Here is a 451704-nt window from a genome sequence, read left to right on the forward strand (position 1 = left end):
TAGTTTTTTCGTTATGATTTTTTAAATGAATCTTTCTTTTTTTTGAACTCTACTCCCCTGGGCCGGTCCGGTCCCGACTGTCCGTATCACAGCCAAACGGTCTTTGATGAACTTCATGGTGAGAATTTCTGTATACATACTAATTTGTGAACATTAAAAAATACAAAAACATAACAAATGTAGTGGAAGCACCTTAACTACTATTGGTCAATGATGTTCAATGTTCTTGGAAAGAGAATATTGCTAATATAAGCTTAGAAAATTGCTTATACAGTTTAGCACTAGCTAAATCATTAATAAACAAAATCAGTAATTCAGTGACATATTTTATTTTAGTTTTTGTTTTATTGATTCAGTTTTGCTATAGAGTTTGATTTGCTACATTCACTACAAAATTGAATGAAGTCTACAATTCATAGAACTATGTATTAGAACTCAATTTTTACTTGAATGAAAACTAAATGCTTGAAAAAAACATGAAAGTTCAGTACATAAATATGAGCTTTGGGTGTTTGTTTCGTATCTTTGAGAGTTGACATTTTTCTACAAACCCAATTTGCTCATCTTTTCTTTCTTCTTTCCTGGATAAATATCAAAGGGACCTTTCTACGATTGTTGACTAGCCTACGGATATAATTTTGTCTACAGATTGTGTTACACACCCAATAGCAGTCTGATCTATCAATCCTTTCTAAGTACATATACATACATACACTCATAACCACTCCAGAACCACTGTAAGGTATTACTTCAGAAGATGAATAAGGATATGTATGAATGAAATGTAGAGTCTCAGGTTGACCATTCCTGAAATGTGTGGTTAATTTAAACCCAACCACCAAAGAACACCAGTATTCACGATCTAGTATTCAAATTTGTATAAAAGTAACTGCCTTTACTAGGATTTGAACCTTAGAACTCTCGACTTCAAAATCAGCTCATTTGTGATGACGAGTTCACCACTAGATCAACCCGGTCGGTCAAGCCAGTAACTTTTTTTCTTTATTTTTTTTTTACCTCCGGGACCACCGTTAGATATTACTTCAGAGGATGAGATGAATGACAATTTTTTTGGCGTATGAAAATGCCATGCCTGACCAGAATTCGAACCCGGGGCCTCTGGATGAAAGAATGAGACACTACCACTAGCGCCACAGAGGCTGACAATAACCTAGTTACCTAAGTTAACTGGATATTAAAAATTTATTGGATATCAGGATTCTCCAGTACAAAGTTTTTCGTGGTAAAACCCCAACTTGCTATCTGAAATTAAGTAGCAGTTGTGTAGTAGCTAAAAATTTAGGTAAAAAGAGATAATTTCTACTTAATAATAATTTTGTAATTATTTTAGAATCAAGATTATATACAATAATAATAAACTTATGGGTAGATATCTAGTAAAAGCAATGGAGGATAATGAGTAGCATTATAAATAGAAAAACATTTTTTTTCTTTTTAATACATTTTAATACATGCATACATACACGTACAGACATACATAATATAATTTTAGTAATGCCCATAAACACAATAATGAACTTTAATTTGCAGTAGAGTATGTTTAAATCACTTCAGTGAATAAAAAAATATTTCCCTCATTGAGAATAAAATTATTACTTAATAGAAGAGTAATCTGAAAATTAATTAAACTCTAGAGATTAGTTGATTAGATTAGATTAGATTAGAGATTAGCCACAGTTAAAACATAGGTCCAGCCTGTCTGGGCCCTTACAGTCTTGTCGACGGTGCCTAGAGCTCCAGCATCTGTAGCACCTTTCGTCATCTTCCCTAATAAAGGCTCTGCAGTTCACCCAGCCGATACGTAAGCGCTGCTCCACCATCCTACAGGCTGCCTTATAGGATGTTTTTGAACTTGAACACATCAAGAAGTGTTAATTACTGAACAGTTATGGAGGAATTTGACTGTCGGAAACATTCCATGGTAGCTGCCAAAAATACTGATCATCAAAAGAAAAACTGCAGCACAAGTCATATTGCTTACTTGAGTCGTATGAGGAACAAACCGGAAACTTTTCAGATTATACTGACAAAATACAAAATGAGAGTTTGAGACCACAGACATTAGAATAATGTCTCCTCATACTTCAATATAAAAAAAATCAAACAGTCGATATCAATATAAAAAACCATGGGACTGTATTTGGGATAGATGGCACAGCTTTTTATTGACTTTCTGGCTCAAAGAATCATAAATGGTGATGGTACCCTCCTAAATCTCTTTATTGATGAGATTTTGAGAAAAGTGGATAAATGTTACAAACAACAAAGAATGTTGATATGGGAATCAATATATTGTATGATGATTCAAATAAAAGAAGTTGCAAACTTTCATGTGGGAAGTTTTAGCCCACTTTTTCACAGAAAAGACCTCTAACAAAGTAAATTTTACTTATTTATGAAACTGACAGAACATTTGATGGGAAAGACTTCATGATGATGATGATGATAAATTTCAAGGCATAATTATGATTTTGTAAGAGAATGAATCGTGCTTAAATTATGCTTGCCTTACAAAATGCATTGAGGTTCATGCTGAGTTTGTTGAAAAATAAATAAAGACATTAGATAAAGGTATTATAATTTAATCTGACAATAAATTGTTTAAATACATTTTCTTGCCTTTCTATCTTAATTTCTTCAATTTTCTCTTATGTAATAGTGGAATAAATTTAAAAATTCAATCAAATTTATTATTCACGTTGGATTTTTAGAAAAGAAAGGAGTTCATTTAATAAAATCAGTGGATATGATCACACAATATTTTTAATTTATACAAATAAGTGTAAAAAATTCTTTGATATCAATAGATGTCAAAGATCATTAAAAAGTTAGAGATAGTGTGAGTGTGTGTGTGTTTTGTTACACATGCATGTGGTAGTGAAAAAACGCACTTTTACACATATCCAAAATTAAATAGTTTTTACAAAAAACGCTTTTATTATAACTAAAAAATAGTAAAAAGAAAAAAGTATAATACATAAAAATGATATAATCTAAATTTAAAAAAAAAAATTATCACCTTACAAATAACAATCAATCAAGAAATATTAATTTAATGTTTACTTAATATAAGCAAACAGTCTTGGCTTATTGAAATAACTCTTGAAAATGCAGCCAACCTTGATTATTTAGGGATAAATTTATTGATTCAAAGGTAAGAACTGTGATCAGACCTTCAACTTATTAGGATAGTAAAAAAGTGTATTTTTTTATTTTTCTTATGGAAACAATACAACTCAAGGTAAATAATTGATAACAGTATCCTGAATATGTGACTACATATTTTAACAGTAATTCTGTTAGTTTAAGATCCAGCAGCTGGTTTATGCAGGTATCTGTTTTATTAATGAAACTTCATTTAAATGAATGATTAATGATAATTTAATATATTACTGCCGGGTTATCTAGCAGAAATTAGCCACAGTTACCTTTAATTAAATATATTGTAATTAAATTATTTTAACAATCCAACTATATTTTTTTAAGTGAATTAAACATCATTTGAAAGAAAATGATGTGAAGACTGTAAAAAACAAATGGTTGCCAGCTGCAACCTCCAAGTTTCTAGGTGTAAAAAAACCTGTTTACACCTGGAAACGCTCATGTGTTTTTAAAAAAAATTATATACTAAATTGAAGTTTAATTTTTTCTGTACATAATAGTCACACTGCATTCTTGTTTACAACATGAAGTGCGTGCATTCCTTCTCTCTCGTTCACTCATCCAGACTGAAAGTAATTAGTTCAAATTATGGCAACCACTACTTGCAGCCACCTTTTTACAGGCAACCATGAGTTATCATGTACAGAAGAAATTAAACTTCAATTTAGAATACAATTTTTTTTAAAAACATGATGTGTTTTTCAAAAAAACAGATTGTGTTGTTTATCCAAATCTCAAGAATTAATGGCCAGAATTCTACCTTAGTAGATGGATATATTTTAATTATTTTTTCTTTTCCCTTAGCTTGAAATTCATATTTGGGATGTTCTATATGTTTTCTCCAGATTTCCAATGAATCCATATTAAGGATACGACCTGATATTAAGTTACTTTATTCTTATTATTTGTACATTTTGTGGGAGTGGCTCTGCCTGTAAATGATCTTGAAATTCTGTTTCCTCATTATATGTTAAACATCATAACTGTAAAGATTGTAGGCAATCTTACAAAAGTCACTTGTGAAAATAATATAACCATTTTAAAGAATAGCAAGAATTAAATGCGAGGTTTCACTAAGTGAGGAGTGAGGTGTTTCTCATCTTCATTCTTCATTGAGCTGATTATTTAGTTGAAAGTAGGTCAAGCCTGTTGAAATGCAGGTGATAATCATCAACTGAAGTGATATATTCACAACAAATACTAGATGTTTAGTGAGCATCATTGTTCTAAGAAAAAGCAAGTCTTGATTGGTTTCTCTTGTATTTCAGGTATTTTACATTTGTGACACCTTAAGAAGGACTCAACAGATATTGTAAAGCAAAAATTAATGTAGCCCTTTCTATTGTGAAACAATGCATTATAAAACAATGATTCAACTCGGCAGCCAGATCTCATAATTGCCGCCTTTATATCATGTGTTTATGCACATCACATGATTTAGGAATATTAACATATGTTCTCTATTTACAAGTAGTAGATCTATCACTTTAAATGTTCTGTAATTGTGATCTGTTTCTATGGGAATGTAAGTAAAGTCTATTTTATTGTGAAACAGTTTTGTGTGTACCTAGTATCTTTGTTTGATACAAAGACACTTTTTTACCTTATTCAGAATACATGTCTCTCAGTTACAAAAAACAATATATCAGTAATAACAGCTGTAACCACAATGGAACAATAACACAGTCATCAATGTTAAAGTAAGTAATAAAAAAATCCAGTGATATATAACCTGTAAAATCAGCATAACAATGAAAATACTTGTTCATTTGTTATTTTCATAATTTTGTTCAGGAAAATGAGACTTCTGAAATCTGAAATTTAATACTTGAATTGCAGTAATAGCCTTAGTAATATTTTCAAAAATTATTTACTGATTAGACCTTTTAGAAATAGCATAAAAGTAAACAAAATTACAGCAAATGTTTTTTATGTTGTCAAATAAAAAAGTATAACATGTAGTTTATATCACAGGCTTAGTGAATATTGATTTGTCTATTTTCCATTACTAGAACTTATAAAATGCTTATGATATAAATTAAATTTGTAACATTAAAAAAAGATTCACACAATATATATTAAAAGAAGTACTACTTACAACATTTTTTTTCCATTTTATTTAATTGTAAATTTATGCTGGTTAAAAAAGAGAAAAAATACTGTATCTTTTTAATAAATATTAATTTTTAATTTTAAAAATAACATTATGAATCTTAGATTAAAAAAAACAAACCTTTTAAGATTTAAAAAACTTTTAAGTGATCAAATTCAAATGTTTTCAAATTTTTTCCCTCTGTTTATGGATTGCTGGAAAATTTTACGCTCTTCTCCTTATACATCATTAACCTTATTGATCAAAACTATTACGATCTGGGAAACTAATAATTTTCTTATGTAATCTAGTCTACTATACCATTATCAGAATTTGTTCCCTCATTTTTAAATCAAGAGTTGGCTGCAATACAATAAACAATTATTAACACCATTTTTCATTAGTATTTACTTTATTTCGTAGTGTAGCAGCTGTATGAAGTGCAGCAGTTGGTGAAGGCCAATTTAATGCTGATTGATGAGGAACTGGAGGTGCTTCACCTTTATGATTACGTTTCATCGGTTTCTTTTCATTATTACTTTCAACAGATTGGAGACTAGCGGCACGGTGTAAAGAAAGTCGTAAAGGTTTCTTAGGAGGTATTGGTCTAGCCATTCTTGGTTCAGAATGTTTTATATAATGTCTTAATGATGATTCAGAATTATAATCCAATGATTGATTCGATAGGGACTGATGTGAGTGATGACTGTTGGATTTATTATTACTATTAGTATTAGTACTGCTACTATTATTATTGTTATTGTTAGTATTATTATTGTAACTTGATTCTGAATCAAAATCTAATGACTTACTACTACGTTTATCTCTTTCAATATAATCGAATAAAGATGATCTTGCTTCTCTAATGTGCCTTTGTCTTTGTTCTAAGTGAAGTCTATGGTTTTCAGAATGATGTCGATTATGAGGTTTCCTATCAATTAATGAACTTTCTGAACTATAATCTAATGTTTTGCCACCTTTATCTAATTCAGAAATATTGAACGAATGATTATTGTTTTGATGGTGGTGATGATGGTGGTGGAAGTGATGATGTTTTTTGACATTTTTAATTTCAACATCTAGAGAGTTTGTACTTTGGGCATTTTGTAAGTTTATTTCTGGTTTATGATGACGATTTCTTTGAATTTTATGACTATTATTTTCAGATAAACATAAATCAAGAGATTTTACACTTCTTGTATCAGGAATTGAACATGATTCTGATGATTTTTGTTTAGGTTTCATGGTGGGTAACACAGCGACCGACTCTGACTGAGATTTGCTTCCTACTTCAAGTCCAGGTAAATTTGCTACTAATGCTGTAACTTGAGGACCTTTCTGAAATACCTGTACTTCTGGTTTTGGACTAGCCGGTGCTGTATGGTTAGATTTAACGCTTGAAGCTGACGACATTACTGGACTTTTTGGTTCTTCATCTCTTACTCTATCGAGTAATTCAGCGACCTGTTCCTCTAAATATGAAATTCGATGTGTTAGCCGTACATTATCGCTACGAAAACTGTCTCTAGTACGCTCAGCTTCACTAGCTTTTTCACGTACAACACATAATTCAGCTTGAAGGCTAGACATTAGCTGATCGAGGTGGGATGGTTGTTTTCTCATAACAACTAATTGAGCTGGATCAGGTGATACAGACAACAAACGTAACATATCTTCTTTATTTTTTACTAAAACAATTTTTCCATTAACTTCCAGTATTCTGAAACAAACAATTAAAACATAAAGTTAGAAACCAAATAGGAACACAAAAACAAACAAATTTTTTGATTTCAACATCACAAAAAAGAATCAGAAGAAAATACTTAGAATACATGCAGATGTGGCACTCAATCTTATGCTACATTTCTACAAAAAATTAACTATAAATAAAAGTAAAAAACAAAGATAAACATTTCTGAAAAGAGGTAGCCAAAATTGATGCTTGAAAAAACAAACAATGAATCACACATCAGTCAATATTGGCAACAACCTTGACACAATGCAATAAATACAAAAAAGGAACAGAAAATAATGAAATAAACTAAAACATACGATAACATTCAAAAATATTTACAAAATTTTCACTATTTAAGTAATCACTTAATAAACTGAAAATTTTAACAATGAAATGGCCATCTAGCTGTAAATTTTGTAAAAATCTAAAGCTTCTGTAAACTGATTTTCACATTATCTTGATTTCCAATTTTTTTTTCTATAACTGTTTAGCATTGTTATGAAATACATTTTTTGTTATGAAATACATTTACAGTATGTCTGATTAAAAAAAAATATCAATGTAACAACAGCTGACAATGTGAGAACAGCAGCACCAGTTACTGAAGATTATAACAAAGGTGACTGAAAATTAAAAGATTAACAGAAACTTTGGGGCAGGAGTCAGTTCTGACAGTTGAAAATTTGTTAGATGAGGTAATAGAGATTAAAACATTTAAGCTGGGTAAAGCCTCAGGAAAGTGGTATTGTTGAAGCACAGGGGTGAATGTGCTGCAAAGCTGGTATGTGCAATGATACTGAAAGTGTGGAGGGAGGAGAAAATGCCAGAAGATTGGAGAAAATGCCAGAAGATTGGAGAAAATGCCAGAAGATTGGGAGTTGGCTACTATGTACCCAATCCATAAGAAACGGGATAAAACTGAATGTAGCAATTATAGAGGTATTTCCCTTCTTGTTACAACAAAGTACTATCAAAAGTACTTTTAAATAGTACCCCATATGTTGAGGATAGGATTAGAGAGTACCAAGGCTGGTTTTAGGAAGAAGTCACCATGGATCAGATTTTTACAACATGGCAGATACTGAGCAAATATTGGGACTATGGTGTTGACATGCTTTGCATGTTTGTGGATTTCAGTAGGGCTAATGAGTCTGGATAGACAAGAAATTTGGAAGATTATGGAAGGAGCGTACATACCTAGCAAGTTTAGTGAGAGTGAGTGTAGAGAATTCAGAGTGTGAAGTCAATAAAAATAGGAAGACTGATAAATTTAAAGTAACTACTGGAGTGAGGCAAGGAAGCATTATATTACCCACTATCTTCAATCTGGTACTTGACTAGATAGTTAGGAAAATACTAATCATGGACACTGATATCAAAGTCGGAGCTAAAAGATTCAATATTTTTGCATATTTGGACAACATAGTTTTGTTTGGAGGCACAAGAAGTGAAATGAGTGAAATAATGAGGGTACTTATACAGGAAGCAAAGGTGGTGTGGGTCGTGAGACAGAGCTGTTGAATTTCATAAAAGGGGAAGATAATAATTTTGAGCAAGTTGAAAGTTTTAAATACCCTGGATCTATCATGAACAGCAGTAATGATAGGAAGGAAGAAATCACGGCTAGGATAAAGATAGCCAATCAGTGCATGCATAGATTGGATAGAGTGCTAAAGTCAAAATTGCTTCCTTCTAGCACAAAGCTGCAGTTGTATCAAATTATAATTAAACCTGTTTTACTGTATGGGTCTGAAACATTGACCTTGACAAGAAAGATGGAAGCAAAGTTTATGGCTTTTGAAAGGAAGGTGCTCTGGACGATAGTTGGCCTGGTTAGGGAAAGAGGACTGGAAAATTAGGGAGAATCAAGAGATGGATTGCTGTTTGTTAGGCCAGACGTCACACAGATTAAAAGTCGATGTTTGGGATGGTTTGGACATGTAATGAGAAGGAAAGATGAAGAGGATATTAAGGGTGATGTCAGGTGGAGCTGATGTGACCAGACCATTGGGAAGACTCAAGAAAAGATGGTGCAATGTTGTTGGGGAAGACCTAGACCACTTGGGTGGGGTATGGGGAATAGCTGGCAGAGGATAGGACAGGATGGAGGTAGTTGACGCATGAGGCTATGAATCAACTACGATTTGTGTGGTCGACTAAGTAAGTAGTAGTAATATATTAATAATTTATCTTTTAATAATGAGATCTATAAAATGTATTATTATATACCTATTAGAGCAAAACATTCATTTATTTTATTTCATAGCTAAAAAAATAAATCACACTAATAAATTAAATAAATAAATATTGATTTTCATGAATAAGTTATTAAACAATAATTGTTGGTTTTACAATAACCTACAGTTACATAAGATACATTTATCCTACCCTACAACTTAAAACAACAAATTTACTATTTTGATAAATGTGTTGACATGTTCTGGTAAAGATGAATTGCTGTGTTCAATAATCGTAATAGACTTATAAATTTTTAAAATCTGCTTGTTAGGAAAACTTCATTAAAGATATTCTAAACTTTTTTTTTGTTGACATCATTTTAACTGCATTAATTCTATATTTTTGATTCTGCCAAGAATTAAAGTTCTAAAATTAATTTATGGCAGTACAAATAATTATATACAAAGTCTAACTTGTTAGATTCAAAATAAAGTTTCATGTAGAACTTCAAAAAATACCTCAAAGTAGAATTCACTAATAAAACATGCTATAAAACTCTCTAAAAATATATTGTGTAGTTATTCATAATAGTGTACAAAACAATGGATGTAATTTAGAATCACAAAGAAGACAGAACTTATAATCTTAAGGGCTGATTCCAGTATGGTGTAGACTGTCCAGGTCAACCTTTTTGGCCCTGAGTATGTTGCCGACGAATCGGGCTACGCTTTCCCAGCTGCCCAGGTCACGGAGCATCATCGCAACCACGTTGTGGGGACTCAGTGCTCCGTGATCCACCTCTAATGTCCCTCGATCTGCCGCCCACCGAGCACATTTGAAAAAGGTGTGCTCAGCGTCGTCCCGTACACCGGGACAATACAGGCAGTCGGGGGACTGCGCTTTCCCTATGACATGGAGGTAAGCGCGGAAGTACCCGTGACCCGTTAAAAATTGGGTCATGTAGTACTCCACTTCTCCATGCCGTCGCTCCGTCCACGGTCTGACCAGAGGAATAAGCTTTGCGGTCCATCGTCCTCTGGTCTCGTGGTCCCAGGTCTCTTGCCATGCGAGGAATGTGCGAGTGCGTTCCTCGTTGGCAATGGTCACCCGGTCTCCGCCTGCCCGCCGCCTCCCGTAGATCGCCTGGCGCTCCCTTGCTAAAGTAGCAATGGGTATGACGCCGGCGACCACAAGAACTCCAGGCTCGGAGACCGTCCGATACGCGGAAGCGACTCGCAAGGCTGCGGTGCGTTGCACCTGCGCGAGCCGCTTCCGGTTTCTCGCAACTCTTAATGCCTGGGCCCACACTTCCGACCCGTATAGCAGGATGGAATGTACCGTGGACATCAGCAATCGCCGTCTGCTGGCCTTCGGTCCGCCGACATTCGCCATAAGCCGGCTGAGAGCAGTTACGGCTCTCGCAGCTTTGTCGGCGGCTGTACGAAGCTGCTCAGCAAAGCTGAGTTTCCGTTCAATCATCATACCAAGGTACTTTGCGGCCGGCTTGGTCTCGACAACCTCTACCCCGACCCGCAGGGAAAGAAGGGTGTCGATACGTTTCTTCGTGAGAACTACGATCTCCGTTTTACTGAGAACTAGAGACAATAATAATAATAATAATAATAATAATAATAATAATAATAATAATAATAATAATAATAATAATAATAATGTTTATTTTATATTTTTAATTATATTTATTTGTATGTTTTTTTTTATCAATTATTCTTGTTATTTTCTTAATTCATTCACTTTGCAAAAATGTATAATTCATTGTATAATGAATTATACATTATTAATTAATTATACATTATTATTAATTTGAGACTAACTTTTATAACGATACAGTGGAACAAATTGTATAATAAAATATTTTTGATAATCTTATTTCAAAATATTTTAGGCATTCTTTGCAATAAACCTTAGCAAGTGGTGCTACTGTTTCCACTGAAGTACTTCCTATTTTAGACTGTTCTGACTAGTAAGCTTCTATTTTCATTCATTTAATTCATTCATTCATCCTATTCATCCATTTAATTTTCTCCATCCCCTCCCCACATTTTGAATGTCTTTAACCTTTCTTTGTCCTTTTCCTGTAATATTCATATTTCACATTAATGGAAAAATATATATTCTAAATAAAATAGTTTACAAAATGTTTCTTTTCTACTTTATTATATTAAAACTGTCCCTTTCTATTGAATATTTTTTTAAGCATCACTATTCTGGTTTTTATTTCATTTTCACTTCTGTAATATTTTGTTAAAATTCTTTCTTTGTATCTAAACTACTCATTTAATTCTTCTTTCTTTTGTGTATACCTTCATTAGCTTGTCTTCTATCGTTACTACTTTTTTAAACATTTATTTTCATATAGTACTCTTTTATAATGTCATCAAATTTTGAAATCATCTGTTGAGTATGCTGTACTTTACCATCTAAAATCATCATACCATCATTAAACCATAAGCATTTTACACATATATATTATTATTATTATATATATTATTAAACAAAGCTGAAGATACATCTATGCCTTACTTCTCTTCCTAGATCAAAGTCTCTTCATTGTTGTTATAAGAAGATCTTCTGCTCACTCTCATAAGTTTTGTAGGTTATGGAGGTATGATTTAAACAATAATGTCATGGCCATGAGGCTTGGTGTTGAGGTCACAAAAGATGGCCAAGAACAGTAAATCTCTTGCATGCAGTACAGCAAGTGTAATAAATTAATTAATAAAACAAAGAACAAAACATCTCAGTAACTAAGCAAACTATAACAAAAGTCCTATAAACAAATTCAGGATAATGTATCCAAATCATAGGTTTGATGTGAAAAATGGTAAGATTATTAAACTATTTTAATTATTTTACCAAATAATAAGAAACACTCTTGATAAAATTATGATAACATTAATTAGGATTTGCTTAGTTTAAAAATAAAAAAATTATACCTGTCTCCTTTTAATAATCCAGAATCTTCCGTTGCCCATTCCACAAATAAACCCGCTGAATCTTCTTTTGGTCCTGCACCAAACCTTGGACTTTTAGGATCATAGCCTAATTCTACAGCATGTAGAGTGACTGCTGAACTGTCCTTCATGTAGCTATTTAAAAAAGAGAGCATTTATTATAATTCAGAAGTAATGCATTAAGCATGACTTTTGTTTGGGATTATCACTTATTTGACTTTCAATTTCTTTCTGATTGGTACTAACCTTCTAAATTCATTATATTTACTATATTGTAAATTCATAAAACCTTTTTTTACAAATTATAATTTTTGTCTTCCTATACACTTTTAACCCAAAACACACTGTTTTGTAAAAACATCTCTTTACAAAATTAAGTAAACCCGACTCTCAGAGAAGGAAAATTTGTTCAAGAGATCAGTGAATGGAGGTTGGTTGCACAAAAATGATGAAATGCAAGATCTATTTTTTTTTTTTTTTTTTTTTTGTTTGTGGGTGAAAAACACCTGGGCGTTATCACCCGGTAGTTATTAGTAAAAGGGTAAAATAACTCCGAAATAATAAACTATACAAGGTGTAAACGTAATATTAATCATATAATAAAAATTTATTAAAACAAGCCAAGAAAGCAAAATGAAACTCAAAACTTTGCATCCGTAAAGTATTTCCGGTTGGATAACTGAGTTATAATGTCTTATTTTTGTGTTTATGGATATGCATTTTTTGTTATAGATGTTCTGTGTTTTTATTGTGGCTATGATGAGTTTACTTATTCCAGTTTGGATTTTCTTGGAGGTTGTGTGTGATGTTATCCCCAAATATTTAAAGTTTTCTACTAGTTCTATGTCAAAATTGTTTATTTTTACTTTGCTTATGCGTAGTGGGTCTCTCGCTATAATTTTGGTTTTTTCGTATGAAATTTTTAGACCAATTTTTCCTGCAATCTCTTCCAGTGTTGGCAGTAGGTATCTGGCCTCTTCTATATTTTGGGCTAAATCGTCCGCAAACCCTAGGCAATTTACTGAGATATCAACAACGTTTTCTATATCTTTTCCTATTTCTTTTTTTATTATCATTGAATTATTACGTATTGTAATTTTTTTTTAGAATCACGGGTTAATAATTATTAAATCAATATATTTAAATTAAAAAAAAGTTAAAAGGAGATGAAATCGGATTCAAACCGATGTGTCTTCCCTTTAAGATCAAAATATTTTATTAATTAAAATTTATTTTTACGTCACGCCGAAACTAGTCAAAATGGATTCAGGAATGGTCAAAATTAATATTTCCGTTGAAATCTGGAAACCGAAACGTATCGCAATCACAATCAAAATAACAAAATAAGTAAAATTAATTTAATATTAGACAACGTATAATGTTTTTTTTTTTTTTTTTTTTTTTTTTGTTTGTGGGCGCGAAAAACGCCTGGGCGTTATCATTTTCCGGTAGTTATTAGTAAAAGGGTAAAACAACTCCGAAATAATAAACTATACAAGGTGTAAACGTAATATTAATCATATAATAAAAATTTACTAAAACAAGCCAAGAAGACAAAATAAAACTCAAAACTAACACCACAGACTAAGTTGATAAAATATAAAAGTTAAAATAATAGATTAAAGAAAGTCTATAAAACTTACCTAACTCCGATGGGTTGTGCAAAAATACCCTCCCCAGATAGTAAAATTAAATACATAGAAGCAAAAATTCAAATTGAAAATAAAGGTTAAAATTATTAAAAAAACTCTCCTTACAGAAAAACATATATGAGCATATTAAATCCTTTGCAGTAACCCGGTACTATGCAGAAAGAGAAACATCCGTTCCAAAATCCCGCTACATTGCACAAGATGTCACGGATGTTTCTGGGTATATTAAACTGACGACGCAACGCCGCATAACATGTGCAGTCCACGAGAATGTGGTGCACAGTCATGCGGCAGTTGCATCGAGTGCACAGGGGTGGGTCTTCTACTGACATTAGGTATTCGTGTGTGACCCTCGTATGTCCCAACCGTAACTGGCAGAGGAACACTTCCTCACGACGAGAGTTTCTGCAGGAGGAGCCCCATGGCAACACTGAATCCTTAATCCGTCGGAGTTTATTACCGACGGTAGTCGTCCAGTCACTTTGCCACCTTGCTCGCAGTGATTGTTTTATATGATTGATAAAATCAAAGGTAGTAACTCGGGTGGTGAAAGGAGGCTGAATTACACGCTTCCTTGGCAGCAGAATCTGCCCTTTCGTTACCGATAGGGCTCGATCTAAACGTACCTGTGGCAAGTTGAAGAAAAGCATGATGCACACCGTCCAGCATTTTAAGTACGGTTTGATGAGCTGAAGAATAGGCAACATAACCATAATCCAAACGGGAACGAACAAGGGAGTAGTAAAAACGTAACATACATGACCGATCGGCCCCCCAGTTGGTGTTACTAAGGTCCCGCATGATATCTAAAAGTTTGAAACATTTTGTCCTCAATTCCTTTATATGTTTGATCCAGGTAAGACGGCTATCAAAAAGTAAACCCAGAAACCTGACGTTAGTAGAGACAGCAATAAGCGCTCTGTTCAGAAAAACCCGCGGATTAGAAGGGTTCCGTAGCCGAGGAAAGACTACACATTTCGTCTTTTCAGGTGAAAATGTGAAACCAGTAGTTCCTGACCAAGCCTCAAGGCGAAATATAGTGTTCTGTAGTCGCTCCGCAGTGGGTGTAGAGCGGCTCGCAACGTAAATAACAAAATCATCAACGAAAAGAGAATAAGAGACAGGAGCCCGTACACAATTGGTAATGCTGTTTATGGCCACAGAAAACAAGGTGGCACTTAACATACTACCTTGAGGTACCCCATTTTCCGAGACGATACTGTCTGAAAGTGAATTGTCTACACGAATACAAACGTCTGGTGATTCAAGAATCCCTGGATAAAAGCTCTAATGCAGGATGAAAATATTGTAATGTATAAGAAAGACAAATGATTAAACATCTAGGCATGTAGCAAGAATTGAGTCAAGAAAGTAGAAAAAGATGTCAAAGGAAAAACTTTAACAAAGAAGGAGACAAGATCAACAAAAAGAGAGATGAATGGTCAAGATTCAAAGGCATTTGGTGGTAGAATGGAAGTTTTTAGTTAAAAACAGGTCTTGGAGGCAGACAGTGTAAGAGGTGAAAGCCATCAAGGATTATAACACTTATTAAGAAGATGAAAAATACAGCATACAAAATTGGAAGAAAAATTTATTTTGAACTTTAGAAATGTGGATTTTTATAGCCATTTCTAGAGTATATATTCCGTCATCACAAATCATATGGTTTCTTGCTTTTTTTTATAAAAAAAATAATTTATTTACACTTTTAATAAAAGTGTGAATATAATTTAGAAAACCCACTGTAATGTGGGTTTCTTCTATTAATTTTTTTAATATTATACTTATTTATTATTTCATTTAATCTGTAATTTCATTAATGCAGGAAACAGTACAGATCAAAGAACATAATCTGAGAACTACTGTTCTCAAATTTTAATCTAGAAAATTTTATTGCAACTGATATTCTAACAATAATTAACAAATAAAGAAAATAAAATGAATACTAATTTTTGAAACCTTTTTGTTTGATTAATTACTGCGGTGCGGTAATAATAATAATGCGGTAATAATTGTTATTTATTAATTACTTAATAAATTAAATGTAAACTAATTAATTACCTGAAAAGAGTTGCAGATTCTTTTGTGTGAGCAGCATCTTCTAAACAAGCCTGAAGATTTCTACTTTCTTCTAAAATACTCAATAAATTTAGTTCTTCTCTACCCAATTGATATTCCAATTCAGCCTGCTGAATTCTGACATCTATATTGCTAAAAAAAAAGAAAAGAAAACTGTTATTGCACTAAACATAAAGCAGACACTACAGTTCTTAAGCAGACTTGACAGACAGAAGTGCATGCTTATTTAATATTATTTGAGATATAAACCACCAAAACACAGTAATTAGTTACTTATCTAATTACTGTGTTTTTTCACCTAAAATTACTATATTAATTTCCAATAACTAGTTTATTCCTCTGTTATTTTTATTATTGTTATCTTTTAAATATTTTATAATGTGATTATTTGGTTATATGGTTTTATATATTTATTTTTATTATATACGTTAACATATTTTTCTATTATTCTGTTTGTGTAATTATATTTTAGGTGTAAACTATAATTAATCTTTTGCTATTTTTTTGTCGTATTTTGGTACAGTTATCTTTGTATTTTTTATTCTGTTTTTTTATAATTTTTTTCTATAATTTCACCATCAAAACCACTAAGTATTGCTATTTGATTTATTTCATACATTTATTTTTTGAGTTCATTTTTATTGTTTTTTTTTTATGATTATTTTCTCTAAATATCCTGTTTTTATATCTATTAATTTTTTGTAACCATGGGTGATTAGAATTTAAATATATTGTAATATTATTTGTTGTAAGTTTTCTATAAACTGATGTTTCTATTATAATGTTTATGTTATTTTGATTTCAATGTCTAAAAATGTCTTTGTGTTATTTTTTATTTTGTATGTAAATTTTAACTTCTTATTAATTGTTAAGTTTATTTAAAATAATCAAATGTTCGTTATTTATAGTTGGTTTATATATGTGACAATAGGTAAGTAAACAATATACTTAAGTATCATCTACATATATTATCCGAAATAATATTTGGTGTGTATTTAATATGCCATGAACTATCAAAATTTCAAAATATAAAACATAATTTCAAATAAAATGACAAAAAATTAAAAGAATATGTTTTTATGTAAGAGTTACGGAATTTAATATGAACTGGATGAACTAGTATGCTAAGTTGAACTTATACAATTATTGTATTTTGGTGGTTTATATTTCATATAATATTAGATTTTATTAACACAGTGGTCAATATGATAATGAATTATTTGAATTTTCAAAAAATTATAAATCTGTACCTATAAAGTAACTTGTCCTGACTGACTAACTGACTGATTCTTCAACGCCCAGCATAAACTAATGAAGATAAATTGATGAAAATTAGTATATACATCTTCTTACAGTGTTTTACAAATAATTACAACTTGATTTTCGATGCGTGTAGTTTTCAAATAAATATCTAAAAAAAAATTTAATCTTGAAAGGGATAAAGAAAAGTAAAAAAAATTGAAAAATGATCGCGAATTTGGGGTTTTTTAAGGGTTCTGACAGGGTCAGCATGGCAGTTCAACCAGCACAGCCACCGTTACTGTATATGTGACACAACTGGTTGCACCTGCCTCCAGTTGGTTAACTAAAAACAAAATAAGAATAATTGACAAATTTAAAAAAAAAAAAGAGAAATAAAGTACGCTCACCTCCTAATGGTGTTTGTCAGGTATCACTAAGAACCAGGCAAAATACATTTTTCCCATATGAAGTACAGGTAAACATTTATAACTAATATTTTTAAGATGGAGGCTGATTGTTTTGAAACCCACATTCTTAATTACAATACACTGATATTTTTCTATAAAATTGATCAGACTTTAATTTTATTTAACATTATTATTCTCATAAGCACGAGTTTAATGAACACAGCAGGATCCAAGGGGCAGAGCTCTCTGTTTAGACAGGAAGGGCAAATGAAGCGAGCCATTACAAGCTAAATATTGATCATGATGGGAAACACAAGTAACCATATACTGTGGACAAAGCCACAACAGAGATGATTGTGTGTGTGTGTGTGTGTGTGCGTGTGTGTGTGTGTGTGTGCGCGCGCGCGCGCGTGTGTGTGTGTGTGTGCGTGCGTGCGCGCGCGCGCGTGTGTGTGTGTGTGTGTACATATATATATATATATATATATATATATATATATATATATATATATATATATATATATATATATATATATAACATAATTACTCCGGAGTTCACGGGAGGTGTATATAGGTAATATAGCAATAATTTTTAATAAATATTAATTGAACAACATTTTAGTAAAAGAAGGATTCAGAAATTTAATGTTTAATTAATATTTCATAATAATTAATTGTCCGAGTAATTTTATCATTACAACAGGAAATATTTAATTTTAATTTTGAGTGTATATGGGTTTGACTTTTTTTTTTAAGAAAGGCTCGGAAATTTATATTAAATTACGTGAGCCTTATTAGGCTCGACGTAATAAGGCCGTTTTATTAAACAGAAATTTTAAGAAGTTTTTATATTTTCACGTGAAAACGTATAGGCCATTTGTCCAATATATATATATATATATATATATAGTCGTCTATCTGTATTTTTAAAATATTCCCATTGTTGTTAATTCTTTATAGCATTTACGGTATATTGAAAAATTCATACATAGCCTACAGTTTGAGTTTAATTAAATCTAACAATTTAAAAAAAGTAACATTAGGCACACAGAATAAATAAAAATTAACATTTCGCTCATACGCTTGATTGTTATCATACAGTCACTTCAAATTTTATCACACTGTCCTCACATTTATTGGATGCTGTTCCAATGTTACATTATTAATATACTGATTATTAAAAAATAAACGAGGTTTTTTTAGGTTGTCATTCTGTCACTCCCACATGCCAGTGCAATTATTGCTTTAAGTGTATTAACGTATTGTAAACTATCACTTATCTAGTGCCATGGCATACCGATTATATGCAATTAAAAATTTTGTGAGCTTTGTTATTAATCTTTAAGAATGATAACATCATTTGTAATGCTTCCCACCATTATTCAGTTGAAAGAAAGTATTTCAATCTAAGTTATGTTACTCTGTATGGTACGATTCAGTTTTATAGTTCATTTTTATAACAGTTTTATTCAATGTTACATTTATTAATTTTAATTTACCCTGTGTTTTTGTGCCAATTGGGTTTTAACACAATGAGTGATTCTGCATGAAACATAAACCCAGAAAACCCTTAAGTAACTTAAAAAAAGCAGCAACATGTATATAACCATAAAACAAGATAACCCTGAAACTGCAGTCAGAGACATTGCTCAGAAAGCAAGTAGTTGCAACAGGTATTAGTGAAAGAAAAATCTTTAATATAATAAACACAAAATTGATGGTAAACATATTAGCTCTAAAAAAACTCAAAAGCGTGTGAAAACGATTGAAAGGTTGGACAATTTTACTAAAACTGCTATCAGACAAATAGTTCATTTGTTTTATTTCAATAACGAGTTTCTTAACTTGAACAAAATATTAAATGCTACGAATACTGATTCTGAACTGCCAAATATTTCTAGAAATACATTACATTGTTTTTAAAAATCAATGAATTTTTGTTTCATGTCCAGAAAACATAATTCTTCATTGATTAAACGTAAAGATATTGTCTCATGGTGTAACAGCCACCTGTAGTGGCTGTTATAATTTATTGTCTAGATAAAATTTTGGTTAATACAGGAAAATTTATGGGCGGATAAAGAAATAAAGAGTGCAAAAGACACTTTTATGAAAGGTTTGTCAATTGGGGTTAAACACTGGCTGCAAAAGATACACAATTAGTAATTCATGTAGGAAGTGAAAATGGGGTTAATTGTGGTTAATGAGAATTTGAATTCAGATCTGAAGAATATTAAAATGAAATGAATGGTAACAATTTTTTGCAGAGGTTTAAAAAAATTGTTGAATTTGTTGCTGAAAAATCCATCATAGTAATGGATAATGCGGTGTACCATTGCCTGACAACTGAAAAATTCCAAATGCTTGGACCTAAAAATCAGAAATTGCCAAATGGTTAAAATCTAAGAAAATTGTGTAAACCAAAAATATGTTAAAAGTAGAACTTTTAAAAGTAATAAAATCAGTTAAGTAAAAATACATTAATTATCAAGCAGATGAAATCACAAAAATCCAAATTTTGTTATTATGTTGCATCTTCCTTCATACCATTGCAAATTTAACCTGAAAGAATTGATATAGGCTCAATTAAAAGCTACAATGGGATTATTAACACAACTTATTAGTTAACTGATGTAAAAAATTCATTGATAGGAGGTATTATAGAGTAGATACAAATGCTTGACCCACCAGATTGGTCTAGTGGTGAATGTGTCTTCCCAAATCAGCTGATTTGGAAGTCAAGAGTTCCAGCGTTCAAGTCCTAGTAAAGTCAGTTATTTTTACATGGATTTGAATACTAGATCGTGGATACCAGTGTTCTTTGGTGGTTGGGTTTCAATTAACCACACATCTCAGGAATGGTCGAACTAAGACTGTACAAGACTACACTTCTTCATTTACACTAATACATATCATCCTCATTCATCCTCTGAAGTATTATCGGAGGTAATTACTGGAGGTTAAACAGGAAAAAGAAAAGAAAGAAAGATATAAATGCTTGGAAACATTGTATTTAACATGTAATTAAACATTGAAAAAAAAGCATGGGAAACACAGAGTTAGTGTGAAAATATTATTGAAAATATTCTGATAAATTTGGGAAATGATGACAATAGTTCAACAGACAGTAACTCATCAGGTACTGAAAAAATACATTGAGGTAACAAATATTTTTTTTCTGTTTTACTTGATGAATTATTAATATAGTGGTAATATAGCAGCAGTTACAAGTAAAGAGAAGTGATTTTTCTCAGATGGATTAAGCTAAATTAAATTAAGTTAGAATCATCATACTGTTATATTTTGATTTGCTGCACGGTTTCATGAGACGAGGTTTAGTATTGGCATTTTTACACACTACAAAAATTATCATTAATCTCATCCTCTGAAGCAATACCTAACGGTCGTCCCAGAGGTTAAAAAAAAAGTATAAGTGTAAAGTTTATTCTAAAGCTAATTTCAAACTGATTGGTTAAAAAAGAAAAACACAGAAAAAAAATTATTATAACACATGTTAGCTGTATATCTATACCTCCATTATTTTTTCATACAATTTCCACTCATACTCAAGCACTTACATTACAATACCAGCTTTAACAGATTTCATCAAACAACTCCACACCAAGTTACCCAGCCAGTCATTAACACAATCTATAAACTCCCCTTGGTTTAAATGGGCCAAGGACCTTTATTTTTGTGAAAAGATGATAGTGACTATTTGGTGCCAAGTTAGGCTGTAAAGAAAATAGCAAAATTTTCATTTAAACTTTATTTTACTTTTTACTGGTTAATGCGTAATTCACCAAATAAACTCAAAGCCTGTGTGTGGGAATTTGGGGTTGAAATTTTGTATATGTGAAAAGAAACCATAAATAAACAGGTTTCAAACCCAGGAACTTATAGATGAATGCTGAAATGCTACCACTCCACCGTACAGATTAGCAGAGTAGCAATAATTATAATTAAAATTATTTTCTCTGGAAATAGCCTAAACTACTGCAATTCAAATCTAGTAAAGTTAAAAATAATAAAGGATTACTGTTCATATGACATGATAATGAATATGACCTCACCCAAGGCAAAGAATCAGATAAGATAAACTGTCTGATGTAATTTTGATAGAATAGATCAGGTAGAATTTTGGTAGAATGCATCAGGTAGAATTAGATGCAGATTTATCCACAGATACATTCTTCTTCTTGTTATTTTTTTATTTAGCCTCCGAAACCACCATAAAGTATTACTTCAGAGGATGAATGAGGATGACATATGTATGTATGTAAAGTGTAGTTTTGTACAGTCTCAGGTCGACCATTCCTGAGATGTGTGGTTAATTGAAACCCAACCACCAAAGAACACCAGTATCCACGTTCTAGTATTCAAATTCGTATAAAAGTAACTGCCTTTACTAGGATTTCAACCTTAGAACTCTCTACTTCAAAATTAGCTGATTTGCGATGACGAGTTCATCACTAGACCAACCCGGTGGGGTGGGTTATATACAGATACAAGGAATACAAACAGGAATTACATACATTAAAATCAAAATCAACCTTTTGCAAATCACATCATAGAAACATGGCATACATAAGTTAACCACAATATGAAAATTTATAAAAAACTGAAACACTGTGAAATTTACAAATACTCTAAATTTAACAAAAACTAAATAAAATACAACACTGAGAAAATACATTGTTTGATTTTTATACTTAAGGAGTTTCCTTTCTTTTTTAAGTTTTTGTTATCAACAACACGGATTCTGGATACACTACTAAATCAGGAACTAACTATTAATCCCATAAGATCTTAGAAAAAACAGTTTCATTAATTTAAGAGCAAGTCATTAAAATTTTATAATAATTTTAAAAAGATAGAATGTACAAATAGCAATCCTTTATTACCCAGACTGACAAAAAAGGCAGGGGTTTGTTAACCTACTTCCCTGTTTTGTGACCGACTCAATTGAAGATTCAGATTGGCTGACATTATAATAAATTACATGAACCTGCTCAGACAATGTCCAATAATGTAGTGTACTCAAGTAGTTGGAAAAATGAAATGATTGTTTGAAGTTTGTAATGCTAATGAAATTTGGAAGTTATAACATCACAAAAAACAACATTAATTCAGAATTATACTAATAATGATAGAATACCATATTTCAAAATATGATGGAGAAAATAATCACTTTTCAAACATGGAGAGTTTAAAAGAGAAATTAAAAAAAAAGAGAATGTACTTTACTTACTCAGTAATGTCTAGACGTTCAAGAGCTAATTTAATATTTTTAATAGCTAATCGTTTGGCATCTAAATCAGTTCTTAATTTGTTAAGTCTTTCTTCAGCTGCCTTTTTCTCTTTCTCAGTGAGTGGTTGTACCTTATGATTCTGTCGTTGTAAGTATGTAGCAGAGAGTCTGCTTATGTTGAGTGATGTACACAGCTGTCCTTTTAAACTAAAAAGCAAAATTCAGCATTATAAAGTATAACAATATTACAATAAAAAGTTTAATGCAGTATATGAATGTAAAAGCAAAAGAGCTAAAAGTTTCAGTCTAATACATTTTGAAGCCATACTAATTATCTGTTTCATATATGGATAAAAATAGATGTTTTAATTCTATATTCACACCTTTTCTTTATCATTGATAAAGATTCCTATTTCTTGAACAAATACTCTAGGAATCTCTTTTAATTATAGGATTGTACATGAACAAAATTTTTTATTTGGAACTTTAATAAGTATATCATGGTGAATAGCCTTATTGCTGATATAGTATCACTAAATATTGGTTTATTTAATGGACTGCTACAAGAGTCAATCAAGGTAAGTCTGAAAAATTCTCAATTTCTGTAACACCATAAATATAAATTCATTTTGGAATGATAACAAACCTTCTTGGTAAGTAATTTCAATTTTTTATTCTTATTTTTCTTCACAATTTTGGCAATTAGTATAAATTGTCACTACAGAGAAAAGAGATTCTTAAAAAATAATAATAACCATTTCTCCTGAACTGGACAACAGAACTATTTTTGGGTAAATCAACACAATACTTCGGCTTACAAGAAGCTTCTGTTACTTTAAGAAAGAAAACGATAATTTTTTGTATTTTGTTCAATGTGTAAAAATAAAAGTTCAGATAATTCACATTAACCCCTGATTTGTTATTTATTTTGTATTTATGAAATTATTTTGTTGTATTTACTATCATATTATTTCAGGTGTTTATATTTTAAATAATTAATATGGATTTTAATCATATCTATTTTTGATTTTATGATTAATTGTGGGTTTTATTATGTTCCTGTTATCCAGGTTAAATATTCAGGTTTTATCCAGACAAATAGTGGGGCAATTAATTTTTTATCAGTGGAGTAGTATATCTATCTATTCCTGACATGATCTTTATAATGTAACATTATATATCAATTACATCCTGTGACAAAAAGATTTTTATTTAGTTCCATCCAGACAAACAAATAATTCACTATGAACCCATTTCATACATTCAGATACATTACTCATTTTGGGAGTCTGGTATCTTCCTTTCTTCAAATATTCTATTGTAGAGCATATTGAATGTTCTAGAGTGGAACAGAGCATTTTACACATTTATAAAAAACGAAAATAGACAATCTTTACCAAATCCCATTCATTTTAGGGCAAGAGAAAGTGTATAATAATTGAGTATAGAATAAAACATTTAAAAATAAAAATAAAATTATTAAACAAAGGAAATTTACAATATATATACAAGAACAAGTGGCAGTTACAAGAGTATAGAATAAGAAAAATCTAAATCAGAAAGGAGCAAGAAAAAGTTGCAGTCTGTTCTACAATGATACAAGCTTATACATGTTAGCTTATACAACATGTATTTTCTTTGAGAATGGAACAGCCAAGCTAGGGATAAACATTATGTTACCAAAGAGTGGAAGAAACGAGACAACTTAACTCCAAATGGGAAATATATTATACATGAGCCCTTAGTTGAACCCAAAAAAAATACTGTTACCCCTTTTCTCACCATATAAAGCTAGAACTAATGAAAAATTTTGTAAAAGCAATGAAGAAGGATAGTCCCGGATTTTTGTACATCAGGCAGAAATTTCCGAATGTAAGCAAAGGAAAAATTAAAGAAGGAATATTTGTTGGTCCTCAAATAAGAGAGTTGGTCAAAGGATGTATTTAACTCAATATAAATAATGTAGAAATTGCAGCTTGAGCTTCATTTAAAGATGTTTGCAAAAATTTCTTGGCAAACAAAAATCCGACAATTACCACAATATTGTTAACAACTTCTTACTTCATACAGAGCTATGGGATGTAATATGTCTTTGAAATTACATTTCCTCTACTCACATCTGGATTTTTTCAACCTCAGAAACATAAGTAATGAACACGGTAAACATTTCCACCAAGATATTTCGGTGATGGAAAGCCACTATAAAGGGAAATGGAATACTAACATGCTATCCAATTACTGTTGGGCATTAATTTGGGATGTGCCTGAGGCTATTTATAAAAGAAAAGCATCAGTGAAATCATTCTAACAAAGGTATGGCCATACAATTATAAATTTTACAGATTTTAATTATATTTTCTCTTAATTTTTTTGAAGCGTAATTTATTTAAAACTAAGAGTGATAGAAAAATTGTATTTACAGATCTGTAATATACACAAAAAAGCAATTCAAGAAATGGTATCACGTGTAGAGAAATATTAAAAAATGTTTTTTTCTTTATCAGTGTTACTTTTCAACCTATAAACAAAAGAAACAGCTCAGGAGCTGAAAGTAGAGTTAACATTAACAGAGAGATACAAGAAATATGTTAAAATTACTTACGACTTCTTTTGCAGAAAGTGAAAATGAGTCAGAAGAAATACCAAATTGTATGGATTAGTTGCTAAGAAATTTAATTTGAAAATAAATAAAACTAAAAGAAAGGAAGTAAAAAGTAACAAAAAAGAAGATAATAAAGAACTAATTATTGAAGATATTCTATTTGTTGTTTACGCAATTACTTATTTTGCTTATTTATCTTGTTTACTTATTTTAAGATAGAGTAAACAACATAACAGGAGACACAGAATTCTGTTACTTATATAGTAATATTAGACAGTATTAATGAGGTAAGGCAAATCTCTCAAAAGCTGCATGGCATAAGCAAAAGGTTTCTTGTGTAATGGAGGCCATGCGCAAAGAAAATCTTTAAAAATATTTTTGTGGAATGCAATGCTTTGTGGTGAAACATGGAAAGTAAAAAAAAGCAAAGAGGAAAAAGTAGAGGCTTTTAAAATATGATTTAACAAAAGGATGTTGAAAATTAGAATTTGTTTAATCAATAAAATTTGAAATAAAGAAGCCATAAGATAAATATATGAGGAGAGAACTTTGTGGCAGATAAAGAAATAAACTGGGTGAGTTGGCCATATATATTAAGATATCCAATCAAAACAGACAGAAGTGAATGATGACCCCAAAAAAAATCTTATCACAATAAAATATGACTGCAGTAAAATATGAATAAATACAACTAAGAAATGTAAATAGATTATAAAAGGAAAAAGAGGAATAGCTGTTCCTGATAATTTTAGCTTTATCTGAGAAGCACTTTTGAACATTCCTGCACACAGGAAACAGAATTTTAAATAAGCCTACAGAGTCACCATCCCACCAGGCTTCATCAAGGATACACTTTCTTGGCGAAAAAGACATGGATTTGAGCACAAAGAGACTACAAGCTCCTCAAGAAATTAGGCTAGTTTATTATTCTGTCCAAGCCTTCTTTGTATTATATAAAGTAATTTTTGCAATACCTGTGAATAACATTTTCTTTATCCCTTAAAGTATTTCGTAGCATTTCAAGTTCTTTGGCGATATCTTTAGAAGTCCTATAAATGTTTGTTGTTGAATTGTTGGCTGTTGTACAAGGAGTATTAACGGCAGTAGGAGTAGGTGTATTTGCACCACTGCCTGCTTTTTTACGTCGTGGTGTGGTAGATAATGAAACTTCAATACTAGCCATCTGTAACAAATAAGCAGTTACAATGAATTTAAAAGTAAATCTTGATTTTTAGAAATAATAAACATTGTTAACCTTCATCTTAACTCACCTACTACTGTTCACTTGAGGTATATTTCCTGCTTTACTGTAGCACAATTGTGAAAATATTCATATAAAAACTGTTGTTATTCCTTCAATGTTTTTTTTACAAGCAGATATTGTTGAGAAAATTAATTGATCTCAAACAATTGAATAAAATTTTCCATCCATAATACTGAACTAGGTTGAATAATTTTCAACCAGTAATGAACATATAAATTTGCTATATTTTGTCAACCACAAAAATATTAATTAAAAAATTTCAACTTCTGTAATGACAAACAGAACCAAATTGCATAATGAAATAATTATTTTAAAAGACTTATTTCAAAATGTTTTCAAGTCACTTTATAATTGATATTATTGACCATACCAATATTATCGTAATAATAATGTACAATAATACAGTTTATCAAAAAATAAATAAAAGTAATGGATTTTAATTGAAATATAGCTTTAAAAGCCAATTTTTTAAATTACTTTAAGTAGAATGGTTAACAAAATAAAACTATAAAATGCCCCAATATTGGCACCCAAAGAAGAGTAGTATGATATTAATCACATTTTGAGTACAAATTTTGAAAAAATCTTTCAACAGCTATAGTTGAAAACAAGACACTTTAAACTTCTGTTTGCATTAAATTTTTTCCTTTAATTGATCTATAGAATGTGTATTTTAAGTATTTTCATTTCCTCATGGGATTCTCTTCAGACTAATACAAAGGTTACTATTTTATATATATATATATATATATATATATATATATATAAAATGTAATCAATTTACCTTGGCTTCTAAAGTTTCCAACTGTGCCATTCTTGGTTCAAGAGGTGCTGTACCTGAATGAAGTGCACTCTAAAATAAAAAAAATAAAGGGATTTATTACATAAATTTAAATTACTTATTTCAAATACAATAAAAAAAAATTAATGCTATATACAAAATAATACTACATGAGAAACAAGTTATATACCTGACTTTATACGATTACAAAAAGGCTAAACAAGTTTTTAAAAATAAAACTGTTTTATATCATCTAGTAATTTTGTAATCATTTGCACTTAAACAAATGTATACTGGAGTACAGTAATGTAAATGTATACTGTAATTATGTAAATGGAATACTGTAATTTACCTTGCATAAATATTACATTTTTGTATAGTTCACATATAAAATATTAATAGTTTAATAAATAATATTAAATTAATATTTTACTCATATCGCAGCATAATATTATGTTTATAGATCACAACAGGAATGAATAGGTGTGCTACTCCAGAAATAAAAAAACTGACAACAAAGTTGTTATACTTTCCTAGCATTGGTTATTTATTTTTATATAGTGGAAAAATAAAAGTACATGAAAAAAGTTTAATATTTTTAAACTTTGATCAACTCCCCCACCCACTACATTGCCACCAAAGTATTTTTTTTGGTAAATTGCATTTCTACTATGCTTGGGAAGACATAGAATAAGGTTTGGTTAAAAAAATAAGCAACAAAAAAATAGATTTTAGATTTTTTGGGAAGTGGAGAATTTGAGGGCAGAATTTATTTTTAAATGGTAAGATAAGTACACATGTACTGAGCTTAATATAAAGTGGAGGTTATGTTGGTAAAATTTGAGAAAACTGACCTCAACGAAAGTATCCACCTCTGGAAGAAAGTATCACCTGAAGATATTGACTTCAAACTTTTACCAACAAATTGCCCCATATACATGAATATCTGTGCCAGATTTCATCAAAATCCATGACCCAATCAAAAGTTATTAAGCTTCAAACACACCAATGCACATACATTCATAGGTAAGAAATCAGCCCTCTACAACTTTTTTTTTTTTTTTTGGTCCCTGGATCATGAAATGTCACAAAATGATAAAAGATCCCATATCCCAAATACTGTCAGATTACATTACTTTCATTCTTGCAGTATAGCTCTAGAGCTATGATTCCTGTAAAGTAAAAAATTATTTCTCCTAAAAGGATAAAGAAAATCCATAATAATTTTTGTGATGCAAGAAGACATTTATCTGGTACTATAAGAAGGTATGAAACTGCAGCCAACAATATAACTTTAGTGATCAACAGGAAAGGCAATTTATTAGCTTCAGTAGTTGGGGGTTTTTATTTTTACTTCAATTTTTCAAAAATAACTTCCTGGATAATAGTGGAAGTGAATTAAAAATAAAGTATTATCAGCCAAAACCAGTTCCTGTAGATCAGCAAAGTCAAATGATGATAACCGGCAGTAAATAGTAAATACCAATAGCACTGAATCCTGTTGCCATTTATTATTAAATACTGATCATAGAAATTGATATCATTTAATAAAAAGGTATGCTGAATTTGTGAACGTATCTTAGCAAAGTTTTAACTGACCTTTTAAACTTTCTACCAGACTTTTTTTTTATTTATTAAATAAAATTACAAGTACGTAATTTTAAAAAAACTGCTCCTCTGAGTAGGAGTAATGGAGTGTAATCCATACATAATATATTATTCTTTGCTAGAAGAGATAAGCTTTACTCTGTCTGTCCCTGTATTTCTTATTGCTGTAACACATGTAAAAAATATTAGTCATCGTTGCTTTATCTGAGAGTAATGATATCCACTTTCAGCTTGTCATGATCACTGTGAAATGTGTTACTTGCATAACTGAATACCACCTGCATCTCTGTATCTTGGTGGTCTTGCATGCTGATACAATACAAGCTTGGTGAAAAAAGCAACAGGAAATTATTTCTCTCCTCACTTTTTTTTTTAGCAAAGTTGGTATGGGATCTAGTTTATCTTAGAACTGACTATTTCATATTTGAAAGTGTCTGGTATTTTATGACAGGTTGTCTACAAGCTATTTGATTATATCACCCAAAATATATCAATTTAAAAAAAAATAAAAATAATAAAATGTAAATTACTCTTTTACAGTAACATCACGGTCTCTTTCAGAAAAAAACAACCTTAGAGGCAATCTGTTTTGAAATCATAAACAATAATATGTAGTCTTATATTTAAAAATTGTATTAGATGAAAAAGATGCAAACAATAAAACTATATACACGAAAATTAAAAAAATCTATCATCAGTTTAAAGGACAGAAATAAAATCTGGGAAAATAATTTTTGATTATCTAAAATAGCAATAAATAAATAATAATTTATTTTCATCAAAGTAAAATATTATAAGGATGTAAAATATTTATGCAAATTATAAAGTAACAACTGTAAATTACTGTATCATAAGATTATTTATATAAAACCATCATGTAGGTATGTGAATTAAATATTAGGTTCTTTTAGTGTAACGGTATAAAAAAAGTTAATTTGTATTGGTCAAGTAAACACTGTTATTAGTTTTAACACAATATAAATGTATGCAGACTCTATGTGGGTATATATATATATATGTGTGTGTGTGTGTGTGCGTGTGTGTGCGTGTAAGAGGAGAGAGAGAGAGAGAGAGAGAGAGAGAGAGAGAGAGAGAGAGAGAGAGAGAGAGAGAGAGAGAGAGAGAGAGAGAGAGAGAGAGAGAGCGAGAGAGACTAGTATATGTATTAGATAGATGAGAACTAAAGCGAGAATGCAAACAAGTTTAGCGAGAAAAACAACTATAACTAAGAAAGGCAGGTAGGCTATAACAAACAACAAATAAGATGGGGCACACAAAATAATATCTACAGGTAGTAAGTATTATTTTAGTAATTTATCATGCACAACCTTTATTACAGACCTGTGAGTAAATATAGCACACCAGCTTACTACCAATTCATTTCTTGATAACTAATGTATGCTTATAATATAGCAACATATAAGCTTATATTCCAAATACGGTAAAACAACTACTGTATATGTTTAACAGCAGTAATTTTTGAAAATTATTGCTGCAAAAAATGGATACAGTAAGTAGACTAAAGCTTGCACCTTCTGTCTGTATAAATTATAATTTAAGTTATTAATTTTATAACTACTCTTAATAAAAAATTGTAAGTTGAAATATTAAAAAAAAGTTTTGTTCTTTTCCTTGCTGTAATATATCTGTGATGCTGTGCTTGTTCTGACATGTTTAGATTTAAGAATCATACTTAAAAGTTTCCTGGTCCACTGGTCAGCATGATATTATGATGTCTGAGCAAGAAGCACCAAGCATTATAGTAAAACAAATCATATAAACTTTCTATCAAATTAAAGGAAACTTTTAATTAAGATAGTTTTTTGAATCTTTATCCTGAGTATGAGACTATGATTGGAAAATCATTTCTTTAAAGAAGAGTGGAAAATAAATCTAACTCTCCATGACAAAGAAAATCTTGGACAAAATATTAGAACTTTATCACACTGTTTGGATTATTTGGTGAATACCCGAAACAGATGTTAGAAATTAATATCAAAATTGTTAAATAAATACCAACTGTAAAATTATAAAAAAGTGTCTACAAAGAACAAGTGTCTACAAAGTGTCTCAACTCATCAAAACAGATTACAGCAAAAAACATTAGGTAGCTATGACAGAATTCCTTCAATGTTTTGGAAAGCAAAAAAAAGACATTCTTTAACCCTAATGTAAGACTAAAGTTCACCGATTTACAGTCGGAATATGGTGTGAAAATGTAATGATTTTCCTTCACTAAAGGAAAAATAATTTATTTTGACGCTAAGACCACACAATTGATTCTAGAATTAAAATGATTTTTTTTACAAAAAAAAAATCCTTACCACTAAAAAAATCAGTGCAAAATATTAATTAATATTGCTAAATAAAAATGTGAAGCTACATACAGATCAAGAGCAAGATAATTCGGCTTCATTCCTTTAAAAAAATGCTTATTTTTAAAATGTTGTTTTAAAAATAACAATAACTCATAAACTCAAACGGTATCCATCACATACATCATAAAGTTCTGACTTGCAAATTATCACTTATTAGGACAATGACAAAGTCATTGAAGCTGCACGTTTTGAAGAAAAAACTGAAATAATTCATACAGACTGCATTGTCAGTTTCCACATCTGATAGAACAGATACATTGCAGCACAGACCAACTATATTGAAAAATAATAAATAATAAATTTTGATTATGTTGTAAACAACCATTGAAAGAGAAAAAATTCTTGCTTATATTTCAATCATCATAATCAATTTTTCCCAAATTTTATAAATAAAAATTCTTGAGTAATATTCACCAACATTTGTAGCATGGTGGTAGGATCTCTGCCTTTCATCCAGAAGGTTTAGGGTTTGAATCCCAAACAGGCTTAGTATATGTTTCATATGCTATTAGACTGATTAAATACCAAAAAACTCTAATCGGTTATCATTCTCTTGCTTCTGGAGTGAAAAAATAAAATAGAATATATTTATGTAATTGTTTTTATCATCGGTCTTTCTACTCTGTGTTAGGCTTCAACATAAGTATTACATTCTCAAACAACATAAGTACATTCTCAGTTATCTATTTTATATATTTCAATCTTTGTCTTCTACAGTTTTTACCCTCTATACACTCTTCTTATCACCAGATTAACTAAGCCTGAAAATGTTAATACACTATCGACTAATGTAGTTGTTGACAACTACACTACTTTTACTTACATTTACATTTACTTTCACTTTTACTTACAATTTTAGTGTAGGAAACACTTATTGTTGGGAATTGAATCTTTATATTTAGTAATATCATCTAATTACCTTATTATTAATTTGCATGTTTATATCAAAATAATAATTATGGATTTTAATCACATCTATCTTTTACTTTATAATTAATTCTGTTATTTGTGATTCTGCTGTAGGGAAATTAAACTTTGCATTAAAGAAGAGATTAATGAAAGGTTTTACTTGGAGTGTGATGCTCTATGGAGCTGAAACATGAACGAAGAGAAAGGCAGACAGAAAATGAATTGAGGCTTTTGAGATGCGGGTGTGATGCAGAATGATAAATGTCAGCTGGCAAGACTATGTAATAAATTAAGTATTAAGGAGAATTGGAGAGGACAAGAAAATGCTAAATATGATTGAATATAGGGAAAGAAACTGGCTACGACCAGGCTAGGATAAGGTGTTTATTAGTGGATGTGATAGAAGGCTTGGTGAATGGAAGGAAAGGAAGAGAAGATTTCAAATGATGAATATAAAGATGTTGGCAAATGTTAGAACAAAGAGCAGCAGCCATGACAGGACCTGGTCTAATGGCAGAATAATATGAATGAATGAATTGTGATCTTGCTCTAAGTTTTTATCGTGGTTTCCCTTGATCAGTCCAGGGAAATGTTGGGGCAACTCCTCTTTATTTTCCTGGCATCATAGCTCTAGAGCTATGCTATTTTTTTAGAAAAAAAATTTGGAGGGTAATGTTCATACGTACATATGCATGTGTGTTGGCGTATCTGAAGCTTAATAACTTTTGACTGGATAAACAGACTTTGATGAAATTTTGTACAAACTCGTGTATATGGGGCAGTTTGTTGGTAAAATTTTGGGGTCAATTTTCTAAAAATTTTGAAATCATAACCCTAATTCATATTAAGCTCAATGCATGTGTGCATGTAAATCTTTCCATTTTAAAAAAACATTTTGCCCCAACATTTCCCCTTCCAAAAAATAAAAAAAAGCTATCTTTTTATTTATAGCACATTTATTTATAGCAGAATAAGTAACCAATGCCAAGAAAGTATTATAACTTTGTTGTCAGCTCTTTTAAACTTTGGAGTAGCATATCTATCCTTTCCTATCATGATCTATACAATATGTTATTGTGTAAAATCAGAATAAAACATATTCTAGATGGAAGATAATGCATTATTCAATCTTATATACACATATTAATATAAAATAAATAAAATCATAATAGTTTTCTCCAATTCCATTTTAAAATCGTATAATTTATCAACTATATCCTATAAATAATTTTTACATTTAGAGCACAATAATGGAAATGTTTAAACTTAGTATTGAATTTCAGAATGACACCTAGCTAATTATTATTACTGTACTAATAATAATTACCAAACAGCACTTAAAAATCTAATAACTGGACTGTGCAACTTTTTGTTTTAAATAAATATTCCATTTAATTTATCTGGAAAAAATTTTAAATAGTATCATGAGAATTACTTCATTTACCAAATCAAAGTAGAAAGAACATAAAAGGTAAAAAAGTAAAATTTGATCATATATAAAAAAAACATACAATTTGAATATAGAAGCTTCTCATTTTTTTGAAGACAAAGAAGTCAGTACAACTCAGGTAATATTATTAATTTAAAACAAATATTTAGTGTCCTTCTGAAAGGGAGATTAAATTATTTTTGAATAGATTATCATAATAAATGCCTTAAATGAAATAATTATTGACCTACATTGAAATCTCAAAGATTTATAAGCATATACAATTATCAGGAATTATGAAATATCTTTTCAACAGTTAAATATAAAAAAATGAATTTTGCAAATGCTCCTCGAAATGATTTTTCCACTATGAAAACATCACACCCTAAACACCCAGGAAACGTAACCTAATGGAGGGCAACTCAAAAATGTAAAATAGAAAAGCTATTAAAATGGTTAAAAAAAACCGTTGGACCTATGAGACAACCCTAATGAAAATGATGGATATTTAATATTTTTCACAGCTAATTTTAAAAATGGTCTGTACTACTTCTCTTAAATAACTTCTCAACAAGGAAACACTATTAAAAAAAATAAAATTTATCAAATGGTCCTAAGTAAAAACCATCTATTTTTCTATATGAGACCACTTTTTTAGGCGGGTGTACTGTAGGTCACTTTCGAAACTAGGTGTTGAAAAATATTAAACAGTTGCCATTTTGGTTATAGTTGTCATAGCCCGATGTTTTTTGCATAAAAATTTTGTTTTCCAACGCCGTTCAAATTGATTTATCGTAATTCTATCCTTTCTGTCTACAATTTTTGAATTCCCTATTGGAAAGTACCGAAAAATAACCGTTTTTTGTGGTAGGAATATTTGGTAAACTTAATTTTTCTATGTTTAAATGTTGAAAAGTTATTTAAGGATTGTCATATATTTTCATAAATCATAAATACAGTATACTTAATTTTCGCAGAAATGACAAGTCAGCAATTAGTCTATACTTAGATAATTATAAATTGCTTCCTGTCATAAAAAATATATATTATTTTATTAAACAATTCGATTCCACCAGGTGAGTTTTACATCCCCAACTGTTACGCATGGTCAACCGACCAGTTCAAAAACTGGCTTAAAATGTTCAAATTATTCGTAATTGGACAAATTTCACAGTTTAATAATAACGCAAATAACAATCCGTTTAAGAAAAAATTGCACACTAAATACTAAAAGTTTTAATTTTTCTACAGATAAACAATAACTGGTAAAATTTAGAATCAAATTAATCGATTTAAAGAGTACAAATCTGATATTTTTAGTGACTTTTCGTAACAGTGTAATTAGTAACCAAACCGATGAAGAAAATGAAAATCTTTAAATTCCCTCCACCACAAAAAATGACAAACTTACTAAGCTAAAAAATCACTAAAATTATTTTCTACGAAAGAACGGGCATTTTATGGTCACTAGCCTGGTGAAAATTGGTAGCATATGAAAAAAAATCCACGCCTGACCGGAATTCGAACCCGGGACCTTCGCACGAAATGCCGAGACGATATCTACTCAGTCACGGAGATCGGTAACTAAAATTATATTTATTCGTATTCTCGAGAGATTTAAATTTTGTTCGTGAGAATACATTTTATTAATGATAGAAATAGCCAAAAATAAGCTTTAGTTTTTAATTGTACACGAGGGTACAATGACAATAAACTAAAATTAGTCTTCAACATAATCCCCGACTAAATTTAAGCATTCTTCTCATCTTTCTGAGAGCTTTTTTATTCCAAATAAAGAACTGTTCACCTTGGTGTCTGAGCCACTCTTGACTCGCTCATTGTTCCCGAATTTGGTCCCGCATAAAACCTCTTTGAGAGGACCATACAAAAAATGTTTAAAGGTAAGAGATCAGAACTAATGTGGATGCGGCAAGATCTCTCGACCCAACTTTTGAATAGCTCCGTATCTGTTGAGCGATTTGGGAGCCACGTTTTGAGAGAGAACCGGTACTATTATCATTTTTTTTGGATTTCACTTTATTTTCTGGTCACTAACAATAGTAGTACTATTGAACTTTGTCCTTCCAAGGAATCGCAAGATACTGGGCCTTTATAGTCACAAAACAACACTATTAGCATCACTTTATCGGCTGACGAGTGGGTTTTGAATATTTTCCTGAGCGGTGAACTCGGACGTTTCCATATTTAATAAATGGGAATGGATCAATTTTCAAAATGATGAACACGAGTTTTATCACAACTTATTATGCGACCTAAAAAATCATTACCTTCCACTAAAAACCGTCGTTTAAGTTTCGTACAAATATAAATTCGATATTAGTTTTGATTCAACCATCTCGGAGCCAGTTCGAACACGTTTTACGGTAATTCAACTTTGATGGATAATGGGACGGACACGTTTCAGCGATTTTAAAGATTTCTATGAGCCTGTCCTTGCGCACGTAAGATCATTAATTCGATTTTCCAAAGCGTCAGTCGAAATTTCCACCGGTCTTCCGCTTATATGAAAATCGATGACATTTGAGTTCTGCTCGATTTAAACTGTTCGATCAGCTTACGAGTATAAAAATTTGCACGGTTAATATACTTTTACCGCACCGCTTTAACATCTGCCAGTGAATTTAAACATGTTTAAAATCTTTAGAAAATAAACATGTTATCACAGCACGCTGTTCTTCATCCACAGTATACGTTTCAGCCGGACCCGACATTTGAAATAAACAAAAGAGGTTGTAATAATGGAAATTTTTTTCAAACTACTAATACTTTGTCAAACCACATGTTAGAGGTGCCGAACTGAACATCAGACAATTACAATTTATCCTATTAAACAGTTTTTATGCTGTCGCTATTTCACAACGATCCTCATATTAGTTAATGACTTACCTGGTTCAATTTGCTTACAAAATAAGTAAAAGGAACGATTAATTGCATCAACCCCATTTACGGGCGAAGTGTCGGGATCGTTACAGGTTCCGCAAAATGTTATTAAGACTGCGTATGTATGCCTGCGCCCTACCGACTAAACTTCCTATCAAACTTCCTGCTGCGGGGCTGGACCCGCAATTAAGCATAACTCAGTCGCGGAGGGTGTATTCAAGCTCGGGAATCCAGAGTCCTCGTGTGTCATCACTATCGCCCATCCACGCGAGCGCAGACGCACGACGGCTCTGCAGGAGGCTGTCCAGAACCCCTCACTCGCCGGTCTTTGTCTTCCGTGTTTTATAATACCTGTAAGGTTGAAGATGTAGAGTGCTTCACGTTTTTGCAAGTCATCCTTGCGATGGGCCATACAAGTCTTGTCCGTATCATTCGATTTATCAGTATATATGGGTCAACCCCTAACCCTCTCTAATGGGGGTATTCCAAAGTGGCGCTCCACCGGTTCTGGATCTTTTCATTTAAACATCGTATACCTAAACTCCCTTGGAATCCCCACCTGTTCATTGGAACCGACACACCTCAGCATGCCAGCTCTCGCGGCTGGGGCTGTCCACCCGTCCCTACACTAATATCCCCTGCTTCTACCCTCCATGTCCTTGCTGAATAACATCTCGGTTGAAAACTCATCCACCGCCCTCCAGTGATCGGGTGAGGCAAGCATGTAAGCAAACAGGTTATCAGGTGCCAAACCCACGATGTCAGCAGGAGTTCGATACTCAGCCCACTCCGGACAGTGGAACAAGGTATGTTCCACTCTATCCTCCGCGTGGCAAAACATAAATCTGGGGGAGTCTCGCCTTCCTATCCTAAATAGGTACACTTCAAAGTTCCCGTGGCCCGTAAACATCTGAGTTGTATAGAAATTTACTTCTCTGTGATTTCTGATAACCACGCTTCTAGATAGGTGATTAACCGTTTTGTCCATTGCAACTTGTCACCTGTCCTCCATCTGTCCAGCCAGATATTCAGGGTAGCTATCCTCGCCTTGGACTTACTCGTGCCTTCATGTCTATCCGTCCTCTCCCTTATCTGCAATTCCACTGGTGGAACGGATCTTTACAAAGAAGTTTTACTTAATTACAAACGATATTTTAAAGCGATAAATTGGCATTTATGGATGTTAATCCCTTATTTGTATTTACTTCACATATTGTAATTATATTTATTAGGTATGATAATCATCTAATATAAAAATAATCTGCAATTAGTTTCTTTTAAATTTTCCTCTCACTCTATAAACTCTATATAAAAAAACCGAATTATTTATTTTACAAAATTTAAAATACATAGCAAATGTAATATTATAAAATAAATATGCTCATCAAAGGGTGATTCATACAAAATTCATACAAAAAACCACGGATAAAAATAAAAGTAAAAACACTCGAATGAATTTAATTATCATGATAATGCATGTAAGAATAAGTTATTGTTGGAATCTTATAAGCAGGGAGGTCGATATTTCTTCACCTGTCGTACGTAGCAATTATATTAAAGGAGAGAAAAAAAGAAGTGAGAAGAAGCACAAGAAAGAGAAGAAGAAGAAAAGGTTTAACCCAGACATTGTACATTATCCAGTAATTAAAGTACAGATAACAACAACGGCCAAGTGAAACAGAGTGGCCTTAGGGTGAAGTGGGAGGTAGAAGGGAACGAAAAGGGTCAACGTCCCTTTAAACCCGACTTCGACTCCCACAGTACAAGTACACATGATAGAGTAGAAGAATACAGTGTATAAAACATCTTTTCAGGAAAGTGAACTCTTGTAGTCATTGTGAATACGTTAAGTAAATAGCCTATTATTATAGGACTATTGTGCTACTTTTAAAATAATTTTATTTTTTAATTGATTTTCTTGTCAGTGATTTTATTTTACAGCAAGTGTAGATTAAGAAGTGTAAATTAAGTTTAATTTTAATTTTTAAATTTTTCTTCCTTATTTTCCTCAATGGAAGGAAAAATAAGGCCTCCTCCACCCCGTTCTCCAACCACGGAACTGTCCGACGGTGGAGAGGAAAGCGGGTCTGGCGCTAGGAAGCGCCAGAAACGCCGGGACTCCGCGCCTCCTATGGAGGCGGAGCCCGTAGCGGGCTGTAGCAAGGCTGCAGCAGCCGCCAACTCGCAGGCTGATGATGGGGCCCCATCACAGCCTGCTACCGTCAGGCGGGAGAAAATCCCGCCGATAATGCTGGACTGCCCGAAAGAGTGGCCAGCATTGGCGAGGGACATAAAGTCGAGGATTGAGGGGCGCCTGGTGGCTAAAAGCACCGGGCTCTCGATAAGGCTGCAGCTGGGCAGCGAGGCGGATTACCGGGCTGTGCAGAGTTTTCTGCACTCGAAGGGAATCGCCTTTCACTCCTTTCAGCTCCCGAAGGACAGGGAGCTGAAGGTGGTTATACGGGGGATCCCCTATGGGGCTGCCCCGGAGGAAGTAAGGGAGGAACTGACCTCCCTTGGCTATGAGGTGGTTTCGGTTAAGAAGCTCCTCACAAGGGACGGTCGGGAAACCCCGACCTGCCTAGTGGCCCTTAAGAGGACCCCTTTGGCCCGGGCCATTTATGACCTTGGCAGTATTTTTTACTGCAAGGTCGCAGTGACTGCATTTGTGTCACGAGGGGGGCCACCCCAGTGCCACAGATGCCAGAAATTTGGACACTCGTCCAATTACTGCCAGAGGGCCCAGCAATGCGTAAAGTGTGGTGGAAACCACGACACTTCTGCCTGCGTCAAGCCGCGTGAGGAACCAGCCTCATGCGTCAACTGTAAGGGGCCACATCCGGCCAATTACAGGGGCTGCCCCTATTATAAGGAGCAGACAAACAAAGTCAAGGGACTTAAAAAGCCCGCGACTTTGGACGGCCGCAGCTGGGCCCGTGTTGCCGGTGGGGGAAAAACAGTCCCCAAACCGGAGGTGCCGGCACCCGTGGCCAAAGCGGTCGTGAAAAAAGGGGAGGTAACCTCCCCAACACCCGCCAAGCCAAAACCGGCGGCAACCACCAAGAAGGTGGTAAAACAAAAGGCGGCGACAAAGCCGGCCCCGGCGAAGAAGGCCAAGCCTTCCTCGACGGGAAAGGCAAAGCCTGCTCCGGCTGGGAAGGCCAAGCAGGCTGTTAAAAACACCGCGGCCCCTGTGGCCCCGCGCCCCACCAAAAGGGCGGCCGCGCCAAAAGGCACCCCCAGCGGCAATCCGAAACCGGCTACCCCGTTGGAGACCACTGGCATGGACTTCCTGTCGCAGATGACAGTGAAGGATATCCTGCCAGATATCATGATGGTTTTGCCACGCCTGCTCCAGGCAAAATCTCTCAAGGACTGTATTCAGTCCTTAATAGAGTGCCTCATGGCTGTACTGTCAAGGTATGGTTAGGCCCACCCTCAGACTCTTGCAGTGGAACGCCAACTCAGTAGTAGGCCGGACGGAGGAACTATGCCGTCTGGCCGAGGATCTACTGATAGACGTGATACTGTTGTCTGAGACGTGCTTGAACCCAAACAAGCAACTGACCCTTCGGAACTATTTTACATATAGGACGGATAGGCCAGTTCGACCCGGATCTCGCACCTCTGGTGGAACTGCGGTTTTAGTCCACAGACGCCACATGCATACGCGCGTTGTTCTTCATACAAACGTGATGGAGCAAACGTGTGTGCATGTGGAGCATCTGGGCACGGTGTATCGGCTGGTTTCGGCTTATAGCAAGCCGAACGACGCGGTAACCGGCGCAGATCTGGATGCCGTGCTGGAAAATTGGGATGGGCCCGTGATACTCATGGGCGACCTCAATGCCAAACACGTGTCATGGAACAGCATTCTGACAAATCCGAATGGCAGATTGCTGTACGAAAGGGCGAGAGCCCGCCGCTTGGTCGTCGTAGGCCCTGAGGTGCCCACGTTCGTGCATCGCTCAGGCAGATCTAGGCCTGACGTGCTGGATATCGCAGTCATGAAGGGGGGTACCCTCCCATTCATGATTGAAACGATAGAAGACCTCAGCTCGGACCATTCCCCTGTCCTGTTGGAACTAGGTCAGGCAGGGGGTGGCCGAGATCCCCCGCCTATACCCCGAAGGTCAGTCAACTGGAAAAGGTTCTACGAGACCCTCCAGCGGGAGTACAGGCCGGTAAATCCTGAGCTCCTGAACACCCCGGAGGAAATCGACGACACTGTCGGGCGCGTCACGTCGTCAATGACCGAGGCCCTGGCAGGCAGCTCATCGGCCAAAACTCGAGCAGTTGTTCGAAACGACCTCCCTCCTCATATCTCCGAAGCCATAACGGAGAAACGACGACTGAGGAGGAGATATCGAATCACCCTGTCCCCCGCTGATAAGCGGGCCTTTTATAATCAAACGGACAGGGTAAAACAACTGCTGACAAGCCATCGAGAGGATTCGTGGAACGAATACCTCGCCTCGGTCTCTGACGACATCTCCTCGGTGTTCAGGTTGAACAGGAGACTGCGAGAAGGGAAGAAGCCTCGCCATCCGGTTGTGGGGCAGCGAGGTTTTCTTGCATACTCGGAGGCGGAGAGGGCCGAGGTATTCGCCGATACCTTGCAGGAACAGTTCACTCCAAACCCCCCTCCCTCCCCGAACGACGAGCACACAACCGAGGTGGAATCCTTTCTTGTAGATTATTTCTCACAGGTGGAGGACGCCCCTCTAGAGATTGACCAAGTCACTGAAGCGGAAGTTTCCGCAGCCATTAAGGCCACAAGCCCCGACAAGGCCACAAGCCCCGACAAGGCCCCGGGTGTCGACGGGATCAGCGTCCGTGCATTCCGGAACATACCGGCCTCCGTGATTACAGAAATTTCGGTGATATTCACGTCCATTTTGTACGTTGGATATTTCCCGAATTGTTGGAAAACGGCCAAAGTCGTATGTTTACCCAAACCGGGGAAAAGTTTACTTTTCCCACGGAATTATAGGCCAATCTCCCTGTTACCGGTATTGTCTAAGTTGTTCGAGAGGATTTTTCTCGAAAAACTGAGGCGATACATGGAGGGAGAAGTGCGGCCCGAGCAATTTGGGTTCAGGGAGGGTCACTCAACCACCCTCCAACTGGTAAAAATAATAGACGACCTTGTCGGAGGCCTGAACAGGAAACGGGTGACTGCAGCCGTTTTTCTGGATGTGGCCAAGGCCTTTGACAAAGTTTGGCATAGCGGGCTGCTTTATAAGCTAGCGCGATCGGCGATCCCGTACCGCTATGTCAGACTGATGCGGTCATATCTGCTAGACCGACATTTTGTCGTGCGCGTAGGGGAAACGATTTCCTCTACCAGAGAAATAGCCGCTGGGGTTCCCCAAGGAGCAGTACTTTCCCCGTTCTTGTACACTTTGTACGTGAACGATATGCCGCTGTCGGAAGGGGTCAAAACGGCCCTTTACGCAGACGACACGGCATATTTCTACGAATCCGCAAATGTGGATTACGCGGTCCGGAGGCTCCAAAGGCAGCTGGACTTAGTGGAACCGTGGCTCGACATGTGGAGAATCAGGGTCAACGGTGAAAAATCGGTGACCGTGATGTTCACATGCAAGACACGTAAACCGACCAGAGAGCTGGAAATCTCAGGGGAGAAAATCCCTTTTGAGAAAACAGTTAAGTACCTGGGGGTGGTGTTGGACAGGCGGCTTACCTTCGGCGAACATGTAAATTATGCGACCCGGAGGGCTAAGGCCGCCAGAGCCTCGCTATACCCAGTGCTGAACAGTGCCAGCCCGTACCCACTGGCAACTAAGCTCCTCATTTTTCGGCTGTACGTACTGCCGATTCTAACATATGCTTACCCGGCATGGGGGGCAGTGTTGAGCTCCTCGCTTCAAAAGAAGATCGAGGCCGTCCAAAACATCGCGTTGCGGACGATCTTTGGAGCTCCGTGGTTCGTCAGGAACGCCACTCTCCGATCTGATGCGAGATTTCAATCCGTGTCCGAGGTGGGGGTGGCGCAGGCGCGCAGACTGTTCGGGAGAGCGGCTGTGTCCGAACACAGTCATCTTCGGGACATCTGCCGAGAGGACCCAACTCCGACAGTTGTAAGGAAGCGGCCTCACGCCGTACTGGACGAACCACCGTGATGGTGCGGTGCGGTAGCCGAAAATCGACAAACCAGGCTTAGGGGCCTCCATATCGCATGAGCCATAAACGGAATAGTGCGTCAGACGCGTTTCCGGGGTCGCGAGTGAAAAGTTTTCGCGAGTTATATAGTTTGAAGACGTCAAACACGGTAAGTCGCGCATAAAACAAAAACGCGGTCTAAATTTAAAAAAAAAAAAACTTACAGTAAGACAAAATATCCCAGCAATTGCGACTCCTCCGGAAAACACCGAAAGGACTTCAGTGGACGGTCTGAAGGGGAATTACGTCGGGAGGACAGGCTTTATAAGCCTAGCCTTCCGCGGTCGGCCCATGAAATGGGTTCGATAACGCTGGTTTAACAACGGATTGGAATGCAATTAAATCCGTCTTAAATTCACTAAAATAATAATAGACAAAACTTGAAAAATTAGATCCGAGATTAAAAAAATAACCCTTTTAAAAACAAGCCCGATTAGAATGATCCAGCAGCAAGGGACTCTGTCCAGGTTCTGCGATAAAGTAGGGAGTAATAGACTCCTGCCAACTTTGCATTCCATTCCATTCCATCTTTTCAGTTTCAACTACTTTAAGTGTATTTGCGTATTCTTCTCGTAAAGTTGTTATTTTAAACGATAACAAATCCATTATTACGACGTTAAATCCTTTTCATAATCCAACAAAAAGTTAAAACGGAAAAGTAGAATGTTTAATTTTTAAATTTTAGTATACCGGAACATTTTTTTTTCATTCCGTTCACGTTAACTTATATATTTTATTTTAAGAGCACTTCCGCCGCCAAACATTTTGAGATTTTTAATTTTTTACATTTTAAACAGTTACGAAATGGTTTTTGTTTCAAATTTTTATTTACAACCTGCTAAATTTTTACAGGAAGCCTAAGTAAATTATATCACATATAAACAAATTAAAAAGGAATCCCCGTTGAAATTCCTCAAAAATTATAAACTAATACTATATCGAACTTCTGAGGGAAGATCGTGGTGCGTACACAAGGTAGTTTTGAACAACTGTTGTACGAGTAGTATTGTAGAAAACAACAACAAGAATCACAAACATAGCACATTAATGAAACATTTAGAAAAGAAAAAAGAAAAAAAGAAAAAAATGGAAAATGAAAATAAAAACAAAGAGGAAGGGAATGTAAGAATGATTAACGCACAACACACAGCGAGTGTAATTATTACACTATAGAGTTACCAAGGTCCAGAACGTATAGCCGCTTAAGTCTTGTAACATCCTCACCATTGTCTAGGAGATTTACGGCCAAGTGGTTAACGTGATCATTTAGCCGAAGTTCATATTTTAAACTGAAACGTTGTATTTCTTCCTTGACGTACTGTCGACCCAAATATTCGTGTATTTAACTGTTTTTAGCAAACCACAGCGCCTTAGCTATACACCTCGCCAGTCTGTTCAGAAACCGCTGTACGATTTCAACATCTGACTTTCTTTCCGTACCCCATAGTTGGGACGGCATGTCCATATTGGTTACAAAATAGTTGAGTATAAAAGTAACTTATTAGCCAACGACAACTCAGACCTCCGCCCAGCAACCAGTACATTTCACTGAACTTCATGTTAAGGACTCATATACAAAATAAAATTAGAAAGTGAAAAATTTTTTACTTTTAATGTATGCTTAACTGGGAAAACCAAAGTATTGAACAAATTGGGAATGTCAATGGAGCATTAAAATATTACAAGACTCTAAAAAAATGATAGTATGCGATAAAGAAACCCGAAAAAGCAAAATTACTTTTTATAAAGGAAAATAAAATAAAGAGAAAATAGCCGAGAGGATTGAAGAATAAAAAAAAGATATTGTAAGAGGATTTTAAATACAAATCAAAATGATGCTTCTAAATTTAAATGTAGTTTTTCGAATATTTTTTTTTTATCATCGAGTTCGTTTTAATAAAAAATTATTAAAGATGCAGGACTCACACATTAAATGAGATTCCTTTTTTCACTGAACTAGAATTATAAACATGCACGACACAAAACCATTTAAAAAAATGATTATTGTTGAAATGTTGGTTTTCAAGAAATACAGAAATAAATTAAAAATATTTCGGATGTTCGTTGAAACATATTTAAAATGTTACTTCAGTATGTACAGGATAGATTATGAAAAATATTGATAAACATTTTCTTAATGTAAGTTCAGTCTTGAAAAGTATTTATTTTAAATCTATTTTAAAAGTATATATTGAAAGTAAAGCAAATTACTTTTGGCATAACCGTTAGCCTTAAATTAAGTGTTGAAAGTAATATTAAACAATATAGACGAATTTTATGTATTCAAGCGAGCTTTTGCCGTTTAATGCATTTGTTTTATTAATTTGGTAATACATTTTTATAAAGATTACATGAAATTTCCTTGCCTAGATTCAATTTTTGTTAAATGTTTGAACAGACTGGTATAATATTTTTATTGTATCCTACTTTATGTTTCGGACGCATATACACTTACACCGGAAAGCTTAAATTATATAAACGTAAAACCATAATAATTAGTATACGAGAGGTATTGATCGTGTATAACCACCAGTTTGTACGAATAAAAAAAAAATGATAATACTAAAAATCACTATTTTAAAACTCGTGCAGATTTAATTGAAAGCTTTATAACACTGAATAATTGTGCGTAAACATATTGGAATATGACGACTCAACCACGAAACCGACTACACTAATCAATGAGTACATTCATCCAAATGTATTACAGATTCCAATAAAATTTCACCGACAAAAACACAGAAACCTCCGAATAATTTAATAGATTCGTTGAGTGAAATCAGTAAACCGTTTCAACCGATTAGAAATCTGCACCTTCTTAACCAATCACAAATATTAACATTTTGACCTATCTGAAAACAGAACATTTACACCGATCACAGTACGGAAAGGATCTGACGAATAGGAACACACAATTTTTCAACCGATCACAGAACGGAAATGAACCGACCAATTGAAATGCACCAAACTTTGACCGATCGCATTATGTTAACTTCTTTGAACAATCGCGAACTTCAATACCGTTAACACCATATCCTAACCGACCACAAACCATGATTTTATCAGTCATAAGAAATTGCACTTGAAACAACACTGAGAAGTGGAAGTTTTGAGTAACTACAATATGAAATTAACTTTGTTACCTCATTAAAAGTTCTAAAAAGTAAGTAAAAAATTTAATACGCTTACAACTCAAAAAATTTAATACGCTTACAACTCAAAAAATTTAATACGCTTACAACTCACCAGTTCAAAACTCATTATAATTTCTTAAATCTAGAACGACTTTAATACATGAAGGATTGGATTGAAGATTGAACACTTGTTTTGTTGGTATGAGGATAGTATTTCTGGTGTTTAAAAGACTCATTCAAGTAATGGTCTGAGTGCAAAGTCTAACTGAAGTTAGATATAGGAAGAGCTTTGTGTGCCAACCTTCGGTGTTACAGGAAGGCTCGGGGATCGCGCTTCAGCGAATCGGTTAATTTGATACTCGAGGGTTGTAAATTATGGTAGGTGTTCGTGGTTGGAAGAAGCAAAGGCGATAGTAAGTTGTGTAAATACACTGACGGGAATGTCTGCCGAGGCATTTGATTCGGTGACTTCTGACAGAGGCCAGACTGATGACTGTGATGTGTTATCAGGTTTAGAGGGTCTAAGACGAGCTCCGGTAAAGTCCATCAGGGCTAGGAAGGCGGTGGTGTGGCAACCGGGACTGCCACAAGGCGGGTGTCAGGTACTTATTTTTTATGTATGTTGGTTTTACTTCACAAAAAAGGGATTGGGAATTCAGAGATTCAGATATAACTGCAAAAACGAAAAACTTTTTTAAAACTTTTTAAAAAAAAGTTTTTAAAACTACTTCTAAACGGTCTTAGATTGTCACTACAAACAAGAAAACAACGAAAGGAAATAATTCCATTTCGACTTGTACCATTCCTCTACTTATAATCCAAATTTCCCTTTCTTCAGCTCCGTTTGTAACTGAAAAATGAAGTTTTGTTTTTCCCCTCTCTTGGCTGCCTAGTCCCAAAATGAATCCCAGTTCACGCCAGCAATCAAGTTTTTGGTTTCTGTTCTTGAAATGCACGTTTCTTCTGCCTCAGAGAATTGTCTTTTCTTTCTCTGAATATTTCGATGAACTGCTCAATCTGACCTGTGCTTCGCTCTAAGAGAAAATATTAAAATAAAGACGGAACAATAAATTAAACCCACGCGTTAACAGCTGTTGTAACAATTCTCTAGTTGAGAAAACAACCCAATATATAAATACCGCCAGACTTGGCTATCAAAATAATTTTAACTGATGTGAATCAATTTACAAGTTGTGTAACCATGCTTTAAATCTACTCTCTGATCTTTACCTACTCCTCGTGGATAAAATGAAGTTTGTTGTAAAAAAACTAAAATCCTGTTGTACAATAAAAGTTTCACAAATTTTTTTTTTCCATCTCTCCAACAAACAAGCTTCTAAAATATATTTTAATGTATAGTGTAGACACGGGTTTATCAATGCGAATCATATTGCGAAGACATGGTGGTGTCATTGAAAATGTTTACACTTAAGAGTTGGAAGTAGCGATTTAGACAAATCTTTCTCCTCCTACAGTGTAAACTCTAATTATCCTCCCTACTTCGCACCTCTTACCACCTGGATATCAACATTGTTAAAGGCATCAGAAAATGTATTTTGCGCAGACGATATTTACGCTAATTTGGCAACTTTGACAAACATTACTTATTCATGTCAAAACAAGACAAGTAACCTTTTAAAATTAATTAAATTACTATCATTAAATAAAATTTTTGACCTTTACAGAGAGGTGTAAGACCTGGGCTTATAAGAGTTTTTTATCTTGTTGATAACAAAACGATATGCAGGAATATTCTGTAAATCTTGTTAATATACAGGAAAGTGTGATAAAGTTTCATACATACGACCGCTTTTAAGGTAATTATAATAGCTGTCATAAATTTTGATAGAAAAATCAGTATTTTTTAAGCTGGTCACAACAAGCTTAAGCTCGAGTAGAAGATAAAAAAATTGGTAAGAGATGGTGCTAAACTTTTATCTAATTCATGTTTAAGATTAACGAATGTGATCATTTAGAAAAAAGAATGGGTTTTGTATTCTCACAAAAACTCTAAATATCGACTAGCATAATAAAATTCACATCAACAATTTTCGCTAACACGTGGAGTTTATAGAAAGACAGCCATAATTCCTTTGATTTATTTATGTCATTACTTTTTATATGTATCTTTACTTTAGCATACCCAAAATTTAAAATCGCAAAGATTTAGATTAGATATTTTTTTTCGGCGATTGGGGATGTGTGATTTTTTTTCATTACAACTAAACGTAAAATAAAAGGCTAATGAAACTTTCAAAAGGATGGAAATAGTGTCCATTGATCCCAAAGAGGCCATATCCCACTTCTTTTTTCAACATTTATAAAACCCATTAAATACTGACCACATTGTAACAATTAAAAAGAAGCTTTTTAATTTCCATTACTCTCTCCCTCAACCGGACTCAAAAGAGGTAAAGCGCTTCGTCCGATTCCTACACGTTCTTTATGTGATTAAAATACCCAAAAATTTAAAACCCTAAATAATCAGATCAACCTTTTATAAATTTGAAGGAGAGTGAGTTTTAATTTTTTTTACATGTAGCAAACCCAAGAGAACAGTCACGGGGTAAATGGGAACTTTAACCCGCATGTCCTAATTTCATAAAAATCTAATACATACAACAAACAAATTTTGTTATTAGATGTTCACCCGTTTCAGAAATTTCTATTATAATATACGCCCACTCGCACATTCATTTTTGTGAGGATTATTATTGGTGTATGTGTATGTCACAAAACAGAAAAATGTACCGTAGAATAACCCTTTTTTTCGGCGTGAGACCACCCCACTGCAAGCCAAAACCTTTAAATCCAAAACCTTTAAATGGAATGGGTAGGGTTATGACATATCCTTTTAAAGGACACTGAAAAACAAACGGTACTAAGTAAAAAAAATAGGCTACGACTATTCTAACCGTATTAGCAACTATGAAAAATCATTTAAGGGTTCCTATATTTTGTTAACATTCTGGGTATACCGGGGGATTCAAGAAGGACTTCACAACTTTAAAAACATATAAAAATCGATCTAGATAACTTACAGATTCGGGTGAGATCTCATTTCATAAAAGTACACATTAAGTTTGTCACCAACACTCACTTTGGTTCGATATGGCTTTCACTTGTAATGCGACATACATACCACCTAAAGTCGATTTCATTCCAGACTGTAGCCAGCAAGTAGGGTGTTACATATGCAGCTGCGACGTTAATTCGAAGTCAGGTCAACAAGATCGGCAGGCAAAGGTGGTACATAAACCCGATCTGTAATGAAACCCCATAAGAAAAAATCTAATGCGGTTAAATTTGGGAAGCAAGGTGGACATGCAATTGAGTCTTCACGACCGATCCACCGACCTGGGAATCGAGACACATGAAAATCTCGGAATTTTAGGCGGTATTGAGATGATGTCACGTCTTGCCGATAGTAATGGTGTCCATCTTGGTCATCATCGTCTAATTGAGGGATTACAAAATTCTGAAGCATGTCCAGATAAACGATACCGTTTACGGTTGCTTCCTAGAAGAAGAATGGGCCACACAGTCTTTTTTTGCTTAGAACACAGAACACATTAACCCCAGGGCTTCATAAACGTGCTGCAAAGTTCCACGAAGGTTTAGCCACCCCATATTCAGCAGTTATGGGAGTTCGCCTTGCCGTTGATATGAAACGTTGACTCGTCACTAAAAATTACATTATCTAACAATGTATCGTTGTCTGCAATTCTATCCATAATTTCCACACAAAACTCTAGCCAAGCAACTTTGTCAACTGAAATTTTTTGAACCACTTATTTTGTGCAGCTTCAATTGCAATCGTTTACGTAATACGCGCCAAACAGTCGTTTGTGGAATTCCACTCGCATGTGAAACACGAGTTATATTTTTTAATGTAAATTGTTTAATTTTTTTTTACATTTTTCTATTTTCTACTTTTTAGTCTTCATAAGTTTATACTTTGCAGCTGCGCTAGCGCACAAGTTTGAGCGTATTTAGCGAAAGATCGGATCGGTACGTTTTACGGTGGGTCAGTGCGATCAAAACATAGGGCTAAACGATCTAATTTCCGGATAACCGAGATCCACTGCCCGATGCGTTAACAGTTAGTGCTTAGCCTGTTGATACACACGTCGTTTAAATCGTGAAAATCGGACGAGGGGTTGCCGAGATATTACGGTGGCACACCCCCTGACCAATTTCCGAACGGCGCCCCTGAGGCACTTGCAAATATTACCGTCTATTATCATACGACTGGTACCGCTGGGAGCGGATGGTGTATCATCGACAGGGGTTAAAAAACGTTTTCAGAGCGCTGGGACCAACCGTTTTCGAGATATTTGCGATTTTCGTCCGAAAATTCGGGTCCGGTTGAGCAGAACTAAATTTTCTCTAAACTTCGATCGCATATATATCGATATATAATAATATAACAAGGATACACCTGACCACCACGAGACATCTACTTACGAATCGGGATTTTCCGCTAATGATCGGTACATTCCGGTGCTAAGCTAAGGGGGAACGCGCGCGCGCGCGCGCACACACACACACACACACACACGCACAACACGTTTGTATAAATTATTAAGTATTTTTAATTTTTGAAATGCGACAATTTTTTAAGTTTTAATTTTAATGTGTAATATTTTTAAAAAAATTGATTAACTGACGATGAAAGAAACCCTCGAAAGCGATTTTAATGTAAAAATTGGAGAAACAATAAGATAAGGTAAGAAACATCGTTAGATTCTGTACTGCTGGTGGAAAGCTAGGTCTTACTTTTGTCTTTGATATAATTAGTGCAAAGGAAGGATATGGACAAATACAATAAAAAAAGAATTAAATTATTAAATTAATGTATGTATATATATATATATATATATATATATATATATATATATATATGGACGAGCGTGTATGTATGTATGTGTATAAGTGAAGACATATTTATTTCCTTAATGCATAATTACTTCCTAGTTTTTTTTTATTCATGGAAATTCAAAAGGTTAAAAATCAAAAGACCTACGTGATGAATAGCATCTCAGCTTTTTATCTGAGGTTTGAATATCGGTTAAGCTTAGCAATTTTCACAAACAACCAATATTACTTTATACTACAATGCACACACAAGTTTCGAACTTATGTAGTGAATTTATAATTTTAATAAACCTAATATTGGAAATTCTGACTCATTTAATCGTCGGAAAACTAAAAAGAAAATATTAAGCTGGAAAAAAACACCGTAACATACCATACATAGTTTTTTCCACCAACCACATTATATCTTAAGCTTAGACAATAAATAATGATTAGATTGTAATCATATCCCCTTCAACCAACATTTAAATTATTAAAAAAAAACTAAAATCATCAGGAAATTTTTCTTATAAATTATACGAACATGTACAGCAAGTAGTTTAGCTTATAATAATGTCTTAAGAAGTTTATTCATTCTACTGATGTATAGCGTGCAAAATGATGAGCTTAAAAAAATTTCGATAGGCCTACATTATATATATATATATGAAGCGAGTAAGATTATTACCGCGTATTTGTGAGAGAAAGAAAAAAGATAAAACACGTACTTACAAGGAAGGAAGAAAGAAAGAGTAAAAAAAAGAAAAAACTCTCCTAGAAGGAGAATTTAATGAATGGTTGCATTTGCCATAATATAACCTACAAGTAGTATTATTAGACTCGAGTATGATTAGCATGACTTTATCACAAGAACGTCCATCCGTCTAACCGGATAAATGTAGGTTACCTTCTGTAGAATGCGTTGTTGTGGTTTTAATCCTTAATAATACTAATTTTAAAATAGTTTAAAATAACGCTACGTATATATTCAAAGAAGACGGTGATAAAAATACATATTTAATTAATTTAAAAAAAAGAAATGCTAGTAGAAATTCAAGTTGAAAATAAACCGTGTAAATTAAATGTATGAAAGATATGAACTTAATATAATCATTCACGTTTTATATACAAGGGGATTATTTTTATTTCAAATAATTTAGAATCTATAGAACAGTAAAAACTAGATATAAATAATACTAAATTTTCTTGGTATTTCCGTATATTTTATCGTATACATACATGTATCACCCACAACATTTTGATCGGAATGAAGTTGCAAAAATAGTTTGTGTATCGCACATGGATACAGCGTTAAGAACATATTTAACCTTAAAATAACTTCTGAACTTTTATTTTCGGCAAGATAATCCTCCAAGGGGGGTACAATTTAAAGTGTTAAATGGAGAGTATAAGGGAATCGATATATCATATATCAAATGAACAAATTTTTATCTAAAAAGCTATGGTCTACCACAACCCTACTTTCTACTCCAAGTAGTGGTCTCATACTGAAAAATGATTGTTTTACTATAGAAGCATTTGGTTTTTTTATTTATTTTGTTTTTTCATGATTGTTTTTTTTTTCATATTTAACGATTGAAAAGTAATTTTAAGAGGCACTTTTGAAGTTTAATATGAATAGTCGCCGCAGCCCGATGTATTTTACTTCAGAATTCGTTTTTCAGTGTCGTTGAAAATAATGTATTACAACCCTACTTTTAATTTAGAATGTTGCTCTCCTATACACCCAACCGCACATCTCTTGAGGGTGTGTGTTGATCTCATGCCAAAAAAAATAGTTCGTTTCGGGTGAGGATTATTTTCTCAATTTAATTTTTTTATATTTAATTGTTGAATAGTTATTTAATGATACTTATACTTTATTAATACTGAATATTAAAAAATATGTACAATTAAAACAAATTAGTAACTAAAAATAGAAATAACAAACAATAAAAGATGAAAAATGAACAGTATAATTACCAGAAACTAGGGAACAAATTTTTATCTTCTACTTATAACAAAAATTCCCAAATCTATGAAAATTGTACTTTTTCTTTATAAGTTAATAGATATTTCTTTCTTTTAGTTTTGCTTTTATTCATTGAAACAATTTTTTTCCATTTTCACCCCTTTACTAATTGAATTAATAATAATTCCCATTATTAGTAATATTAAAACAGGCAAAATATCGAAGATCCCGTAATTTTTTTCGATTCACTTTTTCCGGATTGGAACAAACGAGTGATTTTTATGCATTAAAAGACTTTATTTTACTTAATAAATCATAATTCGATAAATTTATGAAGCTATTACTTTTCAAAACAATTAAATGGCCGCCATATTTGGAATTCCAAATAGATTCCAAGATTTCAGTCTTGTTTTTAAGATAAAATGTTTATTTGAAAAGCAAAAACTTGTGACAAAGAGAAAATGAAACGATGTAGAGTTCACATAATTTTTTTATTTATTTTGATATTTTAAATCAGCCCCTAAAGAGTTCAGCCAACACCTCTACGGGACATTCTGCATTAAGTACAATGTTTGTTAGCTTTTTTGTTACAGAATTTTCATTGTTTGGTCTGTAATAAAATATTACAAAGGACTGAAATTAATTTTTATCGAATAGAATTTAAAAATAGTCTTCGGTTTTAAAATAACAAATTCAAAGCGTAGATGTATTCACACGCACCCACAACCACGTACACACACACACACACACACACACACACACACACACACACACACACACACACACACACACACACACACACACACACACACAAACGAATAAAATCATTATCTGAACTAGAATTACTTCTAAAATTAGTTTAAAACTGGTTTTGAAATCAACAAGAGGGAATTTATAACAAAATGGTCTCATAGTTTAAATTAAATTTTTCATTTTAGATTTTTTTTAATACGCACAAACTTAAAAACAAAACAACTTTTTAACATACAATATTTCCGATAATCAAAATTATAAGATACATAAAAAACAATAAAAAAAATACTGTTAACTTAAATTTTATTTTTATCACTTAATAAGAACAGTCCTAAAATAAAAACAATATTAACAATTTTATTCATTTAATTGCCAGTTTATTTACGTTAATATTAAAAAAAAGCTGACAACACAATTGTAGAACTTTTCCGTCACGTGGCTGCAGCCGCGTTCCGGGGAAAAAAAAAGTTGTTTGTTTCTAATGCATGGCTTACACATACATACACATACACAACATAATTTAAAATATTTATCATTTTATTTAAACATAATATTTTTTCGTTTATTTAATTCAATGATTTTAACTAATGCGCGCGCATACCGTATTTAATTCGCGCGGGTGTGGCGGTACAAGCGGCGACGGTCGGCACTAATTAAACTAATGTAATTTCACGACTTACATAGAACAATTCGCTTGTATGACTGGCAGACTGGTGTAGCCGCGAGGCTTAACGCACCAGGAACTGAGTCAACCGGGCGATCGAGTTGGAGACCCAGCCAGACCGAATTACTTTTTTACATTTTAAACATTCATTTATTTAATTTTAACGTTCATCTGTGACGTCACAACATTGCAGTAGTTTAGAGCATTTTTTGGGGTGGGGTTACGATTTTCCAAGTTGACCTTGCCCTACAGCCTCACCCCCTTGACCTTTTAAAAATTTAATAATCCCCTCGACCTTTTTTGAAAATTTAATAGCATCAATGCCCAAAACGTAATGCGACCATGTTTGGTTAAATCAGTCCAATAGTTCTGGATATATACGGTATTTAGAGGCTAATACCGAACACACATACACGTACATACTAACATTAACATCCGGAAAATTTCAATCCGGTTTTTTTGGGTTTCTTAGGTGTCAACGTCAAGATTCGGCGAAAACCGCATATGCCCAAATTGGACCGACTACAATACTTTCCCTTCTAGAGCTATAGCGCTACCTAGACGGGAAAGTAAAAATCAATTAATTGTAAATATGTCTTATTATAATTAAATTAAGTACATATTAATTTATTATCTGTACTTTTACGACACAAATTGAGATTTTACTACATAAGGTTAACCTGAAACACGTACGTATATCGTCAAATATTTTAAAAAAATTATCTAATCCATATATATATATATATATATTATTATTCTGTCCTTCTGTAATAAATATATTATTATACACACATTACCCATAGAATTGTGTTAATAATAATAATATTAAAAACAGTAATCTGATATTTTCATACATGCACTATTACAAGAAAAGTAAAAAAAAAGTAACGCGAAAGGGAAACTAGAAAATAAAACAGTCGTTTTTGTTAAGGCAAGTGCAAAAGGCGTGACGTAATTAAATGACCTTGAAATGTCAAAATCACTGAAGGGTGAAGGCGCCACCTCTCTCCCACTTAAAAGACAAGAGGGACAAACGCCCTACGAACAATATTAATAGTAACAACAGACTAACGTCCGTTCAAAATTAAAAACCATTCAACTGAGTTAATACATTACCTTATAGATACAAGTTATATAAAAACAAAATAATTCTGTTAAACAATAATGTAATCAAAAAGGATAGACTATGAAATAAGAAACAATTTATAATATAAATAAGAATAAAGGAGAAAAAACAAACGATCAATAAATATTTAAATAAAATGAATCCGTAATTATTCATTTGTATACATATATAAATATATGCCTATAACAGGACCTCCTATCCTTAACCGCAAGGTCAATGCAAATTCCAACATAATCAAGGTTTAAAAAAAACAACAGATCTTCTCACTAAGATGTACTGAAATACATTACTTTGTTTAGGAGATAATAAATAAATCGTATAGAATAGTTATTTTTTACCATTTTATATTAAAAAGGAAGATTATTAAAGTAAAAAAATGTTCATACACCATTTTAAAATTGCTAATTTTAATTTATTTAAATAACTATAAATTACGTACGCAGTATAATATTAACTTTTGTATAGAGAATAAGATTTTTAATTATAAACAAACTGATTTTTTTTTATAACAAGAAACATTTGCAATCAAAAATCCTTATCCAAAAACGCGGAATTAAAGCACTTTAAAACTGTGGTTTTACCAGAAGCGTTATATAACGGTGAAGGCTTATAGAATTTCTCAGGAAAAAAATTAGTAAAAGGTGAAATTTTTTTTTAAATCCACGGTTCCTTATAATAATTTATAAATTAAAATCAAAAGAAAATCAAAAGAAATTTACTAAAATTTCGAAAAAAATAGACCAAACAATGAAAAAAGAACTCAAATTTTACGTCTTTTATATAGAATGGATAAAGGTAGATTAACAAAAGAAATGTAAAAATTTTTCGAAAAAAGGAAAACCAAGCTGATTCAAAGAATTTGAGAAATTGAACTGATAATTTCTAAAGTTATTAAATATTTCCAAAGATATAATTTTCAACAGAAAATCTTTCAGAGAATTAGTGGATGAATCTAAATTTCCAGAGAGAAAAATAAAGAAATATAGTGGATGGACTGAAAAAAGGAAAGAATTTAAAAAAAAAGAACTCAGGGATAATGCATGCGTAATTCTTACGAGTTTCGATCGCTAAAAGAAAAATAAACTATGTATCTAGTGAAAACTAATTTTTTCCCCCTAAATACATCTTAAGTAAACCAGAATCTATTACATAAACAAATGGTCTTCCTTTTATATATATATATAATACATATACATGACGAATCACTTACCGTTACCGGTGATATCTGAGCTCATTCTACTAGGGAAAATAAGGAAAAACGTTTACCTTGGTTTGGAAATCCTCCGTTAGCGAGTTATGGCTAGCAAAAGATTTCGATCCGATTCCTGGGCAAAGAGTGAAATAAAACCGTACTGAAATTTTAGAATCCAAATTACGGAAAATTGGGCCACTTTACGTCAATTTTCTCAGTGTTAAATTCTTTACAAGTTTTTCTAATAAATTTTACGCATTTATTAGTCATTTATCAAAGATTTTGTGTTACAAACGTAAAAAAAACTGGTTTTAGACAACACATCTTTCTGTTTTACGTCAGATATTATGAAAACTACTGAAGATATGGTTCTGGAATCTATTTTATTCAATTTTTCAGGTCAAAACCCATAAAACATCAAGTTTAATCCTTAATTTCGGTTACTAGAATTTCAGTATAGTCTTATTTCACTCTTTGCCCAGAAATCAGGGCGAAATATTTTGCTAGCTGTAACTCACTAACGAAGCGTTTCCGGACCCATGTTTATAATAAGAGCTTTTTTAATTATTTTCGTTTGAAAAATGAGCTTAGAAAGCGCCGGTATCGCTGCATAAATCACCCTGTTTATGAACAAAAGGACGTTTTTTTTTACGTTTAATATAACGTTTGTTACAATATCTCTTCTTGGATGAGGTGTACAGTATTGATTTAAGGCTAGAATCAAAGAGCAAAAAGGATCTTATGACGATAGATAGATTCCTATTTTTCCGCTAGATAGCGCCGCTAGCAAAGATGGCAAGAATCCTGAACGAAAGCCTTCATGTTTTGCAGTTTGCTAATGTGAATCTACGGACCGTGCATTCCGTAGAAAGTTCCAATACATTTGTTGTCATAGTCGATTTGAAACGACCAGATGTCTGTGTTTTGGGAAGAGTACGGAGTAATCAAGGGCGTCTGAAGAAAATGTTGAATGTTTCAAGAAGTCTTTCCTATGTAATCCTAAAAGCTTTTATTAGGAAGGCCGGTCGCGAACTAGCAATGCCGGTGATGACAGTGTGGAATGTTTTAAGAAAGCTTAAGTATTCATTCTACCATACTTTTATTGGCTTTGAAGCCTACCAAATGCGCTGTGAGTGTCAAATATCAATTGAATCAATCGAAATGTTGCAACACAAGGAATACGTCGTTATTGATAGTTAAAATTTCATCTTAGAGGAAAATTTAACAAATAATGACTGCATCTGGGGGGGGGGGGGGAGGTCCAGAATATCCCCGTTAACTCCTGCAATGCGAAAGAAGAATCTTTCGCATTAAAAATCGAAATTAAATGTTTTCTATGCGATATCCAGACGGCAAGTTAATGGCCCGTTCTTTTTTCGCTGAGGTAAGCGTAACTAGAATCGCTTATTCGGATAAGCTGTGTACTCAGATCTCTCTTCAATCAAAAGATAAACAAGAGAATTTTATTAGACAACCAGAGAGTGCGCCTCTCAACGGCATAACTCTATACGAGATCAGTCGATTGACGTTTTCCCCGACTGTTGGATTCGTCAGCACAGTCCCAGTGACAAAAATTGTTTTTGGTGGCCTCTTAAGTTAAAATTAAGAGATACTAAATAGCTCTGAAACCCCGATATTATTCTTTTCCTTTTTTTACACACACACACATATATATATATATTGTAGCGCTATAAAAAAATCCCACCACCACCCGATCCGACTTGGCTTTCCCAACCAGAATTCGTCGGCAAACCCGGTTGGCCTCTTCAGAAAGCATATATATGTATGCTGTATATGTATGTGTGTGTGTATGTATGTGTGTGTGTGTGTGTGTGTGTGTGTGTGTGTGTGTGTGTGTGTGTGTGTGTGTGTGTGTGTGTGTGTGTGTGTATGTGTGTGTGTGTGTGTGTGTGTGTATGTGTGTGTGTGTGTATGTGTGTGTGTGTGTGTGTGTGTATGTGTGTGTGTGTGTGTGTGTGTGTGTGTGTGTGTGTGTGTGTGTGTGTGTGTGTGTGTGTGTGTGTGTGTGTGTGTGTGTGTGTGTGTGTGTGTGTGTGTGTGTGTGTGTGTGTATTAGCCAGTCAGGGCTCATTTCGCTACCTAAATATCTAGCCAGGAGGTTCCGCCCCCTGGACCCCGGACACGTTCGTAATCCTAATGGTTGTGAGAAACTTTCGCATGTATAAAGTCGTTCAATTTCCGGGCGCTGACCTCGTTCCCGTTGATGATTGCCTTAGATTCACCTCTTCTTAAGGATATAAAAAAAACTGAAAAACTATAAGAAAGGAAGAAGGAAAATGAATAATGAAAGGAGACGTTATGTACAAAAAAAAAGAGGGAACGACAAAGAAGTACACAGACTTTACAAATACTTTTAAAAAAATCTAAATTACAAAAGAATAATAGTAATAACTATTACTAATTATTGCAGTATGATTATTAAATATTTTTAAAATATTAATTAAAGAAAAATGAATTAGTTATTTTACTTCATTATATTTCTATTTCCATGGTAACAGAAGTATTTAAAATATAAAAATAAAAACATATAACACCGGATATCGTACAGTGTTATAATCACGTTTAGACAACCTCCGTTATCACGAAATAATTTTTAGTCCCGAATAAATATCCATATGATTAACATAATTTAATGTTCACGTATAAGTGTTACTTAAAAGTACAAATCTCCTTTTCTTCTGTACTTTTCCATTAAATGAAATAATTCATTACCGTATTATATAATTTCATATCTCACTCTATTTTAAATTTTATAGTGCTAAACATGTTTACAGATCTTAACGAGTTAAGATCGGTAAACACGTTTGGCATGGTTACACTGTGAATAACAAAGAAGAAATATCTACACCCGCACTTAAACCATCGACGTGGGTAGTGATATATTCTTAAAAAAAAGAAAAATTATATCTCATTAAAAAAAACTTTCTCATATTTCTGTGAAAAAAAAATTCGATCAACGAATCTGAATGTGTTAAAAATATGTACACATGAACTATGTGTTAAAAATATGTACACATGGATTTATGTTAATAAATTTACTACTATTTGCAAACCGTTTTAAAGTGGCAGGCATAAGATTTAACGGGGAGAAATAATATTGAAGAATAACACCTCTAAAAGAAAATTGGAAGAGATCTGAAAATGAAACGATTGAATGAAAAAAACTGCATAAGTGAAATGAAAATTTTGAAATAATTGCTCTAGAAAATATTAATTGCTTTTAATGAATGGAAAAATATAACAGCGGCAATAACAAATTAAATCCGCTGCCGATGAATTTAACGAGATTAAACTCAATTTAAAATTTGAAACACGTTCAAGAAAAGGTTAATGGTGATTTATTAAACGCGGAATATTGGCAAAAGATTACACTATACGAGTATTAAACATCGGAGAAAAGTTTCATATAATCTGAATCATTAAAAAAAAAAATACTCATGAAGTTTTAAAATATAGAAAAGCTTATTTAAAAGTTTTACCACGCTTAAAAATCATTTATCCCGAAAAAAATCTGCAATAAAAAAAACAATCTTTAATTTCCCAGCTATAGAATTATTATCTATAGCTAACAGTATAATATACAAGGGAAGTATGGTCAAATTTTGCATTTCAGAGTCTTTTATCTTCACGTTTCATGACTCTCTTTTACTGAAATGCACAATTTCAGTACTGAAAAGAAGAATGAATATATACACATCTTTCCGGAATTTTTCAGCGGTTGTGTTGACCTGTTTTATTCTTGAAACCTCCGGCCTGGTTAGATCGATTTGGATGAAATATAGCAGGATGAATTCTACATACGTATAAGTGATGCCGTTTAATTTTAATCACAATCGGTCAGGTGGGTAAGGAGATACGAACCTCATAGTTTCCGCATAAAAGGTGTGAACAAAAAACACTTTCTTCTTGTCGTTTCTGAACTCAAAAATTAAATTCTTGAATTATTGATTTCAGTACATTAGTATGTCAGTTTGGTTACCTATTTGGGAAGTCTCACCCAGGAGTGGGAGATCATTATCTGCCTCGCGGTAAGTCTCTTACGCCACTGCTATCGCGATCCATTTCTATCCCAAATCTTCTTCTTCGTTCCCTTGTAGTTTCCAATTTTCACCTCATCTATTAACTTCATCCTTTTTCTTCCTCATTTCCTTTCACCTTCTATTGACCCTTCCGATGCGATTATCGAGATTCAACTTCCTCTAACCGCATGTACTATTCAATTTCCTTTTTTTTTGTACTTCCCTCATAAATGCTCTTTCTTCTTTAATCGTGTTTCCTCCGTAGTCCTCACTTTATCCATCCATCCTTCTTCATACCCAGATTTCAAAAAGTGGAAAATAACAGACCAATCTTTTCCTTTTGTTTATCAATTATCGTTTACTTGATATCTTTCGACTGGATTAACCGATTTCCTTTCTAAGTAGTAGCCTATTGAGGGCGAAGCCCTTAATAGCAAATTACATCTTTTTGTCGGATTTTTAAAAAATTATTCCATAAATTTCAACTTTTTGAATTCACCGCTAAATTAGAATAAATCTCTAACAACTTACTAGGTAATTTTCACCGTAATTTAGTGCTAACTTCAAAAAATCTATATTTAAATAAATTTTTTTAAGAGCGGTTTTGAATACAAGAAATATACAAGAAGAAAAGACCACCGAGCGTAATTCTAATACCTACTCGGTATTCTGATACCAGGGTAAACTAAGGCTTATAATGGTGTGTGTATATATATATATATATATATATATATATATATATATATATATATATATATTATTCAATGATTTTTCGAATAATTTTTTTTAAATATTATAAAGACAATCAAGGAAGGTTCCCTCCCACTTAAACAGAAATTCATCTATAATTAAATAAAAATTGCTTTCACAATTTAGTACCACATAAAACCGACGACATAAGTATGAAAAATATCTTCAATTAGTATATGTAGATAATTTAATTAATTTTTTTTAAAAATCTTCCAAGTAACCTTAGTTGGAAAACAGCCTAACAGAAAGTCTTCCGCAATAAAATAACAGAAGAATCATCAAAATTGATCAGTTAGTGACAAGTAAGGCTTGAACATAAATAATTAAAAAAAAATCATAAACGTTGATCTGGAAATAAATCTCCACTTTTTGGGAAGTTGGTTAAAAATAAATTGTTTTTAAATAATTTAATTTAAAAAAAAAAGTTTCGTATAGAGTAATTTAAAATCAGAATAAATAATGTGCTGTTTTTGTGGGAGGTAGATGTGTTTAGAGAGTGCTACTAAAATTTTTTTGAATTCTGTATAATAATTTATGGTGCTGATTTAAGATCTGGTATTTTACTGCAGAAAATATTGTTTTCTGCAGTAATTATAATATTATAATATTTATAATATATAATATTTAATTATAATAAGACATTATTTTATTATATTTTATTACAATAAGACACTACTGTGTCTTATTATAATTAAATATAATTTATTTAATTGGTGTTAACTAGTTTAATTAATTTATTGTTTACGTAATAGTAAACTTTACTTCCAAGACCACCGTTATTGCTTCAGAGGATGAGACGAATGATTTGTAGCGTGTGTGAAAATACCATGCCTAACCGGGATTCGAACCCGGGACCTCCGATTGAAAGGCTGAGACGCTACCACTCGCGCCACGGAGGCCGGCAATAGTAAACGTTTACGTATAGTTTGCATAACCTATTGTTCGGCGCGTTGTTATAGATCAGCTGTCGTACTGCTGTTTCTAATAGCAACAACGATATGATATATGTAAACACTAATCTACAGGTAACAGAAAGTTAGGATCTCTAATATATTCAAGCAGAGATCCTAGAAAAACAACACGACATTAATTATTTAGAGATAATATTATCGAGAATAAAAATGACGTCTCTGAGAGTGGGTGAAGCTGACATTATAGATTCAATACAGACAGTTTACATACATACATACATACATACAGACAGTTTACCATGGCAAACCAAACCGGTGTTGCTGTACCGAGGGTGTCGTAAACTAATCTTAGGAATTATTTTCCATTATCCAATCAGTACAACACCTACCGATGGAAGAAACTAGCGAGCATATCAGACAAAAAGAAGATATTTAGCATTTGGCAGTGCTATTTGGCATTACTGACATAACAAAACTTTATAAGTTGTTAGAAACAGTTATGACTAAAACCTCCTGTAGTACACGAATAATCAATAATAAACAGCTACGAATAACTTTGATGCTTACAAAAGAATTATTCAAGTGATCAGGGAGCACATCATTGTAGGACACACTTTTATAAGGCCAGATGAAAGAGGATTTTGGGTAATGCTAAAAACTTTACACTACTCAACACTAATCGACGTGATCAAGGAAGACATTGAAAATCAAGGGCACAAGGTTCCCAACACTGTTAACGCTTGCCATTGAGTAAGAAAAAAACCGTTACCTCCGTTTTTTGTAAACTTAAAACCGCAGGAAAAACAACAAAGATATATACGGTTTGAAATACATTGCCAACTTGGGCGTCTGAAACGCCCAAGAGATCTCCAGGGATGGTGGAATGCATGGGTTGCATTCCACCATGTAATGCAAGAAGCATTACAGCTACTTGTGCGTTATACCATTTGGACCACCCCGCTAACTACAAAGGGGATATGGTAAATAAATAATTCTACACAGAAAGAAGAAAGAGAGAATGAATTATGTGCGAAAATTAACCCTTCTAGAGAGTCTCAAGGTACGTAAGACAGGTTCTTTGATCTGGGTCATATTAATTTCCCATCACTGGGTCAGAGAATGCCTAGGAATTTGTATGATCATTCCCATAATATTTGAATATTCGCTAATCACCTCGGTCGTTTGCTGAGGTAGTATGCTAACAACCACAGTGATTCTATTACTGAAGATTCAGAACCTGACGTCTAATACTGAATTGTTAATGCAACAGATCAGGAATCTAATAGGTCTGTACGCGAAAACGATTTCTAAAATATGTTAATGAGAAAGTACTTGAAGATTGTGACGTGTAACATCAATTGTATTATGAACCAAACAGAACAGGAGATGTTGATCTTTACCGAATTACTGGATGTGTTATCCTTGTCTTCGATACTCATTTTACTGACCATAACTATTTGAATATTCGTGGTTATTCAGTTTAAACGACTAACCATCCAAACGGTAGGGCTGATGGAAGTATTGCGGTTCTGGTATAAAAAAAGGATTAAGGCAAAATCAGCATCCATCGTACAGCACCGTCCACATTCAAGCAACCACACTTGAGATATTGAACTGGCTTGGACTTCTATGGCTATCATCAATCAATCTACTGTCCCCCTTATCATACGGTCACAGATAGCACGTTCTATGAGTACTTTGACACATTGGGTTGACAACCAAGTGCGTCAAAGAACTCTTGTGTCAAAGAACACTTCACTGCGGGATGTTATTGGAATGCAAAACATGTACGTGGTTCTCAATTAATAACTGCTCGTGGAAGGGCCTTAAAAGAATGTATCGATAAGATGCGGCTCAACGTTATCGCTGGACTACAACAAACTTATTGATCATCGGATCCAACAAAGTTTCTGAGTTGGACTTTTATTTTAGCTTGGGAGTTTCCTCCTTTTACAATGACATGAGGAATATCTATGATTCCACGTCCTACCACTTATATGTACTCCTGTTTCCCGGAGCACAATGGTGATAAGTAAGGATTTCTCAATCCTCCATAATAATATGACTGGCTGGGAGTTCTATCGAAGCTGGGTAGAAGACGAGTTACTGTGGATGTACCATTAAAGTGCGCAGTTGGTATCGATGATGCAACAACGTTTGACTTCAATCATATAGGAGACGGCATGACAAAATACTGACACTACGAGGGAGACGTGAGGAGAGAAGGCAGAGATTACCTAACGGAGGTGATGGACGTTATTACCAATAAAAGAAGAATTAGGAGGAGACGACAATGCTACATGAAACCTGAGGATACAACAGCTCTGAACACGACTGCTTGCAAGCTGAAGAGACTGGTAAAGTCAATAAAAAACGATTCGTTTAAGGGATTACGTTGAAAATCTTTCCCCTCTTAGCAGAGACGATTATATTCCTTGTGAAAGGTCACGAAGAAACTTAAACAACCTCCACTATCACTTCAATTTTTAAGAACATCAAATGGATGAGCTTATAGCGACCACCAAAAACCGAGTTGTTTGCTGTGCACCTCAGCAAGGTCTTTCCAACCACATGAGATAAGGGAAGTGATGAGGAAGAAATTACTGATTTCTTGGGTATCCCAGATTCCCGTATGTCTCCCTACACCGCCCTTCTCATCTGTAGAGATATCACAAGAATTTAGGAGAATAGATAACTTAAAAAAGGCTCCCGGATTTGACTCAAATACTCACAAAATGTTATATATGCTGCCATATTGTAAATAACTCTTAATGCGATCTTTGGAACAACGTATTTCCTATCTGAATGTAAAGTGACACAAACAACAATCGTCTTGAAACCAGGAAAACTTGTGCAGGATGTACTTTTTACACACACATATACGCTTATTGCCTACTCTTTCTAAGATCTTTGAGAAACTCTTCCTTCGAATACTATAGAAAAGAAAAGGTGTTATATCCGACCAACAGTTTGGCTTCAGATATGGTCATCCACTGTCAAACAAAGACAGAATAATTAGCGTTATCAACAGGTGTCTGGAAAGGAAGGCATATTGTTCAGCGACATTTCTGGGCATGCAGGAGGCCTTTAAAAACGTTTGGTTGCCTGGTATTCTTTATAATTTGAAGTCGATCCTATCCCAACTATTCTATTTAATTCTAGGTGGCTACCTGGATAGTCGCTTTTCCGCGAGTTAGATATAGTCAGGAGATGTCTAACGTTTTTGGTACTAAAACATGAGTTCCACAGGGTTCAGTTTTGGGACCGATTTTATATCCGATCTTCACTGTAGACCTTCTACTCCGGACTATGTTACAGTTACATAATTTGCTGATGACACGGCAATTTTGATAGTTGACGATGACCTGACTTTAGCCTCGGGTAAACTGCAATCAGCGTTGGATCATATCAGCGTGTGGCTACAAAAATGGAAGATAAACGTTAATTTGGCAAAGTTCAATCCCGTAATGTTTACAATATGTTGAGAAGACTGCCAACAAGTCCACCTAGATAATATCGATATTCCACATACCAACAGTGTACGGTACCTAGGTTTGCACCTGGATCGTCGTATGACATGATGACATGGGTAGGACACGTACGATAAAAAAAAAAAGCAACTAAACATTGACTTTAAGCGGATGTACTGGGTTGCTCAGCTGTCTCTGTCAAAAACGTATTCTTATATAAGGTATTCATAAAACTGATATGGACCTACGGCATTTAAGTACGGGATACATGTAAGAGCAACGTCGAGTCATCCAGCGGTTATAGAACAAAATACTCTGGAACATAACAAAACCGTTGTGGTTCGTGAGTAATTTACAGCAACCATCTTGCTGTAAATTTATTAGCCAATAGCGAGGATATTAGACGACTGAAAAGGTTCATGTACTATATCCGGGTGATGCAACCTGATGCCTAAGATGATAAATCTCTCAACTGGGATATCATGATAACTACGATGACTGCGTTTAATTCAGTTATTACCTAATTTATTTATTATTTTACAGTTTTTTATAGTGTTGTTTATTGTTTTATAGTATTATTGTTTAATTACCTTATTATATTTTCCAATTATTTTATTGTAATCTATTTATTTATTGTTTAATTGTCTTAGTGTATTTTCCAGACATGTAATGCATATTATTAGTTATTTGCATTCTTCGACGAAAAAAAAAATATCATTGGACGCTCCTTTTTCATGTAATTTTTTAAAATACGATTCACTTATGGTTTCACATAGGAGGTACAGATTGTAAATAAAACATTGCGGTAAAAATAAGAAATAAATAATGCCGTGTATTTTAAAACAATGACAGTTAAATTATATGAATACGGTTCATTAAATAAGAGATAACCATTAATAAACTGCTTCATCATCTTAGGGACATCGTTTACACTTCAAATTTACTTACGACAGAACAAATTTCCTTACTTTTCGTTCAATAACTACGCTTTCGCCAAAAGACATCCTACATATGTAATGGAAGAAACACTATAACCTTTATTATACTACTGAATTTCGAGTTTTTATTAGAGGAAAATTAAATTTGCCTTACAATGCTATACAGCGAAATATCTGAACAGCTATAGTACATCTATTTCTCGCTTAGGTTAAGCGACTCCACTCATTTCTAATAATCAGCAAAAGTTCCCTTCCGTTTTAATAGAAATTCATCTTTGATTAAATAAATAAATTTTTTATTCTGATATATAAATAATAATAAATTTAATAAATCATTCTAAAGATACATAAAGATACTACACCACGGATAAAAAAGAAACTGATCCAGCATTTGCCCTAATGGATCAAGGAAAATCGTGATAAACCTCGATCATAGCAGTATCACAAAAGGCACAATTAATTAAAAAGTAAAAAATAAATTTTATTAATCTTCAATTTCCATATTAATTATTTAAAATATAAGTACATAAAATAATATTACGGTATGTACATGAAGATAATAATGACAAAAAATAATAGATGATGTTGATGAAAATTATTTACGTATTCAACGAGATGAAACAATTCAAGATTCAACTTTTTTTTTTAAATTAGTTTTTTTTATTGTTTAATAGAAAATCTTTTAATTTTATTATTAATAAATTAGTGGAAAGATTTTTTTTTTAAATGATTCAATAATTTATTAAAATGGGATAAGGAAAGCATAGAAGAAAACAATCCTTTTGTCTGGTTTAGTAAATACTGATATATATTTTTTAAATAATAACTATTTTTTTTTAAATTTCACTTCTAAACACAAAGAATAAGTTAACATTTCTAATTTTCTAAATATCGTTTCTACATAATTCATACTTTTATGTTCCAAAAAATGATTCGATATCCAATTTTTGTCTTGAAAACGTTTTCTGAATTTTTGAGGGAACCCCAAGCAGTAACACAATACCTATAATATGTATAATAATAATACATATGTATACAATAATACATATTATATATATATATATAAGCATAATTAATATTTAATAGTAATTACAAGCTTAGCGCTTTATTAAGACACTCCATAACCGTTTTCTATTCCGTTATTAATGAAATTATGTATCACCACATTAATCTTATTAAACAAAGTTCAACGAAAAAAATAATGTCAATCATTACAGAAAACCAAACAGCAATTTATGTTAAAATAGCCGCAGTAATAAAACCGATTACAAAACTGTTTTTGTTTACTTTTTAAAAGAAATTTTTTTGATATACTTAAAAAAATAACTGTTTATACAGTCTTTTAACAAAGTTATGGAACATTGTAATTGCATTACTATAAAAGAAAAAAAAAAATCACGGTACTTTTTAATGTGTAATTTACCGTAATTTCTACATGTTTTCTTTATATAAAATGAAACTTTTCAAAAATAAAATAGAAAAAAAAGAACATATTTTAATTTGGTTTAAATTCAATTTCTTTCTATCAAATAATTCTTACAATAAATATATAATTCTTGTAAGACAAGCCTTTTCTTTTAAGACGACTAGTATAATTTTAAAATATCGCTAAAAAAAATACAAAAATTCAGAAACAGCTTGATTCTTTTATAATGACATTATCATGTAATGAAAATGTCAAATTGCACGCAACCTTGTATGATGCACATTATTACAACTCTCCCGGTAGAATGACACTTTTTCCTGAGAATGTATTGCTAAGGGAATTATACTGTATAATCTATTATACATTAAAAATATAACTTTCAACCTAATTTATTTTATATATATATATATATAAAATAAAAATAAATATATAAAAATTAAAATAAAAAGGTTATATATAATACAAACAGGATGTTAACAAAGTATAACATTCCTTAAATAACGATATTCTTTGGTGGTTGGGTTTCAATTAACCACACATCTCAAGAACGATCGACCTGATACTGTAAAAGACTACACTTCATTTACATTCATACATATCATCCTCATTCACCCTCTGAAGTAATTCCTTACGGTGGTTTCGAGGCTAAACAGAAAAAAAGGCCTCTACACCCTAAGAATTCGGGAGCTATCACTTGGAGGAGGGCAACTCAAACATTTTAAATGGAAAGAGCAAGATTGTGACACACCATTTTAAAAAGTATTAAAACAACATCGGGCTATGACAACCCTTAGCAAAATAGGGACCATTTAATATTTTTACCAGCTAGATTCAGAACTAGCCTTCTGAAAAACACTTCAATTAGTTGTCTAACCGAAAAATATATAGCTTTGATGTGAGACCATTTACTAATGTATTATTGATGACAATGTATGAAAAACATTAAATCAACATTTTGGCGAGGGTTGTTCCAGCCTTAATAAACTTTTGATGTAAACAACTACGTCAAAAGTTTTTTTTTCAGTGTACTTTAAAATGACTTTCGTTTTCCCAATATATGACATTTTAATATATGAATTAGACTAGAAACGTATAAATGTCAATCGGTATTAAAATATTAGTTTACTTTTTTGCAGTGACTGATAGGAAATTATAATGTATCTTTGGTAAGTAAATTGTCGACATTTTAGTAAATAAAGATTTAATATTTACATTTTTTTAACAGTAAAAATTTAATGCTAAATATCAATTTCTATGATTATCGAATTTAATAGTCTTGTTTATTTCGTTTGGAATAACTCTGTTTTTTAATCCGAGAATATCATGCTGTAATATAACAATCATTCTCTGTTTATGTTCTACTCCATCCGAATTAGACCAGAAATCTGAACAATTTAATAGCTAAACGTATAAGAAATATTATAGCGGTGATTTTATGGAAAGAATTAGTCACATGGCCAAAGATTTAGGTCAACATCACAGAAAATAAAATTTCTTTGCTTGTCTTTAAGATCATACAATCGTAAAGACAAGCACAGAAATTTTATTTTCATTTATATATTAATACGGACTAATATTATTGTTTTTTTTATTTATTACACATGGACATCTTTGTAAATACACAATTACTAACTCATAAATTACGATTTAAAAACGAATCATCCAGCAAATGTATGGTTTTTATATTCAAAACAAACGTGATAACGAATTGGACGATATATTGGAAGTCAAAATCTGAAAGAAGTGGCGTAATATTTTAATAAAATTTCCACAAATTAATGAAATTCCAAAGTAAAAATTCAACCCTTTTAAATCTTCCAAACAGGTAACGTTTCACGATAAGTTATATCGGTTATCTTTTCAAAAGCAAGCATATGTTAAGGGGTAATCGTAAAAATACATGCGTATAAAATTAATAATTTTTGTATGAGATTTTATAATAGCAGTGTTTAATGAAAGAATATGTAAGAGATTTAGATACCGGCATACACTGGCTTCTAATAATGGTACTTATACGGTGAAAACTTATTTTACTATTGCCCCTTCATAACAATCACCTTACGTGCGTAAAAAGATTGAAATATGACCCAAACACGATTCTAATCCTCCCAAAGCAAAACCGACAAAAATAAAGCAATGACAATACACATTCATCCTATCATATCGCAGATAACACTTTCCGTAACCAATCACCAATACGAATACAATTAACCAATCAGTCACCACTTCACACCAATCGCATTTGTAATAGGAATTGACCAATTATTAGGCAATAAATTCCAACCAATCATAGGTGTGAATAAAAGAAAAAAAAGATATGCGCAAACCTTAAACTGTTTCTTGGCGATAAATTAACGCATTAAAGTTTAATTCTTATGTTCTCTTAAAAGCGACAGCGATATCTTTAACACTCGAGATAATAGGAGATTAATTTTCTAGGAATTGAAAATTAATTTATAATGCGTTTGAAAAATTTGTTTTACTGTTGAAATACCTAAACGGCATGTAGTGTTATTTAATTGGTATTGTTCACCAGAAAGGGAAGTTGCTCGATGCACGAGGTTAACGTCACAAGAAAGTAACTGTTGCAGATTTTACACAATAATACGACGGAGTTTTATATGTTAACTCGGGCCAACATATCGCGAATACATTGAGACTGTACACATATGTTTACAATTCGTCGAACAAATTATAGTATAATTTTCCTTTATGGGTACAACGGAAAAATAAACCATTATTTTATATTAATTTTCTTAGAACACGTATATGTATGACGTGCCGGCAAATCTCTCTTCCACTTGCTTTATCTTCTTGTGACTCTCTCACTCCCTTCCACACTCTTTTTAGATATTCCACTTGCTCACAGAAACTTATATACTGCGCTCTATATTGCCTTGTGCTTGCAACCGCACACTAACAGACTCATACGTACTAGCAGCATGGTAGGACTTAGTTAATTTCAGAAAATCTAAGCAGATTTTATTAAACGAAACAAACTATATGATTTTTACTTTTTTTTATCTCTATAAGAGAAGCGTACAAAATGTTTCCTTAAATGTGAGGAAAATTATTAACATCTGTTGTGATTTTCAGAAAATAATCAAAACTATATAGAATCTTAAGATTATATAATTACACGTGTAACATGGAAACATATAACAGGATTAATATAAATTACAAAAATCTTTAAAATACACGCTCGTATTCCTTTGGAAATCAATAAACATTGATTTGGTCTTTACTAAAAAATCGAAAAAGGTACGAGAACTGGACCATGAAAATTTTGCTTTCAGGCCGCAAACACAGTCCACTTAAGAGGTCACTAGTCTCGGTACAAGTCTCAGCGCGACAACTATCTTTCGTCCGAAACGTCACGTGGAGTACGTTCCACACGATTTTTGAGGTTTCCATTGTGAAACTTTTTCCGGCCGGAACGATCAACGCGTTATTATCGGTCGAAGCCCGAATCAGAGTATTGTAGTATCGTATTCTGAGTTTGTATATAGTTTATTGTGCCCGAGTTTGTAGTATCTGAAGAATCCTAAGAGCAACCGCAGCGGAAGAAAACGCTAAACTTTCCGGCGTCTTCGCCGACATATTCCCTTCCGGTTAGCGACGTCGTCTAGACCCGTTGTTCTACAATCCGTCGTGTAGATTTCGTATTTTTATCTGAAATCCTAAGCGAGGCCGCATTTTTTCATCGTATAAGTAACGCCCGAGTTTCTCATCTTGTTCACTTACTGAACCGCTACCTTTAACCGAATTTCATCAAAAAGTAAAGCGCTGAAGTTATTTTTGCACAGCTTTTAACTCGTATCTGCATTTCCCTTGCCGTAATCGGATATAACCTGGACATATAGGTAGGTGCCAGTAGTATGAAAACCTTACATTCAATAGCCATGTTGACCTTTAACCCCTGAAAAAAGTTTGGCTATTGAACCTCAGTTCATGTATTCTAAGATTTACACGCTGAAAGAGTGGATTTACTGCAAAATACATAGCGAAACACGGGTTTGAGATGCCTCCAAAATTACAACAAAGAACCAACAATGAAATTGGCTATTGAACCTCAGGGTCTCTTTTTACGGTTTTATTCGAACACATTAAAGAACGGCTACTTTCAATGATGAGTGTGTGTTCACGTAAAATTTACATACTGAAACAATTGATTTACTGAAAAATTCATAGTAAAACATATGTTTTAACTGCAGACAGCATGATAATTTTTAATTTATTATGAAGATGTAGGTCATCATTACTTTCAGAGAAGGCGGGTGTTGTGGATTTTTTAAATTTTTTATAGTTGTGATAGCTTCCTTGTAAGCAAATATTAATGCATTTCCTTTTTGCATCTGGAATTCCATTCCTTATTTATTTATACTTTTATATTAAATAGATTATAATTAGAGTAATATGTAGATACATATATATAATGCCCCGGAAGGTGTTGGCGAAACTTAACGGACTGATTCAGGAAATCAAAATAAACAAAAAATTTTTCATGTAGATTAGTGCCCATCTCCTTCAGGACAGTAATTATTTGGCTTCCCTCTGTCCACCATTTTGTATTTTCCAATAAAGATTCATATCTTAAAAACGGATTGAGATATTTTATAGAACTTTAATGTAAATGTGCCCGACAACATATTCTACAAAATAAATAAATTTTTAAATTTTATCTTTTAAAATTCCAAAACGGCGACCACCGAAATTGTTTAATCATTAATAGCTCCATAAATATTGGTTTTATCGCTATATGTTTTACTAGATAGAGTATTTGTCCACACGAATTTTTTTGTTTATTTTATGTCCTCAAATTCTCAACCTTTTAAGGCTACCTTTTAGCATTAATATATACTCGTATGTAAGTATATATATATATATATATATATATATATATATATATATATTAATTTATATATATATATTGAGGCTAAAATATATCAGCCATAATATTATCATACACGCGTATAATATATATATATATATATATATATATATATATACACACAGGAACTATAGATGGCTGGTGAAACCTACGATTTAAGGATGAATCTTAAAATGAGCCAGGTCATGTTCAACAAGTTTGCCAAGGAAAGAAAGATTTTTGTTTCTGGAGAAGAACTCGAACAGGTAGATCATTACATATATCTTGACCAACGGATGTCAACTGAGGGTGACACAGTAAAAGAAGTTTAACGAGTGAAGCTTGGGTGGCAGGCATTCGGGAGACTTAACAGCGTTATCAAGAACAAACTCCACTTTTGCATATGCATAAAAAGAAAGTTTTCGATCAATGCATCCTGTCAGTTCTTAACTATGGAAGTGAAACAACATTAACCGTTTAATCATTACAGAACCTGGGTAGCACAAAGAAATATAGAACATACGTGCTTAGTGTTACCAGGCGGGATAGGAAGATCTGCAAATGGATCAGAGAGCAGACGAAAGTGCATAATATCATCATGAAACTTAATGAGTTAAAATGGCGGTGAGGCAGGCCATGTAGCAAGAAGAACTGATGGCAGATGATGGGACTAAATTAGCACTTGAGTTGATATCACTAGAAGTTAAACGCCCACAAAATAGAGCAAAGGCTCGTTGGATTGATGATACTATCAAGTACGTTGGACCGAAATAGCAGATCACACAAGATCATATTAGTTGGAAACATGCTGAAGAGGCTATCATCCTAGTGGATCGATAATGGCTGAAATGATGTACATATAATACATATATAAAATTTTTAAATTTGTTAAAATAATTAAGTTAGTAAAATAATTAACATACTAGTATTGTTATTTTTTCTGTTGTTAATTCCACTTAGCGCTTTCGCAGATATTTTAAAAATAAAATCAATATTATTATGAAAAAAATTAAACATTAAAAAATATAAAGATAGATGTTAGCTATTTCAACCGCTGAATTAAAACAAGATTAAACGAAATTACATGTAGATTATGAGTGACTTATATTATTAAGAAAATGCTCTACTGATAGGATCCAATTTGCTGAGCTACTTATTAACATTTATGTAAATATTTGTGAAGTGAATGGAATAAGCTGTGGTTAAATCGTCTGTACAGGAAGATAAAAAAAAGATTACAAAAAATAATTGATAATTAATGATGGAAGATAATTTTATAAGCAGTGAGTGAGAGAGAATAACAGGCAGTTCCATCAAGGCCATTTCTGAGGACAATTTACTCATGAAATCATGATTAGATTCATTGTTAATGTTTCTGGTGAATAAAAACTACGAATTCTTTTTTTATTCTCTAAATAATGGTGATTCAACTTCCGGAGACTGATGGAAGGAATTGTCTCTAATTTGCTAGAAATATCATAATTGATATTTGGTCTTGATTTAAGGCCTAGGTATTGATTAGAACTTGGCCTTAATAAAGATAAATAATTTACTTACTTGTTTATTCTATTTATTTTAAATGGATCACTGGCCTCAAGCGATGATCTTCATCATCGAACAGTAACATAATCGAAGTTATGTAAAAACGAATATGACAGATAAACCGGTCAGTTACCTTTTATTACCGTAACTTAGTTAGCGTGCTTTAGTTTATTTGGATTAGGGAAAGGAGCCGACTGTAAAAACCTGAAAAATCTCAGAAAACCTTAGGGAAACTTTGTAAAAAAGATAAATGAAGTTTATATAAAAAAAAAAATTAAACAGATATTTTTTAAAAATAATATAATTTTTTTATTGGTATATTTAGGTATATCAGATAAATTAAACCTTCTTTAATTATTTTTTAAATGTATTTTCTGTATCCGGGCAATGAAACCAACAAATGGTATTCTTTTCGACTGTACGGTCGTTACATCGAAGCTAATTCACCAATAACGTATGCATCACGAGAAACCCTTACTTTTGAAGAATTATTTCTAGTAAGCCACTTGATAGAAGAAATGAATACGTTGTTCTTTTTTGCGTTACTTTTGAAATTTTTAGTTTATTTAAAGGAACCCACCGGGTTGGTCTAATGGTGAACGCGTCTTCCCAAATTAGCTGATTTGGAAGTCGAGAGTTCTAGCGTTCAAGTCCTATTGAAGGCAGTTACTTTTATACGGATTTGAATACTAGATCGTGGATACCGGTGTTCTTTGGTGGTTGGGTTTCAATTAACCACACATCTCAGGAATGGTCGAATTGAGACTGCACAAGACTACATTTCATTCCTAATTCATCCTCTGAAGTAATACCTGAACGGTAATTCTCCGAGGCTAAACAGGAAAAAGAAAGTTTATTTAAAGGAAATCTGCAGTAATTAAGGTAAATGACGAATAAAAACTGTATATTTTCATTGAAAATATGTAGCTTGTGTTGTCAAGTGTTCACAGACAAACAAATTTCCAGTCGATCGATTTCAATATATTAGTCATTTAAAAAGATTTGCTATATAGTTCTTAAAGGAGTATATAGAGACCGAAAAAAATGTTGTGTATCGATATTTTACAAATTCCTTGTTTTAAGATCTCCTTAAAACAAAAAACATAAAAAAAAGTTATACAAATTTCCGGAAGATGTGTTGTATTCCTGTATTTTAATTAATATTTTCGGTAAGTTTCAACATAAATTCTATGAAAATGGCTCAAAGATATTTTGTATAACAGCATTAATGACATTAAATTTTGGATGAAAATAAAAAAAGGGCAGTTTTCATAATTTTTCACTTATTGTATAATGGTCGTAAAAAAGGAGCTTTAGTACGATAAAAGTGTGCTTAATAGGTTTTTTACAAATGCAAAGTTTGTCGTTCGGATTTAAGTATGGAGAGTATTAAAAGATAGTTCTTAACATTTTTGTATCATATTTTGAAAATCGGTTGACCAGAAAAGTTGAAATCTGGCACAAATATTTATTTAATTTATCCCAGCTACACATATTTTTCGATCCCATGGGAGAAGAAGGCATCACAGAACCTATGTTTCTTTTTTAGTAAACCACAATTTTTTAGCCTTGTTTTTTGCTATTGTAACATATAGGGTCAACTAATTGAAGTAAATCATTACTACAATAAATAAATTTTAATTACTCCAATATATCCATTTTTAGGTCTCGAGAAACAACGAGGTTCAATGGGACCCGTACTTAAAACATTATAATTAAAGTTTTTAATTAAAGTTTTTTTTAAACTTTAATTTTCAAGATTGGACATCCAGTCGTATCTAGTATTTACTTATCTAGTATTTACCGGAGTGAACCGGTTATCAACTTTTTTATTAATAATTTTAATTGTTTTCTCAGTTGTACTTTTAATAATGCTAAATCACTAAAGTAAAAACGTCATTGGTTCAGGGAAGTCAAGTCGGACCAAAATCTTTTACTGAATAATTTGTTATTTTTTACACGACTGCCCAAAAAGAAGTGTAATGTATTTAGTTAGGATATATAAATGTATGTAATGTTTGTTCCATCGTAACAGCTCAACGGCTGAACCGATTTAGAGGTATGAACCTAGGTTGTATTCCTTACGTTACCGGAAGTGTCGTAAATATATATATATATATGTTAAAATAATTTAAAAAAGTTATGCTATATGTAAAATTGTCACCAACATGCCCTTTAATTATCCTAAATTAGTAATTATCTTACATTAGCGCAATGTATTTTTTTTTTTTGGAAGTCGTGTTTTTTCATTTTTAATACTTATCTCTTGTTGCAGTTGTGCTTCCTGTACCCGGTTAACCAAAAAAATAATTATTCTATTTTCACTAATAATAATAATTAATTCAATACATTAATTTTATTTTATTTAATAAAATTATTATTAACTTCATTTTGCCAATAAAAAATGTTTTATTTTTGCATTCGTAAAAACCGAACAGTAATAACAATAATCATTTTTACAATTTCTTTTTCTCGAACTGGCCCGCAGAGGATCACGAAAAATCAATTTAATTCCTTCTGTTCTGATTTTTCTCTTACAAAATTCTTTCATTCTTTCATAATGCTGTGCCTTTCTTTCTTCTGTCCAGCAGATGCGCTTTTTTTTCTTTTTTTCATTCACAAGAACCTTTGTTCTGCGGATTTTTTTCTCTAAATTTTTTCCTACCTTGACAATTTTTTATTTCTATATTTGCTTTATTTAAGTCTTTCACTGCTCTGCCGTTAACCATAGCTGCTCCGCTTTCTGTTGGCACCAAAGAAGAGCAACGTTCAGTAATCTTGTAGTCGGAAGGTGTATCAGGGGCCGAAATTCATCGAAGACTTTCGGTACAGTACGGGAACAGTGTGTTGCCGTAACGGAGTGTCTACGAATGGATTGAAAAATTCAAAAACGGTCGCACAAGTGTTACGCACGACGAAGGAGCCGGACGACCGTTTACCTACAAACATACATACGCTACAAATAAGGAAAACATTTAAGCGTGCACGTGACATGGTTTTCTAAGACAAACGAGTAAACTTCCAGCTGAACGGTTAAGGCGATATCACTCCGCCAATGATATCGGCGGAGTGGTAGTGAAAAATATAATATTTTCTCCCATATATTTCGGTTATTTAAAAAACACAGATGATCGCTATTTTTAAAGTACGGGTTAAAATTACAGTTATTTTCAGGTCTCATCCCATTTAGCCAATTTAAGGTGAGCCCTAAAAGTAAAATAAAATAACTTTCATACCACTATTGAAATGCTTTATCAAATTCGTAATGTGTTTAAAAAATGTAATTTTTGTCCAAATCGAAAATAAAAAGTAATTAAAACCACTCTCTGAAAATCAAGTACAATAAAGGAAATTCCATACGTAATAGATTCAAAACAGATTTATAAAAAAGCACCAAGATAAAAAGGTCTAGAAATGTAATAATCAAAATATAATTTAAATCGGTCACAATAATGGAAAATGTAATCTTTCAAAATGTCAAAACGTAGTTTTAAATCCCATAACAAAAAATAATAAATACAAAATAGGAAAGGTTTCCAAGTGATTTGTGTTTCTTATATTTTTCGAAATCCCAGTGGTGGCTACATTGAGTTAATCACTTCGTATATTATATTCAAAATAAAGACTTTAAAACGAATCGGAGTAAAAAGATGCGCGTATTAAATCCTTACTACAATATAGTTGTACTATAAAAATGTTACTACAAAAATGTTGAAATTAAAAGATTAAAAGGTATAAAAGCAGAAAAATAGATTTAAAAAAGTGTGTGACATTAACCAAATTTTGAATTCAAAGAGAATTGTGTCGACTTTTTAAAATAAAAGTATTCGTTTTTTTCTTAAATAAGACATAAATTACTAAACGTCATTTTCTAACTAATTTATAAATAAAACAAAAATGTATCGGCTAATTATATTAGCTAATTATATTAAGGAAAATAATATATAAATAAATATGACTATTTTTACTTCAGCATTAATTATAACAGAACACGAGTGTTGAATTACACAGCACGGTACTACTAATATAATATCATTCTGAAGTGGGGACGTAAGACGGTTCCGTGGTGTAGTGGTTATCACGTCTGCTTTACACGCAGAAGGTCGCCGGTTCGATCCCGGCCGGAACCACTAAATTTTTTCCTTTCAATAACCACATTGAAGTAGCAATTATAAAATACGCAATTTAATAAATAAAATTATCATTTGTAATGGTTTTTAAATATTATTAATTAGTAAAATATAAATAAATACTGAAACTTACCAAAGATATTGATCGCTGATTAGCTAAACCGTTGTTAGACTCGTCTTTTTCATCGTCATAATAATCAGAATACATTACACTACTCTTCTTAGAAGACCTAAAAATAAATTTATTCGTTTATTAGGCTTTGATTTAATTAATTTAAAAAAATAACAAATATCTTGGATGAAGTTAATTCGTATTATAATCAGTTAAAACTAAAATTGAACTTCCCATGTTAAAAACTAAATAAGAGCAATTTTTATACTTACATTTGACCTGTTTTGTACATATATATATTATTTAACCTGTATACATAATAAATAATGTATACATGTTTAATACATCATATATATACACGAGGTCTGTAAATAAAGTAATGAGACTGGTGCAGAAAAACGTTTTATTTGCAATCCAATTAAAACATGGACACTATCACCTTCGAAATAGTTCCCTTGGGAAGCCACGAAACGCTTCAAACGGTTTTCGCACTCTTCATAGCAGTGTTGGAACTCAGAAACCGGAATATCCTTCAAATGGTCGGTTACATTTTTTTTTTTGTTCTCTACTGTTCCAAAATGGTGTCCTCTGAGGTGTTTGTTTAAAGTCAGGAATAGGAAAACGTCGCAGGGCCTCAAGTCAGGTGAATAAGGTGGTTGAGGAACTACAGGAATGTTTTTCTTTGCCAAACACTCATTAATTGAGAATACAATGTGACAAGGTGCATTGTCATGATGCACATGGGTAACACATTTACCCATGGGTAAATGTGTCTCACATGGGTAACTCTTTTTCTCAGTCTTTCAAGAATTTCTCGGTAAACATATTGATTTACCAGTCTGTCCTGTAGGCAAAAACTCCTTATGGACAATACCATTACTATCGAAGAAACAAATTAGCATTTGATTCTGATTTGTTCATTTCTGCTTGTTTGGGACGTGGTGAGTTTGAAGTGTGCCACTCCTTGCTCTGGCGTTTTGTTTTTGAGTCGTACTCAAATATCCAAGATTCGTCACCAGTAATAACATTTTTTTAGACAATCAGGATCAGCTTAAATTCGCCCTAGAAGATCGCGGCACACTTCCACCCTGTTGTTTTTCTGGTCAAGAGTGAAATTTCTTGGGACCAATTTTGCACGAATCTTTTCATGTCCAATTCGTTTTTCAAAATTTGATGGACTGTGGTACGGTTCAAATTTAATTGTTCTGCAATCATTCTGACAGTTAATCGTCGGTTGTACCGTATCAAGTCTGATTCGCTCAACATTGTCGTCAGTTTTTGATGTTAACGGTCTTCCAGAGCGTGATCGTCCGTAACTGATTCCCGGTCATCTGAAAATGCTTTACACCAGCTAAAAACTTGGGCTCATTACAGAACGTCATCTCTATACGCCCTTTTTAATATTGAAAAAGTTTCAACAGCGTTCTCACAGAGTTTAACACAAAACTTGATTGCACAACGTTACTCATAATTAGAATCACTCGCTTTTGTAACGCACTACAAACAATTGTTTCACGAAAAGTTTTGTTACGTCTTACGTAGCAACAATAGAAAAATATTTAGACCTCGTGTGTGTGCGCGCGCGCGCGTTTGTAATTAATTTTTTTAAATTTTTTTATTCTTTTGGTAGATGATTAATTCACCACATAAGCATTAAATAATGGAAATTTTTTTGTAAAATACAACAAAGAAAAATTAATAAAATTACCCAAAAACTCAAACTGAATCGGTGAAAATTTGATACATGAATGAACTTACCGGGACACAGAAAATATTTCCATCAGATGCAAACAAAATCAGATGTTCAGATCAAGACTAGTTTATTGGTCAAATAATTTTTTTTTAATATTAATTCTATTTAATTTTTTTTTTACACTAATAATTTTTTTAATTCGAGTATCTCTACTGATGAGTAGCAAACAATCGAAATAATCTAGTTTTATAAGATAATTAAATTATATTTGTAAACGATTTTGAAGTTTTCTATTTTCGAATTTAAAAAATAATAATATCAACAAAATATAATTGGAAATAATATCTTAGAAAATGTTTTTCAAAGAATTTCATAAAACGAATTATGTCTTCTACTATTAAAAACAATATAAATTATTTTTTTCATGTTTTGACTTTTAGTTTACCGATATTAATAATAATTAATTATTATTAATCTCTAAATAAAATTAAATGAGAAAAAGAATAATTTCCAACCGCTCTCAGATGGTACAAGTAATACAATTCCCTTAAAAAGAAATGGAGTTCTTTCATTTTTTAGATGACCTAATCGATGATAAAAAAAGGACGGCAAAAATTTGCATAACTTTCTCGGGTTTGCCCCTGACAAGAGTTTTATTTCATATACGTTTTTGGAATTTTTAACTATTCATGACTTAATTATGTAATACTCGTATTTACGAATCTACAATTGCATTGTACAATTTAAGTACCTACAATTACGAAAAAGATCAAAAGAGTAAAAATATTTGACTCCACTTTGACCCCAAAAAAAATTAGCCCCTTATTCAACAGCTACCCTATACAACATTTTCAATAACAACTTGAAAACCGATAAAGGGTCAAAAATTAAAAAAAAAAAATTAATAATTTTAACTGGGATTCCACTTTGTTTACATTAATGCAAGGTACAGCTGGAATTACAATCTTGAAAATTAAAGTTTAAAAAAGTGATATTTTAAGTACGGGTCTCATTCAGAGCCTCCTTGCTTTTAAGGGTTAATCATTTTTTTAATTTTTTTTATTTACCTAATGTGTACATTGCAATCTATTCAACTAGTGATTAATAAGCAACCCCTTCTCGGGACAATGAGATAAGGATGATATGTATGACATGTAAATGATGTGTAGCCTTATACAGACTCAGGCCGGCGTTCCTAAGACGAGTGATTAATTTAATCCCAATCACCAAAGTATATCATTATCCACTGTTTAATATTCAAATCCGTATAAAAGCACTAACTTTTACTAGGATTCGAACCTCAAAACCTTCGACTTCGAAAATCAGCTGTTAAATGATTTGCGACAACGAGTTAACCACTAGACCAGCCCGGTTGGTTAATTATTTGAGTAATTATTTACTTATATTATTAATTATTAACTCGGCCCGATATGGTGCATGTTATTTAACAAGGCTAAAACAAATATAGTTTATTGATGACTCTGTCCGTTGAGATCCAAGATCAGGCAACTCTGGGATGTATTTAATCAACTATTTGTCCAATTTTTACTTTTTTGGTCAACAAGATTCAACGTACGAGGCAAAAACTGTTAAGAAATAATTTTGAATACTCCCTCATCACAAAATCCGACTGAATTAAAACTTTTGAATTTTAAGTAACTTACTAAGTACTTTCATCGTAAAAAAGCTCAAGGTTTTACGACTACTATACGAAAAGCAAAAATTAAAAATGGGGAAAATTACTCCTCAGTCTTTTAAAACGCTTTCCAAAATTTAATGAAATCAATCACATACATAACAATTAGATTACATAACAATTTTTTGAGCCATTTTACAAATGAAAGATTTAAAAAAATGAAAATTTTTTTCGAATTCTTGAGCCAGTCCGGAAATATTAATCAAAATGCAAACTAACACATGTGTACGTACATACATTTTGCGGAAAATTTTATGATTAATGTTTTTTTTTTGTTTTTTACCGACTTTTCGAAGAAAAGTAAAATATTACTTTCGCACGAGGGGAACTGGGAGGATGAAATTGAATTTTCTTTATGTTTTGAGATTTAAGTACAAAAATACTATTCAATTAAAATTAAATTTCCATATATATATATATATATATGAAATTTCATATAAATAGGCCTCTATATATATCTAACTATCTTTCTTTCTTTTTTCTGTTTCGCCTCCGGTAACTACCGTTTAGATAATTCTTTAGAGGATGAATGAGGATGATATGCATGAGTGTAAATGAAGTGTAGTCTTGTATATTCTCAGTTCGACTATTCCTGAGATGTGTGGTTAATTGAAACCCAACCACCAAAGAACATCGGTATCCACGATCTAGTATTCAAATCCGTGTAAAAATAACTGGCTTTACTAGGACTTGAACGCTGTAACTCTCGACTTCCAAATCAGCTGATTTGGGAAGACGCGTTAACCACTAGACCAACCCGGTGGGTTTCTAGGGCCTCGGTCTACGGTTTAAAACCTTTCCTGGGATAACACGAATATCCTGAAAATTTTAAAGCATTCAGTAGATTGGTTCTAGTAGGTTAGTCGTGATGCGACTTTCTAAATAACCGAGAGATCTGGTAGATCGATATATATATATATATATATATATATATATATATATATATATATATATATACAGGGTCATTCACGGGAACCGGATGTTTTTAAAATAATCATAAAAAATTAAATATTTACTTTAAAAACGTTTTATTGGTACTAAAACACTTGTTAAATCAAAGCATTTGTTACTTACTCATGAAGGAAAAATTATGTCCGGCAAGTGATGTCCATTTTGGGCAATACATTGTTGTAGCCTTTCACGGTAACTGGCCTCAATTCTTTGCAGCATGTCTACATGAATCTGGGTGACGTGATGACGAATTGCGATCTTTAGGTCCTCCAATGTACGCGGTTTATTGCCGTACACACGCGATTTCAGAAACTCCCACAGAAAAAAATCACAACTACTTAAGTCGGGGGACCGAGGGGGCCAAGGAATGTCGCCGAATCTGGAAACGATCCGTCCCGGAAACAAGTTACGGAGAACAGCCATCGTTGCCCTCGCTGTGTGCGCTGTAGCTTCATCCTGCTGGAATAACTCATTTTGAAAATCGATTCCCCGGTTTCGTAACTCAGGGATGAAAAACGTATTCAACATCGCGATGTAACGATCAGCTGTTACAGTTACGGCAGCGTCATTTTCTTCAAAAAAATATGGTCCAATAACACCGACCTTTCTTATTGCACACCAGACAGTCACCTTTGGGCTATGAAGTGGTCTCTCGTGAAGCTGATGTGGGTTTCTTTCTGCCCAATACCGGCAATTCTGTTTGTTGACGAAGCCATTCAAATGAAAATGGGCTTCGTCACTCATTAACAATAACAAATTTTCATTTTCTTCAAAAACGGTAAGCATTTGTCGACAAAATTGTAATCGCTGCGTGAAATCTTCCTCGTTTAACTGCTGTACGACGGCTATCTTGTAAGGATGGAAATGCAGGTCTGTATGTAGAATTTGTCTTACCGTACTTGTGCTCATTTGAAGCGCTGCTGAATGCCTCTGAATAGAGCGGCGTGAGCTTCTGACAATGGCTTCCCTTACTCGTTCGATGTTCTTCGGAGTGCTAGCAGGTCGTCGGGGACCCGGTGGTTTTTTCTTCAATATTGAACCGCTTGTTCGAAGGTTGTTTACCCATCGCAATATTGTGTTACGAGAAGGGACACTTGCATTACGATGGATATTAAACTGACGGCGGAAATCTCGCTGAACAGCAGTTACGGATTCGTCATTTCGCACAAAACTGTCATACGCGTACAGGCGTTGGTCTAGCGTCCACGGCTCCATCTCAACGACTAAAATGTAAATGCTATGAACAAAGGAAACGTCAGACACCAGCCACGTGCCCCTCCCACCGCGAACGCCCGAGTACAACCCACTTCAAAAACATCCGGTTCCCGTGAATGACCATGTATATTCGCATCACGCTAGAACCAACCGACCGATTGCAAATTTGCAGGATATTCATGTTGTCCCAGAAAAGGTTTTAAGCCATAGACCGAGGCCCTAGCATCACCCTTGGGGGTAAAGATACTCAGTAAAGAAAAAAAATTAATCCGTTTACTTCATTATTTACTATACCAATTACCACAGTTACTACTACTACTTGTATTCTGTCTTTTATAATTAAGTTTCTTTTTCAGGTTTCTGTGTTGGCTCCGGGGTTCGCCTGGGCCCCAGACCGGCTAATATATTATTACACTTTATTATTGTGGAACTAGTTTTCAACTTTTAACACTGAGATAGAATCGAAATCCATTAATTTTGTTAGATTTTTGTTTTTTTGTTCTTTTACAGAAACTGAAAAATTTCAGTTTGTAAAAGATTTTACTGTTAAAAAATTATTATAGAATTTATTTTATTATTATATCTATTTTGGAGTGTAATCTGGTGAAGGGTTAAATATGCTCTATGCAAATATTAGAAAAATTTAGTTACATCACTGACCGATTTTATTTTTTTTAACAATTATAAAGAAAACAATAATTATCATAAAAATTGTAAGTCTGAATAGATGTTATCTAACTTTATTATCATTATTATTTTTATTCTTGTTTTACCTGATGCCCTTGCTGAAACGCCTTGCTGTAGTATCACCCAGCTGCGCAGCGGAGCCCATCCTCGTCATTTCTGACCTCTAAAATGACAACCCACCTGTAATAATAAATGCATTAATTATAAATTATTAATATAATTTATTAACGTTTATAAAGAACTAGAAATAATTAAATATATTTAAAAAATGTGTGTTTATAAATTACCGACAAATGATTGTTTCTAGTTATTCATTATTTACTATTGTTATTTTTTTCATTTTTTATTAAAAAAATTAAAAATAATTACAAGCAAAAAAAAATCATAATTTTTGTTTATAATTCTCCAATTAAATTTTAAAAACAATTAAATAATTAGTTTTTGGATGAAATTTAATCATTACGGATTTACAACACATCCAATAGACTTGAAAGTAGCGTAATTTCTCAGATTATAATATACGTTATCATAAATTAAAATTAATTTAATATGAGTATTAATATCAAAAGGAAACAGTTTTCTGAATACTTTATACAAATTTTATGCTTCCATAATCAATAAGCGCTTAAAAGCTATCACGAATTATCTTATCGGGGAGAAGCAAGTAAGTTTCAGAGAAAATGGCGTTGTAGTGACGCGATTCGTTCTAAAGCAGTTAATAGACTGAAGAGAAATTAATCAAAAAACTCATCCTGCTTTCATAGACATCGAAAAACCTTGATAACGGTTGATAGAGAAGAGTTATGGGAAATAATAATTCAAAAAGGGTTTTCTTATCCCTTAATATCAGTTGTGAAGATTATGTAAGATGACTCCATGGTTTTCGTTCAATTAGGTAACCGGTTGACAGCAGGAATCTTAACAAATAAGGTCGTTAGGCAGTATTATATTAAAAAGTATTGGAGTATTTGGAGTGCTAAAATACTGACTAACGACCTTATTTGTTAAGATACCTGCTGTCAGCCGGTTACCTAACTGAACGAAAATATCTACATTTACAAAGATAGGATTCTGAAAGAGTGGAAAAAAGTTAATACAAGAGTACAGGTTGAATTCCTTTTTAATATGTACAGGACAAAGTAGTAATTGAGGAAAACGAAGGTGATCGGCAGAGGGTTTTTTTACCTCACAAAAGGACTGCTGTAAGTATAAGATGTAAATAGCTTTGAAATCGAATACGTTGGCCTTTACAGACAAATATTCGATTAGGACAGAATCGTCATAAACCAACCTAATATTGTAACAAGTTTCACATATTAATCACCTTGAATGTGACCTGTCGTTTTTCAAAGATGAGGATGTTTCAAACAATCTCAAGACGTTTAGAACCATATGTTGAACTATTCATAGAACTATAAAGAACAAAACAAGGATGAAATTCTACAAAATATTTGCCACGTCTCTACTGTTACATGTTAGTGAGAAGAAGAGATTTCTTTAATACAGTTGGCAGATATGAGATTCTTGAGAGTATAAGCTTGATATACTAAGCTGTACAGAAAGAGGAATGAAAACATAAACTGAATGAAAAAACTAAAGGAGGTATAATTCTTTTTTTAAATTAATATTAAAATAAATTTTCTGTTTACAAGAAAATTAAATTATTATAAACGAAATTTTATGAAATAATTAAAAATAACTATTACAGCCTACACACAAGCATCAAGTTTAAACTCACTACCAGGGAAACTCACTGCATAAGCTCGTATGAAAAATACGCAAAGTCAACATAACCTCAAATTGAGGTCAGAAGAAACAGATCTTGTAGTGACGCGATTTGTTCTAAAGCAGTTAATTGGCAGAAGAGAAATTAATCAAAAAACTCATCTTGCTTTCATAGAAATCTAAAACGACTTTGATAACGGTTGATAGAGAACGTAGCCTCAAATTGAGGTTATACTGACTGTTTTCGACCTTAAATTGAGCGTAACTGAAGAACAACTCGACCAATCTTCATCAAATTTTCAAAAGCACTACTACAGCATATTTGAATTTCAATTAAATTGATCTAGTAGTTTTGGACATTTTCGAGCAACATAGGTTTATATTTGAATGCTCTATTTTAGAGATTTTCTAGTCACAAAACTTTAAACATGCATGGTACTTTCGTAATCCTCATACCACAAAACGTAAAGAAAATTCATTTTCACCCTCAATCCCACTACATGTCCGAAAAAAATACCTGAAACTGTTTTTTTTTTCATCCGGAGGTCCCGGGTTCGAATCACAGTCAGGCACGGAATTTTTCACAGACGCTACAAGACTGCGTCGTTGTCACTGGGCATATTGAGGTAGGCAACGTACTGAGTAAAATGCTCTCTAGCGCCTGTAACTTTAAGGCGGTTTCGAGATTCGTGACGAAGGTGCTCAAAATAAAGGACGAGGAAACGAGGAAGTGAAGGGCAGCCTCCTGTTGAGCTCCCGTCCGTCAGCGCATGCACGGATTGGTGCTGGCGATGAAGCACGAAGACTCCGGATCCCCCGAGCTAACAAGGCTGAGTTCCAGCGCAGGTCCCCCATGCTGAAGGAGCCAGAAAACACTGAGTCCCGGCTATTGGGGCAGTATAACAGCGTAAAGTCCTCTGAGAGACAGCAGAGCATGACGGGATGGCGGGGAGGTGAAGACAGCTCCCTGTGGAGCCGTCGTTCATCCACTCTCGCGAGGATGGTCGACGGTAATGGGAGACTCCGTATCCCTCTCGCCTTAAATTGAGCATAATTCAGGAACGACACGACCAATTTTAACTTTCACAACTTCAGATACACTACTACAGCAAATTTAAATTTCAATGAATCTGATCCAGTAGTATTGGAGATCTTCGAACCACAAATTTTATACATAGGCCTATATATATAAAACAATTACTTTAAGTGAATGCCATTTTTATACTCCTCATACCTCAAAACGTAATGAAAATTTATTTTCACCCCCTCCTCCACAGTGACAATACATATTTTTATTTTTTTTAGCTATATCTTGCTTCAGAAAATTATTTAATGGCAGTTTTTTGCATCTATATTTTCTACATCAATAGGCCTTCAAAATTTCAACTTTGTTTATTAAGAGTAATGGCTGTATCTTTGTATTTTTCAAACAATTAATCTTTCTTTTTTAATTTATTAACACCACTTAGGGATTATTTTCTTAAAAATTAATTTTACCCGAATGCTTCCTACTGAGTATGAACCTCCAAAATGAAAAAAAAAAATAATTTAATTTTTTTTTAAATAGTGCTGACTGGTTTAAAGTGAACTTGTATTGTGGATCGGCCTGAAAATACAGATAGATATTTATTACTCAAAGAATATAATTATTTATTTTTCTATTGTTTTATCTTTATCAATTTGCCGGTTACATTTTTTTTACAAATCGGTTTTTTGTCAGATGACCTTGAAATAATTGACGGCAGTTTTTTTTTTTTTTAATATTTTTACTTCCTTGTTCGAAGTAAAGGAAGATATTGTGATCCTGAAAAAAATTTATTTCTAGATTTCAACGGAAATATCCATTTTGACTATCCCTGAATCCATTTTGACTAGTTTCGGCGTGAAGTCTGTACGTACGTATGTATGCATCTCGCATAACTTAAAACGATTAGCAGTAGGATGTAGAAATTTTGGATTTAGGATTGTGTATCATCTAGTTGTGCACTTCCCCTTTTGATTGCAATCCACTGAATCAAAAGTGTCCAAAAAATCCCAAAATCAAACAAAATATGGATTTTGGACGTTTTCTTAACTGCAGTAATAAGCCTATCTTGCTAACTTTTTTTAAATTTAAATATATTGATTTATTAATAATTATCAACCTCTCATTGTAAAAACGTTTAAATGATGAATAATAATTCAATAATAACAAATATATATATATTTGTTATTATTTGTTATATTTGTTATATATATATCAGAAGTTTTTAATGAAATAAAATTTTATGTACTATTCATTTTTTTTTAAATGTGCCAATGTAATTTAATAGCCGTAGAAGAAGTCATATGTTGTCCACATCAGATTTTTTTCTAAATAATCTTGGTTAATTGTATTATATATTTAGGCTACTATAAATATTATAATTGTATAAATAAATATAATATTATTATTGTTAATTACAAAGACTTGATTGAAATAAAATCATTAAGTGCTCAATTACTTTTCCGGCTACAGCGATATATGCTGCTACAGCTATAACGGAAAAGTAAGAGTATACAGATCTGTCAAAAAAAAAAAAATAAATAAAAAAAGTATTTTTTTAAGTTTTGTGCCTTAAGAAGACATTTAACAAAAAAAAAAAGACTTAAATTGTAAATAATCTGCGAGAAATACTTTTATTCCAGTACTTCAAAGTCCAAAAAATCTAATCTCAACGTATTTGGTCTTATAACTCTGGACCCCCGTTGACAAATTTTCTTCAAACCTGGTATACAAGTACTATTTTTGGCGGAGAAGCGGAAAGTATTAAATTTTGGCAAAAACTGGTAAAGGGGTGGTGGTGTTTTGGTCTAAATAAAATTTTTAATCTTTACTGGGGCACTTTAGCAAAACATTTTTCTAGTTTTTATTTTTATTATTTTTATTAAGATCACAAATTACCAAAAAATGTTATTTATTGTTCACTCTCCCCAAAACGTTTTACACACACACACACACACACACACACACACACACACACACACACACACACACACACACACACACACACACACACACACACACACACACACACACACACACACACACACACACACACACACACACACACACACACACATATATATACACACACACACACACACACACACACACACCAACACACACACACACACACACACACACACACACATCTTCGTACTACGGTCTAAAGGGAAGGAACATCGGTCCGACAAATTCGTTAGTCCGTAAACACTGACATTGACATTAAGGTTAGGTTACGTTAGGCATGGCTAATAACTACAATTACATTACGAAAGACAGAGAAATATATATGCACAATACTGTACTTTTAATCAAGCACACTATAAATATCTTTTTTACTTTTCCTCCAGACACCATGGTTATGGAAAATTATGATAATAACTCAAACTCTGTATTTAAAAAAACGTTTTTCTTTTTTTTAAAAAAAAAAAAAACCAAGTGACTAGCAACACGTGTTGTTACACTGGTGTAAACAAAGTGACAGCCGGACTCCGTGGCACGAGAGGTAGCGTCTCGGCCTTTCATCCGGAGGTCTCGGGTTCGAATCCCCCCGATCAGGCATGACACTTTCACACGCTACAAAACTTGTCATTCATCTCAGCCTCTGAAGCAATACCTAACGGTGGTCCTGGAGGTTATAAAAAAATAAAATGACAAAGTGGGAATTTGGTTTTCGGCCCTCCAATAACAGAGCGTATAGAATTATACACGACGATGCAGAGGCGTAATTCGCTTCCATTGATAGAGAGGGTTTGAAGCACAGCGTTTTTTTTTGTTTTTTTTTTAATACATCGATGAAGAAATAACTGAAATGGTTTAATGAAAATTTTTGGTTAATATTTTGTAACACATTTGTACGTTTTAAATATAATTCACAATTCTGGTTACTGTTTTTCAATAAAAACGAATTATTTTATCATAAAGTTGCATACAGAGCTAAAAATGATTGAATTTCCTGGTTTTAGCCAATTTTTTTTTTTCAAAGATGAACTGCCGGCTTTTGTTTGTTCAAAACAAGTACAACAAATTAATAACGTAAACCTATAAAAGAATACCTTAGTAATGTTAAACCTTTGTTTAATTATTTTATTTTTCAAAATGAGCCGTATTAGTTTAATTTATTTTTGCTAATACATAAATAAAAAAATATTTTAACGTCATTTTCGGTGCCACACATAAGAATTCTAAAGATAAACCTAGGATATTATTCATCATTTATAATAAAAATTTGGCATCATTTAAATAAAATGTAACGGCCCTTTACACCCTTACATATGACGATCCTGATGGAGATAATAATTTCTTTTAAAGAATGTGACGAGGGCTAATGACCTTAGCAGTCGATGCCCGTAAAAATTCAGGTAAAAAAAAAAAAAAAAATTTGGCATCAGAGTATTGAATACAGAGCAGGTTAATCGTACTACATTCCGTTTTGACATATCACGAACAGATGGATGTTACGAATAGATAAAAAAATAATCAAAATTATATATTATATTTATAAAGCAAAACTATTATTTCATTATTTTGTTTTCATCGTTTCTTAATATACAAAAAATAAATAAATAAACAGCGATATCCAGTTTTAGTGTGTGGGGGTAATCAATAAATAAGGGATTTGAACTACCTGATGTATTTCTCCGGTACCATTTATTATCTATTTCGCAAGTGAGAACGCCCCGTTAAAATTTAGAAAAAAATAATTCAAATTATTCTCATATATGATTTAATTTTTATCTCGCTGACATCTTTTACTGAAGTATACCACTGATTAGTAAATCAGAAAAAACTAATTCTGCAAAGCGAAAACTACCGTTTGAGATATAAAATTTTATGTACATCTTTACTTTACCGGCTGTAGCTAGCATTATTTCTGGTTGAATAGCTTAGCTATAAACGAAAAATATAAAGATCAATAAAAAAAAACATAAAAGTTATAGAAATTCCCAAAATATTTACTAAGTACTTGCGTGTGTTGGCAATTACTTTGATTAATATCTACAGATTGGCTCAACATAGTCTTCAAAAACGGCTCAAAAATTTTCATATAAAAGGCAGTAATGTCATAAAAGTTTGGACAAAATTATACTTTAAAAGAAGGAAAATAAAATTAAAAAATAAACTGAATTTTGTAATAAAACTTGTAGAATAAAACTATAGAAAATTGAGCTTTAGTACGATGAAGGTAACATATTCGAACTCCGATGAAGGTATAACTTACTAAGTTATATAACACTCAAATTTTTTAAATCGTTTGAATTTAGAGGTAGGAGATATTCAACATAATTTCTAAGCAGTTTTTGGTTCATATCTCGGAAGCCCAATGACCAAAAAAAGTTGAAAAGTGAATAAAATCCCAGCTTTGGTCTTATTTTCTACCACATCGGAGAAGGGACATTTTTGGTACACATATCTTTTTAGTAAACAATAATTTGAAGTAGCTTTGTTAAATAATATTGCACCAAATCGAGCCAATTTATGAAGTAAATAACTACTCCAATAATAAAATGTTAATCCCCAAAAAAGCACTGAACTGATTTGTACTTCAAATATACGTTTTTCAACTTTTAACTTTCAAGATTGAAAATTTAAATATATCTACTATTAATGTGGATAAAATGGGAACGTTTTAAAAATTGTGGTCCCATGAAACCCGATTTAAGAATTAATCAATTTTTTTTTTTTTAATTTTATAATTTCTTATACTTCATCTGTTTTTAAAGTTGTGGCTGTTGTTAAAATGTTATACTCGTATGAGGTAGTTAAGCTAGAGAGTCAAATGGAAAATAAATGATTTTTAATAATTATAGAAACGGCACTCAATCAAAGGGATCAACTGCGAAAATATATTTTACTAAGAATTCGATTTTTATCTAAATTATACTTTTAATTCTGCATAACTTTTAGGGTAAAACACTACTTGACCAAGGGTATCAAATCAGACCCAAAATCATTTATTGGACATTTTGATCTTTTTCGCAATTGTACTCTAAATATTGCATCGTTAATATTTAAAAATTGTACAGCTTACTTGAAATAAAAATCAGTCTAGAGAAAAGCCGGAAAAGTAATGCAACCTTTTGCCTGTTTTTAAAAAAGAAATTAATCAGGGAACTGTATTTTCATACAGTTTGTAATTTTTCACCGAAGTATATTCTAAAGTAGAAAATAATAAATTTAAATAAAGCTTTGCCAAAAAAGGTGCCGTTCCACGATTGAAATGAAAAATAAAAATTTCAAGGGAAATTGTTTACTATTTTATTTTCTTTATTATTTTTACAGCCATATTTTAATACATATTCTAAGCGTACAATATTAAAAAAAAAGTTTTACCAAAATAGAATTGGGTTTAGTTTTTCATCGAACAGTTTTTTCAACAAATTTATCGCGAAAAATGAATGAGGTAGTCTCATTTTTAAATATTTAAAGCAGCTTTTATTAAAGAAGCCTTACCTGAGTTTTAAGTACTTTGCTATGTCTAGTTAAAAAGTTTGCAAGTTTGAATTGTTTCAACTCAAAAATCTGCAAACAGAAGTTCAGAAATTGATTTTTGGTTTAATTTTATGAAACGTAAAGATAACGTAAGAATAAAGAGCATTGTAAGGAATTTAAAAATCGAAACGTAAGTATATTCGTGTATTAATTTATGTATAAAATTAATTTTTTGCCTTAATTGCGTTTTCATGTTTAGTACTTTCGCAAGCTTTATCAGAACTTTTTATTGTGAAATTTAATTAAAAGCATAATTTTATATATAACTCATAAAGAAAGTTATGCTTACTACCTCGGTTGGAACATTTACAAGTTTATAAATATAATAAAAATAAATTTAATTACGCTAATCACCAATCCGGAAAATAAACACACATTATCATAGATAGAAAATATGAAAATATTAGAAATTAATAATAATAAATTTAAATCTGCTTTTCAGAAAATAAAGAAAAAATACCATTAATGATTAAGTAAAATTTGATCATGATGACTGGATTAGATAGAGAAATAATATACTGAATTCAAATTTTTCGACTTATACTTAAAATATCTATTCAAATTATGGTACCAAAAAACACCAGTAGTTTTATTATATATCTTGAAACAGCAAAAGAATAGTTCATCTTGTATCACTAATTGAGGCATTAAACATAAATCTCTATAATTTCAAATTATGCATTTAAACATATCCCTGATCCTTGTTAATTTACTCAACATGGAGATAAAATAGAACATTAAAGGTAGAAAAAAAATCCATTTTATAAATAATTACATTCTTACATGCTAGGATTAAATGTAGCAAATTACTTTTAAATAAATATACAGAGTGTTAATAAAGTGTACGAATACTTAAATAACTTTGCAATTGTTAAATATAAAAAACTAAGCAACCCTCGTCATGGTTTCACCCGCTTATATGTTTATAGAACTTCAAACGCTGGAAATAGTTTTTTTTAATAATTACGGATGAGCTGCTGCTCTAGATCTATCAGTACTCTAAACGTTTTTTTTTTTAACTAAAATTTCGTTATTTTAGTACAGTACAAGGTTATTTTAGTTTTCTTGGTTATCGGGAACAAACGAAAAAAACTTGTTTTTCTTTATATTGTAAATACTTTTATTTTGAAGAGATCTATTTTTCGGGTTATACCTACAGGAATCCGTGACGGGCAACTCAAAACTTTAGAAAAGGATTGGTTTAGAGCTCGTTGGAAAAAGACGTTTTACGTACAAACCTTTGGTCTGCGACAAACGTAAGCAAAATAGCGGCCATTTAATATTTTTCACGGTTAGTTTCAAAAGTAGCCTACAATACATCCCAAGTCTTATAAAACAAAAAAAAAATAATCGTTTGGAGATAGGAGTATTAGCTAGATTTTCTCGGGATCTACTCCAGTATTTAAAAGGGAATTTTTGGAACTATGAAAAATATCAAATGGCCGCCATTTTGGTTGCAGTTGTTGCAACCTGATTTTTTAAGTCTAACTTATATTTTTCAACGCCCTTTTAAGTGATTTATGACAACCCTTCCCTTTTTATTTAAAATGTTTTATTTGTTCATCAATGAGGTCCCTGGGAGCTTGGGATGCAGTGATTTCATACTGAAAAATAGCAGGATAACTGGTATCCTTATATATATATATATATATATATATATATATATATATATATATATATATAATATAGACGGTACTTGCTTCAAAAAATAAATTACGTCATTAACCTACCTACGAGAAAAATAAAACAGTAAATTTTTATTTTAAATCACAAAAATAGTTTATGGCTCTTGTAAATGAAATATCAAAAAAGGTTGGTTATTTTATAAATTTCAATCGATAAAGACTTAAAATACTATTTTTTTAAAATTATGTTGTAAAATACAACACGGAATCGGTTTAAAATACTAATTATCCAATTATAGAGTTATCTAGTTAAAATTTATACATGGTTACAACTTTTCTAAAAGTTCAGTAGTTAATAGTGAAGAAGGCTAAAAATTTAACAATGTTTTAATTTTAAGCGAACCTTGGTGTAAACAAATAAATAAACAAAAGTATTCTACTAAAAATTTCAGAAAAAAGATTACAAAAGTAAAGAAAGAATCAATGCCCATTTTACATTTCAAATAATTTAGGTTAATTGGTATAATAGAAAGTAATAAAAACTGCAATACTACAAACAATAATTTCAAAAACAATGAATAAAATTATTATTTTTATTATAATAAATACTGTAGGCCTAAATGAGAACACAGAACATTACACAACAGTAAATTATGTAACGTATAGATATGCTATTAAAACTATAGAATAGCCCACGTAAAATATAATCTAGTGGCTATAAAAAATAATAATAATGGAAAGTAGCAATTGAAAATATACACTGAATATAATTTTTAATATCTTATTATTATGTTTAAATAGCCATTTATTTTATTAAGCGTCATATGTTTATGGCACGTTATAAAAAAACTCCACAATATTTATTGATTAAAACAAACCTCTGCACAATAAAATAATGTTGAAAATAAGGTAAAATAGTACGTATGTTTTTAATATTTAATATTCCTTTTATATATTAAAGCTATTTTTTTTTCACATATTTGATTTAAGTATTGCAGGTAAAAAAAACTTTTTTATATTGCATTTAAATATTAAATAGCCTAGAACATTTATACACCGTCTTAAATATATTCTATTCTTTCCTAATTAAAAAAAAAAAAAAAAAAAAAATAGAATTTCTGCAATAACAAATACGAAATTAAGAATAGCTGTATGAGTGTGCCGTCATTGGAAAATAAGAAAAGCTTCTACAACTTTAAAAAAGAGAAAGTTTCCTCGATTTCTGTACATTAAAAATATCTTATTGGAATGTTTTATCTTCGTTATTTTCCAAAATAGCATTCAACTTAATTACTTCTTTGTATGAAGTAAAGGAAGTATTGTGATAGCGAAAATTTCGGTTTTACGATTTCAACGGAAATATCTATTTTGATCATCCTCTGAATCTATTCTGACTAGTTTCGGCGTGACATCTGTACGTACGTACGTATGTACCATGCATAACTCAAAAACGATTAGCCGTAGGATGTTGAAATTTCAGATTTATAACTCTTGTAACATCTAGTTGTGCACCTACCCTTTTGATTGCAATCCACTGGATCAAAGTGTCCAAAAAAGCCCAAAATCCAAAAAATTGGATATTATTAAAAAAAATTGGATATTATCCAATAATAAATAAATAAATTTGGATATTATTATTTTGTAACAAAATATTCGGATTCAATAATAACAATAAAAAAAAATATGAAAAATTATCAGAAGTTATTAATGAGTTAAATTTTTATGTACTTTCCATTTAAAAAAAAATGTGTATATGTAATTTAATAGGCGGCAAGGAAGTCATGTGGTGTTCAGATCAGATTTTTTTTTTATAAATGGAAATCCCCAATTTTTGTATAATATTTAATTATTTAATTTCATTAAATTAATAATTTATTTTCATAAATTGAAGTAAAGTAAAATGACTTTCGTCAATGCTGAATTCTTATTTGCGTTTATTTACTATAATAACAAGATTAGTACAGAATTTGGGTCATTAATTTAAAATATTGTAAAAATGTTGTAAGATAAAAAAGTGTTTTTTAAATGTTAACCAAAATAATGAAATATTACAAAAATACAACTCCATTGGACCAATAACAAATTAGGAAAATTATAATATACGGTGAATTTAGGTTCTGCTTATAACATACATATTGTCATACAGTAAAACTGGAGATGAGATGTAGCTCCTGAACGACTGCGATTATGGGAAATATCCAAGAATAAAAATGTCTTAGAACAATGATTGGGGCTTTCCAAAAAAAAAAAATGAAGTCGTCATGTTAAGAAAATGGAGCAGATTTCAATAAGAGTAATACTAATGCACTTTAAATCGAGGAAAACGTTTCTACTTAAAGTTTTATCGTAGCTTTTCTAGTTTACAAGTTCAAAATATTGGTATAATTAAAAAGACCACATACATTTATTTATATAACAAAACCTAAGTTAGAAAATATAAGCCTCAAGGTAGAAAGATAATTTTGTATGGTACTTTACTGATACGAAACCACTAACTATATCAAACACGTTTTATATTTTCTGATGGTTTTGGAAGCATAATACCGGTTAATGCTTTCAAACACGTTAAAAAATAATGGTAGAAGCTCTTCGGTGGTTTTCTTTAATTTCCTTTCAAATTCTCTTTATCCTATTTTATTTCATTATAAAATCTGTTTTCAAATAAAAGAAAAAAAAATTTCTACTATTTTATTACCCATCAAAAAAAAATCCGCAAAAAAAGAATTCTAAAAAATATACCCCATTAATTAGCCATTCACATTTTCAAACAATGGCCGATAAATGGCCAACACGAATGTTTTTTTTTTTTTTTATAAATTTAAAAGACTTGATAAAATTAAAAAAATATACATATATAAAATTAAAAATAACCTTTTTTAGTAAGGATGAAAAGAGATTTCAAGAAATCCTTTTAAAATAAGCACTACATTAACAGATTTGAAAAGTACTCTAACGATCGTGTAATAATATTAAATACAAACTGCTGCTGTGCAATGCTGGTTACAACAGAATGTACAGAATAATAAATTTCTTACGAAATCTGTAAAACAACAGCGCTGATAAATAACATTTAATCATATTTTTGGTTAAAAGTATAAACATGGAAATGGTGAGATTTTACTATTAAACACGGAGAATTAATATGGGAACCTTAAATAACTTTTCAAATATTAAATGCAGCAAAATTAAATTTAACAAATGGTCATACTTGGAAACGGTATATTTTTCGGTAAAAGATAGATCACAATAATTTTAAACCCTCATGAGGGAAATTAAAAATTTTAAATAGGAAGGGTAGATAGGGTATAAAATACCACTTAAAATGGCCTTGAAAAAAAAGGTTTTGACAAAATGCTCAGGCTGCGACTAACCAATCCACAAAGGCGGTCATGTCATATTTTTTAACAGGTAATTTTAAAAGTGGTCTACAATTCCTCTTAAATAAATTATCAACAAAGAAACACTTAATATACAAAAATAACATTTAAAAAATGCTCCCTTTTCAAAATGACTTTTTTCGATTTGAGACCACTAACTGAGGTATATTATATGCTTCTTTTTTGAAACTAGCCATGAAAAGTATTAAATGGTCAATATTTTTGAAATAGTTATCGTAGCCAGATGTTTTTTTTATGACAAAAGTTGTTGTTGTTTTACTGCTCTTTAAGGAGATCTGCAACAGTTCTACACTTTCCGTTTAAATTTTATTAAATTACCTTTCATGGAGATTTAGTGGTGTGATATGATCTCATATCGGAAAATAGATCGTTTCGAGAAAGGATCAGTTTAGTAAATTTAATTTTTTTTAATGTTTAACGATTAAAAAGTAATTTAAGGGTCCCAATATTTTGGCAACAACCTGAAAGAATATATATATATATATATATATATATATATATACGTATCTTTAAATGTATATACAAAAAAAGTTAACAAAAAAAACTATTATCATACCGTTATACTGCATCATTTTCAAATCTCTCGGATGTGAGTTGTGTCATCTGCGAAGAGGTTAACGATAAATAGTTTTGAAATTTAAGGAAAGATCATTCATAAATATTAAGCAGAGAAACCGAAACTAGGACACTTCCCTATTGCATACCAAGTTGGAACGAGAATCTACATTTTACATGGGTGTGTTCTTATCAAAAGATGAAATTTCATCCGATCTCTTTACGGTCGATAAGGTATGATATTTTAATTTACAGTAAACTATACTTATGACACCAAAATAACTGTAAATTATGTCCTAAAATTACGTCGTCTTTCTTTACTTCCTATTAACATAAGAAAATGTTTGAACCGATTTTTTTATGTTGCGCAGGAATGAAAATAATTTTTTTTAAAAATATCTAACTTTCAAAGAATATTTCTATCGTAATCAAATGAGTTATAGATCTCAAAGTCGACTTAAGTGTAAAAAACAATAAAAATTGAATACTTTTTCTTTATTATTAGCTGAAAAAAAGGGCTTATAAATTATAATATGGCAATACGCACTAACACAAGAAAATGATTTAAAACCTTACGTTAATGAAATTTTTATGAATTCTCAGACTGATTTTATCATAGACTATACAATATCAGTTAACGTGATATATATTTTTGGTTACTTCAGTGAGTGTAGCATTAATAAATCTTTATTCTAATCTGTACATTATAATACGTTATATAAATCACGTCAGAAATGGGTAGATATTAGCAGGGGGTCGCAACTACCATTATCTAACAAGCAATTGCTGTACTAAGTGGTGCTGGAACCGATCTGGAGCTATGGAATCCAGCTGTGTGACTACAAGCTAGAATAACATCGAAGCGATTCCAGACTTAAACTATTAAGAAATATAATAGAAACGCCGTGGTTTGCAAAAAACATGAAATTCACGTATCCGGGATTGCCAACCGATCAAGATGAGATACGGCGATTTAGTGCAAGATACAAAATGAGAACAAACATATGAACTGGCTCGAGAGGTTAACCTCCTGAATAACAGCGAGAACGTTAGGTGCCTAAAATGATTGCATATAATACATCTGCAACTTCTCCAAGAAATGAAGTGAAACAGCTACGCTAGGGTGTTGTGCATCGTCAAAATTCTTCATTTCGTTTCGCCGCTTATTGCTGTTGCTTTTTTTATTTGTTTCACTGTTTGTGTGATTAATGAGACTATTTTATGGTAGTTTCTTTGCTTTTTACCTTCTGAACTTTGAACGCGTCTTTGTATACACTTATTTATGTTTCTTATATATTTATGTAATATAATACGTGTATACGTAGGCATACATATGCATACACAACCGTTCTTTGAGGAATGTCAGTGGAAACCCCTCTTTGCAGGTCATTTTATTTTTTTGTTATTCAACTTTACTTATGGTTCCGGTAAATTGGAACCGATTGTAAATTAAACACTGCGGCGAAAAAAAGAAGTTACCATTCTTTTTAGCAAATGTTTCATATTCATAAATACAAACACAAGGATAATTTAACATTTTTTTTAAATTTAAAAATATGAGTCTACTAAATTCATATAAGGGCACCAAGAATTAGCTGACAGCCTATTTTTGTAGCTTCAAAACGTTTCGTTCTAACTTTTTTTTTGGAAACCCCAAATGATATTATACCTCAAACGGTAATATACGTAAGAATCATAAATATATAATAAAGATTAAAAACTTCTTTCTTTTTCTGTTCAGCCTCCGGAACCACCGTAAGGTATTACTTCAGAGGATGAATGAGGATGCTGTATGAATGTAAATGCAGTGAATAGAAGTCTTGTACAGTCTCACCATTCTCGACCATTCCTGAGATGTGTGGTTAATTGAAACCCAACCACCAAAGAACATCGGTATCCACGATCAGTATTTAAATCTGTACAAAAGTAACTGCCTTTACTAGGAGTTGAACCTTAGAACTAACTCTCAATTTGAAATCAGCTGATTTGCGACGGAGTTCACCGCCAGACCAACCCGGTGGGTTAAGACAACAAGTTTGTTTTATTAAGTCACTTAAAAGCAAAAATGACGACGTACATCAGAATATTTAATTAACTATAGAATGGGAAATCACTTAAATACCCGGTATACTTGGAATAAGTTGCTTAAATTATTAAAGTTTAATAAGTTACTTAAATGATTATAACGATTATTTTTTTAAGATTTGGATTCTATTTCAAATAACTTAAAACTCTTATGTCTAAAAATTATAGATCCCAATTATTAAATTATTTTCAATTTTCAAAACAATATGTTTTTATATCTAAATTAATTTATTCACTTTGTTTAACAATTTTTTTCGGAATACTATGATGAACGAAAAACTTTAGGAAAATACATAATAATACTAAATTTTTTTTACTTTTACTTAAATTTATTCTTATATAATTTTTTATACAAACTTCATTCTTATACAAATAAGCAAGTTAATTCTTATTTAAATTATCTGCTAAAGAAAGAAGATAATATTTAAATAAAAATATAGATTTTATTCATACCTCCAAACCTCTGCAGTTTTATCTGATAGCTATCAACAGGAATACAAGAAAAATATTTCTTCTATTTAAAAAATACTGCATTGCATTAATAAATTTTGGTATAAGAAACAAACAGACGACAATGGGGAAAAAATCCTATAATTTAAAACGGCAGATTATACATCACTCCTAACGAAAATATTAATGGTTTGATCCACATCAACACAAACTGCAACAGTTATACAAAGCCTACACAGTAATGATGTGGTTTAAAAAACCAAAAATCTAAGGAAAAGGAAAATTTCTCTCTCTCTCTCTCTCTCATTCTCTCTCTCTCACTCTCTCTCTCAAGCATAATAAACAGATTAAAACTGGTATAGTAGCAATATTACAATATTTTTAAGATAAAATTATAAATAAGCCAGTTGTACAATCCATTGACAAGACTAATTCGTTGAATTATATCTAGATATACCATCCGTTAAGTGGTATTTTAGCAATTATGTATATCTAATTACTAATACATCTCCGTGGAGGAGTGGTAGCGTCTCGGACTTTCATCCAGAGGTCCCGGATTCGAATCCCGGTCAGGCATGGAATTTTTCACACGCCATAAAATTCCATTTCTATATTCCACTCACGAGCTTCAATCATATGTGGCGATATCATAAACCTTACAACAACAAAAAATATCACATAGTGATTGAGAAAAAACCGGCACGAAATTATTTTGTAATTTTGAGCAAAGACAAACATTTTCTTAAAGACCATGTTTCTGCACCATAAAGCACAACACATCAAATAAAACACCTTGCTAATTTCTTCTTCAAATCTAAATTTAATTTCTCACGTAGCAAACTCCTTTTCCTATTAAAGGTTTCCTTACCAGTTACTATCCTCCTCCTGATTTCTGTGGTGCTGTTATTATCTTCCGTTATGAGGCTACTCCAGTACTTAAATTTATATATTCAATAGAATGAATATAAAAATTTAAGGAAAAAGCTAACACAGTATCATTATTTTTCATCAGTATCGATATCAAGCTATGTCTATGGGACCTGCTCTAGTAGGTCAGTCCCAATTCTTACATTAATATTTTCATCTTTGCCATCTAATACCACCTAATATTTTATAGAAACGGATATTACAATAACTGGAATGTCTCGTACGTATGCCGATGTTGCGGTTTTTAGTTCGTCAATCTTGTGTGGTTTGTTGCGATACACTTCAGGCCACAAACCCCTCGAAATTATTCGTTCACCGAAAAATTTCGTAAAAAAATCATTCACATGTGCACTTTGGGGCCATCTTGTTGGGAACAACCGTGGTTGTTTTCCAATTCTGTTAACTGACTAATGATGTTTGTTAAATCAGCACATTAACGACCACTATTAACTGTATTTTCAAAAGAGATTGGACCCACAATACGCGTTCTACTCACACCGACCCAGACACCAATTTTCTTTTCGTGTAATTCATGGGGATTAGTTGTTGCCACAGTCGTGTCTTTTGTGAATAATAAACTCTCCCAGATGAAACTGCGCTTCTAGTGTAAAAATCGTAACGTCGAGGATACCAACGAAATTTCGGTCAATAAATCTTTAAACCATTGACAATAATTTAGTCTTTTGGCATGATCTGCAGATTTCAGTACTTGTACAAACATTACTTTGTACGGAAGAAGTTTCAGTTCTTTTCTTACAGCTTTATGTGCAGTAACAAGTCCGATATCTTGTTTTTATGCTAACGCACGCATTGATTTTTATGGACTTTCGGCCATAACGTTCGAAATGTCAAGCAGCTTCTGTTTGTTTAGTTTAGGTGGTCTTCCACATCGATCAGCGGCTTCAACAGAGCCTGTTGCCCGAAATGTTTTGATAAGAGTTCGAACTACATTGCGATGAGGAACAGCAGTATTACGAAACTTTTCAAAAAACTTATGCTTCAATAATTCCGTATACTTGTCACGTTCACGAAAGACGTGTTCAACGAGAAAAATGCGTTCCTCTACCGAAAGAACCATTACGTTTCTCGCAACTATTCATTCCGAAAAACGAAGCGAAACACAGCACATTCAATCACAATTCAGTAACTGACATCTTACTTCATTACTGATCAACATCCAACAAACTCTCACGGCAACCAACCTAACGCCGAAAACACACAATTCTAAAGCATACTACACAGCAATTTTCCGAACGCATTGTACACTGAATGTATTTTACATTACAACAATTTTACATAACTAATGTGAAAAACTTGACTTATCAAAAAATTTAACCAATATATCAATGAGATAATCTGCGAAGCTGCAGTGATTAAACAAAATGCAACACTAAGTTATGATTGTCAAAAATAATTTCAATTCTCTCAGACTAATCCATTAGAATAGTTACAAAAGTAGCGTTATATATTTCAATCATGAACAGTGCGTAGGAAAAAAATAAACCTTTCTAGCTCGAGGTAGACTGTCGCTGTGCAGGGCCTTATATTACTCTTCTCTCGTAGCATTAGGCTCATTCAATTCTGCAATACAGAGTGTTTAACTATTTTCATAAATAGCAAAATTTATTTCGACATTTATTATCTTTTTAGCGTACTTATAAATATTTCCTACTGTATACAATACAAAAACAAATAGTTTTATTCTTGTGTTAATAAATTATAATTAGTCATGATTATCACTATTATTCAGTTTTCAAATCGAACAGCTGTTCAACAATACATCATCTTTTTTTAATCAGTTTTTCCAACTATTTTGTAATGAATAAAAAATGTGGTTTATCTGAAATTGATATTTTTATTTGAAAGCCGCTATTTTGTTTCTATAAATCCTAGAAGGTTGAAATTTTCACAGAAAATTTTTGGAACCTCAGTTAAAAGGTCTGTAAAGTTTAAATAGAATCGGTGGGATGAAATAAGCGAGCGTATACCTCTTCGTGGGACACGCTGTACATATATACGCACACATACAATTATATGGTGATGGTGTCATGATTAACGACAAGTCGAGCAAAGTGTCATAACTAAAGGTCTAGTCTGTATTTAAGGAATGGCCTGGAGTATTAAATAAAAACGGCTTCCCTTAGAAGGAAATTTCGGATTAAGGAATGGAGCCGTAAAGCTATTTATGTTGGACAAAATCACGAGATTGCCGACTGAAAAGAAACCCAATTAATCAGGAAAAATGATGAAAGAGATAAAAAGGTGAAAGAGATTGGTAGGGGCGGGAGATTGGTAAGGGCGGCAGATTGATTTACGTTGTGGAAATAACAACAAACAAGGTATCTAGTTTCTAAGATATCTCTCGTACAATAGAATTGAATAGAACCAGCGATCGTCCGATGTCTTTTATAAGTGACACTGTATATACAAGGATGTACATTGTTAACCTCTACGACGCGGAGACGTATAATGCTAATCGGAGTTAGATCTTAATGAGTGGTGAAGCAAGTAAAACACGGATATGACTGCCACGCGGTGGTCATGTATTCAGTATTTGAAACAAGAACTGTTTCCTAGACTACACATGCACAGCACACTTACTTACCATCCGTACCCTGTTTATTAAAAACATTTCCCTCGATAGCGTACAAAAGTTGAATATAAAAGATCCATATGGATTGACCATTGATTAATGCGAAGACACGAAAATTTTATTAGAGATACTGAAGTTATTTATAACGACCAAATTATTAAAACTCAGAATTATCTATAAAAAGTTAAGAAATACTTTAATTATATGTTAGATTCCAATGATTTATCATCACTGTTACAAATAAAAAAATTAGGGGACACTTCCAGGAAGGCGACTGCCGGTAGGAAGATGTAAGGAGTTTTTGGTTATATTTAACGTAGTCTTAGGATCTAGAATGTTTGATTTCCAGATAAATTAAGGAAGAGGCATGCCGGATAAACTCTAAAGGAAGAAGCTTCAAATAAAGAAAAGAAGAAACGATAAAAAAAGTTGTTTTTCAACATTTTAATATAAAATTAAAACGACTAAATCTTAAAGTTATAAGTATATAAAGTGAAATAAGTAAAACACCGGTTTTATTTTTATGATAAGAGTAGGTCATTTTAAAAAGTAATATTTTCTAAACACAGAATATCGCCATAAGGAAAGAGTAACCTTTTGATTTGACTTATACAGTACGATGTTATTTATTATAAAAAGGTTATGCATTATTTTGTTATATAAATATTCCTAGAAAAGATATATCTATAGACATCGATAATCGCATTTTCTTTCTTACGTAAATAAAATAAAATATATTTTTTTAAATTACTATTTAAATGTTATATAAAATATTACTCGTCGTATAAGTCAAATTAGAGCTATTTGGAAAATTGAACCGGCAGTATACTTTAAACCTCATATATATATTTAGGGCTGTGGTGAAACAGGAAAAACGTCAACTCACTAATGCAAACAAATATTTCTGGTAACTTTCGAGCTGAACCGTTCAGATTTGTTCTTGTATACAACATACAATTCAGGGAATGTGCAATGATTTTTTTTTTGAGGATATATGTATCTCGCCTCAAAGTGGCTATTTAATATCTGCAAAAATATACTCAAGTCTTAAGAAGAAACGGAAAGAATTTCAGGAAATTGAAAATAAAAAAAAGATTTATCTAAACAAGGATCCGGAAACGCTTCGTTTTCCAGTTATAGCTTGTAAAATGGCACAAATAAATAATTTTTGTACAAATTGTATTATCTATTTTATAATTCCATAATATCTCACCGTCCTAATTAGTTCTTAATTTTGGTTAATAATTTCACAATAAAATCAGAATTACTGTTTGTGATATATTATTTACTTTTCTAGAAATAATAAGGTACTAAAAAATATATAAAATATTTATTTACAAAAATTTTAACGTTTGTAATCTCTTAGTATCCTTCCTCGCCTTCCTTTCTAACTGGAAATATATCTGCAAAATTGTTTGAGTTTTAACACAAATACTTAACTAGATTATTCATTCTAAAAGTGAACGAAGAAAATTATGGAAATTTTAACATACAAGGAAAATAATAATAGGAATGTTAACGCATCTCGGAACCTCGTGCAAGTTACATTATGCATAATACTTCCGATTAAAATCAATTTTTAATAGATGAATTTATTATATAACTTTAAAAAACAATCTATCTACTTCTGTTCTTATATTTAAAACATTCAGCAATTTTTTCTCGGATAAAATGATGATTTAACCGGCTCTTTTAATGTGATTTTATATACGTTATTTTTAATAGTTTACAAAAAAAAAAATTTATATGTTGAATATATGTCTGCTCCGTTTTGCGGTCGTCTTTGCGGTTATCTTTTTGATTGTCTGCCTGGCAAAACTCTAGTAATATTAGTAGACAACCTATATGTTGATGTAAAACGTGTAACAAAAAATGGCTTTAATATTCAGTCGTGCGTAAAATGTTATGTTATGTTAGACGTCGGATTTGAAATGTGCTTCTTATATTATAAGAATAAATTAAAGAATTATATAACCTTAATTAATACTTAAAGATAAATAAAAAAAAATATTTAATGAAATTTTAGGGTTGTAATTTACTTTCAACGAGTTAACAGGTAATATTAATTCTTTTAAAATTGAGATTTTCTCAATATGTTTAGCGGGACGTGAATAATAAAATTTAGTTTTACGCTTCATAAACAAATAAGTTACTAAAAGCTAACAAGATACATTTTATAGCCCAGATAGCAAAGTTTTGATAAAATCTTGTAAAAATTCTGAACTCTATGAATTTAATCAGATAGTTCTATTCAAATGTTTTGCGTAAATATTAAAAAAAAATCTATATTAAAAAGCTTTCATGATCTCCGATCGTGCATTTAAAATTTCAGGGCTAAATTTATAAAATTTTTTCTATGCAAATATTTTTTCAAAATAAAGTAAATATATAGAAACTATCAAAAAAAGTAGAAAAAGTTTTAAAAATTAAAGGTTTTCCATATTGTTTCTGTAAAAGCAATAGAGAGACGTTTTTTATAAATAATGAATACAGCAGGTGAACGAAATATTCATTTTTTTTAGTTCTTTTAAGTTTCAATATAATTTAACGACCTTAAATATTGGGCTACAGAATTAAGAGATACCTTTTAAAGAGGAAAAGTTTGGATTTCGGCCCCTTAGACTTTTGTTTTACTTCAATAACAATTTTTTTTTGCTTACCCTGTTATACCTCTTTATAAATACAGTCATAAAAAATATCTTAAATAAAATCGTTTTCGGACATAATGATTACAACTCATTATAGTTAAATAATACAAGAAATAATAGTGTATAAACCCTTAAATGACACTTCTATAAATAAATATATACAGATTGCATTTAGCAAACCTCCCTCGAGATATATATTTTTTTATATGAGACTTATACCTCAAACACCCAGGAGGCCCCCGTTAGAATCAAATCAAAACTAAGCTTATTTTTTAAATAAATTAAAAAAAAATTAAATTCAGCAATACTCCAAATTCAAAACGACTTATTTTCCGATATCTGATATACTGCTTGGGGTATACTGAAGATAACTTATTTATTCTGCAGTTTTTTAATCGGTCTTAATTTTAATGGCAGAATGTTTTTATAACTAATTTTCACGATTCTAAATAAATTGAATAATTCCCTTAAACGTCTAGATTTCATGCTATAAACATGAAATTTCAATACTTGTAAACATACTTTTTTCTTTTTCTGTTTAGCTTCCGAATCCACTTCGGAGGATGATATGTATGAATGTAAATGAAGTGTAGTCTTGTGCAGTCTCAGATCGTCCGTTCCTGAGATATGTGGTTAGTTGAAACCCAACCACCAAAAAACACCGGTATACACGATCTAGTATTCAAATCCGTATAAAAGTAACTACCTTAGAACTCTCGACTTCCAAATCAGCTGATTTGCAATGATGAGTTCACCACTAGACCAACCAGATGGGTCAGTTGTAAACGTACAGATCGTCTGTCAACATTACGTGATGACAGGTTTCAGCATATTAATCGGTCGCTTTTACGTTCTACACGAAGGTCAGTCAAGAAACTTTCTCGATAGCTTTGGGGTTTCGGTTGGAGTTATTTTCACAAGACTACAAAAAAAAAAAGAATAGTTACGCCAGTATCGAATTCAAGTCTCGCAATAACTAATAGAACCTAATTTTGACCGACGACGACTTCAGTAGTGCAAGTGGTTCAAGATATTCATTTAAGCAGATCTACGTGTTTCGGACGTTCTTTCATTCAGGTTAAACTCGGTTTCATCTTTCTAAATAAATTAATAGCCAAAACTATATGGAGTACTGAGAATTCTCACATTTATCATAAAAGCCCATTGCGTTCTCAAAAAGTCAGTGTTTGGTGACGATTTCGCCTTGAAAAAGAAGCATTTTACTTTATTTTCACGATATCACTAATTGCAGAATAGAGATTACAAATTTCATCGTCTTGCATGAAAAACTGAAGAGCGAAACTGCTGATTGCAGCGAGATATCACACTGCTACTTGATTACGTACTTGTTACGCGAACTTTTCGATGGCAGTAGTATAGAATGTTTACATTCAAGAGCCATTTTCTTTGTTGGTTCTTTATTTGATTTTTTTAAGGCTGTTGAACGATTTCAGTGATGAATATGTGCTTGTATAATAATTTCATATAAAGCAGCAAAATACAGTAAACTTATCGATCAAACAGCTTCTACATCACAATTCATAATTTATTATAAATGTATTTTATTATGACATACTATAGATTGCCTATGACGTCAGGGAATTCCCCATAGCAGCTGTCAATCATTCATAATTACTTTTTTTATATACTGGTTTAAACAGATACAATTGCATTGATCTGTGATTTCTACTTAATGTAAATTACAATCTTTCTACATATGCACAGTAGCATATTAATCGATGTAAGTTATGAACAGATAAAAGATAACTATTCATATGGAATTACCACCGATTTTAAGCTAATTATCAACACAAATACGGGTTTTTATAACACTACAAAATTATGTCAAAATGGTAGGAAAGCATAGTATTGTAATAAAGAATCAAAAGAATTAACTGAATTTTACAATAATAAAACCGAAGTTGGAATCCCAGCCACGGCTTTTTATGAGGTCAAAGTTGATAATAAAGATGAAACAACTATAATTATTACCGGTATGTGTGTAAGAAATTATTACTTATCTGTATTTCCCTCCTCTATGAATCATGAGACCTTGCCGTTGGTGAGGGGGCTTGAGTGCTCAGGGATACAGAGTAGCTGGACCGAAGGTGCAACCATATCGGAGAGGTATCTGTTGAGAGCCAGACTAAGGAATGATTCCTGAAAGAGGGCAGCAGCTCTTTCAGTAGTTGTTAGGGGCGTGAGTCAGGACGACTTAAACGGCCGTATCAACATCACTCAGTCCTCTGAGTACTGCGCAGCTGAAAGCAATGGAAAACTACAGCTGCTTTTTTTCCAAGAAAATGTGGCTCTCTGCATTTTCACATAGCAATAATGGAGGCGCCTTCCTTGGTAAAATATTCCGGAGGTAAAATAGTCCCCCGTTCGGATCTCCGGGTGGGGACTACTAAGGAACCAGAAAATTAAAAAATAACATTCTATGAGTCGGAGCGTGGAATGTTAGAAGCTTAAAAAAGGTTGGTAGGCTAGAAAATTTAAAAAGGGAAATGGGTAGGACAAATGTGGATATAGTAGGAATTAGTGAGGTTTGGTGGGAAGAGGAAGGCGACTTTTGGTCAGGTGATTTTAGAGTAATTAACTCAGCGTCAAATAATGGGCAGGCAGGAGTAGGTTTCGTGATGAACAAGAAGATAGAGAGGAGAGTGGAGTATTTCAAAACGCATAGCAATAGAATCATTGTAATAAGGATAAAATCAAAACCTAAACCGACAACGATTGTTAATATGCCTACAAGCGCCCATGATGATGATAAGGTAGAGTGTGTATACGAAGAGATTGATGAAGCAATTAAACACGTAAAATGAGATGAAAATTTAATAATAGTTGGAGATTGGAATGCAAGCATTGGAAAAGGCAAGGAAGGAAATATAGTGGGTGAATACGGGCTGGGCAAAAGGAATGAAAGAGGGGACCGACTTATACAATTTTGCACGAAGTATAATTTAGTAATTGCCAACACCCAATTTAAAAATCATAATAGAAGAATATACACTTGGAAAAAGCCAGGCGATACTGGAAGGTATCAGATAGATTATATCATGGTTAAGCAAAGATTTTGAAATCAACTCGTTGACTGCAAAACTTACCCTGGAGCAGACATTGATAGCGACCATAATTTGGTGATAATGAAATGTAGATTGGGGTTTAAAAACCTGAAGAAAAGGTGTCAGATGAATCGGTGGAATTTAGAGAAGCTTGAGGAAGAGGAGGTAAAGAAGATTTTTGAGGAGGACATCGCAAGAGGTCTGAGTAAAAAAGATAAGGTAGAAAATGTAGAAGAAGAATGGGAGAATGTTAAAAAGGAAATTCTTAAATCAGCAGAAGCAAACTTAGGCGGAATAAAGAGAACTGGTAGAAAACCTTGGGTTTCAGACGATATATTGCAGCTGATGGATGAACGTAGAAAATATAAGAATGCTAGTGATGAAGAAAGTAAAAGGAACTATCGGCAATTAAGAAATGCTATAAACAGGAAGTGCAAACTGGTGAAAGAAGAGTGGATTAAAGAAAAGTGTTCAGAAGTGGAAAGAGAAATGAACATTGGTAAAATAGACGGAGCATACAGGAAAGTTAAGGAAAATTTTGGGGTACATAAATTAAAATCTAATAATGTGTTAAACAAAGATGGTACACCAATATATAATACGAAAGGTAAAGTCGATAGATGGGTGGAATATATTGAAGAGTTATACGGTGGAAATGAATTAGAAAATGGTGTTATAGAGGAAGAAGTTGAGGAGGATGAAATGGGAGAAACAATACTAAGATCTGAATTTAAGAGAGCATTAAAAGATTTAAATGGCAGAAAGGCTCCTGGAATAGACGGAATACCTGTAGATATACTGCGCAGTGCAGGTGAGGAAACGATTGATAGATTATACAAACTGGTGTGTAATATTTATGAAAATGGGGAATTTCTATCAGACTTCAAAAAAAGTGTTATAGTTATGATACCAAAGAAAGCAGGGGCAGATAAATGTGAAGAATACAGAACAATTAGTTTAACTAGTCATGCATCAAAAATCTTAACTAGAATTTTATACAGAAGAATTGAGAGGAGAGTGGAAGAAGTGTTAGGAGAAGACCAATTTGGTTTCAGGAAAAGTATAGGGACAAGGGAAGCAATTTTAGGCCTCAGATTAATAGTAGAAGGAAGATTAAAGAAAAACAAACCAACATACTTGGCGTTTATAGACCTAGAAAAGGCTTTCGATAACGTAGACTGGAATAAAATGTTCAGCATTTTAAAAAAATTAGGGTTCAAATACAGAGATAGAAGAACAATTGCTAACATGTACAGGAACCAAACAGCAACAGTAGCAATTGAAGAACATAAGAAAGAAGCCATAATAAGAAAGGGAGTCCGACAAGGATGTTCCCTATCTCCGTTACTTTTTAATATTTACATGGAACTAGCAGTTAATGATGTTAAATAACAGTTTAGATCTGGAGTAACAGTGCAAGGTGAAAGATGCAAGATGCTATGATTTGCTGATGATATAGTAATTCTAGCTGATAATAAAAAAGATTTAGAAGAAAAATGAATGGCATGGATTAAGTCATACTCAAGAATTACCTCATGAAAATAAACAAGAACAAAACGAAAGTAATGAAATGTAATAGAAATAATGTAGATGGACCGTTGAATATAAAAATCGGAAGAGAAAAGATTATGGAGGTAGAAGAATTGATATTTGGGTAGTAGAATTACTAGATGGATGATGCAGCAGGAATGATATAAAATGCCGAATATCACAGGCAAAATGAGCATTCAGTAAGAAATATAATTTGTTTACATCAAAATTTAATTTAAATGTCAGGAAAAGATTTTTGAAAGTGTATGTTTGGAGTGTCGCTTTATATGGAAGTGAAACTTGGACAATCGGAGTATCTGAGAAGAAAAGATTAGAAGCTTTTGAAATGTGGTGCTATAGGAGAATGTTAAAAATCAGATGGGTGGATAAAGTGACAAATGAAGAGGTATTGCGGCAAATAGATGAAGAAAGAAGCATTTGGAAAAATATAGTTAAAAGAAGAGACAGACTTATAGGCCACATACTAAGGCATCCTGGAATAGTCGCTTTAATATTGGAAGGACAGGTAGAAGGGAAAAATTGTGTAGGCAGGCCACGTTTGGAGTATGTAAAACAAATTGTTGGGGATGTAGGATGTAGAGGGTATACTGAAATGAAACGACTAGCACTAGATAGGGAATCTTGGAGAGCTGCATCAAACCAGTCAAATGACTGAAGACAAAAAAAAAAAAAATCTGTATTTCGTGTACATTTGCGGTTGATTGTCACCTTAATTCGTTCGGCTCTACCAGCTACATGATATGCAGAATGAAAATTGTATTACAAACTATGAATTGTGATGTAGAAGCTGTTTGATCGATAAATTTACTGTATTTTGGTGCTTTATATGAAATTATTTTAGTTTCGCAACTCTGAAGGAACAAATACAATAAAAGAATCATTAACTTGAAAATGATGTTTACACCACGTTTTCGCTGAAAACAATGATGACAAAAAAAGGATAAATGGTGAGGTAGTGTATTCAAAATTAAAAAAAGAAACTATTTTAATTATAAAACAGGTAGATAAACAGGAAGGTAGGATTTTTTGCTTACCTTCCTATGTCTCAGTCTTAATAGTCTATTACATGCTGATGTTAAAATGTATGCAGCAGCCAAATCTTAATACAATTAACTACAAGACCTTATAATCTATGAAAACAATTCTAATTAACACTTAGTTCATTATTTCTTTATAGAAGCTTCTAACAAAATTATTTCAACCTGAATAGAGACAGTCATGAAATATTCAAGAATGTTAGAATAATATCTTACTTCAAGAAAAAATGACCCAAGTAATTGTTATCAATTAGATTTTTTTTTAATACTAATTCAATAGATTTTTTGCTTACCTTAATTAAAGTTATATAATAATAAAATTTTCCAAAACATACCTAAACAAAATTAAAAACAAAATATGAATTCAGAAAAATGTTTATTATGGTATGAAAAATAATTAAAAAAGATCAATATTTGAAAATAATCACTTTAAACGACATTTTTGATACATTATCACAAAAATATATAACAAAAAATTTGTTTAAGTTAAATATCACACACAAACACAAAATTTGAAACAAATACCAATTTATTCATTGTCATCATAAACAACCTCACAACCTCTCCTACATCTACGTCTTTTAGAGCTATGTCTGCATTTACACCTAGATCTGTCACCTCGTCTTCTCGATCGTCTTCTGCACCTTGATCTACATCGACATAGTGACCTCCTACGTCGTGACCTAGATCTACAATTTCTTGGACAGCCTCTATTTCTACCACAACCTCTTGCTCTTGCAACCATAGTTAGATTATCATCATCAGTTAAATCAACTATAAAATGCCCATTTTCAACTCGTAATAATCCGTACTGTACACCTCTCCTTAATGCAGTATTTACTGATCTTTTCAACTGATCACTACTGCAACTGTACTCTTCATTTATGTAGTCCATAATCTGTTTACGAGTCGAGCCTTTAGTCTCTTTTAAGCGACTTATCACCATTAATACTAACTCTGATGGTTTTTTAAATGGTTGTGGTCTTGTGTGCCCATTAAATGGAACTGGACGTTCCAAATTTATTCCATCACTATCCATAACTGTTCTTTTCCCAATATAAAAATTTTGGTATTTTAAAATATTAATAATTTATGAATATTGATAATTTATGAATATTGATAATTTGGAATAGGTTATGGAAATTTACAAGCCAATGGTTACTGTCAAAATGATGTAATTAATTTTTTAACTAAAAAGAAGCAAACAATTTTGGTTGCTAGGATGTTCCTAGCAACATAATTGTTCCTAGCAACCGAAATTGTTTGTTTAAAAAATATGTAATTACTTTAATGATGGTACAAGGTGAAACAAACTTAAAAAATTTACAAAACTTTATAAAGGTATACACCTAAAAAAAAGCTTGTAAAGAGTATCTAATGATAAAAGCATTGTCTGTAAATTACGATGTAAACAACTACCACTCATGATGCAAATAAAATTTAACAGTTAAAAAAACTTAAAATTTAAAGAAGAAACATCTAAAATTCAAATGCACTTGCTGTGCCTACTATATACACCCTGCAAGTAATTATGTAATTATGCACTTGATGGACTGCATCAACCATATTTATATGGTACACTCTTCCATTAGATGCTTGACTGTAAATGTTTTATTACAAACACCGCACATTGGTCTTTCTTTGCCTGTTAACAAATATGAATTTGTTATTCGTGTGTGACCGATTCTAAGTCTGGTCACCACCACTTGTTCTCGGCTTGTCAGCTTCACGTCGCTCTTCCATTTATATGAAGAAGTTTTAACTGCGTTTAGTTTGGTATTAAATCTTCTCCAATCGTTACTCCAACTGTTTCATATTGCATTGGTTAGACAATTTTTAACATCTGCCACTTGTACAGGAATTATATATTGATTATCACAAACTGTCGCATTTCTAGCAGCTTCGTCTGTACTTTCATTCCCTGCAATACCAGCATGACCTGGATTCCATACACATACACAACGCTGTCCTCGTTAATTTAAAATGTACAAAATGGACAATATGTTTGTAATAAGGACGACCTTAATGCTCGTTCCGAATTGCAATAAGTGCACTTAGAGTCGGAACATATTAGCACTCTCTTTTCGCAGTAGTGTTCTGAGTAGCGAAGAGTTTGCTGTGTGGCAGTAAGTTGTGCCGTGTAAACATTTGCGACATCTGGCAGCTTCCAAAAATGGGCTTCTGGATTTACATATATGGAGCCCCCCAACACCGTGTTCAGTTTCAGAACAGTCAGTATAAATATTAATGTATTCATCTTAACTACTGACGGTTGATTGTAGCTGGGAACAAGACAATCAAGTTCATTATTTAGAGACCAAAGAACAGATCATATCACACAGCCATAATCATTTACCTAAAAAGCAAAAAAAAAAAAAAAAAAAAAAAACTAAATAAGCAGATTATATTTATGCCAAAAATAACAACTAAGTGCTTTGGGACAGAAAGAGAATTGTTTCAACAGAATTCATGGAGGCTGGGTCAACAAAATCAAAAGTATATTTGCAAAATATTGGAGAAGCTTTGAAGATCATTTCTAAAAAGATGACAAAGGATGTTCACTTAGGGCATTCTTCCTGTAAGTGACAGTATACCTCACTTTACTGAGCAATATAAATGAGTGAAAGCTCAGGGCTAATAACCGGTTGACTGTCTAGGCTTTTCTCTTTGATTGAACCTTTGATAGTATAAATCCAGTATTACGATAAGTGCCTAAATGTGGATGGCAAGCAAAAATTCAGCTGTTTGATCGATAAATTTACTGTATTTTGGTGCTTTATATGAAATTATTTTAGTTTCGCAACTCTGAAGAAACATATACAATAAAAGAATCATTAACTTGAAAATTATGTTTACACCACTTTTTCGCTGAAAACAATGATGACCGATTGACACAGAACCTCATCATAGTTTTTATTGAATTTACAAGATCAAGGAGTAGATATATTGAAAAATTCATAGTGTAAAGTGGGTTTGAGGTGAATTGACATATGCGAATTTCGCTCGCGCTAGTATCTCGAGAACGGTGGCTACTAGACGCATGGGACTAGGACCTATCGTTTCGGGTGATCGCACAGTACCTTTCTGAGTAAGCCTTTCAAAATCGCGTCTAAAATGGCCTAGGACGCACCGCTTTCGAGATACGCCTTTTTTTATTTAATGAAAGATATGTATGAGAAATCCCGTTTCTTATATATAATATAAGTAAAATAACATCAGCTGTCAATCATTAGCTATCACTGTAAAATATTAAATTTCACATCACCCGCTTTCGCTGAAAGTAATGATGACTGATTGATTCAGAACATCATTATTAATTTACAGCATTAACTGATTAGCTGTTAAATTATAAAAGCCAACAATGATTTTGAGATTTGAACCGTAAATAGTGATCATCGTATACATTAAATAATTATGAATGATATAACATCCGTTCGCTGAAAGTAATGATAACATACATCTTCATCATAAATTTAAGATTAATCATGCTGTTTGCAGTTAAAACATATGTTTTACTATGAATTTCTCAGTAAATCAACTGTTTCAACACGTAAATTTAACGTGAACACACATTCATCATTGAAAGCAGGTGTTCTTTAATGTATTCGAATAAACCCGTCAGAAGAGACGTGCTGGTTCAAGCGCTAATTTCTTTGTTTGTTCTTTCTTGTAATTTTGGGTGCATCTCAAACCCGTATTTTGCAGTAAATCCACACTTTCAGCGTGAAGATTTAACTACAAACAGGGGTAATCTTGGAAAACATACCCTCAGATTCAACCGACGGTTAGTTCATTATTGTATTTTTTTGCTCAAACGCATGTTTTACTATGAATTTTTCAGTAACTCCACTTTTTCACCGTGTACATTCATCCACAGGCACACATTCATCACTGAAATCGTTCAACAGCCTTAAAAAAATAAAATAAAGAATCAACAAAGAAAATGGAGCTTGAATGTAAACATTCTATACTACTGATGGCCGTCCCGCGGACTACGGTTTCCACGTTATATTTCTGATCGCAACATTTTTATTGATGGGGTAATCTGAAAAGAATTGTTTTCAAAAACAAGCCGCTGATTTTGAATGAACTTAAAGAAAATTTCAAAGATAGAATTTTTAATATCCGTGTAGCAAATCTAAGGAAAGTTCAATGAAGAGACAAGATGCTGCCTGTACAGATAGATGCTCAAGATTGACATTTTGATCATTTACTGTTTCATGTAAATGGAGAAAAATTAAATATAGTCTTCTTAATGTCCTGTGTCACATAATTAAGTTACTCTTGTCGTTAAATAAATATATTTTGTATTACACGTTAGCCGAGTGACTTCAAAACAGACGAAATTTTAACTGATATAACGATCAGAAACTATAAAAAATTTATCATTTAAAAACTAATACATAGTAACCTATTCTTTTTATTGTAATTATAACAGAATTGTAGATTTAAGAATTGTAGTTAAAAGAATAATTATAAGTTGATAAATATAGGATAAAGGAAATGCTGAATAAATATAAATAACAACAAAAAATCAATATTACCAAAACATTTCGTTTTTACTCTTTCCTCAATTGATTGAATATAAAATTAATAATTATTTAGCAAATTCTACTGAAGGTCAGAATAAAAACACATTTTATATTCATTACAATAAAAATACACGAAAGAAAAAAAGAAAAAGATACATTCACATCCTTTGAATAATAAATAATAGCAGAACAATTTTCAAATTTACATAAACATTAAATTAAATTAAATTAAATTATTTTTATATTTAAATATTCTTAAAAACAAACTACACGCAGAAACATTTACTAAGAAAAAATAAAAAAACAAACAAAAAGCCAAATGAGCTATGACAATTGTGTGGGGTTGTAGGAAGGACATCACCCATTTAATTATGTATAAAATAAACAGTAAAACAGCTTAGTGATAAATATTGTTACAAAACGATGAGAAGTTGTAGGGGTAAAAAAAGAGGGAGGAATAGAGTTTATGTGGGCGTATCAATTGAATGAAGAAAGAAAAAAGAACACCATGCATTTTATGCATATGGTTGCCGTCTTGTTTTCTTATTGTATAGAACTTTTATTGTCCAGTCATTCCACTCTTGTTTTGTAATTTTTTTTTATAATACCTAAACATTCCGGAAATAATATTTAGTATATAAACTACAATCTCTTCATTATTATTATTTTTTTATAAAACGATAAACTATAACAACGTAACCAATTTATAATCATTTTTATTTGTCATTCAAGAAAACTTATTTTATACCGATAATTTTTATAAGTACAGAATAACACTTCCGTATTTAAGAAAAAAAAAAAACATGTACATAGTATTTATAGTAAGTAAAAAAAAATTTATATTTAGAAAATTTGTTAGATTACAAAATATATTCGATTAAAAGAACAATACTACTGTAATCTAATTCACAAAATGTCTATAATCTAAGTACTGATTTTAATTTTTTATTAGAAAATATATTTAAATTTTAAAAAGTTATGATAACAATACTTTTATTATAAGATATCTACAATAGAAAGAACCTCTCAAAAAGGGCCAAAATCAGACGTTAAACCACAATGGTTAGACCAGTGGTACTAAACGGAACTGAAAAGTTGCATATTACCATCGACCAGGAACCGTTAAAGGGAGAAGAAAACTTGAACAATTATAGACAGTAAGAAAACAACAGAAGGATACAAACTAAAATATAACCAAGAATTGTATGAAGAAACAGAGGATATCGAAATATTGTATGAAAGAAACAGAGGATTGTATGAAATAACAAGAAGAAGACTGGATACCTGGGCCATGTGTACAGAGACTAAATAAATACATATTCATTAAACTCTGGGAACAAAAGAACTATGGGTAACTACAATAAATGAATGAAGAACTGCAGAACATAGGGATCTAAGAACTGGAAAATAAAGTTAAAAAGCTATTCAGACAAAAATACAGAAACTTAAGTATGTAACGGTGAGAAAGGAAAAGAATCGCATCAAAATGAAATGGTAAAAAAGAAAAATAAACCAGAAATGTGGTGCATAGTTGGCCTAACCGCAAAAAGAAGCTGATAACTATGGGTTGTTTCTGATGCACGGTTTACATACACAACTCAATTTAAAATATTTATCATTTTATTTAAATATAATATTTTTTCGTTTATTTAATTCAATGATTCTAAATAAAGCGCGCGCTCGCATACCGTTTTTAATTCGCGCTGGTGACTTGCGGCGACGGTCGGCACTAACTAAACTAATGTAATTTCAACTTACATAGAACAGATTTCGCGTACACAGTATGCACACTGGTGTACCCGCGAGGCTTAACGCACCAGATACCGAGTTAACCGGGCGATCTAATTCGAGACCCAGCCAAACCGAGTTACCTTTATTTAAAATGCACTTTAGATATTATTCATTAATTTAATTCTTCCCCTCACCTATGACGTCACAACATTGCAGTCGACTACAACAGTATTTTTTTGGGGTGAGGGTGCGATTTTGCAAAAAATAGTTTTTTTTTTAAATTGTTATTTTTTTATTTTTAACAAATATACGTAAGAAAAATATGACCTTAATTAGGCGAAATCTTGTTACACTGATGGTGACCTTGCTCTTCAGCCTCATCCCCTAAATCTTTCAAGCTGAAAATTTAATGGCATCAATGTCCTATGTATTGAAGTAATATGTCAAGTATGGTCAAAATCGGTACAGCAGTTCTGCAGATATAAAGTGATTTAGAAGGCATCACAAGTACATACGAACCTTCCAACATCCACAAATTTTTCATCCGGTTTCTAAGTTCCTTAGGTGTCAAAACGTCATGATCCGGTGAAAACCGCATATGCCCGATTTGCTGCAATTACAATACTTTCCCTTCTAGAGCTATAGCGCTATCTAGACGGGAAAGTAATAATAAGAAGCAAACGGGCAGGATAAAAATCCTAATACCTCTACTTCACTGCGTGGTTGAACGGCATGAGAGCCTTGCAAACAGCATTTCTCTTGCATCTAAATAATGGAATGTGGCTGAATAGCTATTAAAAATATTTTTAAAAAAACTATAAACCATGTAGTTTCTGCATAATTATTACGAAATAATAATTAATAGAAATGAAACTATATAAACAAAAAATTAAGAAAATAAATTGCGCAACATTATTGGTGCTGCCACAGCCACAATTATAAAATAAAAATCATATTTTTCAAAAACTTCTTCCATTGTGCGCTCATTAGACAAATTAATTTGGACTATGCTTCGAAAACGACAATCTCTACTTGCAGATTACATTATTTCTGGATGGAAATTTTTTAAAACGTTAATTTAACCTAACTAATTAGGGAGAACGTAACCTAACTAATTTCAAATAATTAGGTAAACCATAGGATTTCCAAGAAACAGAGTTCAATAGGTACAACTGAACTCTGTTGAAATATTAATAACTTACAGAACCTCAAAGGAATAACCAAAAGTTATTCCTTTGCAGTTCTGTAAGTTATTTAAAAATATTATATAATATTTTAGCTTGACTCAATACATTAAAAATACGATCATCAAAAAAACTGTTGGTTAAACAATTTAAATAAATATAAATTTCTAATGACTTCTTTCATGATATTTAGTTAGATGTATGTAGATTAAATTAATTAATTGCAAACAAGATAACACTCCAAAAACCACCTAGAAAAATATTTACTCATAACTTTACTCTTAACTTGAATATTTCTTTTGTTAAGCAACCTCATCAGTAGACAGTTTTGAAAAGGTACAGAGTGGGCGACGAAAAAGTAGCCCCCCCAAAAAACGGCGTATTGAATAGAACATTAACACCATATTTTTGAAGAGCGTGCGTCATAGGAAGCTAGAATTACCGTATCATCAGCAAACCTTTGATTCTTATTTTTCGTCCTCCAAAATTTATTGGTTCTTCTCTTTCTTCTAATATATTACTTAACATATCTTCAGTATAAATGTTGAATTGTAGGTGAGAGACAGCATCTATTGAAACACAGCTAGCTCCTGACGATTCTCTCAGCTCCGTACGGCTCACACGCTTCTGGCGGCTCATTCGGCTCCATCTATGCTATAAAAGCTGGCTCCGCACTAGAATAAGACGGTCTCTGCCCGTCCTCCGAAGAATCATTTGTGTTTGTTACAATGTATGATTAATTTAATGATATATATATATATATATATATATATATATATATATATATATATGAATTATAAAATCAAGATTATCATTTATATGATAATTGAAGTAAGGCTTTTTATTAATGTAAATGAACCAGCGAATAATTACATACTGAAAATAATTAAACCTAATCGAGGTACTTCACCAAGGTGGCAATTATTCGACAGCATCGTTGCCTTACACCTGGACCTAGATCCAAAATATTAATTTTTTTAAGTAACCTTCTGATTTTCCATTCTAATTTTTTTCTTCAAAAATCTCAATCACTTTCTCCTTTTGATTCTATCTTCTCTAAATCTATGAAACACAAATTGATTTTTTCTGCCGCTCTCTAAATATGACTCTCCAACCATCCTTAGTAGCCACGGGTTTTTTCTTTCTTGAATCCAAACTGTTTAGGATTCTTAACAATATTTTAGTGGTATGGGTTATTAAAATTACTGTTCTGTGTTCTCTCCATTTTCTATTATCAGTTTCTTCAGAAATCTGCTACTTGTGTTTTGTAACAGTATTTTATTTATTTTTAAAATTACGGTGAACAAGGTTACTTCAAATTTTGACCGGCCAACTTTTTCTATAAGTTCAATTTATCAAATTCCAGTTCACATCATTTTTTTCCATTAAATAGGCTTTAAAAAATTAACAATGCCAGTTAAAACTTTACACTTTAAATTTTTGAGCCCTCCCCTTTCAAACCTTCCAAAAATCGGCAAGACTTGATAAAGTGTACAAAAATATATATTAAAAGCCCCTAGTATCGGCTACTAAAAATAAAAATTTTCATCATCAAATGTTAAAAGATTAAAAGTGGACAAACAGGTTGAACATACTATATATTTGTACTTACAATAATCTAATAATAAACAGTAATAATAGCACAGATATAACAACTTTCTTTACATCTTCTATAAAGAAGGTATTTGAATCATCTGGAAAGAATTAACAACGGGACCACCGAGGAACTTCTGCAAAAAAAAAATCCCTAAAATATATTCATTAGGTAAAGAGTGAAGGTGAACACAAAAACAAACACGGTTAAATGTGAGAACCTTCTACATGTTTTGAAATTTTAATAATGTCAGACTAACTGGGAATCAAAGGAGAGTTCACTGATCTTCCTTTCTTTTTCCTGTTTAGCCTCCGGGAATTACCGTTCAGGTATTACTTCAGAAGATGAATGAGGATGATATGTATGAGTGTAAACGAAGTGTAGTCTTGTACAGTCTCAGTCTGACCATTCCTGAGATGTGTAGTTAATTGAAACCCAACCACTAAAAACACCGGTATCCACGATCTAGTACTCAAATCCATATAAAAGCAACTGTCTTTACTGGAACTTGAACGCTGGAACTGTCGACTTCAAAATCAGCTGATCTGGGAAGACGCGTTAACCCCTAGACCAATCCGGTGGGTTAGAGTTCACTGATCTTAGAATCTTTCAGTCTAACCATTACACTGATTTACATTTTAATCAGATACGATGACAAAATTTATTAAAAATCAAATGTAATGTCGGATTTTTTTGTAATTGCGGATTTTTCTACTTTTAACATCATACTGGAGCTCATTATTAAGAATTTTTTTTCTTCAAAAAGATCGTCTTTAAAAATTGTTTTTGAAAATTAAGAAAACTCCTTTCGGCATGCCAGAAGGCGGAGGTAGATTTCAGCGGGGTAAAATACGGGTAGGCGAACTCGGATTGTACGAGCTCGTATCAAACAATACTTTAAATGTTTTACGGACACTACGTTTTCTCATTAGACTACAAGCAGTTGCTAAATTTATCGAGACTGCCTTATGATTTTTCCTAAACTGCTTGAGAACACACCTATTTGAGAATTAGTGGGAAAAAAAGACGCTTTTGTTGAGATAACTTTTCACACTCACGTGGAATAGCGCGCTTTGTCCGTGTCCTAAGGTATTTCTGCTGGTTTTCCTTGACCTGCTGAACACGAGACACTCTCTGACGACTGGGGCTGGAATTGTCTTTACCTACGTCCTCACGTTCCCTCGCTTTTTTCGACCACTCTTCAACAACACGGCAACCGATCGGTCCTCGCCGTAAAGCAAAACTCGGTCGCCTCGGAGTGTGTGGCAGCAGTCTGCCCTCCCTAACTTGTCTCTTCCGAGGTTCTCCCATCGGGGTCCTCCTAGTGTCATCAGGCTATGAACAGCTCCCAATCTGGGTGGCCGGCATTTTCTTCCACTAGGTGGCTGCCCTCCCCGGCCCTAGCCTACCAGTTCTAGGCATGCGTTTCACATACCCTTCACTGCCCGCGACCCTCTCACACCTCGAAGATCCCTTATACCACCATCGGGGAGTCCCGACTTTTTCACATTTGCATGTGGCTGATCCAAGGCACCCTAGGCATAAAGGCTGCCTCCCTGTCCCTACACATTGCCACGCTTTGAACGGTTTTTTCCCCCATAATCTCTTCTTGTGTGTCCTTACTGTTAGTTACAGCAGCTAGTTCCCCTAGCCATTGATCGCGTTTTTCTTCCTTCTCTTTTTCCTCTTCCCTTGTCTCTTTCCCTTTTTTCCTCCCCTTTTGAAATAAGGAAAATTTAATCTACCTCCCCTATCTCGGGATTACACCATATACCAGGTTTACAAAATCATATTAATTTACAATTGAATATAGTTGAACATGACATATGTTCTAATACTATGTATAAATACTAATCTAATACTAAGTAATCTAATAATCTAAGTAATCTAATACTAATCTAATACTAAGTACTAATACTATGTGAACACATTTCTTCAGTTCATCATTATTGTTCAGTGTGTTCAAATCACAGACATATTCATGGGATTTTTTAATAGTAAAACATATAAAATATTTTTTTTACTATTAAAAATGACGTTTTGTTCACCCAAAAAAATAAGAAAAGACAATGTACTATTTCTGTGTTGGACTATTTTTATTTAATTTTTTTTTGTTGGCTTTTTAGAGCAAAAAACACTGTCATGTTATCATCACCCATACATGATATGTTTGTTGTACAAAATAAATGTTAAAAAACTGGTCAATTAAAATGGTCAATTAAAAATTAATTAAACACTAAGAACTTTGGAACACAAAAAATGTCTTCAAGTAATGCATGCTAAAAGCTGAACAACACAAAGATATATCACATTATATATAAAAAAAAATAAAATTCCTATCTGCATTTCAGCAAATGGCATGAATATTTGGAGCACACTACAGTGATTTATATATTTGTACAAACAAAAAATCATAAAAACAGAAGAAATCTAATAAATCCCTAATAAATCGTAAAACAGAAGATAACACCTCACTACTATCCCCTAGAATAGTTGGCATGTTAGCCCCTACTTTAAACTTGTGACACAATGCTGCATAACAGATACAATCCACAAGGATGTGGTGTACTGTTAATTGGCAAGTCACAACAAACACAAACCGGTGCATCTGAGTCATCAGATATCCATGAGAACCTAGTGTCCCCTATTCACAAACAACAGATAATAACCTCCTCCTGATGGTTATTTCTGCAAGATGAGTTCCACAGCAAAATACTGTTCTTAATTTGGTGAAGTTTATTGTTCATGATAGCATCCCATTCACTTTGCCATGCATCATGAACTAACCTAATCAGTTAACAGACAAGATCATTAGAAGCATGCAACTAGTGCACTCATTGCCTGAAATTCCTGTATTGCTGGGGATCTGACAGAAGCTCACTATTGTATTACGTCTAGTCATTTGTGAAATGACAAAAAATCTCACAGACAACAGGGAGTCTAAAGTACACATCATTATAATAACCTGCAGGGCACTCGTGGAATCTGAGCAAACAAGAAAATGTTAATATTTTGGGCTAATTATATGTAAGGCCTTATTAATAGCATACAGTATTGCAATGAAATGATCTGCAACAATAGCCTCTCGCACTTTCGCTATGTTTTCCAGTGTTGCGCTTGTTGATGGTCTTCCTGAACACTCATCGTCATCGGCAGTCGTTCATCCACCTTTGAATCATTTGTATCACAAAAAAGTTTTACTTTTACATATAGCATTGTCACCAAATGCTTCCACAAGCATGCGATGGGTTTCTACACCAGTATTTTTAAGCATGAAGCAAAATTTGATGCAGGTTCTTCGCTCTGCCATTTAGAACTCCGGTGAAGCAGTAAAACACAACATTACACAACCGCACGAAAGTCAACAATGCAGTCTCTCACCGTCACAGCTGTTGGAACACTGATTCATAAAGAGTACTGTTAGCCACATCTAGCGGCAGCAGGTCGTACCAGCAATGGTTCTCACACGAAATTCAAATTCCCCAAACGTTTGGGTAGCATCTAGTAAGTGGCGACAACTACTTTTATCTGCTTCCAAAAGAATGGTAATACAGTTATTATTTCAAGACACAAGGATAGCAGTTCAAGAAATATTTGATATCCCTTGATTTGATGATGCAAAATTGCCTTTAAGATCCACTGTCATATGGCAAATTTTTTTAAAAGAATGTTCTGTTTGAATGACTAATTTGATTACCACATTAGAAATGCAACAAAAGTAAAGAACAGCTTTGTTCAACAAAGTTACAGGATAAATGGTGAGGTAGTGTATTCAAAATTAAAAAAAGAAACTATTTTAATTATAAAACAGGTAGATAAACAGGAAGGTAGGATTTTTTGCTTACCTTCCTATGTCTCAGTCTTAATAGTCTATTACATGCTGATGTTAAAATGTATGCAGCAGCCAAATCTTAATACAATTAACTACAAGACCTTATAATCTATGAAAACAATTCTAATTAACACTTAGTTCATTATTTCTTTATAGAAGCTTCTAACAAAATTATTTCAACCTGAATAGAGACAGTCATGAAATATTCAAGAATGTTAGAATAATCTCTTGCTTCAAGAAAAAATGAACCAAGTAATTGTTCTCAATTAGAATTTTTTTTAATACTAATTCAATAGATTTTTTGCTTACCTTAATTAAAGTTATATAATAATAAAATTTTCCAAAACATACCTAAACAAAATTAAAAACAAAATATGAATTCAGAAAAATGTTTATTATGGTATGAAAAATAATTTAAAAAGATCAATATTTGAAAATAATCACTTTAAACGACATTTTTGATACATTATCACAAAAATATATAACAAAAAATTTTTTTAAGTTAAATATCACACACAAACACAAAATTTGAAACAAATACCAATTTATTCATTGTCATCATAAACAACCTCACAACCTCTCCTACATCTACGTCTTTTAGAGCTATGTCTGCATTTACACCTAGATCTGTCACCTCGTCTTCTCGATCGTCTTCTGCACCTTGATCTACATCGACATAGTGACCTCCTTCGTCGTGACCTAGATTTACAATTTCTTGGACAGCCTCTATTTCTACCACAACCTCTTGCTCTTGCAACCATAGTTAGATTATCATCATCAGTTAAATCAACTATAAAATGCCCATTTTCAACTCGTAATAATCCGTACTGTACACCTCTCCTTAATGCAGTATTTACAGATCTTTTCAACTGATCACCACTGCAACTGTACTCTTCATTTATGTAGTCCATAATCTGTTTACGAGTCGAGCCTTTAGTCTCTTTTAAGCGACTTATCACCATTAATACTAACTCTGATGGTTTTTTAAATGGTTGTGGTCTTGTGTGCCCATTAAATGGAACTGGACGTTCCAAATTTATTCCATCACTATCCATAACTGTTCTTTTCCCAATATAAAAATTTTGGTATTTTAAAATATTAATAATTTATGAATATTGATAATTTATGAATATTGATAATTTGGAATAGGTTATGGATATTTACAAGCCAATGGTTACTGTCAAAATGATGTAATTAATTTTTTAACTAAAAAGAAGCAAACAATTTTGGTTGCTAGGATGTTCCTAGCAACCAAAATTGTTTGCTTCTTTTTAGTTGCTAGGATGTTCCTAGCAACCGAAATTGTTTGTTTAAAAAATATGTAATTACTTTAATGATGGTACAAGGTGAAACAAACTTAAAAAATTTACAAAACTTTATAAAGGTACACACCTAAAAAAAAGCTTGTAAAGAGTATCTAATGATAAAAGCATTGTCTGTAAATTAGGATGTAAACAACTACCACTCATGATGCAAATAAAATTTAACAGTTAAAAAAAACTTAAAATTTAAAGAAGAAACATCTAAAATTCAAATGCACTTGCTGTGCCTACTATATACACCCTGCAAGTAATTATGTAATTATGCACTTGATGGACTGCATCAACCATATTTATATGGTACACTCTTCCATTAGATGCTTGACTGTAAATGTTTTATTACAAACACCGCACATTGGTCTTTCTTCGCCTGTTAACAAATATGAATTTGTTATTCGTGTGTGACCGATTCTAAGTCTGGTCACCACCACTTGTTCTCGGCTAGTCAGCTTCACGTCGCTCTTCCATTTATATGAAGAAGTTTTAACTGCGTTTAGTTTGGTATTAAATCTTCTCCAATCGTTACTCCAACTGTTTCATATTGCATTGGTTAGACAATTTTTAACATCTGCCACTTGTACAGGAATTATATATTGATTATCACAAACTGTCGCATTTCTAGCAGCTTCGTCTGTACTTTCATTCCCTGCAATACCAGCATGACCTGGATTCCATACAAATACACAACGCTGTCCTCGTTAATTTAAAATGTACAAAATGGACAATATGTTTGTAATAAGGACGACCTTAATGCTCGTTCCGAATTGCAATAAGTGCACTTAGATTCGGAACATATTAGCACTCTCTTTTCGCAGTAGTGTTCTGAGTAGCGAAGAGCTTGCTGTGTGGCAGTAAGTTGTGCCGTGTAAACATTTGCGACATCTGGCAGCTTCCAAAAATGGGCTTCTGGATTTACATATATGGAGCCCCCCAACACCGTGTTCAGTTTCAGAACAGTCAGTATAAATATAAATGTATTCATCTTAACTACTGACGGTTGATGAAAATTCAACAGTTGATTGTAGTTGGGAACAAGACATTAATCAAGTTCATTATTTAGAGACCAAAGAACAGATCATAATCACACAGCCATAATCATTTACCTAAAAAGCAAAAAAAAAAAAAAAAAAAAACTAAATAAGCAGATTACTGGATACACTCAGATAATCAGGATTACCTGAATGGGGGGAACAGAGTTGTTCACATTTTTTTACATTTATTCTAAAACTCAGCTAAAAACACTCATTTTAGTGTTTTATAAGTGGTTTATTTACTACTTAATATTTTTTATTATTATTTGCACTTTTTCATTTATTTGTTTACTCAATTTTTTTCATCTGAATTATCTATGGATTGCATAAAAAACATCTTTACTTTCCATTTTGTTTCCTTTTCTGCCAGTACTCTCATTCTTTTACTATTTCCATCTTTCCCTTTTTAGGAAAATATTTCTCCTCTTTTCCCTCTTAGTTTCTCATTTATTTAAGTATATATATATTTTTTGTAACATATACTGACGATAGCGTTTCAAAAATAAAAATGGCCACCGCGGTTAAGCTTATCAGTAAAATTTTTGAACATTTCTTGCAATTTATGTAAGTATATATAACTTTAGTCTACAATAAATTATTTTGTCATCGTTTTGTTTTTTTATTAGTCAGTTGAAAGCCAACTTTGAAATAGCTCTCGTATATAACTACTCATTTACAGTATGTATCAGAATTATTCACAAAATTTTATAGTGCTCATTACTATGTTAATCTAAGTATTAAAATGTATTATTGCTAATAACAAGTTTTACTTTAAAGAAAAGGAATTTTCCATTCTCACTACGAACTGATGACTTCATATATTTATTATACAATCAGTTCACTATTTTTCTTACTTAATTTTAAAAACACAGCAACTTAACAGTTGTTGTGTAGACACAACAAATGTTGCATCTACACAACAGTTGTTACCAACACTTACATTATTACAAAACCTTATTTAAAAATTAATTAAATCTTATTCAAAAGAATCTACCCTAATTACAGTAGGTTCTCAATAATCCGACACATATCGGGGAGCCCTGATGTCGGATTACTGAAATTACCCAATTTCACTGGAATAAGAGAAAATGTTATGTACTTTCATATGGATTTATTAATTTGAATAACTGATGTAATTTGATTAAGAAAATAACAATAATACATACAACTAACTACTTACTTAACAGAAAAATATGGTCAATAGTCTTTTGTTTTTTTGCTTTAATGGACAGTTTAAAATTATTTTCTCATAAACGTTAAAATATCGGCAGCTGCCACTTCATTTATTTCAGCCCACTTGATACACATGTTAAACGCATTCAAAGCACTTTTGTGACCTTCATTACTAATCGATGGCGAAGGTGTCGCATTTTCACTGTCATCATAGTCTTCGTCCTGAACCAGCACATTAATTATCTCCCGGTCAGTTATCAATTGATAATTTTCATCTTCAACACTGGTCAGCCATTTATTTACGTCCTCTTGTGTCAGTCCTTATGAGTGGTCCTGACTGCATAGTTGGGCTAGCGACTACCTAATGCCCTTTATTTCAGTATAAGGACTGAAATCATTACTTTCGGATGTCGTTGGTATTTGTTCATTTTCCATTGTTTTTTTTGAGTTTTTCATATAAATATAGTAGAGGATGAGTTAGCCACAAATTTTTACAAAAGCACAATACTGTTTCGGCAGAGATTTTTTCCCATACTTGTGCGAGATAAAAACGACATCTTTAAGATTTATTTCTTTTAAACATTTTAAAATATTCGTAGTTTCCGATTTACTCATTACACTATACAATAAACTCTTTTTGTAACTGGTTTTAACAGTTTGGATTACATTTTAATTCATCGGCTGAATGACAGCCGTAACATTTGACAGAAGAAATAAGACGCGGATAAACCTATCTTTACTTTTCAAGTCTTCTTCATCTGGATGCCTTATACAGTTGTATAAAGTAACAATGCTTTTTCTGGTAGTTTTCTTCGTTTAAGAAATTTTTTTACTAATGACACGAACTGTTCATTAAACGTTCAAAAAATACTTTCCTTGCCATCCACGCTCGGCTTGGATTTTTGTATTTTACAGGAAGTCTTACGTTTTTAAAAGCCCTAGGATTTTTGGACTTGCCTATAACAAGCGATTCAAGTTTACGAGTACCACTCACGTTTGAACAATACATAAACATAATTCTGTTTTTCAATATTTTGCGATCTGGAGCGCTCCATGGACGAATGTTTTTTTTTTTCGGTAGCAGCCTCCAAAATAACCTACTCTTATCGACATTATAAACCTGGTTAGGACCAAGATCTAACTCTTGGACTGTCTTTATATATTTTTCTTTATATGGCTTGATGACAGTAAAATCACAAGGAAGTTTCTTACCTGTAGCGGTTAATAAACGGATTCCATAGCGATTCTTGAATTTGTCGGACCACCCGTCAATTGCGCGGAATTCTTAATTGTTCATCATTTTTTTATAGAAAAGCTTAGCTTTTTCTTTGATGATTTCGCCAGAAAGAGGAGTATGTTTGGAACGTTCCTAGACAAACCAAGCACAAAGTGCATCTTCCATTAACGGGAACGTGCCAGATTTTAATGTTTTCAGATCAGTTTTACCCCTGACATCATCTTTTATAAATTTTTCTATTTTAACCCGATTTTTTTGCAAGTCGTAAATCGTTGCGCGTCCAGTTCCGTGCAGTGAAGCTACGTCATCACGCCTTTGTTAATTCTTTTAAGAATTTCTGCTTTTTGAAATAAACTTAGCGTGATATGCTTACGTTTTTACGGTCTCGATATCTTCAAAACTAAAAATAACGAAGTTCGGATACTATTTAAGATACGGAAAACCGGACACTTAAAGTTAAGGAAAACTTGATATGTTAAAACGAATATAACAACTAAACACGGCACATGATCATGCGATACCGAGACTTGTAGTAAGACATTGTATGAAGTTTAATGCCGTTTCTGTAGACCCCACAGTACGTACAAGTCGCCAGCCCGCGGCGCCACGATCTCAACTGCAGATACAGCTGATGACGTTGTCGGCAACGATCAGAACTGCTATACTGTGATTTATTAGAATATTCCACGTAACCACGGACTACTCACTTAAAACTCATATTCACCACTCGGCCGTGGATTCTCTCTGTTTTTTCAGTTGTGACGACGTACATAAAAGTCTGAAGTAAAACAAAAAAAAAATAATAATAATGGCATTACACAATTGCCTCAGCAGTTAGACGAAAAGTGTCGGATTACTGAAGGAATCGGACTAAATAATGTCGGATTATCGAGAACCGACTACAATATCAAATTTTAAACTATTATTATGAAAAACATAAGTATCAAAGTCTGCTCACCATCAATAAGATTCAATGTATTCCTAAATTGAGCATTTATACAAGTAGCCTACAACTAAAATGTAAGTTTAAAATAAATTTATTCATGATAGGATTAGATTTATATAAGTTGGTTTCAGGTCTAAAAATAAAGTTTCAAAATTTATTTTATATAACTGAATTGTTATATAAAAATAATCTATAAATAATATTAAATCACAAAAAATTGCTTATAACTGCTGTTGTTTGTGAAGCACTGCTTATGTGTCATAATTTAGTGCAGTAACAAACAATGGAAAGAGAGAAGCTGTTCCTGGTCATGCAATGTCTCCATGCAACTATTTCACAAGTACACAGCTTACACCATGTTCAAGTTTGCCATTAATCCAGACAAAGTTAGAAAGACAGTTGTTTTATAACTTAAATTGTTTAATTTTAGAAGTTATAAATCACTTTAAAAAGAAAAGTACATATATTTTTGTTCTAATTTTTCAGGAAGATGATATTTTACGAGAACATTTAGCTTCAGCAATTGCAAATTGTTGTTGGAGCAATAATTGCCATGAATTTGGACGGCTTGGTGCTGTTACACCATTAGTTGGTTATATGTCATCAAAAGAGAAAAGAGTACATCGCACAACTGCTCTGGCTTTGTGTCAATTATCACAGGATCCTGCCAACTGTATTACACTCCATCAGAGTGGTGTTGTTCCTGTTAGTATTTTTATTATAAAATTTTTATGTAAGCCTGTCTTCAATGATCAGCTTAATAAAATATAGTTTGAAAATTAAAACAACAAAGTATTGAAACTCAGTATGCTTTTTAAATAACTGAAAATATGCTTTATATTTCCACGGAAGATTTTTTATAGATTAGCAAGCTTCATTTAATAAGAAGCTGTCATCTCTTAATCTTTATTATTATATTAAAAAGTAATTTGATAAGCTGATTTACAAATTCTAAAAAATACTTGACTAGTTTAAGTGATTTATAAATAATTTTAAAAATATTGCATCAGGATGGTGGGGGAAAATAACAGGCAATATTGCGATTTTCATAATGGATACAGAATGAATTAATTCTAATTTTTAATGAATCATGTTTGGGTTACCAAATACACAAATCGGTAAATCAAAAGCTTTGATTCTGATGACGTTAATTATACGAGTATATTTGAATTGTTTTAAAAAATCTATCACTGGCTGTAGTGAAAGTGTATTTGTTTCAACACCAGAAACAACTGGAAGTATAATTTAAAATTTGACTCGGAAATTTATATCTCTGATACAGTTGATCCAATTTAAATAAAAAAATTAATGATTCATGCCAGAAAAGATATTTTAAACCCAAATCTTCCTCGATTAAACATTCACCAACCTAATAGATTTTCAAATTCAGAGGCAATAAAAAAAGCAGCCAAAGTACTACATTACTTTCCTGGCTATGCCAATCAGTTTTCATATTTTATTTTACAAACTGTAAAAAAGTATTATTGCAAAATTTTAAAAAATTTGTAAAGAAAAAATTCTACACATTTAAAAAAAAAAAGTAGTAAAATAAAATTGTAAAAAAATTCTGAAAATGTAAAGTAAAATAATCTTAAAAAGTCATTACACATTCTCTTACAATTTTGCCGTATTAAAAATAACTAGTAATATTCACCAAAATTAGGCTTATAAATAAATGTTAAGGTCAAAAAAACTAAAAAAAAAATTACCAAAAACCTTTTTAAAATTTTATAGCCCAAGAATCAAGCAGGCTTTCTTGGTGTTTATGATAATAATCAAAATAAGATTTAAGTATCAAAAATCACAAATTTTGAATAAAGAAATATTTGATTTTAGGGACTTCGTTACTCTATGGCGAAAATTTAGGAAAAATTTATTTATTTATAAAAAAGTGATCCCTAACAAAAAAATTAAGAAAAGGTTTTATAAAAATATCCATAAATAGGTTATGTTTAATAAACTGGCTTCAGTAAAGTTTTCTCTAAATTTAATTCACTAAAGATTAAAATAAAAAGGACATTTTCAAACAAATTTTTTTCTGCATTTCAGTTCCAAGGTCTATAATTTAAAAAAAATGTAGTCATTTCTTGAGAGGTCTGTATGTGAAGTTAAACATGGAAACGCCAATATCTAGGGTGGAATGATAGCATCTTGGCCTTTCTTCTGGAGGTACTGAATTCAAATCATGGTCAGGCATGAAATTTTTCATATTCTACAAAATTCTATCTCCTTATTTTATGAACTTCAAATTCACTCAATACGACGATGGTTTCATACGTAAAGAAGATTCACAGGTTTAGCATATGGGAAGCCTCTTCTTACAATTCCAACAATATTTTGGTTACACCATAAGGGTTGGTCATATCAAAAATCGTTTAAGGCAAAATTTTTAGGTAATTTTTATAGGAATAATGACCACTTTAAATGGATTCGATCCTCTGTTTATTAAGGAAGCTATGATTTTTTTTGTCCTTGAAACCCCATTTTTTCCACCCCTTGGCCCTTATCCAAAGAATAGTAGGAACTTTACACAAATTCGACATCTGACTTAATAAGAAAGTTATAGCGATATTTTGTTTTTACTGTTTTTATTTTTGTTTGTTTTGGTCATCCCTTGCCGTAAGGGAAGGTCGTATCAAATATAAAAAATGTATTAATTCTCTAAAATTATTTATTTTATTTTATTAATTTTCAGACAAAATGTTTACAGAACTATCGACCACTTTAAACCGATTCGATACTGTGCCTATTAAGGGAGGTATGATGTTTTATTTGTCTTGGAAACCCCATTTTTTCCACCTCCTAGGCCAATGGTTGGCGATATCAAAAAAATTTACCAATATAAGTTTTAGGCCCTTATCCGAAGAACAGTAAGAACTTTAAACGAATTCGATATTTTACTTAATAAGAAAGTTATAGCAATATCTTGTTTTTTTCGAAAAAGCCCCCCATTTCCACGCCCATGGTCCGATTTTGCCCATTAACAAACTACACCGAGATTTTGGAACATTATATTTTATGTATCAATTTGAAAGTTATTGGCGCAAAATTACGGCAGTTATCGTGTCCCCAAGTAAGCGAATGTATATATTTAAATACATATATAAATGTATATATAAACTTTTGGACTGACGGTGGTTTTGGTATCTAGGGAATGTAAAACAAGAAGATATTTCGAAATTTTCCGGAAGTCTCTTATGGCACCCATTACAATAGGTAGATTTCTTATGAAATCTACCTAATAAGTAGTCTACACAAATTCATTCGTGTGTTTGTTTTATGTATGCGGGTGCGCACGCGGAAGTGCATAACAAGTTTTGAATCCGTATTCTGTACATCATCCAATTCACTGAATCCAATTATACGGTACATCAATTAAACTGGATAAAAATTCTCGTATTATTTTAAAGTTATTAATAATTTATGAATCCAAATTTTACAGAAAATAACTGTGAATTAGTGTTTTTCTTAAACGTTCAGTTACCGCTTGGTTAATTCTTTATTATAACCAAAGAAAAAAAAAACAACATTATTTAACTTGCGGCATTATTTTGGATTCTATAAAACGCGCGCGTGCGTGCGTGTGTATGTGTATGTATATAAATCATCTGGTGTAAAAATTTATACGTCGATGAATTTCATTTGTAAATCGGTCTAACTTTATTCCTTAAAAATTAATGCCTACTTTTATACGTAAAGGAAATATTAATTACATACTTAAATTGAAACAATTACTCAATTTTAATATTAAACACCTCAATACATGAAATAAATAAATGACATCGATTAATGTTGCACGCGCATATATTTATGTATAAATAGACTGAAGAATTCTACTAACTGTTAAATTTAAGTTAGATGATCATACCTGATTACTTATTTATGCCTAAGGCGCTTTCAAAACCTAAAGTTCATCATTAGTTATTAAAATATTCAGAAAAATGAATTCTTTGTCAAATACAAAACCTCCTACTAATTGACAAGGTAAAAGTGGAAATCAAATTTTGGCATAAAAAGTTTCATATATAACAAAGGATTTTTTTAATATATTAAAAACTGAAGATGAACTTTAGGGTTTGAAAGTGATTTACGCATAATGTCTCTCGTGAAGAAATGGGAATAATCTCAGAATATGTTCTCATATTGAAGAGGAGAAAAAATACATATAAATATATGTTCGGAAAAATTGTATTTTTTGAGTTAGGAATAGGAAAAAAATTCCGCACTGATTTCTACTCCACCATTAAAATGAGATTATACAAAAATTCCCTAACTTTTTTAAGTTATGTAAAGTAAAAAAAAAAACGTATCGTAGATTTATATTGTTAAATTTACAATTACGAAATAAAATTTAAAAAAAATTTAATTTTGAAAAAATAATATAAAAAGATAACTGAAAAACTAAATAAAAAGTTTCAACTTTTGTTTAAACGAAACAATCCAAAAAACCGGAAAAATATTCGAATTTAAACCAGTTATCAATGAAAAGTTAATTAGTCTAGTAGTCAATGTAAATTTTTTTTTTCTGTAGAGCCTCCGGGAATCACCGTCTGCTATTACATCACAGGACGGTATGTATAAATTTAAATGAAGTGTAGTCTTGTACAGTCACAGACCATTCCTGAGATGTGTGGTTAATTGAAACCCAACCACCAAAGAACACCGGTATCTGCGATCTAGTATTCAAATCCGTATAAAAGTAACTGCCTTTAGTAAAATTTGAACGTTGGAAGTCTCGACTTCGAAATCAGCTGATTTACGAAAACGCGTTCACCACTAGACCAACCCGATGGGTCAAAGTAAAGTCTAGAACCAACACTCTTATTGTTATTATTTTTTTATTATTTTTTTTTTTTAACTGAATTTTTACGGGCATCGACTGCTAAGGTCATTAGCCCTCGTCACATTCTTTAAAAGAAATTATTATCTCCATCAGGATCGTCATATGTAAGGGTGTAAAGGGCCCTTACAGTTTATTTAAAAACACAAACTTCACAATAAACATTAAAACATAAAACACAAGGACAATCACAAACACTTACGGGGTGTAAAGGGCCCCAATATTAAAATTTGAGATAGGTTCTCAAAAGACCATGAAATTAAAATTAAAATTAATCTTATCAATACCATATCTTTCTTTCTTTCTTCTACGAAGTCTCATTTATAGTTTGTTTAAGCACCCTCGGGGCGACCAGAACCGCCGTTGAGCAGTATATCAGTCGTGCCAGGGTGCCGTGGCAGTTGAATCCTTCTTATATCAGACCATAGGCATGCACGGCGTACACCCATAGCCTCGCGCCCTCAATCCACCCTTGAGGGTCCCCCATGCCATCATCGGAAACACCCCGACTCACTGCTCTTGAATGCAGGTGAGCCAAAATGGCCTAGGCAAGAGGGCTACTCCCGTCACTATACGTGCCACGCTTCGAGACTCCCTTATATGTATATATAAAACTACCGCTTAGAGTATCTTTTACCACAGCTTTAAACTTCCATTTTATAGACTTTTAAGAAGTCCACTGGCGTGTAAAAATTCAACTATATTTTCTTCATTTCCATTATCCAGATCAGCACTAATATTATTTGTAAGACGGAACCTCTTTCTGAGGTCCTCATATATGGTACACTCTTCTATTAGATGCTTGATTGTCAGTGTTTTATTACAAACACCGCACATTGGTCTCACTTCGCCGGTTAACAAATATAAATTTGTTAATCGCGTGTGACCGATTCTAAGTCTGGTCACCGCTACTTGTTCACGGCGAGTCAACTTAAAGTCGCTTTTCCATTTATAAGGAGAAGTTTTAACTGAGTTTAATTTTGTATTTAAACTCCTCCATTCAGCGTTCCACTTGTTTTTTACTATGTTTGTTAGACGGTTTTTAACATCTGCCACTCTTACAGGAAATGCATCCAAATCATCGCAGACTGTTGCCTTTCTGGCAGCTTCGTCTGCGATTTCATTACCTGTAATACCAGCATGCCCCGGAGTCCATACAAAAACGCATCGCTGTCCTCGTTGTTTTAGTACGTATAAAATGGACAGGATGTTTGCAATTAGGACATCCTTAATGTTCTTGTTCCGAATTGCAACGAGTGCACTTAATGAATCGGAACATATTAGCACTCTCTCTTCGCAATAGTGTTCAGTGTAGCGAAGAGCTTGCTGAATTGCAGTGAGTTCTGCCGTGTAGACACTGGCCACATCTGGCAGTCTCCAAAAGTGGGCTTCTTCATTTACATATATCGAGCATCCAACACCATGTTCGGTTTTAGAACCGTCAGTATAAATTCTAATATGTTCTTCGTAATTACTGACGGTTGCCAAAAATTCCTGCTGGATGATCACTGCTGGTTTCTTTTTTATTTCTCCTTGAGAGAGATCCAAACTTGTATTTACCGCTGGCAAGAGCCATGGCGGTATTTCTCTAGTAGAAATTGCTAGAGTCTCTGGTATAGCAATTTCATATTTTCTTCTTAATTCGTGGTACCTAATTCCGGCTGGTTTGGAATAGGTAGCACGACGTTCGTATAATGCAGCCATGGGATGAATCGTAAACAATTTATTATTTATATGAGCAGGGAAAGCCCATACATTTGCTGCATATCTTAACAAGAGGATCTCTCTTCTATAATGTAGTGGCATTATTCCGGCTTCAGACATCAGACTAGCCGCCGGACTTGTGCGGAAAGCACCTGTTGCATATCTTATTCCGCTATTATGAACTACGTCTAACTTTCTTAAGTGCGACTATCTAGCGGATGAATATACGATACATCCGTAGTCTAGTTTAGATTGAACCAATGCTTTATACAGTCTCAATAATGTCTCTTTTTCTGAGCCCCAATTTAAGTTCGATAAACATTTTATAATGTTTAGGGCTCTTTTGCATCTATCACTCAAGTCCTGTATATGTAATCCCCATGAAAGGGATTTATCCAATACTAGTCCTAAATACTTTACGCTGTCTTTATATTGTATTGGATTATCATCAATTGTCAACGCCGGACTTTGATGAGGAATTCTCTTCCTACAAAAGTGTACACAGCACGTTTTTTCTGGTGAGAATTGGAATCCGTTATTCCTTGCAACTTCATTTAGAGCATTGATCGCTCGTTGCAATTTGTAACTCACCATAGCAGTCTTGTTGCTGGCATATACGATTGCCAGATCATCAACATAGACGCTTTTGCTGATTTCTACTGGAATGGCTAATATCAATTTATTAATGGCAATGGTAAACAAGGTACCGCTCAACGGCGAACCTTGCGGTATGCCATTTTCCAATATTCTTTCACATGAATATTCATTTTTGACGCGTACTTGGAAGGTACGGTCATTCATCTAGTTGCTGAGCAGTATAGGCAGATTGCCACGAATGCCCCATTCATGTAACTGGAGCATTATACCATGACGCCAGGTCATATCGAAAGCCTTCTGAAGATCAAAGAAGACTCCCACACAATGTTTCCTTGTAATAAAGCTGTTATATATAATGTCCTCTAAGCTGATCATTTGATCAGTGGTAGAATGGTATTGTCGAAAACCTGCTTGATACGGTGATATAAGGTTTGCTTTTTCCAAAACCCAGACGAGTCGATTATTAATCATTTTTTCCAATATTTTCCCCATAGCACACGTCAAAGAAATAGGATGGTAGCTATTGGGGTCTGTTAAATTTTTATTTTTCTTTGGTACTGGAACAACATGAGCTTTTTTCCACTGCTGCGGGTACGTTCCATCCCGCCATATTTTATTATAAAGTTCTAATAATCTACACTTTGCAGTGGTATTCAGCTGCCTGATCATATTATAGTGGATTTCATCCGGACCAGCAGCTGTGTTACCTGCTTTTTCCAACGCTTTCGCGAATTCTTCCATTTTAAATGGTACATTATATGAGTAATTATACTCAGTTCTAAAATTTAGTAGACCTTCGAGTTCTTCTTTTTTGGTTCGAAAACCTTCCTCGTAGTTGGCCGTTTTGCTGGCCTTTTCGAAATGATTGGATAACAGCTCTGCAATTTCATATGGAGTATCTTTTATTTCATCTTCATCTTGAAGGCTAGTTATGGGAGCAAAATCATTACGCCCACAAATCGCCTTCACTTTCCTCCAAACATCTGATGCAGTAGTAGTTTTGTCGATGGATGACACGTATTGCTGCCAGGATCGTTTTTTCGAATCTATCATAAGACGTTTTGCATACGCCCTGTATTTCTTAAAGGCAACAAGATTTTCTATACTAGGACGCTTCTTAAAGGCGTTATACGCCCTTTTCTTTCTTTTTATAGCTTCACTTATTTCATCGTTCCACCATGGAACGGGTTTCTTTGTAAGTTTCCCAGATGTTTTGGGAATATATCTCGATGCCGACTCAATTATTGCATTTGTTATGGCGTCAACATCGTCTCCGATAACTCCAGTTGTTTCCGGGAGTATCGTTCTAGCTGTGAAGCTCGTCCAGTCTGCCTTTTCAAATAACCATCTTTTAGGGATGGGATATATTGTTCTTGTAACATCAGTTACAATTTGCACCGGGAAATGATCGCTTCCATGCAGATCGTCTATAACATGGAAGCTGTACCTCGGTGCTATCGATCCGCTTATAAGTGCAAGATCTATACAGGACGTCGATCCATCTCTGGCATTGAAAAAGGTTCCTGATCCGTCGTTTAAAATAATAAGTTCTGAATTCATCAGGAACCCTTCCAGTTCTCTTCCACGGGGATCTACTCGATCCGATCCCCAAAGAGAATTATGAGCGTTAAAGTCACCCACCAGTAAAACAGGTGGGGGAAGCTCGGAAATTAGTCTTTCTATGTCATCCTTATTCCAATCGTAATTCGGTAAGTATATGCTGCAGACAGTGACCTGGAGCGGACGCTTCATTCTAACGGCGACCGGTTGTAGGTTTGTGTTTAGAACAACCGCTTCGGTGGTAGCTCTAGTCGATGTTAATATAACTACTCCACCTCTAACTCTTATATTTGGCGGTTGATCTCGCCGAAATATATTGAATCCTTTTAATTAAAAATTTTCATTTCGGCGGAAATGTGTCTCTTGCAGACATATACAGATCGGGTCTACATCATGTACCAAGCGTTGGAGCTCATGGATGTTTGAAAAACATCCATTGATGTTCCACTGTACTATCGACTCACTGATTTTTAATTAAATTATTGTCTGGGTTTTCCTTTCGGCCATCCTTTTTTTCGTTTCTTCTCCATGTTGCGAACAGCAGCATGCTCGCGGAGAAGGTTGTCGCCTGTAAGGCTTCCGGTCTCCGTGTCGGAGACCACCGAAGCCGCCAACGACGACGGACATGGATCGGCGCCGGTTTCAGGCGCCGATTGAGAGGCGGCAACCTGGCCACTCCCCGACACGGGGATAGCACCGGTCACCGCCTGGGGGAGGGGGGACACTCGCCCCCCCCTGTGTGATTTTTTGTGGCCTCTGAGACTTAGAGGCCACTTCAGTTGCAGGAGGCTTGGGAGCCTCCATAACAGTCTCTGTAGGTATTATCGTTTTCTTGCCATCAAGAATCTCACTAAGACGGACTTGGCATTCTGCTTTGGCGTCCGTTTTCTTCAGCGCGAGAGCAGCTTTCGCTGTTTTATCTTCGGGAGGAGGCTGTACTAATATCTTTGGCTTTATTGGATCTTTAATATTGAAAGATTTCATTTTATTGTCAATAATTCTTTCAATCATGTTAGCCAAGTTCGGAGCAAGTTTACTGATGAGCTGACTTTCATCTACAGCAATTGGAGCAGGAGCAGGAACAGTAGCCGCAGCTTGAGCATAAGATGTTGTTGCTCTGGGTTTGCGGGCGTTAACAATCTTTTTGGCTTCGATGTAGCTGACTTTCTGCAGAGTTTTAACTTCCTGCACAGCCACTTCTTCTTTGTAGACAGAACAATTCCTGGATCTACATGAATGCTGTCCCTTGCAATTGATGCATGTAGGGGGCTCTTTACACGGCTCTCCCTCATGAACCTCTTCGCCGCACACGCATATTTGCGTTCTCTCACATTTGATGGCGGTGTGGCCAAAACGTTGGCACTTGAAGCATCGCATTGGTTGCGGGATAAATGCCCGCACATCCAATCGATGTATCCCCGCTCTAATCTTCTCCGGCAAGGTAGGCCGGTTAAATGTGAGAACATGAGAGGCTGAAGGTAGGACCTCGCCATTCCTCCTCATGTTCAATCGGTGACACTCTATGACTCCCTGCGTTGACAACTCCTCAACAATTTCTTGTTCCGTACAATTTAGAAGGTCCCGACAGACGACCACACCTCTTGAGGTGTTGAGCGTACCGTGGGGATCAACATGCACAGCCAGTTCTCCAATCTTTTTAAGCCCTAAAATCTTTTGAGACTGGACATCATTTACAGTCTCAACATGAAGTCCCATGAAGGTCTTCCTTATTTCTTTTACAGGGCCACCAGCGCATTTGGTTATCTCCCGAGCGATGAGAAAAGGACTCACCCTCGAAAAATTTCCATCCTCCTTGGTAATAACCAAATATTTAGGTTTCGGTGTATTATTGCTCTTGAAAAAAGCTTTTTGTAAGCTTTTTCTAGTCTCAATCTCTATCCTTTTAGTTTCCGCACTTTTTCTCCGTTTTGCCTCAGGCGAAACGGCTGGTTCCAAACGAGGGTGTTTACGTGCACCCTCTGCCACGTTGGTTTGTTCAGGAAAATTCATGAACATTGATCCCTTCTGTAGCAAGGCTAGCCGCCGGGGTACACCCCCACTTCAGGGCTACTAACCTTGGAGGTCCGATCCGGTACTCCGGTGGAACCGGCATATGTCCTGGCAGAGAGCGGATGCGCAGTCTCTGCACTGACTTCAGGCTCCTACTCACCGAAGCTTTCAGAGCTCCCATGCACCGACATACATGGGCACCATTGCTACATGCTTGCCATCGCAGGGGGCATGTGGACAACGGAAGGGTCTCCGTTACACCTGCAATAACACTGACCCTGGCCGCCACATCGCCAGCTCTAAGAGTGGTATAAATCCATTTCCAAAATCGTTTGTTATTCCATTTCCTGCAGGTAGCCAAAAATCCAGTCCGTTTAGTGACCTGAAGTTGGAACCAGGTCAAACTTAACAAGGCATAACCGAGGAATTTACTCGGAACCCCGTTAGCCAGCTATATGTGATGTACAAAGATACAGCTGTTGCCGCCCTGGACGTGGAACATAGATGTTGTGTTCCGGATGTGGGGATTATCTACCTCAGGGCATTGTTATTATTATTATTATTATTATTATTATTAATGTTCTCTCAAATATTAATTCGCTTTAAACTTCTACTTAACTCATATTATTTCATATTACGTCTGTGTATAATATATTTGAGTATTATTGTTTGATTTAATGCAATCGCTATTTATAGATTTTATATGTATGCATATATATATATACATATATATATCTGGGTATTATTGTATAATTGGTAACGTGAACCATTATTTTGGTCGCCGATCAAATCAGTATCACATATTATGTTAATCATAATTTATAATCTTAAATGACGATGGTTACTTTTCTGTATTAGTTACAATTAAAAAGCTACACATTTTTCTAATTTTAAATTTTAAGAACTCTGCAGGTAGCACAAATGAATCTCTTATGGTTTTAATAAATCTCTATTGGGGTCCTACATGCTAAGTTAATATAATTTATTTATCTCGTCTTTTGACGGTTTTATGGCATTTTTTCAATTATTAAAAAGTTAGTTTTTCCGACATTTTAAGGTCTTACACTTGATTTACAAAATTAACATTTATATACATTAACAAACCTTACATTAGTGCGTTTGAACCAACTTAATAGCTTACACCGTTATTGCGTAATGACTATTACAAAATTTTAATTTTGGCGGCCATTTTGAGGTGAACCCGACCGCCGATCGCAGCCATTCATGTACTTCTGTAATCCTCTAACGATGCTTAATCCGAATCCGAGATCAAAATCAAAATCTGAGACAAAAAGCGTTCACACACATACATATACACATACATACTGGATCCAATAATGAACGTTTGTTGAAAAACAAACTCATTCTGAAATGCAAAAATTATAGAAACAGAATTCAAAACACGAAATAAATTTAAATTTTAATTAAAAAAATAAAAATATTTTAAAATGAAATTATTCAAAATGTTCCACATCACTTCGTACAGTCTGATCGCTCTAAAAAAAATTCGTCTATACTACAGTAGAAGTTTGGTTTGAAAACCAGACCAAGCCACATCTTTGATTGTTCTGTATATATTTATAAAATTAAATTGATTAGTTTTTCTTTTCTACTATGATTGTAGTTCACTTAGATCTCTGTTTTAACAGAACTTTTTATTAAGGAATTTAATTAAAAAACATAAATAAATATTACAGGAAGACGTGTTTATATCTCTCTCAAATAAAAATACTAATGAAACTATTTTATACATCAGTGAATTGAGACGGCAAACATACCTCTCTATAATTTCAATATGTTATTTTTAATTAAACTTCCTGATAAAATATTCTGATAAACCAGAGATCTAAGCAATATTATTAACATAGTAGAAAAAGCAAATCATTAAATCAAAAAATTAATTTTATAAATAATTATATTCTGCTAAAAGTATATAATTTGAAAAACTGTATATATGCATCTGGATAACTGTAAAACATTAATTGTTTTTAACCTCCAGTGAGGAAAAGGAATTATAGTTGAATTTGACAGTTCGGTTAATTTCATTTGCCACAAAATTCCTGAGATGGACAAAAGACTTAACTGAGAAAGCCTAACCCTACTTTAAGGTAGACTTTTCTGTTTATGAAGGAAAAGCAGTTTATAACAAAAAATCGCTGATTTTTTATTTTCTCACAATGAATAAAAATGCCCCGATCATTCGTAAGGTTTCTTTGTGTTGGGGGGATGCTCAAAAATAAAATTACAAAAAAAAATAAAAATTTCGCTTTTATGGAAAATTGTACAAAATGTGTTAATTAACACCACACATGAGTGAGAAATTATTTTACAACATTAAAATAAAATGTGTTAGTTTAGAATTGATTTATTTTCAACAAGGTAATTCAAGTATGATTTTATAGGTTGATATTCATATATAAGACCGTTTCGTAACATTTTCAAGCAAAATAATACACATATTATAGGCTACATTGCTTCCAATCTTTGAATTGCAGTAATGTACCGTCTCATAACCGAAAGCGGTACATTAGTTTGTTTACATCATTTATCCAGTCCATTCTTTTGGCTCTGGAGCACTAAAAGTACCAAACGTATAAGAGACGTTAATATGAAATGCTTTCTCTGAGGGTGCCGATGTTCACTGCACGGTCAGTCCCTTTGGTGAACAGAGTCAAAGTTTAAAATATCATCTGAATTTCAACCGGTTTCGTACGCTGATGTGCAACATATAATTCGGTCACTGAAAATGACAACGGGAATCACTTTACGTCACTCAACAATAGGAAATCACATTAATCCTAGAATGTGATCTTGTTATTCTTGAGAATAGTTACTCCATTTCTGGTAATAAATTAAGTATAACGTAAGGTCGCCTAGTACGGATTGGTTATAGCAACTAGAATACAATTATATAGCAATTTAAATGAGCTATCTCCTTCACTAATGAGAATTTATAGCAGAAGTAGTTTGATTATTTTTTGTAAAAGTGTACGCATAAATTTATTTTACTTAAACATTTATAAAAAAAAATTTGTTACATACATTTTTAAATTCGAGGAAAAACTACATGAATGTTTTGTAAGAGGAAATATCACAAGAAAATAATATTAAAGAAAAATAATTTTATACGGTAAAAACGATGTAAAAGAAGAAATAATATTAAAAAACAAACACATAAGTAACGTATTAGGATCAATTATCACGCCCGAGCACGCAGACCACAGATCACACGTAAACAAGACTCGTTTAGAATGCTTAACTACATTTTTTTTTCTAATCGTATTGTTCGATTCAGTGTATTCCCTTTAATACATTTGTTCTTTCATAGAATATTAATAATTTTTAAAGATCTTTGTAGTACAATTTAATAAATAAGTATTTTATTTCGATTGATATTTAATAATATAGAACGTCGGAACGTCGTTGTGCAGCATGCTTTAGAATTATGCGTTGCTACTGTTCTTTCAGCGTTAGGTTGGTTGCTTGTGAGTTCGTTGGGCGTTGCTCAGTAATAAACCAAGACGTCAGTTGTTGAGTAGTGATTAAACGTGCTTCGTTTCGTATTTTTTTTCGTTTATCGGAAGCAGTATTAGCGAGAAACGAAATGGTTCTTTCGGTGCAGGAACGCATTTCTCTCGTTGAACATGTCTTTCGTGAAGGTGACAAGTATACTGATTTAGTGAAACACAACTTTTCTGAAAAGTTTCCAAATACACATGTTCCTCACCGCAATGCAGTTCAAAAAAAATCGGGCTTTCGTCCGAAATCTTTCGGGCGAAAGCTTTGTTGAAGACGCTGACCGAAATGGAAGACTACCAAAACTAAACGAACAAAAGCTGCTTGATATTTCGGATGCTACGACCGGAAGTCCATCAAAGTCGATGCCTAAGTAACTACAGCAATAAGATATCGGACTTGCTACCGCACGTAAAGCTTTTTATTTTTTCTGTTTAGCCTCCGGTAACTCCTGTTCAGATAATACTTCAGAGGGTGAATGAGGATGATATGTATGAGTGTAAATGAAGTGTAGTCTTGTACATTCTCAGTTCGACCATTCCTGAGATGTGTGGTTAATTGAAACCCAACCACCAAAGAACACCGGTATCCACGATCTAGTATTCAAATCCGTGTAAAAATATCTGGCATTACTAAGACGTGAACGTTGCAACTCTCGACTTCCAAATCAGCTGATTTGGGAACACCCGCACGTAAAGCTGTAAAAAATAACTGAAACTTTTCCCGTACAAAATAATGTGTTCAATAACTGAAACCTAGAGATCATGCCAATTGACTAAATTATTGTGAATCGTTTAAAATTTTTACCGACACCCCAGATTACGTTCTAGGGGAAGGGGGAGCAGCGAAAAACGCGGTGTATGCAACAAACCACGCACGATTAACGAACTAAAAACCGCAATAACGGCAAAGGCACGAAAAATTCCAGTACATCAGGTGGTTAAAGTGTCTTGAAAAAAACTGAAATCATGTACAGTGTTGTATTGATGTTGGAGGAGGTAATTTTCAACACCTTTTATAAACTATTAATCCGTTTCAATAAAATAATGAAATAAAAATAAAAGGTAATAATTAGAAAGTTACGACACTACACTTCCATAATTCCATAATATTGCACAGCAACTTTCTGAACGCTCTGTATATCATTTAAATTACGTCATGATCGAGTAAATATGCTACTATACTGATAAAACAATGACTTCGCCTTTTAGTATCTGCCTGAATGGATCAAGGGAAATGGTGATGCAAACTTGATCAGCAAAATTCACAATCTATATATATAAACAATATAACAATATATAAACAATCGTTTGTCTACGGCTTCAAAAACTCAAAATGTTCTGCACCGATTGAGCTCAAATTTTAGAAAAATATATAATCCGCATCAAAGATTGTTTTCATCTATTTTTAATAAATCTATCTATCTATTTTTAATTTGGAAATTAAACAAAGAAAAACACAACAACCAAATTTCTTTGAATTATATTTAACAGCTAAAACATCTGTATTTTATTAAAAAAAAAAAAAAGTTAAAAAACTTTTAGCACGACATATAACCCGCATCAAAGATTGTTTTCATCTATTTTTAATAAATCTATCTATCTATTTTTAATTTGTACAGTTTTTTAATAAATAAGAGACTAATAAATCAGATGGAAATGTAAACAAAGGAAAACCAATCAGATCAATGCCAGATGGCCGCTGTCAAACACAACGACCAATCACAAAGAGCCCGTATGGCCGTTGCCAATGTAAACAAAATCACAACTGATTAAGTAACAAATTTCTTTGAATTATATTTAACAGCTAAAACATCTGTATTTTATTAAAAAAAAAAGAAAAGCCACCAAGAAGGATGACTTACAGTAAATAAATTAAAACATTCAACTTTCTTATAGCCCAGATAGACTTAAGATTATGCAAACAAAAAAAGTCGAAATAACCAAATACACAGAAAATAATATCCCTATATAATGACCAAAAAATCCTTTGTTAGGTTATTTTTTGAACGTTAAATGACCAAACAGTCGTTGTTTGGTCATTTAGCGTTCTTTGCTATGTAAAAGCAAAGAACAAAATTCACAAATAATAACACTGAAACTACACAACTAAGTATTCGTTTTTTGTTTGTTTTTTCTAACCTCCGAAACCACCGTTATGCATTGCTTCAGATGATGATATGAATGATTTATAGCGTATGAAAATGCCATGCCTGACCGGGATTCCAACTCGGAACCACCGGATTAAAGTGCGAGACGTTACCACTCGCGCCACGGAGGCCGGCAAACATATTCGTTAGGAGCCGAGTAAAAACACGACTTACCAATATGGCGTTGTGTGTCAAACCAATTTTATACGGACTATAATTACTTTTAATACGCGAAACCCTTTGCAATGATTGAACATTGACTTAAGCCTCTTCAAAAATTATTCATTTTGAACTAAGCCACATTTTGATATCATTGTTTTTCTATAACACGGCTGGAATTCTTTTCGTTTAATGATAAGAAGTGTTGTCGAAGACAATAACTGAATTCTCTTCCAAAGGACATAATACACCGCTAAACTATTTCTAAATAATTCAAATTCGTGTAATTTTTTTACGAATCGCGTTTTTATCAAAATCTCACCTTTTTCTCAATTGACCTGCGGGGTTTTGTTTTCTTTGGAGACCGTAATTCATTAGAAGATTCATACTCGAGAATCACGTTGTACACTGAAGCAGCACAACTTCTACTTACGTTAGCAGTTTATTAACATCTGAAATCAACGCCGTTTGATTATTCTGTAATTTGTAAGCATTACTCTGCTTTTGTAAGCATTTAAAATGATGTGTTTTTTCGCACGACTTAAGGGCTTTTTTTTCGCAGCCCACAAATCTTTATATATAAAAATGTTAAGTTCGTTTGTGTACGCTTCAAAAACTCAAAATGTTCTGCACCGATTGAACTGAAATTTTAGCACGATATATAACCCGCATCAAAGATTATTTTTATCTATTTTTCGCATCAGTCAGATACCCGCGACCGCGAGAAAACAGTTTTATTAACGGTCAGGTGTGTACCAGTGACTGCGCCTTCTGCCGGAAGCGAGGGGAACACTCGCCATACTAGCTAACGACAACCGCAGTCACATGTGAAACAATACCTGTTCCCAATTACATTGTTTATTAACAAAAAAAAAAAAACGTATCCACTTGCATCTGATTCAGATTATTATACAATCTGAATTAAATATTCACTTTAATCGATGTACTTTTGTGTGATCGTATCGTGATTGAGCTGTGCCTTTCACCAAGCTCTGAATTTATTAGAAAACTACCAACAGTGTGCTATATGTATTAATGACGCGTGCAACACTGCACATCCAAACCAAATTCGGCCATTATTCGCAATTATATTGACCGCTTGCTTCCCTTCATCTCCCACAGAGTTATGGGAAAGATATCGATCGCATATGGCTGAGGATATTTTGCATAGAGTACGCCTAGAAAATACCAATATGACCGTGGAATTTACAGAAGGCATTTACAACGAAGCATTGATAAATATTGAAGACAAGGGCTTAGCTATTGTAAATAAAGTTCTTAGTCAATTGGGAATGCCAGCACCCACCCGAGCTGCGATTGCTTCATTTGATGTGGATTTACGCCGTGAACAGAGTTACAACATTGGTGATCTTCAGTCATATGTCCAATCAAACATTCCCAAATTAACGCGTGAACAGAAAGGCATTTATGATCGCATAATGCAAATGATAAATGACGGAGTTGGGGGACCTTCTTCTTGGATGCGCCAGGAAGAACTGGGAAAACATTCCTCATTAGATTGAGTTCTAGCAACGGTTCGATCAAAAAATGACAATTATCCTGTTGCGAAATATTAATCAGCCAAAAGTCTGCAACGGCACGCGACTTGCAGTTAAGAAATTGATGAATTACGTAGTGGAAGCAACGATTTTTACGGGGCCTTTCAAATGTGAAGATGTCCTCATTCCTCGAATACCCATAATCCCGACCGATACACCATTTTAATTTAAAAGATTGCAATTCCCAATTCGATTGGCATTTGCAATCACAATCGATAAAGCTCAAGGTCAATCTCTAGAATTGTGTGGTTTAGATTTAGATGCGGATTGCTTCTCACATGGGCAACTGTATGTTGCGTGTTCCCGAGTCGTCAAACCAGATAGCCTTTATATCTACGCAGACAGTGGAAAAACAAAAAAATATTGTATATCCACAAGTAATGCAAAATTAAACTTCTATGAAACGTATATTTTGTTTCTCATTTCTCATCCATGCAACCACAATATGCCACAGCGAAGCGTGACGGTAGAGCTAGTTAATTATAAAATAAAACAGCAATATAAAAAATTAAAAATATATATATATATAAACGAGGTCAAGTTACTAAATAAATAAAATATCAATACATAAGGAAGATAGAGAAAATTAATTTATTTTGTCAGTATTATTTAAAAATTCATCGGTAAAATAATAATGAAAATTTTTGTTTTGCTTGAAATAAGTGGGTCGGAAAATCTTTTAAATGAAAAAATATTAAATCTTTTAAATGAAAATCTATTAAAAATATTAAAGGAAGCATAACAACGCTCGTTTTCGTAGGCCGAAGTATTGTATCGAGTTACACGAAAAAAGTTCTATTGTCCGGTTTGAAAGAGGGGGATATCGTTATTATTAATAACAAATCACCATTTTTATTTATTTCTTTTTTTTTGAGCAAAAATTGCACATTCATAAATTTAAACTCAAAGATAAGCTAACATTTTTAATTCTCTAAATATCGGTCGATATAATACATATTTATGAAGAAAAACAACAATTTGACAACAAAGTATTTTTTCTATCTTGAATACTCGTACTGTCTTTTTGAGAAAGCCCCGATTTGATGATATTATATTTCGGTCAGGAATTTACATAAGCGTAATAAATATTTAACAACAATTAGCGTTTTATTAAGACGCTTAATAATAATTAGAATAAATTAATAAACTACTACAGTACAACTAACTTTGTTATTTCAATTAATAAAGTAACCGATCGTGTCCAGTTATGAAGTTTCTTTATTTTAAACTATAACTAGCTACTTTATATAACAACGCGTTATTTTATATTTATATAATATCAGTGAGTTCCAGCGTTATATTATAATCAGCGTTCCAGCGTATATTCATAATCAGTCAGTGAGTTCCAGCGTTCAAGTCCTAGTAAAGCCAGTTATTTTTACACGGATTTGAATACTAGATCGTGGTGTTCTTTGGTGGTTGGGTTTCAATTAACCACACGTCTCAGGAATGGTCGAACTGAGAATGTACAAGACTACACTTCATTTACACTCATACATATCATCCTCATTCATCCTCTGAAGAATTATCTAAACGGTAGTTACCGGAGGCTAAACAGGAAAAAAGAAAGAAAGAATATAACAGTCAGTAGACCGTTAAAATCAAATGTTATGCAGTACTTATAATTTTTTTTATTTTTATAAATAACACATAACACAAATAAATTCACTTTACAATTATATTAGATACTTTATAGCTCTAGTATATTTTCAGTTATTATTAACACGTAAACTCTCTTCACAAAAAGTAGGCTCAGAAAAGTATAGTGCAAGGCAAAACAAAATTACTGATTTTTCATTGGCCGCTCTTTTTAAACTTCCGGTTCTGCATTTTGTATTACACGATCGCGTGGAAATCTAATAATCTAGCACCGATAGTCACAAGTAATTAGTAACAGCTCAATCAGAGGAAAAAATATTACATATCACGACCAACTAAGTGAACATAACCTTATATTTTGAACCTTAGTCCAAAAAACAAGTCGTAGAAAAGGCTTACGAAACAAATATTTCAAAAATGCCTTATAAAATTTTATATACGGAACATTGATAGCATTAAATTTTTGACAGGATGAAAAAAGGAGGGATAATTTTTTCCAATTAAAATTTTTGTATAATGGTCGGAAAAATTTGAGCTTTAGTATGAAGAAAGTACTTAAGTTAATCAAAATTCGAAAGTTTTAAGGCGATCACATTTAGGGGTGAGTAGTATTCAACACTAGTTTCTAAATAGTTTTTGCCTCCATTCTCGAAAACCCGTTGACCAAAAAGCTGAAATTTGACACAAATATTTAGCTTTACATATTCCTATGTACGCCTGATTTTCGACCCAATCAAAAAACGAGGCCAATAAATCAACATTTAAATACCAATAAACACAAGAGATAAATATTAAAAATTAAATAATAGGACTCCCAAAAAAAAAATTGCTCTTTAATATAGGATAATTAAAGAGCGTAAGAGTGACAATTTTGTATACAATATAATTCAGTTTTAGATTTATTTAAACATATATACGAGTACATAAAGTGTTCCAAAAGTCGTTTGACCGAGAAATACAATATTTGTATTTTATGTCGTATGACTAGTTTAAAACATGTGTCGTATTTGTTAGATTGATAACACTACTTACATTATTTTCATTTTTTTCCCGGTGATTGAGTAGTTCATGTTTATCGGAGTTGAGCTGTCAATTAACCGTGAACCGTATATTAACAACCGAACGTTGTTCGATTGTTTTTCTCTTACAATGGTTGTGGAAGACCAACAAAAATAGTGATGAAGTCGTTCAGCAATTTGAAGAAAAATTTCCTCAAACTCCAGCCATCCAGACAAGCAATCTACAACCTGAATAAACGAATTGAGACAACCGGAAGCGTACATAATTTGCCAAGGAGTGGGAGACCTAAAACTGCTGCAAGTGAAGGTAACAACCACTGCCGAATCAGTTTTTCAGAGACCAAAGAAATCTATTCGTTATAGATCTGCCGAGTTGGATATTGCTCACAGGAATGTGTATCATACTTTAAAAGAATTTAAACTAAAAGCTTATCGTCCACTCCACAACTGCATCAAAGTTTAATAGAAAATAACTTCAACAGGCGTCTTGAGTTCTGTGAACGGTTTGTAATACTCTGTGAAGCACAGTCAGTCTTAACTTTCAAAATCACATTTTGTGGACGGACGAAGCTTCCTTTATAAGCTGTTGTATCGATCGTTATAACTATGTGTACTGGAGTGACACAAATCCGCACGAAGAACTTGAGCAAGAACTAAATGTTCCAGGCATCAATGTGTGGGGTGATGTATGGAACGGTAGTATTGTCGGTCCATCCTTTTTCAGTGGCACTTTAACTGGTGATTCTTACCTTTAAATGTTACAAGAAGTAGTTTTATGTGAGCTAAAAAATAATTCTTTGTTTGAAAATATTAATTTAATTTGGCAATATGATGGTGCTCCATCGCATTACAGTTTATCGGTAAGAGAATGTATTGGCAGCAACGTTGACGAGTGGATCGGAAGACGTGGTACAACTGACTGGCCACCAAGATCACGTGATCTTACACCATCAGACTTTTCAGTTTGGGTAATTTTGAAAAATAATATTTTCTCTCATAAGCGAGATTTGCAACAGTTGAGACAAATAATGGAAGGTGAATTTTAAGCGTTAAACGCAAATAAAGATTTGCGTAGAAAATTGGTTACAAGCGTAAAAAACCTCTGTGAAAAATGTATTGAAGTACATGGGCAGCATTTTGAGCAACTCTTGTGAGGTTCTAAAAAATGTATAATAAATTTTACTATGAAAAAAAATATGTTGATTTAATAGCACAAGTATTGTTTTCAGTTCTTGAAGTATTGTATTTCTCGGTCAAGTGACTTTTGGTACACCCGATATAAATATTTATGCCTATGACACTCCCGGTAATCTAAGGATTCCAACGCGGGATCTAAAATCTAAATTGGTTCAGCTGTTGAGTTGCTACGGTGCAACAAACACATAAGCATATATACATACACCCAAAATACATTACACTTCTTTTTGGGCAGTCATGTAATAAAAAAAAAAACAAAAAAAAAACAGGGAAGCTGAATGGACCCGTACTTAAAATATAAATCTTTTTAAACATTAATTTTCAAGATTGAAATTCCTACTGTATTTAGTGTTAATCTAAACAACATAGGAAATTAAAAAAAAGAGGGTTCTAAGGGATCCGACTTAAGGATTAAACCTTTTCGTGAATTTAAAAAAATTTCTGATACTTTATTTGTTTTTTAAGTTGACTATTACTAAAAATATTATATGAGTTAGCTGTTGAGCAAGGATATCAAATAACCCATTTGGGTTAGAACTCAAAGTTTCTTACTAAACATTTTGATTCCTTTTTTTAGCAAATTTACTTTAAATACAGTAAAATTTAGATGATAAAGTGTCAATCGGTCTAGGGAATCAACAAGAACCCATTTTTTTATTAAGAATTTTATTTTTATTTCTAAATTAATTTTTAATACTGCCAAATTTTTAAGATAAAAAATTATTATTTGATTAGGGAAGTCAATCGTACGCAAGTTTTTTTTCTAAACTTTTGATTTCTTTTGTAATTGTATTCTAAATATACATATCTGTAAGTCATTAATATTTAAAGATCCTATGACGTATTTAAAATAAAAATCTATCAAGGATAAAGCCAGGAAAGTTATGCAGTCCTTACCCGGCTATTTTAAACAAAAATTTATTGATTAATTAAAGTATTTTCATGGATTATTAAATATTTGATTATACCCAACATAGTAAGGAAGAAAAATTCGTATTTTACTATTGGAAACAGGATGTGTGAGTGTGTACTAGAAAGAGAGAATAGCAGTTCCACGCGCCCTTTTTTAAATTTATATAACAGCTTCAAATCTATGTCCTTCACGAATATCAATATTTTTATTTCGATTTCTATTTTCGAATTCATGTAACATCTGTCGGATCTCCGATGCGCTTCTTTACAAAAAAAAAAGTTCATGAACGTTTTAAAATTCGTTTAATCGATCTCACGTACTCGACAAAGTGATAAATAAAGATTAGGTTAGCAATATTATAGAATATCATATTTTTATTACCGTCATTATTTTTTTATTATTATTTTTTTTTTTGTAACTGTCTAATCTTTACGTTTCCGAAATTTTTTGAAAACTCTGGCTTTTTTTCAATTTTTATTCTAATAACGTAATTGATGTTTTATACGTTTAAGGCCCCATAAAAAAAATCATGATTATGACAGACAGTTTAATTTAATTTTTGTTAGGTTTTTGACGATACAGCCATCATGGCAAAGTCACCCATCTAATTATACAGCGTTTAGTATAATAATAAAATAAAAGTATGTACAAAACAAAATAGCAATTCGCCTACAAGGTGAGAAAAAGTAATGGTGTTATTATACAATTCACGATTTTAAATTAAATATGACCGAGTTAATAAAATTTAATTGTATAGGTCTATTTGATAAAAAATTACGATTACGTATATATATCTTGTTTATTGTGCCTAAAAATCTAGTAATAAAATCTTTGAGTTCAGGACCTTCGTGACTAGCAGAATAAAAGAAATCGATTTATTACGGCAATAAATTTACATATACATGTAATGTAAAGTTATGTACATTCAAAGAAAAAACAAACATTAAAAGTATAAATTGTTATTTTATTATCATTAAAACTAATATTTATAAAATTAACTAAAATTATAGCCTTTAATATTTTCGTTGGGGATTTTTAATGAAATTAGGAGTAAAAAATTAAATAGTAAAGTCGACCATATAAAGTATTCAAATTGGATACGAAAATTTCCGATTACGTATCGTTAAATAAAAAAAAAACATGATTGCCAAAAAAAATTAAAAAAATATATAAAAATTGAACTAAATTAAAAGAAAACAAGATATGGAAATAAGGGACTAAACATGGTTACCCTGCCGATCTCCGTGGCGCGATTGGTAGCGTATCGGCCTTTCACCCGGATGTCCCGGTCAGCAATGGCATTTTCACACACGCTGCAAATCATTCATCTCATTCTCTGAAGCAATATCTAACGGTGGTCCCAGAGGTTAAAGGAAAAAAAAGAGAAAAGGCTATACAGCATTTGATTAAATAAAATAATGGGTGACCAATCAACTTTCAGACAGTTTTAAATTTGTTTAAATATATTTTTCAAGCTGTAAAAACAGCAGGCAGTTGTCTAATGATTAAGTTGTCACCAGGTCTTAACTTCGATAAGAAAATTTTATCCTTTAACACAGTCAGAGGGCTCTGAGTAGTAATTATTCTATATTAAAGAGCCCGTAAACAAATTAAAAGAGTCTGAAAGTTGATTGGTCCCCCATTATTTTATTTAATTAAATACTTCGTATCGATTTTTAGTCCTTTATTTCCATACTTTGTTTTCTTTTATTTAGTTCAATTTATTGACGTTTTTTTAGTTCAGTTTATTCATTTTTTGGCAGTCGTATTTTTTAATTTTTATAATCGATTTTATTACTTAATACTTTTTAGTAATCATTGAGAAAAATTCACCTTTAAAAAACTTATGGATATAACGTACTGAGCCTAATGAGGAAGCTGTAAACATTTAATTTATTTATTTAATCGGTTTATACCGATCTAAACTTACAGATTTCTCAAGCGATTAAGTTCCTCGAGAGACTTTTTACCATGCGGATCATACAGAAATTTTCTAAGATCGAAACAACTAATGGTTAAATTCTCTAATTGTCTCACATGACTCTGCTACGTAGATGTGGCCCTTGGCAAAGACGAGTGCTCAGATCTACGACAGCTCTATCTAGGGTAGTCCCTTGTAGTTAAGGCACCGTCTGAGCCCAGCGTAATAATAGTAACAGCATACGCCGTTCCACTTTCTCCTGTCCCTTAAAGTATCAAATTCGACAATAGTGGGCTCGATCCTCAGTCCGATTCCGACAGCATTACCTCTAATCGTACTGTCATCAAACTTTACAAAGACCGTTTTGTGGCCGGCGTAGCGCAGGCCACTGGATTTTTCTGAGTATATCAATTAATTTTTGTTTCGGTTTGGTTCTATCGTGATTCTATATTATACTAGCAAATACCCCGTTTGAATTTTGAAAATCGGACGATGTTTTGTAGATATTGTAAGTGCACCCCATTTCACTCCCAAAACAGCGCCTCAGGGGCACCCTGTTTGTTATCAGTTGATGGTGATGATTGGTCTAGCTTCACACGCGACGTGCTCGCATCACCTCACCACTCTAGCCTCACATTCAGTCCCCACTGGAAGCCCATTATTATTAAACAGAGTTTTTTTTTTGTCTACTTAATATTATATTATTTTATTTAACCTAAATTTAATACTATTATTTTTGGAGTATTATTCATTCGATTGATTTGAATTATTCGGTTCAAACCCAGCTAACACATGATACGAGACTCAAAGTTCAGTAAGTTCACAGTTCATTAATTCAATTCATTAAAGTTTGCGCTTCAACCGACAAATCAAATAAATATATACATATTTATGTAGCCTATGACACTCCCGGTAATGTAAGAATTCCAACGCGGTGTCATACATCTAAATCGGTTCGGCCGTTGAGTTGCTACGGTGGAACAAACATAAATACATACATACATATACCCTTAATACATTACACTCCTTTTTCGGCAGTCATGTACAAACGGATATCAGCATATCAATTCGGTTTACGCTGATCATCTACGAACTTTGAACATTTTTCTCTAGGACAAATAAAAAAAATAGATTAAGTAAATTTCAGTAAAATCTATACGGGCAAAAACATTTTTTTTACGGTCGTTTCATTCTCTTCGAAATTAAAGTAATGCATTTCTTTCAGCATATCCAATTTCATAAAATCAACTACTTAATTCATAACCAATATATAGTACACATATAGAAAACGTATACAAGGTGAGAAATTCAATAAACCTTTTTGTAGAAGCATAGCTTGAGTTGAACTTTACGATCAATTACAGTTTTACAGTATCGGTTTTTTTTTTACTTTCTTGATTATATATCTGTTGGTTTTGCAACATAGCCTAGTTATAAAAGTAAAATACAGCTAACATTTTATTATCGTTTCAAGGCCCTCTCCTTAGTAAAAAAAGTTATAGAAATTTTCGGAAGATTTATGTATGTACATACATGTAATGGCCTGTATTTTGATTAATATCTCTGGATTAGCTCAAAAAAACTTCTTCGATTCAAACGATTCAAAAAATCTTTATATAATATGATATATTAACGGCGTAAAAATCTTAACAAAACCAAAGAAAGGGGAGCGGTAGTTTTTGCCACTTTAAATTTTTGAATGTTTGTATAATGATCGTAGAAAATTGAATTTTAGTAAGAAACTTATTATGTTTTCGTCGTATTTAAAATTCCAAAAATTTAAGTCAATCAAATTTTTAGGGGATATTCAACATTATTTCTAAACAGTTTTTGCTTCATATCTCAAAAAACCGTAGGGACAAAATAGTTGAAATTTGGATAAATATTTGGCTGTATATTACAGCTGTGACCTGATTTTCGATTCCATCGGACTTAGTTGTAATAAGGGTATCCACATTTTTTTAGTGGATCATAATTTATTAAAGCTTAACGATTCAGAATCTGTCTTCAAAAAAAAGAAGATGTTCATAAATACACATGGATAGCTACTAAAGTCAGTAATTGACTACAGCATAACAAATAAGAGATTAGCTGGACAAATAGTTGATGTAAGTGTACATTGAACTTCTGATATTAATTCAGATAACTACTTCTTAATCAGCAAGAATCAGCGATATGGAAGTCGAGGTCTAACATAAACGTCCCGAAGGACGTAGAGTGTAGGTCGACCGATGAGGAAATGGTTCCCGGAACAGGAGGCATTGTTACCTAACCTATGAAGTAGAGAAGAAGAAGAAATTATAACTTTTTAACGTTGTTGAATAATATAGCACCAAATCGAGCTGCCTTATTGAAATAAATAATTCCTCCAACAAATAAACGTTATAGCCGTTTATATAAATAAACACTGAATGGGACCCGATATCAATAATATTTCATTTTCAAGATTGAAAATCCAACTGTATTACGAGTAATTTAGACGACATGGGATCTTTCTAAAGAAAAGGGCGTGACATGGGAATCAACTTAGGAATTTTAGAAATATATCTGTAATACTTTACGTTTTTCAAGTTGTGGCAGTTATTAAAAATGTTATATGAGGTAGTGGTCGAGGAAGGGGATCACAATTGGGACTCAAGTTCTTTTACTAAATTTTTTTATCTTTTTTTTTTTAGTTATACTTTTTAGTTATACTCTAAATATAGTATAATTTTGATAAAAAAAAGAAGACATGACAATGATATTTTATTCAAGCAAGTTACACAATAAATATTAATTATTAGGTTGGCTAACTGATTCAATTTATACTGCATAACAGTTGTAAACATCTTACTGATTAAACGTTTTTCTTTTAACGTTGACTTATTTTAATCATTGACATTCAACTGTTACGTACATAATAATTTTAATTTTTTTTTTCATTTTAATTCTCATTTATAAAAATTTATTTGCACAATATAAAATTCATAATTAATCAGTAATCCCAGATGATGGAGGAATAATACAAAAGACCTGAGGGTAGATAATAATAATTTATGCCTTGTGGTAGATAATCCCCACGTCCGGAACAAAACATCTATGTTCCACGTCCAGGGGACTGGGTCTCGCGGCCACCTGCAGGTACGACTTTATTAACGATTAAGGACATGGATTGATACCACCATTAGAGCTGGCGATGTGGCGGCCACGGTCGAAGTTATTTGCAGGTATAACGGAGGCCTTTCGTTGTCCACATGCCCCCCGCGATGGCAAGCATGTAGTTAAGGTGCCCATGTTTTTCGGGGTATGGGAGCCCTTAAAACCGCGGTGTGTAGGGGCCTGGAGTCAGTGCAGAGACTGCGCATCCGCTCTCTGCCAAGACATATGCCGGTTCCACCGAGTACCGGAACGGACGGGTTGGTAGCCCTGGAGTGGGGGTGTACCCCTGCGGCTAGCCTTACTACAGAAGGGATCAAACGTTCATGCAAGCTGAACAATCAAACGTGGCAGAGGGTTCACGAAAACACCCTCGTTTAGAACCAGCCGTTTCGCCTGAGGCAAAACGGAGAAAGAGTGTGGAGTTTAAGAAAATTGAAGGTGAAGCTAGAAAAAGCTTACAAAAAGCTTTTTTCAAGAATAGTAATGTTCCAAAGCCTAAGTATCCATGAAAGCGTTGGAGAATGCACGCAACACAGCTGCTGGTCCGGATGAAATCCATTATAATATGATCAGGCAGCTGAATACCACTGCAAAACGCGGACTATTAGAACTGTATAATCAAATATGGCGGGATGGAATGTACCCGCAGCAGTGGAAAAAAGCTCATGTTGTTCCAGTACCAAAGAAAACTAAAAATTTAACAGATCCCAATAGCTATCGTCCTATCTCCTTGACGTGCGCTATGGGAAATTATACTCGAAAAAATGATTAATAATCGACTCGTCTGCGTTTTAGTAAAGAAAACCTGATATCACCATATCAAGCAGGTTTTCGACAATACCACTCTACCACCGATCAAATGATCAACTTAGAGAATATTATATATAACAGCTTTATTACAAGAAAACATTGTGTCGGAGTCTGCTTTGATCTTCAGAAGGCTTTCGATATGACCTGGCGACATGGAGTAATGCTCCAGATACATGAATGGGGCATTCGTGGCAATCTGCCAGTATTGCTCAGCAACTATATGAATGACCGTACCTTTCAAGTACGTGTCAACAATGAATATTCATCTGAAAGAATGTTGGAAAATGGCATACCACAAGGTTCGCCGTTGAGCGGTACCTTGTTTACCATCGCCATTAATAAATTGATATTAGCCATTCCAGTAGAAATCAGCAAAAGCATCTATGTTGATGATTTGGCAATTGTGTATGCCAGCAACAAGACTGCTATGGTGAAGTACAAATTGGAACGGGCGATCAACGCTCTAAATGAAGTTGCGAGGAATAATGAATTCCAATTTTCACCAGAAAAAACGTGTTGTGTACACTTCTGTAGGAAGAGAATTCCTCATCAAAGTCCTATGTTGAGAATTGGAAATGATCCAATACAATATAAAGACAACGTGAGATTTTTAGGACTAGTATTGGATAAATCCCTTACGTGGGGACTACACATACAGGACTTGAGTGTTAGATGCAAAAAAAACCCTAAACATTACTAAATGTTTATCGAGCATTAATTGGGGCTCTGATAAAGAGATATTATTGAGATTGTATAAGGCATTGGTTCAATCGAAACTCGACTACGGATGTATTGTATATTCATCCGCTAGGAAGTCGCATTTAAGAAAGTTAGACGTTATTCACACTAGCGGAATAAGATATGCAACAGGCGCTTTCCGCACAAGTCCGGCGACTAGTCTAATGTCTGAAGCCGGAATACTGCCACTACATTATAGAAGAGAGATCCTTTTGCTAAGATACGCAGCTTATATATGGGCTTTTCCTGCACATATAAATAACAAAATTCTTAATAATCATCCTATGGCTGCATTATACGAACATCGTGCTACCTATTCCAGACCAGCCGGAATTAGGTACCACGAATTAAGAAGAAAATACGAAATTGCTATTCCGGAGACTCTAGCAATTTCTATAAGAGAAATACCGCCATGGCTCTTGCCAGCGGTAAATACAAGGTTGGATCTCTCTCAGGGAGATATAAAAAAGAAACCAGCAGTGATCATCCAACAGGAATTTTTGGCAACCGTCAGTAGTTATGAAGAATATATTAGAATTTATACTGACGGTTCTATAACCGAACATGGTGTTGGATGCTCCATATATGTAAATGGAGAAGCCCATTCTTGGAAACTGCTAGATATGGCCAGTGTTTATACGGCAGAACTTACTGCCATTCAGCAAACTCTTCGCTACACAGAACACTATTGCGAAGAGAGAGTGCTAATATTGTTCCGATTCTCTAAGTGCACTTATTGAAATTCGGAACAAAAACATTAAGGATGTCCTAATTTCAAACATTCTGTCCATTTTGTATGTTATAAACCAACGAGGACAGCGATGCGTATTTGTATGGACTCCAGGGCATGCTGGTATTACAGGTAATGAAAGCGCAGACGAAGCTGCCAGAAAGGCAACAGTCTGCGATGATTTGGATGCATTTCCTGTAAGAGTGGCAGATGTTAAAAACTGTCTAACGAACATAGTAAGAAACAAATAGAATACTGATTGGAGGAGTTTAAATACAAAATTAAACTCAGTGAAAACTTCTCCATATAAATGGAAAAGCGACTTTAAGTTGACTCGCCTTGAACAAGTAGCTGTGACCAGACTTAGAATCGGTCACACGCGATTGACAAATTCATATTTGTTAACCGGCGAAGAGAGACCAATGTGCGGTGTTTGCAATAAAACACTTACAAAGCATCTAATAGAAGAGTGTACAATATATGAGTACCTCAGAAAGAGGTTCCGTCTAAGAAGTGACATTACTGCTGATCTGGATAATGGAAATATAGAAAAGATAGTTGCATTTTTACACGCCAGTGGACCTCTTAGAAGTCTGTAAAAGTTGAAAAATGTTTAAAGCTGTGTTAAAGAATCTCTAAGTGGAATTCTTTATGTATATGGGAGTCTCGAAGGTTGGCACGTGTAGTGACGGGAGGTAGCCCTCTTGCCTAGGCCATCCTGGCTTGTCTGCATTCAAGAGCAGTGAGTTGGGATGTGTCCAATGATGGCATGGGGGACCCTCAAGGGTAAACTGAGGGCGCGAGGCTATGGGTAAGCGCAATGGATGCCTGTAGCCTGTTTATAAGGAGTCAATTGCCACGGCATCCTGGCGCGACTAATATATTGCTTCACGGCGGTTCTTGTCGCCCCGACGGTGCTTAAACAAACTATAAACGAGACAGGTAGAAGAATGAAATGGTATTGATAAGTTGCATTTTTCAATTTCATGGTCTTTTGAGAACCTTATCTCAAATTTTAATATCGGGGCCCTTTACACCCCGTAAGTGTTGTGTTTGTCTTGTTGTTGTTGTGTCTTAATGTTTTTTATGTTGGTTGTGCTTTTAAATAAAATGTAAGGACCCTTTACACCCTTACATATGACGATCCTGATGGTGATACTAATTTCGTTTAAAGAATGTGACGAGGGCTAATGGCCCTAGCAGTCGATACCCGTAAAAATTAAAAAAAAAAAAAAAAAAAAAAAAAAAAATACGAAAGCGCTTGGATAGTCAATATTCAAAATTATTAGTTAGTGGATACTTTATTTTTATATAAATTGTATAATACCAACGGTTCCAGATGTTAAGAAAATTGAACCTACAAAAAGAAGACATTTAGTCAAATTGTTCAATGATTCCTAAAATTTTTTATTAAGAATTAAAATTTTTTCTCAATTTTACTTTCAATAATGCATTATTTCAATGGTAAAAACGTAATTTAGTCATAGAGATCTTACCGTATTCAATTTTTTTTATAAAAAAGTTTTAGAAATAAGTTCTTTATGTAACCTAATTACGCAATTAAAAACCAGAAACAAAAAAATATAAGTTGAATTCAAATCTACAGAAATTTCTCAATGAAATAAAAAAAAAAAAAAGTTGTAACTCTAGCTTCAGTTTTACATCATTCATTCATTAATTAAACGGAAATGTAAAAATAAATAAACATAGTATTTAAAAATACATAGCATACATATAACGTTTTTATGTTCAGAAATTTTACGAATAACCAATTCAAGATGTTCCTTTTTTAAAAAAAATTCTAAAACTTAAAATTAATTCAACATTTCAAAAACATACCTATAATATTATGAATATTTTTTTACGTAAATAATTTTTTTTAAATAACTAATTTATATGAAATTCAAGCTATGCAAATATAAATTTTTACGGGTTACCTAATGTCATGCCATATTTAAGAAGCAAAAATATCTAATACAACCAAAAAAAAAAAGAAGAAATCTATAAATTTAAAAATAAAGTTTCATAATATTTGAACTGTTTAAATTATGAAATAAAAGAATTTATTTGCGTTTTAAACTTCCTTAAATAAAAATTAATATTCAAAAATTAAAAAGTAGTAAATACGTGTGGCTGGATTCTGAATAAATTAAACATTTATCAGTACATATTTAAAATATGGAAGTAATATGTAAAACCTTTCTCGATTATTATACTCTAAAACAGAGATAAAGTATTACTTCGAGTCAAAAAATTACAAATATGAATTCTATATAAAACACTTTTACAAATTTTCCAAAAACTGGCACTTTATTTTATACAAAACTATATAGTCATTTCAGTTCCAACAGAACCATCTTCAGTAGTAACAATCTGTATTACTGAAATACGAGTAGCTTCATCACAGAAGCTACATGTTCTCTTTTCAGCTTCGTCGCAGAAACTACATGTTCTCCTTTCCGTATTTCAATAATACTGATTTTTACTGCTGAAGATGGTTCTGATTACACAGTTTTATATAAAATAAAGTCCCAGTTTTTGGAAAATTTATAAAAGTGCTTTCATTTGTCGTAATAATTGGCAAATTAAACTCAAGAAGTTTAACAAATTTTATAAATTCTATATGTCTAACCCTATTTTTATTTTTTAAATTATATTTGAAGGACAGTTTACTTTACAAACAAGAAAATTACTGAATAATGATTTAACTATTTTATTAGGGGAATTGTCTTGTGTAATATGAAGGTAGCGTCATCCTCAGGCCACCTTTAACTTCATGTCACGGTAAAATTGTAGTAAACATCATTCGTTAAATGCGGGAATAATTTTGAAAAATTAATTAAATTTAAAAAAAAAGAATAAATCAGAAACATTTTTCTGATTATTTGGTAAAATTTTAGCAAGCTACAAGAAAGGTTTCTATAAGTAATAGAAAGCTATATTATAAATTAAATTAATTTTCCGATGGTTATTTAATGTTTAATAACTTTTTTTTTTTAAATCGTTACGTATTAACCAGGAGTAATTTTATATACTACTCGTCAAAATTTAGAAAGCTCAGTGGACACGAAGGGTGGGGATGGATTGCTGGACCGGTGACTGTCCTGTAGTGGTACACTATTCTCTCAACTGTATTACTAGCATTGATAACACTACTTGAGACGCTCCTAAGAAGAATTATTACGCATCTATATGTTCACGCTTTTTATACTTTGACAAGTAATACGTAAGACAGGAACTTTAAATAAAAACCTTGTAGGCGATCGAGCATAAAATTCCAGTCGTACCCAAAAATGGGATGGCTGTTTCTTAAAAATAACATGATTCATACACGGCTTTTTTAAGTGGTTTTCTATCGCTCGTTTCATTAAACCAAACGTACTACTAATGCTGAGACCAGTAGACTTGACTCACCTGGTATTTAATTTATAAAACTGAACTCTATAATTAAATTGAATAAAGAAAGTTTTAAAAAAGGTACCGAGGAATCTTTTTTGGTGATTAAAATTTAAAATAGTTTTTACATATCAAAATTTTTAAAATATTTTACTTGACCGTAATTAAGGTGTCCGACGTACAACTTTTAAGGGAATGAGAGAGAGTATAACAGGTTTATGAAAGGTGAGCGCTGGTAGGATTGTTAATATCTACACCCGAACACGTTACGGCGTGGTGGTTGAAACTAGAAACAACGCTATCTAATAGGTTGCGGTGTAAGTATTGACAGTTAACCCAAGGTCGGATCAGTAGTACACAGAAAATTAAATTTCAAGCTAAGCATTGATGTCTTTTTAACAAAAACTTCCCTCCATCGTCCTGTAAGTAAGATAACAGCTATAGACAATGAAGCTTTTAAATACAAATTTAACCTTTAGAATTAAATTCCCTAAAAAAAGGTGATACATGTGCATAGTTTCCAATTTCTGTGATTATTCATTTTCCATAAAAAAAAGAAAGGCAACCTACTACAGAAACCGATAATGACAAACCTTCAGTTCATTACAATAACTGGCTGTAAAATGGTTATTATTACACTCAAGAGTAAAAGGTTTTTGCTGAAAACTGAGCAGAATTTAAAATGAATCTGAATGTTTTATAGACTGAATAGATCCTGACAAAAAAAAAAAAAAAATTTTAAAATGTATTTAGAGAAATTAACTTAATTATAGATATTTAATACTGATGAAATTTAACAATAGTAAATATATATAAAGAATTATGCTCTTTAATATATTAATTAAAAAAATAATTAGGAAATGTGGAACAAATGGATAGAAATTTTAAAGTTAGAAAATGTGGAAACTGGAAGTAAAGGTAAGAATTTCAAAATCAATTTTTTACATTTGAAGGTGATTAGGCAATTTATACCCGGATATTAAAACTGCAGAAATTCAAGTTAATCTTTTAAAAATGTTGGATAAAAAAATATAGGTGTACAAAATTCTTTTTAAAAACTGAATTTATGATAAATATTAAAAATGCTCAAAAGACTTTAAAACCAGATATGGGAAAATTAAAAATTTAAAAATCTAAGTGAATTAATTAAACCCAATACTTTAAATAAACAATCAAATAAAGTTAGAGTTAGTAAAATGGATCTTGCTTATCAGTTAACAAAGTGATCATTTTTTTTATTATAAAAATATAATAAAAAATCAATTTCCAGAAAAAAAATTAGGCATTATAATAAAGTTATTAAACCTGAAATTTTGTACGCCTCGAAGTGTTTATGTATGAATAAGATAGGTGAAATTAAAGAGCTAGAGAAGAAAGAGACGAAAATATTAGGGATAGTTAAAAATGACAAGAAGAAGTGGAAAATTAGAAAAAATGAAGAATGAAGAAATTTGTAAGTATAATGAGAGACTTTCAGATATTGTAAGGAAAAGAAGACTGATGATGTTTGGATATTTTTTTCAGAATGGGAGAAAAACTCACTAAAGCAATCTTTAACTTTGTATATAATCAAAACACTAAAAACATAACCGGTTTATTGAAGGTTTAAAGGATATGAGAGAAATATTCTCCCATATTGGGAAGAAAGGAAGAAAACACCTGGTTTAATGAAGTTTTAAGGATACGTGAGAAATATTTTCTCAGGTTGGGAAGAAAGGAAGTCAAAGGAGAAAAAATTATCAAGATATTTATTGTTGTTCTAAGGTGGCTGATTCAAGAAGACAGAACTACGCTATACTGTTACTATAATGAATTGGAAAATAAGATTACGTTCGTTTACAAACATTTTTTACTTAAAATGTAAATGTAAAAAATCATTTCGATTGTTAAACAACCATCATCAGTAGATGTAGCTGAAAAAATGTAAATAAAAAATACATAACAGAATAGTAAAAATGATAGATAAGCAAGATATAAGAAAAGGATAAATAATGATAAACAATTTTGATGAAAAATTTTAATTGACTAACAGTATTTACGGAACTTTATCAAACTTAAAAATACGTAAATCATTTATACTACCACCACGACCTAATGTAAGCCTCTTATATAGGTTGAATAACTTAACTCAAGAATGACAAAGACACAATGAACTTTAAACCAACTAAGGGATGTTTCCTTGATGAATAAAAGACAAATAAAATTGCGTATTATCTAACGTACAGCAAACAAATAAAAAATATTTTTAAAAATTACAAATTTTAACAAGGCTACGCTACGTCTAGGAAGTTGTTCTTTTCCTTTTGAAACGCTAAAGACATGTCGAAATAGCGGTCATTTAAAAATTGATTTTTAAAGACAAAATTATTATATGTAGGGCAAACTAAAAAAAAAAGAAAGTGAAACTGAAATAAAGAAGGATTTGGCTTGCTACAAAAACGGTAAACCAGAGAAATCACTATAGCATAGAGTTACTTGAAAAGTGTTTAAAAAAATGTGCTTAATAAACAGGAATTAATCAGTTGGGAAACTTACTTATTAATCATTTATAGTGGAGAAACTTCGTAGTTTAATAACTATAGGGAAACTAATGGCTTTGATTTTTAAATTAAATAAATATTCTTTTGTGATATTTTTCAACTGTGACATCAAACATGTTACATTCACCCTTCATTTTTTGTTCACAAGAGGAGGGGTTAGATCTATGAATGGTTTAAGTTTTATGCTGTCATTAACTTTTTTGAGATAAGTTTTATCTACGATATGTAATCAGGAGGCGTGCGTTAAGTCGCGATGGGGAGTCTGAATTGAGGGTTTAGATTCTTTTAAAAATGTTAATTTATATTTGTTTTCTCAGTTATTTACTCGCATATTAGTAACTATTGCTACACTATTTAATTATTGCTTATTTATTACTCTTTCCCAGGATGTAAAGGATTACCAAGATCTACTGATGATTTTGACAATCGAAACGATCATCAAAGTTCAGATTTTAAGTAAAAAAAACCGTATTAGTAAACAGGTTTTGTTAAAGTAATCTTGTTTTCCAATTCATAAAATATAGTAATACATTATTTTTCTTAACCATTTGTTATCAAAAACGGGACCTAAAAAAAAAAAAAATTCAGTAGTTATTTAAATTTTAATCTGCTTTATTCTTTTTTAAAATGTTTTTCGTAAATTCATTTTCAAAGATTAAATCTGGATAATAAAATATTACAATATTGATATGTTTTGCTAAAATGCATTTCCAGCGTTAGAAAAAAAACATAATATATATATATACTATACTATACCGCTTTTTAACTTTTAAAATAATAATAAATATTCTACTAAAAAAAATCATTACAATAAGTAATAAAATATATTAAAGGATTTAGAATCAAGTTATTAATAATAATTTAAGTGGAACGACACGTAATGTCAGAGATGTATGTATGCAGGTGTATCTAAAGGAAAGATTAAAGTATGGTATATGTTAAAATAAAAAAAATAAAAAAATAACCAACTCGACTTACAGGAAACAGATTAGTTGTGGTATAGAAAATACCGTATGGAATTATATATAATATATATATACACACACACACACACACATATATATATATATATATATATATATATATATATATATATATATATATATATATATATATGCATATACATATACACAGACATTTATAAATACAAGTATATTGCGTGTATTTATATAGGTGCAAATGTTGGTGCTTTCATAGCTATGTTTATATATAATGATATGTGGAGAAAAAAGGAAGCAAGAGAGCAATAAACATACGACTGAGAAAGAATACGAAGTAATTTAGACGGAAAATTAATCGTTGCTTGACACTAAGTCGTGACCGGTACATATAGACTGCGATGAGTACAAAACCGGTTTATGTATAAATAAATAAGTAAATAAAATCAGTTATCAACAAACCGTAAGACGTTAACTGATTTAGATCAAATTACAGTCGAGCGATTATCTAAACATCAGTTATTTGAAATATGGATTAATCAAATAATTTTATTTAATTTTACCATTTTTAAAGACTTTTAAATCTGTATTTCTGAACGTATCACAAGTCCAAAAGTTTTACTTAAAATAACGAAGTATAAAACCAGTAGCGACCGAGAGAATTGAATTTTTAACTTGTAACTGTAAACCTATTTTTATGGAGTATACCCCAAACGAATCGTCTCAATTAGGTGATTGACAAAGGGTACACGCTGATTTAAATATAATAAAAAGAACGGACTGTAGACGCCATTCTCCCAAACCGAAGAAATAAACAAAATTATTTAAGACTCACCAACACATACCTGTCTGTGCGCGCGCGCGAACTCACACACACACACACTTATATATATATATATATATATATATATATATGAGATTGATTCAGGACATTAAAATAAACAAAAAAGTTCACGTGGACAAATGGCCTATACGTTTTCACGTGAAAATATAAAAACTTCTTAAAATTTCTGTTTAATAAAACGGCCTTATTACGTCGAGCCTAATAAGGCTCACGTAATTTAATATAAATTTCCGAGCCTTTTTTAAAAAAAAAAGTCAAACCCATATACACTCAAAATTAAAATGAAATATTTCCTGTTGTAATGATAAAATTACTCGGACAATTAATTATTATGAAATATTAATTAATAATGATTAAACATGAAATTTCTGAATCCTTCTTTTACTAAAATGTTGTTCAATTAATATTTATTAAAAATTATTGCTATATTACGTAGTAATTTTAGTTATTTTTCATATTCAAATATTACATTAATATTATTCCTCGTAACCTTTTTTTGTGTTATCGTGATGTACATCTACTTCGTTTTGCTTGATTTATTTGAAAATTTTGTAATGTTGCTCTGATAAAAGTTTTCCTATCTTTTTTCCTAGACAAATATTTGTGCAATCCATTTTTTTACCTGTTATTCCATTATAGATTAATAATTATTGTATTATATTAAATAGGTCATAATTTGAGTTTGAGACTATAATTTGAGTCCAATCAGGTGCGGGAGTCCAGGTAACTTCGTCCCGTGGACCCCCACACTGTTACCCTCATGGTTGTGAGAATAACAATCATTAAAGTATTCAGATTTTACAGAAACCTGAAAAAGAAACTAAATTACGAAAGACAGAACAGGAGTAACTATGGTGACTAAAGTACATAGACCTTTGATGACGAAAAATTCATAACTTATTTCTGTTGCCATGGTGACAGAAATATAATAATGAAGTAAAAGAATTATTATTTTTTTCTTTTAATGAATATCACTATACACAACTTCACCTTAAAGAGGCTATGGCTTAAAATCTTCCATGGAATAGCACGAATTTATCCTGCAAATATGAAAGCAATCGGTCATTGTTCTCGAGTGGTTGGAAAACAAAAAAAAAGATAAACTTTCGGCTTTATATGTAAGATATACATAATAGTTAAATTATATAGGTATCCAGGGAGGATTTAACCAAAATTAAGGGACTGATACAGGACATCAAAATAAACAAAAATCTACATACAAATATATATATATAACATAATTACTCCGGAGTTCACGGGAGGTGTTGGCCAAAAAGGATTGATGTAAGATATCAGTAAAAACATAAAGGTCCCTATCTCGGGTAAAATACCCTATCTCGATGCATTTTCTCCTCTGTCTGCCATGTGTGTTTTTTCTTTTTTTTAATAAAAATCTGTACCTTAACAGATTGGGATACATTAGATGAAACCATTTAATTTTTCTTAACAGCTCCATAAATACTACTATTATCAAATTATGTTATTACACAAAATATTAAGTTTTTATTGTTAACAAAAACAACATATTTATTTATTCAAATCGTTTATTAAATAGGCTGAAATTGTTAAAATGTGTCGCAAAAATGATCCACATGACAATTATTTATTAATAAATGCTTCTTTACAGTTATAAATTATTTTTAATTCGATTAATGAAGGAAGTTAGAGAATTAGGGAAAATGAAGCGAGGTAGGAAATTTGCTCAAATTTCTTTTTGTTTATTTTTTATTTCCTTCAGGACATAAAAATAAAAATTTACTAACATCTTCCTGGAGAAACACCTGTATAATCTAATGATAAAATATACTATAAACTACTCTATTAATTAACGATTATAAAGCAAAAATATGAACGAAAAAATATCATTAGAAAAATATAATCCTCAAAACATTATAACAAAATACACAAGTATATTTTTTATGTGAAAAAAATTGTTTAAAACTCAGTCGTCAGAAATACTTTCGGGTAATATTTCAAGATAAATACTGAAAAAAATGCCAAGTAAATAAAATAGATAAAAACATATTTATTCAATAATGATTTTTTTTTTTTGTCTTCAATCATTTGACTGGTTTGATGCAGCTCTCCAAGATTCCCTATCTAGTGCCAGTCGTTTCATTTACCCCCTACATCCCTAACAATTACATATTCCAAACGTTACCTGTCTACACAATTTTTCCCACCTACCTATCCCTCCCATATCAAAGTCCAGCATGCCTTAATATGTGGCCTATAAGTCTGTCTTTTCTTTTAGCTATATTTTTCCAAATGCTTCTTTCTTTATCAATTTGCCGCAAGACCTCCTCATTTATCACTTTATCCATCTAAATGATTTTTAACATTCTCCTACAGCACCGCATTTCAAATGTTTCTAATTTTCTTCTCAGGTGTTTCGATCGTCCCGTTTTACTTCCATATAAAGCTACGCTCCAAACATATACTTTCAAAAATGCTTTGCTGATGTTTAAATTAATTTTTAATGTAAAGCAAACTATATTTCTGACTGAAAGCTCGTTTCGCCTGCACTAATCGGCATTTTATATCGCTCCTGTTTCGTCCATCTTTAGTAACTCTACTTCCCAGATAACAAAATTCTTCTACCGCCATAATCTTTTCTCCTCCTATTTTTATATTCAGTGATACTTTATTTCTATTATATTTCATTACTTTCGTTTTGTTCTTGTTTATTTTCATGCGGTAGTTCTTGAGTATGACTTCATCCATGCCATTCATTTTTCTTCTAAATCTTTTATACTATCGGCTAGAATTACTATATCAGCAAATCGTAGTATCTTTATCTTTTCACCTTGCGCTGTTACTCCGGATCTAAATTTTCTTTAACCTTATTAATTACTAGTTCTTTGTAAAGACTAAAAAGTAACAGGGATAGAGAACATCTTTGTCTTACTTCTTTTTTTGCTACTGCTTCTTTCTTATGCTCTTCGATTATTACTGTTGCTGTTTGGTCTCTGTAAATGTTAGCAATTGTTCTTCTGTCTCTATACTTGAACCCTAATTTTTTTAAAATGCTGAATATTTTATTCCAGTCTACGTTATAAACTGCCTTTTAAGTCTACAAATATTAAATATGTTGGTTTGTTTATCTTTAATCCCTTCTACTATTAGTCTTAGCGCTGAAATTGCTTCCCTTGTCCCTATACTTTTCCTGAAAACAAACTGGTCTTCTCCTAACACTTTTTCCCCTCTCCTCTCAATTCCTCTGTATATAATTCTAGTTAAAAGTTTTGATGCCGGTGTTAGTGTACTTTACACAAAATTTCGATTTTGTTAGTAAATTGATATGACGCGTTTTATTTTCATGTTATGTTTGCACAAAGTGAAACAAAAGAGCTTTTGTTAGTGCAATTTTTTTTTAACCTGATAACATACGAACGGCAAAATAAATTTAATGAAACTTGATAAATAACTTATTTTAAATTTAGAGACTTATTTTCTCCATTTACAGAACTGAATTCTTTACACCTTTTATATCCTCAACCCGAAATATTTATCGATAGGTTGCTCTCCTTGATAATTTTCTTTTATCCTAATGTAGCCTTAACATTATATACCACACCTTAAAATTATTTCATGTGTGAAATAATAATTAAATAGATTTGAATTACATCTAATTTTATTTTATAATTAATTGTTTATTTTGTGATCGAGGTTTTGTCACGGTTTCCTTTGATCCAATCAGATAAATGTCGGAGCAATTCCTTTTTTTATCTGCGATGTAGCATGCCTCTCTATTCCTGGACAAGATCGATATAATGTACTCGTATTATTATATACCAATCAAAATAAAGAATTTATGCAGTTACTCTAGCTGGATATATTAAAAAAAAAAAAATTAAACCCGCCCTTCTTTTGGTAAAAAGATCTCAATGCATTTTTGGAAAAAAATTCAAAAACGAAAATGAAATTTTAACACAACTTTTGCAGTAAGTTTTCTTTTTATTTTGAACTGGGGAAGTCGCTATCCTATTGGTTTGTTTTTACTAATTTTCTTTCCTAATAATATTTTTAACAAAGTCCCTTTTCAAATCTTACAGGAACAGGTAAATATATAAAATTAGAAAACAATTTTCCTACGTGATATTTATTAGAAATTTTTATTGACGATTCCGGTTCGAGTAATAAATAAGAACTTTGACCAGAGAAATATCAAGTAAATAACTTAAGTAGTATAATATACTTAAAGAATTAAAAAAAAAAAAATTGAGTATATTTTAAACGGTAAAACACTTTTTTAAATTATTAGAATTAATGTATTTAGAGGATTAAATTACTCTGAATATCAGTTTTATATAGTTCAAAAACTCTAATATAGAATTTGAAAACAGTTCCTACTCTATTACAGTTCCTACCTCTCAAAAAAGAAACATAATAATAAACATTTTCAAGACGTAGAATAAAAACTTTGAGACATTCTATTTTTAAAGAAAGAGGCGTGTACAATTTTACGTTAATATTAAATACAAGCTGTCACACAGAATAACATAACAATGTTTAGCAGTTTCTAGGACATATAAAAAATATATGAAGATATGCGAATGTACAGAATTTTGCAAAGGTGAGTTAATTATTTTTGTCATAGAAAGCCATAAAACAACCAGATTAACCGGCGAAATTTATTTTTTTCCGATGACAATCACGTTGCTCTGTTATATTAAAATAATCCGAAACGTAAAATATGCAATCACGGTACCGCTGCACTGCTATACCACTAGAATAAAACTAATATCAAGCAATAAACCAAAACTTAATATTCAACAAGTTAAAATAAAAACAAAAACTCGTGATGAAAATCGCTTATGACTTGCAAAAATATAAATATTATTCAGCGTAACTATCTTTTAATCTATCTACCTATCCCTGGGAAAATAAAAATAAAAACCTTATTGTTCTAACCAAACTAAACTAGAAGAAACTGAGCAATTTATAGCAGCGTCCTTGCTGGTCATAGCAAAAAAATAACAACATCCTTTGCTCCTCAAACTCCCTTCCCAAACGCATTCCATGCCGTTATTAATAATAACAATAATAGTAGTAATAGATAGCCGACCGGCTGTATTCCCTTTAGGCGTATTACATAAAAAAACACACCCTAACCGATCAACCAGCGTAGCATACCTCATACCTTTTTTTAACAGAAATATTATGCTTTAAACTTAAAGAGATAAAGCTTTTAATATTGTAACTATACAGTACTTTTTATTTACAAAAAAAATGTATAAAATCTACAATTTTTATTTTAAATAAATACCGTTTTTAAAATTTCAATATTCACTACCATTATAAACATCCTTTATATTCTGTTACAGCTAAATACAAATAATGCACGAAGAATCAAAATTATTTTCTAATTTTTTCAGAAAATGTTATGAATAATTTGTTTGGCCCCATAAATTACCAACAATAAGCGACTTGCTGTAACACAAAAGTCACTCGTAAGGTAAATACGGCATAGTCATTGTAAGCAATAATAATAAGCTTCTAATGCCAAGTTTATTATAGAATCTTTGGAGAGAAATGATTTCCCTTTGTTTTAATCACTGAAATGGATATGCCGTTACATATTTACACGCCAGACACGTTAAAATGTAGGTAATTTCAGCTGTATAGAGATTTTCAGTCTGTTCACCATGGGAACTGTATAGTGAAACATTACACTCGTATCCCTTTTTACCACGGTTGTTTTACACGCATCAGGTAATAATAATTACAATTACCGTAATTTATTTATTTCAATTTTACAACTTGTCGCTCTTCCATACTGGAATCAGACGGCAGGATAATTTTAATAATTACAACTCAAATAAGAATGAAAAACAGAACAAAAGGTTACATAACAAAAAACAAAAAAAAAAAAACGAAGGGAAGTCGTGAATTAATCGATTTCTAATTAATGAAATATCTGCCTTTTTTTGGAATTAGGTGCTTATTGAATAAGAGCATAGTTGAAGTATAATAAACACTCCCACGCGTGCGCAAACATATAAACGTATACACACACCCGTACACCGATTCTTTGCACCTTAACTGTTTCGAAATATGAAAAATTATTATTTATTTAAATTATTATTATTTATTTATTTGTTATTTAAAAAAATGTTCAATGAGCCAAATTCTTAAATCATAATTAAATATTCGTTTGTAGTGAAAAGAAAGTAGACAACTGTCCATTTCATCAAATAAGTGTATTAAATTACTTGTTAATCGAATGCCGTAGTTATTAGATTTAGTAGTGATGAGCATCATTTTGCAAGTTCCATATGAATGGGAATATACATGTACTTCGGATCGTTAAAATAATAGTACTGTGTGTTTCAAAATGAATATCGGGGTTTTAAAGCTACGTAATATTTCTTAAGTATCACGAACATTGATGAATTATACTGAAATGAAAGAGCAACTCAAACAGTTTTAGCTGTGCTAAAATTCATAACTGTTTCCAATACTTTCCGCTTGAAAGCACTAGTAGCAAATATGGCGACCCCCCCCCCTCAGCATATAGAAAATGTTCTGTGTTTTGCACACTGATCTCTATATAACTGAATAGAGGATCCTTATTGCGTAAAATACAATTAAGTGTTCTATATTGAAGCACACTCCAGCGCCGCAGAATGAGATGCTGGGAACTAAATAAAACCATTGTACGCTTGCACGACTATAATCGTGATGCACTGTCCTACTCTTACACTAACCTCTGCGCATGCGCCGTTTCATTTTATTTAGTTCTACCGGTTCTACCAGTGATTTGGTGGCGCTAGTATATGCTTCAAATTTTACCAATTCCAATACACGGGATCCTCTATCCAGTTATGTAGAGATCAGTGGTTTTGTAGTTTGCAAAGTGTAAATCTGTAATTACCGTTCAACCTGCGTCCGTTGTGATCCCCCGAATGACAATAACATTCTTAGATGGTATAAACAATTTGAAACCGCCGACTGTATTTGTAAACGAAACTGAATGGTTTTTTTTTTTGTGCCGTATCCTGACGGAAAGTTTACGGGCCATTCTTTCTCGCGGAAACAAGCGTGTCTGGAATGAACTATCTTGATGTGCTACAACTATGGCTTTTTCCTCAACTGCAATACGAACCACAGAACTTGGCAAAAAGATGGTGCGCTCCCTCACTGGCATAACGCTGTACGTGATCGATTGAATGAAATTCTCCCCGTCCGCTGGATCGGTCGCCGGGGACCAGATGGCAGGGCTGGTTTGCCGTGGCCTCTACGTTCGAACGATCTGACCCCGTGAGATTTTTTCTTTGCGGGTTTATAAAAGGTGAAGTGTATGCTCCAACGTTACCAGCTGATCTACCCGGCTTGAGACACAGGACTGAAGCAGCTGTCGCAACAGTTACTCCAAACTTGCTGATTAAAGTACGGGATGATCTCTCCTATCGACTAGATGTGTGCCATGTGATGAATGATGCTCACATTGAACACTTATAGGAAAACCTGTTTGTTGCTCTTTCATTTCATATATAATTTATCAGTGTAAGTAAAAGTTAAGAAATATTACATAACTTTAAAACCCAGATGTTCATTTTGAAATTCCGAACAAATATTTAACCGGTAATAAGTTATTAGAACGAAATAAAGTGATATCTCCATATAAGGGATTTTCAATTAGTTCCCTACGTCTTAATAGTTTTATAGCTTCCCTCTGTATTAACTATATACTATCAAAGCAGTTGTTAGAGGCATGCTCTCAGATAACACGATTAGTGTAGTGGGCTTTTCCACCACTAATATCTAAGGGTTGACAAATATAAACATATTTGTTTACCCCATAACCCGTACAAATATATGGATTAACAAATATAAAGACCCAGATGAGGGATGAGTTAACCCATTTGATTATGCTCATCTCATCTGAACTTCTGATCAACAAAGATGCTAAGGCATTTATGGGCTTACTTCAATAATGAGATCACATTTTCAAATAGGAGTTCCTGGAATAAAACTGTCATAAGTGTGATAATGGAGTTTGATCTCACGCGGCGGGCTGTACAAGTTCATATATGAACTAGTTTTCTTTGTTTAGTGTTAATAATACGTTTTTGTCATGTGCTCGTGTAAAAAATTATTAAAATCGTTCTGTAATAATCTTACAACTTCTATTCTTTGATGGGAAGTTAATAATTAATTAGTGTCGGCAGCTTGTTTTAAAATTTGATTGTGTTTTATCGTCCCGTACATAAAGACTGGAAAGGTAGTGTAAATAATACTAATTTACTCAGTTTTGTCGTAAAACAATATGCATTATATTAATCACCGCATAGTAGCTGAAAAGATAAAAAAGATTTCAATATAATTATCATTATATTACAATAAAAACAGAATTATAAGCTCTGAAATTACGTAAAACATTCTCTCTTAAATTTTATAATACCTTTTAGCTGAAAAAGATCCATTACAATGGAAGTGAAAATTAAAATTCAAGGAGCTAATTATTTTATTAAAATTGTATACAATGACTATACAGGTTATTGTACCGTCTTAATGGTGCAAAAAATATGAAAATACTCAGAAGAGTGTACGTTAAATGCCATAATATTAATTGTTATAGGCGATCTGACACGAGCCGCAAATCACATCAGAAAATAATAAAGCTATTCTCAAAAATACCATGCCAGCCTTATAAAATAAAATGAAGAGCGTTACATACATCCGATATGCCAATCCCGATGAAAATCCTACGATATTTAATTCTACAAGTGAAACCTTATCTCTCTGTTCATCAGAGGGGCTCTCTTTTAGTAAACATCAATATTCTGAAGTGTTTTACATGTGTTACAGCCACAACAAAGATTAAGACAAAAACTGTAAAGCAACAAGTTTATGTACCTCTTTTACTGTTATGAGACGATAAAATGTTGTCCAAATTAACTTAAACATAGCGCTATAAAGGGAAATTTTAATTTTGGTCACATTGCTCTTTGCAAGGCCAATTTTGATGATAATTTATCAACAGCTGTGGTCATAATTATCGTTTGCTTTTTGTAATCTAGTATTAAGAAAGAAAGAAAGAAAGTATTAAGTTACATAGGTACTGTTTTATAAATTTATTAAATTTTTTAATTTTTATAGTTTGTACTTTTGATTTTTTACACATCTATCTCGTCTAGATAGCGCTACAGCAGAACTGTAGCTCTAGAAGGGAAAGGATTGTAATCGTTCCAATCTGGGCATAGGCGGTTTTCACCGGATCTTGACGTTTTGAATCTTACGGAATCCAAAAAATTAAATAAAAAGTATGGAAATTTTCCGGATGTTAATGTTTGTATGTACGTGTGTTGGGTGCTGGCCTCTAAATCGCCTTATATCTCCAGAACTACTGGACCGATTTTGACCAAACCTGGTCAGATTATTTCTACATATCGAGCACTGATGCCTGTAAATCTTCAACTTAAAAGGTCAAAATACTGTCAAGATCGAGGTACCTCAGAATCTCGATATTTCGTCTAATTAAGGTCATATTTTTCTTAGGCACATTTGTTAAAAATTCAAAAAAACAATATCTGCAAAAAAAATATTTTGCAAAATCATACCCCCACCCAAATATACGTCACAAGTAAGCAGTAGAATTGAATAAATGCATATTTAAATTGTAAAAAAGTAACTCGGTCTCGGGCTGGGTCTCGAACTCGATCGCCAGTTTGACTCGGTCCCAGGTGCGTTAAGCCTCGCAGCTATACCAGTCTGCTGACCGTTCAAGCGAAATTTGTTCTATGTAAGTTGTGAAATTACATTAGTTTAGTCAGTGCCCACCGTCGCACCTAGTACCGCCCCATCCGCGCGAATTAAATATAGTATGCGCGCGCGCGCTTTAGTTAGAATCATTGAATTAAATAAACGAAAAAATATTACATTTAAATAAAATCATAAACATTTTTAATTAATTTGTGTATGTGTGGGTAATCCGTGCATCAGGAACAACCCACAACTGTAGGACTTTCCCGAAACGCGGCTTTAGCCGGTGATGGCAAAGTGCTAGAACTGTGTTGTCAGCTTTTTTTATTATGTTCATCGATTTAATGAAATTTAGTTCGTTCGAATGTCAGATTTCCACGATTTATTTGGAAGATTTTCCTAATAAAATTACTCAGTCGGTAAAACAACCGGTTTCAGGGATGTTTTTCTATTGAAAAACCTTCCTATCAAAGAAATTATGAATAAAAAGAAAAATTTAGTAATTCTGAAAAAAAGATTTTTAGCACTTAAGGAAATAAAAAAATTGGGTGTTCCAGTAAATCCTCGCTTCATGTCATTTTTCAAAATTGTTAAAAAAAATTAATAAATGTCAATAATATCAGTTTTTTTTTTTTTATACTGGCCGGGTAATTCTCTCGATCTCATCCGTATTACGAAATTATATGCTTTATGCAAGAGGAAAATGACGATACCTAAAAAGGAAAATATGATTCACAGTGCAATCCGGATGTGTTTTTTGACAAACATTTACAGAACAACTTATGATATTAAGTCAACCTATTAAAAAAAAAAAATGAAAAAGGTGATAAAATACATTTAAAGGTGGACATATTCCATACTAACAAAGTTGTAGTGTAAATTCGTAGTAATAAAAAATAAAATTGAATATAATTAAAATTTGAAAATGTTTCTATCCTTCAATTTATCAGTTGAGAGAAATTACAACATTTAATATGTTAAATTGTATCTGAAGTTTGTCACAGACTTATTAACATAGCATGAATAATATTTTTGTAGAGAGTTGCTATGGAAACCGGTCAAGGAAAAAGTTCGGGCACAATCTAACTCCATCGAGACAAGATCTCTTCCTTTTATTAATAATTTAGAACTACTCCAACAAACGACGAGACGCTTATATTAAATTGTAAAACAAAATCGATTAACAAAATGAACAATAAATAAATAAATTTATATTGTAGATCAAAATCAATTCAGTTAAGAAGAATAAAAATTAATATTTTAAAAGAACAAGCCTATTCGTAGATCCTCTAACAATAAAACGCAAAAAAACAAATAAAAAACACCATCCAACATAACTGAATTTATTTGTATTTGAATACAATGAAGAAAAAAACCTTTGCGGTATTTCAATACCGGTTGTTGCGTAGAATATTCAATGAGATGTAAATTTAATTTTAACCGTAACAATCACGAAATATGGTTTATTTTATAAAAATATTTACGACATCGACTTTAGAAGAAAGGGAAACAATAACGTACGATATCTAAAAGGATTGAGACCAGATTTAAAATCGATCGGTACATCTTTATTCAGTTACAAAGGAAGAAATAAGGTCGTACAAGATCGATCTGGAATCAAATAGCGAAACTCTAATAAAAGGTTGTTATACTAGTATCTATGTATGGATCTTGGTTATTTTAATTCTAGAAGCTTAAAATGAAAACCCGAAACATAAATTTTCCATATATGGATCGAGAAAAAGGTTCTTCGATATAGTTTGAGAACGATATATAAAGTTTTATTACCTTATACATTTAATGTTCGACCGGATCAGTAAAGATTCCAGAACAAATTCGAACTGGTCCCTTACACCGATCATGTGAGGTTCATCGAGCATAAAAATCAAAATGGTTATTTTTTACTTTTGTAAATGAAAGCATTTTGTTCCCAACAACTGTAGTTTTAATGATAATTTACATAAAATACAATAAATCTGAGCGTATAAATTGATGAACGTTGGGCGTTTTCGATGGAAATTTTTTTATAATTAAAAGACGAGACCTCCTGTATGAGACCAATTTTAGTTATTATACTAATTGTGCTAGAAAATATACTGATCGCTTAAGTCATTATATAACCATCAGTCTAAATGAACAGTTTATGGTTTAGTTGGATATTTCTACATACCACAGACTCCAGGAAAAGAGCTAGATTTTTCCTTTAGGAAGGAACCAAATAACTATTTTCAGGCGAGTTAAATTTTATGAGGAAAACTATCTTTTGCAACATATTTGGTTGCCGAAGAACAAAAGAAGTATTTGAATAGTAATACGATTTTTCCATCGGAATTAAAATTCCCTTATGTACAGAGGGACAATGAGTAGGATGTACACCCGTTATCTTGAATTTTCCTCAGGACTGGATAATTAATCTCTAACTGGAATTCCTCCGTGAGTGAAACGTCCTTTTTCATTTTTTCTTATTTTTGATTCCTTATTCCCATTTTGGGTTATATAGGTGCAGGTTTGACCCTAATGCGTCTACGGTGAGAATACCGGTATTTCCTTGCAACCTTTCTTGAAATCTGGACGGTGGGAATTGAAAGTGGATCGACTACGGGATCGTTTCTCTGTTCATTAGTTGATTAATAATCCTAGTGGATGAAAAGCCTATCAGGTTAAGTTGCACCTTCTAACTCCTTCTAAGTAACTAATACAATATTTTAGGATATGGCTTCAGTAGCAATAGCTATTGACCTTCACTATTCAAACAATTATACCGGGTGTCCAAGAACAACTTTTATTTCTAATTAGAAAAAAGCAATAGTCCTATTAATGAACGGTTGGGCTCTCTTTAACAGGTAACACATAAAGTTTCCCTCAGAAAATATTAGATAGCGCTGTGATTGCATACGTAACCGTGTACGTCAGTCGCTGTGAATCCACAGAAAGCACAATGCGTAGAGTAGTTCAGTGAAACAAAATCAGACACACAAGTTCGACGGCATGCGTTAAGTATTCGTTCACGGTATGCTAAATTTAAAGAAACTGAAAGTGTTGAACGTAAGAAGGCTGCAGGCAGACCTAGAACATCAGATGAAAAAATAGAGATAATTCGTCAGTCTTTTGTTCTCAACCCTGGGAAGTCGACTAGGAGTGCAGCGCGCGAGTTAAATCTTCCGTGATCTACCAGTCACGATGTTTTGAAGGAACGATTAAAACTGTGTCCTTATAAATATTGCAGAACATTATATCAAATGTCCGCACTGCTAGAAAGGAAGTTACTTCGAAAATTATTGAAAGAATTGAAAATGATGATTGTTACCTTAAAAAAGTTATGTTCTCAGACGAGGCTACATTTCACATGTCTGCAACAGTGAACACTCAAAACTTTCGAATATTTGTAATCGGAGAACCTAATGTTACACTTGACCGTATTAGAGATAGTTCAAAAACATCAAACAGAGATAGTCCAAATGAAAACATAAAACTTAAATCTACTGATAAATCAAACATAAAACATCAAAATGTATAATTTGTACGCGTAACTTTCGAGACAGTCTATTACAACGCCACACGTTTTGTTTACAACAGTATAACTCTTAAAGTGAATCGGGTATAGTGCAATTTTCTGCCAGAAATACGCACCAAATAAATTGGGGGGAGGTGAATAACGGAGGAGAGCCGATACAGAACGAGTGGTATTTTCTTAATGATAAAGTACTAAAAAAAATATTTATAACAATAAATAAAAACGGTCATAACAATTTAAAAACCGTTGACGATCCATGAAATTATTTTTATATAATAATAAATACAATAAAAAAAAAATAATTACAAAGAAAAATATTAAAATGAAGTTGTCAGAGTAAAAGTATAAATAAAAGTAATACTTTTTACAGTTTACTTGTATACCGTCTGAAGTAATAAAACAAGATTATATGGACAGTAATAAAGTAATAAAGAAATCTTAAAACATGTTTTTAACTTGGCGAAGTAATAAACAAACATCTTTTTCTTCTAACTTAAAAACAGTAAACTGAACAAGAGAATTTCGCTATGACACAGGCAGTACCAGTTAGTCATAACTTAAAAAATATTGTATTCTGCATTTTTTATTACAGAATTATTCAAATTACATTAATTACGTAATTCAGGATAATTTAACAATGTTTTACGACTTAAAAAAGAAATGAAATTACTAGATAATGATATATATTCTATAATTTCTTGTATATCCTTTAAAACATTATCGTAATAAATAAGTAAATGAAAATAAAAATAATCCGATTACTATGCAAAGATTACATTTATTCTACAATGAACAATACTTGCAATAAATTCCAGAATAACATCTGGCAGTAAAAATAATACGACTATACGATTTTTTTAAATTGAATAAAATTAAACCGTACAGTTAAACCTAAAGGATAAAATTATACGAGATGATCTAAAAACCATAAACTTGTAGAAAAATAGTTTTAACGAGTTTAAAAACACTACCTTTAAAGAAAGTACTGAATGTATTTTTTATTATTATTATTTTTTTAAATTAATGATAACTTCTTTCAATAACAATTCTTTGAAATGTGAAACAAACAATCAGGCTTTCGCATAAAAAAAGATTGCGGGGTACTATATAAAATAAGTCATTGCAAGATCATATTGAAACGAGACGTGAGGGGCTTTAGCACATAGCCCCCATATATGCTATACAGCATTAATAAATAACTAAATATTTTATTCTGAATGGTACATAATAATACTCGTATATTATTTAGATCAGGTCAAGAATGGATAATTATGTAACTTCACGTACAAAAAATAATACGATAAAATTAAGTTGTTAAAATTTAATTAATTTTAAATAAAAATTAAAATAAAAATAATAAAAATAAGAGAGGAAGAAAAAAGTAAGCGGACCGAATAGTATAACCCTAGTTCAACATGCGAGTAAACGTTTAACCCCGCGCCAACTGCCGAGTCTAGTACATTAGCCATTATTACACTGTACTAGTCTATTGTGTTTGCATTTTATACAGAAATATGCCATGTTTTTAGTAATCGATCATGTCATCTGGTTGGAGAGTACAACAAACCTCGATCCCCCGTCCAACCTAAGCCAGCCGACAGTTCGATTGACAAAGACAGGGGCAAACTTTCAGCGCTCACTTAGTATATATCTCTACTGCACTACGTGGTTGAATCTACGAAAACTAAGCAAAAAGCGGTTCTGACCCGTAATAATTATTATTATTCGGCTTTTACAAATAAAATAATCAAACGATACAAGGTTTCCCGAAAAACCACCGGAGTCAAAAACGAATATAGTTTTTATTTTTCAGCGTTCAATAGTGTTTTATAAATAATCCTGAAGCAACAGTAATTTAAGTTTTAGTTTATACGTTATCCTTCAGATAGCAGCTCAAATGTTGCTGAACTGTTGCAGCCAAGCCGTTATGATTCCGAGTCCAATAGCACGACATCGGCCACCAAGTTATCAATAAAAGAAGAAAAAAATTAAATGAAAAAATCAACAATACCAAGTTTGCCTTTTGGTAAAACGTATTTTAATTTTCAAGCACGGATGCATTTTAGCAAAAAATTTCAACGAACGAATATAATTTCAAACAATTTAGCTTGAAGATTTCCATTTTGAAACGGTGAACGGAGTTCTATTGTACTATTGGAAAGAAAAGGTTTGTATAATTTACATATCCCTGCATTTGATAAAGCATTTTTACTTTCCAGTCTATATATCGGGTATTCGAAAAAGAACACGGGTTTCAGAAAGAATATAGTTTTTATTTGCAGAACTCTAGTATTTTACGCGTAATCTTGAAGCAACAACAATTAAGTTTTAGTTTACACATTCTCCTTCAGATAGCAGCTGCGATAGACTGTTGCACAGGGCAAGCTGATATGAATCCGAGTTGAACACCATGACGTCGCCACAAGAGAAAGCACAGTTCTCCAAGTGACAAACAAATATGTAAGTGGTGTGAACAGTTCTTGGAAACCGGAAGCGTTTTGAATGGACAGTCCGGATAGACCTACAAGTCTCAAAAACGCAGACAGAATTCGACTGACTTTCCAACGAAGTCCAACACAAAGTTAAAATTAGTTAACAAAGTCCAATTTAGTTAAACTATTCCTAAGAGTAATATCCACGATATTCGGAAGAGATTGCTTCCGAACTTCGTTATTATAAATTGCAGCTACTCCATGGAATTAAACCATGAAATAAATTTTCTGCTGAAGCAACATTTCATGTTTACGGAATCGTGAGTCACGATAATTATCGCGTATGGGGCTCAGAAAAAGATATCTATGGAATTCGATGGAAACTGTCCGAAAGTGAATGTCTGGTGTGGTATCTTGGATATTCAATTTTGGGCCATTTTTTCCACGAGCAGACTATTAGGTCATAATGTACTGGGACATGGTAGAGAACGTTGTTTTCCGCAGACTGATAATACGGAGGGCTCAATTCTCCAACAGCATGGAGCCCATCCTCATCGTGCGTTGTGCGCCCGAATAGACAGAGAAGCTTCCGTTGCTTGGCCGCCGCAAATTCTAGATTTGATGCCGACGGATTTTTTTTTCTTTTTCGGCTACGTAAAAGACACTTTATTATCAAGAAAAAGTCCAGTTGCTCGACCACCTGCGCCAAAGAATATCAGCGGCGGTGGAGTGATTCCTGCAGGTATGCTCGCCAGAATGTGAATTGAGATGAATTTTCGGTTAGACGTCTGTAGGGCTGTAAACGGTGCTCTTATTGAGTTAGATTAACAGGTAAAAAAAAAACATTTCGATTTTGTACTTTCATGTAACAAAACGCAAACATTTGTAATTCTAAATGTAAGAAAGTAAATTTAATTTAAAACTTCGAAGTTCATTTTCGGACAGCCGGTACTTAATTCCTGAGTTAATAATCTTAGTAAGAAAATTAAAATAAAATAATTTTTTTTATTGTATATCGCTTTATTTACAATCTTCCTGAACAATGATACTACAAGTAAACTGTACAGAGTAATTATGACGTGAAAGGGAGATCCAGTGATACCTCCCAAGACAATATAAAGGTTTAAACCCAGTACAGTATAACGGATAAAAAATATAATTAAGCGTAACAAAGCACAACTATTTGACAATTAACTGTTACGAACAAAAAAAAAGATTAAATGGTAACCTAACTTAACATAGATATAGACAATAATAAAATTAAATCGTTAAAAAAACAGAACAATATAAAACAAGTATAAAAAAATATTATAGTATAGAGTATAAAAAAAAATATAAAACTCATATATGAGAAAAAAAAAGAAGATAAAACAAATAACACTGGTCACATATAAGAAACAAAATCAAAACCACGAAACTTAAAGAATTCATATTGCTAAATTAAAATAATTCATAAATAGTGACAAAAAAATTCCAACAAAAAAGGACGATATTCAACACTCAACAGCCTCTAAATCCAATATGTGCAGCCTCTTCAGTCGTCTTACATCTTCATTATTATCCAGAAGATTAACAGCCAGATGGTTTTCGTGCGCGTTAAGTTTAAGTACATATTTTGAACTTCAAGAATAGATTACATCCCTAGATAATCGTGGATCTTGTTCCTCGCAAACCATGGCGCCTCCGAATAAAATAAATGAAAATAAAAATTGTGAATATTATTAATAAAAAAATTATAATCGTTATTGTTATTAATAATAGTGAAAATGTTTTTATTGATTTGGCTGATCGAGTAAAGGAAGTAGAGTTGATCTACTGCGGAAAAGAACAAATATTCAGTAAAGAAATTTGGCCCCGATTTGAGTCCCTTGATCAAATGACTTTTTTATTTTAAAAAGTAAGTTCTAAAAGTATGATTAAGAAAGAGAATTTAAATGGTTAGTAAAAACATCTGCGCCGTGGTTGACCACCTCACTAAAAAAAATTGAACTGTTTCGTAATAAAATTTGCGTCCCATTTGATCACCTTGCTTGACAGCTACCTTTTATATAATGCTTCTAATAACAATCTTAACTTGAAAAAACAGGAAAAGTGTAAGAAATTATAAAAAAAAAAATTGAAATTATTTTTAAATTCTTAAGTCTGGTCCCCTGAAGACCACATTTTTAAAAAAAAGTTCCCATATCGTCTACGTTAATATTAAACACAGTTAGATTTTCAATATTGAGATTTAATGTTTTAAAAAAAAATGATATTGTAGTTACCGATCTCATTCATCCCCCTTGTTTTTTTGACCTTAAAGATTTATTTATTGGAGTAACTATTTACTTTATTAAATCGACCCGTTTTGATGGATGTTATTCAACAACGGTAAAAACAATTACTTACTAATATAGTTTACTAAATAAAAATAAAACAAATAAATAGTTTACTAAAAATAAACAACATGGGTATCGTGATGCTACCTTTCCGGTGGAGACGAAAATCAGGCCAAAGCTCGGATGATGTAGCCAAATATGTTTTGCCAAATTTCAACAATTTTTGTCAACTGGAATTGTTCAGAAATAATATTGAATATCCCCCATCTATAAATCCGATCGACTTTAAAGGTTGGATGGTTAACCTTATTGAGCACTGTAGCTCAATTTTCTACGATCAGTATACAAAAATCAAAAATTCAGAATGCTGTAAAGTAACACTCTCCCTTTCTCATTTTTTTCCAAAAATCAGTGCCTCATATACATAGTTTCCTCTAAGCTGCGCGGGTGCGTGGCCGAGCAATGATTTTAGAGGTATTGAAATAAATTCCACAGAGAAATTTATTTCTTGCGCATCTACAATCAATACAATATGTATACAATACAATATACAATATGTATACAATACAATATACAATATGTATACAATACAATATACAATATGTTTACAATACAACATACAATATGTATATTGGCTATTATAAATATGCAAGGTATATTTAATGACTCGATTAGTTGAGACTACGGAATAGCATACAAGGTAACTTTCTTAGGGAAGATTTAGGATTAGATAATGCATGGAAAAATGTATCTATTATGCAGGATAAAAAAAAAAAATTATTAGAACTGTGTACACAATGTTTCACCGATCTGGCATAAAAAAAATTTTTTAAAGAATTAGTTCTTGTCAGAGCGTGATTTCAACCATTTCATTTGAACCATTTAAACCATTAAATGGAGCATCATTTAAACCATTAAATGAGGTTAGATGATTATCCAGGTATTTAGAAGATAGTGCTTCAGTAAAAAATTACGATACAGTAATTTGAGTAACACAAAAATCAGGTAGCAGAATAGAATGATCCCAATTGTAAATATTGTAAAAAAATTCTGACTAATTCACAATATTTCCTCTGAAAGATGTATTGGACGAGTTTACTTCCTTTGCAAATATCTACAAAAATTTATTTAGCAATATTACTGATGGTCATCAATATAGAAAAATTAAAATTAACACAATAAAACCCAAATATTTGGGTACGAAACTTTTTGGAGTGATACAATAATAGAAATATTATCGGAACGTCAAAATTATATTGAACAATTATTATTACTATTTCATTGAAAATTATTATTCGATTTATCGAACGTGTATGTTTGCACTTAAAGAACAGATTTCCAGATGAAGACTTAAAAGACTGGCAAGCATTTGATAATGAAATTATTATAAATTGAGGAAACAGTTTTGAATTCGGAAAGCAAAATATAATACCGCTTTCAAAAAAATATTCAAATTTATGGCAAATAAAAACGTTAATATAGCTAAAATATGAAACGAATATTCATAATTGAAATTTACAATTCTACAGAAAACTAAACTAGGATTGTTCAATATACTATCGATATATTAACCTTTGTCTAAACTAATCCTGAATTTTCTAACCTTTCCTTTCTATATAACATTATGAGAAATTCTTGAACAATCAGCGCAGACTGCGAACGTGGATTTTCTGTTATGAATTCAATAAAAACAAAATTTGGAAACAGACCCGAAAATGAACAGTCGGGTGACCTTAAGAAAATTAAATTAGATTTACCCAAAGGTCAAGAAATAAATACAAATGAAGTTTACAAAGAATGATTTCTATGATATACAGAAAACAAAAATTTAAGAAAAATGTTAATCTAAAATAAATTGTTTTCGTTTAAATATGTATACATACATGAATTTGTTGTATAATTGAAACATATGTGTATAATAACAATAAAATATTTTGCGCAAATTGACTTCTGAATAATTTTTTGGGCATAATTGATTTTTGAGGGCGCAACTCTGAAAGAAATTATGGGGAACTTTGCTCATATATAGAACTTTAGTGAGCCATTTTCGAAGAATTTATATTGAAGTAAGAAGTTCTTGAAACGTTTAAATTTTCAAAAATAAACCCGATATTCACATTTTTGGCCGATCGCTATAATTTTCCTTTTTAGTTATTCTCTTGCAGTAATAGAGCTATAGCAGGAAAGTAAAAAATTATTCTAAATAAAAATAAATCGTAAAAAACATCGTCCAGAATATCGATCAGAATAGAGGCATGTAGGTTCAGTTAGTAGATAAAGTGAAATTGATTTTGTAAAAATCGAAAGCCACGATACGATTAATAAATAATGTCATAATTAATTGAGTGCGATTAATTTACATATAATGTAATATAATACAATAATATGCATGAATTACTCTTATAACGCCAATTATTTTAATTTTAAACATTAAAACAGGTTCAAATACAGACGTGTCGAGTAGCAAGAACATATAAATAACACGGTAATAAACAACCATAAAAATAAAAATTTATGTATATATAGCATGCGGTAAACGACTCAATTATATCTTATTTAATGCCAAAGGGTTTTATTTCATATTTAATTTCTCGAATATAAATACATACAAATAAAAAAATAATAAACATTATGTAAATCAATCGATTAATTTATTTATTCAAATTATTTGTTAATAATTTAAATAAATAAATTAAAATTAATTTATCAAGTTCTTTATTATGTTTTATTATTGTTCGTTCGCTATTTTTTATCGTTATAATTTTGTAGACGGCCGGTTTACATTTACGATTATAACTTTACACATGTAATCCTGTGCAAGATACTAGTACAATTTCCTTTACGCATAAAATTTCTTGACATGAGATTTTTTTATTTCTGATCATGATAAAATTAACAAAATCGTTTTTAAAACTAATTTTAATAAAGCTTACTACTAATTTGGTAATTAAAAATAGTCTGAACTTTATATGTAAGATCATAAAAACAACACGCACTGAGAACAGGTTGTATATATAATGTATTATTTCTCCATAAAAACGAGTACAATAATTTATTTTATAATTATATATATTTTATATTATAGTGGTAGCGTCTCGGCCTTTCATCCAGAGGTGCCGGGTTTGAATTCCGGTCATTTATTGCATTTTTCGCACGCTAAAAAATTCATTATTCATCCATCGGTAACTATCAGTGGGCTTAAGCCTGTTATTACTGTATAAATTATCAATCCCGTTATTTCTGAGGATATGAAATACACAGACTGTATCATGAAGTTTTCCCGGGACTTTCACAATCTATTCTACTCGTGACAATAATTGAAAAAGTTCATAAAATGCTTCGTTTGCAAGTTACAGCTTGTGAAAGATTTCGCTCAAATTTCAAGTACCACGGTGAAATGGAGTTGTACTGAAAATTTTGGGACGTTAATTAATTAAGGGCAGAATTAGCGACTTCTTATGGTTTTTTACTTGGAAAATCGAATAAAATAGGTCCCACAACTGTATCTCCAGCAGTTTTTGAAAAATCTGGGATGAAAACCAATAAATTGGGATAAAAACCCTGCTTTTTATGATTGACGTACAATAATATTGTTAAATGGCTAATAAACACATAAAACTTTCTAACAAAACTTGGAGAGAATTTAATTCTGAACAAAATGGTATAGAAAAAGTTAGAAAAACTCGAATTTTATTTAGAAACAGTACAAGACATCCGAGTACATTATACGTACCTGTTTATAATAAACGTTCAAAAATGAACCCGCCATTTTCAACACATTTGTTGGCACGCTTTTGTACCGCTTATGTTACCTTTTTAGTTCTTCAGGGCTGTTCTTAAGTTGCTCAGCCCCAGATGCGGCTGGAACAAATGCCATATCATCTATTCCAGCAGAACAGCCGCTGTACTGCTGAGGAACAGCACTTTTTTGTTGTTTTTTTTTTTTGGGGGGGGGGGGGGCGAGAGTAATAATATTCTGTACAAACAGTTCCTGTGGTGAACCTACAGAAAATATTATTTTTAAACAACTGAATTTTAATAAGGCTAGTATGCTGATAACTCACCGGGTTGGTCTAATGATTAAACTCGTCATCGCAAATCAGCTGATTTCGAAGTCGAGAGTTCTAAGGTTCAAATCCTGGTAAAGGCAGTTACTTTTATATGGATTTAAATACTAGATGGATACCGATGTTTTTTTGTGGTTGGGTTTCAATTAACCACACATCTCAGGAATGGTCGACCTGTGAGTGTACAAGACTACACTTTATTTACATTCATTCATATCATCCTCTGAAGTAATACCTTAGGCTGATTCTGGAGGCTAAACAGAAAAAAGAGTATGCTGATAATTGGCGTGCTGAATAAATCAACGTGAAACCAAGTCATTTATTTTATACTTAAAATAAATAAATATATTATTAAAATCAGAGTATAATTATGTATATTATATTAAGTTATAGTCACATAGTAATGATATGTTATTTTCGGGAGTGACTTGTCATTTACGTCAGCTCGTTTACAAACTGGTTATAAAACAACTTTTCCACTTTATCTTTATGGCAACATGTCATAGAAAATTGTAAAATGTTAAAAACCACGTAAAGTTTCTCATCGCTCATATATTTTCTCTTTACAAGGTAAATTTAAATGAGAAAATTGGTTCACGGTTAAAAGAAATGTATAGCTATAAATTACAACTACGTGGAAAAATAAATGTATGTTTTTATAGAAAATAAAAATTTACTTTTATACAGTATTTGTTTCATTTGATTATCCCTTTCATTTTTGAGTTATGATAAACGACTGCGGATTATATTTTAAGTCACCTCTTGTATTTCTGTTGATATTTTTCTTCCATTTAAAAAGGATGTGTCGTCATTCACCTTTAAATTCTGAGAAATATCAATATAGCATTCTTATTGCTCAGTCGCTGTATATTATCTATAAGTTAATAATTACATAAATAGATAACACTGACTAATTCCATTGCGTTATCGCGGAAAAGACCAAGTTAAATGACAGAATTATTACTATACAACGTTGGCTAAACCTATTGCTTTATCGCGGAAAAAGACAAGATAAAATGACAGTCATTATTATGCTTAAAAACAAGTATAGATTACTTTTTTATTTTAATGTTTAACAAGTAATTTTAAAAAAAAAATGTATTTTATAACATGACTAAAACTTATAACAGGTTTACCAACGGAGTTTTTCGTGCTTGGTCTACCGTGTAAAAACATAAGATATAAATGTTATCCTGTCTATTTCCATTTCTAACAATATAAACCGATTACCGCTATCTACAACACTGTAATTTAATTACAGCGATAACATCCGGTGACATATTTTTCTACACATGAACACAAATAAAATGACAATTAATTTTTTTTAGTCGTAGAAAGACAGAAGATACCGGTTCTCCGTACCAGATAATTTAAAAAAAATTGTTTTATTAAAATTATGAAGTTTTTTTACATGAAAAATCCAGACACATGAAGATAAAAATGATGGTAATAAAAAATATAATCTATTTAACAGTTCACGTCAATCAATAAAATGAAGTAAATTTAACATTTTTTTACTACATATATAAGTGAATACGATTAAAATAAAAGCTTGCTTGTACGAGGCGGGCAGTCTCTCTGCAGGGCATTACACAGCGAGTTTGGAAAGTTGCTTTGCACTGAATTTATGGAAGTGCAATTACAACTTTCTTAATTGTTACTTTGTATTTTTATTTAATTTTATAGAAACTGATATTACAATAACTAAAATAGTTTATAAACGGTATTGAAATTGACCTCCTCCAATATTAATACAACACCGCACACATTTCAATTTGTTTTTCAAACACTTTAACTAGCTGATGTATTGGAATGTCTCGTACGTATAACGTTATTAACGGTTTTGGTTCGTCAATCGTCACTGGTCTGTTGTGATACTCTGCTTGTTTCGCTGCCCCCCACAGAAAGGAATCTAAGGGGATCAGATCGGGCAGTCATTTCGTAAAATGTTATCATCAGTCATAACATTTCGTAAAAAGGTTATTGATCTGTTAGCTGTGTGCGCTGTGACGCCATCTTGTTGGAACCAGCCGCGATTGATGTCCACTTCTGTTAACTGACTAATGAAGTTTGTTAAAACAGCACAATAACGATCAGTATTAACTAACTGTATTTTCGAAAAAATTGGACCCACAATGCGCATTCTATTAACACAGACCTAAACTCAAATTTTTGCTCGGGGTAAAGATTGTTCGTATAATTCATGAGGGTTAGTTGTCGAACACAGACGTGTATTTTGTGAATTAACATACCCTCCCCGGGCGGTGATAACGTGAAAACGTTTTTCGCCCACCCAAAAAACAAAAAAAAAATTCCTCCCAGATTTAATCACGCTTCATCTATAAAAACATAATGTCGAGGATACCTACAGAATTTTGATCAATAAAACGTTTATACTATTGACAATAATTTAGTCTTTTGGCATGATCTGTAGGTTCCAGTTCTTGAACACACATTACTTTGTAGGGGAAAAATTTCAGTTGTTTCCTTACAGCTTTATGTGCGGTAGCAAGTCCAATATCTTACTACTGTGCTAACTTATACATTGACATAGTTGGACTTTAGGCCATTGCATCCGAAATATCAATCAGCTTCTGTTTGTTTAGTTTAGGTGGTCTTCCACTTCGATCAGCATCTTCAACAGCGCCCGTTGCCTGAAATTGTTTTATGAGTTCGAACTGCATTGCGATGAGGAACAGGAGTATATGGAAACTTTTCAGAAACTTGTGCTTTACTAAATCAGTGTACTTGACACTTTCACGAAATACTTGTTGAACGAAAAAAATACGTTCCTCTACCGAAAGAACCATTACCTTTTCCGCAACTATTGATTTCACAGTTGTGCTCATTCAGCACAAAAAAAAAAGGATAAAAAAACGTTGAAAATCCGTTATAAGATTAGACAATTTCGATCAAAGCGTTGTAAGGCGAACAGCTAACGAGTTTCACGCAAAAAAAATAATGAACTACCTACATTAAATGAATTACGTGAAGAACTTCAAAAGAGTATTCAATTTAAAGGTTCTAGAAATATTTATGATTGAGAATGAAGACATCCGGTGGAACAAATTAGAATATTTAAGAAAAACGATTGTTTATTTGAATGAACTGTATATTTTAATGACCCAATCGACGACAAAATCGTGGTTCGGATGATAGTAGTCCCGGAGTAAAAGTGCTGATTGGTTAATCATAATCCACGCTGGAGGAGAAATGGAGTTCATTCCGAACGTGATGTTAATGTGGAAAATGAGTTCAAAAAACAGTGACTATCATGTCAGCATCAACAACAAAAATTTCATGAAGTGAGCTTCTGAAAAATTAATTCCTAATCTTCCCTCCCAATCAGTGGTTTTTATCGATAATGCGCCATACCACAATTCACTTCTAGAAAAGCCTTTGAATTCAAATGATAGGAAAAGTGGCGTAACTAATCGGGTAGAAATGAACAACATCCGTTTGATAATGCAATTTTAAAACAACAACTGATGACATAATTAAATCGCAAAGAAATTAAAAAATAAACTGATGAACTATTAAAAAACACGGGCAGCAGGTTCAGAGACTTCCACCTTACTAACCCGATTTAAATCCGATCGAGATGGTATGATCGGTTCTGAAAAGATATGTTGGAAGTAATAACACAACATTTTTAATATTAGATATTAAAAAATTAGCTGAGGAAAAATGAATGAAATGAAAAGGAAAACTGGAAACCATATTGCGAACATTTAAAAAATCTGAAACTGAATATAAGAAGATGGAACATGTAATTGACGAATGACGGATAAATTTAACATACATCGAGACAGTGGTAGTGAAAGTGACTGTTCCGATGAACACAGAGTAGATGGTGAACTTGCATAGGAACTGGATATTTAATGCAAATTTCAAGTTAGCGTTAACATTAAAAATAGTACAATCAACAATGAAAACAATCGTACAAAAAAATAACTTGAAAAATCTGAATATTGTACAAAAAAACGACTGTACAATAATAATTGTACATCTAATTTAGTGTAATTATGGTTCAATCAATCAAGCACTAGTTAAGTTTTTTTAGTTTAAAAATACACCGAAATTAAAATTCTTGTTTTTGCAACATTTATTTAATTATTAATACTAATTACGTAATATTGAATTATAACTAAAAAGCATAAAAACAGTAATAAATTAAAGGCGCATAAATAAAAATACGATTATTATTGTTGTCCTATTGGATGGGTGTAAAAGTTTTCACGTTCGACGGTAATGCAGTCTCGACCTTCTCCAACACAAGCTTTTATTTTCATCGGAGGAACTATACTTCCGTTTATGTTTTTTTTATTTCAAAAGAAGTTGTATTAAATAAAAGAACTGGATGAATAATACTGTAATTTGAACATTAATTATAAATGATTCATATAATCACCAGCTCGATGGCTTCACTTAACAATGAGGTGTAATTATTACATTCATTAATACGTGTACCAAACAAGTCGTTTCACTTCAATAGTGTGCCCTATCGAGAAGCCTATTCCCATTTCTTCCCTAATCCTGTGGTTACTTACACGATTAATCCGAATCCCCTGGCAAATTCTCTTCCAAAACAACATATCCGTCGTTGCGATTCTGTTTTTTAGATGTCTGTTCAATGTACAAACCTCTGCTCTGTACGTAACCACTCTCTATAAATGAAACAAACACTCTCTTTTTTTACGTTTTACTAGAATGCTAGAGTTGAACAGATTACAATTTTTATTTTATTTAAAATATCTATCTCATCTCTTCCGTCTGATGTTAGCTTGACCCTCAAATACTTAAATTCAATTACATATTGAATCATATCCTTTTCCATTTACAGGTTTTCGTTTTTATTTTTCAGCTTCTTAACAAATACGTTGTTATCCTCATCTTCTGCTAATCTCCTTGATCGTCAGCGAATAACAACCTAGACGTCTCTCCATTATCCAAATCTCTCTCGTTTTCCTGTTTAGCCTCCGAGAATTGCCGTTCATGTATTACTTCATAGGATAAATGAGGATAATATGTATGAGTGTAAAAGAATTGTAGTCTTGCACAGTCTCAGTTCGACCGTTCCTAAGATGTGTGGTTAATAGAAAACCCAACCACCAAAAAACACCGGTGTCCGCAATCTAGTATTCAAATCCTTATAAAAGTAACTGCCTTTACTAGGACTTGAACGCTGGAACTCTCGACTTCCAAATCAGCTGATTTAGGAAGACGCGTTCACCACTAGACCAACCCGATGGCCTTCCATTATCCAAATATAAACCTATTGGCTTACATGTCCACTTCCAATCATTTAAAACTCTTTTATATAAATCTTAAAAAGAACTGGGGATAAGCAACATCCCTGTTCACACCTTTTAAGTACTATCTGTTATATATAAATTTACTGTTAAAGTGTTTACTGTTTATTTATCTGTTATATATAAATTTAATAAAAACAGCTAAAGAAAGAAAATACTAAATGATTAAAGAAAAACATTCTATACGGAAATAGTAGTATCAAGCTTTGATGGTAAATGTATCGGCAAATATGTTAGCACAGCCACTGAAAGCCTATGTATTAGCATTTTGCATGCATTGGCCTTTGTTGCAAGCAAACTAAAAACATTGTCATTTGTTATGTCTTTTGTAGAATGGTAATATAAAAAAAAAAAAACGCGTTTCATAACCTTGTTGTATGTGTGTATAATTGTTGAGTTTTATTCTAATTTGTCTATTGATGTGATCTAGGCCTACATCCTGTTGTATAGTAACTAATAATAGTAGAATCTTTCATGAATCATACACGACTAATGTGCTATTAATAAATTATATTAACACAACACGCAATTCTATGAATCACATTTACTTATTTTTAATCTACTCTTATCACTGCGCTGTGAAGAATCATATGTCACACATCGTTTGTAATTGTGGTCTAAAAGTGGTTATTATAGAAATATTTATTGCGGTGAATATTTTACTTAATGACGAGAATAGCTTAGTGTTTTATTTTTACTATTTGTTGTATTGTTTTCATTTACGCTTTGTCATAAATTCATTCATTTAAATTTTTCATATTTTAATACTGTTATTTTCTTTTAAAATTCCCAAGTTAGGAGGAAAATGTACAGTAGTTCACAGTCATACGAAGGAAATCGTATACACTGTTTACAATTTCTTTTTACACAACAATGGTTGAACCGGAATAGTGAGGAAAACTGAAGTAATGAATAAGATTGTTCAAGTGACAAAAGTATCTAAACGAACGGTCCAAAGAATTATAGCAAAAGGGAAATCAAATGAAACTGAGAAGTATCCGTATTCGTTTCGCCGAGAAAACGTGTAAATTGCCCCATGACTGCGCAATTTGGATTAGTTTGACACAGATGCTTTGAGGCGTTTAATAAATAAATTTTATGTAATCGAAAAATGCGTTCCTACTGTGAAGAGAATTATGCAAAAAGCCCGCGAAAGTGAAATTAATTTGAATGGGAATGAAAGATCTTTAAGGAGAATATTACGAAAAATGGATTTAGATTGAAAGAACAGAAAACAACCGGAAAATACTGATAGAACGGCATGATATTAAAATGCAAAGAATGAAATTTCTACGACAAATTTCCCTGTTTCGCGAAGATAGAAGACCAATTATATACACAGATGAAATCTACAGTCACAGTAGTCATGTAGTCATGCGACACCAAAATCGTGGGTAGACAACAAACCTTCATGAGGGACTGAAAACACCAGTATCCAAGGGTCACTATTAATAATTTTTCATGCCGGCTGTAATAAACGATTCATTAACAGTGCTTTACTTATGTACGAGCCCAATAAGAAAGGAGATTATCACAAATCGATGGATTCCGAAAAGTACACGAAACGGTTACGGGAGAGGTGTATTCCCAACGTGCCACCTCGGTCGGTCATTGTACTAGGTAACGCATCGTATCACAACGTTCTGCTACAGAAGCAGACAAATTCTAAACTCTCTAAAAAACGATATGATAAAATGGTTAGCCAAATAACGAATTAACCGTTCTCCTGCTATGACGAAGACTGAATTATACGATATAATAAAATTACACAAAGAAATTTCTAATAGATGACATTTTCGAGAATTATGGTCACGCAGTTCTACGGTTGCCACCTTATCACCCTGAATTAAATACCATTGAAATGATTTGGAGTCAAGTAGCTAAAAGAAATACAACTTTTAACATGTCGGACGTTCTTAAATTATCTGAAGAGGAATTTCATAAAGTGTCTGAAGCTGAGTGGAGCAATGTCTGCGAGCATGTTGTCAACGTTGAAAAAATACATTGAAGATGAACATGATGTGCATATCGACAATTCTGTGATAAATGTGAATCCAAAATCGGACATGAGCTCTTTAGAATCTACCGACGACAGCGACTTCGGAATTTGCGAGCTACAGCAATTAAGTGGGTAGAAAAAACAATTATTTAGATTACTTTAAAATAATAATATTAAATGGGATACTAGACTAGTTTTAATTAAATAGCATCGTATGTATTTTTCGTTATAAATATCGTCTATATTAAACCACAATGTTTTGAGTCGGCCAAGTACCGTGCCAAATGTTTGCTGAGTGCTAGTAGTTTTTTGTGCCAACTTACATGCCGAAGTTCTAGCAAAATTAACAAAAGTTTTGATAAGTAAATATTAAACAACGGCCAAAAGTATTTTTTTTATCGATATACGGGATTGGGGCCTGTCTTTTTTTTTAATTATTTTCAGCTGTTCACTTCTAATTTTTCTTTTTTTTGGCTATTTTCTGTTTTGTTTTTAAAGGCTTTATCACTTTTCGTGTTTTGATTTATGATAACTGAAAAGTGTGAAGAGATGCTGTTTTATAAAACGATTTTCTGACTTTTCAGAATAAACTTTTGAAAATTTGGATGTGCGGCCTAAGACATTAGAGGTAGCATAACGTTGTATGCGATTCTGTTAGGTTTTTCGTTGCACATAAGCAATTTAGTAAATAAAGTTAACCCACCGGGTTGGTCTAGTGGTGAACGCGTCTTCCCAAATCAGCTGATTTGGAAGTCGAGAGTTCCAGCGTTCAAGTCCTAGTAAAGCCAGTTATTTTTACACGGATTTGAATACTAGATCGTGGATACCGGTGCTCTTTGGTGGTTGGGTTTTTCAATTAACCACACATCTCAGGAATGGTCGAACTGAGAATGTACAAGACTACACTCATACATATCATCCTCATTCATCCTCTGAAGAATTATCTAAACGGTAGTTACCGCAGAGGCTAAACAGGAAAAAGAAAGGAAAGTAAATAAAGTTAAAATAATATTTTTGGAAAAAAAACAAGAGATAGCAGCCGTGAAAGTGGTAGTTCTAAAGAAAGGAACATATTATTTACAAAATTTTAACCGAATAGAAACCAAGAGATGAAAATTAAATCTTGAATTTCTGTGAATAACATTTTGGCTGAAATAACAACTTCCAGCGAAAGTTCATAAAACAGGTCAACTATAAAAAAAAACACTCCTCCCAATACTAAATTTGTATAATGAAAAGTGAGGAGCTGAAAAGTACTTTTAAAAAAATAGGAACTACATCGGCACATCAACTCAGTAATACAATATTTCGTCTTAACCAGTGGCGGCTCGTAGCTAAAATTAGTGGGGGTGCTGCTCCACAAAAAATATTTTTTTCTGGGCCTTTTCAAGGCGATAGTTAAAGTTTTCTGTAAAATAAAACCGAAAAAAATGAATGAAATAGAATAGCTGGAAGCAGGATAATAATCTTACACTTTCTCGCATTCAAGAATATGACTTAAAAATCGTATTCGGTTTAACCGAATAAATAATAAAATGTCAGTACAGATAATTTTTTTTTAATATTATTAGATAATAACTTAATAAAATGTCCGCTTAAAAACACTACAGTCCAATGGTGCTTAATTTAAATTTCTATAAACACAGAAACAAATACATTATTCGCTTTTATTAATTATCTTCTTTTTCTCCCTTCCGTGTTTTTGGACAGATTTAGCAATCAAAGAGCCCTTGCTTTCCGCCGTCTTCTGTTCACTACTGAAACAACTAAACCACTTTCATATTCCTTCCACCGACTAAACTAGAAAAGAGAACGCACAAAGATCATTACATACACACGTGGAGTAAAAAAGAAACTACCTTCCACCAGCACACCAGGGTCGTCACTGCGGGAGCGACTTGCGAATCTCCGGGAGCGACTGCGAAGGGGCCTCTTCGCAGCCTCGCGTGCAGGTTTCTATGTGCACATGCGCACAACAGGTAAACACCACGCCGATGGAACTGTGAAGCGCACAGTTCCATACAAAGATTTTTGTATCTCTTTCATAAACTGGGGGATGGCTACTGACATTGAGCTTAAGGATTATATATACTACAAGTATAAAGAAAAAAGGACTCGTTATATTAAATTTTATCAATAATATCAAGTGAAAATAGGAATGCTGCAGTTCCACAGTACCTATACACGAGCTGCCACTGTCTTAACCCTTACAAAACAAATGAAAAACATTATTATATTCAAATTAAATCATTTTAAATAAAATAATATATTTTTTAATACAGTTAAGCGCAACAAAATTCATTTAAAACTTTATCAATAATGATATGGATTAGTTTTTAATAAAGTATTTTAATTTAAATATCAATTTAGGGCTATTACAGACAAGCATCATGACACAATGTTACCAGCCAGCAGTTTGGATATACGTAAAATATGATAATCCTGTTACCCAAGCGGGTGTCAGCACGACGTTGAGTAGCATGACTGGTGTTGAATACTTCCTTTGCGGGAACTGCTACAACGACGTGTTGTCACTTCAATGAGACTAATGTGTCATTATCATTATTAAATATTTATTTTGCTTAAATACATTCTCGTATAAAATATAATGTTATCTCTTGGGCTCCCTTAAAATGATAGAACGAGTTTTTAAAAAAAATTAAAAATTGAAAAACACGATTGCCAAAAAAAAAATTGCTCTTTAATATAGGATAATTACTAATATATAATTACAGAGCATGTGGGTGGCAATTTTTTGTATGTACTATAATTCTTTTAATTTATTTAAACACACATACATACATACATATATATATATATATATGCATATTTATATAGCCTTTGAAACTCCTGGTAATGTGAGGATTCCAACACAGGGTCATACGTACAGACAAAATGCAAGCTGATGTTTTTCATTTGGATAATCATGTGCACAGTGTTTTGGAAGAAAAAAGGAGTTTTTTTCAGCTTCTTGGCTTGAGGGTGCAAAAACAACATTAATATCCAGTGTGAAAAACTGAAAAAACTGCATCATGCAATCCAATCCAATTTCTTCAATAAAATGGCATAATGTGACATCTCCTCACGATCTTCAGCTGGAAAGAATTAGATCATCATTACACCTGTTCCTCATGTTTTAAAACCTTCCTTGCTGGCTAACATTTTCACGACAACTATGAGATCAAACAAGTCATTAATACATTGCTGCATTGCAAGGGACAATGCAGCATATTTCTTCTTTAACGAAGGATTAAACTTCTGGTCTCCAGTGATTATAAAAGTTCCTCAACATGGAGGGAACTTTTTAGAAAAACAGAGTAAGATTTGTACTTCAAAAAGTACAATAATTTTACTTAAGAAATGTTCAGTGAAGTATTTTTAGTTCTTTGCTAAAAGTATTTAATAATAATTTTACTTGAAAGTGTTCTTGATCTTTTTTAATTGAACTTTAGATCTTACTTTCTGGATAACCTCTCATATACTAGTCTACATAATAACTTCACACACTAGAAGAAATTTAGTAGTAATACAGCTCATTATTGTGGGTGAAAGTTTAATCAAAAACTATCCACCTTTAACTGTTATTGAATTCAAAAGTTTTATGATTAAATAGCTAACATGTTAACCATAACAAGCAGGCTAATAATTTTAAAGATTGTTTTTAAATTTTCTTACGATTTTTTACTCTATAACGAGTAAGTTTCAATCTGTTCAACTTGTGAACAATAAGCAATCCAGTGGCCCAATGAGATGATGATATCTACCACTTGCAAATGAGGTGTAGTCTTATACAGATTCAGGTTGACCATTCCTGAGATGTGTAGTTAACTGAATTCCATTCATCAAAGTAAAACCATAAAAATTAAAAATATGAGATTATTTAAATTTTGAAATTAAATTATTTAGTAAAATTGTACAAACATATTTTTATTTTTTTATTTTATTTTTTTATTAAATCTGTTGTTATCAAACGACAATAAATAAAATTAAAAAGGACAAAAACAATTAAACCATAATAATAATAACTTTTAGGAACTGATAGGTACTGACAAGGTGAAAAGTGACTGTAGCATTGACAACATTGTGTTAACTGGTATTTGTTTTCATTCAAAATATGTGAAAAAGGTTTTAAATAAAAATTAAGACAAAAATATAAAATAATTCCAGATATCTGATGAAATATAAATTATAACCACATTTTTACATATTTCTGTGTGTGAGTGTACTCATAAAATCTACCTACTTAAAAACCCATGCTAGTCAGTTATATAGTGTTAAAAACAAATAAAAACCTTTAGAGCAGCACAAGATATAGCCAGAGATGAAAGGTGAAATTCAAGGAAGTTTCCAAGTGATAAGCCCACTGCTATGCAAATTCATCATCCCTGTAACTTCCATATATATATAGATTCATTTAAAAACAATCATGACAAACCTTAATTAAGACTATTTATTAATTCTTTAATTTATTCTTTCCTCTTTATAAATATATAATTAACTAAGAATAATGAAATTTTTTTCCTGAACAAAAAAATATTCTTAAATCATTCATTTTAAATTAGAAACTGTTTGTAATTTATTTTACGATAAAACTATAGGAACTTGGAAATTTAAAACCCTTTTGACCAAATTTAATAAAAGGTGGTTTTTCATTTAACAATTTTTTTTTTTTTCGATTTGACCACTATGGAATGAATTACAAGTTTTTTATTTCCCTTATAGTGTTTTCTTTTTTTTCCCAGTATTCCTTTATCATTTCACTGTACCATTTCTTCTTTCTTCCAACCATTAGAATTTAATTTAAGGTTTTCTGATTCTCGTTTGGAGATTTTCCAAATGGATTTTGTCCCCTAAAAATTTCCCTATCACTCAGGAGGTCATTTTTAAATTCTCAGAGCAGAGTTAATTTAGTTTTTCTGTTTTTTTTTGTCTTCAGTCATTTGAGTGGTTTAATGCAGCTCTCCAAGATTCCCTATTTAGTCCCAATCATTTCATTTCGCTATACCCCTACATCCTACATCCCTTACAATTAATTTTACATATTCCAAATGTTGCCTGTCTGCACCATTTCTTCCATCTACTTGTCCCTCCAATATCAAAGTGACTGTTCCAGGATGCCTTAATAAGTGGCCTATAAATCTGTCTCTTCTTTTACCTATATCTTTCCAAATGCTTCTTTTTTCATCAATTTGCCGCAACACCTCTTCATTTGTCACTTCATCCACCCATCTTATTTTTAACATTTTCCTACAGCGTCACATTTCAAAAACCTCTAATCTTTTCTTCTCAGGTGGTCTGATTGCCAAGTTTCATTTCCTTATGGAGTTACGCTCCAAATATATACTCTCAAAAATATTTTCCTGACATTTAAATTAATTTTTGATGTAAGCATATTATATTTCTTACTGAATGCTCATTTTGCCTGTGATATTCGGCATTTTATATCATTCCTGCATCATCCATCTAGTAATTCTACTACCCAAATATCAATTCTTCTACCTCCATAATCTTTTCTCTTCCGATTTTTATATTCAACGGTCCATCTACATTATTTCTATTACATTTCATTACTTTCGTTTTGTTCTTGTTTATTTTCATGAGGTAATTCTTGAGTATGACTTAATCCATGCCATTCATTTTTCTTCTAAATCTTTTTTATTATCAGCTAGAATTACTATATCATCAGCAAATCATAGCATCTTGCATCTTTCACCTTGCACTGTTACTCCAGATCTAAACTGTTATTTAACATCATTAACTGCTGGTTCTATGTAAAGATTAAAAAGTAACGGGGATAGGGAACATCCTTGTCAGACTCCCTTTTTTATTACTACTTCTTTCTTATGTGCTTCAATTGTTACTGTTGCAGTTTGGTTCCTGTAAATGTTAACAACTGTTCTTCTATCTCAAAATTTTTAAAAATGCTAAACATTTTATTCCAGTGCATCAAATGTTATCAAATGCCTTTTATGTCATTAAATGTCATGTATGATAGTTTGTTTATCTTTAATCTTTCTTCTACAACTATTAATCTGAGCACTAAAATTGATTCCCTTGTCCCTATACTTTTCCTGAAACCAAATTGGTCTTCTCCTAACACTCCTTCCATTCTCCTCTCAATTGTTCTGTACAGAATTCTAGTTAAGATTTTTGATGCATGAGTAGTTAAGCGAATTGTTCTGTATTCTTCCATTTATCTGCTCCTGCTTTATTTGGTATTATGATAACACTCTTTTTGAAGTCTGACAGAACTTCCCCTTTTTCATAAATATCACACACCAGTTTGTACAATCTATCTATTGCTTCATCATCTGCACTGTGCAGTAATTCTGCAGGTATCCCGACTATACCAGGAGCCTTTCTGCCATTCAAATATTTTAATGCTCTTTTAAATTCAGATCTCAGTATTGTATCTCCCTTTTCATCCTCTTCGACTTCCTCTTCTTCCTCTATAACACCAGTTTCTAATTCATTTCCTCCATGTAACTCTTCAATATAATCAGCCTACCGATTGACCTTTTCTTTTGTATTATGAATTGGCGTACCATCTTTATTTAACAAATTATTAGATTTTAATTTATGTACAAAAATTCTTCTTAACCTTCCTGTATATTTTACCAATGTCTATTTTACCAATGTTGGTTTCTTTTTCCACTTCTGAACACTTTTATTTAATCCCCCCCTTCTTTCGCTAATTTACACTTCCTGTTTATAGTATTTCTTAACTGTCAATACTTCCTTTTACCTTCTTCATCAGTTGCATTCTTATGCTTTCTATGCTCATCAATCAGCTGCAATATATCCTCTGATATCCAAAGTTTCCTACCAGTTATCTTTGTTCCACCTAAGTTTGCTTCCGTTGATTTAATAATTTCATTTTTAACATTCTCCCATTATTCTTCTATATTCTCTACCTTTTGTTTTTCTTCAGACCTTTTGTGATGTCCTCCTCAAAATTCTTCTTTACCTTTTCTTTATCAAGCTTCTCTAAATTCTACCAATTCATCTGGCACCTTTTGTTCAGGTTTTTAAACCCCAATCTACATTTCATTATCACTAAATTATGGTCACTGTCAATGTCTGCCCTGGATATGCTTTGCAATGTATGAATTTACTTCTAAATCTTTGTTTAACCATGATAACCTATCTGATACCTTGCAGTATCACCAGGCTCTTTCCATGTGTATATTCTTCTATTATGATTTTTAATCTGGGTGTTGGGAATTACTAAATTATACTTCATACAAAACTCAATAAGTTGGTCCCCCTTACATTTCTTTTGCCTAGCCCACTTTTCCCCCACAATATTTCCTTCCTTGCCTTTCCCGATGCTTGCATTCCAATCTCCAACTGGGTCAATTCATTTTAAGTGACCCAACGGTGATTGCTTGACCAATTCAAAAAAAAAATCGAAACCTACCCACTTGTTTCCTACATGTCTCAGGACCTTAAAACTATTTTTTTATAATTTTTTATTTAAATAGTTTACCTGTGGCGGCCATTTTCGTTATGGTGTGCAAACCTATTTTTGTGATAGTAAGTGTTTACAGAAAAAATCATAACTAAAAAACTATTGGTCCTGGAAGAATGAAACAAGGATGAAGCAATCTACTCATATTTTCTCAAGGTAAAAAAATGATCCAGCGGTTTATTTACCTATCTCTCTTCTTTCTATGAGATAATTACCTTATAAATTTGAACATTAAAAACGGTGAAATTTCACTTTTGATAATTTTTTTCAAGAAGCAGGGATGGTACATACAGTTTGAATTATTTTCTTATATGATATGTGTTAATAGTTTTACCATACATACATAATATTAATGGTGATATACCTACTCCTAAAGTTTTATGAATTTTTGAAAACTAATTTTTTTTAATAAAGTCAAATTCTGGCTTCAAATAACTCTGATAGGGCTGGTGATAAAAATCTCAAATTTGCACAACTCACAGTGTTTTTGTAGATGTTTCTGGCAAATAAAAAGGTTTCTTGTGTATTGTACTAATAAAAGTTATAACCACTCAAAAATCATGAAAAACCTGTTAAAAGCGATACCATTTTGACTCACTAAATACTCTCATCATCATGGGCACTTGTAGGCACATAGACATTAACAATCATTGGTTTAGGTTTTGATTTTTTCCTTATTACAATGAATCTACAGCTAAGGTTTTTGAAATACTCTACTCTCTTTCCTATCTTGTTGTTCATTATGAAACCTACTCCTACCTGCAAGGTTTTTGAAATACTCTACTCTCTTTCCTATCTTCTTGTTCATTATGAAACCTACTCCTACCTGCTCCTTATTTGACGCTGGGTTAATTATCCTAAATCACCTAACCAAAAGTCATTTTCTTCTTTCCATCTAACCTTGCTAATTCCTACTACATCTACATTTAACCTATCCATTTCAGTCTTTAAATTTTCTAACCTACCAACCTTTCTTAGACTTCTAACATTCCACACTACAACTCGAAGAATGTTATTTTTTAATTTTCTAGTCACCCCTTACTTAGTAATACCCACCCAGAGATCCGAATGGGGGACTAGCTTATCTCCGGAATATTTTACCAAGGAAGTGCCACCATCTTTGTTACATGAAAATGCAGGGAGCTACATTTTCTTGGAAAAAAAAACAGCCGTAGTTTTCCATTGCTTTCAGCTGCACAGTATTCAAAAGATTGAGCGATGTTGATATGACTATTTAAGTCCCCCTGACCTACACCCTTAACAACTACTGAAAGAGCTGCTGCCTTCTTTCAGGAAACATTCCTTAGTCTGACTCTCAACAGACACTCTCCAATATGGTTGCAGCATGTTCGGTCCAGCTACTCTGTATTACTAAGCACTCAAACCCCGTCACCATCGGCAAGTCTCATGATTCATAGAGGGTGTTTCTGTTTTTAAAGAATTTGAATAGTTTTTATTTGTCAATCTATTTTTGTGCACTTCTCAAAGACGCCCATTAAAACATTTCCATCATTCTTTGTAACTGTATCTGAAAATTTTTGTCTCATATTTTATCCATAGTTTGTATTTTTTATTTACATTAATATAAAAAATTCAGCCAGAAGTTAAATTTATTTTCTTGACACAAAAATATTACTGATATATTACAGGTGTGTAATCTTTACCAATACAGAGAACAAAACAAGAACTTAAAAAAAATAATTATTTCTAAAAACAAAATAACAATAACTAAAACCAAAAAAATAACTAAAACAGAAAAAACTTAATGACATTATGAAAATAAAGGTTGCCACAATACAAGATATGATTTCAATAAATCTTTGAGCTATGTCTCTTTGTTTGAGATCAACAGGCAATAAGATTTAAACTGTTTACTTTATAAGTAAACTGAACATAAAAATTCCTACTGCCAAGCAAATAAGAATTCAACCTGTCATTTAGAATTATATCTAAAAACAAATGTTAACAGTAAGACCGACCAACAGTAGGGACGGTTAATGCAAAATTGGAAATGAATATTACAAAGTCATGAGGAGATATCCCTTTTCACTGGACAAAGCTTCCAGTCTAAGATAATTCTGGGCTCTCTCAAAGGGAAGTCAAAGCAATATAGGCCCTTGAAATGTTTACTGTACAAAGCTCTCTCATAACTATCTTTTATAGTTGATTCAAGTTATAATTGTCTATAACATTATAAACACATTACTTTATAACTGAACTTCAGAATTTTAGCCATTAGACTTACTGTGCAATCATTATACAAAACTTAGTCCTCAGTTCAATCACAGACAATAGATTTAACTATTGATACATTACCTCAACAAGATCTAGCAACCTAGCTTTTTGGTCAAATGATAGTTAATAGGCAGTTTTTTCGATTTTTGCAGGAGAGAATTTGGGAACAATTTTTTTAAAAATAAGATAAACATGTATGCATGTACTGTGCTAAATATAAGCTCAAACATAAGTAAAATATATTTGTGAAAATTGACCCAAAAGAAACTATCCCATCCACAGGAGATATTGTCCCCAAACTTTCACCAACAAATTTCCCCATATACACAAATCTCTGGGCTAAATTTCATAAAAATCAGTTTTTCCAGTCAAAAGTATTACGCTTCAAAAACATCAACACACATACATAAATACAATCAAACATTGCGCCTCACTTTTTTGTTTTGGGGGTGCCTGGGTAATGAAACTTAAAGAAATGCAAAAAAAACCGAAATCCCATTTTTTTAATGATTACTGTACCTTCCTTATTGTACAATAGATCTAGAGCTATTATCCCAGGAAAGTAAAAGGAAGCAAGTATAATCTAATAAGTTGAAATCCAACAAATTTAGATCTGAATATGGTCCAGACATAAAAAAATAACGTTAAGATATCACATAAGAAACGTTTTTGACCTGTCAAGTTCAATGGGTATGGTACAATTTTATTGAAACTATGCATTATTAATTTATCTCTCTTTTTTACATGTTGATCAGTGAAATCTATTAAAAATTTATGGAAAAACAATCACTAATGTCTATAAAGAATATAAGGATCTAGAGAATGACCAAAATGAAATCCAATTCATAACTAATTTTGATCCTGTAGGACTCTTACATATAAATCTTAAGAAATTTTAGATGACACAGTAATCTTTTTTTGGTAATTAATATATTATTTAAATGAATCAAAGCTTCCTCTGTAAGTAATGTTTCAACATTTATAAAGAAATAAAGACAATAAATTTATCTTTTAATTTATTGTCTTTGATTCTTTAAATGTTTATTTACAAGTCTGATTTATAAGTCTGATTTTTTCTCTACATTTTAAAACCTTTCTTTTGAACGGATAAAAAGTCTTTTCTTAAGTGTTGCTAATTAACAGCCTTATTTGATTAGTTTTGTTTCTGTGTAAATGTTTTATACATAATTATGGAGTAAATTATTCACTTAAAGGTGATACTTAAAAATGGAGCACAAGGACATTCCAATCACTTGTAATATAAAATAACTCAAACATTATTTATGCATTTAAAAATAATATTAAATAAAAATAGAAAAAAAGTTAATGGGATTTTGTGAAATTAGTTTTAAGAATGTTCAGGCTGTTCAAGATTAATATTTTTTTAGAAAAATAAGAAGAAGAATTTATCATTGCAAAATGTTGACTTCTTTTTAAAAGTTTGAATAAAAAAATAACTGTAAAATATTTTCAATACAAATATTGTAACCATTTCAAACAAATGTTTCAATTTCATTAGTTACTTTCTTTAAAAAATATTTAATTAAGATCTTGAATTTTTGGCATGGGCCCCTCCACCCAATGTTGTTTAATCCCAACCCGCCGCTATCATTATGGTTCTACCATTTCTGTTCTGTCTTGTGTACCACAACTGCAAACTTGAAGCTTTTTTCTTATATTACAGAAGCATCACCTGTTTTAGTTGTGTATCTGTACTTTTTCTCCTTTGGCTTTTAGTCTCTTCTTTTTAGACTGTTGCCTTTTATTTGTGAAATATTTTACTTAAAGTTTGTTTCTTAGTTCTCATTTTATAAAGTCATTTTGGTTCTTTAAATGTTTATACAATTTGTAAATAAATTTCTAAAAATAAAAAAAAAAAAATTTTCAGGATGGGGGCCCTCCACCCCACCTCACTTATCCGTCTCCTTCGCTAGCATTATGGTTCTATCATTTCTGTTTTTACTTATATTACATTAGTTTTCATTTAGTTTATAAATACTTTTTCCTTATATTATAGCAGTGTCAACTGTTTTCAGTTTTCTTTTTTCCTTTGGTTTTTAGTTTCTTCTTTACGCTTTTTTACACTGCTGCCTTTCTTTTTTTTATTTATGAAATAATTTAAGGTTATTTCTTAATTCTTTTTTTGTAAAGTATCATTGGGTATTTTAAATGTTTAAGTTTGATTTATTGTTTCCCTTAGCTTTAAAACCTTGTTTTGAACAGTTAAGAAGTCTTTTCTTTTTCTTAAGTGTTGTTAATTGACCGATTAAACCTTTTTTGACAAGTTTTGTTTTTTTTTTCCTGTAAATTAGACTTTGATATTTAAACTGTCTACATAGCTCTTTTCCTTTTACGCGGATTTTGTTTTCTTTATTTAATTACAAAAGCTCTTTTCTTCTTTTTATGTAACTTGCAAACTTGTAGGCTTTCTTAGGCTGAACTTGTATAAATTTCTAGTTATTAAGCAAATTTTAATTGATAAACTCCTATCAGACATTCAAACAGAAGTGAATTTTAAAATAACATGACGTTATTATGTTACATTAAACATTGTTAAAAAAAATTTCTAATTTTGTTGCTTTGTTAAATTTTTTATGTAATTAAAAAATGTTTATTTATTTAAATTTTTTAATTAAAAATAAGGTACTATAATGCAATATGTGAGCACATCAATATTTCCTACTAAGTTGAAGCATTGTATATAATCCATTGTTTCAAAATAGAAAGGGACACATTCATATGTAGAGTTACACTGTATGTCCCAGATTCTTTTAACAACCAATGTATGTAAAGATAACAAGGTGCTAGAGATACCAGTTAGAGTAGCTTTTTCTGAAAGCAGTGATGTTTACTATACAGTCAGCCCTTTGTATTGAACTTAGTGGAAAGCCCATTGTCATCTAAATAGTAGCTGATTTTTTTCAATGGACTTGGCATGATGATATGCTTGACTCAGTGAAGATGGCAACAGGAATCATTTCAGTCCTCATTTTTCTTAGTAAATCCTGTATGGAATGCTCGTTATTCTTGATGATGGCTCTGCCATTTTTAGAAGTAATTTGTGACTCACGTCAGGTCATTTACATATCTTATACCTTTATGGAACATCAAACATAATAATTCATAATCATATTTACTGTAAAATATTACCGATATAACAATGTGTGTATGTATATATATATATATATATTTATATGTATATTTGTAACAGTTAGAATTTCAAATCACACGAACGAGGTACCTATTCTATTGTTCCTCTGGTGACTTAAACATTCATAAAACATTTGATTGAGGTAATGCCTAATATGATCCCTATATTATTCAAAACACAGGGATGACCTCAATTACAGGGTTGTTTAATAACTCAAAAATAAAAATAATAGCATCTTGCATGATTACATAATCTTTACTGCCTGTTACAATATTGTTTTTACTGTGACAATATTTTTTAAATTCCACAATGTTACCTTTAAATACATTAATAAACTTGTGATGTATGGTCTCCTCATCCTAAATTGTATAGCCTGATTTCAGTTTCTCTTCTTTTTTTAAAATAAGTCAACATAATACATATTTATCTACAGCAGTAAACCTGTTAATGTGAATGTATAAGAAGATTCCTTTTTTCTTCTGCAAAAATACTTTCATTTAGCTCAAGATTTCTACATTTATTGTATAGTTTTTTTTTCTTAACCTGTTGTCATTAATATATTCTAGCTGAAACTTCCCAAATTTATTATTTAAATGTTTATATAATATAAGCATAATAAACTATTATATAATGCGCAAATAATATGAATTAAATTTGAAAAAATTGTTGCCATTTATTTTAAGCAGATTCTTTGTCATTAACCGATTCTTTGGAAAATAGAATATTACTCAGTACTAACTGTTTTAACAAATTGCTCATCAAGATTATCTCTTAGAGATATCCAGTATTCTTGAAGACTAAAAAATAAAAATCGTTTGAACTGGGATAGAGATTGTCATATATTTCACACAATAAAATCAGTATAAAAATTTAGCATACATATTTCAAATAAATAAACAAAAGTAAAAGTAAATGAAACATTTTATTAAGTTTTAATCTAAAAAATAAATGCGGAACCTTTAACAGGAATTTCTTTAAAGTCGAAATAAAATGATAAAAATCAAAACAAAAAAATATTTCAAAAACTATTTCGTATATCGATTTGAAGCGATAACTATTCTAAGTCTCCCGTTTACATCCAGGACGTTCCAGTTTTTTGCCAACGCTTTTTCAATTTGGCCTCGACTTCAAAAATGTTTATGTATATTTTCCACATTGTCTTTCAACATAATTATTTTAAGAAGGGTTTACACGATAAACTATTGTAGGTTAATTGAGAAGTATTAATGAGCAAAATAAGACCATTTTTATTATTGTTAATATGAAAATCATAAAATTATCTGTTTAACTTTACTTTAATAACTATAGTATCGAGCTGTTTTTACTTCCTTGTACGAAGTAAAGGAAGTATTGTGATTGCGAAAAATTTCGGTTTTCAGATTTCAACGGAAATATGCATTTTGACTATTTTCGGCGTGACGTCTGTAGCTACGTACGTATCTTGCGTAACCCAAAAAAAACGATTACCCGTAGGATGCTGAAATTTTAAATTTTGGATTTAGGACTGTTGTAACATCTAGTTGTGCAACTCCTCTTTTAATTGCAATCGACTGTACCAAAAGTGTCCAAAAAAGCCCAAAATCAAAAAATCTGGATTTTGGACTTTTTCTTAACTGCAGTAGTAAGCCCTCATTGAGAGCTTTTCAACGATATTATAAGTGGTACTTATTTGCATTGGTTCCAGAGTTATAGCCAAATAAAATTTTAAGTATTGAAATATTACACGGGGAGAGCACATTGGTTCAAATTCGACTTATCTCCTTTTTTTAACTGTATTTTTTTTTTTTAAATATATTGATTTATTAATAATTATTAACTGCTTATATTGTCAGCATCCAAATTTTTGTCTACAATAAATTGTCTATATTGTTCCCACTTCCAGCAGTCAAACACCGTGTGATTCAAAATTCCTCTGATTGTACAAACATTTTACAATAAATAATAATTCAATTACAAAAAAAAAAATATTAGATGTTATTTATGAAAAGAATTTTATGTACTTTTCATTTAAAAAAAAAAAAGTGTATATGTAATTGAATAGGCGTACAAGGAAGTCATGTGGTGTTCACATCAGATTTTTTAATCTAAGCTTTACAAAATAAAGGAAATTATTATTTTAATTAATATATTAATTATTTATATAACCTATAACACTCCCGGTAACGTAAGGATTCCAACGCGGGGTCATACATGTAAATCGGTTCAGCCGTTGAGCTGCTACGGTGAAACATAAATATATACATACATACACCCTAAATACGTTACACTACTTTTTGGGAAATCTTGTTGGACTGTCAGATCGTTTTCAGGCGCCCGTAATTATGAATCGTGTAGACCTACATTTAGAAAATTAAAAATGTTAACCAATTCTTGAGTTTATGAAGCAATCTTTGCTAAAAAGAATAGTCATTTATTCTTAAAAAAATAATAATAATATCCACCTTTACCAAACCATAAACGGAACTGTTCTCGTTTAACTCAACACAATTCTTCGCTCTATGAAAAAGGGCCTTCTTATGGTTTCGTCGGCATTTTTTATAAATTACCGAACCATTTAAAAACTTCCCACAAATTTATTTAAAGTAGAACTAATCGATCTTCTTTTAAAAAATCGATATTACTCTATTATGATTTTTAGAATACTGTAAGACTAATTTATTTTTTTTTTATCCAGGACTACTTCCAGTTCAATGTGTATGTAAATATGTGCTTAATTTTCATTAATGCCTTCTGAACTGTGATTTATTTTGTAGTTATTTTTTTCATATTTAACAATTTTATGTATTTAACTTAATATTACTTAACGTATTTATATTTTAAATAATTAATATTGACTTTAATTACACCAATATTTAATTTTATAATTAATCGTGAATTCTGTGATGCCTTTGATTCAACAAGATAAATACCGGAGCAGTTTCTTGTTTATAGATCAGGATATTTACCTATTCCTGAAATGATAATTTATTATTATGGTCCAATCAAATAAAAGATTTATTTATTTAAAACATTTAAAAGGTGAAGTAAAGGAAAATAAAAACGGTAATAAAATACCGCTTTGAAACAAAACGTTATGATATGTAATGAATAAAATCTGTGTATTTAAAAAAAATGTATATATATATATATATATATATAACGATTCTGTGATGTACGTAAGAATACAAAAAAAAAAAAAAACGATGAGAGGAAACAAAACTTATAATGAAGTATTGGAAACAACTATAGGTGTTGGCCATTATGAAAGACAATAACAATAACATTATGAATAATAAGTTAAAAACGATGAAGCTGAATAGAAAGGGAAAGAGAACGGAATAAAGCGACTAAAAAATAAATAAATAATATAATAAAGACTAGTAAGCGATTACTTAATTATCCGCTAAGTGTTAAAAATTTGTTAAGTAATTTATTACTCGTCTCATTCACGGTCACTGAAACAAAGCGTGTAATATATTTAAAATGTAATTTAGTCTTTAAAAATTTCAATTTTAACAACATTAATCAATCTAAATTTGGAAAAAAACAATATAAAATTATTGTTTATTCTGTATTATTGTATACTATATTAAAAAATAAGTAGGTGGAGTAAGTACATAAAAATGCCTTTCGTTATTACTTTTTCTTTCCTTAAAAAAAAAACTTTTGTACATTCATTTCCAATTTGCAGCCTGTATAATATATTGAATCTAATACAGAATAAATAAATTCATTTGTGACCATTTCTTTAACAAACTATGAGTATATTGTATACATTTTTTCTTGAATATTTAAAATTTTATATTAGGTTTTTATTTAAAAAAAATAAAACTTTCACATTTCAAGCGATCCATAATAGCATATAATTTTGACGTAACACGTAATATGAATAATTTTTTTATATTTTTATCACAAATAAAACTTTTCAGTATTCATCTCGATATTAAAAAAAGAAAAAAATAATTAAATGAAGTATTTCTCACGATGTAAAGAGAGAAATTTTAATTTAATGAAAAAAGAGTATATGATGTTTAATATTTTCTCTTATGTAAAGATTCTGGGCCAATACAACAAATAAGAGCAGTTGCATAATAACAATATAGTGTAGAAAACTTTTAAAAAAACACAATAACATGTCTATTACAAACAAAGCCAAACTAAGTACTTTTATTTTTTGCGGGGACCAGGAATATTATCTCCCCCCAAAAAACGGAGAACAAAGTGAAATATATATATTTTGAAAGAGAATAATTTTTTCAATATTTACATTTTGAAAGAAAAAAAATTAATAAAATGAAGTACTTCTGACGATAAAGAGAGAAACTTTAATTTAATAAAAACAGAGTATATGATTGATATTTAATATTTTCTTTTATGTAAAATTTCTCGGCCAATACAACAAATAAGAGCAGTTACATAATAATAAAAATATTGTGTTGAAAAAGTTTCAACAAAAAAAAAACCACAATTACAAGAAAGCCAAATTAAGATATTTATATTTTTTGTGGGGACCAGGAATATTATTTCCCCAAAAAAACGGAGAACAAAGTGAAATATATATAATAATATAAAGTGAAAAAGTAAAATATAAAGTATACAGATGTATTATTTATATTTATTTTGTAGTTACATTTTATATTTAACAATGTATTTAACTTAATATTTATATTTTAAATAATTAATATTGACTTTAATCGCATCAATATTTAATTTTACAATTAATTGTGCATTTTGTGATGCTGCTCTGATCCAAAGGTAAGGCCTTTGATCAAACAAGGTAAATGCTGGAGGAGCATTTTCCTTTTTATTTTATGGATTAGGATATATTATATTTTTTGAACTATATATATATATATATATATAGCTCAAAATCGGTACTGAAAAAAAAACACGTATAATTGTAAATATGAAAAAAAAAATATTTACAGAGTGAGTCAAAAGTACGGAAACCCCTCAACAATTTTAAAACCATTTCAGATAGAATACTGTAACTTTCAGGATAAGATATCAGTCCTCGAAATCAGTATTCGAAATGTCCTCCTTCTGTTGCTGTAAAATGATTAAACTGCACTATTTATTGATTTTCTAGATATTTTGTGCTGCTTCTCGAATTTTATTTTGTAAATCATCGATATCTTGGGGTTTATTATCATAAAGAATACTTTTTAAGTGGCCCTTTAGAAAGTAATCCGACGGTGGCAAATCGGGTGAACTCGCTGGCCATCCTATTTGTCCCCTTCGGTCAATTCATCTTCCAGGTAAAAATGCATTTAAAATTTCACTTTGAACTTCAATTTTGAAGACCGAAATGACGTGCGGCACTATCTTGTTGAAACCAAACCTATTGGAAGTTGGGGCCAACAACTTTTTGAATGTTTGGAATGATATGGTCGAGAAGCAAAACCTCGTATTTCATTGCGTTTAAATTTCCATCAATAAGTATAGGCCCTATCAATCGTCCACCAACAATACCCGCCCGTACATTTACTTTGACTGGATACCGTGTATGTGCCTCACGATACCAGTGTGGAGTAATTATCTGCCCAGTATCGACAATTACGGCGATTTACATTCCCGTTTTAAAAAAATGTGGCCTCATCACTAAAAATTACGTTGTTTAATAAATTAGGATCTGCACAAATATTGTTCATCATAACTTCGCAAAACTCAAGTCCTTTGATCGTAGTCATCTTCATTAAGTTCTTGCACCAAACGAATTTTGAAGGTTATGAAATTTTCACTTTTTAATGTTCGAATCGCTAAATTTTGGCTAATGTTATGTTCTCGTATTGCTATTCGAGTCGAGGAATGAGGATTCTCAATAAAGTCTTGGATAATCTTTAACGATTTGTGATTATTTGTTGCAGATTTAGGCCTCCCTGGTTTTCCCCTCAATTAATGCTCCCTGTTTCATCAAATAATTTGATGGTTTTTGATATTGTACGTTTGTAAATAGAGTTACGGTTATAAAATGTTGCACTGAACAATTAACATTATACGACCCAACTCTATCACTAAAGCTTCTCATCATTGAAAGCGTGACTCTTTCTTGTTCATTAAATGACATGTTTATAGGAATGTTAGCAGGTACCACAGAAAAAATTAATTCAGTAAAAAAAAAAATTATAAAAAAAACTGTAAAAAATTATATAAATAACAAAAAAGACTTACAAATGCGGCAAAGTAAATCAATTAGCCAACCGATCACAATAAATTCTCATAAGAATAAAGCGTAATAATGAAACGCTCTAAATGGAATATTACACAATGAAATAAGATTCTCATTTTTGCAACAATGGTATGAGACCATCAATGATCAGCAAGAAAGGTGACAATATTTTTATTTATTTACTCATTAAAATGAAACAAAAGCAGTTTTTTGTGTTAAAAAACAAAAACTGTTCAATTTTTTAAAAAATTTAATTTAAATTTTAAAATAGAATTTAATTAAATTGGATTAAATTTTATTTTAATTCAGTTTAATTTCTTTTTATTTAATTTTATTATTTGAACTTACTAAATTGAGTAATCTTCAAAATCCAAATTTTATCCCGCCGCCATTTTAGGCATAAAGGTCATACTAACGTTTTATTTATACCATTTTTCATTTCTTAGAGACCTTTAGAAAGGGTGTTACCATTTAAAATATTTGAGTTACAACCCCTGGGCCCTCCCCCCAAGAATTGGAGGAAATTCTGTTTTTCGTCAAAAGGTAAAATAGTTGGCCAATACCTTATCCTGAAAGTTACAGTATTCTATCTGGAACGGTTTTAAAGTTGTTGAGGAGTTCTCGTCGTCGCCAATCTAACTATCGTCGTCCCTCATCTAACTATTCACCTAAACAAAAACGTCTGGTTGATCTAGAGGTAAACTCGTCGTCGTAAATCAGCTGGTGAAGTCAGAAGTTCTCAGGTTTAAATCTTAATAAAGGTAGTTGCTTTTAATCGGATTTGAATACTAGATCGTGGATACCAGCGTTCTTTGGTGGTTTTTACTGGTTTTTTATATGAAAGCAAATTAGCTTGACAGACGGGACTCTGCCCATTTGACACCCGGTAGTAGATTTCAATTAACACACGTCTAAGGAACGGTCAGACTGAGTTTGTTTTAAACTACATATTTACCGGTACAGTTACAATACACTTATAATGACTATAAACGTTGATGCAATTATAGATAAAATTATTAAAAACCAGCGTCTAAATCCCAATCAATAAAATGCAATTTAAAGCTTATTTTTGTATAATGTTAGCAGTGAAACTAACAGATGATTGTTCACAGTTGAATTCTGTGTTTCATTTTTGACAATACTACAATTCCGACGAATATTACTAAAATATTTATATTAAAGGAAAAGTATGGGGATTGTGTCAAAAACTCCATTTTTAACACGAGTCAAAATATATTACCGGTCAATTATATATCGGAAGTATTGCTAATACTTCTATGTAAAAAGTCTTTACATTTTAGGCCAACTAATTCATCTAGACCAAATGTACGAGCGCACGTATGTGCGTAACTACGTCGCATTGCTTTTGGGGTTATATTTCAGAATTGACCAAACCGATTTTCCTCAAACATTTCTATATATGGGGCATTGATTATATTATTTTTTTTTTTAAATTAGTTCAGGGGATGGGGGATACCTCGAAAAAATCAATTTAGATTTTCTTCTCAAGGATTATAGACAAACCAGTATTATAAGAAATTTGTTACCTACAATGGATATATAAACAATTAAAAAACTTTTTTTCAACAGTTCAACGTTAGGAGAGAGCACGTGTTGAAGGCTTGGCGACGGAAATTTTTTCCACCTCATCTCTGAAACTTTTTGTTAAAATCTTTACGCATACCTCATTCCAAGTAATAGCATATCACGTACTTCATAAATATCGTAAACTGGGTTTAGTTTAATTACGTCAAAAATACACACATGAAATGGCAAAAAGTCTCTTATCTTGTTTCGTTTGATCCATTAAAAACTCGTTTCTCCATTTTTTACCCGGAAATCTTTAATTAAGAATATTAAAGAGCTTTTAGATTATCATAAAATATATGTAAAAAAAAAAAAAATTATTTATATATTACCAAAAAAAAATTACGTTCGTCTAGGATTTCAACCGTGACTTTAAGCTCAAGAAATATAAACAATACTAATATTTCTCTGACACACGATATGAGTAAAAAACTTTCTTTACATGTCATTCCACTTCAGTTGATGTAACTGATACGGGCAATATTATCGTTTGCAATAACAAGATTATTCAAATACAAATGTAGACTCACCTTTAAAAGAAGTAAAATCTTGTACACTTTCCATTAATTCTAAAGTAAGGTCATGTAATAACCGTACCTGCAAAAAAAAGTGAACAAATATAAAAAATAATGTTAATAAAAATTTTATTCTTACCGGATGGTTTTAACTTCATAAACAACCTACAGTGACTCGTAAATTAAGAACTTTTTCATCATATATTGTATTTTATTTTTCAGTTCAAGTAATAATTTTGAATTAGTTACACATATACAAACCCATGAATTTCTGTGAAATTGACTGCAAGTCATCGTTCGGATAAACATCATTGTTGATCAGCTGTCGCGACAGCTGTCCCTTATACTACAGGAGGCCGATTAAAATCCAAAACAAACGTTTCATGTTCGCCTAATACACAATCCTTTTGAAGGCCAATTGTAACTTAAATTAAAAAATCCAAGGCTACTAAAACAGAATCAGCGTGCGTTTGAGTTATTAACAATATCAGTGGTAATTATTTAAGATTTAATAACAAAAATTACTGTTGACTATAAAACATTACAAAAATAAATCCTAGTTATTGAAGTTATACATTTATTAACACATTTCTTATTTTATTTATGTAAAATTTATTTTATTAAATAATCAGTTCTTAAAATTAAGAGTACATCATAATATATACAGCGTCCCGGGAGGATTCTGCTAAACTTGATAGGCGTATTTCTCTCATTAAAATAATGAAAAAAAAATTCATATAAACATGGATCCGAAAACGCTTCGTTAACGTGTTACAGGTAGTGAAGATTTCGCCCCGATTTTTGCTCCTTCACTGAAATGAAGCCCTACTGAAATTCTGGGAAAGTATATGAAGGGGCTAATTTAGCGGTTTCTTATGGTTTTTGACCTGAAAAACCTTTCAAAACGAGTTCCAGAACTGTACCATCATTAATTTCTAAGAAATAGGGTGTAATAAACAAAAAAATGAGTTTAAAAACATAATTTTTTAGCTTTGGAGTAAAATAATTTTGCTAAATTATTAGTAAACAAATAAAACTTATTGGTTAAATTGATAGAAAATTTAATTCTGAGAAAATTGATGTAAATTACTTACCAACAACAACAATTTAGTTGTACATTTATGTGAAACAATGATTGAAAAATTACTATAATAAGTGTTTGTCTGCGTACACTAATATGTTATTTCTTAATTATTAATGTATTAATTTCCCACTAGGGGCGCTGTAATGCTGTACTGTATGTGTTTAGCAATTTAACAAAGTTATTCTCCGCCAAAGCTGAAAAACTGGGATTTTCAACTAAATTTTTGAGATTTTTATAACTAAAAAGCGATAAAGAATATGTAAGCTTTAATTTCTATACAAGAAAATTTTAATCTTCAAGCTTTTTAAGAATTTTTAAAATTCATAAAAATATAAAATTCATGAAAAGTTTATAGTGACCAAAAATTATTTTAAACAATATAATCTGTTCCAGAAATGTTTTTTGTAAACGATGCAAATGAGAAAATGACAGCTATTAAAATTATTATAATTTAGAAGAAAGGTGAGGAAGCGATCTGAGTTGAAAAAAATTGAAAATAGCACGCATTTTAAGTTTTTGCTTTGATTGAACGCAAAGTTCAGGAAATTTAGCAGAAAAGTATTCTTTAATAACAAGAATATCATCCCACAAAACATTTTTGAAATGGTTTAGTCTCTGAACAATAATCAAGTTTTCCAGTTGGATCAGTGGTTTTTAAATAATAGAGTACCAACAGTCATACAGACAAATACTTTTCAAACGATATAAGCCGTTTAAATATAAGATCGTTAAAGAAAATCTTTAAATTTATATATATATATATATAAAATTGAACAGTTTTTTTTTAATGTAGGACAACTAAATAAAACATTAAGTTTATACGGAATCCATCTTCCGGATAACTTCCTTATTATAAACACAGTACTTTTTTCTTCACCTTTCACCAAAACAATAATTCCCTTAGGGAATTAATGAAGTTACAAAAAGAAAAAAAAATTATGTCATTAGAAATCATGGATTAAGAATAAAAGAAGAAATGAATTACTTCCATTTTCAATTACTTCCAACGAAAACGAATTATTTTTTATTTTTTTATAAATAAATCTCCTTTTAAATTACGTAAAATTAAAATGTATTTGAAAACAAATTTATCAACTCAACTATGTTTTTTATGAAATAACGTTAATAATAACCAAAAAATATGATGTGGACACCACATGACTTCTTTGTACACATATTAAATTATATATATTTTTTTTTAAATGAAAAGTACATAAAACTTTATTTCATTAATAACTTCTGATATTTTTTTCATATTTTTTTTTATTGTTATTACTGAGGTTAATAATTATTAATAAATCAATATAGTTAAATTAAAAAAAGTTAAGAATAAAATGGAGATCAAATTTGATTCGAACCGATGTGCCTTCCTCTTATAAGATCCAAATATTTCATTAATTAAAATTTTATTTGGTTATAACTCTGGAACCAATGAAAGTAAGTACCACTTATATCGTTGAAAAGCTCTCAATGAGGGCTTATTGCTACTGCAGTTAAGAAAAAGTCCAAACACCAATTTTTTTTGATTTGGTCTTTTTGGACACTTTTGGTTCAGTCGATTTCAATCAAAAGGAGAGTTGCACAACTAGGTGTTACAACAATCCTAAATCCAAAATGTCAACTTCCTACGGCTAATCGTTTTTGAGTTACGCGAGATATATACGTACTCTGTACGTAAAGATGTCACTCCGAAACTAGTCAAAATAGATTCAGGGATGGTCAAAATAGATATTTCCGTTGAAATCTGAAAACCGAAATTTTTCGTGATCACAATACTTCCTTTACTTTGTACAAGGGAGTAAAAACTTATCGCACTAAAAGGAAATATCGGACACTAACTTCAAGCAGAGGTCAGTTCCTTTCCCAATAAGTAAAATAATAAATTTATTTAAAATAACACGATGAAATATTGGATCATTTCATTTTTGTTTATTTTTATTTACTGATTGAAATATTTAAAAATTGTTTAATAATTTTTGTTCAATAATAAAAAATAAAAAATCAATTTTTATAACTTGAATCTTTTTTTCATTTCAACATACATATATGATACATATACATGGTATGTATGTGTGTATGCGCGTGTATGTGTGTGTTGTGTGTGTCAATTTAATAAGAATATTAAACAACGTTTTCTTGATGGCACAATTCATTGTTTTATATTATTCCAAAAAAAAATGTAACTATATTGCGTAATTATTTACATTTAACAAATAATTACTTAATTATGCAGTAAGATAATTGCTTGTACCGTATATATTAATATTGCATGTGTGGGACTACAACCGTGACCTAGCGGAAGGTCTGACAGTTGTTAGAATTTTTTCTTTATATATATATATATATATATATATAATTCTCTAAGACGAAAACAAAAACCTGACCTCTGAATGAATGAATACTTTAGGCTGTGCCCCTTATTCAATGAACTTGCAGATATAAAAACACAATACAATTAATATGGTGTGACCTAAAATATATTATCCCACCAATATAGAGGTACGCGCATGCCCAATAGCAAACAAGCACATATAAGGAAACGGTGAAGCGGCTAGGTTTAGTTTTTTAATTATTATAATTATTCTATCATTCTTAAAATATTTTAAGTTATTTTCATTGCTATATTATTAAAATACAATTATTTTTAATATCACTTTTTTATTCTAAATGATTCAATTGAACATTTTAAATCTCTAGAAATTTATGTTAACAATTAATAATTTTTTCTTAATAATGTGTATTATTTTAATCCATCAATAAAATGAGCTTCATTTTGAAATAATTAATAAGTCATCTTTTAGATATATTTTCCCAACAATAAATATAATAAAATTTAATTTTTATATTTTAATTATTAGATTAATATTTCATAATAATAATAATAACAATAATAATAATAACAATAATAATAATAATAATTTATTATTAATATTATTATTATTACACATGAAATCGATTATAAAAAAATCAGTGAATAAAATATAATCAAGTAATCTTAAAAAAAAGAAAAGAAAGTATTTAACGCTCCAATAAATACTTAATAACTTTTTACTTAAGTTCGTGACATTAAGGAAAAATTAAAACTTTTCCAATTTTTCAACTTTCAGTAAGTAGTATTTACTGTAAATTATCAACAAAAACCTTTCCTCGATTGTAAATATTGAAAATGAGCTGAATAAAAGCTTGTTTTTATTTTGAGATAATAATGAATAATTTTTAAGCTATTTCAAACCAACCTAAAGGAAACGTTCTAGTGAAATCATGGTTGTTTACAAGAAAATAGTTAATTTGATTGTAAAACTTGTCGAGCTAGTCACGTGGATTATATCTATACAATGACCATATTTCCTCAGTAAAAATTGGGGACAGGTCTTAAGAGGACTTCTCTTAAATTTTTTTTTTGTTTAATGAAACAAAAACTTATTTTTTTATAAATATGAATTTTTTTGTTCGTTCAGGTAATTTCTGGACCACGTTTACATAATTTGGTTTTTTCTTTTTTCAAACCCTTTTCTTTTTCTTTTTTCTTCTCACCACTTGAGGTTTCTTTTAGGCTTTATTTTTTATAAAAGATTCATCAACCTTAATTCCTTAATTTAACTAAAATTTTTGTTTATCTTTAATTCCTCGAGGTCTTTTTCGATCCGTTTGTACAGATTTGTTTTTTATTTTTTTTTCATTAAGAAAATTAAAAATGTTATTGATCATTCTGTATAAATTCCCGTAGAATCTTATCCTTTTTTTCCTCTCTGTTTCAAAATTTTCCATTTCTTGTTATTCTCTCTGTAACTCTTCCGCTTTCCTTAGTCAGTACATTCCACCCTTATATTTCGGACCATACATATTTTTTCTGAGGAATCCTTTTTCAATTATACTTATATTTTTTCTACATAATGCTTGCAGCGTTTCTGAACCACATAAGGCTTCTGGAACGATTACTGTTTTATAGATACTTATGCCTGTTCTTGATATGGATTTTTTATTCTACAAGTTTCCAGTTAAATGATACACTATTCCATTCTACAATATAAATTTCATTCCTTCTTTTTCTAGTTCTCGGTTTGTTTACGTCTCCTAAATATTTAAACTGGTTTACCCTTTTGATTGTTTTATTTTCTGATAATTCAATTTCTTTGCTTTTAATTTGAGGTTCAAATATGAGTTTATTTCATATTAAAAAAAATTCTAAATGTTATATTACTTTTAAACATTCCACATAAGTACAGTATTAATATTGATAGTGGCTACAAAAATATTGATATAAGTTCAAATAAAAATAACATTTAAAAAACAACATTCAAGATTTCCACAGATTTACTAAACTCCAAGCTAGACAAGTTAAAAAATATCAGTTCGTCATCCAACAATTAATTATAGTTAATTAACATCCGTTTATATACAGTACAAATACGAATTGATCTCGAAGGAGATCACATCATGTATATGATATCCATTGTTCGTTTCTTTTATAGGTAGAATTTATTCCCGTAACATTTTACAAGTGGGGAATTCAGACGTAAAAATGTATCTTCTGGTTTGATAAAAACAGCCATGAACGATGTTTGTTCTACGTTAATACGTAGTTTTAGAAGAATTAAAAGTTTGTTCGGAAAGATATTTCTTAAAGAGATAAATAAATAAAGTTAGAATTATCTTAGAAAAACTCGCATACGAGAAGGTATCCGTAAAATTAACTACATTTTATATTCATTACAGTTTCAGGGTTAATGATGCAAATGCGATCGCCCAAGATCGTAGAATTACAAGAATTATTTTTTAATCAATAGAAATTATTATCGTTAAATATAAAAACGGTGTGAAAACATTCCGTTGAATTATTACATCAATAGAACAAATTAAGTTCAAAGTTCTTGGAAGGAAATAAAATCGTTAATTTTTTACACTAATACTGATAATGAAAAAAGATAAAAACTGAAGAAGAAAATTAGAAAGCGTATTAAGAAAGACATAAACGTGGATAAACGTAGTAGAAAATTTAGCGCCTGCAGAGAAAACAACAAAAACGTTTACGTCGGAATCGTTTACATTCGAACGTAGCATCGTGACCCATACATCCAGCTAATTGCCATCTTTAGTACTGTTTTACGAGGATAGTCGGTGAATGGAATTTGTTGCGTTATAAATGAGACAGGTAGAGAGACGTTGAATGCTGGTTACTCGAACGGGTAATGTTTGCGATATACGGCGGTAGGAAGACGTTTCCCGTGCGGTAGACGTCGGCAATTAATAGAAAAAATATATATCGCAAGTCGACTCGGTACGTTTGTGGAAGTATCATTTGTACAGGTGAAGAGGATCTTCGCGTGAAAGACGAAGGACGAATTGTAGAAACGATTGAAAAAACAATAAACGAAACACGATACACGATACACGCTATAAACGACCCAAAAAGAATGTAAATTTACTAACCTGAAAAAAAAAATCTTTTTCAATTCATGTAAACTCCTAAATAATTCACGCAGTAAAGAGTTAATATTTGAACTAATATTTGAGTTAATATAATGAACTGACGTTCATTTTTACAGTAAAATAAACGTAGGTTTAATATTTACTTGAAAATTAGACATAAAATTAAACTTTCTTGTTTAAATATCCGAGATATGATATATCTTAGATACTCTCCATATTGTATTATAATACAATATGGAAAAATGTAACAGTTAAATAATGCATTAATAAATATTGGAATTATATTGTAAAAATCTATTATTAATAAAATTATTATTAATAAAAAATAGTCGTACATAAAGTTACATATATAAAAAAATGATTTATTATTCAAAAAGATTAAGAAAATGAAAAATTACATTTTTAACGGAAACTTTTACACAAATAAAATTACATATTAACTTGTCTAAATATGGCTTATTACAATGGATCGGAAAAATTATGCAATCTGACAAGTATCTGTTTTCACGTATAATTTTTGCTATCCACTTTAAAAATTTAGCAATAACTCAACTGTTTATAAACAGATTTTAATAAATGTGATTATTTGTTTACGATATATGGCTTAACATTTTACTGAATAAAACATAGTTCGATAAAACTAACATTTAAGGAGCAGTTAACGATTAAGTAATTTTAAAGACCTCAATTTTGGAATTTTCAAACTTATTTATTTAATAGAAAACTTTGTTGGATACATGTATACGAAATTTCATTAAAATAGCTCAATTTGATGATTAGATATAACTTTTCATTAAAAGAACAAAATGGCGGACAGAGGATAAAATGAAGCTAGATAAAGAATTTGTCCACATATATATCTTTCACTTTGATGTCTTGAATAAGTCCCGTATGATTGGCCATTACTTCCCGGGTCATTACATATAGTATAAACATCGTGAAATAAATTTTATGGTTTGAGGCATAATTACCTTTAAAAACTACGAAATATATTTTCTTCTGTGTTTATATTTAACGGAATCCATATAACCTAGTTATAGTAAACCAAATCAATCTGTCCATGGTGTCATGGCTTTTTGTATTTTTTTCCACAATTTGAATTTTAAAATTTTTTCGTATTCATTTATTTTCATAGGTATCACTTGTTCTTTAATTTATCTTTCCTTAAGATTTCAAAATTCTTCAACAGTACACGCCTTTTTTTTCATAGTTTCTGAGGTTCATACAGTGCATTCTCTGTGCAAGCACAAGCTTGCACAGCAAGTGGCTGTACAGTATGCTTTAGAATTATATGGTGCATTCTGTTCTTTCGGCGTTAGGTTGATTGTTCTGTGGGTTCATTGGGTGCTGCTCAGTAATAAACCAAGACATCAGTTTTTGAGTTGTGACTGAACGTGCGTTTTGTTTCGTATTGTCTCGTTTATCGGAATCAATAGTTGCAAGCAACAAATGGTTTTTTTCGGTAGAGGAACGCATTTTTCTCGTTGAACACGTCTTTCGTAAACGTGACAAGTACACTGATTTAGTAAAGCACAACTTTTCTGAAAAGTTTTCAAATATATCTGTTCCTTACCGCAATGCAGTTCGAAATCTTATCGAAAAATTTCGGACAACAGGCTTTTTGTTGAAGACGCTGGCCTTAAGTAGACGAACTGAAGCTACTTAATATTATTTCGGAAGCTGTGTCTAAAATTCCATAAAAATCAATGCGTAAGTTAGCACAGCAGCAAGATATCGGTCTTGTTACCGCACATACAGCTGTAAGAGAAGAACTGAAACTTTCCCCCGGCAAAGTAATGTGTTCAAGAACTGAAACCTACAGATCATGCCGAAATCTAAATTATTTTCAATGGTTTAAACGTTTTATTGACCAAAATTCCGTAGGTACCAAAGATATTACGTTTTTTTTACAGATTAAGCGTGGTTTCATCTGGGAGGGTATATTAATCCACAAAATATATGACTGTGGTTGGCAACTAACCACCATGAATTACACGAACAATCTTTACACGAAGCAAAAATTGGAGTCTAGGTTGGTATGTGTATAACGCGCGTTATGGTCCAACCTTTTTTAAAAACACAGTTAATAGTGATCGATGCTGTTTTAACAAACTTCATTAATCAGTTAACAGAAGTGGAAATTAACTACGGTTGATTCCAACAAGATGGCGCCTCAACGCACACAGCTAAGAGATCAGTGACGTGTTTAAGAAAAATGTCTTTGGTGAACAAATCATTTTGAATGGTTTGTGGCCTGTACTATCGCCCGATCTGATTTCCTCAGATTACTTTCTATTGGGGGATAGGCAGTGAAACAAGCAGTGTATCGCAACAGACCACGCACGATTGACGAACTAAAAACAGCAATAATGGCGTACATACGAGAAATTCAAGTTAAAGTGTTTGAAAGCAAATTGAAACGTGTGTAGTGCTGTACTGATGGAGGAGGTCATTTTTAACACCTTTTATGAACTATTTCTGTTATTGTAATATCCGTTTTTATAAAATAATGAAATGAAAACAAAGTAATAATTAAGAAAGTTTCGTCATTACTTTTCCATAATTCCGGTGCACAGACACTTTCCGAACGTACTGTAATTTCACCTATTTTTAATAAGGTATTTTTTCAGTTCCATAGTAGTATTTATTTTCAACTGATTTCTTTTTGGAAAAAAATATCTGTAAAATTCTTTCTTAGTTTAACACTTATTAATTTCTTCTCTTATAATCAAGTTTAAATCTGTTTCTTATTCCTCTACTTTTCTTATTTTAATAATAATTTAAAAAAAAATAGTTTGCTTTATATTTTATTTGTATAAAAATGTATGTTAACGTAAAAATGTAATTTTTTAAATCTTTTTGAATAACCGACTATATATTTAAATATGTAACTTTATTTACGACTTTTTTAATTAATAATAATTTCGATGTTACTGTATGATACATTAATATATTATTTAACACTTCAAATTTTTATTTTGTTCACTTTATAGTCGGTGTGGAAAGAAAGTACGGATGCTATACATCCATTTTTAAATTAGTATGTATTCCATGTCGAAAAGAGGAGAACAGAATTACTAACATCAGTAAACGATGAAGTCAGACTAGGTCAGTTTGTCGCATGCGAATACAGCGTGTGTCATATTATGTACTGTTTATAAAACTTGTTTTCTATATATGTAATATGATAAAAAAGTAATTAAAAATTTTTTACCATCTTATCAGCAAAAAATATATATATTTTCAAGATCTTTCGGTTTTTTCAAACCATCATCAGAAGATTAAAAATATAATAAGTCAAAAATTAAAAGGAGTACAGGCAATTTGTCATCAAAATAGGCTGTATTTGAAAATCCTTACCTACCGATTGATCTTTTGTCCATGCGTTAGGGGGGATGAGGGAAGCTTAACTCCAGATTTTTAACATCCCCCCTCCCATAGATTGTTGAAAAACTTGAAATACTTAAAAAAACGTTGTAAACGAGTAGACCGGTTTCGAACACGAAACCATTTTCACACTTGATAACATTTTCACACTTTCACAAGTAAATAAAAGTTGTTTGTTTTTTTTGAGATTAACAACTTTTCCAAATGAAATACACACGAAAAACAATTTTTCCGGTGAAAAAACCGAAAAACACGTTTTTTACAACTTCAGCGCCACCTAGTATTTCAATTTCAAATTATATGGCATAACTTCAAATACATTAATTGTAGAGGAGAATGTCCTCTACATTTTTGTTTGAAAAACTTTTCTCTAAAATGCATAGATTCAGAGAAAAACGCATTTCAAAAACTTTTTGAGTTTTTCAAAAATGTATGGGAGGGGATGTTAAAAATCTGGAGTTAAGCTTCCCTCATCACCCCTAACATATGGAAAAAAACATCAATCGGTAGGTAAGGATTTTCAAATAAAAAATACAAATTGACTGTACTATGTTTGAATGTCAACAGCATAACAATACTGTTATGCTGTTGACATACAACTTATGTTAAATGAACAAAAAATAAATCTACCTAATTCTGACCTTATATGATCTATTTTCGGTATCACCACATTCCAAGCTTCCATAATGGACAACTAAAACTTTTTTTTTTTTAAATGTAAGGTTCTGGCACTTAAAGGGCGATTAAAAACAAAAGTTTTGACGAAATTAGTTTTATTAACGAAGTCTTAGTTGTGCGATAGTTCCTTTCTCAAAATAGATTGTTTCGAGGCAGGAGTATTTACTAAATTTAATTTTTCTAAGTTTAACGGTTGAAAAGTTATTTAAAGGCTTCCATACTTTATTAAAACTCTGTATGTATATTTTACAATGTTACCGTATTTTTACCTTTACTATGAATTAAATACATATATTTGAATGCATGCAATTAAAAATTATACGAATATTGTAAATCTGTTTTATACTTTTTCTTATCGTACATCCTCGTGTAAACTTAAACGTGGGTACAAAACAATGTCCATTTTTACGTCTTGAATAATCGTTAATGTTTTTAAGGGAGATCTACGGGATGATATACTTCAGACAAGAACATAAGTAAGCGTAACAGGTATTTTATGATGACAAGCTTAGCATTTGATTAAGGCGCTTCAAAACAAAACAGTAAAGCTCGATTTTTGTCACAAAATAAATTAATTTTTCATTATCTCAAGAGAATTTATCATCTAATAAAACACACAGTAATTTCGCATTATGAAAAACCAAGGAAATTTTACTCACGGGATTAGCACCACTAAGGATCGATAACAGGAATTTTTAGTTGTAAATGTTCGTAAGATAAAAGACGATTTCCAATTTTTGTATCCTGCTTTGCAAGCCATTTTTTTTTTCAATTACATTTGGTGTAACGATTTTTCCTAAATATTTAAATTTTTGGACTCTTATTTATGTCTTTGTTTTCGGAAATTTTAATAGTTTGAATTATATTCTCTTTGTCATTGGAAAACCATTCTGTTCTTTCATAAAAAGATTTTAGACCAGTTTTACTTGCACATTCGTTTAGTTTATTTATTTATTTTTTTTATTTTGAGTTTCGCTTCGTCTATCTTTTGAAAAGATTGTAAAATATCGTCTACTGAGACTAATAGATTTGTATTTATGAATATAAGCTTTTTGCCTATTTTTATGTTTTCAAGAATGTTCAATTTTTTATGGCCTTTGACCTATTCTCTTATAAATTTTTCTAAGGCGCAATTAAAAAGGCTCGGTAAAAAGTGACTCCTTGTTTGACTCGTTTTAATTTCAGTTGCTTCTGAAGTTCTCTCAAAAATTTTACTTTTTATTTTTCGTTTATTTAATGTTTTTTTTTTTAATAATGTTTATCGTTTTGGGGTCAATTTTAAATTCTTAAAGGGTTTTAAACGTTTAAACTATGGATTTGCAACGGTTTTATTGTTAAACTAAGATATTTTTTTCATTTCTACGTTTATAAATTTTAAACTTCTACAATAATACATATAATACTAAAGACTATGCTTTCTCTTGAAATCTGAAGAAAAAGGACAAAATGCAGAAAGCTATGATAATTTGTTTCTTGTACATAGTATTCTATAAAATAAAGTATAAAATAAATTAACCAAAGTTTAAGTGAAAGTGTAATGGTATATTATTATAGCAATTTGTGGTCGTGTAAATTGGTGAAAAACTCATTGGATGGTTGTTGTGGGTCTATATAACAAAAAACCATGCTTAATGAGCATAATCGACATTATTTTTTATAGATATCCGTTTTAAGCTATTAGTTTTCACCTTTTTATTTGTTAATCCTGTTTTAATTACTTATAAGAAAACTAAATCTATATAATCCGTTTTATTTGTTTAATATATTATTCAAATTTTAGGCCTTCTGGCATTTTCAATTCTATTTTATCTCATTACTTATTCTAACAATCGTGTTATACAGAAAGGAAAATAAATGACCGTAACACTTTTTACTATTTTCAAGAATATATAAAGAAATTATTTAGGTCGGTTAAAGAATTAATTTTTATAAATTTCGTGATATTACTTAAAATCCATGAAAGATATATATATATAATTTTTTTTTTGAATTAGTTCTGGTATTATTAATCTAAATGAAGAATTATTTGAGTACAAGGACATAATTGAGTTAATAATTTTAAATTTAGCGAAACAAATGTCATTCTCATGAATTGTTGAGAGCAAATTGTGCAAGGACAAGTAATTATGGGGCTATTCATTCTGCTTATTTTTACTTTCCTGTCTATTAAAGAATACAACAGAGGAAAGAATTGCTTTCAATCAAAATATTGTACCCAGCCCTACTAATTTTGTATTTCTCGAAATTTTGATAAAATATTAGTTACAAAGTTTATCTTTGCATCTCATCACTGTTTTAATCTATAATCGTGATGAAATTTGGTGTGGTAGCTTGTATAATGTAAAATATTTGGTACTTGTGTATTAACCGGCACGCACATTATTTTACATAATTTTCTTATTATGTATATTTTATTTATCTAACGCTAATCTTAAAAGTATTTTACGTAATTTAAAAAAAACTTTTAAAGATTTTTTTTAATTAAAAAAAATTATAAAATAATTATTTCGCACTGTATCATTCACGTGGGGTCCGGAAAATAAATATTCCTTTCAGCATTTCTCCAAACAGTGCATTTTTTGGAAATTTTTGCATAAACATGAATTCAGCCAGGTAGATTCCAAGCGGTGTCGAGCAGCACCCCTCTGTCTTTTGTTCCTCACTTAACTGATTGCCACATTCTTTCGATAGGCTGAGTATGTGATCCCATCTCCGATTCCATGAAATTGTAACGATGGTTAACTTGTAGATGTGTAAAACCAGCCGCTTCCAATTCATCACGTTGATAACCACGCCAACATTCTGATACGACGAACGATCCCGCTTCAACTTTTTCTTTAATAATTCCCAGCAGCGTTTTTGATGAACGACCAGGAACTTCGACGATGAACATTTGGTTTAATTCTTTGCAAATTCCCTCAATTTTGCAATTCACTGTTATGAAGAATCATCCCAGCATTATTTTTGCGTCTTGTAAACAGACTTTCATTGATCTCCACGACTGCACCGTTACCACTTATTTTGCCCTCGGAAACTGATGAAAAATAAAAACACATATTTCTCTTATGTACACATTCCAGTCGACCGCAGTGCGTCGATTTATGTTCAATTGTCGATCGCAGAAATCTACTGAAATCGGTTCCTCTCACCGACAACAAATGAATCGTATATCGGAAGCATACTACCCTTCAGCCGATTTCCAACGTGAAATCGCTTAGTTCGTTACAAATTCTTCTGTTACATTTCCGCTTCACACCGTCACTGAAATAAAATTTCATGTCGTGATCCAGTCTCCATTCTCGGGAACACTACTCCATACTCCTGTAACGACAATACCAGTTCAGTATTTGGTAGCTGCCACGAATTCATTACTGTTACTTCTTGTTACAACGGAAGGAAACTGAATGACAAAAACACGACAGCTAAATAAACTACATAAATGAACAAAATTATTGCGATAACAAACAGCGCGCAAAACAAAATAATGCGTAATAATAACAATATATAACAGCTATATATGTAAAATAATAGTTTTATATGTATGTATATAATAGCTGTATATATATATAAAAAATATGCATGCCGGTTAATGCACAAGTACCAAATATTTATACTGAACTTTAAAAAACTCAAGAGGAGGTTAGCTGTATCTTAAAGCCGGTTTGAGTTGAAGTTTACTAGTAAACTGTAACATTTTTTGCTCGTGTAATATCCGATTTTATAGATTTTATCTAACTTTATATGAATTTAACTTACGAAATTGTTAATACTTTACTACTGTTACTTAAACAAATGTTTTTTAAAATTATTAGTAGATCGTATAAGGCGGTATAGATAGCATTAAGCTAACGGATGTTTGAATGAAGGTAAAATTAAATTTATGACAATATTGGAGGTAATTATTTTTAAATCGTATTTTTAAACGTTAAAAGAATTTTTTTTAATTAGTAGTGACAGATTGATCTATCAAATTATTATTAAATTTTTTTTCTGGAGAAGCAGGACCGATTAGTCTTCCCTTCTTTCTTCTTTATTTTATTTTCTCTTCTAAATACCTCTTCATTCTTTCCGCATGTTGCTCTTTACGTTCTTCCAACCAATTAATTTTCGGATTTTTTTCTTCGTGTTTTATTCTTAAAAAACCTCTAATATCATAGCTTCAGTTTTATAGGTATCTTTTTCAGTTATATTTTTACATTTTAAGTCTTTTTTAACTTCTTTAATAAGCCTTTTTTTCTGTTTTCCTATTTTAAAAGAAATCAAAGATCTGCTCGATTAATCTGTTTTTACACATTCTGTCAAGGTGATCAAATAAATTAATTTTCACTTTTTCATTGAGTGTTATTTTTTTCTATATTTTGATATATCTCGTTGTTGCTTCTATGTTTAATTAGTTTATATCCTTTACTCGTCCTTTAAGGTACCTAATATTTCTCTGATTACTAGCCTTTCTTTCTTTTCTATATTTTCCATTTTTAAATCTATTTCGACAAGCACTCACACGCATATAAACTCTCTATTACTGTATCACATTTAATGTAATGTAATTTTATTATTGTACTACATTTTCTGATTTTCAAGTTTTTATGTAAAAATGTTTAATTGTATATATCTTGAATTACTTCCGACAGTTTTTTCTATTTTTCACATTGTTTCGTATTGCTGATATTTAACCAACTTTTCTACATAAGTTTGCCTAAATGTATGAACTCTTCGACTATTTCTACTTTTACTATTCCTTTTTGTATGTACGAATATTTTTGTGTTTTTTTAATGTTTCTCATTACTTTTGTTTTCTCAATGGAAATTCTGTTTTACTTTATTTATAGGCTTTTCCCTATTAATCTCCACCCAAAACTCAATAAAAAAAAAAAAAAAAAATTAAATTTAAAAACATTTTTGACGTAAGACGTTTTACAAATTAAATAAATATATGTGCCACGAAATGTATACGTTTTTGATTTAGTATCACTCGCCCATTCCCCCAGCGATTACATTAAAACTTTACAGATTTTTTTAACAAAGGATCTAAAACTTTTCTTTGAAGATTTCAACCTTCTAGGATTTATAGAAATAAATTGGTGGCTTTCAAATAAAAAAAATCAATGTCAGATAAACCACTTTTTTTCATTACAAAAAAGCTGGTAAAAATCATTAAAACCAGATGATGTGTTGTTTAACAGCTGTTCAAATTGAATAAAATGAGATAATTATTAGATATAACATTGCTTCACTTTCCTGTGTAAACATTTAACAGTTAAAATGGGATTTACAACTGAACAAAAAGTTAAATCTTGTGCATGGACATTGCACAAGATTTAATTGCACAAGAACTAAATTTCCTGATGATCCACCAAAAAAAAATGTCAATTTCTAAGTGGAAGTGTTTGCTGTTGGAAACTAGCAGTGTAGCTAAAAAATACAGCCGATCTACTGATAAAGGAAAATAGGAAATGGTGTGCGCTTCATTACTGCGATCTCCAGGTAAACCTAATTCAGCGAGAAAAGTTTCTTTAGATACTGGTGCACCAAAATTGACTGTCCAAAGAATAGCAAAAACGAATAAAGTAATCTTTTTTAAAAGCCACCTGATTCATAATCTTTTGGAAGATGACCTAGATAGGGGAGCTGAGTTTTGTTCGCGTATTATTGCGCATCATGAACTTGATCAGACTTACATGAACGTGTTGTATTGTTAGATGAATCTACTTGCTACCTTAACGGTATGATAAGCACGCATAACTGTAATTACTACAACACCGAAAAACCTCATATCCTTAAGCAGAAGCAGCTTAAATCAAAAGGCATTACTGTCTGAGCAGCTTTTACTCTCAATGGTGTATTATCCTACAATATATCACACAACACAATGGCTGCAAACAGATACCTAGAAGTATTAAATCAACACATGCCTCCTTTTACTGTTCCAGAAATTAGATATTCTTTTTTTCAGCAAAAAGTTGCCGCACCTTATTTGGAAACACAGTTAAATTCCTACTAAATAGTTACATTCAGGGTCGTTGGATTGGTCGTGGAAGTGAATTTTTGAACTGGTCACGGAGGTCACCAGACCTTACTGTCTGTGACCTTTTTCTTGGGGTTATTTAAAGGAACGTGTGTACTCCAATAGCCTTAACAGTAATGAAGAGTTGAAAAGGTTCATTGAACTTCTTCAATGAACCTTTTCATGTCTTGGAATTCGTATAATTTCTTCAAATTATACGAATTCCAAGACATTTCTTTACGAATATATACACAGGATTTATTAAACTAGTGTTTATTTATCACCAGTGTCTCGCTGTTAATGGATTTCAGTTTGAGTAAAGTATTTTCGTTATTAATTCATACTAAAATTTTCGTAATTTTAGAAGGTGTTTTCATTTTGTAATTCTTCTGTTTTTAATGATCTTTACCGGGTATTTTGTATTTAATAAAATATATAGTTTATCTGAAATTGATATTTTTATTTAAAAGCCGCCATTTTGTTTCTATAAATCTTAGAAATTTGAAATTTTCACAGAAACTTGTTAGAACCTTTGTTAAATGGTCTGTATAGTTTCAACAGAATCGGTGGGGAATGGGCGAGTGATACTAAATCCAAAGCGTGTGCCTCTTCGTGGAACACATTTTATATATAAGTTATAAACTTAAAAATTTAACTATAAATTTAATGCAAAATTTTTATAATTAAATATCGTAAAAATAAAGTCCATTAAAAAGTCTTTTTATCTGTAATAGATATATATTTATGTATGTATGTATTTCTAATAATTTACATTCAGTGGTATTTAAGAATAAGCTAATAATTTTTGACATCTCCAAACGTTATTTTTTTCTTTTAACGATCTACTTTAAAAAGAGTTTTTTTTATTACTGTAAGTTTCATTTTGAATTTTTGCTTATATTCGAATTTTACAGACTATTTACGTAAAATATATTTTTATCTCTTTAAAATATTACTGCTTCGCTTATTGAACTACATAAACAAGAAAACTATACAATTGGGTGAAAATATTCGACATCGAATTGTAATTATTACTATTATAATATGTTCTTTTTTATATAAAATTAGATAAGCTTTAAAAAATTATTCATTTTAGTGATGAAGACCGTGACGAAATGTACTTTTTTTATATATAAAAATAAAATTCCATTCACCATTTATCTTCAATAACCCTGTTTATTGTTGAATAAGCAAATCAGATTTCTAAACAATGTGTATCGGTTACAATAGATAGATACAAGAAAAAAAGGAAATAAAAAATGATTATTCATTCTTTACGCTTTACTTGTTCGAATTGTGTTCATAGAAAATATTTGTTAGTTTTTGTCATGATTGTTATTTTGAATTATTTTATTTATAAGGGTGGCAATAAACTGTATTCCTTTTCTATTTTTTTTTTTTTTTCATTAAATTAGTTTAACGTTATTTAACAACAGCGGCTACCGCTTCACACGTGTACTTGGCTTGAAGCTTGAGCCCTTTGACGCTCGTGTTATCTTCAATCTCGGTGGCTCTGGATGCTGCTCAAAGTTCAACTTACGGGATTTTTTGTTGTCAGTATGTTTCTCTAAAATAATAAAAAAATAAAAAAAATAAAAAAAGATTCATTGAAATCTGTGGAGAAGTACTTGCTGAATGAAGACGTTTACACCTTTCATAACATAAAAAGTCTTCTCAAAACTGCATAATTTATTCATAATTCCAAAAATTAACGTATGATATCGGATTTTTTGTAGCCTACATATTTTTTTTAAAAAAAAGGAAATAAAATAAAAAAGGTTCATTGAAATCAGTACAGTAGGTTTGTGTGATTAATACGTCACCGGCTGTTAGAAATAGTCAAAGAATCAGATATCTAGGTGAACTTATAATGAATAATGGATTAGAAAAATCAGCGATACAATATAGAATTTAAAAGATTGAAAAAGTTTGCTGAATAATCAAATATAAATACAAAAAAAAAATGACAACACAGTTGTAGGACTATTCCGGGAAAGTTCTACAACTGTAGGTTATTTCAGATGCACGGCTTACACGCACATAGACACACAATTTAATTAAAAATATTTATCATTTTATTTAGATATAATATTTTTTCGTTTATTTAATTCAATCATTCTAAATAAAGCGCGCGCGCACACCGTATTTAATTCGCACGGGTGTGGCGGTACTAGGGGCGACGATTGGCACTAACTAACCTAATGTAATTTTACGACTTACATAGAACAAATATTACTTTAACGGTTGGCACACTGATGTAGCCGTGAGGCTTAACGCACCAGCTACCGAGTCGACCGGGCGATGGAGTTCGAGACCCAGCCAAACCGAGTTACTTTTTTACACTTTAAATATTATTTATTTATTTAATTCTATCGCGGGTAGAATTTTACGGGAAAGTAAAAAATGTTTACTAAAATACCTGAAAATGAGACAATACAATATAGTAATAAAACCACGGTGAGTGTTTGAACATGAATACAAATATAGAAAAGAAGAAAAGGGAAATAAGGATATAAACATATATAAATTTAGAAGGAACAATGAAATATATCAAAATATAGAAAAAATAAGACACTATAAATAAGCAAAGATTAATGTTCTTTGTTCAACATGTAGAATGAGCAAAAGCAGGTTAACTAAGAAATCTTTTATTTATTCTATAATAAAAAAAACAGAAATAAATTGGATTAAAAATTTAAAAAAGATGTCTTAAAAGTATAACTGAAAAAGATATTAAAAAAGAAATGAGGGTTTCCAAGAATAAAAGGCCAGGATACAAAACCTGGTCGAAATCCAATTTCGAAAACTGATATGCTTGGAAGAACACAGAACATCCGGAGAGAATGAAGTACTGGGAAGAAGGAAAACAGCAAAGAACAAAGAAGTGAAAGAGATCGGAAAGTGGACCTGAAGTTGCCAAAATCGAAAAGAAAACTAGAAGACAAATAACGGATACATTATGCAACGATCGTATGATAGCCATTAATGCACGAGTTCGAAGTAAGTTACACCAAACTTGGTGAGTATTGTAAACTTAGCAGGAGTACATTAATGTCGACTATAGAGAGGACTATAGAGATGAGAGTTGTATGCTGTATTTTTTCTACGGCTAAGAAAATATTGGAATTATTGATTAAATCAGTGATAGAATACATTGTTTACGGATTATATTTTTTTTTAGTTTTTCAAAAAATATATTAAACAATGCATTTATGTGGCAACAGGTTATTAGTGATAAGTTCTGCTTTTTCTTTAATATCGATCGGTGTTAAAAATATTTCTTACTCAGAATCCGTTATAATTAACAAAAGGATAAAAAGTGTACTAAGAAAGATAATTACCTATCGGTGTACTTTTAAATTAACCTATGCTTGCTTACTTCTCTTTCTTTTTCTGTTTATCCTCCGCAACCACCGTAAAGTATTACTTCAAAGTATGAATGAGGATGATATATGTATGAATCTAAAGAAGTGTAAAGTCTCAGGTCGACTATTCCTGAGATGTGGTTAATTGAACCCCAACCACCAAAGAACATCGGTATCCACGATCTAGTTTGCTGAGTAGTATGAAATTTAGTAATCTTATTAGTTTGCTTGCTTACTACTAAATCACGTTAAAATCAAGGTAAAAATAGATGATACATTAAATAATATCCGCTTCTGATCGGTCAGCGGTCGAAAAGAGTAGGATTTTGATCAGTTGAACACCTGTATGGATTTTGATCAGTTGAACACCTGTATCGTAATGAAAATTTGTCTCATAATGATCCTCATAATGGTACAGGTTCCTGCCGTGTAATTCAAAAGTTATAATACGACCGTAGAAAATATAAACTGAATTTTTAGGATTAAAATTTAACTGTTTATTAGGATTAAAGTATTAGCAACAAATAAAAAAATAATAAACTTTAAAATAAAATCGCAGTTAATAAAAACTTACTGAAATTAATAAAATAATACGATTCAATTCTTCATAGAATTTTGCTATTTTGAAATCAACTTCAAAAAAAAATTACTAATCAAAAAGGTTTAACAACTATCTTAAAAATTTAAATAGCATTATTATTTATTGTAGTGACCATTTTCTTCAGTTAGTTTAAAAGTGATTTGCAGTACATCATAAATAACGGCTCAACAATGAAATGTTAAAAAAATAAAATTTAGCAAATGTCCAAACCTCAGACCGATCTAATAGTCTAAAAAGTACTCTCAGTACTTTTTAGAACGAGATAGCGTTAGCGTATTTTGGCAAAAGTCGAGGAAGACCGACATGTAAGCAGTCATGACATCGCCAATGACCTAAACATCCATCAACAAAGTGTTAAACCATTTGGAGAAAGCTGGCTACAAAAAAACTCGACGTTTGGGTGCCACATGATCCGACACGGAAAAATTTACTCGATCAAATTTCTACTGAAACGTAACGAAAGCAAGCCATTTCTGAAATGTTTCATCACGAGTGATGAAAAATGGATAACCTACGATAACAATGTGCAAAAATGATGGTCAAAGCCAGAAGCTCCACAGTTTGTGACAAAGCCCACTCTGACGCCTAGGAAGGTTGTGCTGTGCGTTTGGTGGAATTGGAAGAACATCGTGCATCACGAGCTACTGCCGCCAGGCAGAACGATAGACTCAGACCTGTACTGTCGACAATTAGTGAGATTGCACCCAGCAATTCAAAAGAAACAGCCTGAATTGATCAAAAGAAAGAGTTTCATATACCACGCTGACCACCCCAGACCGCATAACGACCCGTCAGAAATTGAAAGAACTGGTCTGGGAGGTTTTAATGTATCCATCGTATAGCACGGACCTGGCACCGTCAGACTATCATTTGTTTCGTTCTTGCAAAAATCCCTGATTGGTGTTAAGTTAGTTTCAGAAGAGGCCTGTGTAAACCACGTGTCAAACATTTTTGACCAGAACCACAGAAGTTCTACAGCGACGGGATTACGGTGTTCCCGGAAAAATAGCAGAAGGTCATGGAACAAATGGTGCATATGTGGTCTCATAATGTTATTTTCCAATAAAAATAATGTATTCTCAATTTTGGCTTCCAGAGGCACAATATTTTTTAGACGAACTAAATATTTTCTGATATGAGACCACTATTTGGCACAGTACACCTACTGTGACACTTTTAAAACCAGCTTGAAAAATATTTGTGGCCACCAGTTTGTTTAGGGTTGTCATAGCTTGAAGTTTTTACGTCAAGATTTTTGGTTTTCCATGCCCTTTAAATGATTTTTCACAATCTTAAGCTTTCCTTTAAAAATCTTTGAGTTACCCTCCTTGGAATTGATAGTGAAGTGGTCCCATACCGAAAAATAGATCCTTTTGGAGATAGGAACATTTGGTAAATTCCATTTTTCTATTATTTTAGTGTTGAAAAACTATTTAAGGCAGTGATTTCCCAAACTGTGCGCAGCGGCGCCCCGGGGAGCCGCGGCCTCTTCACAGGGGCGCCGCACAATATTGTAAAAGCTTCATAATTAATTAAACCAAGACATTTATAATTATTAATTTAATGTTAATAAAGTAAAAAAATAATGAAGATAAACGAGTTTTATTTGTTTTCAACTCTTACTTACGAGTAGTCATATTTTTACTTAGGGTAGGGCGCCATGGAAAAATTTTAATTGAAAAAGGGCGCCGCGATTCGGAAAAGTTTGGGAACCACTTATTTAAGCAAGTGTTTGGAATACACCGACATATTTAAGGAATAGTATGGGAACTATTTAAGTAAGTTCCTATAATTTATGAACTTTTTGTACATCATTAATAATTTGACTAAAACAATCCAATATTATGTAAATGATCGACTTCAATGATATTCAGAAATCTTAAAATATCTTGTCCAGTTTTCTAAATTCGGAGTCCGAAGGCAGCAGCGTCCTAAGGTTCGTATTAAAAATATCTGTAGCTTGTTACACTCCGTATATTACCAGGATAGAATGCATAGTTAATTAGAATTCAATAACAGAATTATGGCTGACAACAACACATATCCAGGAACTGGTAGTGTAAAAATATTGCAGGTTCTGCCAGGCTTTGGACTACCATTCCAGACGGGAAGGGTTGCGCTAATAATCAGGCTGTACCGATTTATAATTAATTATAATAATAATGATGATACGTAATCGGCTACGTGGTCATTTAATTTTAGATTAAAAAAAAATCTTCAGTCGATTTCGTCTGAAATAAACTTAGGATATCCAAAGCTTCCTCTAAAAAATAAAAAGGAATAAACGAAATCGGTTCATTTTATAAAAACGTATAACTTCAGTGTCACCAAATTTGTATTTTTTGAAATAATTAATAAATAATTGAATCAGACAGTAAAATATTTGTTGACCAAAAATATATATCTCTTAATATTTCGATGTTATATTTTAGTAAAAATTATGGTACAACATTACTCAAGAGTACGTGTGTAAAATGCAAGTAAAATAACATACGTGATTCTAATAAAGTTAACCGATGACCCCGGAAATGTTTTTATACCGAGATATTATAAAATTCCAGCATGCAACAATACTTCTATCAAGAACCATATTACCATATTCTAGAATAGTAATATTAATTTCAATGTTGGAATTGTAGTAATTACTTTCCAGATAATAACTATGACAACAAATTTGGAATCTTAAGAACATATAAAATTCCATAACGAAATCAAAAAATCTGAAGATAGACCGAAGTAGATTAAATAATAAACAAATTTCTTAAGATTTTCTTCCGTGATTAAAAGAAATTAATGTAAAAACAAACTGCAACAACCATTGTATTTTAATCTAAAAAAAAAATACACAAAACGAAACTGAATTTCTCACCCGACTATTATTATTATTTTTACAATCACTGGTCAATTTTATCAGAATATAAAAAAAAGAAATAAAATCTGAATTAAAGTTTTTCACACGCAAACCATTTCCTGCATTTGTATCATCCTCTTCGTTTATTTAATGTATTCCCTCCTTCTTTTAATTTGTTCCAGAAAGAACAGCTATTTTCATAGATTGCTTTTCTATAAGAATAGCTGGGAAATAATTTTACTGTTATTAACCGAATGCATTTAACCGATTTAGAAAGTAAGAAATTAATAATTAAGGGATAAAAATGCTACAATGACTATGAATTCATCATAGCATAATAGACAATAAAATAATTAATACAATTATATAATATTTAATTATCGTTTACGTAATATTAAATCACAATCACCGAAAAAATATTTTCATTACGAAAATGTTAGTAAATCTCGTTATTCACCTCCTAAAATAACCCTTTTTTTATTTGAAAAGGCCTAAAAATAATATTTTGTCCTGAATACGAACAAAAAAAAATTACGTAGAAAAAATTATGAATAATACAAACCCCCGATAAACACTTACAGTGTGAAGGTTTTCTTAAAAAAAAAAAAAAAAAAAAAAAACAGTTACCTCGAATCCAAAAAAAATGATATACAAAGAAACTGAATACTACTGCTGCTCTCACACCCTTCTAAAACATAATCCTTTGCTTCAAAAAATATTTCAACTAAGTCATGCAATAATTTGAAAAAAAATTCAGTAGCCATACGACTTTGATATTTATTATTCTGTAATTGAAATAGCCTCGTGACGAGTGAAGTTTTATAACTTTTTTTGTATTCAGGACAAACAATTGTTTTTTAGGCCTCTTTTCAACTAAAAATGTATTTTTTTTTGTGGGATGAAAAGGAAACTTACTAATACTTTTAAAATGAAATTGTTATTTTGGTGGTTACGGTATAAATTATTTTTGTTATATCATCATGTATATTATAATATGATATATTATTATATGATAAAGGTAAGTTTGAAATAAAAAATAAATATGAATCAAATCTTATATGTATCTGGTGCATGGGCATTTTAAGATATACTTTTAAACGATAAAGTGGACAAAAAAACGACTACTACAGGTAAGATATAATTTGAAAGATCACTTTATAGAAGATCCAAAAACTACTAATACGTTTTTAGCTGCTTTCAATGAAACTAATGCAAGATTGAGATTGTACGATATGTTAGATGCTTGGTGAGAATATAGTATTATGTTGATTCAGATTCACTTACATATATATTGATGATGGCGAAAATAGGTCCTTATATTACACAACTTTAAAAGGCAACTGTGTGTCTACGATAAAAGGGTTTACTTTGAAGTATACAAATTCAAAAGTGTTGCATATGAATGTTACGCGCAAAATGGTTGAAAGAGAAACCCAATCTGTTGCTGAAACTTATAATCAAATAACAAACAAGAGAAGTAGACTAAACATCTTGTAAACAAGAGATAAATATTAAAAATTAAAATACACGACTGCCGAAAAAACATTGCTGACAATGTTATTTTTTTTTTGTTTTGGTTTGGTTACACCGTGATTTTTTATTATCCTACCAAATACTCCGTTTGAATTTTGAAGATTAAAAGATTGGTTGCGAAGATATAACATTTCTGAAACCGTGATCGAGAATGTACTTGATGCATGCAAAAGTTAGCTTTCAACCAACTAACAAATACCCCGTTTAAATTTTGAAAATCAGACGATTGTTTGCAAAGATATTATAGGAGCACCCCATTGCACCTCCCAAAACAGCTCCCCAGGGGCACCCCGTTCGTTACCAGTTGATGGTGATGATTGATCTAACCTCCACGAGATGCTCGCATCACCTCACCATTCTAACCTCAAACGCAGTCCCCACGGGAAGCCCATTATTATTAAACAGAACTATTTTTTTAATTTATTTAGTATAATTTAATTTTATTATTTCTGTAATAGCATTTAGTTCGAACACAGCTAACATAATTTTAGAGGCTCACCAGTTCACAGTTCATTAATTAAATCAATTCATTAAAGTTTGTTCTTCAACCGGAATATCTCCACTACTATATATATATATATATATATATATAAAATATGACATTCGTAATGTAAGGATTCCAACGCGGCATCATACATCTAAATCGGTTCAGCCGTTGAGCTGCTACGGTGGAAGAAACATGCATACAAACACCCTTATAAATACATTATACTCCTTTTTGGGCAGCCGTGTAATAAAAAGATCAAAAGTAAGTTTCAGTTTGATTATGGTAAAAGAATGATACTAGAAGAGAAAGATGGAATAATTTATACCCAACTTAAATTGATATTAAAATTGAATATGTATGTTAAATGATAATAAATGGTTAGTAGTAATCTCTGTTATTAGGTCAGTTGGTGTGATCGAATTGTTTTTGATGTTGAACAGCGGACTGAATTTTATAAACTAATTGATACTATTAACACAGAATATTATAGACGGTTTAAATATCAATATAGTGATGTTTAAGGTTTTAATGGGTTCATTAAAACCAAAGTGGAAATTATTTTAAGACAGTTAAGTGAGAATTATCTCAAGAGAATATGGTACAGTCAAAATTATTTTTCACTTTATCTTCTCTTTTTTCTCCAAATCATCAGACTTACTGCGTGCGCGCGCGCGCGCGCACACACACACACACACACACACGATAAATATTTTCTTTTAATTATCATTTATATTAATTTTTTTTAAATTTTATTATAATATCTCTTTTTTAAATTTATATATTTAATTTTATTATTTAACGATTTCTTTGCGGCTTATTTAGAACAAATTTTGCATCCACGACTTGGCAGACGTTGTGGCCATGAGGCTTAACGGTTTCAATTTTTGAAAAGAGTAAATTATGCGATTGTGAGCCAGCGCCATCTGAAGAAATATTGACGAAACGTACGTTTATGAGCGAGAAGAATAAAAATGGCAGTTTCATTGTGCGGTATGATAAAATAGTAAAAACGTGTCAATTAATGAATATTTAATAGTGAAAATAGATTCTATATAAAGAAAAATGCATAACAAAGCGGTATTAGCGTATGTTTTTTAGTTAACGAAAAGCCGCGTTCATAAAAAGCTATAACAAGTTCATAACAAATTACTATAAATAACTCCCGTTTGTCATTCTCTGGATTTTTTCACAGCTTTGGGCGAAAATTCACTAGACTTCCAAATGGGGAGTCTTGATTAATTACTCATTATTATTAAAAAGAAATATTATTTCAATAAAATAATCCTTCATAACTTACCACATATTTAGCAGTTACCTTATTACAAAGAATTCAGGCTACTTGTAAATCGAAAAAAAAATTAATTTCTGGGTATACATTTTATCTTGTCTAAGACAAGCGGGTAAAATTAAGAATCAATTAAAAAAGTAGATTATTAATTTTGTTAATCTATTATTCACCAAAAAACGCTAAATATAATAAATCATCACGATATATATTAAATATAATAAAATTTTTACTTTACGATGCAGGCAGATACTAGATTACATACAACGAAGCATTACATTTGTACCACTATTATTAGTATTTGACCTGAAGTGACACAGACAATTCGATGCGGGGAGCCGTGTCAGCGTGTAACAAACTATGCCTGCCTGCGTTCATGTACCGATTGTTAAAACCAGCAGTAATGCGATTCAAAGGTCGGACATTGGATTAAATTAATAAAACGCTATTATCTTATTTTTCAGAATTTTCAAATTAAAAAATATTTTCTATATTTACTGATGCTGTTAAAAAAAGGATACTGTCTTTCTCTTCCATACAAATTAAATGCAAAATTATAACATAAATAGACATTTTAAACAGAACAAAATATAAAACTAAACAGTGTAAAATAATAAAAAAACTTTTTTAAAAGAAATTTTTTCAAAAAATTGTGCTAAAAATTAAAAAATATTTGTTAAATCCTCTTTTTCTACTTTTGGCTAATAATTGGAGAGTAATTTACGGTTATCGAATTCCTAGCAATTTATAAAACACATCTTATTTGGAGTTATGAACCGTGGAATATTTTTTAATATCTCATCAAAATCATTTAAATCATGATTATTTAGCTATGAAAGAGCAGATAAATTCACATAAATAAGTGTCAAACATTCACCGATGAATGCCGTACTTTTTATTTTTTTCATTTTCATCGAACGCTACAACCGTTCCACATTCTTAGTAAGCGTGCTTGCGTTTCCGAATCGATAGACTTTAGCTTAAGGTTACCGATGAAGTGTTCGTTTCATCTCCATCGACAGACGCCTTCCAAAAATGTGAAATAACAGTGGAATCCGGTCTAATATACTGTTCTCACAACAGAGAACAGCCGCTTTCATTTTTTTCTTTCTACTAAGAAGACTTTTATCAGTTTTCACTGTTTGATTACGGATTGTGTAACAACGACCTGGCGAAAACTTCCCAAAAGGTAACAGTTCTATATCAATTGTAGTACCGGTGAGCCGGCCTCCGTGGCGCGATTGGTAGCACCTCTGACCTTGATATGACCAATAATAAGTATTTGAAACGTTATTTAAAGTTTCTCATACGTTTTACTAACACTGTATATGAACAAAAAAACCACTTAACGTATAAAAGTCATTCATAAGAAATACAAAAGGGGGAAACCTCCATTTTTTTTTTTTTTGTAAAAATAAGGAAAGAAATGACGTAAAAGACACTAGAGTGAGTAAAATGAGGAAATTATATTTTTATTTGTTTTGCACCAAGTTATCTTGGCATATACTGATAATCATGTCATATATGTAGTTGAAAAAAGGGTTCTCTCTCTTTTTTAATTTATGTTATAGTTTTGTAAAGATTAATTTGAAGTTAAAAACTAACGGTTAAAGATAATTATTCATATTTCTTTTGATAGTATATTTATTTTATTGTTACTTATTTAATATATGTATATTTTACGTTTCACTGCGTTGGCATCAATTGCAAACGCATCATATTTTTTTAAAAATAAAGCACATATTTTAATTATTCAACAGATTTTCTTGAAATTATGGCAGGTGTATACTTTTAATATTAAAATTATATCTCGTTATACACAAAGTGATACCAAATTACATGGAAGTCTCTCGGGAGATGATTCTATAGCCAAAGCTAAGAAAAAAATTCATATAAACAAAGATCAGAAAAAGATTGGTCAGCGAGTTTCAGTTTGCGAACATTTAGCCCTGCTTTCTGCTTCTTCTATAAAATTAAACCGTACTAAAATTCTTAAGGTACAAATAAAGGGGTAAGTTTGTGCTTCCTTATGGTTTTTGATCTAAGAAATTGAATAAAAGAGGTCCCCCAGACCTCTGTTTCAGTTAGGTTTTAAGAAAAATGGGGTAAAACACGAAAACACACTTTTTTAGGTTTGGAATAAAATAACTTTGTTTATTTACCAATAAACAAAAGAAAATTCTAGTTAACTAAAGAATTTAATTCGGAGAAAATTGATGTAAATAAAATTAAACACAAGTTTATTAAAATTAAACATAAGTTTGAGAAGTTCAACTGTTATTAGAAACAAAACACACAAACTGGATCGGAAAAGTGATACGATTTTAAAGAACAATTTACTTACAAATGGTAAAAATTATAAAAATAAATTTAAAAGACATCCTTCTAAAATATATTACAAGATTTTATTTTTTCTTAGGTTGGCAATAAAAGTTGATCAACGATTAAGTCTATTGTCTAGCGTATGAATATTCATTCGAGCGGTGTTTGTGCTGTAATTGTTCGATCAATTATTGGATGATACCACAAATTTGTTTCAATTGGAAAGTTGACGGACATGTTAATTTATGGTAAAAATTGATTGGCTGCTGTGCGTGAATTCTGGGAAAATTATCCAGATCGAAGAGTACCGGTTCGAGAAATAGGTTTGCTTAATGCTTAAACTACAATTGGATACTGGTAGTGAACGTTTACACGACAAAATTTGTCAAATAATGCTGAAAAAATAAAAATAAATTATCTTCAAATAGTCTATACAGTCAATTTATTTATTCGTTTAAAATGTCCTACAAAAAAAATTGTTAAAATTTTATTTTTACAACGAAACTTCTTTTATAAAATAAAACAGAATCGTTGAAATCTGTTCGCTTGGTGAAAATGAAAATTTAGGGTTGAACATACATTAAAATAAAAGGTAATGCAACAAACGTATCGAACTGACAACCTATCTGTCCCGAAATCGTTTAAAAAGAGAATTTTTACACGACTACATATTAAAAACTAACAAAAAATTTGTTTTATTAAAAGTAAAAATACACTATACATAAATTCGCCAAAACAAATATTAGGGAAAACTAAGATCTATTTTTGTTGTTAAAAGATTGGGATTAATGTTATTTTTTATAATATATTGAAAGCCGACAGATATTCCAAATAATGTACGTTTTAATCAGAGGTAGAGTTGTATCTTTAATACTGTCTAATTGAATTATTTTTAATTATTATTATTATTATTACTACAATTTTTTTTTGTCCTAATTTATTATAAATTGTTGTATGAGCATTACTTCACATTAATTTTTTAATTATTTTTATTAAATACTGCATTCTATAATCAAATTAATTAACATGGAATCATTAATATGATCCTCAAACCGAGTTTTAATTCTTTGTAAAAAGATCTCACAAAAAGAATTTTTCCCATCAGTTTGACAAAACTGCTCTCCGCTTTTTACTATCAGCCTATGTAACTACAACAATCATCAATAAAACCATAAATAAAAGATTTAATTCTTTTATTTTAATATCGTTTTTTTTTTTGGCACGGAACAATAAATTTATTCTAGTCTTCTTTGTTTTTTAACCTCCGGGACCACCGTTAAGTATTGCTTCAGAGGGTGAGATGACTGATTTATAGCGTGTAAGAAAATGCCATGCCTGACCGGGATTCGAACACGGGACCTCCGGATGTAAGGCCGAGACGCTTCCACTCGCGCCACGGAGGTCGGCTCAACCAAAATTAACATTAATTTGCCGATTATTATGCAGCGTAAAAGAAGTAAAATATTGCTAACATGTCAAACATTATTAATCAAATTTTACGTGCAGATCTCCGTGGCGGAGTGGTAGCGTCTCGCCCTTTCATTCGGCGGTCGCGGGTTCGAACCCCAGTCAGGCATGATATTTTTTATAGGCTATAAAATTTCCTTTTCATACTCCCAGGTAAAATGAAGCTAAGCTTATATAATAAACTGGAAGCTTTTTTTTGTCTCACCTCCGAGACCACCGTTAGGTATTGCTTCAGAGGATAAGATGAATGATTTGTAGCGTGTGTGAAAATGCCTTGCCTGAAAGATTCGAGCCCGGGACCTCTCGATGAAAGACCGAGAAAATGTAAACTGGAAGCTTTCATGGAGAATAAATCACCCTCCAAAAAAAAAATATATATATATATAGCAGTTAAACTCGCATCGCAAAATCAGCTGATTTTCGAAGTCAAGAGTTCAAGATTCGAGTATTCGTAAAGGAAATTGATTTTGTATGGATTTGAATACTGCAGATGCCCATGTTCTCTGGTGGTTGGGTTTCAATTACCCCACGTTTCTGGAGTGGTCGGCCTGACTCTGTTCCAGACTAGATGTTTACCGGTACATTTTACACATACATTTCGGCTATGTCAGGCTTGGCAAGCCGGTATCAGTAATTGCATTTACCTATACACACACAACACCCAGAACCGGCAATATCTGAAAAACTCATTGGGAGGAAACAAATAAATAAATAATATATATATATATATATATATATATATATATATATATATATATACAGAGGTTTAATAAAGTATGGAATCCCTTAAATAACTTTTCAACCGTTAATCATAAAAAAATGAAATTTAAAAAATACTACAAATTCAAAACGATTTATTTTTCGGTACGAGACATCCATGCTCCAAGTATCCATGGAACAGCCAAGGGGGACGCTCAAAAATTTTAAATGTATCGAAAAGGATTATGACAGGATCATTTTAAAAAGCTCTAAATAAAAATTTGACATAAAAAACTTTGGGCTAACAACAATCCTAATCAAAATTTTGGCCATTTAATACTTTTTTCAGCTATTTTCAAAAATGGCCTACAGTCTCATATCGAAAATAATAAATTGTTGTAGAATGAAGACCTGATAAATTTCATAAAGTTTCTCATACTTTATTAACACTCCTTTTTTATATTAGTGGGCCTGAAACGTCAAAACCGAAAAAAAGGCCTTACAAAAATTGTGTGGTAAGTGTGTGTGTGTAAACATTTATTTATACATACACTTATTTTCCTCTTACATTTTAATTTCCCTTTTGATATTATTAATATTTAAAAAAAAGAATTTTTCATAAACCACTCCTTCCTTCAAATATACGAATGCGTTAACATAAATAAGGAAATTGAATTTGGTAGGGTAGTTCTATAAAGGAAACTTCTACTATTAAATTTTTGAAAATTTAGTTGGTAGATAGATAAGAAAGTTGAAATATTGTACCTTGATAAAGAACAAAATTTTTCTCTACTTATTTATTGTTTTTAATATTTTCAAATCCGCCGTATAATTCAGATACAGAACTTCTCTACTAGTATAGTAATTTAATAATAATTAATTATCGGCGTAAAAATATGATTTATAAAGTTCAAGTTTTAATTCGATGGATTTTTCGAAGAAAAATTGGCGTAACGGCTTTCACTTCTGCTCATATTTCTAAATTTTATTAACATAAAATTTATTAACGCGACTTCTATCAATGAGATATTGGCGCCAGTAAATTTTTTATTTAAAAATAATATTTTGATGGGATGGGGAGATTTATCCGTAAAGTCAGTAAACTATGTTAAGGTAGAAAAGTTATGTGAATTCGTTGCCGTTTCTTCTTTTTGTGCTAGAAGGTTTATTTTTAACATGAAAGCTCTACTTTCTTTAAATTTCTAATTTTAGCTAATCCAGTTTATCTTCCTTATTTAATTCATCGTTTTTTCTTAGTTTTTTTTTTAGGGTTTTCTGTAAACACAATCCTTCTGTGTTTTAGAATATTATTTCTATCATAATATTTAAATTTTCAATATTATTTATTTTTAATATAATTTCTGTTTAAAAAATAAGCATTTATTACGATCATTATCTTATAGTTAGATGCTAGCGTTTGATGCTAGATATGGAAAGGGATTTGGAAATGTCTTTCATCCCTTACCTTCAACACATCAAACATTCCCTTTATAAATCTCCTAGTTATAAAAAATAACTGCTAAATAAATTTGCACATGTTAACATAAAACTTTAGATGCAAATTATTTTTAAAACTACTATTTTATCGATTGTGGGACAAATAGAAAATGCATACAGTAGAATCCAAGAGGAAAATAAATATATTTATTTCAAAAATTTATCGAACGAAATGATATTTTTCCTCTTGATTCTTTTTAGTTTTTAAACGATAATAAAAAACCCAAAAATAATGTTTATCAAATTTACTAGAAATCCTACATACATAAATAAACAAACAATGTTTCTTTCGATCGTCTCACCATAAAATAATCGATTTACTTTTTTCTAAAAATCCAGTTTCTATAAGCCTTGAATTTAAAATAAAACCGGAACCACAGTCTGCTTGTCATATACAATGACACTACACGTTATTATATATGATTGAAGACAGGAGAACTGTAATAATAACAATAAAAAATAGTAAATAGACACGAGGAATGACAATTCGAAAAGACTGCAATTAAAAAGAAAAAAAATTAAAATTTCATTCTCAATTTCTCAAAAGAAAAATAGAATATTAGATTTCATATTAACGGTCACATATACAAACCGCTGCAGGGTAGATAATACAATAATAATGTAATAATATTAACTGTAACGGTGTTATCATTCTTTTAAGTACGGATCTGAATAAATAAATAATAACGGTTACTATCATGGGTGAAGGAGGTAATTTTTCATACATATGCATAACTCAGCAGGCTCTCTACACAACACATAATCTTATACTACTGAACACTGTACATTTGTTTGCTTGCTGAGATTTTTTTACAAGAAAATTTTAAAAATAAGTAAGTAAAACAAAAACCGATTTCAAACAAAGGATTAAACATTTTAAAAATAATTTTTCCAATTTTACTTTAAAATTTTGATTTTTAGAAGTCGGCTGCAAATTAAAAAAATATTTTTGTTTCCAACGCACTCACTATTTCGTAGTCAGAAATGCACTGATTTTCAGAGTACAATACACTACATATGTTCGATTAAAGAGAAGACCCTAGATAAAGGTATCAAGTTTCAACTCGCTCACCACTGTGACTCGCTGCATAAGAGCGTATGAAAAATACACCATTACACAGACAACATTACTTCAGATTGAAGTTATATTGTCTGTTATCGACATTAAATTGAGCGTAACTCAAGAACGACTAAGCTAACCTTCATCAAATTTTCACATGCACAACTTCAGATACACTACCACAGCATATATAAAATTAAATGTAGTTTTGGAGAATAGTAGTGTATATATAAATAAATATATATATATATATATATATATATATATATATATATATATATATATATAAAGAGATTGAGAATAATAGTACATATATATTCGTATATATTTGGTACCGACTTCAAAAGGAAAATAGAAAAAAGTGTCGAAAAAATATATGTATATTAAGAAAGTGCTATAATAATTTTTATTTTCTCGTCTTTACAGTATATTATGTAAAAGAAACCATACTAATCGGGTCAAGTTTTGCAAACCGGGTTTTTTCAGATCTTTGCATTTCAAGAGCTTCTACAATAAAAAAAATATATATATATAGATAGGCAATGATGTTTACTCTTCAGCTGTTTTTGGTACATCATTTAAGAGCGTTTCAACGGTGAAATTTTTCTACCCATAATGTGTGTAATAACTTCTTACAAAAGGCAGATATTAATTAATATTTAAGCTTACTATTTAGGTTACCAAATCGTACATCAAATATGCTCTATACCTCAAAACTAAACTTTGGTTAGGGATGGCATACAATTATAATAGTTGGTTAGATGAAACTATTTTCAGGTTAGAAAGGAAGCGATAGCAGTTAATGAATGTATTAATAAAAAAAGAGAGTGCACAGTGGAGAGAGTTTAAAGGACTGCACGTACATACGTACGTTGGTCTAATTTTTGCTTGATGTCTTCATAAAGGATGGGCCCATTTATATGAAATTTAGCAAGATCATTTCTGTATATAAGACATTGATACCGTTTAATTTTGGTCACAACTGTTCACAAATATTATGGAGTAGGAGCATTAGATTCAAAACATGAATACAGAGGAAAAGTTTTCCTGTCGATCAGACCAGGTGAAAAAGTCCTACGCATGCCTCAATTAACATGCTAAACGTCGAGAGCCTCACTAACATTCCGATATTTGTTTATAAACAAAATAAAATTTAAGAACCATGTTTTTTTTCCCTTTTTGGCAGTAGGTTATTGAATATTAATTTTATAGAAAAAATCATTCTTGTAAAAAATGAACAGCGAAAAATTCTACAAAAAAAAGTATGGACACATTCCGATTAGATCAAAATTAAACGATCTAGCACAATTAACAGTAGCGCTCTATATACTTCCTATGCGGAGAAATTCTTTTAAAAATCTCTCACTTGAATTATCCGGATATATTTCACAAATGGAATCTAGAGACTTCCATTAAAAAATTAAAAAATGAATCATCAAAATCGGTTCATTTTTTTTAAGAGTAAAGCTTGAGTTTATAAAAATAAATAAATTTCTAAGCGATCACAGAAGCAATAAATCAATGAGAAATTATCTGCGCACAGCCGAAAATAATTTGACCGCAGTAAAAGTTTTATATAAATCCATTTTAGTTTTAAAAACAATAATTTAATGCAAAAATAACATATACATACTTTTTTTAATCAAGCTACAGTGATATTTTTTACATTATTTAATTTCATTTGTTAACAACTGGGACAGATAAAAGAACGTATTTCATTCATTCCAAACGTTAAAGATGATGCATATCAAAATGTCTGGCATAGATACAAACGAGAAATCTTTTATACAATACTAGTTAGTTATAATGTTAGATTAATTAACAGGTGGCCAACTGACAGCACGCGGTTGGCCACCTGTCATCATGCCAGCAACAATAAAAGAAATATTGTAATATTACGTGATACCACATATTCTTATTATAGAAATAAAATGAAATACTCTTGTAACAAAAAGTAAATCTATGTAATCTACCTTATTTCTTTTTGATTCAAAATAATTTTTATTAATTTTCTGTAGTGTTCTATATATATATTCCGGGTGGCTGAAAAGCAAAATTGCAACCCCCTCTAACGTTTTTTATAATTAAGATAACTAGTATTTTCCTTGTACCGAGGGGGACTACAATGAATGTATAATTAACTCTTTTTGATTTTTTGAGCTGCGGATGGCAGGGGACGACTCAAAAATTTCAATTGCGGCCAATGATTATTTAATATAACATTTTAAAGAATTAAACGAGACGAGAAAAGTTATACAATTGTATCTAAATTCTGATCGCACAATCCGAGATCGCGGCCAACAATGTTCTTGTTTCAGATAGCTAGAACTACGGTTGTATGATCCCTTTAACTTTTTTGTTATTTGGGGTATCCCTATTCTCTCTGAAAATTTTCTCTTATAAAAGTGGCTAACGTTAATTAAAACTTATTTTAATTAATTGAAAGTGTCTTCAAAGACTTTAAAAAGAAGTAACTTCAAAAACGACAAATTAAAAGAAGTATCTTCAAATACTTTTTTTAATTAAACTTATAGTCTTGAATTTAAAAATAATTAAAAACTTAGAAAACCCTCGCTCACCTTCAGTGAATAATGTGACATTTTGAAAATTTCCACAGTACTTCAGATACTCTTTGAATGGCGATTACAATTCCCTTCGGCTTCAATATTATTTTTATAAAACAAATTTTTAAATTGTTATGACTAAATTTTGACACTAATTTGATACAGAAAAATGGATACAAAATACAAATAAATCTTTTATTCTGATCAATAGATCACATCACTTCAAGAATGAATAAAATTAATTACAAGATAAAAATAATTAAAATCCATGTTATTTAAAATATCAACACATGAAATAATTTTAAGGTAAAACATCAAACATAAAAAAATAACTTATAATACAGAAAGCGTTAATGAAAATTATTTGAATACATATTTATGTACAAAGTAAAACCTGAAGTAAAAAATTCAGGGATTTTATTTTTATTTGTTAATTAGTTTATCAAAAAATTCAACGATAGTAATAAAGATTCAACGATAGATTCAGTAAAAATAAAATATATTTATTTCATTTCAAATAAACTAGTGGGAAGATTTTTTTTAAGTGGTTCATAATTTATTAAAAACTACCGGACCCGGCAATGCTTCGCTATTGCTAAATTTGAATGTACGATTAATTAAACTTTGTACTACATTTCACAAGTTATATTACGAAAATAATAAAAGGTGCAATATCAAGTCAATATTAACTGTATTTCAATTAAATCAAAATCATTTCAATGCTCAAGTATAAAAGATAATTTTGGTGATTCCATCTGAGGCATATATAAACAAATCGCTAGGTTTTCCTACACGAGAGTATAATCGACTACGAGGAAAACATGGATTTTCCAAATTCAATCCCCATACTTGTAACAATTAACCTTGTGATTTGCTTATCGTTATTGCAAAAGCTAATTTAATTGGAAATTGCTCTGTACTGTTTCTTCCTCTGTTTCGTTTCTCCTATAATCTCATTCTCTTAACTTGAATTATGTGTCGACCAATATTTTTTTCATTTTGGACGCATTGTTAATTTTAAATTATAAAAGTTTTATGTTCCAAATATTATTATTTACGTTTTTTTTTTTTACATTTTTGTAACCTGTAACGAAAACAATGAAACGGACCATAATACGAAAACAATAAATTGTGAAATATTAATCTTCTTTCTTTCTTCTTATGACCCCCGGAATGTTTACCACACATCAAACCTCACCAATCTCACTATTTTATAAATCGTAAAAAAAACGTATAAATAAATAACCTAAAACTACTTTTACTAAATTTAATATCGTTGTATATATCGAGATATCATCTATACTGTTTGTCACTGTCTATTTCTATCGTTGTCTATATCAATATCGACTTCCTCAGAAAGTTATAATGCGATTATAATATTTTTAAATATTATGGAACTAATAACATGTAAACACTCCTGGGAAAAATAATAATAAACTGTAAAATTTTCAGTGAAATCGGTTAAACATTTTTTGAGTTACTAGGGCACACACAAAACTAAGATCGTTTTTTATTTATGTAGATAGCAATTAATAAATTGCTAATTTTAATTAATAACAACGGAAGAATATAGTAAGGCTCACAAGCTGAATGAGTGTGTTTAATTATACGAAAACAGTTCTTTATCTGGTTTAGAGGTAGATAAAGTTTTTTTTTTAGAATTAATGACTATTCTTTTTTCCAAAGCTTCCATACTCATAAATATAAACACAAGGATAAGTTAACATATTAAACATCGGTCTACACGATTCATTCTTTCGGATGCAACCAACGCCTGGCCTCCCATTTATCTTCAAAACTTTATCAGACCTTTTGAGAAACCCCAAGAGATGAAACCCCTTAAGAGACCCAAGAAACGATATTGCAGAGCGAGACAGTGATGCCTGGCGATTTTTCTAGGCAGTTTGCGGAGAAAAACAAGCTTCACGTGGTTTCCAATGGGCATAAGGCCACCTATAGTCAGTGCAAAACTTCAATACTGGTGAGTGTTTTTATTTCTAGATCCGGTGTCGCTGGAATGTGTAGGCTGGTCAGCAATTCGTCAAACTGCTCGTAGAGGAAAACCGGCAGTGATTTCAGCTTTATCTTTATCGCTACAGAGCTTCCATCCGCTCTTCTTTGGTCCACTGCCAGCACTGCTGATCGACTAAGTATCGGCCTTTGGAGAGAGCTTAAAGAATATATTGGATCCAACAGCCGTATTCCAAATCCTAACTGCAGGGCGTCCAGGGAGCTTTGATCAGAATCAGTTACAAACCAAATAGGCGAATGCTGAGGTGGCAGCCTGTACGGCGTTTGATTGTACTGGCCCGAGAAATAAAGAAGAAACTATTTCGAAGAGTAAACTATTTTCCACGGGAATACACGTAAGCATAACACATATTTAACATTAATGGCAAGTTTAGCGTTCTATTAAGGCGCTACCCGCTGTAACTTGTTACTCTTTTCGACATTTTTACACATAACGTAGTGTATTTCGGCCATTTATCCTGAAATACTCAATTCTTTGTTATTTTTCATTAAAAAAATTAATTCTTACCGTAGTTTGATGTAAACGTAGAAATGTTTTTGAAAAATTGATTTTAGAGTCTGAACAAAGTGCATTGAGGAAGAGACAGCATAAAGGGTCAAGGAAAGAAATACAGTACACCACTACAATTTTAATTCATATTAATTAACTCGCATATTGTGTACAGTATTTTAAAAGAAGCTAAAAGTTTGATATTTCTTTTTTTTTGTAACCCAAAATCCTCGAGAAAATTAATAATTTGGTGTCCGTCCTTCAAATATTTGATTAATTTATTTAAGTTCGCAGTTTATAGACTTACGCTCAGTCACAATTCTTTTTTCTTTGGATGAGAAATGAATTTCCTAATACATGAATAAATGTAACGCCTGATCTGGATTCGAACCCAAAACTTTACACTAGAGACATTAATAAATGTAAGATAATTAATAACGATTATATTTTCGTTTAGTAAAAACTTATTCGAAAAACTCTGAATGTAAGTTAAATATATTTAATAATTTTTGTCAATCCTCAGTCATCAAAATACAATCGCACTAAAAATTTATGTTCAACGATGAAATTTATTATTTTTATAATAAGCACAATCGTTAATTTGAGGAAAAATCATCAACCATTATTTTTAAAAATCCAAAGGGAGTCCATTGATTAATTTGTATTTTGGAAGTAATTATAAGGCCTGGATTTACCCGATAGAAACACTATTAGATTTATACCAGATCGGTCCACAAGCAGACCTCCTGTCACCTGATCCACATGAAAGTTGTACTGACTTTACAGATCCTGACATTCTAAGCAAGGGTCTAGCGTATATTTACATTCAAGTAATCAAAGAGTTGTGAAGAACTATGGACCAGGGGTAGACTAAATAGGAGCAACCAGTAGTAGAGTAGGGACAAAGGATAAGAAAAATGAAAAGAAGATGGACGATAGGTGACTAAAAACCAGTAGTTTAATCGTTAATGATTTTAATCTATCATTCAGGAAATTAGATCCGTTCTTAATTAAGAAGATACAAGCTTAATAATTTACAAATAAAATCCAGAACGGTGTATTAACTTTCTGTTTTATATTTATGTAACAACGAAAAGAAAAGTTAAAGCGGGAATATTAGATAATTAAAATGAAATTTTGTTGTTAAAAAAGAATTGTATATATCTCTTAAATTGTCGCACGCATTTCAAGTGCGTGAATAAAATGAAAGAAAAATAATAGAAAGTGTAACTAACTCCTAATACGTCGATCGTTTATCATTCAACGTATTCTTTATTTTAACATTATTCTTTCTTAACGACAAAGGAAGGAAGATCCGAGAAAAAAATGCCAGGAAGTTTATTCACGCATGAGATGTTGTGAGAACAAAAAAAAAAAATCACTTGCCGGAACTCTTTTTATATACACACAACATTTGATGTCAAATTTGATCGGATAAAATAAAACACGCTAAATAATTTTATCAAATTTATTTATTGTTTTAGAAATTCAAAACAAGATTTTTTTCATCGTTTAATAAATATTATGAAATACTAAGAAAGTTCTTCGGTGAAATTTTTTTTTAATAACAATTTAATCGTCAGATTAATCACTTCAGTAAATTATTTCAATGAAATATCACAAATCGTTTGCGATACGTGAGAAGTGAAAACGTTATATAAATTATGTATAAATAAAATGAATCGTAATTACATTGAGATTATAATATTTTAAAATATCAATCACGCAAAGAAATTGATGACTACGTGATATAATTTACAACATTAAAGTACAACTCAAGATATTACATCCTATGAATTGAGGGCGATGATACAAATTATTATTAATAAAATATGATTTCTTCTATAAATTCCCAGTGAAAATAGGACAAATATATTTAAGGAAGTATTATAAACAATTTCAGCTGATCAAACAGTGGTGCATACCAGAAGAAAACTGAACAAATAAAAATATATAGATATCTCGGGACAGTACTAACTGAAGAATGGAGGAATAAAGAAAAAATTAAGACGAGATTTGCAATGGCAAAGGAAGTTTTTTTTAGAAAGAAAAACCTACTCTGTAATAACATGGATCTGAACCTGAGGATGAAATTGGTAAAATGCTATGTTTGAGGTATACTTTTGTACGGCAGTGAAACATGGATACTGGGGAAAAAGGAAAAAAATAAGATCAAGGCTTTTGAGATGCGAGTATGGAGGAGGATGGACAAGATAGAATGGATGGACAGAGTATGTAACGTAGTAGTATTAAGAAGAATAAATGATAATAGAATAATATTGGCGATTATCAGAAAAGGGAAGAGAAACTGGATAGGGCATATAATTAGGGGAAAAGCCACAACAAATACAGTTCTTCAAGGCTTTGTTGAAGGTGAAAAAAGAAGAGGAAGGAAGAGACTAACGTTAATAAATGACATAAAGAGTAGTAAAGGTTATAATGAGATGAGAAGAAAAGCATGGGACAGAAACAGATGGAGACAACAGTGATGCCAGGGACGTATCACCAGAGACCCCAAACTGCCTATACCATAACGAAATTGACCCGGTAGATGGGACGAGATTAGGCACTCATTTGGGATATGTCAATTGCATCCGGAAAACACTCTGCAGTGCATGATAAAGGAAAACATGAATGGGATAACGTAGCCTCTATGGTAACCAGAATAATACGCAGTTTGCTGAGGTGAGCCGCTCTCGATGAGTGACCAGGGACCCCTTGAGTTTGGGAAAATGGAAATAACGGAGACTCGGCTAGATCCCCTCCTTGGAGGGGAACTGGTTTAAGGAATGGCACAAAGAAAAGACCGAGTCCCGGCCTACTGGATGAGCGACCCCCGGCACGACATCGCCGGATCCTGTGGGGTCCCGGGAGGTTAGAGGCCAGACAACTACTGAGGATGCGCAATGAGTAACTGCTGGACCATCCTCAGTTGTCTTTGGAAAAAGAAAGCGTCCTATCAACAGGCAGAACACCACATGATGATGATAACAAAGGGGAAAAACTATTTAAAATGCTCTTATTTGCAAGAGATGAAATGTTTTAAAGAGTTAATAATTTGCGAAATAATCATCGTTGGAGGGTTTCGAAAATTCACGTAATATAGTACAAAATAGTATTCAAAACATATTTTACGTTAATATTTGGTGTGATATTATTTATAGTGTACTTAAACTTTCTAAGAAAATAATTGTCCACCTCATTTAAAAGACGTTCATTTAAAGCAAGAAATATTTTTTAACGCCTCCTCTCATTTATATTAAGAAATCAGAAGTTACAAGATTTACAAAGAGCCTAATTGGATGGAGTGAGATGGAGCAACTAAATGATCTAGATTATTTGATCAAATGTCAGTGGATCTTGGGGTCGTATGAAAATCATTACTATAAAGGAAATAAAAAAGAAAGATCTATGACAAAAATGTTCAACACAGTTTAATTTATACGAAACAACCCTGATATGCTAAGAAGGAATTTTAAATCGAGCGGAATATTGTGTGAAACAATGAAGGAGGAAAATTATTGTAATATGTTTCTATTTATTTTTAATAATTGATTTTGTTATTAGATATTTTCCGATATTGAAACGATCCTTATTTCGGTCTAAAATTATATTGCAGTATTTTTCCGCCACTTTTCTATCTGTTTGTTTTTAATAAAAGTTGATTTCTTAAATTTTTCTTTATGTCCAATTGACTACACTTACATAAACTATTACTTTCCCGTATAGATAGCGCTACAGCTCAAGAACGGAAAGTATTATAATCGGTCCAATTTGGGCATATGCGGTTTTCACCGAATCTTGACGTTTTGCCGCCTAAGGAACCAAAAAAACCGGATGAAAATTTTACAATGTTAATGTTCGTATGTACCAACGCACACGCGTGTGTTCGCTGTCAGCCTCTTAATCACCAGAACTACTGCACCGATTTTGGCCAAAATTGATCAGATTACTTCTACATATGGACACTGATGTCATTTATTCTTCAACTTACAAGGTCAAGGAGGTGAGTCTGTAGAGCAAAGTCACTCTCAGTATCTCGAAATTTCGCCTAATTAAGGTCATATTTTTCTTAGGGTCATTTGTTAACAATTAAATTACAACAATATCTTTAAAAAAATGTTGCAGATCACACCGTCACCCCAAAAAATGTTTTCTTCCACTTCTATTATGCGACGTCACAGGTGAACGGTAGAATTAAATAAATGAATAATATTTAAAGTGTAAAACAGTAACTCGGTCTGGCTGGGTCTCGAACTCAATCGTACGGTTGACTCGGTACCTGGTGCGTCAAGCCTCCCAGCTACACCAGTTGCCTACCATACAAGCGAAATTTTTTTCTATGCAAGTTGTGAAATTACGTTAGCTTAGTTAGTGCCGACCATCGCCGCTAGTAACGCCACAAGCGTGAATTAAATACGGTATCCGGGTGCGCTTTAGTTAGAATCATTGAATTAAATAAACGAAAAACTATTATATTCAAATAAAATTATTAATATTTTTAATTAAGTTGTGTGTATAAGCCATGAATCAGAAACAACCCACAGTTGTAGGACTTTCCCGGAATGCGACTTTAGCTGCGTGACGGGAAAGTCCTTCAACAGTAGCTAGCTTTTTCAGAATTAAATTCTCTATTGATTTCGTCGCAAAACCTTTATTTATTTACAAGTTTTTATACGTGAACCCTAAAAAAATCTGTTTTCAGATAATATCTGGTTTAACAGTAATTTTCTCAAAATTTACAAAAGATACGGTTTTGGAATATGTTTTGTTCAATTTTCCAGTTCAAAAACCATCTGAAATCATTAAATTTACTCCTTAATTTAGATTTCAAAAATTTCAGTTTGGCTTTTTAATTTTATCCTTTTTTTTTTCCCCCTACTCTTCCCGACCGGATATCCATTTAAGTATACTCAGTCGGGGAGAGTGTCCTTTTACTCTAAGGGAGCGTCCCCCGCCCACCGGTTGTACACCCGGCACGGCAGGTTAGCTCCCCCGGTCTCGGATCTTTAATTTTATTTTATTCGCCTGCCTCTAATCCCCTGCCTCGGAGACGGGGTATGGCTACGCCACCTCCCATCCCCTCAGCAGGGAACCGGGTCTCGGTCATTATGCCTTTGCCTCTAATCAGCGGTACCGCCCCCACTAAGCGCCGAGGCACCCGCAGGAGCGGCACCGCCAACCGGGACTCGGTCTTTTATTTGTCCCACACTCCCCAGGAGTTCCCCCCCTTCTCAGGAACCCGCACACCACGGCGTACGGGCCCTCCCCGGAGGGACTGTCCTCCCTATCCTAATTTCACAAACCCCTTCTTCTGTCCTCTTCTTCCTTGGTGCGTAAGATTTCCCCGGCAAACCTACGGAACCAATCCCAGTTATCGTCACTATAGACCATCCAATTTAAGAGGTTTTCAGGTGTAAGTCCGTTGTCCGAAATTTCTCTTCTATTTGGAGCCCATCTTGGGCATACAAACACAGTGTGTTCCGCATCATCAGTCTCTGGGCAGTACACACATTGTGGGGTAGGTCATTTCCAATTCTAAACAGATAATGGCCGAACGAGCCATGCCCCGTCAACAGTTGTGTCGTATAAAAATCTGCATTACCTATTCTATTACTAGTCCACATATTTATGTTGGGGATTAGTCGCCTGGTCCAATCCCCAACTCTAGAGTGTGTCCATGTATCCTGCCACTCTTGATCAATTAGCCGTTCAACCTCATCTTTGGACATACCCCTATATGTAAATGTTCTTCCTTTAATTTATAAATCAATGGGTAGAACCTTCGTTAATATACACAACGCGTCGTATGACACTGTTATGTATCCCGCGGCTACACGCAGTAAAGCAAGCCTGTGTACTCTTTTTAATTTTGTTTTGTTTCTCTGAATATTCATTGTATCTCCCCATATCGGGGCCGCATATAAAATTGCTGACGTGGTAGCCGCAGTTATCAGTCTCCTTATTACTATTTTCGGTGTACCATGGTTCTGGAAAAGAGTCCTCAATGCCTTAATCAAAGGAGTGACCTTCTTACAAATCATCTCTACGTGTTTGCTAAATCTTAGGCTTTTATCCAAAAGAACCCCTAAATACTTTGCTTCTTTGACCTCCTTAATTCTCTCTCCTCTAACGTTTATATTGAGGTTTCTAATAGGTCTTCTACCTGAAAACACCAAACAACAGGATTTGTTAGGGGATATCTGTAGCATGCTTCCTACCAGCCATTCATCAATTATTCGTAACGCCTGATTTGCTTTATCCTCTAGGTTATTAACTTCTCTGTCTTCTACTAGGATAGCAATGTCATCAGCATATCCAACAACAAAAACCCCCTCGGGCTAATCCAATCTAAAAATTTTGTCATAAAAAATATTCCACAGTATAGGCCCAAGGACTGATCCTTGTGGAACTCCTCCAAATATCTCAAATGTGGATTTTCCTTCTAACGTTTTAACCTCAATGGATCTATGGTAAAGGTATTGATTAATCTGCTTGACTAGATAATCACTTATATTCATGGCTTTTAATGCTGCGATAATGGCTTTCCAAGGAACAGATCCAAAAGCATTTTTTATATCCAACATTATAATAAGTGGGATTTTCCTAGTTCTCCACGTGCCGTTTCTACTATTTAATGCCCAGGTCTTAACTTTGTCGATCGCGTTTATCGTAGACCGGCCTTTTCTAAAACCATATTGCTCCTCATGTAAACAATCTTTTTCCTCGATTTCTTCTCTGAGTCGGGTTTCTAGTAATCTTTCGACTACCTTACCCATGTTATTTATTAGTGTGATTGGTCTGTATCCTACTTGTTCTTGATTTGGTCCTATTTTAGGAATGAAAACAGTTCTGGCTTCTTTCCAACTATTGGGGAGGTTACGGTTTTGTAAGCCATAACTTGCAACATCCACTAATTCCCAGGGTATGATCCTGGCAAGGTCTTTAATGATGGCGGCAGGTATGCCATCCGGTCCTAGACTTTTTTTAATTTTATTTTAATTTCATGATGGCTTCCAAAACCTCCTTTTGGGTGAACCTGCCAGCCTGACACTCAATTACCTCTCTATTGAGATCTTCTATTCTGGGAAATAGCAATTTAACCTGTCGTGCCGACATTTCAGCACTCAATGTCGGCACGTATCTTCCCAGGCGTTTGGTCACTATCCTAAATGCCTTTCCCCAGGGATCTACGTTAAGCTCTTCACACAACTCCAGCCATTTCTTTTTTTTAGCTTGTTTGATAAGGAAGTTGAGTATTTTCCTAGCTTGTCTGTATTGCTCTATCGCAAGACGACCTTCTTCTTCCGTTCTATTTCTAGCGCGTAATCTCTGAGCTGCTCTTTTGTATCGTTGCATGATTCTTCTCTGCTCTTCTATCTCTGCAGACCACCAATAAACCGGGTGATATTTATTGTTACTCGGCGGTATTTTAGCTATCTCCTCTTTAATTATATCCTGGAACGCCTCAGGAGTTATTTGTGGACAATTTTTGATTCTGTTTGCTGCGTTGTTGGTAACGCGGTGAATCTGTTGTTCTGTCATTCTACTGAAGATGTTTAACTGTCTTCTTCCTGGTGGGTACTCTCTAAGGGTGACTAAAATGGCCCTATGGTCACTAGCAGTTTCTTCGTTAAGGACCTCAAAGTCGATTGAGTCAGTACGGATCCTCCTGTCGATTATAACCAAATCAATTATCGAATTATGTCCTCTTGCGCTATAAGTGGCGGTCCCGTCGTTAACACAATTCGCGCCATTAGCCTCAAGCAGTTCCTCTAGTATTCTTCCTCTAACATTCGTGTAGGCCGCACCAGCTAGCGCCGTCTTACAATTTAAATCGCCTAGGACAAGCGTTCTCTTACAGGAGCGCGTCATGACTTGCTGTAAGTCAAAAAGTCTATTTTTAAAGGCTTCCGTAGTACAATTACGACTAATGTAAATTCCCATTATTATTATATTGCTTAACTCTACGGCTACCATACCATCACCCCTATGATACAGGTTGTAGTCCACATTGCCAGCAATCCTCCTGATGGCCACATCCCCATTCCTGTCAGTCACCCATTGTCCCCTGGCCGCCAAGTACACATTGGTTCCGTGGCCACCAAGAAGTCGGCATCGTACCTTGTTGCAATCTCCTCAGACAGATCACAAGACAAGCGAGACTTCTATTATTATTAATTAGGATCACTCTATTCATGACTTTTATCACAACTCGTACTGCCAGTCCTGTGCAACGTACTATTACATTCCAGGCATCGTGTTGCCTCCTTACAGTCTCTGATTTCATGGCCAGGTTTCCCACAGTTAAAGCATAGGTCCGAGCGGTCTGGACCTCGACATTCTCTTCTACTATGCCCGGTACCCCAGCAGCGGTAAACCTCTCGATTTCTGTCCGGATGTATGTCCGGCAACACACCCATCCTACTCTTAGCCTTGATGCAATAAGTTTTACTGCATTCTTTTGTGTGGTAACCACCTTGGCGTTCATTGTGTTTCCATACGCTTCCCTGAGGGATGTAATCTGAAAACTTTCCCCCGTACCCAATACTTTTTCTACTGCCTCCTTGACCTCACATTCCTTGGTGTCGCACAGCATATCCTTTACATGAACCACCGTTCTGCGGTCCCCCTTTGTTCTAATATTAACTTGTAGGTCCTCTGCTCTATTTTGTAGTAGGGAGGAAAATTCCCCCGCTTTCTGCGATCCATTTATTCTGACTTCAAGCTGCTGATCTCTACCCTTCTTGATAGACAATATTTCACCAGCTTCCTCCGCCTTGACCTTCTCTTTCATTGTCTTCAGGAGGTCAGCATAAGATTTTCCCGGAGCCTTAACTATCACGGTTTTACTTTCTATAACCGGTGGGGTTCCCCTTCTCGCTGAAGCAGACCTGGACCTCACTCTTCCGTGATCTCCCAGAATAGGGAGTATCATTCTAGGTAGTGTCTTACTTTTCCTCATAAGGTATATAACAATTTTTCTAACCAGAATACCCGACGGGCCAGTGGGCACGACGAAAACCGCTGACTCAGGCCTTCCCACCACTCTTCGAAGAGCTTTTATGATGTGAGAGGCCATAGCCTTCTCACCCTCGCTGGAGTCGTAAATCACCACATATTTTGCAGCATTAGTAGTAATTTTCTCTTCCTCAAGGATCGTCGATTCTTGTAACACCATTGCTCCCAGTGTAGTCCCAGCATACTGGCTGTTCGGCCTCAGTCCATTCAAGTCTACGAAGATGCAGTTATCATCTCCCGGTTTCAAAGTATTTTCTTGGGTGAGTCGATTCATCACCCAAGTTGACCATCGAGTGGGCAGTCTTTCTATTAACTTTTCGTCTGATAAATCAACGTCCAATGTATCCGACATCTCATTCCTATGATAGCCCTCAGTTTGTGTACCCTGGGAATTCGTGTCAGGTGCTTCCTCACTTATCCTTTGTAGTTCCTTGTAAATCTTTGTAAATTCTCTCTCATGGGCCTTTATGGCTGTGGCACTTGCCTTGCCGGTCAAATGTCTTAGTTGCAACAGTGCATTTCCCAATCTATAGGTGACGTCTTTTAGATTAGGAGGGGCCTCCCTTTTTCGGACGAACCCGCTCTTGCTCTCTTGGCACCTCTACCCTCTATTGTCTTCCATTTGGTCTTCTCTTGGCTGAGTGTTGTGGTCTCCATGTCTTCTGTACCCTCAGTAACGCTTTCCCTCCTTCCAGAACTTCCCCGCGAGTGCCCAGCCACTTGGGAGGCTGTATCTTCCACGGGAAGTGAGCTACGTCTCCTCATTGTATGGATTCTGAATCAGGGGACGATTCCGAATCCAACGATACCCCACACGGGCAGGTGCCCCCCAAAATAATTTTTTTTTGGGGTATAGTAAAATGTATCTGTCGAAATCTGAGGTCCAAAAATTTGGGGGGAGGGTCAAAGGGTAGGAAATCTTTGGGTTCGGAAAGAAGTTAAGGAATTTTTTTTCTATTGTATAAACTGTAGGAGATATAGAGGAAAAGGAATTGCCCATATAAAGTGCTTCCAAACACTTAGAAAAATTCTGACAGTATACTATAAAGTTTGTGAAAATTCTCCATGTCCTTGTTTACTAGCTTGCCAATGACGTAACGAGCAAGACAAAGCTTGTCGTTCGACTTATAAAATTTTCACTCTATATAAGCTAATATATGTAGACTTAAAACACTAAAAAAACTTATTTAGAATGTTTTTTAACTCACTCTACAAGTATGAATTGACTTGTTATTACTCTTACCAGCAATTCCACTACACTACGGTCCTTCGCTGTTATCCAAAAATTCTACAGCACTGTAAAATCACTTCACTATTCTCAAAACTTTGTTTTTTAAGAAAAAAGTCTAATAACTTAATTAATTCGTGACCAAAAATCAAAATATTTCACACATATGTCCGTTAACCATACCACTAAAGATTCCAATGTCCAAATCCAATAAAATATCCAAAAATACCAGTCAAAAAGCATAAAAACGCAGACCTAAGAACACACGTCTGTACTCAGTGCCGTCCAGAACTCGACTCTTCTTAATTTTATCCTATGACTAGAAATCAGAACGAAAATTTTCGCAAGCTATAATTCGAAAGGAAAACGTTTCCGGATCCATGTTTATACGATTTTTTATCTATTATTTCCACATCTATAACATATTCTGTTTCTATATGAGACACCCTAAACAAATGTATTTAAGATAATAAAAAATAAAAATTTTATGTACTTCAATAATTTTGGTGCACTATGGTGTACCAAAACGTAACCATTAATATAAAACCTAATCTATATTAATAGGAATAAAAGTCTGTCTGTCTTTGTTAAAAGCATCAAATCTGAACCGCCCAACCTAATTTAACGAAACATGCAACATGACTTTGACCCATTCCAGGCCATTCAAAACTTTGAAAATGCGGCCAGGAGCGCCGAAGATGGAAGAAATTCAATATTTTACATTTATTGGACCGATTGAATCTTATTTTTAGAATATATATTAAGTAAGATCTAAATTGTAGATTCCTACATTTCGAACTTATCAAAGTCTCTGGGCTATAATTTGGACCAGGGTGTTTCAAAATTCAAACAGTACCGCGACTGGTTGTTTCAGTATCATTCATAAATATATTTCGCTTATTAAATTTATAGTAATTATAATTAGAAATATTTCTTTATTCAAGGACAGCAGCAATACTTTATATTTTCCAGGCTTAAATTGTACGTAATAGAAAAGTTATAACGAAGTTTGTACTTAACATATTTAAACCCCTTGCGATGTTACCATGTTGCGATTACACGTATGCACATGTATGCTTTTCATTAATTAACATAGTTCATAAAATGGTACTTTCAAATATACCTTAAATCAAGGATAGTAGTAGGTACGTATTAGAACCGAATGCGATTCTCATGCCATCTATATTATGTTAATAAAAGAAATGATGTTTGTTCATTTGCAAAATCATAATTTTTAGGTATGCAAACTTACACAATTCAATTTTTTAAGAAAGAGATGTGAGCTGTTATTTGACTTTTTTTTATTTAAATTTTCTATTCTAATGTTACTGGCTATTTCTTCGTTTTATTATTCGTATTATTATGGTAACCATCAAATTCGCACCAATCCAACAAAAAAAATTTAATGAATTCATAGCAATGGTAGAGAAGTGAGGTAAAGCTGGGTAAGCAAGTTAATTCAATATATGTAGGATGTAGGACTGTTCTACACTTTATAAGTATATCTCTGTTTATTACAACTTAAACAGAACCAATGCTGTTCTCTTGTACAGAAAAGCCTGTTATCTTTATTAATTAATACTTATCTACAACGTGTAGAAAGAACTTCCACCGATTCCGCACTCTTTCCCGGACTTGTTATGGCATTCTGAACGTTTTAACTGCGAGACAGATTTTTCAATGCAGCAATTGACGATAATCCTGCTTGTATTATAATCTATAAGTTAAAAAAGTTGATGAAATTATACATACATTTCTAATAATATTATCTGTAAATAAACAAGGATTAAAACTGTACAATCTTTGTAAAAAAAAGAAATTATTTCTTTTAACAGATAAATCTTTTATTCTAATCATTATATAATAATAGGTTGAGCAGGTCAAGTCAGGAATGAATAGAAATGCTATTCCACGGATAAGTAAAGGATAAACTATTGCCAGGATAGATTAAAGTAAACCATGGTCGAAATCTTGATCAGAGCATCAGAAAATACACAATTAATTATAAAGTAAGAAATAGATGCGGTTCAATTATTTAAAATATAACCAAATGAAATAATAACGGTAAATGCACAGATACTAAAAATTTTAAAAAATATAATTGCAAAATAATTCACAACTCAGAAGGCGTTAATGAAAATTGTTTGATAACATATTTCTGTATTAAAGTACACACATACGTGTATATTTATGTACACGTTTAACGGATTCAGAAAATTCAGGGTTTAATTTTAATATTTTTAATTAGTATTATTTATAATTCATTCATTGACAGTAAAATATTTTCTGTGAAAAAATTAATTATTTTAAATAAATTTGTGGGAAACTTTTTTAAATAGTTCGGGAATTTATTAAAAAACCCAACGACTATTTCTCTTAAGCCGAAGTGCTGCGTTGAATTACACGAAAACTGTTCTGTTGTCTAGTTTGGAAGGAGTGGGTTAGTAATGTTATTTTTAGGAATAAATGAATATTCTTTTTAGCAAGAGTTGCACATTTATAAACATAAATACAAACATAATTCAAATATTTATTTTTTAAATATCGGTCTGTACGATTCGTACCTACGGACATTAAGTAATGATCTGTCAACTCTTTTTTGTATTTTGAACATTTTTACTGACTTTTTGAGGGAGCCCTAAGCAATGATATTGTACTTCGAATTGGAATATACGTAACCATAATCAAATTAAATGATGATGACAAGCTTAGCGTTTTGTTAAGACGCTTCAGAACAAAATAATACGGTTTGATTTTTTCACAAGTTAAATTAACTTGTTCATCCAAAGATAAATATTATTATGGAGTTCTACGAGTGTACAGACGTATAATGCTTTTATGTTACAACTTAACGCCCTTTGATTAATAAATATTCCAGATCATTTAAACGTGAACGATACCGACCGTATTTACAACCTCTGTACCATTAATAACCAAAGAAAAAAGATACATAGATACAAATATGAATGTACGTTTGATTGTGATATCAAAAAGGTGTTCGATTAATTTATGAATAAAATATTATTTTTAAAAGCGTTTAATTTTTAAAATTATTTAAGTTATAAATAAGTCTCTATTAAAAGGTTTTCAGCCTGAAAATGCATAAAAATATATTATCACCTCCAGAATGAGCAATATTTTGTTCACGTTCAACACTATTAAATAAAACCGGTTGATTTGGTTAAAGATTTTTTTTTTACGTAGGCAGACAACGTATTTTAATTTCCCTGTCATATTATAATAATAAAATAAGCACAATTCGTTAATAACTGATACAGAATGATATAAAACAAGCAACCAGTTTTTAATTGTTTTTATTAATTTCCAGAATTTAATGCGATTTTATTAGTAATGTTTTTATTTATAAATAGAAGCATGAGTTGTTTGTACCTAGTTTATATTTTTTAAATCATATAAAACCATTCAATTGGAATAATTTAGTATTGCTGAGTTGATTGACTCTTTATTATTATTATTTTCTGCGATCGACTATATGAGACTTCATGCAGAAAGACTTTGAATATTTCACGTTTTCGGTCATCCCCAGTGAATGAGTTGAATGATCGTGATTTGGAACAACGTGTGTATGAATTTAAAATGCTGCTCGTATAATTACAACATGCAAGTGATCAAAAAAACCTTATGTTCTCTGACGAATGTACGATTTATCGCAGCTAACGAAATCGTGACGTCTTTTTTTGGGCAAAAGACAATCCGCACTTTTATGAGAAAATCGAATGCAATCCGCCGCATGTTATGATTTGGGCAGGGATAACGGCAGATTATCTGCTTGGACAGTATTTCTTTGATGGTTCTGTGAAGCAGCGCAGCTATCTTCACATGATTAAAATGCGGTTGCTTCCAGAATTAACGGCAAGAAGAATAGCTGACATCGTTACACTTCAACAAAACGGTGCTCCACCACATTTCGCTGTGAGTGTCTGCACACGGCTAAATGAACTGTTTCCAAACCAATAAGTGAACCTTGAACCTCTGTAACAATGTTATTCACAATAAACGTTAATTTTGAAATATACTGTATTTTGTATTCATAAAAATGTTTATCTACATATCTAACTGTACTATGCTATGAACATATAAAGGGACTTTTCGCCCACACTAGTTTTTTTAAGAACTACTAAATTAAAAAATCGTTTATATGATCGGTAATAATTCGATAGCATAAAATTATTACAAAATAAAACTAATGAAGTTAAAAATATTAAAATTGTTTTTATTTTAATTACGTTAAACTAGCTTTCATTAGTTCTTGGATTTGTGATACTACGTGAGGCAAATGCTGGAGCATCTTTGAATCCCGTACTTAAATTTGATTCAAAAATTCATTACTTTTCAACTGCACTCACCCGACTAGTACTAGTGTTAAGTGTTCTTATACGTCTATACATTTCAAATTAAAATACTAAATTATATTTCTATTTAAATTGCATGAAAGAAAGTTTCTTATTAGAAAAAAGTCTTTCAACAAACGTAAAAAATGTTACATATACATATTAAAAATATTTTAATTTTGCAATTTAAAGACCGTTATAATATTTCTACGTAACGGAAGAAGTTTTTCCTTAAAAAGAGGTCTTTTAGTTAATGTAGACAATCTTATATATTAAAATATATTAATTTTTAAAATTAATTTATATAGATAAGTTAATATTTTTACTAAATTTTACTAAACATCAGTGTACATAATTCGTAATTATGGCCGTAAAACTATGTACCTAGCAGCCCATTTTTGTATGTTGATAATTGCATACATATACGTTCTTTTGTTTTTTTTTTTTTTTTTTATGTAAATAATCAATTTAATTAGCAAATTCATTTTGTAACTCAAACACTCATCGTTAAAAGCAAGGTGACCTAAAAATCTCGCAACTGATATTATTATCAACTTATATCTTTAATTTCAGTTGAAGAATTTATCAGTGTACAATCAATAGTAAAGTTAAAATTCGCTAAGCATGTATAACTTTTAAACACTATTTAAAAACAGATTTTAAAATCGAAAATTGCATAAACATTAACACAAACATGCCTACATCATTAGGAAAGTAATACGTGTATTATTTGTAATATGCTTAACTGATATGCAAAATAACATTTCTATAATAGTATTAAGTTATTTTTTTCTACACGACTACTGAAACGTTATTGATAAAAATTCAATTAAAAAAAAGGTTATTCAGTTACAGTATCTAAAATTAAAATACAATTTTTAATTCAAATATGAATATTTAAAAGGCTTCAATCCGTCTAAGTCGTGAGTCTAATTAAGATCGAAACCCTATCATTATAAACTAATTATTGTAACCAGAGTATCCGAATCCACCATAAATCCAAATATATGAGGAGAGATTGTCACGCATCATTTAAAATTTCATTTAATTGTAAAATCACGAACTAAAGATGTTTTAGTTACTACAATTTTACTAGTAGAACTTTACTACAGTAAAATAAGATTTCTTTTAATTCATAAGCCTGATTTGCTACAATCAATCAACTAGCATGATAATTAAAATACTATAGCAGCATAAATTCAAATCATGCCATTTATTTAAGCAAAATTCAATGTAAAAAAAATAATAAAATCAATTTAAATTTCTAAAATTTGTTGAATATTGTACATTTTAGCTAGTTACCTCACCAAACCATTTACTTAATGTAGGTACATAACTGTCCTGAGCGAGATTTTAAACCGTTTTTAACCTTTTGGCAAATATATATGAGTATGTAGAGGAAAATAAATAAAAATATGTTTTAGCATATATACACCATATGTTGTAGTACGTACATTCAGAATGTTCCAGCAGTTGTTACCCGGCTTAAGGAATTGAATCAAAGCAAGAAAATATAAAAAAACGTTCCTGTGAGACAAATTCATAATCTTGACAATCTTGCTTTAGTTTCCATTTACCAACCATCCACCTTACATTCGAAAGGAGAAACAATGTTTGGTTGTGTTACCCAGATACAGAAAATCTATTTTAAAAATATATATAGAAGGTTTAATTCATCTCAGACACATATCAGTAAAAACCAACCAATTTTTTCTTATTCTAAAAAGTATATCGGTTTAAAGTCCTATTACACAAACTTCATTTTTGTAATTTTACAAAACTTCTCCTAAGGTTTTCTACAAATTTTAAGATTTTTACAGTCGGATCCTTTTCCTGATCCTAATAAACTACATAATTTAACAAATTTTGTAAGTAAATGGTAAATTTACCCGTTAAACAAACATAAACGATTTTACTAAACTTCGATAATGATGCTGTTCGATTTGAATTGAAATTTGAAAGATTTTTTCATATTTCATATTTTAAAATCTTTTCCTTCAATGGAATTTCAACGATCAAATCAATAGAAAGACGCCTTCAATCCTTACAAATGTTTTAAAATAAGCTCATCTGGAAAGTTTTGTTAAAACAGGTTAAGATATTCATTCCGTGATACCGGACAAACAGGCAATTAGGCGTACACAAATCAAAATAATCGGATGGTTCCCTTCATTTTTATATGAAATGCATCCACGTAAACATCGCACACGTGCGCGCGCACGTGTGTGTGAGTGAGATATCATTCTACATAAAACGGCCTTATTGTATTTCTTTTCCTGCTTTAAGATACATTTTCTAGCCATTAAAACAGTCAAATACACATATATTAAAAATTAAATTTAAATATTTTCCGTTGCCAGGATAAAATTACTCAAGTCGATTAGTTATTAGGAAACATTAATTAATTATGGATAAACATGAAATTTCTGAAACCTTCTTTTATTAAAATATTTTTCAATTAATACTTATCAAAGGGTTTTGCTATATTTTGCAACAATTTTATTTATTTTTTACATTCAAATATTTACAGTAATATTATTTATCGTAACCTTTTTTTGTGCTATTGTGATTTATGTCTACTTCGTTTTACTTGTCGATTTAAATTTTAAATTCATCTTTTATTAATAACTGTAATTAGGAGTTTACCTGTGGTAGCTAAAAATAAATAAATATAATTCAGTACGATTAATTTTGGGATGTGCCAGGTAAATAATTTTGAGTAAACTCAAGGTTGCAGCACATCAGTAGCCAACCAGAGTTGTTTGTTTATATAAGTTCCAAAAATACATGAAATGGAATTCAGTTCATTCTGAGTGCGTTGACAACGGGGTACAGCCTCCTTTTTCCCCGCGTAGATACATTTCTACATATTGATAAATTACTTAACAGTTTGCTGTTTACCAAGAAAATACGAAAAATAATTTGGTGTTGATGTGTCAGTACATTTAGTATCGCCGTAATAATCTGAAACGACTTGAAACTTTACAAGAATAAAGAAAAAGAATTCATATTTAACAAAACTTTGAGTGCACATCTTACAGAATAGTAAGATGTGCCCCTCATGTTCAACAAATTTTTTTAAATGGAAATAATACAATAAAATTAAGTTATTAAGAAAAGATTCATTTAATTTTAAATAAAAACTGTTTTTACGATTATTCAGCTTTTTCGAAACAAAACTCAAACTATGTTTGTAACATGAAATAAACAACTTTCTTAAATAAAATAAATGAAAATTAAGCAGTTGTACTTGAGAATAGAATCAAAAAAATTCTTAGCAATGCATCTTGGGACCTGGTTGACTCTCTTAACCGAATTACGTTTTTATCATCAAAATGATACAGTATTTATAGTATAGTTGCTTAACGTCAAAATAAATAAAGTCAAAATTTTTAATAAAGAAATGTAAGACCCACTTGACCCCTTTGCTGTGCATCTACCTCATAAAACATTTTTAATAACAATTTGAAAAACATATAAAATATTAGATATTATGAAACATAAAAAAAATATTTATTCTTAAGTTGGTCCCATGGGAACCCTCCTTTGTAAAACGTTTCCATGTTGTCTAATTAATTCTAGATAGAGTTGAACTTTCTGTTTTGAAAATTAAAGTTAAAAAAAATGATATTTTGAATACGCATCCCAATCATCAGCCCCTTTGTTTTGTGAGGCTTAAAAATAGATTTATCAGAGTAATTAATTACATCAAAAAGTTGGCCCGATTTGGTGCAGATTCAACAAAACGAAATAAAATTCTAGTTACTAAAAAGTAAAATACGAGTGCAGTAATGCCCCTAGTTCGATGAGGTCAAAAATCAGTCCTAATGTCGGGTTGCCAAATATGTGTGTAAATTTTAATATTTTTTTATTAACTAATTTTAGAGATACGAGGCCAAAATTGTGTAGACATAATGTTGAACATCCCCCACCCCTAAATCTAATCAATCTAAATCTTTGTTATTTTAAATAACTTAATACCTATTTTCATCTTACTAAAGTTCATTATTCTAGACCACTGAAAAAAATTAAATATCGAAAATATCCTTTCCTTCCTGAAAAAAGAAAAACAGATTTTTTGATTTTTTTATTATTTTGTCCTAAATTTAATGGTATCAGTCCCCCATATACAGAAATTGTTCGAGATATTTTCGAGGAATTTAAATTGAGCCAGTCTGGAGATATTGACCAAAACAGAGGCCAACACATACGTACATTTCCCGGAAATTTCTATTTTTCTTATATATTTTTTTGCGTATTTGAACTAAGGGGTCTGAAACCAATATATATATATATAAAAAACACGATATCCAGAATTCTGCCCGATCGCTTTACTTTCCCTTTACAACTACGATACTGGCAAAATTCAAAAAATTACAAAATTATAGGTTAAGATTTGAGATATAAAAAAAGATAGGCACCAACATATAAATGGAATTTTGCAATTAAGATTTTAATATTTCAGATGTAGTGACAAAAACGTCAACAAATACTGATTTTCAGAAAGGAATAATTTTTTATCGATAAAATACTATTAACATTCTCAAAATTTAATCGGGCAAATATTCTACACAAAGGTCTTCATTATAAAAGTTGTGTATATACAAACATTTGCCAGAATTCAATGAAAAATTGCACGACCATTTTAAAGAACTAGCTTTCGATTGCATGAATCATTTTTCATATTCGCATAATTATTTTGAAATACCGAAAAAATCTTCCAGGCAAGCAATATATACAGTTAAATGTATTTCACGCCACAGAAACGTATTTTAGTTCGTTGCTTTTAACAATTTATTAACCTTTTTTCCAGCTTTGACTATTGTAAAGCAATTTTTGTACTAGATGAAAAAGTAAAGAGACGTTTTCTCTGTGAGTATTGTGATTTCTCTCTTTTGTGGTCAACCATTATTGTAATTAATATTTTGGAATCCACTGCTAATGCTGAATATCAATAGTATTTTGACTGAATTTGGCATGCCGATCTACAAATGGTATATTCGGTTCGGTAAAACAAGTAACAGGAAACTGCTACACCCTTCCGTAAGGATAGTATTATGCGCTATTATTCTTAAAATGTCAATGTATTCTTCGAGAGAAGCATATGTCCTACAGTAGGATGTCCAGAACCTAACAGTAACAGCTTTAACCAAAATTATTTTTTGATTTTACAAATTTACGAGAATATTTGCAATAAATCTTTTTTAAGGACAATTTAACACGCCTATGAGAAAAACATCAATTTGTATAATTTTTTTTACTAATTTCTTCTGTATATTTAGGAACGCGAAAAAGATATGAGTGATTAATCATTTAGACTTTGCAGATGACGTAGTTATAAATATAGAAGAAGCAAAATTAAAAGTACATCTATTGATAGAAAACAGCAAAAAAAATAGGTTTAGACGTATCCTATGAAAAAACAGAATTTATAACCGATAATAACAGTGTAGAAGAAATAATCTTTGAAAGGAGACAAAAAAGTACACAAAGAAGATAAATTTAAGTATCTTGGAGAGAAAATAACATCAACTGTACTCAAAAAAGAAGAAGAAAACTTAAAATGGAAACAGCTTATAGACTGATAGTGGATTTTCACAGTAAGACATTCTTAAATTATAAACCTAAAGTGCGACACTACAAAATAGTAATTTGACCAGAAGCCTTATATGCAAACAATTTTTTAGGAAAGTTTATTGTAAGAAATATTTTAAAAGAAGAAAGGGGAATCTTAAGGATGATTTTTTACCCCCCCAAAAAAAAAACCAGAGGAAGGTTATAGCTAAAACCTAAAAAAAGATATTTACTAAGAAATAAAAGATTTAAAAACGGAGATACAGAAAAGAAAAATGAGGTTTTTTAGCCATATTTATAGATTAAATGACAATAGATTTACAAAACGATTAATTAACGTTTACAAAAATAGGGAAGTAAACCAAGAACTAGAAAACCTAATAAAACTTGTAAAAAAATGATAACAGATAGAATGGAGTTTCGAAAAACAACTGAGGATTTCAAACTAGATGAAAACGAAAAACCATAGAACAGCTCCAGAAAATTTACGGATGAGCAAGAACAAGCACTCTCGGAAAGAGAGATAACGGAAAGAAGAGGAAAAGAAGAAAGAGAATGCAACGAGATCTAAAAAGGTCTAATCGAAAGAAGAATTTCTTCTTATGAGAAAGAAATTCCTAATTCCTTAAACATTACTTAAAAATCCAGAAAACTGAATTTTATTACAAACCAACAGACTACCCTACCGGGTTGGTCTAGTGGTGAACGCGTCTTCCCAAATCAGCTGATTTGTAAGTCGAGAGTTCCAGCGTTCAAGTCCTAGTAAAGCCAGCTGTTTTTACACGGACTTGAATACTAGATCGTGGATACCGGTGTTCTTTGGTGGTTGGGTTTCAATTAACCACACATCTCAGGTGTGGTCGAACTGAGAATGTACAAGACTACACTTCATTCACACTCATACATATCATCCTCATTCATCCTCTGAAGTATTATCTAAACGGTAGTTACCGGAAGCTAGACAGGTAAAATAAAGAAAACCAACAGACTACAATAAATAAATAATACTTTATTCTGATCGGTAATTGACTATCATACTGAATAATACGTTATACAGATAAATTCGAAATGAGACAAAATATAAGGAACTACCCCGACAATATTCTGGATGGATCAAGAGAAACCCGTAATAAAATCTTGATCAGAACAGTGATTTAAAATATGCAAATAATTATAAAATAAGATGGTTAAGGTCCATATTAATATTGTAAAATATAAATACATGAAATAATATTAAAATGAAAAACGATTCAGAAGATGATATTGAAAATTATTTTCAGCACATATGTATAATTTATGTACACGATAAATAGGTAGCAGAAAATTCAGGGCTTTTGTTTCTTAATCAGTATTACTTAAAACCTCGTCTACAAATCGATATTGTTCTAAAATATATAATGTTTTATTTTTATTTTTAATAAATTGGTGGATTATTTTTTAAACGGTTCGGTAATTTGTTAAAAATGTCAAGGAAGCATAAATGAGGACATGCGTCCTTCTCGCATGTCGAGTTAAACAAAAACAGTTCTGTTGTCTGGTTTGATAAAGGCGGATATTGTTGTTTTTTTTAAGAATAAGTGACTATTGTTTTTTGGCAAAAGGTTACACATTAATAAATATAAACAGAGGAATAAATATATCGGCTACATTATTCATATTTGTTGTTGGTTCCAAACAATGATCATGTTCTCTTTTCTTTTATTTGTATATTGAAAACTCGTTCCGACTTTTTGAGGAAGCCCTCAGAGATGATGTTATATTTAGATGATAATATATCTAGACATAATAAATATTTAACAATACGATTTCAGCCTGTACGATATCAATTTGATTGTTCCACGAACGTTTTGCATTTAAATAAGCGTCTAAAAATTTCAAAACTTTTTTCAAAATGGTAAAAAAGGTCACAAATCAAAACAATATCAAATTAATTTTATATATTCTATTTATCAAGGCAAAAATAAAGAATATGATGAGAAGTTTAAGATTAAAAATTCTACATCATATATTAAAAGTTTTTTTTTTTTACATTAACATAATAAAGAAATTAAGGTTTAAAAACTCGATGAGTATAATAATTAAAAAACAAGTACATAAAATGCAAACATCCGGCTTAAAAATGTGTACAATTGTTTTTCTGGTTTAAGTAACATACAAAAATTAAAGAAACGAAAAAATTTTCCTTTCTAAAAGAAAGGGGGCAAAACTATTTATTTATATTAATATTGCTTAAAGTAGTAATATTATTGATATAAAATCGCTAGCGGCATGTATATCAGAATATCCGTATACGTTAAAATTCAGAAACCACAATTTCAACCTCAATCATTTTTATTTCATTATATTTGTTGAATTTAAGAGAAGTATTAAGATAATTCTACATTGGGTGAAATAAATATAGCATAACTTACATTTTAGAGCGTTATTTTTGTAATCGATAATGTTTTCCAGCGTTTATTAAACAAAGGTCATGGGTTACTGCAGATGAAATTTAGAAAAGACTAATTTTCAGAATCATGCAATAAGTGTCGTAAATATCAGAAATAAAAGATTTATTTGCTAAATTTGTTTATAGGTAAACGAATGATTTTTTTTTTAGAGGACGAAAATCGCTTTCGCGTTATCACCGCCCGGAAAAAAAATAATACAATATTTCATAAGAAAACACATTTAAATAATTATTAAATAATCGAATACAAATGTAGGGCCTTAAGAAACAAAATATTCGATAGCATCATCGTATTGTTTCTAGAATATCTTGGATGTTAGCACCTAACTTAAATTTACGTCGCAATGCCACATAACACACACGATCCACAAGGATTTTATGTATAGTTAGTTGCCGGTCGCAGAGTACACAAACGGGTGCATCAGTTTGATTCATTAGGTGTCCGTGGTAAGATTATTATGGCCTATTCGTAAACGGCAAATAATAACAACCTCCTCTCTACGATTATTCCGGATTGAAGAGCTCCATGGCCGCACAGCATCCTTGATGTATAGGAGTTTATTATCTACCGTAATAGTCCAATCATCTTGCCACCTTCCTCGAAGAGTGTGTTTAATTGAATTAATAAAGTCGGTAGAAGTAACACTAGTGGTGAAAGACGGTCGGCTGTATGCGTCATCAGCAGCGAAATCCGCACGTTCATTACCCGGAATTCCCACATGGCTAGGGATCTAGCAGAAACTCACCTGTGTGTTGAGACGATTCAACTCGGCGATTTCATTAGCAATTTCGGTGACGATAGGATGTTAACAAATCTTCTAAAGCGTGGTGTGCACTACACTTATCGCTACAAATGTAGATGTGATGGTATTCTGTGTTAATGGTATTCAAAGCCTTATTGATGGCGTACAGTTTAGTATTGTTGACACTTGTAATACCAGGAAGATCGAACATATACGTTCTGTCATTTACAACAAAAGCGCATCCAACGCTATCATTGTGTTTCGACCCATCTGTGCATACTACTGCGTTTGGGTTTGTCTAGGATAGATATTGCTAAAACATAGGCGTTTTTTATTTTTCATAATATATTGTGAGGTCATGATAAAAATTTATGGGGTCGAGTCTCCACGGAAGATATAAACACGGCTGGGAAAACAGAAGGTGTGTGGAAATTTAAAAGGTACAGTAAACGCCGAGCACGAACACCCATTGGTACTACACAATATAGATGGTTTTCGTATCGTTGTAAATGAGAAATTGCGAGGACCGCTTTAAAAACCGGGTGATTTGGTTGTCCTTTAAGACGGGCATAATAAGATGGTCCGTCTATCCCAAAGAAATGGCTCACCGCACTCAACAAGAATGCTTGCAACAGGGATCTAAAGGCAAGCGCAATCTAAACAAAATAATCGGAATCGGCTAAGGTTGGCATGATTTTCCTGGCTTCCCCTTGACAGATATTTACTTCAAATATACCAGCACGTTTTTAAATATTCGGAGTTATGTTTACTTAAAGTCAATCAAATAAATTACGATGTACAAAAGGAAATAATTTTGTAGATCAAGCTTAGATAAAAAAATTAGAAAACAATTTTAGAAATCGGTTTCTACAGAGCGTTCCTACGGGTTCTAGTGGTATTACATTGGGCAGTACCGAATGTAGCAGTATTGTTCAAATCAAGAAAATTAATAACTATATATATTTCTTATGTTTCCTTTATAAGGAAACATTTGATTTAAATTACATCTTGTGCCTCAATATAAAATCTGTTTAATGATATTAGAAGAAAACTAATCAATTTGAAATCGGGTACTACATTACCGGTTTGTCTGTAGGGATGAAACTGAAAAATTCTCAAAAAACAGGCTTAAAAAATGCCTGTTTTCATACAATATTAACGTGTTCACTTTAACAATCTCAGCTATATCGCAGCTGTTTATCAATCGATTTGAATAAATAAGATATTTTATATTTTGTTTTTATAATAAAAGGCTTAACAATTTATCTAATAGCAACATTATTCTACAAAACTAATATTTACGGAGCTGATAATGGTTAAACAAATTTAAATACCTACCATTTTGTAATTTTCAAACTTATATTAGTTTTTTTTTTTAACATTTTGTGAGATACATCAAATTTCATTAAAATATCTCAATCCGTTCTTAATATATAAATTTTCATTGAAAAAATGCAAAATTACGAACAAAGAAAAAATGAAGCTAGATAAGCATTTATTTACATAAAATTTTTTGTACATCTTGATGCATTCTCAGTCGCTTAAGTATGACAGACAACTCCCGAGACAGACTGTATACCTCATCTGTGAGCATCCCACACGCGTACCACTTGCGGCACGGTTAGCGGCACGCGAAGGATATAGAAATAAAAACTTTTTTGGAATGTTAACTTTAGAAAAAAAAAATTTGCTATAATTTGAAAACAAAATCAAAACAATAATTAATATTCTATCTCTACTCTACAATAATAACTTTGTTTTCAATATAATACACGATTATTTAGACTACACTTAACGTAAACATTCTTTAGTTGCGACTGATTTGTAAAGTTAACTCTTACGAGTCGCCAGTATCTATAATTTTTATTTCCTTTAGATTGTTATATTTGCGTTGCTTTACAGTGACGCCAGGCATGTCTAGTAGAACCACCGGGTTGGTTTAGTGGTGAACGCATCTTTCCAAATCAGCTGATTTGGAAGTCGAGAGTTCCAGCGTTCAAATCCTAGTAAAGTCAGTTATTTTTATACGGATTTAAATACTAGATCGTGGATACCGGTGTTCTTTGGTGATTGGGTTTCAATTAACCACACATCTCAGGAACAGTCGAACTGAGATTGTACTAGACTACACTTCATTTACACTCATACATATCATCCTCATTCATCCTCTGAACAATTATCTGAACGGTAATTACCGGAGACTAAATAGGAAAAAGAAAAAAGACATCTCTGGTAGACGACTCCAGTAATATGGGTACCCGATAGCTTCGACAACTCGTCTTGGGTAACCTATATACAAATCGTATAAAGTCGAATTTGAATCAGATTTACGCGAATTTTACTTTTAACTTCGAGCTTGTCATTTAAATTTTTCTCTATTATGTTTAAGTAAACTTCTACTTCAAAATGAAAATATGAAGAAGATATTGCTCTTCGTGAATTCAACAATGCGTGGGAGGAATCTTTTTGTTTACGAATCAAAATACATCGGAACCAGTTTTTTTGATTTGTGGTGCACTTTAGCAGTGCCCAAAAAATTTAACTTGGAGCGACATTTCAAGCAAGACCATGGGAATTTTAATGAAACGTATCCTCTCGGTTCATATTTGAGGACGGAATTCATTAACAAATAAACATCCTTCATAGCCAATAAATAATTTTTCAAAAAAAAAATTGAAGAATTAACGTCAATGGTTTAAAGCTTCTTACGAAATTTATTTACCACTAGCGCGAAAAAAGAAACCTTACTCTAATGAAGAAATTATCAAAGCTAGTCTGCAAATCTTGCTAATAACGCTTCCTACGTAAATATTAAAAAAATAAAAAATTGTGGAACAAATTGCCCTTTCGCGAAAAACGGTGTTGCGTCGTGTAGATGACCTGGCTGTGAACGTTAATTCGAAAATTGTGTCTACATTTGTCCCACGTAAATATTTTTCTTTAGTTGTTGATGAGAGCAATGATAATAACGACACCAGGGCCGGACGAACATTCCGTTAGTCCGTGCCCCGGTACGGAGAAAAAAAATCGAGGGGTACAAAGCGTTATTTAATACCTTCCACAACGAAACCAATTTCAAATCTGTATTATAATTAAATGCATGTCGGTAATTAATTAAAATAGGGTCACTTTTTCGGACGAAACGCTATTTTCCCATGAAGTCATTTTGTAAGTCGCGGTAAAAACTTTACTATCTGTCACACAAAAAATATTTTTTTTCAGAGAGTACCCTCAAGAGCTGGTTTTCAAATGAAAAGAAAATTATCCAAATCGGACGAGAAGTTCGTTTAAAAGAAATTTTTTCCGAAGCCATAAGTTTTAAAAATTACCAGCGTTAAGCACGTTCCAAATGCTCCTAGGACAACATCTTTCTCCCTTTCTCTATTCGTCGTAAGTGTCTGATGCGTGTCACATGGTTAGAGGGGAAGGGAAAACGAAGGCATGTGTGCGTTGCGAGGGGAGAAAGAATTACTGAATTCTATTTGGCGCTTTTGAGGGGAGAGAAAATGCTGTTATTTAAAAGAGATATGATGTATTTTCGAAATTTTTTAATGAATGATTATTTCATTCGGAGCGTGCGAGTGGTTTCTTAATTTGTTTAAACCTTTGACAATAGTGAGCAAACCACATTATTTTGCTAGGCCTTGACCTAAGCAACAGGCAAAATATATAATATATAGAAAAATAATATATATTAAATAATTGTAATTTTTATTAAGTTTATCTTTATACAAATTGCAAATTCAAATTCAAATTCTTTTATTTCTTTCACTTTTACAAAATTAATAATTAATGGAGTAATTCTAATACTAATCATAATTGTACTCTAAGGTTATCTATTCATTCTAGAACATTGTTTCATTCTATTAACATTGTTTTATAATACAATTTAATATTCATTACTTAACTTAACTTAATACTTATTTTATATGATTTATAATCGGAAGTGGGTTTTGTAAAAGATGAAAGATTAGGTGTCCACAAGGGTCTTGCCCGTTTTGTGGCACCATCCCTTTTATATTAATCTTTTTAGTTAGGGTAAGGGGACAAAAAGTAAACAGTTTTATCTTATATAGGAGAATTAGTTGCTCTCCTGAAGGAAGTTTGCCCAGATTTAAGACTTTTATCCGTTTTTGTTTACTATTGTTTAATTGTTCTCACCGTTGGAATTGCCGATTTAGAACAATTTTGGTAACGATTATAGCGAGATGGGATTATAAAATATTTCACCGTCAAACATGCATTATTGTGTTCTATTAATTTTTTATCCGTGGATATATAAATATAACTACGTATTAAAAATAAAAAGAGGCTTTTAAATAAACGTTTACAAATATAGTTATTATAGAAACAATGGATTAATATAAAAAAAAATATTTGGATAATACGGAATAATCCTGTGCACAAGATATGATTATAAAATATTTTACCGTCAAACATGCATTATTTCGACACTTTGTATAAAAGTATTTTCTCTGTGATGAACATCTGCATCGGAAAATTTATGGAATAAGATGGCCAAGAGATTCGATATTAAGTTCATTTTGCATTTATTTATTTAACATTTACTTATTATTTACTTGTTTATATATATATTTTGATTTTGGTATTTTGCTTTTGTTTATTTTGTGACATATTTCCCAGGAGATTCCGTTTGAAAGTATTTTTTCTGTGATGAACATCTGTAATATTCACCAGGTAAATTAAACTCGTTCATTTGTATTGGAGTTCAAAGACAGATTATTTATAAAGATTTGCGATTATTTACTTTCTAACCGTGCTGTTAATAACGTTCAATATTTAATTTTTTTTTTTTTTTTTTTGATTGTGTTATTTTGCATTTTTTGTGAGCTCGAAAACGGATTGATTGATTCAGTCAGTCTTTTTAGATATTGAAATTTTGTTTCATATAGATTTTCACCTAACAAACTTTTTTAGTGTTTTTAACAAAAGCTAAAATGTTTGCATTTACAAGATAAAATACAAACATATTTACTTTGATATTTACTATCAAAGTAAATATGAAAAATTGTTAATTAAAAATAGATTTTCTCTTTAAAATTCTATCTCAGTGATTATTTATTTCTATTGTTTCTTTACTTACAGTATGTCGGACGTAAAATAAATTACCTGATAGCCAGTTCAGGAAACAAGACTAAAGACGGAAGCAGCCTTAAAAAAACAAGCTGTGACTTTGGGAAAGTTTTTCATAGAAACTTCTAGGTCACGTGACAAAAATTAAGATGATTTGGACTGGGTTGAAGTTGAGGACGTTGTTGTTCCAACAGAGCAATCTTCATTAATTTCTGCGTGGTCTTCTAGCACGCAGGTACCCGATCGTGTTGAGCAACAAGACGAAGAGGAAGAAGCGAAAGAGGTAGGAAATGCGTCGCACTTGCAGATTGAGACAGATAAAGAGTCCTGTCGTTTTGGTTTTGAGTTCTGATCGAGGACTATGACCTGAATGTACTTCTGATGCAGAAAGGATTTGTCTTTCGAAAGCAGGTCCAGCTTATCCCCATTGTACTACTTTTATTTCCCTACTGATATCAGCGGACGTAGATTTACCTCAAACAACTATCTAAGATATCTCAGCAACGGAGAGAAAATTCACAGAAATTGGGATCAGTGTATTCTGTAGCCAAAGACTCAGTTTTCTGAGTCTGAGTCGAAGATTTATCCGTTGCTGAAATTTTGCAACGGATAAATCTTTTTATTTAGCAAAAGATGCTACAGATTGACGAAATATATTGCAAACCCGGAAAACTCATGAAACTACATAAAAAACATTTTGAAGTCCAAAAGTCCTGGCTTGAATTGCGTATTCGTTTAAAAATTTTCAAACAATAAATGCTACTTCTCAAAGATTTTGTAATGCAGAAACCCAGGATTGGAACGCCGTTTTTCAACGTGTAGTTTCAATTGTCAAACGTTTAGGAGAAAGTTGCTTGGCTTTTAGAGGTAGAAACCAAAATTTGTATGAACATGATAATGGATCTTTTTAAAGCTATTCAGACTATTAGCTGAATTTGATCCTGTCATGGAGGAGTATGTAAGGAGGATTTTGAACAAATAACATAAAATAACCACATACTTGAGTAAAACCATTCAAAATGAGGTCATTTACCTAATTACACATATCAAATGTCACATATTAGACGAAGTGAAAAAATCAAATTATTACTCAATTATATTTGATTGCACACCAGACTTGAATAAAACAGAACAAATGACTGTCGTTATAAGATATGTGTCGATTGAACAAGAAGATATCAACATTCATGAATATTTTTCAGGTTCAAAAGCTAAATCTGACCCTGACTGACACTGCTCAATTAAGTATTTTTCTGCACTGTATCTATGAAAACTTTGATGTTATTGAAAAACTTTTAGATTTGTGGCAATTACTCGTAATAACAACAAAAGGAGAAGACATCTTTAATGAAATAAAATCAGTCGTTAATAACAATAATTTACAATTGGATAAATTAAGTAGCGCATGTACGGATGGAGCCCAAGTTATGATCAGTAAAAATAGAGGTTATTTATCACTACTCGAAAATTACTTGAAAAGAGACATGTTAAGTATCACTTCATACTGCACAGGAAGATACTTTGTGTTAAAGATACGAATTAATCTATTGTTCTTGATCTGGTAGTTCGTATATAAAAAAAATTTGATCACGCGGGCTTAATCGCTGAGAATTTAGTTGCTTGTTTCCCGAAAAGGTGGAAGAAGATAGTAAATTAATCCTGTATTGTAACGTAGGCTGGCTTTCAACACTTGACAGATTTTGGAATCTTCGCGAGAGCATCTTATCTTTTTCGGAAGAGAAAGGTTGAGAAACAATCACTGCTTGCTTCTAAAAAAAATTAAGACTGACTCTGGGATCTGGTGTTTCTTACAGTTATTATGGAATATGCATAATGAATATTATGTTTCTTTCTATTAATATTACATTAGCATCATAAATATGTGCAGTACCTAATTAAATTAAAAAATATCTAATATGAAATATGTTACCTGTGTATCCGTAACCGTCTGAATAAAAGTTATTTTGAACGGGAAACGTTTTCGTTTAATTTTTTAACTTTTGTTGCTGCCTGATGTGATATTTATGTAATATTTAAAAAATAAGTCTGTTAAGAAAAGGATCACGTACCTTATTGAAAAAGGTTGGCCACAGATGGTATAGCTATTGCTGGAGGAAAAAATATTAAAAATGGCGGACAGAGTGAAGCGATTAGGGGATTTGTTCGCATGGACCTTTTTTGTTTAATTTGATGTCCTGGATGAATCCCTTTAGTTAGACCAGCGCCTCTCGGGATCTCCTGTGTGAAGGGAAAAATAAAATATTATCGCCAAAAAAACTCTATAGAAACCGATTTCTAAAACTGTTTACTAAATTTCTTATCTAAAATCATTCCTATTTAAATTTCAAAATTTATTTGATCGATTTTAAGCAAAAATAATAAAGTATTAATATTTATAAACTAAGTGTAATTGAACAAAGGTTTGTCAAGGGCAAAGCCGGAGATGTTATCCAATCATTTGCCGGGTTTTTTTTAATTTGGAACGGGGCTTGTAATTTTTTTTCCTCCAGCAATAGCTATACCATCCGTGGCCAACTTTTTCAATAAAGAGCCGCTTTTTGAGCGTTGAATCTTAAGAGTGCCACTTTCATGAACAAGTTTTTTCCGCCATCCACTTTTCCTTTATCTTTAAGTTTATGACTGCTTACGTCTTACGTGATCATTTTCTTAACAGAATTTATTTTTAAATATTACATAAATATAACATCAGGCAGGAACAAAAATGAAAAAAATAGCGGGAAACGGTGGTTTCCCCTCGGAAACCAAAAAAGATAAATTGGGGTTTGTTTAAAAAACATTTTTAACAGTTTTTTCCAGAACAATTTTTATTTATTGGGAATGAACTTTTTTTTTTCCTACATCCCTGGGGTGGACATCCACTCAAGTATACACGGCCCAGGGATGTGTCCTTAAGACTCTAAGGGGGCCTCCCCACCCACCGGCTGTACGTCCGGCACGGCAGATCAGCCCCCCCGGTTCCGGATCTTTTCTTATTGCTGCCCGCCTCTAATCCTCCGCACGCAAGAGAAGGTCCAGCTACGCCGTCCCCCCCCCCCCAATAGTTATGCCTGCCTGAAACCGGCGGCGCCAACCCCAGCAAGCACCGAAGCTCCCTCAGGAACCGACACCGCCGGCCGAGACTCGATATTTTCTTTATTCCTTTCAAGCAACCCCAGGAGTTCCCACCCCATCACCGGAACCCGCATACCTAAGCATACGGGCCCTCCGGGTTTGGGACTGTTCTCCGTGCCCTATTTTCGCGCCTATCGTCTGTGATGCCTCTCCTCTTCCTCTTTAGATTTGAGGTCGGTGCTCGCAAAATTGGAAAACCAATCCCAGTAGTTATTGGATTGCATTAGCCAGCTAACCAGGTTGTCAGGTGTCAGGTTATTATGCCTTATTTCACGTCTGAGACCCTCCCATCTATAGCAGTTGAATACGGTGTGTTCCGCGTCGTCTTCTTCTTGACAGTACGGAGACCTTGACGTCTGCCTTTTCCCGATTCTATTAAAGTATTTCCCGAACGACCCATCTCCTGTCATCAACTGAGTGGTGTGGAAATTCAGTCCGCCTTTCTCCCTACCCAACCACTCTTTCAGATTGGGAATAAGTCTCCTTGTCCACTCTCCTGCTTGAGCGGATGGGAATGAACTTAATTAAAATATTTCGTCGGACCAGAAATAAATTTTCAGAAAACTTTTGTACGTAGGATTACCTTCCAGGTAATAATGAACAACTACGCTAATGAAACTCGGATAATTCAATCGATAATAAATAAAGGATAATTTATAGATTTATACAAAATTTATCTTTCCAAACGTTTTATTTAACCTTTTTTTAACGTTTTCAATAATATTTTTTTTTTTTAAATTATAAATCTTTTAAAGTAAAATTATTCTCTTTTTAATAAAAGCAATACACAATTCTGAAGGAAAAAATTGACATTTGTTTTATAAAAAAATTAATCCAAAAATGTTACATAGTAACAAGGAACGAAAAAAATAAATATTATAAAACAAGATCTGCTTTGCACAATGCGTAGTTGGGTAATAACAATAAAATTAACAAAAATTTATGTCCTTATAAAACAAATTTTAAGTTATGTCACAAGTATTACGTCACATTTTTCACAGTTTCCAAATTGCTTACTCTGATTTATGAATAATTGAAATATTTATAAAACGTTTAATAAATTTAAACAAAATAAAAAAAAACTTGATCAATACGACCACATATTTTTCGTTCAAAAAAAATTTTAAATGTAAACAATAAGATAAAACTGAACTTGTTTTAATAAAATATAAAGTTTTCGTTATTTCTTTTACGTGTCGTATAATTGTCTTACAGAAAAAGAAGAAATTATAAAAAAGTATATACAGTATAATAATTTATGATCAAATAAAGACTGAAAGTTAGCAACTGACAATCGGTATATAAAAAAAGTAAAAAATTAAACATATAGTTAGTGGGCGGACGGCTTATAGTTTCCACAGTTTAACGTTATGTGTATATATATATATATATATATATATATATATATATATATATATATATATATATATATTTGATACAGATATGTATGATCTAAAAACAGTAAATTTATTACAAAGTAATTTGACATTTTATTATATATAATATATTATATAACTGGAATTTTTATTTTAATAGCTGAAACTAGAATAAATACTTTTAGTCTAAACATAAGTTAAATAATAATAGTAGTATAAATACGATAATGGAAATATCTTGCAAAGTGAGATAGGTAGATGTTATTCATAAAAAGGAAAACCAGATTATTTCAATTTAACTATTTCATATTTAAAATTTTTACTGCTCAATAAATTTATCCTATATTATGTATAAAAGCTTATTATTATTATAATCTCTACGTACTTATACTATTACTACTACGTCATCATTCTTGTTTTACGGTATACAACTTACTATATATATATGTCTATGTGTATATATAAAATACTTTTTCATTTATCCGTTACTTTCGTGAATACAAAAATAAACACGCAATTACTGTGTAAGTAAACATAAAAAATGTATAAAAATAATGTGTAGTAAAAATGCATTACCTTTACATTCATGTACATAAAATCTTTATTTTAAAATGCAAGTTTATATGAATAAAGATTCATATAATAGTAGAAGATTTTATATAATTGAAAAATCGAATTTAAAAAGAAATTTTTAAATTTTATTTGAAATTTATTAACGTATTTATTTATTAAGTAGTACTTGGTTTCACCACGTCATGGCGATCATCATAAAAAAAACTTATTTTAGATTCTTATTAAAAGGAAGAACTACTAAATAAATAAAAATCGTCTTTCTAAGGCAAGCAGGATCAGTTAAATATTTATAACAAGTTTAAACCAATTTTATTTGCTTTTTAACCGTTTTATATAAATTCAAACTCAATGATTAAATTTTTTTTAAAAATTGCTAAAACCGTTAAATTATTACGGTGGGGATGAACCTCCGTAATTTTAACTTTACCGAGCAATAGCTGTATAGCTGTTACAACAGCATAGCTACATTTATTTATTTAAAAATTCGTTTTAACAGATACAATAAATAATTTCTAATAGAAATCAAGCCTGCTCTCAAAAGTAAATACTTGAGCCGAAAACAAGAGTAGTGATAAACATATAGTAATCAAACAAAAATCTTATTAAAAACATAATTTACTTGTAAAATAATACTACTTAAATACCACTCAAAACAGAAAGGAGGAGATTTATAGGAAACCAAAATATACTATAAATTAAAGGGAAAGTTTTTAGAGATCGACAAAATTTTGGATATCAGGATTTTTTTTAAATGTCAGCGTTTCAAGCCCATTTGCCCCCTCCCAAAAATAGTCAGAAATTTCCGGAAGATGTATGTGTGCACATATTTATATTGGCCTGTATTTTGATTAATATCTCTCCTTTGGATCAACATAAATTCTTCGAAAAACCTCAAAAAATATTATTTGTTGAAGGGATTAAATTTTGGACAAAACTAAAAATGATGAAGAAGTTTTTCGTCATTTGTATAGTGATCGAATAAATTGAATTTTAATATGATGAAGTACTATTTAAGGTATTTAAAATTCCAAACTTTTAAGTCCATCGGATTTAGGGTGTACAGATATTCAACAGTATTTTAAACAACTTTTGCCTCACATCTCGGAAACTCATAAACCAAAAAAGTTGAAATTTAGTAAAAATTTCTGGATATTTACATCCCAGTATTAGCCTAATTTTCGACGAGGGGTAATTATAATAATCATGCTATTTTTGTTTTAAGTAAACTATATATTTTTATCCTTGTTGAATAAAACTAAACCAAATCGATCCAACACATTAAAGTAAATAATTACTCCGATAAATAAACTTTTAAGCCCCAAAGAACAATGGGGCTGGAATGGAATTCGTACTTAATATAGACTTTTTGTAAACTTTAATTTTCAAGACAAAAAATCCAACTGTGCCAAAATTTAACGTAGACAATATGGGAACCTTTTTTAAAATGACCGTTAAAAAATTTTCGTATTTCCTTTACTGGGACTCCAGCTCAATTAATTACTTTACGAGCTAAGAAAAGGTCTTAACCTCGCGAAATTACCATCTTTCTACGTGATCACAAGGTACTTAAGTCTGGGTGAACTGTTCTTGAACGCAATTCTCTGCAGACTTCTCGCATCATGTCGAATTTTTCTCGATTCATAACTCTTCTTTCGTTTTGCTTCCGGCAACACGGCTGGTTCTGATAGAGAGGGTTTACGTGAACTCTTTGCCACGATAGACTGTGCAACTTGCACGATCAGTTAATCCCTATTGTAGCAAGACTAGCCGGCGGAATACAATCTGATGCTGGAGCTCCCAACCTTGAAGATATCAAACGCGAACTTAAAAGATCGGGAGAGCTTTAACGTAAAAGAGGAATTAGTTGGTAGAAAACAATGTTTTACCGATTACAAAGAATTTCAAAAAAAAATTGTATGATGTGGAAGTAAATTGCTTTATGGAAGCAAACTTAACACGGTAGTATGGAAAACAACGAAGACATTATTAATTGAAATTCATCAACAACTCTTTTCAATAACGCCTTCTGACCAATTATCTATTTGTATTACTTACCATTTTTATTCCACATCTTTACGTATTTAACTTACTATTTATTTACAGTTTTTAATTACTAATATGGACTTTGAGTAGTTCTATTTTTTTACTATATATTTAACAACGCATTATGTATCACTATTTCAACTGTTTAGTAAATGACGATTATTCTTTGGGGCTCATAAACATGAATAGATCGTCATTACTAAATTAAAAATGTTAACTTATCCATGTATTTATATTTCTGAATGGGTAATCTTATTTAAAAAGAATAATATTCATTTATTCTTTAAAAAAATATAACAATGATTCATTTGTAATAACCTAGACAACAAAATTATTGTAACTCAATAAAATATTCGGCTTACATTACCATTTTTAATAAATTACCGAACCATTTAAACAACTGTCCCAGCTACTTATTTAAAATTTTCATTTTCAAACGGCGAACGGAGCTCTTTTGTACTATTAAAAAAAAATCATATATTTTACATATACGTGCATTCTAGAATGCATTTTTACTTTTCCGGTTATATTGTTATACAGTAATCTGTACATCTATATAACATCAGTACAGTACCGGAGTTTTCGCTGTTTTAATGTTTCATAACCTCCTCTAATCAAAAAACACAACTTAAGCATTAAAAAATTCCGGAAAAATATATGTACGAGGAGCGGCTGAAATTTAACGCACTGGTAACGGGAGAAAAATATGACGCACAAAGCACCTCGTGTTGCCATCTGTAATTTGATTCCCTTACTATCAAGGTTGAAAACTCGTTGATCCATCACCCTTTAATTTTCTGTCAGTCATTAATATTATGGAGTCGAGTACGACTGCTATATCAAAGCGTCTAAAACAACGTGAAGCGATTGAAACTCGTCGTTTTTTACGGTGTGAAACTGTTGCTAGAAGTACTAATGGAAACGAAGTAGTTTTCAGTAAAATTTCTTCTTAGTAAAGCCAATATTAAGGATGATTCTGACAGTAGTCGATAGTTTTCTGTGACTGATAAGAAGCACCAGAAGGAGTGGATTAACAGATTCAAAATAACGGTCGCACCACAGAATAACGCATCGCCTCCGAGATCGGCATATCGAAAGATGAAAAATTATTCCACGACTGGATAACCGTAAAGTCTGTTCGCGAAAAACGAGAGATATGTTGCGACCAGCTTCTGAAACAATCTACGGAGTCTCAAATATTACAACACAATAATTCTCGGCCACATACACATCACGTGCAACCATTAAGGCTCTCGTGAAGTTGAAATCTGAATCATTTCACGCCCTCCATACAAAAAATTTGGCACCTTGTGATTTTCACTTGTTTTCCCAATTAAAGAAGATTACTTAAAGTATTCGTTTCAACACGGATGATAAAGTGAAGAACGCAGTGAAGTCGTGAATCAAGGAAAAACTGCCAGCATTCTTCATTGACGGAATAAGGAAACTGGTTCACCGTTGGTAGAAACGAGTAGTTGTAAATAGTAGTAACTATTACTACTATTATTAGTACGGAATAATAAATATTAGTTATTTTGTAACACATAAAATTTATTTTTACGGCATATTTGTTTTATTTGACTGTTTTCATTTGCATGTTATGAGCGACTGTTGCATTACATTTCAGTCACACTCGTGTGTACGTTTACCTGTTTTTTTCTCTGGTACCTCCAGAATGGATGGACTGACTTTTATGAAATTTTGTAAGATGATTTCCGATTACGGTTCATTTATACCACTCAATTTTGATTACAATTGCTGAAAGGAGTGGGGAGTGTTACAAGGAGTCCATTAATTTTACGCAATAGAATTTTTAAAGAGTAGAATATTTTTTAATATAATCCAATATATCTTAGAGGATTATTCGCTAATAATTAATGTTGTATCCCGCTGAAGTTTTAATTAATAAGCTGAGTGGCAAAACATTTTTTTCCTTTTCTTTATTTATCGTAAAAATGTTCTCACCGTCCAAAGTAGCGGTCTACCGACGGCGAAGGACTTGTAGTCAAGAGTTTTTTTTTATTTTACTTTGCTAAAGAAGAGAAGAATGAAATACCAGGGTAAAATAATAGATGTAATAACAAAGAATGTGAAAATAAATAACAGTTTTAAATAATGTAACAGGTCAATAACATCTCAATAGTGAGACGATATTTATTTAATTTTTAAAAATGTAATTACAAAAACGTAATCGTTATGTAATTACGAAACCATTAAGTTTTTGAGGAAACTTTAAAATACATTCAACTCCTTACAATCTTAGAATAAAAAAAAAATCATAATTTTATGTACGAGTATAATACATAATAATTTATATTAAGTCAACGGATTTAACAAAGAATAAAAAAATATTAATGATTAATGTAACTGTTTACAAATTTTTTTATACTTCAATAAATGAAACAAGTATACAGTGACATAAAAGGTGGGTATGAAATGCTGCAATAATCTATTCATGTAAACTACAACAATAATAACGAATAAACACAAGTGTAAAATCACTATAATGTTCGTTGCCTATTCAGGAAAACACTTAACTATAAAAGCTAAATGTGAAGAGTAGATTTTGTATTTTTTTTCATAAATTACTACCATTAATTTAACCGTTATCATTTAGTTTTATTGCCTAAAGGTTTTTTTACTTTATCTATAATATTTGATATATATATATATATATATAAGAAAACGCCAAAAACCAAACCTATAAACGAACATCTTTAATAATTACTGATACAAATTTAATATTTTCCGTAAGATGTCTGAGCTAAGCAGTAATAATACGAATAAAGAAGTAATCAAAATATTTGTGACGAAAAAATTGTAAAAAGGGAACAATTTTAAAAGTTCCCCATCAGATTGCACGCCCACCATTTCTCAGCAAAACTGTAATGCAGACAATTCTAGTAAATATTTTAACTTTATTTAGCAGCCTATGAAATGTATATGGGTAATACAGTGCGTTCAAAATTAACTATGCATCCATATAAACACGATTATATATTCAGGTATGCATTCCGTGCAATGCGAGTAATGTTTTCTACTAAATTCGGTAATCCTGTGTTTTGTGCTCGCTTCCGCGAGCCAGTTAGCTTGATGATCTTGAGATCTTGAGATCTCAAGATGAGAATGTGTGTCTGGTTTTTTGTTGTTCAGTGTGTATTTGTCGCTTCTGAACAACTGAGACCTTGTCTTTCCGTTTGCACTCAAAATGCTGTTAACTTTAGAATATTTCTCGTTGAATATATCTCACATGAGAATGGCAAGTACACACAGACAATGAAATACCAGTTTTCCCTTATATTTCTAGGTATACCGGTTTCTAATTGATGGAGTGTAAAAGCGCTAATCGAGAAATTTAGGGAGACAGGATAGGTAAAGGATTACGAGCAAAATGATAGGCAATCGATACTCGATAAAGAGAGAAAAATAGTCGACTCAATATTCTTCGCAAAAACAATAAATTCAGCTTGTTATTCTGAAATCACTTACCGGTTAATGAAAGTGGTATCTAAGGACTAAATTAATAATGCTATGAAACACAAATATTATGAAATTCTACTCAGGCGATTTTCAATTTTAGGACTATCTTAGAAGCAAAATGCAACGATTTTATCCGTGTTTAAAGTTTGAAAGTTAAAATTAATCGAATGAATAGTTTTTGAAAGGCTCACGTAGCATTTTCAAGTTCTTTTACATAATTTATCTTCAGATATAGTTATATTTCTGTGATCTGCGAAGAGGATAACAATCAATGGTACAAGATTTTAAGGAAGACCATTAATAAAAAAAAACTAAAAAGCAAGTGACCGAGAACACCCTGTGGTACTCCGCGTTCCACATTTTGAGTTTAGGGTCACATCTATAATCTGTCAAAAAAAACTGCCCTTTCATTTAACATTTTTGTGTTCCCCTCACGAAAGCCTCCTGGATCCTTGAGATATGGTAGTCTCAGAAAAAATAGATCGTTTTGAGGTACGAGCATTTGCTAAATTCCACTTTTCTATCTTCAACTGTTAGTGAAGGCTTTTTTCTTTTTCTGTTCAGCCTCCGGAACCAACGTTAGGATTACTTCAGAGGATGAATGAGGATGATATATATGAATGTAAATGAAGTGTAGTCTTGTACAGTCTCAAGTCGAGTATTTCTGAGATGTGTAGTTAATTGAAACCCATCCACCAAAGAACACCGGTATCCACGATCTAGTATTCAAATCCGAATAGAAGTTTCTGCCTTTACTAGGATTTGAACGTTGGAACTCTCACTTCGAAATCAGCTGATTAGCGAAGACCCGTTCACCACTAGACCAACCCGGTGGGTTGTTATTGAAGGTTTGCAACACTTCAACTACACACTCTCACTCCCTCTCACTCTGTCACTCTGCCTGTCTGTCTGACTCTCTCTATCTCTCTCGCTCTCTCTCTCTCTCTCTCTCTCTCTCTCTCTCTCTCTCTCTCTCTCTCTCTCTGTCTGTGTGTGTGTGTGTGTACACTTTTTTTAATTATTAATTTTTATAGCTATTCTTCAGAAAATAATTAGTATTGGATAAATAATTATCTATAATTAGACAGACTTATTCGTAAGGAAATATTACACATTATAAAATTAAATGATAAATGCTTTGTTATAACAGGTTTTTGTCTGAAACAAAATCTATATTAGATTAATAGGTGAACCTCCTCTCCTACAGCCAAAACACAAATCTTTATTGAATTATATGCATTTGAACAATAAAGTAATTTTTCGTTTATTACCCGATAATTTATAGGTTTTTTAAATGTATCTCTTACACCTATAAAAGCCTTATTAAAAACAAATCAACTAGTTAAATTCCCACGAAGAAACTTCAGAATCGTAAAACGTAAAATAAAACTATGCATTATTGTTCATACTGCAGATCTATTTAGAAAGTTAAATTATAATAACAAAATTTTTAAAAGGAATATTTTAATAAAGATTACATAAAAAAGGCCGCAAAATAAAAATCAACACAAATAACTTCTACAAGATAAAAAATACTATCTGAAAAATAAAACTATCAAAAATAAATAATTGCCAAATTCAAAAATACATATAAAAGAACTATTAAAATTCCAGTGAAACGTTTCTTAATAATTTTTAATAATAACACGTATAAATGTATTAGAAAAGAAAGAATTTCAATTTTATAAATAATTTCGATAATTATTTATTACATATGTGGTAAATACATTCCCCTATATTTTTATATTATTTCATAATAATTATAATGTTACTTCAGTAGGTAAAAACAAAAAATCTTTTTTTTCGAATATGTTTAAGAAGGGATGTACAGTATAATAAAAAAAATTTAAGGTAACAGGCGGTCATTAATTTCCGATTTTTATTCGTAAAATAATACACAAAACATTTTTATCACGTACATATAAAAAATTTATCATCATTTAACTTAACAAACTTAACAAAAAAATAATAGATAAAACAATTTGAACTTAATGACATTACATTGAAACAGATCGATAATTCATTCTCTATAATACAATAAACTATACAAAAGCTATTTCCAACAAAACAGATATGAAAGATTAGCAGTACTTAGATAAAATTTCAAGCCGATATGAAAATTATTACAATATGTTTTAAAAAACTTATTTTTGTCTGACTATAATTTTTGAAACATCCTTACACACAAGATGCTGTATTTTTTTCTCATTGTTAATATAAATCACGTTCACTAATGTTGATAATATTTGCCAACCATCTCACAGACAAAAATTAGAATTTGAAAATAACCTCTATATTCTGGTTAATAAACAAATAAACATATAATACGGTTGAAAATTATAAATTATAAAAAATATAGTAACAATATATTAGATTAGGAGACATATATCAATTTCAACATACTTTTCGACTACTTTTTTTAACTAAGAAATTGCGGATAGAAAGAAAACCAAAGGGGAAATCACCACTTTTTAATAAACATATTTTTTTTAATTTGATACGTAGAATCCGAAAATAAAAAGCAAGATGCACTTTTTTGTGATTGGATTGGAGAAAAAGGTTTTTCGTATTTCAATGAAAAAATAAAACAATGTTTGTTTTTTTAGTTTTAAATGACGTTTTATAAACAAATATATGCGGTTTTGATCAACCATCTATTGCCATTTTTGAGGAAAAATCATAACCACGTCACTGTAGAACTGCGTTTTCTGGACAAAAAAAAATTGTGATAAATGATTTTTACAGACATCTTTTAAAACTAATTTTAAGCCGTCAAGAAAGTTCTGTAGAGACAGAAACAAATAGTATGCTGACCCGAACTAAGATCAGAACTATACAGTAGATGCTTCTCTATACTTCGCTGCCAAGCTCCCACAAAGCCAGATAAAGTCTGGCTTTGTCCAGAAAAGTGACAATGTGAAAAAAGTGACAACTGAAAAGAAAAGAAATGAAAAGTGAGAACTGAAAAAATTACGCCAAGCAATCGAGGTAAAGCGATCAGAATTAATCGACAGGAGAGATGTCCTCTTCCATCAGGACAAAGGCAAACGAAAATTAAACGATAGGAAAGATGTCGTGATTGAAGACATCTTTTCTATGGATTAATTGTGATCGCTTTACCTCGACTGTTTGGCGTAATTTTTTCAGTTGTTGGAATCAATCGTTTGACCGAGCGGCAGCAGCTCATAATGAATAACTCCTTTCCTATCCCAGCACACACATAGTTTCACTTTTCTTGGCGTCAATCCTGATTTGGCCACCATTTGCAGAGCTTCACTTTGCTTCAATTACTATATTTTCTCTACATTACTGTCGTACGCGATCCATTTTTAAACGCCCGTGATGAGCCGTTTAAAAGATGGTTCGATTTCGATCCGCAGCAGATTTAATTTAGCAGAAGGAAATTCGATGCATTAAATTTTTAATTATTAAGTCATATAGCACCTGAACTACGAGTTTTTTTTGTATCCAGCCTTTTTCAAACGGTTTGTGGACGACTTTTAGTTCATTACTGATATTACGTCTGCTAATGCACGTCTTCCTAAATTCATTTTCACGATTTTATAGACTTTTTCAGTTTTTAACCGAACAGAGCGAAGTGCATCAATGACAATAAGATTTCCACATTTAAACCAGTTTTGCCCCACACTAATTGATACCGCATCATGTACATAAATATAAAAAAAAAATTTACCAGCCCGAGTCGATTTTTCGTTTTTGTAATAAAATTTTAAAATTTATCGAATTATTATTTTCACTAATTTTTAAGACGCAATAACTTTTAAATTAATGAACTAATGTAATCATAACCTTTCTAAAAATACTCAGTGATATGTTACCTTTCAAAAGCCCCCAAATGTCGTCAGATTTTGTTATTACCAGGGTTATGCGATTCTAAAGCCATCTACCGGGAGAATATGAAGAAACTTATTCCCCAACCCCAATGTACATATAAATATAAAAATAGTATTTTTTTAAAATTCAATATGAAGTCTAAAGATTTTGAAATTATGTTGTCTCATTTATTATAATTATTCTCTCTTAACTGTATAAGTAATAGAAACTAATCGGTAAAATAAACGTAAAAAAAGTAAAGAAAATATGTATATGTCTATACAATAAGAAAATTGTGTAATTAATAGTATTCATAAAATATATAACAAAAATAGTACACAAAATAACATTACCTTTAGTGGAGAGTTTTTCTCGACAGATAGGTGGTTAATTATATATAATTTACAAGGTTATAGGCACCGCCCACAGTCGTGCGTGTTTGTTGCATCTAGGCTTATTAATGCCGATTGCTGTTTCTATCGAGTCTTCTTTTGCACAGATAGTCTGTTAAGAAAAACAAAATAGAAAAAAATAACTGTTTATAACTGTGTATAAAAACATACTTTACATTAGAATGTTAATAGAAAAAACCGGTGATTCATCACCGTAACAATCCAGTTATAATTTTTTTCATATTTAAAATATATTTAATTTACATGACGAGTAAAATGATTGATTATAATTAAGTCAGAAATGATATTTTAATTGCAGAACCGAGTATAAAATACCTACAAACAGATAAGAATAAATTTCAATTTATACAAGTAGGCTTCGACCTTTAGATCACTCACAATGAATGCAGCCTTGCTTTTTCGCAACACACCCCCTACATATATAACGTCCTGTAGATATTTAATTCATCAGCCCACGTTTATGAATGTTAGATAGGATTATGCGAAATATTAAAATTACCTAACACAAAAAACAAATAAAATTTTTAGATTAAAATTTTCAAAAAGAGAATAAAAAAATAAAAATACGGGTAAAAAAAAAACATAAGCAGAAAAAAATCTTCAAGAAAGATGGGCAAAGATGATTTTTCAGAAAGCTCCGATTGAACCTAACTAAAAAAAAAAAAAAGTTTATAGTTCAGTTGAATACCTTCACATGCCAAACTGTGTGGCTTGGCTTAAGGAAAACTCTCAATCGTACCAGGTGTTCCTGGTACGAACGAGCGTTTTCCTTAAGGAGGACTCCTGTTTAGATGGCCTTTTTAAAACTACAGGAAAATTCAAATCTTTGTTACATATACCTAGTCTTTTCCACATCATACCTTATTTCTTCTTTACCTAAGATGCTGTACGGTTCTAAACCAAGAAATGATAAGGAAAACAGAAATTTCCTCATAAGGATGTATGTACATACTTGTGTTCGTGTGCTGAACTGAGTTTTGATTAATATGTTCGGACTGGCTCAACATAAATTCATGGAAAATGGCCAAAAAACTTTCTTTACAGAGGGGAGTGGTGGCATTAAATTTTGGACAAAATTTGAAAGGGGAAAAAATAATTTTCACCATTGTTTACGTCTTGTAAAATCATAGTTGAAAATGAAGCTTTGGTATGATGAAAATATTTTCTAAGTTTTTCAAAATACCAAAATTTTAAGTCCATCGAATTTTGAGGCCAGGAATATTCAACAATAATTCGAAATATTTTTTCTCATATCTTGAAAACCTGTTGACCATAAAAGTTGAAATTTTGAAAAAATGTTTGTCTATATTACAACTTCAGCCTTAATTTCCACCCCAACCGACAAGGAAGGGAAAAAATATAATAGAATTTTTATAATAGCAACGGATCTTGTAACAGTTTAGTTGTTTGTCACCTAATTTACGTATCTTGTAATGTAAAACCTTGCGAGAATAATTTTAGTGCATTAACTTAACTTTAGTTCGAACCAATCATTTATTTACCAAATCTTTGAACAAACAATTACTATTTTCCTTAAACAAAAAAACATTATATATACAATAAAATTTGTGTTTCTAGCTAATTATAGTTAAGATTTAAATAGAATATCCAAGTAAATATATAAATTAAGATTTTATCAGATTTTTTATGTTTCCATTGTTCTTTTTTACAATGAATTTCAGTTAAATTAATTAACCATACCGTAATAATAAATAAAATTTTTACTAATGTAAGCGAGTAAATTATAAAACTTATCTTTTAACATTTTTTTAATTCATGTTACAATAAACATAATAACAAAAAATATTATAAAAACACAAGGAAAAATAAAAAAAATAGTCTATTTAATTTGATAATGGACAATTTTTCAGATGGTGGGATAATCTAGAAATAATTTAAAAATAAAAAATAAAATAAATTCTCAAGAAAAAATTTACATTTCATGTTTGTATGATTGTCTATCGATAACTTGTGAATAATAAAGCAAATAAAAGTGAAAATTTTTTAAAATTATCCTTCAAAAGTTTACATTGAAGAAAAATCGGATCAGAATTATACTGCAGTACCAAAAAATTACGGTTAACGACTGACTTTAATTTTTTTTCTTTGTTTTTTTATAGAATATAATCCGGACTGGCTAGCGTGACAATAACTAAAACTGCAATCATAACAAACAGGAAAACGGCGCGTTTTTACAGAGAATATTTACATATCAGACATCTTTTATTTAGAAAGGTAAGTCGATTAGATTTAACGATTAGAAAACACTTTCTTTTTTCATTTCCCATTCGTTTTATTTTCATTTTGGGTTGTTGCAGATGTCACAAGATATGTTCGAAAACAATGATGAGCAATCGGTCACCGTCAAAAAAGTAAGTAATCCCTCCACCGATCGGGAGCAATCTGTCCGACCCGGAAGGAAGTAAAGGTCGGCCATCATTGAATACGTTACCAAGTCCGCTCATCAGAAGACGGTCTTAAATCGGATGGACGCCGGGCAGCAACGTCCATTCGCAGTCGATGGTCGACTGCAACATCTTTTCCTCGGAATACAATCGTAACTTGATTCGACATAGGACGATTTACTGTTCTAGGGTAAATAAAACTTTCATTAGAGTTTATATTTTTTCGAATAAAATAGACCATTCCCGTCGATTGTTTTTTTTGAGTGGAAGCGATTCCCGCACATTCAGCACCATCGCCAGAGCACTGGACACGAAATACAATTTATATTTTTATAGGGTCTCTAAAATTCAACCTGTTGTTAGGCTGCACATACGTTTAAGATACCATTGGTGAATAGTGTGATTTCATCTTCAAGAGCAAGAATGTAACTCTTCAACTGTCATGATATTGCAGTCATGACGGAAGAATCTAAACGATTAAGCTGCTGCAGAAGGAAGGAAAGTTTGAAGGTAAAGGTAGCAGTTGGATCTTGTACTGCTTAGACAGATCCTTGTGAGGATCAACAGTTACGCTTCGTTAAGAGAATTATCGTTCATCCCCTCACCAACATCTATTTCGTTTAGAAAAGCAGTCACGAACCTGCAGAACGAGGACTAGTTTTGTTTCAAATAGAAAATTTTATGTGAGCCGTTAAAGGACGAAACAGACATCGAGTTGATAACCGATACTACGACCTTTCCAGTAACTTCGATTTTAGCATGTACGATTTTCCTACTCTCATTAGTTAGATAGAAAGATTTGCGAAAGCTAACGGTATATCTGCGAACGATCATTGAAAAAGGGATAATACAACTCCTAGTAGTGGATGATGAGAAAATAGAAGGGCAATGAAGGATGGGGGGGGAGGCGGGGCCAGCGTCACGTGACCACAATATTTTAATCTTATTGGTTCGCGGTGGAGGGTGAAACTTACCTCTTTGACGTCACGAGATCAAACGTCACGGTTGTTCTTGAATGCCCCTTTCTATAATACTCCAATAATGCTACTGAAGTTTGGTTATAATATGTCAACGGAGCAGGGAGATACAGACCTTACAGGTCCCGTATCTATCCCAAAATTTTACTCAAAGGATAGGTAAATTTTTTCACGTACTTTAATGATCCTTAGGTAGCTAAGATACTTTCTGATTGTATTCAATCTAATTCAAATCTTTATAAAGGGATGGAAACAAAAAAGAAACTTTTTTCTATCTTACCGATGCTGAACTCTAAGACACTTTCTTGCACTAATTAGACGATTCCATTAAATTTGTACCTCAGTTCGGTTATATGTATTCGGGCGATTTAATTAAGGGCTGGGAGATGATACGCTTAATTTTTGGTTTTTTCGGCAGTCATTGGTTTGCCTGATATCTTTAAACTCGATGATTAAAACTGAATTTTTTTAATATTCACACGATGACTTCTGAATACGAATCACTGATGCTACTCGGCTCCTATCTGTCAAGAGGATGAGAAAATAAGGTCATTATGGACCCTATTTCTCAAAAATTTACTCAAAGAGAATAATTTTATTATATAATTCTTTACTTACATACTTTAATATAACATGAAATTTTAATCTCGCGTAGTATTCTGTCGAAAGCGAAGCCCTCGTTGGTATAACTTCCCCGCTTTAGCTGGGAAAGTTATGGAACTTTTTGCCGACCTTTTGAATTTTGGAAACAAAATGTTAATAGAGTTCATAAAAATCTTTCTGAACTTTTTAAATGTAATTTACGGGCGTGGGGAAAATAAAATTTGAAATTATTTTCATACGAAATATATTTTAGAAATTCGATTGGAGTTTCCGTAAAGGTAAAAATAAAATCTGATACCAGTATAAAAAATAGTAGTTCAATTTATAAGTACATAGAACTAAGATATATGAATCTGAACATTTAGAAAAACTACAACATTTGTTTTTAGGTTGAAATGCGAGTGACTTAAATCAATTTAAAAAATTTATCTATAATTGTCTTTATTTATAATATTTAAATAAAGAAGTATGAATTCAATTAAAGGTAAAATGGAGTTACTTTATTAAACCGTCAAACAATAAAGAATACTTTCATTATTTCTAAATTATTTACAAATAAAATTATTATTATTATTTTTGCAGATGATAATTTATATGAATGTAATAATTCGCTTACTTTCATTTAACATTACAGAGTCATTTATGATTACGTTAGATAAATTATGAATAAAAATGATGTTTACTTTACTCTTACTCAAGCAAGCAGGAGTTTAATTTTTTTTAACAAGTTAACATTTACAATGTTATATTTAAAACATTATGTAAGAAGTTACAATTATTATTCTATAATGTTACAATAAATACGATTTATAATGCAATAACAGATAATTAACCTCATGATATAAATATATAACTGCCATCATTCTATTTAAAGCTCATGAATTATAATTTATTAAAATAAGCAATCACAAAGTTAATTCCGTATCACTTTTTTCTTTTATATTAAAGATACTTATTACACATCTTAAGTTACACAAAAAGGAGAAATTGCAACTGCAAAATAATTTTTTTTAATTTTATCTCCAAGTTAATTTTAATAGGAGCAATATAATTGATGTTGGGTCAATCCATGTCAAGTGATCCATTTATGAAAACTGTCCCCAGCTGACCACCTCCAAATATCATCAAATTTTTGGAGGAGGTTCCCCATGGTCTGAAATGCCATTTAATCAAATTGCAGCTCATTATCTGCAGTGGCTGATTTTTTATGGCTTCTTGAAAACGAGCTGCTTACAGTTTGTGGACACATGTAAAAACTGTTATCTTTGACTAACGATTTTGACGGAAATAATAAAAATACAAATTCGAATTTTGGTACTGTTGGTTAACTTTTATCCGAATATGTTAATCAAAAGTTTCTTTGAGAACCTGTTTTTGAGATATAGCAGTTGAAATTCAGCGAAAAATTTGTCACAATATTTAGGAAGTCAAGTTTGATCTTATATATTTCTTTACCTAATTCTTTAATCGGAATGAGACTTTGTAATTTGAAATAATTATGTGTAGGATACTGCAGTTTCAAAGCAATTGGAATCTTATGTCAGGAGAAATCCATCAATCACCAAATTTGGTCAAACGTTTTTTATCAGGCCTATCTTCGAAGGCTTATATCTCAAGTATACCTTCTCATATTTTGTTAGTTTTATAATAGGAGGAAAGGGCAGCTTTTAAACAACATAATCCATGAATTTTATTTTTTGACCCGTTTATAAAAGTAGGTAAGAAAGCTTTTCAAACATAATTAATCTTTTGCATGTGACAGATTTTTAACCTGTGATCATTTTTAATTAATTAAAACAGCTGAAGGTAGAAAAACAATCAGTGCTTCAGAATATTTTAGATTCTTTAAAGAATATTCTAAACTTTACATATCTTGAAAAAGATTTAATTTTCCAGAAGATTTTGGACTATTGTAAAACTTTCTAGGCTGATCTGAAAAAATCAATTTTCTAAATGTTATAGAAATTTCTAGAATGTTCTGAAAAACTCCATTTTACAAAATATTATAGAAAGTTATGGAATATTCTGTAAAATCCCATTTTTTGTAGAACATTCTAGAATGTTCTTTACTTTGAGGAAAGTGTATATAAGCACAAACTTTTTGTGAATTAGCGTAGTTACTCGTGAATAACTTCTACAATCAGTTGTAACACTTATTGTTATCTCAAACTACGTTTTAAATTGTTTTAAAATGATTGAAGTTCTTGGCCCCTGCCATTTTGGCAAGCGTGATATCGCTGAATGCTACACATCTTTAACGTTTAATTATGGAAAAGCTTTTTTGTTGGCTGTGAAAGAACTATCAGCAATGGACAAAGAACCTTTACAGCGGCGATCTGGAATTACCTTTAAAGAAGATGGTGACATACATTCCTATCATAAAGCTGTTTTGCTGAAGAAGTTTGAATTCCTACAGGACTGCTGTGATCCATTTGGAAAAGAGTAACACAAAGCCGGAAACGGATTGTTGCCTATTGATATTGATTCTGCTGACCGATTAAAAACTTTAATAAATTATGACTTCAAGCCAGGTCAAGAGTTATGCCCACGACGTAAGAAAGAATTGGCTCATAGAGAGATTCAGCCATAGGATAATCAACCAAAATCAGAATCTAGTGATGTGGTTTGTGATGGTTTAGTGATGTGTAGTGAAGTGCTAGAGGCTTCTGGAAGAATGGATGCCTCACTTTCACACTTGGAATCTCTCCTTTGAAGCTTAAATATGTCAGCAAATGGGATTCAAAAGGCTACCTGAAGCAGATGGTAAGAAGAGCACAAGATGTTATTGCTACTACAGCAACAGCAACTGCTGGTTTGAGTGTTACTGATGTAATGCAAACATTAAAGAATAAGCAATGTCAAGAATGTGATCTGATTGAAGAGCTCAAAGCCAAACGTTTGATCTCAGCTCGCCCACAACAAGTTCAGATTTTGACATTGGCATCAAGTAGCTGGGTATTGAGAAAACAGCTGATGAATTCCAGGTTTCAATGTGAATGGTGAAGCAGGCCAGAAAGCTCAAATCTAAAGTTGGTATATTGGCGACACCAGAAAAAAAGGAGAAAAAATTGAAGGATGATATTAGACAAAGGGTCCTCAAATTGTATGAAGATGATGAATGTTTACCGAACCTGTCCAGGTAAGAAAGATTATGTTTTAGTTAGGATCAATGGTAAAAAAGTCCACATGCAGAAACGCCTACTTCTATGCAATATAAAAGGGATATTTATAACTTACTGTACACTTTATGGCCGTGAAATTAGCTTCTCAAAATTCTGTGAACTTAGGCAAAATGGTGCATTACAGTTGGTGCTGCTGGCACACATTCAGTTTGTTTTTGTACCATTCATTAAAATTGTAAGCTCATGATACCTGCAATATCCAACGTATCGATACGTTATATCGTGCGATACAACGAATCGATTGAGAAAACTGTCTACAGCTTAGAATCTAAGGACTGAATGCTACAACATTGAGAACAGTGCCCTGGAAAAACTGAATTGGAGTCCTATTTATTAGATGAGCTTAAAGACTATAACTTGGAGGAACTAATAGAACAAGCAGTGGATTCATACAGACAGAGACACATTGGTGATGCAACAGGCGACTATGGAAATTTTTACGGAAGAGATTTCCTTAAAGGTTTTTTGCCTGACTAGCCACCATTTTGTTCCAAATCATAAAAGTTCATATTTAAAACAACTGAAGGAAATTTAAATGATAATCATACCATTATCCTGATGGATTCTACTGAGAACTATTCACGTGAGCAAGATGTTGTACAGGGATTCCATTGGGAAAACAACCAAGATACACTGCATCCATTCATGGTTTATTACAATACAAACGAGCTTCAGAATCTTAGCATTTATATGGTCAGTGATTGTCTGCGCCATGATATCATTGCTGTTCATATATTATTGACTGAACTGATCAAATACTTGAAGACAGTGACTGAAATAAAGCATATACACTACTTCAGTCATGGTTCAGCTGCTCAATACAATTATTTCAAGAATTTTATCAATTTGTACCACCATGAAGAAGACTTTGGGATAATAGCTGAATAGAACTTCTTTAGTACTAGCCACAGAAAATCACCTTGAGATGAAATTGGAGGTACTACAAAACGATTATCAGCACGTGCCAGTCTTCAGCAACCTATAGAAAGCCAGATATTGACACAAACACTTATTTGAATTTTATACTACATAATAATTTCACAATATACTACACTTTTGTAGATATAGGAATAAACAAAACTTCCAGTATCAGGCGACAAACAACTGTAAAGAAATATACCATATAAAATTGGCTATCATTGAAAATTTTAGGCTTAAATTGAAATAATACGGCAAAACTATAAACTAAAATACCAAATTTTACAAATCAATATAGACTAAGATCACTGGTTTAAATGGCGATTAAGTAAACAGATGACTGCTAATTTGTTTCCTTACTTGTTAAAAATTATTCATACCGAAAGAAATTGTTAATTTTTTAATTAATGTTCTGCTTTAATGGCACATCTGAGTACGAATAAAATATTATTTTTGTTGTAATCCTTTGTTTTAAGTAGCGAACCGACCTGAACGGACGAGAACATTACAACTGATCTTTGGATACGATACACTCTGAATTACAAGACCGAGTTTAAACAGTGTAAATAATATATTGTTTCACTACAGAAAGGGATATACATATTTTGCCGCTTTACAATGTCTTTCTCAGCTTTTTAATAACTGTGATGCACGTAAAGCATTTGTGGTATATGAAGCATCAGTCAGAGTTTATTCTCCGAGATTAATGATGTTCTTTACACATCGATTCCTTTGGCGAGTGAGGTATTATTTGTAGCGCAGAGTATCGCTGAAATTTCTGTGGGTTTGACATTATGATGTAAGGCAGTGTGTACGAATCGGTGATGAAAGGAACGTGGAACTACTTTATTGCTCACTTTCCTTAGTAACCCTTTTACGGAATGTTTTTCTTATTCTAGAGAGAACAGCCACACCATTTTCAGGGTAAATTTTTCACGTCGGTTCAACTACAACCATTATAGTAATGACACGTAACATTTATTTATGCACAGAAACAATAGCTGTTACAGAAAATCCGTTTACCAGGGGCCTGTTTTTTGGAGGTATTTTTAAGCTTTTCACTTTTTTTGGTTAACTATTTTTTTTTTTAAGTAAGGGTTTAAAAAAAGATAAGCGAGAAATTTGCTTTATAAAATCGTTTATTTTTCACGTTTTTATTTACAAAAAAATAAAGAGAAAATAGTGTTCTTCATAAAATAGATCAAATATGTAAAACACATTTAAAAAAACAAAAACACTCTTCACTTTACAAATTCTCTAAGATGAAAAGTAAAATGTGAAAAGTAATTTAAATACGAGTCCCAACTCACCAATTTATGGTGAGGTTTCTAAAGTAAGGTCTGCTAAACGTCTATTTGGTTTACATGATTTCAACACCTTTTATTGTAGGGGGTTAAGTTAATTGAGTATAGAAAAATTACATAATTTTTTTCATACCATTAAAGGGAAATAATAGAAAATAGAGCATTGATAATTTCATTGGATGATTTGTATTTACAAAAGAAAAGCTGACAACACAGTTGCTTCTGATGTATGGCTTACACACAACTTTATTTAAAATATTTATAATTTTATTTAAATATAATATTTTTTCCTTTATTTAATTCAATGACTCTAACTAAAGCGCGCGTGCATACCGTATTTAATTCACGCGAGAGTGGCGGTACTAGCGGCGACGGTCGGCACTAACTAAACTAATGTAATTTCACAACTGACGTAAAGCAAATTTCCCTTGTACGGTTAGCAGACTGGTGAAGCCGCACCAGGTACCGAGTCGACTGGCCGATCGAGTTTGAGATCTAGCCAGATCGAGTTACTTTTTTACACTTTAAATACTATTCATTTCATCTATTTAATTCTACCGCTGACCTATGACGTCACAAGATAGCAGACGACTACAAAAGTATTTTTGGGAGAGGATTGCGATTTGGCAAAAATGTTTTTTGTGAGAATATTGCTATTTTTTAAACGTTAACAAATGTGACTAAGAAAAGTATGACCTTAATTAGGCGAAATCTCGAGATACTGAGAATGACCTTGCTCTACAGCCTCACAACCTTCACCTTTTAAGTTGAAAATATAATGGCATCAATGCCCAAACTATAGAAGTAATTTGACCTAGTTTCATCAAAATCGATCCAGTAGTTCTGGAGATATACGGTGATTTAGAGACCAACACCGAACACACACGTACATACGAACATTAAAGATCGGGAAAATTTTCATCCGGTTTTTTGGGTCCCTTAGGGGTCAAAACGTCAAGATCCGATGATAACCGCATATGTTCAAATTGGACAGATTATCATACTTTCCCTTCTAGAGCTATCTAGACGGAAAAGCAAAAAACTATAATCGATAACACATTTAAAATTAATATTAGATTTGATGAATATTTTTATAAAAAATATAAAATAGTAAAATTATGGTAAGTTATTCCCGGGAAAATTAAATTTCAACTAAAACATTTTCTACATAAAAAAAGACTTTCTTCGTAAAAAAATAATTAAATAATTAAAAACAAAATTACTTAGTATTATTTTTAATTTAAAACAAATATCTCAAAGAAATTATTAGTTAATTACAATAAGCAATTAACTAAATACAATTATAAAACAGAATTGTAAGAAGAAAAATCTTTACTTGTGGATAATTATAATGAATATTCGCTCATCGTTGGAAGAATTTTTTTTATGACTGAAAAAAATGTAATATGCCTACATTAAAACCACATACGAAGAAGTATCTTAATTAGATAAACAGTTACAAGGAAAAGGTTTTTCTTATGTAAAAATAAAAGATATAGAATACGAACTATTGATGCAATGTTGTTGACCTTTCATTAAAGAAGCTTAGAATTAGAATGAGAATTAATCAATGAAAACAACGAGAAAAGTAATATTTACGCTTAAACATGTAAAAAAAAAGTTTTAAAGTCGTTAGATAAACCTTTTGAAACAGCTGAGGAAATCATTTCAACCGAAAACCCGAAACATGATCGTGAAAAATCTTTAGAAGTAAAACGGCCGATTTTTTTTTGGAACCATTTAAAGGTGAAGAAAAGTTTTTTTTACAAAACAAGTTTAAAAAAACAAAAATCAGTTATTTGTAAAATAATATGTAACTTTTCATACGTCTCTTTTGAGTTTTTCATCGAGTATAGACAATCACACTGCAATTTTAAAAAACGTTATTTCAGGTACTTCCTATTTCGAGTTGAAGAACACAAATAAAATATTCGTGTAATATATTACCGGGACAATTTTCAGTAAAGATATAACGGAAAAACCTTCATATACGGCTAATTTCTTAATTAACGCAAAGTTTTATCGGTGTATAAACCCCACGTAAATTAAAAGAATTGTATATATAATTTTTAAGTGGGTAGACTTAATGGACTAATTTACAAATCAAAGCGAATAAGTGAAAAACAAAACTAAGCCAAAAGGAAAAAACAACAAAAATCTTTCAAGCTGTTTATAACGTAAAAAAATAATAAAAATAGAATAAAAAATTAAATATTTTGTAGTAATTAATTCAAGTTAATAAGAAATATGTAGTTATTAATTTATATAATGATATAAATATAAAAACGGAATTAAAAATAATAAACAAAAAAATAACCGTTAATTATAAAATTATAGACACTAATAATCAGGAATTTCATGGAATCCAAATGAAAAAAAGAAGAAAAACACGTTGCGACAGGTTATTTTAAACTTAATTAATATTTAAAAAAATAGGAAAAAAACGTGTACAACTTTAGTCTTACACGGTTTTTTTTAGTCAACTTTTTTGAGAATCATTTTTACACATGATTACTGCCTTAATTTACTGTAAAATTTTATCTATTTTATTTATGTTTTATTATAAAAAATTGATTTTCACAATTCTTAATTTACAATTAATAATCACAAAAAAAGCTGGTTAGGATATTGCTGAACATTCTTGATATTTATATAAAGTTTAAAATTTAATTTCTCCCATAAAAGATAAAGATATGTTACTCGTAATGTTCTTACTATTTATTTATTTTTAGGAAAAAAATGTAACAATAATTTTTGAAACCGGTTAGGAAATTAATATCATCTTAAGTAATGTGTAATTTCTTTTTAACGTTCCAAAAAATTATTAAAAAGAACTCAAAGGATATTACTCGTCGGATATCAATCGTTGAGATACATAGTCTTGGACTAATCCCTACCATGAGCTGTCGACTGAGGTAATGACGGAGCCACTGGAATAGAGCTGGTGATGCTTCTCAACTATGACTGATTCAGCGACCTGGAAATAGGAAATTGCGCACTTGAACAGCAAAATCAGTTAAAGTTTCGTCTTACAGTATCTTCATACTTTCCACGATACCCTTCTTTTGAAGTCGAAGCATTTAACGATAAGTTATTCACAACTGAATGAATTTTACCGAACCTGTCCAGGTAAGAAAGATTTTGTTTTAGTTAGGATCAATGATGAAAAAATCCACATGCAGAAACGCCTACTTCTATGCAATATGAAAGAGATATTTATAAGTTACTGTACACTTTATGGCCGTGAAATTATCTTCTCAAAATTCTGTGAACTTAGGCAAAATGGTGCATTACAGTTGGTGCTGCTGGCACACATTCAGTTTGTGTTTGTACCATTCATTAAAATTGTAAGCTCATGATACCTGCAATATCCAACGTATCGTTACAAACCATCTTTCCAACAGTTGCAAATAAGAATCAACATTCATAAAATATTCAAAAAAAAAAATTGTCCGAAGTATCGCGATATCATATAATATAGAGAGTGTCCCACGAATAAACTGAGAAACCTTTAGGCCATGTTCGACTAATGAAAATAATGAAAAAGGGTTCATATAAACATAGGTGTGGAAGCACTTTGTTTTCGAGTTAAGGCTAGCGAAAGATTTCGCCCGGATTTCAGCTCTTCTAATAAAAAAGCATTGGTGAATTTTTGGGATTCAATTTAAGGAGTAATGTTGGTGGTTTCTTATGTAATTTGAGCTGGGATAAAATAGGTCCACGAATTTTAACTCCAGTAGTTTTTAAGATATCCGACGTAAAACACAAAATTCGATGTCGAAAGGTTTTTTGTACAATAGTTTTGCTAAATGACTAATAAATTCCAAATATTTAGTAACAAACTTGCAGGAAATTTAATTCTGAGAAAATTAATGTAAATAAAGCGAATAGAAAGTAAATAAGAACTTATAAAAATCGGTTTTTCATGGAAGCAAAACAGACGAAAAATAGACAGAAAACTGTATTATTCTTTCTGTACTTAATAAAAATTCTTCTGTTTATTAACATTTACGAACGAAAGGGTCATTTCCAAAGTGTTCGTTTCCTCTTGAACGCCAAGTAAATCTCCGTGTTAATGATGAACATCGTGCGATTCAACATATTCAGCGTAGCCCTGGCATTAGTACAAGACGAATTTCATGTCCCACTGATTTGTCAAAAAACAAGGTGTGGTGCATTGTACGGAAGAAAATTTTTATCCTTTCCGTCTGCAGAAGGTTCAAAATTTGCGGCCAACAGATTACCCCCAGCGGTTAAACTTGTCATTGGCTTCTAGACAACTCTAATAAAGTAAATTCAATTTTATTTACCGATGAAGCCACTTTTACGAGAAACGGAAACTTCAATTCTAAAAATAGTCATTTATTGAGCGAAGACAATCCACATTGTACTGTGGGAACAATTTTCAAACATATATTTCACATTAATGTTTGGTGTGACATTATTTATGACAAAATTCTGGGCCCGTTTGTTTTCAATGAAAACCTTACGGGTGATGAATACGTTCAATTCTTGAAAAAAAAAATTACCGACTGTTTTGGAGTGTGTACCTTTACAAACCAGATTTCAAATGATTTTCCAGCACGACGGTGCAACGTCTCATTTCTCTTTAGCTGCTAGAGACCACTTGAATGCTAATTTCTTAAACTGGATTGGACGTGATGGACCAGTCGGCTGGTCAGCACGATCATCTGAACGCCACTAGATTACTTCATTTGGGCCATATGAAAACAACAGTATACCGACAAAAGGTTAATACTAAAGAAGAGTTATTCATTAAAATACGAAGTGCTATTGAATTTAAACGAAACAATTCAGAGATGACACGGAAAGCCACCATAAATATTATACGTAAGCAGAGTGCTGTGTACAACGTGATGGAAGGAATTTCGAACAGTTACTGTAACTGAAGTTTTTTATTCTGATACCACTTACCATTTCACGCATTTTATTTTTTTGTTTTGCTATATTAAGAATAGTATTTGTTACGTACAGAAAGAATAATACGATTTTCTGTCTATTTTTCGACTGTTTTGCTTAAATAAAAAGCTGATTTTTAAATGTTTTATCGAATGTAATAACATTAATTTTCTCAGAATTAAATTCTCTACTAGTTTTGTTGCTAAATAGTTTGAATGTATTAGTCATTTAACCAAGCAATTGTAATACAAACTTAAAAAAAAACTTGTTTTCGGCATTGAATTTTATGTTTTTCGTCGGATATCTTAAAACCTTCGGAGTTGCAGTTCTGGGACCTGTTTTATCCTTTTTCCCAGTTAAAATTACATACGAAAATAGCTTTTCTCCTTAACTTGGATCCCAATAGGGCTTCTTTTTATTAGAAGAGCTGAAATCCGGGTGAAATCTTTCGCTAACCGTAACTCGAAAACAAAGCGTTTCTACCCCTTGTTTATACCTTTTTTCATTATTTTCACCAGTAGAACATGTCCTGAAAGTTTCTCAGTTTCTTCGTGGGAAATCCTGTATATTGGATGCACGCATACAATGAGAAATATCCTCATGCCAGTAAACCACGTTCTTGGCTATTGAACTTCGATGAATTGTACATTCATAAAAAAATAACACTTTTTCGAAACAGCGCATTTGGAAATAGTGTTAATAAAGTTTTGAAACACGCTGTTCTATATCTCCATCCAATAATTCGTTTATAAAAAGTTTTTAAAATGTGCTCATATTCAAATCGTTTTTAATATGTTCATGAATTAATGACCGCGGTATATTAAATTCGGCCGCTCGTTTACGAATAGAATTAGCCGAACACTTCTTAATCGGATCGACGATTTCCATCTTCCTTCATCCATTATGACTAGTTTTTAACACTGCCGGAAGCAAATACACATTTTTCCCGATCTAGTATTGTTGCTTTACGAAGCGGGTCCTTTTTAAAGCATTCACGAAATACATTTACTATTTGTGATATTGTTTGCTCCATGCGTCGTCGTTCGAGCGCCCATACACATCAGCAACTGCTCCTTAACATTTAACTGTGAATGCTTGTAACCGAAAGAAGAGATCGAGTGCTTGTCCTGTGTAACCTTGAAAGCAGGAATATCAGTCGCGGCAACGAAATTATTTCTTAGGAACCGAATACCGCGCGACATTCAAAACAGTAGAACATGTTTTTTTTTTTTTTTTTTTTTTTTTGGGGGGGGCGAAAAACGCTTGCGCGTTATCATCGCCCGGAATCTTTTTTTTTTTTATATAAAAAATAAAAGGATTTAAAACTATTCTAAAACATGAATAAAACTTACAACTAATATCACAGGTAAAAACTAATATAAAACCAAGAGTAAATAGAATTTTACAAAGTCCAAGATGGGTGTAAAGGGCCCATTCTTGGATAACTAAAAACCATAAAGGGTCTAATATAAAACTTAAAACTAGGTTAAAAACTAAAATAACAAAATTAAGTAAAACTTAAAACTAACACTAATTATATAATTAAAACTAGGTTAAAAATAAAAATTAAAAAGGAGAAATAAAGCATAAAACTAACATTACTATAATCTTACAACCAATATCACAGAGAATCTTTAAAATATAAAAAAATAACTATATAAAATTTAACAAATTCCGATAAGGAGTGTAAAAGGCTCCTAATCGGATAAAAAATCAAAAACTCAGAAAAAAAGAAACTTATTAAAAACTCTTCGAGCATTAAAAAATATACGCAACGATATTAAATTTTTTGCATTAACCCAGCACTACAAAGAAATAAAAACAACCGGGTTAAAATTTCATTATCATTGCACAAGACACCACGGATGTTTCTGGGTAGATTAAATTTACGACGCAACGCCGCATAACATATGCAATCCACGAGAGTAGAACATGTTAATAGTAGGGAGGGATACGGGGACTTTTTGGACGTACCGTATAATTAAGAAGAATTTGGCTCAAAAATACAGAAGATTAGAAAAATTGACGACGTAGCCCAGCTTTGCCTGTAAACTTGTCACAAAATTAGTTCATTAGAGACGACTGTTTTGTTTTAAAAAACGTTCGTACTAAACAGGAATTGTATAATTGAGAGACTTACTTTCAATTATGAAGCATTGTTAAACAAAGTAAGAGCTAATTCCCATCAGCGTTTTTGAATTTAAAATTTAAAAAAGAAAGTATTTTTGAAAGTTTTCAATCACAAGAATGGTTACCCTGCCCTGAAAATTTTGTTTATGCCTGGGAACATCTCTTTAATTAAAATACAAGCTGTCTTTATCTTTATTGATAAAATTGTTATCTTCCAATATACGAGTATAAAAGAGGCGTGTACTAATCGTAGTAGGTATTCTGGTAGTCACGCTGTTACCAGTTACCAACTAAAGATGTTTCGTAAGAAGTGTGTAACTGCAGCTTGCTACAAACCAGGATTCCCAGTATAGGATACATTGTTAATTAAAAGCCAACAACAGACTGGCATTTAGGAGACAGAATAAACGAACTGTTAATATTAAAATATTATTAAACATTATTAACTATTAAATTTGACTTGACTTGAATTTGACCTTGATGGCAAGAGCTAGTGCAATGAAATATCTCTTTTTTTTAAAGCTTAGAATATGCTTTTATAATTTTCAGTTAACCTATTTTTTGGAGTGTAAAGCATTAGATTTTTATGAAACGCCGAAATTTTATGCACATTGTCGCGCAAATGTAAAGAAAAAACAAATTAAAGAGATGTTATAAAGTTAAATTTTATTTTTTATAAATTTTGTTAGTGATATCAGTACTTTCAAAGATAATAGAGAGACAGTTATAGTTAATTTAGATAGATAATTACTCGTAATTTCATAAATTTGATACTTTTGAAAAAAGTACTTATTTTCATATAAAAAACAAAAAATTCAGTTTTTATTTAGCATTCTAAACTTAAGTAAAGGATTATTAATATTTTTCTGTAATTCTTAATGCTAAATAAGTACACTTAATATACTTTTTATCTGTTATATTATGAATTGATTTTTTCAAATAAAATAAATTATCATATATTATTGTGCTGTAAATTTTTAATTATAAACTTAAGAACGGAGCACATTAAACATTTATTAAAAAAATAATAAACAAATAAATAAAAACTTATAAAAAATGTCAGTAAAACACAAAAACCCGAGTTATTCTGGATCAGTGGTATTCAATGGTCAGTTTTTTTGCATATTTTTTTTCACACCGCGGTCAATTATAATGGTAAAGAAACGTTTGATTAATGATATTTTTTTAATTAGATCCTTACTGTTTACGTCAATCTGAAAAAAATAGCATAAAAAACATTCACACTTCCTCCGCAACGGGAAAAAGTTAAAAAAAATTATATATAGAGTATATATACTTATAAAATATATTTTATAAAATAAAAACGTAAGTTTATAAAAATAACACAAAAATTTTAATACATCCTTCATAAGTTTATTATTTATGAACAGAAAAACACATTATAGAAAATTTTAGGTTTGAAAAAAGGGTTTATACCATCTGTTGTTAAGATTAGTAGTTTTTCCGATGTTTCAAAAATAAATTTTTCATCCTTTCAACTGTTCAATAAAATTTCTAAAATCTTAATAAGCGGGCAAAATAATGCATGTCAAAAAAAAAACACAACTATAACTTAATAATAATAACTTTTCATCGATTAAATAACTTTAAGATTTACTTTTCAAAATATTTTTCCATATGAGACCACCAACCACATCCCCAAGTCACCCTTGGGGGGAGAGTCATAAAAGGAAAGAGGATGTGGCGTCATTTTTAAGAAAATAAAAAAGAAATAAAACTTTTGACGTAAAAACACAACACAACCTTAACTGAAATGCGGCATTTAATGAGTTTTTTATTGCTAATTTCAAAAATGGTATAAAATAACTTCGTAAGAGTGAAACACTAAAAAAATAAAATAAAATAAAATCCTGAAAATGCTTCAACCTCAAAGCAATAAATTTTTCTATGGAAGTACTGTTAAGTCTCTTTTGAAATTTTTTATGAAAAACATTAAATGACCGTTATTTTGGTTAGGGTTGGATTAGCTAGAAGTATTTTACGTCAAAAAACATTTTTTAATGACCTTTAAAATGACTTGTACCCTACTCTTTACATTTACCGTTTGAGAGCTGTCCTAACCATAGGTGTGCTTGGGGGTGTGTAGCCATAAAGAAAATTAAATAACTTCAAGGTAAGACCATTTACTAAAAAGTCTATTTTTATCTCGTAATTTTCAACGATTGAAAGTCATTTAAGAGTTCCCATAGTTTTTTAAGATACTTTATACTTTAATTCCAGGGCACATTCTTATTTCAGTAAGTTCTCGCTGGATACAGTGTATCAAAATTAAATCGGGTACTCATTCTGAATTTCCCCCCAAAACGTATTCTATTATTTTTAACGATATAAGACGAATCGTACGTATATCAAGATAACCTATGCTCGCTTCGCTCTCTAATCTCGTCTAATTAACGTTAAATATACAAATTATATACGACAATGATGCAATCTTTAATGATGGCTGATAGAGTTTCTTGGGTTCTTATTTATGTGAATTTCTATGTCGTTCATATGAGGAAGATTTCTTCAGTTTGATACTTCAACATATTAATGAGTTTCATCCTGTAGTGTAATTATCGTTTAGTAAAATAAGTACTGTATCGCATTTATAAACGTAGTTGTAATATTATGATTTATAATAAAGTTTATATTTAAAATACATTATATGAATTTTTAATTATACTCTCAGTTTTCCAAAATAATTTTATCTAATCATTACATGCATTTATAATGAATTATTATACTGCACAATATTACAAGTATATATCGTTAAAAAAATTAGTAATTTTTTTTTGGTGAGTAAATTCCGAATGAGTACCTTAAATTGTACCCAATCAGTATTTAAAGATGACGGCCGATAATGTAAAGTACTTAAACTGAAAAATGTTTTTTTTTTATTAATCTATTTTTCTAAAAGTAAAATATTTTATTATTTTCTGTACAAAAATTTAGTATCTAAAGCAATAAAAATATATGAAAATATTTTCAAATCTCGAATGAACAGTTTTTTAAAGTATGATGCAATTAATAAAAAAAAAAATTAAAATATTTTCCAGCGGTATTTTTTGAAAATTTCTCGGAAAGTTTTAAAGATATGGAAAATATAATGTTAAACTTACTAATATTTTATCAAAACTATACGGACCTTTTTTCCCAACTTTTCGAAGAAAAGTACGGTATTTTACTTTCGGTCGCATAGTGGGAGGGGGGGGATGAAAATGAATTTTCTTTACGTTTTGAGGTATGAGTAATACGAAAATACCATTCACTTAAAATGCAATTTCCTTATATATATAAGCTTATGTATAAAATTGTGTGGTTCAAAAATATCCAAAACTACTAGATTAATTACGTTGAAATTTTTATATGATGTAGTAATGTACCTGAAGTTGTGCGTATGAAAATCTGATGAAGATAGTTTGAATGATGGAAGGTTGGTTCTTGAATTGCGCACCATTTAAGGTCGAAAAAACTTTAGCGGGACAAGTTAGAAGCTTGGTTGATTATGATGCTGCAAGTTGGAAGGTGGAAACAAAATAAAATAACGAAAAGTATGTATTTACTGAATAGCATAAGAAAAAAGACTTTTTTAATTTTTTTATTCAATTCAGTAAATTTATAAGAATATCTTGGTTAATACTTTTAAAAATCGGTTAAGTTTTTAAACAATCTCTTTCTTTTTTTTTAACTAGAAACTTATTCAAATACAATAAGATGGTAAAAGCACAACTCCGCAAACCGATCAAGATCTGGAAATCAAAATTGTATTATTTTTATTTCATCTTAGAAATAAGTTATTTATGAAGTAAAAATGTAAAAAACAATTACCAATTATTATTCCGTAACAGTACTTATACGCGTATTTTATCACAAACAAGTTTACATTTAAGCACTCATATTATTAAAATAAGTAGGTAATTATAATAATAATAACAACAATAATAAGCATTATCTGGATCACAAAGTACGCCTACTTATATAATAATTTAAAACAAACCAGTAACGTAATCATGAAGAATAATTTACGATTTTAATTTGAATTCAATTATACGACTATTAATTTTTTCTTATTGTTCTGTTTTACTTAAATCATACTAAAGTCATTACGTATATACTTATATAGCCTGTACCATAAAATTAATAAATGTATATTTAGATCAATAGGTAGTAAACAATAAATGTATAACGGCATAATTATACTCGAATAACAATACTTGTATATCTTCACGTAAAGGATAATAGTAATTTAATGAAGAACAAAGATTTACGAGTAATAATTTAGTTATATCGAAATACTTTTTGTAGCTATTTTATGTTTTTTATTCAAACGTAAAAAAATGTTCGTTATCAACTTCTCTGAATAATAATATCCATCCCCTAAAATTTAATAAAATTTCATAAATAAAAAAAATTTGTACGCATAGCTTAAAAAAAGAAAAGAATTAACGGTCTATACCCAAAAACGAGGAACGATTTGATAGGAGAAAAAAATCTAAGAGTTTTGATGCTATGAGGAAACGTATTTAAATTAGATTAGAAGCAAATCGCATCAAATTTACTGTTAATTTATGTTCTATTTCATTTTTTGTTGTTACATCCACTTTCATTACGAGTAATCTTTTTTCAAAATTACAAAAATTGTAGGAAATCAGTTTCTTGTTCGACAATAATCAAAAAAATTCTATGCTTAGTTAACAAAACGGGAAAAAGAGTACAGTTTCTTCCAACACTATGAAACAACTTGTTGGTGCATCCTGACTCCCGTAGGGAAAGACATCCGCCTTGTGACGATCCCGGTCGCCACATCACCGACTCCGTTCCTAGCCCTGATGGGCTTTACCGGAGGTCGTCTTTTAGACCCTCTAAATTTAATAACACAACACAGTCACTGGTTTGGCCTCTGTGAGGATGCCACCGATGCAAATGTCTCGGGAGCAGACATTTCCATCAGTGTACAAAACCTATTATCCCCTTTGTATGACCTCTACGAATCACGACCACTTACTATAACTCACATCCCTCAACTATCGAATCAAACGATTTGCGGAAGCGCGATCCCCGCGCCATCCTCTAACACCGAAGGTTTCACACAAAAACTCTTCCTACGTCCAACTTCAGTTAGACTATGTACTCAGATCATTACTTGACGAGTCTTTAAAACTTCAAAAATGCTATCATCACATCAACAAAACAAAGTGTTGATCCCAACAACGACAATTTTGTCCCACGTTTCAGTTTACTCAAAGTCCTCGATTTACTTAAAAATCATGAAACATTTACAAATTTAATAAGCCTTAATGACAATATACCCTACTTCTCTCTATCTTGATAGGTTTTTTGTAGCGAAGTCATGCCTACACCCTCCCACACCGGAACTCCATCGCAGAGTTCTCCAAACATTCATTCTCATCCTAACAGGGAATATCCCAACTAACCTGGGCTCGATGGCAAAACACCTATCTTGGCGAAGTAATCACCTAGGCGGGTTCCTAGCCACCCGGGTTGCTATTTTATCTATACATCTATAACAGCATCAGATCCCCTCAGCCATTCTCCACAAGGCTAAGAATCTAAGGAAGGCAGCAGCATTGTTCTATTCCCTTTCGGTTTTCCGATTAACTTGCAGATCAACATGTCAATATATCAAAAACTATTATTGGAGCATCAAACAATTCACAACGCTTTCATGCGGCCTTTTCACAAAAACGAATTGTCAACGGGGTCTCCGTGTTCCCTAATTTTTTTCAAAACTTCGGAACGAACATCAGAAACAAAAAGTATGCCGAAAACTTTTTTAAATCTGAAAAAAATGTCCGATTGTTTCGTACGGGGTTATTGGAAGGTTACAGTTTATATGAATCAAATCCACACACTGTCGATAAAATGAAGGCGAACAATCAATAAGAGGCATTGACAACAAAGTTTAGCATCAGGTGACTCAATATGACCACTCTAGCTTAAAAGTGCATCGCTGCGTAGGACGGTCGCTCAGTTCATATTTACTATAATGTTTTGTAAAAATATAGTAATTATGTAAACTTTTGTTAATGTAAATATATTCTTTAATTTACGTTTTCATTGTTTTAATTTCATTGATAAAATATTACACTTCGTAATTGTGTTAAGTCTGTAGATATTCAGTTTTAACATACCACTTGATACAAAAATTGAAGTTTTATACCATATTAAACCCTGTTCCCTTCTGCGTTATTCTTGGGTTTTAATTATTTAAAGAAAACCTCTGAGAATTATAGCAAATTATGCATTAATTTTTTTTGATAGTGTAATTCCAACATAGTTTCTTAAACAGAACAAATTAATCATCAAGAACAAAATATTCTTTATAGTTTAAGCTTTATTTTAATTTCAGTGACTGAAAGTTTCATCGCGACCATTTTGACCAAAAAAAACTGCTAATTTTCTGTAAAGACAGGTAAAAGACAGGCTTTCTGTAAAGCCTCTCTGAGGCTTCCAGTCCGTACTTTTCCAGTGAATTGTATATGTGTGGCTAGCTTTAGATTTCTTTTTTTCCTGGATGGGGTTGAAGTAATCGAGATGTAACAAGTAGAGTTCAAATCCCGGGTCACGTATGCTACAGGCTACAAAATTTCCATTTCATATTCCCACGGCACAAGCTTTTACATTTTCTTTGGTTCATCTAAAAAACCAGATCACTTGCGAACCTTACACAATTTATTCTCCTTCCTCCTACATTGATTTCGTCGTCATATTCTTCTTCTTCTACAGTATTTTTACTTCCTTGTACGAAGTAATCCATTTTGGCTAGTTCCCGCGTGATGTCTGTATCTCGCATAACTCAAAAACGATTAACCGTAGGATGTTGAAATTTTGGATTTAGGATTGTTGTAACATCTAGCTGTGCACCTCCCCTTTTAATTGCAATCGACTGAACCAAAAGTGTCCAAAAAAAAGCCCAAAATCCAAAACAAATTTGGATTTTTGACTTTTTGTTAACTGCACTAATAATCCCTCATTGAGAGATTTCGGCGATATATGATAAGTGTTAGAGTTACAGCCAAATAAAATTTTAATTAAGGAAATATTTAGATCTTATAAGGGTAAGGCACATCGGTTCGAATCAGATTTTATTTCCTTTTTTTTAATTTAAATATATTGATTTATTTATAATTATTAACTTCTGATTGTAAAAAAAAATTACAGAAAAATAATAATGCAATAATAACAATAAAAAAAATATATATGAAAAAATATCAGAAGTTATTAATGAAATAAAATTTTATGTACTTTACATTTAAAAAAAAAATGTGGATATGTAATTTAATAGGCGTGCAAGGAAGTAATATGGTGTCCACATCAGATTTTTATAAAATGTAAAAGATATCAAGGATAAATATTTAAATATTTTATATAAAGTAAAGTAATAACATTGTGAACAAGTTTTTTTGGAGTGTTGTGGTTTCGTAACCCTTTTTCTGTTTGGTTTTGTGATTTATAATTAGAGCATATATTTTACCATGAAGATTCAAAGGATAAAATGAAGCAAAATGAAACGTCTGTAAAATTTTTTTAAATTGATTTTAATCTTCTTTTTGTCAAAAGTTTCCTTATCACTTGGAATACCGTTAAAAAATTAAAACAAAACAGTTGTAGGAAATATTTAAAAAAATTTTTTTTTTTCGAAATTTTGTAGATGATCAACATCTTGGTAAGATTGAAAAATAGTAAACTTATGAACCTCGATTAATTTAAAATTATTCTTTTTTATTTTATCATATTTAAGCTTTTTTTATGAATGCGATGTTTTCTAATATCAAAAAAGGGAATTTTATAGTCAGGGCATTTTCCTAAAATTTTTATATATACGACTCGATAATTTATCGCTTTTCATAATTCACAATAAAGCTTAAAAAAATTTACATTTCATATAATGAGATACGGCCTGGCAAAACGGGGAAAAAATCATATCTATAAAAATGGGATAATGTTATTAATGAAACGGAATTTTTGTTCCAGCTCAATATAAAGTTTCGGAGGAGGATGGATATTAATTGTTATACAAATTTTTAATGAACTGGAAATAAAAAAAAAGAATATTAAATGGTATTCCGCTTGATTTGTAGTTAAATAATGAGTAGTGAGTGATTGATGTTTCTTTTTTTCAATAATTGATTAAAATTGTAGTTCATTAAAATGTTCTTGACAGCTTGTTCAATCAGATAGAATCGTAGGATACAAAACATTGTCAGATTATATCTCTTAACGATTTAGATTTGAAACAAAGATAATGTATTCTAACAGAAAATTTTAATTACAATTTGTTTAATAAGAGAGAAAGATACCGTTTGTGCAATTTGTTTTACGTTCAATAAAAATCACTATCGATAACTTCTAAATGATTTTAGAAATCATTATATTAAGATAACGTTTTTATCCGCTTCTATTTTAATATATACGTGGGAACATTAAATTCCATTATACGTCATATTAAAAATTAGACACGTGTGAAAAAAGATGTATACAGTGAAGTAGGTGGCGTAGTTCGTTGATTGTACCTTTTGCAATAACATCAGATAAGTCACATTTTTAATAAAACTGCTTCAGGCTTTGTTAACGAATTAACACATTACATTAGTGCACACAAAAATATATTAAATATCATTAAACGTAGAATTTTTAATTGCGAATATTCATATTTGCTGACATTTATAAATGTGTAAAAAAAGTAATTTATATAATTATTTAGCAGTCAATGATAATTGAGTGTTATTTATTAGCTACGTAAAGTAATTAGACGTATTGTTATTAATATTAGTTCGAAATTTAACAAGTGTCGAGCAGAATTAAAAACAAAACAGTTCGGTTATATTGACAACGGGTTTTGTTCGTTATATTACATTTTTTGTTTACTTGTAATCAACATAGGAAGAGGAGAAAAGCAACCATGCTATCTGTCAACTTACATTATTTATATATACGCGTAAAAAGGCGCGAATTTGTTAATATAGTTTGTTTCATTGCACATGATTTTGTTAAATGTTTTTGTCAACTGCAACTAAATAACGTTCATGAATTTAGCGTAATAATAACGTTTACAACGAAAAGCTTTAAAATTCTGAATATAATATTTTTAACTGCTTTTTGAGTTGTGATTTTTTAACACAGCTGTAACCCCAATGTTTTCCTTTTTTATCACCAAAACACATATGTAATTTTAGATAAATCGTTCGTATAAAGAAATATAAATCATTCGTGCGCTGCGCACAGTTGTCCGGCACACCACGTGTCCACTCTGCACCAATAGCAGCTAAAATAAAAATGTGAGCACATACATCAAACAAACCCATTGAAAGATTTTGAAGATTCGATTACAAAAAATCTGATGTGGACACCACATGACTTCCTTGTACGGTTGTTATTAAATTACATATACACTTTTTTTTTTTAATGAAACGTACATAAAATTTTATTTCATTAATAACTTCTGATATTTTTTTTTTTTTTTGTTGTTATTATTGAATATTATTTATTGTAAAAATGTTTTTTAAAATCAGAAGTTAATAATTGTTAATAAATCAATATATTTAAATTTAAAAAAAGGAAATAAAATCTGATTCGAACCGATGTGCCTTACCCTTATAAGATCTAAATATTTCCTTAATTAAAATTTTATTTGGCTGTAACTCTAACACTTATCATATATCGCCGAAATCTCTCAATGAGGGATTATTAGTGCAGTTAACAAAAAGTCAAAAATCCAAATTTGTTTTGGATTTTGGGCTTTTTTTTGGACACTTTTGGTTCAGTCGATTGCAATTAAAAGGGGAGGTGCACAGCTAGATGTTACAACAATCCTAAATCCAAAATTTCAACATCCTACGGTTAATCGTTTTTGAGTTATGCGAGATACAGACATCACGCGGGAACTAGCCAAAATGGATTACTTCGTACAAGGAAGTAAAAATACTGTAGAAGAAGAAGAATATGACGACGAAATCAATGTAGGAGGAAGGAGAATAAATTGTGTAAGGTTCGCAAGTGATCTGGTTTTTTAGATGAACCAAAGAAAATGTAAAAGCTTGTGCCGTGGGAATATGAAATGGAAATTTTGTAGCCTGTAGCATACGTGACCCGGGATTTGAACTCTACTTGTTACATCTCGATTACTTCAACCCCATCCAGGAAAAAAAGAACTCTAAAGCTAGCCACACATATACAATTCACTGGAAAAGTACGGACTGGAAGCCTCAGAGAGGCTTTACAGAAAGCCTGTCTTTTACCTGTCTTTACAGAAAATTAGCAGTTTTTTTTGGTCAAAATGGTCGCGATGAAACTTTCAGTCACTGAAATTAAAATAAAGCTTAAACTATAAAGAATATTTTGTTCTTGATGATTAATTTGTTCTGTTTAAGAAACTATGTTGGAATTACACTATCAAAAAAAATTAATGCATAATACCTTCCCCTTGTAAGATCTAAATATTTCCTTAATTAAAAGTTTATTTGGATATAACTCTAGAACTAATGAAAATAAGTACCACTTATGATATATCGTTGAAAAGCTCTCAATGAATGCTTATAATAACAGTTAAGAAAAAGTCCAAAATCCAAATTTTTTTTGAATTTTGGGCTTTTTTGGACACTTCTGGTTCAGTCGATTGCAATCAAAAAGAGGATGTGCACAACTAGATGTTACAACAGTCCTAAATTTAAAATTTCAATATCGTACGGCTAATCGTTTTCGAGTTATGCGAGATACATACATATCTCGCATGTCTCGTGACGTCTGTACGTACGTACGTACGTACAGACGTCACGCCGAAACTAGTCAAATGGGTTCAGAGATGATCAAAATGGATATTTCCGTTGAAATCTGAAAATCGATATTTATCGCGATCACAATACTTCCTTTACTTCGTACAAGGAAGTAAAAATATTAATACATTGCAAGCAAGTTTCAAGAGATTTTTTTTTATATGTTTATTAAACAGTTACTGCACATAAATTAACTGGTTTTTTTTTTGTACTATACGTATGTTTAAAAAAAAAAATCAAACGATTCAATTTTTTGAATAAGTGAAGGACAGTTTTTCGTAAATTTATTCTAGCTAGTCATATTGAGAAACTAGTTTTCTTCAACAAGGGGAACCATATGTAACCAAGGATTTCAAAAAAAATCTTTTTTGTTTCACAACTAGTAAACCTGGCCCAGCTAATATACGAGCTTGTGACGTCACGAGCAAACTGCGTATTATACACGGCCTGAAAGCATCAACTCCGCGTATCAAATAGAAGTATTACTTATTATCATATTGTACGCGGTAATAACTATCATATTCATAATTATTAATTATAAACAATACGTAATTAATTCTTTTATAACCTTTACTTGTAGGAAATTATTAATTTTTAATAATAAACAAAAGCTACTTGAATTTTGTTCATGCATCTAATTCAAACTTCTAGCAAGTTCACCATCCTCGCTAAACAAATCACTATCATTGTCACCTTCACCATCAGAGTCTACACGTACAGAACGTTCTGTCATTTCATCTATCAGTGGTTCCAGATTTCCATACTCTTTTTCAATATTTTTTAGTTTTTCTTCACAACAGGGTTCTAGTCATCTTCATTCATGGAATTAATTCTCTCCGTAGTTAATTTTTCAACATTTGCGAAAGAAAATGTTACTTTATGACTCGCCATATATATTTTTTTTTTTCGGCTGAGACCATACCATCTCGATCGGATTCAAATCAGGATGGTACGGTGGGATTCTAAGAACAAGATGCCCATGTTTTTTTTCAAAAGTTCATCCAAGTGATATTTTTGTAATTTAGTTTTAAGTAACTTTACTAACTCATATAACTGTGGTTTTAGCATTTTTGAACTATACGGTAAATGGGTTTTCTCCAACCAATCGGTCATATCTTTTCTTCTGCAGTTAGAATTTGGCGCTTTATCAGTACCTTTATTGTGATATGGGGCGTTATCAACTACTACTGTCATTGGGGGAAGATTTGGAATCAATTTTTCACGCGCCCATTTCGTGTAATTGTCTGTATTCATGTTGTCATGGTAGTCGCCACTTTTCAATCTGACTTTCCAAGTTAGTAATGCGTTCGGAATAAAAGCGATTTCTCCTCCAGCAGGAATTACTATTAAACGGTCATTTTTATTAATCGGTACATGAAGTCCCTCAACAATACCATCAGACCACGACTTTGTCGAACAATGCGAACTTAAAACGTACGTTTCATCCAAATAAACAATTGTAGCATTGCTTTGTCTGTACTTGGCCGTTGCCTGCAAATATTCAATTCTCTTCCACCTGATATCGGATTTTCTGAATTAAAAATTTTCTGTTAGTTCAGTTTTACGACATTTGAAACCTAACTCTTTCAAAATAACAATTAAAGTTGATTCACTGCCTTTAAAATCAATAGATGACCGATATTCTTGCCTTATTTTTTTTTTAAAGCAGGTAATTAATTTTTCTTTGAATGAAATTTATTAACTGTTCTTTTAACTAGACCTAAATCAAAACTTTCCAATCCACTGACAAATTTCTAACGTCTTATACTTTTTCAGCGTGCTGAAAGAACACGATTGAGACGATTGAAGAATCATGTACTTTTTTCTCTTCTGAGATCTTGAACCTGTATTCTTGATATCCGACAAGCAGCAGCAGCAGTTCTTTCTTCGCATTTTTTAATGCCAATTATATTATGTTTGTCGACAGTTAATTTACCTACTTTTAGAGCTTCTTTTTTCATAAAATCATAAACATTATTGATAATTACACGTGCTCCTAAGTTTTTTTTTCTTAACTACGGATTTAAATTTTGCTATAACATATCGCACTAGTAACACACGAATAAAAATAAAACAAAAAATAATATATTACAAAATATTTGCGAAAACAATGAGCAATTATAAAATATGACCGCACAACAACGCTATCCGAATACCTTCACTGAATACAATATAAACTGGACTAAAGTTTATTTCTTTATACACACACTGCCTAATACGAATGACGGATCTAAATACAGGGTCATTCACGGGAACCGGATGTTTTTAAAATAATCATAAAAAATTGAATATTTACTTTAAAAAAGTTTTATTGGTATTGAAACCAAATTGGTATTGTTAAATCAAAGTATTTGTTACTTACTCATGAAGGAAAAATTATGTCGGCAAGTGATGTCCATTTTGGGCAATACATTGTTGTAGCCTTTCACGGTAACTGGCCTCAATTCTTTGCAGCATGTCTACAACAATCTGGGTGACGTGATGACGAATTGCGATCTTTAGGTCCTCCAATGTACGCGGTTTATTGCCGTACATACGCGATTTCAGAAACCCCCACAGAAAAAAATCACAACTACGCAAGTCGGGGGACCGAGGGGGCCAAGGAATGTCGCCAAATCTGGAAACGATCCGTCCCGGAAACAAGTTACGGAGAACAGCCATCCTTGCCCTCGCTGTGTGCGCTGTAGCTCCATCCTGCTGGAATAACACATTTTGAAAATCGATTCCCCGGTTTCGTAACTAAGGGATGAAAAATGGTTTTTTCTTCAATATTGAACCGCTTGTTCGAAGGTTGTTTACCCATCGCAATATTGTGTTACGAGAAGGGACACTTGCATTACGATGGATATTAAACTGACGGCGGAAATCTCGCTGAACAGCAGTTACGGATTCGTCATTTCGCACAAAACTGTCATACGCGTACAGGCTAGGGTCTAGGGTCCACGGCTCCATCTCAACGACTAAACTGTAAATGCTATGAACAAAGGAAACGTCAGACACCAGCCAGGTGCCCCTCTCACCACGAACGCCCGAATACAACCCACTTCAAAAACATCCGGTTCCCGTGAATGATCCTGTATAATCGCGACGAAAGACATCATTTTTAACAGCATGTATAAATTTTTATAGGCCTGTACATAATGCCAATCAAACATTAGTCAATGGTTAAACATTTTTTATTGTTTACAAGATTGAGTATTAAGCATTTTTATACATGTAATCAACTAAAGTGGAAATCAATCAATACACAACATAAATGTATTGTTTGGGCGCCCGTATTGTTTGTAAACAGAAAAATGAAAAATAAAAAAAAATTAAAAATGTAAAAATAACGTTTTGGAAAACAATATAATGAAATGTCATCACGTGACGTGACAAGCTCGTAGATTCGCTGGGACAGCTATATATTTGTAATCGGATCCTTTAATGAAACCATATAAAATCGTTTGATAATAAGCACATGATACGGAGTTCTAAAGGAACTCCCATAATAAGTCAATCCATAATAAAAGTTATCAGTAAGCAATGTTCTTAAAATGTTTAGTAAAAGAATATATCTGCCTTTACTTCACAGTTAAATAAAAACAAATAAAGAAATAAATAAAAACAAACAAATAATTAAGCGATAGCGAGTTGATGATAGAAATAAAACAATGTAGAAATTGACAAGAACAGAATAACGTAGCTATAAACAAAAACGTAAAGTAAAAAAACATCACTAGATTTGACGGTAACTCCAAACTGTCATTCAATAGCCCCTAACTAAACCTTATGAAAGCATTTTAATCTTCGGATGTCCCGCTGTTATCAAGCAGATCGATCGCTAAGTGGTTGACGTGATTTTCTAGACGTTGTTGGTATTTATCACTGTACTGTCTCAAAACCTAACGAACCGTCGGAAGCCAGATATTCGTGAATCTCATCGTTCTGTATGAACAATAGCGCCTCTGCATTGTCCTCGTTACCCTGTTTTGGAAGCGTTGTATGACATCTACGTTACTATTACTTGTTGTCTCCCCACAACTCTACACCCTAAGTCTAAAAATCAGAATTTAATTGCGCAATTAAAGGTGTGAATTTCTTCGCAGCAGCCGATGCAGTTCCTTATACTTCGCGTTCACTGTTATCTTTTCACCCTCACGTAATACTTCCAGGTCAAACGCCGATCTAGGTGCAGTCCTAGATACCTCACCACTCTCGATTTAAAAAATTGTTAAGAAAAAATTAATCTGCCACATTAAAGATATTTAACTTATTAAAGATATTCATGTAAAATTAATTAACGACGCTTACAAATCGAGATAACGGTCAAAATTTTGTTATTTTATAAAATATACAATCTTTTACAACGATGTCGATCTTTTCACAATGTTTTATACAATATTCACGAAATGATAATTTTTTGAGAAATGTATATAGAAGTGGTAAGTAATATTTTATAAGTACGCAGTTGTAATATTATGACCTTTTTGATCCATTTAAAGATCTCAAGGTTACCGTACTATATGCCATTCACGTACTTTCATTTTCCCTAAGTTGACATTTTTACATTAATTACATAGTTAATAAAAAGAAAAGTAAACAAAAAAACTTTATAAGAAAACGACATTAAAGTATAAACGGATTTATTTATAATTACAAGTTTGGTAAGCTTGCAAGTGACCTTGAAAATGCTTATATCGGTTTTCAGAAATAATAAAAAAGTATGTTTCAGAGAAATGATTAATAAATACGGTACAATTTTTCAGGAAAGCAGACCTTGTGTATAAAGTATTATATTTAATAGATTCACTTAATTAAAATTTCAAACCAATCTTACAGGAGGACAAAATAGCTTACAACAGTTAGATTTTTCAAAAACGTTTATAACAAAAGACAATACAGTTACTGTATATTTATTCTAAGGTAGAAAAATGAATTTTAGCAAATGCTGTTACCTCTAAACAATCTGTTTAGAGGTATGAGACCAGTTATGCTTGTATGCTCTTTTTTGGGATTAATTATGAAAAATACTAAAAGGCGGCCATTTTTGTAAAGGTTGTCGTAGTCTGAAATGTTTATGTCAAATTTTTTTTATGTTTTAACAATTAAAAAGTTATTTAAGAGTTCCCGTACTTCATTAACGTTCTGTATATATTTAAATGATAGCACACTTTTTAGGAGTTGATCCCCGTGAGAGCAATCACATTTCGGTCTATTTTGTTTTTAAATTAAGTCAAATTTCTTAAACGCTTCATGTTTAACTGACTTTCCTTACATAGATTTTCTCTTTATTACAATCTTGCAACAAATTTTGTTGCAAACATTTTTTTTACTGGCAATTTACCGTTTGTCAAACCTAAAGGATTGTGTTTTTTGACTATTTTTTGGGGTGTTAAAATAATTTTCTCAACAATTAATAAAGATACAATTGCGGGACCTGTTTTATTGAGCGCGCGCGAGCGCACGCGAGCGCGCGCGCGCGCGTGTGTGTGTGCTTTTTCAGCAGAATTTGAACGATTTTTGTTCTATTGGATACTTCCACAGGCCACTGATTACTAGGAACGAGTTAGTTATCCTTAAGGAAATCCAACTATGTTCTCAGGTGCTTTTTCTTTTTATCTAAAGAAAAAATAATTTTTCTAGAATATATACCCTTCATAAATAATATACTCTTTCCTCTCTGGATAAATATATTCCCATCTCCTGAAGAGACTGTAAAGCGAAAACATGGCCGTAGTCGGAAGTCCTGAAGGACCCTTCTGGTACTTCAGGGGTTATGGTCCTCTTATGGATAAATGGTTCCTTTTATATGGGGCTTTCCTAAGTTTTGATAAACATTCATGATAATGATGCGGTAATCATAAGGATTATTGCGGTTGTTAGTATTTACGTGAGTTCGTAGCTGCGAGTCCGCGTGTAAATAAAATTTCATATTCGATCGCTGTTCAAAAAGTCCCACTTTACTGAGAGTCTTTTCGGATGATAGGGGAAAAACCGGTAAAATCTTATCATAATTATATTAATTAATTATTTCTTAGCGGTTTATCTTTTAAATTTTGTATAATATTTTTCGTGAATGTCACAGACAGGCTATTTTTTTCGTAACAGGCTTAGGCTTTTTTTTTACAAAGAACAAGAACCTGGTTAAATATGTACTAAATCAAAAACTTGAGGTTCCCGGTCGACATTGGATCGTATTTTTAAAATGATCAACTGCCAATCAATTGGTTATTGTAAAATTTAAAACGTAAAAACAACATATGCTATATTTTATATGTACTTATAGTCGATGTAACACAGATTACATTATTTTAGGAAAGAAAAGACAGCAACAAAATAAAAGTGATAAGTAAATAAATTTATAGCCGATCAAAAATGTATTTCTCAAAAAGTATGAATAATAAATTTAACAGTTTTGAAATTTATTACGATTCATATACACGTCTCTATATATTAAAAACAACTTAGTAAGGATATCGCCTAGTACTGTACATTTTATAACTATATAGCAACAGTATAAAGTTTCAGTAGGCGGATTAACGACTGATAGTACAATGCCGTAATTCATACAACTTAAAAACATTCAGAAGGCGTGAAATATTCAATTCATGAGTTATGTCTATAACAAAACGTATAAATTCTTGCCTCATTCTTTTCTATTTTTCTCTTTTTTATAACTACAACTATATAATAAAGATGTAATGTGCCTGTCTTTATAGATATTACTGTATTTTATATACTTTACGACTTTAACTTGCACTTTTTTTTTGTGAATTTTTGTTAGTATATTTAAAATTTAAATCAATAGCTAAATCAATACAAAAAAAATCTATATATTAATCAGAATGATTCTTTAAAATTAATCCCGATTTGACTCCGGGTTTTACCGTATAAAAGGTTTTACTTTTGTGCTACACCTTATATAAAAAGTTTTTTTTAATCATTTTTTCGATTAAGCTGCTATATATATATATATATATATATATATATATATATGAGACTTCACTACAATAAAACAAATCCTATAGAAGGAATCATACATTATCCTGAGCAGATCGGCAACTAAATTCAAGGTTGCCAACTTAAAGATATTCAACTATACCGGCGGGAATAAAGTTGAAAATAAAATTTTATAATAACTTTTTTGTCGCACAAAACACTACACATTTTAAAGCTCAACACTACAATAACATAACAAAGAGTGAGATATTAAATTTATACTATAATACTAGAAGACAGCTGTCGTTATCAGTAGACCTCAGTCAGTAACCGCAAGCTGCATAAAGAAGGGAGGATTTTGCATAGGCCACCAGAAACAAATTCCAGCAGAATTTCATCGGAGGTCACTACAATCAGGCCGCACCTATACTAAAACTTTCTTTTCCTGTTTAGCCTCCGGTAACTACCGTTTAGATAATTCTTCAGAGGATGATATGTATGAGTGTAAATGAAGTGTAGTCTTGTACATTCTCAGTTCAACCATTCCTGAGATGTGTGGTTAATTGAAACCCAACCACCAAAGAACGCCGGTATCCACGATCTAGTACTCAAATCCGTGTAAAAACAACTGGCTTTACTAGGACTTGAACGCTGTAACTCTCGACTTCCAAATCAGTTGATTTGGGAAGACGCGTTAACCACTAGACCAACCCGGTGGGTTACCTATACTAAGACTAAAAACAGAGCACAACACTCTTAGTATGTGTCCATGGGGTGACGGAAAAACCAAGACAACATGATCGCGAACAGAAGAAGATATAATGCTCGAGAGCTTTGTACAGTTGCAGTAATAAAAGGAAAAGCTAGGCAAACAAGTGTGTGGATATTCCGAAGCTAGAACTATTAATATTAAAAAAAAATAATCGACTTATATCCCATAAAATTAAATTAAATCATTCATCACATTAATCAACTATAAGTTTATTTTTAAAATATTCGGAAAAATTATGAAAAATGGACATTTAATATTTCTCATAAAGAATAACGTATCGATAAACTCTCAACATGGACTGCTGTTTAAAAATACGTCTAGGGTCGTACCCATTCGCCAGTTTTTAAAAAGTATTTTAAATATAATAGATAACAATTTTTTTTTTCAATTTTCTGCGATCTTAATAAAATATTCGGTTTAGTATCCAATTCTTAACTAATTAAGGTAAAACTTGTTATATCAGAGGAGCTAGATATAAACTTAAAATTGGTTAAGTCAAACGTGGAGTACCACTGGGAGGTGTCCTCGGTCCCTCGTTTTTCTTATTGTTTATTAAAGATCTGCCTCAAAATCTTAAATTATTCATTGTTACCCTTTTCTTAAATGACACAACCGTGTCCTTAGCAGAAGATAATTATTTAAAAAGATTTTAAAATAATACGTTTAACACTTTAAAAAATTATTCACTGGATGTATTGTAACCATCCAAAATAAACCGTTTCATTGTATTTCTCCGACAGACTTAATACCATTAACAGCCTAAACGGAATTCCCATTGATGATAAGTGATTTCACTTTGCCCACAAAGTGAAATTTTTGGTAGTTTTTTTAATGACAAATTCTACTGATATGAACAAACTGATTTTTTCTCATCGAAGTCAAATCATACTGTTTTGCTTTGCAACATCTTAATGAACGGTTAAGTTTGCAATCATTATTAAATATTTGTTACCTCTATGTAACATCCCCTCTGAAAAAATAATTTCACCTCTGGAGTTGTCTGAAAAAATCAAAACGAGTTTTCAAGATATAAAAATGGACTATTAGATAATTATTTGGCGCCAATAAATATAAATTATGTAAACCGAGATGTAGAAATTTAAATGTGTTAACTTATTCTTCCAAGTTTATGTTTATGAATGTGTACAACCTTTGCTAAAAAGAAGTGTCCCTTATTCTTAAAAACAGTATCACGTCTACCAAACGAAATAACAAAGCTGTTTTTGTGTAAATCAACGCATTATTTAGAATTACGAGAAAGGGCCTTAATTTTGTTTCCGTTGAAATATTTAATAGATGATCGAACCCGAATAGCAATTAAAAAAAAAATATATTCTCAGTAATTAATTTAAATAAAATTAAAGTACTTTATTTAGAGAAATAGTATTACTCCGTGGATGAATTCAAAATAAATAATATTAATTAAAAAAAGTTTTTAAAAACTCAGAATTCATTCCGTTGAACGTGTACACAAATACGTGTTCAAATAATTTTCATTTTTACCTTTTGAATTGTGACTTATTTTCTATTTATTTCTGGATCTATACAGCGACAAAGATTTAAATCAATCGTAAACCAATGTAACCTTTATAAAATTCATAAGAAAAAGGTGAGTGAGTGAGTGAGTGAGTGTGTGAGTGTGTGTGTGTGTGTGTGTGTGTGTGTGTGTGTGTGTGTGTGTGTGTGTGTGTGTGTGTGTGTGTGTGTGTTACCGTGAAAGACTGAAATTAAAAAAGTCAATATTCTCCGGTGAATGTCGACACATAACAAATACATCAGTGAAAGACCGAAATATTTGCTTATATTACTATACTTTCGGCCTCTCCAACATTGGAGGCGATCAATCAAATTCATCGTATTCAGCATGGTTGAATAAAAATATTTTTATAAAATATTGATGAACAAAGAGATATGAACAAAGAGCAAACCATCTGACCTTTATTTGTATTCCAATCGTTCATCCATGTAGTTAATATATTCTATATATCCAGATTGGCCCTTTCAATTTATAAAATTGTGAAAATTTGATTATTTTTTTTATAAATGCGATGACTTTGATTAATCGCCTCAAATATTGGACAATAGCATGTATAATTTGTACAGTTAACGTTAATTAGGCGAGGTTAGCGAGCGTAGGTTATATTTGGCTTAAATTTAATCTTCCTTTTTTTATGAGAGGTTTTCGCAATCTATTTACCATACAGATTGATATTGGGCGATTTTTTTAAATTTTAATTTCTAGTTATCGTTTTGACCCCAACACAGAGTTTATCTGTGTTTGTCGACATACACCGGCGAAGGTCCGAATGTATAATAATATAAGCAAATATTTCGGTCTTTCACCGACGTATTTGGTATGTGTTGACATCACTGAAGAATACTGACATTTACCTGATATCGGTCTTTCACGGTAACATAAACATACAAATCAGAGATTTCTAAATCGTGATATAGACTATAAAATTAGTTTGTTTTAATGAAGCATATTTAAGTTTTTATTCCGATTAAAAAATTTACAATTTTATTCTAAAATCGTCATTTGTTACTAAAAAAAGAAAAATCAGCCTTTTCTTAAAATAATTTTTTTCATGTTATTTCTGAGAGATATTAAGAAAGACGGTAAAAAAATCTGTTAATTCACTATACAGCCATAGAACTAAGAACATTAAAACATTTTCTATTAAAACATAATTCAAATTACATCAAAATTATCTAATTAAATAATAAATTTAATCAGGAGGGGAAACGTAGAAGAGGAAGACCTAGACGGAGATTATGTGATGGTATCAAGGAGGATTTTAGTGATGACTGGATGGAGGCGGCAAAAGAAAGGGAGACGTAAAGGAGACAAGTCACGGTCATGGTTCCGCAAGATATTGTAACGTAACGACCAGGATATTGTAATGTAATGTTTGTAAATAATAAATCTACTTAAAAACTTCACTGAACCAAAAATAATATTCGAAATTAGTTGAGTTTGATAAGTTTGCTAAAAATGGTAAGTAGAGCCATATTTTTCTCACCTCTTCGGGAGGTAATCTTGTCGTAAACACATATTTTCTAACAAGGGAGAAGTGTTATTTCTTTAGATTATATTTTACTCGCAGTATGTTAATATCATAATAAATTTGTTATTACTAAACTATATGTATTCATCTATAAATTAAATGAAACTTACTGGACTTATTGATTGAAACCCGGATGTTATACAAAGGTCAATTTACAAAGTTATTCTTATTTTTAAAAAAAAGAAACTAATTAATTAATTAAATTTTGTCATTTAAAAAGGAAGCAGGAATCATTAAAATATTACAAGGACACACAAACATGTATCATAAAATATCTGTAAATAATAAGTTATGAAATAATTAAAATATTAATATAAACAAATTACAAATAAAGAAATTTGTAAGAAATTTAATTTAATTTATAAACAAATCAACTTAAAATTTGTCTAACAGTGTGATGTAACAGTACGGCATAATCAAGAATGAAAATAGACCTTGTTATATATACGGTCTATTTACCAAAGACCAGAACCACCACCCTTCTTAATAGTAGAAGGGATAGTCAGTTTTAAAAAAGGAATGATATCCGGTCGTTATGTCATTACGTTTCGGAAGTGAGGCTATGCCGTCTCAACCAACCTATTCCATTTAAAGCAGACTATTAACACAAACGAAAGAGAGAATACAAAAGCACAAACACCAACTTTTATGACAAAATAATCAGTACTAGACAACTAAATTATACTCATAAATAATTTCTGCACGACAATTACAAAAATAAAATTACCTAGCAACTCCCATTTAACATCCGTGCGTCAGTTTCAAATAAAACTTAAAATAAGAAAACCAAAGCTCCTATCTGACTTTTAAATAATGAATGTTTTTCTTTTTCAGCAGCTATAATTAGAAAAAGATATATTCTCAGCTGTTATGGAAGGAAATTATTGTTATCGGTCAAATAACAATTTCACTTCAAAACGTTTTGTAACTCTAACAAAAATAATTACAACTAAATTATAATTATAATCGTATAAACTGCCCCGAAAATTATGAAAATTGATGTTATAATCAAGTTTTAAAAAACAACCCACCGAACTGGTTTAATGGTAAACTCGTCGTAAATCAGTTGATCTCGAAATCGAGGTTTCTCGGATCCCTACTAAAGGTAGTTAGTTGCTTTTATATTGATTTGAAAGGTAGACTGTGGTTACCGGTGTTCTTTGGTGGTTAGATTTTAATCAATGTCTCAGGAATGGTCCGCCTGAGTTTGTTTAAGACAATGTTTACCGGTACAGTTACATTACACTGATAAATCGCTAATGATTTTAATTGTTGATGCGACTACAAATAAAAATATTAAACGATTAAAAAAAAATCAGATTAGATATTGAGAAGTGTTGCTTTGAAACTGAATTCGATCTAACCTAACATCTAGAAACTTTTTAATTATTTGTTTCTAAATGAGGTTTTATCAGGGTAGGAAGAATTTTATGGCATTTCATAAAGGTAGAAATAAATTTAAGATTTTTATTTACAGATAAATTTTTTGCACTCAAATATCACAAAATATTATCACTTAAGTTATTTTTAAGTTTGTTAGATTATATCACAAACTCTTGGAAATGAATTATTATATGTGAATCACCTATATACTGTATATATATATATATATATATAGGTGATTCACAAAGAATATAAAATCTTTCACGACATGCTTCACTGGTGAAAATAAAGAAGAAAATTATTATAAACATAAGTTCGGAAACGCTTTGTTAGCGAATTTCGGCTGGCAAAAAATTTCACCCTGATTTCCACGTCTTCGGAAAAATTAAGGTACATTATATGTGGCTTAATAATAGTTTTATACGAAATCTTACCTGAAAAATTAAAAAAAAATTGGTCCCAGAACAGTATTTTTTGACAAATCTGGGATAAAAGACAAAAGATAAACATAATTTTATGTTTGGTGTAAAATAACTTCGTTAAAGGGGTAAATAAAAAAGTAACATAAAAATTTTAAAAAAGATTTAGGGAATTTGATGCAGATTAAAGTGGTAAATGAATAAAGACCACAGAAAAAAAATACAAAAGTAGGAATTTCGAAGTTATTAAAAATAAAACATCAAAATTTGGCTCATTAATCCACTAAAAATACAGTTCTGGGATCTATTTATTTATATTTTCATTTCAGTTTCATATAAAATCACTAAATTTACCCCTTAATTTGGGTCCTAAGAATTACAATCTGGCTTATTTTTACAGAAGGGGAAGAAGTTAAGGCGAAATGTTTCGCCAACGAACACTCTCGCTAACGAAGTGTTTTGAATCTATGTTTATATGAACTTTCTTCTTTATTTTCACCAGTAGAACGTGTCCTGAAAGTTTGTTACATTCTTTGTGAATCATTCTCTATATATACATTTTTTATCCACTGTGTAAACAGATTATATCAAAAATTGTAAAATTGATTTAAGGACAAGATTATATTGCTTAAATAGACGATTGAAGATGCATTTTATTAGTTTCTACCTGGAGTCTCTAAAATAATGTTGACGTTGCCTACGTCATGAAGGAAGTAGTTACCGTGGCAGAACGCCAAGGGTACAACGAAGTCAATCTCCGATAAGCAATTTATCCCCACCCTGCGCGTTAATTGGTCTTTCTAAACTTTGACGAGTAATATTGGTTTATTACAGTGCAATAATAAATGAAAAATTTTGAAATGTGTGTTCCCAGCCCTGGACGCGTGTCAGAAGTGAGTAATTTATAGAAGCCAGCTCACGCCATCTTGCCACTTAGTTATCATGGATACTTGGGGACGCGCAACGTGCTTTTGCCATCATAGTTTTTTGTAGAAATAACGAAAGTGTGTAGTCTGCGCGTAGAGACTTTCACCGCCAGTTTAATTTAGGACCCCAAGATCATGTACAGTCAGCAAATGCAACTAACACATGGACACATAATTTTGAGAAACGGGTTCAGCAGTGAAAAAGAAACTTCCAGGCGGTATGCGGACCGTTTGTGTGCCAGACAATATCGAGATTGTTCGAGCTGCTGTTACAAGAAGCCTACACCACTCAATTCGTCATCGTGCAGTATCTTTACAGTCACACAGTCCAAGCGTTTGAAGAATACTGTTGCAGGACTTACTTTATCATCTGTAAAAGTTACAGATCGTCCAGAAACTGAAACCAAACGATCACATAATGCACAACAATTCTGTGAACGAATAATTTAAAGGTAAATGAGAACAACGACTTTGTTAACAAACTGTGGATGTCGGACGAAGCCTAATTCCATCGTTCCGAATTTGTTAATAAACAAAATTTTCGTTTTTGGATAGAACAGTATCCACCACAACTACACCAGCGCCCGCTACACAGCAACAAGATTACCGTGTGGTGTGCTGTGTCATCATATGACGTATCATTGTTTTTTTTTTTGAAAATAAGGAGGTCTCACGACTACAGTCACATCAGATCGATACGTCCCAATCATGAAAAACGTTGTTATACAAAAACTACAGACATTTCTACAAATCATCGACAACGGTTTGTTTCAACAAATATGGATAGACATCTCAAACAGCATCAATCGAACGCCAATTGATGACAACCGTATAATTTCGGAAACGGTGAGACTCCACGGCCTCCCAGGTCTCCTGTTTTGTCGGTGTGCGATTACTACTTGTGGGATCTCCTTAAAAGTAAAATGTATAGTAATCGACGTGCTACGACAGAACTAAAAGCCAAGATTCGAATAGCGACTGCCGAAATTCCTCTTGAAGTGTTGCGTTGAACTGCGCAGAGTTACACTATGAGACTGCAGGAATGTCTAAGTAGAAACGGAGCTAATGTACAATATTTGATCTTCAAAAAATAAATTTTGTGTATGTATTTATAAATAGGATGCTTTTTCTCATTTAAATGCTATAAATTTATTTAATATAATTTTTTCATTTCTTCAATTCTTCTGTACAGAAGAATTGAGAGGAGAGTGGAAGAAGCGTTAGGAGAACACCAATTTGGTTTCAGAAAAAGTATATGGACAAGGGAAGCAATTTTAGGCCTCAGATTAATAGTAGAAGGAAAATTAAAGAAAAACAAACCAACATACTTGGCGTTTATAGACCTAGAAAAGGCATTCGATAACGTAGACTGGAATAAAATGTTCAGCATTTTAAAAAAATTAGGGTTCAAATTCAGAGATAGAAGAACAATTGCTAACATGTACAGGAACCAAACAGCAACAGTAATAATTGAAGAACATAAGAAAGAAGCCGTAATAAGAAACGAAGTTCGACAAGGATGTTCCCTATCTCCGTTAGTTTTTAATCTTTACATGGAACTAGCAGTTAATAATGTTAAAGAACAATTTAGATTCAGAGTAACAGTACAAGGTGAAGATGCTACGATTTGCTGATGATATAGTAATTCTAGCCGAGCGTAAAAAGGAATTGGAAGAAACAATGAACGGCATAGATGAAGTCCTACACAAGAACTATCGCATGAAAATAAACAAGAACAAAACAAAAGTAATGAAATGTAGTAGAAATAACAAAGATGGACCACTGAATGTGAAAATAGGAGGAGAAAGATTATGGAGGTAGAAGAATTTTGTTATCTGGGAAGTAGAATTACTAAAGATGGACGAAGCAGGAGCGATATAAAATGCCGAATAGCACAAGCGAAACGAGCCTTCAGTAAGAAATATAATTTGTTTACATCAAAAATAAATTTAAATGTCAGGAAAAGATTTTTGAAAGTATATGTTTGGAGTGTCGCTTTATATGGAAGTGAAACTTGGACGATCGGAGTATCTGAGAAGAAAAGATTAGAAGCTTTTGAAATGCGGTGCTATAGGAGAATGTTAAAAATCAGACGGGTGGATAAAGTGACAAATGAAGAGGTATTGCGGCAAATAGATGAAGAAAGAAGCATTTGGAAAAATATAGTTAAAAGAAGAGACAGACTTATAGGCCACATACTAAGGCATCCTGGAATAGTCGCTTTAATATTGGAAGGACAGGTAGAAGGAAAAAATTGTGTAGGCAGGCCACGTTTGGAATATGTAAAACAAATTGTTAGGGATGTAGGATGTAGAGGGTATACTGAAATGAAACGACTAGCACTAGATAGGGAATCTTGGAGAGCTGCATCAAACCAGTCAAATGACTGAAGACAAAAAAAAAAAAATCATTAAAACGTTTTGACATACTTTCATTTGTTTCTTTCATTCCTACAGCATGTGCTACGGATATAGAAAAAACTTTAATCTATAAACAAACTCCAATCATGAATAAAATATTTAATGCAGTTCAGACATTGAATATTTTATTAACATCATGCCATAAACAAATTAAACCATCTCTTCTAAAGTATTTCAGTAAATTTTTGTTTCAATTTCTATATACAGAAATTTTAGTATCCTTGTTTAATAAATTCCATTCCTTAAGATGTGAACGTAGGAGTTATGCATGTTATTTTACCAAATACAAGTCACGAATTAGGTCACACAGTTCTTCTTGTGTGATGAAGTGAGGTTCAGTATTTGATTCTTTTGGAATATAATTTATATCTGTTGAAGTTGAGGATTCATTGGTGAAGACTTCTGGAGAATCAAAATTTCTTCCCAAGAAGTTGAAGCAATCAGAATCGGTAAATCAACACTATTAAGTACTGGTCTCATAGCTGTACAAATATTTTTTTATGCGATACTACTTTTATTGTTTGGATTGAAACCAGTAACATTTGTTAAGTAACATTGTTGGCATGCCAGATCATATGTACGTCAAAAGATAAATGCTCTTTTTTCTTTTTAACTACTGGGTTAGTTTAACGTAGCACTTGATGCATGCTACATGTGGAGCCTAGGATTTATCTTGGTCTCCCAAGGAACACTCAAAATAATGTCTATAAGAAGTTTTCAGCAGATTTGGTACTGGTTTTCGTTGACAATTCAAGGTTAATTCTCTGCAAACATAACAAAAAATATTTGGAGAAATTTTACTAGCCCGTTTTTTATTCATTGTAAAATTCAAAATGTTTTAATGAATGAAAGTATATTTTATTCAAACTACATTAATTTTATTTATAACTGAAATATTAAAATTATGAAGAATATTAATTTTTAATTTATAAATACTGAATTACTTAAAATACTTCATAAAATTGTTTCATCATGGAGTGCAATAAAACACACTTTGAAAAATGCGTGCGCGCGCAATAACCGCACACACACACACACACACACAGAACAATTTAACAAATCTTGATGGTCAATAAAATAATACCAAACGTTTCACTAAAATTAAAATAAAATGTTTCACTTAATTTATGGCATCACTCATGAAACGATTTTTATAAATATGAGTATGATAAAACCACTACCACAACTAAAGAACACAGCAAGTTATATCAAGAGCTAAACCATCCTGAAGAAAATTTCATCATCATGAATTATTCATTACTTGAATTACTGACATATCTATACATGTCTTGGCTTGGCTTGACATGAAATGATAGCATTCGACTGTTATGTATCAAATATAGGTCTACAGCATGCATCGCAATATAAATCAAATGTGAATAAGCAAACATGCAGACGTACTAATTTATTTGTATTGTTTGTTACACGAATGATGGAACAAATAAATTTAAAGGGTTGTAAAACGTAAGAATGTTATGTGATGGGTTGTTTCGGAATACATATTCAGATTCAGCATATAAAATACTATATAGAACACCTATTCGCTTTTCAGTTCCAAATTTTATGTTGACCAGTGATATTTTCAAAAAAGTAAAATTAAAATAAAATTTCTTTAAACATGTAACAGAGTATTGAAAAATTCTAGAACTTTGGGTGCACAGAACATCTTCAGGACTTGGAGTAAATGGTTACTTTGGTTTTAGGTATGTCACTTAATGGAGAAACAAAAGATGGCTATCACTATTTATCAACTGTAAGGAAATTTATTCTAAAAAAAAAATGGTGATGGTTAATGACGAGCGGTACGAAAAACTTCATACCACTCTACTGGTACTTCAGCTCTTTTCTGATTCACTAAATCTATGTTCTTGTCACCCTCTAAATAAGAGTGTTCTCTTATAGGAAATATCATCTTCACCACTTTGAATCTTTTTTCAGTATGAACAAGATGGTGACACATTCTGATTACGGACACATTTTTATTTTGTTATCCACACGAGTAAGAAAATAATTCTAATACCTCGATGGATGGTGCAAGTATATTATTAATGAAATGATGAATGAATGAATATACTTCATCGCTTCCTTTCTTTCCTGTCATTTCATGGTACATGTAAAAATAGCTTGAACTATCAGACAAGAAATGAATATTAAAAATAAAAAGCAAAAGCTGTTGTCTGTAATATACTACATTAGTAGCAGTATTAGTACAAGGAAAGTTTTTGCTGAAATCCATACTAATAGCTTCTTTATTTCTCCTTTTGCTTTTCCTGACAAAATTTTTTGACTGCATTTTTCTTTCATAGAATGCCTTTTGTAGACTATTTTCTTTAGTTTTGTAAGCATCACAGTAGTTTGACATATCAGTATGTGGATATCAAAAACAAATATTGAAATCACTGTTATTGAAGTCCTGTTAAATAGAGTTCTATATGTTTGATACGACACTTTTTTCCCCCCGAAGTGCAGTTTTTTGAACCTAACATGCAATTTGATTATATTGAGTTCTTGAAGATAAACCTTTGATGATTTCTTCAAGTTGTAATGACTACTACAGGTTTTAAATTATTTTATGTGCAGATGTACTTTAAAAAGAGTTTCTTCATCAATTTTATGACTGTGATTTTCATGATGCCTTCTCATATCCCGGGAGGAATGACAATTTTCTTAAGTTCCTGCAGGTGGTAATTTAACTTCTCAAAACCGAATGAATGAAGTGATAAAAATACAATTTTACGCTTGTCTACTTCTTTATTTTAATATGTACACGAAAATAATTTGTCACACTTTTAAAAGAACTCTCTGCCTGAGGCTGTGTAGCCCTGCTGCAATGTGTGGGACCATTTGAGATTAGGCCACTTAAATAGATATTTCATGATGAGATTTCATGTTGTTCATATTATTAATTATATGTTTTCTATTATCCTCATCCACTTTATCAATAAAAGGTTTTTAGGTATTTACAATACTTCTCAATCTCATGGGACTGTAGCTTCATTTTTTGCTGGCATCAGTTAACCTCCTGAGTTTTGCTCTATTTTTTGCCTGTTTATGGAATGAATTGCCCAGATTGCTATTACCACTTTTTTCCATTGAAAAGCACAATAAACTAAACTATTAGTAATGATAATAATAAATGGCTGATTAGGACCATTAAATCAATAAATATTATTAGAAACCAACCGAAAACTAAACATTAACCACAAAATCAACACTTATTTACATACAGCTGACATGAAATAGATGACACTCAGGTTGACAACAAATATAGTCATTTTTATATTGTAAAGCAAGAAACAAAGAAGATAAAAGTACCCAGTAATATAATAAAACCAGCACCCACTGATTTACTTGCTGGTTTTATTGTATTATTTATTATTTATGAACTTGAAATGATCTTTCCCTGTTCAGAATGGACATATGAGATTTTTCTAATTACTTTATCTTTAAAACACTGTATATCTTGTGACTTATTAATTTTTATCCCTTTACAGTATTACCATTCGATGGCATTGAATTCCATTAAAAAAATGAAAGAAAAAAACTGAAAGAAAGAATTTATATTATGCGTAGCCTCCCCTTACTTTAATGTTTAATACAGTTAAAGAGTTTATAATTATTAAAATTGAAATATTATTATTTACTAATAAGAAGCCAAGAGTCATTATATTGTGTATTACAACAAATTTTCAACCAAATTTGGAAGAAAGTATGCTCATTGATAGAACGCAAACCAAATACGTAGTATGTTCAGTCAAATGTTGTCAGCTGTTTTTTTTTTTTTTTAATCAAACATAAATTAAAAAGTACACATTTTCGTTTCGGTTTTATTTATTAGTTCTTATCGATTATTTTTATAAAGCCTCTCTCAATTCAGTTTATATTTTTTACAAACCTAAATTTTCTTTTAAATTTTTGATGCGCAGAATTTTTTTTAATTTTATAAAAATATTATATTTTGATAGCATTTTTTCTGCAACTAATTATTTATCAATAATGCTTATTGTGTTTTTATTCATCTGTAAAAATTTAATAGTTAATATATAATTTTTTTCATCTAGCAAGAATCTGAGCAAACATAAAGAAAAATCATCTCCATAACAACCGACCAAGAAGAATGTCATAGCAACGAGTAAACTGATGTAACGAAAGGTTTATTTAATTTCTCCTTCATTACTGACCTTCGATCTTTTTGTTAATGTATTACATTACTTTTAAAAATTATATTCACAACAGCGTTTTAATAACAAATTAATTTGTTGTAAAACGAAATAATTACACAATTTAAGTCATCGCAGTTACGGACCTTATTAATTTCAATTTATAAAATGAATATGTAAAATTTGTAATTATAGTTCTGTAATTACATGATTTACTTGTCACTGACCTAATATCAGTGAGCGTACGAGAATGTTAGCATTCGAACAAAAAGTAACTAGAAAAAAATTATGACAATTCTTTTGTGGAATTTAAAACGTTGCAATGATCGATTATTGCTATAATTTTTTTACACCGCCAATATGCCAATATTTAAAATTCCGAACATTCTTTTAGGAGTTTAGAATTTAAAATATTGTCGTTATCGAAATAATGCTGATGCATTAAGATCTCCCCAACGAATTTTAATACGAGCGGGAATTTTAATCACGAAGTTCTTCCGGGACATTCATACCCTATTTTACTTAGGAAAATAAATTAATAAGTTCAAATAAACATATGTCCTAATGTACTTCGTTTGCGAGTTACGGTTAGTGAAATATTTCGCACGGATTTCAGCTAATGAGGACTTACTGATATTTTTAGAACGTTAATTAGGGGGCAGAATTAGCGATTTCTCATGGGTTTTGACTTGAAATATTGAATAAAATAAGTCAAAGAACCGTATTTGCAGTAGTTTTTGAGAAGTAAATCCTCGTGGAACGGCGGAAGGCATTTTTCAACACCGATGTAGCGTCAATGTATAGTGAGGTCTTCAACACAATCAGCTGTTTGGACCGTTTATATTACCCAGTCGCTTAAATGCTGAGGTCTATTTTCGGCCACGGCGGTGTTGGTCGACGATTAATTGCCTTCACTCTCGTGGTGCACGATCATTTATTTGAGCCTGAATGTGGTGGGTCTGCAGCGCCGCTATGGTGGGAGAACTGCGCGGTGCGCGGTGATTGTAAAGGTTGTAAATACAATCTTTTCTGGAAGCTTATTGGCTTCCAGATTGTTTTCGAGTTATAGCTTGCGAAATATTTGTCTCTGGTTCCTGCTCAAAGGCTAAAATGAAGTCGTACTGAAGTTTTTTCAACTTAAATCATGCCGTAAATCTTTTTCTACTGTTTCATATATTTTTTGAACTGAAAAAATAATAAAACAGTCCCAGAACTGTTTCCCTAGTAATTAAAGAATAAAAAAACATCATTTTTATAACAAAAAAATTGTTGTCGCAGAATGTAATATTTTAGGCGTGATGTACAATGGTTTTGTTAAATTGCCAGCACACAACCAAAGTAACTTTTAACTGAGCATGAAGAAGAATTTAATAAATGTAACTACAAAAAAAAAGATTGTGATGTGCACACCACATGACTTCCTTGTACGCCTATTAAGTTACATGTACACATTTTTTGCTGCACTTCATTTACACTTATTTCATTTGAAAGTGAGGTACGATCCTTCAATTCTTTAATAAAAATTCTTTTGTTGTTATTGAATTTATTATAAAATTTTTCATTTACATTCACAGGTTTTGAATTATTAATAAATCAATATATTTAAATTAATATAAAAAAAAAATGAAGTCGGATTCCAACCGATGTGCCTTCCCCTTGTAAGATCCAAATATTTCAATAATTAAAATTTTGTTTGGCTATAACTCTGGAACCGATGAAAGTATCACTTATGATATATCGTTGAAAAGATCTCAATGAAGGCTTATTACTACAGTTAAGAAAATGTCCAAAATCTACATGTTTTTGGATTTTAGGTTTTTTGGACAGTTTTGGTCCAGTCGATTCCAATCACAAGGGGAGGTGCACAATTAGATGTTACAACAGTGCCAAGCTCAAAGATTCAATATTCTACGGCTAGTAGTTTTTGAGGTATGCCAGATACAAACGTACGTACGTACAGACGTCACGCTGAAACTAGTAGAAATGGATTCAGGGATGGTCAAAATGGGTATTTCCTTTGAAATATGAAAACCACAATTTTTGCAACGTAATTTCGAACAAATAATGAAAGATAAGTATATAAAACAAAAAATAGTTAAAAAAACTTCTAATTTTAGTTTGTAACAGTACACTAGACCAAAGTAAATGCTACTCGTAATAAATGTTCAAAAATGAGCCCGCCATTTTCAACAAATTTCTTACACGCATCTGCACTTCTTTGGTTGCTCTTTTTTTTGTTCAGGGCAGTCAAGTTAACTGCTATTAACTAATATTTTTTCTGCTGAATCTTAAAATGAAATCAGTTTTCCTTTAACACCCTCACATTTTTAGTTATGGCCCTTTAAAATATTGGAATCTTCATAAATAATACAATAATAATAATAATAATTACAATTAAAATTCCTACCTTTTATTTTGCAGACATTTATGTCTATCATAAATTCTTTTTTCTTATTTTCCTTCTGTGTTCAGTGAAGTTTTCTCTTTTTATCATCCAGCAGTAGTCATTGATCATAGATTCATCCCATCTGCCGTGACAATGTTGTTCCATCTGCAATATATCTTTGTGGGACCTTTCTCCTTGTTCGTTGCTGATGTCACCCAAGTTTAAGGGGAAAAAGTCCAAATGAGAATGTAAAAAATAAATTTTCAATGACATTCTGCAGGGTGAATTTTTGTGGTTCACTAAAAGTTCATTTTTAAGCTGATCATGGTTTTTCCAAGAAAACCAGTAACAACATCTCTGAATGACTTCCATGTTGCTAGTTCTTTAGGATTCAGCGGTTTTTTGTCAAATATATTTTCATGAATTAATTTTCTAATTTATGGCCTGATTAATATCCCTCTTTTAATTTGGCTTCAATTTATCTAATCCGTCACTTTATCTTTAAGCCGTCTTCATCTTTATCTAATGCTTTTAAAAAAATCCTTCATCAGGCCTAGTTTTATGTGTAGAAGTGAGAAATTAATATGATCTGCTTCAACAAGGGGAATATTGACAACATTTTCCTTTCCTGCCTACAACGACAACATTTTCCTTTCCTGAAATCGGGGTAAACCGATTTCTTTTTGGCCAGTCTTTAACTGCGTACTTTTTATGTGTAGCCCGACTATCCCACAAGCATAAGAAACACATATACTTTGTAAGGTCACTCTGGATACCGAGAAGAAACCCTATTGCTTTTAGGTCAACAATGATTCACCAAGAGTGTTCATTATACTTAATATCTTTAAAATTTGTTATTTGGGAAGTAGAATTACTAAAGATGGACGAAGCAGGAGCGATATAAAATGCCGAATAGCACAAGCGAAACGAGCCTTCAGTAAGAAATATAATTTGTTTACATCAAAAATAAATTTAAATGTCAGGAAAAGATTTTTGAAAGTATATGTTTGGAGTGTCGCTTTATATGGAAGTGAAACTTGGACGATCGGAGTATCTGAGAAGAAAAGATTAGAAGCTTTTGAAATGCGGTGCTATAGGAGAATGTTAAAAATCAGACGGGTGGATAAAGTGACAAATGAAGAGGTATTGCGGCAAATAGATGAAGAAAGAAGCATTTGGAAAAATATAGTTAAAAGAAGAGACAGACTTATAGGCCACATACTAAGGCATCCTGGAATAGTCGCTTTAATATTGGAATGACAGGTAGAAGGAAAAAATTGTGTAGGCAGGCCACGTTTGGAATATGTAAAACAAATTGTTAGGGATGTAGGATGTAGAGGGTATACTGAAATGAAACGACTAGCACTAGATAGGGAATCTTGGAGAGCTGCATCAAACCAGTCAAATGACTGAAGACAAAAAAACAATTTTTTCATTAGAACATTTAATTTTCAAAATTTCCCGTTTCCCTGAATCACTCTGTATACTTAGAATTTTAATCACAATTATAAATTTCATGCAGATTATTTTACGTACGCTATTGGTAATTTCGTCGAAGAAAACATAATGAATCCCTTAAGCAGTGTCCAAATCGAAAATAAAAATGCAGAATATCGAGATAAATCTCGAATCGCTATATTTTCCAACCGGACGTATTTAGAAAATTAAAATTTTTAACTTCTTCCTTTTGTTATATTTATGAATACTCGTTGTTTACTAAATGCTAAAAATTCATTTAAAAAAAAAAAACCGGTATTCACCCACATTAAACCGACAACATATCTATTTTCGTGTAACTCAACAGAATAGTTCAACTTACGAGAAAGAGACGTTGTGATTTCCTCACCATTTTTAATAAAATATTAAACCACTTAAAAAGCAAACTTTTCCACTACTTTATTTAAAATATACTCAAATAAATTATTTTTCAGAAACAATATTACTGCATCAATGAATTTTGAAATAATTTTTTTTAAACCGTGAATTTTTTCATACTTCAAAACTGTATACAAAAAATGGTCAAATAATTTTCATTAACGTCTTCTAATTTTTCACTTATTTTATTTATATTTGGTATCTTCATGTGTTTACCTTAAAAATATTGCATATTTTATACTTTAAATAATTAACTAGCAAGAATTTTTAATAATATTTATCTTTATTTTATAATTAACCGAACAACAATCTACGGCAAATAGATGTTTATACCAAAGAGCTGCATCATTTATTAAGTATCATGTATACAGAGCATCCTCTCTGTATACTATATTAAAAAATAATAAAATACAAAACTAAATAGTTACGAAGATTAATAACCATTAACTCTTTAACAGTATCGAAATAACAAAAGTATGTACGAATATTAAACTTTACTTATAAATTAGAATATAGCAAGATAATTTTTTTAAATTTTATTTGATACATTTCACTAAAATAACATTTTTGATAAAAAATTATAAATATATATATTTATATATCATGTAATTGAGGTATGAAAAAATTGTTGTCGGATCAGTAAAATCATATAATTAAGATGATATTTAATTTATAAACGGATGGATTTTGAAGATTTACGAACAAATATTCACCCGGAGAAATGCGTGCTGTCTTACATCATTATTTCAGTATTAAGGTTCATTTAAAATTTGATTTCACAAGGAAGCGTTGAAAGAGCAGTGATTAGGTAATCACTGATTACGTAAATATAATTTAACTGATATTAGTTTAAAAACTCTTCAGATCAATAATCAGGCGAAATATCTTACTGGAAAGGAGGGTTGGATATAATTAAAAATGTCGGGAAATAATGAAACCCTTAATAGTTCCTTCCCTATTTGTATTGTTGCAGTTATGATGGAGAATCATATTAACACTCTTTCTGGATCCATTCAAATTCTTCCTATTTTGTACCGATGAATTTCAGGAATCTATCCGGTTACCGGTCGAGGGGTCTATTTATAACCGGTTTACATGAATTAGCATTACAAGGAAACAAAAATTTACTCGGGAAGAAAGGCGAGTAGTTGTGGTAATAGACTAGATAGGACAGGGCTGATCGGGGTAAAGGAGTTGTTTCCTACGGCGGGCGTCTCCTCCTTCCCGATTACAAACAGAGGTGGATAATGGTGACCCAAAAATTAACAAGACACTATGATTAATCAATAGTAATCAAATTTAAAAAAAAGACATGCAATATCAGCGCGAACAACTTTACTGGCATTTTTTCGAGTATAATTCGATTCTCACCACCAAAGCTTGCCACCGTTGATATAGCCGTTAATCGTAAATGTACATAAGAGGAAAACGTTTATATGTCAATTGTAGAGCTGTAATAAGGCCAAATACTAATAAAAGGGAATTCATTCATAAACTTCTGCAAGCGAACGCCCTCTCGAAATAACTTTGCTTCTTTCTTATACAATTTATTAATTAAAAATGGCATAATTATTTCCAAGAATAATAAGAATCTAATGCTAAGCTTCAGGCTTATTAAAAAAAACTGATCTAGTGGTTTCTGATTAACTTCTTCACCCGGCTGAATATACTATAATGTACCAGCATATTCAAATCTATTTATAATAACATCATTATGATAATAATAAGCATCACTATCTCAGAGAACGTAACCAACCGGTGATACTTACTTCAGGTGCTTTCATGTTCATTTCATTCGAAAGAAAAACTATAAAAAATTTCGTAAAGCAAACAACCCATTTTCTTTCGGAAAAAATACTTCATGTAAATCATCTGTAGAGACGGGGAAAATAATTACAAGATGCGTAATACTCTAGCTTATAAATATAATAAGGTAAATATAATTAGCGAGTAAGGAAATATATCAGACCCCTACTGGTAATCGAACCCAATACCGGCTGAATACTACACTACTGCCAACATTGGTGCTTAAAACTAAACCAAATTTGTATATATTTTTTTACTATATGAACCCAATCTAAATTTACGCGGTAAAAAATACGTAGTTAAATATAAATTTAACAGATAATTAAGAAACTCCAATGAGATACAAATTTAATACTTTAAAGTTATTATCGAAAATTAAATATTAAGTGATATTAACGAGCGGCATTCTTTACCATATTACACGCCAATTATAATTAAAAAAGAAATAGGAAAAAATAAAACAATTCCGACCACAGTTTCAATTAACTTACAGAGTTGCTAACAGTTGAAATAAAAACCAGATGAAATTAACATAACAATAACAGTAAAATAGAATAATATGAACAGCTGGCACACGTTGAAAAAGAAACAGAGAGGGAAATACGAACAGAAAGAGAGCTTTTTACACACATACATACACATGATGATGGCAAGCACTGTTTCTCATACGAAGTATATACATAAATAATATCGTTTATCTTGTAACATAAAATTTATTATTTTTTTCACAATGTAAAAATAAACCCTTTCATAAACTTCGTAAAAAATATCTAATGGCTAACTACTTGTATACAACCTTAAGAAAAAGAACACCAGATTGTAATACGATTTAGAATGTTCGAATGGAGCTACAGTAAAATTGATATTAATTATCAAAATAGCACTATTTTCCAAATGAAAATGGGATCACAGGTAAAGCTAGAATATTAAAAAAAAAAAATTTATATAAAAAGCTGGAAAAATTGAATTGACTAACACTAAAAGTACTATTGAGAAAAAAAATTAAAACTCTTACTAAAAAATGATGAGTCACAATCGACCCACATGACTAAATGACGTTTTTATCATCTAAATATATAATTGTAAAAAAAAATAAGAATGTTGTATCTCATTTGAATGTTGACCTCATTTGGGTCTCCCTTGCTCGGCAGCTACCTCGAATAAAATTTTCATTTAACAGCCACAGCTTGAAAAATAGATAAATTATCAGGAATTATAAAAAAGCTTTTGGGCTTCATAGAATTCCCTTTTTTAAACTTGCCTATGTTGTTAACATTAATACTAGATAGTTGAATTTTCAATCTTGAAAATTAAAATTAAAAAAAAAAAAAAAAATATTTTGTGTACTGGTCCAGTTGAGACCTTGTTTTTATTTATTTTCTTTGTATGCTCAAACTGTATTTACTGAAGAAATGATTTACTTCAATAAGTCCACCCGAATCGGTGCAATGGTTTTTACAGGTTAAAAGAAGGGCTAAAGAAATTAAGTTGATCCCAGTCCGAATACATCAATCAAAGTACAGACTAACACACACGTACAATGCGTACGATGAAATTAAAGCATGCTAACACGAGGCAGACAGTCGCTGTGCAGGGCATTTTATTTAATCTCAGACAATAATTTCTTTAAAAATACTAGTATTTAGCGTACTTAACTTTTGTTCTGTAGTACAAAAACGAACAGTTTATTAATAGATTATTATTATTATTATACTCCCTCCATCAAGTGAGTCACAAAATGAATCACCACTTTACACGAATAAAGATTACTAAAATATTTCATTTGAGTTATATTTATATGCATTTGTTGTAATCGATATTAGTACTGTTGATGATGTTTATAGTAATAGAAAATCATTAAATAATAGGTCTCTACTCTACAAGTTATAATAATTTATTAATAGTTAGTCATTTTATACGTATTCATAGAATAGCTAAGTAATTTTTGTATCGCATTGTTGACTAATATTCAATACTAATGTTTACCTTTAATTTTCAAGAAATATATTTAATTCAATTCTTGGCGTGTCCCGGTATGAATTGTGTAGTTGTTTCCTTCTGTAATGTGCGGCGTAAGTTAATGTTTTGTGCATTAATGATTTCCTATGTTTTTGGTTAGTGATTTTTTTTTTTTGCAATGGCAGAATTTAAATCTACCTAAATTTTATTTTATTATATAAGGATCTTCGGTCTTAGGTTCTACTTGTTGAAGTACCTTTGTTTTGCAATTTTTTTCTTGATTTGGGTGGGTGGAGGGAGGGTGGAAGCCATGAACAAATTTAAGATAATATTTATTGTATGCGTTGTTTATGAAGAGAATAAAAAAACTCCGTAGTCAAGCTCGTGAAATAGTTAATAATGTATACAATTTTATAAAGAAAGAAGCTATAAAGTTACGAAAATTAGAAGATGACAAAAAACTAATACGCATGCAAAAATGTAAAGAAAGAACCACTGCAGCTGTAGCTTTGGGGGGAGGGGAGTATTTCAAGATCAGAAGTTCAAAAACTTCAAAAAGAAAAGTAGAATACTGCGGTGGCACAGGCTTCAAGAAATAATGTTGTCATACCAGAAAAATTAAATAGTGAACCGAATCTCATTTCACACGTGGAACTTAACGATTTGGTTCGCGAGTAGTATTTATCAAAACAGTAAGCAGAACTTTTAGCTTCACTCTTCTTAAAGGATCACTCTTATTCATTTTATTGTATACGGATACAAAAATTCATATTATAGAAACATGAATAAAGATTGATGAAATATTTCACTAAGAAAGATCTACTAAGTTTCAGCTGCGATATAGAAAGTTTTATGTCTGCTCTGAGTACTGTTTACAATACTGACGGACGATTCGCGGTTATTCATCGATTCGTCAACAAGTTTAAAAGCAGTGCTACTGCATAATTCAAAAAATAATCCTTCGGTACCTGTAACGCATGCTATTGGAATGAAAGAGACGTACAAAAGTACGTCATTCATTTTGAAAGCAGTCAACTACGATGCCCACTTGCGGAATATCTGTGGCGACCTCAGAGTTACTGGTCTTCTTCTCGGTGTGCAAGGTGGCTTTACAAAAAAACTGCTGTTTCTTATGTTTGTGGGACGATCATAAAACAAGTGAACATTAAGTGATTATAAAGGTGGCCAAAAAAGACACTTTCACTTCTGGACAAAACAATATTACTCGTAAATATGTTCCTTTAGTCAACCTCAGCATGTTTTTTTGGCACCTTTACTTATAAAATTAGGGTTGACGAATAATTTTGTCAAAGTACTGAATAAAACGGAGAAGGATTTAAGACAATCGTTTACTAAGTTAAGTGATGGGCAAATTAAAAGAAGGAATATTCGTTGAACCTGAAATCAGAAAATTATTCAATGATGATAATTGTGAGAAAAAGTTGAAAAACATAGAGCTAGTGACATGCAAGTCATTTAAGGATGTCGTTTATGGGTTGGTTTCATTTAGTGTAAACATCTAATCTTTCAGTACAAAACTAAAACATTTTAGTTGAACTATACAAATTTAGGGTGCCAAATGTCAATAAAAATTCATTTTTTGCATTCTGATCTTGACTTTTTCCCACCAAATTTGGGCGCTGAGACTGATTAGCAGGGAGAACGTTTTCACCAAGGTACATTGCAAATATACGTTACCAAGACAGATAGGACGAATCAATGATGAGCGACTATTGTTGGTTTCTACAAAGAGAGGACCACACTGCACGCAAAAGGAAGAAGTATTTATATTAGCTCACCACCTCCCGTTTTAGGTATCTTTTATCTGTTGACTATATTCTAGAGGGGTCTTTTTATTTAAAAAGCATAACAAAATATGAGTATTGAAATTAAATATCATAAATTAAAAAAATTATTATACATATAAACTTGGTCACTTTCAAAATGGAATATTATTTCTGAAGGGTGAATAACAACCAAATGAGGGGTGTTGGAGAAAAACTGACGTGATTTTCAGAATCAGCGCACAAAATAGATTAAAATTCATTTATTGGTGTTTCTGTTCCGAAAACCTTTTTTTTAATTTGTAGACCAGCATTGTTATTGCCATCCTATTATAGGGGGTGTAACTGCTTTCAGGTTCGGTAGTAATGCAGTCTCGATCTTCTCCAACACAAGCTTTTATTTTCATTGTACCCACCATATTTAGCGGAGGTGGATTTGATGACTGAACAATTCGGCCAGCCCATCAAGACTGGCTGCGATAGGGTCCTACGGTGGCCTCGGCCAATGGACGGCAGTGGTGCAGTGATCGGCTCTAGGCGGGAGGTAAGCCTGCTGAGACGCAGGTGAACTCCGGGTCCGAAGGTTTAGGGCGGATCGAGTAGATGCGGTCGGAGTGGACCAAAGTCTCCTCAAAAAAGGAGTCGAGAATGTCTTTGGAGATTCGGCAGCTTGTCGACACCTAATTGAGTCAATGTGCATTGTTGGTGTCGGGTCTGGCATTAAAATGTGAGGGAATCCAAGGTGCCAACCTTGCCTTGGACTCGGTTGTTTCACGACTGGCCGGCAAGGTTGACCAGGTTGTGAAGGGAGTTAGGGGCTTCAAGCCGGTGACGGGTGAACTCCACAAGTCTATAAAACGGGTGGAGGAGAAGGTTAAAAAGCCTGTCTCCTTCGTCGCAGTGTCCGCCGCACCTGTGCCTATGCGGATTAGTTCTCTAATCCGGCTGCCAGTTCAGGCGCCGGCAGTTAAAATTAAGCGGGCTACCGTTAAGGTGATTCCGCTAAACCCTGGTCCGGGGGCTTCGTCGTTAGCGACGGAGCTAATCCTGAAGCAGGTCCTCGACCCGTGTAGAGAAAAGGAGTCTCCCAGATCACTAAAACAAGGGACGACGGTGTCATCTTGACACCGTGGTCCGTGACACCGTAGGACATATCCTACATTGGATATGTCCGTCGAGGATTTCCTTTGCGAAACCAAGATGGTAAGGCAGCGGGAAGGAAGGAAGCCCCAAAGTCACTGGGTGTTGCAGACCTCGCCAAAAATCCTGCAGGTCTTGGTGGCCGGTGTTCGTTTGTTTTTCGGGTGAACCTCATGTAGGGTAGTCGACCATATAGAGATCGCCCGGTGTCAGGGCTTTGGTCACACCTCTCTCCGCTGCAGAGCGCAGTCGGTGATGTGTGGTCACAGTGCTCCTCCAGGGCACAGGGCAGCCAATTGCCCTGCCAAGTCTGCGCCTGTCAAATGCACCGCCTTTACCTTGATGAAAGGCAGCGTTGCTGGACACTGGGTCGGGGGTAGGCAGTGCAGGGCGTATGATATTGGTCGGGCGAGAGCTGTAAAAAAAACACAGCTTATGGCGACGCCTGAACTGGGGGAAGCCTTATTTGGGGGGGGGGGAGAGGACAGACTCCACCATATTGTATGCTTGCGCCTGGGGCAGTTGATTCTGCATCATGCCCGAACGGTGCAGTGAAGCCACGAGACTCCTTGAGGAATACAACCTTGAGGTACTCTTGATCTAGCAGCCGCAGCGGTCGGGGGTAACATCCACGGGGTGGATATCATTCATTCTCGTGGGGGATGTCCGCTCTCCGCGGTCGTAGTTGCTCAGATTCATTGGGTGCCCCAAAGGTCGGATGAGCAATTCACGGTCGTGCGAGTCATGAAGGGTACGATCGATATCGCACTAGCGTCGGGATACTTCCAGCTAGGATGGAGTATTGATGAATTGCTGGCGAAGTTGGTCAGGATTTTGGACGGTCTCCCGGGCACCAGAGTGCTGGTTGCTCTGGACGCTAATGCAAAGTTTCCCGCCTGGGGTTCACCACTCACTGACCCCAGAGGCGCTGGTCTTGAACAGTTCGCGGAAGCTAGAAACCTCTACTTGATTAATGATGCAGAACAACCGCCAACTTTCTCTTGCGAACTGGGGGAAAGTTACATCGACGTCACTTTGATAACGGGCGACTTGCTGCGAAGTACAAGTAGTTGGACTGTCTGGTCCGAGGCCAGTGTGAGCGATCATAGGCTTATAACCCATGAGATCGTTTACGGAGGCGGTCTAAGAGCTCCAGATTCGGGACGCTATAACCTACGGGGTATGGATCAGCACACGCTGTGGCACGAGTGCGCGGCTGCCTTACAGGGGTTGGAATGGCGCATTGAAGCACACAGAGGAGGTGGAATTGATGGCTGAACAATTCGGCCGGGCCATCCATACTGGCTGTGATAGGGTCCTACGGCGGCCTCGGCCAATGGACGCACCCTTAGGTAGTGCCCAGTCCGCTGATCAGGGAGTGCCTGGAGCCCTCATGACCGCTGTTTCCGGGAGCCGTCTGTTAAACGCAGGCGGAGACCCAGAAAAAAGTGGTGGTCCTCTGACCTTAGCGTGCTGCGCGCAAGAGTTAGATCCGCTAGGAGAAGATACCAGCGTCGCCCCCTAACGGAGATTATCGTAATTGACGTGCGCGCTGAGCTTCTGCGGATCTACCGGCGCGCCCGTAATGAGTATGTTCATGCCATCAAGGAAGCCAGGCTCAAGTTATGGCAAGACTCCATGCGCGAGTTGCAATGCAGCCCCTGGCAGATCCCAAAATCATGTTCGATGCGGGTTTGGTGGTCGTAACCACACTTTAACATCTGTAGCTGAGGCCACGCCCTTCCCTGGCGTACGGGCTGTGGATCCCGTAGATACAGACCGAGTGGTTTCTCGAATGGCACTGAAAAAGGCACCGGAGATTGACCAACTTGACCCGGATATATTCTACCATTTGCTGCCTGTCATAAGACAGACGCTTGGCAGGCTGTTCACGGGGTGCCTTAGCTGGGGCTGCTTCCCGACTTGCTTGAAAGTGACTTTGGTGAGGATGCTCTTAAAACCACGAAAGGATCCTAGTGAGGTGGGCAGTTATCGGCCCATCAGCCTCTTTCCAGTAATCGGCAAGTTGCTTGAAAGGCTGGTTGTGGAACAGCTCTGGGAAAGCATTGAGGTGAACAGTTTCTAAATCGAGGCCAGTATGGCTTCACGGAAGGGGTTGGCACCGAGATTGCATCGTAAATGCTCTTGCCGAGGTGGAAAGCGCCGACTGTAAATATGTTTTGGCAATTTTTACAGACACAGAGGCAGCATTTCCCTGCTTGTATTGGAGTTCTGTCCTCTATGAGTTGGAACGCCGTAATGTTCCCGTAGCCCTGCAGGCCGTAGTACGTGATTATTTGCTTAATCGTACGGCTCTGTTAAAAGATGCGCAACTAGCTGTGGAAAAATCCATCACCAGGGGAAGCCCGCAAGGTTCCGTTCTCGTACCCCTGCTGTGGAACCTGGTATTTGACGGGTTTCTGGGGCTGACATTCCCAGAAGGGGTCACGGTCCAGGCTTTCGTCGATGACTGTCTCCTTTTAGTTCGTGGTAATTCACGACCACAGCGGGAAGATCGAGCGTAAGCGGCCTTGTCTACCGCGGAGGGTTGGATGGACATTCAAAATTTAAGAATTTCTGTGCCCAAGACGAAGTTTATGCTTCTCAAAGTGCAGAAAAATTATCGTACGATCGAAACCCCCACATTAAGAAAAAAGGCTGTGTAATCAGCCGAGTGAGAATTCATATGTATCTAGGTGTTTTGTTTGATGAGAAGTTGCTCTTTAGCGAACACATTAGCCAAGTAGCGGTAGACGCCGTCGCAGTGATGCACAAACTTAGGAAAATTGCTCGGAAGGACTATGCGATTTCGGGCTGGGCCAGAACCGGAACTGAACGGTGATCACAATGCACCGGATCTAAATTTCGTTCAGTTGCCCATCTCCCGCCTGCGGAAGAGGCTGTCGAGCCTCGAGATGGAAGCATGGCAGCTGGAATGGAACACCACGACTAAGGGAAGATCCCTGTACACGTTTATACGGGATCTGGCGGGATGGTATGCCTCGAGTTTTTAAGGGCAACGGGTGCCCAGGTACTCACCATGTTAATTTGAACCAATATCTGTTTCGGTTCCGCCTGGCAGCTGATGAGCTGTGCGTCTATGGGGAGGTCCAGTCAAATAACACCTGATGTTTGACTGCCCTGCTCTTCGGGGGGCAAAGACCGGGCCACTCTGGAACTTAAAGGTCAAGGGGAAAATTGGCCACTCACAAGTGGCGAGTCAATGTGGCGAGAGCCGCATTGTCGGACCGTGTGGGAGTTTCTTGATGCGGTTGCTATGTTCAACCGACATTAGTAGTTTACTTAAGGGAAACACTCATAATGCACTGCTGTGGGAAGCTAACCTTGAGATATATGGCTGACCACCAGACAATTAGAGCTCCAAGCGCTTTAATATGGTGGATTGGTACTTGCTGGCATTCAGCGACCTAGGTGTGGCAGCGAATTGTCTTGACAAAGTAAAGCGGCATTTTAATATTTTTCATAGCTTGTTTAAAAATTTGATTTTAGTATCTCTTAATTAATTCATCAAGGTGAAACACAAAAAAAAAAATTTAGAAAATGATTCCATTTCAAAACAATCTTTTTCTGTACGACACCACTACTTGGGAGTACTGAAGCCGCTTTTGAAATAATATGTGAAAGATATTAATGGTTTTGGTATTTTTGTTAGGATTGACGTTGTACGAAGCTTTTTACATCAAAATCTCTGGTTTGTAATGGACCTTTAAAATGATATGTCATAACCCTACCTATTCCCTGTAAGATTTTTTAGTAGCAATAATCTTGCTCCATGGAATATGGTGGTTTTATATCGAAAAATAAATCGTTTGGAGGTAGAAGCATTTGCTAAATTTCATTTTCTTTGTTTAACTGTTGAAAAACTATTTAAGAGTTCCCATACTACATCAAAACTTGTGTAGTATAAAACTTGTATCTCTCTCTCTCTCTCTCTTTAGGTAGACTACTTCTAAGCAATATAAATAGGTACTTAGCAATCAATATAAACACTTTTTTGGGTCTGCACTAAATCACATATCTTAATCGGCTATATAGTCGTATGAAATTTATAACCTACATTACAGACTAAAGCAGCGTAGTTCGTTTAGCAATCCATTATGCATGTGTGTAGATGTGAATGTGATATCTTACCAAGTTTAGAGAGTCTAAAAGGCGACCTCCAGTAAAGCCCATCAAGCTACGAACGGAGGGAGTGATTTGACGACCGGGATCATCACAAGGCAGGTATCTTCCTCTACGGGGATCATGATGTAGGTCTAATATAGTGGTAATCGTTTAAACGCAAAACAAATCATCAAAAGAATGAATAATAATAAAAATTTATTTTCTTTTTTGAAAATTGAAAAATATTTTACTGAATTCGTGACAACATTATATCCATTACCGGTTAACTGAATCCTACTGTCACAATCAAATGACTTTTTTCCCGTTATTTCATAAAAAATATTTATTTGCTTTTTCAAGAAAACTATATATAACGACAAAAGTGTTTCAGAAGAACAAAAAAATAAATATTTATAATTTATCGATTAAATTTAGTCGTTTAAATTTCTATTAAAAATGTTATTATTATTTTTTTTTATTGAAAATACATAATTCCAGATGGATTTCAAAAACCTTATCTAATCAAAGAGGAGGCGTTTTTGAAATGCTTCAAAATAAGTTTAAATCAAGACCAAGTCCAAATCAAATCGACCTGCAAATTATTCATTTATTATAACATAAATATATTCCTGGGACTATGTACATAACTTATTATTAACCATTAATCAAAGCTAAAATATGTTGACAGTATAATAAGTATAGTTGTTACCACCTTCTCTAACTTAAGCATCCACTTGGCAGCGCATACTAATACTTGCAGGATTGATTAACTATGAAACTAGACTTACTACATTTAACAGTGACGGTAACGTATAAATAAACAAGAAATGTATACAATAAATTTTCTGAAAACATGAAAATAGAAAAAAAAAAACATGAAAAACAAAATAAACATGACCTTTACCAGAAAAAACAACTAGTGCGTATGTGTATGGGTGTGCGCGCGCTTCCTTGTGTGACCGCGCTGTGAATTTTATTTCTTTTTTTTTTTGTAAGTTAATATTAGGTTATCTAAAAAGTATTGAGCCTTTGGAATCAAAAAATTTAGAATACATTTACATAGAATAGATAGAGAATAGAGAATACATAGAAATTCGATCGAGTAAATTTTTCTGTCAGATCATGTGGTACCCAAACTTTGAGCTTCTTTTTGTAGTCAGCTTTCTCCAAATGGTTTAAAGTGTATAAGGTATAAAGTATAAAATGTGCTGCAGTTTTGCGGAAAGTTCACTCATCTTTACGGCGTAATACCTTACGTCTGAGTTTAAGAATTTCAATCTTTGCAGACTACTTTTTAGACTACCTATTATATTTGTAAGAGTACAATAATGTAAAATATAGATATAATTAATAAAGTATATATTTTTTGGATACTTATATTAAAAAAGGTTAATTTGTTAGCTTATCAACCAAGCAAAACATATTTTTTAAAAACTGAAATTGTATGAAAAATTAAACAAAAAATAAAACTTAAACAGAACTTACACAACGTTTGTCCGATTACCAATTCTTATTTATTGTCTGGAACGGACCCCTAGTCAAAGTTTCTTACAAAAAAAAAAGCATTAAATTGTTTTTCCTCATATATTTTGCTTCGAGTGTTGTCCTGCATTGCTTTTTTCGAAGAGTTCGTGCTGAGCATGTAAATCAAAAATTTATTTTTCGTTACGAGAAGTCAATTCAATAGTAAATATTACAAGTGAAAAATTAACAGTGAATGCTAAGATTTCAACGGTAAATAGGTGTGTCTAGTTTTACTTATCTATCAGAAAGTTTCGTTAAAACATGTAATTTTATTCATAAGTTCGAAAATCCAAATAATAGGCACAAACTGAAATACATAAATAAATTAATCTTTAAAATTGATAGGTACATAATAATAAAATAAAAAATTATCTCAAAACGGCTAAATATGCTACTAAAGGGATGAAAAAAAAGGAACTACTCAGAATTTCCCTGGAGCGATCTAGGAAAACCATGGTAAAACTTCATCCAAAAGTAGATGTGATTGCAGTCCATATTTTTTTTTTTTTTTTTTAACCCGCATAACCCAATCCGCTTTATCCTTGATAAATGTTTATTTCGAATACGCTGTTAGGGTTTTTAAATGCTAATGACTTAATTTTGCAGTATAACGTACAATTGTGGAAAATATCTCTCGTTAAAGCCCATCAGGGCTATAAACAGGGGGGAAGTGACGACCGGAATCGTCACAAGGTGGGTGTCTTCCCCTACGGGGGTTGGGATGCGGAAAAGATCAGAATGACCGGTAAAATATTTGGATCCGATTTGAAATCTTGATAAAACGTTTTTGCCTTAAAATTAATAAGAGTATAAAAACATAACTGAGAAAAAAAACAAAATTGTTAATAAAAAATAATGGTTCAAAGTCAAGATCGCTTTTCCAAAAGACGATTTTATTAATGAATTTGTTATATTTAGAGTTATAAAAAAAAACTAAATTTTTAATAATAAGCTTTTAACCTCATTTAACCTCTTGCTCGACAGTATATACTCATATAAAATTTTTAATAATACCTGCAATTTGAAAAACAGAAAACGAATAAAATTTTTTTAAAAATTCAACAATTTTAAAATTCTTAAATCTGGTCCCATGGAACTTCTTTTCTTAAAAAAGTTTCCATGTTGTTTATATTAATACTAGATACACTTTAATTTTCAATATTAAAATTAAAATTTATAAACATTTTAAATATTAAAGTTTTTAAATTAAAGATGTTAAAGTATTTTCAATATTGAAAATGAATGGTTAAAGAAAATTTATACTTTAAGTATGGTTCCCGTTCAGCCCAATATTTTTTACGGCTTAAAACTGTACATACAGGAATAATTTGCCAGCTATTTACTTCCATCGTCCCAATTCGGTGTGAACGTTATTAAAAAGGCTAAAAAAGATCGGTGATGCCTCCTTTCTGAGGAACCGAAAATTAGGCCAAATATTTTTGCCAAATTTTAACGTTTTTCGTCAACGAATTTTCGAGATATGAAGCAAAAACTGTTTAAAAGTAACCCCTCGACTGCTAAATCCTTTAGAATTTTAAATAACTTACTGTTATTTCATCGCACTAAAGATCAATTTTCTACAAGCAGTATGACTACTAATACTAAGTATTAAGTTTTTGTTTTTAAACTAAGGGATGATCTTAAAGTGTCGAGATCTGCCAAACCCCGATACCAATAATTTTAGATAGGTATACTTTCCCTTTGTAGAGCTATGCCCGTGTAGCAACAATACACCAGTATCCAGGAAAGTAAAAATAACAAAATAAATAATAGCTCAGAAGGGGTGAATGAAAATTACTTCAGTATATTTTATGTACAGGTCGAACGAACATGCGAGTTTTAAAAATGTATATACGTGTTTTTGATTAAATAAATATCAAAAAACACCTACGCTACGAAAAACTGTCAGTCGACTACGTACAGAAATCGCGGTAAAATAAATTCTCGGCGTCTCTAAAACAGTTAATCCAGTCTTTAAAATACATGAAATACCAAACTTAAATTCAAGCTATCCTCTAAATTTCACTACTTAGGGTAAGATAATCGACAATATCCTTTACAGAATGTGATTTAAATAAAAGAGTTAAAATTATAATATAAAAAATGAAAAAATTATAAAGTACAAGTTCTTTGTTCAAACTTTACTGCTCATATCAGTAACTGAGTTATTTAGATAAATATACGCCTAAAATAACCCTGAAATTTCAATAAAAATATTGATAAATGAATTACTCATGTCGGAACAGCATTTCTTGAGTTATAAGCGAAGATATAGAATCATGCGTTTGATTTATTCGTAACAATATATACTACTTTTTTTATGAATTAGTTGTATTGTTTTTCTTAAACGTCCTTTACAAAAATATAGAATTTTTTCTCTAATTATATTAAATAATTTCATAATGTTATCCGTAAATTTGCATCGACAGGGTACTGGTAACATGTCTTAATTTTTTTTAACAGAAAATCCAATAAAATAAGATAATACACCTCGTAATATATATAATTAAATTTATTAAAAAAAAAATTATATAGCATAATCTACATTGGTATACTATCACCACAAATCATATATAGGTACTGAAGTATTTATTGCAACTACAAACAAGTATGAAGGATTCTCATATACTGAACGTAATATAATAATTCGATTAAAATTGGCTACTTCAAATAATAGAACGTTCCGCAATTATCTTTATAAAAAACACACGTTCACTTTATAATTCTGTGCAAACTATCTTTATATACAGTATTACTGAACGCTTAAATTCATAGCATTTTTTATTTTTAAACGATGGCCGATTGGAATTAGATTTCCGATTATTTTTGTTTATACAATTTAAATAAGAAACTCACACTCTCTCTCTGACAGTAAGGAAACTAGAGAGTATTTATAAAGTGTCACGATAATTAAATAACTTTTCAAATTTATCAAGTGCTCTTACATCAATTGATATATTTTTTCGTATGAGACCACCCAGTCTCATACGACCCAGCAAGAACCCAGGAGACCATTACGGGAGGCAACAAATAGATTTTAGATAGAAAGAGTAGGTTTGTGATAAATCATTTTAAAGGGTATGAAAAAACAAAAATTTTGAAGTAAAATTCTTCAAACTACGATTACCCAAACCAATATTGCGACAACCAATTAATGATTTTCACAGTTTGTTTGTTTGTTGCAGTTCCTCTTAAAGAACTCTATCACAGTGAATACTTTTAAAAAAAGAAAAGAAATTAAAGGGTCGGATAACTTTCCTAGCTTCGTTCTCGACAGTTTTATTTGAAATACACCGTAGGGTTTTTATATATTGTCACTTAATTATGCAACATTAGAATAAAATTTCAAAAAAGATAAAAATGTTTTGTATAAAATTTTTGGTTCGAATCGACTCCCTTGATCAAATGATGTTTTTATGATCAGAATTGTACTGTATGTAGAATATAACTGATAAAAAATTTGGGTCCCATTTAAGACCCTTCATCAACAGTTACCTCATATAATATTTTTAATAACAACCAAAACTTGAAAAACAGATAAATTATCAGAAATTGTAAAAAAAAACAGTCAAAACATTTGTAAAATTCTTAAGTCGGGCCCCATGGGGTTCAAAATCTTTAAATGTTTCTATTTCGTCTACATTAATATTAAATACAGCTGGATTTTCGATCGTGAAAAAAAATTATATTTTAAAAAATAATTATGATAGTTTAAGAAAATTTTACATCTCGATTCAACGAGGCTAAAAGAAATTTATAATTTTCTAAGGAAATAAAGTATATATATATATATATATATATATATATATATATATATCAATTGTTTAGAAATAATGTTGAATAACATTATTAAAATTAACATTATTATATTAAAATGTAAACTAATGACAACACACGTTTACCTATCAATATCAAAGATTACACTTAACGTTGCCCGCGCTCAATGATTACTAAATACAATCAGAATAGGAAAGTCGATAAAACCACCTTCCAATCTGATCGACTTAAAATTTTGAAGTTTTACATAACTTAACTCTATCATACAAAGATCAAATTTTTCTCGACCATTATACAAAAAGTAAAAGATTGAAAATGGTGAAAATTACCCTTCTTAGCTTTATTAATCTTTTTCAGAATTTAATGCAATCAATACTCCATGTACAGAAATCATTTGGAGTCATTTTCAAAGAAATTATGTTAAAATAATTCGGATATATTAGTCAAAATACAGTCCGACACGTCTAAGTACGTACATCTTCCGAAAACGTTTGACTTTTATGTTTTTGGGCTAAGGAGTTACTGAAAATCGACATTTGTAAAAGCCGCGATAGCCAAAATTTTAACCGATCGCTATATTTTCCTTTATAGCTATACTAGTGCATCAGAAGTAGAACTACACCCGATAAAGTAACAAAATTTAAAAAATGTCTACCTAAAAACGATTTCTATTTTTGATACGAGACAATCACACTTCCATGCCCCCAGATGGAGGGAAATAACTAAAAAAAAGTTTAAACGGAAAGAGTAGGGTTGTGACATATCAATTTAAAGGGCAGTGAAAGAAATTCGTAAAAAAAACATCTGAATATCATTACCCTAACCAAAATGGCAACCGCTTTGTATTTTTTCCACCTAGTTTCAAAAGTGACATTCGTTTTAAAATTAATAAACCCAAAATAATTGGTCTCACAGAGAATGGATCGTTATGAGGTAAAAAAAGTTGTTAAATGCAATTTTTTTGTGCGTTTCACTGTCGAGCAGTTAATTACTCTCATTCTGGTAAGGATTGTAATTTGGTTTTTAAAATGATTTATGCGCAATCCAATCCTTTCCGATTAACCGTTTTTGAATTGACACCCTGTGAGGACTTGGAGTGTGGTGGTCTCATACCGAAAAGATCGTTTTGAAATAGAAGAGCTAATCTATTAAAAACAGGTTTCTTTCAAATAGAAAATCTTTCAAACTTCCTATAAATTTATTTAAAAAAAACTCGTATCAAAATTAATCAATATAAAAATTAACATTTAATTATAAGTAAAGATATAGTACACATTTTTTTGTTAGACGCCGGTTAAATAAATCTATTAAACTCTAAGCACCCGTACTTTATTCTTTATTCAGCAAGGAGTAAAATTAAAATTAGGTTTTGATAATATACGTTACTTTTAAATATAATCCATCGTTAATATATTTATATTTAAATAACCGTCACAGGTTTTTTTTTTTTTGTTTTTTTTTTAATTAAGACCTTAAATAATGTAATTTATAATATGGGGAATTTCAATTGTTTTAATTATTATTAATCGGTTAAATTAAACTAGATCGTTATAAAATTGAACATAAAAGATAGTATATATAATAATTTTCATTAAACTAGTTTAATTCGCTATAAAAATAATACTGTAATAAGATACTCTAAAAATATAATCCTGATTTAACGATAGTGCATTTATTATAAACTAACCACAAAATGCGGCCTCAGGTAATCCACAAGAATAGTTTAGTGGAACCGATGTTATACGACTACGTAGAGATGTAGGGATATATATCCAAGAAACGAAAAAGTAATAAAAACAACACACAACTAAAGATCACACTCGCGTATGTACGCGCATTCACAAACCGATACCAGTTTTCATCGCTACAACGAAACACTTTTAATACATCCAGCGCGGCAGTCAACGGACGACTGAGTATATATTCCTCTACTACAACGCGAGCGCAACTAAACCGAACTAGCTCCTCGTACTAGGTTCCAACAACGGGCGACGACGAACACACAACACGAACAACAGACTGCTATAGCGATGTGCAAACCACACAGATATAAAGTCAAGCGCACCTCTTCCCCGACAACTACAACAACAACCGAAGCGAACGCTATATCATTGAATCACTGACATCGGGCGGTCAAAGATGGTACAGTATTATATACCCTGTCCCATCCATTTCAGATGCTCTTCTCTCGACTAACTCGCAACCGACCTTACAAGAAAAAAACTATACGTATATATCTGAAGAAAAAAACGAGGGTCATTTCTTTAAGGCATATCTAATTATATATCATTAACTATTACTTCATAACGGAATTTTTAGCCACCCCGTGATTAATCTTTAACTAAAAATAATTCGTATAATATAAACATAAAATAACATAACAGTGTTGACAGTTAGTAATCATTAGAAGTATTATCGTTTCTAATTATATAAATATACTACAATTAATTTTTGGGTATTTTATTTTTCTTTAGTGAAAAGTTAATAATTCGCTTTAATCCCGCGCTGTCAGTTATTTTTTTTTAGTAATGTCCATTGAAAAAGGAGCGAAAAATCACAAAATATTTACAGTAACATTTTCCCTTCGTCTTGATAACGGTTACCATCATCGTCGATTAAAACGGGTTCACTGTCAAATGATAATATCTTGTGTTTGCCAATATTAAAAATGAGATAAATATGTCTCTCAACTGATTATTCCAAATTTATTAACGAGAGATGAATCTGTCTGTCATTGTAGACTTTTGTTTAGGCTTTGAGAGGTAATTCTGTTTCTCATTGTTGTTAGCATTCTACCCACACCATTTGAAAGAACAAAATCTGTAGTTTCTGGTAGCTTTTTTGTAGCTTGTCTTTTACAAAAGTTATAACCCGTATATATTTTTTATATTTTCTAGCTAAAAAATGTTTTAAAACTTGTAATAATACAATAATCATATTATATAAGTAACATAATTTTAGCTTGCAAAGTTGGCCGTATGTTTTTCTATTATTTTTTCAGAAAAACTTTAGCTTCATATTTCAAAACTGAGGAATATTAGGAGGTAGAAACAAGTACTGATCTACATAGTTAAAATTACTACTTTACAGTATTTGAAATTTTTGTACGCCATCTAGGATCCGTTATACTGAATCAAACGTTTTTTAAACATGAAAGTGAATACATGATGCATGATTTTAGTATAAAGTTTTACTAAAAAAACGATGTTGGAAACCATTTCTCAATAAATGCCTTCGTTTGCGAGTTATAGATAATCAAAGTTGCAAAACAGGGAAAAATCGCCGTTGTAATAAAACGAGATAAAATACTTCGTAGTAACGTCTTTATTTCGTAACCTTCAGAATTACATCCGATTAAAAATTTGCCAGTTAATATTGGAATTAATGGCTCAAACATGAATAGTAAATAACCTTAATCGATGGTTAACAAGCTATTAGCAGTAATCGTGGCCTGCACATTTTTTAACCATTTTTTCCATATCGTGAAGTAAATATGCTTTCTTTGGTCGAGACCACATGAATCATCGTAACACATATTTTCCTTTCATTCCCCAAACGCTAGATAAACCAACATTTGATTGGGTTATTTTTTTTTATTTATTTATACAACTATGCAACAATTAAAAATCATCCGTCATATTTGTAGACTGAGAAATATGATAATAAATAAATCTACGTATAATTACACAGAGGCTACCAAATCCCATAATTTAATACGGCGTTGGCCGTTAAATGAAAAAACGCAAGGCAAACGTGCCGTGCTATATGTAATTTTTCATTTCATTTCAGTTTTCGTGTCATATGTAGAAATCACATCAACCGAAATTACAGCGAGCATTTATACTTAATTTGTAACCAAATGGAAATCATTCAGTTTTGCATCAATTTTTGTATTATATTTCGCAACCACATAGAAGCAAAGACTTCAACTCGCGACGTCAGGTCGCGAGTTGAAGTCTTTTATTAAAATCACCTTTTTAAAAAATCGTTTCGCCCAAAATATTCTTTTCTTTGCTATAAAGGAAAATTATCATTTCCATTTCGACTACTCAATTTTTTGAAGAGTTATCTACTTCATGGTCGTCGTAGTTGCAAACCAGAAGAAACTAACACCACCTAGTAGTATTAGTACTCGATGTATTATAACTATTTTCCATGAGTTTCTTCCGAAATGCCAATCCGACTTCCCATTGTACGGCCAAACATTATCATAAGACGATGTGCATATTATTTTATCATTTCCTTAACCCACTATAAACTCAGGTCATTATTGGCTAAAAGAAATATGATTTCCACCAATCAAAATATAACACCGTAACTATTTAGCCAATAGTAATATCAATTTGGATTTTAGTACCCAAATATATTGCATTCGATTTAAAAATTGTACTTTATAGTAAATCAACTATTTTTTTTATATTTTTTTATACTTTTATTTGTAATGTTATAAGTAAATACTAGAAAAATAACAATTAAGTCTTCTATTAATGAACATCAATGTCGATCTCGAAAACTGTCCGTTAAAAAAGTAACAATATTTTTAATAAAAAAAAAACGTAAAACTGAAATAAAATTAAAAACTTACCTTTCATTAATAGTGAAAACAGTTTTCATTAACAATTCATTTTATTTCTTATCTTTTTAACCAAAATTAAAAAAAGGAACTGATTTTCAATTCGACCTGAATATATACATATGTATATTTTAAATACAAATTCTACTCTTCAGTTAATAGATTCGTTTTTTTTTTTGTTTTATTTTGTTGTAAAACGTCTTCTTATGGTCCTGCGATAATTTTTTTTCTGATAAAATCAGTGAGAGATATTTCAATAAAAAAAATTAAGTAGTTACGTACACGGTTGTTAGAGGCAATGATGTTTTTCGATAACCACATATGCTTGAAGTTTGTGCGTGGGACACGGAGATAAAATTTTGCAGCGTATGAAAAATGCCATGACCGGAATTCGAACCCGGGACCTCCGGACACTCCACGCACGGAAATCGTCGGATACTGAGGTGATTCCAATATCTAAAGTATTTTCCCGAAAATTTTTAAAACATTGTTTAGAAAAATTAGCTTAAAATAATAATACCAAAACTCCTATATTCCAGAAAGCCTTTTCTCATGCTCTGCAGTAGATACTTCTGCGTTTGCGAAAGCAACGCAAACTTCTGCGTTTGTGTTGCTTTCGAACGGCTTTTTTTTAAATATGAGTACCGCTTTTTGTAGGCCGGTGTACATTTTAAGTGAATTAGAAATTAAGAAAGATAAAAATGAAATCGGCTTAAAAAGCTTCACTACAAAATAAAAAATAATACTTTTTTTAGTTTTTTAATTTTCGATTTTTTTTATTGCGGTTCAAGATTTTAAAGTCGATTTTACACTTTTTAAGTTTTCGATTTTATTTTTTAAGTTACTTTATTGTTAAAATGATGTATGTAAAACACTTCACAAACTGACGTAATGTAAAAAACTCATCGATTATTACAATGAAATCTCATTCGCGCTTCCCGTATTAGCGATTTCGTTATTCGCGGTGCAATATTTTACGATGCCTTTTCTATATTTGTGGCTAAAATTTTCCGTATTCGTCCTAAATTACATTACGTGGTGACATTAAAAAATAAAAATATTAAAAAATTTAATGATGCAGTTAGAGTATGAACGTGAAGAGGTAGAAGATACGATCCATAGAAAACTGTTAAATGTCAAAACGCTTGCCGAAGACATTAAACTATCCCGTGGTCTTATCCGGTTTTTTGTAGAAGCTTATCCATCTTTGAATAGAAGCTTAATCTTTAAGCGCAGAATTGAAGATGCCATGCAAGAATACACAGAACTTAACACAGATTTAAAAACAAGAGCGAGACAAGGAAAAATTACAAATTTTTGTAAATGCAATCCAAAATACTGTAGGTTAGTTTTGTAAATTTCCTTTACAGTAATTTTAGTTTTAGTGTACGTAGTTGTGTAGTGCTGCTTTCTTGACTTTTTTAGGCGATCACCGATTACGATTTAAACATGTAATACCGTTTTCTAATACAGTACATACTGTACTTAACCCACCGGGTTGGTCTAGTGGTGGACGCGTCTTCCCAAATCAGCTGATTTGGAAGTCGAGAGTTCCAGCGTTCAAGTTCTAGTAAAGGCAATTACTTTTATACGGATTTGAATACTAGATGGTGGATACCGGTGTTCTTTGGTGGTTGGGTTTCAATTAACCACACATCTTAGGAACGGTCGAACTGAGACAGTACAAGACTACACCTCATTTACACTAATACACATCATCCTCATCATCCTCTGAAGTAATACCTTTACGGTAATTCCCGGAAGCTAAACAGGAAAAAGAGAGTACATACTGTACGTACTGTAGTGAGTTTTTTAAATCAAACAGTTCAGTAAGTGCTTACGAGTAAATTAGAAAATATACATTATTTTGTAAAATATTTTTTGTGTAGTGTACTAAACCATTGCTTATAATTAATGATGCTGTCTGTATTTTATCAATAACATCGCCCTAAGTAAGTCGTATGATTTTTTTTCATTTTAGATAGAACCTAACCATTCTTCCTTAAATGAGTGTTAGTTCCGTTCTATATTTGCGGTTTCCTGTTTTCGTTGTATTTCTACGGTCTCTAACCCTCGTGAAGAAGGAGATTTTACTGTATTTTCTTTACCCGGTGACAATAGACGTATTTTTAATTACAGTATCCTAATCATTTTTCTCTTTTTTTATAAGATATGAATTTTTTAGCTTACAAAAATGCTTAATATCTGACAGAGATTCGATCCAGAACCTTCTGGATGTAAGGCAAAGACGCTACTACTCCGCTAAGGTTCTCAATAGTAATAGTAATAACTTAAACAATATTGTTTAGTTTTAACGGCATTAAATCCTTCAACCGTCATGCGATAGATCTCAGACATAGAAAGGATAAAAAAAAAATGCTAGTTAGTTTATTTTTAAAAAACATTTCAACAATTTTTTTGAACTCAATATAAGTTATTAAAATGAATAATTGTATTTGATTGCGTTCATAACTTTTCAGACCCTTAAAATGTTAATAATTTAAGTGATTTCTTTACCGTTGTAAATCGAGCGCAATAATTTTTTTTTAATTGTTTCATATTTCATTTCATTTATTAAAAAAAAGGGACAAAATGTTATAGCACATAATTAAATACGATTAAATCAAGCTAAGCAAAAAACAGTCGAACACTAAGGCAGAGAAGCGACCGTTATTTCCGTATATTTAACAAGAATTGGTTTATAGGTGTGTTAGTTTCAATGTACTGATTCCAACCTTTCCTATCTTGGACTACAAGTCCTCTGCAGTAATTTTACCTCTATTGCGTTTTTTTAAAAATATTTCCGTTGCATACTAGGACGTTTTCTTTGAACTGCCTGCTTCAATCCCCCCAGTGTACAACACGTGAGCTGAGAGTTTGCCCCTCGCCAACTGGTGTCTAGTGTATTTTTCTACTAGTACACTATTGTAGACATTGTACTAGTCTGTTGTGTTTGCATTTTATATACAAATGTGTCACGTTATTAGTAACCGGGTCATTTGATTAAATAGTACAACAAGCCCCGCTTGCCCGTACCCCCAAGCCAGCTTACAGTTCGGTTGGGAAAGGCAGGGCCAAACCTTATCCCACTTAGTGTATTAAGTTCTATCCGTGTCCAAATACATTCCAAACGAACACATAGCCACTGGACCGTTTTATAATTGCCTTTCATTTACATCTTCATTTTTTGGTAATATTTACCTACGCGCGTTCACAACAAATAACTTTCTTGGTCAAATTTTATCAGTACATCTTAATGCAATACCGAGTAAATCGTTTGCAATATTACAGTCCGAAAGTTATTTACAACTTAATCTACGCTTAAGCTCACAAGTTACTTACTTAATAAAACTACTTTTAAAAACCCTTTCTTCTTTTCTTTCTTTTTCCTGTTTAGCCTCCGGTAACTACCGTTTAGATAATTCTTCAGAGGATGAATGAGGATGATGTGTATGAATGTAAATGAAGTGTAAGTCTTGTACATTCTCAGTTCGACCGTTCCTGAGATGTGTGGTTAATTGAAACCCAACCATCAAAGAACTCCGGTATCCACGATCTAGTATTCAAATCCGTGTAAAAACAACTGGCTTTACTAGGACTTGAACGCTGTAACTCTCGACTTCCAAATCAGCTGATTTGGGAAGACGCGTTAACCACTAGACCAACCCTGTGGGTACTTTTAAAAACCCTGAAATTCTTTAGTGTTACGACGAAAAAAATAATTAATAACATGTAGTAGCTTATAAATCAAAAATTTGTAGAGTACTACAAAATAATGTTACTCTATGTCGAAAATAAGTTAAAAATTACCCAAGAAATCTGCTCGATAATACGGAGATTTGGATTTCAGATAAATCAATATAATTTACCACATTTCTTCATCTGAAGTCGAATTCGGGTCAACCACGGCATTTTTTTACGTAACATATTCCAATGAACAAGCTACAAGCTTACGCGGTAAACCAACCTAAAAAAATTAGAAAATATAAAACTGTACTTTATCCATACTGACCGACTGTACGACTCCGGTGTCCGAACTGTAGGATTTCAGATCGTTAATACGTTTGCGATGTAATTCGCAAGCTCTGTTTTAAAAGTCAAACGTTGTCGGAACGGAATGCAAGTTTATCGGGGAAAGACGTATCCCCCTACCACAACCTGGACATTAGTCCCTTGCTGGTAGATCTTTCTTATTAAGTGGTGGGTATTTTACTTTAGATGAGAATTTATATTAGATATTTATTCTCCTATCAATATAGGATTCTAATTCTAATTCTAATTCTTTCTATCAATATTAATATGTTTATATTAATATTACCCGTAAACAAATGGACGGATTTTAATTACGTTTCGCTCCTTTTAAATCATGGATATTTATTAATATACTGGGGTAATTTTTGAAAGAATAGCAAATTTACTACGGTCTTTCTCCCAGTACAATTCGCCATTCCCCTTCAGTCCGTCCTCTGGAGGCCTTTTGGTGCTAGTACTCTTCATTGTAGGAAGAATGTGTCGATGGGGCCGTAATTTGATGAGGGAGAAAATCAATCTCAACCAAGAGAATTTCATGGAGAGGTGCTTCTCTTGCGTATGGGTTAAGTTCATAGTCTTATCGATTAATATTAATAAAAATGAAAAAAAAATCCTGTATTCTCTATATCACCGTGTAAATATGTGCTCAAATAATTTTTAATAAAGCCTTCAGAATTGTGTATTATTTTTTTTACATTTATTATCTGCATGTATTTATCTTACGATTATTTCTTGTGTTTATATTTTAAATAATAATTAATATGGACTTTAATTACATTTTACTTCATAACTAATTGTGTATTTTATGATCCTGCTACAATTAGTCTTATTACGGTTTCCTTTGATTTGTGCGACATGTGATGTTCATTTTTTTTTAAATTCGTAATCATATAGTGCTAATTATTCCTGACACAATCTAAAGAATTTATAAAAAAAATAAAATTTATTTATTTATCTATAAATAAAACAAAATTGAAATGTTCAATATCACTTCTCAGTTAGATTTAATATTAAATTTAAAAGCTTCCTATCAATATTAATATGTTTATATTAATATTAATAATTGTTAAAACATCCACATAGCTAGAACTTATTTTAAAAGAATTTAAAAGAAATAAATAAAAATCAGTGTAATATTTTCAATTTGAATTCATAAAATGAGAACTTCATTATTAATTACAGAAGTATTCATAGGTTTTTAATTTTTTTTTACAGGTAACTTTGATATATAATGACGCAAGTAATCGTAAAATATATTGATTGATAATTTATTGGATTTTCAGCGCTAAGAGGTAAAACTTAAACGGTAATCCATTTGAGGTAACGTTTCTCCATTACAGACGACATTTAGCTGAAACTTTAATAATGTATGGTTTTATAATAATGACTGATATGTACAATAGTTAGGTAATTTATATTATCACCGATATTAATTAGTGATTTATATTGTACAGTAATTATTTATGAATCGGTAACAACAGAATTTATTTATCAGTAAATTTAAATCGTTAAAAAAGATACTCAACAATTTAAAGAAAAAAAGTAATAATAATAACGTATCATTCATAGTGGTATATAAATAAGCCCGATGTTAATTCATAAATTTTAGTAAAATTTCGTTACGGAATATCCTGTATAAACCACAACACCTGTCGCAGATCGTTACCCTTCGCAACACCTGTTTAAATTTCCCCTCCGTTGAACCTTTCATTCCGTCTGCATAGACCTATGATAACTTTTAACCTCATAAAAATCATAATAAGTAACACTCGAAAGAATACTTTGTATCAAACGTATTTATATAAAACATTTTAAAATAAATGAAGTATTTAATACCTAAAAAAAATTTCATCTTTTAATTTTTTTTTCGTTACTCATTATTATAATAGTACCCGTAAACAAAAATTTTAAATCGTACAATACTTAAATAAATAATTAATTAACATAATAAACAAATTGTAATGCCACTTCAGAACTCGAGACTAGTAGACTAACCGATTACTGAAAGTATTAGATTGTTGTTGGTATCTTTTTCCAAAAAATTTAATTTATACTAAATATAACTGTAAAGTCATTTAATTTACAATAATTTACATTATTACCTATACTCAAGAAAAATACTTATATAAAGAAATAGATTTTTTAATTAATAACTTTCCCGGCTACTACTCTGTTACTCCTATAGATCCTTTTACATTTCGATGTGGTTTTTTGCGAAAGTCGACTTTTCACAACCTCCTGAGTCCAAAAAACGTAAAAAAAACCATAGAAATTTCCGGAAGATGTATATACTTACGTATGTACAAATCCAATACACGTATATAGGTGTATTTGATCTGCATTTTGATTAATAATTCTGCCTGACTCAACATAAAAACTACAAAAATTACTCAGATATATTTATTTGTGACATTGGTAGCATTAAATTTCGGAAAAAATTAAAGTAGGATAGATAGGGATAGTTTACGCCATTTTGAATATTTTACTTTTGTACTGTGGTCGTAGAAAATTGAGCTTTAGTACGATAAATTGTATATTAAGTATTTTTCTGATCGTGATGGAGTGGTAACGTCTCGGCCTTTCATCTGGAGGTCCCAGGTTGAAATCCCGGTAAGGTATGACATTTTTCATTCGCTACTAAATGAAATTTCTACGTTATATTCCCACGTACAACCTGCTATTTCTATTAATCTTCGAAAAAATGTAAAATTCCAAAATTTTAAGTCGATTAGAATTAACGGTACGAAGATATACAAAATTAAATCATAACAAGGTTTACTTCATATCTCAAAAAAGTTGAAATTTGGCAAAATATTTATTTATTTCAGTTTTGTTCTGATTTTTATCGAACAAAGTGGGATCACGGTACCCGTGCTATTTTCCTTTATCTTTTTCTCCTATAGGGTGTCCCGGATGGCATTAGTCAAAATTAAGAGATTGATTCAAAACATAAAAGTAAATAAAAAGATTTATGTAGACAAATCGCCTATCTCGCTTCATTTTCCATTTTCCTTTGTCCTGGTACATAACGACTAGATTTAAGGGGTTGATTCAGGGCAACAAAATAAATTTAAAAAAAAGGTTTATTTAGCCATCCCCCATCTCGCATTATTTTCCCTGTGTAGGCCATTTTGTATTTTTTTAATAGAAATTTATATCTCAAGAATGGTTGGATATATTTTAATGGAATTTGGTATATATATATATATATATATACAGAGTGTCCCATATAAAACGCAACCCAACCTTATATTGGTAAGTATTGAAATAATAAAAAGGCATGTGTAAATGTAAATGTAATTTTTATTATTACCATCCATTACCTTACATTTAGAGTAAATGTTGGAAGTGGCCGCCATCTTCTTGAATACAAGCTTCAATTCTTTTTACAGCGATTCTTGCAACTTTTTTCAAAGTTTATGGCTGGGTATTTAATACAGCTTGTTCAATATTGACTTTCAATTGTTCAAGTGTTCGCGGTTTGTTGCTGTAGGCTTTTTCTTTGAGGTAACCCCATAGAAAAAAATTCGCCGCAGTCAAATCTGGAGATCTTGGTGGCCACAAGCCTCGACCGATAACACGATTACCAAAGAATTCCTCGACGAAATCAGAAGTTGAACCTGCGTAGTGCGATGACGCACCGTCATGTTGTAGCCAGCAGTGTCTGTCTTCCTCTTCCAAGAGTGCGATGAACTGAAATAAAATATCCTGATATCGTTCTGCATTAATGGTGTACTCGAAAAAAATAGGACCGATTATTTTCTTCCGCGATATCGCGCACCACACGCCCAACTTCTGCGGGTGTAATTGTTCTTCGTGATAAACGTGGGGATTTTCAGCATTCCAAATTCTACTGTTTTGGCTGTTTACGTAGCCATCCAAATGAAACCGCGCTTCATCTGTGAAAAACAACGAATCCATAACATTAATTTCCTCACGCAGAAATCGACGGAACCATTGACAATATTGTAGCCGTTTTTCTTTGTCGGGCTCAAGAAGTCGATGAACCGTTTGAATGCGATAAGGTCGTAATTGTAATTGTTTGGTCGCCCGATGAACAGTTGATTTAGTTTAATTTCAGCAGACAAACGTCTGATCGATTTATTTAGCGAGGCGAGTAATCGGTCTTTGATTTCAGTGACTGTATCTGTATTCAACACTGACGCAGATCTTTTGTGTTCCTTGTTATTAACAGAACAACAGAACCGGTCTCTCTAAATTTTGCAACTAGCCTTAATACTGATGTTTTGTTAGGAGCTGGTTTATCTGGGTACTTATGGCGAAACAAATCTTGCACTGCAACCACTGATTTCGTACTGAAGTACGCTCAAAAATGAAAGCACGTTCATCTAGCGAAAACCCCATCTTGTCTCTAGCAGCACACTGAACGTTATGATTGCATTGTTGTACTATCGGTAGTGTTCTACTGCGTCGCCGCGATGTTCAGATGTTGGACTAGTCCATTTCAGTAACGATTAGGGGAGTAAGCTTGACTTTTGAAATTTCATGGATCAGTGATTGATGGGTTGCGTTTTATATGGGACACCCTGTGTGTGTGTGTATATATATATATATATATATGGTCCACAGATTAAATAATTTTGAAATTTTTACCTTTGAAAGTTCAAAAATGGCGGCCGTTTAAATATTTTAATCATTAATAGCTCCAGCCTACCTTTGGCTGGTCTAGTGGTTAACTTGTCGAAAATCAGTTGTTTTAATAACTGATTTTTGAAGTCAAAATTTTTTGAGATTCAAATCCAAATAAAAGCCAATAGCTTTTATACAGATTTGAAAACTAGACAGTGGTAAATTGATAGTTGGGGTTCAATTAACCACATGTCACAGGAATGGTCGGACTGAATATGTAAAAGAATACAATTCATTAACATATCATTTTTATCTCATTTGACCATGTGGGTTATACTATATAGTATATACCATGTGGGTATTACTTCTATAAATATTAGTTTTATCAAATAATGTTTTATTGGATAAAATGTTAAGGGTTTTATTGTTAACAAAATGAAACCTTATTGAAATCGATTAGTAAAGTTCTGTGGTATCACTGAAATTGTTAGATGCATAAAATTGCCAGAATCATAACTTCCAATCTCCATTTCTACAGATAAATGTATAAAATAGTACTCGATTTTACACTTATCACTTGTTCTTATATCATTAAAAAGATTTTATATTAACATACAAGATTTAATTTAAATGTTTTCTTATAAGATAAATATACAACGGGTTATTAATTTTTCATGACATAATACTGTTACGTTTGATACTAGCTAGTGAAATATTCCCACTAGCCACTAGGAACACTCTCCAGAAACTATTTTCTAACATTTTTTTACTAAATTTACCTAAAATTGATTTCTATTTGTATTTCATGATTTATTTGATCGATTTTAAGTAAAAATAATACATTATGTATTTGAAATAAAGGTCTATCAAAATTGAAGCCAGGAAAGTTATACAGCTCTTTCTCTATTTTTTTTTTTTTTTATTCTATTAAACTGTTATATAGATAAAATATTTGTCACAATCATTTTCATTAATGAAAATAATTTTATTTAGTAAGTTGACAATTTTAAGAATTCAAATAGAAGATTATTTTTATAAATAGAGGATTATACAAAAGAGAGAGAGAGAGAGATATGGTACAGAGGGATCATCTACTTCAGGACAGGTTATTAAGATGATGATGATAATGATAAATGGAAAACAGATTCCCTTAGTAGGTTCATAGACAAATCAATCTACAAACCAAATAAATACCAGGAATTAGAAAACTTCACAGATTCCTGCATCCTTAACAATGAAGCAGTGACTATCTAGTCAAATATCATAAAGTGTGCTAAAGAAGAGAAAATTTCAGATACTAAAAAAACTAAGAAATCCACCGATGAAAAACCGAAATGAGAAAAATACAATTTTCTAATAGTATAGTAGGATAAAACTAAATAGGAAGATAAATTTTAAAATCTATAAAACAGATAATTAATAAGTAAAATGTAGTGAATAAGATTAGCACAGAATGAAATGTATAGAGAAAAACAACAAATCGTTCTGATCACATAGAAAGATAAAATTACAATTGATAATATTGCATACTATAACTGGAAGGGCGCGTTTTACTGGTTTTTTTGTAATTTTAAGGATATAATTTACAAAAACGAAAGAACTTTTAAATGTAAGTTATTAAAGTTATATTGTAACAAATTATTTGTCAGTATTAAACAATAATTGGTTATATCTGAAAAAAAAAGAAATCATGAAAACTGTAAATTAATATTAAATACAGAAATATTATAAAAAATTTAATTCAAGTATACTGAAAAAAAAATATATAAAATTTTTAAAATAACTTCCCATGTGAAAGTATTTCTACTTAAATATATTTGATTCCCTGTTATAAACTAATTTGAAAAGATAATAAATGTAAAAATAAAACTGACAGAGAAATTCCCTGGTATAAAATAAGGGATACTTAATTTTTAATGTTATGTCATTCATTTTAGTATAAATTTCTCATTTTACAAACTTTTGCAAAATTGCAAAAAATATATGTAACAAAACTTCCAGGTATCATCATGTGGTATTCTGCCTGTTGATAGGTCTCTGGCACCACTGTTGTCTCCATCTGTTTCTGTCTGCTTTTCTTTTCATATCATCATAACCTTCACTATCCTTTATGTTATTAATTAACTTCAGCATTTTCCTACCTCTTCTTTTTTCACCTTCAATGGAGCCTTCAAGAGCTGTATCTATTATGCCTTTTCTGCTGATTATATGCACAATCCCCAGTTTCCTTTCCTCCTTCACCAGTAATGTTTTATCTTCAATTATTCTTCTTAATACTTCTTCATTACCCATTCTACCCGCCTATTTTATCTTCACCATCCTCCTCCAGATCCACATCTCAAAAGCTTCAATCTCACCCTTTCTTTTTCTCCAGTGTCCATTTTTCACTACCTTACAAACATGTACTCCAAACATAGCATTTTACCAATCTCTTCCTCAAGTTCAGATCCGTGTTGCTGGAGTGTAGATTTTTTTTTTTCTAAAAAAGGTTTCCTTTGCCTTTGCAATTATTATCTTAATCTCTTCTTTACTCCTCCAGTCTTCAGTTAGTACTGTCCCGAAATATCTGCATCATGTTACTTGTTAATTTTTTCCTTCTGCTGTTATAACATCCATATCTTCCCTCTCATTCACCTTCATAACTTTTGTCTTCCTCACATTTATTTTCATCCCGTATTCCTTCATTCCTACTTTCAATGCTTTTATCATTTCTTGTTTTGTAATGTCCGAGCATCTTTAGACACTCAGATGTTACAAGAAACACATTGAGTCAGCAGATTGACAGCAAATGTGACAATTTATATTTCTTGCACCTATGCTTCTTCCTTTTTGGCCATCCAATATTTCTTTCAACATATCCTCGACATACAGAATGAACAGTGTTGGTGATAAGTAGCAGCCTTGCCTCACTCCTCTGCCTAATTCTAACCAATTTGTTAGATTCTCATTTATTTTCACAAATGCTTTCTGCTTCATATACAATTCTGTGATCAGTCTCTTGTTTTTCAAGTCAACACTCTTTTCTTTCAGAATCTCTGATAACTTTTACTCTGTACTCTGTCAAATGACTTTTGTATATTTATAAAACACAAGCTCAATTCTCTTCCTCTTTCAAAACATCTTTCTCCAGTCATTCTGATTAGTCCTATAGCTTCTCTTGTTCCTTTTCTGAATCCAAACTGTTCTCCGTTAACATTCTCCTCCGTTTTTGTAATCAACCTTCTATTCATAACTCTCAGCATTATTTTTAGAGCATGGGATATTAAGCTGATAGTTTGATGTTCTTTACCTTTTTTGGTTCTAACCTTTCTAGGTGTTCGTATCATTATTGTTTTAGCAAAATCTTGTGGTCATACTCCAGTAACGTAAATTGTATTACATATTTAGAATATTTCATCTATTCCTTTATCTTTTAAACTTTTAAAGAGTTCTATTAGATGTTCATCTACTCCTGTTGCTTTTCCTTTTTTCATGTCTTTAACAACTTGCATAATCCCAGATCTCAAAATTGGTGGAGTTTCTCTCTTTATAGACAATTTTACTATCTTTCTTCTCAATTTCTCTCATTTTATAAGTAGGATTCTTCTATCACATGTGGCATTTTTTACCTTATTATACAATATGTCTTACTTCTTTTCCTTTTCTAATTCTTCTATGTTTTCACATTCTTCTTTTAGCCACTTTTCCATAGATTTATTTGTTTCTCTCTTTCATTCATTATTCAATCTTCTATAGATTGCTCTGTTGTATTCTCCTTCTTTATGTTTATATTTTCTTCATTCTTCCATTTTTTGAATCATTTCTTGTGTTACCTTAGATTTCTTTGCCTGGGTGCCTTCAAAGAAACCAAATTCCTTTCTCTGCAGCTTCTCTCATAGATGATTTTATCCTTGACCACATTCATCTGCTGGTTCATTTTCCCTTTTACCTTGAGTAATTGCCTTCTCCCACCAAGAAGTTTTAAAGATAAAAAAATGAGCTGTCAGACCATTGTTTCATACTCATAAGTATGAACTTTATAGAATGATATTTAGAAGATTAAAAAATGTTACCTATATGTTTGTATTTATAAATATGGAATCTTTGCTAGAGATAATAAATAATCACTTATTAATAATATCTAACTCTATGTGGTTTAATAGAGAATTGAACAGAACAGTTTTCATGTAACTCAAAACAATTACTCAAAATGAAAAAAAGTGCCATATTACTCTTCTGATGCCATTTTTAATAAATTATCAAACTATTTATAAAATCTTACCTCCAATTTCTTTTACATAAATAATATTACTGATGATGAATTTTTAAATAGTATCAGTTACAAAGAAAAACAATAAAGAAAACCTGAATTTACTGCTAAAAATTTGCAATAATGATTTATAAATTGTGAATTAGCAGTTTTCCTTGATCCACCCAGGCATATGGTTATGGAATTCCTTTTTTTCCATGAAGTAGCATATCTAATAATTTCTGATATGATTTATTTAATTTTTATTATGTACTGATTAAAAAAAAAAGATTTTTTATTTAATAATGAAGTATAAACATGTTCAAAAAATCACTTTAAATGCACGCTTAAATTGAAAACGTCCCTTGTTCGTTAAATTAATTTAATTTTTTTTCAGAAATTTTACTAACTACTGTGGTTGAACTCCTTTCTATAAAATGAATCAAATTCAGTACAATACAATGTCTTTTTAACAAATTACATTTCTTTTAATCATCTTTTTGCCATTACCAGTGACTTGTAGCTATTATAACCCTAATATCAGCTGATCTTATTACTAGAAGTCTATTAATCAAAAACAGACATAATTAGAATGCAGTTTAAAAGTGGTATGTCATAGACTATATTACTATGGATTTATATATTTAGACCGAAGTAAATGTAAAAAGTTTATATTATTAACATTGATGTGCTAGTGAGTTGTCTTAAACAATGTGACTGGCAAATTTTCATTCATGTTGTAATGTACATTATATCTCAAACATAAATTATTTCACTTTGAATTTTTAATGTAGTTAAGTGGAAATATAATATAAATAGAGAAGACCGTTTTCACTGAAATTAATTGTCTCACGGATTTTCTCAACTGTTATTAAAATTATTGTTGAAATAAATATATCAAGTATGTTATTTTATTTAATGTGTATGCCACATTCTAAAATTAAATACACCTTTTATTATTTTCAACCGTACGTAAATCCTATGAACCGGTGTAATTTTGTTTTTCAATATCTTTCCCTTTCGCTTATTTCTTTATTTTTATTGCCTGAAGCGATATTAAATACATACAAGAAGTTATAAGTAGACTAGTGTATAACGGCTGTTGCTGTCGAATGAGTACTAGTAAGTTGCAAATTACCTGTTTAACATGAGAATTACTACAACGAACGTAGTCATTTTACATACATAAATTATAATGTATGACACTTCTCATAGTCTTATATAAATTTTATAACTGAACAAGGAACACAAATTATGTATTCTCCTTAACCGTTTATTTTTCTTAACATAAATCAGTTTACAGAATAATTATACTTATTATATCCATAATTACAATAATAATTGATTAATAACCGTGAATTTTATACATTTTTACAAGATGAAATGCTGATGTCATGTAAAACATATATTTTAAACATGTATGATCTAAGTTACTGATTTTAAATTGTATTGACTGATAAGATCATTAGCTTATCCAAAGAAAGGTTGCATTCTGTGTTGTTTAACTTAAATGATATATTAGAACCGGTAAATTATATGTGAAATCAATTATTGTCACTCTATCCATATTGTTTTATTACCATCTGGTTGCAAGGATGTGGTTTATAACCTTGTTAATATTATTATTATCAGCCTATTATAAAAAATGACCATTTACTTACTACTCTTTTTTTTTATAATAACATTTTGATAGAGAAAATAAATAAGGATAATCTCTCCATTGTTCAAATTATTTTATTTAATTTAATCTAGACAATATTATTTTTAAAAGGTTTTTTGTATACATGTCATAACCCATTAAATGATGTAAACAACTTGTAGCTTCCAACAGACAAATATAATCAACACTTTTTGCTTTTTGTAATAAATAATGTATTGAGAAGATGCATTGCATTACATAGATCAACACAAGAAATATAGGTATAATAATTCATAGGTAACGAAAGGAAATATTCAATCATTTGCCTGAAAGAACCAACAAAAGCTATGTATAAATCTTGGTTCCAGAACATGTACATTCAATATTATAAACAAATAGTAAAGTAATATACAATAATAATATAATAATATACAAAGTAAAATAAGTCAAGAGTTCTAAGGTTTGATTCTGGCTGAGGCTTGACTGAAAGATGTCATTGCCGAGGTACTGAAGATGACCTCTGGAAAAGCCCATAAGGCTAGGTACGGAGCAGGTGACATGGCGACTGAAACCATCACATGGATGGTGTCTTCCCCTATGGGGCCAGTACTACCTGAGTCTGTTCCAGACTAAATGTTTACTGGTAGATTGCACTATCTCTGCAGCTACGTCAGACCTGAAAGCCAGTAGCGGTAATTGATCCACCTATATGTGTTGAACTTAAAATAACATATGCATACAAAAGTTACCGTTCAACCTACTAACAAATACCTCATTTAAATGTTGAAAACCGGATGATTGTTTGCAGAGATATTATAATATCATCCCATTGCAACTTCCAAAACAGAGCCCAGAGGCATCCCATTCATTACCAGTTGATGGTGATGATTAGTTTAGCCTCGTATGAAGTGTTCGCATCACCTCACCACTCTAGCCTTACATGCAGTCCCCACGAGAAGCCCATTATTATTAAACAGAAATTGTTTAAATTTAGTACTATTTTATTTTATTTGACGTAAATTTAATTCTATTATTTTTGTGATAGTATTCATTCAATTGATTTGAATCATGTAGTTCAAACCCTGCTCACACAGTGATATAGGCTAACAGTTCATAGTTCATAAAAGTTTGTTTCAACCTGCAAATCTCCACTACTACATGTATTTTTGTAAATATACACACATGTATAATATATATACATATTTATGTAGCCTATGACACTCCCAGAAACGTAAGGATACCAACATTGGGTCATTGATTTTCTTTTTTTTAACTTCTGGGACCACCATTAGGTATTCAGAGGCGTGAGGTTAGGTAATTCAGAGGATGAAATGAATGATTGATCTAAATCTAGGTTACTGATCTAAATCAATTTGGTCATTGAGCTGCTACGTCGTTTGTACCACAAAAAAGTTTTACTTTTACACATAGCATTGTCACCAAATGCTTCCACAAGCATGCGATGGGTTTCTGCACCAGTATTTTTAAGCATGAAGCAAAATTTGATGCAGGTTCTTTGCTCTGCCATTTAGAACTCCGGTGAAGCAGTAAAACAACATTACACAACCGTACGAAAGTCAACAATGCAGTCTCTCATCATCACAGCTGTTGGAACACTGATTCACAAAGAGTACTGTTAGCCACATCTAGCGGCAGCAGGTCGTACCAGCAATGGTTCTCACACGAAATTCAAATTCCCCAAACGTTTGGGTAGCATCTAGTAAGTGGCGACAACTACTTTTATCTGCTTCCAAAAGAATGGTAATACAGTTATTATTTCAAGACACAAGGATAGCAGTTCAAGAAATATTTGATATCCCTTGATTTGATGATGCAAAATTGCCTTTAAGATCCACTGTCATATGGCAAATTTTTTTAAAAGAATGTTCTGTTTGAATGACTAATTTGATTACCACATTAGAAATGCAACAAAAGTAAAGAACAGCTTTGTTCAACAAAGTTACAGGATAAATGGTGAGGTAGTGTATTCAAAATTAAAAAAAGAAACTATTTTAATTATAAAACAGGTAGATAAACAGGAAGGTAGGATTTTTTGCTTACCTTCCTATGTCTCAGTCTTAATAGTCTATTACATGCTGATGTTAAAATGTATGCAGCAGCCAAATCTTAATACAATTAACTACAAGACCTTATAATCTATGAAAACAATTCTAATTAACACTTAGTTCATTATTTCTTTATAGAAGCTTCTAACAAAATTATTTCAACCTGAATAGAGACAGTCATGAAATATTCAAGAATGTTAGAATAATCTCTTGCTTCAAGAAAAAATGAACCAAGTAATTGTTCTCAATTAGAATTTTTTTTAATACTAATTCAATAGATTTTTTGCTTACCTTAATTAAAGTTATATAATAATAAAATTTTCCAAAACATACCTAAACAAAATTAAAAACAAAATATGAATTCAGAAAAATGTTTATTATGGTATGAAAAATAATTTAAAAAGATCAATATTTGAAAATAATCACTTTAAACGACATTTTTGATACATTATCACAAAAATATATAACAAAAAATTTTTTTAAGTTAAATATCACACACAAACACAAAATTTGAAACAAATACCAATTTATTCATTGTCATCATAAACAACCTCACAACCTCTCCTACATCTACGTCTTTTAGAGCTATGTCTGCATTTACACCTAGATCTGTCACCTCGTCTTCTCGATCGTCTTCTGCACCTTGATCTACATCGACATAGTGACCTCCTACGTCGTGACCTAGATTTACAATTTCTTGGACAGCCTCTATTTCTACCACAACCTCTTGCTCTTGCAACCATAGTTAGATTATCATCATCAGTTAAATCAACTATAAAATGCCCATTTTCAACTCGTAATAATCCGTACTGTACACCTCTCCTTAATGCAGTATTTACAGATCTTTTCAACTGATCACCACTGCAACTGTACTCTTCATTTATGTAGTCCATAATCTGTTTACGAGTCGAGCCTTTAGTCTCTTTTAAGCGACTTATCACCATTAATACTAACTCTGATGGTTTTTTAAATGGTTGTGGTCTTGTGTGCCCATTAAATGGAACTGGACGTTCCAAATTTATTCCATCACTATCCATAACTGTTCTTTTCCCAATATAAAAATTTTGGTATTTTAAAATATTAATAATTTATGAATATTGATAATTTATGAATATTGATAATTTGGAATAGGTTATGGATATTTACAAGCCAATGGTTACTGTCAAAATGATGTAATTAATTTTTTAACTAAAAAGAAGCAAACAATTTTGGTTGCTAGGATGTTCCTAGCAACCAAAATTGTTTGCTTCTTTTTAGTTGCTAGGATGTTCCTAGCAACCGAAATTGTTTGTTTAAAAAATATGTAATTACTTTAATGATGGTACAAGGTGAAACAAACTTAAAAAATTTACAAAACTTTATAAAGGTACACACCTAAAAAAAAGCTTGTAAAGAGTATCTAATGATAAAAGCATTGTCTGTAAATTAGGATGTAAACAACTACCACTCATGATGCAAATAAAATTTAACAGTTAAAAAAAACTTAAAATTTAAAGAAGAAACATCTAAAATTCAAATGCACTTGCTGTGCCTACTATATACACCCTGCAAGTAATTATGTAATTATGCACTTGATGGACTGCATCAACCATATTTATATGGTACACTCTTCCATTAGATGCTTGACTGTAAATGTTTTATTACAAACACCGCACATTGGTCTTTCTTCGCCTGTTAACAAATATGAATTTGTTATTCGTGTGTGACCGATTCTAAGTCTGGTCACCACCACTTGTTCTCGGCTAGTCAGCTACACGTCGCTCTTCCATTTATATGAAGAAGTTTTAACTGCGTTTAGTTTGGTATTAAATCTTCTCCAATCATTACTCACCGTTTCATATTGCATTGGTTAGACAATTTTTAAAATCTGCCACTCGAAAAAATAAATCTGCCATTCCATACAAAATAAATAGTTCAAAATAGATTTTGAACATTTCTTGCAATTTAAATAAGTATATATAACTTTAGTCTACAATAAATTATTTTGTCATTGTTTTGTTTTTTTATTAGTCAGTTGAAAGCCAACTTTGAAATAGCTCTCGTATATAACTACTCATTTACAGTATGTATCAGAATTATTCACAAAATGTTATAGTGCTCATTATTATGTTAATCTAAGTATTAAAATGTATTATTGCTAATAACAAGTTTTACTTTAAAGAAAAGGAATTTTCCATTCTCACTATGAACTGATGAGTTCATATATTTATTATACAATCAGTTGACTATTTTTCTTACTTAATTTTAAAAACACAGCAACTTAACAGTTGTTGTGTAGACACAACAAATGTTGCATCTACACAACAGTTGTTACCAACACTTACATTATTACAAAACCTTATTTAAAAATTAATTGAATCTTATTCAAAAGAATCTACCCTAATTACAGTAGGTTCTCAATAATCCGACACATATCGGGGAGCCCTGATGTCGGATTACTGAAATTACCCAATTTCACTGGAATAAGAGAAAATGTTATGTACTTTCATATGGATTTATTAATTTGAATAACTGATGTAATTTGATTAAGAAAATAACAATAATACGTACAACTAACTACTTACTTAACAGAAAAATATGGTCAATAGTCTTTTGTTTGAGATGGTCCTGTAGCCACCTTTAGGAAGACTGCCTTGTGTACCCTAGTCAGAATGGATTAGGCTTTCCACTTTTCAACTACAACAGACCAGCCTGGTGCTCCATACAATGCTTTCGAGAACACCACCTGCAGCATCAACCTCCACATATATATTCAGAGATCTTTGATTTTGTCGGTCATTAAATTCAACTGATGGTAGCAGCAGTGTTTTTAGCTTTCTGAGTCACCTTGATCAATTGCCTCAAGAACACAGTATTTTTATTTATTCATATCCCTAGGTACTTCATTGCATGAAACATTCCTATGTATTGCCTCATTGCCAATGTCTGTAACCAGCCCACTCTGACTTGGCTATCACTTTGGCATGCCACCCCGCTCGACTTGCCATAACCAAGTCAAGCAAAAAATAAATTTTTTTGTCTTCAGCAAGACACACCATGTGTTTGATTATACTAAGTGAAAGGGAAATAATCCATGTAGTTTTTCATTGTGAACTCCCTTTAATCTTCAGTACTGACAATGTAAACATTTCAATTACATTTTTTTTTATACTAGGAATTTGTCAGGTTTTTTGTTAGTAGTAAAGTTTACTACAGAACAGTTGGTGACAATTTTTTTTCTTTAATTAATATTAAAGTAATTTTAATGATGGTTAATTAGAAATTCAGTTTAGCTCATTATTTTACAGATTAATATTTCATTTTTTTCAGTATTTACTGGAAACAATTGGGCCACCGGATGAAATACTTCAAGTAGCATCAGCTGGATGTCTAAGTAATATCCGAAAATTGGCACTTGAGGCTGGAAGAGAGAATTAAAAATTATATTTCATAAATAATTATTATCTCTACTACACAACTTCATAGGATAGTTACAAAGTTGTGTTAAAAGAAAAAGAAAGACAAAAATATTAGATAGTATTTCTTGCTTCAGTAATCATCTGAAAAGGGAAACCAGCACAAATTTAAATGAATAAATATGTAATAATCACATTTAAAATTAGTTATCATTTAATAAAATAATACATTAAAAAAAAACTTTTTTTTTCTGAAAAATCTGTAAGATTGTGACAACCTGATAGGACATATAAGCTCCTACCAAAACTGTCATAGCAATTATCAAAAATAGCAAGTATTATATGACAAGTATTCTTGAGAAATTATGATGACTGAAACTCTTTTCTATTCGATTCTTGACTGAATCAAATATTGTATACTGATGCACATCAAACACAGCAAACCACCAAAATGCCATTACTATTTAGCCCTACATATTTATTCTCTTAGCACAGAAATTGGTTATAAAGAAAATTAATTACTCTCCGCAAGAATAACTCTAATTAATGCTTCTTGTACCTATGGTTCTTTTTTTACTTCACAGTCAAAAAAGGATCTAAAGGATAGATAATGAAAAGTAAAAATGACTCAACCCTTTTTGTTGTTAAACAATGATTTTATTTGTCACTTCTATATACAGTGAAAGTAATATAAAAATGTATGATATTGAGATGTTCAGATTACTGACTGAATACTTCACTTTCAAATCATGTTTTGATACTAATAGAATTCAGTATATTTCAGAATAAACAGGCCTTCTGATATTTAGTTTGTTAGCATTGATATTTTAGCTTGTTTCTTACTATATATTGATATTAGCTACCATCATCAATTAACGATAGTCAAGTAATACAATGTTGATACAAGCCAGTGCTAACGTAAATGCATTATAAAGAGGTGCTTTTATAGTCATATCCACATTATATTTGACCAAAAAATTAAAAAAAAAAGAAAAAATTATAATTATGAATGGTACAAGAATTGGAATTAATAGGTTTGTGAAAATTTACAAAACATTATTTTTTCTTTGATTGATGGTATCAGCTAGACTGGCCATTAGCCAAACATACATTGCATTATGGATGTAAGGTTTGATTATATATTCTCTCAATTACAGACAAGAGTTTGAAACTAACACACAATGAAACACACACACACACATATGTATATATATATATATATATATATATATATATATATATATTACATGTTAAAACTTATGAACTAAATAAAACGTCACTGCACAAGTTGTAAATGTTTTTGAGCAGCTTAAGACAATCACATAATACATAAATTTCACTGGTAACTTATCACGGCTGCCTAATTTGACAGCACAGTCTTTAAAAAATGCCAAGGTGTAAAGGGTCTTCGGCTTTAATAACTACAATATAAAGGAAACTCATGAAAACAGTGTAATTTCTTTTTCTCATTTCCTAGAACTCACAATTTTTTCAGTAATCCTACTTTTCTTTCCCATTCTTCAAATCTAGTGCATTCAACTAAAAGATGCCTAAACATTATTCTAGTTTCCCAGTCTGCACATGTTATCTTTCTTCTACAGACAACAAATGTATAGGTGTGAGGTTGTAATCAACCTCACATCCTCATATCTTACAACTCATATCACAACCTCATATCTTACTTATCATCACATTATTTTATTTTTTAACATAGCACGATAAAACCAGAAGCATTAGATTATATAATACAACCAAAAAACGAAAAATTTGGCACAATTACACCATCACTACACCATTTGCACTTAAACACGACGCACAAAGAAGAGGAAACACAAAAAACTAGTATAATTTGCTACGCGACACGTTAGCCCACTGAAACACAAATTACAGTGGCACCCAAAGAATACAACCAATTTTTAAATATCCATAATCAAATGACAGCACGCTTAAGACAATTCCATCAATTTATGTAGAAGAGCTCCTAAGGTACACAACCAATCGTATGCAGGGGAACGAACAGGGATCACAGAACCTCTACTCACCTTTGCCTGCCTCCATACCGTGAACATTGGCCTCCACATGGCAGCTACGGCATACCACACAGCCTCTGACTTGAGCATCTTGGTGAAGATGCTTTCAGCCACCAACTCCCTCAACTCCTCGACTACTGAGCGCTGTACATCATACCAGCACCCACACCAAAAGTTCCACATGTTAGGGCATACCACATATGTGCACGTGTGCACACCACATGTTCTGGGGAGTCGACGACTGCACAATACCTACATAGAGAGAAGTTCTTTTCCCAATCCTATGCAGGTAAGCGCCAAAGCAATCGTGGCCACTCAGAAACTGAGTAAGCTTGTACGACATGTTTCAGGACTTCCTCCCTATCAGGCCTTGATTTCTTGGATGAAAGATCTTCTCCATCCACCTGTTTGCGACGCCTGATAAGCCACTGCCCGATAAGCCAATCGCGCGCGGCACTTGGGAAAGCACCCCATTATCTCATCACCCTCTCTTCCACCATGAGATTCAGGAGCAGCATCCTGGCAATGACAAAAACGGCCTCGCTGGAAACCGTCCTATAGGCACGTGCGATCCGCAAAGCCAGCACCCACTGCAAGCCGTACAGGAGATCCCTGGCCCGCCTAGTACTAAGAACTCTAGCTCAAACCGATACTCCGTACAGGCACGCCGACCAGGCCACCAAAGCAAGAAGTCCCCTTCTTCCGGTGTATGTGCCACCCCGATTCCGCATCAGCTTCACTAGGGCATCAGACGTTCTTCTAGGCTTGCTTACTGCTTCTCGGACATGTTCCTGGAACGACCTCCGATGGTCCAGCCACACTTCAAGGTATTTTACTTTACGTCAGGTCAGTACGTCAGTCGTAACGGCACGGAAGGCGATGGGATCAAGCCTACGTTTCCCAGCAATGATCACCGCCTCCGTTTTCCGCTCCGCGAGCTTCAGATCACTCGTAGCAAGCAGTCGTTCACAATTCGGATAGCCGTAGTGCCCTTCTCCGCGACTTCCAGCTCTGTTCTGCCAACAAAAACCAGTGCCAGGTCATCAGCAAAACCGACTGCGGTGCCCTCTTTCGAGTACTCGATCCTCAGCAACCATCATAAGCAGTATTCCAGAGCAAAGGACCGAGTACCGACCCCTGTTGGATACCACACACCACCTGATGTGTCTGACAGCCCCTCCATGCTGGCAACCACATACCTCTTGCTCAGGAACTGACCGAAATAGACAAAAAAATCTTCAATGTTTTATGAATATAAAATATGTTTATAAAATAAAATTATGTTTACAAAATTGTTGTAAAATAATGTTGGTTTTTACATTAAATTATATTCAAGAAAGATAATGGCCAAAAGTTGTTTGTAGTCCATAGGGGTGGGAATCCTACATATATTTTTATAAGGTTTCATAGCTCATAACTTTGAATCACAGCCACCACAAAATGAACCTGTAGGCTTCATAAAAATGGTTACTCAAATTACAATCAGAAGTGATGCTCCAAAAAAGAAACCTCTCATTGTATATAAAAAAAATTATTTTATCCAGCAGTTTTCCAATTATGCTTCGCAACATAATTAAATTATGATTTACAATGAAAAAACTTACATAATTCATTAGAAAAAGGGGTTTTGGTTTGGAAAGTAATAAACTTAAGTACATTTAAAAAATAGTTATGTAATGAATTAATTCAAAAACAACAAAAAAATGATTCAAATATGGTGCATAACTAGGGCAAATTTATAATTTCCGCATGATTAATATAACTTCATAGAGTTTTAAAATCATTATAAAAGTCTGAAACTTACATTTATAAAATTAAGGCAAGTTAACGAATAGGTAAGTAAATTGATGCAATAAATCAGTTAGGTTACTACGTTACTGCTATCTATTGGCAACTACATAAACTTATTCTACAACTTTAGTTTACTAACGTTGTTACTGCTGCTGCAGAGTGGTTATAATTATTACTAATAATTCCAAAAATGTTTGGAAAGTATTATTGTAACCACAACAATAATTTATTTCTCTCTTAAAAAATATTAAAGAAATTTTAAAATGAAATATATTTTGTGTTTAATTAGCCTGCTTCCTAATTCACGAGAATTAAAATAACAATAATAAAATTAAAATAAATTCCGAACAATTTTTTTTAAGTTTTCCATTCGGGTAAAAGAATTAAAATACAAAGGGCTAATTAAAATAAAACTTGTAGGTAATTTATTTTATTGAATTGTAAAATGCGTTTGTAGGCTGATAATTCTCACGAGGAGGGACATAGATTCCTTTTCGCGAGTTTCTAAATTTTTTTAAATTTTTTTTTTGGTTTTTTTGTAGGATTTTTGTTTTATAGGTTTTCAATTTTTTTTTTAAGTGTTCACAAATCATTCACACACGTTAAAGATATTTTGTAGGTCTACTTACAATGGTTTTTTTCTACTTTAGTTCTGTAGCAAAAATAATACTTCTATAACTAAGCAAAAATGACTGACTTTTCTTGCACTGGCTCGGCTGGAACGTGAATCTCTTGATTATTGTGAGAACGAGTAGATGCACACAATTAACGGGCATTTAATTTTTTAAACAAAACACATAAACATTGTTCATTACAAATTAGACACTTTTTAAGAAAATTTGCAACCAGCTATACGAATTTTACGTTTGGCTCAAAGGGTTTTCTAGTCGTGGAATCGATTAAATGATGTACCAATACGATATCTTCAACTGTTGTGGAATAAGTAGATTTTACTAAGAGGGTTTTCGATGAAACAACGCTTTAAAAATTACTGAAAAAAATAAATTCTTCTACCTATTAATAATAAAAATATTACTAAAAAATAAAAGGTTTTGAACAACAAAAAAATAAGAATGTGTTTACAAAAATATGTAACCTTTTACATAATAAAATACGAATTATACACAAACGGCACTTATACACAAACTCTGAATATAATAAATAATATTACGTTTACTGAACCACGATGTTAGCAACATGATATATTAAACAGATAAAAAGGTAAATAAATAAATAACCCAAGCAATCTTTGGATAATTCTAAGCTTTTACAAATGCGCACACAAAATATATACTACGTTACCTAATCATTGACCTGGACAAATAAAAAATTAACCCACGATAATTTTAGTATAAGTATGATTCCTGTTGTTATTCAGAAAATTACAAATGTAAACTTATCCTTGTGTTTATGAATGTGCAATCTTTGCTAAAACTAACAGTCGCTTACTTCTAGAAAAATACTATACTATTTCATACGATGGTATGAAAAATTACAATATGAACCTCTAACAAAGCAGACTGCAGAACTTACGTGTAACTCAACATAATATTTTGGCTTACCAGAAAGATTACTATTAAGCAGTTTTAAAAATTAAAGAACCATTTAAAAAATCTTACTTCCAGTTTATTCAAAACACAATTAAATGGTTTTGTTTTACAGAAACAATATTACTTTCTCAATGAAATTTTAGCTAATCCTACCCTATTAAAGGGTATTTGTATGTGTATGTCTGTCCCCCTCAGCTTAGCACATAAAACACCGGTAGTCCGAGTGATGTCATTCCGTACGGTAATAAGTAATAATATGCTCAGATAACAGGCACCGGAGTGTACCGATCACCAGCGGAAAATACCGATTCGTTAGTACATGTCTCGTGGTGGTCAGGTGTATACTTATTATTTATACTTGTAATATTTATTTATCTCTTTAATCGATATATATGCGAAATATATATTAATAATATTTTTTTTATTTATGTGATTGTTTTTCTACATAAAATAATGAACTATAACCAAAAATTAATTACTCAAATTAGCCACGATACAACTGGAAAACTGTTTTTTCTGACCCTCCTTCATCATTCTTTTCCGATTTCATTTAATTTTCATATTCATTATTCATCGAATATTCATTTTAATCAAAAAAAAAAAAAAAGAACTGCTTACACTTTTTTATCATTAATACTGATGTTTTAATTTACCTTATAAATTCATGTTTTCTATTATTATTTAACATTGAATTTTTATTCATTTTAAGTATATTTTTATAGTTCTATTTAGAGCCCATTACAGAGTACTCTGTATTAGATTGAATTATGTGAAGTTTTTCTTTTAAGGGGATTCTCATTCTAATATCGTTAAATATCATCTTTTCTTTAAAAAGTAACAATGTTTTTTTTCTTTTGGTTACAAAACCTTTTTACTAAGTGTATTAAATCCGAAATACTAATTATTATTATCATCTCCGAAATTAACCAGAAGAAGCAGTAGCTTGAAAAATGAACAATAACCGAAAATCGATGATACAATTGTTCACACTGGGCAAGAAGAACCAGTAAAGTGTATTTTAGTTCTTGGGATGAAGAGGTAATCAATTTTGCACACCTAATAATCCCATTCCAAGACGCCGCCCGCCAGAGCAACCCGCCCGGAAGGCCTAGCTGCGGAGGCCGTGCCGTAGGCATGCCGGGAGAAGCTAGTATTAGATAAAATAATAAATTAAACTTTGAATTTTCTGCACTCCTTCAAACGTGTATTTAAATATGTGCTCAAGTGATTTTCATTAAAGCCTTCTAAATTGTGAATTATACTGTACGTTTTTTTTTTTAATATCTGGTATTTACATGTATTTACTTTAATATTACCTCATATGTTTATATTTTAAATTATTAATGCCTTTAATCACTTCTGTTTTTTATTTTACAATAACAATGTGTACTATGTGACGTTGCTCTGATTAACGGTTTCCCTTGATTTAACCAGGCAAATTCTGAGAAAGTTATTGTTTTCCTCTATGAAATAGAGTAGTAAGTATGTATACATACACAAATTCCTGACGCGATCTATATAATCTGTTATTATTATCTATATATATAAAAGAATGTTTGTCTGTCTCTATGTCTCTTATGCCTTCCTAAACCATTCATCCGATAGCGATGAAACTTTGGGGAATGGTTGGACGCATGTCAGGGAAGGTTTCTGAATTAGTTTGGACCAGCTAGATGGCGCTGGGGTTGAGATATTTAGAAAAATTATATTTATGGACCGATTTGGTTCATATTCAGAATATGAATATTAGTTATGTGAAAAGAAATATTTTTGCAAAAACTATACCCGCTAGGTGGGGCCGGTGTCGAGATATTTACGAAACAAATAAACAAATATACAAACAGACTTTTTCATTCTATATATATATATATATATATATATATATATAAAAGCCATGTTAATATGTGTGTCCGCTAAAGACCAAAAAACTAATGGACCGATTTACGCGGGGGCAAAAAGGAAAAAGGGGAAAATGGAAAACGGGGAAAAGGGGAGAGGGGGAAAAGGAAACTGGGAGAGGGGTGAGGGAGAAGGGTGAAAGGGAGAAGTTGGAAAGGGAAAAGGAGAAGGAGAATAAATGAAAAGTAAAATTTGTGAAGTTCAGTTTTTTAATTTTTTTTATCAAATTTTCAATTGTGTTCATTTAAACTCTCTCTCTCTCTCTCTCTCTCTCTCTCTCTATATATATATATATAGCAATAGCGAAGCATTGCCGGGTCTGCTAGTGTACTGACAAAAATAAAAGATTTATTTCATTTCTTTATACACTACACTCAATATTAAGCATAGTATTGATTTTCTATTTTTTATTTTAATTAATTTATTATTTCTATTGAATTCTATTTTTTTTTTTTTTTTTTTTGATTCAGCAATCATAAAATATATATTCCAGGACCCACCGGGTTGGTCTAGTGGTGAACTCATCATCGCAAATCGAGAGATTTGCGATGACGACTTCGAAATCGCTGATTTCGAAGTCGAGAATTCTAAGGTCCAAATCCTAGTAAAGGTAAACTTTTATACGGATTTGAATACTAGATCGTGGATACCGGTGTTCTTTGGTGGTTGAGTTTCAATTAACCACACATCTCAGGAATGGTCGACCTGAGACTGTAGAAGACTCAGTTCACATATACCATCCTCATTCATTCTTTGAAGTAATACCTTACAGTGGTTCCGGAGGCTAAACAGAAAAAAAGATTTTTCAGAGTGTTTCTGCCATACTTTACAGGCGTATATTCCTCATAAAAATAATTTTAAAAAATTCATATAAATAAAGGTTTGGTAACTGTATGTTTTCGAGTTACAGCTAGCGAAAGATTTCGCTCAAATTTCAAATTCGCTCAAATAGAACCAATATGAGAGTTGCTGAAGATAGAATTTAATTCCGAAAGCGCTTGAATGCTTCGAATTCAATTGTTGGTAAGCGGTTTTTTGTGTATTAACTTAAATTATATACTTATACCAAAGGGCCATGTTTAACAAAATTATCATAATGCAACTTTATAGACACAAATTATTGAGCAAAATTAGTGATTTTTTTTTTTTGTATCTTCAATTGTTTCCAAGAAAACTGTTGTAAAATCACTAATTTTACTAAATAATATCTGTCGTAGAGTTTTAGTAAACATTTTTTTTACTATGAAAGAAGAAATTTGGGGAAAAGATTTCCCTAGCCGTCACTTGAAAACAAAGCATATTTCCACAGTTACGTTTATTTGAGTTATTTTATTATTTGGATGAGACCAATAACCCGATAAATATATCAGAAACATTCTATGTTTATATATATACAAACATAAATACAAGTTTACAACATAAATTTCACATTAATGTTTTGCATGGCATTATTAATGACAAAATTCTGGGACCGTATGTTTTCAATGAAAACCTTAAGGGAGATGCATACCTTTATTGCTTGAAAAATAATTTGCCCGCTTTTCTGGAGGATGTACTTTTAAAAACTAGATTGCAAATGATTTTTCAGCACGATGATGCAACGCCACATTTTTCTTCAGTAGCTAAAAATCACTTGAATGGAGATTTCTTAAACTGATTTGACGTGGAGGACCAATCGATTTCCGCCGCGATCACCTGACTTAACGCCACTAGATTACTTCATTTGGGGGGCCATATGAAAACGATAGTATACCGACAAAAAGTTAATACTAATAAAGTCACTTATTAAAATACAAAATGCGATTGAATTTATACGAAACGATCCTGAGATGATTCGGAAAGCCACCAGTAATGTTTTACGTCGGGCATAATGCTGTATTCATTGTGAAGGAAAGAATGTCGAACAATTACTGTAACTGAGTTTTGCTATTATGTTACCATTTACCATTTTATATATTTTCTATTTTCTTTTGGTATATTAAGAATAATTTTATTAGGCACAGAAAGAATAATACGATTTTCAGTCTATTTTTCATATTTTGCTTCAATAAAAAACCGATTTTTGAAAACTTTTATTTACCTTCTATCGGCTTTATACATGTATTCATGTTCTCAGAATTAAATTCTCTACAAGTTTTCACTAAATCTTCCACGTTTATAAGTAATTTAATAAAGCGATTGTACCACAAACCTAAAAAAACTTGTTTTTCAATACCGAATTTTGTGTTTTACGTCAGATATTTTAAAAACTAATGGGATTACAGTTCTGGGACTTTTTTTTATCCTATTTCTCATCTCAAATTACATAAGAAACCACCAACTTTACTCCTTAATCTGGTTCCCAAAAATTACAGTGGGCTTCTTTTATTAGAAGAGCCGAAATCCGGGCGAAATCTTTCGCTAACCGTAACTCGAAAACAAAGCGTTTCCAGACCTATGTTTATATTAATGTTTTTATTATTGTTACCGGTAGAACATATCCTGAAAGTTTCTTCGTTTCTTCGTGGAATATTCTGCAGGTATATATATTTTTTTCGACATTTTTCGAGATGAGATATGTCTAAAAACCTTCTCAGTTACGCCAAGAAACATTGGTAAAACTTTGATTGCGATTGATCGAGTAGTGTTTTGTTTATCCCGAACAAATAAAAATCCTCTTTCTTTATACAATAGTATAGATATACATAGATAAATATATATACTATATATGCATATATAAATATGTAAAATATATATATTAATGTTATATTTCTAATATTCAATGTTGAATTTATCTATTGTATCACTGTATTTATTTTTCAATGTATCCGATACTTCTAATTAGTGTAATGAGTTTTAATTAGTTGAAAATTTAATACTGTATATAAATTTCCTGCTTCAAGCCTTATAATTGTAAGTTGTTGGAAGTTTCTACTGTGATACATAAATAATAAAACTAACTGCAGAAAACATAATAACTGATTGCACCCACCGGCGAAAAAGGGTTGTTTTGTCCTTCTGCCGGTTGTTGCCAATTAACTATTTGTAAAACGTTTTAATAAATTAACTTCAGATCAAAGAAATGTAAGAGTGCATCTGCATTAATGAGAGGATTTTCAACGCAGCTATTTTGTCTATGAAAGTAATCACCATGGAGAGATAAATTAAAAAAACAAAAAATGTATAAGTAAATATTAATAAACGACACATATTGGAGTAACGTAATAAAATACTCATATATCGAGTTTATATTCTATGAAAAAGAAAATTACAGATTTAGCTTATGATATCACGTTCCCAAAACCGTTTCCCTCTTTCTCCTAACTAAATACGTGACGTAATTTACGGTTAAGCCCTAATTTCTTTTTATATTAAAAGTTGAAGTTAGGATATTAATGATAGATTTAATCTTAAAAAAAAAAACGAGAACAGAAATTGAGAGTAAGGGAAAAAGATAGAATTTCTGTTAAACCGGATCGTAAATACTCGTACAAAGTAAAGTAGGAACATTTTATTAATCCGGAACAAAGCGATCTTACGTGAAAGTTATAATATTTTATCATTAAAAATAGAAGCAATTATACAATGGATGCAATTAATCTCAGACAGGAAGATTATAAGATAAATATCAAAATCAATGAAGCGTACAAATGATCTCGATAGAAGTACTATATATACCGTTATATAGAGCCGATACAAAGACACAGCTTCAATTATAATGGGATAGAAACCGAACGGAACGGTTTAAAAAGCATATTTCGTACGATAAATAAATTATTAACCTTTTTCAATAAAATATTTACTGATAAACTTACGTACACATTTAAAAATGAAAATAACATTTTTAAAAGTACTAAATAAAATAACATATTGTGTTTAATCCATTTGCATTCAAATTACATGTACCTTAATGGAAATTCTATAGTACGTAATATAGATTATTCTATTAAATCTGTTATGAAAAAGGAATGAGGTATTCAATGCTGCAAATATAAATACAGTATTATTATTTGTTCAAAACATAACGTGAAATAAAACAAATATATATATAAAGTGGTAAAATATGTTGATACAGTAGAGTTCCATTAAAGGATTATTTAATGTAAAATTCATTTTCAATCTTATAATAATTTTATAAGCAAGCAAAATATAATGAATCCTTTTTTCTTTAATTCTTTCTTTATACTTATACACTATATAATCCATCCACTAGTTTATGAAAAATATACAAAAATCTTTGTATGGAACTGTGCGCTTCACAATTCCAGTGGCGTGGTGTTTGGCTGTTGTGCGCATGCGCACATAGGAACCTGCACGCAAGGATGTGAGGGAGAGAGCACTGTCGCTCCCGCAGTTCCGACCATGGCGTGCTGGAGGAAGGTAGTTTTTTTTTTACTCCGCGGGTGTATGTAACGTTCCTTGTTCGTTCCCTTTTCTAGTTTGGTCGGTGGAAGGAATATGAAAGTGGTTTAGTTGTTTTTACAGTAGCGATCAGAAGATGGCGGAGAGCAAGAGCTCTTTGATTGTCAGATCTGTCCAAAAACGCGCTGGAAGGGCGAAAGAGAAGGTAATTAGTAAAAACCAATTATGTATTTGTTTCTGTGTACATTGAAATTTAAATTAAGCATCATTGGACCACAGTGCTTTTAAGCGGGCATTTCATTAAGTTATTATCTAATAATACTAAAAAATATTATCTGTATTGACATTTTATTATCTATTCGATTAAACGTATACCATAATGTTGAATGTGATAAAGTGTAGCATTAGATTATTATCCTGCTATTTTTGGTTCATTTTTTTTTTTTGGTTCTTTTATTTTACAGAAAACTTTAACCATGGCCTTGAAAAGGCCCAGAAAAAATTTTCTGGAGCAGCACCCCCGTTAATTTTAGCTACGAGCCCCCAATGTATCGGGTGATGTTTTATTGCAGAGCCTGGACATCAGTCCCTTGCTGTTACGTCTTTCTATTTATCTGGTGGGTATTTAATTTTTAATGACGCTTACATATATTTATTTTTAGTTTGTTTTTAAGACGGACGGACTTTTTGATTGCGCCCCAATACTTTGCAGATCGTATTTACGAAAAATATTTTTTTCGGATTATTCCTTGGGAGATTAACAAGATATTTGCGTCTTTCTCCCGACGCGATTCCCCTTCAGTCCGTCAAATGAAGGCCTTTAGGTCTAGCAGGAATACTCCTGATGAAGCCTTAGTTTTGTGGAGAGTCCAATAAACTCCTTTCGCGGAGGGAGTCGAATGTGGTGGTTGTAGGGGTGTTGTCTGACTGATTATTGTGAGAAGATATAAAGATAGGGAATCTGGGTTGTACTCATAGTCAGACTCATAGTCAGCCGTTGAAGATGACTGATGGCTCTCTTTTTAAGGTGATTATCAGTCGTACACATGACTAACAGCATAGAACATATGGTTTAGCCTCTCTTTCTCAATGTAGTGAATATATTTTCAGTAAATCATTACCCACCGTTGGTAATTTACCTCTAACCTCTCTCAACAGAACTCTAACATTAACTCTAATCTCTCTCCACAGAATTCTAACTTTAATCCTAAAGTATTTCCACAGAACTCCAATCTCTCTCCACTAAACGGATTAGCATCTGAACAGATCACCATAACACACAAAACTGATTGCTAAATGGCTAGAGTAATGATAATGCCGCGCAGACTTTGACTTTTCGGAGGAGGAAGAAACCCCTCCTACTCTTGAGGAAATTACCTACAAATTAGGTAATGCACAATTGAGACACATGACTGGCAAGGGGAGTCAAACTGCAATCAAAGCCCATGAAAGAGAACTTAAAGAAATATATGAAGACTTACAAAGACTGTGTGAAGAGAAAGCGGAGACATGTAATCAGACCACTCAGACTGAAGGCCATTATAACAGCGAGATGTCGGATATTTTGGATGTTGATCTAACAGACGAGCAATTGATAGAGAGACTGCCCTCCAGATGGTCAAGGTGGGTGATGAACAGGATCACTCAGGTTAACGCAGCAAAACCTGGAGAGGGTAGTTGTCACTTTGTAGACTTGAATGGCATAAGACCAAACAGCATATATGCAGGAGCAATGCCTGGTGCAATGTTTCTTCAGGAATCAACGATACTCGAAGACAGTAAGGTCACAACTAATGGTACAAGATACACAGTCATCTATGACTCCAGTTGCGGGGATAAGGAAATGGCGTCACACGTACTTAAGGCACTAAGAAGAGTAGTGGGTAACTCTGAGTCTTCAGTTTTCATGATACCAAATGGCCCTCCAGGCATTTTGATTAGAAAAATAGTAATATATATTTTAAGGAAGGGGAAGACCTTACCAAGGATGGTCCTCCCCAATCCAAGTGACAATGCGAGACCAAGATCCAGATCGGCGTCTGTAAGGCGAGGAACCCCACCGGTCGCCGAGAGTAAAACCATTGTTGTACAAGCACAAGGGAAAACATACGCTGATCTATTAAAAACTATGAAAGAGAAAGTTAAAGTAGAGGAGGCTGGAGAAATTCTTTCTATAAGAAAGGGTAGAGATGAACAGCTAGAAGTTAGGGTAAGTGGAGTACAGAAGGCAGGGGAGTTTTCTGCAATGCTGAAGGATAGAGCAGGGGATCTTCAGGTCAATATACGTAACAAGGAAGACCGTAGAACAGTTGTACACATTAAGGACATGCTTGGAGATACTACGGAAGGTGAGCTAAAAGAGGCAATTGAAACGGTCCTAGGAACGGGTGAGAGATTTCAAATAACATCTATGAGAGACGCATACGGAAGTACCAAAAATGCTACAGTAATTACTACTCAACGCAGCGCAACAAAGTTAATAACAGCAAGACTGAGAGTAGGCTGGGTTTGCTGTAGGGCATATATCCGCATCGAAAACGAAAAATGTTACCGGTGCTGGAGCTGGGGCACGGCAGAAGAGAATGCAGGGGCCCTGACCGCACCAACTTATGTTTCAACTGTGGTAATACGGGGCATTTCATCAAAGACTGTAGGCAAGCAATGAAGTGTCTCGATTGCAGAAGTACAGAACACAGAACCGGGTGTGTGAGCTGCAATAAACATAATGATTAAAATATTATTAAGTAATAATAATAGAAGCCTACTATCAGGAGACCTGATGCTGGAAATAGCCAAAAGATACAATGTCGACTTTCTGGTGTCTACGGAGCCTAATGTGTATTCAGCTGCCAGAGGTCAATGGATACCCGACAGGAATGGGGCTGTGGTCATCAGAAGAATACTCGATAGAGTGGATTATAACTTGTACAGCAGAGAAGACGGAATAATAGCTATTGAATTAAGTGACACGATTATTGTGGGTACATACATCAGCCCCAATTGCACTATAGAGTTTTATCAAAACCAGATATTTAACCTACAGCAGATCATGACCAGATCGCGGAAAAGAGTGGTAGTGCTTGGAGATTTTAATTGTAAAACTACTGTAGCAGGTGCCAATTCTACAAATGCTAGAGGTAGAATTCTCGAGGACTTGTTGGAGGTTACGGGTGCGTGCTGTATAAATGATGGGGCTCCTACATACAGCGCAAGAGGTCACCAATCAACAATAGACCTGGTAATTGTTGATAGTAGGTTTAGAGCAGATACCGTCGAGTTTGCTGTCCTTACCGAAGAAACTGGTAGTGATCACAAGGCCGTATTGGTTAACATCAGAGATTGTCCAAGGCGGGTAAGGCAGGATAATATTATCTCTAGATTAACGGATTTCCAGATACACCGGGTGTCAAATAATGTGGAAAATAGGATTAGGAACTGTGAAAACATAGAACCGGAGAAATTTCAAAAAATAATCAAAGAGGAAATTGCTAACATACCGCAGTACGGTAATAGATATCATCCGGTGTACTGGTGGACCAGAGAAATCGAAGACCAAAGGAAAATCATGCAGCGTCACAAAAGAACTGCTCAGAGGTTGCGAGCAAGGAATAGTAACGATGAAGAAAGTCGACGTGCTGCCCAAGACTATAGACAGGCAGGAAAAAGCTTAACTTTCTCATTAAGCAATCTAAGAGGAATAAATGGCAAGAGCTCTGTAACGAACTTGACACTGACCCTTGGGGGAAAGCTTTTAAGATAATTACCAAAAGGCTAGGTAGACAGGTGCCAACGTTGAGTAAGGAGGAAGCGGAACAACAAGTTAGGATTCTTTTCCCTAGATCTGAAAATCTGAATAGGGAAACAATTGTTTGTGAAGGTGGCAGATTCACAGAACAAGAGGTAATGGAGGCCATTAAAAAGTTGAAAAACCGGAAAAGTCCAGGGCCGGATGGCATACCTGCGGCCATCATCAAGACTATAGCAGGAATAATACCCTGGGAAATTGTGGATCTGGCTAGTTATGGTCTACAAAACTGTAATTTTCCTTGCTGCTGGAAAGCAGCCAGGACGGGTTTTATACCCAAGGCGGGGGTAAATAATGGATATAGGCCGATTACTCTTATTAATAATATGGGAAAGGTGGTTGAGAGGCTGATAGAAGGCAGGCTTAGGGCAGAGCTTGAGGAAAAGGCCTGTCTACATCCACAACAATATGGATTCAGAAAAGGCCGATCTACCATAAATGCCTTAGAGAAAGTTAAAAATTGGGCTTTAAATAGCAGGAGCGGTACCTGGAGGACCAGGAAAATCCTCCTAGTGGTAATGCTGGACATTAGGAACGCGTTCGGATCAGTACCCTGGTCATCTATAATTGATGCATTGCATGAGATGCGAATAAGCGAATATCTAATAAATCAAGTTAATCACTATCTACATCAAAGGTTTCTTGAGATCAAAACTTTGGAAGGTAAGGCAGTTTTCCAGATGTTTGGTGGCGTTCCTCAAGGTTCTGTGCTGGGCCCAACCTTGTGGAACATTTTTTATGACGCAGTCTTCAGACTGAATTATCCTGAAGGAGTTACTGCAATTGGCTATGCTGATGACATAGCAATCCTCGTTGAGGATAGGGATGTAGATAACTTAGAACGCAAAGCCAATCTGGCATTAGGAATTATAGATGAATGGTTACAAAGAAGCCAACTACAGATAGCCCCAGGGAAGTCCGGTTGTATTGCCCTTTCCGGCAGAAGACCTATTAGAGGTATAAATTTGAATATCAGAGGAGAGACAATTATGCAAGTCAATGAGGCAAGATATCTGGGAGTCATACTCGATAAAAATTTGAGATTTAGCAGACACATCGATATGATATGTAGTAGGGTCACTCCAATGGTCAAAGCTCTGAGAGGACTCTTCCAGAACCATGGAACACCAAAAATAGAAACTAGGAAATTAATAACTGCTGGAACAACATCAATGATATTATACGCGGCCCCGGTTTGGGGACATACAATTAGTATTAAACGGAATAAAGGAAAATTGAGAAGCGCGCATAGACTTGCACTGTTAAGGGTGGCCGCTAGTTACAGAACGGTGTCCTATGACGCGCTTTGCGTAATAACAGAGGTTCTACCAATAGACCTGCAGATTAAAAGCAGGATGCTTAGATATGAGGGACTACCACAAGACGAGATAGCGGCTCAATTGGAGCAAGAATGGCAGTTGGAATGGTCACGCTCAAGAGTCGGGGATTGGACTAGAAGACTAATCCCTGATATAGGTAGGTGGTATGGAAGTAGACGCGGAAACGTTGACTTCTATATGACACAGTTATTATCGGGGCATGGATCTTTCGGGCAGTACCTAGCCAGAATTGGAAAAAGGGACACACCACAATGTGTTTATTGTGAGGAAACAGATAATGCGGAGCACACTATATTTGTATGTCCTAGATGGGCTGAAAACAGGAGGGTAATTATATCAAATCGATTAACACCGGATAATCTAATTAATTGGATGGTACAAAATCAAGAGAACTGGGACTGGTTCAGAAGGTTTGCTGGAGAGATCCTGAGAACTAAGGAAGAAGAGGGCGGTAGACTGTGATTAAGTTGTAGGGAAGGGTGGACAGTCTCTCCGTGGAGGGCCCGTATGCCCTGGTATGTGGGTTCCTGCGAAGGGGGAGAACTCCAGGGGAGATGGGAATAAAAGAAAAGACCGAGTCCCGGCCGGCGGTGTGTCTCCCTGCGGGCGTCTAGGCGCTTTGTGGGGTGGGTACCGTCGGTTAGAGGCATAGGCGTAAATACCGAGACCCGGTTCCCTGCGGAGGGGCTGGGGGACGGCATCGCCGGACCTTGGCCCTAACGCGGGGAATTAGAGGCAGGCAAAAAATAAAACAAAAGATCCAAGACCGGGGGGGCCAACCTGCCGTGCCGGATGTAAAGCCGGTGGGTGGGGGACGCCCCCTTTGAGTAGAAGGACACTCTCCCCGACTGAGTATACTTAAATGGATATCCGGTCGGAGAGAGTAGGGGAAAAAAAAAAAAAAAAGACTTTGACTTGGCACGAGTCACCCGCTTTCCAAACCTACTTTCCGACATTTCGACCTTGTGTTTTCCTGATCCTAAGCATATATACTACGGTATATTAAAGTATGAACAAAATTGAATTTGATGAAGTAATTGTTCAAAATTAACAATACAAGAATTGAAGAACAAACTTAAGAGATAAGTAACTGTTCAAACAGAGAGAAGTGTAAGAAAAAAATAAAAATGTTAAGCTTCATTAATGGTATGTTCTTTTGTGTTTTTTTTTTAAGAATTATAATAATAAACCATCAACAAGGTAAATATGGATTTATTGGTAGGATTAAAATACAGTTAAAAAAAAAAAGAGTAAACCAAAATTAATGATAGAAAGGACGACAGTAAAGAAAATAAAATATTAAGGTTGGATGTAATAAGTTAAAAAATGTTACTATTAGAGTAAAGTTAGAAAGGATAAACGAAGGGTAGAGATCAAACGTCAATTGCTACAAGCAAGGAGAGCTTTCATGAAAAAAAATTGAGATAAGAAGTACCAAGGTACAGCCGCACTCATTTACGTAAATACGTCTTATATGACGGATGTTCGGATACTTGGATGTTGATGAAATAAAATAAAACCGTACCTGATTTGATTTGTGAATAAAGTTCTTCCTGATATTAAGTTAAAGGCGAAATCATCAAGCAAACGTATTGGAAACTGATTTACTACATCTGCTGGCACACATACAAAATGAGGATTGAAATTCGGAATGATGTAAAACAAAAATAATTTTTACAAAGACATGTTTTTTTTATTTTTGATTATCTATTTAGAAATATAATTAATGGATACTTTTTCAGTATTACTTGTAAAAAACAACATTCCTAAAATACCACCATTTTCGTGCTCACAATACAGGCTCTTTCCAATAGCATTTTCCATGACTGTACGCAAGGTTTCAGGTCCTAAACGTCGAATTTCGGTACGAATATTCTCCTTAAGTCTTGAATTGTTCGAGGTTTATTTACGCAAAAAGAAGTTTCATGCCGTCAAATCAGTTGAGCGCGGAGGCCAAACAAACTCAGTAGTTTTTGAAATTATTCGTTCGCCGAAAATTTCTCGCAGTAGGTCCATCGTCACCCTGGCAGTGTGAGAGTAGCTTCACCCTGTTGGAACCATACCTCCTGATTATCTTTAACCGCTGTGCGTAAAATATTTTCAAGCATTGTCCTATACAGGGACCCATTGATTTTTCTGGATGACCTTCCTCATTTTCAAAGAAATAGAGGCCGATAACGATTTTAGGCATAACACCGGACCAAACAGTGTAATTTTGGGGATGCAACTGATGCTGATGTAATTCCCTGGAATTCTCAGTACTCCCAAAATGGCCCCCAAAATGAAAAGTATAAATACTTTTATACGGATTTGAATACTAGATCGTGGATACCGGCGTTCTTTAGTGGTTGGGTTCCAATTAACCACAAATCTTAGGAGTGGTCGAACTGAGATTGTACAAGACTACACTTCATTTACACTCATAAATTTCCTCATTCACCTCTGAAGTAATATCTGAACGGTAATTCCCAGAGAGTAAACAGGAAAAGGAAAGAAAAGTCTGATTGGCGAAAACGAGGAGTACAGACTCATCAACTCCTTACGATCTACCTTTGGAGAGACAAGAAATGCGACGGTAGTTACATCACATAGAGCGGCTCTTAAGCTGGTAGCCCAGCGCATCAGAATCGGGTGGGTTCTTTGCAGGGCCCACATAAGGGAAGATCCAGATAAATGTTACAGGTATTGGGAACCCGGTCACTGGGGTTCTGAGTGCCGCGGGCAGGACAGAACAGATTTATGTTTTAACTGTGGTGGCAAGGGCCACAAAATCAAGGAATGCCGGGAGGGAATGAAGTGTTTAGATTGCGGCAAAGTTGATCATCGCACCGGAGGCAGGATGTGCGGTTCTCCTCGCAATGATTAGGTTGGTTCTGTCAAATGCCAATCGCAACCTGCTCACCTACGATTTAGTGGGGGAGCTGGCAAAGTTGGAAAGAGTCGCGCCTGGTCTTCCTTCCGAAGACCAGGAAGGAGGCTGCACCAATATAGTTCTGCTCACTTTGTCTAATCAACAACATGGGGAAGGCGGTCGAGCGGATGATAGCAGCCACACTGATAGACGAGTTGACCATAGGAGCGGGTATTCACGATAGCCAGTTTGGTTTCCGGCGTGGTCGTTCGACTGTACAAGCCATTAGTAAGGCTGTTAATTGAACAGCGTTGGTCCACAGCGGCACATGGAGGACAAGATGTATCTCCGCGTTAATATTTTTCTATATGAAAAACGCGTTTGGGACCCTACCGTGGAACACAAAAATGACGGCCCTTCGTGATAAAGCATTAGTAACTATTTGCAGAGACAAATACGTGAATCCTTGAGTGATAGATGGATAACGGCCGACGCTCAGGGCAGCTAATTCGACACAGGGTTAATGTCAGATATTTAGGGGTGATGATTGACTGTGCATGCAAATTGACTGATCATGTTCAGGAATGTGTCGACAAGCCGAGGCCAATATGAAGACTCTTAGTTTGTTGATGTCATCACAATCTGCCCCTATGGTCTCCAGGAGAAGACTTATTATGTCAGCCGTCACCTCATCTATCCTGTACGCTGCTCCAGTCTGGGGCACTGCTGTTAATATACAAAGGAATTTGGCCAGGTTGAGACGGGTTCACTGACTGTCGCTGCTGGGAGTCATCTCGGCGTACAGAACCGTCTCTTACGACTCGGCATGTGTGTTGGCTGCCGTCCCTCCCATCGACTTATTAATATGGAAACGGATGAACGTCTTTGAAGGCAGTAGTAGATCCGAAGCTACATTGATATCTTTTAACGACTGGAACGATAGATGGCGAGTAGGGGTCAGCTCTACGTGGACTAGGAGATTGGTATCAGATTTAAACGCGTGGTGTAACAGACGAAACGGGGAGAATACTCATTATCTTACGCAAATATATACAGCACATGGAAACTTCGAGGCATACTTACATCGAGTAGGCCGGTTTGAATCTCCCCGTTGCATGTACTGCGATCTTGATGACACAGCTAAACACACGCTATTTTACTGTGCCGAGTGGGTTGAGCAACGGTCACTGGCTAGCATAACAGGCCTTGATCCAGAACATCTGATCGAATATATGCTTGCAACTGTAGACAACAGGAGGCTCGCTGAGGATTTCGCGGTGACAGTTTTATGCAGCAAAGAGGTTGAAGCCAGAAGAAGGGGTTATTAATTTAGGGACGAGCGAACAGCTCCAGCCGCGAGGTCCGGCGTGCTCAGATGTGCTGGTTCCAATAAACGGATGGGAACTCCGGGGGAGATTAGGAGGGGAAAAATTTAAAACCGAGACCTGGCCGTCGGGTGAGGCCGGGGACGAGATAGTGGCCCGGTTACCCCTCTCGGCGGTTTGAAGCAGGCGCTATAAAGACCGAGATCCGGGAACGACATAGTCGGGCTCAGTTACCGCCCCTGAGGATTAGGGACTGGCAAGATTAAGATTTGGCCAGAGGGCTGACCTCCCATGCCGAAAATGATGCCGGTAGGTGGGGAGGCCCCAATAGAGTAAAAAGACACTCTCCTGGGACGAGCTTTACTTAATTGTATGTCCGGCCCAGGGGAGTAGGGAATATAAAAAAAAGAAGATTTATGTAGCTATTCTATAATTTTTTTTGAGTGCACATGATTAATGCGTCCTGACAGAACCGAATTGCACAGTTTGCAAGAAATAATCTAAAAATGCATAATCTAAAAAATCTCGATAAATATTTTTCTATAGAATGCGTCATGAATCCTAAATATCAAAAAAAACTTTTTATGGTTGAATTTTTTTGATTTATAGTACAACTTTAACTTAAACAAGAAAATAAATAAATGTTATACAGCGCGTTCGGAATATCCCTGTGGAGTATACTTTACAATTATATGTCGCATTCTGTTCTTTCAGCGTTAGAGGTTGATTGCCCTGTGGGTTCGTTGGGTGTTGTTTAGTAATAAACCAAGACGTCAGTTGTTGAGTTGTGATTGCACATGCTTCGTTTTATTTATCGGAATCAATAGTGGCGAGAAACGTAATGGTTCTTTCGGTAGAGGAACGCATTTTTCTCGTTGAACACGTCTTTCGTGAAGGTGACAAGTATACTGATTTAGTGAAGTACAAGGTTTCTGAAAAGTTTCCAAATACTTCTCTTCCTCACCGCAATGCATTTCGACCTCTTTATCGAAAAATTTAGTGTAACAGGCTCTGTTGAAGACGCTGATAAAAGTGGAAGACCACCTAAACAGAACGAACAGAAGCTGCTTGATATTTCGGATGCTATGGCTTAAGACCATCAAAGTTAATGTGCGAATTAGCACAGCAGCAAGATATCGGGCTTGCTACCACACATAAGAAAAGAACTGAAACTTTTCTCCTACAAAGCAATGCGTGTCAAGGAATGAAACCTACAGATCATGTCAAAAGACTAAACTATTATCAATGGTTTAAACCTTTTATTGACCAAAATTCCATAGGTATTCTCGACATTACGTTTTTATTTTACATATAAAACGTGGTTTCATCTGGAAGTGCAATTATTCACAAAATAAATGACTGTGGTAGACAACTAATCCCTATGAATTACACGAACAATCTTTACACAAGCGAAAATTGGAATCTGGGTCGGTGTTAGTAGAACGCACATTGTGGGTCCAACAATTTTTGAGAATACAGTTAATAGTGATCGTTATTGTGTTGCTTTAACTAACTTCATTAGTCATTTAATAGAAGTAGAAATCAATCACGGTTGGCTCCAACAAGATGGCGCCACAGCGCACACAGCTAACAAACAGGTCAATGACTTTTTAACGACATGTCTTTGGTGAACGAACAATTTCGAGGGGTTTGTGGTCTGTACGATCGCCCGATCTGACTCCCCAAGATTACGATAGACGATCAGAAAGTAAGTTACATCCCTTCTAAGAAACAAACACATATTTATAAGACAATTTTTTTTATTGAACAAAAACTACATATTTTTATCTATTTTTCGACATAATCTCTAAGTTTTTTGAAACACTTTTCATACCTTGTGACAAGTTTTTAAATTCCACTCTCATAAAAATTTCATCCAATTTCCTTCAACCATTTAAGGGCCGCTTCCTGCAGTTCATCATCATTAGCGAAACGCTCCCCTCCCAGGTCTCGCTTGAGAGGACCAAACAGGTGGTAGTCGCAGGGTGCTAGGTCAGGACTGTAAGGCGGATGAGACCACACTTACCACTTGAATTTTTGCAGTAACTCCTCTGTCACAGGAGGCTGAATGAGGAATAGCGTTGTCGTGAAGAAAAACGACCCGATCACCCAATCTTCCGGGTCTTCGATTTTTATTGGTTTTAAAAAACATTTTTAAAGTCTCACAGTAAGATTCGGCATTGATTGTTGCTCTTCGGGGCATAAATTCACTGTAAACCACTCTCTCAGATTCGAAAAAGACTCTCAACATAACCTTTCGAACATGTGGGAATGTTTTTACTTTTTTGGCTGCGGCGAATTTTTATGTCTCCATCAATGTGATGCTCGTTTAGTCTCAGGACTGTAATGAAGCACCCAGCTCTCATCCCCTGTGATGATTTGTTTCAAAAACTCTGTACCAGTCCTGGAATAACGTTGAAGAAAAGAAAGAGCAGATGCAAAACGATGATGTTTGTGGTTATCGGTCAACAGATGTGGCACCCACCGTGCACACATCTTACGGTAATCAAGCTGATCGTGAATAATCGCAAACACTCTACCATAACTTATGTTAAGTTCACTTGCAATCTCTCTATTCTTAATGAGCCGGTTACTCAAGATCACTTCATTCATGCGTTCCGTGTTACCTATCGTGTTTGCAGTTGAAGGGCGCCCAGCACGCAGTTCGTCACTCACATTTGTTCTTCCGTTTCTGAACGTTTGGCACCATTTTGTGATCATCAGGCGTGACATTGCATTCTCAACGTATACCTCAACAATTTGGCGATGAATTTCACAATTGTAATTTTTTGCCCACAAAAATCGGGCTACTGAACGCACTTTTATGCTGGACGAAACCTCTAGAGGACACGCCATATTGACAACGATACTCCTCACACGTACTGAATGTCGTACAGAATTGCTGCTGGGGAAGTGTGAAGACGACGTAACCAGTGCTGACACCACAAGACATTAATATATCCCTTTCAGTTCAAAAACACGGTATGAGTGTAACTTACTTTTTGATTCACTTCTCGTACTTTCTATAGGGGACAGAAAAACAAGCAATGTATCGCTACAGACCACGCACAATTGACGAACTAAAACCCGCAGTAACCACACAAGTACAAGACATTCCAATACGTCAATTGGTTAAAGTGTTTGAAAGCAAATTGAAACGTGTGCAGTGTTGTATTGATGTTGGAGGAGGTCATATTCAACACTTTTTAAAATCTATTCCATTTATTGTAATATCCGTTTCAATAAAATAATGAAATAAAAATACAAAGTAATAATTAAGAAAGTTTCGTCATTACACTTCCATAATTCCAGTGCACAGCAACTTTCCCAACGTACTGTGTAAAAAGAAAAAAACGTGTTAAACATCATAAATAAAATTTCTATGTAATAAATTTTACAAGTCAGAAAAAAGGTGAAAGCCGTTTTTGAATACTACCCACAGTTTATTATTCTTTTATCATGATATAAAATTTAACCGTTATAAAGGTTTATTGAAAATAAAAATACTTTTATATTTTAAAATAGATTTTTATTGGTTTTTACAGACAAACGTTACTTACACTAACAAATTATTAACAATATAAAGAAAAACTATTATGTTCAATTTAATAAGAATTAAATACATTAATTAAATATGTCGGTAATTAACATTATGGTATCATTAAATAAAAGCTAGATAGTTAGAAGGTAATAATAATATTCAGTATTGTATGTACAAATGTAAAACTGAAGGTCGATCGCTTTGTTGAAATAATTAACCTTATTATACCGTTCGTCGTTCCTCCTTACCGTAATTTAAGGGTTATATGTAAAGTTTTGAAATAAATAAAACAATCGATGTTATTGCCGACCTTGAAATTAAGGAAGTGATACTTTTTTAGTTTTATTTTTAAAAAATGATAACGGTTGAAAATCAAAGATAACAGTTTGTTATGTACTACAATAACGCGATGAATGACTATGTAAAAAAAAGGTTGCGAAACGTTTCTGAGTGTTAAGGTAATACAGCGAGTCGGTCTTTCATCTGGAGGTCCCGGGTTCGAATCGCGGTCCGACATGGCATTTTCACACGGTACATTGTCATCCATCTCATCCTGTGAAGCAATACCTAACCGTGGTCCCGGAGGTAAAACAATTATTTTACTTATCCAGTAATTCATTAAATAGTTATTTAATTACGACTTTGCGAAAAACAAACACTAGGAAAAGACGCACATTATCTGACGGTTAGAGAATGGTGAAACTAATAAGGTCATTGTCCAAGAATTAGGCGTTGATCATTCGACAATATCGGTGATATGAAAGAATCTTGAAAAAGTTAGAAAAGTTTTGAAACAAATTCTATGAAATCAAAAAAATTACGGCCTAGCAACATAATAATGTAGACCAAGCGTTGTTAAAGCGGTTTAAATACCAGAGGGCTAGTGATATCCCTATTAGCGGCCCTACATTGCAAACTAAGGAGAACGATTTTTCTGAAAAATTCAGTAAACCACGTGAATAACTTCAGCTTGGATACAACGGTTCCGTCAGTGTCACGATATTGTGTCAGGGAGAATAAGCGGCGAGGCCGCAGCAGCTCAACCTGGTGTGTCAGAAAAATGGCTAGAAACCGTTTGGCCAAAATTAAAAGAGGGCTATTTAAAGGCGAAACGTGATCGGGGGAAAAATTACCAAAATAAAGACTAACAGTACTAATTGCTACAAATATGACGAACTGACAAAAAAAATTCTGTTTATAGGGAAAGTGCTAAACCCCGATATTTTAAAAATTTAGTGAAATTTTAGTGATATTGTTACGTGTTGGTTACGAAAATGGGACCGTGAATTAAAGATTGAAAATGACAAAATACTGCTGTTCATTGACAACTGTCCTGCTCATCCACACTTTAAAAATCTTTCGTGTATAAAGTTAGTGTTCATACCACCGAAAAAAAAAAACAGCAGTCTTACAACCCTTAGATCAAGTCGGTAAACTTCCACCAAAAAAAACACCTAATTTCACAAATGATACAGGATTTAGATGAAAAAAGGAAACACAAATAACTATTCTGGATGCTATAATTATATTAGGAAGATCGTGGAATGAGGTTTTTCGCTGACTGTAAAAAAAATTGCTTACGACATGCAGGATTTTTATCACAGGCTGGCGAAGTTACTGACGTCGCGTGCGAAGAAGAATCTTTAGCGGAATGGGACAATAGTCTGCAAAACCAATCGTTGTCAAATGCATTGTTTGTATATTGTCAATACATTGACAAAGATTTAGAAACGAATAAAACTGTAACAGATGATGACGTAGTTGCTTCAGTATTAGCAGAAATAGACGGGGACGTTGGTAATAACAACGAAGACATCAACCCGCCAAATCTTCCAGAAGTTTTAGCGACAATGAAAACCATTTGACGGTTTCTCAGTCTACAGAAACTGCTAATGAAGAAACAAAGAGTGTTTGTTTTAATTTAGGAAAGAACCTTCAAAAACTGTATTCCGACATGAAATATTCGAAACAAAGCAAAATAACCATCAGTTTTTCTTTGTCTTCTTTTAATCTACTGTATTTGTATATATTTTTGTTTTTTATATTATTTTATTACGGAAATAGATTATTATTATTACTGCATTACAATATCCGTGTAGATGGAATATTAAAGTAGTACCACTAAGCTACCTAATCACTGGTTATTGTGACTATCGATTATAATGACCTAAATAGTCGGTTCCTTGGAGGTCACTATAAACTATATTTACTGTATTTTTAACGAAAGACATTCCGTATAAACTCGAACGTGTAAAACGACTTATTTATGATTAAATTAAAAATTTATACAATAATCTAAGATATTAAACTTCATTCGTATATTTCTGAAACCGTTCCGGATTAAGTTGTTAAATAATATTTTGACTAAAAGATTTGTACATGATAAAGTTGTAATGCATTTAAATAGAAGATAACAAAAAATTTAGTAATTTTTGACTCGCTAAACAGAAGGTAATAAATTTTTCGATTTGATTGTAAACCGGTTTTGAATTACGGTTATTGCAGGGCATTATGGAGACGAAAGTGTCGCATAGAGGCATCACCAAGAATCTCCGAAAAAAAATCGTATTGACGTTTACGCTAACTAAACAAGAACTGGGGAAAATTTCTACGAGGGATCATCTGAGGTTGAACTCCGATCAAATAATATTACTAAAGATACAACTGATGTAGAAAATTATTTTAATTCTCATTTTGTTAATTCGACTCTTTAAACAGGGATAGCTTTATCAGTACGTTCCTTGAAGTACATTATGTTTGATTTATGCATGCACCGGGCAGTATCAGTTCCGTTACTGGACAGTTCCGGAAACAATATTATAAGCATGTTTTTATACGAGACATTACCACTGTTGTGACGCTGTATAAATACTCGTCCGAGCTCCGGTAGAGAACAGAGGCACCGATATTTTTCTGAACTAACTGATCCAACAGCTTTTAACGGAACCGGCCCGTGTATGTATAAACTCAAATAATCAGTTGTAGCTATCGTAGAAGTGTTATTAAGTTGGCGTCAGTTAGGATGCGTCGATGTGTACAAATTTTATACGTTTATATTTTATATTCGTAACTTTATTTAAAAAACCACTATTAATTATTTTTAACTAATATTTATTAATTATAAAGTCAGAATGAATTTAAAAAAATAATAGGAATTGTAAGGCAACACAAGATTAATAGTCCTACAATAGATTTTCGCTCTTTCATTGTCGATCAAACTTTTAAAAATAACATATTCTCCTTCAGTTTAGCGTTTTTTCTAAGCAGAGTATATACATCACCTCCGATTATCTTCTCCGTCATCCAAAGAAATTATAATTACGCTAAATCTTCCGTAGAGAAATTCACCGTGAATCTAACGAAATCAAAAACTATACTGGTAATTTTTTCTTTAGGAAGCGGCATTCTTTCTTAACGGTACATAATTTATATAACCGGACCTACATACAATCTACCTTTGTTATCTCTATCATCAAGTATATCATTGTGTAAATGAAAATATTTGCAATTATTAAAACCTTTTTTCAAAAAAGAATATAATAAACATCTACATAATTATCACTAAAGAGCATTACTTACGTCATTTCCAAAAACTTTCAGATCATATTAAAGCAATCAATTAAATATTTAGAATTCAATAATATTTTGAACTGTGTAATTTAATAAATCTGACGAGTAACAGGAAGAAATAATGAAAATAAATTTCAAGTGAATCAATGGAAATTTCAATTTATTTATAAATATATGTAATTTACAAATACATATATTGTCGCCGAATGGCTTCGACGGCACGTAATTCATAACCTTGCGGTGTCCCTGAAAAGGGCCGTTTTTTAGCGTTAGCTCTGAGAAGAGCTGTTGGGTCCGGAAGATGGACTCCGGCGAAGTCGGGGAGTTGCGGCTCGTCTATTGAAGTCCGACCGGGCTTTCCCTCAGCGGCAGTTTGGTCCCCACTACAGCGTGGCAGTGATGGCCCCCAGAGCCCCGCAGTGTCGGGTCGGCGTCGGTCGTCCTTCGCCGGCGCGGCCGAGGTGGTTCTCCCCGAGCGTTCCCACGCTGGGCTGGCTCCTGCTGCTGAGCGTGGCGAGCTGGAGCTGGAGTGGGAAGGTAGCGTCCGTGTCCAGCGGCTTCCTCGGCGGCCCGGCCAGGTCTGTTGCTCCGGCAGGGATGTTGGCATCCGCCGAGAGGTCCCACGTTGAGCCGGCCAGGAAACTTTTCTGTCATCTAGGTGGTGGTCGACGATGAATTGCGTTCACTCTCGTGGTGAACGCTCTTTTATGGTGCCTGAGAGTGTTGGGACTGCAGCGCCGCTATGGTGGGAGAACTTCGCGGTGGGAGTGATGCTTATATCAACGCGTCCGTATACTGTGCACCCTGCTCACATCGTTGCTACCGTTATCGCCCGCCGATATTAAATTAAGCATATATGTGATAACAATATATATATAGTGTATATATGAATTTTAAAAAATGTACAAAATACTATTTTGATATCTGTAAGGCTCCTACATAAGCTACTAGTTTTAACAACTCGTGCGTAAAAATTCATATAACTATATAACTTTTAACCTTCCTCTAAATGTTGGTTAAATGATTTTTTTTACTCACAAGAACTTGTAACAGCAGTGAATGTAACAGGCGCTCATTTTCCTGTTAAGCAAACTCCAGTAACCAAAATATATCAAACTATTTTGAGTTTTTACGTTTTTGACAAAATATTATAATTAATTTATTTTCGTTTTAACCACCAAATAAAATTACCTTCAACCGAGAAAAACGACTCCTGGTCTAAAGGTCTTCCGCGGTACATTCTAAATTGTGATATACCCCAAATTTGAATCAGGACCCAAATTAAAGGACCTTCAAGTCTCAATGGAAAACCATTCAAGATTGATATCTAAACAAACTTTTATTTTTATCCAAGATTTTATTACGTTTATATTTATATAAGCGTACAATACATTTTTAACATCCTGTATTTTATATATATGTCGGAGAGGCGAGGAGATTTGTCAGGGATTCAACGTTTTGTGTTTCACTCATTTTTATTATTACAAGTGGAGAATATATAAGATTATAATAGAGTTCAATTAATAAAAATGAGTAGATAACTCGTACAATGAAATAATTACAAATGATAATTATCACTTATCAATAACTCAGTAGTACACGAATTATAATATAAGATTAATTTAATTTAGAATTCAAATAATATTAAAACAACTTGCGATAGACCGAGGCTCAGGGAAATAACGAATTCGCGATCACCAGGACGTCTGTTCGATCTGGGTTCCAAAGCAAGACTACCCTTTCTCAATATTCTCAAATAATATGCCTACTGCATATTTCCTTTTCCTTATTAATTTTATGATACCCCTATCGTCCTGGGATCCCGACTACGTTGACAACCATGTGCCTACCTAGGCCTAAGCCTACCGCAATAAAACAATTTAAACCTTATTTTACAAAATATTACAAGTAATAGTACATTTCTTAAAACGACTAAAAATACAGATATTCTAAAGAATATTCTCATCGTTTTGTCGGAAGATACTCCACTGTACTTTATTCTCCGACATATATATATATAAATAAAAATAAAAAAATAGTACCTATACTGAATATTATGATAAATGTTTTGGAATATCAAGGTATAATTTCCTGCGAGGGACGTAATTGACCGGGCAGAATTTCCTATGAGGAACGCAGTTGACGACCGGGTTCTTTTTCAGGAGGACGCAACTGACCGACGTTCCTAAAATCGGTCTGTTTTGAAAAAAAAGTGAAACTAATTAAATAAATACTTGTAAAATATACGGTTTTCTCTCTCTTTCTGTCTCCTTGTTTTATTTCATTTTTTTTTTATGAAGTCTGTTAAGACAATATAAATAATCAAAACTCTACCATCGAACACTTTTACATAACCTCTTTAGTAATTATATAACGAAATAAAAGTTTAAAACAATTACGTTATTACGGTTTTGTAATATATATGTAAGATAAAATTAGCGTCTTTTTTATGCCGATAATAAAATAAATAGTTACCAGTTTCAAATTTCATTTTTTTTTTTTATTGTAAAAAAACTGATAACTCGATGAATTTAAAACAATATATAATCGATAATACCAACGCTATAGGAGGTTTGGTTAGACTGCTATAAATTTTACCTTCGCTACATTCAATATTTTAATATGTACACCATTTTTTATACGGCAGGAAAAAAGTAACAACAAAGGGTAAACATATAAACAAGTAACGAGTAGCACTTAAACGTAAGAGGGAAAATAGAATGTTGTGTAGGATAAGGGAAAAGATCGCCACTCCTGCGCTGTGAAAACAACCCGTTTTATAAAACCTCCTCCCGTATCGTGACGTCATGTAATGTTCATGATCGATTCTCGTGACGTCAACAGATGCTGTTTACCAGCGCCACGCTATATACAGTTGCAGAACGATGAGAACGAAGAAGTAACCGTTTTAGTCGAATACATTCAAAAAATATTTTTCTTAATAAAAAATGTTCCGTTTTAAATGTGATACGTATTCACACGGACGTCGTAAGTTTCAAAATAAATCAGGTAATTAAAATACGAGATATTACTCTTCATTAAGTAAAATTCTAACCTAATATTTTTTAAATATACATTATTTTATTGATATTAATATAATATTTTCAGTCGTAAAACGATCTCATATAAGATACTCAGTTTCTAAATCGTAACTAAGTTATAAAAATAGGCATCGATATTTCACCACAGCCATATACACTGCTTAACTGATAAACGTTCATCATTTTCTGGCTAAAATGATTAAGATAGCTATAGTTGAAGAGAAAATACTAATTACTTTTGTAAAAAAAAAAACAAAAACAATACATAAATAACTAACTATTAATATTTAAACATAAAATGTAATTACGGATCTAGGCCTACTCGATGCGATTTAAAAATTAAACGGTAATTTCGTAGAATAGAAATCACCGCTGATAACTATAACAATCAGTTTATACATTTCCTGTTGAGTTTCAAGCTAAATCACTCGCTTCGTAATTAAACTAAAAAATCTAGAGCGGTCTTATATTAAATCCCATGCGTTATACTATTAAAATACGTAATTTTACTTTATTATTAAGATTGTCTTAAGAATAAATGAAGAAAAATTATTAAAAAAATATTCTTTTGTTTTCATTGCTATTTAACGTAATTTTATTTGTAATTTACCTCATCAAATTTTGATGGTTTATGATTTTCTAGGTAAGCCAACTTTTTCAAATGATAACTTCTTTTATCAGCAATGATTAGATTAATAAGAAATAACTAAAAGTTTTTTTTTTTTTAATTATGTAATAATAGGAGGGAAAGCTGCAATGTGTTGCATAATTTTCCCGTTTTAGGAGGGAATCTCAACAACCCATCAAAGAATTATTTTTAATTAAAAATTTATCCTATCAATGTCTCATTTGTAGAAGGCATGTAAACAAATTCCAGGTAACTGAACTTTTGTTTTATTAACGAAGTTTAAGATAAAAACAAAAACTGAAATTCATTACTCTCTCCATTTCTTTTGAAAAATTCATCTACTTAAGACTTTATCAATTACAAATCATATTTTGCGCCGATAATTAACTGTTCAATTGTAATAGAATTAGTGAAAATCAGGTCTAATTGAGATTTATATATCTAGAATATTTTGGCTAAGGTAGGTTTTCTAAAAATATTTTTTTTCACAAATATTACCCATATATAAAAGATTCTTTTGAAAAATTCTTCACAATAGACTTTAACATCAATAAAATATACTTCATACAGATAATTATAACAAATTAATACAAATAATTAAGCAATTTTGCCAATCTCCGTGGCGGTATGGCAGTGTCTTAGTTTTACATCCGGGGTCCTAAGTTCGAATCCCTATTAGGCATGGCACTTTTTAATACTTTAAAAATGTTCAGTCTATATTCCCACTTGAAAGTTTTAAGCTTATATGGCAAATTAATCATAAAAAAAGAAAGTAAGAAAAAATCTGTTTGAAGTAAGGTATTTTTTTTTGTTTTATATATATATATATATATATATATATATATTAGCTTCCCGTCGGGGCTTCGCCCGCGCTGTATTATGGTTACTTGCGTTTCCCGTGCGCGATTAGGGGGGATACTTAGCCGATCATGGCTTGCTTCGCTCGCCCTTCCCATCTGGCCAGAGGACTTTGCCACTTGGACCTCACTATATTCATTAAACTCGTGCCTGTTAGAATAACAATGATAAATTAAAATTAAATTCTGTCCAATTTATACAAAATATCAGTGTATTAAAATTCACTTTAAATCTCTTCCGAGTAACAGTTTCGTCAGTACAGGACCTGAAACTTTGAGTTATCTAAGAATGTGGATTTAAAATGTGGAGTCGGCCTCCATCTTAAAATTATTAATTATAACTGCTACCTGTACTTCGTAAGGGTAAAAATGTATTTTTCCAGTTTCTTAGCGTTACCAGACAAACAGTATTGCAGGTGACCGTGCTTCGTTTCTCATTTTTAAAAAAATTTATTACTTTCATTTTACGTTTTTTAGTCGGGCAACAGGAGGCAGATGCATCGTGTCGCGTCACACGCACAGTAACAGTGGCAGTGACTGTGTTGGTTGAGCCGCCACGCTGTACATCGTCGCACCCCTTATAAAATCGAAATTAAAAACACCCGATAGTTTTTAGCGAATATATAACCCCAATCTAGCGAATATTTCGGTTAGTATAGTTGGAAATGGAGAAAATTTGCAATCATTATTCAATTTTTTTTTACCTTTCTTCACCCCTTTCAAGTCGAATTTCGAAAGATATAGAAATTTGTTTTACAAATTTGGTCAAGATCATGATTTGGTCATGATCTTCATTTGTTAGCAGAAGTAAACAAAAATTAGCCGAGTTTAAAAAAAATTAAATTCCATTTTAACCCTCTAAACAAGTAATTTCAAATAATTCTTTTTTTAGTGTGCACTTACACCGTAGGAAAAACATATATACAAATTTTCATCAATCTATCTTCAGTAGTTTTTGCTTGGCGTTGATGAATCAGGCAGTCAGTCAGCCAGCCAGCCAGGACAAGTTGATTTATAGGTACAGATATTATAATAAAAAAAATTCACTGCATTTTATCAAGTTAAAATACTCCTTACTACCATATCTTCCCACCAACTGAACGAATTTTCTTTTCTTTTTTTTTTGTCTTCAGTCTTCAGATAGTAATTTATATGCTGAATATGTATTCCGAAACAACCCATCACATAACATTCTTACGTTTTACAACCCTTTAAATTTATTTGTTCCATCATTCGTGTAACAAACAATACAAATAAATTAGTACGTCTGCATGTTTGCTTATTCACATTTGATTTATATTGCAATGCATGCTGTAGACGTATATTTGATACATAACAGTCGAATGCTATCATTTCATGTCAAGCCAAGCCAAGATATGTATAGATATGTCAGTAATTCAAGTAATGAATAATTCATGATGATGAAATTTTCTTCAGGATGGTTCAGCTCTTGATATAACTTGCTGTGTTCTTTAGTTGTGGTAGTGGTTTTATATACTCATATTTATAAAAATCGTTTCATGAGTGATGCCATAAATTAAGTGAAACATTTTATTTTAATTTTAGTGAAACGTTTGGTATTATTTTATTGACCATCAAGATTTGTTAAGTTGTTCTGTGTGTGTTTGTGTGCGTCGGTGGGGAGGGGGGAGCGGTGTGGGTATTGCGCGCGCGTGTGCGTGTGTGCGCGCGCACACATTTTTCAAAGTGTGTTTTATTGCACTTCATGATGAAAAATTTTATGAAGTATTTTAAGTAATTCAGTATTTATAAATTAAAAATTAATATTCTTCATAATTTTAATATTTCAGTTATAAATAAAATTAATATAGTTTGAATAAAATATAATATCGAAAAAATAATAAAACATAACACTCATATAATATTAATTTAGTTAATATAATTTGTGACATTTCAGTTTACTTTCATTCATTAAAACATTTTGAATTTTACAATGAATAAAAAACGGGCTAGTAAAATTTCTCCAAATATTTTTTGTTATGTTTGCAGAGAATTAACCTTGAATTGTCAACGAAAACCAGTACCAAATCTGCTGAAAACTGCTTATAGACATTATTTTGACTGTTCCTTGGGAGACCAAGATAAATCCTAGGCTCCACATGTAGCATGCATAAAGTGCTACATTAAACTAACCCAGTAGTTAAAAGGAAAAAAGAGCATTTATCTTTTAATGTACATATGATCTGGCATGCCAACAATGTTACTTAACAAATGTTACTGGTTTCAATCCAAACAATAAAAGTAGTATCGCATAAAAAAATATTTGTACAGCTAAGAGACCAGTACTTAATAGTGTTGATTTATCGATTCTGATTGCTTCAACTTCTTGGGAAGAAATTTCTGATTCTCCAGAAGTCTTCACCAATGAATCCTCAACTTCAACAGATATAAATTATATTCCAAAAGAATCAAATACTGAACCTCACTTCATCACACAAGAAGAACTGTGTGACCTAATTCGTGACTTGTATTTGGTAAAATAACATGCATAATTCCTAGGTTCACATCTTAAGGAATGGAATTTATTAAACAAGGATACTAAAATTTCTGTATATAGAAATTGAAACAAAAATTTACTGAAATACTTTAGAAGAGATGGTTTAATTTGTTTATGGCATGATGTTAGTAAAATATTCAATGTCTGAACTGCATTAAATATTTTATTCATGATTGGAGTTTATTTATAGATTAAAGTTTTTTCTATATCCGTAGCACATGCTGTAGGAATGAAAGAAACAAATGAAAGTATGTCAAAACGTTTCAAAGATTTTTTAAATATTGTCTTCAGTCATTTGACTGGTTTGATGCAGCTCTCCAAGATTCCCTATCTAGTGCTAGTCGTTTCATTTCAGTATACCCTCTACATCCTACATCCCTAACAATTTGTTTTACATATTCCAAACGTGGCCTGCCTACACAATTTTTTCCTTCTACCTGTCATTCCAATATTAAAGCGACTATTCCAGGATGCCTTAGTATGTGGCCTATAAGTCTGTCTCTTCTTTTAACTATATTTTTCCAAATGCTTCTTTCTTCATCTATTTGCCGCAATACCTCTTCATTTGTCACTTTATCCACCCATCTGATTTTTAACATTCTCCTATAGCACCACATTTCAAAAGCTTCTAATCTTTTCTTCTCAGATACTCCGATCGTCCAAGTTTAACTTCCATATAAAGCGACACTCCAAACATATACTTTCAAAAATCTTTTCCTGACATTTAAATTTATTTTTGATGTAAACAAATTATATTTCTTACTGAAGGCTCGTTTCGCTTGTGCTATTCGGCATTTTATATCGCTCCTGCTTCGTCCATCTTTAGTAATTCTACTTCCCAAATAACAAATTTTAAAGATATTAAGTATAATGAACACTCTTGGTGAATCATTGTTGACCTAAAAGCAATAGGGTTTCTTCTCGGTATCCAGAGTGACCTTACAAAGTATATGTGTTTCTTATGCTTGTGGGATAGTCAGGCTACACATAAAAAGTACGCAGTTAAAGACTGGCCAAAAAGAAATCGGTTTACCCCGATTTCAGGAAAGGAAAATGTTGTTGTTGTAGGCAGGAAAGGAAAATGTTGTCAATATTCCCCTTGTTGAAGCAGATCATATTAATTTCTCACTTCTACACATAAAACTAGGCCTGATGAAGGATTTTTTTAAAGCATTAGATAAAGATGAAGACGGCTTAAAGATAAAGTGACGGATTAGATAAATTGAAGCCAAATTAAAAGAGGGATATTAATCGGGCCACAAATTAGAAAATTAATTCATGAAAATATATTTGACAACAAACTGCTGAATCCTAAAGAACTAGCAGCATGGAAGTCATTCAGAGATGTTGTTACTGGTTTTCTTGGAAAAACCATGATCAGCTTAAAAATGAACTTTTAGTGAACCACAAAAATTCACCCTGCAGAATGTCATTGAAAATTTATTTTTTACATTCTCATTTGGACTTTTTCCCCTTAAACTTGGGTGACATCAGCAACGAACAAGGAGAAAGGTCCCACAAAGATATATTGCAGATGGAACAACATTGTCACGGCAGATGGGATCAATCTATGATCAATGACTACTGCTGGATGATAAAAAGAGAAAACTTCACTGAACACAGAAGGAAAATAAGAAAAAAGAATTTATGATAAGACATAAATTTCTGCAAAATAAAAGGTAGGAATTTTAATTGTAATTATTATTATTATTGTATTATTTATGAAGATTCCAATATTTTAAAGGGCCATAACTAAAAATGTGAGGGTGTTAAAGAAAAACTGATTTCATTTTAAGATTCAGCAGAAAAAATATTAGTTAATAGCAGTTAACTTGACTGCCCTGAACAACAAAAAGAGCAACCAAAGAAGTGCAGATGCGTGTAAGAAATTTGTTGAAAATGGCGGGCTCATTTTTGAACATTTATTACGAGTAGCATTTACTTTGGTCTAGTGTACTGTTTCACACTAAAATTAGAAGTTTTTTAACTATTTTTTGTTTTATATACTTATTTTTCATTATTTGTTCGAAATTTCGTTGCAAAAATTGTGGTTTTCATATTTCAAAGGAAATACCCATTTTGACCATCCCTGAAATACCCGCGCAATACCTCTTCATTTGCTACTTTATCCACCCATCTGATTTTTAACATTCTCCTATAGCACCACATTTCAAAAGCTTCTAATCTTTTCTTCTCAGCTACTCCGATTGTCCAAGTTTCACTTCCATATAAAGCGACACTCCAAACATACACTTTCAAAAATCTTTCCCTGACATTTAAGTTAATTTTTGATGTAAACAAATTATATTTCTAACTGAAGGCTCGTTTAGCTTGTGCTATTCGGCATTTTATATCGCTCCTGCTTCGTCCATCTTTAGTAATTTTACTTCCCAAATAACAAAATTCTTCTACCTCCATAATCTTTTCTCCTCCTATTTTCACATTCAGTGGTCAATCTTTGTTATTTCTACTACATTTCATTACTTTTGTTTTGTTCTTGTTTATTTTCATGCGATAGTTCTTGCGTAGGACTTCATCTATGCCGTTCTTTGTTTCTTCTAAATCCTTTTTACTCTCGGCTAGAATTACTATATCATCAGCAAATCGTAGCATCTTTATCTTTTCACCTTGTACTGTTACTCCGAATCTAAATTGTTCTTTAACATCATTAACTGCGAGTTCCATGTAAAGATTAAAAAGTAACGGAGATAGGGAACATCCTTGTTGGACTCCCTTTCTTATTAGGGCTTCTTTCTTATGTTCTTCAATTGTTATTGTTGCTGTTTGGTTCCTGTACATGTTAGCAATTGTTCTTCTATCTCTGTATATGAACCCTAATTTTTTTTAAAATGCTGAACATTTTATTCCAGTCTAAGTTATCGAAAGCCTTTTCTAGGTCTATAAACGCCAAGTATGTTGGTTTGTTTTTCTTTAATCTTCCTTCTACTATTAATCTGAGGCCTAAAATTGCTTCCCTTGTCCCTATACTTTTCCTGAAACCAAATTGGTCTTCTCCTAACACTTCCTCCACTCTCCTCTCAATTCTTCTTATAGAATTCTAGTTAAGATTTTTGATGCATGACTAGTTAAACTAATTGTTCTATATTCTTCACATTTATCTCCCCCTGCTTTCTTTGGTATCATAACTATTTTTTTTGAAGTCGGAAATTCCCTTTTTCATAAATATTACACACCAGTTTGTATAATCTATCAATCGCTTCCTCACCTGCACTGCGCAGTAATTCTACAGGTATTCCGTCTATTCCAGGAGCCTTCCTGCCATTTAAATCTTTTAATGCTCTCTTAAATTCAGATCTCAGTATTGTTTCTCCCATTTCATCCTCCTCAACTTCCTCTTCTTCCTCTATGACACCATTTTCTAATTCATTTCCTCCGTATAACTCTTCAATATATTCCACCCATCTATCGACTTTACCTTTCGTATTATATATTGGTGTACCATCTTTGTTTAACACATTATTAGATTTTAATTTATGTACCCCAAAATTTTCCTTAACTTTCCTGTATCCTCCGTCTTTTTTACCAATGTTCATTTCTCTTTCCACTTCTGAACACTTTTCTTTAATCCACTCTTCTTTCGCCAGTTTGCACTTCCTGTTTATAGCATTTCTTAATTGCCGATAGTTCCTTTTACTTTCTTCATCATTAGCATTCTTATATTTTCTACGTTCATCCATCAGCTGCAATATATCGTCTGAAACCCAAGGTTTTCTACCAGTTCTCTTTATTCCGCCTAAGTTTGCTTCTGCTGATTTAAGAATTTCCTTTTTAACATTCTCCCATTCTTCTTCTACATTTTCTACCTTATCTTTTTTACTCAGACCTCTTGCGATGTCCTCCTCAAAAATCTTCTTTACCTCCTCTTTCTCAAGCTTCTCTAAATTCCACCGATTCATCCGACAACTTTTCTTCAGGTTTTTAAACCCCAATCTACATTTCATTATCACCAAATTATGGTCGCTATCAATGTCTGCTCCAGGGTAAGTTTTGCAGTCAACGAGTTGATTTCTAAATCTTTGCTTAACCATGATATAATCTATCTGATACCTTGCAGTATCGCCTGGCTTTTTCCAAGTGTATATTCTTCTATTATGATTTTTAAATCGGGTGTTGGCAATTACTAAATTATACTTCGTGCAAAACTCTATAAGTCGGTCCCCTCTTTCATTCCTTTTGCCCAGCCCGTATTCACCCACTATATTTCCTTCCTTGCCTTTTCCAATGCTTGCAGTCCAATCTCCAACTATTATTAAATTTTCATCTCCTTTTACGTGTTGAATTGCTTCATCAATCTCTTCGTATACACACTCTACCTCATCATCATCATGGGCGCTTGTAGGCATATAGACGTTAACAATCGTTGTCGGTTTAGGTTTTGATTTTATCCTTATTACAATGATTCTATTACTATAAGTTTTGAAATACTCCACTCTCCTCCCTATCTTTTTGTTCATCACAAAACCTACTCCTGCCTGCCCATTATTTGACGCTGAGTTAATTACTCTAAAATCACCTGACCAAAAGTCGCCTTCCTCTTCCCACCGAACCTCACTAATACCTACTATATCCACATTTGTCCTACCCATTTCCCTTTTTAAATTTTCTAGCCTACCAACCTTTTTTAAGCTTCTAACATTCCACGCTCCGACTCGTAGAATGTTATTTTTTAATTTTCTGGTGACCCCTTCCTTAGTAGTCCCCACCCGGAGATCCGAACGGGGGACTATTTTACCTCCGGAATATTTTACCAAGGAAGGCGCCTCCATTATTGCTATGTGAAAATGCAGAGAGCCACATTTTCTTGGAAAAAAAGCAGCTGTAGTTTTCCATTGCTTTCAGCTGCGCAGTACTCAGAGGACTGAGTGATGTTGATACGGCCGTTTAAGTCATTGTGACTCACGCCCCTAAAAACTACTGAAAGAGCTGCTGCCCTCTTTCAGGAATCATTCCTTAGTCTGGCTCTCAACAGATACCTCTCCGATATGGTTGCACCTTCGGTCCAGCTACTCTGTATCCCTGAGCACTCAAGCCCCCTCACCAACAGCAAAGTCTCATGATTCATAGAGGAGGTGAACGAAATTATTAAACATTTAGTAGAAACTACGTCCTGTATATGTAGAAAAATATCTTACAAATTTCAAATTTCTACGCGAGTCTATTACTGAAATATTAAACGAAACAGAGGTCAATACATACAAACAAAACAATTATTTTAAAATTTTTATTTATCCAGAAGGAGATAAAATAATTTTCATTTATTAATTTGAATAAATCATATTTTTATGAACTCAAACGTTCATAACAGTATCTTACATTTTATCAGTACTAACAGAAGATAATATATTGGAGCAAACTAGTTAATGTTTTATATATATATATTTTAACCATCCATAAAAATGTTTTATGATATTTCATTCCCGTTTTTTCCTGTTGTCCGTCAGGATTTCTCTTAATTAGTATTTAAAAAGAAAAAAGCTGAAAACAAAGTTGTAATATTTTCCTGATACTGGTTATTTCTTCTTTTATAGTGTAAAAATAATGAATTATAGTGCGAATAAAAGTTTAAAAAATTCAAAAAATCTATATTTTTAAACGTTGATCAGCACCCCCATCCCCAATATTGCTACCAAAGTATTTTTTGGGATCACTTGCACTATTTTTATGCCTACGAAGACTTAAAAAAAAAAAAGGTTTAAAAAGATGCAATAAATAAAAAGATAGCTCTTTTCAATTTTTGGTGAAGGGGGAATTTTGAAGCATATTTTTGTTTGTAAATGGTACGATGGTTTGTAAATGGTATGCATGTAATAAGCTTAATATTAACTGGGGTTATGTTTGAAAAATTATGATAAAATTGACACCAAACTTTTCAAACTGTCCCATATACACGATCACAAAATTTCATCAAAATCGGTTTATCCAGTTAGAAGTTATTAAGCTTCAAACGTACTTACAAATATTACCCAGCCACAATTTTTTTTTTTGATCCCTGAGTCATGAAACGAGAGACATGAAAATAAAAACCTGTACCCCGTTTTTTGACTGACTTTTTGTAGGATAGCTTTAAAGCTGTGATGCCAGGATAATAAAAATTCAAGGGGAACATTTTAAAAATCGAATACAAGATTAAATTACGATTAACTTTTTTTAAGAGTACGATGATTGGATTAACGTGCTTTAAAATTTATTGAATATCAAAACGTTTCCATGGAAAATGCTTTTTACTTAAAAAAAGTAATAATAATTGAGAATAGAAATAAAAATGTTAGAGACCATATGTAGAATTACTTTTTATATACGACAGCTTGGAAAAATTCCAAACTTTAGCCGATATAATATTATACCTTGTTTATAATAAAGCATGTAACAACAGTATAAAAAAAATTTTACTACAAACGAGACGGTCGTCTCGTTAAATCTTAGCCTACGAATAAAATTTAATTTTTTTATCTACTGTCAGGAAGATCGTGATTAAAAATATTTTTAGTCATGCGCGGACATTCTCTACGCGGACATTAATAAGCATTTTAAGTGAGAAATACCAGAAAATGTTAAATTTCAATAATTTAAATCATTATCTCTACTTTAAATTTATTCTTAAGGATTTGTTATTTTTGGGTTATAAAACGTACAAAAGAAACAGATTGACGTGATCGGCACAAACTTATTCATTGAATAATGAATTTTGAATTGGTTTTTCCTCGCTGTAAAATTTTTCCTCGTAAAAAATTTTTAGTAATTACTTACAGAAGTGACGTTAATAACGTAAAGGCGGTGATTCGCGTAGTGTTACCCGAGTTTTCTAAGCTCATTCTACTAGCAAAAATAATGAAAAAAAAAAATCATATAAACATAGGTCCGGAAACGCTCCATTAGAGAATAACGGTTAGTGAAAGATTTCGCCCTGATTTCTGGGCAAAGAGTGAAATAAAACCATACTGAAATTCTAGGAATCCAAATTAAGGGATTAATTTGACGTTCTCTTATGATCTTTGACCTGAAAAGTCGAATAAAACAAGTTCCAGGACCACATAAAGTAGGTCTCATAATATCCGACGTAAAACAGAAAAATTTGTTGTCTAAAACACGTTTTTTTACGTTTGTAATACAAAGACTTTGTTAAATGACTAATAAATAAGTAAAATTGATTATCAAAACTTATAGAAAATTTAATTCTGAAAAACTTGATTTAAAATTGCCCGATAAAAAACAAATACAGATCCAAGAAATTTGATTTTAGTACCAACACTTGTTATATGAAAAGTCTTAAATGTTAACAAAATAAAAATGTAATGATACATTTAATAAAGTTTACAGTAAATTTTAAAAAGTATGGTCCTTTCCAATATATTTGGCTGCACGCTTTCGGATTGCTACCATTGCTCTCCGCAATTCTGCACGACATTTGCGCGGCAGCATCAGTAATACGAGCAACCAACTCTTCACGCGTAAGAACTTTCGTACACAATACTTTTCATCCAACTCCACACACAAAAATGTAACAGTGTTAGATCAGATGATCTTGGTGGCCAGAAATGTCTTTGATATTCTGTAGCAGCAGTTGCATTTCCATCACACACCCCCAAGGAAAATACCATGTGTGCGTATTCCTCAGGCGTAAATAACAAAGGCACTGCTACAACATGATACCAGTTGAAACACACACATACATACTTTATTAAACAGCACTACTGGTAAAAATTCACATAAGTAACGCAGAACATGCAATGCTTTGATTACACTACATAAAATGCATTGCTGGCCAGTTGATTTTTATATTACTAACTTAGAAAATCATATGTATTATGTTATAATACGTATGGTAAGTGTTACAAGTAAAATAAAATTTCTTTAACATGTATTTGTTTTTTATTGGGTTATTTTATATCAATTTTCTCAGAATTAAATTTTCTATAAGTTTTTATAATAGTTTTTTCACATTTATTAGTCATTCAACAAAGATTTTGTATTACAAACGTAAAAAAACGTGATTTTAGATAACAAATATTTCTGTTTTACGTCGAATATTATGAAAACTACTGAAGATATAATTCTGGAAGCTATTTTATTCAATTTTTCAGGTCAAAAACCATAAGACCCCTTAATTTCGGTTCCTAGAATTTCAGTATGATTTTATTTCACTCTTTGCCCAGGAATCAGGCCGAAATTTTTCACTAGCCGTAACTCAATAAAGGAGCTTTTCCGGATCCATGTTTATAAAGACATATCAATTTTTGCTAGTAGAATGAGCTCAGAAACCGCCGTTAACATTACGTTAATCATTCTGTATAATGAGTACACATATCGTTTGTTAAAAAATCTCATCTCTTACAGTAGCGGTATAAAAAAAATCTTTTTACTAACAGCCGATACGTCAATTACAAAGAAATGATTTAAATAAATTAAATACTTAACCCGATTCGACCCTTAAGCTAAAATTTAAATAATGAAAAATTTAATTCGTTATCTCTGTCCGAGCATAGAATCTAGAAAAAATTACTAGAGGAAAAAGGATAACGCAAAATAACGATCTCAGCTTATCCTTTACAGCCAATTAATTAATACAGAAATCTGGAAAATTATACAGCTCTATAATTCCTAAAACTAAAATAAAAAGTTGATTTTTTAATCAAAAGATGAGTTTTTATCATCTTCAAGCGTATTTCTAAAGTTAGCAATTTTTCTTTTTGTAGCACGGTAATATTTTGATTATGATTATGTGAAATTTGACTGCGTAAATTCTTTCTTTCTTAAATAATCGAAAAGTTGACGTTTTTTATTCTATTCTAGTTTATTAGTAATTTGCGAACGCAGTTTGTATAGTTGAACATTTATATTAGCCATGCATAACAGATATTTATGGATAAATAAATTTTTAAAACCATTTTCAAAACCATTCAGATTTGATGGAAAAATATTGAAATTTTACTACTTATAACAGTAAAATAATGGGTACCAGAATGAAGTATGATGCAAAACATGATATTTTTAATGCTCATAAACTGAAACCGATGAATATTAACGAGTGACAACATACGTTCATTGTAGTCTATCACAGATTCCACTTAAGTTCCCCCGTCTCAAAAACTTTCAAATAATTCAAAACTGAATCGTTCCGAGAAAGTACATTACGGGACAATTAGAAGCACTAAATACCAATAGTCCCAATTCCTCATTTGTAACCGATCAAAAGGTGTGAATAATTCTAACTAATCGCAATGTACAAATTTTTGATCGATCCTGATACCTATTTTCATTGACCAATTACGTTAGTAAACGTTCCTGAGGGTGCTGACACTATATCCCAATCGATCACGGTAATTCGTTAAAGAGCTGTATATACAACCATTCAAAGATAAGCAATATAAGTTCCAATACTTTTCGGAAACTTAAATTTATATATAAATAAACTTTTAATACGCTCATATATCACCGGTTCAAAACCAATTACCCAATCATTTATATAATTTAATAATTTTTTTAATAAACACAGCAATTCTCCAAGAATTTCCTCTACAAAAAACTGATATCGTAGGCGGTTATCATTTAGTTTAATATGCAACGAAGGAGTTGTAACTTGTACCCACGCAAACGGAGCAGCTTATGAACAATGTCGTGAACAGTAGAACGAGGAATTTGCAATTCGAAACTAGTCCACCTAATTGAGTTTCCAGGCAGTTAATGCATCGCGTACAAGATCCACAGCCTCGTCACTAACTGAAACTTTTGAATGATTTCCAGTTTGTGAAACCAAGCTTCCAGTCTCTCTTAAAGCCCCACTGACGAATAGTCTTGGATGTAGGAGGATCGATATTCCATTCAGTTTGTACACGCAATTGAACACGTGTAATCGATTGAGACTCCGCCAACCAAAGTACGTACTGAACCTTTTGTTGTAGGGTTCACATCTCGACTATCTAAAATTGCATTGTGAGTCGGCTTGCCGGCGCACGCGTATTCCGCTAACCTTGAGAATATACACAACAAATCTTGCGAGATATTTCCTGTCGATGGATCCTACATTTAAGATGAGAACTGGTTTTCTAAATATAGGCCATTACTTTTCGACTCCTAGACCGAACACCCTATGGATTTAGTATTTTTATAGTTAAAAACATGAGGATAATGTTTTATTGTAGTGGAACGTTAAGATATTAGCTGTTTGGTTTTTGGTTGTATTCTACTTTTAAATGTAAAAGCAAATTTGTTTAATTTCATTTGTGTTTTATTTGAAATTTCTATTTTTTCCTTAAACCTTTAGCCACGAGTATCCTTAAATCAGGGTTTTTAGGAAATTTGGAGTACATTTTATGAGTTTATCACTTACAGAATTATATTTTGCCTATTTTCCGTTTTATAAATTACAAAAACCTATCGGCGTATGGACTTATAAAATCTGTATAGTTTATCAGAAACAGAGTTATCGCTACAGGAAGTCCAGGATAAAAGAAATTGCAATCTGTAAAATTGACTATGCGGATTATCGACGTATTTTTGATATTATGATACAGCCCATAGTTTGTCAGAAAGTAGTCTAAAAGCTCTAATGTATAAAATTAATAAGTCTGTTAACTACAAAAACTACGTATTTATATTATGTTTAATGTGTGTTTGCACGCACACGCACACACACATTTTTGTAAACGGTTTTTTTGCCGGATGCTAGTGTTTCATGATTCCAAGTAAGTAAAGAAATATAATATCGATGAGTCATTTTGAGAGGATAATAACACTATTATATTCTATAATAGACGGGAAAGTAATTCATACTACTGATAAAGTGATCATTTTTAACAAAATTATAATTTATTATTTCGCGCTGGTATGGTTAAAGAAGATAACACTTCCGTATGAAAATAAATTAGCTGGCAACTTTTTTTAAGCATTAGTTCAGATTAGCAACTATGTCGTCTATTCATAGTGATCGTTACAGTACTTTTCTCTTTTTAAAAGTTTATTTTTAACGTCACATCTTTTCCACAGCAACAATGTTTACTTTTAATCACTCAACCTATAAAAACGAAAGTATCTTTTTTTAATCAATTTTATCCAAAACGACCTATAAATGGGCAACCTTTGGACGAAATACGCCCAATTTGGAAAAGACAATAATTACACAATTACGAATTTAGCCGTTGATAAAGGAAATTTATAAACCTTTTATCAAACTGATTTAAAGTAGTGTTGACTTAAAAATTTATCAAAATTTATATAGTATTTTTTAAATTGATATCTATATTATCATATAAAGAGGAAGAGGGTTTTTGTTTGTTCGGGATAAACAAAAAAACTACTCGATCATTAGCAACCAAATTTTTACCCGTGTTTCTTGGCATAACTCAGAAGGTTTTTCTGGGGCCATGGGGTAGGCCCCTTGGCCCCGGGAGGCCCCGAGGAGCCCCTGATTTGGCTCCGGGATTTGCTTGGGCAAAGCTGAGCCCCGAGGGTTCAGGTTCTGGCTAAACGGGCCGGCTAGTTCAAGTATAAAATAAAGTTGCTTATTAACAGAAACGTAATTGAGGAATAACACGTAACCAACTACGCAATATGTTTTTTTAATCCTTATGATTAAAGCTTTAAAAATCATGCAGAATGATTAACATATTTGACAAAAATTACGGCAGCTGCTGAACTTTAAAACTTTAATATATTGTATTTAAAACAAAAATAAACTTGAGCACGTCCTTGAACGACATTTAAGTAACTGTTTATTATTTTATTATGTTTATATATAAAAATTCCAGTTTAATTCTTAGTAACGGTACACACCTCTAAAACAAAAATAGGACAATTCGTATTTGCACGAAATATATTACATTTATCTGTGATATACAATCTCTTATAAAAATTCAAGACATCAAGTTCAAATAATATCGCGAATAAAATTCATGGAACAAGTTAATATAGCAAAAGATATTCATTCATTTAATGTATATGTTACTCGTGTGTGTATGTATGTATATATAAATAAAACATATATATGTAAAACAGGGAAAAAGCAACGTAACACTGCCTCATGAAACATAAATTATAACAGAAATTTATGGACTAGTTTATAGGTACTGAAGTTAAAATGATAAACTAATAAACTTTAGTCTACGTAGAGCAAATGCTGACGCTATGAAAACGAATGCACACTATTAAATAAGTTAAAATCTAGGTCTAATATAAATAGAAACGAGAATTAATAAGTAATAGACGACAATAATAATAATAATAATAATAATAATAATAATAATAATAATAATACCAGACTTTAGTAGTACTTAAAATAATTGCTATATGAAATATCAGTGATGCCAACGTATGAAAGTTTTACCTATAAACCAACTTAACCGACTGAAAAATATATTATCCCTATTTTTTACTGACAGTAGCAACTAATGTTTCTCAAATTTAAATTGTTTTATGTTTATATAATTAAAATTTTAACCTATTTCTTAAAACTTCTGGCTATAATTTTAAAAGTATTGTTAGAGGAATTTTATGTTGACCTAATTTCGAGTTTTTAGAATAATTTACAAAAGAATAAAAAATAAATCGGATTAAAAAATGCTTTCTTGATTGGTTACAGACAGAAATATATAAAACACACACATACACACATTTTTTTTTGTTTAATCGTAAACGATTAAATCTACGAAGAATTTTAAATAACGAATTATTCTTCAATTTTTCGTCGTTTTTTATATGGAAACCCCCAATCCTCACAACATTTTAGGATTCAACACGTAATTCTAAGACCTTTCTCCCTAAACGCAACCGTTCAGGAGCAACAAATCATCTGCAGTTGTACTTATCGATAATATCTAATATTATGTTATACATTTTCGAAAAATGAAATTTGCTTCGGTTTTCACGGATGGTTGTGAAATTATTTTCATAAATTTTAATTATGTAAAATAAAATTATTTATCAATATAAAATTAATTTTTACTTTAATCTTGTAATTTTTGAAAAAATAATATTATTTTATTAGATCGGGTTAGTCTAGTGGTAAACCTCGTCATCGTAAATTATGTGATTTCGATATCGAGGGTTCTTGGGTTCAAATCCTACTATTAAAGGTATTTGATTTGATTTGGATTTGAATTCTAGATCATGGATACCGGTGTTGTTTGGTGGTTGGGATTCAATTAACCACACGTCTCAGGAATGGTCAACCTGAGTCTGTTCAAGACTACACGTTTACTGGTACATTTACAGTTATACTCCAGTTGCTAATGAGTTTAATTGTTGATGTAATATAATAAAAAAAAAAAAATTTTTATTATTTTTTTTCTAAATTGTAATACCAATATACCAATATATACATATATATATATTTTGTTGTCTAAAGTAATATTTTGTTTTCAATTTGTAAAGAATAATAATTGTTAATTTCATTACATTAATCATTTCTTTTTAATAGATTGAAATAAAATGTAAATATTTAGTCAACTTTGTGTTTCTATTTTTTTTTTTTTTTTTTTTTTAATTTTTTAACTAGAATAATGAGATTTGTATAGAATTTTGACAACCGATTTAAAGTGTTGTAAAACTGATAATACGAAGAAAATAAGCAGTTGTTAAATGCTAATCAAACTAATGAAATAATTCAAAAATTTAACTCCATTAAAACAATAACGAAAGAGTAAATTTACAACAGGGTAGGTGTTTAACTTATAAGTATATTTATTATAAGTAGCTACGGTTGCCTTTCCCTAAAATCAACCGTTCAAGAGGTACGGAAAACATCCAGGATAAAAATATCTTATAATTACATATTGTATTTCTGGAAACGTATAAAAACTGGGGGTTTCCATTTTCTTTTTAAATTTGGTTGCAAATTGTAAAAATGAACAAATTACGGAGATTTCTAACACCCCAAATGGGTATTTTTGATGCATTCAAACATCGAGAGAAAGTTCTCTACTTAAAATTCTTCATAGCTTTCTTTCCTTAGAATACCCAATGGTAATCTTAATCACCCAAGATTATAAAATCTTCATTTGGTAATTCCTTTACTAGAGTTAAAAAAGTTCCAAAGCTGAACTATTTCTTAAAAATAATTTGTACGATTTTGACAAAGCTTTAATATGTTAATTTTTAAGTAAAATACGATTACTTTGTGTAAATATTTTAGAATAATTTTCACAAAAAAGTTATTTAAAAATAATAACATTTTTGAATTCTAAAAAATTGAAAGTTCAAAAACTGAAATTTCTAGAAAAAAGTTAATACAATTTTGATGAACTTTAAAATGTATTTGTTGTGATTAACACATTTTAGCGTCTAATTTTCAGGAGCTATTGGGGAAAAGTTATTTGTTATTTCCTGATTATATTCAAAATATTTTACTACGGGAAAGCATTGTAGGCTTAATAAGTCGATATCTTCAAAACCTGGATTTTTGCATTAGTCAACCTTTGAAGTTTTCGCGTGAAAATGTAAAAACATAGCGGATAGAAGGGGAGAACTTTTATTTGGATAAATTCGGTCTATTCGTAATTTACAACTTAACTTGGTTCTTCAAATTAAGTTTATATTGTTAAAATAAAACATTATAAATAATCCTACACTTCAGGACAACCATCAGGATTACGTAGAGTAAAATACTATAACTCCGTAAATGATTCTATATCGTAGCCCTTCTTACTATGCATATAACCAACATAACGAAAAGTAAACCGCAGATATTTCTCCATATAATGAATCGTCAACTTTTAGGGAGAGCCCACAAATTTTCTAGTTAATAATCTACCCCTTTCATTTATTCTAGTAATATCTGCATCAAAAAATAAATAAAAGCGGTTTAAAAATTATAAAAGTAAGGTAGTAGTATGTTTATTAATAAAAAAAGAGTGAAATTTTTTAAATCTTCTAATTCCAGTCAAAAAATTTTACACAAGTAACGCTTCAAATTAGCCTTTAAACGCTGGGAATCTGATGAATTCAGAATTTATCGTACAAGGTTGCATCCCCCGTCTAACTTCTTGTCACAAAATAAATAATAAATCTTAAAAATAATAATAAATCATTAAAATAAATCTTTGTTCCCATCTTTCGAAAAAAAACAATTGTATTTATAAATCTTTTTGCAAAGTTATTGTGAAAGTTTAATGTTACATTTTTTAAAGTTTATCATAAAAAAATAAATTCACTAAATTTTTACTTAAATTTGAATTCTTATCCACATAAAACGGTCATATTGCACGTTAATCATTTTCTTAAGCTTTTAATATTAAAAAAAAGAAGTTTCCTATGGTAGTATATTTGACAATTTTTATTAATTTTTTCAAAAATTCTAGTAACAATTATTTAGATTTTTTTAAATACTGTTCCTTTTTAGTAGAAATCAAAATTTTCCTGTTTATATTTGAGCTCTCATAATTTGTCAGTTATTTGAATATTAAAATAAATAAATAAATAAAACGCAAAAATAAAGCCAATCAAAAAAAAAAACTGGTACAGACACCATAATCGAGGTTAATAACCGCGGGAATTAACATTTAAAAATAAAAAAACACAATTAAAAAATAATTTCTACTAACTCTACTTTCTTTCTTTTTTCTTCTTTTTCCTGTTTAGCTTCCGGTAACTACCGTTTAGATAATTCTTCAGAGGATGAATGAGGATGATATGTATGAGTGTAGATGAAGTGTAAGTCTTGTACATTCTCAGTTCGACCATTCCTGAGATGTGTGGTTAATTGAAACCCAACCCCACCAAAGAACACCGGTATCCACGATCTAGTATTCAAATCCGTGTAAAAATAACTGGCTTTACTAGGACTTGAACGCTGTAACTCTCGACTTCCAAATCAGCTGATTTGGGAAGACGCGTTAACCACTAGACCAACCCGGTGGGTTTCTACTAACACTAAATGTCACTAGCGTCACTTTGCTTTGGTGGGCCGGCTTTTGAAGATGGATGAAATTTTAAGGGTCGATTAAATTAAACGAGTGTAGTTTTCATGTCACGATGCTATTTTAAAAACGATCAAACACGCTTATGTTAGGTTTGTATATAAAAAAATACTCAAAACAAATAACACACCGACCAAATAAGCTCGGGTGTGTTAGCTTTATATAAATTATACAGTTAAAAATTGTCGAATAAATAGCTTTCTAAAACTGCTCATTAAAACCAGTATAAAAAATGGAATGCTGCGAAAACTGAAAATTTACGAACTTATAATGGATCTAACGCCTAAATTTAGATAAAATAAGTATATAAATTAAAATTTACTAATAAAATATTGCTTCTACTCGATTTTGATAAAATGTCTTGTTTAAATAAATACGGGTGGCTTAAAACACAGTATTTAAAATCCCCTTTTGCTCTTCCAGAATTTAAGTCTTTTTGTTATGAATTAGTGAGCATTAGCGCGGTGAAAATTGGTAGCGTATGAAAATATGCGATGGCTGACCGGGATTCGAACCAGGGACTTCCACATAAGATGGCGAGACGTTACCTACTCAGCCGGAGATCGGCAAATTCAAGATTATTAAACAAAAGAAAAATTTTCCATGAAGATATACCTTCAAGAAAAAATAATCTTTCTTTTAAATTCATATTGCAGATTGTTCAAATGCACGATTTTTTTTTTTTTAACCTCCGGGACCACCGTTAGGTGGTATCATCTTCTGAAGTAATAACTTCAGAGAATGAGACGAAATGAAATTTGTAACTTATGAAAATGGCAAGCCTGACCGGGATTCGAACCCGGATTTTCTTGTTTCAAATATACGATTTTAATTAACTGCATGTACACATTATACACGTTGTCATCAGTATATACACATTATCATTATTTTATCGGAAAATCATTGCGGTTTATTTTTGATTCAAAAAAATCGCGGACTAGGCTAACATGTCGGTAAGAAGGATAGTAGAGTAAATATGGTATTTTTAAATTAAAAGATTAATGTAAAAAAACACAAAGGAATAGGGAAAACGATTAAATTTATTGAATAACTGATGAAAAAGAAAAAAAACTGAAATAATTAAAAATTCTAAGCGAAAAAATATCTTAAAAATCTTTACTACCTTAAATAATATATTTTTTTTTAAATTCTAAAACGTAATAAAATATATACATACAGCAACTAAAATTAGGACAACGTAAAAGGTAATAAACATTTTATTAGTTATACTATATGTGCTTTTTATAACCGCTAGATAATTCGTGTTTAAAACGAAAACAAACGAGTCAATGGGCGATTAAATAATTCTGTAATTGTATGCAATCATGTATACTACAAATAAACGTTTTATTACACATAAATTATGAATTCAAAGAACATCTGTATTAGGAAACAAACTATATTTGGGAACAACATAGCGTATCAAATGTAATGTTCAAATTAAAGACATTTTTAGTATACTTTATTGGTAAACTCGAATCAATTTCGAAACAATGGAATAAAGTAGATGTTAATAACAAACCATTTTATACAACCAGTTTTAACTCCATCCTTTTCTTTTAAATCATTGATTCTCATACTTTTTTGCCCCGCGCCCACATTGAGAATCAAAAATTTTCTAGTGCCCCCAAAGTTTTTAAATTTACCATCTGTTAAAAATAATAATTGCAATTGCTGTTTTTAAGATGCGCTCTTAAAAACAGCATTTAAAAAAACCCCTTTAATTTCCATATTTATTTGTATCAATACGTTGCTTAGATCGGGAGATATGCAGTATTAGCGACAAAAGTGGCCTTTTCTCTTTAAAGTGGAATATTTCAGTTCAGAAAAGTCGTAGACATACCAAAAAATAAATTAAGGCTAATGTCTTAAGCTTTAAAACGATTTTAATACAGTTTACTGAAACAAAATTTCGTTTCCCCATGCGCTTGATCAAACACGAAGAAAAATTTTCAAATTTTTAAAACTTTTCTTTTCCTTAATTTTTTTTTTTATTTGATGATTTTTGAAATTTGAAGTATAGTGTCAAAAAGTAGCGTATTCAAGTTTTAATCTTTTTTTTATTGGTCTCTCTAAGCCTCTTGGTTTCAAAGTTAAAGTACTTTTAATACAGTCATTTTTTATATTAAAATATAGGTGTCCCTTTAATTTTTTGTACTAATGTAGTAGGTATTTAATTTTATTTTGAAATATTAGGAAAACATAATTTTTGTTTTTTGTCTGTTTTTTAATCGCCTTCCTAAACCGCCTGAACGCCCCCATGTTTCTGCTCGCAGAAACTTCTACTGCCTCCTTCTAAAGGCCTCCAGCGCCCGCAAGGGGGCGTTATCGCCCATTTTGAGAACGAATGTTTTAAATAGATGCTAACAGAACAAATATCCCAAATCGTTCATCAAACGCAAATTCTCAGTAAAAATTATTATTAAATAAATTTCAATATTACAAGATAAGCTATACAGATAAATAAAATTCCCATAATGAAAATTGAACCGCAACGTCTTTTAAATATATAACACCGGAAAATCAAGATGTCCATTCAATCTCGGTAACAAAGAATTCACCTCGGGTTACATACTCTAGAGTCGTTCAGAAAGTTAAAGGCCTGATACGTCGCAAGTACGACCAAATGACCGTGTCAAGTGTAATCCTTTAAATGGCGCGCTGAAAAGTTTCAGATGCGTGTGTGCGTTGCACTTATTTCTCATTTGTGGTGATCGAATAAAACAAAAACGTTTTGAAATTTTCTGAAAAATGGATAAAGTTGGAGTCAAGCTGTTATAAAATACTTTGTTTTAAAAAGTTTAACCCCGATGGACGTACAAAAAGAGGATTCGGTTTCACTTTAAAGGATTTTTTCCGTTTGTTTTTGACGGTATAAAAAGTTTGTTTTTGACGGTATTAAAAGGCGAAGGCTGGGGATGCCCTAAAACTGCTACGACCGACGAAATCGTCACAAAAATTCAGAATGTCATATTAATGATCGCCGACTAAAAGTTCGCGAGCTTGTTGACATTGCAAACATTTCGATACATCTTGTTCACTACACTTTACGTAATGTTTTGGTCATAGAAAAGCTTTCCACTCGATTTGTGCCGCTTTTGTTTATAATCGACTAAAAGTGTATTCAAGTGAACACTTCTCAAGTGTTTAGACATTTAAACGCAGTGATTTTTTTCCAACGATTTTTTTCCAGTGATTTTTTCAACGTTTAATAACAGTAATTGAAACAGAGAACAAACAACAGTCTAAACAGAGGATGAGATCAGTAGAAAGTGCGCCAAAGAAAGCGAAAACGGTTTCGTCTAAAAATCCTCTTCAGACCGGTTTCATATTTTCAAATACGTCAAACGATTGCGTTGAAAAGTCATGATTAAGGGTTTTTGAGATTCTTGTGGTGCGGTTCTCGCAAAGTAAATGGGGCAAAAATCAGACAGTCACCGGAGAGTTTACATTTCATTACTGGACCGATTGAAGGTTACTATTGAAGCTAAACGTACACATCTAGCTGAAAAGAGAGTGCTCTTTCACCACAGTAATGACCTAGCACTCACATCTCCGGTTATTATTGCAAAACTCTATGACCTAAGCTTCGAAGTGCTTTCACATGCTTCGTATTCGCCGGATTTGGCTACCGATGTTTACTTTCTCTTCCTAAATCTGAAGAAATGGCTCGCAGAATTAAGATTCACTTTAAATGATGAGGTAAAAGCCGAAACAATCCCTTATGTAGTATAGAACAAATCCCAATCTACTGAGGATATTTAAAAGTTGTTTATTCGTTGGTCTACGTACATCTAATTGTAAGGTAAAGACGATGAAAAATAAAAATAATAACTTTCTGAAAAATGTTGTTTCTTTGTCAGGAAAACTTTCCGAAATACCGTCGTTATAATAAAATCAATATTTGTGAATCATTTTATGTAAACACAAAGATATTAACTCTTAAGTAAAAGTTTTACAAAGATATTAAGAAACCCCATGAAATCAACACAATAAATAAAAAGAATTTTAATAAAAACCACTTTCATGTAAACAGTATATTAGATGAATTTATACTGCAGACAGATCAAATATAGTCCTCGGAATATCCTATTCACCTCAAATGGGTCAATCAATAATTACGTCACCGGACGAAGGAACTGATTAAATTTTCCGTAAAGATTCTAAATTATATTTCTATAACTGCATTTAGAAAATAAATTGTTTTATTAATCTTGTTTTTTCTTTAGAATACGAAAAAAAAATTATTATGCCATTTTAACTCTGTTCATGTTGTTTACTCGTATCCGCAATTGCGTCTGATGATTTTTAATTGCGTCCGTTCCGTAATAGAAATTTATACCAATTTTTTTTATCGATTTGATAAAAAAAGAAAAGAAAAAGAAATTCAATAAATTATTATAAATTTCTATAAATCCGTATTCTAATTACCAAATTTCTTTCGAGTGTCAATATAATTATCATAATACTACGTAGATACTACTACGTGGATTTTTTTCTTTGAAAATTTGGAGCTGACTTTGAAAGGACTGAATTTGAAATGACATGTTAATTAAATTATGACTTCAATGACAGTACAGTCTACTCTTGCGAAACACCCAAAAAATGTCGAATAAACCACCAAAACTCTTAAAGAAAAATACGGATTAAGATAAAGGAAAATCGAAAATTGTGATTTTCGGTAAAACGTAATCTCAAATATTCACATAGATTTAATATACATTTTGAGAATGGTACGGCTCGAAATGTTTTAAGGTTTATATATTACGATTAGGAGAGGTAAAATGCACCAAACACTGTTTCCACCTCAAATTTTGGCTAAATTCATTGCTGCAGTGGTGTACATGAAATGAACTGCGAATCATTCCACTTAAAGCTAAACTAAATGCTACCAACAGTACATTCAAACTTGTTTCCGTACATTTTATTGATAAAAAGGAACGTAACTCTCTTTTAAAAAAGAGAAAATACAATTTTTTAGATCGAAAATTATGGCTTACCAACATAACGATATACTAATTCCACTGTTTGAAGGTGACTTCAAGTTTCAAGTAAAATGATTTCAAGTTTTTAACAGTAAGGTAATTTTATTTCTTTTTAGAAATAAATGCGTTGGAAAAAAATTGCATCATAAACTGATTCCACCAGAAACAATTTTCAAATCGGTTTGAAAATCTCGTGTTTGGGCGTAACTGATGTTCCCCCACTCACCGTTATGCTGTTCAATAAATTAAAATATTTACAACAAAAATTTGTTACAAAAACCGTTTTATAAGCCCCACTTCAAAAACTATACGAATAAAAAATTGTTATTAATATAGAATTAAAATGATGATAATTCTGTTCATTAACTGATTCGTATTCTATTTACATACGCGTATAGACAAGTACATAATACGTTTATTTATATTCCAGGATATTTTACTTAAAAAAATTTTGTATAAAAGAAATGTATCGGGAAGATGTGGCCAAACTTTAAAACTCTAATTCAGGACATCGAAATACACAGTAACGTTAATATGGACAAATGGCCTACTTTGCCGTCGTTTTCTTTCTGTCCCTTATTTTGAGTTTTTTCAATAAAAATTTTAAATAAAGTTAAATCATAAAAACGAAATAAAATATTTAAAAAAAATTTGGTGTACATCTACCTAACAACAATTACAAAATAAATAAGTCAGAAAATTCCAAAGTGACAGCCATTAAAACGTTTTGATCATTAATAGTTATGTAAATATTAGTTTTATTTAATTATGTTTTATTACATAAAAAATGATAAACTTTTTATTATGAACCGAATGACTACTTCATTTGTTCAAATCGGTTGATAAAACAGCTGATTTATGGCTGAAATTGTTAAAGTGGATCGCAAAAGTTATGCAACCTGACAATATTGTTTCTGTTTTCACTTCCTTCACTGACTGAATTAAAAATTATTGATAATAATATTTATTACCAGTAATAATAAAACAGAAGAATGATTTCTAACATCAATACAAAAAAAAACCCCTCCTCTAAATATATGTCCGGAAAGGTTTTTTTATCCGTCTGTCCACCATTTATGTATTTATTTTTATTTTTTATAGAGATTTTTTATCAGTAAAACGGATTAAGCTGTTTTAGTCACATTTTGCCATTCTTTTTAAACTAATATTTTCAAATGAAATAAATTCAAATGGAAATTTTATGCATATAAATTTCAAAACGTCCGCCATCTCAGATTTTTTAAGTATATATATATATATATATATATATATATTCAAAATTACAA

The 451704-nt window shown here is 32.1% G+C and overlaps 1 protein-coding gene and 1 non-coding gene across 4 annotated transcripts; one reads left to right on the forward strand and one right to left on the reverse strand.

Moving 5' to 3' along the window:
- Window positions 1-5065: 5065 nt before the first annotated feature.
- sprt (PDZ domain-containing protein sprite) lies at window positions 5066-371884 on the reverse strand. 3 transcript variants are annotated; one of them, XM_075364676.1, is made up of 11 exons: window positions 371582-371884; window positions 302155-302305; window positions 220083-220149; window positions 85065-85158; window positions 78758-78854; window positions 27442-27510; window positions 26368-26576; window positions 22792-22998; window positions 15874-16023; window positions 12143-12295; window positions 5067-6995 (listed from the first exon to the last, which is right to left on the reverse strand). In XM_075364676.1, the coding sequence occupies exons 4-11, from the start codon at window positions 85130-85132 to the stop codon at window positions 5660-5662; spliced, it is 2289 nt and encodes a 762-aa protein (XP_075220791.1). In that variant the 5' UTR covers window positions 85133-85158; window positions 220083-220149; window positions 302155-302305; window positions 371582-371884; the 3' UTR covers window positions 5067-5659. The 3 variants fall into 3 exon arrangements, with proteins under 3 accessions (XP_075220792.1, XP_075220791.1, XP_075220790.1); XM_075364675.1 differs by lacking the exon at window positions 220083-220149 and having other exon boundaries at window positions 371582-371883; XM_075364677.1 differs by lacking the exons at window positions 27442-27510; window positions 220083-220149 and having other exon boundaries at window positions 5066-6995.
- TRNAV-UAC (transfer RNA valine (anticodon UAC)) lies at window positions 78552-78624 on the forward strand. Its single transcript has one exon. It is a non-coding gene; the product is annotated as a tRNA-Val (tRNA).
- Window positions 371885-451704: the final 79820 nt, after the last annotated feature.

This window comes from Lycorma delicatula, chromosome 4, assembly GCF_047948215.1.
Source record: "Lycorma delicatula isolate Av1 chromosome 4, ASM4794821v1, whole genome shotgun sequence".
Classification (NCBI taxonomy): Eukaryota; Metazoa; Arthropoda; class Insecta; order Hemiptera; family Fulgoridae; genus Lycorma; species Lycorma delicatula.

Excerpts from the sequence above, each read along its gene's own strand:
- sprt (XM_075364676.1), bottom strand. The coding sequence starts at position 85,132 with ATGACGAGGATGGGCTCCGCTGCGCAGCTGGGTGATACTACAGCAAGG. Across the intron at positions 12,296-15,873 it reads GAATCTGCAACTCTTTTCAG|CTACATGAAGGACAGTTCAG; the intron begins GTAATTAATTAG and ends TTTTTTAAATAG. Across the intron at positions 6,996-12,142 it reads GGATTATTAAAAGGAGACAG|AATACTGGAAGTTAATGGAA; the intron begins GTATAATTTTTT and ends TGTTTGTTTCAG.